Below are 551305 nucleotides of genomic sequence, written 5' to 3' on the forward strand. Positions count from 1 at the left end.
TCTTCCTGGGCCATAGCTACCAGTAATGTGAGGAGTAAAGGACAAGGAGTCTCTCTGCCAACTCCATCCTGTTGACATTTAGTCTCTTCTAGTTCCAAAATACACATTTTAAAATCTCTGTGGAGCTATAAATCCTCCCAATATTGTCCATTTCACTCCTCTGTTCACGTACAAATATCTTAAAAGGGTTGTCTACATCGACTCTCTTCATCTCTTCCTAACACACTCCTCACACTGCTTCACTCAAGATTCCATCCCCCACCCTGTTATCCAGGTAGCCAGTGACCTTTGATTTCAGTCTTTTCACTGCTTGATCTCTCGGCAGCTTTCTGAACTGCTGACCAATCTTCCTTGTCAATATATTTTTTCCTGTCTCTTTTGTGGCACTGTCTACTGGATTTCCTACGTCCTTGGCTCTTCCATTTGTTTTGACTAGTAATAATGAACACAAACATTCACTGGAGACTTGCTAGTATCTCATTTCGTTTTTCACATTAAATGCTTTCACACTAAATGCTTATAGTAGTCATACTATTAATAAATGGGCGGACCCAAGTCTGTTTCCTTCTAGAGCCCCATGTTCAAACAAACATGCCACACGGTCTCATTTCTGGAGGGACAGGACATCTATGATTAGCGACCCAAGGAAGAAAGGGTGGGCTTGAGAGGGTGAGAGGGAGAGCTAAGGGGCAGCGCAGAGTAGTGGAAAGAGCTCAGATGCTAGAGTCAGTTGGGTCCTTGGTTCTTAAAGGCATCATCCTCAGAGCCATTGCTCAGGGACGGCCACGAGGCTGAAGATCCCCTGTGCGACCACAAGGTGGCAGCATGAAGAAGCGAGAGTCCCTGACACAGCTTCGATCCCCTTGGGTAGTTAGTGTGTTCGGAGCGCTGGTATCCCTGCGTGCTTTCTGCTGAGTGCCCACCCCTCCATTCCAGCAGGTCCTCTCTTCCAGCCCCGTTATTCCTCTTCTCCTTTCCACCCCGCGACACAGCCTCCCTCTAGTCTCTTGAGCTGGGCTCAGAGGGATAGTGATAGAGCTCAGTCCCTTTGGGTAGGAGTCAGGGCTCAGCTTTCCTTGGGCGTCTGAGCAGAGCGTCAGTGCCAGGGAGACCCGACTCGTTCACTCTCCATCACTCTACACACTCCTGAGGGGCCCCAGAGAAGCTATAATTGGGCGGCCTCCATGCGCTGGGGAAGCACTGGTGGTGAGTGTAGCAGGCTCAGCCCAGGGAGGTTAGGCAACGGGAGGGTCCGCAGAGACAGGCACAGAAGGCTCATTGCATAAGGAAGCCGGGACTTGATCAGTCAGCTTGGCTGCTTGGAGAGGTCTTCTAGTGTACACCTTTTCCAGATCACAGTAGCCCGGTTCCTGGACCTTGTTCCTACACAGAGGAATTTCTTCAAGCCTGTGAGACCCGTTCCAAGCTTTGCCTATCCTTTGTCCCAGGACAGGACTCCTCAGTTCCTGCCTCCTACTCTTCACTTAAGCAAGGCAAGGGGAATTACTTTACCAGGAAAAAAATGTGTGTGAGTGTGTACGTGTGTGTGTATGTGCACGTGTGTGTTGTGGTGGTGCTGGTGGTGATTGGTGATGAAGAAGGAAACTGAAGCTGGGCTGGAAAGTTGAGTTAGAGGAACACTGTGAAGGGCCTTGTCTGCATACTGTGGAGTTACTAGTTCTCACTTTATCTGGAAAGCTATGGGAATCACTCCTAACTTGCTCAGCAGGAGCCCCAGGTGTCCAGTTTTGCTGTTTAGATGGCAGTGGTGTGGAAGGTGGTTTGGAATAGACTAGGTTTGGAGGCAGGGAGGTAAGTTGGAAGGCTCTTTTTATAATCAGGGCAGAGTGGATAATATAATTAAGTTGGGAGGAGGTGTATTAAGAGGAACGGCCCCAATAATTAATTGGAAAAGTTGAATTGCATGTGGGGGTGAAAGAGGAGACGGGTCAAGATGAGACCAGCTGCCCTGACTTGGGTGATGTGGGTTCTGAGCAGTGGCATTCTCTGAGATCAGGAACAGGTTTGGAAGGGGTCCCTGTTAGAGGCAAGATGAGTGGGAGGCCCATAGGCTATCCAGGTAGAACTATCAAGGAGGCGGTAGGTTATATGGCTGAATCTCAGGACACAGGCTTAGAACAGTGTGGTCTGTAGAGAGAAAGAAGTTGAGCCTGGGACGTTGTGTGATCACCAGGGAGAGTAGGTGGAGGGAGAGGTGTGTGTGCCTGTGAACACTGTGGAGTAACAGCAGCAGCACTGGCTGATTTTCTGTTCATGTCTCAGCTGCATCTGATTTCCATGACATGCTCCTCTTGCTGAGCGCAACCTGGGACTGACTCTCACCTGGGGCTTGAGAGATCTTGATGGCAGATGCTGCTTATTGTTCGTTTGGGAGCTGGAAATGGAAATGATAGTCCCTCTTCATTCACCTCCCTGCCCCCAAGAACACCAGAACAACTTTCCCCAAAGTTCTCTGATTTAAAGCACAAATTTCCTAGGGGAAAGGGGCTTATCGTTTTTTGTTTGTTTATTTGTTTTGTTTTGTTTTTGAGTTGGTGTCTCGCTGTGTCACCCAGGCTGGAATGCAGTGGGGGTGATCTCGTCTCACTGCAGCCTCTGCCGCCCAGGTTCAAATGATTCTCCTGCCTCAGCCTCCTGAGTAGCTGGGATTACAGGTGCGCTCCACCAAGCCTGGCTAACTTTTGCATTTTTAATAGAGGCAGGGTTTCACCATGTTGGCCTGGCTGGTCTCGAACCCCTGACCTTGCGATCTGCCCACCTCGGCCTCCCAAAGTGCTGGGATTACAGGCGTGAGCCACTGTACCTGGCGGGGCTTATTGTTTTTTAAAAAGATTTCCAAAACCTTGCCCTGGCAATTCTGATTTTCTGGGCCTGGAGCAGGACCTGGAGGGATGGTGTTGTCAATTACTTTAGATGTTTCTATCAGGAAAGTTTGAGAAATGGTATTCAGGCCTAAACACAAACCTCTCTTGAAATCTCATCCCAGACTGAGCCCCTGCTCCCTATCTTAAATTAGATTATAGTAGGTCTTAAAGTCAGCTGTAGACTGAGCCTCTAAATCTGAACCCAGACCCACCCTAACCCCAGGATACATCAGAAGAGCTGGTCAATGTGGACCATTCTGAGCAATCCTGCAAGTCTACTCTGATGGGAAAAGGCTAAGAGCAGTGCCCTGGGCAGCAACATCAGCTCTGAAGATGCAGGACTGTGTTACATGTTTTATGAGTGGGTCTTCACACACTGAGATTCATGGGACAGTAATAGAATCTGCTTGTGCAGCACTGGGGCCTTGGAGGGTCAGGGTAAGGCTCAAGATGTCCAGGAAGTTGTATATAAGGAGAATCAGAGCAGAGAGAGACTAGGGTTCAGAATTACCAGGATGACTTAGTCCTGTTTGTTACTGTCACCACTCCAATGCCTTTTCCTCATTAGTCCTTTCTCTCCTCTGAGCCACAACTAAATGATGTTTCTACTTTTCCCTTTCTACTTTCCTAGACCCTGGATTTTGTATGCAGAAGCCCCAGCTCTTGGTCCCTATCATAGCCACTTCAAATGGAAATCTGGTCCACGCAGCATACTTCCTTTTGGTGGGTATCCCTGGCCTGGGGCCTACCATACACTTTTGGCTGGCTTTCCCACTGTGTTTTATGTATGCCTTGGCCACCCTGGGTAACCTGACCATTGTCCTCATCATTCGTGTGGAGAGGCGACTGCATGAGCCCATGTACCTCTTCCTGGCCATGCTTTCCACTATTGACCTAGTCCTCTCCTCTATCACCATGCCCAAGATGGCCAGTCTTTTCCTGATGGGCATCCAGGAGATCGAGTTCAACATTTGCCTGGCCCAGATGTTCCTTATCCATGCTCTGTCAGCCGTGGAGTCAGCTGTCCTGCTGGCCATGGCTTTTGACCGCTTTGTGGCCATTTGCCACCCATTGCGCCATGCTTCTGTGCTGACAGGGTGTACTGTGGCCAAGATTGGACTATCTGCCCTGACCAGGGGGTTTGTATTCTTCTTCCCACTGCCCTTCATCCTCAAGTGGTTGTCCTACTGCCAAACACATACTGTCACACACTCCTTCTGTCTGCACCAAGATATTATGAAGCTGTCCTGTACTGACACCAGGGTCAATGTGGTTTATGGACTCTTCATCATCCTCTCAGTCATGGGTGTGGACTCTCTCTTCATTGGCTTCTCATATATCCTCATCCTGTGGGCTGTTTTGGAGCTGTCCTCTCGGAGGGCAGCACTCAAGGCTTTCAACACCTGCATCTCCCACCTCTGTGCTGTTCTGGTCTTCTATGTACCCCTCATTGGGCTCTCGGTGGTGCATAGGCTGGGTGGTCCCACCTCCCTCCTCCATGTGGTTATGGCTAATACCTACTTGCTGCTACCACCTGTAGTCAACCCCCTTGTCTATGGAGCCAAGACCAAAGAGATCTGTTCAAGGGTCCTCTGTATGTTCTCACAAGGTGGCAAGTGAGACACCTTAGTGTCTCGCTTCTACTACTACTACAGAAGATGGGAATATTAGGATCCTATTGAATGCCTTGGTGATTAAAGTATCAAACCTATTGTGCTGTCTTCTTCCAGCAATTTAAGTAGATCATGTATTCTGTCTCCAGGAATGTGTCAGTACTGAACTTATGACCCTGTCTGGACATCCTGGAGAATGACTGCACTAGTCCCTCTGCTATGGTGGTCTTGCCTTCTCCTTCTCTCTCAGCTAGAAAATACATCTAGTTTTGACATGGGGAGGCTGTAAAGATCACACCTCATGGTTCATTCCAGTTTTGAAGTATGATTTTAATGTTCTTGCCCCCATGTGCCCATGTTGGTGAATTTGCATGGACTATAAACGTTATTGCAAATACCCTAAAGTGGTTACCCAGCCATAATCAGGGGTTAATGAAGGTATTTGGGGAATAGTAACTGGAGAGACAGCAACAAGACAAGAGGCAGCTCACATGCAATGTTGAAGTTTCTGTATGCAAGAGGGTGTGTTGGCAGATTTGTGAAATCTGCCCATTTGCATCTGTATGGCTCTATATGACTATTTGTCCATAAGGGTGCCATGTATTCTGGTTGTGGGTGTGAATGTGTGGGTGTGTTTATGTGGACACTTGCTTTTCAGTGTGCGTATATGTGAGAGAGAGGGTGCACACATGGAATACGTACTGGTTGTGTCCTGGTGAGTGTGGTAGCTATGTCCTGGCACATGTATGTTTCATGAGACGTGTCTCTGATTGCGCATTTGTATTTCTGTGGTATCTGTTAGTTGGTATATGATATGTGTCTACGTGAGAATGCTGGTGTCTGTATCTGCATGGTGGGCAGTACCTTTATGTGTATCTGGTAAGAATGCTGCCTCTACCTTTTCTTCCTATTTGTACTATGTGAATGTGGTGCATGAATGTGTGGAATGTGTGGAATGTGTAGTATTGGGATGCCTGTATCTTTCAGCGTGTTTGGGTGTATGTCCACTGTGCATAATATTTGAGATGTAAAACCATTTTGTGCGGTATATGTGTTATTAGTTGTAAGTCGGTGAAATGTACATCTGAATTCTGTGTGCATATTGTTGGTACTGATGCTATTTTCGTGCATATGTCTAGTGTATATGTTTTAAGGCAAACTTTCTTTGTGTGTTGGGTGTGTATGTGACACGAATGGGGACAGCATCTGTATTTCTGAGCATGGATTGATGTGTGGTGTCTGTATGTATCTTGGAATGGAGGAGGGAGATTGAAGAAGTCTGGCTGTGAGCAGCAGAAATAATTTCCAAAGTTGAGTGACATGACTCTAAGATGCCCAGTTTCTCGGCCTGGGGTCAGCCTGGGTGATAGCTCAGTCTGTCAGAATGAAAGGAAACACGGTGCTTCCTTGCTCCACCTTTTCACAGGCCAGACCACACCTTCTTCATCCTGAACACAAGGATTTCAAGGGCTTTTGTTACCTCTTCCTACGTTTCCTGCCTCTGCTATCCGAGGCACTGGCCTCCCTAAACCCTGCCCTCCTGCCTCAATAGCAAGTCATGGTATCCTCACCTCTCCCTTCCCTTTTTGGCTTATCTGCCAAACATGTATAAAAGTCCTTGGTTCCCCATCTCTACTAAAAATACAACAATTAGCCGGGTGTGATGGCGCGTGCCTGTAGTCCCAGCTAGTTGGGAGGCTGAGGCAGGAGAAACGCTTGAGCCCGCAAGGTGGAGGTTGCAGTGAGCCGAGATCATGCCACTGCACTCCAGCCTGGTGACAGAGCAAGACTCTGTGTCAAAAAAAAAAAAAAAAAAAAAGCCTTGGTTGTAGGGAGTTTCTCCTAATCCCTCTGGGAAAGCAAGGGTGGAGGGGAAGCCAGTCAATCTCCCTTCTGTTGCCGCATGGAAACTCCCTTAAGGCAGGAAGCTGAAAAAACTGTAGCATTCACCTCATTATTCACCTTGTCTCATGTCTCACTGTCCTTCCACATGTCTCATTGTTACTCCATATTGGATGGAAGTAGAAGTCCCTTTGGTATTTTTTAAAGTCTTTGCCATGTCTAAGTTAATGAGGTTAATGGAGGCAGCAGAGATGGCTCCAGGGTTCTGATAGCAAGTGTCAGGCTGCGTGCTCTGTAGGCACCAGAAACTGTTGTCACCAGTAATTTTGATGTGGTCTGAGTTAGAATGGTCTGATTTGCCATGATCTATTTAACATAGCTTGATTTAGCGTGTCCTGTGTTCTGAATTTAAAACTCACAGTTGTGAAACTGATCAGTAAAAAATAAGGGGAGACCAACTAAAAACCATGTTGTTCTATTTATAGATGTAGTTTTTACTTATTTCAAAATACGAGGTATTTAGTTTTACATTCAAATTGTTCTCTAACTCTCTAAAATGTTCTCTGACTATTTTTGCCCTTAAGGGAGAAACCAGATGTCATTGGTCTTACGTGGCTGGTGTTGGGGGTGGGGAGGGTTAAAGAAACCACGTTCTCTGTCCTCAGCCAGAAGTTCAGTAATCCAAGGCCAGAGAGTGGACGGCAGAGGCACTGTCCCTGGGGACCTTGGTTATAAGTTATCCAGACACAGGGACCAGAGCCTGGGAGACAAAAAAAGATGTAGCCCTAGGGCTTTGGGAAAAGGAGGATGGACCCAGTGAATTCCACGCTTAGCAAGGACCTAAACAGTGTCCCCCAAATGAGAGAAGGGAGGACAGAAAGAACACTTCAGGATGGAAATGGGCTGACACTTAACCGTGGAGTGTCTCTGCAAACTTCCTTTGCCATTCTCCTGTTTGAGTTTGATAAACCTGAGAAGAGACTTGGATAAAGACCGTCACGAAGACTACACTAATGAGTTTCTTCTAGCTTTTTTCTACTCACTTTCCCTATCTATCCTTCACATTGGGAGTTGGCATGAGGATCCCAGCAGCCCATCAGGGGAGGACTCTAGAGATCCCTTTCCCCATTGCCTCTCCTCCCCATACCCCCAGGCATATCCTCCCAGGGCACGGAAGCTGAGAAGCAGTCCAGAACCACAGTGGGCTAGTGAGGGGTACCTGCTGATGTACCCTTTGGACAGCATTCTGCCCCACCCTGCAGGAAGAAGCAGAAGGAGGGAGAGGGTGAGGCAGAGAATAAATAACCCTGACCAGGGAGGTCCAAGGGAGTAGGCGGAGACAGAGAGGCTGTATTTCAGTGCAGCCTGCCAGACCTCTTCTGGAGGAAGACTGGACAAAGGGGGTCACACATTCCTTCCATACGGTTGAGGTGAGTGCAGGAGGCCAGGGGCATGTCCAGGTGCATGGGTTACTTGCAGCTAGGGGTCTCCTGTTAGACTTGCTGAGTGCATGAGAAGCCAGGCTGTGAAGAACCAGAAGTGGGAGATGTGTAGGAAGCCCCTGACTCAAAGGACAGGCAGCCTTAGTGATCTCTAGGTTTGTGTGCTGAACAGAAAGCATGTGGGTGCTGGAGGTAGCCTAAGGGTAGTTTTCAAGCAGTTTTTCAGTGATTAGTTTACTAGTATGCCCATCTGGAGGCTGGCAGGGGCTGATGTGAATGAGGACAGAGGACAGAGGACAGGCTGGGCTGGGGTTAGACTGGGGCTGCATTGGGGTTGGGTCGGGGTTTGGTGTGTGAACAGGGTGAACGTGGTTGAAGCTCAGTCTATGACTGGGGATGAGGCTGCAGCTGGGGTGGAAGTGGGGCTCTGAGTGAGGTTGGTTTCACTGTATGCTGTACATCAGGAGTCAGGCTGTGGCTGAGACTGGGACTTAGTAATCTTCCTGGGGCTCCGATCTCAGCTTGGTCTGTGTCTAGGATCAGGATTCAGTCTTCAGCCCATTTAAAAAGTAGATTAGTGTCCACACGGCAACACCCCTTGCCTTGTACTCTTTACCCTAGCTACACTAAGTCACTTTCAGCTTTCCAAACAAGGTCTGTTCTCTTTCTCTCTGGCTCTTTGTATTAGCCAGGATGTATTTTTAAAAACAAACTAGATAAGTTCTGTTGCTGAAATTCCCCCAAGTCACTCAGAATTAAACCAAAGCTCCTTGCCATACCCTGCAAGACCCTGTTACCTGATGAGGTCCTTGCCTTCCTCCCGCCTCATCTTCTCAAACTCTGTTGTGCTCTTGATGCTCTGGCCACCTTGACCTTCCTTTTGTTCCATGAATCCCCCAATATCATTCTTGCTGGGGGACGCTTTTCTCTTGCTGTCTCCCACAGTTGGAATGCACTTTCCCTGGATCTTAGAATGGCTGGTGTTTTCTCATCACATGTCACATCCTTAAGAGAGGCTTTTTCTGACCCCTGTCTCCAGTATGAGTGTCCTGCACCCATCTTCCTCTGTCCTATCACTCTTTCTTTCGTGCCCTTATCTTCAACTGAAATTTTATTTGTTTACTTCTCATTATTGGCCTCGTGTTATATGAGCTCCATAAAAGCCATCATCTTGTCTGATTTATCTACTGTTTCATCTCCAGTTTTTGACACTCAATATGTTTTTGTTGTCTAACCGAATGCTGCTGTGCCCCACCCCATTAACTGCCTGTGTCACTGCCCCATTACCTGCCTGCAGCAGGTCCCGCCACTGCCATGGCTTAAATGTCACCTCCTCAGGGAAGCCCTTGGAACCTAAAAAGCTTGCTGAGCTATTGTTGTCTTTGCTTCTGAGGCCCTTTTGCTTCCCCTTGTCCCAGAATTTATCATAATGTGCTGTGATGGCTGCATATTTGTCTCAATTTCTCCCCATCCTTGGAAGGCTGGAACGATATCTCTGGTACTCAGTGGAGTCTGGCACAGAAGTCCGTCAATGATTATTGAAAAAATGAGTACACTGATCAAAATCCCACTTTGGGCATTTCCCTTGCCTTACATTTGCTTGCAGCCAGAATAGCTCTACAGGGAACTGGTAACTAGGTGCAGCTTTGCAGATCTTTAGAACACTTATCTGGTCCTACTCAGGAAGTGGAGGAGCAGAGACCTGAAACCTAGGAACTCTGCCTAGGGGTGATTTTAGGTGGTCAGGCTGACTTGAGTGACCAGGGTGGGGTGAGGGCTCACTTGGCTTTTTGGGAGTTAGAAGTTGCTCTCTCTCATCTTTCCATTTTCATCTTGGCCATTTTAAGAAGAGTGACCAACACCTTGCAAGGGTTCATCTGCTTTATTAAATACAAGCAAGGTGTGGGGCACAGTGGATGCAGATAATTTGAGTGGAAGTCATGCTGGGGCTACTACCCTCACTAAGTGTTAGGGAAGGGACTCTATTTAAGAATCAAGTGACAAGCTCCTCCAGTCCTTGCCAGCCACAGCATTGCCCCTGAGGTCTGCCTTCCCTCTCTGTGCCTGGGATGAGGAGCCAGAGGCTCCCAGGTATGTCTGGGCTTCTCTCCAGGGACATTCTTTTCTAAATATTCCCAGAGGCTGACAGCAGCGCCAGAGGCCCTCACTCCATTGCTCTGGGCATGAAACATTCTGTGTGTTTAGCCCAGATAGTGACACTGACAATGAATCTCCTCCTGGTTCTCCTTCCACACTGAACCTAAGTGGGGAGAGCTGGTCATGTGTCCTGAGTCCGAGAGGGGCCCCTGGACTCATGGGTCATCAGTGTTGGATTCCTGAGAGATTAATATTGAAATAGTGCTTACAAAGCGAAGTCCCTTCTTAAGGAGACATGGGGAGGGGTAGGGCAGTAGCTTGGCCTACTGTAAAGCAATGGATTTAGCACTAAGGGCTCTAACTAACCCTCAACATCCTTATCTGTCAAATGGGATTAATGATATCTGCTTGACAGGTGGATGAGAGGCTCTAATTAGATAATAAGGAAATACGTGGTAGAGGACAAGCCTTTTAATCTCCATTGTGGGGCCTACCCACCTCACAGCCTTTGGAGTTAGGGCTGAAAGAGGAGGTGAGTGTCCCAAGTTCCAGTGCAGAAGAGTCTTCTTTGCAGCCCTCTTGGTTTCCCTTCTAAGAGTATACCCAGGGCAGCTGTGCTACTTACCAAGCCCTTCTTATACCTTGCCTTTTGGGTGGATTTTATTAGCTTTCAGAAGGTGCAGCAAAATTAAAGGCAGCCTAGAATGAGGGAAAGTGTATAGGCCTTGGTATGAGACTATCTAGGTTAAGTTTCTGCATTACCAGTCACCTGTTAAACTTTGGTTATGTTATTTAATGTCTTGGAGCCTCAGTTTTCTCACCCATAATATAGAAAGGATCCATAGTATTCACCCATAATATAGAGAGGATCCATGGTGCAGCAAGAAGGGATGTTGATGACTTTGGCCCCTTTGCCTGAAGTTCTAGGTTAAATCGGTTTCTCTGCCTTAAACTTTCCCTCCCAGCAGATTGAATTAAACACCCTCACCTTCTGCAGAGCTGTTCCCAGATTAGAGATAATATTTATACAGATGGCACTGTATAGTTTCTGTCATTTTGTAGGTGCTCAATAATCTATGTTCATATTATAAAAACAACAAAATCAGGGTTAAAGGTGACCTCATTGTTCTCTTGGGTCAGAAGAGATAGGGCTAATAGGCTAATGGTACACCTTTGGAGTACCATCTCACTAAGTTCTAATTACTAACAGCTGCTCAAGCTGGAAGGCCATCTGGAAGTCTTCTGTCCCTCTGCCTGTCTTGTGGAGGGACTATGGAACATTGGGATGCTTCAGGGCTGGCCAGTCTGAAGGGTGGCACTTGGGCCCTCTGGCTGGCTTCCTCTCCATCCCTTCATTTCTCTCCTGCTGTCTGGTTTATCTCTCTGACTGCTTTTTCACGGGTCTATGAGAAGGAGTTCTAGGGAAGAATGTGAGGATGGGCTGGTGAGGGGGGCTGGGCTGGCATTAGGAGACAGAGTTCTGAAGCCCGGGGGAAGGAAGGGAGAGGACTGAAGGCCTCCACGTGGATTTCCAGTCTTTACAGCTGGGAGCTCCTGTTCCCCTATTCCTGAGAAAAGGTTAAGATGTCCTTCATAGTTCCTGAAGAAACATTCCTGGAACTTGCTAAGATAGTTCAACTTATTCACAGAAAATCTCAGCACAGGGCTATTCCTTGGGGATTAGAGCAGTGTGTGAGCTTTCTAAAAAAAAAATGCTTTGTTAGTTTATTTTTTCTTGATTGTGCCTTATTTTCAAAATAATTTAGTTCCAAGTTCCTCCAGAGCTCAAAACCATCTCACTGAGTTTTAATTACTAACAGCTGCTCAAGCTGGAAGGCCACCTGGAAGTCATCTGGTCACTCTGCCTGTCTCGTGGAGGGACTGTTGAACATTGGGACGCTTCAGGGCTGGCCAGTCTGAACGGTGGCACTTGAGCTCTCTGGCTGGCTCCTTCTCCATCCATTCATTTCTCTCCTGCTGTAGTCTTCTGGGGTCCAGGCTGATATTTTAGCCCCAGCGATAGCTGCCCATTTTATACTGCCTAGGCACCTCCTTCCCAGGCCAGCTAAATCTTCCTTTTGTTGATTTCTGGTATCTTTGTATCAGTGCCCAGTCTTGCTATTGTGAGAAATTGACTGCTAGTAAATATGTGTGTGTATGAGTGTGTACATACAGGCCAAGTGGTGATTAAGGTGACAAATTTGGGGAATTGAAAAGTATATGAAATTTCATACATTTTCAGAGACCTTGTTGCCCATTTTTGTGGAAAACAATGCACTATGTGTACTCCGATTTGGTTTTTACAATTTCTTTAGACATGCCTTATCTCATACAATTTCACAGCAGCACTATGCAGTTATTATTATTCACTGCATTTATTTAGCGCCAAGACTTGTGTTCTAAGCCCCAGGATTCTGCTCACCACATCACTCTACCTTCAGAGGCAATAGTGTTGCATATGCCCAGCCAGAGTTCTTTCCCAGTGTGTTTCCTAAGACAGCACATTTTTTAAATCCTGAGTATCAACCTGCTCTGCCATATCTGTTTATGTAAAACTGATGGATAGCATGGATATCTGACCCTCTGGAGTACCAGAACCTTCTTGCCAGTGTTTCCAGGTGAGGGATCTTAGGTCTATCCTGCTCTTAGGCACAAATTGTGCTGCATGTCCACTTTGCATTTATTAGGACCAAGACCTTGCAGCTGCTCTGTTTTTTTTAATACATATTTCTCTGGCCCTCCAGCTCCTTTGGTAAGAAAGGACTTTTCTGTTTGACCCTAAAGATTATTTTTACAAAATTAAAATTACTCTGCACTGACCTTCCAAACATCATCTCATCCTTCTCAAAAGTCTCTCTAGTACAGATAACAGGCAGTCTTAACTATGCCCTTGGCTGTGTTACCCTCACTAGATGTATACTAAGAGACTCTCCTGTTGATAAAACTCATTTTCATCTTCCAAAACATTAACTAAACAATTAATAAATATAATAAGGTTCCTGGTGTTCAGGAGCTCATAATTCAGGGGAAAATATAGCAATAATTATAGTTACTATTATCAAGAGGGTAAATACTTTAAAAAGACCTAAATAATGTTCTTTTTGAGCACAGAACAGTAAGCATTTAATTATGCCTAGGTAAAAAAGGCTTAGGAAAAATAGTATAGGAGAGAGACAGTAAGCCAGGATGTGAACAATGAGTGTGGGAAGTCAAGGAGGAAGATCTGGGAGGAACAGTTTTTCTTGACAAGGGGATGAGAAGTAAAAAAAGACAGAAAGACACAGAGTCATGGGAATCAAGGCTATGTTTGTGAAATAGCATGAACTTCAATGTGGCTAGATCATAGGGATCATGGTGAGGAGTGGTGAGGGAGGAACCCAGGCCCGGATGATGAAAGTCAGATCTTTAGCCATGTCATAAGAAGTTTAGTCTTTATTCTAGAATCAATTTGGAGTTTCAAGGGTATTTTTTAAAATAATAGGGAGCGAGCTGGTTTCATCTGGTTAGATTGTTGGGACTTTGTGGATGAGGAAGGTTACCCTAGAGACGTGGCAGTCAGGATCAGAGAACCTGGCTTGTATGATGGTTCACGCCACCATAACAGAAAAAAAGAAACACTGGAGGAAAATGGTTAACAGCAACAGATATTATTTTTGGCATACTTACTATGTGTGAGGTATTGTGTTAAGTGCTTTACATTTATCATCTCATTTAATCTTCACACTGACCCCCTATTAGCCAGGGACTCTTATAATCATTTTAATGATGAGGATGCTGAGGCTTAGAAAGGTTAAATGATTTACCCCAGATCATACAGCTCTAGAGGTTTTAGACTGGGTTTAGAATGCATGATTGATTTCAAAGATCATAGTTTCAATGGCTATATAATACTGCCTCTGAAAGAGTTTGTTTTTTGAACATGGAGAGTTTGATGTAGTTGAAAGACAATTAGGTGAACCCTTTTAGTAAGTCTTCCGAATTATGAACCTGGATTACAAAAGAGAATTCAGGGTTCATTAACTAGGTTTGGGGATCAATTGTTTGTATAACAAAAATGGATTTACTGAAGGGGATGAGATGGCCCAGGAAGAGAATATAGAACAGGAAGAGCACTGAAGATGCAATTTTGGAGAGGAGAGTGAAGATCCAGAAACGAAACCAATAATTAGTGATTAGAGAGAGCCGAGGAACAGCAGAAAGGAGAGGGAGAAGCTCTAAGAAGGAGGAAAGTGCTCCTGGTGCCACATGCTGCAGAGAAGCTGCAGCAGCGAGAAGGGACATTGATGACTTCGGCCCTTTGCCTGAAGTTCTAGCTTAAATATGGTTTCTCTGCCTTAAAACTTCCCTTCCCAGCAGATTGAATTAAACTCTCTCACCCTCTGTTCTACTATTCATGCTCCCATTGTTTTCCCACTAATTTCTATCTGGTCTGAGGAAACCTCTGGGTGACCGCTTGATGCTGGTACAAAGATTTGTGACACACCCTGAGCCCATGGGACCTCTTCTGATGCTGGCCATGAATTCTGACTTATGCTCAGCTGCTTTCTGGTAACCAGTGCAGAAACCCCTATCCCAGCTCTCAAACATTCAAGGGCCAAATCTATGTAAAAACTACAATACACATGATCTAATAAATACAGGTTGAGTACCCCTAATCCAAACATCCAAAATCTGAAATGCTCCAAAATCTGAAACTTTTGGAGCACCAACATGATGCTCAAAGAGAATGCTCACTGCAGCATTTCAAATTTCAGATTTTTGCATTAGGGATGCTGATCTGGGTATGTATAATGCAAATATTCAAAAAAAAAAATCCCAAATCGGAAACACTTCTGGTTTCAAGCATTGAAGATAAGGGCTACCCTATAGTAGGAGCACATGAATATTTGTCGATGGAGGAAAGAAAGGGAGGGAGGGAGGGAATCAGTTCACTCTTAACAGACACATACAATCTGAGATGACCCAAGTCTGACATTTTCCACCTCAGTAATATCAAATCATTTTTATAGTCAGATTCAGTTTGTTTGCAGACTGAATTCTGCTATAGGATTGATTATGCCTCCAGTGCTTCTAATGCCATCACCCCTCAGGGTTAGTATTCTAGTTGTATCAATCTCACTTTCTTAGATTGGGTGGGTCTCCTAGAAGCAGAACCTGAGGTGGGGGTTCTTGTCCAAATGACATATTGAGGGAGTACATGGCCATGAGAAGAAGAAGGAGGGAATCCTGGTAGGGCAGGGGAAGAAAGCTAAGCAGGGCTGTGGTCTCAGCTGGAGACAAGCCTCAGGCTGGTTCCTTGGGAAGCTCTGAAGTACAAATTGCATCAAAGTGTTTGTTGCACCCAGAGGCAATGGGGCTCACCTTTGGTACCCCTTATGTCAGGCAGCCACTGGCCTCTAGATGTGCATCATGGGGGCACAGTGTAACCTTCCTGGGTGAGGTGCCTCCCATTTGACCAAGGACAATCCTCTGGAAAGAAGGGGAGCTGTGAGCCCTTAGCACTCAATGCTCAGTGCAGATGGGAGATGGTTACATTGGCTTTGTGAATGGGGTCTGGCTGGGATACGAACGGTATCCACTAGAGCCATCATTCTTTATTTGAAATAAACTGAGTAGTCTGGACAAGTGTAAAGCTTTGGGTGGTCATTTGGACAAGAAGGTAATGTAGAGTTAGAGTTCAGGATTAATTTAGTGTCAGTTTTTTATTGGATTACGGTTTATCATAATAAAATAGAATATGAATTGTGACTTGAATATCATCAATTCGATCTTTAAGATTGAAATGGTTATTAAAAGGTCAAATATTAAGTTATGTTAAAGTTAGGGTTAAGTCTAGAATTGGGGAGATCATTAGATTAATGCTGGGGTTAGGTTTCAGTATTAATCTGTTACTACTAGTGTTGTTACACTTGGACTGGAATTTTTTCTTAAAGATAGTCTAATGATATGCTTAGAATTGCAGTTAGTATTAAGCATAGGGAAGCATAAAGGTAAGCTAGGATAGAGGAAATGGTGAGATATTTTTATCACCTAAGATTCTTTTATATTCAGCCAGTAGCCTTTCTTTGGAGAACTAAATGGTTTGGCATATGCTTAAAATTTTTGTCTTAGTCTTTCACTTGCTGTCAGGATTAACAATACAGATGGGGTTAGTAAGTAGGACTGGATGAATTTGTGTCTGGTTCTTGAATTATGTTAGATTATGTGAGATTGCATTTAGAATATGATTAGAATTTGCATAAGGAATGGATTTAGAGTTTGAGTTAGAGAACAGTACATCAGGATAGAGTCAGGTGTTAGGTATTGGGATGCTTATGGATCTGACAGTGGCTTATCTTTGCATTCCAGCCTCTACCTGCCTGGTGCTGGTCACAGTTCAGCTTCTTCATGATGGTGGATCCCAATGGCAATGAATCCAGTGCTACATACTTCATCCTAATAGGCCTCCCTGGTTTAGAAGAGGCTCAGTTCTGGTTGGCCTTCCCATTGTGCTCCCTCTACCTTATTGCTGTGCTAGGTAACTTGACAATCATCTACATTGTGCGGACTGAGCACAGCCTGCATGAGCCCATGTATATATTTCTTTGCATGCTTTCAGGCATTGACATCCTCATCTCCACCTCATCCATGCCCAAAATGCTGGCCATCTTCTGGTTCAATTCCACTACCATCCAGTTTGATGCTTGTCTGCTACAGATGTTTGCCATCCACTCCTTATCTGGCATGGAATCCACAGTGCTGCTGGCCATGGCTTTTGACCGCTATGTGGCCATCTGTCACCCACTGCGCCATGCCACAGTACTTACGTTGCCTCGTGTCACCAAAATTGGTGTGGCTGCTGTGGTGCGGGGGGCTGCACTGATGGCACCCCTTCCTGTCTTCATCAAGCAGCTGCCCTTCTGCCGCTCCAATATCCTTTCCCATTCCTACTGCCTACACCAAGATGTCATGAAGCTGGCCTGTGATGATATCCGGGTCAATGTCGTCTATGGCCTTATCGTCATCATCTCCGCCATTGGCCTGGACTCACTTCTCATCTCCTTCTCATATCTGCTTATTCTTAAGACTGTGTTGGGCTTGACACGTGAAGCCCAGGCCAAGGCATTTGGCACTTGCGTCTCTCATGTGTGTGCTGTGTTCATATTCTATGTACCTTTCATTGGATTGTCCATGGTGCATCGCTTTAGCAAGCGGCGTGACTCTCCGCTGCCCGTCATCTTGGCCAATATCTATCTGCTGGTTCCTCCTGTGCTCAACCCAATTGTCTATGGAGTGAAGACAAAGGAGATTCGACAGCGCATCCTTCGACTTTTCCATGTGGCCACACACGCTTCAGAGCCCTAGGTGTCAGTGATCAAACTTCTTTTCCATTCAGAGTCCTCTGATTCAGATTTTAATGTTAACATTTTGGAAGACAGTATTCAGAAAAAAAATTTCCTTAATAAAAATACAACTCAGATCCTTCAAATATGAAACTGGTTGGGGAATCTCCATTTTTTCAATATTATTTTCTTCTTTGTTTTCTTGCTACATATAATTATTAATACCCTGACTAGGTTGTGGTTGGAGGGTTATTACTTTTCATTTTACCATGCAGTCCAAATCTAAACTGCTTCTACTGATGGTTTACAGCATTCTGAGATAAGAATGGTACATCTAGAGAACATTTGCCAAAGGCCTAAGCACGGCAAAGGAAAATAAACACAGAATATAATAAAATGAGATAATCTAGCTTAAAACTATAACTTCCTCTTCAGAACTCCCAACCACATTGGATCTCAGAAAAATGCTGTCTTCAAAATGACTTCTACAGAGAAGAAATAATTTTTCCTCTGGACACTAGCACTTAAGGGGAAGATTGGAAGTAAAGCCTTGAAAAGAGTACATTTACCTACGTTAATGAAAGTTGACACACTGTTCTGAGAGTTTTCACAGCATATGGACCCTGTTTTTCCTATTTAATTTTCTTATCAACCCTTTAATTAGGCAAAGATATTATTAGTACCCTCATTGTAGCCATGGGAAAATTGATGTTCAGTGGGGATCAGTGAATTAAATGGGGTCATACAAGTATAAAAATTAAAAAAAAAAGACTTCATGCCCAATCTCATATGATGTGGAAGAACTGTTAGAGAGACCAACAGGGTAGTGGGTTAGAGATTTCCAGAGTCTTACATTTTCTAGAGGAGGTATTTAATTTCTTCTCACTCATCCAGTGTTGTATTTAGGAATTTCCTGGCAACAGAACTCATGGCTTTAATCCCACTAGCTATTGCTTATTGTCCTGGTCCAATTGCCAATTACCTGTGTCTTGGAAGAAGTGATTTCTAGGTTCACCATTATGGAAGATTCTTATTCAGAAAGTCTGCATAGGGCTTATAGCAAGTTATTTATTTTTAAAAGTTCCATAGGTGATTCTGATAGGCAGTGAGGTTAGGGAGCCACCAGTTATGATGGGAAGTATGGAATGGCAGGTCTTGAAGATAACATTGGCCTTTTGAGTGTGACTCGTAGCTGGAAAGTGAGGGAATCTTCAGGACCATGCTTTATTTGGGGCTTTGTGCAGTATGGAACAGGGACTTTGAGACCAGGAAAGCAATCTGACTTAGGCATGGGAATCAGGCATTTTTGCTTCTGAGGGGCTATTACCAAGGGTTAATAGGTTTCATCTTCAACAGGATATGACAACAGTGTTAACCAAGAAACTCAAATTACAAATACTAAAACATGTGATCATATATGTGGTAAGTTTCATTTTCTTTTTCAATCCTCAGGTTCCCTGATATGGATTCCTATAACATGCTTTCATCCCCTTTTGTAATGGATATCATATTTGGAAATGCCTATTTAATACTTGTATTTGCTGCTGGACTGTAAGCCCATGAGGGCACTGTTTATTATTGAATGTCATCTCTGTTCATCATTGACTGCTCTTTGCTCATCATTGAATCCCCCAGCAAAGTGCCTAGAACATAATAGTGCTTATGCTTGACACCGGTTATTTTTCATCAAACCTGATTCCTTCTGTCCTGAACACATAGCCAGGCAATTTTCCAGCCTTCTTTGAGTTGGGTATTATTAAATTCTGGCCATTACTTCCAATGTGAGTGGAAGTGACATGTGCAATTTCTATACCTGGCTCATAAAACCCTCCCATGTGCAGCCTTTCATGTTGACATTAAATGTGACTTGGGAAGCTATGTGTTACACAGAGTAAATCACCAGAAGCCTGGATTTCTGAAAAAACTGTGCAGAGCCAAACCTCTGTCATTTGCAACTCCCACTTGTATTTGTACGAGGCAGTTGGATAAGTGAAAAATAAAGTACTATTGTGTCAAGTCTCTGAAAATGATTTTGTTGTTCTTAAAGCATTCTAGCCTTGTAAATAAAACACTAATTTCATAGTTGTTGAATAAATAGATTGAAAACTAAAGGAAATAATAACTGAAAACTGAAGGGCTCAGAAAAGTCTGCTCTTCATCCTATATGCTTACATAAGAGGTATATTTATACCTACATAAGAGGTATAAATTTATCAAAGAAGGAAATATTTCCTTATGCTAGCATAAGTATCACAAAGTCCTTATTAACCATTATGACATCAAGCGGTGTCTCATACAGGTTTCTATTAATTTGCTTTGGATCACTTCCATCCCAACTACTTAGGAAACTTACATTATTGTCTCTTCTCCCTCATAGATATTCAACCTCACTCTCTCAAATGAATCATTCCTAGCATTTATCATGTTCAAGTCCCTTTCCATATTAAAAGCAACAATGACAACAACCAGTATAAATCTGTCTGAACTCATATTCCTTCTGTCTCTTCCCGTTAATAGCCAAATCTCTTAGAGAAGTTATCTGTAACTTACCGTCACTTACACATCTCTCATATAACTCTTCCATTATTCCAGTTTAGTTTTGGCCTTGGTCAAACTACCAAAGAACTTTTACTATACATCATCAGGAACCTCTGTGTGTCTGAGGTTTTAGTTTTTATCTTCCCTGATTTCTCAACAACATTTAACACAGTTGACCACTCTCTTTCTTGATACATTTTCTTCCTTTGCCCTTTGTGGCATCACACTCATGGTTTTCTTCTTATATCTCTGCATACTTCTCAGTTTCTTTGCACATACATTCTACTCTGCTTGGTGAGAGAATATGGTGTAAAAGGGCCTCTAATCAGGCCTCTAATTCCTACACAATTAATGCTTGTATTTGTTGCTGGTCTATAAAATTTGAGTTAATGGCCTCTAATTCCTATGCATTCATACACACACACACACACACACACACACACACACACACACCACTCACTTTGCCATTTGTATATCAGTGACATAATTTGTATCTTTAGACTAGACTATCGGGTTAGTCTAGAGCTCTAGGCATATAGCTCCAATGGCCTGTGTAACCCAGCCATTTGGATGCTTCAAGCTCAAAGTGTCCAAAAATCAAACTCATGATATTCTTTATGCAATTATATTCATCATTCATGTTTCATATATATCAGTTAATCTCACCACCACTTATTCTGACATGCAAGCCTCAAACCTAGGAGTGAAACTTGGCCTTTTCTTTTTCTTCTCTTAACCTTCATATTTAATTCCAAATAAAGTTATATAATTTCTACTGCTTTTATAACTTTGATCCCATATTTCTCTTTATTTGTACCACTACTCCCCTAGTCCAAGCCACAATAAATTCATCTGGACTATTTCGATAGCCTTATGAGTGGTAAATTTGCATGCATTATAGCTTTAATTCAATCTATTCTCTGCAACACAGTGTAAAACCATCTTTCCAAAGGCAAATGTGCTCATGTCAAAACCACTCTCTCCTCTGCTTAAAATACCCTTAATATTTCCCATCTTTTTGGTTGAGCCCATTTCTATTTTCAGTCTTCTCTTCAACCACCGGCTCCTTGCTCACTGACTTCCAGTCCCACTGCCTTTTGTTTCATTCCTTGATTTCACCATACTTCCTCCTTCTACAAGCTCTATGGAGACATGGTTTTTTATGCCTAATACTCCTTCCCCTAAATATTCTTTCCCAGTTATTGTTATTATTTTTTTAACATTCAGACCTCCCCTTAATTATCATTTCTTGAGAAAAGTCATTCCTTACACCTTAGGGCAGGTAAGATACCCTTATTGTGTACTTTTATAAAACCATCTATTCTTTTTTGTTTGTTTGTTTTTTTGAGATGCAGTCTCGCTCTGTCGCCCAGGCTGGAGTGCAATGGCGTGATCTCGGCTCACTGCAACCTCCACCTCCTGGATTCAAGCAATTCTCCTGCCTCAGGCTCCCCAGTAACTGGGATTACAGGCGCCTGCCACCACGCCCAGCTAATTTTTTCTATTTTTAGTCGAGACAGGGTTTCACCATGTTCTCCAGGCTAGTCTTGAACTCCTGAGCTCACGTGATCCATCTGCCTCGGTTTCCCAAAATGCTGGGATTACAGGTGTGAGCCACCGCCCCTGGCCAGAACCATCTATTCTTAATTCACTTATTTAGTCATTTTCATAGGCAGAATTCTAAAATGGCCCTACAGAAATGTCCTGCTCTGGTTCCCAGAACCTTTGAATATTATGAGATATCACTTCTGGGATTGTGTTATATGCTGTATTGCACAACTGGATCTTCATATAGGGAGATTACAGCCTCGTGGGCCTGATCTAATCACATGAGACCTTAAAAACAAGACATTTCTCTAGCTGGTGACAGAAGAAATCAGAGATATTCAGAGCATGGCAAGGATGTGATGTGCTGTTGCTGGCTTGATGATGGAGGAGTGCGGGAGAAGGAATGTGGGCAGCCTAGGGAGCTGAGAGAGGCCAATGGAGAACAATGGAAAAGTGATCCCAGTGGCACGGCTTCAAGGAACTGGATTCTGTTAATAACCAAAATGAATGTGGAAGCAGTTTCTTCCCCAAGGCTCCCAAATTAGAACCCAGTCCGCTGAAACTAATTTTAGCCTTATGAGAACCCAGCTATACTTCTCATAAGGCTAAGAAGCTCACCCATACTTCTGACCTTCAAAATATGAACTAATAAATGGGTATTGTTTTAAGCTGCTTTTTTTTTTCTCTGCAGCAATGGGAAACTAATGTAGTCACCAAATACATTCTTAGTGCTATTAAAATAAGTGTGAACCCAGCACTGAGAATGCAATGGAGAAAAAAGTGGTTTAAATTCTTCCCTCATGGAGTGCACAGTCTCCTGGTGGAAGAAAAGCCTAAATGGATATTGCTTAATGCTATTGCAAATTTATATTTCTTTGTAAACATATTTAATTAATGTGTATTCCTTCCACAAGGATCAAGTCTGGTTTTGGTAGCATTGTGTTCTTGTCCATCATGTAACAGAGTGTCTGGCTCACAGGAGTCACTAAAGAAAAAATAAAAGAACTATTTGTTAATACATGAAGAATAAAATGCTTCAAGTCAGATCGCTGATACAAATGAGACAGTTGTGATGGAGTTTGAGTAAGGTTTGTTTTCCTGACTCTTAAGCTTGTGTTCTTAAACACTGTAACATAAAATCTTAATTACCCAATTCAGACACTACATACTGAGATCCTGTGAAATTGACCTCACACTTAGTGTTGTGGGACAATCAGAGATAGGAGAGACCCAACAGAGTGAGTTCAGGAAAGGACTTTATTAAAAGGTGGTCACCTGGCTCAGTAGGACTAGTGTCCAGGAAAGTATGAGTCCTGGACAAAGAAAGGAGCCACCTTTTAAGCAGTCGGTGGTCAGGAGTTACGTGATGCAGGAAGCATACTTACAGAAGCGAGAACAAAGGCAGTTGATCAGTTTTTTACATTTATCTATACTACATGTTCTACATCCTTGGGAAACCATGTTTCTGTATCAACCTTGTAACTCTGCAGCTGTGCTAAGGAGGTGAAGCAGGAACTTGCTGAGCCTCAAGGAATGTGAAACTGGTGAGTACAGATAAGGCTGGCTGAGCACAGAAGGAAAAACAGGGAGTTAGTATTCTTCTCTAACTTAGACTACGGGGGGGATACACTACACTTAGCTTTTAAAGGAAAAAGTAAAAATTTCTCAGTTGTCTTTGTACTTGTAAAATGCATGAATTCCTTCTTCAGTAGTAGGAAGGGTAGTGGCACAGGTGAAGAGAAAGATACACATGTCCTTACAACTTCACCTTGTAAGAAGGTGCATTCCAGCAGACACACGTAAACAAATCTTAGTATTGTATGCCCCAAAGCCCTTTTTCATTTCTTTTTTTCAACAAGAACCCTTTATGGAGCCAAAGTACTTATATCACTGAGGTGTGAAGGTCATCACTTCCAACAAAAAGGCCCAGGAGACCTCCTAGGGTGAGAAAATAGGGAACTTTTCTTTACCAAGAGAGAATACTTAATTTAGTCAGTCAGTAGTATTGCATCTCTTACACTTCCAGTTTGTCTACCCAACGTAGTTGAAAACCTTCTCACAAATGTTTACAATTATTTACATGTATTCTTTTCTCTGAAGGACCAAAAGCTCCCTAGAGGAAAACATCTCCAAATTACATCTTAAATTAAACAACTCATTGCCTTATCTCCTATTCAAAATAATTTATCATTAAATCTTCAAAATAATTATTGAGTATCTGCTATTCCACCAACAGTACTAGGCACTGAGTATATGTTGGCCCCCTCGGGGCTTACCATCTAGTTGAATGACAAACTATTGTATATATGCAGGAAGCAAACATAGTACCTTGAATAATCTGGAAAGGAGAATTAATGAGACAGGATTTTCTGAGAAATTAGGTTTATACTTTATTTGAAATGAGACACAGGCATGGGGGGAATGAGAATGTTCCAGGCAGTGTAAAAGGTATCTGGGAAAACTGAGGCCAGATAAGAGGTTAAACTGATTAGTCTTTCTGGTTCTAGTTTTGTTCATATGTCCAACACACTTCTAATCTGCAATTTATACTACTAACTTATAGTAAAAATATAATGATTTTTAGGTACTAGATACAAACCAAACAACTTAGCATAGTATGCACAGTCCTATACAATTTGGTCACCTACTTCTTCATCCCCTACCATTCCCTCTTCTTACCCTATGCTGCAGCCACGCCTATAAAGACATAAGCGGTAGAGACATAAAGAAGTACAGGAATGCAAACCTTTTCACAAACACTTTTCCTTTTTCAAAACGTGGAGTCTTTTTTTCACGTTGCTCTTTTTTTTTTAGATTTTTCTGTTTCTTATTTAATTCCTACTTAGCCTAGAAAAATTCTAAGTTTTTCAAGGTGAAATAAAAATTATTCTCTTCTTTGTGGAAGCTTGCCACACTTTCCCAGGAATGTTCTGTCAATGACCAATTTGTAGTCTCTAGCAATCTTTTGAGAGGAACGTTATTATGGCACTTATTGGTTTATAGTCTGGCTGTGTCTTTACTTGCCTTTCTCCTGGCACAAGTTTGTGAGCTTTCAGAGACAAAGGAACACATTTCATTTATTTCTCAGTCTTTCATCCTCATCACTACTTTCTTACAAAGTAAATCTGAACGTAAATTTGTAACATAAATAAGCCTTATGGGCTTCCCACTATCTTAGCACAGATTAGGGATTTTCAGTGCTAGCTGGGTCTAACAGGTTTCTGTAAGGCTATAGCAGTCTCTTTAATGTTACCCAGACCCTATAATATTTTGTAATTTCATCAGCCTTGGCTTCTCCCCATCAGCATCCTGAGGATGGCCTCCCTGATGGGCTTGGACTTCATACTGTAAATGATGGGGTGGAGCACAGAAGGCATCACCAGGTACACATAGGTAACAAGAGCATGTACAATGTGGGGCAGGTGCCTCCCAAAATGGTGGATCATGGACACGGTGATACCTGGAATAAAGAAGACAAAGACAGCCGGAATGTGGGAAACGCAGGTGTTGAGGGCCCAGATGCGCTCCCTGGGAGCAGCCAGACCCATGACTGTGTGCAGGATGAAGGTATAGGACAGAAAGATGAGCAGCGAGTCTAAGCCCCCTGTAGAAACAACCACGTAGACCCCATAGCATATATTGATCGTGATGTCCGCACAGGCCCGCCTCATTACATCAGGGTGGAAACAGAACGAGTGGGATGGGATGTTATCACCAGGGCAGAAATTTAGACTCTTAACCGGAAATGGCACAGGAAGAGGCACAAGGTAACTTGAGCCACAATGGCCAGCCCAATCCTGATGATGACACTATTTGTGAGGACAGCTGCATAGTGCAGGGGGTTGGAGATGGCCACAAAGTGGTCAAAGGATATGGCCAGGAGCACTGAGGACTCCACCACAGAGGAGTGCAGGAAGAACATCTGGACCAGGCAGGCATTGAAGCCCATGAGCCGGTGGTCAAACCAGAGCACAGCCAAGGTGATGGGCAGTGTGGACAAGGTGAGGCCCGCTTTGGGGAGCGCCAGCATGGACAGGAAGTAGCACATGGGCTGGTGCAGGCTGGGGTTCCTCTTCACAGCCAGGAGGATCAGGCAGTTCCCAGGGAGGGCCACAGTGTACATGGAGGAGAAGGGGATGGCGAGCCAGCCATGAACCGCCTCCAGCCCTGGGATGCCAATCATGAGAAGAGCAGGCGGTTGGAAGAAGGAGATGTTGACATAGGTCTGGGAAGGGAGCATCCTAGGGAGGCAGCCGAAGGCTCTGGAGAGATGTGAGTTCTTCAATCTGAGTAGATAGGAGGACATTGCCAGGATGCCTGTCAGTAGAAAGACATTCATTTATGCTGTGTAGGCTTTTTCATTAATTGTTTTCCATTGTTCCTAGCCCTTGGTCTGTTATTATTAACTGTTCCAGGAATGTGCAGACATTAACTAATAAGCCCTCAAATGAAATTCAAGTCTTAAGGGATAGCGTAACTCTTCCCTAGTTAACAAGACATGAATGATAATGGTAGATATAAAATTTGTTTTTTTCTCATGTTTATTTCTTTAAATTGACATAAAAATGTATGTATTTATCCTGTACAACATGAAGTTTTCCAGTATATGTACACTGTGGAATGGTGAAATCTAGCTATTTAACACAAGCATTACCTCATACATTTATGATTTTTGTGGGGAATATCAGTTAAAATTCACTCTCTTAGCATTTTCTTTCCCTCCCTCCCTCCCTCCCTCTCCTTCCTCTCTTCTTCTTTCTTTTTCTCTTTCTCTCTCTCTCTTTCTCTTTTCTTTTCCTTTCTTTACTTTTCTTTTCTTTCCTCTTTTTTGAGATAGGGTCTTGCTTTGTTGCTCAGGCTAGAGCGCAGTGCCAAGATCATAGCTCACTGCAGCCTCAAACTCCTGGGGTCAAGCGATCCTCCTGCCTTAGACTCCTGAGTAGGTGGGACTACAGGTCTGTGCCACCATGCCTAGCTAATTATTTATTTTTTAAATTTTTGTAGAGACAGGGTATCACAGTGTTGTCCAGTCTGGTCTTGAACTCCTGGGATTAAGCAATTCTCCCACCCCAGCCTCTGAAAGTGCTGGCATTATAGGTATGAGCCACCATACCTGGCCTTAGCATTTTCAAGAATAAAAGATGATATGTTGTATTATAGAATTTAGTTGCTGTTAACTATACAGTTTATACTGCTTTCACTTTAACATACAGTGTCTTCACTAAATGAAAGTGTTTGCTAATTTTATTTCAGATGTAAAACACACTATCAATACTCATAATTATCATCATCACATTGTTGTTTTTGTCCTGGTCCTTATTGTTATTCCACTGATAGTATATTTTTTGCAGTATTCTAAGTGCTTTCACAGTAATTATGTCATTGGAATCTCACAATTACTTTGCCAGGTATACAAAGAAGGAAAACAGTTTTACTAAAGTGAGTGGAGAGAAATGCTTAAATCTATCAAAGAAAGATGAAAACTGCAGCCTTCCCCATAAAACAGCTATTAAAACTCCACTGTGGCCGGGCGCGTTGGCTCATGCCTATAATACCAGCACTTTGCGAGGCCCAGGAGGGCGGTTCATCTGAGGTTGGGAGTTTGAGACTAGCCTCATTAACATGGAGAAACCCTGTCTCTACTCAAAATACAAAATTAGCTGGGCGTGGTGGCACATGCCTGTAATCCCAGCTACTTGGGGGCTGAGGCAGGAGAATCACTTAAACCCGGGAGGCAGAGGTTGCAGTGAGCTGAGATCCTGCCATTGCACTCCAACCTGGGCAACAAGAGTGAAACTCTGTCTCAAAAACAATGCAAAACAAAACGAGAACAAAACCAAACAAAACAAAAAACAAAACAAAAGAAACCTTGTGTGTGTGTGTGTGTGTGTGTGTGTGTGTGTGTGTGTGTGTGTCTGTGTAAGATTTGAGGGCAAAATCCTGACATTCTCTAGTAATCAAGTCCCACCAATGAGAAAGTTTCAGGGTAAGGATGAAAATAGGTAGTAGGAATGTTTTGGTAAATGAAGTGATGATTTGATTCTTACCAGGTCACTAAGAACTGTCAAAGATGTGGGGTCTTTCTGTGTCTTGCCCAGAGAATATTGACTGGGTCATTGGATGCCCTTGCAATTCAGGCTGCAAATTACAAGAATCATTTCTGCACCCCATTGACTCAACATTTCCCAGAATTTAGGAATGTCAGACAAATATTTCCTTCAGCCCCTTAGCATATCCTTCCTAAAGTCTTTTGTCCTTGAATGTGCCTCCCCCTAAATCACTTAACATTGTCTTTCCTAGTCGGGAGGGCCAAAGCTGCAGCCCCAAGGAGCCTGAGGTTCTCCCCTAAAGTTAGAATTTCCAAAGACACCTGTTAAAACATGAATAAAAAACATAAATTTAGGCTAGTTTCAATGTTCTGTGGAGTTTGTTCTACTAATGCTACTAATGTTATTGTCTGATGCTGGGCAAATAAATTTACTAATGGATCAATCATTCAGTATGCTATGTTCCAGATATTAGACTTTTCACATTTCTGATTGTACATAATACCTCTCTGCTTATAAAACAATCATGCAAGGTAGATATTATCATCTTCTTAAAAAAGATAGCTATAACAACAATAATAATAATATTATTTTAAAACAAATAAAACTAGAGAGAGAGGTTGAGTTCCTCCAGGCCAGTCTAGATGTGACTGTACAAATTCAAATTCACGTCTACTTCACTTAAACCTTTCAACAGTCTCAAACTGTCTGCATTATACTAGATGCTAGAGATTGGTAAAATGTGGGCCGCTTGGAGCAGATTAGCTGGAAGTCCCTATTTTCTTCTAATGTTTCATGGTGACATGATTTAGGGCTCTGCAGATGCAGTGTTTTCCTATTTCTTTAAAACTGTCTTTACTCAGTATAACCCTTTTGGTTCTTCATACTATTTGCCGTTTATTATGCTAATTGCCTCTCCATTTTTTATTTTCTTTTTACTAATTCAAGTGACATTTCTTCAGAAACCTCATTCAATCCTAATGTTCTGATTTTGATGATTTCCAAATCTCTGCTCTTTTTTTTTTTCAGGGACAATCAATGGATGAGCAAGTGAATACATTATTGAATAATGATTTCTTTATTTATATAATCCACTCCTCTTTACCCCAAGCCTTAATAAAGCCTCCTCTAGTGCACATGTTCACAACTTTTACTGTATAGTTTGCATACAGAAAAGATCAATGACTCCTTCAGATTAATTAAATTAATTGTTATTTTCAGTCAGTCTTATTTAAAGTTAGGTAAGGTCAATCCAGAAAATAGTCTCTTTGTCATTGGTAACATAAATCAGAATACAGGGTAAGTTCTGGATTCTCCATTTAACTTTCGGCAATCTGAGGATAAATCTTGCTGAAGTTAATGTGACATTTCCCTTTCTTCCAGCCTGGATTGATTTATCTGTTCTCCAGTGACTCACAAATGCGTTATCCTAGAACTCTCAGTTGTCTCCTAGTTGAAACGCAGGTCCTCTGTAACTCTGGGTATTTGTCTGATCTATTTCTCCTGGATGTGGTAGAAGGATCAAAATGCTAAGTTTGGTTCCATATTACAAGAAGCTGAACACTTAAAGATGTGACTATACAGTACCTCTTAGGACAAGTTGCCAAAAATTTGTGGCACTTTGTACAATCAAACTAAGTTTTCTCATCTCCAGATAATTGTCTTTTCATCCATTTTCATGTATTGTAAATATTACAGTGATATGAGAGGTCTGACATGAGGGATGAATTCTGTGTATTTAAATGAAAATTTTTGCTTTTGTTTTCTTTCTTTTCTATAAATACCCATTCTAGTAGACAGCTTGGATTACCATGTTTCTTAGTTCCCATGGACTCAGAAAGTTTAAAGTTAAATCTCTCAACTCTGGAAATTAGACCAGGTTTGGTTTTCTGCTATTATATCTAGGACATAAAAGAGTCAAACCTATTTAAAAATCATAACTCTTCCCAGAAGAAGGAGGAAAAATGTGGATGATTTCTAACTTATGTTTATTTTAATACTCTAAGAATGTTCCATGACTGTACGTTGTCTGTGGGAGTCAAAAGGAGTGATTCAACATGTTTGCTTTCCTCTACCTCCAAGTCAAGTGCTTTCCTTAAAGGCTCTTCTTATCCAAGAGAATATGAAGAACAATCTCATGGCGAAAGGTGACATCTCAAGCAAACATTCAGATCATCCCCAGGATGCTACCTGAGATGGGATCTTAAGATACCCTCACAGAGTTGCCCTACTTAGAGAAACCAAAGAGTATGAATCCCCTTGGTCACAGAGTCTAGGTTTCTGAATAATGATCTGAATTGAGAAATCTCTGTGTTCAGGAACGTTGCCTCTTTCCTTACTCTCCCTCATCTAGGGGCATGTTCTTGCCATCTATGGAAGTCCAGGCCTCCTCACTCCTTTCCTGCTTCTGACACCTTCTCATCTCTCATCCCACTGATTCCTCCTTTTGGTGGTAGCTGACAGAGTGGGGAACTCAGACTCATTGAGCAGGCCCCTTCCCTTCTAAATAGTGCAGAAGGGATTGTGTCCAGGCCCTGTGTTACTCACCCTGCTTGTTGTCAAAGCCTTCTTTACCTCTCCACATCCTGAAGGAGCCCAGGAAGGCTCTGGAACTGACGTCCCGTCTTTACACCCTTGGCTAGATGCCCTGGTGAGATGCTGTTCCCCAGGGATCCCTGGGGCCCAGGCCACCCAGAAGATTCTCTGCTAACTTGTTCCTGGGCAATAGAAAATGACTGGGGTGTGTGTGTTGGGAAGGAGAGCTACATTTAAGCAACTGAGCTGTGGAGGAGACGAGAGAGCTAGAATCATCATGTCTCTCTCTGTGCTCAATACCTTGAGCTCAATGAGTCTGAGTTCCCCACTCTGTCAGTGTTTCCACTCTGCCACACCTGCAGGAAGCTTCACTGGGCACTTCAATCACTTCCTTTACTGTGCTCCTCAGTGACATCAGCTTTTCCATTTGGAGTCACAGAGACCACTTTGTAGCCTCTCTCAGTGACAGCCTTTTAGGTTGTCAGGGTCAGTGGTGTCTTCCCTCCACTCCATCTTAGCCCCCAGGGATGGACATCCAGGGGAAGCAGCCCCACTTCCTGTGTCTACTCCTCATGGACATTGTGGGAGCTCCATTTTCTTCAACAGAAGATATGAATCAAGCAATCTGAGGGCCTAGATGGGGAGAAAAGGGCCCTGAAACAGGGAGAGATGAATGTAGCCACCAGCTCTCTGTTTTTTTCTTTAGAGGGGCAGGGAGTCATTCAACCTAAGAATTTTTCCTTGCTGTCTTGCATATCCCAACAGGCCTCCCTTCATTCTTACAGTGTGACTGACCTAAATTGAAAATATGAAGAGGACCCATGGGCTAAAAGGTATTTGAAAAGATGTTTATCATCAATAATCGTTAGTGAAATGCAAATCAAAACCACATTATCAGCTCGTATTTGTTAGAATGGTTATTATCAAAAATGAAAAAAATGGTAAGTGTTGGTGAGGAAAGGGGGACCCTTGTATACTATTGGTCAAAATGTAAATCAATGTAGTCATTATGGAAAATAATACGGAGGTTCCTCAAAAAATAAAACTAGAACTACCATAAGATCCAGCAATCCCTTTTCTGGATACATATCCCAAAAAATGAAATTAGTATCTCAAAGAGATATCTGTATGCCCATGTTCTTTGCAATATTATTCACAAGAGCCAAGATATGGAATTAACCCAAATCCCCATCAACAGATAAAGGGAAAATGAAAAGGTGATGCACACACACACGTACACACACACACACACACACACACGCACACGCACACACTACTCAGCCTTAATAAAGAAGGAAACCCTGTCATTTGCAACAACATGGATGAACCTGGAGGACATTATGTTGAGTAAAATAAGTCAGGCACAGAAAGACAAGTACTACATGATCTCACTTATAAGTGGAATCTAAAAAAGTCAAACTCATGGAAGCAGAGAGTAGAATGATGGTTTCCAATGATTGGGGCTGCTGGGTGGGAAAAATGGGGAGGTGTTTAAAGGGTACAAAATTTCAGTTATGTGGGATGAATAAAATCTGATCTAATGTACAGCATGGTGACTACAATTAATTATATCCGATTGTATACTTTAAATTTGCTAAGAGATCTTGAAAGTTCTCAACACACACAGACACACAAGGGAACTATGTGAGGTGATTAGCATGTTAATTAGCTCGATTGTGGTAATCACTTCACAATGTATACATATATCAAAACATTATGTTGTTAGGGTAAACGTGGACATAAAGATGGCAACAATAGACACTGGAGACTACTAGAGGAGTGAGGGTGGGAAGGGGGTGTGGGCTGAGAAACTACCCACTGGATACTATCCTCGCTATCTGGGTGATGGGATCATTCATACACCAAAACCCAGCCAGATGCATTTTTCCCATGTAACAAATGTGCACGTGTACCCTCTGAATCTAAAATAAAAGTTGAAACAAAAACAAAAATAAAATCGCCATACTGTATGCTGTAAACATATACAATTTTTATTTGTCAATTATACCTCAATAAATCTGGAAAAAATAAAGTCACTTGCAAAATAAAACAGTAAGAATATTAACATTGATACAGTCAAGGCATTGAACATTCCCACCACCACAAGGATTCCTCATGTTGCCCTTTTGCATTTATGCTCACTTTCCTCCTTTGCCATCCCCTTCTTAACCCCTGAAAACCACAAATGTGTTCTATATCGCTATAACTTTGTTATTTTGAGACATTATATATTCTAGATACTAGTCCTTTGTTGTATCCTTGGTTTGGGAATACATTCTCCCACTCTCTGGGTCCTCTTTTCATCCTCTTAGCAGGAATTTTGACAGAGCAATAATTTTTAACTTTAATAGAGTCTAATTTATCATTTTTTCTTGTATAATATGATAACTTCGTGGAACTCACTTAGTTTTAGGGTTTTTTAAAAAAATAGATTATTTGAATATTTTCTATGTATGTAATATTAGGTATATAATATAATGTACAAATAGGGATATTTCATTTCTTTATTTTTGTCTGTATGCCTTTTACTTTTTTTCCTGCTTTATTGCGTTGACTATGGACTATGTTGGATAAGAATGATGACAGTCGACATTTTTTCTTTGTTCCCACGTTTAGAGGGAAGACATTCAGTCATTCACCATTAACTATAACATTAACTGTAGGTATTTATAGATGCTCATCTTCAAGTTGAGGAATTTCTCCTCTGTTCTTATTTTTCTGAGTTTTCATCATAAATGTTTGTTGAATTTTTATCAAATGCATTTTCTGTATCAATTTATATCATCATGTGAAATTTATTTTTAATGCTGTTAATATGGCAGATTACTTGATTTTTGAATATTGAACAAGACTGGCCCTCCTGAAAACAAAACATGCTTGGTTATAATTTTAAAAAGTACACATAACATAAACTTTACCACCTTAACCCTTTTTTTTTTTTTTTTTTTTTTTTAGAGATGGAGTCTTGCTCTGTTGCCCAGGCTGGAGTGCAATGGCGTGATCTCCGCTCACTGCAACCTCCGCCTCCTGGGTTCAAGTGATTCTCCTGCCTCAGCCTCCCGAGTAGCTGAGATTACAGGCACGCGTCACTATGCCTGGCTAATTTTTTGTAGTTTTAGTAGAGACGAGGTTTCACCGTATTGGCCAGGCTGGTCTCGAACTCCTGATCTCGTGATCCACCTGCCTTGGCCTCCCAAAGTGCTGAGATTACAGGCGTGAGCCACCACGCCTGGCCCAACCATTTTTAAGTGTACAATTCTGTAGTGTTAAGCATATTTACATTGTTGTATAACTAATGTCCAGAACATTTTCATCTTGTGAAACTGAAATTCTATACCCATTAAACAAACAATTTCCCGTTTGCCCCTTCCCCGTCTCCTGGCCACCACCATTCCACTTTCTGTTTCTAAGAATTTGACTACCTCATATAAGTGACAACATACAGTATTTGTCTTTTTGTGACTTTCTTATTTCACTTAGCATAATGTCCTCAAGCTCTGTCCATGCTGTAGCACTTATCAGAATTTTCTTCCTTTTTCAGGCTAATTTTTCATTGTCGGTATATACTAAATTTGTTTATCCATCATCTGTCCATTGACAGTTGGTTGCCTCCACCCTTTGACTATTGTGAACAGTGCTGCTATGAACATGAGTGTGCAAATATACTTTCAAGATCCTGGTTTCAATTCTTTTGAGATTACCCAGAAGTAGAATCAGTGGAACATACGGTAATTCTATTTTTAATATTTTGAAGAACTGTGATAACATTTTACTGTTTTACATTTCTATCAACAGTGTTAAAGGATTCTAATTTCTCCACATTCTAGTAGCCATACTGTGTGTGGTGCGCTGTGAAAAACGTTTGTGTCTATATATGAGAGATATTAGCCTGTAGTTTTTTTGTGTGTGGTTTTTGTACTGTTTTGTTATCAGAGTAATACGTCACAAAACATATTGGGAGATGTTTTCTCCTTTTCCATTTATTGGAAGAGATAGTGTAGAATTCTTCTTTTAATGTTTGTTAGAATTTTCTAGTGAAACAATCTGGACCTATGAATTTCTTTTTGGGGATTTTATAAACTAAAAATTCAATTCTTAATAGTTACAGGGTTACAAATTATATATTCATATTTTGGGAGTTGTGGTAGTTTGTGTTTTACTAGGAAGTGGTCCACTTTTCTGTATATAGAATTGTTTGTAGTATTTCCTCATTATTCTTTTGATGTACACAGAGTCTGTAATAATAACCTCCTTTTCATTCCTGATATTATTAATTCATGCCTTCTTTCTTTTTTCTCTGTTAGTCTTGCTAGGAGCTTATTAATTTTATTGATCTCTTCAAGGAATCAGCTCTGTTTCAAAGATTTTATTTATTTTTTTCTGTTTTTAATTTTATTGATTTCTTCTCTTATCTCTATCATTTCCTTCTACTTGCTTTGGGTTTTGTTTTGCTCTTCTTTTCCTTGGTTCTTGATGGCATAGCCTAGATTATTGATATGAGACTTTTCTTCCTTTTTAATATATTCATTTAAGCTACAAATGTTCTTCTCAGCACTGTTTTATCTGTGTTATACAAATTTTGGTATGTTTTATTTTCATTTTTATTCACGTCAAATTATTTTTTATTTCCATTGAGACTGCTTTTTGTTATCATTAATTATTTAGGAATTTCCAAGTTATCTTTCTGTGATTACATTGTATTGGAGAACATATTGCGTGTAACTTTTATTCTTTTTAAATTTGGTCTCCGTTGATACTGGTGGTGGGAGATTTATTACCACTAAGTGAAGATGGGTATTTTCTCCACATTTTCTTTATGATTACATGGTGTGAGGGTCCTCATTACTCTGGGGTGGCGGTGAATATCTTGATTCTCTACTAGGCCTCCTCTGCCATCATCCCATGGGGGATGGGATGGACATCTTATTACTGCCCAGTGAGGGTTGAAATCCAGGCACCCACATGGTTTCCACTGACACCATGGAGAAAGGGGCTACTCATTATTGGCTGGCAGGAATGACAGTCTCAACTGCCTATTCGACATTCTCTGATACCACCACCCTGAGGAGGGTGTTGGGTGCCTCATTACAGCCTCATGAGGTTGGAAGTCTGGGTTCTCCATTTGGCCTTTGCTGACATGAGTTGGGGGTCATGTGGTCACAGTTTGTTTTTTTTTCTGCAGTGTTTTGCCGGAGTAAAGTGGTTTTTTGAAATCTTCTGCCTTGCTAGGATTCCCCTTTCATTGGCTAGAGGGAGCAGGCTTTTGAGAGGGCTTTTACTATCTGTGCACATTAGCATTTCTGTGTTGTCAGTTTCTTCAGCTCCAAGTCAGATATATGAGGTAAGAAGAAAATTCAATCATTAAGGATGACCACTATGTCATTCCTCTATTTCATGATGTCATTCCTCATATCCCAAGCTCCTTAGATGGTCTGCCTCTTGTCTACCCTTGGAATTTTGTGTTTGTTTTATACACAATGCCCAAGGTTTTTAGTTGTTCTTAGCAAATAAATAGAAACATGTTCTTAGCAAATAAATAGGAAAATATGTCTATTCTGTCTTCCCCAATGTGGGAGGAGTCTCCTTTAAGATTTTTAATTCATCTATTCAGCCTTGGCTACTGAGATAATTGTAAATCATTTAAAATCCCTGCAACTTCAATTCCCATTTCAGCCACTGCTATGGCTACCAGTTCTGTGCAGGTGCAGCCTGTCACAGGCTCATCTGGACCCTGGGGTTTCTCCTCTGATGCTCTGTCGTGGGGGCCCATGGGAACCCACTGAATACTCAAGCATAGGCAGTCTGCCAGTTTTGGGAGTTAATGCTCTGTGGAGCAATTCTTAACTAATTGAATACAGGAGGAATAATTACTTTTCATTTACTTCCCCCAGGAAGAAGATTATGGGCAAGTACTGCAAGAACTGGCAACAGTCTCATATTATGTGGACAACTCTACAATGCATGTTTGTTTGGGCTCTCCCTTTTCGCTGCTCCAAACTCCCTGTCCCTGACTTTTGCTTACTGGGTCCAGTCCCCAGTAGAGTAGCTGCTCTTAGGCTTTTGTCTTAGGAGAACTCAGGGGAACACGTGGCCTATGCTCTGGCAATAAAATCTTCTTGCATTGTCAGAAGTCACCTCACTATTTGATGTCTCCGTATACTCCCTCTGCTTTAATCTCACTTACTTCCCCCAAACCTCAATCTGGCCCCTGTTTAAATGTCACCTGTTCATGAAGCTTTCCTTCATCTCCACAACAAAGCTGGTTTCTCCCTTCTCTGTGGCTGCTGTACCTTGTTTATTCCTCCATGGGCGCACTGAGGGCTCTCAATACATTTGGTTTTATATCTGATACTCATTGTAATATCCACTATTTTTTTTTTGTTTCTTTTATATTTTAGGTCCTCAAACATTGCCAAACATTGTCAATCATTCTTGAAGGTTTAACATTAAATGATATTAAGAAACGGACACTGGGCAATAACTTTAGCACCAGCTGGGAGAATTGGTGATGATTATAGTCGGAAAGAATCCCAAATATGTGATGCTGGTAATCTCTGGTCATAAATACATATTGAGTGTAAATCTTTTCTTACAATAATAAAATGCCTAAGGAAATATCTATCCCCAGACACAAACACATTTACGTTCTTCTCTTATTTCTTATCAATCTAGTCTGGGATAGATGATGTGCTGCTCAGAGATGGGGGCTAGATGAAATTACTGGGGGATGGGAGCTGTCCTATTTATTGGGCAACCTCAGACTGTGGCTCTCCGGGGGAATTGGCCACCTAAACTGGTACCCTCCACTGACCAGGCCAACATAAACATGGCTGGGAAAAGGGCAATGTTTTTATGGTCCTTAGTCCCTGGAGACCCTGTTTCACTGGGAAAGATACTCTCACTATAGTGACCACTTGCCTGAGACTCCCAATTCTGGAAGCCTCTCACGGAAGAAGCTGTCTAGGACCACCTCAGTGAATTGATTCAGCTCCCAAAACACCCAGGAAGCCCTTCCAGATTAATGAGAACAGGAAGGCAAACACACTCCCAGGACGCTGATCCTTGTGAACAAGAAATAAGCAGTGGCCATAACCCCTCCCTTTTAATTCACCACCTTTTAAACTTCAATCATATTTTCCTGAGACAACATTGGAAACTGGCCTTTCTGTTGGCATTCCTTCTTCAGTGCATAGATCAGTCATTTTAGGCTCACTTCAAACCTATTTGAATCCCACGTCCCCTGCTCACCATGCTACCTTTCTTTTTACTGTCCTCCAATCTTAGTCTTGGTACTACTGTGTGTGTGTGAGAGAGAGAGAGAGAGAGAAAAAAAAAAAAAGAAAGAAAGAAAGAACAGAGACAGCAAGAGAGAGAGAGAAGAGAGACAGTGAGAGAGAGAGAGAGAGAGAAGAGAGACAGCAAGAGAGAGAGAGAACGAGAACCCAGTTCTTAAGCTTCAAGTTTCTAGGCAGATGTGACCAAGTGAGTGTTTTAAGAAAATCTGTGACTTGCTTGTCACACATACCAATGCACATTCTTATCCCCTCCATTTTCCTGTGAGGCAGATATTATTACCTATCCCGTTTCCATGGTAATAATAATGAGTATTTGTTGAGTTTATACTATGTATTAATACTATCCTGGGCATTGTCTGTGGATCACTGCACATAATTTTCACAAAAGCACTGAGCGTAGACAGCATTATCATCCCTAGCAAACAGATGAAAGCCAGCCCACAAAGAGTGAATTGAGTTGATGAGTAAGATAACTATCTGTTCTTTTTATTGGACTATGTTTCCTTATAGGAAACCTGTGAATATCTCTTGGGGTAGAAAGTCCACAATATGTGGGAACAGGTTTGATTTTTGAAGAGTCATAATTGGCAGGAACAAGAGGTAGGAGATCAAGTGGAGAAATGCCATGTTTGGGCAAAGAGGTGGCCACAGGGAAGGGGGCTGGCTTTCTCGTGTGGGTCAGAGAATAGTTTCCAAGGACACCACAGAGAGTGTCAGCCTTTGCAGGCCTTTTGGAATTGCCTGTGACTTCTTAGTGGTGTCCAGGGAATGTAATATTTAGAATGGGGGCAGGATTTAGAGATTTCCTAATTCAATCACCATGTTTTATAGTTAATCCCAAGAGATTATATGAATTAAGTAAGGTCATCCTCCTAGCGGCAGAACATGAGATGTAGCTCAGAGCTCCAAATTCCATTCCAGGGCTCTGTCCTTCCCTCAATATAGGACCCAGGGCAGGCTATTCTTGTGTTTTACCCCTGCCCCCAGGTTCTCTCTGGACCTGCTCCTTGGGAACGTAGTATGGAGCACAAGGGAAGGCATCTCTTTAAAAGCAACCCAACATAGGGCCTGTGATTAACACTACTGTATTGTACACTTAAAAATGTGTTAAGAGTTTAGCTCTTACGTTAAGTGCTCTTACCACAGAACGAAAAACAATAGCAACAACAACAACAATAAAGGAGGTGAGAGGAAACTTTTGGAGGTGATGGATAAGTTTACCACATTAGTTACGGTGATTGTTTTAAGGGTATATCACTTATGTTCAAATATATCAAGTTGTATACATTAAAAATCTATAACTTTTTGTATGTCAATCAGACTTCAATGAAGTGGCTTAAAAAAAAAAAAAGAAAAAGAAAATCTCACATCACTCTCGTGGGTAGAACCTGTGGGAACTGGGACAGATTGGCTTACACTTCTAATGCTCTTTTTCCTTGCAGAAGAGATGCAGAAACATTGAAAGCAAATGATCCTGTGCCTGTGACTGAACCCTCCTTGATCTCCGAAGGGCAAGTGTTACACTGTTGCCCGTGTTTCATCTGGAAAAAACAGAAGTACACAGAAGAATGTGATTTGTCCAAAGTCACCTCCTGTCAGGGAAGTCTTTTCCCAGTATCAGTCATCACTTTGCTGGGCCGGTCCATGCCAGTCCATGCTGGTCCATGCCTGCCTGGTCAGGCTACAATCTTCATTCACAAAGAGTACACTGGGAAGTCAGAGAGACCTGGGTTCAAGTCTGAAGTATTGAGTGACTCAGAAAATTATATAACTCCCAGCTGTGCCTCAGTTTCCTAGTCTGAACAGTGGCCATCAACACAGATGTTTGTTTTTTTTTTTAATTTAATTTTTTTATATATGTTTTTTTGAGACGGAGTCTCGCTCTGTCGCCAGGCTGGAGTGCAGCGGAACGATCTCTGCTCACTGCAACCTCTGCCTCCTGGGTTCAAGTGATTCTCCTGCCTCAGCCTCCTGAGTAGCTGGGACTACAGGCACACGTCACCACACCTGGCTAATTTTTGTATTTTTAGTAGAGACGGGGTTTCACCGTGTTAGCCAGGATGGTCTCAATCTCTTGACCTCATGATCTGCCCGCCTGGGCCTCCCAAAGTGCTGGGATTATAGGTGTGAGCCACTGCTCCCGGCCCCAGATGCTTGTTTTGAGGATTATGTAAGTAAGGTATTATTTTATTGGAGGATGAACAGTAAGCCCTCAGTATGCGGTAATATTAAATGCAATAGAAATACATGAATCCAAGATTTCTCAAACCTTTACCACCCTCCACTCCCCACAACCAGGTGGAACAGATGCTCTGTGTCTAATGTCATACCGCCTTGGCCCACTTCTGACTTTCACGGGGACTGTGAGAGACATTTTAATTCATTCTGAGTATTTCTCCCACTTTAAATTGGTGCCATTTCTCCACGTTTTTCTGCTTTTGTGCTTTCTTCAAAGCCATAGAAGTAGGCAAAGCCCAGCGGGCAACCTTGGGTCAAATGAGGAAGACAGTCGACTGCAAATGCCCTAGTCCAGCCTTCGGATAGAAATTCTCCAAGTCTTTCTGAACAGAGTCCTAGCAGAGTTGAGTGCTCATTGTCCACAGCAGCAACCTTGGTAATAACTCTGTGTTGAATTTTCTTCTGCCTTGTCTCACTGTCTCTGTTCCCTCACTCCTATTTTCTAGAAACATGTCTTAATTACACTACCTTCACCCAAGTCCCTGTCTCAGGCACTGCTTTTAGGACCCCCAAATAAATATTTCAGGCATTTCTTATATAACTCTCTGCCTCGTGCTTAAGAATTCTCATGTTTGGCCGGGCGCGGTGGCTCACGCCTGTAATCCCAGCACTTTGGGAGGCCGAGGCAGGCGGATCACGAGGTCAGGAGATTGAGACCATCCTGGCTAACACGGTGAAACCCCTTCTCTACTAAAAAATACAAAAAATTAGCCAGGCGTGGCGGCGGGCGCCTGTAGTCCCAGTTACTCGGGAGGCTGAGGCAGGAGAATGGCGTGAACCTGGGAGGCAGTGAGCCAAGATCGCGCCACTGCACTCCAGCCTGGGAGACAGCGAGACTCCGTCTCAAAAAAAAACAAAAAAACAAAAAAACCAGAATTCTTATGTTTATAAATTTTGCTAAAACCCAGTAGCTAAAGAACACTAGGGCCATACCTGTAGTCAAACAATGTTAGATTATTAACTTGCTGCAGTTAAGAAGAACAATTCAATGGAAGAAAGTATTTCAAAAGGAGAGAGTTAGGGAAGCCTATTTATGGAGTGTGGGGGATCTAGGGTTAGTCATAGGATGGTTTTCACATGGATTGTTCAGGGATTTTGTCTTTAGAACATGTGAGTTCATGCAGAGTTATGGTTAGATCAGTTTATCTTTGATCTGCAATCACATGGTCTGAACAAACTGTTACTAAAAGAATTTAAGCTTGGGGCTGGGCACGGTGGCTCACACCTGCAATCCTAGCACTTTGGGAGGCTGAGGCAGGTGGATCACCTGAGGTCAGGTGTTCCAGACCAGCCTGGCCAACGTGGTAAAACCCGGTATTTACTAGAAATACAAAAAATTAGCCAAGCGTGCTGGCAGGCACCTGTAATCCCAGCTACTCGGGAAGCTGAGGCAGGAGAATCGCTTGAACCCGGGAGGTGGAGGTTGTAGTGAGCTGAGATCGTGCCATTGCACTCCAGCCTGGGCAACAAGAGTGTATTGAGACAACTGTGTCTCAATAAATAAATAAATAAATAAAAGAATTTGGACTTGTATAGTTTGTGATGCCGACCTTAGATTGGGCTGGCCCAGTTAATTTAATTTGTGTTTTGCATGTTGTCTTTTTTATGGGGTTTCTTTCAATTTTCAGTTCTCCCTTCACAGGTTAGCTGCTCACAGGGACAATTTTTCCCCCTTTTATAACTTTTAGGTTTGTATTTGTCAGAGTTCTCCAGAGAAGCAGAATCAAAAGGAGATATGTAGATAGATAGACACATAGATAGATAGATAATATGTAGAGATAGAGAAATAGAGATATTTATGTTGAGGAATCAGCTCACGCAATGGAGACTAGTGAATCCAGTATCTGCAGGGTAAGTCAGTAGACTGCAGAGCCAACGTGGAACCAACATGGCAATTAAGTCCTCAGGCCATGTCTGTTGGGATAATTCTTGTTGCCCAGGGGCGGTCATTCTGGCCTATTAAGGCCTTCAACTAATTGGATGAGGCCCACCCCCATTATGGAGGACAATCTCCTTTACTCGAAGTCCTCTGATTAAAACATTAATCTCATCTGGAAAAAAACACCCTTACAGGAAAATCCAGAAAACATGTGTGACTAAGTATCTGGGTACTGTGGTCCAGCCAGTGGACACATAATATTAACCATCACAAGGTCATATGATTTTTTTCTCAGCCACATGATCACAACTTTATTATTCCAATCAGTAAGGTATTGCTAAATTATTACTTGACAGTCATAGAAGGATAATTGAAAGTATAATTATACTTACATAATTATAATTGAATTGTATAATTCAATTACACAAAGTATAATTGAAGGATCTTTTTTCTATTTCTGTACTGCTGTCTGAGAAATGAAACCTACAATAAGGTTATAGGTAGAAAAATGGAGAAGAGAAAGTTGACTTACCTAAGTGTGCACAGTGCCAGGAAGCCTGGTCTCCCGCCTTCTGTTTGCTCAGCCTTAGGCTAGGTGACCAGATGTACATACAGCTGGTATCCTTCAGGATGGGATTTGAAGGCTATAAAAATTGCCACTATAAATAATGGCCCTGTTACAACCTTGGTAGTCCTACTATTAAAACTTTATTACTTTGAACTAAATATCATCCTCTTCAAGCTACTCTTGAACTCCTGGGCTGAAACGATCCTCCTACCTCAGCTTCCCACAGTGCTGGGATTACAGGCGTGAGCCACAGCACCTGGCAACACATTTTGAAAAAAGAAAAAAAAAAAACAATAATATATTTTAAACCTAACATCTAAAATATAATCATTTCAACATATTCTTAAGATAAAATTGATAATGAGAGTTTTACATTATTTTTGCAATTTTTATTGTGATAAACATACATAAAATAAAATTTAACATTTTAAACATTAAGTGTACAATTCAGTAACATTAAGCAGATTCATATTGTTGTACAACCATAACCACTATCTATTTCCAGAACTTTTTTTATCATCCCAAACTGAACCTCTGCACCCATAAACAATAACTCTCCATCCTCCCCTCCCCCAGCCCCTGGTAACCTGTATTCTACTTTCTTTCTTTATGAATTTGCCTATTCTAGATACCTTATATGAGTGGAATCATATATTATTTGTCCTTTTATCATCTCGCTTATTTTATTTAGCATAATGTTTTCAAGTTTCATCCATGTTGTAGCAGGTACCAGATTTTTAAGAATGAATAATATTCCACTGTATATATAAACCACATTCTGTTTATCCATTCATCTGTTGATGGACATTTGGGTTATTTCCACCTTTTGGTTATTGTGGATAATGCTGCTATGAACATTGGCACAGAAGTCTTTGGCCTACTTTTTTTTTTTTTTTTTTTTTTGAGAAGGAGTGTCACTCTGTCGCCCAGGCTGGAGTGCAGTGGTGGTGATCTGGACTCACTGCAAGCTCCGCCTCCCTGGTTCAAGTGATTCTTCTGCCTCAGCCTCCAGAGTAGCTGGGATTACAGGTACCCACCATCATACCTGGCTAATTTTTGTATTTTTAGTGGAGATGGGATTTTACCATATTGGCCAGACTGGTCTTAAACTACTGGCCTCAGGTGATACACCTTCCTCAGTCTCCCAAAGTGCTGGGAATACAAGCGTGAGCCACCGTGCCCAGCCTGGGCTACTTTTAAAAGTTAAAAATCTTAGGACAGAGGAAAGGGGAGAGGAGATAGTAAGAATATATAAACAACCTATCATAGTGGGAGACAGTAAGGGATTAGCTATTCACAGAAGAGAGAGAAAGAAATCCACTATTCATTAAATTGTCAATATGGCTATGTTGTTAGGCATATGGAAGTAGGCTGGAGGATCCAAATTGCGGTAAAGCAACGGACAGGAAGGTAGAAGAGGACTGAGATTGTGGGGAGAGACATAACAGAGTTTAACCTCATAAAATGAGGCACCTGACCTCATTATTTGAGGGTGGGGCCCAACACCTGAATCTCCACTTTACAGAGCATGGGTACACTTTCATTTCTTTAGAGAAATCACCCATTTCTTCCATTGTGTTTTCTCCCCTTAGCCCTGGCCTATGCACATTGATTAACTGCATGACTTTGGAAGCCACTTTACTGCCTCTGAACAATGAAGCACAGTTGAATGCTCACAGATCTATATGCTAGCAGAATCTGTCATCAGTACACATCAAGTATCTGTGGTTCCCTCCTCCTAAGAGAGAGCCTACAGTATAGAGTCTCCCTCATGGTTTATCTACCCAAGTCCTGCACCCAAGACTTGTTTAGTGAAGCTACAGAGGGAACATATAGGCCCAATGATTGTATTCAGATCTCAGCTGCTCACTGGATCTGCTCAAAAGTACAGTGGGAATACCCTACCTTGAAATAAGATGCATTCAGCATCCTTACTAACGTGTGAACCATTCCAGTCAGGATTCCTGCACTGGTGAGAAAGAAGACTAGGAAATCACTCACATCTCCAATTCTGATTTATAGGATTCTATAAATGTAAAATCAATAGGCATAACACTCAGCAAAATTTAAAATAAAATTTTATTTTATCTTATACTCAAGTTCAGACAATAGCATGTGGTGTACATTCAAAATTTTTGACAGGTACAGAGCACATTAAAAAATGAAGACATGATCAAGGAGATGTAAGAGACAAATAGACAACAACATTCTCCCTGAATCTGGAAAAAAGCAAGCAATAAGATCACGAAAGGCAGCTGTAAAACAGGATTATTCTGCATGTGTTGCCCACAACTAGGGCAAGGTTATCTCTCATCACAAGTACAAAGCCATTGATGTTAGTGTGTAACAGAGAGAAAACAGAGGATTTGTACAGCTGAGGAAATAAATGGCAGATGTTACACAGGAAGCAATATAACATGGTCATTAAGTAACTGTATTCAACCATCAAATTTAATTTTAAATCTTGGCACAGTGCCCACAAGCCGTGTGACTTTAGTCCCCTTGATAATATAAACTTCATTTCTCTCACTTATAATAAAGAGACACAAATGGTACCTACTCCATAAAGTTACGAAGAACACATAAAACCTGTGAAGCACTTATAATAGTGCCAGAACATTGTGAGCACACATGAGATGTTCATTGGCATTATTATTAAGGGCTTATATAAATTCCCAGGTAATGCATAATAACAGTAGAGACTGTGACAAGCCCTGGCTTCCATAAATTGTCAGCTTCATTTTCCCTGTTTCATTTGATATGTTATTCCATTTTATGCTTTGAGACAGGGTCTTGCTCTGTTGCCCAGGCTGGAGTGTAGTGGTACGATCGTGGATCACTGTAACCTCAAACTCCTGGACTCAAGCGATTCTCCCACCTCAGCTTTCCAGGCAGTGGGGGCTATAGGTGCACACCACCATGCGAAGCTATCATATTCCCTATTTAAAAAGTTGTACACAGGCCGGGCACAGTGGTTCACACCTGTAATCCCAACACTTTGGGAGGCTGAGGCGGGTGGATCACAAGGTCAGGAGATCGAGACCATCCTGGCCAACATGGTGAAACTCTGTCTCTACTAAAAAATACAGAAAATTAGCCAGTCATGGTGGCACGTTCCTCTAGTCCCAGCTACTCGGGAGGCTGAGGCAGAAGAATTACTTCAACATGGGATGTGGAGGTTGCAGTGAGCCGAGATCGCGCCACTGCACTCCAGCCTGGTGACAGAGCGAGACCCCATCTCAAAAAAAAAAAAAGTTGTATGTGACAGCTAACCATAATAAAAAAAAAAGAAAGAAAAAAGAGAGAGAAAGTAGGGACAACACTAAATCATTAGTAATTTGAGCACATTTCCTCCAAGGCATATGCTATTTTTCAACTTGGTTTCAATCATGTATCTTTATTGTTTTTCTTAATGTTATAAGCATGTTTGGTTTTATTGTAGTCTTTAAATCATGTAATACTTCATTAGTATGTATTATTCCACATAATAGTCCTTTAGGTAGATGTACCATACTTTAGTTTACTATTCCAGCCAGAGAAAAGTACTGATGTGCTTATGGGCAACTGGAAATAAGCTAGTGTTAGAAATAATTATGTTTATCAAGCCAATAAAGATAAGGAGAAGTGTAGTGTTAAGGGTCACTTGCCTCCCACAGCCTGCAAGTCCTTGTCACAGCTGATCTTGAACATAGCCAGCACCCGTGTTCTGATCTGTTTGGTTTTGGCACCATAGATGATGGGATTGATGACAGGAGGCAGCAGCAGGTAGATGTCACCCATGACAACACGCACAATGGGATGAAGGCTGTTTCCAAAGCGGTGTACCACTGAGAGGCCAATAAGTGGCACATAGAAGGCGAGTACCACACCAATGTGTGACACACAGGTTCCAAAGGCCTTGGCCCGCTCTGACTTGGAAGGCAGTTGCAGAACCGTTCGTATTATCAGAAAATAGGACAAGGAGATGAACATTACGTCCACGCCCATGACCAGCAGAATGGCAGTAAGACCATATACCACATTGGGCAAAGTGTCTGCATAGGCCAACTTCATTACATCCTGGTGGACACAATAGGAGTGCGAGAGGACATTGGAGTGGCAGAAGGCCAGCCGCTTGATCAGCAGAGGCAGTGGGAAAAAAAAGAGGGATCCGCGGACCACAGCCACGATGCCAATCTGGGCTGTTACTGTATTGTTGAGCACTGCAGCATGGCGCAGTGGGTGGCAGATGGCCACATAACGGTCAAAGGCCATGGCCAGCAGGATGGTGGATTCAATGGCTGAGAGGGCATGAATAAAGAACATCTGGGTAAGACAGGCCTCAAAGCTAATCTCTCGGGAATCAAACCAGAAAAGGGCAAGGATCTTAGGCATGGTGGATGTGGATAAGGCCAGGTCAATGGCTGCAAGCATGCAGAGAAAGAGGTACATCGGAGCGTGCAGGCTGCGTTCCGTCCTTACGATGAAGACCACGATGCAGTTTCCAAACATTGCCACTACATACATGGAAAGGAGGGGGAAGCCAACCCAGAAATGGGCTTTCTCTAATCCTGGGATACCAATAAGCACAAAGGTGGCATGTGTGAAGTTGCAGGAACTCATAGCTGGAACTGAGGAGGGGTGACTGGAGAGGGTGAGGTCACACTGGCAGTCTGCAGGGACATAGAGCACAATCAGAGAATGCCCTGGAAACTTGAAACTGACATCCCACCCCTTTTGTCTTCTCCCACCCCCACTTAGGGTCTTTCATAAGCTCTGAGGCCCTCTTCCAAAGGCGGGACTGTGACAGATCAAATTCATTTATGCATCACTACTCTCAAGGTTTATTTAAATTTTTAAAAGGGAATCTTGGGAGAGCAATGCTTTTTCCAAAATGTAATTCCCTCAGATTCTTCCTACTGGTCCATACCTTCGTTGCCTGGATATTTGTTGGCCCTTTTTTTTCTGATAGGTGTTAAGAGATACACTTTTGGGAGCTCCTTCCAGATAAGGCTGCCTTTCTCATTTTACTTTCCCTGCTTCCCTCCCCCCACTTTCTTTCTTTCTATTATTCATTCATTCCAGAAGCATTACTAGCATAATATATGCATTTAATTCATGAGAAAGGGAGAGGCATGATCACAGAGGAATCTTCCTGTTTAGACTTGAAACATGAGTAGAAATTAGACAGAGTGGAATAATGGGTGTTCCAAGGCAGTGAGGATAGGAGATAACTTTGCAAATTTTCAGGATTCCCAGTCCTCAATTCTAAAGTCAGCCAGAGGAATAAGAAGCACAGCAATGACACTTTTTTTTAAAGCTTAAAAGAATATAAATAAACAAAAACTAAGAAAAAAATGCCAAAAGTCAATCTCTTTCGGATTAAAGGAAACTCATCTGTGGTCATAAAATCAAGGTAGTGGCTCCCTCCGATGACTTCTTCAGAGATGAAGGTGCTGGCAGGACACTGGTGAGTACCTCCGCACCTGAAAGCTTCTTCCAAGGCCATTTTAATTGCATCCAAGGATAGTTTGAGTTGAGTCCTTACTTTGGAGAAGTATTATTAATTTTACAATGATATTTTTAGAGCTTTGTCTTTCCTGAAACTTGTGCCAACAAGTCATTCATCTCAGGGGAGACATTTCTTTTTTAGAAGCCCAGTGTTGCTTTGCCCCAACTCCCTACCCTCACCCAAACACCTGGGCTCTGACTTCATGAAACTTCTTCTCTGCTAGGTTGCCTAGGTGCCCTGGTCTTTAGAGCTAATTTTCTCTAAAAAGCCAAAGCCTTGGCTGCAAGGCCTAACTTTTGGAAACAAATGATGCAGTGTCTTCATTGATCATCTGTTTCATTGAAACAGGTTAGCTTGCTTATATTGCACTCCCCCAACCCCAGAATTCTTCACTCATCATCTGAGTTCTTACTGCAGCTGGGAGATGCCCTTCAGTTTGGCCTTAATGTAGAGGGGTTAGATACCAGTGATCTTAAAGTACAATATGATAAAATTAGTACAAAGAGATTTGAACTGGATTCTCCCCATCTTGGATAAGCAAAGAAGGACAGATTTGGGGTTTGAAGGTTACAAAACCCATACTTCTGCCTGTATTTTCTCTTCTCCACCTTCAGAACTTGTGCAGACAAAACAGCTAAGCTCCTTGACAAATATTAAATCCCATATTTGGCTCCCAGTTGCTATCAGAACATGAAAAGCCCTTTTCAGAAGCAGATGATTGCATCCTTTAGTGAGATACAAGATAGTTTGCATCTTGCATCCATCCATCCATTTCTGTATCCGTCATAGCTTGGGGAAGGGGATATAGAACTTTAAACAAATCATACTGAAATATATGGGACAGAACTAAGGAACCTTCCCTGAAGAGAGGTCAGATCACTAGACCACTGTGTTCCAGAGAAATGGGACCCAGGGTGAAGAAAAGAGCAGGCATGGAGGGAGAGCAAGGGGAACACAGGGACGTATATTTACTTTCTTAATGCCTTTTGCCCATGCTACCACATGCAGTGCTGACAGATAACAAGAGTCTTTATTGGACCCAGAGCTGGGTACTTTCTTAAGCCCTCTCTCTGCAGAGCATATTTTCTGCCTTGCTGGTACCTGCACATGCTTACTCGAGTATAGGACTTTAGGCTATCATCTCATTTCCCAAAATACCTGTCCTGAAAGACCTCACGTCACCTTCCCATGTTGCCTGGCATCCTGCCTAAAGTAGACTCCCTGCTAAACCCAATTTCAGTTTCTCTTTGGGTCCGAATGTGACTGTTGCATTCATTCTCACTTGCCTTTCCTGATTGTTAGCTAAGACTCTGGGACATTTCTTCCCAGCCCATAAAGCTGTGGATGGGACACAAGGGCTTCTCCCTGCCCTGACTTGAAACAGTATGTGGGGTCTTCAAGGTCCCTTAGGATGGCAGGAGCTAAGCCTGCCTGACCCCAGGTAAGGGTGCACTCACCTGAGAATGGTACAGTCCTACTTAGAAAGAGCAGCTGGAGCTGGTTTTGCTTTCTGGTTCAGGCCTTTTTAATAATGCCACTCAGAAAGCCCATGGGAACAGGCAGTGAGAGTATGAACTGAGGCCCCAGGGACTTGGCAGACAGAGGAAAAACATCTCCATGTCCACTTGTGTGCCATTCCCATGGGCTTCCCACTGTTCCTGTCCAGGGAGAGCAACCTCAAAGCACCCACTGCCTCTTCCATCACTTCCACACTCACATATACAGGGCTCTCGACAATCTGCTCCCACTTCTCCAAGCTAAACCAAGCACACACAGTCAGCCACAGGATTAGTGTGTTTCTTCATGTGCCACTCTGCTAGACGCAGCAGACATCATATGTGACTAGGCATGGTCCTTGGGCTTTAGGAGTTTGCATCCTCTCTAAAAATACAAAAGTATAGTTCCATAATTCAAAATAGGGGCATGCAATTCTCCATATCTTTCCCTAACCTTTCTTCTGGTTAACAAAACAGCCCTTAATGTATCAAAGCTGCTCTTCATTGCTCCTAGATTACAGATAAAGCCCAGATGATATGACAGCTTTTTGTCCTAGGTCATATAGTTAATTAGTGATAATATTGGTTGGAGAACCAGGTATTCCGACTGTTTATTCACATTAAACAAATGTTTGTCAAAGGCTTACAATGTTATAAGCAAAATAGATAAAAAAAACTCACCCCAACTACCTTCTCCAGGATATTGAGGTATCCTCAGTACCTCATGATGCTTGATGGCTGTCTTCCAGTGACGTGTCCCCTACGTCATACCCAGCAGGGTTACCTTCATACTTTATTAATATTTAACACTAACCTGTTCTATCTGCCATCCTTTCTAAGTATGCCTCACACATGAGTCTTGCTTTGTCATTGTCACTGTAATCTTTGAACACAGAAACAGAAGTACTTCCATCAGCCATTAAGTATTTATTGGTCATCTATATCTGGCAATGGAGTTAATTAATTCATTCATTGTGTAATAAGCACATTCTCAAGGCTAGTTTTGTGCAGGCACTGTGCTGAGTTTAGGGTGCCAGAGGTGAATAAGACAAAGTCCTTGCCTTCAGGGTGGTCATACACACCTACCCAAACAAACCTGAAATGGTATGAAAGAGCAGTGAATGCCACAGATTTTTATAGGAACTTGAGAAGGGTATTTATTTAGTCATTGGGTGGGTCCAAAAAGAGGGTATTTCAGCAGGCAGAAAATCATGAAAGAAACAGAATTTTCTATAGAAGAATTACGAAGAGTTGTAGCTTGGCTGAAGCATAGAGTCAACCAAAAAGGAAAGAGAAACTGGAGAGGTCAATGGATGTGAACTGATGATATGCTGTGAACTCAAGGACTTCATCCTGTAGGAATTGGGAGGTGAATAAATGGTTTTAAGCAGGGACATCACAACTAGACATGTGTTTCAGATTGCTATTCCAGAAGCTGTTGGGAGGGTGAATTTGAGGAGGACGAAGTGGAAGTGCTTATGAATTTAGTCATGTGAGACAGGAACTTAAGATACATAGCATTTCCTCATCCTTCACATCCAATTATTCAACCGATCTTGTCTATTTTTCCTTCTAAAAATCTTTTGCATGTTTCCTCTTATTTCCATCTTCACCACCACTACCATGTTCACGTAGCTACAACAGTGGCCATGTGACTACTAGTGCTCTGGCTTTTAGGAAAGTCCCCAACTCATTGTGAGCTTATCCATCTTGGTCAGAGCATGACATTTGTTCTGCAACCCACCCAGTCTCGGTGTCTACATTACCAATTTCCTATAGATGGAAGCTTATAAGCTGCCAGGACTGTTGGACAGGAGGACTGTCCACAGGTTAGCATTTGTGAGGTGAGGTGGGGGACGAGAATCTGCAGAAGTTCTGTGAACATCTCAGTTGTCCTTGAGGTTGACATTCCCTTTTCTCCTTTCCATTTTTAGGACTTTGAGTATCTCCATCCTTTTCCTTCAGCTCTATTTGCTATCCTTTGTAGTAGTAGTGTACAGAAACAAATAAACAAAAAATCTAGTCTGTAGGCCTGTATCATCTGAGCTTTTCCATCTTTCCACTTTGGACCTGCCTGTAGCTTCTCTGGATTTTTGTTTTTGCTTCATTGTGAGTTATAGATATGAAAAGATGATCTGCAGGGGTACGTATTAGGGAATAGAAGGGGAAAGAAATATGTAGAAATAAACTGGCAGTTTATTCAAAATATAAAACACCTCTTTAAAGTGGCCTCCTAATTTTTACTCTTACCTACATTCATTCACTAGACAAAGCAAGTTTTATGTTGGGAAGTGGAAATAAAGCTTCACAAGATTAGGATCAGGGTATACTAGGTCATATGAAAAGGAGCAAACGTTTTATACTAAATGGCAGTACTTGGCACAGTATTCTCCAAAATGTGAAATTTCATGAAAGTATATTTGTAGATATGAAGAACTTTCTGGTATAAAAGAACTTTGTTATCTTCTTGTGTGCCATCTGAATCCTTACACATCAAAGATAGTATTTCTTCATTAATTCAATGAAGAGTAAAAGTTACAATGGACCAGACACTATAGATAGAAATGTGGAAACAGCAGTGAACAGACCCAGTGCCTGGCCCCGAGAAGTGAGCTCAGAGTTTGTTGTGGGGAGAATGGTGACAAGAGAGTTTGGAAAGAGTTGTCTTGAGAGAGAAGAACAAGGTGCTGTAGGAGCACCTGGAAAGGGCACCAGGCAGACCAGAGAGGTCAGGAAAAGTCCCTGAAGGAGAGCCCCTTCTATTCTAAGTCAGGAGAAGGAAGGGAGTGAGAATATTCTAGGTGGAGGTAGGCTTAAAAGGGTCAGGGGATTCTTTGCTGGGACTTAGGACATGCAGGTTGTTTGTTGTCTCTGGGGCATTGTACAGAGGGGAAGCAATGAAGCTTAAGAGGTAAACAGAGCCAGATCATTAAGACATTTTACTATTTTTACTATGTGGCAGGCAGGCCCTGTTTTAGGGCTGGGAGATAGCATAAATGGAACAAATTCTTTATTCTCAAAAACATCATGTTGTAGTAATGAAACTAGAAAATAAATAACATATATGTGATATACTGGGGTATAAAAATGCTAAAAATTAAAAATAAGGCAGATAAAGATGAGAGTGAATTCAGGAGGAATTGAGGGAGAGGTGTTGTTGTTGTTATTATTATAACATCAAGGGCCCTGTAATGGGGTGCACTTGAGCAGAGATCTGTCTAAAGTGAGGTGTAAGTCACGTGGGTCTCTGGAGGACGAACATTCCAGGTTGTGAGAATAGCATGTGTGAACTCTGATGTTGAAGCATGCTTGATGAGTTTAAGAAAATATTTGGAAGCTAGTGTGGGTGACATAGAGTGAATCACTGGCAGAGTAGTAGAAGATGATATTGGGCTGATGGAGGAAATATAGATCATATAGATATTTATATGCTTTTATAGTGACTGTGAATTTTTCCTGGGTAAGACAGGATGCCCTTGGGGTATATTGAACTTGATCTGCCTTGTGCATTAAACTAATCAGTCTAACTTCACTGTGGGGGGAAATAGACTGTAAAGCAAACGTGGATGAAGGAAGGACCACCAGAAAGCTGTTATAATAATTCAGGTCCAAGATGATGGCTTGCATCACAGTGGTAGCAGTAGAGATGGTATAAATTGACTTGATTTTAGACATCAATATCAGAGAGATCTAGAAGAAAGGGTCACCAGGATTTACTAAAAGGTTAGATGTAGCATCGGGGTGATAGAAAGGCATCAGGGATAACTCCAAGTGCTTTGTCTCAACACATTGGAAGGTAGAGTTACTGAGTTAGAGAAGACTGTGGGTGAGCATGCTTTTTCCTTGATGGGGATATTAGTATATATTAGACGTTGATTCTAAGATGATTATGAAACATTCAAGTAGTGATATTGATACACAGGCAGTGGGATAAGTCTGAACTACAAATATTAATTTGGATTTTGTCAGCATAGAGATGGTACTTAAAGACATGATACTGGATGGGATGACCAAGGAAGGGATTATGACAAAGCAAAAAGGTCTGAGAACAAAGTCCCAGGACATTGCAACATATAAAGATGAAGAGTAACAATAATTGAAACTGAAATGTTGTTGTCAAACAGGCTGAGGATTTGACATAATTCTTACAGTACTATAAATACTATAGTCACTTAATAAATTTCCTACAGGGAATGATGAGGAAACCAGAAAAGAAACAGCCTATATGTAATATGTTGGGGAATAAAAATGCTAAAAATTAAAAATAAGGCAGGTAAGGATGAGAGTGAATACAGGAAGAAACTGAGGGAGAGGTATTGCTATTATAATTATTATAACATCAAGGGCCCTGTAATAAGGTGCAGTTGGCAGAGATCTCCATAAAGCGAGGGGGCAAGCCTGTAGATACGAATGATTACTTCTACTTCCTTTCTGGACCTGATACCAACTATACAGCCCATCTTAAATTAGTGATATTAGTGTGGCATTGAAATATATGCTTTAAAAATTTTGAGAATTAATGGACACACCCAGGGTGGAATGAATTATCTTTCTGAATTGAGCCATTACATGACCATTATGACACAAATTTAAAAATTCATAAGTAAATGACCATAATTCATTTGTAGTCACTTTCCATTTCTGCTGGGGCAGAATGTTGATGGAGGGTTGACAGAAATGCTGAAATATGCTTGAGTCAGGAAAGATCATCAGGTAGAAATATATCTGTAAGGTATGAAGATTTGATTTGGGCTTTTTCTCCCTAATTTGACTGAAAATTTCTAGAGGATAGAGTTGTGGTTTTTTTTAATTAATTTTTTTACTTCTTTATGTTTCCTAGTAAAAATTGCCTGAACTTCTCTCTATATTTATATTTATAAATATAAATATAATTTACACATATAAGTACATAATTTATAAATATAAGTTTATATATATAAGTTCATATAATTTTTACAAATATAAATTATATATAAATTATATACCTATATATTATATTATAGGTAGCAATATAACATTAAAATTAAGAGTGTGGGGGACTCTGGAGTCAGTCTGCATGGATGTGCTCTGCCATCAGCAACACCAGTTACTAGCTGTTTAAGCAAGCTACTTAACATTTCATGCCTCAATTTTCTTATTGATAATTAAAGTGATTATCTTATAACATTGTTTTAGATATAAAATATGTTAATACATACAAAAAACACTTAGAACCATGACTTGTCAGAGCAAATAATAAATGGCAATCGAAATTACTAGAACAGTTGGAAAATACTACCTATTTCTCACAAAGGAGTGACTTTTCTGTAATGTGTCATTCTAAAGGCTATGAAGTAGATGAGATAATAACAGAAAGGGTGTTGGCAGGGACAGAAGGCAACAACAGTTTGGACCCAACAGTGGTGTGAGAAGGAGAAATTTTATATATAAGGCTAATTTTAGGCTGTTCATCTCTTCCATCCCATGTCTTCACCTCCTCATCTGGAAAATAAAGTAGTCAAACTAGCTGATGTTCTAGATACATTCCAGCTTTAACTTTAAATGATTATGTGCTTAGCTTCAATGGGCACCAGTTCTTTGGTTGTTTTTTGTTTTTAATTGGAAACATGACCTGAAGTATACCATCTTGAGGGGTCCATCTAGTGCTAGAATTCTACAATTTTATGTTTCTTTGGAATGGAGAATTTTTATCACAGCTCTACGTATCTGTTTGGTTTTCACACTGTAGATGACAGGGTTCATCAAAGGGGAGATCAGCAGGTAGGTGTTAGCAATCATAGTATGTACATAGGCTGGGGCTTGTTTCCCAAATCTGTGAACAATGGACAGACTGATCAATGGAATGTAATATATAGCAAAAGCCACAATGTGGGAGACACATGTACTGAAGGTTTCCTTCCTCTCTTCTGGGGAAGCAACGCTAAGGACAGTCCTAATGATCAAAACATAAGAAAGGAGGATGAGAAGTAAGTCTACACCAACAGTAGAGAACATGGCAGTCAGCCCAACTGCACTGTTGATTCTGGTGTCTGTGCATGAGAGCTTCATCACATCAGGGTGGTAGCAGTAGGAGTGGTGGAGTACTTGGCTGTGGCAGTAGGAAAGTCTTATAAGAAGTGCTACCATTGGTGTCAGCATTAGGAGCCCCCTGATGACACTTGCCACTCCAATTTGAGCTATTCTGGAGTCAGTTAAAATCATGGCATACCTAAGGGGATTAGAGACGGCCACAAAACGATCAAAAGCCATGGCCAACAGCACTGAGGATTCCATGACAGTGAAGAATTTAATAAAGAACATGTGGGACAAGCAGGCATTAAAGCTGATTTCCCTCACATTGAACCAGAATATACTCAGCATGGTGACCAGAGTGGATATGGACAGGCCGAGGTCAGTGGCGGACAGCATGGAGAGGAAATAGTACATTGGTTCGTGGAGGCTGGGCTGAGTGATGGTAGCGAAGAGGATCAGGCTGTTTCCCAAGAGAGCAGTTACAGAGAGGAAGCAGAAGGGAATGGAGATCCAGGTGTGGAAGGCTTCCAGCCCAGGAACACCAGTGAGCAGGAAAATGATGGAAGTGGAGGTGATATTCTGCAAAGTTGACGTGATGAATTAAAAGTACAGAACGAGATGAGAGCTTAAACAAAAAAAAGCTACATTCATTTGTGTATTGATCGAATTAAAATAATTTTATTGTACAGAAAACTGATGAGTATTTATATAATATGAAACTATGAATGGCTCATTTAAATTGATTAAAAAATGTCAGATTTCAACTGCTGTAGTGGGCACTTTGGTTTGTTTTTGAATTTGCCTTAGTGTACAATCTTTCTTCTCTAGGGCCCTTTGCTGGCAGCTATGTTTATATCATGTGACCACTCCTCTGATCGTTCTAGCCATAGATAACCAAACTAAGAATAAACACTTTACCCTGAGTTTGCCAATCATATTTCATTCTTTATGGCATGTTTAAATTGTGCTAAAGAGGTAGTGCATTATTTTTCCTCTATGGTTGGCACCAGAGAAAAATACACTGGGGCTGTGGAACAGCAATATTACATTGGTCATAAGTGTGGAAAGCAGAGAAGCTTACAGACAATTTGGGAAGCCAGAAAATATGAAGAAAGAGATCATTATAATACAAAGTAACACATAGGAAGTGACAAATAAATGGCTTCAGCATCTAACCATTAAAGAAACCCTTACAATATGATACCCGGCATCATATTTGGAAGAGATGGTTAGAACACAGACCTCCCACCAGGCTTAGGAAGACAGGAGGCTGCCCCCACCTGATATAATGTGCTGCCACGTTCCAACACAGTTCTCTCTTCAGTCTGCTGGAAGACTAGTTCTCCAGAACAGAATCTCTCTATTTTGTTAAGACATACTTCTTAGGAGATACCTAATTGAATGTTACTGTTTTGTTTCGGAGGGAAAAATATAACTTTATTGCAAACATCACATTTCTTTTTTCATAGAGTAGAGAATTGCAGAAAGGTAGATAGATGGGTATGGTTGAGTTGAAGACGGGGGTCTAGGGAAAAACAGAGATTAGGGTTGTGGCTGCAGAGGGCTCAATCAATGAGAGAGAGCCAGTTGCAGGGTAACTTCTTCAGAGGAAAAGAAAGGGTGCTGGGTGGCTGACAGTAAGTGTTGACAAAAGAGAGGATGGAGAGGAACCTCAACGTATCCAGACTCACACATTCACCCTGATAAAGTGCCACCTCAAGGATCACCGGAAGAAGTCTTAGTGAAAAAAAAAGGGGGGGTGGGGGTGTGATTTAACTAAAATTAACAGAAAACTAGATGAAAAACAAGAAATTATAGATTACACGATTTGGCCAAATAATGAAACTATAGCTTTAGATTCTGAAATTTACAGTAATGACAGTGTCCTCAGGCGAGTGATGAAAATATCTAAAATGTATGATCAAACCTCTTAGAGAAATAAGAATTATAGTTAATGTATAGTATATTTCAAAAAAACTAAAAGAGAGAATTTTAAATGTTCACAGCACAAAGAAATGATAAATATTTGAGGTGATGGATATGATAATTAGCTTGATTTGGTCATTCCACAATGCATACATGTATAACAACATCACATTTTACCCCACAAATATATACCATATTATTTGTCAACTAGAAATAAGATAAAATGATTTTGAAAAACCAAAACACACTAAAAAGGAATTACCAGAAAGAGAGCATTCAGTAGGTTTGTAGTATTTGGAGAAGGCTTTCTAGAAAAAGCAGTGCTTGAAAGATTTCTGTGTTTTATGTAAGTTGAGACGAAGAATTCCCAGGCTTTCAGAACGGCATGTGTAAAAGTGTTGAGCAGGCTGGGCGCGGTGGCTCACGCCTGTAGTCCCAGCACTTTGGGAGGCCGAGGTGGGCGGATCACGAGGTCAGGAGATCGAGACCATCCTGGCTAACATGGTGAAACCTCGTCTCTACTAAAAATACAAAAAATTAGCCGGGCGTGGTGGCGGGCGCCTGTAGTTCCAGCTACTGGGGAGGCTGAGGCAGGAGAATGGAGTGAACCTGGAAGGCGGAGCTTCCAGGTGAACCGAGATGGCGCCATTGCACTCCAACCTGGGCGACAGAGCGAGACTCCGTTTCAAAAAACAAACAAACAAACAAAAAACTGTTGAGCAACAGTGCACTTGTAACACTTCTCTTGATCTTGCTTTACTATCTCAGGGACATTAACTGAGTATCTGGATCTTACATAGTGCTATTTTAGAAGCTAAAGGACAACACAAATAAAACCCCACTTAGAGAGTTTATAATCCAGTGAGGCAGAAAGAGCAGAACCGTTTTTCAATAATTTCAATATCTCATATACAGCGATGAATAATAAAAATGGTTATGAAAGTACAGAGGGGCTCCATTTATGTCAATTAATTCTGGCTTTCATGATTTTTAGTTCCTACGCAATATCTGAGTTGTAATTTTTGTCATTGTGTTGTAGGACATTTTATGTAACCACTTAAAAAAATTAAATTGCTATTTGAATAATTTCTCTTTCATCCTAACTTCTTCATATCTCCCATTACCTCATTTCAACAATTTATTCATTGCCTATTTTCATTCTTCTTGGTAGTTTTTTTCCTCCTTCTTGCCAAGAGATCATAAACAAAACAAAAGAAAACCATAGTGTATATATTTTGACCTGATCTGTGTTGGGCCTAGCAAAAAAAAAATGACTTCTCTCCTTTCCATCACTTTACAAGCATATCTTCCTGCATCCTTCCTACGTTCACGCTGGGCTCAGAGACAGAGGGTACCTTATTCTTTTTCCTAGCCAATAACTCCACTTTAGCTCCTATCAACCAGAAACACTTAGTTCAGTTCAAACTGAACTAAACTATACATATATATACGTGTATATATATATATACACACACATATATATATATACACACACACATATATACGTATATATATATACACACACACATACATATATATATACACACACACACACACACACACACATATGCAGGGAGCTGAGCTTGCTGTGTCAAGAGTCTAGGGACTCTTACTGAAAATAAAAAATGACTAATTTTAAATATCTACTACATGCCAGACAGCGTCTATCAGCAGTAACAGAAACAAACAGATAAATGCTACTAGTTGTAGAGTGTATAAGGATAGGATGTATCTAATTGATAAGGCAGAAGAGATAATAGTGTGGAGTGGCAGATTTGGAGTGTGTGCATACATGAATGTGTCTGTGTGTGTCAAGAAGAACTAGTTCCAAGAATGTTAACAGAATGTATGCTTTATAACTGTGTGAAGTTTTGATGGGTAAATGTGAGTTTATAAGGATGAAAAACAGGGGAAGTGTGCTTTTGCAGTGCCGTTGATAAAATGAGGAGAGACATGAATGAAAGAATAACATAAGCCAGTTTGTTGGATAACTACAAGAGAAGGGGTATATCGAAGTCTTAAATGTGAGGCTAGGTGCTGTGGGAAATGAAGCTAGAGAAAGCACCAGAGGTCAAATCATGAAAATCTTGAATTCCATGGACAGTGTAATGAACTTAAATTTTTGCAGAGCATCAAGAGCCAGACATTTCTAACATTTTATTCACCTTTTATTGACCACTGGAAGCAAGGAGCTTTGCTTTTAATAAATAAATCATTTTCCATCTCTTCTCATTTAATGCCAACAAAATTCCTTTCCCTCTTTAGTATCTTGTTTAGTGCCATTGGTTGCTTTTTTGAAGTCTGCAATACTCAAGTTTTACTCTAACTCAACAATAAAAGCTTCCCACAGTTTTGTATAGATATTTCCAAACAATTCATTTCAACCAGGATATATTGAATAGTTTTCATAATTAGCCTTGTGCTTTGATAGTGAGGGATACAAGACATAAGCCCTGTTTCTCTCTCAATTTCCTGCTGTATCTTTTATAAGGATAAAAATTCCTTTGGAGAACAGTCTGCTTTTGTTTATTATTCCTTCACCTTCAGTAACAATCTGAATTCTTTCCCTAATGACTCTGAAAATCCTCCAAATGATGTCACCCGTGATTTTCTACATGCCAAGTCCAAAAGTTTAATCTCAGATTTGTTTTTCTCTCCCTCATCTCAACTTTCAGCAATGTTTACCTCCTCCTCCTTGAAACTTTCTCCTTCATTAGCTTCAGTGATGGTTATTCTGTGAGGTTTTTTTTTTTCCTGTTTGTTAAACAATGGTTTTGTTCTCTGCCTTATAAATTGTGGGATTCTAGAGGAGTCTGCTTTTCTCCCAAGAAGTACCTCTTCTTTTCTTGCTTTTCATATGCTCTCCTTGAGATATCTTGGTTATTCTCATGGCTTTAAATAGCACTTATATCCAGAAGACTCATAAATCTGCAATCTAATTATGGCATCTCCAGAGTTCTGTATTTTAAAAGTTAGCAGAATCTTTAACGCTGTGGCAAAGTTTCTGGTTTTAAGCGTAAAGGTAGTAATGAGACATGAAAATACAGTGAAGCAATCAAACCTGTAATTTAGAAAAATAATTGACAGCATTTTGGAGAACAAAGCTCCTTGCTGCATGTGGTGAATAAAAAGTAAATAAAATACTGTGGCTACCCCTGAGGGACATCTCTACCCATCATCACTCAGTTACTTCAACTTCTATATGAGACAAATGGAACTCATTCTCTCGTCCCCTCCAAACCTGGCTCTTCCTCCTGCTTCATTTATCAGCAAACGACATCGAACTCTAGTAAATCATTGAATTAAAATTACTACCCACCACACACACACACATGTGTGCACACACATACCCTCCTCTTTCTCTCTCTCATCCCTTACATATAAAGATTAGTTTTTAACTGATTCTACTCCTGAAATGTAAAAGATGAGAACCTCGGGAGGTCTATATAAGAAGGCCAAGCAATTGTTAGTAGTGGGTATTTGCAGCTATTATTTCATTGCATTTTTCTTACATTGAAAAAATCTTAAGTGTTTATATTCAAGACAAGAGGGGGACTAATGAATATCCTTAGAAGGAGGCACTAAATTTCCCCCAAGCTTCTCTTTTGTGCTGCCTTCACTCTAGAATCTTTCCGACCCATCCTCTCCAATCCATATATACTTTCATTTTCTCTCTTGTGAAATAAGCTATATTCTCTCAACTAATTTTTCTGCCCACTCGGATTACAATGATGCTCCTCTTTCATTGCACTATTATAAGCTATAGCTTGTGGCTGTCTTAATCTGCTGAACTAGACCTTATAGTGTCATCAGTATTCTCCATGCTATTGTCAATGGTATGGCTATCATGTGTGACTGACCTGGGTTCAGATTCTTGCTCAAACACTAACTAGTTTTGAGACCATCTACACCATTAATAAAAATATTACTCATAGAAATAGCTACCATTTACTGGACACGTGTTCTGTGAACATTATTGTCCTCAGTGCTTTATAAGCATTATTTTAATTCTTACTATGTCATCATGTGACAAGTATTATTAGATTCACTTTAAATTCATTTTTCTGGTAAAGACACTGAGTATCAGAAGTCTGAAACATATTTGAAATCACATACAACTGGTGAAAGTCAGAGCTGAATTTTTAACTCAGGTCTTTTTAATTCCAAAGCTCGTGCTCTCAAAAACAATTGTTTTACTGAAATCTACAAGTAATATAAACTTTCTGTGACCCAGTTTCCTCATCTATAAGACAGGATATGCGCTGTGTCTAATACCAGTAGCTGGCAGGCAATGCGTTCGAAATTGGTAACTTTTCATTTTTAGTAATAGTTATTGGGCATAGAAATGAGATTCACTGACTGTGATAAATATATCAGCACACTGATTAAACCATTTGACTAAAAACAAGTTATCTAACCTATATCAGGCAGAACGAAATACCCATTCTCTACGTATTTCCTGGGAATAAATAATTCTGAAATTCTACCGTCCTCCTCAGCCCACCATACCAACATCTAATCTAATTCTGCACATTGTGAGGAAATTACTCCCTGTGGGTGAGAAAGTCCAATTCATCTAGAGTCAAGCATTTTCATTGAACAAAACAGTTTTACTTACAGAGCCCATACAGCAGTTCGGCCTGTTCCTTTCAGGCTGACTCAGAAGGCTGAGGAGGCTTTAGATTCCAGGGGAGGGCCGAGCTTGCAAATATGAGGAGACTTATTCCAGCCTGACTGGAGACAGGCACAGAGCTGAAAGGCCAATTCCTGGTGGTGGTGCTAACTCACTGTGTCTTCAGGGTGTGGAGATTCCCAGAAGACTTCTTTTGCCTCATACAGTCCTTTTATATCTGTTCCATTATGCAATTACTTACGGTGGCTATGTGCTTTATGGGCTGATGTAACCTTTTTTTCATGTGTCATTTCACTCAAAAGCTTTTTTATTTAACAGCTTTATTGTTATATCATTCACATACTATAAAATTCACCCATTTATAGTGTATGATTCAATTTTTTTTAGTAAAGTCACAGAACTGTGCAAGAACCATCATCACAATTCAATTTTAGAACATTTTTTATTACCCTTAAAAGGAACCTCATAATCACTAGCAGTCACTCTGAAGGAGATTTTAAAAAACGAAATATTGTAGCAAATTGCTAAATGACATCTCCCATTATGAGTGAGAGTCCAACTCCACCCCTTAACTCCTCAGTATCTATGATTATTCACAGCAGTATGGTTTCATTAGCCCACCTGTGGTTCTTTGCAGCAGCAGTCTTTCTCTTACAGATAAAAAATAATTCATTTACTCATCCATACATATATCCAGTAAATATTTCATAAGAATGTCCCATATTCTAAACATTATACTCAGTGATAGAGTTTTTTTTTTTAAGAATACACCATAATTCTTACTGTTTAGGATTTTAGTGTAGAAGATAGACAGGTTAACCAATAATTACATGTTAACCAATGATAAGGTTATCCTAGAGGCATGAACCAAATGCTTGGTGAATACAGTAGGTAAAAATCTTGGTTCACAACTTACTTGTGTATAAAATACGGTTTCATTTACTTTTTTATAATTTGACCTATTTCGTATTTTGAAGTCCCAACCTACCAGGTTGAAGAGAATTAGTCACAATAATTTGGGGTTCTCTCTACTTATAGTCAAATTTTGAAAATCTTGTATTATACCAAGAAAAATTGCAGGTAGGTGGGTGATTGACTTGGCCAATGATGTCACCTTCTGTCAGTTTACTATCACTCTCATTAGTCTTTAATAAATAGAATGCATAGATTGCTATAAGTTGTCCATCTTTTCTCCTTATGGCCTCTTTAGATCCTTAGATATTCCCACCAATTTGGACCACACTTGGGCATATGGGTCTTTGATTCATTCTCAGTTTCTGTCTCTTACACCCTGCATTTAATCCATTGGTAAATTATGTCAATCTCTTTGAAAAATACAATCAGAAATTGATCACTGTTTATCATCTCCAGAAATGTCACCTTTATTTAAGTCACAATTATCTCTCACTTGGGTAACTTCAGTAGTTTCCTAACCATTCTCCCTGCTTCCGATATTATCTCCTCTCCACTATCAAATCTGTTTCACTACTGAAAATGTCATGGCCTGAGATATTTTCTTCTTCATAATGTAATAAAAACAATAAATAACAAGAACAATAATATTTTATTATGCATTCTACATCCATGATACTAGGCCAAGTGTTTGTGGTAGACAGGATAATGGCCCCTAAAGATACCTATGTCTTAATGCCTGGAACCTGTGAATATGTCACCTTACATTGCAAAGGGACTTTGCAGATGTGATTAAAGTTAAATAACTTGAGATGGCAAGATTAGATGGATTAGCTGGGTGGATCCAATATAGTCACACGGGTCTTTAAAAGTAGAGAACCAGAGAGATGGCAGCATGAGAAGGATTTGATCCACTGTTGCTGGCTTTGAAGATGGCAGAAGGAGGCTACAAGCCAAGGAATGTGGAAAGCCTCCAGAAGGAGAAAAGAAGATAATTGATTTTTCCCTAGCCCCTCCATAAAGAAATGCAGCCTGGTGATTCCTTGATTTTAGCTCAGTGAGATCCATGTCAACTTTTGACTTACACAACTCTACAATAATAAATTCAGTAGAAGAATCCATTATTAGTTTGATTTATGTCTTAAACCATGTTTAAACCAAAAATTAGAGTGTAAGTAACTTACCTAAGTTTCTCAGTTATAAATGGCACAAGTAGTATTCAAAGCCTCGGCTATCTGACACCCTCTCAGTTTTCAAAACTCATTTTCTAAACAGTCTTCACATGACTATCCATTCACCACTACTTTCAATTTGAGTCATCTACACCCAAAAGCCTGCATGCATGCTGATGTGCCAAACTGAATGTTAACAGGTTGTCACTTGTGCATGCTTATTCCTTGCACATAAAGGTATTTTATTGTTGTGTTTCCGCACAGGAAACTTCTTGAGACCTTTGAAAACACTTTCTCTACCAAGTTGGGCAAATTGTAGGGCTGTGACTCTTTTCCCATTAGTCTCAGAAACTATTTGGGAATAGTCACATATTTTTATTCTTATGGTTGAAAGAATGTTACTCTTATAAGAAAAATAAAGTTACTATAGTGGTACCATGTAAATTCTGTGCCAGAGCTTAGTACATGAAAATGAAACTAGTGTGTGTACTGGTTAAAGCACCAATACACACACTGGCACACTACGTCAAAATATGGCTCTTCTCACTGCCCTATTCTCATGCCAGCCTAGCAGAACAGTAGCTGGTAATTTAACTAAACTTTCTGAAAATTTGAGTTCAATGTTCCTCCATGAAATCATACAGCAACACATCTTATTAATACATTAATATTAACTCCATTGAGTCCAGGAAACATATCATAGTCTGTGATGTCATTTGACTTCATATTAATGTTTCTGAAACTTGGTAATCCAAACAGGAAGTACCAAATTGGACATAGGAAAACTCTGCACTAGGAACTTGAAGTAAGTCTTATTTATTGACTGTCAACATTTACTACGGTAAACAGTAAAATATTCTTGGCTATCAAATCAGCAAATGTTTTTTAAAACACATAATACATAGTGTTGTGTTGCTGTGTTACAGTGGACTAAGCATTGTTTTACAATGTTTGCATGAACTTTCTGGAAGCATATTTTCCAGTATATTGTTGTCTTAAAATGTCCATAATATTCCATTTCTAAGAATTTATTGAAAGGAAGATATCAGAGATGCAGGCCATATTTTATGTACAGGAAAATTTATTGCCCCATTATTTACAGTGGTAAAAAATATAGATAAAAATTCTCAATGATACAGAATATATAAAGCATTTATATCGAGTCCTGGGATGTTATGCAACCTTTAAAATTTGTGCATATACCAGCTCAAGTGGATGGTCATGCTTGATCAGGAAATAGAAAAACAAGTTTCAGGGCTAAGACTAGCACAAGGAGCAAACAGTTTAAGATATAAAAGAAACAGGGTTTGATACAGGAGCAAGAGGCCAGAGGCAAAACAGGTAATCCAGGGTTAATGCATTGAAATTGTAGAAATAAACTTAAAAGAGAACAAACAATAACAACAGCAACGAAAACGGGTTGCTGTGTGTTACTGTTTGAATATGTCTCCCATGTTGGAAATTTAATTCCCAAAGTCATATCTTGATTAGATATGAAGACTTTGGGAGATAAGTTGGATCAGATAAGGTCATCATGATGGGACTGGTGGATTTATAAGAAGAAAAAGAGATCTGGGCTGACACAAATGCCCTTGCCCTTTTGCCATGTGATGCCCTCCACCATGTAATGGCAGCACAAAACCTCTCTCCAGAGGCTGGCACCATGCTTTTGAATTTCCTAGCCTCCAGAACTGTGAGCTAAATATACTTCTTTCCTTCACAAATTACCTAGTATTTGGTATTCTGTTATAGCAAGAGGAAATAGATTAAGACACTAAGTCAAAAACCATTTTGTTTATACTACTGTTCAGAAAAATTATTAGAACTCCATATGGCCTACTAGCCCTCCATGGTCTGATGAAAGCCTCACTCACCTCTTTTCCTGGATCCAGCCATGTTGGATTTAGCAGTTTTCCTACCCCGTTGATATGGCTAACACTGACCATTCAATTTTGGTGTATATAGAAATGTCACTCCTCCTTACCTCTCCCTGTGAACTTCTAGCTATTCCTAATATTCCTATTTATTCCATTCTTCTCTGCTCCCACTATATCTTGTTGCACATGCTTTCATTAAAGTTCTTAATTGATTTATTAAGAGAAATATTGTATAGATACTCTACATATATCTGGTATTGAACAAGATCCTGAGGGTATAACAGTGAACACGATAGATATCAACCCAAATATTACACAGTTCGAAGTCTAATGGGGGATACAAATAAGTAAATGGGAAATTAAAATACTGTATTATAATTACTCTACAAGTGGTATTCACAGAGATCTTTGCTATTGAAGGACCAATAATGTTAGCATCGCCTGGAAACTTGTTGGAAATGAAAAGAAAATTAGATCTTCTGAATTAGAACCTGCGCTTTTGCAAGATACCTAGCGCATTAATGTGCCATTCATATTTGTGAAGTGCTGGTATAGATCACCTAGGTGCTGGGACAAGTTAGCCTGTGTGATCAAGGGAGGCTAACCAAATGTAATTGATAATATGAGATCCGAGTGAGTGAAAAGGGTTTTGACAGGGGAGCTAGTAATGAGGGCAGGAGAGTAGAGTAGGGTGAGGAGATGACAGAAGGTTAAGGAAATGTTCCAGGCATGGTCAGCTGCTGTGGTGTTTCATCTGCTTGGCGGACTGAGGACCAAATTAGGGCACTGCAAAGTAGGGAAACTAAAAAGAAAAATTAAAAAAGGATAAAAAACCCCCACATAATTAAGCTTCCATTAATTTATCCACAATCTGCAATCAGAAAATGTAGGATAAAAAGTTATTTTAATTTTAATATAAATAAAAAATAAAACTGTTTTGAATTATATTTGAAACAGAGTTTAGGAATCAGTAAACATCATAATACTGCCTCAGAGAATAGAATGAGAGAAGGCTCAGACCTGAGCCAAACCATGCCATGTTTAGGAAACTGAAAATGAGCTCTGTATGACTGAAGGGGAGAGAGTAGAAATAAATGTTTCTCCACCTAAAGCAGTCGCAAGGCCAGATTTCTGAGGACCTGGGAAGCCAAAGAATTGAAAGCAGGATAATGTCCTGACCAGATTTGTGTTATAATGGTTGTCTATCTATCTGTCTGATATATGAGTTCCTTGAGAGTAGATACTACACCTTCTCATCTCAACATTGGAACATAGTATCTGACACATACTAGGCACTAAATGATAATTTAATAAAATTGCTATATTAATGAGAACAATAGTAATCATGATAAATAATAAAAATAAATTATTACAATGATTAATAACACATTTTGAGTGAGTGCAAATGTGCTAAGACCTTTTTATGGATCAATACTGGGTTATCTTATTTTACAACATAGACTTATAAAGCAGTATAACGATTTTCTCCACATTAAAAGCAAAAAACAGAGGTGATGTAGTCTAAGGTCACACGATTGGTGACAGAGCTGAGCTTTGGACCAAGGTTGTCTGGTTGTCTGGTTGGACCAAGGTTGTCTGGTTCCAAATACTTTCAGTTGAACCAATGCTATGTTGACTCTTAATGGACAGGTAGATGTAGGCAAGTGTGTAACATACTTAAGTCCTGGGACAGTACAATTAGAATAGACAACCAGTCAAAATGAGCATTGATCATTATGCCCTTCTTGTATCCACTGATTGTTAAGCCTTGGCTGGTGAATGGTTTAAATGTCTGGAGTGTGCACTAAAAAAGAGTCCGAAGCTCTTCTGTGTTCCATTTTCTGCAGCTGTGTGTAGAAGATCAGCCTGCACTTGTGTCTGTGAGCATGAACCAGTGCCCCTCAGACTGGAATTCCTAGCATGGATAGTAAGATTTTCACATTTATTTCCCTGTAACAGCCTGGACGTCTGTTTTTGCTTCTGTATCTTGAAAGCTTCTATTTAAATTGTGCATTTTTTCCCACGGAGTCTCATACATTATGTGGCACATTTATCTGGGACTGTTAAGATTTCCCCCCTAACCCATTGAGGTATTTATGGGGGAAGATTATGCTTCTATTAGTCCAGAAAATACCTAAAAAGAGAGCATATTTTCTCAGGTTCTTTATGAACTTCTGGGAAAAAATGCATCTTTCCAGATTTTCCTAGGGATCTAGAATCTTGTGACATGAGAAGAAGAAAAAAATTAAACAGGATAATTAAATTTTCTGCTCTGTAGCAACTCTAACGGGAATAGTTAACTCGTCCCCTTCTTCCATACAGCAGGACTTTGTAAGGTAATGGCCTCTTGATACAGCCTCTTATGCCAAGAAACATGTTTAAATAGTTGTCCTTGAAATTTACCAAGCTTCCAAGCTCACCATTAATTGTGAAACGCTGTATTAATGACAAAGCTGAAAGCCATTTATGAGTGTCCACAGCTTAAATAGAAGCTGTCTGTCAAACATGGTTAATTCTCCACCACAGTGGTAAACATGCTGGTAGCAGTTTTAGGACAGAGCAGACTAGTATCTCTGTAAGCTAGCAAGGGACACACAAGGGACTCATAAAGTTTTGTAGTCTTCCTTTAGTCACTTCCTCTTAAGTTGTCATTTTCTGTGACTATGCACAGGTTAGCAACAGCTCCCAGGAAATTCAGGGGAGGGCCTGGGCCCTCAATCAGAAAACCACTGCACTACCTTCAGTGAATGTAGTAACTCAGCAACCCCTTTCCTATTTGGGTTCCGTGTCTCGTGATTGCTGTGAAACCGGCAAATGGCAGCTGAGCAAACTCAGCTGTTAATGATCCGTTAACAACAACACTTCTTCCTTACTCTGGCTCTATGCAAAGTTGTCCTACAGCTGTTTAGGGCTCAAATTGCTCTTGAATGAGAATTGAAATTGCAGTTCATCTATAGAATTATCTTTTGGGGAAGAAAGAGTGAAGATAGACTGAAAATATGTTGCCTTTTACAATTTGTTATTTGGAGCACAAAGGGTTAACAGGACACAGCTGTAGGGAGTTCTCCCCTAGGAATTTGCTTTTCTGCTGGGTAAATGACTCTCACCAGGTGACTTCTAGGCTCCTTATAAAGGCTGTTTTTCTCAAATCTGGTAGTTCTCCTATTCCTGAATTTTTTCCCTATGTTTTCTCCTGGCAGAAGAGGACCTCTTTGTCCAGGGGCAGGGCTGATCAGGGGCTGATTCCGCAGCTATAGTAGTACAGAACCTTTCTGCAAGTAAGTTAGTGAGGTTGAGATAACTCTCTCTCACTTGCTTTGCATTAATAGATTCTCTGCTGTGTGGGATGATCCTTCAAATAGCAGGGGGCAGGATCAAATAACCTCACCTTCCAGACCCAAGAATTCTGTGCACAAGGTCAGTGTTGTAGTGCATTGAAGACAGTTATAAATAAATTAGGTACTGTATAACCTTCAGATAGTATATGAAACAAACGCGGAAGTATTCAGAGTAAATGTGAGCATGAACTCAGTAGTGTATTTTCATACGTTATGTCAACTCAAAAATATCGTTGTAGCGTTCAAAATAGTTATTCCAAATATAGACTACAGTCATCAGCATGTGTTTGTTCATGCCACAGTAAAAAAAGAAAAAAAAATTTAAATAAGGAGTTTGCGAGAGCATGGCGTTTGGAGTAAGAACAGAGCTCAATTCCTGAATCTGCCATTGGCTTGTTGGGTGAATTTGAGAACGTCGTATGTTTCCTCTGAGACTCGATTATCTAATCTTACCCTGCTTTCTCACCCATAAAGGGGAGTTATTAATACCCAATAATGGTGTTGTGATAGTAATGAATGTGAAGCTTTGTTGTGAGGGCTGTCTATTTAGATGTTCCTGGTAGTCTGGTAATAGGGATGTTTAAGTTATAGGCTCTGTCATGGAAGAATTCTCAGTGGGGGAGAAAGAGACACTTAAAGAGAACTGTTTAAGAAGAGTTTAATATTTGCTCATTAGTTTTAGCGCAGGACAACTCAAGACTGGTTTAAGAATCACAGAATTTTTTTTAAAAAGCTATTATTGGCCGGGAGCAGTGGCTCACGCCTGTAATCCCAGCACTTTGGGAGGCTGAAGTGGGCAGATCACGAGGTCAGGAGATCGAGACCATCCTGGCCAACATGGTGAAACCCCATCTCTACTAAAATACAAAAAATTAGCTGGGTGTGGTGGCATGTACCTGTAGTCCTAGCTACTCGGGAGGCTGAGGCAAGGGAATTGCTTGAACCTGGGAGGAGTAGGTGATTGTGCCATTGCACTCCAGCTCCAGGAGCAGGGATGGTGGGGGCGGGTGGTGGTGGTGGTGGTGGGGGGAGCTGTTCTTGGACCCATGTTTGCTAATAGAGTTCCCTCTGTTACAAGAATCCTATTACGTTTCCCTTTGATTGCAGGAGTTGAAGAAAGATTCTATGAGCTATGTACAGTGGAAAGGGGGACTCAGATTCAGTGAAGTAAATTGTTTGGCACGTAGAAGGCATTAAATACATTACCACTAATTTTATTAGAGAGAAATATAGCCAAGTACTTAATCTGTTGGGTTTTTCTTTTATGTTTTATTTTTATTTTTGCTGTTTACAATATAGCTATTCTATTTATTTTTATTGTGATAAAATCACACTTGTAATCCCAGCACTTTGGAGGCCAAGGCAGGTGTATTCCTTGAGTTCAATAGTTCAAGACCAGCCTGGGCAACATGGTGAAACCCCATCTCTACAAAAAATAAAAAAAAATTATCCAGGCATGATGGTGTGTGCCTGTAGTCTCAGCTACTTTACAGGTTCTTTACTTGGCGAGCTGAGGCAGGAGGATCACTGGAGCCTGGAAGTTTGAGGCTACAGTGAGCAGTGATTGCGCCACTGCACTCCAGCCTGGGCAACAGAGCAAGACCCTATCTCAAAAAAAAAAAAAAAAAAAAAAGACAGAAAGAAAGAAAGAAAGAAAAGAACACTTAACATGAGATTTACTCTAACTTTTAATAGCACAATACAGTATTGTTAACTATAAGTAAAATGTTGTATATCAGATCTCTGGAACTAATTCTTCTTTAGTAACTGAAACTTTATACCTGTTTAACAGCATCTCCCCCATTTTTCCCTCTCCCTAGTCTGTTGCAATCACCATTCTAGTTTCTGTTTCTATGAGTTTGGCTAAGAGATACTTCACATATAAGTGGAATCATGAAGTATTTCATTTCAGGTTCATCCATGTTGTAGCATGTGTCAGAATATTACTGCTTTTAAGGTTGAATAGTATTCTATTACATGTATGTCTTGTGCTTTCTTTATGCATTCATTTGTTGATGGACATTTAGGTTGTTTCCATATGTTGGCTATTGTGACTAATTCTGCAATGAATATGGAAGTGCAGATACCTCTTTGACTAACTGATTTCCTTTCCTTTGGATATATACTCAGAGTGGATGTGCTGTTTTTCACAGTGGTTGCATGATTTTACATTCTCTCCAACTGTGTACAATAGGTCCAATTTCTTCTCATTCTTGTCAACACTTGCTATTGTTTTTTATAATAAGTATTTTCATAGCTATGAGGTTATATCTCACTGTGATTTTGATGATTTTGATTCACATTTATGTGATTAGTAATGTTGAGCATCTTTTTATATTTGTTGGCCATTTGTATGTTTTGTTTGGAGAAATCTCTATTCAAGTCCTTTGTCCCTTTTTAAATTGAGTTATTTGTGTTTTTGCTACTGAGTTGTAGGAGTTCTTTATATATTTTGAATATTAACCCCTAATCAGGTATTTGGTTTGCAAATTGGGTTTATTTACTATAATAAAAAGAACATTAAATTGAGAGGCTGCTTCCTCATTTTTAAAATAAAGAGTGTATGACCTTGAGGTCATTACTTGCTCTCCACTTCAACTGGGAAAATAAATGTTTTTATCACTAGGTCCAAATCTGAGCAAAGTCCTTGTCTCAAAGATAAATATCAGATTATTGAGAAAACTGCTTGTTTTCCTCCTATGTTGAAATATGTTTTTATGATTGCATGAATTTAACTTATAATTTGAGGGGGCCACATATCGGGAATCACACATATGTGGAAATATTAAGCACTGGGGTTTATCACTATTTTCAGAAGCAGTTCATTCATTCATTTAATAGATACTTTTAGATGCTGTTGTGCTAGCCATTTTTTCTGGCTCTGAGATCGTAGGTCTGAGAAAAAATGGTCCTTATATTTTCCTGGGAGTCATTTTTGCCTTAGTGGCCATGTCTCCTCAGTTTCATTAGAGGACGCTTCTTCTGGTCTTTTCTTTAAATACTGCTGTTCCCCAGCACTCTGTCCTCAGACTTCATTTCCCTTAGATTTATTACTCTAAGATATTTTTCACTGATCCTGTGACTTCAACCATAGACATTAGTTTCACAACTCTCAAGCCCTATTATCAGGGCAGGAGTCATTTTCCCTAGGATGCAGAAGTAGGTACATGTCCCGATTCTCGTATGTAAAGTCACAGGTGAAAAAGTGAAGCTTATCTTCCAACTGAGATCCAAGGCTTGACTCGAAGATCCATAGCTTTTGTTTTGTCTTGCATTGCCTCTCAATTCAAAATTTCCAGCCACTATCTTTCTTTGCGTGTGTGTGAGAACTCAAAGAGGCTTCCTGTATTGAACATTTTTCCTTCTTCTCAAATACCTAGAGAAATGCCCTCTTGAACACACTTCCTGTAACCAGTTATTCTTACTGATGTCTAAGCTCCTGTCTTTTCATTCGGGGGGTTGCAATGAAGATAACTAAGTTAACCTATACTCAAATATTTTCTTTCTCAGGGTCAGACCTTCTTAAAGTAGCAAGTCTAATTCTAATGCACACACTAACACTGTAGGTATTTAATTTTTTTGAGTAAATACATGCATGAGTAAGTAAAAGGGGAACATAAATATGTTAAAAACCAAACATTCTTTCTATAGATAAAAACAGTGTCAGAAAACTTAAGACAAGAAGCAATATACAGAAACATTTTCAATCCTACAGATTTATGGATCTGGGTGAGCATACACTTAGATCTCCAGAGAAAACCTCCTTCCCCCAGCCAATCTATTCTCAATGCCCTTTTGCAGAAATGGAAAATCAAGAAACTTGCTCAGGTAAATACTCCAGTTATTATCCATGACTTTCCAATGAATTCCTTTGTTCTTGTTAAGGTTATTTAAGCCATCTTTTTTCAGGCAGAATATCCTTTGAACATAATCAACTTCTCAATTATTACATGTATAAACAAACCTTTTTTCTACTGTCACCCACTGTGGTCCATTTAGATTTAATTGTTTCTTTCCTGGTACTTAGTTTTATTTATTTATTTTTTTCACTCAACAGCTATTGTGTATTCATTTGATCAGGAGTATTTTACTAGAAAATGTTTAATATTATCTTATTCTCTTACTTTCATTGGGTCACATGGACTTATAAACTTTAATGCACCTTAGGGTTTTTGCCGCAGAAACTGAGAAGTGAAGAAAAGCAGGGTGAATTTCCTGTTGTGTTTCTTATGGCTGTCCGGAAATATCCCATCTGCCCGTGTACATACAGTCATAGAAATGGGAAACATTTTCTATTATTGAAACTAATCTCCTGTTTTATATATGTATATATAAGTATCCTGAAGCCTAGATGTAATATAATGGGAATCTTGCTAAAAACCAGGTTTCTTTACACAATTTAGTGTCTGTGTCCTCTCCTAGTTCATTCAAGAACACATATAAGAAAACAGTAAGTGGCTATGCATTTTCATTGAAGAATAGGATGTGGTTCTCTAGTGATCACAAATTGTATGGTGTATAGAAGAAAGTGAAAATGCTTTTCTTCTCCATTATTACAGGACATAGTTCTTTTCCTCAAAGACATCTGCTTCTTCGCTCATCATGCCATCCTTCAACCAGAGTATTTTCCACCCTGCAGTCTTCTTCCTTACTGGCATCCCTGGCCTTGAAACCCGTCAGATCTGGACCTCCATCCCATTCTGTTGTCTCTATGTCATTGCTATCTCTGGGAATGGCATGATCCTGTTTGTCATCATCACTGAGTCAAGCCTCCATGAACCCATGTATCATTTTCTCTCCATGCTATCCTTCATGGACCTAGGTCTGTGTCTTTCTACATTGACCACCATGCTGGGTATTTTCTGGTTCAATGCTCGAGAAATCAGTTTTGATGCCTGCATTGGCCAAATGTTCTTTATCCATGGCTTCACATTCATGGAGTCCTCAGTACTTTTGGCAATGGCCTTTGACCGCTTTATTGCCGTCTGTAACCCACTGAGATATGCCACAATCTTAACCAATTCACGGATTATTAAAGTGGGCTTTGCAATTGTTCTTAGGGGAACAACAGCTCTAGTGCCTCTACTCCTGCTCCTTAAGCGCCTCTCCTTCTGCCGTAGTCATGTGCTCCACCATTCCTACTGCTTCCACCCTGATGCGATGAAGCTCTCATGCACAGACACATGGATCAACAGTGCATTTGGCCTGGCCATTGTTATCTCTACTGCTGGCTTAGACTCTGTCTTGATCCTCATCTCCTATGTTCTGATCGTCCGCTCTGTGCTCTGCATTGCCTCCCCAGAGGAGCAGAAAAAGGCTTTTGGTACCTGTGTCTCTCACATCAGTGCAGTTGCCATCTTCTACATCCCCATGATCAGTTTGTCACCAGTGCACAGATTTGGAAAGCATGCCCCTCCCCTTGTGCACATGCTCATTGCCAATGTTTATCTGCTTATCCCTCCTGTAATGAATCCCATAATCTACAGTGTAAAGACCAAGTAAATTCGCAAGGCTGTGCTCAAAGCATTTCTTTCTAAGCTAATTTAGGGAAGTTTGAGTGTACTCCTTCTTTACCAAGTCTTCCCTGACCCATGTTTGATCATTCAGTACTGTGAGTTACTGTTGTTTATTGAAACAGCTGGTTTCAACATGCTTTCTTTCTATTCTGATGATCCACTAACTTACCATTTACACAGTTCTAAATGGTGAGTTATTTAAGGGCAGAGATTATGTCGGTACTTCTGATCCTTTCATGAATACTGAACCTAGCACAGTATAGGACCACAGTTAAAATATGTCTGAAAGCATGCACAAGTAAAGTCATACTTGGAGTTTAGGAGTCTCACCACCTCTAGAGCATGTAGCTATCCAAAGTAGATCTCATGTAACGTAGATCAGTAGGCAAAGTCTAGGTTTTAGTAATTCTTACAGTTTATTTGTGATGATTCATTATTCCACCAGACAGATTGTAAATGGCTGAAGAATATGAATAAGCACAATAAGCAAGAAGTATTAATAAAAGGACTACTTTCCTAATTCTTAAAAGAGTACTTGAGGTCACCTTGGTAAATGCATTTGTATTTTAATAGTAGAAGATCTGGGGGTCCATTGTCTAAATATATGTCTAAAGAAGAAAAATGGGCAAGAATGTAAAGATATATTGTGATGTTCAACACATCATTCATTATACATTGCAATGAACATGTGGAAACTGCTTAAATAATTACTTTAGGGTACTGACCTAATAAAACATAAAATACAATGCAACAAGTTAAATACTGATACAAATATAAATTACATTTTGTTAAAAAATATAGGTTAGTATACAAAGTACTTACTTGTGTATATATTTCATGTGAATATGTGTAAATGCACATTAAAAAGTATAAATAGACATATCCCAAACATTACAACAGCTTATATTTGATAGCTGGATATTGTTTTGCTGACATATTCTTTACACTTTCTTGCATTTTATAAATGTTCAATAATGAGGGTTTCTTTTTCTTTTTGGATAATGAAGTAATTTCCACTTAATACCTTCCCACAAAACAAAACTTTTTTAGTTCTTCATCTTACATAAGATCTTCATTCCAGTGGGTCTTCACAGATCTGGCCTCATGCAACCCACTGAATACACTCATAAGATGACATCCACTTTCTACTTGCATCTATCACTTTTCTCAATGTGGTCCAGCATCTGTGCATCCAAACCACTTGACACTTCCGTTTAAAGTGCAGATTCCTCAATTCCGCTCCAGAGCTACTTAAACAGAAGCCCTTGAAATGGAACCCACAAATTTGCATTTTAACAAGACATTTACGGATTATCATGTATGAAAGAGTAACACTTTTCTGGGGTCTATCCACTTTGATGAATTATATATATTTCTGAAAAACACCAGGAATATATTGCCTCTAAGTCTGTGATTATTTTGCTCTCTCTGACTGACATACCCACCTCTTTCTTTTCCTGATTGTTCCATTTATTATTCTTTCAGGTGCTGTTAATAAATCTTTGTCTTACAGGGAGTCAGATTTCTCTTCCCCTACTGATCTGAAACTTTTTGAAAATGGGCATTGGACTTTGGGAATTGATGTATCTCGCACAGATACAAGTGCAGTGCTTTATTAATAATAGCTACTTAATGTATGCTTATTGAATTAAATTTATTTTTATATAACTTCACATATATACTGACATATTTTGAGCATCTTCATTTTGGCAAACACTGTGGAAGGGAGGTACTAGGGATAAAACAGTGAATGGGGAAGGCACAGCCTTCATTCTTAAGGTGTTTAAATCTGACTAAACATATCTAAATTCAAACAATATTTTAATCAGTTTTTACTTACAAACTGTGTACAAAACATTATACCACATGCTAAGAGTAGTCATAGATGGCGGTCTCTCTTTCTCCCAGTAGAAGCCTGAACCAATGGAAAAACAACCAGCCCAGGAAATACTTGACTTAATAAGAAAAATATAGCTCCTAGAAATTTACTGTTTAATAGAGAAAATATAATATGCACTCATTTCTAAGCAATGAAAGCATAAACATAAGTTATTTAAATTTCATATGGATAGGAAAAGTTTTCAAAAATAATTTTGAAGTTGGAGCAACCACATTTTTGGGTGTATCTTAAAATAGATGTACTAAGAATGTTATTGTGAAAGTAACAATTTTGATTCATGCTTTAATAATGTAATTTATGAAGTGTCAATTACAGATAATCTTGTATAGTATAGTTATACGTACCTTAATAAAATCCACTTTGAAGTATATTTATTTTCTCTCTTTATAAAGTAATACTTTATATTTTTTCTTATTTCTAAGTTTTTTTTTCTTTTAATCTTACAGCTTATATCTCTTATTTTTCCCTACTATCTATGTTACACTCTGAATTCAACAACATCCAATACTATGGTCTATACATTTTGCTTTTATTTATAGTCCATCTGAAACAATGGTTGTTTAAAACTGTGAGAACTAATGCTGAAAATAGTAGTCTGGTTAATCTGAAGTAGACTTTGAAAGAGTAGGCGATAGGGTGTTGAGGTTCTGTTTGAGAATGTCTTCTAAATTGACATTTCTATAAACGGATATATCAGAGTTTAGGGGGAAAATGTGATGTTTGTACCATTCAGGTTGATATTGAAACCAAGCAGAAAACTGCAATATATTAGGGATTCTCAAATTAGGTGCCTGACTTCCTCAGCTGCTTCACGTGGAGCTGTAAAAATGCATTTTTCTAGGGAAGAGGAAAGACTAAGTTCCATGCTGTGTTATTTGTATTATGTTATTTAGATTCAAATGACTTAGGATGCATAAAAGATCTTCATGCCTAACATAGATCCTGTCTCCCTATTTAGCTTCATCTCTCCCCCACACTGGCACCCAGGGTTCCAAGTGAGCTGAGTCTGTTATTAGTCACCTTCTGTTCTTCCTACACTCTGTGCTCCATTGTCTCCTGACAGACCTGGTTCTGAGTTTCCTTCAGGATAAACACAACTCTTCTGTACTGTCATCGTAAATATCCCTCATTGTAAACACTGAGTTTTATGTCTGTTTCCACAGGTGGTTCCCTCCAAGGAGCTCTGGAGGGAAAAGACTCTGTTTTATTCTCTGTATTACCAGTACAAAGTCCTAGAATATGAAAGATACTTCAAATGTTCCATGAAAGAATAAATGAAGATTTTTGGGGGGCATAGAGTGAAGCACAAGCAGAGGGGTTTCTAAAAATATATAAAATTCACCTAAATAATATAGGAGGAAGATAAGTTTATCAGTTGGGTGTGGGAGTGGTGTGAAGATGAGGGGCGATCTGGTGGGTTTTTTTGGGAGGGTGTGGTTACTCACAAATTTACTTTTAAGAAAATTTTAACAACACATAAGATCAAAGACCTGTAACAGCAGTCCCTTCATGGAAACTATAAAAGAACATGAAGTAGAAGGAGAAGAAAGCCATGAAGTAGAATGAGCCCTTGGGAAGCTTCATACTCTGGGGGCTGCAGAAATCACCACCAGGAGCTTATTAAGAGCTTTCAGGCATCCTGAGATATGGCTTCAGATATATGCTACTTATTTCTGGGTAGAATACATCCCCAGCTCCTCAGGCTCCTTTCTGGAAAACAGGCAGGAAAGAACACATCCTTATACTTTGTAAGTAAAACTGCTGCATTTACGAAAAACATTACACTTTACACGCCCTGGTTTCTTTTAAGAATGAGGGGGACTTTATTAGCTGCAGAAAGCTCTTGTGGGTGCCTAAGGAAAATTGTGGAAATCTATTTTCTGAAATCTGTATTTTCTAGGAACATTCTATTCTGAGGAGGTTTGATTGGTCTATGAGCCATTTGTTTTGCTGCTTAGAGCAGGTTGTTAATGTGTCCATGCAATTTTAAGTTTCCTGGTTAGTTGTGTCACATTTTATAACTGCCACTGAAGGTCCTAAAGTCAACAGCCACTACCACCGTCACACACACTGCCACTGCCATTCTTATCCTCATCCTCATCTTCATTTACCAATATCACGTGACTTCCACGTCCCACACACTGGTCAGCATATTATATGCTTTGCAATGTTATCTTGTTTAATCCTTACAAAGTAGTGCCATTGGTGAACTACCAGTTTCACCTTAGTGGAATCTGATGTAAAGTGCTTATTTGGAGAACTCCGGCTAGCTCTAGGTGGCAGAGACCAAATTTGAACCTAGGTTTGTATGACGGTATAACAATATCACTTACTCTGTAATCAGAGAAGAGAGATAAGTCAAGGTAGCCCAGGAAATAACTTGAAACACATTCTTACAATGGGCCTGGAGTGTTATCTTGGTATAATAGGAAGATAATTACTGTCAACAAATGGGAGGGCACATAAAAGTTAACCCTCCAATACTAGGACAGAGTCTTCCATCAGTAAAACCCCAAATCTCTCTCTCTCTCTCTCTCTCACACACACACACACACACACACACACACACACACACATTACTCAGTTTGTGAGAACACTGGAGAGCTCTGTGCGATTCTTCCAGAAGCCACATATATAATTTTAGGCAACACAGCATGTTTTAAATAGACAAAATTGAATGTGTTGAGGTCCTGAGATGTGTTCAGAATCTTGGTCAGTTAACAACTCTTGGATTGAATTCACATCAACATGTATATATTGTATGCCCATACTTCTCAAAATATATTTCAAGGTATTGGGAATATAACGATGAAAAAACAATGAACTACCTTCCAGTAACTTAATTTTGTTAGAGAGGTGTATTTGATCGTACAATGGAATAAACACTATTTTAGATGCATAAATATAAAAGAATATCGTTTCATCAAGCTGTTATCAAATAAAGTCTTTTTTTCCTGTAAAAAAAAAAAAAAGAATATAACTCCAGAGGAAGAAGTAAGTTCTTCTGACTTGACTTAGAGTAGGTGATGCCACCAAATGCTTCCTGAAATAAATTCATGTTTAATTTATACGTAGTTCGGTGGATCAAATAGTGGATCTAAAATTTTTTGTCTTATTCAAAAAAGAGAGAACTACATGAATTAAGCAAGCACATTAGTGTGAAAGAACTTGCTATATTTGGTAGTTTGGTGAAGTAGGGAAAAGCCCAGGTGGAGTATATAAAAAGATTTCTGAGGGTAGGGAGGAAGGTCACTAATAAAACTGGAAGATAAATATGGTCAATCAAGAGACATTTCAGAAGTTGAACCTATAAAGATTTGGAGACTGGATAGCCATGACAGATGGGGTTGGTAGAATTCTAAAAGGGCTCTAAAGATTTCTGCCCATCCTGGTGTACTTGTCCTGAGCAATACCCATGCCTTGGGTGTGTGAGTGGGGCCTGTGAATGTGATGGGATATCACTCCCATGATTACGTTACATTATATGGCAAAAGGATTTAACAGATGTAACTAAGGTCCCTGATTACTTGACTTTGAGTTAATCAAAAGGAAGACTATCCTGCTAGGGCTTACCTAATCACGGAAGTCTTTAAAAGAGAGAAGAATCTCGAAGGAGGTTCTACTGCTGGATTTGAAGACCTAAGATGTCATATTGTGAGAAGAACACATGACTGGGACTGAGGGTAGCCTCTAGAAGCTAAAAGCCCAGCAAGAAATTGGAGACCTCAACCATATACCACAAGGAACTAAATTCCTACGGCAATCTGAGTGAGGATTGTAATTAAGAACAATCTCCAATTGTTCCTCTCCAATTAAGAACATGGTACTGGCTGGAATTTTAATTTCAACCGTGCGAGATCCTGAGTAGTGCACCTACTTTTGCTGTGCTCAGACATCTGCCTTACTGAACTGTGAGGTAATATATGTGTCTTGTTTAAAGTCACTGAATTTTTAGTAATTTCTTATGCAGCTATAGACAACTAATGCAACAAAGAATGTTTTGATCAAAAACAGAACCAGATTTCAAATATAGGTATGAATCATGAGGGAGGGAAATGAGGATAGACAAATCATTTTATGAGTTGTTGGTGTAGGAAAGGAGATACACACAGCAGGGATGCAGGCTAAGAAGAACGTTGTTCTTGTTGTTTTTAATTATATTTAGATTGAGGGATAAATTGCATGTTTATATAGATTGTATGAATAGAAAAAATCTCTTATGCTTTTGAAGCAAAGAAGATAATTCCATACTTGATCTCTCTTACCTCTTTTTTTTTTTTTTTTTTTTTTTTTTTTGAGATGGAGTTTCGCTCTTGTTGCCCAGCCTGGAGTGCAATGGTGCGATCTCAGCTCATTGCAACCTCCACTTCCCAGGTTCAAGCGATTCTCCTGCCTCAGCCTCCTAAGTAGCTGGGATTACACGTGTGTGCCAACATGCCTGGCTAATGTTTTGTATTTTTAGTAGAGATGGGGTCTCACCATTTTGGCCAGGCTGGTCTCAAACTCCTGACCTCAGTTGATCACCTGCCTCGGCCTCCCAAAGTGCTGGGATTACAGGCATGAGCCACCGTTCCCAGCCCTTTCTTACCTCTTAAACACTACCTTTTGGTACGTTTTATCTCACACTTTAGTGGCATTTCTAAAATATCTGAAACCCCATTGCCTTTGAATATGCTTAGAATTTCTTTCATGATGATTTTCACTTATCAGCCTCTGCTCGACAATTCTTTACTTACTCAGAGAAGCCGTTTGACTCCATCCCCTCCAACTTTCTAATATAGATACCTCTGTATTTTAAATACAGTCTTATTATTTGTTTGTTTGCACATTTGTTTTCTGAACTATCCTATTATTTCCTTATGATCCTCAGGGCAGGTGCAATACTTGACTTGGCTCTGTATCTCAACAGTCTGGATTGCGGCTTGCACTCAGTAATGTTTGATGTTAAACAAAGCTAACATCCAAGATAGATTGAGACTAGGTAATGGGGGTTGTCTGGAAAGGAGTAAGAGCTCTTCTTTTTAACTTGGAAAGATGAAGAAAGGATGAGAAAAACATAGTTGTAGCGGAAGAAGAGATGAAATGAGAAAGAGATATTAACCAGTGGATATTACCTAAATTAGATTTAGAATATTTCCATGTTGTTTTTTTTTTTTCTCAGCTACCAGATAAAGAGACAAGTAGATACATGATGGTGGGGGTTGGGGATAGATTTTGGAAAACAATGTGTGTACACTTTTTTAACTTTAATTTTTCTCTTTAATGATAATAACTAACATTTGGTAAGTTTTTTACCACAGTGAGATGCTCTGCTGAGATTTTCACATACGTTAATCTTCACAACAGTCCTGTGGATATGCATACCATTGTTACTTTAGAGATGGGGAAAATGAGGCACATACAGTTTAGTAACTCATCATGTGGTAACCCAGCTGGTAAATGTCAAGAGTATTTTAACCCAGTTAAAATTTATAACATGCAGCTGTAAAAAACGTTGACTTGGGATGCAGGATAAAAATTCATAACATTAAACTATCCATAATACTTTCATACTGGAGGCCCCATATATTCTAATTCTGGCTTATACATAAGTATATGTTTTTATATCTAACTCACACTCGCTATGTGGTATGAAAATTTCTTAGGGACAGTTTAAATTTTAATATCACGAATAGACTGTATGCTTGTCCAGGGTATTATCACACTGCAGATAGTAGGGGATCAACAAATGTTGGCTATTTATTAGACATATTGGATCTGATTCTGATTGAAAGAAAATAGCAGGAGATAAAGAGAGGATTTTTTGGATGGGCCTCTAAAAGCTAGCGTAATTCAATTACTGTATCAGAATCACTGCATATATTACTCTTTGTCTAAAATATCATACAACCCTTTGAACACACTTCAACAAATATTTGCTGACTACCTACCACTTGAAGTCACTTATCAGACATGTGAACTTAAATAAGACGGAATGCTGCTCTCTTTGTTTTTGTGCAAATTCTGTATCCTCAGGGAACCATTCATTTCCTGTTTTCTGCTCCTTTGTTTGATGTGGCCTTCATTTGTTGTTGCCATTAACCAATCTTTATGGGCTTTCTATATAAGGTAGACATTATCTTTTATAAATGTTTACTTGGTGAAATAATTTCAGATTAAATGCATAATAAACAAATACAGTTTATCATTGCCAGACACTCAGCTTAAGATTCTGCCATTTGAGTTCAATATGTCAACTTTGCAGAATATCACCTCCACTTCCATCATTTTCCTGCTCCCTGGTGTTCCTGGGCTGGAAGCCTTCCACACCTGGATCTCCATTCCCTTCTGCTTCCTCTATGTAACTGCCCTCTCAGGAAACAGCCTGATCCTCTTTGCCATCGTTACTCAGCCCAGCCTCCACGAACCCATGTATTATTTCCTCTCCATGCTGTCCACCACTGACCTCGGCCTGTCCATATCCACTCTGGTCACCATTCTGGGTATATTCTGCTTCAATGTGAGGGAAATCAGCTTTAATGCCCGCTTGTCCCAGATGTTCTTTCTTCAACTCTTCACTGTCATGGAATCTTCAGTGCTGTTGGCCATGGCTTTTGATCGTTTTGTGGCCATTACTAATCCTCTTAGATATGCTTCTGTCTTAACTGATCTTAAAATAGCACAGATTTGAGTAGCAATTATCACCAGGGGAACAATAACACTGACTCCTATGGTGTTGCTTCTTAAAAGACTGTCCTACTGCTGCAGCCACGTGCTCCACCACTCCTATTGCTTTTACCCTGATGTGATGAAGCTCTCATGCACAGACACCAGGATCAACAGTGCAGTTGGGCTGACTGCCCTGATTACCACTGCTGGGGCAGATTCTGTCTTTATTGTCCTGTCTTATATTTTGATCATTAAGACTGTTCTCAGCATTGCTTCCCCGGAAGAAAGGAAGAAAGCCTTCAGCACATGTATCTCCCATATTGGGGCTGTTGCTGTATTTTACATTCCATTGATCACTCTGTCCTTTGTTCACAGGTTTGGGAAGCAGGCCCCACCCTATGTGCATACTTTGATTGCCAATGCCTACCTACTAATCCCTCCTGTAATGAACCCCATCATCTACAGTGTGAAGACCAAACAGATACGCTAGGCTGTGCTAAAAGTACTCCATTGTAGCACGGCAAAGAACTAGATGAACCTTTCAATTTTTTCTAGTCTTTGTCATTTTATAGATGAGTAAAATGCCATTCAGAGAGGTTAATATGTTTAGACTCAGGCTTGTATTTAAAGTTTCCCAAAATACAACTTAGTTTGAAGTAAGAAGACTGTGAACTCAGAGAGATTAATATGAGCTGAAGATTCTCAAGGATACCATTCTTTTCCTTTGATAGTCATGATGATAATAAGAACATTTGTACATTTGAGATGAATCATTTTCAAAGACTTTGTTAACTAATGGTGCAGCTTAGTTTGCAAATGCGGTATTATTTTGTTTTAAAAAAATAGAAAAAGAGAAAGTGTCTACTTATTATTTAAACTTCTCCCTTAAAGAGATAAGTAACATCACGCTGCTCTCAAATGGGAATAAAAAGTGCATTAACAATTTCAAATTACTGAATCTTATAAACGAAATTTACCATAGACAGCTTGCCGTGTCCATGGTTACTCAATTGTTCCAAATATTTTTACTTTCCTTTGCCTCTGGCCTCCTTGACCTCCACATTTAACAGCTAGTATAATAAATAAATATTTTATTGCATTGTCAGTAACCGAACTGTATTTGGTCAAATATTCATACTTTCTCCCAGCTCTTCAGGGAAGATGTCGAGCATAAGCATTCTGTGAAATACAACTATGCTTAATTCAACTCCAATCTGTATAGTTTCTTCAGAAGTAGTAATGTCATGCTTATTGCTAAACAAGCGTGTTCCTGCTTTTGGGAAATACCATCTTCAAATAAATTAATTTTCTGTAAGGCCTCAAGGTTAACAAGAAGCAAATACAGAAATATTTTAATCTGGTGGGATTTATAATGCTATGCTTGGACCTTATCCTCAAGGAAAGTTGAAGTGGATATGCTATTCGGGTCTAGATTGAAAAATAGAAATCACACCAGTGACTAACACAGGAAGCATTTAGTACAAAGAACTGGATAAACAGGTATTAGAGGACTGAAAGGGAAAAAAAGGAACACAGGAATAATGCAGGGATAATAACTACAGGAAGTTTCCTCTACTTATATGACCTTGGGAACAAAGAGAAGAGTTTGGGCTTATTAAAAACTATGATTTTGGTGGAGAGTTCCCCCAAGAGCTTATATTCTGACCTATAATGAGAGGGAGCTGCTCTTTTGGTTCTGGTACCTTAGGAGTTCAAAGGATGGAGAACATGAGGCCAAGAGCCAACCTTGCAGGAAAGGGGACTTCCCCGCTCGCTATAGCTCATGCCTCAGGAACACCACAGAAAGACCTCTCGTGGAGTTGAGACTTAGGTCCCTGAATACAGCCCACTGATGGTTGATTCTATTTCTTCTGAGGGGCATGATGAGATTATTGCTGGAAGTGTGGGAAAAAATAAAACTAGAAACTGGAACCAATGCATCTGGGCAAAGAACTATTGCTGTGATGGCACTGATAGGGACAACAAGCAAACATGATAGACATATTTGTCCCTACAGCAGCTTCCGGTGTCCTAGCCTCCCCCAATTAATGGACCATAGCAGGGAACCAAACAATTATTCTGATTCATGAGTTGCAGCCTTCTTATCAAAAGCAGAGTCTATAGAATGGTGGATTTGGAGCTGAGAAAGCCAATAGCCACCACAATGGAGTAAGGTGCTTGTAACGCAAGCTCAATATGGTCATGATAGGGGTTTTATTAGGTACTCCATCCTGGACTGCTGTTAATAACAGCAGTAACTAATAACTACAGCCAGCTAAATGCTTTCACAGTTCACCAAGTATCATTACATACAATCTTCTGAAAGCATGCTAGTTGACAATTTTGGGGTATTTCTTGGGGATGTTTTCTCTCCTTTCTACCAAATATCTACTTCTCCTAGGACATGCCCCCTCTCTCCTCCACCACTTCAGGTCTCCTGTGCAATGGCCAGCAACAGAGTTTCAAGTTGTGTCTGAGTCAATGGCTGTTTTGGAGCTTACTGGCTTTCAAGGACTCTTTGTCTTATCTCTCATCTTTCCAATTGCTCTCATGTCTGTTCATGAGTGGATTTTTTTCCCAAAGACAGAGAATATGGCATATCTATTTTTAGGTGATATATTTTGACTGGAAACTTGTGCTCATTATTTTCACTGTCATCTTAATATCCAGTTCTAGTGTCTATTATTTTGTGCTTTTCTTCATGCTTCAGGGTGTTGACCAAAATGGACTGCATCATCAGGTTCTCTTGTGAGCTGACTTGGGGTTGGGTTCACAAAACCAAAGGCACCAGAAGGAGAATGTAGAGTTGGAGGAGACATTCTGCTTTGACAATGTTTCGTCCTCCTGCTTTGGCCCCTGGAATCATAATGGTTTCTCACTATCACCAGTCTCCAGGCATCTCAGCATCCCTTGTGATACTGTTTGGATCTCTGTCCCGACCCAAATCTCATGTTGAAATGTAATCCCCAATGGGTCACATCTTCCTTTTGCTCCAACCGTGTGAAGTGCATTGTTCTCACTTTGCCTTCTGCCATGATTGAAAGCTTCCTGAGGCCTCCCCAGAAGCAGAAGTCGCTATACTTCTTGCATAGCCTGCAAAACTGTGAGCCAGTTAAACCTCTTTTCTTTATAAGTTACCCAGTCTCAGGTATTTATTTATAGCAGTGTGAGAATGGACTAACACACCTTGTTTGTTTCCTAAGCCATGTCCATTATTCTATAATTCATTTTTTCACTGGCATCTCTCACTTTAAATTATTCTGAATTTTGTTTATTTCCTGCTGATTTTGTGACTGATACATATCTCTTTAATGAGCAAAGATAATGACTCCTTGATCTTAATAGGTCTACTTTTACTTAATCTTAAATACTTTTTGAGTTTGAAATGCATTTAATAGATGCCAATTGGTTTTTCACCACCTAAGGCGTGAAGTAATTACTTTTTTTTTTTTTTTTTTTTTTGGCAGGGTTAGCTGAGGATTTATTTAGGACAGGAAAAAAAAAAAAGCAATTGAATTGTTTTGTAGCTGGAGGCACGGGCAAGGGGTGTCCTCAGGCACTAAACTCCCCCGTGGGTGGGCTGAGGGCTAGGGCTGAGCCTCAGGTGGGTCCCCTGTTCCCTGTGCTACCCTGCACAGTGGCCTCCCTCCTGTGCTTTCCCGCAGCCGCAGGAGGGGCAGGCTGGGAGGGGCTGCCACAGCTGTTCACTTGGGCAGGACGTCAGAGGACTCGGACACCAGCTTCCCTTCGTGGGTCTCGATATTCTTCACAACCACGGCCCTGGTGGAGCTGGTGTGGCTGAAGGAGCTGGAGCCGCGCCAGAGCCAAAGCTGGAGCCCAGGCCATAGCTGAGGCCAGGGCTTGTGAGGCCCCCATAGGCCGAGCTTAGACCACCTGCATAGACACTGGTGGTCTTTGTATGGATACTCATGTTCTGCATCCCAGACTCCAGCCGGCTCTCCTCGCCATCCAGCAGCTTCCTGTAGGTGGCGATCTCGATATCCAGGGCCAGTTTGACTTTCATCAGCTCCTGGTACCCATGCAGCTGTCACGGCATGTTCTGCTTGGCCCGCTGCAGGGCGGCCTCCAGCTCGGACAGCTTGGAGTTGGCATCCTTAATGGCCAGCTCCCCACGCTGCTCGGCATCTGCGATGGCGGCCTCCAGGGAAGCCCTCTGGCCTTTGAGGCCCTCAATCTCAGCCTGGAGCCGGCTGATGTTCCAGTTCATCTTGCAGATCTCAGTCTTGTGCGCTGCGGGTCATCCTCCTGCTTCCCAGCCAGCATCTGCAGCTCCTCATACTTGATCTGGTGCATGCTCTCAGCCTCCGCCCGGCTGCGGTTGGAGATCACCTTGTACTGCGCCTTGACCTCAGCGATAGTGTTGTCCATGTCCAGGGAGCGGCTGCTGTCCATGGACAGCACCACAGATGTGTCCGAAATCTGGGACTGCAGCTCTGGGATCTCCTCTTCATACAGCTGCCTGAGGAAGTTGATCTCGTCAGTCAGCCCTTCCAGGAGAGACTCCAGCTCTACCTTGTTCATGTTAGCTTCATCCACATCCTTCTTGATGAGGACAAATTCATTCTCCAGCTCTGCACACTTATTGATCTCATCCTCATACTTGTTCTTGCAGTTCTCCATCAGCCCTTGCATGTTGCCAAGCTTCAGCTTCTCCTGGCCCAGAGTGTCCAGTTGCCGCCTAAGGTTGTTGATGTAGCTCTCGAACATGTTGTCCATGTTGCTCCGAGCTGTCTTCTGCTGCTGCAGGAGGCTCCACTTGGTCTCCAGCATCTTGTTATGCTGCTCCAGGAACCGTACCTTGTCTATGAAGGAGGCAAACTAGCTGTTGAGGGTCTTGATCTGCTCCTTCTCCTGGGTGCGCATGGCCTGGATGTTGGGATCTACCTCCAGGTTAAGGGGACTCAGCAGGTTCTGGTTGACTGTGTCAGTGGTGATGCCTCCCATGCCGCTGGACCCACCATAACCTCCACCCAGGCTACCCCGGAAGCTGCTGGTACCACTGGGGAAAAGCTTGAGGAGCTGATGCAGGCACCAGGTCCACTCGTGTAGGAGCGGCTGCTGAAGTCCTGGGGGGCTAGAGGTGGACACCTCGTAGGACTTCTGGGTTACCCTGATGGACATGGTAGAGGCAGGAGTGGAGGCAGGCGATGGGCCTGTGAACCAGGTGGATGGGCCTTTGATCTAGGTCTTATTACCATAAGTCTTGCTTCTGCCAGCATTTAAAACCCCAGGAAAAGCAGGATTTTCTCTATACTCTTCAGGGCCTGAAAACAGAAGTGGAAGATGGGGTGGACTTGTGACCTCCTGGTTAGATGACTTGTAGGGATCTGGACACAAAGCCTTGTACATTTTCTCTGGCCTAAATAGCATAGACAGCTAAAGTTTCAGACTAAAAGGAGAGAGGCTTCAGTTCTGCAGTAGTATTGTTCTTTTGACCTTAGTTTACATTAAAAACATAAAAGAATCAATTTACTATTTCCCTTGTGAAACGCAAGGATTAGAAATTTGCCTTTCTAATGGTTTGGAAGCAAAAATTATACCCCAATATTTTGGAGAATATAAAATCTAAAGATAAGGTTGCTATGGTTCCTACACAAAAATCCCAGAAAGGGATATGAGGTGGTAGGAGAAAGTTTTTGTATAAATGAATCCAATAGAACAACTTCGTTTATTGCTATAATACAATGTTAACATTGAATTTTTCCTTCCTAGTTATGGCTGAGACAGAAAAATCGCAGATGCTAAATTCCAAAGTGAGTTGTCAGACTATCAAGGAAAACAGGTCAGGTGACAATGAGAATACACAATTCACTAAAGAATTAAAAAAGTTATTATAGACTGATATGGTTTGGATCTGTGTTCCTGCCTAAATCTCACAATGAATTGTAATCCCTATTGTTGGAGGTGGGGCCTGGTGGAAGGTGATTGGATCACAGGGACAGTTTCTCATGGCTTAACACCATCCCTCTTGGTGCTGTTTTTGCATAGTGATTTCTCGTGAGATCTGGTCGTTTAGGAGTGTATGGCACCTCCCCCTTGCTCCTTCTTCAGCCATGTGAAGTGTTGTTCCCTTTTGCCTTCTGCCATGACTGTAAGTTTCCTGAGGCCTGCCCAGCACCATGCTTCCTGTAGAACCTGCAGAACCATGACATAATTAAACCTCCTTCTTTATAAATTACCCAGTCTCAGGTATTTATAGCAGTGTGAGAACTGACTAATACATAGACATAAAGATAACAGCCTAAAAAGTGAAATTTGAGACTGTTTTTTTTCCTACTAATCTGCATGCCCAAAGAGGAAATAGAGGAACGCATATATAACAGTCTTCTTGGCATCTTAAAATTGCAAATGTCTTTTTACATACCCTAATGGTGAGCTAGCTTAGTGTCTTAAGCAAGAGGCAAATGGTGTCTTTGCAAGAACTGCCAGCTTTTGTTGTCAGAGCCTTGTTTGTTGAGAATTTCTTTTCTTTTTCTTTCTCTGATGTCAGAAAATTGTGATATAGAGGTAGTATGGACACAGTATCTTATGACATAGAAGGTGCTGTTAAATGGGGGTTCTCATCATAAGACTTGTGAAGAGGACCACTTTAGAGAAAGCTGTGTTAAGATTTTATTCACTCTCTCATCAGGTGTTTGAGCAGAGATATAATGGCTCCCTTCAGAGAGATCTGAGGTGGACAGTGAGTGCACTGATGACTGACTCCCTTTGAGAAACCTGAAGATCAGAAAAAGGGAGAGTTTCTGTGGTGGTAGAGTAAAAAGAATTGCAGTTTCTTATATAGGGTCCATACTACTCTCACAAATCTGCTTGTGCAAGACTACCTGAGTGTGTCCTGTGGACCAGAAGTACACTGTGTGCATGTGAGAGAGCCAGTAAGAAGGTCCTCTTAGATGATGTCCAGTAGGGCTGTCTGCAGGCACAGTAAAGCCTCAACAGAAGAGAACTGGAGGTAACCTCTGGGCTGCAGAAAGAAATAGAGCACATTCACCAGACCAAAAGAACCTCTGGTGAGAAACCAGTAGTTTGTTGGGAGACTTTGATGAACTCACAAAAGAAGTCCAAGAGAAGCCCCCCAAACCACTAAGCTTAGCAAATATGAAAACATCTTATGACAATATCGAATAAATAAGAATTTTACTAGGCCGGGCATGGTGGCTCACACCTGTAATCCCAGCACTTTGGGAGACCGAGGAGAATGGATCACTTGAGGTCCAGCCTGGCCAACATGGTGAAACTCAGGCTCTACTAAAAATACAAAATTAGCCAGGTGTGGTGGCATGTGCCTGTAGTCCCAGCTACTCGAAGGCTGAGGCACGAGAATCACTCGAACCCGGGAGACGGAGGTTGAAATGAGCCGAGATCACGCCACCGCACTCCAGCCTGGGAGACAAGAGTGCAACTTCATTAAAAAAAAAAAAATTACCATTGGTTTTATTTTCTTTTCCTTTTAGTTTTGACCTTGACAGCATTAAAATAATAGCTAGTAAGATATGAGTGTGTGAAAGAGAAGCGAAGCCAATGAAGCTTCTCTCTAGATGTCCTGAGGACTACTTGTAGCCAGCTTTAGCTCAGATAGCAGAGAGGAGTATTATTTTTGAATGAAGATGCAAGTGTTGACTAATTTATTTCTAAATTGAAAGTGTGTTTTATAACTTTAAGTAGGACTTTTTGGCCCAGGGTGGTGCTTCACGCTTGTAATCCCAGCACTTTGGGAGGCCAAGGTGGGAGGATCGCTTCAGGCCAGGAGTTTGAGACTAGCCTAAGCAGTATACTGAGATCTGATCTCTACAAAAAAGTTAAAAAATTAGCCAGGCATGATAGGGCTTACACCTGTAGCCCTAGCTACTCAGGAGGCTGAGGCAGGAGGTTCAGGATTGCTTGAGGCCAGGAATTTGAGGTTGCCGTGAACTATGATTATGCCATTGCACTCCATCCTGGGTGAAGACCGGGACCCTGTCTCTAAAACAAAACAAAACAAAAAACAAAAATCCGTAAAAAACAAGTAAGACTTTCTATTTTCTATGATAAGAAAAAACTTACATTGCTTGTCAACATTTTTATCCAAGGGTAAGAAAAAAATGTTTTCCACTGAGTAGCTATAAAAGGAGTGAGGGTTAAAAAACAAATAAGAAAATAAAAACAAAAACAAAAACTCCATTTGCTTTAAAGGTAACATCCCATGCATACTGTTTGTTCATCAACTTTAGTTACGTTATAAAAGACAATCAGTATCACTTCTTTCTTTCAATCAGATGATTTAGAAGGAGATATTGCTCACTGGACATCACATGGTCTGTTTAATAGCATTTGCTAAAATGTTTGCTTACAGTCATCAAACATTTATAAATAGCAAATATAAAAATTTTATTATTTAAAAAGAAATTTTTATGGCCATATTTGAAAAAAATCTGTATTTTTTAAAATGTTTGGTTTAGTACAAGGTACATGACAATCCTAATAAAAAAAAATACTTGGCTGGGCACGGTGGCTCATGCCTGTTATCCCAGCAGTTTGGAAGGCCGAGGCGGGTGGATCACCTGAGGTCAGGAGTTCGAGACCAGCCTGGTCAACATGGTGAAAATCCGTCTCTAATAAAAATACAAAAATCAGTCAGGCATGGTGGCGGGCGCCTGTAATCCCAGCTACTTGGAGGCTGAGGTGAGAGAATTGCTTGAACCCGGGAGGTGGAGATTGCAGTGAGCTGAGATCGTGCCATTGCACTCCATCCTGGGCAACAGAGCAAGACTGTGTCTCAAAACAAAAAACAAAAAACAAACAAACAAAAATCTTCTCTCTTCAGAGTTAGTAGTAATCAAGAAGTCATAGAACAAAATAATGAGCTGTCATTATCCAACTATTAAATTAGAAAATATTTAAGTAAAAATGTCACAACACTGCTGAGTGTAAGTGAGCAGAATATACTCATGATCAGTTATTGGGAGTATAATTGGTACAGTTCTCCTGAGAAGTAAAATTTTAAAAACAAGGTATGTATTAGGAGGTCTAAATTATTAACTTGTAAAATTCAGTAATTTGAATTAAAATGATATATTCAAGGAAAAATAAGATATGAAAAAGTTATTAATAAAGATGCTAGTCACAATTGGATTTTCACATGGCATGAAAAATTGGAAAGGACCTGAGTAATTTAACATAGGGAAATGGTTCCTTGTTAAACATTATATTATAATCCAAGAAGAAATTAAAACTTACACATATTAATCTTGTCTTCATAATGAAGGCATGATTTCCATAGCTTTCCAGAGTACTGGGTACTGACAGCTTATAGCTGAGTCCCTCTCTAGAAATTGCCCTCGGACCAGTGGAGTTGCCACACCCAAGTTTACTATGGGACTTATCCAGTGACTGATCAGTAGAGGAGTACAGAGGCCTTGTCCCCCTTGCCTAGACAACTCTGAAGGGCCATTTCAGCCCTGGAGTGCCCATGGGACTTGTGGCCTCTGTTATAAGTGTGAGAGAATTCAGATCCCCTTTTGCCCAGTCAGGCCTCCCTTCTATTATGGATGCTATTTTAAAAAGGATACTTTAATTAGTTTTCTGCATACAAATCTCTATTTCAGAATTTTTTTCTGACAAATATGATCTAAGGCAAAATATTGCCTTTTGTCCCCTCTTAATAGTCTTCCCCTTTTTTTCTTAGGAGGTGCTTGCTAGAGGTAAACACTATTCTGAAAGTGGTAAGCATCATTCCTTTTAAAGTCTTTAAATTTTTCTTGAATATATACACCTGCACATACACAAACATACACACAGAGCACATGGAATTGTTTAGAAATTTTAAAATCAAGTAAATGCATTCTATTTTACATATTCAATATTCAATGTGCATTTTGCTTTATTAACTAAATCTATTTTGAGATCATGCACGTTGATGTATATAATATTTATATAATTATATATGGTTTAAAAACTTGTGTGTAGTATTTTATGTTAGAAAAATACTACATGCTTTGCATAAAAAATCATCTCCCTAGTCACAGACATTTAAATTGTTCCAATTTTTTGCCATGACTAAAAAAATTAAATATTTTTCATTAAATATTAAATATTAAATATTTTTATCCAAAGCTTTAAAAATTGTACCATAAGCATCTTCCTAGTTCATATGTAAGTTAAATTGTTGGGCGATACAATGTAAAAGTCAGAGTTTAAGCAGAAAATTAGAAGCCACTACAAATATTTTCAAAGGATGTTTTTACTTATGTGATGGAGAATCCTGACAGCCAAGCAGGTGATGGTGAGGTAACCTGATTGCAGCAAGCTACTACATCCTCATGGCTGGAATCTCCTTGGTGTTATTGGAGCTCAGGAGCTGTGACACCCTGACAGAAGGTGGAAATGTGGAGAAAATGCAACACTGCCAGAGAAGCTGCCCCAGACAGAGAGGGGCAGGAAGAAACTTCTTAACTCCTTGCCTCACCTTCAGACTTAACTAGTTTCTCCCATGGGCCAAACCCAACTAGAATACGGTTAACATGGAAGGCTGAGATAGCTAGCCTGCAAGGTTCAGCTCCTTGGAGGTATTGAGCAGAGTAAAATAGGGGAAATAAACGGATTTGAGGGCAAACATGTTCAAGATAATCACAGTCCATTCTTTTTGCTATTCATCAAATATATTTAATGACTTCATGATTTAACCTAACAGGTGTGAGCATATATATATATATAACATAACTTTCCTTTTCTCTGTCAAAAGTGCAAATGAGAAAGCCTCTCATTGAGTTCATTGCAAATCCAGGAAGCCCAAGTGGTAAACAATTCTCCCAATCTGATCAGGCATGGATTTTTGTGGTCTGATGACCTACGTGATGCATCGTAAAGTTAAGTAATATCTGCACTCCTCATACAAGGTAGTGAGGAAAGGGAAAATAACTGGCTAATATATTTGCATTAAAATGCATAGATAATACAGCCCTCATTTTTGTAGCTGGTCATGAGACAATGTTTTACATTTATCGTTTTCTTTAAGCCCGCTAAACTAATACACATCACCTTTTCTTTAGCTTTCACTTTGACTGGTGGTTTACCCAAATTTTTATTCCCCAAAGGACTGTGTTCCCATTGGTCTTTCCCTTATTGGGTTGCTTTAATATTTCCTTTGCCTTTACTATTAGATATGGGACATACGAGGTGCCCCAGTGAAACCTCTGAGTTCCAGATATAGTCTTAACTTCCCCTGTGGGATAGGTGCAACCTGATTTCTCCTTAAGTTTTGGAATCAGTATTGGAAGGGGATGACAGACATTAATAGCACCACTAAAGAGCCAGGATGCAGAGAAAGAATTTCTCATCACATCTCCTTTTATTTTAACACTTAGGTTTCTGGGAAAGAGAGAGAGAGAGAGAGAGAGAGAGCAAGCGAGCATTGAGAGTGATAGGTGACTACTGCATACTCAACCAAACAGGAGCCCTATTTGCTGCTGCTTTGTTAGATCAGATTAGCACAGCTTCCAATGCATGTTATGTGGCTATTGATATTTTTCCATTCATGAGATAAACTGAGGAATAGAAACAGTTTGCCTTTAGTCATAATGTACGATAGTATGCACTCAAGACTACGTTGTCTCTCTGGATCTCTATCACAATGCAGTCTGAGAGACCTGGAGCAGTAAGACATCCCTTAGAGAATCACACTGGTCCACCATACTGATGAGATTATGAAACCATACTAACCATATGAGATGACAAGAACTCCCAAGGATAGCTGGTAGACCCTACAAAGATGCTGCACCCTGCTACATCAGTAAAACTTTCAGTGGTCTGGTAGTCTGAGGTATGCTGGGACATCTCTTCCACAGCAAACGAAAAATATTGCATCTTTCATTTCCAAACACCACAAAGATGCACCATTCTTTATTATTTATTATTTATTTATTTATTTATTTTGAGATGGAGTTTCACTCTTTTTGCCCAGGCTGGAATGCAATGGTGCGATCTTGGTTCACTGCAGCCTCCACCTCCCAGGTTCAAGTGATTCTCCTGCCTCAGCCTCTCGAGTAGCTGGGATTACAGGCGTGCACCACCACTCCAGACTAATTTTGTATGTTTAGTAGAGATGAGGTTTCACTATGTTGGCCAGGCTGGTCTTGAACTCCTGACCTCAGGTGACCGCCTCAGCCTCCCAAAGTGCTGAGATTACAGGTGTGAGCCACTGTGCCTGGCCAGATGCACTATTTTCAGTAGGCCACTTTGGGTTTTAGAGATGGACACACTGAATCAGCTTCCCCACCACTCCCAACACACACACAATTTGGTGTGGCCTCGCTGACACTGAATTTTTCTTGAATGCCAAGAGGGCCCACAATCATTTCTTTCTTTTCTCCCATTAAATGTATAGCTCATTTGTGTAAGTTTTTTCAGTATGAAGATGAGAGCTCTAAGTATCCACTGGCATAAGGACTACGGCTAGCTAGGACATCTGGCACTGATCTGTCTGTACCCTGACATGTAAAGACAGTTGTCAGTGGCTTTGCTGTCCCTTACCCTCTCCTTCCACACTGATGTTTCTAGACGATAAGGAAAGGCACTATAAGATATGCCTACGTATATACCTCTGGTGTGGGGACATTTTCTATAATATTCTGAATTTAATGTTCTATTACTTAATCTAATGTTAAAGAGTTTTTGTGCATGTGTGCATGCACATGTGTGGGTTCATACATGTGGCTATTTCCTGTCAATTCATAGCCCACCAGAAATGATGTATTTAGGGATTCTTCGCTGTATTTAATATTTTGTGTTCATGTTTTTGTAGGTATTGTGTCTATTCACTATGGATGGATTTCCTTCTGTATTGTGGGGAAAGGATAAGATATCCTGTCATCGGGAGGCATGGTAGACTATTAGCTCTTTATCTGGGTATGGGGTTCTCTGTTCCTCCTGGATGTTGCCAGTGAGTTGAAGTGTAGACCTACCTTGGAGAAACCACCCACATTCATTCTTCCCACCTTGAGGCAAATATCTCTTTGTGTCCTAAAGGATGGCACAAATAGGCCAGGGTGGGGTTAGTGGAGCAGTAAAATGACTGGTCATTACAATGGAGTTTACCAATCCACACCTCAGAGACTGAACCATCCCATTGAATTGCTTCCACTTCTCGTTCGATATTCTCCTGTACATATTTTGGGCTGCAGTTTGTCTGTCAATGTTATTTCATCTTTTGTTGTATCTTTTTATGAATTCCCTATCTTTATGGATCACTGATTATAAGCTTACTTATATTCCAGGGAAACTGTGAATGTAATCTTTTTCTTCTTATTTTTATAGGCTAGGAATTAAAGATTACCTTCCTTATGGAATCTTTAATTCTTTTTTAATACAATAGTTTTTTGTGATACAATTCACATACATACAATTCATTCATTTAAAATGTAAAAATTAATGATGTTTAGTATATTCATGAAGTTTTGTGGCTGTACTTAATGTGTTACTTGTTCCAGCCTGGGCAAAAGAGCGAGACTCGTCTCAAAAAAAAAAAAAAAAAAAAGAAAATTTTCATGAACCCCAAGAGAAGCACCCTATCCAGAAGCAGTCGCACCTCATTGCTCTCCATCCCTCTCAGCCCTGAGCAATCACTAATCTACTTTTTGTCTCTATAGATTTGCCTATTCTGAAGATTTTATATAAATTGAATCATACAATATTGGGCATTTGTGACTGGCTTTTTTCATTTGGTGCACTGTTTTCAAGGTTTATACATTGTGTGGCAAGTATTAGTACTTCAGTCCTTTTTATAGCTGAATAAATATTCCATTGCATGGTTCCATCACATTTTGTATATTCATTTTTTAGTTGGTGGAAATTTGGGCGGCAGCGCCATTTGTTGAAAACACCATTCTTTCTTCATTGAGCTGTCTTGACACCCTGGTTAAAAATTAGCTGACAGGACACGTGAGTGTATATTTCTGGACTCTCAATTCCAGTTCACTGAGGGATATGTCTATCCTATGCCAGTACTATGTACTGTCTGGATAACAGCAGCTGTGTAATAAATTTTGATATTAGTAAGTATGCAACACCCAACTTTGCTCTTCTTTTTCAAGATTATTTTGGCTCTTCTGGAACCCTTAAAATTCCATATGTATTTTAGGACCAGCTTGACAATTTATGCAAAGAAGCAAGATTGAATTTTGATGTCGATTACATTACATTTGTAGACCAACTTGGAAATTGCAGCCATCTTAGCGAGATTAAGTCTTCAAATCCATGAATATGACATGTTGTTCCATTTACATTTATAACACGTTGTTCCAAGGTTAATTTATTTCAGCAATATTTTGGTGTATGATATTTTCAGTGTGAAAGTCTTATGCCTCTTTAATTGAATTTATTTCTAACTAATCTATTCTTTTTGATGCTATTGTAAATGGAATTTTTCTCTTAATTTCAGTTTTAGATTGTTCATTTTTAGTGTATGGAAATACAATTGCTTTTTTTATTTATCTCTTGTTCTGCAACTTGTCTGAACCCATTTATTAGTTTTAATATTTAGTAGATTAAAAAATTTAGTAGAAAATTCTTAGAATTTTCTATACAAAAGATGATGTCAATGCAAATAGAAATAGTTTTACCTTCCTCTTTCCCTGGATTTTATTTCCTTGCCTTGTCTAGCTGTTGTGGCTAGAACCTCCAGGGCAATGTTGAATAAAATGGATGAGAGTGGACATCCTTGTCTTTTTCATTATATTAGAGGGGAATATTCAGACTTTCTCCATTAAGGATCATATTACCTGTGGGTTTTTCATAAATGTCTATTATCAGTTGACGAAATTCCTTTTTGTTCTACATTGTTGAGTGTTGTTATCAAAAATGATAGTTGAATCTTGTCAAATGCTTCTTCTACACCTTTGAGATGATCATGTAGTTTTTGTTCTTTATCCTATTCATTGTTCTACAGCTTTTTTTCTAATGTTAAATCAACTTTGCATTCTTGGAATAAATTTCACTTAGTCATGGTGTATAATCCTTTTTATATGTTGCTGGATTTAGTTTGCTATATTTAATTGATGATGTTTTCATCTATATTCACAAGAAATCTTAACAATTTTCTTTTCCTATGATGTCTTTGCATAGTTTTGACATCATGATAAAATGGCTTCATAAAATGAGTTGGAATGTATTTACTCTTCTATTTTTGAAAGAGCTTATGAAGAATTGATATTAATTTTTCTTTAAGTGTTTAGTGAAATTTGCCACTGAATCATCTAGGTCCATGTTTTCCTTCTTGAGAAGTTTTACATTTACTAATTCACTTGTATCAAATAATTAACTTTGTTTTGTTGACTGTTGTTTTTTCTATTCTCTATTTCATTAATTTCTAATCTAAACATTCTTTTATTCCTTCTGCTTGATTTAGGTTTAGTTAGTTCTTCCTTTTTTTCCTCAATGTCTTAAAATGGAAGTTTAGGCTATTGATTTATTTCCTTTGGATAAAGGCATTTACAGCTGTACATTTTCCTATTTAAAGCGGTGTTTAGCTTCATCCCACAGGTTTTGGTACGCGGCGTCTTCACTTTCATTAATCTCACACCATTTTCTAATTCCCTTTGGGATTTTTTTTATGACCCGTGGGTTATTTAGGAATGTATTATTTAATTTTCACATATTTGTGAATTTGTAAATCTTTATTGTTAATTTCTAACTTAATTCCCCTGTGTCCCTTTCCTCTTGGACTTACACTCCTTTTATATAAGCAGGGCATAGGCAGAATAGCATCGCATAGCATATTTATATAAGCAGGGCATAGGCAGAATAGCATCGCATAGCATATTTTCAGCTTGTATCTCTTGGCATGAGTACTGCACCTTAGGATTGAGCTGGGGAAAGGGTGATGGGTCCCCAGTATTCTCTGACAGCTATGCCTGGCATACAGCTATGAGTGAGGGCTGGGTGGATGAAGGGAGTCACTGACCTCTTGGCTGCACTCACCTGGAGGTTAGCTTCTGCAATATGGAGCCGGGGTGAGACATATTGGTGGTCTGGACTGAGAACTGAGGAGGGTCTGGGGGAAGAAGGAGAAAGCCCTGTGTTCTTGGCTACGCCTACTTGGAGTGGAGCTATCAGCTATCAGTATGCCTAGCTGTGGGGAAGGGAAGGGCCAAAGCTGGCTTTAGTTCAAGCACCACAGAATCTCACTGTTTTCACAATGATTTAACACATTTTCTTGAATTGTTTTTCATTGACTATATGCCCTTAGAGCAATTTCCAGAGAATTTAAATGGTTATGTCTATATCACTATATATATGTGTGTGTGTATATATCTATATGGTTGTATAGCTATATATACAGATATACATGCGTGCATGTGTGTGTGTGTACCTCACTGTTTATGGATGTTCCCTCGAATAGTGTGTCCTCAGAGCTCCTCATGCTATCATTATAGAAATGGATCTCTCCCCTTACCTTATAGCTCAAACAACACATTGTGATGGTTCCCAGGCTGGATTTAACATTTGTCTTATATATTCTTATTACTCCTGTTGCCAGTATCTATATATCCTAACATATTACATAGTAATCAGATTTTGAATGGTTGTTTTTTAATCTATGTATTTCAAAAATTATAACAATATATTGTTTGTTTCTGCCACTCTGTAATATTGTTTAGCATCTCGCAATAGTAGACCCTCAGTAAATGAAAGAATGAATCAGTGGTGATTAAATTATATTTCAGAATAATAGACAATAGTTCTAATTTAATCAAAAAGTAAAAAACACTTAATAATTTTATTAGTTATATTTAAAAATCAAATAGAACAGAATATATGACTTATTGTTTTACATATAATTTCGGAGGTTTGGTCTCATGAAGAAAGTGCTCATTTCAGCCATTATTATTCATACTTCCAAACCTTTAGTAACATTTTCATAATATTAAGATATTTCATTGTTCATTCCTTAAGAGTAGATTAGTAGTAATTCTATTAAATATAAAGAATAAATTTCCACCAAACTGCATCCCCTATGCAACCTTCTACTTAAAAAAAATGTGAGGTCACTGATATAAGGGATTATTGATTAAACACTATGTCTTGGAGTTGATAAGAAGGGAGTAGATTTTATTTCAGAAGTATTAGAGTCACAACACAGATTCCTTGGGAAAAAGGATTTTTTTAATGGCCCTACGGATCTGCTTGGTTTTCACACTATAAATAATAGGATTCATCACTGGTGGAATAAGCAAATATGCATTGGCCATAAGAGTGTGGGCATAAGGAGGCGCTCTTTTCCCAAACCTATGGACAAAGCACAAACTAATGAGAGGGATGTAGAAAATGGCAACAGCACCTATGTAGGAGATACAAGTGCTAAAGACCTTATGCCGCTCCTCTGGGGAAGCAATGCTTAGGACGGTCTTAATAATCAGGATATAGGAGAGAAGAATAAAGATGGAGTCCACTCCTGCAGTAACTATGAGGGCAGTGAGTCCTAAAACACTGTTGATCTTATTGTCAGAACATGACAGCTGGATGATATCAGGATGGAAACAGTAGGAATGATGGAGCACATGACTTTGGCAGAAGGACATGTTTAAGAAGTAGGGCCAGAGGCAATAGGATCACGGTCCCCCTGACAAGGATGGCAAACCATACTTTGACGATCCTGGAATCAGTCAAGATGGTAGTATACCTCGGGGGGTTACAAATGGCAATGAAGCGATCAAAGGCCATTGCCAGAAGCACTGAGGACTCCATGACAGTAAAAAGTTGAATGAAGAACGTCTGGGCAACACAGGCGTGGAAACTGATCTGTCTTGCATTGAACCAGAATATGCCCAGCATAGTGACTAGTGTCGAAACACACAAGCCCAGGTCAGTGGTTGAGAGCATAGAGAGGAAATAGTACATAGGTTCGTGGAGACTGGACTCAGTGATGATGACAAATAGAATGACACCATTTCCAGAGAGAGCAGTTATGTAGAGACAGCAGAAGGGGATGGAGATCCAGGCATGAGCAACTTCTAGTCCTGGAACTCCAGTCAGGAAAAAGATCAGAGAAGAGGAAGTGATGTTAAGAAAAGATGACATGATTACTATGGAAGAATAATTCTGTTGCAATAAATGTCCTAGAATGAGAAATGATAAAACCATTCATCAGTTTTGTTATGATTTCTAATAACTGTAGTCAGATAAATCAAATTGGAGATTATTTTTAGGATTTTAACGTCTCCTTTCTACTTCCCAGTTTTGATATTTTTTTCCCTGCTGAGTTGAACTTCCTCTTCATGATTCTTGTTTCCTGATTCACAATACAGAATAGCACCTCTTTTTTTCAAAACCCAGAGGTGGCCAGGCACAGTGGCTCACGCCTGTAATCCCAGCACTTTGGGAGGCCGAGGTGGGTGGATCACCTGAGGTCGGGAGTTTGAGACCAGCCTGACCAACATGGAGAAACTCCGTCTCTACTAAAAATACAAAATTAGCCTGGCGTGGTGGTGCATGCCTGTAATCCCAGCTACTTGGGAGGCTGAGGCAGGAGAATCGCTTGAACCCGGGAGGCGGAGGTTGCGGTGAGCCGAGATCACGCCTTTGCACTCCAGCTTGGGCAACAAGAGTGAAACTCTGTCTGAAACAAAACAAAACAAACACAAACACAAAAACAAAAAAACCCAGGGGTACTTTTGGTCCCCTTTCACTTTGACCCTAAGTCAGTTTCTCCGTTCCTTTGTACTGTCCACACAAAGAGATCCAAAGTAAATTGAAAATACCGTAAGTTAATTGGGGAATTCAAAGTGGTATTCATTTTTAAAAGTAAAATTTATTATTTAAGAAAAATATACATGTATGTGAATATTTGTTTAAAAACTCTACTGCATGGTGCAATCATGGCTCACTGCTTTCTCAAACTCCTCTTGTCTCAGTTTCCTGAGTGGCTAGGACTACAGGCTCTAGTCACCATGCCCCACTATTTTTCGTTTGTTTGCTTTTTGTGGAGACTCAAACTCTTGGCCTCAAGTGATGCTCTTGCCTCAGCCTTTCAAGCAGTAGGACTACAGGTGTAAGCCACTAAGCCTGGCTGGGTTTTTTTTAAAACAAGAATTCCACTGATGGCCCACAGGAAAAAAATTCAGCTCCTGCTTTGGTATCTGTCCAAGGAGCATTCATGTTTGCCACCTTTCCTTCTTACCTCTCTTGCTGCCTCCCTTCCTGTGTCTGCTTCTGCAATTTGCTTTCTTTGCAAAGAAAGAAAATCAAGACAAATGAAGACAGGAGAGCCGGGCAGTTTTGTGCAGATGTGGGCATTAGAGGCTAGCCTGAGGAGGCAGGAGGACATGAAGCACCTTATTTTGCTTCTCATTCATAATGTGGTTTTGCAGATTCTTACTGGTTAAGACTGCCACCGTGAGAAAATATCTCATCAACCAGAAAAGTGAAGTTCTATCAGCTTAAGGGGTGTTTTCATCTGATGTTTAAATTTGTCCATCTACAGGGCCTTGTGATAAAGAAAAAAACTTCCAGATTTTATGAGCAGTTCTTGTCTCAGTAGTCAGAATTCTGCCACTAGGATTGTTTTGAAACAGTAATATATGTAAAAAAGAATTTGGCTTTTACCTCATCTAATTATGGAATTGTCAGCCTTTGGTCAATAATTACAGAAATAAATAGCCTTTTGTCCTGGGAATAAGTTATAATCAGTATTCATCTCTTCATTTTTTGTCACTTTTTTCTCTAATTATGTCATTTGAATTTTTGAAAGCGTTCCTTCTATAAAATTAAACTAACCTGCCTTAAGAAAAAAAAACCTCTATGATCATGGAACTTTATCATACATTATATATATGTAGCCTTTTAAGGAAATAATTTTATATAAAGAAATAATTCTATACAAGTCAAAATAGCCCATTTGCTATTGCTTGGTCAATGGATTTAACCCGTACCTTGCTAGAGTTTTTTCTAGTCTAGGTTTACACTTCTGATCTTGTTTCTTGATTTTCTTATCTGTTGTCACTATAGCTGAGTTGATATATAACTGTTGAAGAAAATTATCTGTCACACCACCTTTAGCAATTAGTCTTTTAAAAGCCAACTGTATTAAGCTTCAGGGATAGGAGTGAACTAGATACACAGAGGCCTGATATAAGACACTTCCCTTTCTAGCCCAATATTGTTGCAATTATTGCCACCCTTTGCTTACATACAAAACTCAGGACAGTAGGCTTTCAAAGTCTATCTTCATCAAGGTAAATAACACTTGAGCTTTTAACTCCACCGGGAAGTGGCATCTGAAATGAGTCTTATTGCCATGCAGGTGAGGTCCTAGGTGAGTTTTCTTCTCTTTCCTTTCTTCTTTTCCATGTTGACTTTATTCTTGTCATCTGGGACTCTTAGGTACTGGAAAATCTTGCTAAGACCCTCACTAAGCCAATCTGGTAGTGCTTTGAATATTAATGTTTTGTTCTTCTTGACCTCAAGAAGATGGGGCAATTTTCTCTAGACCTAGGCATTGGCTAGAATCCCACTGGTCATTCATGGACATTCAGAACTATGATGACTCCAACCACTTGATATGGAGAATATACTCATGCAGCTGTGTTATAGCCACACAATTTTACCTCCTTCACTAGTGAAATATTCTAGCTCCAAATCTTACTTTATGATACCTCTTAGGACTGCATGTTGTATTGTTGACTACTTTTTTTTTTATCTCTATCTACTATTGCTGTCCAGTCTCAGCTTTTACTCCTGCTCTTATAGGCCACTGAGAAGCTGGCATATTTTTCATCTAAGGCTGCTCAGTTTTGAATCAGCCACAAAATAGCCATATGTCTTTGGTCTTGCCATTTAATGTTAATAGTAAGAAGGGTTGACTTAGATAATCTCCATTTTTTTATTCAATGTAATTGCAGTTAAAAATGTCACAACAATAAGCTTGTGGGCATTATTTAATATCCTAAATATATGAAATATTATGGCAAAGGTCTCATATAGAAAATTTCAGGTATGGATTATAGTGAGTATGGAATAGCCACTTTGCTGATTATGAAGTGATTCTTGTTCCATTAACTGCATATTTGACGGAAGAGTATATTAACTAAAATAAAATCAGTTTATCATTCAGTTTCCTGACATCATTCCAAAATTAATATAAAAAATAAAAATAAGATCCTTATTCATCAGATAATTTTAGAAGAACATTTTAACAGTTATACATATTAGAAGAATAAAGTTACAATAAAAAATAATGCACTTATGGCTAGAACCATCAATAGAAATTTAAACTCATTTAATTTAAATAAAATAAATGACCAAGAAAGTTAATATTAAAAAACGGTGGTCATAGGCAGAAAAGTCACAGCAGGAGGATTTACAAAGAAATAATATTTTGGGGCTGGGGGCGGTGGCTCATGCCTGTAATCCCAGCACTTTGGGAGGCCAAGGCAGGCGGATCACAAGGTCAGGAGTTTGAGACCAGCCTGGCCAACATAGTGAAACCTCATCTCTACTAAAAATACAAAAAATTAGCTGGGCATGAGGGTGGGCGCCTGTAATCCCAACTACTCAGGAGGCCGAGGCAGGAGAATCTCTTGAACCCGTGAAGCAGAGGTTGCAGTGAGCCGAGATTGCACCACTGCACTCCAGCCTGGGCAACAAGAGTGAGACTCTGTCAAAAAAAAAAAAAAAAAGAAACTATATTTTGGCTTTGGACATCTCCTCCAAGACAACCTGGAACATTGAATTTAAATATCTTAATTCATACCATTTTAGAGTCATGTAGAGTCCTAGAATTTTATAACTGGAAAGTACCTTAGAGACATTTTAGTCCCTTCCACAGAATGACATTAATTTTATTACATGATATTCCAGTGGCCTAAAAGCATTGATTTTATTGGTCTTGTTCTTGCCAAGATGTATTGAAAGGACAATATTAGCTTTTGTTGCAATTGCTTTTGGCGTTTTCATCATGAAGTCTTTGCTTATGCCTGTCCTGAATGGTATTGCCTAGGTTTTCTTCTAGGGATTTTATGGCTTTGGGTTTTATATTTAAGTCTTTAATTCATCCCGAGTTAATTTTTGTATAAGGTGTAAGGAAAGGGTCCAGTTTCAGTTTTCTGCATATGGCTAGCCAGTTTTCCCAGCACCATTTGTTGATTAGGAGATTCTTTTCCCATTGCTTGTTTTTGTCAGTTTTGTGAAAGAGCAAATAGATGTAGATGTGTGGTGTTATTTCTGAGGTCTCAAAGATCTAGATCCAGCAATATCATTTGACCCAGCAATCCCATGACTGGGTTATACCTAAAGGAATATAAATCATTCTACTATAAAGACACATGCACATGTATGTTTATTGCAGCACTGTTTACAATAGCAAAGTCATGTAACCAACCCAAATGCCCATCAGTGATATACTGGGTAAAGAAAATATGGTACATATACCATGCATACTATGCAGTCAATAAAAGGAATGAGATCATGTCCTTTGCAGGGACATGGATGAAGCTGGAAGCCATCATCCTCAGCACACTACTACAGGAACAGAAAACCAAACACCACATGTTCTCGCTCATAAGTGGGAGTTGAACAATGAGAACACATGGACACAGGGAGGGGAACAACACACATGAGGCCTGTTGGGGGTGGGTGGGGGAGGGGAGGGAACTTAGAGGATAGGTCAATAGGTGAAGCAAACCACCATAGCACACGTATTCCTATGTGACAAACCGGCACATTCTGCACATGTATCCTGGAACTTAAAGTAAAATAGAAATTAAAACAACAACAACAACAACAAACCAAAAACAACAAGAAAAAGAAATTACAATAATGGGTGCATAAAGAAAAAAGGGACGCTTGGAAGTTACAAAATGTATAATCAGCCAGAAAAAGAGAAGGCTAAGAACAAACATATGGCTATGTTCAAATGGTTGAATGTTGCTTTACTGGAAAGTAATTACATTTGATCTGTGCGCCATACAGAGGACAAAACTAGAGCCAGCAAGAGGGAGACTGTGAGATAGTACTTCTAAGAAACCCTGCTCTAACGCACAGCATGAGCCAGAAATGGAGCAGTGGTGAGTTTCCAATGCTATGTGACAAAACAGTCACTTTAATCCAAGCACAAATACTGAAAATCAGACAGATACATTCAGTAATTCAGCAAATATGTACTGTACATCTACTGTGGACAAGGCATAGGAAATTAAATGTTAATCACAACAAAGTCCCTGACCTCATCATGAGTAGTTGACTAGAGGACAAAGACAAGTATAGTGGAATTATAGTGTGGATAGTAAATTTGGAATGCTACGACAGCACATAAAGAGGGAAACAAGCTCCTTTTGCGGAATAAGGAATGGTTTCCAGCAAATAATGGTGTCTAGACTGAGACCTAAGTTCCAAGTATAGTTGGAAAAACGTGGGCATGAGGGGAGGGGTATGATGGTTAATTTCATGTGTCAACTTGACTGGGTCGCCGGATGCCTAGATATATGATTAAACATTATTTCTGGGTATGTCTGGGAAGGTTTTTCCAGAAGAGATTAGCATTTGAATTGGTGGACTGAGTAAAGCAGATGGCCTTCCTCAATTTTTATATATATATATGAAATTCAGTTGGTTCTCTTTTCTTGGAGAATCTTGGGTAATATAGTTTGAAAGAAGAGGAGGTGTTTGATATTTAATAGTAACAAAAACTTTGGAACCAAAGGGCTAACTTAGAATATTGCCGATGCTCTTTATTCATTGGTAAATTGGAGATGATAATAGTTATAACTACTTTGCAAGGTAGTTGAAACCTACCATTGATAGAATCCTACAATGTGTCAGGCCTGGTACTATGTGGTTTATGTGAATTATTTCATTGAATTTAAAATTCATATACTTATAAGATTACAGGGTATTAGCCATGCAAGATAAAAAATTAGAGAGGTTAAATAATTTGCACTCTTTCATCTATTGAAAAAGCTGGATTTTAATTCCATCCGTGTAAATTTAAAATTTGTTAAAAGCTCCATTATGCTACACATCAATGCTTTTCTATGGTGGTGAAAATTAGTGGAATAATTAATTTTTATTAATAATTTTAATAAAAAATAAACTATAGTGTTACACATGTATGTGAATTATTAAAAAGGCAAGTGTTTATGTGATTTTCTTTTCCCTCAACAGCTGTATACTGTCACTGTCCCCTGGCTCTTCATAGTCATATAAATGCACAGGCATCAGGTTTTCAAACACTTGACACTTGATAGGCTTATTTTTCTCTTCCTGATGTTTGTTACTCTATTTAAAACTCATTTTCTTGTCAATATTCAGGAGAATTGAAAAGCAATTATTTCCTTATGTGCTAAATTATGAAGACTATTGGTAAAATTGATTAGTTTCTATTATATAATAGGGGCTGTTAGTATTAAGGATTTGAGCTATGGATACTTAGATTAGCTTTGCTCATTTTCATAGACACTGCTAACATATGTAACCTAAGTTAACTGACATGTCCATCTTTTCCTTATCAGCCTGGCATGAATGTCCTAATCTCTTTAGGGAAATTAATGTCTATTATTACAAATGATACAATACCATTCCCACTACTAGAGAAATAATTAAAAACTTAAACCCTATTAATGATAAATCACTGTAATATTTGGACAAATTACTTCTTTTTGAGACTCAGCACTGCACTTCCAGGCATATGACCCCAGATTTCCCATATTGTTTGATTCTGCTTAAATAATCACATTATTTTAACAACAGAATTATACGTTAATGAGTCAAATTCAATTTTTGGACTACTCGGGTTTGTTTGTTTTTTGAAACAGGGTCTCACAGTGTCATCTAGGCTGGAGTGTATTGGCACGATCATAGCTCACTGCAGCCTTGACCTCCTGGGCTCAAGTGATACTCCCGCCTCAACCTCCTGAGCAGGTAGGATCACAGACTCACTCTACCTTACCACCTAATTTGTTTTTGTATTTTTTTTAGAGATAATGTGTTGCCCAGGCTGGTCTGAAACTCCTGGACTCAAGTGATCCTCCTGCCTTGGCCTCCAAAATGCTGGGATTAAAAGTGTGAGCCACCGTGCCTAGCAGGACTATTCTTACTCCCCATGTCTATTTCTACTCTTCAGGGATACTATAATTTAAATATTTTATCTTAGAAATCTCAACTAGGTTTCACACTGACCGTATTTCCTTGATTTTTTTCCAGAATTTTATTGTTTATGGACATTTTCAGAATGAAGGTTCAGCACATTAGAAAGAATCTCTAGTTTTTTAAAAAATTTAAGCTGCCTTAAATAATAAAATACTAGGACATTTCCTATTGTAAATTCTTAATTCAAAGGCAATTCAACAGCATTTTGTGTTTTTATGTCTGCTACAATTTTCTTTTAGAAATATATTCTCTTTTAAAGACAATTCTCTTCCTGCAAAATGAGTCAACATAAATCGTCTAACGTTAATGCATGACCATTGTCTCTTGGATGCCCCTGTACTTACATTCAGTGAAGAGGATGAGGAAGAGGCAGGGCTCTGAGGTCCAATTCAGCTCCCAGAATAGAGGATATTTATGAGGAACTCAGCCCTATGAGGATCATTTACCTCGCCCCACAAAAAAACTTATTCTTAAGGGATCTTTCTGATAAATTGTATTTGCTTGTTTTGCCTTTGTGCTTTGGAGTCATTCTGCATGCCCAAATCTACTTATTCTCCCGTGTGGTTTCTTTTCTTCTTTAAAAAAATTTTATTAGATTTATTAAGGGACAATTGCTAAAAATTATATATATGTGCAGTGTAGAGTGTGATGTTTTGATATACATATACATTGTGAAATGATTATCACAATGAAGGTTATTAACCTATCTATGACCTTCCATAATCACCTCTTCTTCTTTATATTTTGTGATAAGAAGATTTAATATGCAGTCTCTTATCAAAGACAGTATGCAATACAATATAATTAATATAGTCTCCATGCTATACATCAGATCTCCAGAATTTATTATACATAGTTTCATGTATTGCAATTACTGAGATGTTTCTTTTTTGACTTGCTATGACTTATTAAAATTCGATGTTATGAAAATTATAAATTTTGACTAATATAAAAAGTGTACACATATAGTTTTCTTACCTCCTTTGGGAAGGAAACCACTGAAGCCACTTGATATTCTTGGTTTCACACCCGGTTGTTCCACCAAAATAAATATTTTTCTTCCCCACAGACAAAGATCAAAACGAATATGTTTTAGATTTGGAATAATAAACAACAAAGAAATATACGGTTGCATTTGTAGCTCAGTGGCTTCCCAGACTGGCTGAGTATCAGGTATACTTTGGAAATCTTACTATAAATACAAATTCTCAGGCCTCATCCCAGAACTAGTAAAACAAAATATTCAGATGCTAGGGCCCAGAATCCTGCATTTTAATAGACTTTGTTAGATAAGTTTTAGGTTCACAGCAAAATTTAGCAGAAAGTACAGAATTCCCATATATGCCTCCCAGCGCCACATGCACATCCTACCCCTCCATAATATCTCCCAGTGGAGTGGTACATTTGTACGTTCGTCACTATCTATGAGGCAACATTGACAAGAAATTATCACCACTAATCCAGTTTAAATTATGGTTTACTGTTGGTGTTGTATGTTCTATGGATTTGATGCATGTGTAATGATACATACCTTCCATTGTAGTGTCATGCAGAATAGTTCCATTGCCCTAAAAAGTCCTCTGTGCTCTGTCTATTCTCCTATATCTCCCTCCCCACTCCTGGAAACCATTGATTTTTATAATATCTCCAAAGTTTTGCCTTTTCCAGGATGTCATATAGTTGGAGTTATACAGTATACAGTCCTTTCAAAATGTTTTTCCACCTAGTAGTAAGTATTTAAGTTTCTTTAATGTCTTTTCATGGCTTGATAGCTAATTTTAATGCCGAATAATATTCCCTGGTAGAGATGTATCAGGAATCCAAATTTTTAACAAGATCCTCAAGCAATAATTATGTGTTTGGCCTTGTACTATAGTTGTTATGTATTCAGACTATGGATTAACCTTTGGAAAACACTTCATAGACAAGTGATGCCATTATCAAAATTTGAATGCCAATTAAAATTTTCATAGTCAATCTTATGTTCCCATTGACTTGCATTATCATTTCGAGTATTTTCTCACATTATTAATTCTCACTTTTAGTGATTTCTATCATTTTAGTGTTCTTTCTTCCTATTTCTATGTCAAGTAGTTTTTGATTTTATACCATGGTTGCAGTAAAGTAGAATTACTGGTTAAAGTTCTTGTAATAGGAATTATCCAATAGTTGTGTTCTTTATTGAGATTTCTTGAAAGAAGGTAAATCTATATAGTAAATATTTTTTAAATTATATCTTTGCAAATTATATTCCTCACTAGGCATTAAGTATTCTTAAGGCAAGAAGCTAGTCTTGTTCATGTTTGTATTCTCAATATCCATCTCACTACTTGATTTACAGTAGGCGCTAAATACATGCTGTTGTTAAAGATGAATAAGAATATAAATTGGGGCCGGGCATGGTGGCTCACGCCTGTAATCCCAGTACTTTGGGAGGCTGGTGGGTGGATCACGAGGTCAGGAGTTTGAGACCAGCCGGGCCAACAAGGTGAAACCCCGTCTCTGCTAAAAATACAAAAATTAGCCGGGTTTGGTGGTGGGCACCTGTAATCCCAGTTACTCGGGAGGCAGAGGCAGGAGAATCACTTGAACCAGAGAGGTGGAGGTTGCAGTGAGCTGAGATTGTGCCATTGCACTCCAGCCTGGGCAACAAGAGTAAGTCTCTGTCACACACACACACACACACACACACACACACACACACACACACACAAAGGCTATACATTGGAATAATGTTCTTGGTCTCAGTTCTTAAGGCCACAAAACTTTGAGCTGGATGTTTAGTGTTGTAAAATGTGACACATTTTATCCTTATTTGTAAAAAATGAATGTTTGAAGTAGGGTAGGGTGAACCAGACTGCCAAATCCCAGGTCATTGATCCTGGCAATAAGCTAGAGTAATTGCGGTAGGGTTCTTAGTAACTGGTTGATGCAAGTGGACCCTGAGGAAGTAATCCTTAGATATAGCATTCTACAGCATTTCTATGTCTAAACGAAGTAGCAGTCAGAATGAGCTTACCAAATAGATATGACAGAGGTATAGAGAATTAGCCAGTAGGGTTTGAAACCACAGAGGGCTAATAGCTGGGAAAGTGTTGAACAGAAAATATGAAGGGACAGTGAGATCCATAGGAATTCTGGGTAATGAGCAAGTTTCTTTAGTTGGTTTTATGCAGTATTTAAATAACAGGAAAAGTGTCCTTAAGAAACTCTGTTACTATCTGAAATACAAAGGATAAAATTTGTTTTAAATTTTATTTTTCCATATCTATGCATATAAATATAAAAAGAAAGGATAAAAATCAAAACTGTGCAATGGTTACCTCTATAGAGAAGTCAGAAAGAGAGTGGGTTTGGGGGAATATAGCAAGGTAGATGTTGGCCTTTTCTAAAATATATTTCATTAATGAGAACTTTTTTTTGTATATTAATATTTCATTAAAAACCTTTTAAAGAGGTCTTTATGTTTTATGGAAAACAGAAGGAGGAAAAAGGTAAGATTGGAGACCTAGAGAACTCTAAGGAAACTGATTTAGGCAAAGGATTTTGATGCCTAAACTGAGACCAAAAGTGAAGATAAGATATTTTGGTGTTAAAATAGGCAACATAAGAAAACCTCTGGCATACAGCAAAAACAGTACTGAGAGAGAGTTTTATAGCATTAAATGCCTGCATCAAAAGAATAGAAAGATCACAAGTTAACCTAACATCATACATCAAGAAACTAGAAAAACAAGAACAAATGGAACCAAAGCTAGCAGGAGAAAATAAATTACAAAGATCTGAGCAGAACTAAATGGAATTAATACCAAAAGAACAATACAAACAATCAACAAAATTAAAAGGTGGTTCTTTGAAAAAATAAAAAAACTGATAGACAACTAGCTAGACTAACCAACAAAAGAAGAGAGGAAATTCAAATAAGTACACTCAGAAATGAAAAAGGAGACATTACAATTGATATCATAGAAATACAAAAGATCATCACAAACTACTATGAGCAACTCTACACTCACAAACTAGAAATCCTCAAGGAAATGAATACATTCCTGGAAATATAACCTCCAAAGACTGAACCAGAAAGAAATAGAAAACCGAACAGACTAATATCGATTAGTAAGATTGAATCAGTAATAAAAAATCTTACAAATAAGAAAAATCCAGAACCAGATGGATTAACAGCCAAATTCTACCAGACACAGAAAGAAGAGTTGGTACCAATCCAACTAAAACTGTTCCAAAAAATCAAGGAGGGGGGAATTACCCCTAACTCATTTTATGCAGACTGTATCACCAATACCAAAGCCAGGCATGTACACACATGAAAATAAAACTACAGATAAATATCCCTGATGAATATAGATGCAAAAATTCTTAACAAAATACTAGCAAACTGAATCAAACAGCACATCAAAAAAAAAAAAAAACACAACAATGAAGCGGGTTTTATTCCACAGATTCAAGGATGTCGCAACGTAGGCAAATCAGTAAGTATGATTCACCACATAAGCAGACTTTTTTTAAAAAAAATATGATCACGGCAATAGTTGCAGAATAAGCAATTGATAAAATTCAGCATGAGTTCGTGAAAAAAACCCTCAAGAAACTAGGCATAGAAGGAACATACCTGAAAATGATAAAAGCCACGTATGACAAACCTGCAGCCAACATCATATTGAATGGGGAAAAGTTGAAAACATTTTCTCTAAGAACTGAAACAAGGCAAGGATGCCTACTTTCACCACTTTTATTCAAAATAGTACTGGAAGTCCTAGTCAGAGCAATCAGGCAAGAGAAAAAATGAAATGCATCAAAATTGGAAAAGAGGAAATCAAATTATCTCTATTTGATGATGATATGATCATATACCTAGAAAATTCTAAAGACTCCACCAAAAGACTCCTAGATTTGATAAATACATTCAGTAAAGTTTCAGGATACAAAATCAACATACAAAAATCAGTAGCATTTCTAAATAACAATAGCTATCTAGCTGAGAACCAAATTAAGAACTCAACCTCATTTATAATAGCTACAAAGAATATGTAGGAATTCATTTAATCGAGGAGGTGAAAGATCTCTTCAAGGAAAACTACAAAATGCTGAGGAAAAAAATGTAGATGATACAAACAAATGGAAAAATATCCCATAATCATGGATCAAAAAATCAGGATTGTTAAAATGACCATACTGCCAAAGCAATCTGCAGATTCAATGTAATACCTAACAAATTACAAAAATCATTTTTTTCACAGAATTAAAAAAAAATCTAAAATTCTTATAAAAAAGGAGCCTGAATAGCCAAAAGAATCCTAAGCAAAAAGAACAAAGTTGTAGGCATCACATTACTTGACTTCAAATTGTACTACAAGGCTATAGTAAGCAAAAGAGCATAGTACTGGTATAAAAATAGACACATTGACCAATTAAACAGATTAGAGAACCCAGAAATAAAGCCACATATCTACAGCCGGCTGATCTGTGACAGTGTTGACAAAAACATACACTGGGGAAAGGACAGAAACCCTATTAAATAAATGGTGCTGGGAAAATTGGATTGCCAATATGCAGAATGAATCTGGACACCTATCTCTCACCATATACAAAATTTAACTCAAGATGGAATAAAGACTCAAATGTAAGACCTGAATTTATAAAAACACTAGAAGAAAAGCTAGGAAAAACTTTTATGGACATTTGCCTTGGCAAGGAGTTCATGACTAAGACCTCAAAAGCAAATGCAACAGAAACAAAAATAGATAAAGGGGACTTAATTAAACTATGAAGCTTCTGCCCAGCAAAAGAAATTAATCAACAGAGTGAACAGATAACTTGCAGAAGGGGAGAAAATATTTACCAATTGTGCATCTAACAAATGACTAATATTCAGAATCTACGAGGAATTCAAACATCTCAACAACAACCAATAACAAATAACTATTAAAACGTGGGCAAAGGACATTAACAGACAGTTTTCTAAAGAAGACATACAAATGGCCAACAAGCTTATGAAAATTGCTCAACACCACTAATCATCAGAGAAGTGCAGATTAAAACCACAATGGATACCTATCAGAAGGGCTATTATTAAAATGTCAAAAAATAACAGATGTTTGTGAGGATGTGGAGAAAAGAGAACATTTACACACTGTTGGTGGGAATGTAAATTACCAGTACCTCTATGGAAAACTACTTGGCTATTTCTCAAGGAACTAAAAATTGAACTACTATTTGAGCTGGCAATTCCACTACTGAGTAGTTTCCCAAGGGAACATAAATTATTATATATTTTTAAAACCTGTATTCATGTGTTTATCACAGTACTCTTCACAATAGTAAAATATGGAATAACTGTAAGTGTCCAACAGTGGATGACTGGATAAAGAAAACGTGGTGAGTGTATACCATGGAATCATACTCAGTCATAAAAAAGAATGAAGTGATGTTTTTTGCAGTAACATTGATGGGACTAGAGGACATTATCTTAAATGAAATAACTCAGAAACAGAAAGTAAAATACTGCATGTTCTCACTTATAAGTAGGGGATAAATAATGTGCACATATGGCCGTTTAGAGTGAAATAATAGACATTGGTAACTGGGAAGGGTAGGAGGGTGGAAGTGGGATAGGGGAGGAGAAATGATTTAATGGGTGTAAGGTACTCTATTTGTATGACGCCTATACTAAAAGCCCAGACTTCAGCACTATGCAATATATCCATGTAACAAAACTTTGCCCCCTAAATCTATTTTTTTTTAAAGAATAGACAAGAAATACAGATTTATTGGATGTGGGACCAAACGGGGACAACTTTCTGAGACCTAAAGTTCCATAATAGCCATTCAACTATGCAGTTTGGAAAGTTAGAACTATGATCAATTACCAGATAATATAGGCAGAAAAATTTTACTCAGTTGAAAGAGAAATTTCTTGTGTTACACATGTCAAGTATTGAATCAAGGGAGTTATCACTGGAATTGTTTAGATAGATTATTCGATAGGTTTTTCTGTATAGTTCAATTCAACAACTATCAATAAGTATCTACTATGTGAAAGGTGTTCTGCTGAGTATTACAGAGCCTTCAAATAAAATCAAGACTTTTTATTTAGGAAATGTACAGTCTTGTGAAAGCTATAATAATGTACACACAGGTGTGCACACATATAAAGGCAAAACTGATATGAACAAAGCAATATGAAAATTATGAGGAGAGAACAAATATCACTGGAGCAATCATAAAATATTTAATGAGGAAGATATTTAAAGATGAGCCTTGAAACCTAAGTAGAACTTCACAGTGAAGTGGATGTTAAAGTTGAAGTGGAGTCAACAGTAAAGTCCACCATGAAAAAACTGCATGCATTTGAAGAAGTCGTAAGCAGACTGGCATTTTTAGACTGTAGAGTATGGGAAAAGAGAAAAAAGTGAATGAAACTTTAAAGAAAGTTTAAGCCTAAATTGTTGAGGAAATTACCATAGACAGGATTTGCTGCTTCATTTAGTTGGTGCATATGAAATAAAAATAAAATATATATTTATTTGTTTCTTTTTAAAATGTTCTTAGGGCTGGATATTTGGAATCTTAATTCAAAGTGAATCATGTGATTGTTGAGCAGAAACAGCATAGAAGCATTAATTCAGTTAGTCATCTGTTGGAACAAGGTAACTAAGATAGTGAGAATCTGAATTAGTATTTTGATGGTAGAAAAGAGATTGCTTAGCAATGATAATTACATTGTGGAGACATTTGAATTGGATGGCATTTAGTTTCACTCAACTCTAAAATTGCATGCATGGGTTTATAATTCCAATTTGTGGTAAATTTTCTAGACTTTGAAATAAGCCTTTATAGGAGTAGTACATGTTAAATATGAATTCCCTTGGAACATACAAATTTGAGCACAGCTTTCTGAATCTGCTTTGTTTTCACACTGTAGATGATGGGGGATTCATCACAGAGGGGATGAGCAAGTATACGTTAGCAATGGGGGTGGGCACATAGGGTGGGGCATGTTTTCCAAATCTGTGAACAAAGGACAGGCTGATCAAAGGGATGTAGAATATGCCAACAGCAGTGATATGAGAAATGCAGGTGCTGAAGGCCTTCTTCCTCTCCTCTGGGGATGCAATGCTGAGACCTGAGCGAATGATCAGCAGATAGGAGAGCAAGATAAAGATGGAGTCCACTCCGGCAGTAGAGATGATTGCACTTAATCGTAGTGCACTGTTGATCTTTGTGTCTGAACATGAGAGTTTCATCACATCAGGGTGGAAACAGTAGGAGTGGCAGAGCACGTGGCTGCGGCATAATGACAGTCACTTAAGAAGTAGGATTAGTGGTGTCAAAATGACAGTCCCCCTGGTAATGACTGCCAAACCAATCTGTGCTATTCTTGCATGAGTTAGAATGGTAGCATATCTTAAAGGGTTAGAAATGGCCACAAAATGATCAAAGGCCATAGCCAGGAGCACTGAAGATTCCATGAAAGTGAAGAGGTGAATGAAGAACATCTGTGATAAACAAGTGTTAAAGCTGATCTCCCGAGCATTGAGCCAGAATATTCCCAGCACTGTCACCAGTGTAGAAATACGTAAGCCAATGTCAGTGGTGGACAACATGGAGAGGAAATAGTACATGGTCTCATGGAGGGTTGGCTCAGTGAGGATGACAAAAAGGATCAGGGTATTCCCAGAAAGGGCAGTTAAATAGAGGCAGCAGATGGGGATGGAGATCCAGACATGGGCCCATTCAAGTCCAGGGATCCCCGTCAAGAGGAAAGTAGGGGAAGTGGAATTATGGAAGACTGGCATTATGGCCTTTGGGAGCAGAATTCTCTTGTAGGATCTTGACTTCCTAAATTTGGAATTTTTAAATTATTTTAGTTGAAGTTTAATATATATTGAGTAAAGTGCATAAAACTTTAGAGTACAGCTCAAGGAAGTTTGACATCCATCTGTACCCGTGTAACCGTGCCCAAGATCAACTAATTGAACATGGCCAGCATCCCAGAAGACCTCTTAATGCCACATCCTCATCAGTGTCCTCTCGAATAGTAACCATTATTCTGACTTTTATTACCATAATTATTTCTTCCTATACTTGATTTTTATATAAATAGAATCATGTATTATATACTGTTTGTGTTTAGCTTCTTTCATTCAGTATTTTGTCTGTGAGATTAATCCCTGAACTAAGACATTTAATTAATTTCAATTTAACTTCAATTTATTTAAATACATTTATTTGATGTTTACCACTTACTCTCTTGTACTCTCATCATTTTGATTAAATTTTTCATCCTTCAACTGGATTATGAGAATAAGGGGGTATTTTGGACTAATCCTTGTTTAGTGGAGTTGCTTGCTCATAATAGATATTCAGTATGCATTTGTCACTTGATTTTCCTTTATTTGCTCTTCCTGAAATATTCTATTTAACTGTGATTAGGCCTTGGTATAGAAAAATAATTGACTAATTGTGATTTGGAATCTTAGAGTTATTAACTTAGATACCAAATTTCATTTACTCCATTTAGCAAGCAGGAAAACATCTCTTTTCAGTAAGTACATTTACCTAAGAATTCACCCCAGGTAAAGCCCATTCATCTTGCCTCATTATATATGTTTAATAGGGGAGAGATGTTTCAGTTCCTATGAACCTGAAGCTTGATATTCTTCTTAGTTTGTAACACAAAATACTGCCCCGTTTATGATTATAAAACCTGCTTCTGTTGTGATAAAAATCAGTGAGGCAAATAGTAAGCTTGTTTTGTAACATGAATGCCCTGGTCTTTAATCTGATCTTTGTTCTCTTATAGGATTACTCAGGTATGTAATATTGTGTTAATGATAAGACCATTTCCATACTTTGCTCTAATTATTTTACATAGACTATTTCATTTGAGTCTTATGACAAACCTAAAAGAGAGATTTTTTTTTTTTTTTTTACAGATGCATAAACTAAAGTTTGAAAGTTTGGATAAATTGCCAAAGTTCATAAAAACTGAAAGATATGATATTGGAAATCAATCACAGAAACAAAAAGATGCTAAAGCCTGGGCTATTAACAACTATACTACACTGTCTAATAATAATAATGATGATAATTATCGTATACTTCTTCAGTTAATATTTATTTCTTAATAAATAGAGCAAATGTGGGACAGATATCTATATTTGAAGATTTCTGATTATTTAAAATTTGTATGGCTCAGACGTGAAACAATTTTATTTCAGGATTGTCCATGTATTATATGAAATGTAATTAGATTACTGAAACTTATTTTTTTGCAAATAGTAAATACTTAAGATAATATTGGATGCTATAAATCAAATTAATCCGTTGTGGAAATGACATATTTATTATAGAATGAATGTATTAGTCAAAATATAATTTTAAGTTTTTATGATTTCTACTGTTTTTACAAACCATTCAAGTTTATTCTCATTAAGCGTGCCCATTTTTACACAAGTTTTATCATCTAATTGACTAGTACTTACTTATAGCTGTAGATGGAAATTAGTTTGGCTATTTCTCCAAACATGTTGTCTATTTCTGTATACTTTCAACACAGGCATTCCGTGGACAATGGATTTTATATATTCATTTTTCTACTTTAAAGCTTTTATCCTCTTTTCAGACTAATCTCCTGAATATTAGAGCCACATGTCTAATTCGTTGATTCTTCCACCTTAAATATCTCAAAGCAAGCTCAAACACAATATGATTGCATCTAAATTCAGTCTTCTTCACAGAACCACAACCTGTATATCCTATTTTCACCACTTTGATTAATAGCTCTATGGTAGCTCTATAGATCTATAGATTTATAAATCTATGGTAGCTTCATATATGAAATTGCCTAATTCAGAAATCTGCATAGACTTTCACCTTTCATCGGTTGATCACTAATTTCTGTTTTTATTGGACTCTTTCTAGTTCACACACCATGTCGCTATCAGTTTTTTCTAAGATGTAAAGTAGACTTGCATTTTAAAGTGATTTTAATCGGCACTATCTGAAAGAGTCTTTCCCAACTTTCTATTAAATTTTCATCACAAATAAAGAAAAAAGAAAAAAAACACAAGCAGCACTGATACTAAAACTGATGGATATTCTAAATCCAGAAAATTTGGGAATGATTAACTTCTCCGAACTGAGGAAAATGGAGATGGATGTGGATAGATATAAAGTCAAAATATCAGCCCACATTGAATACATCTCCATAGTCTATACTAAGGAATGTGGAGTCTGTACCAACATAAAAAGTTGGGAACGAGCCATTTATTTTTATAGGATGCTTAACTATAAAGTAACAAGGATTTTAGTCTTGTATCAGACATCTCATCTCAAGAAAAAGTAGCCAAAAATAATGGTATAGGGGTGGCACTGGTAGAGATACATTGAATTTTGAAATTAGTATTAGCCCATGTACAAAAGAGAGTGAAATAAAACAGCACATTTTGGGAATTTAGGTTTACAATTTCCCCTCCGATTTTAAGCCTGCAAAGAAATATACAGTGTTGGTTGAATGTTATCTGTAGGCTGCTAGAAACTGGAAATTATACCAGAAACTGCATTCCACATAATAATGCTTATTGGGATAGCAACCATGAGCAAGCCCCATACATAGCTTTTAAGAAAAAAAATAAAAACTGAAGATGTCTTGTTTTGCACTAGAGAGTATATAAAGAAAAAAATACTAGCATAAATCTTTAAAATATTTCATTAATAAAGGAACAACATCTGGAAAATCCAGAGCATGAGCATATATGAAGAAATGTAATAATGTCTGTAAACTATGTAGCATGTTGCCTATCACATCACAATGACTCAGTTATCAGTATCTCAAATGTAAAAACTTCTGCAGAACTAACAAGAAAACATCCTTAAGGTAATGTAGGTAATAGCATCATATAGCATTATGGAAAAACAAAGAACACATTGGAAAAATGTCAAAATAATAAAATACTAAAAAATAGAATTAAAGTGCACATTGAACATAATCAAAAACAGAGTCAAGGGACAGTAATTAACTTAGTTCAATTTGGAGAATGCATTTGAAAAATTCTCTCATAATGCATAGAAAAAATACGGTGCAAATAAAATAATGAGAAAATTATATTTGGGAAGGGCACAAAATGAAAAGCCAACATACAAATAACTATAGTCTCAGGTACAGTAAACAAAAATAAATACAATAAAAATGACTGTTCCAAAGGAAAGACTCCAGTGTATTGAGGATGAAAGGGCTCATTGTATTCAAGGTAAAATCAGGAAGATAAGAACAAGCATAAAATATTTGACTTAAATAAGTTTTTTTTTTAAATTACAAGCTTTCAGGCAGAAAATATGGATTTCCTATAAAGAAATGGAAATTAAGCCGGTTTTACAAAAAAATTAAAATATTAAAAAAGTCCTTTATAAAACATGGCATTCATGACGCAGAAAGAATAAAATATGTGAAAACAGATGGAGATTGCACGTTGTTGGAGCTTGGAGTTGGTGCTCTAACTGGCTGATAAACTTGCAAGTGTAGGTAGTATGCTATGTGAGGGGCAAATTTTTCAGTAACATGACAAAGGTCTTTGGCCTAGTGAGTAGAGTTTGACAATAATCCTCGCTGCAAGTATAATGTTAAAAAAATTACAAAAAAAAAAAACTAAGACACTGACGACTACAAAGCTTTGCTGAGAGATATTTTAAAAGATGTAAATAAGTGAAGAGACATCACATGTAAATGGATTAGAAGACTCAATAGCATAGACATGGCTGTTTTCCCTTAATGGAGCTATAAATTTAATGTAATATCAACAAGTCTTTTTTTTCTGTAAAAACTGACACTCATTCTATAATTTATACGGAAATGCAAAAGACTTACAATTTTGAAATAGAAGAAACAACCTGGATTGAAAACTTAACATTAAACCAATGCAATTAAGACACATAGCATGAGGACAGTCATACAGATTAATAGGACAAATTGGAGAGTCCAGATTTAAACACCTACATTATAGCCAATTGGTTTGTAATAAAGGTGTCAAGACAATTAAATGAGAGAAAGGATAGACTTTCCAATAAATGGTGCTAGAACAATTAAATATCACTATGAAAAAAAATAAATAACTTGGATTCTTAGCAAGCACTGTCCTAAAAAACTAGCTCAAAATGGATTACAGACCTAAATGTAAGAGCTAAAAATCAGAAACTTCTAGAAAAAAAATCGGAGAAGATTTTATGACCTTGGGTTAGGCAAAACATTATTAGATACCATATTAAAAGTGTGAGCCATTAAATAAATGATCAATATCAGACTTCAAACAAAAAAAAGTACAATTTAAAAGTCACCATTAAGAAAATAAGAATAGAGAAAACAGACTGGGAGAAAATATTTGCATAAAAAACTCATATACAAAAAATGTAAAGAACTCAATAAAGAGACAAACAATCCAATTAAAAATGGGCAAAATATTTGAATACACATATCACCAAAACATATATAAAAATGACTAACAAGCCCACGAAAGTTGAGAATTAGGAAAGTAAAATTAAAATTAAGAAATAAAAATTTAAACTGCTATAAAATACCTTTATCCACCCACTAGAATGGCTATAAATAAGAAACAGAAAAAAAGAGAAAAAAAAAAGGGAAAGGAAAGGAAGGAACGAACGAAGGAAAAAAAATACCAAGTGTTGATAAGCATGTGGAGAAATTGGACACATAATACATTGCTTGTGGACATGAAAAATGATACAGCCACTTTGAAAAACAGATTGACAGTTTCTTAAAAATTGAAACATAAACTTACCATATGATCCAGAAATTCTACTCCTTGGACTCTACCAAAGAGGAATGAAAGCATATGTACACACAATACATGTATACAAGTGTTCATAACAACATTATTCCCAATAGCCCAGAATTGAAACAATCCAAATATCCATCAGTTGATTAACTGGTGAACAAATTGTGAAATATCCATAGGCTAAAAAGCTATTCAGCAAAAAGGAAAAAATTGCTAATAAGTGCTACAATATGGATGCACCTCAAATATGCTGAGTGAAAGAAGCCAGATGCAGGATATTACATATTGTATGATCAATTTTAATGAAACGACTGGAAAAGACAATATTTCAAAAAAAGAAAGTAGGGCAGTGTTTGTCTCTGAGACAGAATTAGAAGTACAGGAAGAGGCACAAGTGAACATTGAGTTACGTATAAAGGTAGACTTTTAAACCGGTATAAATAAAGTGAGCTATATAGAATAAAAGGAGTTAGGTAAGCTGATCATCCATTTGGAAAAAAAAAAAAAAAAAAAAACTAAAATAAAGCATAGCACCGCAATACATACTGAAATTATTTTCTGATGGTTAAATATGTAAATATCAAAAAGCCACATACAGTTTAGAATAAAATGCAGGTAAATATTTATATAATCCTGTAGTAGAAGAAAAATTTCTAAATATAAAACCAAAGATATAAACTGTAGAGGTAAACATTGATGTATTTGATTTGGTAAAATTCAAATAATTGTTTTATAGCAAAAACAACTTCCACAGTTTTAAAAGGGTAATTATAAATTTGGAGAAATATTTGAAGCATATATAACATTCAATTGAATAATGTGTTTACTATACGACTTTTAAAAAATGACAAAAAATTGGCTGGGCATGATGGCTCACACCTGTAATCCCAGCACTTTGGGAAGACGAGGCGGGCAGATCACCTGAGGTCACGAGTTCGAGACCAGCCTGACCAACACAGAGAAACCCCGTCTCTGCTAGAAATACAAAATTAGCTGGGCATGGTGGTGCATGCCTGTAATCACAGCTACCTGGGAGGCTGAGGCAGGAGAATTGCTTGAACCCAGGAGGCAGAGATTGCACTGAGCCGAGATCATGCCACTGCATTCCAGCCTGGGCAACAAGAGTGACATTCCATCTCAAAAAAAAAAAAAAAAAAAAAAAAGACAAAAAATTTGGCAAAAATAATTAAAAATGGAATTCTCCAAGGGACTAGTAGTTAATACAGGAAGAATTTTCAGTCTCACAGTCAGCCAAAGAAATGCTAATTAAAACAATTGTTATTAATGTCAACAAAGATTAGTAAGGATTGTTAGGCTGCGGGAAATCTGGCACAGTTGTGTCACGGAGTGTTTAAGTAAAATTTGTCAGTTTTTCAAGCACTTAAGACTTCATTTCCTTTCAATCAACAATTTAATTTCTCTGAAATTACTAGTAGTATTGACAATAGCCACTGTTGCTAGTGTGCATGTCATGTGTCCATATATATAAATTATTCCTTCATCTTTTGTTAATTACTTCTTTGAATAATAAATATTGAGTGCCTACTTTGCACACTTAACCCTCAAAATAACCTTTTATTTTCAAGGTAATAAACAATGTTTATAGACAGATTAAAATATTACATATGAGACCGTGCTAATTTCTTAAATTTAGAAACTGGCCTTATTCCTCATTTGTACTAAAAGAGCTTAGAACAGATTGCTATATCCTATGATTAGTGGGAGAGAAACAACTTCTATGTTTTTAAGTTATTAGCTTCTTTGGTGTTTTCCAACGTAGTGTTTCTTCATCTAATCCAAGGACAAAAATGTCACCAGTTTGCACATGCGTTGTTTCTCGTCATCTCTAGAATGCACAAAAGAGGATGGCTGTCCTGGTCTTGGTCTCAAGGCAGGCCCACAGTCTGGGCCTGATATCCTTTCTGCATTCGCCACTACCCAGTCGGCCTCTCGCTAGTCAAATCTTAATTTCTATTGCTAAAATTCATGGGTGTAAGTAGACATAAGTTGGAATCTGTGCCTGAAGATTTTAGGAAATGAGCACAAAGGCCTTATTCTTATCTAGCCTCTAATTAGTAAGAGTACTCAAGATAAAGAGTATTTTATTTTATAAAGAGGAATATGAAGTCAGATTTTCTAGATTATTAGTCGTCTCAGATAAAGACAAATCTGGAGTTAGATCCTCCTTTGGAGAAAAATCAGTTATCATCATATGATTTGTCAAAGCAGTGACTACCAATACAATCTCCATAGAATGACAAAATGATATTTCTGTGATTGAAAATGCCATGGATTCATTTAATTAATTAATTTATTTACCTCTTTATAGAGAAGGATTTAAGATGGATCCTTTATTATATATTTTCTGAATTTAGGAACAGCATCTGTGGAATGTTACAAAGCTAACCACCTACATGGAGGCAAAGCAATGAATGTACAAAGTGCATGATGACCTGAGGCACTGAGATAACCAGCCTTAATATTTGAGGCTTTGGCTGAAATATGAGCCAGGTGGAAGGTGAGAAAATAGATGAGAGGATGGATATAATCTCACAAAGAAGAAAAATTAACATTGAGCCAGTTTCCTTGCTACGTATCTCTACATGTGTAACTTTAACAGCATCATTAATAGGCTGTGACTAATATTCCCATTTTTCAGGTGAGGTTAGAGTGAATGACTTATTGAAGTTTTCCATTGATAGATTTCATGGAGCCAGTGTGTGAATCCAGGACTGTTTGACCCAAAAGATGTGGTCATTTTACTGCCACTCTATCTCTCTGGTGTTGAGAATCAAATTAAAAGGAAATGCATCAGATTGATGCAGACTTAAGAGACACAATAGAATAAATGGGCTGGCATAGGTGTAAACCAATTCAAAATATAATTTAAGTAATAGTGAGTGTGTGCCAGTGACTGTATTTTGGGATTTGGTTATTATTTATGGCAGGAAATACATACATATAAGAAGTATAATTTTTGCTATGATTAGCTTAATGTATGAAAACAAAACATCTATATGGAATTCAGGATTTCTGAACAGGCAACAGGACCATAGAAGTGAACAAAACAGTGGAGGGTGAGTGGAGTTAGAAGCTCAAAGGGCTTAGAGGTCAGGGACCAAGGGTAAGCGGGGAGAGCCTTACCTTTCAAGGTGTGGAGAATTGAAAGGGATACAAATAGCAGTGCTGAAGGAGCAATGCCAGAAGACTAGGTGAATTTTTGTCTTTAATTTCACTTCCAATAAATTCTTCCTTGTGTTTATCTATGCTAAATCACTCATGATGTAGTTTAAAAGTCATCAAGGGCATTTATTAAAGACACAATTAAGTCCTGTTTCTGATCGGAGAGCAGCCACTTGATTTGGGCTTCAGAAAGGGAGGAGAGATTCCCTTGCTCTTACTTACAGTGGGGTATGTGAAGGTGACCCATTTATCTCTATGAGTGGAAAACTTCTATAAGGAATCTTAATTGTAGAGTCATTTACTCAGCTGGGATAAGTGTGCCTCTGTGGGATTTTTGCACCATTCTGTTACACTGCACTTCTTATCCCATTGGGTCAGTTAGCTAGCATCAGGAAATTTGGACGCTTAAGTGGAGAAAAATCACATCAGGGAAAATAAACGTATTGACCCAGGAAGTTTGTGTTTACACATTTCAATTAAAAATGAAATTGAATCATTTCTTTAGAGATGGATAGTGCATTTAAGATGAGAGTCTAGTATTTTTTCTTGGTTTTTGTTCTGCTATATGTTTCTTGTAAATAATGTGTTATATAGATTTTTGTGTAAAGTAATTTGGTTGCCAGATGATTTGAAAGTATCTCCAGGTAATAGCATAATGCCAGTTCCATAGTACATATATTTTAAATATCTGTTAGAATAAACAAATGGATTTCTACAATTTGGAAGCAAGCTGCAATATAGAATGATCAAGTCAAGGGCTCCATGGGAACTGACTGTTGAACAGAGGAAAGAAGTTTTAGCAGGTTGGGAACTCAAGTGGAAGCAACTACCAGGAAAAAAAAAAGACCTGGCTTTTCCTCAAGGATTATATTGATTATCTGTACAGTGATTATTGTTTTATTGTTTTCCAGTCAGGTACATTATATTATTTAATCTTAGCTGTTCAAGCTAAAGCAAACCAATATTTACTTGATAAGTACTGATGAATACCATGCTTGACACAAAATCAGTGGTCAGTAATATTACTAAATTAATTTATTCACCTCTCTTGAAGATCCATTTCATAGTATAGAAAAGAGAATTATATGAACAAACACAATAGAAGTCATTTTATCCAAATTTGTTTTAGTTAATGTTTAGGTTTGCTTTTGAATAAGGTTAATTACATATAGGAGTCAGAAAAACAATTTTAACATACATTGAACATTTTATTTAAGTTTCCAACTTATAGATGTACTTTATTCACAATATTTTGATGTAGAGTTAGGGCCTCTTAATACAGTTTTGCAAACTGAAATTCCATATCATCTTTGCAAGAACCATGTCTTTAATACAAATTATGTTATAATAATCAAGATAGTCAAGATGAAAGTACTGACAGCCTATAGATTACTTATTGGGACCAGTGAGAACGTGCTATTTAGAAAATAAGCTGTAATTATTCAACTGGCAGCTATCATCAGGTAGTATATTTTCAGAGGAAGTGAAATGTCTGGTTAATCTAGCAAGTTTGTTCAGTAGAACTTATATAAAAATCGTTGTACTTGTTGCTTTGTTATACACTTTTAGAAAAGTGGAAAAACAGAGAAAAAGGAGACTCACTAGAATGGGAGGCAAATAGTTCATGTATTTTCTTTGCCGAGAGTAAAGTTCCAAGAACATTGTGTGTTATATAACCAGGAAACCTGAAAACTGGTCTACTAATAACTGTAGCTCAAAGAAAAGACCTAGCAATGGATATCAGTTTCTTTTTCAGCAAAATAGAGTGGTGGTACAATCCCTGAAAATTTTAAAGAAAAGTACACAGGATTGGGATTTAGTATCTTCTTGGCAGGTGAAATGTATTTACAATTTGGGAGCAAGAGAAAATAATTAAGCCTATATTAAACAATATTATAATTCCATTATAAGATTAATCTTACATCTATGTTGAAAATAAGTTAGAATAAGGAGAGTACTTGATAGAATGTGCCTTGAGAGAGATTCTGAAGACACAGAATGGTGAAGCAGGCAGTGAGAAATGATATGAAGTCTGCATCAAAGAAGCCGTATTTATGTTAAACGTTACCAGTTTGAATGGTGAAAATAGACATAAAGGCCAAAGGAGACACTGACCAATCAGGCTTGGCTGGCTGAACAAAGGGTGGCATCATAAAGGGAGATGAGAAATTTTCAGTTTTCAGTTTTGATCAAATAGAAATTAAAACAGAAAGTCATGTTGCCAGAAGTCTGAGGAAGGCATAGTCAGGTTTCTTCAATGAAAGAATATTGCCTTAATTACTTTACACCTTTCATGATCAGGAATAATTTCACTCATCAAAACAGAGTCAGATTACTAATAAAAGAAACTAATTAATTTGGTTTTGGACTTGCTGAATTTGGGGTACTGAAGGGCATGTGGATAATTTTGGCAGGATGACATGGCTAGAAATACTTCATGAGAGTACATGCCCTTCAACAGCATGCTGTATTTATTTTCATATGTTATAGTGTTGATAAATACTATAAAGAATGAACAAATAAATGCATAATTATGTGGAACTTAGTTTTGGCTAATGGGTTTCTTTTCTGTTTAACAAAACAGCAATGAGTAAGGAAACACAGACAAGCTGCTGTAGATTTTTTGTAGATGATTTTGCACATTTTTAAATTCTCCTAAATTGTCACAGATTAATAATTATTAGTTATCTTAAAGTTTAATAGTATGTAGCACTATTTGTTATTAATATTAAAGTATTTAGTATTAAATTTGATTCCTAAAATAAAAATTGGATTCCTAAAGTTGTCAGAATAAGTAATTTTATAATGCAATAAACAGGAGAATTTTATAAAGCATGTAAATTACACAGAAGGGATATTTTATTGTGCCTCTGCCTAATAAAGTAAGATTTTAATGTTTATTACTTTTTAATCTTTTCTTCAAAATGTCTCATTCTGTCTCTGTTGACCTGCAGGAAAGATGTGGCAGGTTAATAAATTTGTTTACTCCATAATTTTATGTAACTGTTTTGTTATTCATCTAATCATGATTTTGTAATCCTTAGTACTTTTGCCTTAAGCAGTTTTGCTAAAAGGGAAATTTTAAAGTTGACAATATTTTTTTGCTTATTCAGTTTAATCCCCAGGATAATGACCATTGCTTTAAAACATGTCATTAATTAAATGTTCTTAGTGCACTTTGTTGGATAAAGAGAGGTATATGAGTGGTATTGGCTAGTTCTTTGGCAAAAAATATTTCCCTTTTTCTGATAAGTGTCCCCAGAATAGAGATGGGCCCAATATACTGGGCCTGTGCACATGACTTGATTGGTTAATACTAGACAGTTAGGTATGCGACCCAAGCAGGGCTAAAGAGATACTCTCTTAGGATGATTTTTAACATTATATTTCAAAATAATTTCTGAGCTACAAAAAATCTGTACAAAGAATACTGGGCAGGGCGCAGTGGTTCACGCCTGTAATCCCAGCACTTTGGGAGGCCGAGGCGGGTGGATCACGAGGTCAGGAGATCCAGACCATCTTGGCTACTAACACGGTGAAACCCCGTCTCTACTAAAAATACAAAAAATTAGCTGGGCGCGGTGGCGGGCGCCTGTAGTCCCAGCTACTCGGGAGGCTGAGGCAGGAGAATGGCGTGAACCCGGGAGGTGGAGCTTGCAGTGAGCTGAGATCGCGCAGCGCCACTGCACCCCAGCCTGGGTGACAGAGCGAGACTCCATCACAGACACACACACACACACACACAAAGAATACTAACATTTTCATATATCCTTTATGCTGAAACTCCATTTCCTGAGTATTTGAAACTTCAAGGGAGACACATGAGGACATTCAAACATCTGTTGAGCAACCCACAGCTGCTCTGGCTTCTCTTTGTCTCAAGATTTGGTTGCTTGGCTTCTCCTTGTAACTCCTTCCCTATTTTCCTCTTAATTCAACAAATGTGATGGTTATTAAAATATTCTCTTCATATGTCGGAGCATGGGCACTAACAGCCCTAGTTCATCGTCATATTCTATGTAAGCCACATTGCCCAGGAGCTGTTTCTAGGCAATCACTGACCATGGCAGAGAAACTGAGGAAGGTCCATTTCTAGAAGGTATAGAACTCTGCTGACAGGTGTTTTGATTAGAGGATATCCAATGACATTGACTAAATCTGTTCAGAACTGCACCACATTCTAGGATGCTTCTTTCTACCCAAACTTCCTTCCTTCCTTCTCTCTTTAACTCAAGGTCAAGCCTACATCAAAGACTGACAGGTCCTGCTCCTCTATTCTTGCCTTCTTTTTGTAGTAAATGTTACCTAGCCCCTTGTTGGCTGCTTGTCTGTTTGGAAACAGGGAGTTTATGCTCTATTATCCATGTGCACACCAACTTGCTTGTTAAGCCCTCTTGTCTACCCTTCAGATCTTGTTGGTTCCTGTGATAATCGTAGCTCTGGCTTTTGGTGGTTACCTACTGCAACCTGGCTTCTATTATGTCAAGGCCTCCTCATATGCGTGGGTAGCCTGGCTTGCTGACTGCAGCTACTGCTGGCCTCTGTGATTAGTGGAAAAGAGCTACCACTCAGCTTCTTAGAGATGCTGGTATCATTTTCACAGCTAATTTCCAGTGGCTTCTGAACGATGTGTCCTCTGTGCACTTTTATGGAAAATGTATGGTGAGTCTTCCATCTTTACACAGTCTATTCCAGCATGCATACTTTCATCAGCCTCTAAATTCTTTCCTTTTCCATCTACTAGGGCAGCACAATCATTTTTCCAATATGCTGAATGTTGTCCAACACTTTTTCTAGCTAATTGTCACTCAGTAGTAAATTAGCTACATTCCTTGGTGTTCTTGTTAAGGTGTTAAAATTCGTATTCCAAATAAATGTCCCTACATTGATGCATTCTTGCTAATATAGTCTTCTATTCAGACCTCCTTGATCAACCATTCTCACTATTCAATCCAGAGGGCATTTCATGGATTTTTGCCATAAAATGCTTGCTAATTTTTGCTATTCTTCGGGTTATAGTCTCTTTCTTATCTTACTAGGCCCAGCACATTCCCAACAGATTTATGCTGGAATTTAATGCCAGTGTTCATTCTGGTGGTGAGAACAAGAGATGGAGAGAGCTCCAGGAGATAGAATTATGCGAAGTGGTGGAAATGATTGTTCTTACCAGAGAAGTGTGGGCCACCTCTGCAAGCCCAAGGATTATAAGGACTTTTGCATAATCAGTGTCTTCATGGGTCACTCACCCAGGTGCTTCTACTCGGTGTTTCATGGTACTACATTTTTCCCCGGATACAGATGTAACATCACAGACCTGCTTGGGTTGAGTACAGTATTTGAGGAGTTCTTTGACTCTAACAATTAGATAGAAATAGTCTTAAATAAGTTCATTCTTTCTGGCTATAGATTTTCTGTTGCTACAATAAAAAGTGATTTAATTAACTCACATCAGTAAATGGGTATCCTTGCTTGGTGTAACAAATGGGCTGTTTGGAAACTTATTTAAGTTACATCCTTAATTTCTCTCCCACTTTCCTTTCCCTCCCTCCCTCCCTCCCTCCCTTCCTTCCTTCCTTTTTTCATCCTTTTTCTCTCTCCCTTTTTTCTTTCCTCCCACGGTTTCTCTCTCTCTTTCTCTATGACATTCATTTTTTGCAGTGACTCTGACAATTTAAAAATTTTCTGCTGGTGGCTGTGCTATCGGTTCGGAATATTGCGATGAGTGCTTATTGTGATAATGTTAGTATATATTACATTATTTTACCACATCTATCTTTCTGATGTTCCAGCAGCTAGCAGGCATGTAGAATTACTCAAGAAAAAGACTCTCACATATAAAAGTCAGAAAGTGTAGCCAAATTTGTAAACTAAATCGATAAACAAATTCATTTACATAATGGCATTGTTTTATCAAAAGGTGTTTTTAAAGCTACTAACACAAATTTTATAATCTATGTTCACCTGGGGAAAGCTGAAGAAGAGAGAAAATAGAAGAAAAAAGGGTTTGTGTTTCATAATTTTCATGCCTATGTACAGACAGACCTTAAAACTCAGAAGATAATTCTTCCATGAATAGTAAAATTGTCATATAATATTTCTTCCATTTTTCCACAGAGTTTCTTACAAAATCGTCCTATCCAGCATGCACTTTTGGATACTCTTTCAACTCAGAAGTCAACATAAAGGGTAAAATTTTACTTTTATATTATGAATTATCACCCCAATAAGTCCATTATTTCATGACTTTTTGTTCATGTTGATGTTTTACACACACAAGATTTTAACCTTCGTGAGTGCACAGTAATATTTTTTATTGATCTTTTATTTTTTGTTGTTTCCCACGAGGTCAAACATAAAATATACCTACAGTCACTGTGTGCTGATAAACTGAATATTTAAAAACAGAAAAAGTTCTCAATGCTATTAAATTAAATTGAACAATGCTATTATATAAATATTTAAAAGAATTTTTACCAGTTCACATGGTATAAAAATTATCATTATCAGTGATTTCAAGCTACTAATATGACATCATATAATGCATAGTTAGATATGCAAAAATAGGCTCTTGCAAGCTGGTGTGTGCTCTCTCCAGCACACTGCTGCCCTCAGTATTTGTGGGGTACCTGGTACATTTCTTCCACCTATCACTATTTTTCCAATGGCAATAAAATTGATGTGACTGCCTTTAGGTTTCCATCTCCATTTCCCTCTGATTTTATTCTGCCATTATATGCAATTGACATTTTTAAGCTTCTGTCTGTCTCTTAAATCCAAAGAGTTACCATAAGTTCGTTTTCAGAAACCAAACATTTTGTGTCTGTCTCTGTAAAACTGTGTATAGGCAAGAACTATGAATTCTTTACCTTGGTTCTTTAGCTGGTTAAGGAGTCACATAGGTCTTTAATGGCATTTGTGAAAACTGTGAAAACTATGGAAAATAATGTGAGTATGTTTATCTATGGGGAAAGGTCCATAAATTTCATTAGCTTTCTAAGGGACCACAATGCAGAAAAAGGTTCAGAACATCTGCCCCAAACTTCCTTGTAATTTACTTTACATTCTTTTCTAGTTCTCTCAAGTTCCCATTCCCTGTGATAAATTAGCAAGTGTGCCTCACCCCTAAAGCTTTTCTTTGGACTGTCCAACACTGGATAGTGACTCACATGCCATGACATATCTATTCCTACCTTTTGTATTATGAATTATCCATGAAGAAAACAGCTAGAGTATATTCTAAGAAGGTTACTACAACTTTTTAAGACAAAGGATGGAACCATGGAGATCCAGGTCTTACTTTTGATCTTAAAACATTTCTGCTACATGACTTTGGCAGAGTATGTAATACAGTGATGAAGAGCATAGCATTTGAGATACAGAACACCTGGGTTCAAATCTCAACTGTGCCTCATGTTATTCACATGGCCTTTGGGGGCCTAAATGTCTATAAATCTGTTCCATCATCTGTAATATATCGCTAATAGTAATATATATTTCATTTCGCTGTTTTGGAAGAATAAATGGAATATGTCTTAAAAGCAGTTAGTAGAACACCTAGCCTGAAACAAAGAGTCAATACATGTTAATTGCCAGGAGTATTATTTATCATTTCATTATTGTTATTTTCCTAATTCCACTACAAATGTCTTGGGTGATATATCATACTTATATTTTATGACCAAATATACAACATATTTACTATTTGTTTGGTGAATGAAAAATATTTTAAAAACCCACATGCAATAGGCAGTAAGAGAGCAAGTTCGCTTTTCTACAGTGCAAGTCATTCATGCCAGGTTTGTATCAAATAAAACTATGTCTGTTCATTTTGTAAGCAGCAGACTGAGCATAGCCTTGCGGATTTGTTTTGTTTTTACACTGTCGATGATGGGGTTGAGCACAGGGGGTAAAAGCAGGTATACATTAGCCATCACTGAATGGACTACTCTGGGGGCTGACCGACCATAGCGATACACCAAGGACAGGCTCAGCATGTGGATGTAGAAGAAAGCAACTGCTCCCACATGGGAGACACAGGTGCTGAAGACCTTGTGCCATTCTTCAGGGGAGGCAATTCTGAGGACAGAGTGAATAATTAAGATATATGACAGGACAATGCATGGTGTATCTATTCCAGTGGTCAGGATGAGATCAATTAATCCACAGATGCTATTTGCCCGAATGTCTGAACATGCTAATTGAATCACATCTGGATGGTAACAATAGGAGTGAGAAAGGGCATTCATTCTACAGAAATAGAGAGGCTTAAGGAGCAAAAGTAGTGGCAATATTAGTACTATAGCACGTGTAATCATCAGAAGACCCATTTGAATGATTCTGGAATTAGTGAGAATGGTAGTGTACCTCAGAGGGTCACAGATGGCCACATAACGGTCAAAGGCTGTAGCCACCAGCACTCCAGATTCCATAAAAGTGAATCCATGAAGAAAAAACATCTGGACAATGCAGCTATATAGACTGATTTCACGTGCCTCAAACCAGAGGATACCTAATGTTGTTGACAATGAAGAAACAGTCAAGCCCAGATCAGTGGCTGATAGCCTGAAGAGGAAATAATACATGGGTTCATGGAGACTCTGCTGGGTAATGATGACAAACAGGATCACGCTGTTCCCAGAGAGGGCAATGGCATAAAAACAACAGAAAGGAATGGAGATCCAGACATGGGCAGACTCTAGGCCAGGAATGCCGGTCAACAAGAAGGTTGGAAATTTAGATGTTGAGTTGCTTAGGATTTCCATGGTGTCCTGGTTTTGCAGCATTTGTCCTCACAATGCTTCCATCCTATAGAAGTGATACATTAAGTGTTATGTAAAATATTTAGATACATTTTCTTTTAGTTAGTAGAGTTATCCAAGGTCATAGATAAGATCTGCATCATTGAGAAACCTTTAAATTAAATTATAATGTTCATCTACCACTCATAATCAGAAATAGTTCACAAAAATATGTTTTTGTACCATAAAATTCAAGGGAAATATGTCCATATGATTTTATACATTTTCATGATAGTGTCCATTTACAGAATATATTAAGATGCATCATATTGTAAGATTATTTGAATAAAGACTTAGCTGAGAAAAAATAAGTATCCTCAATTTTGAATATTTTGTGAGTACAATGAATAATAGCCACTTAAAAATATCCATGGTTCTTCAGTGACCATAAGGGTATGAGTCTGCAGACACAGATCTCCAGATATTTGCCAGGAATATAAAGTTATCAATGTATATTTATCATTTTCATCCAACACTATAGGTAAACAACTTCAGAGACTAGAATTATAAGAGAAAAACAATGAGGACAGAACTCTCCAGAAGACTGGAATGCACTATATACACTAAAGCAAGATGAGACTGGTTTTATGGGGACTATGAAAACCAAAAGAGGCTGGGCAGGTGGCTCATGCCTGTAATCCCAGCACTTTGGAGGCAGAGGTGGGCGGATCACGAGGTCAAGAGATCAAGATCATCCTGGCCAACATGGTGAAACCCCGTCTCTACTAAAAATACAAAAATTAGCTGGGCATGGTGGCGTGTATCTGTAGTCCCAGCTACTTGGGAGGCTGAGGCAGGAGAATCGCTTGAACCCAGGAGGCAGAGGTTGCAGTGAGCCAAGATTGCACCACCGCACTCCAGCCTGGTGACAGTGAGAGACTCCGTCTAAAAAAGAAGAAAAAAAAAAAACATGGTGTGAAGACCGGATGTTACATGAGCAGCTGTGTCGAATTGCTTGCGCTGTGAAGCCTAGTAAGGATTAAAAAATTCAAATGCAGCTGAGAGCCATTAGCGATCCCAGAAAAAACAGTGGAAAATTGAGAACCTGCTACAGTGTGGTAATGATGAAAGTATTAGCAGTGGAGGTACGGTTTATTTTAAGAAACTTGGCAGTGAAGGCAAGGGGAGAAGTAGGCCATGTCTAAAGAAGGGGTATCAGGTAGATGGAGAATTTTTGCAAGATGGGACAGAATTCGAGAAATTGATATGTTTATAAACGGAGGTTAAAAATGTAGCAGATAATGAGAAATTTAAAATATAGAATGTGAAGGATTTATTGATCTATAAAAGTCCTTAAGAAAGTAGTGGGTGATTAAGTGTAGAGCATGAGTAACCTTCAAAAAAATGAGGACCATCATTTGCACTGACACTAGTAAGTGTCAAATATGTAAGTTTGTGGAGAGTTATATAAGGAAATTGTTACCTTTTTCTCTGTGAAGTATTTGGGGGTAATTTACTGCTGTTCAAAAGTGTAAAGTGATGGCTGCTGGCTTCCGGATACAGTAGACGTTTTCAGGAGACAGCGAATGAGAAGGGCAATTGGCTCAGTAAACAGAAATGCTATATCGCCTCTTTCAAGTAAAATTCCAAGAATAATTTTGTCAATTAATATATTTATATTGTTCAAATCAATTCTGGGGAGAATTAAATTAAATAATAGCAGTATTCATGAGTATAATGTTAGTATTTTTCAATCAAGTCTTTAAAAAATTAGATGTGTCAAATTCATGAGAGTAAATATTCTGTAGCAAGGATACAAGTTACTGTTCCCTTTATGCTAGTATTCTGTGGTTTATTTTAAATCTCCAGTTGTCTGATTTTCAATTCAATCTGAGAAACATTATGAAAATATTTAAGTATGAATTATTAGAGGTTGTATATCTACATGTTATGTGGATCGATGAGGACAGGGCAAACCCTCATGATATCTGACTTTTCTATAAACCCATATGACTATTTGTGAATAGGTAACAAAGTAAAAGTCAACACGATAAATATATCTATCTCCCTTCTTACCAGCTTTACGTGGAAAGAGGAACCTTCTCTGTCTTTGCTAGATGAGGAAGGATAGACTACAGTTCTGGAGCCATGGACTTTATAGTAAGGTAGAATTGAGCTGTGAGATTATTTGTATGATTTATGTCTCTCTGCAGCCAAAGACAGAGCAAAAAAGAAACCACCCTCTCTCCCTATCTATAAAAATTAGAGGGCAGGAGTGTGTAATCCCAGAGGGTTTTAGTTACTAATCCAAGTAACCTGTGGTCCACAGGGACATTAAATGCAGAGGAAAATAAACCAAATTATGCATATAAATAGAAAATTTACACACTGTTCATAGCATTGGGGAATAGAGAGATGTACATCATTGTCTCTGGATTATAAGTGTACTGGCAAGATAGGAAAAGAAACCACTGTTCACTGGGATCATTATGGTCACAATAAAGAGGGAAAACTTTACACCCAGTCTCTAGGCTCCTATGCCTACATTTCCACATTGAACCATAGGGAGAATGATAGATGTCCATTCTCAAATCCATTCTTTTTCAAACACTGAGTTTTCCCCCAGTAAATGTGTCAGCTCCTGATATATTAATTTGGCCCTGTTTTGCTAGTAGCTAGGGTTACCATGAATGAATGATGTTCTCATGTGCATGTATTCTTACTCTGTTCCCTGCTGTTTTCTTGCATTAATACTTTCAAGCACCTGATTATTGAGAGAGTTTTTTCATTTTTGTCAGTGTAGGCAGTTGACTAATGGATGCAGACACTTTACAGTCTACTAATTCTAGGTTCATAAGAAAAGTCTCACATTCAAGCCTTTTGTTTCTCCTTTATAGAGAAGCTGCACATTTGTGGAGACAGTCTTGTTTTTGTTTAGGTATCAATAATACCAGTAATTTGTTCCTCACTCAGCTATTTTTCTTTGATTTCTACTCTGCTATTACTCCTGTGCATTCCTGTTCAAGTAATTTTAATGGCTGAAAGTGTGATGGGTTCAATTGAAGCACTATATCTCTACCCGGCATTCCCATCAACTGTTTTGACTAATACTTCCACGACAAAAATGAACTATAATCAAATCATTTTATAAGTCAGAAATAAATAATTAAAAGTTTCGCCTCTGTTGTCTTAAAGAGCTAACTATCTAGAGTTTTCACCCAAATATCTGTGACGGTCAGATTGTAAAATAATAAAATAGTCCCTCAGTACTCCTACCTTCTTGGACTCAGCCCATGTTTATCCTCTGCTGTTGAGTGTGGGTAGGACCTCTGACTAACTTCTAACCAATAGAATATGGCAAAGTTGACAGGATATCATCACATATATGTCATATAAGATCTGTCTTTGGTGAATCAAGGTTCCATGTTTGGCAAACCTATGTGGCAAAAGACTAAGAGTGGACTCCAGCTAACAACCAGCCAAGAACTGAACATGGCCTCCTAGCCAACATGTAGCAAGAAACTGAGTCCCTCAACTCAACAGGCCACAAGGAACTAATAGAATCTAGCAACACTTCATAAGCTTGGAAGGATAGCCTTCCACAATAAGGCTTCAAATGAGACACAGCCTTTGGAGAAAACTCAGCAAAGCTGTATTCAGACTCCTGACTTACAGGAATTCAGAGGTGTAGTGTTTGTGGGGTTTTTTTTTTTTTTTTTGCTAATTGGTTTTGAATTTTTATTTTTATTTTTAGTTCTGGAGTACATGTGCAGGATGTGCAGGTTTGTTACACAGGTAAACATGTGCCATGGTGGTTTGCTGCGACTATCCACCCATCACCTAGGTATTAAGCCCAGAATGCATTAGCTATTTTTCCTAATACTCTCCCTTTGCCCCCACCTCACCCCCTGACGGGCCCCAGTGTGTGTTGTTCTCCTTTCTGTGTCCATGTGATCTCATTGTTCAGCTCCCACTTATAAGTGAGAACATGAAGTGTTTGGTTTTCTGTTCCTGCATGAGTTTGCTGAGGATAATGTCTTCCAGCCTCATCCATGTCCCTGAAAAGAACATGATCTCATTCCTTTTTATAACTGCATAGTACTCCATGGTTTATATGTACCACATTTTCTTTATCCAGTCTATCATTAGTGGGCATTTGGGTTAACTCCATGTCCTTACTATTGCGAACAATGCTGCAATGAACATACATGTACATGTTTCTTTGTAACAGAATAATTTCTATTCCTTTGAGTATATACCCAGTAATGGGATTGCTGGGTCAAATGGTATTTCTGGTTGAGGAATCGCCACACCATCTTCCAAAATGGTTGAACTAATTTACATTCTGACCAACAATGTAAAAGCATTCCTATTTCTCCACGACCTCACCAGCTTCTGTTTCTTGACTTTTTAATAATGGCCATTCTGACTGGTGTGAGATGGTATCTCCTTGTGGCTTTGATTTGCATTTCTCTAGTGATCAGTGATATTGAGCTGTTTTTCATATGTTTGTTGGCTGCATGAATGTCTTCTTTTGAGAAGTGTCTGTTTATGCCCTTTGCCCACTTTTTAATGGGGTTGCTTGTTTTTGTCTTGTGAATTTGTTTGAGTTCCTTGTAGATTCTGGATATTAGGCCTTTGTTGGATGAATAGATGGCAAAATTTTTTCTCCCACTCTGTAGGTTGCCTGTTCACTCTGATGATAGTTTCTTTTGCTGTGCAGAAGCTCTTTAGTTTAATTAGATCCTGTTTGTCAATTTTTCCTTTGTTGCAATTGCTTTTGGCAATTTCATCATGAAATCTTTTCCTGTGCCTATGTCCTGAATGGTATTGCCTAGATTTTCTTCTAGGGTTTTTATAGTTTTGGGTTTTACATTTAAGTCTTTAATCCATCATGAGTTAATTTTTGTGTAAGATGTGAGGAAGGGGTCCAGTTTCAATTTTTTGCAAATGGATAGCTAGTTCTCCCAGCACCATTTATTAAATAGGGGTTCCTTTTCCCATTGCTTATTTTTGTCAGGATTGTTGAAGATCACATGGTTGTAGATATGTGATCTTATTTCTGAGTTCTCTATTCTGATCCATTGGTCTATGTGTCTGTTTTTGTACCAGTACCATGCTGTTTTGGTTATTGCAGCCTTATAGTAAAGTTTGAAGTCCTATAGTGTGATACCTCCAGCTTTGTTCTTTTTGCTTAGGATTGTCTTGGCTATACAGGCTCTTTTCTGGTTCCATATTAATTTTAAAATAGTTTTTCTAATTCTGTGAAGAATGTCAGTGGTAATTTATTGGGAATAGCATTGAATCTATAAATTACTTTGGATAGTGTGGCCATTTTCATGATATTGATTCTTCCTATCCATGAACATGGAATATTTTTCCATTTGTTTGTGTCCTCTCTGGTTTCCTTGAGCCGTGGTTTGTAGTTCTCCTTGAAGAGGTCTTTCACTTCCCTTGTTAATTGTATTCCTAGATATTTTATTCTATTTGTAGCAATTGTGAATGGGAGTTCATTCATTATTTGGCTCTCTTCTTGCCAGTTGTTGATGTATCAGAATGCTTGTGACTTCTGCACATTGATTTGACTGCTCAATGATATATCATATGTAACTGCAACCCAGCTGATGATCTATGTTTTAGCCTGTTTTGTGTTCCTGTAAAAGAATACCTGAGGCTGGGTAATTTGTAAAGAAACAGAGGTTTATTTGGCTCATGGTTCTGCAGGCTGTACAGAAATCATGGTGTCAGCATCAGCTCAGCTTCTGGTGAGGGCCTCATGTTGCTTCCACTCATGGCTGAAAGTGAAGGGTAGTCAAGCGAGTGCAGAGAGTACAAGGAAAGAGAGGAAGTGAGTGAGAGAGAGAGAGAGAGAGAGAGAAAGAGAGAGAGAGAGAAGGAGCCAGGCCTTTATTCTGTATAAATTTAAGGGGTACAAGTATGGTTTTGTTACATGCATATATTGTATAGTGGTGAAGTCTGGGTTTTGAATGTAACCATTATGTGAATAATGTACATTATACCTATTAAGTAATTTATTATTATTCATGCTCATTTCACTCCCCTACCCTTCCAAGTCTCCAGTGTCTATCATTCCACAGTCCACGTCCATGTGTAAACATTGTTTAGCTCTCATTTATAACTGAGAACACCCAGTACTTGACTTTATTTCTGAGTTGCTTCTCTTAAGATCATGGCCTCCAGTTTCATCCATTTTGCTTCAAAACACAGAGTTTTGTTCTTTTTTGTGACCAAGTAGTATTCCATTGTGCACATATGCCACATTTTCTTAATCTAGTCATTCTTTGATGGACACCCAGGTTGATTCATATCTTTGTAATTGTGAATAGTGTTGTGATAAACATGTGAGTGATGGTATCTTTTTTATATACTAATTTCTTCTCCTTTGAGTAGATGCCCAGTAGTGAGATTACTGGATCAAATAACAGTTCTATGTTTAGTTCTTTAAGAAACCTTCATACCGTTTTCCATAGAGATTGTACTTGTATTCCCACCAAGACTGTATAAGCATTTTCTTTTCTCTGAATCCTCCCCAACATGTGTTATTTTTTGACTTTTTAATAATAGCATTTCTGACTGGTTCAAGATTATATCTCATTGTGGCTTTAATTTGTACTTCTCTGATGATTAGTGATATGGTTTGGCTCTGTGCCCCCTACCTAAATCTCATTTCAAATTGTAATCTCCAAAGTGTCAAGGGAGGGGCCTGGTGGGAGGTGATTGAATCATGGGGGCAGATTTCCTGTTGTGTTCTCATGATAATAAGTGAATTCTCATGATATCTGGTTGTTTGAAAGTGTGTGGCATTTCCCCCTTTGCTATCTTTCTCTCCTGCTCCACCGTGGTAAGACATGCTTGTTTCCTCTTTGCCTTCTACCATGAATGTAAGTTTCCCGAGTCTTCCCAGTCATATTTCCTGTTAATCCTGTGGAACTGTGAGTTCACTAAATCTCTTTTCTTTATAAATTACCTAGTCTCAGGTGGTTCTTTATAGCAGTGTGAAAACAGCCTAATACAATTAGTGATGTTGAGGAGTTAAACTTAAAAAATATGTATACTATGCTTACCACACACCAGTTGAATTACCCTTGGACAATGGGACTTGTGATATAAAGATTGAAAATTCTTAAAATACAAGGGTACTAGGACAGAATTCTAGGTTCTCTTCATCCTGATTTTTCCAATAGCTACTTGTAATTCTTTGCAAAATTTGATTAACCTCCCTGAATCTCAGTTTCCTCAGACATGAAATGAAGATTAGGCATAGTAACCTCATTTACTGAGCACCTATGTGCCATGAGATTTGGTCCCCTCTAGCTACTGTAAGTAAAAATGATGTTTTAACTTCATATGTCTAGAAGTTAAGAATCATAAAGGTTAAGGACCCTGTTAAACTTTATATAGATAATGAGTATCAGAGGTAAAATTCAAACACAGATTTGTCTGAAGATTTTAAAATATTTTCCCAAGTAGACAGTTGTATACCTAGGTCATTTCTGAAAGCCATAGGCATAGAAGGTAAAATAAGGAATTTATCCTTAAATATTTGTAAGTAATTCTTTTATTGAAGTATACATACATCACAGTATGCAGATTACAAGCAAACTGGTTGAATTTTCACATTTGAATACATCCATGTTACCACCATCCAGATAAAGAAATGAAAAATTACTAACAGAAGAAACCACTTTTTAAGATATTTCAACCATTATTCCTTTCTCCTCAAAGGTGATCACTCTCCTCACTTCTATCCAAATAGGTTAGTTTTGCCTGTTTTTGGATGTTATCTGATTGGATCAGTGCTGTATTTATATTAACATTGTGTCTGAGAAATTCTTCCACAGAGTGTGTATAGTTATAGTTCTTTGCTTTTTATTGCCTTGTAATGTTCCAGCGTATGACTATACCTCACCTTAATTAACTTTTCCATCCTGTTGTTGATGGATGTTGTTGTTTCTCCCATTTTCTATTGTGAATAATTCTGCTATGAATATTACTGTGCTTGGCATTACAAAACATGCATAACATATGCATACCTTTTCAATGGTTATATACCTGAGAGTGGAATTGTTGGATGACTGAGTAGGTTTTTGTTTGGCTTTAGTAGATATGGCCAAAAAGTTTTCCACAGAAATCGTGTATAGCCATATATACTCCCACAGTGTATATGGCAGTGCATGGCAGTTCAAATCAATTCACATCTTTCTCTATAAGTGTCATTTCTGTTTTTGTTTTATCCTTTCTTATGGGTGTTCACTGATACTTCATTGGAGTTTTAATTTTAATTTCTTTATGACTAATAGGGTGAAACAACATTTGATATATTTTGTGCTGTTTGGATACTCCCTTTTAAGAAATGCCTCTCCAAGCCTTTTGCCTATTTTCCATTGAGTTGTGCCCTTTTACCTTCGTCATGACTTCATCATGTCGTTGATTTCCACATGGATATCCAATAGATCTGGTATTCGTTATTAAAATAAACATTCTCTTGTTATTGCATTGTGATATCACTTTTGGTATCTATCAAATGCCTATATGTGGGTTTCTTTCTAGATTTCCTGGTGTGTCCCATTTGCCTATGTGTCTTTCCTTGCACCAATACTGCACTATCCCTGTAATATGCTTTGATGCCTGGTATTATAAGAATAAAGCTTCAACTTTATTCTTTTGCAGCAGTGCCTAGGCAATTCTATATACTTCACATTTTCACATAAATTTTAGAATAACCACTGTAGGAAAACCTGCTAAAATGTTGATTTGGGATTACATATATATGCCATTTTTGAAAGAACTTACTTGTTTAAAATATTAAACCTTATAATTCATGAACATGATAAATATGTGTATGTGTCTTCAATTTCTGATGATTAATAGTTTTTTCTATCAAAACCTTTCACATATTTGATTCTCAGTTGCATGATTTCTGATGCTATTTTAAATAATATCATCTTAGAAATTTATTTTTGTTATTGATTTATAGACATACAATTGATAGTTTAATACTGTTTTTTGTATCCAGTTATCTTGCTTAATAACACCAACTACTAATAATCATTTATTCATTCATGTCAATTATTGTATGTAGTGCTATGCCTCTTGTTCTTCCTGATTATGTAAATGCACAGTCATGTCATCTGTGAATAATTTAAGTTTTATTTTCTTTTCCTTTACTCTGCTGAGGTATTTTACTTTTCTTGCCTCATTTCAATTCTTAAGGTCTCGGATACAAAGTTAAGTAGAAGTGGTGATGTTAGGCATCATTATCCTGTGACCAAATGCATAGGGAATACTTAAACATTTCAACATTAAGTATGATTTTTGAAGAGAAATTTTCTATTTCTGGTTTACTAAGTTACCATGAATATCAATTTAGATTCATCACTTTTTTCATATGGAGAATAATGTAGTTTTTCTCTTTATTTTATTAATGTGGTAAGATACGTTGCACGATTTTTAAATGTTCTTACTGAGTTATTTTTGATAATATTTTGTTTGAAAGTTTTGCCTCTAAGTTAATGAGAATTTTCATTTTAATTTTTCTTGTTTTGTAATGCCCTTTCAAGTTTTGTGGACTCACAAAATAAGTTGGGAAGTATTCTTTTCTTACCCACTTTAGAAGTGTTTGTACAATTAGTATTTTTTATTTTATTGTTCTATTTTTCCCTTACATTCTTTGGATAATTCACTAGCAAACACCTCTGAAGCTGAATATTTCATTTCAGAAAACTTTTTGAATTCACATTTGAATTTCTTTCTTCCTTACATTAGTTTAGCTAAGTCCTATTTTTAAGAAAATGTCAAATTTCATCTAAGTTTTCAAATTTATTGTTTTCAAGTTGTTCAACATATTCCTTAGCTTAATGAATCCTAGCAAACGGAATAGAACCATTAACCATCACCAAGCTTAAGACACAGAGCATTACTGACATCTCTCCTTCAAGTCAAAACCTCCTCAATGGCAACCAGCCTCCTTACTGAAGCACCGTATTTTTTTCCAGTAACTGAACTTTGTATAAATTGAATTAAACTGTACATACATTTTTGCTCCTTGAGTTTTTTACTCAATGTTGAAATGAGTGATTGTATATTCATCCATGTTGCTGTATGTAGTAGTTTTTCTCATTATCATCATTGCATAGAATTCCATTTGTGGGTATACATCAACTTATTAGTTTGTTGACTATTGTTGGTCATTTTGTTTTTATTTTTCAATTTTGAATTACTACAAATATTGTTATTGTAAACTTTCTTGCATATTCCCTTTGTAAGCCCATGAACACATTTCTGTTGGGGTTTATCAAGAAATAAAATTTCTAGTTCATAAGGAATGCAGTTTTAACATACATGACCAAAAAGGTTTTTGTAAGGATATAGCAAACAACCCTCCCACAAGCAGTGCATGAGAATTTTAGTATCTGCATCATCACTAACACTTAGTATTGTCTCCAATTTTAGCCACTCTGACATATATGTAGTGGTGTTATGTTATGTTTTTAATTTACATTTCCTTAAAGTTGGATGCATTTTCCTGTGTGTATTGGACACATGGATATCTTCTTTTGTAAAGTAATTGTTAAAAGTTTAATCTGTTTTTTTCTCAAGATTATCTATTTTCTTATTGATTTTTGTTTATTTTTGCATGTAATTATTTTATTGGTTATATGTAAAAAGGATACAGTGAAATCTGTACTCATGCATTATGGCTAGTGGAAATGAAAGATGTCACTTTGGAAACAGTTCAGCAGGTTCTTATAAAGCTAAACATGCAGTTAGCATATGAGCCAGAAACTTCACCTAGGTATTTACCTGTGAGAAAAGAAAACATATTTTTTTGCAAAGTACTGAAGTACATATTTCTCCATAGTAGTATAAAACTAGAAATAACACAGATGGGAAAGTAATTTTAAAATAAAATATATAAACATATATTGATAAATATATAAATTAATGTATCTATAAATAAATCTTTATAGGTAAATATGTATCTGTAGATATGTAAATTTACATATTTAATTACATAACTATATATGCTATGTAATAATACTCAGCAATAAAACTTGATGCATGAAATAAAATGGCTGAATTTCAAAAGTATCATGCAAAGCAAAAGAAGTTACATACAGAGACTATATGTTTCCATTTATATAAAATTCTAGAAAAGATTAAAGTATAGGAGTTTACAGCTCCAGCCAGGGGCTGGGGGTAGAAAAGAGGGCTTATTTTATACAGGCATAAGAGAATATTTTGACTAATGAAAGTGTTATCTATTTTGATTGTGGTGATGGTTGTACGACTGCATAAATCTGATGAAACTTTGAATTCTGTACACAAAAAAGGGTTAATTATTGTATGTATAATTTTATCTCAGCAAACCTGCCTTAAAAACTGATTGCAGGGAGGCCGAGGTGGGTGGATCATGAGGTCAGGAGATCGAGACCATCCTGGCTAACAAGGTGAAACCCCGTCTCTACTAAAAATACAAAAAATTAGCCGGGCGCGGTGGCGGGCGCCTGTAGTCCCAGCTACTCGGGAGGCTGAGGCAGGAGAATGGCGTGAACCCGGGAAGCGGAGCTTGCAGTGAGCCGAGATTGCGCCACTGCAGTCCGCAGTCCGGCCTGGGCGACAGAGCGAGACTCCGTCTCAAAAAAAAAAAAAAAAAAAAAAAAAAAAAAAAAAAAAAAAAAAAAAAAAAAAAACTGATTGCATAATCAAGTATTAAACTATAATTTTAATATTATTTTAAAACCATTCTGATTATATAGTGTTGTATAAAATACCACCCTGATGTGGTTTGTCTCTGTGTCCCCACCCAAATCTCATCTTGTAGCTCCCATAATTCCCACCTGTTGTGGGAGGGACCTGGTAGGAAGTGATTGAATTATGGGGGCAGGTCTTTCCCATACTGTTCTCATGGTAGTGAATAAGTCTCCCAAGAGCTGATGGTTTGATAAGGGGAAACCCTTTTTGTTTGGAACTCATTCTCTATTTGCCTGCTGCCTTCCATGTAAGACATGACTTGCTCTTCCTTGCCTTCCACCATGATTGTGAGGCTTCCCTAGCCAAATGGAACTGTAAGTCCAATTAAACCTCTTTCTTTTGTAAATTGCTCAGTCTTGGGTATGTCTTTATCAGCAGCATGACAATAGACTAATGCAGTAAATTGGTACCAGTAGAGCAGGACACTGCTGAAAAGATACCCCAAAAATATGGAAGTGACTTTGGAACTGGGTAACAGGCAGAGGTTCGAACAGTTTGAGGGCTCAGAAGAAGACAGGAAAATGTGGGAAAGTTTAGAACTCCCTAGGGTCTTGTTGAATGGCTTTGACAAAAATGCTGATAATGATACGGACAATGAAACCCAGGCTGAGGTGGTCTTGGATGGAGATGAGGAACTTGTTGGGAATTGGAGCAAAGGTGACTCTTGTTATGTTTTAGCAAAAAGACTGGTGGTAATTTGCCCCACCCTAGAGATTTGTGAAACTTTGAACTTAACAGAGATAATTTAGGGTATCTGGAGGAAGAAATTTCTAAGCAGCAAAGCATTCAAGAGGAGACTTGGGTGCTGCTGAAGGCATTCAATTTTAAAAGGGAAACAAAGCATAAAAGTTCAGAACATTTGCAGCCTGACAATGGGATAGGAAAGAAATTCTCATTTTCTGAGGAGAAATCCAAGCCAGCTGCACAAATTTGCATAAGTAAGAAGGAGCCAAATGTTAATTCCCAAGACAACGGGGAAAATGTCTCCAGGGCATGTCAGAGACCTTTGTGGCCCCTCCCATCACAGCCTGAAGGTTTAGGAGGAAAAAGTGGTATATTGGGCCAGGCCCAAGGTCTCTGTGCTGTGTGCAGTCTAGGGACTTGGTGCCCTGCATCCCAGCTGCTCCAGACATGGCTGAAAGGGGCCAATGTAGAGCTGTGGCTGTGGCTTCAGAGGGTGCAAGGCTCAAGTCTTGGCAGCTTTCATGTGATGCTGAGCTTGCAAGTGCACAGAAGTTAAGAACTGAGGTTTGAGAACCTCTGCCTAGATTTCAGAAGATGTATGGAAATGCCTGGATACCCAGGCAGAAGTTGGCTGTAGGGGTGGGGCTGTCAAGGAGAACCTTTGCTAGGGCAGTGCAGAAGGAAAATGTGGGGTTGAAGTCCCCACACAGAGCCCCTACTGGGGCACCACCTAGTGGAGCTATGAGAAGAGGGACACGATCCTCCAGACCCCAGAATGATAGATCCACCAGTAGCTTGCACCGTGCTCCTGGAAAAGCTGCACTCAACACCAGCCTGTGAAAGCAACCAGGTGGGAGGATGTACCTTGTAAGGCCACAGGGGCAGACATGCCCAAGATCATGGGAACCCACCTCTTGCATCAGTGTGACCCAGATGGGAGACATAGAGTCAAAGGAGATAATTTTGGAGATTTAAGATTTGAATGCCCTGCTGGATTTCGGATTTGTGTGGGGCTTGTAACCCCTTTGTTTTGGCCAATTTCTCCCATTTGGAATGGCTGTATTTACCCAATGCCTGTACCCCCATTGTACCTAGCAAGAAACTAACTTGCTTTCGATTTTACAGGCTCATAAGCAGAAGGGACTTGCCTTGTCTTGGATGAGACTTTGGACTGTGGACTTTTGAGTTGATGCTGAAATGAGCTAAGACTCTGTGGGACTGTTGGGAAGGCATGATTGATGTTGAAATGTGAAGAAGTGAGATTTAGGAGGGGCCAGGGGTGGAATGATGTGGTTTGGCTCTGTGTCCCCACCCAAATCTCATCTTGTATCTCCCATAATTTCCATGTGTTGTGGGAGGGATCCTGTGGGAGGTAATTGAATTATGGGGACAGGTCTTTCCATACTGTTCTCATGGTAGTGAATAAGTCTCACAAGATCTGATGGTTTGATAAGGGGCAACCTGTTTCTCTTGGCGCTCATTCTCTCTTTGCCTGCTGCCATCCATGTAAGATGTGACTTGCTCCTCGTCTTCCACTATGATTGTGAGGTTTCCCCAGCCATGTGGAGCTTTAAGTCCAGTTAAACCTCTTTCTTTTGTAAATTGCCCAGTCTCAGGTATGTCTTTATCAGAAATGTGAAAATGGACTAATACCCCAAATTTAGTGGTTTAAAATAGTGACATTTTATTGCTCACAACTCTGAAGTGCAGGCGAGGCTTGGTAAAGCATAGTTTGCTGCATTCAGGAACAGGATCAATTACTATAATTCAAAGGCTGGAGACTGAAGTCATCTGAAGGCCTCCTCATTTACAATATCTGGCAGTTAATAATGGTTGTTGGCCAGCATTTCAGCTGGGGCAGTGATCAGAACACATACATGTGGCTTTTCCATGACACAGCTTGGTTTCTTCACATCATGGTGGCTGGTTTCCAAGGTGAGTGTTCCAAGTGCACAAGGAATCTGTAGGAATCAGAATTAGCCTTAAAAGATACTCTAGTGGATCGAATGGTGTACCTCTAAAAGCTATGCCCAAGTTGTAATCTTTGGTACCTGTGAATATAACCTTGTTTGGAAAAGGGGTCTTTGCAGATATAATTATGGTAATGATCACAAGATGAGATCATCCTGGATGAACCAGGTGAGTCCTAAATCCAATGACGATTGTCCTTTTAAGAGACAGAAAAGGAGAAGGCCATGTGAAGATAAAAGCTGAGATTAGCATCATGTAGCCACATGCCAAGAAAGATCTGAAGCCGTGACAGCTGGAATAGGCAAGGAAACATTCTCTGCTAGATTCTTTGGAGAGTGTGTGGGCTCTTGACACCTTGATTTTGGACTCTGGCTTCTAGAACAGAGATGGTACATTTGATTTGTTTTAAGCCACCAAGTTTGTGGTAATTTGTCATGGAAATTCTGGGAAGCTAACATAGGCACATAGCATTATTCTTTAAAAATTTTTACTAATAAATGACACGTAATAATTGTACATATTTACTGAGTACAATGTTATGTTTCAATGCATGTGTACATAGTATAATGATCAAATTGGGCTATTGTAAATGTGTTGCATATTTCAAGATGGTGGAAAGAGAAGATTTTGAATGTTTTCACAAAACATCAATTTTGCCAGAGTCACAGGCCCATCCAGATTCAAGGGGAGGCAATATAGACTTCATTTTTTGATAGACAGGTGTCAATGTTGCTTGTAAGAAATGCATGTGGGTTGATATATACTGGTGTGACCATCTCTGCAAAATACAGTCTGCTACCCTCAGGCCTCTAGTAAGATAACCAACCATCCCAGTTTGCCCAAGACTGTCACTGAAAGTCTCACATTCCAAGAAACCCTTCAGTTCTGGGAAAGAGCAGACAGTTGATCACTGTACTAGCCATAATTTGCATTGTTAACAAATTAAAAAATGTATTTATCCTCTCTCTTAAGTACTCCATGTCTCATCTTATTATATCAGCTTGAAGTTCAAGATCTTGTCCCCTAATTCATATCTAGGTATAGATGAGACTCTGTAGTTAAAGTTCCTTGAACACAGATAATTAATGACTATTCCTTTTGATATGTATACTTATTGTCCGAGACTCATTAGCTACAAGGTAACTCAGTAGATAAATTAACAGTATTTTGTACCATCCTCTAGATTTAGTGGGTATTTCTCATGCCTACTAGATTATTTCTTTCTCATAATTGACTTTACTTACATGACTTTTCAAATTCTTAGCTATTGTACATTATTTCATTATTTTCATAATTATCATTACAAATCCTAATTCACTATACATAAAAACCTTCAGCCCAAATATTTTTCCTTTCAAATTCTGCAAATAGAATGCAGCTTTTAACAAACAGCCTCATGAGGTGATAAATGACTGAAGCAGGAGATAACTATAATTAAGCACCAGATAGAGTTCTCTAAACCTCACTAAAAATTGCAAGACCATTCCCTACTCCTCTGGGATATGTTTTCGCTATGTTTTAGTATCCTCTACTGTCTAATAGATCTGTTCAGGGACATGTCTCCAGATCAGGGGCTCCATCTTATTGATTTTATTGGGGAGGCACTAGGGTTTTGCCTGAGGAAATCTTACTCAGATGACAATCTGTTGCCCACTTGGCAAAACATGCTTTATTTATTTATTTTTTCTCAAAGTTCTCCCTTTTCTCCAATCTTGATGGACCTGGGGAAACTGAACAAGTCTCTATGGGGTTCAATATAAAGCCCTGACCTGTGGATTACTTGTAATTCCTCTCTCAGCCTGGGTGTGTGTGAAACTGCAGGACCCTGGAGTAGGTAAGGAGCTGCTGCAGATCCAGACTCCAGGGAAGAGGAGAGCTGAGACTCAGGCAAAAGGAAAGCAGATGGGGAGTTTTCCTCTTTCTGGATCTGATTCTAGTAGGAAGGACAGTTATCTGCATGAAGAGGAATAACTGCAACTCAGAATTTAATGCCAATCCTCCCTCCAAAATCTTGGAGACTTTGCCTGGTTCCCATCTCTGGCTCTCACAACTGATGAAAATGCAGTGAACTTCCTATGAGAGTAGGATGGGATCTATCAGCAATGTACCACAATCTCAGCTCTTTTTCCTCTTTCAGTTTACAGTGCAAGGTAGTAAGATCTGCTGATCCTTTTTTTTTTTTTTTTTTTTTTTTTTTTTTACCAAAACTGTTGTGAGATAGGATGAGGTAGGATTATGAGTATGAGAAGTGCTTCAGGAGCCAAATGACTGATCAATGAGGGCTATTGTATTTTTCTCCCCTTAGGCTGGCTCCACAGATTTGGGAGAGAACATTCCCAACAATCTCTCAGGCACAGATAGATTTGGAATTTAGTTCCCCTGCTCAGTATGGGTGCTCAATGAAGTCAGGTACTAACTAACCAGCTCACCATGCCACACCTCAGCAACACCACATCTGAGTTCCCAATCTTCCTCCTAACAGGCTTCCCTGGGCTGGAGGCCTTCCACATCTGGATCTCAATTCCCTTCTTCCTTCTGAGCACAGTTGCTCTCTTAGGGAACAGCATGATCCTATTGGTTGTTATTCTGGAGCCAAACCTCCATGAACCCATGTACTGTTTTCTCTTCATGCTGTCTGCCGCTGACCTGGGGCTGACCCTCTCCACAATGCCCACGACCCTCAGTGTCCTCTGGTTCAGTGCACGTGAAATCATCCTCAATGCATGTATCATCCAGCTCTTTTTCCTCCACAGCTCTGGCTTTATGGAATCCTCAGTACTGATGGCCATGGCTTTTGACCGCTTTGTTGCCATTTGCAGACCCCTCAGATATGCTACCATCCTGACAGACTCCAGAATTCTAAAGATTGGTGTAGCAATAGTCCTAAGAACATTGATCAGCCTCTGTCCATCCCTCTTTCTCATTAAGAGACTGTCATTTTGCAAAGTCAATGTCCTTTCCCATTCTTACTGCTTCCACCCTGATGCGCTTAAAGTTGCATGTTCTGATTCAAGGATGAACAGCTATGGAGGCTTAGCTGTTCTCATTCTGGTCACCGGGGTTGGTACACCATGTGTTGCGCTTTCCTACATCCTGATAATCCACTCTGTACTAAACATCATCTCTTCAGAGGGACGGAGGAAGGCCTTCGACACTTGTGGATCTCACATTGGGGCAGTTGCAGTCTTCTACATTCCCTGGGTTGTTCTTTCAGTTGTCCACAGATTTTTCCACAAGGCTTCACCAATATGTCCACCCACTATTGTCCAACATCTATTTCCTTGGCCCCTCTCGGCTGAACCCCATCATATATAGTGTGAAGACTAAACAAATCCGCAGGGCTATCCTCAAACTCTTTCAAACAAAATCAAAAGAAATGTAATGGGGGCTTTTCTTCCTGCTGGGGTCTACCTGATTCAATCATATTCTGTTGCATTTCTCTCCCATGCCAACCCGTATTTCTTCTCTAATAACAAAAAGAAGAACAGTAATGCTTACTGAGCACCCACTATCTTCAAGTTCTGCATTTGTCTCCTTTAAGTACATGCTTTCTTTTACTTAGCTTAAACCACAGTTCTTTGAAATGGATAACCATAATTTCAATTTATGAATTAAGAAATTCAGGGACTAGAATATTGAATGATTAGTTTAAGATAAAAAATCTGGAATTTATATCCACAGCTATTGTCTCAAAATCCCATGCTCTTCCTGGATATCATGCTGGTTCTAAGTATAGAAGATACAGTTAGTGCCATTGTTTGAGGATACATGGATATCCAGTTCTGCTCTCTCCCAGAATACTTAACAGGCACACAGCACATTGGAAAATTCCTGAAGAAGGGACACTATGACCCTATTCCTCTTCAATCTTCTATATTCTTTCTGCTTTCTCAGAACAGCTGTGCTAACAGAGATTTTACTTCTGGGTATAACAGACTCTTAGGAGACATGTTACAAGCCATGAGCTCCCTCTGTGAATCTCACTGAGATTCCTCCACAGAGGGAGCTCATGGCCTGTGACATGAGAACCGTAGATTTGAGAGAATTGAGGGTTCTAGTTGCTGGAGTAGTGTGATGCTACCACATGCACAATTCACACATAAACAAGGAAAATGGCTTCTAAGAAGCAAAAGCTCAGTCACAGAAGCATTTTACCAGTAATAGCATTGCTTCTCAAATTTGCCTAATTTTCTATTTGTGACCTGGTAGATAACTGTACAGAAAAAAAATAGTATCTGCATAAGTATCCAAAGAAGCATTAATTTTTTTTTAACATTTGATACAGTCAACTACAGAAACAGCAATTACAACACAGTTGGCATTGTCAAAAGAAAAACAGAATAAATTCATCTTGAGCTTTAGAGGTGCCAGTTTGGGTTTAGGCATTTTGAAGGGTTAGGAAGATGAGAGTTGGGCTCAAAAACAGGGTATTTCCTCAGTATTCTCAATGTGATTTCATTCAATGAAATGAATGAACAGTGTTTTGGGGATGCTTTCTCACCTCAAGTAGACAATATATTCAATGTTGTCAGCATGTATTGAATGGATGGATGGATGGAAGGATATACAAGGGGACCACAGCTATGATTATGTAGCTTTTGACCATGTCTCAGTTTTTGCCCTGGTATTACCTAACGCATGAGTTCCCAGCAAGCCTGCATGGTAGAGAATAAGAGCCTGATTCTCTCTTTGTGATTTTCCTCCACTTATCTATTTGTGGGTAAGTGGAAGTAAAGGATTGGTTTGGCTTTCTCTAAAACAGCTACTCACATCAGACATTTGGCTAAGAAGTCTTGTTGAAAAATAGTAGTTTCTAATTTGAATGAGTGACATGTGGGGATGTTGAATATATGTAACTGAGGTTAGAGATTGTTGTGTTTCTATGTGGCATTTTTGTATTGCAAAATTTTAAATCAAGATGAATTTCAGATTGATTGGTTTGATTTATGTTTCTAAAGCCTCTTCTCTTACATTTTATTGTAATTAAATTGCAAAATGCCTCATTCTCTATTTCTATCTGGAAAATAAAGTGATTTTGGGGTCTCTGTTACTATATTCTTTAACTAGGAATCTCCAGAAGATGCTGGTAGCAGGTTCCTGACTATATTCCCATTTTTTTTTGACAGGAATAGAGCTACACATGCTAGGTTATCATGTATTTTACCAGTATACAAGTTGATTTCCTGAAGGTAAAGATATCCCCCCACTTTTTTTTTTTTTTTTTTTTTTTTTTTTTGAGATGGAGTCTCGCTCTGTCACCAGGCTGGATTGCAGTAGCATGATCTCGGCTCACTGCAACCTCTGCCTCCTGGGTTCAAGTGATTCTCCTGCCTCAGCCTCTTGAGTAGCTGGGACTACAGGTGCCTGCCACCACACCCAGCTAATTTTTTGTATTTTTAGTAGAGACGGGGTTTCACTGTGTTAGCCAGGATGGTGTCGATCTCCTGACCTTGTGATATGCCCGCCCCAGCCTCCTAAAGTGCTGGGAAGCACTTCACAGGTGTGAAGGATATCCCTTTTAAAGAAGAGAAATTCACACAGAATATGTTTACTTGGTTCAATAAAATATTTATGGAATATATATTAAGTAGCAGATGAAGGTTTAAAATAACAATATAGATAAGAAGATTGCATGTATAACAAAAGACCTATTAAATATGTAGCATTTGATATTTAAATAGATGGATGCACACATATTGAAAATTATAATACACAACTATATTTAAGAAGCAATTAGGCCAGGTACGGTAGCTCACGCCTGTAATCCCAGCACTTTGGGAGGCCAACGCAGGCCGATCACAAGGTCAGGAGATTGAGACCATCCTGGCTAACATAGTGAAACCCCGTCTCTACTAAAAATACAAAAAATTAGCCGGGTGTGGTGGCACGTGCCTATAATCCCAGCTACTCGGGAGGCTGAGGCAGGAGAATCTCTTAAACCTGGGAGGTGCGGAGGCTGCGGTGAGCCAAGATTGCGCCATTGCCATTGCACTCCAGCCTGGGCAACAGAGTGAGACTCTGTCTCAAAAACAAACAAACAAAAAAAAGCAATTATTAAATAGTTTCATTTCAGATTTTGAGGAAAAACTCAGCATATTTATGATGTTGCTGGAGTTTCTCCCATTTCACTCTGGGATTCAATTTTTTGACAGTAGGTCACACTTAGAAATGGGCCTCTCAGTCCCTCTTATTTCTTCCAGAAGAAGGTATGTAATTGCTATTTGGAGGAAGACATAAGTACTGGCAATTGTATGAGATCAAATCAGGCGATAGTTCTCTTCTCCAGAATGAGGGTGGTGTATGAGCAAAAATAGTAGGAAAGGGCCCAGGTAAGAACATGGTAAGTCAATCTGATGGTCTCGTCTTCCACACACCCTCTCCACTTCCACAAATGATCAATACACATGTTGCCTCCTGCCATAGGCTCTTAATGGCTCTCCATGAGTAGTGATTCACTTTTCTAGGTTAACCATGCCAACTCAATATTTCTTCATGCACACCATGCTTATTATGATGTTCATAGCTTAATAGTTACTGACGTTTAAAAATAAAGGTGCTAAGACCTTCAAATAATGTATCTCATAAGTGGTATACATTCAGAACTTTGTATATAAACGTCTCTTACATTTCTAATTATATCTTAACTGCTACCTTCGAAGTACATTATGCTGCCTTATATTTAAAAAACCTAATATTCCAACATCCTGCTTGTTGTATCGGTTATTCTCAATTGTCTCATCAATCAATAATCATTTCTTGAGCACCTACTGTGTGCCAAGCCCTGATAAATCTGAAGCGTACATAAATAAAAGAGGCCACAATTTGTGCTTTTAGAATCTGAGAATCTACCACAGGAGGCTAAATAGATTCAAATGCCTGCAATGCAGTCAAGTACAGTGGTTAATAGTTGCGGCTATGAACAGAAGTGGGACATAATATTCCAGGCTAGGCAGCTGGGCTCATTCTTTGAATTAATCCTTTAGATTCCAATAAGACTGCTGATTGACATCTTATCCAAGTCGGAGACCAATTTTTTTTCCTAGTAGAGGACTCTATAACCCATCATTTAAGAGAGTTTTACTAACTTAGTTGTGCCCGAACCTTGATCTCTGTTGGAGTGTTGAGGTCTTGCCCTCATCTCTCCTGATCAAGCTCCCACTGTGTACCCTAGGTCTAGTGCAAAGCAGCTGCCTAATTTCTCTGTATTTTAGATCACTCTCTTGGGTCATTATATTGTTAATACTATCACAACAAATTGTTCCTGCCTTGTTACCTTTACCAGCTTTTGCTCTTACTGTTGCAATTTATTTTGTCTTATTTCTCTTGTGAGGTTCTTAAGAGTGTAGAGTTCTCCATTTCTCTATGGCTATAATTCTTAGAAAAGTGCAAGATGCAAAATAATATATAATGAATTGAGTATTTCAAAAAGTTTGGGCTCTAGGACTAGGTCCCCTGTGCTTGTGTCCAGTGTTGGGTTCCAGATTTCTTTTTTCTCAGATTCCTGCTTCCCAGTAGGAATCACTTCACCCCGAGTCCTTCCCAGCTTAACTTCTCCCTCTGCTATCTGCTTGTTGTTTTTCTAGCAATCACCCTATCTAATTGTTTAGGTTTTCTTTGGGTCTTTAGAAAAGCATAATGTAGTAGATTGTGAGATTTTATAGCCTGAGTTCAAATCCTGGATTTTACCTACTAGCTGTGTAGCCATGCTCAAATTAATTAATATATGCTTCATATTCCTCATCTTATCTGTACAATGGAGATAATAGCAACAATACTTTATAGAAGTGACAAGAGGGTTTAATAAGTTAGTATACTGATAACAATAATAACAGTCTATACTTGAAAAGTACAAGTGTTTGACTCAAAAAAAAAAAAGGATGTGCTCACACTAACACAAACTCACAGTTCAGTTCACAAAGACAGACACAACCTGAAAGAAAACACAAATAGCAAATAATGATAATTATGGAATTATTTCCTTCGGAGGCAACTTCTCTCTTAAAAAGGAAGAGTTTTTAACGGGCCTAAGTACAAAACACCCTATCGCCCTCCCTCCAGCCCCTAACAAACCCTTAGCAACATATTTAGGGAGAGAGATTTTTGACAAGAACCACCAGGTCACTAGAATGTCTAGTTTGATCATTTTAAGTGACTTTGAGAGTAAAGAGCCTTGTTTGTGGGTTATGCAGATTTTCTCTGTTGTCCTGAGGAAAGAATGAGAGAAGCAATATCCATTTTCACTGTCTTGGGTCAGAATAAGAGAACACACACCCCTCAGTAGAATGCACTACTTATCAATAGTACTTGGGTCATTAGAAAACACGAAAATCCGATAGAGAGTTAAAAATCAAAAACTGAAAAGCAATCCTATTGTCTGGGTAGAACATGAACTTCTGTTATCACATACATGGCTTACAGTTGGGAAAACAGTGATCCTTTAGCTGCCTGAGGTTGGTCAGAGGTCTTTAGGTGGACATACAGAGAAAAGAAGAAGGAGCGGGGATTATATGTGTTGTTGTGTATTCGTTGTATCAGAATTTACTGGATACTTGCTATGGCCAGCCAATTGATAGTTATTTTATATGTTTTATTTTATTATTGCTCTATAAAATGAGCATATTCTCTTACGTTTGTATCAGTAAAAACAAGCAACTAAAATTAGAGTGATTATCTCAAGTGAAACAAGACTTAAGTAACAGATTTAAGTGACCTATCTTACTGATAATTAAACCCATGTGATTCCAATAACCCATTTGAATGGGCGGGTGTGTTTAGAAGCAGTATCTACAACAAGACTATTTGTATTCCTACTTTTACATAAATAATCTCATTTAATTTTATAATCACCCTTTGATGTAACTATAGTTCCAGGTATTATAAATAAATTGAGATGATGTCTCCCCTGTAATTTCATCGGATATTACCCCTAGTTCTTTACTGTGAGAACTCAGTCTCTGGTGCAAATCTCCTTGAGGAACACAGAAGCAACCAAACTCTTTGGTGTTTCTATTTTTTTTGTATCAACTAAAACTTGTGGCTTTTACAAATTGATAAAAAACGAGAGACTTATAAATAAATTAATAATTCAATGAATTTTGCTTGCTCTAATTAACGTAAATGAAGAGTCAAGGTAGTCTTAGGAAAATCCAGAATGTAGGATTATTCTATCCATTTTCCTAAGACATTCTATGTCTGTGTGGAATCATGATAAATTAGACAGCATTTTAAAAACAGTACTTGAATAGGGAAGCATTACATTTTTCATGCCATAGTTTCCTGGATCCTTGCTCTTCAAGGGTTTACATCCTGAGAATTACTCACATAGATTATTTCATGAAATTTTCCTTAAATAAAATTTAATAACAGCTTGGGATGAATTTGGTTATTTATACGTCTTTGGTCCTTGATTAACAGGAATAAAGAAAATCAAGTTGGTGATTCTATGGCAGGAAATTTTCCCACAAAATCTCTGTACCATGTTTTCTTGGATATGCTTACTCTTTACCCCACAGGTGATGGTATTGAACATGGAAGGCACTAATGAGTAAAGGATGAGCAAGGAGATGGGAATCACTGTGAGTGTATGGTAGCAAAAGCAACAAGAGAAAAAGGAGTAGAATACTGAGATGTGCAGGAACAGGGTGACACAAATGTGGAAGGCATATATGCTAAATACCTTGGGCAGAGATTCTCTGCAGGTAGCTACAGTACAGCCTGCAATGTCTGATATCTGTGGTTCTAATGACAAATATATCAAATCCAACCACAGAAAAGGCCATAAGAGACCACAGGTACGGACTATATATGTGATGTCTGCACATACCAGATTCAGCATGACCACTTGCTCATAGTAGGTCTAGGGCAAGATCTAGCTGAGGCAGAAGGGCATCTAGGAGAACATGAAGCAAAAGGGCTCATTCACAGTACACTCTGTGTCATTGTGAGAAACACACTCACCTGTCCAAACCCAAAGAATAGACTCAGAGACAAGGAGAACAATAGATACGAGGCTTTTAATGGAGGTCTTGCAAGATCGGGTCTCTGGTGAGCAGGCATACCTGGTACAGTTACAACAAGCAATTTATCCCCTAGTATGCAAGTCCCCCACCTAGTTCCTCATAGGTTGAGTACTATGAGGTTGCAATCTTCCTGGATGTTGCATATATTTCTTTTCTTGGTCTTTATTGGTCGTTGGGTTGGAGCTTTAGGTATTTTCTTTAGGGTCTTCTCACTGCATTTTGTTGCAGCTTATAATGCATTGCAATCATTGTCAGCTCAGGGACTCTTTAGGTATTTGACCTATGACCCAGGCGGTTAGGCAAACTGTTAGGAATAGATAAGGTGGGCTATTTTGCAAGCTAGTAAACTCTCATTCTAAGCTAAACCCTTTGGTTCGGGTGAGGGTAACCAAGCAGTCCCGACAAGCAGGTGCTGGCTATTAAAGCAGAGGCCTAGAGTATCCTGTTCTTCCATAGTTTGCAGGTCCAGGCCTATTCCATGTACTTTGTCTTGAAAATAGATCACCATATATGTTATTTTCTGCATCATCACAACTGTTCTCGGCTTGACAGCCAAGAACGGTCAACACCCTGCAAAATGGCAGGGTGAGGTGGAAAGCAGATGAACACCTCTACTGTCCAGATGGGAACATCTCATGACCACCTCTGACCAACATGGGAGAGAGTATGAATGAATCAGACTAGCATGGTTCAGGCAGCTATAGAAGTTGAATTTATGGGCTTAGAACCAATAAAAGGATAATGTCTTAGGTTATGTGTAAGACCACCTCACTCATCAAACTTAGAAGCATCAGAAAGAAATATATGTGTTCCTAGAAGTAGTTAATGCAGGTCACATGAAAGAAGGGCAATATTAAATACAGCAGCCACAACAACAGCTGATAAAGCACAGGAAACGGATCCAGAATTGGGAAATCTGCCACCCTGGAAAGACACAAGAAGCAGGTGTGTGTTGTGTGGGGTGGGGGCTTTAGATCCCAATGGTGGTATCAGAGGATGACTGCTGCCCTAACATTTGGGGGAGAAACCTATCCTCTGAAGAGACCAACCAAGTAATAAACACATATTATTTCCGAAAAGATTGGGAATTATGAGGGCCAAGTGATTAGAAAATTGTCTGAACAGGAAACTACGTATCATATGTAAATCAACACACATTTTTTACTCAATTAAACCTAACAAAATTGGGCTACATCCAGTTTCAATAATGTTTATCAATCACAAGCCGAAATTTATAGAATGAAGAATAAGCATTTCAAAGGTTAAATGTCCAAATGGAAATGAGTCACATTAAATGCTACATTAAACATTAAACATAAGAACACTTGTCCTTTGTTTCCACATAAAAGTCAATTACATCTAAAAAAATTACTTTATTATGCCTGTGGGCAGGTCTAAACCTTCTTTTATTTTATGCACATGAAATTAAAATAAATTGGAAAAATCAAGAAGATGGTGGGAGAGGACGAAGGGGACAGGGAGAGAGAAAGAGAGAGAGAGGGAGAGAGAGAGAGAGAGAGAGAGAGAGACCTAACAATCAGCCACATTATTCTTACATTGTTTTCATTTCTTTATAGCATCCTAAAGATGGTTTTCATGATTCTGCCTCTTTGAACTGGGGCCAGTTCTATGCGTCAGAGTTTCCTTTTTTTCCCTTTGGAGCCCATTATTTTTTCCTAAGAGTTTCAACAGGACAAGTCGCCACTCTGAGTTTGCCCAGAATTCCTTAGTTAAAGCACAGGTGGGAGATGGCTATGTCACGTAACCTACAGCTGCAGTTCCCGGGAAAAGTAGAGCCTGTCTGTTGCTCTACAGCATCGCTTGTCTCAGAAGCAACTTGGCTGTTTCTCCTGGTTCTCTTATGGCTCATTGTCTTTGCCAATGCTGATTCCACTGCTTTAAATTTCCTTTCCGTGTTTATCAATCTAATGAATTAAAACTTCTCAATTTACAATACAGAATAAACATTACCTCTTTAGGGATATCGTTTCTGATCCTCAGATAGAATTGCCTTCTCATTTGTATCCTGTTCATGAAGTCAATATATTACTTGAAGTACATGTATTGCATTTCTGTTCTGTTTTCAAGTCTATCTTTCCTGACTACATTGTAAGGACTAAGTCCAGTGGTTAGAGTCTGTCTTCACCATGCCCAACATAGCTGCATTCTGGATGTTTCAGGACATTGATCAATAAATCTTTCGTATCAAGTACCCCTTCCAAGAAGGAATTCATAAATATACAGACTTTTAATATACACATACTTTCTCTGTGTTGGGAGGTAGACAGGTCTGATAGGTGATTACTGTTTTACTCTGAGAAGAGAGGAAATAGAGACAAAGTTGCTTGGGCAGGGAAGGGTGGGAATTTCTCCAGTCACACACTGAGTAAAGGCCTGAGCTGGGACTCCTGGGAGATGCCAGGTCTCCTGCTGCTGCCGCAGTGCTTCTCCTCCTTTGCTATACCTAAGGCAATCTCAGCCCTAATGTCCAGGAACCTTGGGAAAAGGATAATACCTCAGGGCTAACTTCTTCTGTAATTGCTCCTGGAAGCATTGCCATTGTCAGTGAGTTCATAAACAACAGTGCACTTCGGGCTCCTGTACTCACCTGCTCAGTGAGAGTGAGCGCTCCCAGAGAACCAATACAGTGACTTGCTCACTTTTTAAAATCCTATCTGAGATCTCTTTAGAACACAGCTTTCATCATTCACATATTTATTCATGTAACAAATAAACTTGTCATATTTAACACTTCCCCTATTCCAGGCTGCTAAGTGCTGGGCATACAGCAATAAGAGTGATTTGGTGGCAGCTCTCAAAAAACTCATAATCAGTTGAGAAACAATTACAAAACATGACTGTTGAGGGTTAGTAAGACAGAAGACACATTGAAGCATTCAATGAAGTTCCTGAAGAAATGAAAGAATGAATGAATGAATTTTCATCCCATGTGTGTTTAATAAAACCAGCTTCATAAAGTTCTGTTGGTAACTCGAGCCACATCCCAGTTGGCCCACAGCGTATGTTACCACTTGTTAGGCTTCTCTATTCCTTTCCTGGAGCAACATTTACTCATTCATGAGTGGACTTTCCCTTCCTAATGTCTTGCCCACACCTTCCTGCTGCAGAGACTGTGCACTATGATTGCTCTGTTTCTGGTGGCAAGAGAACTCCTGCTGCAAATCTGGTTTAAACATCCACTGAGCCCTTTCTATTCAGTCAGGAAACCAATTAAAGTGGGGAGATACAGTGAGAAGGTATCCTTTCCCTAACCCCTCCCTGTAGGCCTTGATCCTCTTTTCAAAGCATGAGGTTTCAAATGGAGCTGGCACATTCAAGAAGCAGAAATTGGCCCAAATAAAATTTATTTTTTAATATTTCCCTTAGGTACAGTTTTGCACGACTCCAGGGATATCATTAATTTGGATTACAATGTAAGCATCTCCTTGGAATTATACATCTCCTTTAAAGTTTTTGAAAGACTTCTAGCTGATTTCTTAGAATTAATTCCTACCCAGGAGCTCTGATTTTTGCTTATTTGTTTGCTTGTTTTTCCCATTCTCTGCCACTATTATACTTTCTGAGTCAGAAGTAATCCAAAAGGTGCTACTTATGTTATTTGGTTTCTGTTTCCTCATCTACAAAGTGGAATTGGATGATTACATTGACTTCACATGCTGAAATGCAGTGATGCATTTTCTGCATATTGACCTGTGGGAAATATTAGGGCTGGCATCTGGAGGACTTCCCAAAACTAGAGAATTTCAAATCTCTTTTACGACGGCCCATACTTAAGATAGACATGTTGAGAACTGGAAACCAAAGACTGACAGTCCAGATTCATCAGGGGTGGGGATGGGGTGAAGGGAAGAGACAAGCTCTGCAAAGTCTCTTTACACATCACCTGGACCTTTCTTTCCTTCCACCTCTGGCCTCAGAAGACAGAGCAGGATGAGCCAGTGACTTCAGGATTAGCAGACCAAGACTAAACTTCAAAATTTTTCATGTCAAGGTGGGACTACAGGACCTCACCCACCTTCAGCCTTCGGCTTTATCATCTTCCAGGGGAGGTCTAGACCACGGGTCTACCTACATGGCATAAATACACACAATACTCAAAATGCAAAGTATTGAAAGTTTATATTTTAGGTCTTTACTGACATGCCTCTACTCTCCATTGAACGGAAACATACTGCTTTGCATGTACTTATTGATGCCTGCACTCTGCTAGGATTTGCTGAAATCTGAGGTAACTAAAGCACCATTTTTTCTCATGGTGTGCACAGCATGGAGGCTGACACACACCAGATCATTATGGCATAGAGGAGGAAGTGGGTATGATGAGAACAGAATGGAACAAATACTGTGGGAGCACAGAGATGGGTTCTAAGGAAGAGATGTGAACTTTTAGCTCTGTATTCCAGGCACTAAGCATTACACTGGAGAAACAGTTATTGGTCAAAAATTGCTTGTTGATTTGAGTGTGAAAAAATAATAACATTATGTTTGGCTCTGTGCAGAGTAGAAAATACTGATGAAGCTTTCCCCTTTTGGAAAGTACTCTAAAACGGAGCCCTGACATCACAGTTTGGTTCTAAGTCATGTTTGAAAACCACGAAAAGCTGATGTACCAGGAGCTGCCTTTAATACGGTTTTGTCTGGCCTTTTCTTAGTCACTGTGATTATAGATTTGTTTATTTGAGGGAAGAAAGGCACCGTGAGGTCTCTGCCCGCCTACAAATGGAAAATGGAGTCCCTCAGTCAACAAGCTCACTTGATAGCTTCTGTAAATGTTTATCTTGTTAGTCCATTGTTTTGCTTTAAGAAAATACCTGAGACTTTAAGAAAATTACCTCAGGGTAATTTATAAAGAAAACAGACTTAATTGGCTCAGGCTGCAGACTGTACGAGCATGGCACCAGTGTCTTCTAGGCTTCTGGCAAGGCCTCAGGATGCTTGCAATCATGGTGGAAGGCAAAGAGAGAGCTGGCACATCACATGGTAAGAATGGGAGCAGGAGAGAGAAGGGGGGGGTCTCAGGCTCTATTAAACAAGAAGCTCTCACATGAACTAACTGAAGGAGAACTCACTCATCACCAAGGAGATAGTGCTAAGCCATTCATGAGAGATCGACCCTCATGATACAATTACCTCCCACCAATGTTGGGGATCACATTTCAACATGAGATTTGGAGGGTACAAACATCCAAAATGTATCATTATGCCCTGGCACTTCAAATTTTATGTCCTTCTCACGTTGCAAAATACAATCATCCTTTACCAATAGTCCCCCAAAGTCTTAACTCATTCCAGCAACAAGTCCAAAGTCCTAAGTCTCATCTGGGACTCATCTCCTTTCACCTATGAGCCTGTAAAATCAAAACAAGTTATTTACTTCCAGCATACAATGGTGGTACAGGCATTGGTTAAATATTCCCAATCCAAAAGAGAGAAATTGTCCAAAAGAAAGGGGCAATAAGTCCCACACAATTCTGAAATCCAGCAGGCAGACATTAAACCTTAAAGCTCCAAAATAATCGCCCCTTACTCCATGTCCTTCATTTAGGGCATATACTGGTGCAACAAGTGTGCTCCTTGGGAGCTTGGGAAGTCCACCCCTGTAGCTTTGCAGGGTGTGGTCCCTGTGACTGCTCTCATGGACTGGAGTTGAGTACCTGTGGCTTTTCCAGGCTCAGGATGCAAGCTACTGTTGGCTCTACTATTCTGGGATCTGGAGGGCAGTGGCCCCCCTTCCACAGGTCCACTAGTCAGTGGCCCAGTGGAGACTGTGTGGACACTCTGACACCACATTTCCCTTCAGCGCTGGCTTACTAGAGTCTCTCTGTTAGTGTTCTTCCCCTGCAGCAGGCTTCTGCCTAGGCACTCAGGCTTTCCAGTATATCCCCTGAAATTTAGGGGGAAGCCTGCAAGCCTCCTTCATGCTTGCTTTCTGTGTGCCTGCAGACTTAACACCACATGGAAGCTGCCAAGAGTTACAGCTGGCACACTCTAGAGTGGCAGCCCAAGCTGCACCTAGGGCCCTTTGAGCCATGGTTGTAGCTGGAGCAGTCAGGATGCAGGGAGCAGTGTCCCAAGGCTACACAGGAGAGTGGTCCCTAGGCCTGGCCCCCAAAACCATTTTTTTCTTCCTGGGCCTCTAGGCCTGTGGTGGGATGGACTACCTCAAAATACTCTGAAATGCCTTCAAGACCTTTTTTCCCATTGGCTTGGATATTAGCACTTGGCTTCTTTATAGTCATACTAATCTCTCTAGCAAGTGATTTCTCCAGAGCTTACTTGACTTCCTCCCTGGAAATGCTCTTTCCTCTTCTATCACATTGCCAGATTGTGACTTTTCCAAATGTTTATGCTCTCCTTCCCTTTTAAATATAAGTTCCTACTTTAAGTCATTTATTTGCTCCTATATCTGATTGTAGCCTGTTAGATGCAGTGAGGCCATCTCTTGCATGGTTTGCTGCTTAGAAATTTTTTATTCCAGATACACTAAGTCATCCCTTTTAAGTTCAAACTTTCATAGGTCCCTAGGACATGGACACAATGCAGCCATGCTCTTTGCTCGGGTGCAACACAAATGACCTTAATTCCAGCTCCCAATAGCTTCCTCATTTCCATCTGAGAACTCATCAGCCTGGATTTTACTGTCCATATTTCTTCACTTCACTTCAAGTTCATGTGGACTTAGTTCATTTCTTCACTTCAAGTTCATATGAACTTCACTGCCCATATTTCTATCAGCATTTTGGTCACAATTATTTAACCAGTCTCTAAGAAGTTCCAAACTTTCCCTTGTCTTCCTGTCTTCTTCTGAGTTCTCTGAACTCTTCTAACCTCTGCCCATTACCCAGTTCCAAAGCAGCTTCCACATTTTCAGGTGTCTTTACAGCAACTACCCTATACTTGGTACAAATTTCCTTTGTTAGTCCATTGCATCACGATAAAAAAATATCTGAGGCTGGGTTATTTATAAAGAAAAGTTTAATTAGGTCCCAGTTTTGCAGGCTGCACAAGCATGGGTGCCAGCTTGTTTTTGGTGAGGCCTCAGAAAGTGTGCAATCATGGCAGAAGACAAAGGAGGAGCTGGTACATCACATGGCAGGAGTGGGAATGAGAGAGAGAAGGGGGAGGGGGAGGTCCCGGACTTTTTATTTATTTATTTATTTATTTATTTATTTATTTATTTATTTATTTATTTATTTGAGATGGAGTTTCACTCTTGTTGCCCATGCTGGAGTCCAATGGCATGATCTCTGCTCACCGCAACCTCCGCTTCCCCAGTTCAAGCGATTCTCCTGCCTCAGCCTCCTAAGTAGCTGGGACTAGAGGCGTGCACCACCATGTCCAGCTAATTTTGTATTTTTAGTTGAGACCGGGTTTCACCATGTTGTCTAGGATGGTCTTGATCTCTTGACCTCGTGATCCGCCTGCCTCGGCTCCCGAAGTGCTGGGATTACAGGTGTGAACCACCGAGCCCAGTTAGGACTCTTTTAAATAACCGGATCTCGCATGATCTAACTGAGAAAGAACTCACTCATCACCAAGGAGATAGTGCTAAGCCATTCATGAAGGATCTGTCCCCATGATCCAATCCCTCCCACTAGGCCCCACCTCCAACACTGGGAATCACATTTCAACAGATTTGGAGGGGAGCCAGGTCCAAATCATATCAACTACAGGCACATTTGAGTTAGTCATATGCTTTATATTTTGGACATAAGGATTCTTCATGTTATAATGAAGTTAGTCATCTATTTTCATTGGTTCAGAATATTTAAGTTTACTTACAATCATGATAGAGTAATACAGCTTAACTAATTAATGTCTATATTTGGGCTGGAATTGCAGGTATTCATTGTTTTGATTTTGGGTGGAAATCATGCAAATTAGATGTTCTGTTTGTCAGTTTCTTTTGTTCCCTATTCTATCCCCACCTTTTGGCAGAATGCTAGGTGAAGAGTAATTGCTCAATATATTACTTGAATAGAAATTTAAAATGTTACAAATATTTTATTTTTCATTAAAAAAGTGACTGGAGGACAATTTGCTATCTGTATAACAAATTTATCTTATCTGACAATATCCTTTACAATTTTAATTATGTAGGGTGATAAAAGAAGTCCTTGGGACTGAGAGGTATGGTATTGTATTCAATTTTGGAGAAATGAGATAAAAATGGACCTGGACCTGCAAAAGCCATCTTGTGATAAGTACTAGGTGAACATCACACTGTATCACATAAATATGTAAAATCATTTTTATCAATAAAAACATAATTAAATTAAATTTAAAAATACACTAAAGTATAAAAATATAATGAAAATGCCATAAGCATCACTACTCCAAGCAGCTATTTTTTATCATTTGGATATATTTCCTGAATTCCTTTCTTTACGTACGTATTCCAGTATAGAATTGGTACCAAGCCTTATGGGCGATAGTTTTTCTTTTCAATTTAAGATTATATCTTGCTTATTTGTCAAATTTTCAGATAGTCCTTTCAAATAAAATAGTTAAATGGCACCTGATATTCAACAGAGTATTGCTTCATCTGTAATCTTATAGGACAATATTTGAATCATTTTATATTTTGTTTTTATAAGGCATGATTTTATGCATGTCTTTGTACATATGCACTTTATTTTTATAAACATATTCTCAGATGAAGAAATATATGTACTTTTAAATTATTTGATGTAAATTTCTAAATTTCTTTTAAGCAAAGTGTACCTACTTCTACTGACAGTGTAAAAACAACTTTTTTACCTTAATCATCTGTGGGAGATGACATTCTTTTAAAATATTCACTGATTTAATAGGTAAAACTACTTTTATTGTTTCCATGTGATGATGAATATGTAGTCAACAAAGTTGTTCTTATCCATCACATCTCTCAGGTATCTCTTTTCTAGGTACCCTGAAAATTGTTTCTCTTGCCTCTAGAGGGTTGCTTACCTCTGAGCCAGTTATTTACAGAGCTGACTTAGTGATAATAAGTAATAGCCTGTCAAATGTTCATTAATGTCCCCACATTAGTGGGGCAATGTAAGTGATGGGGATACACTGACCCTTTGCTCAGGGGATGTTTCCACAACATCCTTGGATAACCCTGTCCCCGATCTGTTTGGTTCTAACTCCATAAATGATGGGGTTGAGCATGGGAGGTATCAGTAGATAGAGATTAGCAAACAGGATGTGTACAACTCGGGGCACATCATGGCCAAAGCGGTAGGTGAGGAAAGAAAAAAGGGCTGGGATATAAAGAGCCAAGATGACACAGATATGGGAGGAACGTGTGCTAAAAGCTTTGAGGCGGGCTTCACCTGAGGGCAACTGAAGCACAGCTCTCAAAATCATCACGTATGACATACCAATGACAATCATATCAAAGCCAGCCACAGAGAAGGCCACAAAGAGCCCATTCCCACGACTTATGCTTGTATCAGCACACACCAACTTCAGCACAGCCATGTGCTCACAGTATGACTGGGGAATGGCTTGGTGTTGGCAGAAGGGCATCCTAGACACCATGAAGCAGAAGGGGCTCACCCACAGCAGCCCTCTCAGCATCACGATGGTCCCCAGTTTGATCACGACCGATGGGGTCAGGATGCTAGAGTGTCGGAGTGGGAAGCAGATAGCCACGTAGCAGTCCAGGGCCATAGCCATGAGCACCCCAGACTCCACAGAAGAAAAGGCATGGATGAAGAACACCTGGATGAGGCAGGCATGGTACTGAATCTCATGAGCATGAAACCAGAATATGGCCAACATCTTAGGTTGAGTGGAGGAGGAGAGGACCAGGTCAGTGATGGCCAGCATGGCCAGAAAGAGGTACATGGGCTCATGCAGGGTGTGGTCAATTCTGATTACATGGAGGAGAGTGATATTTCCAACAACAGCCACAGCATACGTGGCACAGAACGGAAAGGCAATCCACAACTGGAAACTCTCCAGGCCTGGGATTCCAAGCAGGATGAAGGACACAGGATGAGAAGAGCTGTTCCCTGAAGCCAGCACCATGGACTGGTTAATATGGTCTCTGCTGGGAACGCAATCTACTCTCTGCAGATGATAACAATCAAAACAAGTGTTATTATTATATACAAGGCTTTTGGATGGGACTATTGGATACCAGGGTGATTGGGTTTGATTATAAACTAGAATAATTTCAACTGTTTTAATAAATAATATGTTACAACATGACATGATGTTACTGTTGTTTTTCGTACTTATGTCATTCAAAATGGGGTAGAACATACTAGTTGCATGTGTAACTGTTTTTTAAGAATCAATATTTTTCTTGACCAGGTGTGGTGGCTTACACCTATAATCCTAGCACTTTGGGAGGCTGAGGCAGGCAGATTGCTTGAGGTCAGGAGTTCAAGACCAGCCTGGCTGACATAGTGGAACCCCTTTTCTATTAAAAATACAAAAACAAAACAAAACAAAAAAAAACCCCATTAGCCAGGCATGGTAGAGCACGCCTATAGTCCCAGCTACTCAGGAGGCTGAGGAAGGAAAATCACTTGAACCCAGGAGTTGGACGTTGCAGTGAGCTGAGCTCACACCACTGCACTCCAGCCTGGGTGTCAGAGCGAAACCGCCTCAAAAAAAAAAAAAAAAAATGAATCAATATTTTTCTTGAAAGTAGCATCTGCTAAGGGAAAATCATCATGACAAGTAATATTATAGTAATTCTTGCTCTTCAGTTCTATAGAACTAACAGCTGATTAGCTTAAACTTTTCCACAGGTCCTTTTTAAACCTCTGGTTAGCCACTTGGCCAATTTCTCAGAGTAGGAAGTCAGTAGAGTTTGCAAGCCTATAGCAATTTATGTATTGCTTTGAAGTTAGCTTTGAATCTAGGTCAGTTACCACAAGGGCTTGGGTGGGAAGTTAATCTACTGACCAATTGTACATTTATAATTTAATTTATTATCTTTAGTGTAGGTTTCTCCTAGACAAGAAGTTAGCAAACTTTTTTTCTTTAAAAAGTGAGATCACAAAATTTTGAGAAATTGTGGCCTATACTGTCTGTTGCAGCAGATCAATTCAGCCATTGTAGTGTGAAAGTAACCATAGTCAACACATAAATGTGTGAGTGTGGTGTGTTCCAATAAACCTTTGTTTACAAAAATGGGTTGCAAGCAGGTGTTGGTTTCCAGGCTATAGTTTGCCAACCTCTGTCCTAGAAGAGGAATTTTTCATGAAGTCAGCTGTGAACCCCACACTATCTCTAGCATCTCTGTGCTTGGTGCAGAGTAGGAATTTAATAAAATATTCCTGAGGAAAGTAGCAAATAAATGTCATTATTCAAAGGCAGCAGACTCATTAACTGATTAACAATATTCTAAATACCCAGACAGAGCCCTATTGACTACCTTGAGGCCATAGAGGTTGCCCTGCTACAGTAGATACTGTGTGAGCCCCACTGTCTGTCTCTATTCATCTTACCTGAGTTTATTCCACTCTTTGAGTTTTTTGGTGATCACTATCAATCTCAGAATCGATGGCACAAAGCTCATTTTGTTCTTACCCAACACTTTTTCACTAAACTCAGTTGCCTGTGCTTTGTTTGAAAGCCTCAGTTCTTACCACCTTCAAAAGAGAAACACCTGGGCAAGAAAAGTATGCATTTAAATACCCATCACCTCTTGGAACTAATACATGTCTCATTCACTAGAAAAAAAAAAATCCTGAAAAGAATTTCTTCAAGATCCCCCAAAGGCCTTATCTTTTCCTAAATTTCTCTTACATTTGCTGAGGAGTGCTTTAATTCCAACTATGTGGTCGATTTTGGAATAAGTGCGATGTGGTGCTGAGAAGAGTGTATATTCTGTTGATTTGCGGTGGAGAGTTCTGTAGATGTCTGTTAGGTCCGCTTGGTGCAGAGCTGAGTTCAATTCCTGGGTATCCTTGTTAACTTTCTGTCTCGTTGGTCTGTCTAATGTTGACAGTGGGGTGTTAAAGTCTCCCGTTATTATTGTGTGGGAGTCTAAGTCTCTTTGTAGGTCTCTACGGACTTGCTTTATGAATCTGGGTGCTCCTGTATTGGGTGCATATATATTTAGGATAGTTAGCTCTTCTTGTTGAATTGATCCCTTTACCATTATGTAATGGGCTTCTTTGTCTCTTTTGATCTTTGTTGGTTTAAAGTCTGTTTTATCAGAGACTAGGATTGCAATCTCTGCCTTTTTTGGTTTTCCATTTGCTTGGTAAATCTTCCTCCATCCCTTTATTTTGAGCCTATGTGTGTCTCTGCACGTGAGATGGGTCTCCTGAATACAGCACACTGATAAATCTCTCAAGATTTATAACAGACTGGGAGAAATAGGGCTCAGACTTTATAAGTCTAGATTTAAACTGGAATCTTGACCATCCTGCCAGAGAATAAGATATAGGTTTGCTCAAAACAAATACTTGTATGTAGAGTATGGTAAAAATTCAAAACCACCTATATCCGGGGTCCACCTATATCTCTGTCCCCCTTTGCCTGTCCCAGACTTTCCAAGCTGTTTTGTATATTCTGTTTGAGCCGAAGTCTTTCTGTCACTTGCCCCTGTATATCACCCTCAAATTGTCGTGGGGACAGTCCCCCAGCTTCAGGGGTACCTTGAAATGCATACCCAGACCATCCTCATTGCTGTACGAGGCAATATAAGGGGTGCTGGCCAAATCCCGGAACTTAAAGTAAAATTTAAAAAATAAATAAATAAATAATTGTTATTTTTGGAGACTTAGCACTATAGACTTAAACAATTTTTTTTAATAAACTTACGTGTGCATGTGTCTTTAGAGTAGCATGATTTATAAACCTTTGGGTAAATACCCAGTAATGGGATCGCTGGGTCAAATGGTATTTCTAGTTCTAGATCCTTAAGGAATTGTCACACTGCCTTCCATAATGGTTGAACTAATTTACACTCCCACCAACAGTGTAAAAGCATTCCTATTTCTCCACATCCTCTCCAGCATCTATTCATGATAGCAAAGACTTGGAACCAACCCAAATGTCCATTAATGATAGACTGGATTAAGAAAATGTGGCACATATACCCCATGGAATACTATGCAGGCATAAAAAAGGATGAATTCATGTCCTTTGCAGGGACATGGATGAAGCTGGAAACCATCATTCTAAGCAAACTGTCACAAGGACAGAAAACCAAACACCGCATGTTCTTACTCATAGGTGGGAGTTGAACAACGAGAACACATGGATACAGGGTGGGGAACATCACACACTGGGGGCCTGTCTGGGGGTGGGGGGTTGGGGGAGGGATAGCATTAGGAGAAATACCTAATGTAAATGATGAGTTGATGGGTTCAGCAAACCAACGTGGCACATGTATACATATGTAACAAACCTGCACATTGTGCACTTGTACCCTAGAACTTAAAGTATAATTTTTAAAAAATGATAAAAAATTTGTTTATTTGCTTGTTCTTTTTCTTTTATTTTTGAGACATGCTTTCACTCTGTTGTCCAGGCTGGAGTGCAATGGTGTGATCACAGCTCACTCTAGCCTTGAACTTCTGGGTTTAGGTGATCCTCCCACCTCAGCCTTCTGGGTAGCTGGAACTACAGATACGCACCACAACGCCCAGCAAATTTTTTGTATTTTTAATAGAGACAGGGTCTCACTATGTTACCCAAGCGTGTCTCAAACTCTTGGGCTCAAGTGACCAGCCAGCCTTGGCCTCCCGAAGTGCTGGAATTAAAGACATATGCCACTATGCCCAGCCCAAATTTTATTGTTTCTAACTCACACAAAACCTCTGCATCCTCCTATAACAATGAGAAAACAGAGTTCAGACTAGTTATGTGATCTGCACAAGATCACACAGCAACTAAGTATCGAGGTGCATGACTTTGCAGCCAGTGCTCTTGGTGGTACCCATGCTGCCTGTGCTAGATAACAATTCAGACTCCTGCCCAGGTTGGGGAAAGCAGAGTTTGCTGTCCTATCATGACAAAGGCAAACATGAAGGGGGTGTGCACAACTGCATGCTGAATTAGAGGAAGATCTGAACTTGGACCCAGGATCCCTGCTACTTCACTGGACTGGAGCCTCTAGCACAGTCTCCAGCTTGGCCTCCTGGTACTCTGGGTGTGTGCTGATTTCTCGGGGAGGACATCTTTAATGTATTCTGCCCATGAGCCTTAATGGAGAACTCTCCTGTTCTGCACCCTCCTTAGGAAGTGATGAGTTTCTCCTCAGCCATGTTTCAGCTACCTGTATTCTATAGCCCCTTTACAAACCAGTTTCTGTCTTCCCATTCACTCATACTTCTGACTCCCCAGTAGGCTTTTCACAGGGCAGAGCTTCCCCATGAAGTTATGTCTCTCAGCCTTCCTCATTCCATTCTGCTTGCTCTGCTTTTCTGCTCTCAGATTTTCTTTTTTTTTTTTTGGTGGACAATGGAGGAGCAGGGCTGCCCTGGTATCCAAGACTGAATTGAGAGATGGGGACTGTTGACAGGTGCCTCCCTTTCTTCTCTCCATTTTCCTCTGCTGACCTACGGAATCTAGTGCCGTCACTGTCAGTGATTCCCTTATCTTCCTTTTCTCACAGACTTATGAACATAACACAGGCAGACTTAATGCTTCAAGGCATGTGGAGTGGACATGGAATTAACCAATACTTAGCCATTTTTGTCCAGCATGTGAGGTTTTCAACATAGGAAGCACAGGTTGTCAGCTTGCTGCTGTGTTGAGAAATGGAATGTACATTCTCTAAAAGGTAGGAAAAGAAAGAACCATATAATTTCTCTTCTTCCCTAGTACTTCTTTCTCCCCAACACTGCTTTTAAATCTGTTCCCCTCCACAGGCTAGAATTCTTATGAACATAGTACATACTGAAAGTTGACATGAAATCATGTCATTTTCAAACACTATAACTAAGGACATAACACGTTTAACGTCAGATTTAATTTTTCTGTTTCCCAAAATAAAATCAACTTGTAAAACCTCCATGTAGGGTTTTGTTATATAAATGTGGTTACAAGAACTGTATTATCACACTGAGTGGAGCTCAGTTTTCACCTGTCAGACTGGGTTTGATTCCAACTATAACACCCACTGGCTCTGTTGGATTTCAATGATCTCACCCATTATGTGAGAATAGTTAAGTTCATCAGTCAGCTGTGTTGCTCAAGCCAGTGAGGGAATAGAAGATAAAATCAACTGAGAGATTTTGCTAAGGAATAGCTTCTAGGAAGCTGTTTTTTCACTTTGAGGTATCTGAAAATAAGGCATAGAGCAATAATGCTGGAGCAGTGTGGGGTTCAGAGCCACCTCTTATGGAAATGTTGTGTGTGGAGGCAGTATTCCTACCTTTCTCAGGTCTCCCTGGAGGACACAGTGGAAGCACTGAGTCTTCTCCCATTCTTAGAATGAAGATCAGTAGTCTTGGATCTGTAGACCTGAAGCTCCCATTGAGTTAGGCCATTGCATTGGCCTTCCTGCTTCTGGGAGCTCTATGACTCCTAATGCTTTCTGTGATGGGCAGAGGTGCCTGAAGTACAGATGATCACTCACCCAGACCTCTACTCTGTCTTTAACCAAGCATGGCATGGCCAGAAGGAGTTCTGAAATTCAGCCTTTGGCAGAGACCTCAGATCAAGGCATATTTAAAGGGTTATGTCTGGACGTTTCCGACCTTTAAGTATTAGTTTTCTCACTCCCCTGATTTCCAGTGCCTCACATGCACACTGGCTTCCTTCTGAGACTGGAGACTAGAGCTTGAAGCATTAACCCATCCCTTTCCTCTCTCCTCTGTATACAGAAGTAGGAAGGCAGGGGATTTGAATGCTTGTGCAAAAAAGGTGTGTTGTTGAGATTGTATGAATGTGATTTTATCTGTATGCATGTATTTTTTTTTTTAGTCGGAGTACATATATTTATAATTCAGGGGATATTTTGTACAATATGAAACTGCTGATATGTAAGTCGAGTCGATGTGTGTATCTGAGAGATATGTTAATAAACACATGTATAAGGCACTGAATTTGCATATAAGAGGAGTATTTGTGTGAATAAGCGTAAGTGTATATCAAATTATGAATCATAATTTGCTTTAAGTATGTATCATTAGTGTGCTACCATCATGCTATGAGTTCAAGGTTATTGAATACACACATTCTGTGAAGGCACATGCCTAGCTACATACCTGGCAGTGTGAGTTTGCACATAGAGTGTGTACATGAGTATGTATATACAAGGAGTGTGGGGTTAATGAGGATGTTGAGCATCGATTAGAGTATCAGTGTTTACTAAGGTAGCTGTGGTTGTGAGACCCCTCACCTCTGAGTGCGTGATTATCCAGATAGGTGAAAAGAATTCCAAAGAAGACCATGCCATAGTCAGTTCTGAAACTTTGTTAGGCCGGAAGGCCCTCTTCACTCAATCTGAACAGTGAAGGCCTACACAGAGCTTCCTCTGTTTCAGTACCGAATCCAGATTTTTAAATCTAATGTTTTTAATCTAAACACTGAGGAAGATTTGAGAAAGGAAAACATATAAGCATGCAAAGAACGATTTGTTTGCGAGGAGTGCAATCTGTCAGACTAGAACAAAATACAAAGTGCAACATACATTTACATGGATACAATTACCAAGGTTATCAGGTTTACATCAATATGTATATGATAGATGGTAATGATCAAGGTCACAAAGGTCATCATTTTTCATCTATCAGCCTACAAAATCAGAAGTACCATTTTCTGTTGTAGAGAGTCCAGGTATACAGGAAATATTCAAAATATTATTTTGGAGATCAGGCTGACATTGTACATTGGAATTTCTGGCTTCAAATTATTTTTCTTTTTCTTTTAATGTTTCCTTTCAACTTTTATTTTAGATTCAGGGAGTACCTATGCCAGTTTGTTACAGGGCAAATTGCATGTCACAGGGGTTTGGTGTACCGATTATTTTATCACCTAGTTGTTAAGTACAGTACTCAATAGGTAGTTTTTTATCCTCACCTTCAATCCAACCTCCACGCTCAAGTAGGTCCCAGTGTCTGTTGTTCCCTTCTTTGTGTCCATGTGTACACAATGTTTAGCTTTCACTTGTAAATGAGAACATGTGGTATTTGGTTTTCTGTTCCTGCTTTAAGTTAATTTGCTTAGGATAATGGCCTCTCATTCCATCCATGTTGCTGCAAAATACATGATTTCATTCTTTGCAAATCATTTTTCTTTATTTCTTTTTGTTGTTTATTTCCTTTATCTTCGGTATGTGACGTTCTTAGTATATTGGAAGCAGAATAAAATTCAGGTCCCTCTGCCTTCTTTTTCTTCCTGCTTTTTTAGGGGCACTTTTCTCTTTCAACAGAATATGACATCCAGGATAGGACCTGTGGTGTTTCATTTCTGACTCTTCCACAGTCCCAAATGCCACTTGACTCTAAGCAGGCATGACCCGGGCTCTTGTGGAAAGCATTTATCAGACTACCCACACTACTTTTTAAGTTTAGTAGGGGATTTCAAGGTGAAAGGAGTATATAGTAGAAATGTCAGAATTTTTCTGATTGATCTTCCCAGAGGCCCCTCATCATTTGAGTCTTTCCAAAACTGGTACCTCTCCAGGATGCACTGAGGACTCTAAATGTGGCTCACAGCTGTTTGTCGAAGCCCAGTTTCCACTGGAATGTACCAAGATTTCTGGGCAGTTTTGAGAGCCCAATAAAGGTTGGTTACGATAAACTTATAGTCACGCCAATCTGCAATTGCAGGGTTACAAAGGCAGGGCAGAAAGGATGTTTAGAAAGAAACTTTTGTTGGAAAAAAAGGTTTTTGGGGATATTGACATGAGAATTCTGAGACAATTCAGCATATCTATGTAGAAATATGTTGGTGTGTGTATATATATATGTATATGTATATGTGTAATATATGTGTATATGTAGTATATAATATGTAACATAAATATTACATAGACATATATAATGCATTTGTACTATATAAAGAGATAGACATGTGAAACTGAAGAAAATGACTGAGGCAAGTCTCGATCCATTTAGAGGTTTATGTTGCCAAGGTTGAGGTGACATGCCTAGGGAAGACAGACAGCCACAGTAGAACGCGTGGCCTGTACTTTTTCTGAAGAGGATTTTGAGGGCTTCAATGATTCAAGGGGAAAAGTAGGCAGAAAGGAGAAGGGGAAAGAAAAAAAGAGGTAGGATATGATCACATTCTTGTGAGGCTTTGATTAGGCTACCGAATCCAGTATGTTGCAGGTGCAAAGGGTTGGATAGAGGGAACAATCTATGTATTTATTTCACACTCATTAAATCGCACTTGACATAAGATACGCATAGAGTAGAGGAAGCAGTCAAATAAGTATTTGTTTCAGGGTGGATGGGGGGATGATTTCTAGTTTCCTCTTAACATGGACCTGTGAAGACAGGCTGTTAATTTACATTGTCAGGGTGAGGGAGGCCTTCTGTGGAGACATATAGCCTTCTTTCTGTAACTATGTTTAGAAACAAAAGGAAAGGCAGATGTGTGTGTGTGTAATTTAGCTTCTGGGCTTAACTTTTTCCTTTTGGCATAGTAAATTTGGCATCCTGAGATTTTCTTTTTTTTTTCCACAGATATTTTATGTATATATTTATATGTATGTATATGTGCGAGTGTGTGTGTGTGTATGTATATATATATATATATGGGAGTCCTGGAAAATGAATATACCAATAAGTACATTTTAATCCATTGTTCAAACTTCGCTATCTGGGTTCAAGAGATTCTCCTGCCTCAGCCTCCCAAGTAGCTGGGATTACAGGTGCCTGCCACCATGTTAATCTATTATTTTATGTCATCATTTATAAATAGTTATACGTTGTATGCACCAGTGGACTTTTAAATAGTTTTAATGAAATTGTTTATCTAGACACTTACCCTAAAGATGGCCTTGTATTTATGGAAAAATAGATCAATACATTATTGAAAAATTGATAAAGAAACCGGAAATAGCTTTAAATGTATCAGTAATTGATTTTCCTTTTTTCCTTTCTTTCTATTTATTTATTTATTTATTTTTTAGAGATGGGGTCTTGCTATGTTGCCCAGCTGGGCTGCTCTCAAACTCCTGGGCTCAAGCTATCCACCGCCTTGGCTTCCCAAAGTGCTAGGATTACAGGCAGGAGCCACCACACACTGCCAGTAATCAATTTTCAATAGATGAATCAATTCTATTCAGTGACAGAACAATGTTTTTATGGTGCTAGAACAATTAGAAATCAGTATGAAAAAAACAAAGTGAAACTCACCTTCTACCTCAAAGTAAAATATCTTTATTTGAGGTATAAAATAAACCTAAATTTGAAAGCTAAAGCTATAGAGCTTCTTTAAAAAGTACAGTAATATTTTTATGAACTCAGGGAAAGCAGATTTCTTATACAGGACACAAAAGTCATTAGCCACAATATAAAAGAAGATCAACAATTGATCTTCATTAAAATAAAAAAAAATCTCCTTCAAAAGAGACCAATACAAAAGTGAAAAGTCAAGTCACAGAGAAAACATTCACAATGCATATATCTGACAAAGAGAGCCCCGTAATCCATAAAAAGGAAAACCAACTCATGAAAAATACAAGCAAAGGGTTTAAACAGGCCGTGTACAGCAAGAGGTAGACAAAGGGTCAATGCGCATATGAAAAGGTTTATTATTATTATTCAACATTATTATTCATTAGGTAAATGAAAGTTTAAACTGTAACAATTTAACAATATAAACTAATTAGAAAAGCTAAAATTAAGTGCACTGACAACACTAAGTATTGGTAAAAATGAGGAGCAATTGGAGCACTCATAAGTTGAATCTCTTGCAATTTCTAGTAAAACTAGACCTCCTTTTGAGCGAGCAATTTCACTTTTAGTTGCATACTCCAAATAAATGGTTTATACATCCACCAAAAACGTCTAAAGATGCTTATAGCAGCTGTATTCATAATACCTAAAATGTGGAAACAACCCAAATATCTGTCAATCAAAGATTAAACAAAATTGGCCTCACTTAAGCAATAGAATACTACTCATCAAGAATAAAAAAGAATGAAGAACTGAAAAAAAGTAAATATAGAATAGTAGTGTGGAAGTATGAAGCGCTTCATAAAGAGTAGATAAAGAGCAGAATCTAATGCTTTAATATAATTTGGAGAAAGATGACCTACAAAAAGAGCCCAGTAAAAATCGTTTCGGTCTACACAGACTTAACAGTGAATTGGTGAGATTTTCAAACAGTTTCTACAAACCAGGTTGTGTTCCAAGGGTTATTATGCTCTAAGTAGTTTTTTTCTGAGCATTTTAAAGGGTTAATCTAATACAGTGGATAAAACTACTGGCTCTGTAGCCAGCAAGGAGAGCTAGTAATCTCATCCACCGTATTAATAAACCAACCCTTAATAATGTTCTCTAAACATTAATAAAAATGTTTAGAGAAAATTAGAGCATAGTAATTCTGCATATAGTTGTGAACCAAAAGTATCTGAGACAGGTCTCAATCAATTTAGAAAATTTATTTTGCCAAGGTTAAGAACGCACCCGTGGCACAGCTTCAGGAGGTCCTGACGACTTGTGCCCAACAGAGTCAGGGTACAGCTTGCTTTTATACATTTTAGGAAGGCATGAGACATCAATCAATAAGTTTAAGATATACATTTTTTTCAGTCTGGAAAGGCAGGACAACTCAAAGCAGGAGCTTCCAGGTAATAGGAAGATAAGAGACAAAAGTTGCATTCTTTTGATCAACCTTTCACTAAATACACAATTTACACGTGAGGGGGTGGGTAGAGAAGTAGTCACTTATGCCTTAGTCTGGCTCAGTGACTGCGTTTTTACATAAACAGTAGGGCAGAGGAAGCAATCAGATGTGCATTTGTCTCAGGTGAGCAAAGGGATGGCTTCCAGTTCTGTTCTTTTTTCCACACCTGTGAAGATAAGCTATCAATTTTCATTGCCAGGGTGAAATTCGGCATCACTGTTTTAGGGTAAAGATCTTGAGGCCCACGAAGAATTTCCTTGTGGGCAAATTGAGAGGCAGGTATGTAGCTTTTTATACTTAGTAGCTAACTTTTATAGGAATAAAATGGGAGGCAGGTTTACCTGACACAGTTCCCAGCTTGACTTTTTCTTTTGGCTTAGTGATTTTGGAGTCTTTAGATTTATTTATTTTTCATATAGTCAGCACAGCAATGAAGTATAACAAAAAAAAAAAGAAAGAAATTTTAGACAGGGAACACAGCAAATTTATCATTTATGTACTTTTTTTGGAATGAAAAATCCTGGAATATATGCTTCAGCAAGTGAAATTGGTATACAGTAAAGTTCAACAAATGATAACCAAGTATGAATTAAAACTACTTATGGATGCTATGTAAAATAATCCCAGGAATACAACAATCCGACATGCCTCAAGAAATGCAGAACATATTAGAACGTTGCACAAAATATGGCCTCAGACAGGAGTGATGTCAGAAATTTAGAATTCAGGCTCCATTTCAGTCCTAATGAGTCAGAATTTTCATTTTAACAAGATCTTGAGGATATTTACGTGTTCACTCAATTTTACAAGCATTTAATTTTCCTTATCAACAAATAACTATAATTTGAGATCTTTCTACTCTTTTTGATGTAGGCATTTATTGCTATAAACGTCCCTCCCATACCGCTTTTGCTGTCCCATAGGTATTTGTATATTGTACTTCCATTTTCATTTGTCTAAATAAATTGTTTAATTTCTCTGTTGATTTTTTATCAACCTGTTGGTTGTTCAGGAAGATGTTGTTTAATTTCCATGTGTTTGTATTTTCCACGGTTTCTTTATATTGATTTCTAGTTTTGTACTATTGTTTTCAGAAATAATACTTGATACGATTTTGATCTTCTCAAATTAGTTAAGACTCGTTCTGTGGCCTAACAGATGATCTATCCTGGAGAATGTTTCATATGCAATCTAGAAGAATATGTATTCTGTAGCTGCTGGATGAAATGTCCGTCAGGTCCATTTGGTGTAGAGCGTAATTTAAATCCAAGGTTTCTTTATTGGTTTTCTGTCTGGGTGATTTGTTCATTGCTGAAAGTAGGATGTTGAAGTCCTCTACTATTATTGTTGCAGTACCTCTCTTTAAGTCATTTGTGAGATAATTAAAAAAAAAAGCTTTTCTTTATCCTGCTATCAGACAAAACGAAAGATAATTTAAATTCCAGAGACAACATAAAAGTTCTTCCAGAAAACTATGGTCCAAAACAAAAAAAAATTGATATGATTATGGGCAACTGAATTAGTATGAAAGGAAATAATTGATTTTCTTTTGATGAATGGGTGCCTTCTTTTTTTTTTTTTTTTTTTTTTTTGAAATAGAGTCTCGCTCTATTGCCCAGGCTGGAACTCAGTGGCGGGATCTCGGCTCACTGCAAGCTCCGCCTCATGGGTTCACGCCGTTCTCCTGCCTCAGCCTCCCGAGTAGCTGGGACTACAGGCGCCCGCCACCACGCCCGGCTAATTTTTTTTTTTTAATATTTTTAGTAGAAACGTGGTTTCACCATGTTAGCCAGGATGTTCTCGATTTCCTGACCTCGTGATCCACCCGCCTCGGCCTCCCAAAGTGGGGTGCCTTCTTTTGTAGTGGCACGTTTAGTGACATAGGTTGATGTGTCATTATTTTTCTAATCATACCATATATTCTGTATCCCGTGTTGAATAATTATTTAATTATATTTTAATAATTTTTTTGTTGCTTTTGAAGTTCGAATAACCTAAACAAATATAAAATCATAGCTATAAGATTGTATGTACATTTTTATATATGGCCTAGGAAAGTATTATACTATGGGGACTAAATTTGGGAAAGGAGAGGGAAGAGAAGAAGGGAAGTGTAAGGGCATTTGTTCCTTGCACTCTGCATAGCAGGAAGTAGAATCTAAAGTTAATGGAGGTTGGGCATGGTGATTTATGCCTGTAATCCCAGCACTTTGGGAGGCAAAGGCTGGAGGATATCTTGAGCCTAGAAGTTTGAGACCAGCCTGGACAATGTAATGGGGCCCCTTCTCTGCAAAATAAATAAATACATAAAGGTAGGTGTGGTGGTATGCACCTGTAGTCCAAGTTGCTAGGGATGCTGAGGTGGAAGGATTGCTTGGGCCTGGGAGGTCAAGGCTGCAGTGAGCCATGATTCTGCCATTGCACTCCATTCTGGGCAACAGAGTGAGACTGCATCTTAAAAAAGCAAACAAACAAACAAAAATCTACAAAACTTTTTCATATTTTGGGGGAAAAATGGAAAAAATAACATTTATATTCATTTAAAATATTATAAAGATAATGCAATAATTAAAAGGAAGCTGTAAACATATTTGGATCTGCTTCAGTCTAGTGTGAGGAATCTCCTGGGAATTTCTAGTCATTACACCTTGGGTCAAGTCCCAAGGGTCTCTTGGCAACAGGGTTGGGTTATATGCAGGGCTTCTTAGAGAAGGCCAGGTCCAAGAGCCATCTACAAATACACTTGGCTGGAGAGTGAGTAGAAAGGGCACCTCTTCCTCTGTTGGGAGCCAGGTAAGGTATGAGAGCATGAGAAAGAGCAGACCAAGAAGGCAGAGACTGTTGAGGTCTAAACTGGGGGACAAGAGAGAGCAGAAAGGGAGGAATGGGAAGTGGAGAGGCAAGTGCTCAGAGGCAAAGGACTGCAAATCAGGGGTAGAAATACTGGGAAGCAGGGCTCAGAGTGACAGGCTTAGACTAAAGGGTGTAGGAATTAGTGATATATCAGCAAGTAGTTTGCTAACAAATATTTCTTCTGGGCTAGATAAGTTTGAAAAGAAGGAAATAGTCTCTTTTCTTTAACATTGGTAGAACTCAAAAATCAAAACAGTTACTCTTGTTTGCTTTATTGGTAAATATTTTTTCCATCATTACCATTTCTTCTATGCTAGATTTTATTTCTTCAGCTAGTTTGGTGATCGATATTTTCTTATAAAATCATCTATTTTATGTACGTCATCAAACATATTATCATAATTGTGCTTACTAGTCATTATATTTAAAGTTATAGTTCTCTAATCATAGGTTTGTTATTATTTTCATTTTTCATCGTTTTTGTAAAATTTTCTTGACTGTCTTTGAAAAAAAGATTCATTATATTCTTTTTAAATAACTTTGGTTTTATTTTTAACTCATTCATTTGTGCCTTTCATCTTTGTTAATTGCTTCTTTCGATATTTATTTAATTATAATCCCAGCTTCTTAAACTGAGAACTTAGAAGCTTAATATTGTCCATCATTTTTTCCTATATTCTTCAAGCTGTAAGTTGTTTTGGATGTCATCTTGCCTCACAGTTTCTGCTATGTGGTATTGTCATTGTTATTCAGCTTAAAAGACTGTTTTTCTCGTTTATGTGTTTCCGGAATAGAGAAGGTACTTAATAAATGGATGTTGTTATTGCTTTGGAGTCTTTCATTTTATATTATTATATTAATGTGACTATATTAATAAAATACAGTATTAGACTAATTCAATAGTCCAGGTTAGAGAGTGAATACATTTGGAAAAGAGTATTTTGTACTCAGATAAAGACAAGCTGGAAGAATAAAGACAGATATTAGAGGTTGAATAGAAAAGATTGGAAGAGGTGTTGGTTAAAAAATAAGAGAATACAGGATAACTCCTAGATTTCTGATTTAGAAAATTGGGTCATTTTTATGAAAGTTATAGCCTTTATACAGAAAATGGTATAGGAGGAAAAACAGTTATAAGAGAAAATAATCAATTTGGTTTTGAACATAGGAGGTTTTCTTATTTACCCATGAAAAATCTAGATGGAAATGTCCAGAATAAAGTTTTATCTTCAGACATGGAACCTAAACACCAAAACTGGTTTTCAGAAATTCACTTGAAATTTATTATTGTATAGGTGAAATATGAGGCTGTGAAAATGGGGGAGATAATTTTACAAGTGACTTGAGAATAGGCAAAGGAGAGATCTCTGAAGAATGCCAAATATAAGGTTGGAAAACATAAGGTACCCGGGAGAGGGGGGAAAGAAACAAGAAAACTGAAACAGTCAGAGAAAGAGCTGATTAATGGGAGAATATTAAGAGAGACTGGTATCATAAAATAATGAGGGAGAGAAAATTTCCAGAATCATCAACAAAATATGTATTGTTGAAAGAATGAGATGGTCACTGAAATGAGTCGACTGATTTTTTTTTTTTTTTTTTTTTTTTTTTTTTGAGACAGTGTTTCTCTCTGTCACTCAGGCTGGAGTACAGTGACACATTCATGACTCACTGCAATCTTGACTTCTGAGCTCAAGAAATTCTCCTACTTCAGCTTACCCAGTAGTTGGGACCTACAGACATGTACCACCATGCCTGGCTAATTTGTAAACGTTTTTGTAGAGATGGGGTTTCCCTATGTTACCCATGCTGGTCTTGAACTCCTGGGCTCAAGTGATCCTCCCGCCTCGACCTCCCAAAGTGTTGGGATAACAGGCATGAACCCTGTGCCTGGCCTCAACTGAATTTGATGGTTCCATTTTGGTGTTATTTTCCATAGTGGATATAGCCTGGATACCTGATTTTCTTGGCCCTTTGCATACAGGAACTATCGATATTAAGACTACTTTCCAGAGAAGCCTAAAGAGCTTCATATCTCCACAGTTCACATGGAATTAACATTTGACACATCAAACTCCCCTCCAAAGATACCACACGGACCATAGTATGTCTCTTTAAAATCATACACCTGGAGCCTTTGTCAGACTGGTTTAGAAATTCCTTTTATGCATTCCTCAGCTTTACTGAGTGAAGGCATTGAGGTTAGATATGCAGGTTTCATCCTCATTTCTTCTACTGCCTAACTGCATAATTTGGGGCAAATTACTTAATGTAAATATCAGTTTCTTCATATGTATATTAGGGATAAGAAATTTATTTTCTTTGTTGAATAATAATGATTGGATCATATTATGGATATGAAGATAATTGTGTCTGGCATATGGCACATGTTCAAGAAATGCTGGCTATTGTGTTTTTTTTATTTTGATACTAGTCTGTGGTATTATTTATCATAGTGTAGTGCTTAATTTATTGTAGTAAAATTATGGTAAGGTTTGCTTTTTTCCTCCATTCCTTCCCTTTCTTCCTTCCCTTCTTTCTCACTCCCTCCCTTCTTCCTCTTATTCCTCCTCCTCCTCTTGCACTTTCCTCCTCTTCCCCTTTGTGCTCTTACCTGCCTCCACCTTCACTAGTCTTTCTCTTTCTCCTCCTTCTTCTCCTCCTCCTCTGTCATCGTTGTCTCTCTCCTTTCTCCAACTTTCTTACTTTTGTGGTTTCTCTCAACATTTAGGCAGTGCTTTATAAAGATAACATTGGGTGATTAATTGCTGAGTCTTAGCTTGCTCATCTGCAAAATTCGTGTACGATCTATCTCCAAGAGTTGGTGTATGGATGAAATTATATAATGCATATAAAATGTCAACAACACAGGGAACTCCCAACAAATGCGATCAATATTTATTTTTCTTAGGGTGTTTTTTTGGGCCACCCTATTACCACATATATGGGCCTGTGTGTCCCAGGGATTTTTTGGCATTCTTCTGGATATTTTCCAAGGAAATATAATAATATTCACATTTCAGATATGACTTAGTTTGCTCAGTGTTTTATTCCAGAATCAAAATTTATTTTCAACAAGTACTGGAAAGCAGGTTTCTCATAATATTGTTTAGGAATTTTACTGGGGATTTATATTGGCAGACGTGACTTAATTGTAATGTTTATTGCTAGTAATGAGAATTATAGGCTTAATATACTTAAGAAAATTTGATGTGGCACAGTTCAGGGAATTCACTTTTCTCAATAAATGTGAAACACTGACAGACTTGGAGAGAAATGTGTAGCTCTGGGAAGCTAAAAAGAAAATTCAAGTTCTTTGAAAATTAGAAATAATAACTCAGTGAATCTTGAAGTGCCAGAGAGATGTTACAAGTGATAAACTATGTATTATGTGTTATGTTAAATGACTGAAACATCCCTGTCTTCTCAGTGCTTCCCTATGTCGGTCCTCAATAATACCATTGCTGAGCCTCTGATCTTCCTCCTGATGGGCATTCCAGGCCTGAAAGCCACCCAGTACTGGATCTCCATCCCTTTTTGTCTCCTATATGTTGTTGCCGTCTCTGGAAATAGCATGATCCTGTTTGTGGTCCTCTGTGAACGGAGCCTCCATAAGCCTATGTACTATTTCCTCTCTATGCTTTCAGCCACAGACCTGAGCTTGTCCCTGTGTACACTTTCTACTACCCTTGGTGTCTTCTGGTTTGAAGCCCGAGAAATCAACCTAAATGCCTGCATTGCCCAGATGTTCTTTCTACACGGATTTACTTTCATGGAGTCTGGGGTTCTACTGGCCATGGCCTTTGATCGTTTTGTGGCCATCTGTTACCCACTGAGATACACTACCATCCTTACCAATGCCCGAATTGCCAAGATTGGGATGAGCATGTTGATAAGAAATGTTGCCGTCATGTTGCCAGTCATGCTCTTTGTCAAGAGGTTGTCCTTCTGCAGTTCTATGGTCCTTTCACATTCTTACTGCTACCATGTTGATCTCATCCAACTCTCCTGCACAGACAATAGGATCAACAGCATCCTTGGTCTGTTTGCGCTTTTGTCCACTACAGGGTTTGACTGCCCTTGCATCCTGCTCTCCTATATCCTGATCATTCGATCTGTCCTCAGCATTGCTTCCTCAGAAGAGAGGCGGAAAGCCTTCAACACCTGCACATCCCACATCAGTGCTGTTTCCATCTTCTACCTCCCTCTCATCAGTTTGTCTCTTGTCCATCGCTATGGCCATTCAGCACCTCCATTTGTCCACATCATCATGGCCAATGTCTTTCTGCTAATCCCTCCTGTGCTCAACCCTATTATTTACAGTGTAAAGATTAAGCAGATTCAAAAGGCCATTATCAAGGTCTTAATTCAGAAGCACTCCAAATCTAATCATCAGCTATTTCTGATTAGAGATAAAGCCATTTATGAATAAGTGCTTTGCTACAATGGAGTAATTGTCCCAAAGTGCCCACACATGCCTCCAACAGTCCAAACTAAGCAATTTATAGGTTATGTGACATTTATTTAGTCAATTTCTTTGTCAATAAATTCATGTCATTGCCAACTAAATTATGATTTTGTTTTCAATATGAAGTGAAGAAACATATATAAACAACTAATTATATTTGTAAGCAGTATGAAAGCTACATAAAGTATTAATTCAGGCTCTGTATACAATTATAAAAGTTCACATTTAATGTGAGAAACTTTCTAAATAAGTCAGTTGTTATTTTCTGAATGACACACAGAAAACACTTTAATTAGTTTCTTTTCTTGAAATTCTTGATTATATATGCGATTCCAAAATAGAGATTCTATAGGGTGGATCCTAAAATACACATCAATGTAATTCCACATTGGGTCTTATCTAGATGGAATTATTTTGCCCTTTATTATGTGCAGGGGCTACCTAATGTAAATACAAGATACCATATTATGTGCTCAGCATCAGTTACTGCTGCTGTTAGCTGAAGAGTTAAAAGTTGGTAATTACATTGTTAACATTCTAGGAGTAAGGATAACACTATTTTTCATTTTTTTTTAAACCAAGATTTATCTTGGTGTAAGAGAATCTGTACTTTTGGCTCATATTTATCTCTATCCCTGATTTTATGGTTTCATTTATGGGCTCACTGGACTAGCAATGGCAGAGCAAAGGCTGGCTGATATCAACGTATAGATACTTTATAGCTGGTTGTTGAGTCCCTCCTCTGAAGTGAATACTCTGTAGTGAATATTAACATAAGACACAGAGCTTTTCATCCTTTGTGTGTGCTTCAATAGCACATCACATGCAGACTTTCTTACATCTCTTCTAACAAAGTTGCTAGTTCCATCTGTTGACAAATTATCCAAGCCTTTTAGCAAAGTCCTAGTCCATGTATATCCACAGACTTCAGACAACTTCTCCCCCAAACAACATTAACAACCAAGAGTACTACTCACAACTCTGCCCTTTGGAAATGTTTTCCTTCACCACTCTCCTTTATGCCATCAAAGGTAGGGCTATTGTGCCACTGCACACAATTTTTGGTTAGCATCAACTTGTCTACCAGTCTATTCATGAACTAAGCCTGAGTATTTTCCTCCTTTTCCAGAAACTTAACGAAATCCCCCATGAGGCCATGGATGTGAATTAATGCCGAGACATCCATACAACAGTGACAAGTGTCATAGGATTCTGGGCCAACTATTCACATAAATTATTTGTGCTTTTTGACCTTGTCCATCATTATCCCTACAATAATTGCTCAAATGTCTCAGATAGCATAACAACGTAAGAGTTTTTCCTGTTGCTAAGTATATTATCCTCAATTATGTGATTAAGCATCTGAAGAATAACCACAAGTAAAGCCGAAAAATTATTGGGCTGACTATGAGATAAACGTTGTTCATAACTCCATTAATCACTCTCAATAATCTTATAAGTTAACCAAAAGAGAGCATGATGATATGTTTGAGTGAACAAACTCTTTAAGAACTCTTAGATATAACCTTAGATAACCTATATATAAGAGTCCTTAAAGAGTTGGGTATTCTTTGTTTAATGAACAGTTACATTTGTAAATGACCTTAGACTGTTTGGGGGGAAATCTGGATAATTTTTATTACATACTGGTAGTAGCATTGTGGGACACTTTGTGGGGGAGACCAAGACTCATATTCAATTAATGGGTACTGTATACATGAAGTGACTTAAATATTTAAACAGGTTAAGGGATCATGACTTCCCATCATATGGCTGATGTCAGCCTGGTGCTGAGAAGTTCTCTATTGCAAATGTATGCTGGGTACATCCTAGAAGACTGTTCATTTAGCTCGTCTCCAGGAAGACTATCATATATTGCAACATATCAGTGTGGGTCCCATCACTCTGACAGCCATTCTAGCCTTTCTATCCTCTATAAAAATTATACACACTTATACGATTTTTAAGTACTGCCATGTGGTCTCAGAATTCCTTCATTCTCATTGTTAATAGGAAGCCCATTTCCACAGAAGCATCTTTCATTGTTATGTGTAGCCTACAGAGTACGGCAACTGCTGACCTTTGAAATGAACCAGACTTCCTCTTACAAATGCATTCTTTGTTGCCTCTGTGAAGACATTTCTCTTCCCTCATGGAGAAAATAATCATGTGGTAAATTCTCTTGTCCTATAGGATAAATCAATTCTAACATGTCAACTTCCCTGATATTTCTATAGTCCACATTTTACCAAGAATATTTGGCATCTCCACCTAATTTTCTGTGGTCATTATCATATCCAATCTTGAAACAACCGTCTCAGTAGTGCATTAGCACAGTTTCTGGGTATCCTTGATATAATATTGCACCTCTAATCATGGATCAATGCCTTCATGTCAATAAACTTTTCTCTGTTAATTAATATTCATACTACCACATACTTCCACTGCTGCCTGGATCTAACACCTTCAAGATCCACTCTACTCATTTGATTCCGGTTAGTCCAATTAAGTAGGTTCTGCAATGCCTTCAGTAAATAAGCTGTTTTCTCCAAAAATGTTAATAAAAATCCTCTTTTCAGGCTTTGCTGAGACCTGATTGGTTATTATTTTGGGTGCAATGAGAAATGATAGGGCAGTTCTTGTGGAGGAAAGGTATCAGTTGTGAGGCATCACACTCAGGTTTGGTTTGTGTAAGGTCTCCAGACAGTAATAAATGAATTATCTTTGAAAAGTAAGAAGGGATCTGTTTCTTCTGGCATAAAATATTCAAAAGTCTCAAGATTTGAAGACTTATTCACTCAAATGTCAACATTCCAGGAATGAGGATCTCATCATTTTCCCATTACTGTATTTCTAGTCTTTTTCAAGGTTTTTGACTTTATCACAGAAGATCTGTCAAACCTGAGCAGCCTGCCTTGTAGCTCTGCCACCTTTTTAGTGAAATCCTTTGCCTGATTTTTAGAGCTGTATAATCTATGTCTGAATGAGATAAAGGTTTCTGTCAGTGTTCCTACAGAGAACCTTTGATTTTCATGGCATACCCTGCATTGTGAGTTGGATGTCCCAATCTGATTAGCTCTTATTTCAAGATTTCTGAGGCAGATAATAAAATCAGCCCATTCCATAATCTTTAGATGTTTTAGGTAAAAATGGAAGACTAGATTCAGATCCATAGTTACTATATAAACTAATACCTTACCTTCCACCTGAACTTCATCCAGTCAATCACAAATGAGTGTGTTAGTAATTGTGATGCCATTGAATTTCAAGGATTATTGTCAGCCTTCTGACTGCTAGCAACCAGATTTTGTTATCAATTGAGCATGTTAATGATAATGTGCTTCCAGGGACCATGAATGAGGAACAACTGAAGTTAAAGAAGGAGAAAGAATAAGATGATAGAAAACACCTCATTGAGTTTGATGCTGCGTTAATCAGGGTTCAATCAAAAGACAGAAATCATACAATAATTTTAACAGGAAAAATTTAATTTAGAGAATTATTAACAAGGAGCTAAAATAGTGGAGAAATTAGCTTGTTAAAGAGAGTTATAAAGAATTCAGTAGAAACAGCTATAAGGGGCAACCATTACCCCAAGCACTGGGATAAAGCACCTAAGGAGGATTCCTTCCCTTGCACTAGGCTGGTGAACTCACAAAAGGGCCTTATCAGTGAGGTTTTCCATAAATCTGCCCTCTGATAGTTGCAGGAAAGGCCTTCCGTAAGAAGGTGCCAAGCCCCAGAACTCTCTAAGTGCAAGGGAAACTGCTGATTATTGGGCGTTGCTGTACCTGGGAGCTGGAAAGACTGTTCTTTCTAGGAGTATAATGCGTTTCCATGTGTGGCTGTACCTGGGGTGGCTCCAGCCCACCTTCTCTGGATAAGTTGAGTGACTACCTTGCTAGAAGACTAGTCCCATGGGGCCCCTGATGTGCACACAGATATTCAGGGCTAAGGAGAAGATATAGAAGAAGCTATCTCAGCTTCAGTGCTGGCCTATTATGCCTATGGTTCCAGGTTATGCCATTGTTGTTTCAGTGGAGAGCTGGAGAACAAGCTCAGTGGTGAAATGCTGAAGAAAGCTATGCACTGCTGGAACTGAGCCCTGGAGGAACCACACAGAGCCAAGCAATAAAGAAAAATCATGATTTGTAGGAGTCTGGTTGGCAAACCACAATAAAACCAGGAAGAGAAAAACCTCTTCTTCTCCTTTCAGTGTGCCTCCACTACCCTCTACTGACAAATCTTAACATTGTACCAGCTAGCAAAACATTATAAGGCCCAACATCTTCATCACAGAGCAGGTAAAAAGGAATTTGGAGGTTGAGAAATGGCATATCAATAATAATCCAGATACCATTATGGGTGACTATTGCCTAATCCTACAGGGCCACCTCTGAAGCCTTATCAAATACGTCTCGGGATACTCAACCCAGGAAAATAAAAAGACAGAAACAGTTAATCCATTGGATCCTTTTTCCCATTGCTGAAAGTCTACCTCATGAATCCTTAATTTCCCCCTATTTCTGGGTTGTACATGCATGGATACCAAGTGAGTACATGTAGATATTTCATCATTCAGTGTCAGTCTTGGGGCAAGAAACAAGAGGTACATGGCACGCGCCTAGGTTGAGAGGTTTTCAGATTCTTCCTGCGAAAAGCCAGCCAATGACTAAATGAGTCTGATTGCTGTAACAGTGATTGGAAAATGAGGCTAAAAGATTTGCGGTGATGCACTAGAAGCAGCGAATTCACAGGGTCAACTGATGTTCTATCCTGGAGAGCTTGTAGGTTCACAGAAAATGCAGTCACCTCAGAATGAGGTATGAGCCATTTCTTCTGCTGTACTGAAAATCTATCCTTGATCTTTTTTGTTATTGTTTTTGGTGCAAGTTCTGTTATTTAATCCTGTAAAGTCAATTAAAATGATATGCTTACCAACTTGTTTCCTTTTTTTAAAAACTCCAAATAGAGAAGAAAAATGATCCTGAAAAAGGTATCCAGGGGCCAAGTCTTTTAGAAAGTATGGGGATAGCTCCAGGGCAATGGAGAAAGTGCTATGAGCACATAAAGTATACAGAAGTGGTCTCAGGAAGGCTGCTGAGAGAAAAATGCTTTTGCAGGGAATATTTATTATTTCTAAGTTTACACCCTTTTATGTTAAAATGGTGATATTAATAATAATATTGTTATTATTTATTGTTGTTAACAATAAATAAAAAGGAGAAGTAAGGGAAAGCAGAAATGGAGGAGGAAGAGCTAGGGTAGCAAGTCAAATCAGAGAAAAAAATAGAAGAAAGATAATAGATTTTATTTCATCTTTTTCCTAAAAATTACCTAAATTTAGCCTTTCCAAGATGAGAGTTCTAATTGTTTTTCTCCCTAAAAAAAAAAACACAACACAACAAAGACAAACTTGTAATTTTTATCATAGTTCTAGTTGCTTTTTTGACCTGGTGACCCTGTAGCCTTTTCTGGATCTGGAGACCAATTAATTTTCCACTCAAAATGATGTAGATACATGTCAGGAACTAATAGAAGGATGTGCCATAAGGCAAACATGAGCCATATAAATTCCATTATGATTGTGGACTGATGCTGGAAAAAATACATCAACATTAGAAACTTGCACTCCTTTTGGTAATACTCTAGTTAAAATATACATTTTTCTGAATGTGAAAAATCAAATTGAATTATGTCTCCTATCTGTGTATAAGAATAGGAATGTGAGGAAGCAGTGCTCCTCGTTTTTTGAAGCCATTGTAGACTGAAGAGGTGCTCTTCATTACCTGCTAAAAACTGCTCTAGGTTTAGGCTCAAGGTTTTCTGGAAGTTTACCTCTAAAAGTTTCTGAAAGCTTTTTATATTGATTATCCTACTCACTGACGATCCATAGTTGTCCTCTGAGCTATAAGCTCAATAAAAGCAATGCATCTATTTTGGTCATCTGTGTTTCTCAGTAGCTGGACACAATGCATTGTTCATAATAGGTCATCAAGAAATACACATCAAATAAATGAATGATGATGGCAATAGATATGCTGTTTGTGGTAGGTAACATAAGAATTGATGGGGAAAGGAATAAAATTTACTTGTACTATCTATTTTAGAAAGCGGGGGGAGATTTTTTATTATCAGAAAAGGTATTTTCCTAATGGGTGGAGGTTTGAATAAAGATTAAAGTTTGAATGAACACAACCGTTTAGGGTTATCTTCTCTAATTAGGATAATCTAACTAGGTCTGCAATGCTCTCTTGGTTCGACACTTATGTGCTTCTTTTCTAGGCCTTAATTATATTTTCATGACAGCTGCAATTTGCCAGAGCAATAAGTTGAGAAACTAGGCTGGATATTTTGGGCTAGAATTAGAGTAGGCCTTCATGGTTATTTTGTTCTGGTCCAGTAATAATAAAGAGGACCATTTCAAAGGATATTCTGTATCGCTTTTGTCTGTCATCCTCAGCAAGCAGCTCTAAATATATTCAGGGCCTAACAAATCTGGTTTCAGTCACCCATCTGCCCGGGAGTTTCAGTGCTGCCTCTACCCAAGTCCAGTGAAGCCTTGAGTCTAGGGGACCTAAGGCTTTAGGAAAATAATACAGTGTTTAACTAGGACTGACATTTTCCTGAAGGCAGAATATTAGGTATCATAATCCTGACTGTATTTCTACTGGCATGATCTTGCAGTAAAAGGCTACTAAATACCAAAAAAATTCTGACCTTAAGTAGGGTTTACAGCTTTATCAGAGCTCTGCATATTATCAAATCTTCAGCGGTGTTAAGCCAACTAGGCCCATGTTATAGTATAAGTCTGCTAGTTTACTGGACTCTTTTCTCCACTTTTCTGCCTGTCCTAACTGATTACTACAGCCCCCAACTCCATCACATCACCTCTTGTATTAACCTGAAGATGAAGTCATCATTGTCGGCTATCTAAGTTGGTTCATTTATGTGATATACTTTGTTTCAGGCCAATAGTATTTTGCTAAATCTTATTTTCTATTTTCTTTATCTGAAAATCATATGCCCCTGCACAACTTGCCAGCAGAATTATACAATTTATTTATTTCTAATTTTCAAAGTTACTGGGCTGAACAATTTCCCTTCTGAACGTGAGGGTCTGAGATATTAAGCATGCTGTGACCCTGGGCATTACTTTTTGTTTTGTGAGATTAAGTGCCTTTGAGGACCAATAAATGTTAAGGGGCTAGATATAAGACAATGGGGAAAGAAGGAGCCTATGATAAATTAGAGACCTTGTTACTTACCTAAAGCCATCACATTAAAAATCTGTCTAGACATTGTGATGACCAAACAGAACACATTTGTGGGCAGGATTCCACCTCAAGTCTGCCTGTCTCTGACCTCAGTGACTGGCTTATGTTGAGCCTTTTAAGACATACACTGAATCTTAGATAGAGCCATTGCTGGATTTGGGCTGTCTTTGATAATGCCTTAGAGTGACTGTACCCAAATCCTGCACCTGTGTGGGAACAGGATCACATCAGTTAAAGCCGTCACTGTGATTCAGAGCCTGCTCACTTAAGAGAGCTCATTATTAACAGACATTGATGAGACAAATCAAAGCAAAATTAAAACAAAAGTCATTGTTCCCAGGGGACTAGGTGCCTATTAATTCTCAGGAGGGTGTTCCTCGGCTAAAGGAGAGTATGAAGATATAAACAAAGGTGCAGATTCCCAACAGAGTGCTGGAACAGAGAAGCTGCAGAAGCTGGAGGATCTGAAGGCTTTCCATTCTTGGTCTGGAATAAGGTAGCCATAAGCCTGGTAGGTGTTCTGGTGAATGAAATTGAATTTCCTTAGGATGGTTTTATCTTTTCCAATGAAAACACTGTAGTTTATAGAGATCAACCCTATGTCTTTCAGAGGAATGGAGGTAAAAATATTTCATGGGTTGTTCAACCTAAGAGATCAAGCTACATTTTGGAAAAGTTTTATGGCTGAAAAGACTAGTGTCCACATGTAGCATGGGGTACTTACTTGTATTTACATGATGAATACAGTTGAATACAACAATGTTGCCAATAGTAACTCATGTATTGAGTTACCTGAGTTACACTGGAAGCTTGTCAAGAAAGCCCTCAGGCATGAAACCTTGGGAATGGCTCATTTCGAGGGGATTCATTGAAGGGAGACAGATGTTGTGTTATTGCTTTTGTCTCTGTCAGAATTCAGACTGTTAGCCATACCATTACATAGCCATACCAATAACAGGCTGTTAGCCATACCATTGGAGCTTTTATTCTACAGCTCTTGAAAGGAAAGTTACCCAAAGTGTCAGTAAAGCTGACTCCAGGAGTATGATCAGGATCAAACCCAAATTCCAGAGACAGACACCTGCACTGGTCACCAATCTGAAGGGTAGACACACAGAAGCCAAGTGCAATAGGAAAAAATCCGTGAACAGACAAAGACAAGAGCTGTGACCATTCTGAGCAGGGCCAGTAGCAATTGCACTGTAAGGTGGTGAGTACTTTAAACAGGTACAAATGGCATCTATGTTATGGGATGCATAACAAGGATGCATTGGTCACATATAACACTAAGCCTGCCTCATAGCTCCTAACTCGGGTCAATATGAGGCAAAGGTCCTTAAAAAATTTTGCAGCATACAGAGTAGCTGCTAGTTCCCCTTTCCTTCACTACTTTCTATTTCTACCCACCACTTTCTAGTTTCTTCTAGCTGAATGCAATCTCCTCTTTATCTACACTTGCCAAGATGTGCTCAGAGACTTTCCATGAAAGGACAAATGATCACACGTGGCCATCCTCTCTGCACCTCTTGCTGCCACTGGCCATCTAAGTCATGAGAGCTGGGTCAGAGGAGCCCTTCCTCCTCTGCTCACTGAGGTGCTGTGTTTACTCACACTGCCCTGCCTCAGGCTACTGTCAAGATCTGGCAAATGGTGTTTGCTACCAGACTTGAAGATCTCTCTGAGGTTTTGAGCCTATCTTTTTCTGTGAATATCCAAAAAGTGAATCATTTTACAATGTGTATAATTTTCAGGCACATATCATCCCTACCACATCTGCTTTTTATTCTCTTGTTTTTTATTTTAATAATATTCTTTAAAAATAGAAAAACCCCACATGTTGTACAAAACAGGCCATGGGCTGAGTTTGACTCTGCATTACAGTTTGCCACCCTCTGTGGTAGACCAATTCTATATATTTTCACAGATGTGTACCAAGATTGATAACATAAGATTTAGGTCTCCCTTAAGTGCTGTGACTATAGCATGCATCTGTGGTTTGTGTGAGTACATGACCATTGACCACATGCGTGATAGTAGATTATAACACATTCCACTTAGTTTAATTGAATCAAAAATCTCAAAAAGCAAGGGTTTCAAAAAAAGCGGGTATCAAAGCACCTTCTTTCTAGCTAGAAAATTATTCAGAAATATATCAGGGAATAAAGATAGAAAAATAACACACAGGTTTTAAATGAATCCTGTGATGAACCTGTTTAAATATTTTCCATTGTTTTCTTTACATAGGAAAATATATGTTATGCTATTTCTTGACACCTAAGATTGAGCTATATTTAATTTAACCAACAACTGAACTTAAATATGTTCAGCAAGTACAATTAAAAACTTTTATCTATTGTGCATCTTTCTTTAGACCCACGAGTGGATAAGCTAGTGACCTATCTGTGATGTTTCTGCTCAATACCTCAGAAGTTGAAGTCTCCACATTCCTATTGATTGGGATACCAGGACTTGAGCATGCACACATTTGGATCTCTATCCCCATCTGCCTTATGTACCTCATGGCCATCCTGGGCAACTGCACCATCCTATTTGTTATCAGAACAGAGCATTCCCTGCAAGAGCCCATGTACTATTTCCTCTCCATGCTGGCCCTGTCCGACCTGGGCCTGTCTTTCTCCTCCCTACCCACGATGCTGAGAATCTTCTTGTTCAACAACATGGGGATTTCTGCTGATACATGCATTGCCCAGGAATTCTTCATCCATGGATTCACAGACATGGAGTCTTCAGTTCTCCTAATCATGTCCTTTGATCACTTAGTAGCCATTTGCAACCCCCTAAGATATAGCTCTATTCTCACCAGCTTCAGGGTTTTGCAAATTGGACTGGCTTTTGCCATTAAAAGCATTCTCCTAGTGCTACCCCTTTTACTTTAAAGAGACTCAGATACTGTAATAAACACCTTTTATCCCACTCCTACTGCCTTCACCAGGATGTAATGAAGCTGGCCTGCTCTGACAACAGGGTTAACTTTTACTATGGTTTGTTCGTTGCACTCTGCATGATGTCAGACAGTGTTTTTATTGCTATTTCCTATATGTGTTCATCCTGAAGACTGTGTTGGGTATTGCATCCCATGGGGAGTGCCTCGAAGCTCTTGACACCTGTGTGTCTCATATCTGTGCTGTACTCGTCTTCTATGTGCCCATCATCACCTTGGCTACCATGCGTCGCTTTGCTAAGCATAAATCCCCTTTAGCTATGATTCTGATAGCAGATGCATTCTTGCTGGTACCACCCTTGATGAATCCCATTGTGTATTGTGTAAAAACTCGGCAGATTAGAGTAAAGGTCCTGGAAAAATTGGCTCTGAAGCCTAAATGATGGGGCAAAGGTGGAAATTCTATTTTTTTCACAATACATTTTCTTAGGAGAAGGACAGTGTTTCATCCAAATAGGAAATGGTTCTATTTACTTCAAAGTTTTTAAATTAGCATTAATTAATTAATTGTTCAATCAACTAATCCCTAAGGAGCATCTAATATACCACAGCTTTTCTACTTTTGATAAAGAAGAGGCTTATATTTCATGAAAATGTTACAAATCATTTTGTTGTTCTTTGGGTGATTGATAAATTCAATTCTCAGACACGAGAAGGAAGAGCAAAACTCTTGCAAATCTTCTAATGAGAAGTTAGGAAAAGTAGCCCTTAACTGTGGCTGGGAGAGTCCTACAAAATTCTGGTACTATTTAACATCTTGATATTTACCTCCTCTTATTTTATTTTCATTGTGATTTACATTAAACTCTTTATAAAGTGTCTGAGTTTGTCTAAGTATGTTCTTTACTTTGCTATTCAAAGTGTGGTCTGCTGACTGACAGCAACAGCATTACCTAGAAAGTTGTTAAAATTGCTGCAGAATCTCATGTCCTGCTGCAAGCCTGTTGAGCTGAAATGTGCATTTTAGCAAGATCTCAGGTGACTGGCATGTAGGTTAGTGTTTAAGGAACACTTTTCTTGGGTGATGTGAAAGGGAAACATAGAGACTATGTCATTTGGTGAAGCAAATTTTGGTGGAAGTCAATTTGGAGAGGAAGTTATAGAAGGGCCATGGCACTTGACAGTGTTTATAGTAAAGATAAGGGACTGAAACTTTGGTGCTCAATGGTTGCAGGCCCATATGTATTTCCACCATGATGCATATATCTCTCTCACTAACTATACTGTAAATTTCCACAGGACAAGAGTTACGAATTATTCAACTTTCACTCTCCTGACAACAAAGTACTCTGTCGATGGTATGTGCTTGGTAGATCTATTAATATATCAGTTTGAACTAAAAAAAATAGTCTAAAGAAAAAGAGGTAGCATCCTGAAGCCAGGCCCCTCACGTTTTTCTGGGGTGAGAATTCTAGGGTGCATCAGAGCAGTCATCATCTAGGCTCAACACAGCACTCTCTCCTCTGCATGCCTCATAGTAAGAAGTTAACATTGCAGATACATAAGGAGGTTCGTGAGATGTGGATTCTTCCCTTGGATGCTGCCTTCTGAATTGAGGGGCGCTCCATATTACTGTTCATGAGTAATGATAGCACAGAATCTGCACCACTGTGGCCAAGTAGACACCCAAATAACTTTAATACCTGAGCCTCCCTAGTCTCACCTCTCACTTTATGGCATTGTGAATGGAACCAGACCAAAGGGCTCCAATGATCTCCTAATGAGAAAGGGTCAGCAAGGAAACTTTAGGAGTCACTAGGACTGTGCAATCCTTATTTACTACATCAGGGTCCAGGATCACTCCTAAAGAATAAGATATAGTGTAACTCTAGGCTGAGAATTTAGGAATTTAGAAGCTAACCCACAGAAGAAGGAGTAAATAAACCCCATCAGGGTTACGTGTCCTCTAAAGTCCTTACTGTGATAGCTCAGTCCTTCCAGGGAGATCAAATGAATGGAAAAACTAGGGACTCGGTCAGGAACAGGTCCTCTGGTTTCAGCTCTGCCATTTCCTGGCTGTGTGGTATTGAGAAAATTACTTCCTATGTATTATGATATATTTCATATGTACTTTTAAATTAAGAACATAATTATTTCTCCATACATTCCAGGGATTAAATAAGTTAATGTGTTTAAAAGCTTTAAGATCTCAATATGGTCTTCAGACAGGTTTTGTTTGGACATGGCAGTGTTTGGATTATTTTGTCTATATATATATAAAATTATACACACAAAATATATAAAATATAGACATAAATTATCTTAAATATGGAAAGACATGGAAGTAGTAGACCTATATTCCCCCATGGAAACATTCAAACATTCAGTAGGCAACCCCTGAGAAGTCTTAAGCCTCTTGGTTAATAAAGATCCCACTACTCACAGTGTGAATATGTACTTGTTTTATAAATTTATGTTATTTCCTTGGCTTCTCTAAACATTTGAACTTATGATCCCTGTTATGAATTCTCAATATCTCCCTCCCCCCTCTCTCTCTCTTCCTCTCTCTTTCTGACACACACACACACACACACACACACACACATACACACACGAGTAACATTCTGGTTGCTATCCTGGAGAGCTTTGTTTATCAAGTAGACCAACCCAGAGATCTGGCTTTTGCAAGGCTTTTCCCGATCTGCAGTTTTATCCACCTTCTGTGTACCACTGTTACACTTTGTAAATGTGCTTGCTAATACTTTCTCCCCTCTGTGTGCTGTTAAGAAATTTTTTTTTCCCCTTAACTTATCAGTCAAGTTAACGTGATTTGCAGAGGGAGGATAGGATCCTAGACTGGCCGGGGGTATTAATAACAACCACTATGTGGTTGAAGGTTTTGACAGAATTGGTATGGATTTGGCCAGTGTACAGGAGAGAGTGGGAAAAAGGAGAGAGCAATTGAGGCTCTGCTGTGAAAGAGAGACAGTTTTCTACTACCCTGATTTAGCAGAGTAATAAACACATGGAGGCAGCCAGAGGAGTTGGGTTTCAGTTCAATACCTACCACTGACTTATACAGGACCATTCAAAGGTGCTTTCCACAGGCCAAAGTTGCAGCTTTCTGTCTATAAAATGAGGTGGAGCTGGGGGAAGATTAAAGAAACTTCCAGCTATAAAGCTCTTTATTCTGATTAATCATGCATACAAAGTTTAAATATAGTTACTGTTTTTTTATTAATTCCAAATCATTTATTGAATATCTCTATGTTCCCACATTATGATACAGATGTTTTACTGTAAGATAAGAACTGCTTTATTTATAATAGAAACAAAAGACATACATTTATAAAATACATATATAAATATATTTAACTTAAGCAAATAATTTTATTGGAAAACAGAAAAAACTGTTAATGAAACACTTATACACTCTTGCATGTGAAAACTTACCGTTAATGTTTATTTTCTTACATTTAATCTATAAATATAATTTAACACCTCCTAGAAATCCAAAGCTTTCGTTTGTTTTGTGAGATTGGGTTTGCTTTACATCTCATATTAAGTAAATCACACTATAAAGCTATAATAAATAAGTGATATGTTGTCATTCCTAAAAAGATCTGCAAAGCAAAATGCATACACCTACACAACCTACTGACCAGCAAGCATTATAATAAATGCTGTGGTGGTGAGCACCTGAGATTTTTTGGTTGGTATACAGTAAGTGAACTAAGAGTGTTAGTACACTGTGTATACTTATATACACACACAGATATACATTGTATATTATATATACACAATATTATATATACATATAATTTATAATATGATATGCATAGTATTTTATTTCAGTGAGAAAAAGAATGTATTTAACAGGTGATTCTGCCATTAGTAAATATCCACCTTGATTAATATAAATTTAAACTTCTAACAGAAAAACTTAGAAGTAAAAACTATTGTAACAATTTTAGAAAATAGTATAAGAGATAGTGCATTGAATGCTTGGAATCAAAGACATCTTTTTTTTTTTTTTTTTTTTTTTTTTGAGATGGAGTCTTGCTCTGTCACCCAGGCTGGAATGCAGTGGTGCAATCTCTGCCCACTGCAACTTCTGCCTCCCAGGTTCAAGCGATTTTCCTGCCTCAGCCTCCCGAGTAGCTGGGACTACAGGTGTGCACCACCATGCCCAGCTAATTTTTTTTTTTTTTGTATTTTTGGTAGAGACGTGGTTTCACCATACTGGCCAGGCTGGTCCCGAACTCCTGACCTCAGCCTCCCAAAGTGCTGGGATTACGGGCGTGAGCCACCGCGCCTGGCCAAAGACCTCTTTTTTAGAGCAATATATGAAACACAAAAAGTATAAAGGAAACTAAATTTAGGTTTGTTTAAATAATACTACCTGTATTTGCTTGAGAGTTGATTGGCAAACAAGATCAAAGACAAATACCAGATTGGGAAAGGCATAAAACAAAAATGTTTTGGAAATATTTATTTATTTATTAGGTTGGTGCAAATGTAATTGCTATTTTGTCATTATTTTTAATGGCAAAAACTGCAATTATGTTTGCACCAACCTAACATTTATTTATTTTTGAGACAAGGTCTTGTTCTGTTGTCCATGCGGGGTTGCAGTGGTGAAACCATAGCTCACTGCAGCCTCCTCCTCCTTGGCTCAAGTGAACCTCTCACTTCAGAGTCCTTAGTAGCTGGGACTATAAACACCTGCCACCATGAATGCCTATTTATTTTTTAAATTTTTTGAAGAGATGGTATATTCTTATGTTGTCCAGCCTGGTCTCAAACTCCTGTACTTAAGCAATTCTCTTGCCTCAGCTTTCTGAAGTGTTGGGATTATAGGTGTGACCCACCCACTTATATTTAAAATATAAACAACCCAATAGAAAAATGGATGAAGATTATTTGAATAGGCTATTCATGGGAGAGGAAACAAAAATAATCAATAATATGTGAAAGACATTCATTTTTACTATTAGCAAAATCTAAAATTAAGTAAAATTAGATAATTCTAACTTATTTTAAAGTAAAATAATTTTACTTTATGTAATTAAAGTAATAAAAACCATTATATACTTGAAGGTTCTGACAGAATTGGTGTGGATTTGGCCAGTGTGCAGGAGACAGCAGGAACAAGGAAAGAACAATTGAGGCTCTGCTGTGAAAGAGAGACAGTTTTCTGCTACCCTAATTTAACAGAGTTATAAACACATGGAGGCAGCCATGTGTTTAAAGTAACATTGATTACTATTAATTTTACATAAAGTAAAATTAATTAAAATGTTATTAATTTAAATTCATAAAAATTTTAAAATATTAGAGCAGTCAATTTTGTTGTATATGCAAGAAAAAGGCATTCTCTGACATAGTATAGAAGTATGATTTGCTGGCCAGGCACGGTGACTCACACCTGTAATCTCAGCACTTTGGGAGGCTGAGGCAGGCGGATCACGAGGTCAGGAGATCAAGACCATCCTGGCTAACACAGTGAAACCCTGTCTCTACTAAAAATACAAAAAAATTAGCCGGGCGTGGTGGTGGGTGCCCGTAGTCCCAGCTACTCGGGAGGCTGAGGCAGGAGAATGGCATGAACCCAGGAGGCAGAACTTGCAGTGAGCCGAGATCTCGCCATTGTGCTCCAGCCAGGGCACAGGGCAAGACTCTGTCTAAAAAAAAAAAAAAAAAAAAAAAAAAAAAAAAAAAAAAAAAGTATGATATGAATTGCTGTAATTTTTTGAGAAAAGAATCTACCAACAAACATGTAAACTTTTAACATGTAAATCCTTTAAAGCCAGCAATCGTGACCTGGAGATCAGTCTTTCAGAAGTAATAGCCTAAGTGTACATGGGGAATTGTAGAAGAGCATTTATTAGAGCATTGCTTGGAGTGGCATAAAACTGAAGACAACTCTAATACTCACTCGTAGAAAACAGTTGAATAAATTACCTTGATCCACACCATGGAACATTATGATTATGTCGTCATTTGAATGAATTAAATCCATACTAGTGCACTTGGAGGAATGAGGAATTTCTATTATAAGAAAACAAGATGCAGAAAGGCATATAGAAAGTTATCGAGATTCAGAGGGCAGGGACAGAACAAGATGTAGGAATAGAAGGCTCCACCAATTGTCCCCCCACCACAAGGACACTGATTTAACACCTGTACATAAGAAACACTTTTTTAAAAACAAAAAAGTCGGATGAGTCCTTATAATAACTTATAATAAAAAGGCACTGAAAATATTTTAAAAACCTACCTTGAATCGCCGATGCCGCGCTGCCCCTGTCATCAGGCAATGGCAATGGCAGTGTGGTGCAGAGAATGTCTCTGGGTGCTTGGAGAGGGGAGAGCAGACACACTGGTGTCAGAAATGAAATTCTGATGCATTAAACTCAGTGCTGTCCTGTTAGAGCAGGAAAATAACAAATAACAACAACAACAAAACTGGACCAAACTCAGCTGATGCTCACCCATGGAGGGAGCATTTAAAACAGCCATAATCAGAGGGGAATCACTGATCCCAGCAGTCAAAACTGGACTTCCTGTAAACCTCACCACCACAGACCAAAGTGATCTGGGTCTTTAAGTAAACTTGAAAGGCAGTCTAGGCCACAAGGACTGCAACTCTCAAACGAGTCCTGTTGCTGAACTGGTCCAGAGACAGTGGACTAGAGAGGGATGCAACCTACCGAGACACACTGAGGCTGCTAAGGGAGTGCTGGTATCATGCCTTCCCTAACCCCAGGCTGCATAGCTCATGGCACCAAAAGAGACCCCTTCCTTCTGCTTGAGGAGAGGAGAGAGAAAAGTAGGAGGAGCTTGTCTTGCATCTTGCAGGCCAGCTCAGCTGCAGCAGAATAGAGCGCCAGTCAGAGTCCTGAGGCCTTTGTTCCAGAACCTAGCTACCAGATGGCATTTCTAGACACATCCTGGGTCAGAAGGGAACCTGCTGCCTTGAAGGGAAGGACCTAGTCCTGGCAGCATTTATCACCTGCTAACTGAAGAGCCCTTGGACCCCGGACAACAAGCAGCAATACCCAGGTACTACGTCAAGAGTCTTGGGTTAGCCTCTGAGACTTGCTGACTTCAGGTGAGATTCAGCACATTACCAGCTGTGCTGGCTATGGGGAGAGACTCCTTCTGCTTGAGGGAAGAGTAAGAGGACTTTCTCTTGCACCGTAGGTACCAGCACAACCACAGGGGTGTAGAGCAGGTTCTTGGGATCCCCCATTCCAGGATTTGACTCTTGGATGGCATTTCTGGAACTGCCCTGGGCCAGAGGGGAGCCCACTGACCTGAAGGGTGAGTTCCTGGCCAGGCAGTATTCACCACAAGCTGACTTAAGAGCCCTTGGGCCTTACAGGAACATCTGTGGTTTTCTGGCAGTACTCCTCATGGCCAGTAGTGGCAGGTGGCTACAGGATGAGGGTCCTTTGCCTTTGAAAAGTGGAGGGAGAGTGGGAAGGTCTGTATCTTGTGATGTGAGTGCCAGCTCAGCTGCAGTATAATAGAACACCAGGTAGACTTCTAAGGCTTTTGACCCTAGTGCCTAAATCCCCGACAGCATCTCTGGACCCACCTGGGGCCTAGGGGATCTCACCTTCCTGAAGGAAAGGACACAGGCCTGGCTGGCTTTGCCAACTACAGATTGTGGAGCCCCATGGCCTAAAGCAAACAAAGACAGCAGCCAGGAAGTGGTTACAGCAGGCCTTGGGTGAGATCCAGTGGTGTGCTGGCTTCAGGTCTGACCCAGCACAGACATACTGGTGGTGGCCACAGGGGTGCTTGTGTCACCCCACCCTTAGATTCATGTGGCTCAGAACACAGACAGACTCCATTTATTTGGGATAAAGTAAGGGAAGAGAACGAGAGTCTCTGCCTGGTAATCCAGAGAATATTCCATATTTTGTCTAAGACCATCAAGGCGGTACCTCTATGAGTCTAGAAGAAGCACAGCATTACTGGGCTTGGGGTTACCCCTAAAGTAGATACAACTTAGATCACAACACCCAAGTCCCTTGAAATATCTATAAAGCCATCCCAAGAAGGATGGGTACAAAGAAGCCCAGACAGTGAAGACTACAATAAATAAACAATTCTTGAATGACCAAACAGTGAATAACATTGTACAGGAAAACATGACCTCACCAAATAAACTAAATAAGGCACCAGGGACCAATCCTGGAGAAACAGAGATATGTGACCTTTCAGATAGAATTCAAAATACCTGTGTTGAGGAAACTCAAAGAAATTCAAGATAACACAGAGAAGGAACTCAGAACTACATCAGAAAAAATTAACAGTGATATTGACATATTTACAAAGAATCAAGCAGAAATTCTGGGGCTGAAAAATGCGATTGGCATACTGAAGAATGCATTAGAGTCCTTTAATCACAGAATTAATGAAGCAGAACAAAGAATTAGTGAGCCTGAAGACAGGCTATTTGAAAATACACAGCCAGAGGAGACAAAACAAAAAAGAATAAAAAACAACAAAGCGTACTTACAGGATCCAGAAAATAGCCTCAAAGGGCAATTCTAAGAGTTATTGGTCTTAAAGAGGAGATGGAGAAAGAGATAAGAGTTAGAAAATTTATTTAAAGAGATAATAACAGAGAACATCCCAAACCTAGAGAAAGTTGTTAATATAAAAGTACAAGAAGGTTAGAGAATACCGAATCAATTTAACCCCCAAAATAACACCTCAAAGCATTTAATAATCAAATTCCCCAAAATCAAATATAATGAAAGGATCCTAAAAGCTGCAAGAGAAAAGAAACCAATATATCTGACAGCAGACTTTTCACTTGAAACTTACAGGCCAGGAGAGAGTAACATAAGATAATTAAAGTGCTCTCAAGGAAGAGTTCTTTTACCCAAGAATAATATATCCAGTGAAAATATCTTTAAAAGATGAAGAAGAAATAAAGACTTTCCCAGACAAACAAAGTTGAGAAATTTCCTCAACACCAGACCTGTTCTATAAGAAATGCTAGCCCGAGCATGGCGGCTCACATCTGTAATCCCAGCACTTTGGGAGGCCGAAGCAGGCAGATCACCTGAGGTCAGGAGTTCGAGACCAGTCTGACCAACATGGAGAAACCCCGTCTCTACTAAAAATACAAAAATTAGCCATGTGAGTTTGTGCGTGCCTGTAATCCCAGCTACTCCGGAGGCTGAGGCAGGAGAATCACTTGAACCTCAGTGGCAGAGGTTGTGGTGAGCCAAGATCACGCCACTGCACTGCAGCCTGGGCAACAAGAGCAAAACTCTGTCTCAAAGGGAGTTCTTTAATCTGAAAGAACAGGACATTAATGAGCAATAAATAATCACTTTAAGGTAGTAATACAAAAGTCATTGGCAATAGTAAGTACCTAGGAAAACACAATATTATAACACTATAACTGTGGTGTGTAAACTACTCTTATGCCAAGTAGCAGGTCTAAAAATAAATAAATAAAAAATAATAGCTACATCAACTTTTCAAGACATAGACAGCACAATAAGGTATAAACAGAAAAAAATATTAAAATGCAGCAGAAACAAAGTTAAGGTGCAGTTTTTATTGGTTTTCTTTTAGCTTGTTTAGGCAAAGAGTGTTAAGTTGTTATTAGGTTAAAATAATGGGTTATAAAATAGTATTTGAAAGCCTCATGGTATATTAGTTCATGCTTACATTGCTATAAAGAATTACCTGAAACTGGGTAGTTTATAAATTAAAGAGGTTTCATTGTCTCACAGTTCCACAGACTGTACAGGAGGCAAGGCTGTGGAGGCCTCAAGAAACTTACAATCATGGTGGAAGGTGAAGAGGAAGCAATCACGTCTTCACATGGTGACGGGAGAGAGACAGAGTGAAGAGGGAAGTGCCACACACTTTTAAATCATCAGATAACATGAGAAGTTACTCACTATCATGAGAACAGCATGATTTAATCATCTCCCATCAGGTCCCTCTCTCCACGTTGGGAATTACAATTCAACATGAGATTTGGGTGGGGACACAGAGCCAAAACATATCATTCTGCCCCTTGACCCTCCAAAATCTCAAGGCCTTCTCACATTTCAAAACACAATCCTGCTTTCCCTATAGTCCCCCAAAGTCTTAAATCATTCCAGCATTAACTCAAATCTCCAAGTCCAAAGTCTTACCTGAGACAAGGCAAGTTTCTCACACTGGTGAACTTGTAAAATGAAAAACAAGTTATTTACTTACAAGAGAAAATGGGGGTACAGGCATTGGGTAAATGCTCCCATTTTTAATGGAAAAAATTGGCCAAAACCAAGGGGCTACAGTTCCCATGCAAGTCCGAAACCCAGCAGGGCAGTCATTAAATCTTAAATCCTCAAAATAATCTCCTCTGACCCCATGTCTCTCACCCAGGGCATGCTGATGCAAGGCGTGGCCTCTCAAGGCCTTCAGCACCTGTGCCCCTGTGGCTATTCAGGATACAGCCCCTGCAGTTGCTTTCACAGGCTGGCTTTGAGTGCTTGCAGCTTTTCCAGGTGCATGGTGCAAGCTATCGGTGGATCTGCCATTCTGGAGTATGGATAATGGTGGCTCTCTTCTCACAGATCCATTAGGCAGTGCCCCAGTGGGAACTCTGTGTGGGGGCTCCAACCCTACATTTCCTCACTCCACTGCCTTAGTAGAAGTTCTCCATGAGAGCACCACCCCTGCAGCAGACTTCTGCCTGGACATCCAGGCTTTTCCATACATCCTCTGCAATCTAGGTAGAGGCTCCCAAACCTAAACTCTTGCCTTCTGTACACCCACAGGCCCAATACCACATGGAAGCTGCTATGGCTTGGGACCTGCACCCTCTGAAGGAATAGTCCGAGCTGTACCTTGGCTCCTTTTAGCAATGGCTGGAGCTGGAGTGGCTGGAACGCAGGGTGCCATGTCTCAAGGATGCATAGATCAATGGGGCCCTGGGCCTGGCTCACAAAACCACTTCTCCCTCCTTGGCCTCCAGGCCTGTAGTGGGAGGGGCTGCAGTGAAGGTCTGAAATACCTGGGAGACATTTTCCCCATTGTGGTGGCTATTAACGTTTGGCTCCTCTTTATTTATTCAAATTTATGCAGCTGGCTCTAATTTATCCCCAGAAAAATAGGTTTTTATTGCCTACCACATGGTCAGGCTGCAAATTTCCCAAACTCATATGTTCTGCTTCCCTTTTAAATATAAATTTCAGTTTCAGATATAAGCTCTTTGTTCATGCATATGGGTGTACACCGTTATAAGAAGAAAATAAATAATAAAGATCAGAGCAGAAATAAATAAAATTGAAACAAAGAAAACAACACAAATGATCAATAAAACAAAAAGGTTTTTTGAAAAGTTAAATTTCCCCAAAATTGACCAACTTTTAGCCAGACTAAGAAAGAATAAGAGATGATCCAAATAAATAAAATTTGAAATGAAAAAGGAAACATTACAACTGATACTGAAGAAATTTAAAGGATAATGGCTATCACGAGCAAGTATATGCCAATAAATTAGAAAATCTAGAAGTAATGGAGAAGTTCCTAGATGCATACACCCTACCAAGATTGAACCACGAAGAAATCCAAAATATAAACAGACAAATAACAAGTAACAAGATCAAAGCCACAATGAAAAGCCTTCCCATAAAGAAAAGCCTGGGATACGATGGATTCACTGCTGAATTCCACCAACCAATTAAATAATTAATACCAATCCTACTCAAACTATTCCAAAATATGGAAGAGGAAGGAATACTTCCACACTCATTCTATGAGGTCAGTATTACCATGATACTAAAACCAAAGACTCATCAAAAAAAGAAAACTACAGGCCAGTATCTCTGATAAATGTTGATGCAAAAATCCTCAACAAAATACTAGCAAGCTGAATTCAAAAAAACATTAGAAAGATAATTCATCATGAGCAAGTGGGCTGTATCCCTGGGACACAAGAATGGTTCAACATATGAAAATCAATCAATGGGATACATTCTATCAACAGAATGAAGGATAAAAACCATATGATCATTTCAATTAATGCTGAAAAAGCATGTGACAAAATTCAACACCCCTTCATAATAAAATCCCTTAAAATGGGTATAGAAGGAACATATCTCAAAATAGTAAAAGCCAGATATGACAGACCCACAACTAGTATCACACTGAGGAAAAACTGAAAGCCTTTACTCTAAGATCTAAAACACTAGAAGGATGTTCACTGTCACCACTATTATTCAACACAGTATTGGAAGTCCTAGCTAGAGTATTAAGAAAAGGAAATAAAGTCATCCAAATTGGAATGGAAAAATTCAGATTATTCTTATTTTCAGAAGATACGATCTTATATTTGGAAAAACCTAGAGACTTTACCAAAACAATTATTAGAACTGAGGAACAAATTCAGTAAATTTGCAGGATACAAAATTAGCATACAAAAATCAGTAGCATTTCTATAAGCCAACAGTGATCAAAAATTAAAAAGAAAAAGAAATTAAAAAGTAATCTCATTTACAATAGCCACATGTAAAATTAAATACCTAAAAATTAATTGAACCAAATAAATAAAAGATATCTACAATGAAAACTATAAAACACGGATGAAAGAAGTTGAAGAGGGTACCAAGAAATTGAAAAGTATTCTAAGTTCATGGACTGAAAGAATAAATATTGTTAAAATGTCCATACCGTCCAAAGCACTCTATAGATTTAATGCAATTCCAATGAAAATATCAATGACATTCTTCACAGAAATAGAAAAAACAATCTTAATTTGTATGGAACCATAAAATAACCAGAATAGCCAAATTATTTAAGTGAAAACTACTACAGAAAACTTTGGGGAAACTACTACAAAAAAACATTGGGGAAATTCTCCAGGACATTGATCTGGGTAAAAATTTCTTGAGCAATATCCCACAAGCACAGGCAACCTAAGCAAAAATGGACAAATAGGATCACATTAAGTTAAAAAGCTTCTGCATAGCAAATAAAACAATCCACAAAGTGAAGAGACAACCCACAGAATGGAAGGAAATATTTGCAAACTACCCATCTGACAAAGGATTAATAACTAGAATATATAAGGAGCTCTACAACTCCACATGGAAAAAAACCAATAATCTAATCAATAATGGGCAAAAGAGGTACATAAACATTTCTCAAATGAAGAAAAACAATGACAAACAGGCATCTGTAAAAGTTCTCCACATCCTTGATCATCAGAGAAACTCAAATCAAAGCTATCATGAGATCTCATCTCACTCCAGTTAAAATGGCTGATATCCAAAAGACAGACAATGCTGCCAAGGTGGGAATGTAAGTAAGTACAACTACTTTGGAGAATGGTTTAGAGGTTCCTCAATAAACTAAAATTAGAGCTTCCCTATGATCCAGCTATCCCACTGCTGTTATATACCCAAAAGAAAGGAAATCAGTATATTAAAGACGTATCTGCACTCCCATGTTTGCTGCAGCATGGTTCACAATAGCTATGATTTGGAAGCAACCTAAGCATTCATCAACAGACAAATAGATAAAGAAAATGTGCTATATATACACAATGGAGTACTATTCAGCCATAAAATGAATGAGATCCTATCATTTGCAACAGTATGGATGAAATTAAAGGTCATTATATTAAGTGACATATGCCAGGCACAGAAAAACAAACATTGCATGTTCTCACTTATTTGTGGGATCTAAAAATGAAAACAATTGTACTCATGGACAAAGAGAATAGGATGTTTACCAGAGGCTGGGAAGGGTAGTGGGAACCTGGGGGAGAGGTGAGCATGGTTAATGGGTATAAAAAATAATAGAAAGAATGAATAAGACCTACTATTTGATAGTGCAATAGAGTGACTCTAGTCAATAATAACTTAATCACACGTTTTAAGATATCTAAAGGAATGTAATTGGATTGTTTATAACACAGAGGATAACTGCTTGAGGGGATAGATACCCCATTCTTCATGATGTGATTATTTCACATTGCATGCCTGTATCAAAACATCTCATGTACCCCATAAATATATAAACCTACTGTGTACCCACAAAAATAAAAAATATATATTTATTAAAGTTAGTCAATTATTGTGCTACAACAATAGTGCTCCTCATAACACACATGTGATTAATTGTATTGGCATCAAAAAAATAGATTAACCATGTTCACAGAATAAGACTGTAATTACTCTGTTAGTTAACTTTTGCTGTATACCAACTACAAAATATCAGATGCTTACAACTACAGCATTTGTTATAATTCTCACTGGTCAGTAGGTTGTCAGAGACCCTCTTCATCTAGGCTGCTTTGACTTGCTGGCTTTGCTTCAGTTCTCTGGGAACCAGGGACTGGCTCCAGGCTCTGAATTTGGCTCAGGTTTGCACCATGTACCTCCTTCTGGAAACCAGATTCAAGGGGAATTACCTACTAGGTTAGCACTACCCCAGTACAAGAAATCAAACCCTGCAGCAAAATCACACTGAAGCTCTTGCTTTTATCACATCCACTAACATCCTATTGACCAAAACAAGTCATGAGGACCACAATGGCCAGAGAAAATTATGTGTCTAAAGTGAGAGTGAATGTAAATACAATCCGTCCACTTTGTCCCTCCTGATGTGGATGTGAATGTATACTGCTGCTACTAGGAAGTAAAGAATTGAGACCGATAATTCCAAATGCCACTTGTAAGATTCCATTTACATAAAACATTATAAGTGTTCACTAAACAGATAATTATAGTTAAGTTTGGGGGATGTAATTTAAGATTATTCTTATTTGTTCTATTTTTTCTGAAATATGCAAAAATTTAAAAAATTAAATTAAATTTTATTTTAAACTGACAATAATTATGCATAGTCATAGTGATGTTTTGGTGCATACCATGTATAGTGATCAGATCAGGGTGATTAGCATATTTATAATCTCAAACATTTCTCATTTCTTTGTGTTGAGGACATTCAATATACATATGTATTCAAAAATATACTAACATTTTGAAAACTAAATGAAGAATTAAAAAAATTATATTCCCTCTTTTTTTCCTGGCCTGATCAGAGTTAAATAACCTATCTCTTGGTGTGAAGAATCTAAATGAGAGACTTACTTGCATTTTCCTCATGTATCTAATTCCTAAGGATTGGTCAGAATTCTTACTTCTTAAGGAGGTACAATACAAATGGAAGATCTTCTATCTAGTTGAGAAGAATGCTTCTGTCTTATTTTTCCTTTGCTATGTAGATGATTAACTCTTCTAGCTTTATCCAGTATTAAGGTATAGATATAGTGACAGGACTAACAACAATAAGATAACAACAGGCACACACTTGGATAGTTGTGACAAGATCTGGACTCTGGCCCTTCCTATGTCATTGATATGTAATGTACCAGTGGGTGGATCATGTTCATTCTTTGGGGCTTGTAAGTTTGCATCAATATACACAGGCATACTTCCAGGGACAGGAAGCTACATGCACATATATGCACTTATGTGTACGTGAATGATCATTTCATGCTTGGTGAGCTGAGTTCTCACAGAAACTTTAGTATCAGGAGCCCTGTACCACCAAACACGGAGGGACATCCTACTCACTGAGCACCACCCACCTTCCTGGGCTGCAACCTGTTGAGTATTCTCTTTCTAATCTCCTTCATCTTGACACTATAGAGAATAGGGTTTATCAATGGAGGAAGAAGGAAATGGACATAGGATAGAAGAGTATGGGTATGCTGAGTGATTGGCAGCTCAGGATGGTTAATCAGTGCCAGGAGGATCATAGGGATATAGAAGAGGAGCACTGCAGAGAGGTGGGCAGCACAGGTTTGACCAGCCTTCCAGCGATCCTCTCTGGACTCCACACCTTGCAACACCTTGCCAATCAGGCCATAGGAGAAGAAAATAAGCAGGGGGTCCAAACCCATGGCTGAAAGAACCACAAATAGGCTGTAGGCTGCACCCCAAGCTTCTGGGCAGGCCAAACGAGCCACATCTGGATGCAAGCAATAAGAATGGGTTAGGACCTGTGGGAGGCAGTAGGGCATGTAGGCCAGCAGGAATGGCAGGGGCAGATGGAGACCCAGGCATCGAAAAGAAATGGCCAGGCTGATTTTGCTAATTACACCATTGGTGAGGAGCGCTGGGTAGTGGAGAGGTCGGCAGATGGCCAGTGCCCGATCAATGGACATGGCGAGCAAGACAGAGGACTCCATGACAGAAAAGACATGGATAAAAACCATCTGTAGAAGGCAGGCTGAGGCAGGGACAGTGTGAGCACCAGCAAGGGCGATGCCCAGCAGTGTGGGCATCAGGGCAGTGACCAATCCAATATCAGACACACTAAGCAAGAAGAGGAAGAAGTGCATTGGGCGGTGCAGGGCGGGCTGCAGGGCAATGATCCAGAGGATGGTGCCATTTCCCAGTGCAGAGAGAAGGTAGACAGCAATGAGGGGCAATGTCCACCAGGAGGGTGCACCTGATAGGCCTGGCATGCCCACCAGCAAGAAGGTGGGGGCCATTGAAGTGCTGCTATTGGGGGCTATCTGAGTTGGTAATGTTGACATAGTTCAGGATTCCACGTTGAACTCTGGAACCTGAAAAATGATTAGAAAGGTTTACTTAATCGCGTGCCAAATTTGCATGAAACGTTCCAAAATAGCCTGCATCTTCCCTTCCCTGACTCATGCACTCACATACACGTACACATATACACATTTCCTCCCTGTGCACGCACCCATCCTAATAGTATATGCAGCATTCATTCCTTGCCTTTGAGGTTTTTCTATAGCTGTCCTCATAGCTCTGTGGTTCTGTTTCTTTTCCTAGATTGTTTTCACATGTTTTTTTAGCTTGCCTCTCCCTGTAGTGTTATCCTATTTTTTCCCTCCCTTTATGACAAACACTTTAGGAAACAGTCCATTTATCCATATTTTTTTCTCTTCCCAACCCCAGACAGTCTGACTTCTAGACTGCCTTAAGATACTTACATTTTGGTGCACTTTAACTGTTCTTATTAAGTCCCCAATTACTCCTTTATTTCTAAATTAAGGGGCACTCATTTTTTCTAAGCTTGATTTATTTCTTAATGAGCTTTGGCTACTATGGATCTATTTTTTACTTTTTTAAAAATTCTCCCTTTCAGAATTTAGCCTTTTACTTAACTTTGCTGTGTCCCTATGATTTATACATGGGTATTTAAAATTTTTATTTTATTGAAATGTAATAATTGCACATATTTAAAGGGGTGCATGTGGTATTTTGTTACATGCATAGAATGTGAAATGATAAAGTCAGGGTATTTAGGACATCCATCGCCTTGAGTAATTATAATTTTTATATGTTGGAACATTTCAAGTTCTGTCTACTAGCTATTTTGAAATATACAATACATTGTTGTTAACTATAGTCACCCTACTTGGCTACTGAACATTATAACTTATTTCTTCTATCTAAGTGTATGTTTATATTTTTGAGATATTTTTCCTTGGCCCTCTTTATTTTCCTAAGTGGTCTTATCTACTCTCATGACATCAACTCGAGTCTACAAACAGATGAATTACTAATATATATTCCCAGATCCTTCTAGGTTCATCTTACCTTGGATGTTCCAGGCAATTTAAATTCAAATAATCCAAAGCAGATCTTAACAGACACATCTTAATGCCTCTTTCAGAGTCATCAGTTAGGAAACAGTGAAGAGGAATTTATGTCAATAGCAAAACCAATAAGACACTCGTTTGTTCCCTAAGTCAGTTGTTGGTGCCACCATTAATCAATTTCCCAAAATAAAAACCTGAGAATTAGCTTCTCCTCACATGTAATATCCAAATATTATTTATAATTTTAACAAGAAGGACTGGACACACACCATAGTCATATTTTCTTCCCTGCCCAAATGCCCAGAAAGATTGGAACTGAAATTCTGGACAAAAAGACCACGAAAATTGGGATCTAAAGAAAAGTAAAATAAAAAAACTTGCTAGGTTTTGTTTTCAGGATAATGATATAGATACAAGTTAACCCTAAACATTTATTACAAAAATTCCAAATACATATGTTATAAAATATTATGTTAAAATTTTAAATAAAATATAACTTTCAAGCTAAAAAAGGAAGATAAATGCAACAAAAACCTTAATCCCACAGACTTTTAAAAAGCAATAAATAGAAACAGACATTCATTTCCAGTGTGATGGAGTGAGGAGGCTAACCCTAAACATTTATTACAAAAATTCCAAATACATATGTTATAAAATATTATGTTAAATTTTTTAATAAAATATAACTTTCAAGCTAAAAAAGGAAGATAAATGCAACAAAACCCTTAATCCCACAGACTTTTAAAAAGCAATAAATAGAAACAGACATTCATTTCCAGTGTGATGGAGTGAGGAGGCTAACACATCCTCTCCCCTACAAAGCATGTATAAAGCTGGCAAGCTGTCAATAAGATCCATTTTGACACCCTGGAAATCCATTAGAGATATAAGCTTGTTTATTGAAACGACTGAACTTTGGAAAATAACAGCCAGTTGCCTAGCATTTTGGCAAGGCTGCTTCATTCCACTGCCTCCAGCTCTATCAACAGTGGTCAGATAAGGAAACCCCACAGCTTTGTTCCTGTACTCGTGAGGCAGCTTCCGTGATTTGGAGCTCTGTCAGTTAGCACGGCAATTTTGGTGGCAAGGAAATAGGGAGGGCCAGCAACTCCACTACCCTGAGGTTCTGGTCCTCTTTGGGGTAATGTGTCCACCAGCAGACTAGGTGAGGATTTAACACAGAGTTCTGGCTGAAAAATAAAACCAGATGGTAACTGGAATCTATAGGAAGAAATGAAGAGTACTGGACATACTCAATATATGGGTAAATGTGAAGGACTCTATACACGTTTTAGTTAATTTTCCCTAAATTTCCTTAACAGGCTTGAATTGGATGAAAAAATAATTATAATACTCTATTGTCGAGTAAATTATATATATTATATATGTGTGTGTCTGTATATGTATGTATATATATTATAATAATAGCACAACAAGGGGGAGGAATTAAACATTTATTAAAACAAAACTTTTGAATTTTACTGGAATTAAGTTAATATTATTCTGAAGTAAATTATATAGTAATGTGCATATTGTAATTTATAGAACAATCACTAATAAAATGGTAAAAAAATAAAAAGATGAATTGAAATCATTCACCAAAAACATTTAAACAAATGTAATGCAATGAAAAAGCAGTGGAACAAAAAAAGACACAAGACTAACAGAAAACAAATAGCAAAATGACAGGTGAAATTTCAACCATATCAATAATCACAAAGTGAATGGACTAAGCATGCATCATAAAAGGCACATTGTTATGTAGAATAGAAAAGCAAGTTATAACTATATTCTGTATACAAAAGACATACCATAGATTCAAAGAAGTAAATAGTTGAAAGTAAGAAGGTCGAAAATTATATACCCCACAAAAATACGTGAGAGATGGAGTGGCTATACTAATATCATATAACAATCATAAATGCATATATAAAGAACACTAGATCCCTAAAATACATGAACCAAAACTGATAAAATTAAAGAGTGAGATAAGCAATTTACCAATAATAGTTGAAGATTTTAATATCCCAAACTCAATAATTGATAAAACAATTGAAAAAAATACACAAGGAAATAGAAATCTTTTGAAAAACACCATGAATCGGAAATGACATTTATATAATACTCTCCACAATAGCAGACTGCATATTCTTTTCAAGCACATATAGAATTTTCTGTGTGAAGAACTGTAGGCTGGGAGGCAAAATAAGCTTTAATAATTTTTAAAATATTCATATCATACAGAGCATATTCATTTCTCAAATCAATAACCTAAGCTTCCTTAAGTATTTACAAAACAAAGAACGATCAATAGCCAAACTAAACAAGTGTTGGTGAGAATGTGGAGAAAAGGGAATCCTTTACATTGTTGGTAGGAGTATAAATTTGTACACCCATTATGAAGAATAGTATAAAAGTTCTTCAAAAAATTGAAAATAAAACCACCATATTATTCAGCATTCCCACTTCTGGATATGTATTCAATGGAAAGAAAGCCATGATCTCAAAGAGATATCTTCACTCCCGTGTCCATTGAAGCATTATTCATAATAGCCAAGATATGGAAACAAGTGTTCATTGATGTACGAAGAGGTTAAAAAGTGTGATAGATATATAATATTCAGCCTTAAAAAAGAAAAACAACCTGTCATTTGCAACAGCATGGATAAATATGGAGGATATTATGCCAAGTGAAATAAGTCAGACACAGTAAGAAAAATGCTGCACGACCTCACTTTTGTGTGAACTCTAACAAAGTCAAACTCATAGAAACAGAACAGAAGGGTGATTATCAGGGTTTGAGGGGATGTGGGGGAAATAGGGAAATGTGAGTCAAAGGATAGAAACTTACAGTTATAAGATGTGTAAGTGTTAGAGGCTTAATGTACAGCATGATGATTATAGGTATTAATAATATATTGTATACTTGAAATTTGCCAAAGGGCACCTCTTAGGTATCCTCCAAACACACACACCCATACAAACATGCACACACACACATACAAGGGTAACTATGTGAGGTAATAAATATGTTAATTGGCTTGATTGTGGTCAACATTTCACAAGGTATACATATATCAAAACATCATATTGTACACCTTGAATATAGACAATTTTAAAATGTCAATTATACTTTAATAAAGCTGAAAATAATGGAATAAAATTAAAAAAACAAAATAAGTACAGGTGACATAATTAAAGATTAAAAAATTGAAAACCCTTAGCAAGCCTTAAAGAGAAAACAAAAGATGCAAATTACCAAAATCAGGAATGCAATGTGGGATAACACTATTAGACAATTAGTTGAAATTTTTAAAATCCTAGAAAAATAAAAATTATAAAACTGACTCAAGAAGAAATAGCAATTCTAAACAGACCTATAACAAATAAAGTCAATTACTAATTAAAACTCTTCCTACTAAAAAATGCCAAGGTCCAGATGATTTCATGGGTGAATTAGATCACATATTAAAAGAAGAAATAATAACTAATGCTTCTCATAATGCTTTAAAAATAGAGAAGGATTTTATAAAATCCTACTCAATCCAGAAGTAGAGTGTAATCTTGATTCTAAAGCCAAATCATAACAAAAAACATAGCACTGACAAATTTTCCTGAAGTAAATAGACATATAAATTCTTAATATTAGCAAATTAAATTTGGCTACATAAAAAAAAAATTCTGCACTGTGATTTTGTGGAATTTATGCGTAAGTGCAGAGTTGGTTTTGTATTTCAACATCAACTAATACACATTAGAAAAAAGGACAAAAATTGCATGGTCATCTCAATAGGCACAGAAAATCATGTGTCAAATCATGTACTCACTCATGATAAAAACTCTAAATAAGGAGGGTTCCAAGATGGCTGAATAGGAACAGCTCCAGTCTATAGCTCCCAGCATGAGTGACACAGAAGACGGGTGATTTCTACATTTCCAACTGAGGCACCAGGTTCATCTCACTGGGGCTTGTTGGACAGTGGGTGCAGGCCACAGAGTGTGAGCTGAAACAGGGCGGGGCATCGCCTCACCTGGGAAGTGCAAGGGGTCAGGGAATTCCCTTTCCTAGCCAAGGGAAGCTGTGACAGATGGTACCAGGAAAATCGGGACACTCCTACCCTAATACTGCGCTTTTCCAACAGTCTTAGCAAATGGCACAACAGGACATTGTATCCCACGCCTGGCTCGGAGGGTCCCACGCCCACGGAACCTTGCTCATTGCTAGCACAGTGGTCCAAGACCAGACTGCAAGGCAGCAGCAAGGCCAGGGGAGGGGCGTCTGACATTGCTGAGGCTTGAGTAGGTAAACAAAGCAGCCTGGAAGTTCAAACTGGGTGGAACCCACCTCAGCTCAAGGAGGCCTGCCTGCCTCTGTAGATTCCACCTCTGGGGGCAGGTCATAGCTGAACAAAAGGCAGCAGAAACTTCTGCAGACTTAAATGTCCCTGTTTGACAGCTTTGAAGAGAGTAGTGGTTATCCCAGCAAGGAGTTTGAGATCTGAGAATGGACAGACTGTCTCCTCAAGTGGGTCCCTGACCCTCGAGTAGCCTAACTGGGAGACATCCCCCAGTAGGGGCCAACTGACACCTCTTACAGCTGGTTGCCCCTCTGAGACGAAGCTTCCAGAGGAAGGATCAAGCAGCAACATTTGCTGTTCTGCAATATTTGCTGTTCTGCAGCCTCCGCTGGTGATACCCAAGCAAACAGGGTCTGGAGCGGACCTCCAGCAAACTCCAACAGAGCTACAGCTAAGGGTCCTGACTGTTAGAAGGAAAACTAACAAACATAAAGGACATCCACACCAAAACCCCATCTCTAGGTCACCATCATGAAAGACCAAAGGTAGATAAAACCACAAAGATGGGGAGAAAACAGAGCAGAAAAGCTGAAAATTCCAAAAATCAGAGCGCCTCTTCTACCCCAAAGGAACACAGCTCCTCACCAGCAGTACAACAAAGCTGGACAGAGAAGGACTTTGACGAGTTGACAGAAGTAGGCCTCAGAAGATCAGTAATAACAAACTTCTCTGAGCTAAAGGAGGATGTTTGAACCCATTGCAAAGAAGCTGAAAACCTTGAAAAAAGATTAGATGAATGGCTAACTAGGATAAACAGCATAGAGAAGACCTTAAATGACCTGAAATGAGCTGGAAACCATGGCACGAGAACTACGTGATGCATGCACAAGCTTCAGTAGACGATTCGATCAAGTGGAAGAAAGGGTATCAGTGATTGAAGATCAAATCAATGAAGTGAAGCAAGAAGAGAAGTTTAGAGAAAAAAGAGTAAAAAGAAAAGAACAAAGCCTCCAAGAAATATGAGACTATGTGAAAAGACCAAATCTACGTCTGATTGGTGTACCTGAAAGTGACAGGGAGAATGGAATGAAGTTAGAAAACACTCTTCAGGATATTATCCAGGAGAACTTCCCCAACCTAGCAAGGCAGACCAACATTCAAATTCAGGAAATATAGAGAACGCCACAATGATACTCCTCGAGAAGAGCAACTCCAAGACACATAACTGTCAGATTCACCAAAGTTGAAATGACGGGAAAAATGTTAAGGGCAGCCAGAGAGAAAGGTCGCGTTACCCACAAAGGGAAGCCCACCACATTAACAGTGGATCTCTTGGCAGAAACTCTACAAGCCAGAAGAGAGTGGGGGCCAATATTCAACATTCTTAAAGAAAAGAATTTTCAACCCAGAATTTCATATCCAGCCAAACTAAGCTTCATAAGTGAAGGAGAAATAAAATCCTTTACAGACAAGCAAATGCTGAGAGATTTTGTCACCACCAGGCCTGCCTTACAAGAGCTCACGAAGGAAGCACTAAACATGGAAAGGACAACCAGTAGCAGCCACTGAAAAAACATGCCAAATTGTAAAGACCATCGATGCTAGGAAGAAACTGCATCAACTAATGAGCAAAATAACCAGCTAACATCATAATGACAGGATCAAATTCACACATAACAATATTAACCTTAAATGTAGATGGGCTAAATGTTCCAATTAAAAGACACAGACTGGCAAATTGGATAAACAGTCAAGACCCATCAGTGTGCTGTATTCAGGAGACCCATCTCACTTGCAGAGACACACATAGGCTGAAAATAAAGGGATGGAGGAAGATCTACCAAGCAAATGGAAAACCAAAAAAAGCAGGGATTGCAATCCTAGTCTCTGATAAAACAGACTTTTAACCAACAAAGATCAAAAGAGACAAAGAAGGCCATTACATAATGGTAAAGGGATCAATTCAACAAGAAGAGCTAACTGTCCTAAATATATATGCGCCCAATACAGGAGCACCCAGATTCATAAAGCAAGTCCTGAGTGACCTACAAAGAGACTTAGACTCCCACACAATAATAATGGGAGGGTTTAACACCCCACTGTCAACATTAGACAGATCAATGAGACAGAAGGTTAACAAGGATATCCAGGACTTGAACTCAGCTCTGCACCAAGCAGACCTAATAGACATCTACAGAACTCTCCACCCCAAATCAACAGAATACACATTCTTCTCAGCACCACGTCGCACTTATTCCAAAATTGACCACATACTTGGAAGTAAAGCACTCCTCAGCAAATGTAAAAGAACAGAAACTATAACAAACTGTCCCTCAGACCACAGTTCAATCAAATTAGAACTCAGGATTAAGAAACTCACTCAAAACCGCACAACTACATGGAAACTGAACAGCCTGCTCCTGAATGACTACTGGGTACATAACAAAATGAAGGCAGAAATAAAGATGTTCTTTGAAACCAGTGAGAACAAAGACACAACATACCAGAATCTCTGGGACACATTTAAAGCAGTGTGTAGAGGGAAATTTATAGCACTAAATGCCCACAAGAGAAAGCAGGAAAGATCTAAAATCGACACCCTAACATCACAATTAAAAGAACTAGAGAAGGAAGAGCAAACACATTCAAAAGCTAGCAGAAGACAAGAAATAACTAAGATCAGAGCAGAATTGAAGGAGATAGAGACACAAAAAAACCCTTAAAAAAAAATCAGTGAAACCAGGAGCTGGTTTGTTAAAAAGATTAACAAAATTGATAGACTGCTAGCAAGACTAATAAAGAAGAAAAGAGAGAAGAATCAAATAGACACAATAAAAATGATAAAGGGGATATCACCACCAATCTCACAGAGATACAAACTACCATCAGAGAATACTATAAACACCTCTGTGCAAATAAACTAGAAAATCTAGAAGAAATGGATAAATTCCTGGACACATACTCTCTCCCAAGACTAAACCAGGAAGAAGTTGAATCCCTGAATAGACCAATAACAGGCTCTGAAATTGAGGCAATAATTAATAGCCTACCAACCAAAAAAAGTCCAGGACCAGAGGGATTCACAGCCGAATTCTACCAGAGGTACAAGGAGGAGCTGGTACCATTCCTTCTGAAACTATTCCAATCAATAGAAAAAGAGGGAATCCTCCCTAAATCATTTTATGAGGCCAGCATCATCCTGATACCAAGGCCAGGCAGAGACACAACAAAAAAACAGAATTTCAGACCAATATCCCTGATGAACATCAATGCAAAAATACTCAATAAAATACTGGCAAACCGAATCCAGCAGCACATCAAAAAGCTTATCCGCCACGATCATGTTGGCTTCATCCCTGGGATGCAAGGCTGGTTCGACATATGCAAATCAATAAACGTAATCCATCATATAAACAGAACCAAAGACAAAAACCACATGATTATCTCAATAGATGCAGAAAAGGCTTTCGACAAAATTCAACAGCCCTTCATGCTCAAAACTCTCAATAAACTAGGTGTCGATGGGACGTATCTCAAAATAATAAGAGCTATTTATGACAGACCCAGAGTCAATATCATACTGAATGGGCAAAAACTGGAAGCATTCCCTTTGAAAACTGGCACAAGACAGGGATGCCCTCTCACACCACTCCTATTCAACATAGTATTGGAAGTTCTGGCCAGGGCAATCAAGCAGGAGAAAGAAATAAAAGGTATTCAATTAGGAAAAGAGGAAATCAAATTGTCCCTGTTTGCAGATGACATGATTGCATATTTAGAAAACCCCATCGTCTCAGCCCAAAATCTCCTTAAGCTGATAAGCAGCTTCAGCAAAGTCTCAGGATACAAAATCAATGTGCAAAAATCACAAGCATTCCTATACACCAATAATAGACAGAGAGCCAAATCATGAGTGAATTCCCATTCACAACTGCTTCAAAGAGAATAAAATACCTAGGAATCCAACTTACAAGGGATGTGAAGGACCTCTTCAAGGAGAACTACAAACCACTGCTCAACAAAATAAAAGAGGACACAAACAAATGGAAGAACATTCCATGCTCATGGATGGGAAGAATTAATATCATAAAAATGGCCATACTGCCCAAAGTAATTTATAGATTCAATGCCATCCCCATCAAGCTACCAATGGCTTTCTTCACAAAATTGGAAAAAACTACTTTAAAGTTCATATGGAACCAAAAAAGAGCCCGCATTGCCAAGATAATCCTAAGCCAAAAAACAAAGCTGGAGGCATCATGCTACCTGACTTCAAGCTATACTACAAGGCTACAGTAACCAAAACAGCATGGTACTGGTACCAAAACAGAGATCTAGACCAACGGAACAGAACAGAGCCCTCAGAATTAATACCACACATCTATAACCATCTGATCTTTGACAAACCTGACAAAAACAAGAAATGGGGAAAAGATTCCCTATTTAATAAATGGAGCTGGGAAAACTGGCTAGCCATATGTAGAAAGCTGAAACTGGATCCCCTCCTTACACCTTATGCAAAAATTAATTCAAGATGGATTAAAGACTTAAATATTAGAACTAAAACCATAAAAACCCTAGAATAAAACCTAGGCAATTCCATTCAGGACATAGGCGTGGGCAAAGACTTCATAACTAAAACACCAAAAGCAATGGCAACAAAAGCCAAAATGGACAAATGGGATCTAATTAAACTAAAGAGCTTCTGCACAGCAAAATGATAACCAAGGGTGAAATATAACTAAATATTTTATGAATAAACATACATTAGTGTTATCTGGATAAATGTGATAATTTGTTCTCACTGATGCTCATCTCCCGTGTCATAGAAAAGTGTGAAGCTACTTAATAAATTAGATTTTGTGATACCATATTTCAAAATACACACATTCCAAAATATAGTATATACAGAACAATAATGACCTGTTATGTATCTTCACCCACAAGCCTTACCCACTCCTGCATTTCCCCAGATGTGCAAAATTTGATGCACCATAACTGTGGAAAATTAAATAATTAATTCTTCCAGTGGATACTTACTCTGCTTCTTACACATGATTCCATTCTACTAGACCCTATTTTTTTTGCCTCTGGAACACTTGAAAGATCATTCTTCAAATTTGCTTGGTCTTCACACTGTAGACAATGGGGTTTAGCACAGGCGGGAGCAGTAGGTATATATCAGCCATGACCATGTGCACTACTGGTGATAAATGCTCCCAAAATCTGTGGATCATGGAGGCAGCACCCATAAAAGGAACATAGAAGAGGAGCACGGTAGACATGTGAGAGAGGCATGTGCTGAGGGTTTTCAGCCTTTCACCTCTGGAGACAATGCCCAGCACAGTCTTCAGGGTGAGTACATAAGACAGTAGAGTGAGGAGAACATCGAGCCCCAGTGTGAAGATGACGACGATGAGGCCGTAGAGGCTGTTGATGCGGGTGCTGGCACAAGCTAGCCGCATCATGTTTTGGTGAAGACAGTATGAATGAGACAAGACATTGGAATGGCAGAAGGGTAGGCACTTTATAAGGAAGGGCACAGGGAATACCACACAGACTGCCCGGGTGAGGACAGCTATTCCAGTCTTTCGAATAACATCGTGAGTGAGGATGGAAACATAGTGTAATGGGTTTCGGATGGCCACAAATCTGTCAAAGGCCATGGACACTAGGACTCCTGATTCTACTATTCCAAATACATGGATGAAGAACATCTGCATGATGCATGCATCAAAAACAATCTGAGGGGCATTAAACCAGTAGATGCTGAGCATGGAGGGCAAGGTGGACATGGAGAGACTAACGTCAGTGAGAGCCAAGATAGAAAGGAAGTAATACGTGGGCTCATGGAGACTTGGCTCCACCTTGATGACAGCTAGGATGGTACCATTTCCCAGGAGTGTGAGTGTGTAGAGAAATCCCAGGGGAAAGGCCAACCATGGGTTCTTGTCTGGCGTTCCTGGGATACCTGTCAGAATGAAGTTACGGTGGTTGGCCTGTGATGCATTCAAGTTCGTCATGTTGTTCTCACCATCGGGTGGGGCTGGACTCCTCCACTTGGCTCACAGCTCCTAAATTGAATATATATTCTCATATGGACAGAACAATGGCTTTATGAATGCATAGTAGAATAGCAGAGGAAAGAATAAAGTTAAAAAACATTTAGATGATATTTGTAACACTGTGTCTTTTTCCTTCCTACACAGTCACATGTGATTACCTCCCTTCTCTTGGAATAAATTTCTTTATTTGAAAAATGGGAACAAGAGTAAACATCCAGTGTTTAGACAGTAAAAAATTTTGATATCTCCTTTGATATCTCCTCATATAGTTTTCAAGTTTTAGCAGAAAAGAAGTAGACATAACCAAGATCTTAATAACATAGAGCATATTGCTAAATAATTTTTTAAAACCCCATTAAAACCTCACAATACCATCACCAGACACCCACAACTACATACAATCCCACTGTCATCACAACCTACATCCACATAAATCCATGTGTATAAGGGTATTATATATATATATATATCATATATACTTCCATATATATCATATATACTTCCATATGTATATACATATACATATAGATACACACAGTTTCCAAGTATATACATATAGAAGTATATATGTATTTAGAAGTATATACATATAGATACATACAGTTTCCAAGTATATACATATAGAAGTATATATCTATACAGAAGTTTATACATATAGATACATATACATGCAGATACATACAGTTTCCAAGTATATACATATATGCTTCTATAAATAGAAGTATATACAATATATATTACATATATGTGTATATACGATAGGATAGGTACTCTATATATATACATACGCATAAATGTATTAGGTTGGTGCAAAAGTAATTGCAGTTTTTGCCTTTTTAAAATCTAATATGTTCATATGTGTGTGTGTATATATATGTATATATGTATATATATATAGAGAGAGGGAATGTATCCTGGATATCTGTTGTAAGGATAATTTTAATGAATTACATATGCAAATGACACATTATTGGATGAAATTATTCAAATTAATATTTAATCTTCAGAAATTTCAACAGTTTATAATTTTCCATAGTCTTATTTTAAGGTAGGTAGAAGAAGATAAAAGTTATTGGCTCATAAACAACCACACATAAAGTATAATATAATACTTAGCCCAGTTCCTTCAGGCTCCCTAACTGATCTTTCTGTACCCATGAGTGCCGCCTTCTAATACATTCTTCATTTGGCAGTTAGAATAGACTTTTTTAAAACAAATATAAATCTCATTTATTCATCTCAAGCAAAACTCCTTTAAGGGTTCCCAATGTACTTAGAAGAAAGCTCTAAATCCTTATCTTAGCCTTCAACGTAAAGCAAGATTCAACCCCTACCTACCTCTGCAGCACCAACTCACACCATTTACTCTCCCCTTCAGTCTCTTTAATCCAGCCAAATTTGCCGTCTTTAAGTTCCTGGGTCCCAGTGAGATACTTCCTGATGTAGAATTTCTACATGCATTATATCCAGATATTTATGTTTTTCTTCACCCCTAGTGAAGCTCTCCTTTACCTAAGCAAAGCCTAGCTATCCTTCCCAATTATGCCGATTCCAAATATCCATAGTAGCTTAAGGTTTCCACATATGCTGTTTTCACATTTGTGGGCTCTTCTTTCTTTCCAGTGAGTATAGCTAAACATTGCGTACGTATTTGTTTAATGTCCATCTCTCCTACTAGAAGTTAAAACTTCCTGATGTAAAGGACTATTTTATGGTTCATCACCTCATTGAGCATATGTAAGGCATTTATTAATTTTTCCCTATTAGTGCAATGAAGACATAAAACAATGAATGGGTGAATATGGATGATTGAATGTCAATCTTTCAGGAGAAGTCTTAGAATCCCTCAAACTCTGTTCTGATCTTCTGCAGATGAATTAAAAATCTTCAACAAAGAGAAAAATTTATTTTTCTAAGAGGCCAGAGACAAAAGCTTAAATTGGGAGTCTGTGAGAGGTCCTATGGTGTCTTTGTTCTCACCTAGGTACTTGTGAGAAAAGAGAAAAACATCTCAAGAACTGGTCTGGGAGCTCTGAGGTTGGGGTGAGATCAGGCATGCAAGAACAAGTAGTTTCCCTACCTTTTCTGCCTCCTGTTTCTCTGCTATAGTATAAGGATTTTCTGTTAGAAAAATATGACTGCTAATAAGTTATTTTACAGATTTGAGTATCTTAGACACAGAAGAATTTTTGAAAGGTAGTGTAGTCCACTCACACTTGTTGTGTTGTATCTTTCTAACAAAATTTGGGCCCCTCCCTCCCAGAAATGACAATGGTCAGATCTAAACAAAGCACTTTGTGATGCCTGCCTAACCTTCTGCCTGCACTCTGAGGAGGGGTTTTGTTTTTCTTTAAATGTCAAGTGAGAGCCTTCACTTGTTTGGGCCTGCTGTTCTGTATCCCCAGCAATTCTTGTGGCTTTCAGGTGGAAATGACCAGCTGGTTCATCCCTACTGGGGGTTTTTCTTGGGACCTACTTGAAAAATCTTTAACATTCCTTAAGTTCTGAGAACCTGCTGAAGCCCTGTTCTTCCATGCAAATAGTTGATTCTTGTTTACCCCTGCTGTTTTACTGTTTTTGACTCTGATTTTCATTACCTGAATCAGTGTTCTACTGTCATCTTCTTTTTAATTTTTCATTCTTATCTCCATTCTTCATCTTCCTTCTTTTAATCTTCTTTAATTTTCAGACCCTTCCTTTCTCTATCTCCCAATGAAATTCTTATGCATTCTTCCATTCCATCTTTATTTTATGCCTAGCCTTGCACTACCTCCTCCCCATAGTATATGTCTTCTTCTTTTACTCCTAATAACAAAACCTGCATTTTACTTTCTCTTTCCATCTTTGCTTTCTACCACCACATGACACTCTATACACTATTCTCATCTGTCCTTATAACATTTCTCTGTAGAATTTCATCAGGATTTAATAAAAAATGCCCTAAGTTATCTTACACATAGCTTGCTATACAGAGGACATGGAAAAAATCTTTTAAGATATTTATTACCTTCATCAACCTGGTGCTATGGTTCAGAATTAATTTGGCTTCTTTCCTTTCCTGAGACTAGCATGTAGAGCCTTTATAAAGACTGCTCAAACCACTGGTGTTGTCTGGTGTCATCATGATTCTCCAAGGATTTCACAACACCTCTGAAAGAACTCCCATGAACGGTGTTATGTAGTGCCACTTGAGCTATCCCTTCCTAATTTCCCTAAGGATTCTAAAAATTTCCTTTATCTGTCAGACTGTCTTCTATTATGTCCAACACTTATGCAAAACTTTTCTTCATTTTAATTTTATTTGCATAGTCTTAGGTGTGAACTCACATACGTGCACACAAATGCATGTGTATGCACGCACACACACTAATTTGAATCATGTTTAATCACTAAGTAAGACTTACAATTCCAGCCCAATTTCAGTTCAGTTCAGTGACTCCAAAGCCAGTCTCAGTCTCAGTGATGACAGTGTTGCAATTTGACATGAAACAGAGCTGGAGTCTACTGTTGTTTGGAACGGATAGAATGATTGTCTGGACTCCGCCCATCAGGAACATATAAAAAAAAGATCTTTGAATTAGCTGAACTTCTTTGGTTTTCTGAATTGTTATTCCAATACCTCATGTATAATTTCTTGCATTTGATTTAATGTATTTCTCTGTAAGGATGTTTTGCATTAATGAGGTAATTCTTAAAAATACAGGAACAGCTGGTTACTCGAGCCTGTGCCTTTGTGTGGTCAGGCCTTAAACTGTTCACAGACCCTTTCTATCACATATTTATGCCCTTTTGATCTCATTTATTTTCCATCACAAGCATATTCACATAATCACAGCAGAAAACAAAAGTCAGATATAAACAATTATTGTGGTGATGCTTTAGTTTAGGCATGATTGACATCATATGGCCGAAGGTTATTCATTTATTTTTAATTTCTAAACCCATTTCTTTCCCACTGTGTATTACAACCTAAAAGAGACAATGCATGCTATAAACATTAAAAGCTAGGGCTTTATAATTTGTGCCAATATATTTTTAATAAGAAATTGTGAATACTTCTGTCTGAAATACTGTTGGGGATAGAACTAAAAACACACAAAATGCTTGATGCAACCCCCCTGAGTGTTAAACTGGTGACTTGAACTCCCCTGAAGATATCAGGCCTTGACTCCTCCATGTCTACAGAAACTGATGCCACCACTAGAATCAATTTCAGAAAGACTCCTATATTATCCCAGTAATTTCCTATTATCGGGAGCTTAATCCATCAAAAGTCTTCCTATCCATATCTAAAATGGTTAAATATGGTAAAAAGAATAGAGTTCGTGAGTCTTATATACCTTGTTTTAATTCACAGTTTTAATTTTTTCAGCTTTTTGGACTTAGGGAAAGTTATTTAACCACTCATTCATTCAGCATTCCTTGTTAGCTATTATTAATTGAGTTCTACTGGTGAGCTCCAGCTATTCCCCCTCCTTCCCATCAGCATTTATACAATCAAATAGGCCTAGTGGAAGTCACATAACCATTTTGACTATTCTCATTTTAAATTTCTTTATTAATAAAATTATAAATTAATTGCCAAAGGCCTCACATATTCTTTAATTGCTTCCAGATTATCACACTTAATTTTTTCCTCTGCTTGATTATTTCTACTAGCATCAGAGGTCTGGTTTTCTTTTACATTAGGAAAAAAGGTGTATTGCCAGTGTTTGTCTAATTTCTTTGCTTAATTTTAATGCAAAACACTCTAAAGCATGAAAAATAATTATTAGGAAGAGAAATTTCTTCTGAAGTAGAACGAATGAATCCTCTTTGCTCAAAAAGGGGGAAGATATGAACCAAAAAAACTATTTAAAAAATTAACACTGTGAAAACTAACTAAAGCAGGCAACATGTTGAGAAACATTCATTCTTGAAAACCTTTACAACTTCAGGGAAAAATACCACTCTCCCACCATTGCCAAATTCTTCTTCTTCCTCCTCCTCCTCCTCCTCCTTCTTCTTATTTTTGTTCTTCTTCGCAGAGGAGTAGCAGGAGTAGGAGTAGTAGTTGTAGTACCAGTAGTTTTATCAGGCTGGTATTTGTTGACAAACCAGCAGTTGTGCTGCCAGACAATGCAGACTCGACTTCAAGTGGAAAGAAAAAAGCAAAGCTTGGTCAACTAAGACTGGAAAACTCAGTAGGAAATAAAGAAGCGCCATCCACAGTTTTAGTAGCCTGAGTTTGCAAGCAGGAGTCATCAGGACATTTTACAGGGAGAACCTGGAAATTATTGTTACAGAAGGGTTCTCCATGCATCTATGGCTTTATGATAAATTATTCAAACATGTGAGAGAAACTCAAGAGAGCTTTCTGGCATGAGAAAACAAACAGAGACTTGACAACTGGTTGAATATTAAATGTATGCTACACACACCACTCAAATCAATCAGTGAAAATGTTTCTGACTCAAGGGATTTAACAGCTATTTCTGCCTCAATATTGGCATACCACCAAGATGTGTATACTCATGGGCGATTCCTAGGAAGCCAGGCTAAAAAAGTGGAATACAAATAAAATGATCTGAAAGTAATCAGTGGTTATACTTAGTGTAAGAATGTGAAATATAAGTGATCTGAAATGATCAGTGGCAACACTTAGTGCAAGAGATTTATTTTGAGAAGATAAATTTCAGTTTAAATTCATACAAGTTACTAAAAATAAACAAAAGAAAATTTAAAAACACAGCAAGTCTCTTAAAAGCAATTAAGAATCTAAGGTTTCTATTATATCCATGATACCTTGTTTATAACAAAAACCTATGAGACTTTTAAGGAAACAGGAAAACAAAAGAAAATGAGAAAACATTTAATGCTCATGGATAGGAAGAATCAATATCATGAAAATGGTCATACTGTCCAAAGCAATTTATAGATTCAATGCCATTCCTATTAAAGTAGTATTGGCATTCTTCACAGAATTATAAAAAACTATTTTAAAATTCATATGGAACCAAAAAAGAGCCTGAATAGCCAAGGCAATCTTAAGCAAAAAGAGCAAAATTGGAGGCATTACGCCACCTGACTTCAAACTATATTACAAGGCTACAGTAACCAAAACAGCATGGTACAGGTACAAGAACAGAAATATAGACCAATGGGAAAGAACAGAAAACCCAGAAAGAAGATTACACACCTACAACCATCTGATCTTTGACAAACCTGACAAAAATAAGCAATGGGGAAATGATTCCCTATTTAATAAATGGTGCTGGGGGAACTGGCAGGCCATAGGCAGAAAACTGAAACTGGACCCCTTCCTTACACCATACACAAAAATCAACTCAAGATGGACTAAACACTTAAATGTAAAGCCCCAAATTTAAAAATCCCAGAAGAAAACCTAGACAATACCATTCAGGTCATAGGCATGAGGAACGATTTCATGACAAAGATGCCAAAAACAATTGGAACAAAACCAAAAACTGACCAATGGGAAATAATTAAACTAAAGAGCTTCTGCACAGCAAAAGAAACTATCAACAGAGAAAATAGACAACATACAGAAAAGGAGAAAACTTTTACAATCTATCCATCTGACAAAGGTCTAATATCAAGTATCTAGAAGGAACTTAAACAAATTTACAAGAAAAAAACAAACAACCCCATTAAAAAGTGGGCAAAGGACATGAACAGACATGTCTCAAAAGAAGACGTACATGTGACCAACAAACATATGACAAAAAGCTCAACATCACTGATCATTAGGGAACTACAAAACCACAATGAGATGCTGTCCTTTTTTTTTTTTTTTTTTTTTTTGATGGAGTCTCTCTCTGTTGCCCAGGCTGGAGTGCAGTGATGCAATCTGGGCTCACTGCAACCTCCACCTCCCAGGTTCAAGCAATTCTCCTGCCTCAGCCTCCTGAGTAGCTGGGATTACAGGCATGCACCATCACGTCTGGCTAATTTTTGTATTTTTAGTAGAGATGGGGTTTCACCATGTTGGCTAAGCTGGTCTCAAATTCCTGACCTCATGATCTGCCCACCTTGATCTCCCAAAGTGCTGTGATTACAGATGTGAGCCACCATGTGCAGCTGAGATGCTGTCTTACACTAGTCAGAATGGCTATTACTAAAAAGTCAAAAAACAACAGATGCTGGCAAGGTTCTGAAGAAAAAGGAACACTTTTACACTCTTAGTAGGAGTATAAATTAGTTCAACCATTGTGGAAGAAGTTATGGCATTTCCTCAAAGACCTAGAGGCAGAAATACCATTTGACCGAGAAATCCCATTACTGGGTATATACCTAAAAGAATAAAAATTGTTCTATTGTAAAGGCACATGCATGTGTGTGTTAATTGCAGCACTAGTCACAATAGCAAAGACATGAAGTCAACCTAAATACCTATTACTGATAGACTGGATAAAGAAAATGTGGTATAGATATACCATGTAATACTATGGAGCCATAAAAAGGAATGAAATCATGTCCTTTCCAAGGACATGGATGGAGCTGGAGGACATTATCCTCAGCAAACTATCCCAGAAACAAAAGAAAACAAATACCACTTGTTCTTACCTATAAGTGGGAGCTGAATGATGAGAACACATGGACACATGGGGGGAACAACACACACTCAGGTGTGCTGGAGGGTATTCAGTTAGGAAAAGTGGAACTCAAATTGTCCCTGTTTGCAGATGACATGATTGTACCTTTAGAAAACCCCATCGTCTCAGCTCAAAATCTCCTTAAGCTGAGAAGCGACTTCAGCAAAGTCTCAGGATACAAAATCAATGTGCAAAAATCACAAGCATTCCTATACACCAATAACAGACAAACAGAGAGCCAAATCATGAGTTAACTCACATTCACAACTGCTTCAAAGAGAATAAAATACCTAGGAATCCAACTTACAAGGGATGTGAAAGACCTCTTCAAGAGAACTACAAACCACTGCTCAAGGAAATAAAAGAGGATACAAACAAATGGAAGAACATTCCATGCTCTTTGATAGGAAGAATCGATATCACGAAAATGGCCACACTGCCCAACGTAATTTACAGATTCAATGCCATCTCCATAAAGCTACCAATGACTTTCTTCACAGAATTGGAAAAAACTACTTTAAAGTTCATATGGAACCAAAAAAGAGCCCACATTGCCAAGATAATACTAAGCCAAAAGAACAAAGCTGGAGGCATCACGCTACCTGACTTCAAACTATATTAGAAGGCTACAGTAACCAGAAGAGCATGGTGCTGGTACCAAAACAGAGATACAGACCAATGGAACAGAACAGAGCCCTCAGAAATAATACCACACATCTACAACCATCTGATCTTTGACAAACCTGACAAAAACAAGAAGTGGGGAAAGGATTCCCTATTTAATAAATGGAGCTGGGAAAACTGGCTAGCCATATGTAGAAAGCTGAAACTGGATCCTTCCTTACACCTTATACAAAAATTAATTCAAGATGGATTAAAGACTTAAATGTTAGACCTAAAACCATAAAAATCCTACAAGAAAACCTAGGCAATACCATTCAGGATATAGGCATGGGCAAGGACATCATGTCTAAAACACCAAAAGCAATGGCAACAAAAGCCAAAATGGACAAATGGGATCTAATTAAACTAAAGAGCTTCTGCACAGCAAAAGAAACTACCATCAGACTGAACAGGCAACCTACAGAATGGGAGAAAATTTTTACAATCTACCCATCTGACAAAGGGCTAATATCCAGAATCTACAAAGAACTTAAACAAATTTACAAGAAAAAATAAAACAGCCCCATCAAAAAGTGGGCGAAGGATATGAACAGACACTTCTCAAAAGAAGATGTTTATGCAGCCAACAGACACATGGAAAAATGCTCATCATCACTGGCCATCAGAGAAATGCAAATCAAAACCACAGTGAGATGCCATCTCACACCAGTTAGAATGGCGATCATGAAAAAGTCAGGAAACAACAGGTGCTGGAGAGGATGTGGAGAAATAGGAACACTTTTACACTGTTGGTGGGACTGTAAACTGGTTCAACCACTGTGGAAGACAGTGTGGCAATTCCTCATGGATCTAGAACTAGAAATACCATTTGACCCAGCAATCCCATTACTGGGTATATACCCAAAGGATTATAAATCATGCTGCTATAAAGACACATGCACACCTATGTTTATTGCAGCACTATTCACAATAGCAAAGACTTGGAACCAACCCAAATGTCCATCAATGATAGACTAGATTAAGAAAATGTGGCACATATATATACACCAGGGAATACTATGCAGCCATAAAAAATGATGAGTTCATGTCCTTTGTAGTGACATGGTTGAAGCTGGAAACCATCATTGTGAGAAAACTATCACAAGGACAGAAAACCAAACACCACATGTTCTCACTGATAGGTGGGAACTGAACAATGAGAACACTTGGACACAGGTTGGGGAACATCACACACTGGGGCCTGTTGTGGGATGGGGGGATTGGGGAGGGATAGCATTAGGAGATATACCTAATGTAAATGACAAGTTAATGGGTGCAGCACACTGACATGGCACATGTATACATATGTAACAAACCTGCTCGTTGTGCACTTGTACCCTGGAACTTAAAGTATGATAATAAAAAAAGAAATAAAGAACACTGAAAATGATAGATATTGAGTAATAGAAAAGACTGCTTATGTAAATAATGTATTATCTTTAAAATATGTTTTTAAAACATGTTGTTTAAATAAATAATGACACTCAATTATATGGTCTATACCATGTAGGTAGAATATGTATTAAAATAATTTCATAAAGGATAAAAGAAAATGGGGCTACAGTGTGGAAAAGTTGAAATATTTTACTGTGATTTAGACAATATTAATGTGAAGTAGAGAGTGATAAGGTGAAGATGGATTTTATAATTCTTAGAATAATTACTAAGACAAATAACTGAAAATATAGCTAATAATGTGTTAATAGAAAAATCAAAATGGCACACTGAATCACTGAATAGTACCGTGGTGATGGCTTAGATATGAAGAAGAGAGGGAGAAAAGACCTGAATTTTAGTTTGGGTAACTGGGTGAATTGTGGTGTGGTTAGTGATTTACTGAAATGAACCTTAAGCAGATGAAAAGAAAACGTTTTATTTTTGTTTTCATTTTACAGTATTTCCCATGTTAAATTTCAGTTTCCTATTTGTATTACAGTGGAGTTATCAAGTAGGAAGCTGATCTGGAGATCAAGGCAGTATTGTAGCCTGAAGATATACACTTGTAGTTAATCAGTATGTAGATGATATTTAAAGCAGTGGTATTTGATGATATCGGTAAGTGAGAGAGTGGAGTTAAAGTAGAGGAAAAAAGATCAAATAAAAGATACACTGACATTTAGTGCTCTAGGAAGAAGACATATAATCAAAGAATAATAAAGAGTATAAATTAAAGTAGGAGGAAACATCAAGCAAACATGATTTGAGAGAAACCAACAAAGGAAAATAATTCAGCATTGCAGCAATATTCTACTATATTGAATCCTGAAGAACAAACAGGAGAGTAAGAGGACACATTTTTGCTAAGTTTAGCAATAAGCAGATTATTGGTGACATCTGCACATACTGTTTCAGTGGTGTGAAAAAGAACATTCACTGAAGTGAATTGAGGAGACAATGGGAAGTATCGACAGGGATTGTAGACCGCAATGTTGAGAGGCTTTGCTGTGAAACAGAAAAGAGAATGGGACAATAACACAATGGCGTGTGAAACAAGGGTAAATTTTTCTTTCAGCTTTTTCTTTTTAGACAGAGAATTATTAAAATTAAGCACTAGGGTTTAATCGTATTTCAATATAGTTAGTGATGCACGTTCATATAGGACTGAGAATAATTCTGCGTTTGGATGGGTTGCTACCATAGATCTGTATTAGGCAAAGCCGGGTCCTCTGGGAATAAGACAAAGTAGACTAGCATGCTCAGAAGCCTGGGTCTGTGTAGCCTTTGGTCCTGGGGGCATCTCCAGGAAGTCACATGCTCAAGTCTCCATAGAATCACTCCAGGGGAAATTCTGGGCAAGGGTGCTGTTGGTTTTAAATCTCCGTGCTGCTGTGGTTGACGCATCAGAAAAGACTCTTGTCTCCTAGACCATACTTTGGGTGAGTTGGGGAAAAATCTGAGGCCTGAGAAGTGCTTTCTTTGAGGATCTTGTCACAGAACGGCAAAGACTGCAGTATGGACAGTTCTTAGAAAAATGTAAAGGTCAGTAATGAGTGGTAGAGGTGGAGGAGATTGCGTGTTGAGCCCAGTTCACCCTTTTACCTGTAATTTGAATTTAATGGCAGAAATTGCCCCGTGACTAAATGTTGATCTTCTCCTTTAGAACCAAACAGAACTTCAAAGCACAATGATCACAGAACCTATATTTAAGCTTTAGTTTTGGGATCTGGTACAAGTTAACTTCTCTGACCCTTGTTTTTCTAGTGCATGCAATAGCAGTAATAATAGTGCTTTTCCACTAAGGTTTTTGTATCTTTAAATGAGATAGGACATGTAAATGGCTAAGAACAGAGCCTGGAACATGAACAAGCACTCAATAAATATTAGATTGTTTATTATTAAAGGACTAAAATATTTTTAAAATGTCTGCCCATTATTCCTTTTATTGTCTATCTAAGATAACACACAAGGATATTGCTTGTGGTTTTTACATTGCTCGTGTTTTTTAAAACCAATAAAGAGTCTAGAATGATCACAATGCTCAGCAAGCATTACTTTTTCATTTCCTTCTCCTTTTCATTAAAATAGAACTAACACTTCTAACTGTAGATGTGGGAATTAAGGGGCAAGGGGAGTATGTGATTCTACCAAAAACTAGTCAGTAAAACAAGAACTTTATAGATCATTGTCCCCCTCCCCCACTCACCCCTGAGCCCCTTCTTCTGAGCCCCAGCTCAAGGTCAATAGCAGATAGTTTCTTATCCTAGTGAGACTAGTCTGTGGATCCCACAAGAAACAAGTCCAAAGGGCCAGCTTTTACTCAGCAGCTCAGATCCTTTAAGAGTATAGTATGCTCATGCCTGTTCCTCAGAGAGCAGCCTTTCTTTCCATCTTCTGCCTGGGTGGAAGAGTATGGAAGTGAAGTTCAATACTACATAGAAGGGAAGGACTCTCAATGCCACTCCTTCTCCACCTTGACCCCCACATATACTTCTGAAGCTACAGAAGCTCCTGTCCTATTGCTGTGAGGAAAGTTTAGGGTCAACTCTTTCCATGGTCTACCACTATTATTTAGATAGACAGAATTAAGCTAGCCAGTTGAAGAGACAAGCTGGACATACGGACCCACCTGTAAAGCATGCCTTCATTCAACTCCAGCTATACAGTACACTCATGTGTCTCATCTTGCTTTCCATGTGTTCTTTGCTAAAGGGTCTTGGAAGGAAAAATAAAAATGCTTCTTTTTGTCCTCTGATTACTCATGACACATCTGGTACTTAGTAGAAACTTCACAAATTTGAAGTCATTAATCAATAAATTAATTAAACATGATCAACTTTTCCTTGGTTCATGAGATCTTAAGGAATCAGGGGCCTCGTTTACTATCCTTGTCCCAAATTCTGGAAGGTCTGTGCTGGTCTCTTGGATTAAGGTGCTTAGATTGCCAGTGTAGTGTTTCTTTTGAGGCTGCTCATCCCTCATAATCAATTTTCTTATTCTTTACTTTTTCTTACTGATTTTTACTACATGTGAATTCTAGTAGCATATCGTCTCTTCATCTTTGGTTTATCTGAGACTTGCTTTCACTAAATCCTTTACAGTAAGCATTAATGATAAAGTGCAAAGTCATTGAGACAGATCCACCAAATCCACTGTCTTGAACCCTGCAACAGCCACTACTGGCAGGCCATTGGTATTAAATGTTGCAATAAACTGCCTGAGGGATAGAAAGATTTAGGTAATACAGAATTTGATCAAAATATATAAATAATATATATGAAAGTAGGTGCATAACTTTAGAATTACATAAATAGATTTCATGACAAATCTTTTGAGAGATAATTTTTATAGTCAAGCAAACATTACCAAGTTTTTAGATAATACATGGGCATTTATTATATCTGAACTTTATTGAGTCTTTATTATTTGCCTGGTGCTTATCTAAGTGCTCTATCAATATTCCAAATGCATACTCTTAACAACCCTATGGTAGGTACTATTATTTTTATTTTAAAGAAGCGAGGAATTAAGCGCAGTGATTATTAAGTAACTTGTTCAAGGTCATAGAGCTAAGATTCAAACCCCAGAGCCTTTATTTTTAAAGCGAATTTTCTTTTCAAATTTCCTAAACAGAGTCAAAGACAGAGAGATACAGGTAAAGAGAGACAGAGATATAGGTAAAGAGAGACACTTATTATATAAGTGAAAGACCCTCAATCCAATCAGACCCATTATTTTTCAAGAGTCAGCGAGGGTGTTGGTATCCTTTTAAGTCTGCAGTCTGCAGCTCCAATTGTTGAAGTTTCAAATAAAATTTTCTGCAGCGATGAAACTATTCTACAACAATTTTATCCAGTTCAGTAGCACTAGTCACACGTGGCTATTGAACATTTAAAATACGACTAGTACAAGTAAGGTGAAATTGTAATTTAATTTAAGAAATTTAAATTTAAATAAATGCATATGTCTAGGGGCTACCATATTGGACAGTACTGCACTAAACTACTGACTGACAAATTTGGAGTGACTTTTTTCCATCTTGTTCATTCCCAAGTATCCAGAGCTCTCTGTCTTTTGTGTGTAGCTCTGGATTTTGTCTAGTGGCTTTGCTCCTTTCTATGACCAAGGCTCCTATTTCATTTATTTAAAATAATTTCTTAAAGAAAGAGTTCTTAACCTGGGTCCATAGATGGTTTTCAAAAATATCTGAATTCACTTAATTTTTATGCAGAACTTTGCTTGTATATGTGTGTGTGGTGTGTTGGTGTGTGTGTGTGTGTGTGTGTGCATTCTTAACTGGGAGACCCTTTCTGAGATTCTCAGAAGGGTTATGATAAATACAAAGTTCAGAGCCACTATAGCACTACTTTCTTTTAGTCCTAAACCTTCTGTCAGCTGTGGCTAGACTGGCCTGAAAAGGTGATTAGCTCAGCTGCACATTTGGATAAATGTTCTTAAGATGACACCAAAAAATTGAAATGGAAGAGAATTGATTGTGTGGCACCAAGATTTTAATCTTGATCTTTATCATGCAAATAGTAGACATTAATGTCTGTGATTCCCCATAGATTTAACTACGCCTTACTTGGAGTTACAGTGAGAAATGTAGTTGCTGCTAACTCAAGATGACATTTATTAGAACAGCCACATAGAAGCGTGGAAGGAAAAGAATGGGTCTTCTCTATGGAGAAACAGGAAAAAAAGTCAAGATGAGTTTTAACACGCATGGCACTGACTTCAGTAACCTGAACAATGATTGAATCTGTCTTTTGGGAGATTCTCCATGGATGGCTTTAATCTGGCTGAGCCATATATTAGTTGTAAAACTCTTTGGAAGTACTGGAGATCATTCTGCTCTCTAATGAAGAGAAAAGTAAATCTCAAAATTCCTTTCTAGATGCAGCTTAGGACAGAGAAATCTAATTGCATGGAAGAACATACTGAAGAAAAAGGCCTGAATAAATGAAAATGACAATGGGAAGACTGGATATTTCTGAAAAGGGACTAAAGCAACTCTTCTGTGGCTCCTGGGTATCTGTTTTCTATTGCTGCCATAAGAAGTTACTACAAACTTAGTGGCTTAAAATAATATATATTTATTTTTAACAGTTCTTTAGATCAGAAGTCCAAATTGGGTCTCACTGGGCTAAAACCAAGATTTAAGGCATTCTTTTCTGCAATATTTTCTGGAGACTTAGGGGAAAATTCTGTTCACTTACCTTTTCCATCTTCTAAAGGCCACTAATATTCCTTGTCTCCTGGTTCCCTTCCTTCATCTTCAATGTCAATAATTCATGTCCAGTCCTGCTCAAGCTGCCATCTTTCTGGTTCTCTGCAGTGACAAAGGTTATTCATTTCTAAGTACTCCTGTGATTTGATTTGGCCTACCTGCACAATGCAGGATAAACTCTACATCTCAAGGTTCTTAACTTTAACTATATATGAAAATTCCCTTTTGACATGCAAAGTAGCATGCTGATAGTTTTCAAAGATACGGATGAGGACATCTTTAAGGGTATTATTCTTCCTACCACAGTAGGTCTTTTTAAAGTTCCTTGGGAGCCAAGGTGACTTCTTCCTCCCTCACTTGCTGCAAGCTCAGATCCCTTTAGTACTCACAGACTCTTAGGAATACAGAAGGTCAGAGCTTTAAATTCCTTAAAGTGTGTCTTTCCTCCTCCATCCTACATCATACGAGTGCCAAAGAGGGAAGGGATTGATAAATTGAGTACTAAAGAGGGAAATAATCATATGAAAATCAAAACAATTTAAGATCACAACCAAGATGCACACACATACATCCACACATTTATATCTGCACATCTGTGTTTATGAACAGCCCTTATATTAGGACTGTGGTTATATTCTTCATGGTTATTGGTGTTCGTGTTTATTATACATGTAAATACACAATGTCAAATTCTTCCCTAGTATTGCAGTCTGCAAGACAGGTAACTTCTTGATATTTCTGAATTGCATATGTCCCTAGTAGGTGCAGATGTTAACTGGAGGTTTTTTGTTTGTTTCTCTTTCTCCTAGATATTTTAAAATTTTATGGTTAGTAGCAGCATTCTCGCTTCATGAAGCAGGGGCTACTGGTTTCTGTATCAAACTGAGCATGAATGTGCAAGAATAATATTTAAGTTACTTCCTCTTACAGCTACCATCTCAATACTTATTGTTACTGATTCCAGTTGAAGTCAGTTTGACTTAATGAGCTCTTCTCTATTTTCCTACTCAAACCTCTATTCCACCATGTCACCACTCAACCAAACTACTGAGAACCACCAGAGCTTCTTCACCCTGACTGGGATTCCAGGAATGCCAGAGAAAGACTTATGGATGGCCTTGCCCCTCTGTCTTCTTTATAGCACCACGATCTTGGGAAATGTCACCATCCTTGTTGTCATCAAAGTTGAGCAAAGTCTCCATGAGCCCATGTATTTTTCTAGCCATGTTAGCTGCCACTGACCTCAGCCTTTCACTGTCTTCCATGCCTACCATGGTCAGTGTTCACTGGTTCAACTGGCGTTCAATAACTTTTAATGGCTGCCTTATCCAGATGTTCTTCATCCACACATTTGGGGGAGTGGAATCAGGTGTTCTGGTGGCCATGGCCTTTGATCGCTTTGTGGCCATCCGCTTTCCTTTGCACTATGCTACAATTCTCACTCACAGTGTCATCAGCAAGATTGCAGCAGCCATCCTGCTACGGAGTGTGGGGGCTGTGCTCCCTGTGCCTTTTCTCATCAAAAGGTTACCTTTCTGTCACTCCAATGTCCTCTCCCATGCATACTGCCTCCATCAGGATGCCATGAGGCTTGCCTGTGCTGACACTGGTGTCAATAGCATCTATGGCCTGTTGGCTGTGATCTTCATCATTGTACTAGATGCCTTAATACTTTTGGCCTCTTACATTCTAATCCTGCAGGCAGTATTGAGCATTGCTTCCCAGGAAGACAGGCTCAAGGCTCTCAACACCTGTCTCTCTCATATCTGCAGTGCTGCTTTTCTATGTGCCTCTCATTGGTATGACCCTAATTCATCGCTATGGGAAGCATTTGTCACCACTAATACACACATTCATGGCCAATATCTACCTGCTTCTCCCTCCTGTGCTCAATCCCATTGTGTACAGTGTTAGGACCAAGCAGATCTGATAGCAGATTGTCCAGGCCTTTTGTGGGGCTAGGGTTAGCCCTTAATGGCATCTACTATTTCCAAGTAAATGCAATCAAGTTAGAGAAGAGTATCAAATACAGCACTATCCAATAGAAATTCCCACAGAAGTGGATATTTTCTATTTCTCTGCTGTTTAGTAACTAGTAGCTGTACATGGCTATTAATTGCTTGAAATTTTGCTAGTGCAAGCTGAGGAACTGAATTTTAAATGTACTTAATTTTAATTGATTTAAATGTAAATTTAAGTAGTCATATGTAACTAGTAGCTGCCGTATCAAATAGTACAAATACAATGGGTAGTGATATGAAATTGCATAATGGTTTTCATGAGAGCAATAATTTATTTTAGCTTGATAAAACATAAACATTTATACTTTAAAATTGTATATAAATTTTCAAACATTTATGTATAATAAAATTTACTCACTTTGGTATATCGTTTTACAAGTTTTGACAAATGCGTTGTGTTCCCACCACTGAAACAAAGATACAGAACAATTTTATCACTTCCCCAAATTTCTTTATGCTTCCCATCTGTGGTCAACTACTCTATTATCACCCAACAGAAGGCAAACATTGACTGGCAAGCATTGATTGGCAATCCTTCCCTATAATGATTGTTTTTCCAGAGTGGCATGCAAATGAAACCTTGCATTATGCAGTCTTTTGTGTCTAGCTTCTTAGTAAAATGCTTTTGAGATTCACCTATGTTATTGCATGTATTGGTAGTTTATTCCTTTTTATTGTTGAGTAGTTTTCTGTTGTATGTCATTTTTTAATAACTTTTTTGAGAAATCTATCCGGACTGCTTAGTCCATTAGAATCACTCTGGTATTCAGTGATGAACATAGAACATTTATTTTCTTTTGCCTTTATTTGTGTATTTATTTATATATTTTATAACATAAGGTATACATATTTAAGGGGTTGGAATCAGAAAAAATATTAAAAATAAATAGCATGTGCAGAGTTTGAGAAAATGGTGCATTCAGTGAGTTGGAAAAATAAGAAATTTCATATAAGCTTTAGATCTCAACCTCAGCCTCACTTCTGTTCAGAGGGCTTTTCTGACTTGTGCTTAATATATACTCCATATGAACAGGGACCCTTTTATCCCACTTCATCATACCTCAAGTGTGTAATGTAGTTTAGACCATATGGTGACACTTAATATATATTTTTGAATTAGTGAAAACTATACTTTATTAAGATTGATTTAATACTTCCTATTCTTTCTGTTCTTATTTAATATTCATAAATCTTATCTGAAATTTTCAGTCACTCATCTTCACTGATAGGAACCAGGGAAAGAGGGTGGTGTTTACTTATGCATCTGAGCATTACCTGATGTGTAACTTTATAAAGTTACTTGATCTTCCTTGATACTCACTGGGATAAGCACCTTTGCTCAGTGTGACTCATACGTATATAGTGAGAATATATTTGGAAAATGTTTCAAGAAACAAAAAGGGCCGGGCGCGGTGGCTTACACCTGTAATCCCAGCATTTTGGGAAGCCGAGGCGGGTGGATCATGTGGTTAGGAGTTTGAGACCAGCCTGGCCAACATGATGAAACCCCATGTTTACTAAAAATACAAAAATTAGCCAGGCATGGTGGCAGGCACTTGTAATCCCAGATACTGGGGAGGCTGAGGCAGGAGAATTGCTTGAACCCAGGAGGTGGAAGTTGCAGTGACACGATATCGTGCCACTGCACTCCAGCCTCAGTGACACAGAGAGATTCTGTCTCAAGACAGGGGAAAGTACAAAAAGCCAGGGTAGATTAGATATAATCAGGATTATTAATTGACTGTCTACTGTGAATAGTTGGATTCCAGTCTAAATGAAGCTTAAACCATATGTGGGCACACAGTTGGGAATCAATCTATGAAATCGACAGATTAAGGACAATGAATTTAAACCATAGTTCCTGAAGATATGAGTGGAAACAGTTGACATTAGAAGGTAGTATAGCATGATGGTTAAGATGGAAAGCTTTGAAATAAGACTTATTTCAAAATTTTGAGTACCATTTCTGAAATAGGCTTGAGTACCATTTCTGCAACTTGCTAACTTTTAGACAGCGAAGTTATTAAAAAATCTCTCTGAACTTCAATTTCCTCAGCTGTGAAATAATAGGTAATAATACTTAACTCATAAGGTTGATTAAGACAATGCGTTTGAAAGATATAGTTTCTGAAGCATATTATGTGTTCATCAAATGTTAAGTTACTTATGCGTAGAAGGTAGATGGCTCCAGATATGACTTGAATCGGAAGGGTTCTTAGGAGGAGTTCCTGTGTAAGAGGAGGGATGTAGGAATGGCCAGGAGAGTAATGAGACCTCTTAGGAAGAGGATATATTGAAAACAGAGAACAATGGGATGACTCTTTCTGCTCTCCTAATCCAGCTCTGACATTCAGGGAGCCTTCCTGGCTGAGATTCCTTAGCCTAAGGCTGGGTAAAGAGGAATGGTTATAGTTATTTGACCCAGGCAGGCAGTCTTAGCAGATATCTATTACTGTCTGCCTCCAGGGCTAGGGCTCTTCTCCCAGCCCTTGATGGATGGGATTTGCTTGGGCCTGGGAGCAGGGTTTGGGGGTAAGTCTCGGAGATGTGTCTGAGTTGCTGATGGGTTCCATCACTCACTCCAACCAGAATGCTTACTAATCAAGAATGCTCCCCATTGCCTGGGGACTCTACTAGGCTGCCTATAAAGCCCTCGCTTTTGGAAGCTGGTTTAGTCCCTGCTCTGTTATGGGACTGAAGAGAAGTTGGTGGTGTTTCCTGCTGATGTGACCAGGTAAGACGGGAGTGCAAACGTGGAGAAAAAAACTGAAGTGGGGCAGGGGGAGTTTTTTAAAAATGAGGGATGGTAAGATAAGGAGAGGAAGAAGATAAAGCAATAAATTGATGGGAACTACAAGTAAGATGGGATGAAGAAAGGGAGGGGTGTAACAGATACTGGAAGAAATTGAGATGGGAGAGAGAAGACAGGAGGAGAAAGAAGAGAAAAAGGCAAAAGACGATAGGACTCAAAACTCCCTTTCTGTGGCCATAATTGTTTGGTAATCAATCAATGTTGCTAAATGAAGATTTCTGTTTTTCCTGATCCTGCTTTAGTAACTAGCATTGAGAGATTAAAAACGTGCATTCCCAAACTTTCAAGAATCTCAAACTTCTGGCAGAAGAACACAGTACTTGGATATATAAATTACCAATATCAGTTGTGCCTCATTATTAAGCACCAAGGGAAAGGTCCAAGCAAAATGTGGGGCAAAGATTGAAGCAGAGGGTAGTTTTAGCTTAATATGTCAGGGAACTTTCAGGGTATATTCTGAATTGTGGAGGAAATATAATTCAGTGTTAACAAATTAACAGAAGGTAGGGGTTGGTAAATGAAGAGGATGGGTCTGTAACATTACTGATGCCAGAAAATAGGGATGTTGACCTTTGGGTCACTCTGTTATTGAGTTGAGTGAGTGTTATTCAAATAATTTCACCTGGTCTTCTGTATATGAATGGGCAGATGCTACCTTCTTCCTGGCCAGTCAGATGGAGACTTGTACCTGAAGAGAGAAAGCACTAATATATTGCTCTGGTTAGCCAGCAATGTTGAGAAAACCTTGATAAATTTAGGCACTGAACTTTGACCTACCACTGGCTCCAGAGTGTATGACCTCACAGAGAGAAAGCCCTCTGCTTCTTCTTCTGTCTCCATTCCACAGGAAAGATTTCCCCAGCAGCAAACGGAACCACTGTCTCCTCTCCTCTTACCGCCTTGCATTATCCAGTGTCATTTCTTTGCCTTTATGAGATATCATTCCAAGAACAGAGGATAACTGATATCTGCTTTATAAGCATCTCATCGCTCAGTTACTTTTGCACCCCCAAATGCCCTCTGCATTCATCTGCACGTGAAGACAAAAACAATACAAACATATGTAGACTTTTATACATAATTTTAAAAACACTTGGACTCCACAAACATTCTTCTTTAGATGAGTCATGAGAACATAGTTCTCTATTTTGCTTATTTCTCATCTCTACCCCTCCTGTACATCATATACAAGTATAAAAGGATATTAAAAAATTGTATTTTAAAGGAAGGAAATTACAACATTCAGCTATCCAAATTGTCTCATTAGCCTGGCCTCTCTGATCATCTGAAGTTTAGTAAAAAATAATAGACTTTGGAGTTAGTAAATTTGGTTTTGAATTTGAATCTGTATTGAACTATTTTAGCCTAGATATACTATTTAACCTTCCTGGGTCCATTTCCTTTCTTTAAAACAGAAGAAAAATAACTACCTTAAATTTAAAATTGTATATAAAATGACTAATAAAATGTATGCTATATATATAAAGAATCTTAATTATTTTTCTTTCCTCATAGTTCAGTGTCTTCAACCAACCATGGCAATATTCAATAACACCACTTCGTCTTCCTCAAACTTCCTCCTCACTGCATTCCCTGGGCTGGAATGTGCTCATGTCTGGATCTCCATTCCAGTCTGCTGTCTCTACACCATTGCCCTCTTGGGAAACAGTATGATCTTTCTTGTCATCATTACTAAGCGGAGACTCCACAAACCCATGTATTATTTCCTCTCCATGCTGGCAGCTGTTGATCTATGTCTGACCATTACGACCCTTCCCACTGTGCTTGGTGTTCTCTGGTTTCATGCCCGGGAGATCAGCTTTAAAGCTTGCTTCATTCAAATGTTCTTTGTGCATGCTTTCTCCTTGCTGGAGTCCTCGGTGCTGGTAGCCATGGCCTTTGACCGCTTCGTGGCTATCTGTAACCCACTGAACTATGCTACTATCCTCACAGACAGGATGGTCCTGGTGATAGGGCTGGTCATCTGCATTAGACCAGCAGTTTTCTTACTTCCCCTTCTTGTAGCCATAAACACTGTGTCTTTTCATGGGGGTCACGAGCTTTCCCATCCATTTTGCTACCACCCAGAAGTGATCAAATACACATATTCCAAACCTTGGATCAGCAGTTTTTGGGGACTGTTTCTTCAGCTCTACCTGAATGGCACTGACGTATTGTTTATTCTTTTCTCCTATGTCCTGATCCTCCGTACTGTTCTGGGCATTGTGGCCCGAAAGAAGCAACAAAAAGCTCTCAGCACTTGTGTCTGTCACATCTGTGCAGTCACTATTTTCTATGTGCCACTGATCAGCCTCTCTTTGGCACACCGCCTCTTCCACTCCACCCCAAGGGTGCTCTGTAGCACTTTGGCCAATATTTATCTGCTCTTACCACCTGTGCTGAACCCTATCATTTACAGCTTGAAGACCAAGACAATCCGCCAGGCTATGTTCCAGCTGCTCCAATCCAAGGGTTCATGGGGTTTTAATGTGAGGGGTCTTAGGGGAAGATGGGATTGAAGGTAGGAAATTGTCAGGACACGAATTATGCTTTGGAAAGAAAGGGACTTGGGGCAGTCTTATCCACAGGTGTTTTGGTTGCTGAGTCAATTCCAATTGAATTTTAGGAGTGGGAAGAAGACAGTAATTTTCCCCTGAGCTTATCAAAGAGTTTTATTTTTAATTTTTAATACCATAATTTAAACCAAATTAATTGAGCATATGTCCCTGAACCATTTTAAACAATGACATGACTCCTGTGCATATAAAAGCAGACTAGTCACTTTAATATAGTGGAAAACTTTATCTCCTTTAAGACAGTAATTTTTAGACCAGAAGTAAATTAAAATTTTATTTTCACATCCAGCTGAACAATTTTTTTTTTTCCCTGAGGTGATATTTCCAGTGAGGCAATGAAGGTTGTTACTTGAGCTGGTAAAAGGAAAAGTTACATATGTGCACAAAGGCACACACGTAGAAAGTTATAATTAAAAACTTTAGGAAAATCTTGTACATTGGTTTCAGTTCCTGGTGTCACTTCTAGAGAGTGCTGTATCCTTACAAATATACTCCCTATACCTCTATCTTTCTTTAATCCCTTTTCTTCTTATAGAAGTGATATTTTTTCAGTTTTAGTTAGTACTTTATATACCTCCAATCCATCCAATATATAAAATTACACATTGACTTTCATTGTTTTCTCATTGCCTATATATTCTAATATAGTTCTAATCCTGATTCCATAGCTACTCCATTGCTAACTCTCAGAACTGCAGCTTTTTTCTATTTGCTCTTGTTTCTTGGGTTGTTAATTTTCTACCTAGCTATTGACTGCTTCTACCTTCTGGTATACTCATCACTCTAGAATTGCACAGTAGCTTTGATGCTTTTGAATAGGAAATTTCTAGATTGCCTTTATTAACAATATTTGTTTTGTGAAGAAGTAAACTCAGGCACAGGGTTGTTAGGGTGCTGGAGATAATTCTTCACATTTTTTTCCACAGTTTTGATAATTTCATCCTACCTAGGATAACTCATGTCTGAGCATTGTGGACCAAGCAGTTACTCTGATTTGAGCCACCTCTCTCCTCCCCTTATATAAACTTCCTGTTCCTTGGCAGATAGGGAACACCACTCCCAATCTGGTTTGTTGACCTCAGTTTTCTTTCAAGCTATGTTGTTCAGCTCAAGCACTGACAACTTTGTGATTTTGCTTCGCTTGGGCTCCAATCCCCTTTACCAACAATAATCACATATCATTTATAATTAAAAGTAATTGCATGAGTTTCCTTTCATGCATTATACTCAGGTAATTGAGATTACATAAGAGTGTGTGGCGGGACTCACACACTTTTTAGGTGAGGAAAAACAAGTGAATGACCGTCCTATAAAGTATGCAATTATAAGTAAAATTCGGTTTTTCAAACTCCAAGTCCCTCATTGTAGCTAAAATGTTTCTTTGCCTTGTGCACTCAGCGGGAAGTCTTTGTATTCTATTATACCACAGTTCAGTATTTTACCTTTCAAGTTTTTGTTCTCATATTGCTGCCAAATAAATGTCTCTTTGGTTCTGTCCTCATCAAAAGGAAAAAAATACAACTATTATTCAAAAGTGCAAGAAGCCAAAGATATATCTAGTTTCTAGACATCTGACGCCATACAATTTCCCTTAGAGAGTATCATACTATGGCAGAGTCTCTGACCCTGAAATTAACTTGTGGCAGAGCAGACGTCCCAGAACACACACTAATCTAACCATCCAAACTTTTCTGCATCAGTTATTTCAGATGTCTCTGGCTTTACGATTGCTTCTTTTGAAGACTTTTCTAAAAGTTCACCTTGGCAGATCTACAATCCTCTATTTGCAATGGAGAAGTTTCCAAATATCTGGAAAAACAGTATTTTTTTTCTTTCTTAAGTTTGGTGTCATAATTTATTGGCTAAAAAGCCTAATAGAAACTTGTGTGAACATATTTTTGGATCATAATTTATTTATTTCACTCATTTCCCTTCAGAAATATTGCTGTGTTTGAATGCAGGGTAATACCTCAAGAGATATATGGCTCTTTAAAGTATAAAATGTAATTGAATTCCAGAGGTTTTAGATGAACAATTGTGAAAATGTGTGATATTTCTTCCAGTTTTATGGCAGTCATAAAGCAGTCTGCTGTGTGTATTAATCTTCTACTACTCAAAAATGTAGTTTTTATACCTGACTAAAAATGTAATCTTTTCACTTAAAAAGAAAAAATTTCAACAATATACTCCACCCCTATGGTAATTGTCAATAGGCTACGAATTTGTGTTTTGTTATTTTATGCAATGTATTTTATATATTTGGAGTTTTTCTGATTATGAGTGTCATATATATAATTAAAATGTGTGAATGTGTTGAGAAATAGAAAAAAAATTTAAAATCTAATACCAATTATTTGCAATCCTATGGAGAGATTATATAATATAGTCATATGCCCCACAATGACCTTTCAGTCAACAATGGGCCTCATATGCCACAGTAGTCCCATAAGACTATAATATTAGTATTTTTGCTGTGCCTTGTCTATGTTTAAACAAACACAAATACTTAACTGTATACAAAAACTAAAACTGTAGCATTGTGTTACAGTTACCTCAGTATTTAGTACAGTAAAATGCTGCACAGTTTTGTAGTCTAGGAGCAATAGGCTATATCATAGGTATGTAGTAGGCTATACCCTCTAGGTTTGTGTAAATACGCTATATGATAGTCACGCAATGATGCATTTCTCAGAAAAAAATCCCCCTTATTAAGCAACTCATGACTGCATATAGCCTAATCTTTTTTTAATAAACAAACACATGGGCATACATATGTATACATTTATAAATTAAGATAATAGTTTACATGCAAAGGTATGTCTTAAATATTTACCTGCTATTATTCATTATTCTCTATTAAGTTACATTTTATATTAGGTTTTACTTCTAGGAAGCTTTGCTTTCATTATCCATCAAAATAGGCCTGTTGCCATTCCTTTACATATGCTTTCTTAGGTGTATGATTAAAATTACCATACTTTGCTAGTTTAATTACTTATTTACTTGTTTTCTTCACCATCTGAACTCCATGATAGTAGGCCTATGTCTTATGTAACAACCAACACAGGGTTTAGCAAACACCACTTAGTTGTTGATGCTGTGTTGCATTGGTAAATAACATGTCATCATCTTTGCATGTCATGGTTTTTGCTACTATTTCCTATTACTTAACACTTCCGTAACCCTTGATATATTTTCTTATAAATATATATTTGATTCTATCTCTGATTACCTTTATAGATTTCCAGAAATATAAATTATTAAATTTAGAAGGAGGCAAAATAACTGTTGGTCTCCTTGTGTTGGCCAACTGTAGTGGCTGAAGTTGTGGGCTCTGGAATCATACTGCCTGGGCTGAGATTTAAGCTCCTAACACTTTATTGCTCTATATTCTTAGAAAAGTCATTAAACTTCGTAAGTCTTTAACTTCCTAACCCAGAGAAGAAGAGGAAGTAATAAATTCTACCTTCCCAGGTTCTTGCAAAAGTAAATACTGTTAATTCCGGTAAACATATAGCCCAATGCCTAGTACCTGGTCAGCACCGGGTACATTCTATTGTCATTATCTTCTAAATTTTGACCTCCAATGTTATTCAGATAACTAATTGTTTTTCAATAAATACATGTACTGCTGTTTGTTCTCATATTGCTGCCAAATAAATATATCTTTGGTTCCACCCTCATCAAAAGAAAAAAATACAACTATTACTCAAAAAGTGCAAGAATTCCAAGATATATTTAGTTTCTATCATCTGACCCCAAACAAGGATTAAGGTCAAAAGACTTTATTTTTGACAGACAGCCTGTTGGCAAACTCAGAATAAAACCACAACCTTAAGGATTATTTGTAAGAGACTTTGTAAACTTCCACAAGAATTCCAGGGTTGCTTTTTTCTTTTCACTTTTCCATTGTAGTTACATTGTAGTTATTTAATCAGAGAATTTTTCCCATCCATATGTGATTTGTTTGCTTATATTTCAGTAGATTTTAAAATTATCTTTGTACTTAATTCTTAATTTATTTTTTTGTGGGTGATAAAAATCATATGCACACAAATATGAAATATTGTATAGGTTTTCATTATTCCTCCCTGTATTATTTGACTATTCAATCAATTTTATATAATGTTCTGATATTTCTTGATTATATGTTACATTTTCAGATCTTATATGATATATATTAGTGTGATTATTCTATTTTTTTGTTCTCATTGATTTGTTGAGTAAACTGCACAATTTTACAGCTGTTTAATAAATCTCACTATTATATTAAGCTTTATTATAGTTTGTAATGTATTTATTTTATTGTATGTTCTTCAGTTTACTCTTATATCTCTGTTTTTAGAATTATTTTAGTAATCACAAAAGAAATGTTACTGGAAGTTTAATTACAAATACATTAAACCTGTTGGATAATTGAGAGAAACAAACAATATTTAGCCTACTGACTCTTCTGATCCAGAAACATTTATTGACATTTTATGACCTGAGTCATTTCCATCAAGTACAGATTTGAATTTCTGAGTTGAGGAGAAAAACTAAAAACTTTGTTGTTTCTTTCATGAAAATATGTTTCCATTTTCTTGAACAGAACATGAACTGTTTTTCAGGACAGCTTCTTTGACTTGAAATTTATAGTTACTCCTTACTTCTTTTGGCAATAGGTTTCCTAATACGTCAGATGTTTGATGTGCTTGTAATTTATCAACATATTCTGAGTTGTTAAAGACATTTTTGTTGTTGTTTTGGTTTGTTTTTCAAAGCAAGTTGGGAAATGTGTTAGTTAGACTACTAGTCAGATGCAATTTTTTATACACTGTACAAGTGCTAGAGACATGCCAATAAATTTCATTAATGCAATTCCTCTGAGGAAACAAAATACAAGTTAAGAGAAACAGACATGCAACTGATAATTATGACATAAATGGAGAATGTTTGAGGTCACAGAAAAAGACTTGAATAATGCAGTCTGGGAGGAGATAAGGAAGATTGTCCCTCCCTTCCCCATGAGGCTGTGGGGAATCTAGTCAGGATCAACTATCAGACAATAAGGACTCACCTAAATTCACCTGGGAACACAGAATATATAAGAATATTTTGCCATATAAAATATGTAAGACTAGTTGAACCTTCTTCAAAATGGTTCTCTGAAACAGAAATAACAGTAATTACTTGTGAGCTCAACTTAGGCAGTAAAACATTGAAATATGTTAATAATAGTTTTCTAATAATTCATAGCAGAAAATTGTTAAGGTCTGACTTATTCTAAATTTTATGTTTTATACCTTTGTCTACTACTAAGTACTCACAAGTAAAAGATAGACAAGAAACAAATGATTTTTACAGAAAAAATTTGAGGTAACCAAACATCTTTAGTTGGCTATTTTCTTTTAAAAATATGAAACTATAACAATGCATATTGTGTTATATTGAATACTATATTGTTATTTTATGCTAGTTTAACATTATTTCTAAGCTTCTAGTGAAATCGAAACACTAGATAGTAATTTAAAATATCAAATGCCTAAACAACCATTAAGAACCATTATTTTAGAACATATATTTTAGAACAGCTAATCAAGAATATCAGTGCTTTAAAAAATGCTGTATTTTGAAAAACTTTTTCCTATTTTTTACCAAAAGCACAATCATCCTTCTGTTCTTTTAGTTGACCATGGCTTATGGAACTTTGCCGTAACATAGAAAAAAATTTGGTTTTTATTAAGGAATGTTATGAGATAGTTTATTGCCATAATTCAAGGCTGTGAAAATGATAAGGCAAAAGAATTCCTGGTTCTACTTATTTCATTGTTAAGGAAGGTGCAAAGGGAGAGGATTGCTAACCAACTCATAGCTGACAATAGACTTCTTTCACTTAAATGGGAAATCAACTATTCACACAAAATTTGACTGAATGCTCCTCAACAAGTACCATGTGTCTGAAAGTCACCTGAAAGAAACCAGCAACTGGATTGGGGTGATATCCTTTAATCTTCAGCTCCTTGGTATTCCTTGTCTGCAAGGGAGTACAATCCCTGCTTTCATATGTACTTATCCTTGTCATATAAACTGTGTAACTAAAATGCTGTATCAGTGTGTTGAGTCATGATTTCCGTAACATTCTAAAACTGTCACATACACACTTATCAACATACATGTCAGTCCTACACTCACAGGAGTAGGACACTCACTACACTTAAACAGCTTATATGCTGGACTGACTATAGTCATCCCTTGTTATCCATAGGAAATTGCTTCCAGGACCCCAAGGATGCCAAAATCTGAGGACCTTCAATCTCATATAAAACGGCATAGTATATGCATCTTACCTACACACATCCTCCCATATACCTTAAAGTATCTCTAGAATATTTATAATACCAAATACAACAAAAATACTGTGTAAATAGTTGTTATGCTGTATTGTTCAGGGAATAATAACAAAAAATTATCTACATGTTCAGTACAGATGCAATCAATCACACTTTTTTTCTGAATATTTTTTATCCGTAGATGTGAAACCTATGGGTAAGAAAGGCCAACTGTGTATGAATAATTAAGACAAATAATGGTAAATAATTGATAATACTTTGCTTAGGAAGATATTATTTTCTCTCCTGATCTTGTACCACGTTTACTGACACCGTTGTTGTAGACCCAGTTTTCCTAAAACTTTTTCATGAATTTGCTGTGTCTTCACACAATATACAATGGGATTCATAAGAGGTGGCACTAGCAAGAAAACATCAGCAATGAGGATCATGGCCAGTGGGGACCTGTGCTTGCCAAAGCAGTTCATGGATGCCAAAGCAGTGCATGGATGCCAAAGCAATGACGGGCGCATAGAAGATAAGCACAGCACAGATATGGGAGACACAGGTGTTGAGGGCCTTGAGCCGCTCCCTATGGGATCCAATTCCCATGATCGTCTTCAGGATGAGCACATAAGACACAGTAATGAACACACTTTCTGACATCATACAGAGGGCAAGAAAGAAACCATAGAAGAAGTTGACAGTGTTGTCGGAGCAGGCCAGCTTCCTGACATCCTGATGGAGACAATAGGAATGAGAGAGTAGGCTTTTCCTACAATATGTCAACCTTGTAAGAGTGAAAGGAAATGGGAGTACTAACAGCATGAGTTAGTTGTTTCTTTTAATGAGTTTAGTGTTGTTTCTCTTTTAATGAGAAACAACAGCCCCATTTTGGCAACTCTGGCACTGGTGAGGATACAGCTCACCAGTACCTCAGATATGTACCTCAGAGGGTGGCATATGGCCAAAACCGGTCAAAAGACATGACGAGAAGCACTGAGGACTCCATATCTGTGAATCCATGAATAAAGAATTCTTGAGCAAAGCGAGCATTTGAGGAGATTCCTGTGGCATTGAATACAAAGATCCTCAGCATAGTGGGTAGGTAGGAGAGGGACAGGCCCAGATCAGAGACAGCCAACATGGAAAGGAAATAGTACATGGGTGCATGGAGTGAGGGCTCAGTCCTGATAACAAAGAGGATTGTGCAATTGCCTAGGATGGCTACCAAGTACATGAGGCAGATGGGGACAGATATCCATATATGGGCATGCTCCAGCCCTGGTATTCCAATCAGAAAGAAGGTGGTAATCGCAATTTCAGAAGAATTGGGAAGGTGCATGATGAGTCCATTGAAAAGTATTCTCAGGTCTGAAATGACACTCAGTATGGATCTCCTGTGTTCATTTCCCTCCTTTCAGCACGTTTGTCTATGAAATAAAGAAAATGGAATTGTGAAAGACTTATTTCAAGAAATAAAAGAGAGATATTACTTCTAAACAGACTGTAATAAAGTCAGATCTTGACTGACAAAGGGAACCAGAAATATGGGTACTTGCATACATCCCTGTTAAATCCTCAGAAGGCTTACCCACATAAAGAGCAGTAACTTTCAAACAAATTCCTCTTGTGTTATTAGGCTTTACCTTACCCCATTTCAATGACAAATTGTATAGAGTCAGAATGGACTATAGGACCCCCTTCCCTGATCTGGAATGAACTCAGAATAATAATAATAATAATAATAATAATAATAATAATAATAATAATAAAAGTAAAAGGACTGGGAAACCCCAGGAAGTGGATACTAGTTTTGAAGAATGAAGAAAATTAGTGGTTTCTCCAATTTCTAGTCATTTGTTGCAAACATTTGTTCAGGCAAGGTGTGACAGGCTGTTCTCCCATTGCTATAAGAAATGCCTGAAGCTGGGTAATTTACAAAGAAAAGAGGTTTAATTGGATCGTGGTTCTGCAGGCTCTTCTAGCATGGCACTGCCATCTGGTTGGGCTCTGGGGAGGCCTCAGGGAGCTTTTATTCATGACAGAAGGTGAAGTAGAAACAGGCATGTCACATGGCAAAAACAAAGTGAGAGGGGGAAGGGAGGTACCATATACTTTTCAACCATCAGATTTTGTGAGATCCCACTCACTATCAAGAGGACAGTACCAAGCCATGAGGGATCTGTCCCCATGACCTAAACACCTCCCACCAACCCCCATCTCCAACATTGGGAATTTTATTTAAACATGAGATTTGGTTGGAACAAATATCCACACCATATCACCAGGCTCTGAGCTTCTAAAGCTGTTTTTACCCACAAGCTCTTCAAAGGAAGCAGTCCAAAGTAAGGACATAACAAATGCCATGTATGATTGACTATTAACCCTCTCCTATAGCATAGTGAAAACCCCACCTTTTTGTATGATAATGATTACAATGTCCTTATGTATGACCAATTCATAATGGTGCTCTCCATCTTTGAGGATGGGAGGAAAGAAGAGATTCTTGGATTTTCTCTATAGCTCAACATACACTTTCACAGCTATAGAGTGGCTCTCTCAACTAAACTATAGCAAGATTGGAGACATAGTATGTCACAGATGAAGTGGGTTGGTACTGCCTGGGACCATTTTTTCTCCCTGGAATTATAAGGTAAATAGTTTTTCCACAAATCCAGGGCTTTTTCATAGGCAACTTAATCAACTATATGTATTTGAGAGTTTTCATATGCTTTGTAGCATTAAGCATATCAGAGACAATGAGGCTGCAAGACATATAAAGCATATCCATCTCTACTCCTTGGCCTAAAAAAAAAAGTTTTATTGAGAGGCTAGGGCACTGTAAAAGAACTCTTGACAGTTAGGAACAAAACCACAAACTTTTCAACTAGTTTATCCTCCAGAATGAGACTATCATGAGTCATTCCTCTTCTAGAAGACCTGGGCTACCTTCCAAAAAGGATAAAGCAGTTGTTTTGTCATAATCTGGATATCAGCCACTCTCTCTCCCCTAAAGTCCACATAAAAAAAGTATGCAGAGATCCTTTTGGACAGTGTATCATTAATTCTTTAGCAACTCCAATTAGGTCAGCTCAGAAGTGTCTTGGCCCTTAAAGTCTTCCCTTCTAATCACTCCAAGCAGAGTCCATGTATCCCTACTATAATTTGCATTGCAACTCTGTTGCAGTACCTCAATTGTCCTGTGATTTGCTATTTATGTGTCTGCCATCCACAGTAGCCAATAGAATCATTAGAAGCCCAGCTTGTGTCAGGCCGATCTTGATATTTTCTTCACCAAGCACAGTTCTTGGCAAATAGCACACATCCAATCATTATTAATTAAATCTTATTAAACTGAATTGATTTCCATTTGACTAAACTGATCTTGAGAATTATTTTTGTTCTGTGTGAGTGACTGAAGCTTCTTTCCTTCTTTCAAAGAAAGTACTATCTATAATTTCTATATGAGGATGTTCTCTGATTTGAGGATATAAGAGTCTTGCTTTGGCATGATCTTTGTCACTTCCCTATAGCCCAGAGAGCAGAGTACATTGATGTATTTGCCTTCTAGTTACTCAACTGTTCAGATCTGTTCCAATATGAATCTCATGTTGATTCATTATTAATATTAATTTAACATCTATTTTAATACATTAGGATTAATTCCTTTCACTCACATAGCATTTTATGTTTTCTTCTGCTAACGTCAATCTTTTTCCAGCCTGGATTTAACCATCCGGCTTTGGAAGATTTTGAAATTCTGCTTGATTCCTGTCTCTTTCTTCTTGATACCTTGGGCTTTGTTCTCAACTCCATTCTATATGCCATTGTCAAAGTCATGTTTAATGCCCTTCTTTTTCCCCAGTCTGTATACAAGAATGGTCTACGTAGTATAATATACATACTACATATTATTTTATGTTTTATATCAAATATAATATGGATCAAATAAACTTCTGTTTAAAGGTTTAATTATCAAAATAAAAATAAGTTAATAAATGATAAAACAATATTTAATTATAAAATCCTTCATTCTTCCAATATTTCTCTTTATGTTTACATTAAAATCTATACTTCTTACCATAACTAATAAGGTCCAATAGGAGAAGACCACTAGAAACCTCTTTAGTATACTACAACCACACTCCTTTTAGCAGCCTCTCAAACATTCCAACATGTTTCCATCTCAGGACCACTATACTGCTTTCTTCTCAGCTCAAATGCCCTTTCCACAAATGTTTGGGTCACTCTTCAAAAGTCATGTCCTCAGAAAGGTCTGCTTTGAACACCCTCACTGCCTCAGTCATACTCTTTCCTTTTGTTCCGATTCATTTCTCTTAAGCAGTCTTATCTATTTAAGTGTTTACAGTAAGAAGGAAAATCCAATTCTGTCACTATATTGTTTTGTGTGCCTCTGCCACATAGTAGACCTTCATTAAATACTTTTAGTTAAAAAAGAATGACTAAATAATGTATCTTAAGACAACATTAATATATTTTTGGTATAATGAGATCAATTCTGTATTTATAAAATGTATCTTATTAAAAGATCTTGTTGGCACAATGGCTCACACCTGTAAGCCATCACACCTGTAAGTGTTTTGGGAAGCTGAGACAGGATGATCACTTGAGTCCAGGGATTTGAGACTAGCCTGGGCAATATAGGGAGACCTTGTCTCTACAAAAATAAAAAAAAAAACAAAGTAATATCCTTTACAAAATATTAAAAATATTTCAATGTTAGTGCAATATACAAAATACATAAAATATAAACATACAATTATTAAGATTGCTGATTAGTCTTTGCATATGTTGTTACAAAATTAATTAAGTGCTTTATTTTACCCCCAAATGCTAAGGTGTAGGGAAAGTAGACATAAAAGTAGAGTGGGTTAAAAGAGAAAACAGAAAAATCAGAGAGATAGGCATTAATTTTTAATGCATTATGCTAGATGTTTTATATCTGCTATTTCATTCAGTCTTCACATGGTAGTATTATTCCTGATTTACAGATTTGAAAACTGAAGCATAGAGAGATTAATTTCTCAAAGAACAGATATTGTTAAGAACACATGCAATTTGAATAGATGTACTTTGATTCTGAGCTTTTTAAACTATATCTTGCTTCCTATCTCATGTTAATTAATATAATTTAAAATGTTTAGAATGCAAGGAAATTGCATTCTAATTGAGGATATGTACAAATTAGGACACAGTATGCAATATAAATGTTAAGGAAGGCCGAAGCCTTGGTCTTTATTACATGTCAGTTTCATTGCCCTATAGAGTCCCATCCAGAGCAATTTTAATCAATTAATGTCATTTCTATCACATTTCTGAAAAAAATACATCAAGTAAGAGGAAAAAATGTCCATAATGATTGTAGTAGCAAAACTCAGCAAATGGAACCAACTCTGAAACAGCAAGGGCAATACCTGCTAAGCCAGATCAGGAGGTAAAGAAGGTAAGAGACAGCTGGAGCCTTATAAAGCTGAGGAGAGAAAGAAGAGAGGGTAGCTAATTTTAAGAGAGGAGTGAGAAGAAAACATTGGGAAGTATTACTATTTGCTAGACTAGAGTTTTTGCTAGATTATTTTTATATTCAAATATTTCTGCTTTCCAAATCAGTTCATTTCACTTGTTTAAACTTGAAAATATATATTTGTGTATAGAGCTCTGTGGCATAATTTATGAACAGGAAATAGTAAAATAGCAAAATTACTTTGAGAATAAGAGGTAGAGTTGGCAAAGCCCTAATCAGTTGAAAACATAATAAACCTCCCATTAGCCATATTTATAATTAAAAAGGGACTAATGCATTTTCCCCAAGTACAGTACCTTATGTAGAAAGTTTACTCAAATATTTTTAATTAAATTGATTTTGTAAAGAAAGCTTCAGATTTTACTACTAACAAGTATTAAAATTCAGCATCATCTAAGGATGCTTTTCTTAGATGATGTCTTAAATTCTTTATATACATCATTACAATTCTTTATATACATCAACAACCCGATTATGCCAAATTGTTCTCTGGTCCCTGTTCCAAAGTTCTTATAATTACTTGAAACCATAACGTCATCTCACCTGCTCTTTCTTCCAAATCTGAAGCCCCCACCTCTGATTCCAGTCTAGTGGCTAGAATCCTGTTATCTATGGACTGACTTCCGACCCTGTGAAGTCTGCTTTTCTGTTCTTTGCTGGGGCAGATCATTTGTTCTGCTGTCAGAGTTATCCTATTTCCAAATCCCTATCCCACAAAGAGTTCTGAGTCTACCCAGTATTTTCTCTAACCGTGAATAAACAGTTGCATGATTTCTGAGATGAACAATAGATAGGTGAAGTGAAGTGAATAGTGCCAACATCAAGGGATAGCTGTAAGATTTAGTGGCTGGATGCAGTGGCTCATGCCTGTAATCCCAGCCCTTTGGTAGCACAAGGTGGGAGGATCACTTGAGGCCAGGCATTTGAGATCAGCCTGGGCAACATAGGGAGACCCTATCTCTACAAGAAAATAAAAATAGTTATCCAGGCATGGTGGCACATGACTGACTATAGTCCTAGCTACTCAGGAGGGTCACTTAAGCCTAGTAGTTTTAATCTGGGGGAAGCTATGATCACACCACTGCACTCCAGGCTGAGTGACACAGTGAGACCCCGTCTTGGGGAAAAAGTACAAGGAGATTTAGTGCCTTTTAAAATTTTCACAACTTCTCCAAGTTTTAGTGAAAGTCTCCTCTTGTCTGGCAAAGATAACTCCAAGATAAGCTTCCTGCACTTCCCATTGAAACCTTATTGTTTGTTTGTTTTTTACCTCTAAGTTCCTCCTATGTCAAAATTTCGGAGTTTCTATTACAGCCACCCTCATTTATGTTCCTTCCAAATCTCAGTTCTTAGAGCACTCATATTTCAGACACACTTGAGGACATAAAGCCATATTACAAGACAATATTATGTTATGGTCCTATTTTACTTACCATTTAATTACATAGAAAAACAGAAATAAGTTTATTCTAGCGCTTTCTCTGCCTCAGTGCCCCACGTCTGCTTGCCAAGACTTTTATCTACACACCGCTGATTCCTTGATCTATCTTCTGAGTTTTCCTCTCATGGGACACCAATCCCTCCAGCTCTGCCACCCTCTGTAAACAAATGATTTCCTTGAAACAGTTCCTGAAAATTCCCAGAGGAGACCCTGGGTCAGGATCAGATCACAGCTTTTACTGACTGGTTCCCACAAGGCATTGCTATGGTCAGACTGGGATGGACTAAAAGTTTTGAACTAAACACATCAAAGAGAGTCTACTTAGAGATTAGGAAAAGCAGTTGAGGCTACCAAGAAATCACTTAACCCTAGATTAATCGATATATTATTTTAGGTTTATGTTTCTTTGCTGCTGCTTCTTTTTTCTTACAATCAACGAGGTGTTTTCCCTTTTTTATGAATAAAATATAATTTACACATGGTAAGATGGATAAACACAAAGTGTATAGCTAAATGGATTTTTATCCACTTACGCAAACAAGTAACATTAAAAAAGAGGAGTGCTAAAAACTCAAAATCTGAATATGCTTTTTTCTTTTTTATTTTAGTTCTGTTACTTGCTTTGTTGTGTCTTTTGAAACTTTCCTACTACATGCAAATACATTAAGATGGCTATTTCTTCTTGATGAACTGACCTTTCATCATTGCAAAATGTCTCTTTTTCCCCGGTAGTATGTCTTACTTTAAAGTCCATTTTTGCTAGTAATAGTATGGCCACACTGACCATATATATTCATATGCATAATGTATCTTTTTATATCCCTTTACTCATGACCTATCCTTATATTTAAAGTATATGTATACACACACACACACACAGACACACACACACACACACGCTGATTTTTTGTTTATTTTTTTTGGATGGAGTCTCACTCTGTCGCCCGGCTGGAGTGCAGCGGCAGGATCTCGGCTCACTGCAACCTCCAGCTCTCTGGTTCAAGCAATTCTCCTGCCTCAGCCTCCTGAGTAACTGGGATTACAGACACATGCCACCACGCCCAGCTAATTTTTGTATTTTTAGTAGAGACAAGGTTTCACCATGTTGGCCAGGATGGTCTCCATCTCCTGACCTCGTGATTTGCCCGCCTCAGTCTCCCAAAGTGTTGGGATTACAGGCATAAGCCATCATGCCCGGCCTATATTTTTAATCCATTGTGACAAGTGCTATTTTGTAATTGGGGTCATACTATTATATCAAAACATTTATTTTTATGACTATCTTTGTCTTACTTATTTTCTCCATCTTTTTCTTTTCTTTGTTATAGCTTTCTCACTTATTTTGAAACTGTGAATCAAATAAAATCAAGTATGTTTCAGTATTCTACTTCATTTCCTCAACTGGCTTCTTAGCTATACTTGTTTGTATTTTTTTTTTCAAAACAGAGTTGATCCTTAGAGTACGAATCCTTAACTTATTAAGATAGTCTACCATAAACAAATATTATATTGTACCATATGTAATGCAGAAGCTTTTAATAATGTGCTTCCATTTAACTCATATTTATCCTGTATGTAATTATTAAGTACATGTTTCTACCTGTGTTGCAAACCTCTCTATATGTTGTAATTCTTAAATGGTAAATAATTTTCCAGCAATTAAGTAAATAAAAATAAATAGAAATAATAAATAAAAATTAAATAATAAATATTATATATTATATATAAATAATAAATTTAAAAAGTTTCTATTTTCTCATATATTCACCCCTTTGTCATTTTTTATTCTTTTCTGTTCATTCCAGTTTCCTCCTTGTATTATTTTATGTTGCCTAAAACTTTCCTTTAGCATTTATTGTGTGAAGGTCTTATGGCTATGGATTTTCTTAGGCTTTGTCTCTCTGCAAACATATATATTTTACTGTCCTTTTGAAAAATAGTTTTGAGAAATTTTGAATTCCAGGTTGACAATTTTTTTCTTAGTACTTTCAAAAGATAATTCTATTGTTTTAAGTATGACATTGTTTTTCATGAGACATTGGCTGTCATTCTAACCATTATTTCTCTACTTGTATATCTTTTTCCCCTCTTATTTTATTATTTCTCTCTTTTTCTTTGGTTTTCAGGATTTGACTATAATGTGTCTATGTGTTAATTTCTTTGTGTTTATCCTGTTTGGGGTTGTTTGCTGTGGCTCTCTTCTCAAACATAAAGGGCTCATTCCTCTGAGTTTCAGTTTAAGTCTTTCTTGTACCTACTATTCTTTTACTGTCCTGCAGAAAATTGTTCTTTTCAGGACTTTCTCATTGTTTCTATGGGGATTAATGTATTTAATATCTTTCCACGTTCTAATGAGGAATGTTGAATCTCTGGGTTATAGTAACAAAAATAATGTTAAAAGAATATTTTTATTGTTAGCATTATTTATCTTCCTCAAAAGTGTCCATAGGTATGTTTTTTAATATATAGGGGACATTTACTTACCTCCTCCATATGAAGAAATCCAAACCTATCTATTCCAGGAGTCACTGGATCTACTCTTTAAATTAGAGTTTATTAGAAATTTAAGAAATCTCTCTCTCTCTCTCTCTCTCTGTGTGTGTGTGTGTGTGTGTGTGTGTGTGTGTGTGTGTGTGTGTTCTTTCAAGAAAAACAACTGTAAGAATGTGAAGGAAGCTTTATTAGTTAGAAAGATAATTTGACAGTCAAGGCAGTAGCAATTGAGGCCTCTGTCAGTGCTACAGAAAAATCTGGAACTGGAACAACCCTTCAGGATTATCCTAAATTGAAGCAAAGTCTCTGTACCCTTGCATTAACCAGTAACTGAATGTGGCCTGCTCACCAACAAGGGTTATAAACTGGATGAGACAAGTTCATTTTGATTAGAATAATTCCAGGAAAGGACTTATCTGTATTCCCATAGCAGCCCCAAATTCAGGAATCTGGGAGCTGATGTCTTAGTTCCGAAGAAAGGCTGACAGAGAAATTCACTGCATAATTTATTGCAGTCTACTCTTGTATTACTCAAATTCAACTGCTTCATTTGGGAATAGCTCTTCTCATGTTTGTGTTGTCTATTTGCCCAAGAAGAAGACACGATCATGAAAAGTTTGTGAACGAACTACAACATACATCACTTAAGCTGTTCTTGAAACCTCAACTGATCTTATCATCTGCCATCTCTATAATCCATTCTAAATTCTTCTTTAGTAAAGACTACAACATTTATTGCATAGGTTTCTTTCATGGTAGAGCAACCAGATCCTTTTTTCAAAGGGTAAAAATGTCTCTATAGAATGACCTTTTCAGGCTAAGGCTATTTCACTTGCTAATTTATCATCAAAATTTGCCAGGATGGTACCAAGAGACAACCAGTCAGCTATCTGGGTACTGAACATATTCTTCCATTCCTTCATTGTTTATTAGAAGCCCTATCTTTTCCTGATGATCAAGGATTAATTAATTACCCCATCAGGCTAATGACCTCTTTCCTTGCCAGCTTGTTTTTGAGCTTAGAGAAGATCAAAGTTATTAGGCAAGAGCTTAACATAAATTTTATTTATTTTATTTTTAAATTAATTAAAAGATCCTCACAATGTCTCCCACTCTGAAAATGAGGACCTTTAGCTCAACAGAACATAAATTGCAGAAATAGGAAACACAAATTTTCCAAGTAGGTCACCAAAAATGATGGTAAGTGGGACTACTCTTAATTTCAGCTCTTTTGTTCCCAAATATATTTATTCTAATCATTGCAGTCAAAGCTATGTATAATGATTGTTGGTGTGTTGTACATGACGCATCTGGGGTATGTTGTCTCATCCTCACTAATGTCGTCTCTAAGGTGGAGACTCAACTCTACCTGTTCTATTTCTGTACCAGATTGGAAGCTTTTGAGTGGTGTAGCCCATGATACAAGCATGGTTGTGTGTCTACTGTTGCAAGTATTCTAAAATGTGTCCCTTTTCATGAAGTGATATAACATAATGTCCTATGCTGGTGGATCAAACCCTTTGTAAGCCCTGAGATACTAGGTTTGGCTATGACTCTTCAAGAAAATAAAACAAACCTACACCCATCATATGTGTCAATTTCTATCAAGTTCATTTGCTGCCTTTTGTGGGGTAGAATAATCTTCCATTAAGTGGCCATTTTCTACTCAAGAAGTGATGCTACATTGGGCAGTTAACATTGTTTTCTATCATTGCCAGGTTAATATTTAGTAGAAAGAGAAGTTTTATCAGCCTTGTTGAGTGGGAAACTATGCTTTGTGTTTATGCAGTTTTCATCCTGCCACTATAGCTACTTCAATTAGGAGCCAATTATGCCACCACTGAGGTTGCTTATATCAGAATCTAGCTGATATAAATTGTCAGGTCCACTCAGTGTTCTTTATAGCTTAGGTTCTTTTCCATTATGTATAGACTATGATGAACATTGATCTTTTATATAAAGATCTTCAAACTTTGTTCTAACTTCTAGAACCATCCACATGCCACTTCATCCCTCTGCCTCTTTGTCACTAGTATTCCAGTCTTTCTCCTTCCAACAGCCTGGTCAATTAGCCAAGTTACCCACCATTAACAATAAGTTGAATTTTTGTGTATTCTTACATAGAACCACCTCTTTTTTATACAAAGAGGATGAGTGAGTCCATCAGCTGATTTGTCCGTGGGATGTATTTCTCCTAAGTACTATCTTTCAAAGTCACTCCTTAATGGATCAGTAACACATCTACAGTTCATTTTTGGCATACCAACTTTACTCATTTATGAACTAACTTGGCTTTCATCCCCCACCAGCTGGTCATAAGGGATCATCCACGTAGCTACAAGTGTAAGCTTAGGGAAAGTGCACCACATTGCAATAGTAGTGCACTAACATCAGTGGACTTCGCATCACCTCTTTGTGCTTTTTTTTTTTTTTTTTTTTTTTTTTTGAGACGGAGTCTCACTCTGTCGCCCAGTCTGGAGTGCAGTGGCGTGATCTCCGCTCACTGCAAGCTCTGCCCCCCGGGGTTCATGCCATTCTCCTGCCTCAGCCTCCTGAGTAGCTGAGACTACAGGTGCCTGCCACCACACCTGGCTAATTTTTTTGTATTTTTAGTAGAGACGGGGTTTCACAGTGTTTGCCGGGATGGTCTCAATCTCCTGACCTTGTGATCCGCCTGCCTCGGCCTCCCAAAGTGCTGGGATTACAGGTGTGAGCCACCATGCCCGGCCCCCTCTTTGTGCTCTTTCAGTTGTGCTTGATGGTCTTACTTGTGTCTTAGCATGGGCATACGTCTTTCTGTTATGTGAGTAGAATTAGCACTCAAAGTGTGGCATATGCTGCCTCCGGGGTTTCAGGAGGTCACTACATGTGGTACTTTCTTCTTGGTGGTAAAAGATAAAAAATGCTTTAGTTTGTCTATTAACTGAGAGAGGCTGTCGCAATTTTTCCTATACCGCAGGATCCCTAAAAACTTCTCTAATGTTTAAGATTCCTACTTTTTTGTATGGGTGTTTATCTCTATCCTTTCCCACCTAAAGAGCACTGTGTTTTGACAAGAATGCCAATATACTTGCATTTCATGCTCGTCTACCTGATTAATATATTGTCATTGATATAGTGGGTCAATAAAATATTATGCAAAATATCCAAAGAAAATAAGTATTTTCAAATTATAGATTTATTATAGAAGATGGAAGAGAATATATTTGCCACATAAATACTACATACTTGATAATCGAATCCAGGTTAATCTTAATCTTCCCTGGTAAAAACACTGCACCTGACATAAAACTTTAAACTGATGTTTCTACTTGGTTGAGATTGGAGTCCACAGTAGTCCTCCATGACCCTTTTCGTTACACACACAAAAGTAGCCAGTAAGAGAATCCAGTTTACAGAGAATGCTCTATTTATAAATAAATCTTGTGAGTTACCTTTCCTCTGGGTACTATTACAGTTCACTTCAGATGAAAATTTTAACAATAACTTGCTACAGCATGTCAGGGACCATCAACATTTCATCTGCAACCAGTGATGTGGTTCCTATTGTGATGCAGACAGTGATGAATCCAACTCTAGAATTTCTTATTGGCAATCTGTTTTCTAGAATCTTTTCTCACTTACAAGTAAGAACACAGTATCTGGTTTTCTGTTGCTGTGTTAATTTGCTCAGGATAATGGCTTCCAGATGCATCCATGTTGCTCCAGAGGACACGATTTTGTTCTTTTTTTGTGGCTGTGTAGTATTCCCTGGTGTACATGTATCACATTTTCTTTATCCAACCTTCTGTTGGCACCTGGGTTGGTTTCATGTCTTTGCTATTGTTTGACACACTTTTTAGTTGTGTTGTTTGTTTTCTTATTGAGTTTCAAGAATTCTTGTGTCTTTTGCAAATATTTTCTTCCAATTAGCAACTTATAATAAAATGTTAAGTCCCAAGATAATAAGGTGGGTATCAAATGCATCTGCTAGAATAGCCCAATGACATTTAATAAGTCTATTTGCTTCAGATAACTTAACATGGAGAATATGTAATCTCATTTATCTTATGGGAGTTGATCGTCTTCTCCAGACATGGGAACTAGCAATGAGTGGGCTTATCCCTGCTCATTGTTTTAAATTTCTATTCATTTCTTATTCACAGATATATGTATTTTGTATTTGAGCCATGTTGTGTCTTTTATATTATTATTCCATTAAATTGTATTAATTAAAATTATTTTATTATTAATGTAAGGCTTTCCATTATTTTAACCAAAGTTTTTCTTTTTAACTTAGAAATATGCTTTAAGAAATACTTAAAACAGTTATATATATATCCTTATTTTATACATTTTTACTTAAATTGTCTTCACATTTTTATATTGTTTCATAGCCTTAAATAATTATTATTTAATTTAAACCATGATGGAACTGACATATAAAATAGAAATATGTGAATAAAACGCAGGATACTCCTCGGACGGTTCTAGTGAATGCAATATAATGTGGAAGGCATGTAGTTTTGAGACACTGCTTTAAAAATCTAACAGAGTACGACAGGCTATGTCTATTTCAATGTTAATATTTTGCCAAAAATGGATCATACAAATAAGTGGAATGACTGGTAAACCATTTTATAGTTTGTAAAGTGCTTTTCTAAATATTTGATACTTATAGATTACTATCTCCATTTTGTGGATGATTAAGCTAAGATGAAGAACGTTTAAGTGGTTTGACTTAGAATTGGACATAAAGTGTTTTGATTATAGATAACATGTTATTTTAACTATATTTTCCAACCTCTACAAATCCCATGTGTCAAGCTTCTTCAACTTCAAATGTTTACCTTTCAGATGAGTAGTCTCCCTGTAGTTTGTCTCACAATTTGCCTCTAGTTTCTGTTAAGGTACAATGAATACAAAGTAATGTACCAGCCCCAGGCCTAACCCTTTCTGTGTAAGCTTGATTACTCTCAAGGGTCTAGTCACCTGAGGAAAAGAGAAGTAGGTACCTCTAGATAAAGTGGAAGTGAAAGTGGAGAATTCTTGTTTTTATCCTTCAGGAACTTACTGAGCATCTGGTTCTGGTAAGGTTAAGGAGCTATAAATCCTTTTGGAAACCTAAATCTAAGGTTTGTTAAACTGCTTATATCTGAATACATGTCTATGGGGAGGAAGAGTAAGTGGTTTCAGTGTGTGTGCATACATGAAGAGTGAATATATTATGCCCTGACGGTTAAACAAGAAGGTTAAATATCGGGGTGTTTTTCTAATGCCCTAATATCAGTAGAGATTTATTTACTTAATAATATGACAAATAAAAGCAAGCCTTATTGTCAATTAAAAAATATAAATTACTCTTGTCCAATCTAGGACTTGATGTCTGGAAGGAAAATGGCTAAGGAAGTTTTATTGAAGTAGTTATTCATCTCTGCTATTTACTGATTATCTTCATTGTGTTAGAGACTATCAGACAGCCTAACATAACTCTGAGGTAGATACCATTGTTTACCACATTTCACAGAAGAGCAAACAACTGCTTAAGCAGCTTTCCCAGATTCACACAGGGTAAATTGCCATGCTGAGATTTAAACCAAGGTGTTTGTGCGTTAGCTTGAGAACTGATTTTTGCCTTAAAGAATAGCAATTCTAAGTGGTATGGGAAATATTTTACCTGAGGACTGCCTTCCTTGAAACATTCTCTTCTTTTGGCATCTACTATATTCCACCTCTCTGTATATTCTACCTCCATATATTCCACCTCTCTGAATATTCCTTTGCAAGATCCTCTCAACAATCTTACTGCTCCTCAGGGTTCTATGAGTTTTAAATTTTGTATTATGTACATTTTTACTGTATGATTTCATTTACTCTTTGGTTTCAGATACCACCTATCATGTCAGTACTTCTGAATAAACAGCCTTGATGAGCTATCTCTTCTGAAGTTCATCCACATCCAAATGCATGCTCTGTGTAAGAATGACTTTACCGCTTAAAATATGAGTGAAAAGAATGGACATCAATATCCCTTAGTTGTTGCCAGAGAAAAAAAGGGAGAAAGTGCTAAGAAATGATTCTACATATTTTATATTTCTTCCATTCACATTTATTCTTTACATATTTGCTGAGAGCCTTTTATATTCCACGTGTCATGTTGATGACAGATACATGGGGATAAATAAAACCTTTTTATACCTTTTAACATGGAGTAGTCAATGTGCATGGTAGTAATGGAGTTTGGTAGGGTAGGGTTACATGAAAGTAGTACGTTATAAAACACTGCAGAATCTTCCACAATAAAAAATGCACTAGAGATGCATTCCCTGAAAGACCTGAGTCAATATCCCTCAGCAAAAGACGAAAATAAAAAGGAATAAGAGTTAAGTGCATTCAGAGGTGAGAACTTATTTTATGACTACTGACATGGGATCAGAATTGAATTTGCTAAGAAAACACAGTCCAGCAAATAACAGGAGAATGCTTTTAATGACATCTCACAATCTGCTACCGTCTCCACATTATACTTACCCTGGGTTTTGCATTAGGTTCACTACCATGGTGGGAGATTAATGAGTCATGCTCAAACTGTTCAAGGCCCTTTTCCATGTAGAAGATGCAGAGCTATTCACAAGTTGCCAAAATGTCTCTTAGTACCTAGCAAAAGTAAAATATATTGGCCCAAGGCTGCTTGTTATTTACTATGTACTTTTTTCAATTATCCTCTAAAAAATCACAAAATACAGTATGAATTCACAGTTAAGCTTCCATATAAAGGAGCTCAATCAATTTCCAGTGTCTCCTGTGTTTTCCACTGAAGGTTGATGACTTTTTTCTCTTGCAAGTTGAAGTTTAAAAAATTCTGGAGTGAGGATAGCTTGTCTTCTTCTCTCTAGCCTTCCATTGGCTCTACCTTCATCTTTTGTATTTTTGTTATTTTTAATTAAAATTATTAATTTCATAATTTTAATTTATGCATTTACTAAGGAAGCTTATTAAATATAGGCGGAATTTATAATGATTGTCTTAGAGATTTGTGTTTCTCTGACAGTTTTACCAATTTTTACCTGTTTACCTTGAAGGCCAAAAACTTGATGATAAGTTGCAAGATTGCATATTTTACTTCTGAAAGTAAACTTGTATGCTTTTTAAAAGAGACTCTAAAATAAAATCAGGTTCTGTTTATTATGTAGGCAAAATTTTAATGCTTCATTTCCAACAGAAATTGGGTGGTTTGGATTTTTTTCATTTAGCATTTATTTGACTAAATATGCATTTATTTGACTAATTTCTCTGACTAATTAAATACAGAGATATAAGATTAAATAATCCAATCAAGATGGATAAGATTAACATGAACACAATACTACTGTAGAGCTTCAAATGGTTTCTTGAAATAAAATGGTAGCCTGAAGTGTGAACCATAAGTGTTTAAGCGAGGAGGTGCCACATTTAATACATGAATATGTACGTGAAGAAATAAGAATACGTAACTCCAAAGTACTTATCCACTGCTCCATTTCTCCAACATGTTCTATTGGAAACTACTGTGTAATCAATGCTAATATTTACAGATACTTGTTTGTGGTTTATGAACCTAGATCTCTGTTTGGAACTTCATAAATAACTATAAATATCAAAACCTACCAAGATTGTATTCATTTTACAGATTTAAAATAACGCCCAAATAAGTTAAATAATTTAAAATCAAATGAAAGGGCAAATGTGTTTGAACAGAAATCGTTGTTTATTTTTATATAACACTTGATGTAACATGTATATTTACTCATGTATAAAATGTGCATAAGTACCTACCTCATAAGTATAAGAGGTAAATTAGTCTATAAATGTATTTACTTTATAGCATCTAATGACTTAATGTTTTCCAAATATTCGCAGTGATCTCTGATTATTTTCTTAGACTATTTCTTTCAAACTTTCTACATAAAGCTCAGAGATTTTATTTTAAAGCCAACGTGGGTACTGCTGAAGACTGTATGGAAAAATGAGTGGAAAAGATTCTAAGTATCTTTTTACTGATTCAAAGCAGCTCCATTTTGATATGTTTTATATATTTTGCTAAACATCTTAAAAAGTAGGGCCAGATGCAGTGGCTCACACCTGTAATCCCAGCACTTTGGGAGGCCAAGGCAGGTGGATCACCTGTGTCAGGAGTTCAAGACCAGCCTGGCCAACATGGTGAAAACCCATCTCTACTAAGAATACAAAAATTAGCTACGCATGGTGGTGGTGGTGCACACCTGTAATCCCAGCTACTTGGGAGGCTGAGGCAGGAGAATCACTTGATCGCGGGAGGTGGAGGTTGCAGCAAGCTGAGATCGCACCATTGCACTCCAGCCTGGGCAACAAGAGCAAAACTCCCTCTAAAAAAAAAAAAAAAAAAAATCCTAAAAATCCTAAAAAGTCACCAACTTAGGACAAGTTGTTAGAAGTGAATTTACCATGCTGGAGAATATGAACTTGTTTAAGGACTTCTGGTAAATTTTGAAGAGTGCAGTTGATTAGCAGCCAAATATGCCTTTGAGTATAGTATACGAATGAACCCCTTATCCTCACAAAACTGAGTTTTAACCAAAAGCATGACTGCTTTTCATTTATATGGTTTCAGATCCGGCTAACGAGCTCATATCTCCCTCATTATGTCTGTTCTCAATAACTCCGAAGTCAAGCTTTTCCTTCTGATTGGGATCCCAGGACTGGAACATGCCCACATTTGGTTCTCCATCCCCATTTGCCTCATGTACCTGCTTGCCATCATGGGCAACTGCACCATTCTCTTTATTATAAAGACAGAGCCCTCGCTTCATGAGCCCATGTATTATTTCCTTGCCATGTTGGCTGTCTCTGACATGGGCCTGTCCCTCTCCTCCCTTCCTACCATGTTGAGGGTCTTCTTGTTCAATGCCATGGGAATTTCACCTAATGCCTGCTTTGCTCAAGAATTCTTCATTCATGGATTCACTGTCATGGAATCCTCAGTACTTCTAATTATGTCTTTGGACCGCTTTCTTGCCATTCACAATCCCTTAAGATACAGTTCTATCCTCACTAGCAACAGGGTTGCTAAAATGGGACTTATTTTAGCCATTAGGAGCATTCTCTTAGTGATTCCATTTCCCTTCACCTTAAGGAGATTAAAATATTGTCAAAAGAATCTTCTTTCTCACTCATACTGTCTTCATCAGGATACCATGAAGCTGGCCTGCTCTGACAACAAGACCAATGTCATCTATGGCTTCTTCATTGCTCTCTGTACTATGCTGGACTTGGCACTGATTGTTTTGTCTTATGTGCTGATCTTGAAGACTATACTCAGCATTGCATCTTTGGCAGAGAGGCTTAAGGCCCTAAATACCTGTGTCTCCCACATCTGTGCTGTGCTCACCTTCTATGTGCCCATCATCACCCTGGCTGCCATGCATCACTTTGCCAAGCACAAAAGCCCTCTTGTTGTGATCCTTATTGCAGATATGTTCTTGTTGGTGCCGCCCCTTATGAACCCCATTGTGTACTGTGTAAAGACTCGACAAATCTGGGAGAAGATCTTGGGGAAGTTGCTTAATGTATGTGGGAGATAAGAACTTGAACAATTAGGTAATAAATTATCAACCAGTAGGCATTTACTGTCATTTGCTATGTGCTTAATGCCATAGAAGTCACTAATGAAGGACTGGATGATGGAAGTGAAAAGCTATGTAGTGCAGAATTTATAATAAAGTTGAGAATATAACTGAACAGGATAGAAAAAAAAGTCAAGAGATATATAAGATATAGAGGTTTAATTAACATTTTAAGGGAAGTTGAAGGAAAATACTTCTGTGATGGAGCAGCTGGATTTGAGTCAACCCATAAAGAATGAATACAATTTGGGCAGATTGAGATTACCATTCAGTTAGTATCTATTAAAAATACAGATGATATACAAAGTCTAATCTCATACTGTCAAGGAAAGGTAAAATAGCTATGAAGGATGCTGATCTGATTACAATAGAAAGTGAAATTTAACAGATAGCAAGTGATATTTTGGATAAAATAAGTGAACCAGATTTTGGAGCACCTAAAAAAAGCTTTGAAAAGTCTAAATTCAGGAGGTGTTGGAATGCCAATTTCTTCTCTACATGATAAATTTCATTTTAAGAAGAGCGTGCCTGTAAACATGGATTGAATTTGGGAGAGATGAGGAAGGAAGATTAACAGGAGAAAGCACAATAATCCTGCTGTGAAGTGATGACTCAGAATAGGCAGGGAGAGAACAAGATCATTTAGCTGCTGTTGTTATTTTTCTGTTATAAAACCAACATGTAAATTATGGAAAATTCACAAATTTAACTAAGTGACTAAAAGATAATTTTAAACCCCCTATGGTTTTGCTGTTTAGTTTTTTTCTGTGATTTAGTCTTTCCCTGCGCCTTAAAAAAAATCAGCCCCTCTAATATGTTCTTAAAAATTGATTCCTGCAGGACACGACATTTGGTACCACAATAATTTTCACTAAAATTTATATTTTAAACTTTTTTTCTCATGTATAGAGGAAATACATGATGGAAAAATCAAAAGAGTATACAGTTGAAAATACAATTTGAAGGGGGGCAAACAAGATTGATATGGCAATCTCTCTGGGATTCTAAGGTAAGAGTGTTGTAAACAGAAAAGAAAAGCTTTTCAAAGGAACTGGGGACTTGAATGATGGGTTTGAATTTTGTCTTGAGGATTTGGCATAGGTGACTGAATATTCAAAAACAGGCAACTACAGAGAATTAGAAAAAGGAAACGGGGATGCTTATCTGTCATGACTAGGAAAGCAGCCGTGGCCCTCTTAGACAATGATCCTTGGAAATAGACATGGAAGTAAATACATATTTTAAACAAAGTTTGGTTATCAAACTGTGAAGATCCTCTCTTGCTAAAGTCTCTCTAATATGCTTTTTTACCCATGATTTTCCACTGCTGTTATTTTAGTTCACATTTAAAACTTCCCCTGGGTTCTCTGGTCATAGCTATTTGAAAGATCTTTCTAAAATGTAAATTTAACCACAGCTAAAATGCTTCAGTAGCTGTGCAGTAACTTACAAGATAATGGCAAGGCTCTGTATATGCACAAGGCCTTTTCCATCATTCAGTACCTGCTTTTCTCTACTGCATTCTTTGTCAACATTCTCTGTCTTACGCTTCAACAGAGTAACATAAAGACATCATGTTACTTATATCCAAACCTCGGTTTTTGGTGTATTTTTTTTGGTCAGAAAAACTGCATTCATTTTCTATTTCTGCATAACAAATTATTAAAAACTTAGTGGCTTAAAACAATACAAATGTATTGTTTTATAATTCTGTAAGCTGCAGTTCTGACATGGGCTTCATTGAGCTAAAATCAAGATGTTAGCAAGCCTACATTCCTTTCTGGAGACACAGAGGAAAATCTGTTTTCGTGCATTTTCTGGTGTCTAGAGGTAACCCATAATTCTTGCCTCATAGATCCCCTCTTTCATCTTCAAAGCCAGGAACATTGCATCTTCCTGTGACTTTATTCTATAGTCTCATCTCTGACCATGGCCAGTAAGGAGTCTCTACTTCTAAGGATTCATATAATTAGACTGGGTTCCCCTGGATAATCTTGGATATTCTGCCTATGTTAAGGTTTTGAATCTTAATCAGTCTGCAAAGTATCATTTTCTATGTAAAGTAATATATTTACAAGTTTCAGGGGTTATAATGTTGAAATCATTAGGAGAGGGTGCACTCTGCCTACCACAAATACATTTTCTCAACTTCTCTTTATCTATTTATTTCTTTAGCAGGACATTGCTAGATGTACTGTATTCATCTTTGCTGACACTTTTTGCTCCAAGTACAACAAACTTATACCTCAATTTTATTCCCTTTCTTATACACTGATATCTACACCATAATTTAAAATAAATATGAGCCTTTAATTGTTTAAAGATTGCTTACATCTCTGCCAAATTGTAAACTCCATAGGATACATATGTCTGCACATCTTAGTTTTTCTGTGCCTCTAGTACTTGGCACATATTTGGACAAAGAAGGGCCCAATAAATATCTATTGGTCAATTTGTAAATGCATGAGTGACCATCATGGAATAAAAAAAAAACTGCTCATTACCTAAGCTCAAAATCTTGAGTATTCCCTGAGGACAGAGTCCTAAAATTATAATATGTCAATCATATCCAATTGAAACATATAATCACACCTTCAGGCAGTTCCTTTCCTCCTGCTACAATCATGCCAGGCCTAAAGTAAAAACTGTAATGTCTCCTGAAATGTAACTGTCTTCTCTGCTAAAGGCCAGAGGTACTCAATAGATATTGGTTGGATAAATACGAAACCTGCAGTCACTGCAAATTCTGATCTCTGGGTATTACTGACTGCATTTTGAGACACCCTCCTTCTCTCAGTTTACCACTTGAATATTCTTGACAAGAATTATTTATAATGGTCTTTGTCATCAAGAAATGACAAATAATGATTTCAGCAAATAATGGACTTTGTTATCTCTCAGCTTTTTCTCAGAATATTTGCTTTGCTTAGGATGCTATTTTTCCTTAATTTCACCTGGATACCTTCTGGCTGACTTTCAGGAATCAGTAGATCATCCCAAGTTGCAAAATGTGCCAGACATCCCCACTAGACAAATCCTTGAGGGTGGGAAATGTGTCTTGTTCATCAATTTATTCCTATTAATTTTTACAGAAATTGATCAGTGAGTGTTGAATACTGAATAAATGCATAAATGTCAGCCTCTCTCTCAACCATCTTCAATTCACCAATTAATGTAGCTTCCAGCTTACTTCGCTCCAGTCACACCGGTCCTCTTGCTGTTCCTAGAACACTCAGGTTCATTTCTACTTCAGGACTGCTATACTTGTTCTGCCATTCTGCAATGTTCTTCCCTCAAGTTTTATTTTTCAAATATCTAACTCCATCATATTGTTCACAATTTTGTTCAGAAAAGCCCCTCTTTATAGAGGCCTTCCCTGCTCACCCATTCAATCGCTCTCAACCCATTACCCCACTATGTTTCCTTCAGAGTACTTTGCAGTTTATGAAATAGTTAATCATTTACTGTGCTGTTGTCTGTCTCTACCACCAAAATGTAAGTCAGGAGAACAGGTTTTGTTATCCTTTTGCCCACTATATTCCTATAATGTGTGCTTAGAGAGAGAAGAACACTCAACAACTTTTTTTTACCCAACTAACTTCTGCTTATAAGCACTTCAAGCCTTAACTAAGGCAACCGCTCTAGAAATCCACCTGTGGCCCTCCTTCCCCTCAGGGTGGTTTCTGGGATCCCTCATTTATTTAACACACATTCTTCTTTGTGGTTTTTCGTCTGTGTTATTATGTTTATGTTTTATGTTAGGAATTAAAGTAACTAAAGTTTATTGTGAATAAAAGAACATGCTAAGAATTATATTAGAAAGTTTTACATATATGATATGTCTAAATTGCACAGACAGCCTTGTGGGGTAGACATTTTTAGTTCTTTTTAAAATAAAATTGATCTCAGATAAATAAAATAATTTGTCCAAGTCACACAGTAAGGAAGTAGAACTTTCTATACCTGACCCCAAGTTTAGTATACTTGCTACTATATCGGAATAACTTTTAATTTATCACCAGACATAAGAGAACATAACTCCTTTATGGGGACTGAAATTACAAGTGCACATCACAGAGAGAATCCAGCTGTGAAGCTGTATACATGCCTCAAAATTTTCAGTGGTTTAATGTCTTTTTTTCTGAAGTTTTCTGTATACACAAGCATGAAAGACACATACCACTCATGACACTCACAGGCATATTTTATTCAATTTGCTGTGTACAACTAATCATAGGCCTTTTGCATGTTAATACACACAATTCACATATACACATTGTAAAAATAAGAAATTCATAATGAAAGATGTTGGAATATTGAGCCTTAAAAAATGTGATTATGGGATCTGAGTTACGTAACAGGCAGCTATAACCTAGGCAGCTGTAATCTTTGTTTCTCTTATTGTAATTTTCCTTTTCTTTAATTACATTGTTTTTTAAAATGTAAAAAACTATAGAATGCTAGAGAAGACCTTTTCCCACTCCACTGTTGATCTTCATTTTTAGATTAACTTACGTCTCACTTCTCTTACACAAAAACCTCAGGACTATCATGTTGTCTAGCCTGGAATGTTAAACATACTCTTTCAAATTGGAAAAGAAAAAAAAAACAAGCTGTAACTATTCAAATTACTATAACTCACAAGTCAGCCTTAGTGTGGAAAATGTTGTAGTCCTCTTAAATTTATTTGCTTTCCACGTGCATAAGCAAATCCTTAACTTTTCAGCTTCAGAGCAATGACCCCATTCCTTCGGGGTCTGTGTTACTCAAATGGTCATTCTCAACTTTGTGGCTAAATAAGCTCTTTTAAACTGGGTTCTGATCCTTTTGATTATTTTGGGGTTGATGATATCATTGCAGAAACAGTGTTCTCATGCCAAACAGGAGGGGACACTGGTGTTGGGAGCAGGGACAGGCATATCCAATGTTAAATGTCAGGTGTACTAGATTGCCTTGGAAGAGACCAACCTCAGGTGAGAACTGGTCCACATACACTTCATAGTAGAAGACATTGTGTTCAGCCACACCCTTTCTTAATCTGCACTAAAACCATGCAGGAACATGACATTCTCATGCTTCTCTCTAGGTGTTCGAAGCTCCCCTTGGCAATATCACATTCAAGCTTGCTTTCCTCACAGTTACCTCCAAGCCCAAACTGCAAATACTATATTGACATGTATTACTCAAAATATAACTTTTATCTAGAATGTCTTGGGGGTACAATAACAATACAACATATAAAAGGGCATAACAAACTATCCTTGGTTCCTTGGCTTATAATCTCTTTCTGATACAGTCAGTACCTCAATCTGTTTCCACTTCACCTCATTTTTCTTAAACCTTCCTGACATTCTAGAGAATAAAAATGGCAACAAAAACAACACTTCAGATAATTCTCAGAATACACTGTCCTCTCTCTCACTTCTGCTTCAGCTTTGCACATGCTGTTCCTTTGGACTGGAACATATTTTTGTCTCCTTCCTCTTACAGTTTTTGACTGCCTAATGCCTACATTTCCCTTAAGGCTATTACTGTGTCAACTCAGGGAAAACTTTTCTGATGCTCCCTTCCCCCAGCTAGGGGAAGACAACTCCCAAACCAATTTCTTTTTTCTTTGAAGAATACAATTAACATGTGATTGTATAACGAATCTTCCCAAAATTTAGTGTCTTAAAAATATTTATTTTGTTTACAAAACTGAAATTTTGGCTGAGTCAGAGAACAATTGATTGCTTTACCAGATGCCAATTGGAGAGGCTGGAAGGTTGGGGAATGGAACTATCTGAGGATTCTCTACTCATTGGTGGTTAACACTGACTCAGCTAAGGTCTCAGCCTTAGCTGAGTGAGACCTTGGCTGAGCCTACTGGATGGAACACCTACATGGGCCTTCTCCACGTCGCCTGGGCTTCCTCTTAGAATAGGGGCTGGGTTTCAAAAACAAGCGTTGAGTGAAACAGACAGAAACAGTGGTGGAATGGAGGTGGAAGAGAGAGAGAGAGAGAAGATACATGGGCTATTTCCACAATACTCAATTCATGAGGCATTTACAAATTCTATCCAGTTTCAAGGGGAGAAGAAGTAGACCCTATCTCTTTATGAGGAGTAGCAAGTTCCTGGAAGAGCATGTGGGTTTAGAATTATTGCTGTGGCTATTTTTAGAAAATAAAATTTACCACATCATATTACATTTTACCCCCCCCTGCCCTGGCCACAACAGAGTGAGGGTTCTGTAAGGACTGTAACTCATCCCTGTACATGTTTGTTGAGTAAGTAAATGTCTCCTTTATTTTATGCATGTTAGAAATTATAAAGGATAGGCAAACAAGGGCACGTTTCAGGAGACAGTGGCTCTAACACTAGACACAGTTAGTAACAAAAGGCATGCGTCACTCGATCCCGGATCTGTTTGGTCTTCACACTGTAGACAATGGGATTCATCACAGGAGGAAAGAGAAGATACATGAAACCCATGACCACCTGGACCAGGTGGGGTGCCTGCTTTCCAAAGCGATGGATGACAGAGAGGCCAATCATGGGAGTGTAGAAGAGCAGCACAGCACAGATGTGGGAAACACAGGTGTTAAGGGCCTTGAATCTCTCAGCCCTGGAGGCGATGGACAGCACGGTGCGCAGGATCAGAGCATAAGAGAAGAGGATGAGCAGTGAGTCTATACCCACTGTAGAGACGATGACAAACATGCCGTAGATGCTGTTGGCCTTCATGTCGGCACAGGCCAATTTCATCACTTCTTGGTGGAGACAATAAGAATGTGAGAGAACTGGGGAGCCACAATAGGGGAATCTTTTGAGCATAAAAGGTAATGGAAAAATGAGTGCTACACTACGACCCAGAGAGACCAGGCCAATCCTGCCAATGACTGTGTTGGTGAGAATGGAAACATAGTGCAAGGGGTGGCAGATAGCCACAAAGCGGTCAAAGGCCATAGACAGTAGCACAGAGGACTCGAGGAAGGAGAAGCAGTGAATGAAAAAGAGCTGAGCAAAGCAGGCATCATGGCTAATTTCTCGTGCTCCAACCCAAAAGATGCCCAGGACTGTAGGGAGAGTGCAAAGGGAGAGACCCAGGTCAATCAGAGCCAGCATGGACAGGAAGAGATACATAGGTTCATGAAGTGAGCGCTCTGTTTTAATGATAAAAAGAATTGTGCAGTTGCCCGGGATGGAAACCAGATACATGAAGCACAGTGGGATGGAGATCCAGATGTGCATGCGCTCCAGCCCAGGGATGCCACTCAGCAGGAAGGTAGCAGAAACGCTGCTGCTGCTGTTTCCCAGGGATCCCAGGGTCATTGTGTGAGGAGACAAGGGGGAAGGTGGGTGCCCTCCAAAATCCTGAAGTAAATTGAGGCAGTACTGGTGATTGCACCTGGTGGAAATTAAAGAAAAAAAATAGAATCAAATATACCTAGAACTGTGCAGCTCTTTCTAGTGGTTATGTCTTTCTGGTCCTTGACTTCCTCTCAGTATCTTTTTGAGGAAATTTGTCTCATAGTTTCAATAAGAAGCAAAGACATGGAATTGTGAAGTGATGAGCCAAACTGGGTGAGTTGGAGATTCTAAATGAGCCGCTCCACCCTTTTTGCTCTTTTCTGACTTCTGTATCAACCAGGTCTTCTTAGCCACTAGAGTTTTTACTAGTCTCACCCAGTGGGATGCACCCAGGGGCCAGGTGCAGTGGCTCACGCCTGTAATCTCAGCACTTTGGGAGGCCGAGGCGGGCGGATCATGAGGTCAGGAGGTTGAGACCATCCTGGCTAACACAGTGAAACCCAGTCTCTACTAAAAAAAAAAAATGGTGTGGGAGGAGGGAGAATTCAGCCTCCCTCTGCTGGCACTGTGGGTTGGCAGTGGCTGTGTTCTGCCACTGAAGGCCACAGCTGTTGTTGGGGACTTTTCTCTTATAGCAGCATACTCCTTGTGTTGTAGTCCTTGCTCTCTGCTCCTTCAGACTAAGAAGTGAGAGTTTCCTCATTATTCCTCTTGGCCCTATTTAACTTTGCCTGCCTCTTACAAATAGATCTTTTACTGGAAAAAAAAAGTCCTCACATGCCTTTTTTCTACCAGGCCTCTCACTAACATTCTAACTTTTATTTCACCTTCTTTTCTTTTCCTTTATCTTACTGTGCTTTCTTTGTTATAGTTTTAGTTTTTTTCTTTCTTTCTCTTTTTTGTTTTTGATTAACTTCTCCAGGCACATACAAGCCCTAATTCTAGACAGACCAACCCTTCACTCACCTTCTCCTCTGGTCTTCCTGACATAGAAGCTTAGCCTTGTCCAAGTAGCTCATAAATGCTGCTCAGCTTACAGAATTCCAGAGAAAGGTGGAGAGTATGTGAATGATGACCTGTGAAGCTATTTCTGACTGCTAGAGTAAGACATCAAAGCCCTGATCCTCCTGTCAATCAGTAACCAGAATTCCCCAGAAGTCCAGGAATCCAACTGCTGTGGACCTAAGTGGCAGGAGAGGCTAAAGCACCATCAACCATGGCCACATCCCCAACCACAAGGTCATGTCCAGGAGAGCCCACTGAACACAGGGCAGTGATGCTGGAAAGGCCCAGTCTTCTACAGAGGAAGAAATGAAGGCTCAGGAGAGTCTTGTCACTGGGAAGAGGTCATATGCCAATTCAGGCCTCCTGACTTCCACAGCAGTGATCTTCCATTCTCAATTAATATCACTGGAATATGAGCTCAAAGAGGGTAGGGGCTTTTCTTTGTTTACCTCTATTAATCCAGTATTTAGAACATGCCCCAGTACGCAGCAGATGCCAAGAATGTTTTTTTGCATGAATAAGTTATTTTTTATTTCGCTAACTAATAGTAACTTGGTGCAGGTTTTATCTCCTTAAAAAGCCTATGAATATTCTATTGATAATATTATGCTGTAGATAAGAAAACAGAAGCTTAGAAAAAATTATTTACATTTCTAAGATCAGACAAATAGTAAAGACAAAAATAGGATTTGAACGAATATTTGATTTTTCTCTAGACTTCAGGATATAAACAATGATTACTCTTTCTTGCCATATAGATAATAATTCAGTGTCAAGTGGCAGAGCTAGCTCAACAGGCCTTTAAAAGCATTGCTGATTCTTTAGCTGAATAAATAAATAAACTGATTGGAGAAACACACATAAAGATATACACAGACACTTTCTCACTCCAATAACGGTGGCATTAATAGTTTGGGCCGTTAACTCACTGTCCACCTGAAGATCATATAGGCTCTCACACCGTGCTCCTCAGCTTCTGCTGTGGCCGTGATCAGTGGTTACCACATTACATATCAAAGTGAATTCAGAAAAGCTGTGATAAACTTACCTGTCAGGGACAGACAAGCTACATATTGGGTTAACAATATACTTTTTATGTGTTCTGTAGAATCAGGTTTTATTGTTTTGATGTAATAGTCTCTAATTGTTCAGTGTTTTCATTGCACTATGAAATTCATTAAAACATCCATGTTCCATAATTACTATTGTAAAAAATTCAGAGAGCCTGACAAATAGTAGATACTCTTCAGTAATTCTATTTCTTTCTTCTTCACCACCCTATTTCATTTTAATGTCAAAATAAACCTAAGGCGGAAAATATTTTTGACATTAAAATGAAATAGGATGGTGAAGAAGAAAGAAATAGAATTACTGAAGAACAGCTACAATTTGCCAGGCTCTGTATTAGGGACATTCCAAAAATCACCACACTTAGACTTTAGAAAAAATTTGCAAGTTAGTATTATTGTCTCAATTTGCAAATGAGGAAAGAGAGGCTTAGAGAATTTTATAATATCCCTAGAATCACGCAGCCAGTCAGTGCCGGAGCTGGAATTCAAACTTAGATCTCTATAGCTTCAAGGCACATACTGAGAAGTTGGAAAAATTTTGGTTAACGAATCCCAGCAATTATTTAAGTTAAGGCAGCCTGAAACGGGTGGAGGTTAAATTAGAAAGATATAGAGAAATGTTAAATGTCTGGATCACATCTTTTTTTCCTATAAACTCAAGACAGACTTTCTTTGGGATTGGAACTTGTGCTTCAGATTGTAAGGAGGTACAGCAGAACAGGAATCAGAGAGAATAATGAGGATAGGTTAGAGGAGGGGACTTGGAAATAAAATAAAATTCAGAATAATGATGCCAGGAGATATCTGCTTGGAAAAGATCACCTTTAGCCAGTTCGCCAGAGAGTTCTTAGTATGATAATTATTCTGAGTTCCTCTCATTTAAAATCCTCGCAGAACCCATTAGCAGTTTTGGTAAGGACTTCATTGTTCCTGACCTAAAGCAGCTGTCCAGGATACAGTGGGTTCAGCAAGATAGACTTAATCCATGGCGTTTCTGCCCTCAAGTTGTTTTGCTTTAAGACTACTTTCTGAAGGGACTTGAGCAAGTTGAATGACTGTTCTGATTCTATTATAATAGACCACACTTTGTGATCACTCAGGGAAATATGTTTTATGTCACAGAAAAGCTTTTTCCCAAAGAGTCAGACTACTTCCTATCCATCTCCTTGTTTCTTGGAAATAACTCCTATTCTACTAACTTGTGTCTGAGACTAGGGGTAGATGTTGACCTTTAATAACCGAGCTCGTTTCATGCCTGCATGACAATTTTGCCCACCTAACTTGCTTAATTCTCTGGGTCTCATCAATATTCCTGCTGTTACCATATAGGAGGCAAGTCTCTGGGCAAGAAAACAAGGAAATTGACTGATGTGAGAAAGCTGTTGTCTACTTTCTGAGCTGGTGCTAAGATCAGACCTGGGATCCCATGAAGCCAGCAAAATCTGACTGTAGCATTTACCATCCTTAGCAGGTGCTCTCTGCAGCCTTTTGGTAGACAAAGTCCCTTCTACCATTTCTCTCTCCAAAGCTCGGGCTCAGCCTTCTGGGATCTTTTCTTGGCTCTACACTCAGCATCAAACACCTGGCTACTATATGAACTCCTCGCATACCAAGGCTAAAAATAAAGGCCATGAACGCTAGAGTGACTGGAGGACGGATGTTTAAATCCATGATTTTTATGCAACTGCCCAAGGTATCCACTGAGACCCTTTCAAGGATCTTTAACCAATTCCCTAGCAGGCCTGGCTCCCTGGACCTCATTACCTCAGACCCTGGAGATAAGAGAAAAAGGGGCAAGGAGACTGGTCTTGTGAGATACCAGGATGGAAAGCCCAGAGGATGCCATGTACCAGCCACTGGTGAAGAATATGGCAAGAGTTTTGAACCAACGCCACAACTTTGGGAAAGCAGAGTGGGTGCTATTGATAATGTTTTATGTGTGATATGGCATAACCCCAATTTATGCACACTGGAGAATTAAATTCACTTTACAATCATAAGTGAATTTAAAAAGGGATTTTTTTAAATTGAATGCTTTCTCCATCACCAAGGGGAGGAAGGAAGTCAGGCTAGGTTCTTGAAAATGCTGGGATGGTATTGATGATTATTCTGGGTGCTCAGGTAACCCTATATGCTCCTGATTTCTGCATACTCTTAGGGACTTCATCTCCTCTTCCTGTCTCTGATCCACTCAGAACTCAGTCCTTTGTTTCCAGACATCCAGGAGCTAATTGGAGAAACTAATCCATTCTTGTACACTTGGGGGTGAGATGAGCCCCTGCAAAAGGTAATTAGAACTGAAAAGGAGTTTTTATGTGATTACAAGGGTATGAAGAGTTAATTTTTGGCCCCTGGGAAAGCTGATGAAGAAGGCATTTTAGAGAGAGAAATGAAGGGAGGGAATAGGCTATTATGTTTTGTGGATATCTAGATTTCTGTCTTTATGGGACCTTTTTATAAGTGCTCTTTGTGGTCTCTTTAAGAAACCTAAGCCTTCTTCTCTTGGGTTCTAACATTATTCAGAGACCTTTGCCAGCCCTGAATTTAAACCTTTCTTAATGTAAGTACCTAGTAGAACCAAGAGTAGGCCATCTATAATTGGCTTGTGTAAGTGGTCTTTTGCTTGCTGTACCTTCCTTTCATACTGTTTCCACAATGCACTTCTTCTCCTCTTATTCAGCTATGACTATTTCTACAAATTCCAGCTTAATTTCTTCCAACATAGTTCCATTCTAGCCACTGACATTTGGAGATTGGGCTTTACACCAAACTCATTATGACACAGAAAGGAAATCTCCATACTCTGACATGAGGCCCCAGATGTAAGAAGTGCTCAGAATATTATGGAGGATTATGGTCATAATGATAATAGCAAAGATCATATAATTAAATGCAAAGCAAGCACAGAACAATTAAACATAATGCCTTTGGTATGGTTTCAGGTAGTGTTGTGTGCAGTTCTGTCAAGGACTTTTGTTTCATTTCTCAGCCCCAAATAGGGAGAGAAATTGTGTTATAAAAATCCCTTTGGGTTTCATTCAAATTTTACCTATATTTATGGTTTACCATCATATGTTGATTCTCCATAAAATATTCAAAATGAGAAGGGTAATCTTTTCTCTAATATCCTACCTAAAAAGTATACTTTAATTCAGAAAATAAAGTGCTTCTAGTAGTAAATAAATCCAGTCATTACTGATAGGTATCAGATGTCATCTTTGAGTGTTTACTTAGACATAACACTATATGAACAAGTGAATATTTATTGAATTCTGTGAGTTTAGAGGTAGCTAATCTTTTAAGTCAAACCACTGGAGCTCATTTAGATTCTGTCCTGATTTCCAAACAATATCCCATGAGCTGAGTAACAAGTTGGTATTGAAGGGATAACTGACAAATGGCAGAAAGCATAGGCGCAGCTTGTAGGACTTTTATATTCTTGTGACAAGTGGATGAAGTACCTATCTTATTTGAACTCTGTAAAAGGGAAGCTCTTCTTTTCCCTAGGCTCACAATTCAGATGTAGTCCAAAGAGCTCTGCTATAACCAAGTTGTCCCAAATCCTGCCTTGGGGCCTCAGTCTAGCAAAGAGAGAGGCATACTGACTTTTCCAAAAGAGGCCCAGCATGAGTAAGTGGACTAGGTTGTAAACATGGATAAAATACAATAAAACAAAACAAAACAAAATAAAATAAAATAAATGACAGTGGCAGATCCGTGAGGGATTCAAGTCATGCACTGGCCAAAGGCTGATGGCTTCATCCAGTATGGAAACACTGTACTAAGAAAAAGTGTAGTTACGGAAGGTTTCTAATTTGGGACACATATGCATGCATGTGCAGATCTGTATGGTTTCACTTGTGTGAGCATGTAAGCACTGTTGTTCAGTGCATGTATCTTATCAAAACTTGGTATTTCACGAGAATGTATATTTGTATGAATCTACATATTTAAAATACTCGAGCCATTGTGTACCTTTGTATGTATTCATGATCATATGCACTTATTTAAAGTTATGCAAAAGCGGTTATGTTTGCAGTTGTTTTCTTTGGTGTCTTCTTCACAGGGAAAGAAGAGGCTCTAAAATAGATCTTTATTAATTTTTAAAAAGTTTTATTAAAAGTTATTGCTTTTAAAAAATTTGTATAATTTTAAAGGGTACAAGTGCAGTGTTGTTACATAGATATATTGCATAGTGGTGAAGTCTGGCCTTTTACTGTAACCATCACCTGAGTAATGTGTATTGTACCCATTAGGTAATTTCTCATGCCTTACTGCCCTCCCATTCTCCTACATTTCTGAGTCACCAGTGTTTATTATTTCGAACACTATGTCCAGGTGTAAACATTATTTAGCTTTCACTTATAAGGGAGAACATGCAGTATTTGACTTTCTGTTTCTGAGATGTTTCACTTAATGGCCAACAAGCATATGAAAAAATGATCAACTTAATTGATAATTTTTAGTGTAGGTAACTTGCTTCTAGCTCTACTAGTTAAATTTACTTCTTCTTCATGGTGAATTTCACATTTTTATGTTTTCCTTCTGGTGACTTTCCTTTCTGGAATCTAGAGTCAAGACAAGGTAACTAGAAAGAGAAGAAATTGCTGTTTAAAACCCTCTCCTTCTCATGACTCCACATAAAGTCATAGCAGAAAATACCTACATGAATATATAAAGAGTTACTAAGTTCACTCCCTATGTATCTAGATATATGTGATAATGTACAGAAATGAATTCACACAAACTGGCCAACTAGGATATATGTACCAACACAAACAAGCATGACACAGCAGATTTATATGCCAAGGAATATCAAAATACACCAAGAAAGAAAAACAGCAGTATTTGTTTCTTCATGCAGACTTTGTTTGATATGGCTAGATACAGAGATGAGAGAAACGTCTTACAAATAAGCACAAAATAACACATAATTTTCTTTTACATTTTTACTCTTTTACCTTCATATCTAAAGGAAGAAATCAAGGCTTTTCCCCAGTTACTCAGGTGATAATCCTCAATCTCAATTACATCTTTTGAGGATTATCCATGCATAATTTTGTGCTGTTTCAATTTGATAACTTCCCTTAAACTCCCAGGGTGTCTCCTCCTTTTCTTAATTTTGTGGGCATATGTTTAGTAAAGACTATCATGAAAAATCATTGCCTGGGGTGTGGATATAGATATGTACAAATATGTTGTAAATGAATAAAATCTGTAATTATGATAAAGTAACATAAAAATAAATAAATAAAAATATGTTTAAACAGTTAATCATCAATGAAATTACACTGGCCAGAGAATTGAAAGATGAAACTTTTGTACTGTTTTAGATTTTGTCCAATCATAATGGTTAATATTTATTGAAAATTGTATATTTGCCAGACACTGTGTTAGAAAACTACCTAAATTATTAAATATTTACAACATCCCTATGAGGAAGGAAGGTATTATAATTATTTCCTTGCTCATTCTGCAGTTGAGGAAACTGGAGAACAGAGAGGTAAGTAACTTTCTCCTGGTCACACTGCCTTATGTTGCACAGCCAATTGCCTTTTTGTTGACAGTCAACGGTTTATTATTTTGCCACAGCACAGCTGAAAACAAACAGAAACCTGTGGGCTTTATGTCCAAAACTTCCTCTCTTTACTCTAACTTAATCCTTCCAAAAACACCTAAGTGACTTTATAAACTGAAACTTCTTAATGATGCGCTGGCGAATTTGCTTGGTCTTGATGCTGTAGATGATGGGGTTCATAAGGGGTGGTACCAGCAGATACACATAGGACATGAAGAGGTGTACAACGCGGGGCAGATGTTCACCAAAGCGATGCACAAGAGACAAGCCAATCATGGGGATGTAGAAGAGCAGTACAGCACAGATATGAGAGACACAGGTGTTGAGGGCTCGGAGTCGCTCCTGGTGGGAGGCAATGCTGAGCACGGTGCGAAGGATGAGGGCGTATGAGAGAAAGATGAGCAGGGAGTCCACACCCACGGTGCAGGCCACAACAAAGAGCCCATAGATGTGATTGACAATGATGCTAGAGCAGGCCAGCTTCATGATCTCCAGGTGAAGACAATAAGCATGAGCCAGCACATGGGAGTGGCAGTATTGGAAGCGCTTCAGGAGGAATGGCAAGGGGAGGATGAGGAGAGCACTTCTAAGCACTGAGCTTAGCCCCATCTTGACAATACATGCAGGTGTCAGGACGGTGGAGTCATGCAGTGGGTTGCAGACGGCCACGTAGCGGTCAATGGACATGGATAACAGAACTGATGACTCCATTGAAGACAAGGTGTGGATGAAGAAGAGCTGAGTGAAACAGGCAGGGATGCCAATCTCTCTGGTATCAAACCAGAAAATGCCCAGCACAGTGGGCAGTGTGGAAAGGCAAAGGCCTAAGTCTGTGACAGCTAGCATGCCCAAGAAATAGTACATGGGTCCATGGAGAGTGGCATCAGTACAAATGACGTGGAGAATGGTGAGGTTCCCCAAGATAACTGTCAGGTAGATGAAGCAGAAGGGAATAGAGATCCAGCCATGGAGACCTTCTAGACCTTGGAAGCCCGTCAGGAAGAAAGTGGCTCTTTGGAGGCTGCTATTAAGAAGAATTGTCATAGCTTTACAATCTTGGACTCAGAAACCTGGAATATAGAATGAGATTCCTGGAAAGTGACAAGGCTGAATTCTCACTCACCTAAATGTCCCAAGATCAGCCAGTAAGGAAGCATCTGCAGATGGCATAGGGGAGAACTGGGTGGGGGCTGATCTATTAGCCTTTTCTACTGGGTCTAGGAAGGAGACTTTTGATGGATGAGGAGGCAAATAATAGTAGGCTAATCTGAAGCCTGGAACAAAGGAACATCTTGGAAGAATCTTGGACTTCAGAAAACAATTCTAGAAAAGGGGAATTTGGGACTTCGTTCTGAGAGATATGATACGAGATGTATGTCTTTAATAGCAGGGCAGTTAAGCCAGGACTGGATCTAGAGATGGGAAGGAAGAAGAGATTTACACTAGGTTTGAAACACAAGGAGCAAAGGAGAAAAATCTGAAATCACCAGGAAAAGCCTGAAATCTTTGGTTTAGAATGAGGAAACGAAACCAGAAGGCATTCAGAGTGAGTTTTGCCTGTGGGGCTGGGATTGATATGACATCTAGGTATCCAGGTCTGTTCCTGTAATATCTGAACTGAGTTCTCCTTTGTTCTGCCTTCATAAATTTTATTCAATTGCATTGAAAAATGCTCTATTGTGTTATATATATATAAGTGTAGTGTGACTAGTACATTGTCACATGCATTAAAATCCTAAAAGATAACATTTATTAAATGCATTGTGAGCCTGTTAATTTGTAAATGCCTAATGTGCATTACATCATTCAACTCTGACACCAGTTCTATCTTGTAAGTTCTATTCTTAGGAGCATAGTACAGGTGAGAAAATTGTAGCGCAGAGAGGTAAAGTGACCTGGGTAGGTTTACAGAGCAAGTAAGTGTTGGGGATGAAATTTAAACCCTGACATTGTACTGCAAAGTCTATGTTATTGGACATTAAACCGTATTTTCCCACTACTATTGCACAGTACTTTAGCCATTAGAAGAGAACATTAAAAAAATTAAATTTAAAATCCCATGCGTTTCCTATCTTGGAAAAGTCTATGAATAGACATTTCCATTATATGAATACCATTCAATAAGTCAAGATGGATGGCAACAGAAGACACATGTTTTAGAGACCGAGTCCAGTTTGGATATGCTGAATTTAAAGAGAAATTTCTGGGGAGAGGGTCTAGAGGATATTATATGTAGCGATTGTGGTGTGACTGAGGGCTTGAGTTACAGGTATGCACCGTGGGTATGGAGAAAGTCCCTAGGAGATGAATGGTGAAAAGGAAAGATGGGGGGTCAGTTCATAAAACTGATAACTTTTAAATGAGGGCAGGTCATAATGTTAAAACTAGAAAGGGGACAGAGAATGGAGAATCAGAGAAATAGGATGAAAGTAATAGTACATAATGTCAATAAAACCAAGCCACCACTGTTAACTACAAAAAAAAAAAAAATGAAGTAGGACAAGTTTGTTTGTTTGTTTGTTTGTTTTTTAGACATTTTACTTACAATGGCTAAGTCACTGTTAATTTTTCAGAGACTGTTTTAATAGACTGGCAAAGCATTGTAAGGGCTTACCTTATTAGTGGGTGAGGAGGATTAAGTAAAAAGTTTATATTCTGTGCCATTTCCCTCTGAGAGAAAATCTACAGATGGGTGAGAATATTAGGATTTTTTAGAAAAGAAAGATAGGAAGTTGAGAACATTCTTTCAAAAAGCTTCTGTTTCTTTCCTGGCAAAGTAGAAGCACATTGAAGGGCCTCTACTGAAGAAAGAATACAATCCCTGTAGCTTTTGCCACTCACATTTCAAATCCAAATGAATAACAATAAAATAATAACAATTTAATATAAGAATAAAACCATTCTTGTTTTATGATTTCAAATGAGAAGCAAAAAAAAGGGATATAAAGAACGATGGCAAGGAAAGAGGAAGAAATAAAGGAAAGAAGTAGAGACTTGGAGGGGAACTGGGCTGTGAAGGAAAAAGTAGATATCAAAGGATTTGCAGAGTTTGCTGTGAGCAGTTTAGGCAGTGATGCAAGCCCTTATGGGAGAGAGAGCATTCATTAAGTGAGAAAATGGCAACATATTTTAATAAGAAATAGCAATAAAGAAGAGAAAATTTTCCATCAATAAAAGAGAAATTCAAGTAAAAGTTTAAATATATGTATGACTTTTCAGCCAGCAGGCATAGTGAAGCTGGTTTGATTCTATCTTACTCTGAGCCATTTCAGAGTTTGAGAAATACCAGAAACCTTTGGAGGTCATCTATGTTCACATTTATGTCTCCAGACAGAGAAAAGTCATTCTGCCTACCTAGTGAGAGGTTGCAATCATAGTATTCCATCCCATTTATTTTCTCACTTTCAAAATATAGTCCTTGCATATTATATTTTGGATATGGGTAAGAGGCAAGTGTATAAGGTATGAGGAAAAAAAATAAATAAAAGCACATCATGACTCACACCCAAGAAATGGAATTGCTGCATCATCAGAGCTCACAAGCCTAGCACAGATTTGGAACTTAGTAAAGTCTGCTCAATACATGTTGAATAAATGTATGAGTGAATGGATAAAAAGAGATGAAATGCAATAGGGATTACACAGAATAGTTTTTAGTGCAGCTATTGTCCATTTTCTTCTCAATGGCACTTACCTCCAGATTAGTGGATCAGAGAAGTATCATCTGATTTCCTCCACTAGACTGCATGAGACACCACTGTCCTTTCAGCTCTAATTTATTGAAATAAATGAATGTCATCCTAGGGTTTATGACAGACAGAAAAGAGGTGGGCCGGGCAATGATCCTGATGAGACTCTGACTCCCTCTGGCTCCTGTTCCTCATATGGTTGCATACAATGTTGTTAACTATTATCAGCATCTGTCTTTATGACAGTCTCCAAAGTATCTTCGAAGTACAATCATGACCTTATTTTAGTATAGAGCTTAATTGTTACAAAGTGCTGTCAAATCCACTCTGATTGTCATGATACAATTTAAGGTGAGGAAGGTAGAAAAACTAGTGCTTTGAATGAAGAGAAAAGAGATGACAGGCAGCAAGGAATAAACAAAATGATAAACATGACTTTTACAAGATCACACAGAATGACAAAGCTAGGACTAGAACCACAGGTCAATCTCAAGTCCATTTGCCCCTCAAAACTGCCTTGACTGACATGATGAGGGGATTTAGCAAACAGCTAAGACTGAGAGCTCAGTGTGTGGCTCAGGTTCCCTGTGACTAGGGATCTATGTGTTCTGACTGTTTTCTATGTGCTTCTGCTTGCAATGCATGCCTGAGCCGTGACAGTTGGAGAGAAAAGGGCTTGGAGGACATACTTCCATCCAGAGCTCAGGTTTGATGGTAGCTCAGCTACAAGACTATTCCGTTTAGACTCAAGGTCTTTTTGAAGAGCCCAAAAGCTTCTCCTCAGGGGCCTTTCCCAAGTCTGAGAATTCCCTGACGAGTTCTCATGGCTTTTTCTGAGGACAGAGGTCACAAGAGGCTGGGAAACCCCAATACTTGAGTAATGAGATTAAAAAATCAGGTGTTAAGAGGGGAATCTATCATCTATCATGCCTGATCTGTGGGCAAGGGATACTAAATGATACTTTCAAGATGTTAGGATGTTTCTAGTTGTGCATTTCAAGTTGGAAAATTGGTTGAGAAAGACCTAGCCAGGCCTGAAGACCAGTATTGTGGCGTGTGGGGAGAGGGTCGAGGGGGGAGAGAGAGAGAGAATTCAGATTCCAACACTTTCTAGCCATGTGACTATATGACCTAGGACAAATTACTTAATCTTTCTGAGATTATTTTCTTATGCTTTAAAAAAGGAATTTTTCCTCCTTTTTTTTACACAGATCCTAGTACACTATCAGACATCCTTCCTGTTTCAGAGTTTACTGCTAATATAATTTGGTTTGAGTTTAGAGAGAAGGAGAGCTCTCTTCAGCCTTCCATCTAAAAACCACAGGTTTCTTCATTACCATTGGCCATTCTTTGTGTTTTCTCCACAATACACATGTAGTTTGAGTCATAATTCAGAAATTTATACTCTAAATGTCAATTTCATATCTTCAAATGGTTCACCAACCCATTTTAACTACCAACGTCTGTATCAGGTATTCTTCCAAAATCAATGTAAACAATTGGAATAAACATCTGAACAGAATAGCTGAAATGTAATGGGTTTTCAGTAACACAATTATTTAAATAATTAGTAGATTGAGCATAATCTTCAGTTTCCAGGATTGGAATTAATTTATACTTGTCTTGGTTTCCCAACCAGTTTTAGATCTGTCTCAGATTTTTTAATTTTTATTTTTTTTCACGTAAGTCTTAGATAATAGCAGTAAAATGAGCTAGGATGGGTTGCTAGATCTCCTCTTTGTACTTCAAGGTTCTGCTGCAGCTTCATCTAGCCATGTGGGATACATGTGCAGTGCACACACTTCTCGCTTTAACACATTAGTAAATCTGAAAAATGACCAGTGAGATCCCATCTCTCTTTTCTTGACCATTTGCAGTGGAATATTAAAGCTAAAAAGAGAGCAGGCAGGGCCCTCACTGATACAATGAAATGTAATGGAACACAAGGATGCAGATGTAGCTAACTTTTTCCAGGTCCAATTGTTGGTGGGCAATGTATTTGACAATGCTGGCCCTTCTAGATACTTTCTTTAAAAAAATTAAACACTTTGGTTACTTCTGCCGAAGCTCGTTAAGTGAATGAAACTACTAGCTACAAGTAGTCTGGAGTCAAAAAGAAATTATTTGATTAAGTAAACCCAAAAATATGTGCAGCAGAGAAAAACCAATGTGTTTTGTGTTTATTTTTTTAATTATTATTATTATACTTTAAGTTTTAGGGTACATGTGCACAACACATCATTTATGGGAATGGTATGACTTATTCCACTGTTTGAGAACGTTATTTTATAATAAACCCATTAGCTGCAAAGAGCTTGGCAAAAGAAAGTTTGTGCTTCAAACTTACTCTATTTCTGTTTCTCAGAAAAAAAAGATAATGAATTCAAACCTTGTACAAAATGTTTGTCAGCAGGTACTATCACTGTGGTGGCCAAATTGATATAATCAATCACATGACAATCAGAAGAAAAAAATTAGCATCAATGTCAAAAGTTTGGAATTTTCTTCAGAACACTGTATATAAAAGTGCTTATGCACAGCTGCTGAAGGTAGATTCACATGTTATGCTATAAATTCATAATTTTTCAATTAGGTTGAATAACTGTTCATTCAAATTAATTTTACTCCCTTTTTATTGCAGTTTTTCTAGTCATTGTGAAATAGAAGGGATAGCTGTTGTGAGGTTGGCTCCAGTAGCAAAAGCTAGATTATGTTAATTCTGACTCATTATTTAGATGCTTTAGATAGAAAATCAGTTAATTATATAAGTTTAATTATGTTATTCTAATTCATTATGCAAAGTATAGTTTTTGAGCATTTTCTCTGTCAAGTTTTATTCTGTAAAACACTTAACCTTATTGTGAATGCTATTTTTAATTCAGTTAAGAAGTTCAGCATTAAAGATACAGATTTTCATGTAGCAATAGTATGAATGCATATTTTGTTTTTAGAGGACAGCAATATGATAAAAACAATCAATGTTCTTGTAAAATTGAGAAACGTTTTGTTCAAAAATGTACTTGGAATAATCTTGGTGTGAACATAATTTATGACTATATACAGATAATTCTTTCAATTTCTTTGATTTATATATACATTTATAGTAACCAAATTAGGACATTTTGTGGCAAAGATTATATTAATTTTAAAAATAAAAACATCACTATTAAAGTACAGTTTTTTGTTGTTGTTGATCATCTTCAATCAGATTCTAAAGATAATTGAGTCTCTGGAGTACTACTTGGTAAATCAGTCTAATTTGGTGTAATAGACGTAAAGATGTGCTTCTCAGATCCCACTTGAAGAAACCATTTGTTGCCTAGCTATAAAGAGTGTGGGTAGCTGACGAATGCTTCAAGGTATACCTTGGATATCTGGCTGAAGCCACACTCTTCTTGGGATGACCTAATAGTAAAAGAACAAAGTAATAGTGTCAGTGCTTACCCCTTTCTTGCCAATGGGGGAAACTCCTTTTTCGAGCCATCTTTGCTCATGAGCTCCCATTTGGGCTGGCAGAAAATTTACCATCTCCGAATCATGGTCTAATGGCTCCATCTACCCAATCCTCATTCTGCCCCTTCTACTGCACACATATAAAGACTTTGCCTTACTATGTCTTTGCTCAAAACAAAATAGACGTCTTTAATCAAAGTATTGAAAAGTTGGATTACCCCAAAATTTAGATTTAATATTTTTAGCAAATTGAAATTATTTGGTAACTCAAGGCTTGTTTACTATACTTGCACAGGGATCTAGATTGCTTAACTTTTAGAGGAGATTTTTATACTCAAAAATAGTTTTTGATTAAAACTCTTTTACTGGTTAACAAATATACTAAAACCATTTCTCAATTAGTAAATACTATATAAATAATATTTACATACATACTTTTATTTCTTTTTGCAGCGTTGTTCTCAAATGTGTCTAATTGTTAATTTTAAATCATTTTAATTATTAAAGAGTAGTTGAAGTATTTTAAGAGTCTAAGTATAGATACAACTAAAGATAATTTATAAAGCTAAAGCTGAAATTAATACTATTGTATTAATTTCTACTCATAGTAGAAAGATAGATAAATGTATATTTGCAAGAGAGGAAGAGAGAGAGAGACAGAGAATATTGCAAGCTTGAATTTTTTGAGGAAGATAAATGTTCGATATCAGGAATTCCATCAACTAATATGATATTCTATGACTGGATGAGTATGAAGAGCAAAGTGAGACAGGGTTCTGGAAGGGTTATCCATGGGGAGCTATATAAAATCCCTTTACAGATTACCTGGGTGATCCATTGGCATTTAGTTTCTGAATTGGTAAACATCCCACTTAGTATTGTCCTGCCTCATATGCAGGTAGTGCCTCTTTTTTAGAAACACTGTAACCTGTGAATAATAGTTGACTGGAGGGCTAGAGATTTGCTCATGGCTGGAGAGTAAGCAGAAGAAGAGGAACAAAGAGCCAAAAACAAAAGACAAAACACGCAAACATATAATATGCATTCAAGTTAAATGACCTATGTGTTTTATATATAGAGAGATTTATATTATGAATTCATTAATTAAAGTATATTAAAACAATAAATAAATTAATAAGAATTGGACAAGTTGAGGTAGCAAGGGCATGTAACACTTAACATGCTATTCTTTTAAAATAAGAATATAGGTTGAAGGAGAGTAGCTATTAGCAAGGAAATTGAAAAAGTAGCAAAAATACTGAAGGTGCAGCAAGGTCTCAAAAAACAGGAAGATATGAAATTTAGTTTTGGGTCACTTGCATTAAGTTTTGATAGAGAGAAATGGCATTTTTCTTAGAAAGGAGAATGCAATAGGTTGGTAGCATACATATAGGAGGCTTTATGTCTGGTGGCAAATAATAGGAATAATTCTCATTTTACTGCCTTTTAAGGAGGAAGCATGAGGATAGGGAGTATAGTAGGGAGACTAAAGAAGCTAGCACACGTTCGGTTCTTTTCTACTCCTTATCATCTTGCTTCCTTGATCCCTCAGAAAAATGAACGTAGCAGCTCAACAAGAATGCAAAGTAACGATATTTTAAGTCATATTTGATGATCAGCTGAAATAGCACTTACTACAAACAACTCCCGATAGAGTTGTTCCATTTTGAACAACTTCTGGATGGTCTCCATCAGTGCTCAGCAACAGGCAGGCACAGACACACAGGTGGAGGTCTACACTGATTCATAATTCGCAGTTTGTGAAACTGACGATTAAACTAAATAATCATTCTGGTCTGTGTTGTATAAACGGCAGCTCCAAATTATGTATCAATTGCCCCATCAAGAGATGGAACGTATTTCTCTTCCTTTGAATCTGAGCTTGTTCCATTCATGTATAACTAATGGATGCAGTGGAAACGACTCTTTATTTGTTGCAGCTATAGTCCTTAACAAGACTAGAAGGTTCTATCCTGTTTCCTGGTATATGCTCTCTTGTTCTTGAAAACAGTTTTTCTTGGAAACCAGCTAACATGCTGATAGAAGCCTAAGCTACATGGAGAGGCATATGTAGGCGCTTAGCTAAACTCAGCAAGCGTCAGCTACCAGCTTTGGGAATGAACGATATTCAAAGTGTATCCCCTGTCCCAGTGAAGATGCCCAGTTGGTACTATGTGGAGAATAGACAAGACATCCCTGCTGAGCTCTGCACAAATTACACAGCTATGATCAGATATATAATTGTTGTTGTTTTGGATCACTTAGTTTTGGAGTGGTTCGCTCTCCAGCTATTTCTGAACATGGTTCCTGGTCAAGAAACCTAATTCTCTTTGTAGTCGAATGAAGTCCCCAAAGTCACTTTCTCAATTTCTCTGACCTTTTGGCATTACTTACTACTCTTCTCTGTCAAAATACACATCATTTTCACTAGTTCCTCTCAAGATCTTTGTTAAGTATATTTATTCATGGCATTATAAAAATAAAAGTTCATTGCCTTGTTTACAATCTAAGACAAACATTGGCATTGAAGCATGTGTTGGACACAGATAAAACAAACAATGACATGAATGAGTTATGAGAAAACCTTATTTCTCTACGATGTTAAATTGTATGTATGGTTTTCTAGAAGTGTTAGAGAAAGCCGAAAATGCCTCTGTGGAATATCGTAGGAAAATATTTAAAAGTATTGGGAGAATAATAAAATTTGGAGTAATTATTATAAACTGAGGATTAAAGGTGACAATGTGTGTGTATTTGTGTGTGTGGTTTTTGTGACTCTATATATGTTATCTCAATGTTTGCTAAGTGTTCACTCATTTATTTATTCAAAATTATCTGTGTTCATACTATGGGCTACTCGATGTGCTCGCAACCGGTATGAAGTAGTAAAAAGGCGGACAATCACTAGTCTCCTGGGATTCATATTCTAACATCAAATAATTGTTTAAGGTCCTATAAACACAGGTTATATATGCAAAAACAACACCTATGACTCTGGGATTACAAGGCAATTTACACGGTATGTAAAATGATTAAGAAAGACAGAAAGATTGATTTTTTTTTTTAACCATTACCCTGTTATTTTTTTTGTTTTTTTTTTTGTTTGTTTTTGTTTTTTGTTTGTTTTGTTTTTTTTATTTTTATTTTTATTATACTTTAAGTTTTAGGTTACATGTGCACATTGTGCAGGTTAGTTACATATGTATACATGTGCCGTGCTGGTGCGCTGCACCCACTAACTCGTCATCTAGCATTAGGTATATCTCCCAATGCTATTCCTCCCCCCTCCCCCCACCCCACCACAGTCCCCAGAGTGTGATATTCCCCTTCCTGTGTCCATGTGATCTCATTGTTCAATTCCCACCTATAAGTGAGAATATGCAGTGTTTGGTTTTTTATTCTTGCGATAGTTTACTGAGAATGATGATTTCCAATTTCATCCATGTCCCTACAAAGGACGTGAACTCATCATTTTTTATGGCTGCATAGTATTCCATGGTGTATATGTGCCACATTTTCTTAATCCAGTCTATCATTGTTGGACATTTGGCTTGGTTCCAAGTCTTTGCTATTGTGAATAATGCCGCAATAAACATACGTGTGCATGTGTCTTTATAGCAGCATGATTTATAGTCCTTTGGCTATATACCCAGTAATGGGATGGCTGGGTCAAATGGTATTTCTAGTTCTAGATCCCTGAGGAATCGCCACACTGACTTCCACAATGGTTGAACTAGTTTACAGTCCCACCAACAGTGTAAAAGTGTTCCTGTTTCTCCACATCCTCTCCAGCACCTGTTGTTTCCTGACTCTTTAATGATTGCCATTCTAACTGGTGTGAGATGGTATCTCATAGTGGTTTTGATTTGAATTTCTCTGATGGCCAGTGATGATGAGCATTTTTTCATGTGTTTTTTGGCTGCATAAATGTCTTCTTTTGAGAAGTGTCTGTTCATGTCCTTCGCCCACTTTTTGATGGGGGTTGTTTGTTTTTTTCTTGTAAATTTGTTTGAGTTCATTGTAGATTCTGGATATTAGCCCTTTGTCAGATGAGTAGGTTGCAAAAATTTTCTCCCATGTTGTAGGTTGCCTGTTCACTCTGATGGTAGTTTCTTTTGCTGTGCAGAAGCTCTTTATTTTAATTAGATCCCATTTGTCAATTTTGTCTTTTGTTGCCATTGCTTTTGGTGTTTTGGACATGAAGTCCTTGCCCATGCCTATGTCCTGAATGGTAATGCCTAGGTTTTCTTCTAGGGTTTTTATGGTTTTAGGTCTAACGTTTAAATCTTTAATCCATCTTGAATTGATTTTTGTATAAGGTGTATGGAAGGGATCCAGTTTGAGCTTTCTACATATGGCTAGCCAGTTTTCCCAGCACCATTTATTAAATAGGGAATCCTTTCCCCATTGCTTGTTTTTCTCAGGTTTGTCAAAGATCAGATAGTTGTAGGTATGCGGCGTTATTTCTGAGGGCTCCGTTCTGTTCCATTGATCTATATCTCTGTTTTGTTACCAGTACCATGCTGTTTTGGTTACTGTAGCCTTGTAGTATAGTTTGAAGTCAGGTAGTGTGATGCCTCCAGCTTTGTTCTTTTGGCTTAGGATTGACTTGGCAATGTGGGCTCTTTTTTGGTTCCATATGAACTTTAAAGTATTTTTTTCCAATTCTGTGAAAAAAGTCATTGGTAGCTTGATGGGGATGGCATTGAATCTGTAAACTACCTTGGGCAGTATGGCCGTTTTCACGATATTGATTCTTCCTACCCATGAGCATGGAATGTTCTTCCATTTGTTTGTATCCTCTTTTATTTCATTGAGCAGTGGTTTGTAGTTCTCCTTGAAGAGGTCCTTCACATCCCTTGTAAGTTGGATTCCTAGGTATTTTATTCTCTTTGAAGCAATTGCGAATGGGAGTTCACTCATGATTTGGCTCTCTGTTTGTCTGTTGTTGATGTATAAGAATGCTTGTGATTTTTGCACATTGATTTTGTATCCTGAGACTTTGCTGAAGTTGCTTATCAGCTTAAGGAGATTTTGGGCTGAGACAATGGGGTTTTCTAGATATACAATCATGTCATCTGCAAACAGGGACAATTTGACTTCCTCTTTTCCTAATTGAATACCCTTTATTTCCTTCTCCTGCCTAATTGCCCTTGCCAGAACTTCCAACACTATGTTGAATAGGAGTGGTGAGAGAGGGCATCCCTGTCTTGTGCCAGTTTTCAAAGGGAATGCTTCCAGTTTTTGCCCATTCAGTATGATATTGGCTGTGGGTTTGTCATAGATAGCTCTTATCATTTTGAAATACGTCCCATCAATACCTAATTTATTGAGAGTTTTTAGCATGAAGAGTTGTTGAATTTTGTCAAAGGCTTTTTCTGCATCTATTGAGATAATCATGTGATTTTTGTCTTTGGCTCTGTTTATATGCTGGATTACATTTATTGATTTGCGTATATTGAACCAGCCTTGCATCCCAGGGATGAAGCCCACTTGATCATGGTGGATAAGCTTTTTGATGTGCTGCTGGATTCGGTTTGCCAGTATTTTATTGAGGATTTTTGCATCAATGTTCATCAAGGATATTGGTCTAAAATTCTCTTTTTTGGTTGTGTCTCTGCCTGGCTTTGGTATCAGAATGATGCTGGCCTCATAAAATGAGTTAGGGAGGATTCCTTCTTTTTCTATTGATTGGAATAGTTTCAGAAGGAATGGTACCAGTTCCTCCTTGTACCTCTGGTAGAATTCGGCTGTGAATCCATCTGGTCCTGGACTCTTTTTGGTTGGTAAACTATTGATTATTGCCACAATTTCAGCTCCTGTTATTGATCTATTCAGAGATTCAACTTCTTCCTGGTTTAGTCTTGGGAGAGTGTATGTGTCGAGGAATTTATCCATTTCTTCTAGATTTTCTAGTTTATTTGCGTAGAGGTGTTTGTAGTATTCTCTGATGGTAGTTTGTATTTCTGTAGGATTGGTGGTGATATCCCCTTTATCATTTTTTATTGTGTCTATTTAATTCTTGAAAGATTGATATTTAAGAGAAGTTTAAAAGTCTATTTAGGCTGGAAATGGTCAGGGAAGGCTTCATAGTGAAAATGCAGTCTTACTTAGATAAAAGATTGAGGAAAATAGTTAGATCTTCACTGATTATTTTTAAATTATAGAAAAGATAATCTCTAGAGAGTGGGTATAATTAGCTGATTCTAAGAGCTGGGCGTAAAATATAAATGCAGAAAAGGTTTAAAAAGCAATAGCCAGAGCTAAGAATGTACCCATGAGAAGATAAATGTATTTTTTTGTAATATGGGCCACTAAAATAAACAATGGAGATATGGTCATTTGGGGTTCTTTAAAAATATACCCTTTGTAATAATGTAATTGACTAGTATGACTCCAGAATAATATAGCTTTTGCAGTTTGAATTTACATCCATCCAAATATGCAGTTAATATACATATTTTAAAATTTTTAAGTCTGTGCAAGGTGACCTCGAATTAGATCAAACATTGCGTCATCAACAAAACTTGAAGAAATAATTTAACTCTTCTCTTACTAGGCATTTTTTTGCTACGGATATAAAGAAAAGCAGGAGAATACTTTTTTAAAGGTATTTTCTCTTATTATTGTATTGGCATATATTTTAAAAAGCAGGAAGCAGATGCTTCCAGTCTTCCTTGAAGGCTTAGATTATTGGATGTACAATCTTAGAATCAGAGAGCTGAAGTACTTTTCACAAACTCACAGGGGCATAAGGGCACTTAGGGTACTGAATATCAAAAGTCATTCATTCTGTGAACTCCATCTGACTATAAAATACAAGACCACTCTAGTAAAGTATACTTTCTCCCAGTGAAACATTCAACGTCTATTTAGTTGCCACTTATACATTCATTCCCTTTCTCATTCCTTTGATCAACTTACTTTTGGACAAAGTTTCCCCACAACCTTTTCTCGGATTTGGTGGGTCTTCACACAGTACACGATGGGATTCAACAGGGGTGGCACCAGCAGAAAAATATCAGCCATGAGGACGTGGATCATAGGAGACACATCCCTGGCAAACTGGTGGAGCATGGCAGCACTCAGCGTGGGCACATAGAAGATAAGCACAGCACAGATGTGAGAGATGCACGTGTTGAGGGCCTTGAACTGCTGTCTGGGGGTAGCAATTCCCAGTACAGCCCTTAAAATCATAATTTAGGAGAAGGTAATAAACACCAAGTCCAGCATAGTAGAAAGTCCTGCACAGAGTCCGTAGACAACATTGACTGTGTTGTCAGAACACATCAGCTTCATGACATCCTGGTGGAGACAATAGGAGTGGGAGAGCAGGTTTTGATGACAATATCTCAGCCTTTGCAAGAGAAAGGGCAGTGGAAGGATCAAAAGAACATTCTTGGAAGTCAGAAGAACCCCTGTTTTGATGGCTCTGGGACTAGTTAAGATAGTGCTGTATCTCAAAGGACTGTGGATTGCCACATACCAGTCAAATGCCATTACAGACAGTACAGAGGCTTCACTGACTGTAAACAGATGGATAAAAAATTCCTAGGCAAAGCATGGAGCTGCATGAATTTCATGGACATCAAATAGGAATAGTCCCAAAGTGATGGGTAAGGAAGACAGAGACAGCCCTAGGTCAGAGATGGAGAGCATGGAAAGCAAATAATACATAGGTTCATGGAGGCTTTGCTCTGTCTTGATAAAAAAGAGGACGGTAAAATTACCCATCCAAGAAAGAAGGTACACAGATAAGAAAGGAATGGATATCCAGGTGCGACTTTTCTCCAGTCCAGTGATCCCGATAAGGAGGAATCTAAGGACTTCCATTTTTGTGTCATTAAGAGGAGACATGACACATAGGAAGATGCTTTACTAGGTGCTTACCTCAGTGCAGTTGGAAATTTCTTAAGTGAACTTATGGTAGAAGATATTGCTTTCTGTTACATTATAGATACTAAGAGTAGATACTTCTTAATGTCAAACATCTACGTTTCTACTGTCAGTTCAGACTGAAAAAAAAAAAAAGAAAACAAAAAGAAAGCCAAACATAAAAGCAAATGGGAAGAATATGAGTTGCTTCCTCACCCAGGAGTTTGTTGGAACTTGTTAAATTATCAAACAACTTAGGCTTTGCGCACTTAACAATTCAAGACAATCCTTTGACTACATGAAAATACTCATGTCTTAATCTCATAAAACCAGTTATCTTATTTCAATTTTATAAAAACTTCTTGAGCAAGGAAAGCAAAATTTTGAAGGGAACAGCACAGTTTACTCTGGATTAGGAGGGAAATTCATGAATTATCCCAAACCTATATTCATACCAGCATATATGTATAGGATGAACATTTGAAGTAATGGCAGAACTGGAAGTTCATAATTACATGATCTTAGGGTTTAAAAATAAAAAAACCTTTAGAAAATATGTAGTCTTACCCTCCTTCCTGTATAGAAGGTAGTCTAAATCACGCTGAATGAGTAGTCATCAACAAATACATCCTAATTTCTCCCCAGTATTAGCATATTAACTAATACCTAAAGCCATCTACTTCATGGTGGAATACTCAGATTAGTTTTCTTCCTTGAATTGAGTTGATATATGTTTCTTAAATTTGTTAATCTTATTTTCTCTTCAGGCACGTAATCTAGTCCCATTCACACAAAATAGCTTCCTTATTATTTTCCTGATTTATTATTTGATGTCTATCTTCTCCCTTAACTATTATATAAGGGGAGAGAATCATGTTTACACTGTTCACTGTTGCATTTTTAACACCTAGCATAGTAAATGGAAATTAGTTGTAGCTCCAAAATTATTTAATGGAATATCATTTACCAAAGTTAAAGATGGTAATAATTTCCCCCATTCTTCAGGCTACACTTCACTTATTTCATCAAATAAAATGTGTCTGATTTTTACCTCTTGGTTTGTCTTATTTTAGAGTCCTCATTCAGTGCTCCTCAGACGGCAAAATGTATTAGCCCTTCTTAATATCTCAGAACACAGTTCCTCGGCTGTTTTCCTAAAAGAGTGGCTATCTTTTCCAAAGTTGTTATCTGTATAGGTTGTATTTTCCATTATTGTAATCATTTAGGAATTATTAACTCTCTATTTAAACATTCATGCAATTTTCCTCATTTTTAATTACCTGTCAATGTTGGATTCAGACTTTTCTAAGAATATGGACAGTATGGGAAAACCTTGGCTCCAAGGAAAGTATAATTTCTTAGTGCTTATGGGGTCTATTGGCTGCTTTGTTGAGAGACTTTTTCCTTCTTCACAACCTCTCAATGTGCCCAAATTTCTATCCCAGGACCTTGCTTCCTTGGATATCTATAGCCTATTAAGAATAAATATTTGGAACTTAAGAGAAAGGCCAAGCCACAGATAATGACATAAGATATATCACTTATGAATTTACACATCCTCTGAAACTTCTTAAGCCGTATACCTTGCTTTCTTTACTGTACTAGCTACAGCTAAAATAGTCTTATGTCAATAGACTGTGGCCATTTGTGTTCTGGCATTTGTCTCACCATTGTCTTAAAGATTGCATTATTCTTTAGAGGTAGTCACTATTGAGATTTAATTAAAATATATAGGACAAACACCCCCAAATGTAATTATTATATTATATATTATTATATTTAACTTGTAGATAATAATATGCTATTTTGATTAATGATCTATATAGGTTTTCTCACTTAGGTGATTATTTTATCCATTTTATACATAAAACAACACAAAATCTTAGAGAGGTGCAGTGACTTAAGGTAGAATCATGTGATAATACAGATATACATCCTTCTCACACGTATCATACAGACTGGGCATGCCTGGATGGACATTCCTAATACTTCCCCAGACACATACTGCCCACCAAAGTGTACACTCTGTCTCTCCTTGAAAATTCTACAATACGCTTAATCTCCACGACATCTTATTTTTCTTGTTAATTTAACATTTAGTCCATCCTTTCAGAATCCAAACAGAAGATGTAATGCAAATTTTGTCAGACATTTTGAAAAAGTAGGATTTTGTCTTACCATTTTAAATCAGTGTGATACTTTGCTATAAAATCAGTGATAATAAAGTGATCAGAAGTAGGAAAGAATCCTTTAAGCTCCTCTTTTATGCTTGTAGGCACTGTTTTATGAAGCTCTAAGAGCCCCTTGGGATGCCTAACAGCAGGGGCTGTTTGAAAGAATAACACAATACTTGATGGAAAAGCTTCTAAACGTTGACTCAAGGGACACAAATCTAGGGCCAAACTCATAATGCAGACTTTGGCAGAGAAAACTGCATGTGATCAGAAGTTGGGGGTCATATTCAAACCCAGCCCCTGTTCATTAGCTCTTGACCTTGGTTCATTTTCCCCTAGCTATAATTAGCCAGTATATCCAGAGGCAGATCAGCTAGTTGTTTTAGCGTCCCAAGTTCCAAAAGAGATCAGATCATTAATAGTGCATACTAATTTCCCTCCAATTGGAAATTATACTCCCCTGTCTATAGGCTTATTGACCATTTAAATCTCCTCTTTTGAAGTATCTGTTCAAAGCTTTTGTTCTCTTTCTGTTGGATTATATACCTTTTCCACATTTATTTAAATAAAGAATGATTTTTTAATATACATAGGATAAGCCATTTGCTAGCTAAGCATAGCATATTTATTCTTTCACTCTATCACTTGCCTCTTTAGTCCCTTAGTCAATCCTGCTTATCCAATCAATAGAATCAGTCATGATATTTTATGTACATTTACACTACCTTTACTTTGTAGGCAGAAGATTCTCTTTGTAACAAGAATGAACAAACCATGGGCCAGCAACCACATATAGCCAGCCTGTCTTTTCAGTGTAAATCATATCCAATTTACCTACTAGAATGCACTTATAATCTAATTAGATATGTGGAAATTAGAAAGAGACAAATTCATTATGGATTTTCACTTTTCACCAGAAATCTTTGTAAGTCTTCCTACCTCTGTAAATACACAAACACATACGGGTTCTTATACAGTTGGTGATAATGAATTGCTTTAGTACTGTGTTTCTTAAACTTTAATGTGCAAATAAATTATCTGAAGAGTTTGTTAAAATGAATATTTTGATTCAGTAGATTTTGAATGGGATGTAAATCACTATATTTTCAATAAGTTCCAAGGTGATTCTTATGCTGGTCATCCAAGACCATCATGCTTGAGGCATGCTGCTTGACTATCATGCTACATTTTCTATTAGATGGAAGCAAATCTGTCAATAATGTTTAATCTGTTTGGGAGGTTATTCATTTTTATAAAAAGGAAAAAATAGAAATAAGCAAACTGTTTGCTGCAGGTTCTTTTTTTTAAAGTAAAACCTGCTAGGTGCCGTGGCTCACGCTTGTAATCCCAGCACTTTGGGAGGCCGAGGCAGGTGGATCATGAGGTCAGGAGATCGAGACCATCCTGGCTAACATGGTGAAACCCCATCTCTACTAAAAATACAAAAAATTAGCCAGGCGTGGTGGCGCATGCCTGTAGTCCCAGCTACTCAGGAGACTGAGGCAGGAGAATCACTTGAACCCGGGAGGCAGAGGTTGCAGTGAGTCAAGATCGTGCCACTGTGCTCTGCTCCAGCCTGGGCAGCAGAATGAGAGTCCATCTCAAAAAAAAAAAAAAAAAAAAAGGAAGTAAAACCCTACTCAGACTGCTGCCAAGAAGAACATGCCTGATAAAAATTGTCTTTCCTAAATTAAGTTGACTAAGGACTGCTTCTGTTGTGTTAAAATGACAAAGTAGTGAGTCTTACATTAAAAAAAGTTTTAATTTTCTTTTTCAATTATACTACATTTGTTTGTTTGTTTATTATTTATTTATTTATATCCTGGATTCTCTTCAGGAGTTCTTGGATGTCTCTTTATCTTCTATTCTTGTTACTTTCTCTCCTATCTTATTGGGCCAGCTAGACCTGAATCAAAATTACAGGAGAGTGGTAATGTAGGGTATCCTTGTTTGTCTTGAATTTTGAGAGAATGTTTTAATATTTTATCATTGACCTTTAGGCTTACTGCTTTTTATTGAGAAAGGGGTTTAAGTTTTACTTTCTAAAATTAGAGTAGTTATCTTCTATTCCTTGGTTTCTAAAAATCTTTTAAAATAATGATTGGCTATTATATTTTATTGAACTATTTTTGCTTTGGTTGCAATAAGATATTTTCATCTTGCTTTTGTGTTTAAGTGTGTTTTTAAGTTCTGATTATTTTAAGAATGTTAATGATCTCACAAATAACAAAAGGAGAAATTTTTCTGGCTTATCTACATGAAAAACATTCAGATATGGGCAAACCCATGGGTACACACACATAGACCCACACAAATATATTATACCTTTTTAATGTGACATGTATGGGGACTCAAATTCTCAAGCAAGAATAACACATTCAATTAAATGGATTGGGTTGATTGTACACAATTCAATATATTAAAGAATATTTTTTCATGGCATTGAAAATTCATTGGCCCTAGTAAAACTAAGATGCTTAGGTTGTACAGACAAGTAGTTGTCTACTTTAAAAATTACAGTATTGTTCTCATGTAACTCCTATATCATACAGGCATATTCTCTCCACCTAATTCACATATTCTCTGCTTGGACTAAATGATGCTCCCCTTCGTCCCTTATAATTTTGTAGTGTTCCATCCCTTACAATGTTTTCCCACAAACCTCTCACAAATGACCAATGTCCAATAGAAAAACAAAATGAAACACAGCGAAACAATAAGAAGACTTACTAGAATCTTTTTAAAAAGTATTTGAACTTGCCTTTTGGTAAGGTTTACATCCTTTGCATTCATCTTTGTACACTTTCATGTGTGATTAATAAGTCTTTTAACATCTCTCAAGTGAAGTCTTTCAGTTTTCTCAGTTTTTCACTGGTTTCCTTTCTGAGGAACTTCTCTGGTATCAGATTGCCCCTAGGTGCTGTGTAGGTGAGCTCAAGGTAATTTGTTTAACCATGGGGCTTAATCATTTGTTATTTGATAGTTACATTTAGACTAAGGTTTTTTTAATGCTTGGCACCACTGACATTTTGTGCTAGATAATTCTTTTGGGTAAGGGCTATCCTGTACATTAAAGAATGGTTAGTAGCGTCTCCGGCCTCTAATCAGTGGAAGTCAGTGACACACCCACACCCCCAGGTTGCAACAACCGAAGATGTCCCCAGACATTGCCAAATGTCTCTTGGAGGTAACATTGCTGCCAGTTGAGAACCACTGTTTAAGGAGCCCCAGAGTTGAGATTTTAATCCTCCAAAAACTACATTCTTCATTTCAGAAATATGTGAAAATCATTATGCTGACCATAAATCTTCACCTCCCCCATTGAGATTTATGTATCTTTATTTTATTTTTCATTTCATTTTATTAAGACTGTCAAAAACCCCTAAAATACAGATGATCTTTGATACTCTTTTATGTGACATCTATGTACAATATCCTGAAAGAATAAGATGCTATTAAAGCCACCTAATTACTCCTCATCTTTTTAGTGGAAATGAAGTCTTCATATTGGGCTGCCTATCCGCACACTGGGAGAATATGAGCTTCTATTTCTTTCAATTAATAAAATATGTCAACTACTGCTTGGTTGTACTACAACCCCAAACCCATATCTGTATTTGTAAGGTTTTGGAAAAGGTAGATAGATACAGTTATGCACCTCAAACATAGGAACAGTTCTTGCCCTGATCTGATGATAGGATTTTCTACACTAGGATAGGTTTGTGAAAACATACGTAGTCCTGAATTTAAAAACTAAAATGTATTCAAGATAATACTATCCTGGAGCATCAGAGATTAGGTTTGAACCCCAGCTTTTGACTTCCTCTCTGTGTGAATTTCATTAAATCAAACTCTCAGAGCCTCAATCTCTTCAACTAAAATAAATAGGAAAAAACCTTTTATAAAAAGCTGGGTCATTGTTGAGAGCAAATTTTTAAAATGCCTAAAAAGACCTGGAAGCATATCCTGCATAAATTAGAGGTTTACAAACAATGTTTGTATCTATAAAGATTTTCCATTAATTGTGAAGTACGGTCAGTTGTGGGCTGATTATTATTTTTTAAGCATTTGACATTCCTGGAAGGTGTTTCTTGATTCACCTGAGGTTAGAAGTGTAGGAGACTTGAACTGACGTGGTTGATAAAAATGACTTGATTCAATGGGTAGGTAAAATGAAAAGGCTAAAATGATTTTCGCAATATGCAAGATTTTGAGGTCATATTAGGAAGGAAAGTTGGACAATTTTTCAGCCACAAATCCAAGGCAATAAATTTGTCTTTAACATCATATCTTTTTTTTTTCCTGTTTTAAAAATCATTAGCATCAATGATATGCCTATATTTGAAATAGACAATTTAAAAAACTTGTATCCTACCTTGAAGAAATATTACTGAACTCCTCAGTGAACATCTTTTTCAACAAACATGGTCTTATTTTTAAATTCATTCATTAGCAATTATTTATTAAAATCTACTCTGCATCAGAAGTGTCCTAGACATTAGGCAGGAAAAAATAAGAAAATAGATAGGTCTCTTCAATCACTTATAGTACACTTTATTCAAGAAGAAGAAAGAAATGAAATAAGGATAAAATATATCTGTAATTGCAAATATTAAGTATAATAAAGAATAAAGAATAAACCAGCAATGAAAGAGACAAAAGATGAAAGAATAAACCCGCAATGGAAGAGATAAAAGAGAAGATCATAATACAAACTAGGGCTAGGTAATCTATGAGGAAATTAAGCCAAAATTTAAAGAAAAAAATAGAAATGCATTATACAAAATTGGAGTCAAGAGCATTTTAACAAAAGAGATCTGATGTGAAAACTCAAGAAAGCAAAGAGCTCTGTAAATTCAAAAACTGTTCAGTAGGTTGATGTGGCTGGAGATTAATGAGTATCTGACGACGTTGAGTAAGTAGAAAGGGTCCAGGCCATGTAGGGTCTTAGAATATGTTCCTTATTGATTTAACTGTATTTCTAACAAAGGAAGAGTTCAAATTTAAAAGAGACACTTACACATTCAATTTGCCTATAGATTACTCTTGCATTTCATTGTGAATCAATTATAAGGCAGGGAACTTAGCAATATTTTATGAGAGAAATGCTGGTGACTGCAGACTACTGGTGGGGCAAGAGTGAAAGAGGCAGGATTGGACTGAAAAACTATCTATTGGGTACTATGCTCACTACCCGGGTCCCATATAACCATGTAAAAATCCAGCACATGTATCCCAATATGGAATATAAATGATTAAATTAAAAAAATGGTTGTATTCTAAGATGATTAAAATGGATAAAGAGACAGCTAATTTAGGTCTAGCATTAAAAGAACTTGGTATAAGAGATTGAATGTAGATAATGAGAAATCCAACTTCTGTCAGAGCTGTAAAAATTATCATTTTTCTGTCTTGGTTGTAATTTGTTGCTTGTATCGGAGATGCTATCATAAGACATTTATTTTTATTCTGCTTAACTGAAATGGGGACATAAGGCAACGTACTTCCTGTTTATAGTTCTATTCTCATTCGCAGTATCCAGAGTGAATAAAATAACTCTATGACAACAACAAAAATATGTGTTGATAATTCTTGGTGTCAAATATTAGGTTTCTCAAATTTACCTTAAATATCTTACCAGACATTTCCAGGTTTTCTGTCACATATGACTGTTAAATCTTCCGTTGACACAATTTTGCTACAACTCTCACTCTAATCTGTTTAGTTTTTACACAATAAACAATTGGGTTCGTCAGTGGAGGTACAAGTAGGAGAACATTTGCCATGAGAACATTAATGAGGGGAGAGACATGCCGGGCAAAGCGGTGGACAACGGCCAGGTTGATGATGGGCAGGTAGAAGATGATCACTGCACAGATGTGTGAAACACAAGTATTGAGAGCCTTAAGCTGCTCCTTTTTGGATGCAATTCCCAGTACAGTCTTGAGGATCAGGGTGTAAGACACAGCAATGAGAATAAAGTCTACCATAAGGCAGAGTGCTCCAAAAAAGCCATAGATAACATCAATTCTGTTGTCAGAACAGGCCAACTTCATGACATCCTGGTGGAGACAGTAGGAATGGGATAATTGGTTTTTCTTGCAATATCTCAAGTTTCTTAAAGTGAAAGGGAAGGGAAGAACCAGGAGCATGCTCTTAAAGGAGAATACTATCCCTATTTGGGCAACTCTGACAGTTGTCAGGATTGAGGTGTATCTCAGAGGGTTGTGGATGGCTAGGAATCTATCAAATGACATGATCAGGAGGACTGAGGACTCCAGTACTGAGAATCCATGAATGAAGAATTCCTGGGCAAAGCAGGCATTGGATGAAATTTCAGGAGCATTGAACAGGAAGATGCTTAACACAGTGGGCAGAGATGATAAAGACAAACCCAAGTCTGACATAGCCAACATGGAAAGAAAATAGTACATGGGCTCATGCAAGGAGGGCTCTGTCTTGATGATAAAAAGAATGGTGCCATTTCCTAGAATAGCAATAAGATACATGCTGCAGATGGGGATAGAGATCCAGATGTGTGCATATTCTAGCCCTGGCATCCCAACCAAGAAGAAGGTGGTGATTTCAACATATGATGTGTTGATAATGGACATGATTCATTCATAGGGCTCTGCTATGAAAAATACAGATGCTTGTGTTGGTAAAATAGGAATATCTGTAAATTTAGTAGAAAAAAAGCAGTGTTAAAATTTGTGGCTTCTTTCAGCTTTCTTTTGAGAGAACAAAGCATTTATGTGGCTATCATCATGAAGAGAGATGGTTGGTTGCTGCTTTGGACTATAATCTGTCGTATAATACATTGGAAAAATTATTTCTGGACATGTTATTTCTATAGAGAATCCAGATTTAAATTTTGTATTTAGTTACGCATCTGATTTCATTTTTTCCTGTAAAATATTAGTAAACGCTGGTCAATTAACTGGAATCTTCTATTTCTTGCTCTCAGATCTATGTTCTGACCTTCAGTTCTATGTGATTAATTGCCAGTAATAATAGTCAAATGAAAGCTAAATAAATGAGAATACCTGGGTACTTACCAGTAAGTGGATATGTTTGTAAGCACTTTTGATAAAAGCTAAATAATTCTGATATACAAACCCAAGGTATTGTTGAACTTGTCCACCACAAAAGACTCCTCTTATATATAAGGGCTTGTCTTATTCTTTCTACCTAACCACTGGCTCTGGGATTACTGAGTTCTCTGGGGATTGCAGCAAGGCTAGATTTTGTCTGACAATAAGAATAAACATTTGCAGATGCAGTAAATCTACAGAGATGGTTGATACCAAGGAAACAAACATCTAGGTCTGTAATAAGGAACAATTTTGTTGGAGAGGTCTTTAATTGCCTGGTATTAGATAGACATGGTAAATTATCTGCAAAACTAGGATACTTCTGATGGATAGTTGGCTTGTGTATTACTCGTCTGCACAAGGCCAAGTCTAAGCAGAGATGCTGTGAGTTGATTCTGTATTCAAGGAAGTGTTGCAGGACAAACATCCTAGGACATAATGTGTTATCCTAGATTTTATTCCTGAATCCTGGATCCATCTCCCCAGACCCATTAGACATCACTAATTAAATATCCTTAAAACCAACTTGTCCAACTTATACAAGTTTTTCTCCCTTACCAAATCTTCCCTGTTTAAGGGACCTACTTCGGTAATAAGACTTTATGTTTAAGAATCTACAAGCCAAAAATCTGAGCTTCTTTGTCTTACACACAATAATGACCAATATTTCTTAGAAAATTAAATTGTTTTACTTACTGAGTTCCATTACCAGATGATGATTTGGAATCTTGAAATTTTTTAAATAATATTATCAAGTTATATCATTATCTTCATTTTACTGATGAAGAAAATTTTTCTCAAGATGAAGTCTTCTGTTTAAGATCACAGAAGTGTTGTAGGGTAGAGGTAAGATAGCAACTCAGGTCTGTTATATTACTGATAATTAAGTATATAGCACGCTATCAGGTTTGCCAAGCAATATTTAAGGAGTTATGAACTGAATGTACAGCTGGAATTGTGTATTATTTTTAGCATTCTAAACTGACTACTAGTTGATTCTAGTGGATAAGATGAAACATTTGGTCCTACAGTTGCAAATCTTTGCAACAGTGAAAATCATGCTAGTATAGAGATCCTAAGGAAAAGGCTCTTGAGGAGAAAAAAACTATATACTCACCTCTATTAGTAAATAGTCATTGGAAGGATTTCAATATTTACTTGACTAAAGAGTGGAAATATAAGAATGTATTACCATAACCTTCCCATAAATTCTTTTAAACTATGTGATGATTACTTCTTAGTTGCCAATTGCCTACTGTTTGCATCCCCAATGAAAATAAGCCCCACTTGGTTATGTTGTCAAGAATTCTCTCCTTCCACTGTTGCTTTTTCTCTTAGCTTTCTCCAGGTACTTCTTATTAAAGAGATAGCAGAAAGTTTGTGTATGTTTGTGTGTGTGAAAATTGCTTTGACAAGGACATGTGCTCATTGGCTCAATGTTCATGTGTTCATTGGCTCAATGTTCAACTTTGTGGACCAAATCAATTTGTTTCATGACAATTTAAAGTAAGCTACAGTAAGACAGGCAGTGCATTACTATCATGGTGGATGGCATATAGTAGCTTATTAAATACTTGTTGAATGAATAAATGATTGTATTTTTTAAACTGGCATCTTTTTTATCTTTATTATTATTTTTCCCATTGTGCTACGTTTGCTATGAAATAAAAATATGGGTTTTAGCAATTGTAAAAACTATTCTCAAGGATTTTTACATTGTAATCTAGTATTAATTTTCAACTTAATTTACATAATATGTTTTAAAAGTGTTATTTATGTACAAAGAATATTAATATACAGCTATAATTATAATAATAAAATGAGGCATGTATATTAATTATTAATATCTCATTCTAGAGACGTGAAGTATTGTTCTTGTAAAAAACAAAATGTTGCAAATCAGTTGAGGTTTCTCTTGGCCCCATATACTGAAATAATAGTGAAGGGGGGCAAATCATACAGATGAGATACAGCTAAAGCAGTTCCTATACAGAAAATTATAGGTTAAATTTATTTATTAGGAAATAAGAGTTGAAAAATCAAAAAATGTAACTTCTATTTCAAGAAGATAGTGAAGGAATAACAACAAAATCTCCAAAAAAATGAAGAAAATAAACTGGTAAAATCAGAAATGAATAAAATAGAAATATGATATAAAATAATGTCATCAAAGCAGAAATTTCATTCCTTAACAAGTTTTAAAAAATCCATAATTTAACAAAACTGAAAGAATAAAGAGATAAAACACTAAACTTATTTTAATGTATACCATTTGAACTAATGTATGTATACCCATTTCAGGGTATACATACCCATTTCAGGTACCCAGAATATGCCATTTGAACTAATGGCACTTATTCCGGAGTCATGAAAATTTTACATTTCAATCTTTATGGTAAGGCATTAGAATCACCCAGGGAGCTCTCAAAAGTTGTGATATTCAGGTTCACTTGATTTATGACAGTGACACAATTCTATAAGGAATAGATGGTATTTACAATAGATAGAGCAATTTAAATGCAAGTAGAAAGAAAGAAATCTTGAGTTTTATCAAAACATTAATTTGAGTTGGACAATAGGCCTAAGTATTCAAGGTAAAACAAAAAATCTTGTAGAAAAACTATGGTAATATTTTCATGATTTGGGATAACCATGGATACAACCAGGAAAAACAAATTTCATAGACAGAATTAATTAATAGAAAGCATTTCCATGGAAAGACCTCTGGGAATAAATAATATCATCATATGGAATAGTACTCAGCCTTAAAAAAAGGATGAAATTCTGTCATTTGCTACAACATGGATGGAACTGGAGAACATTATGTTAAATAAAATAAGCCAGGCACAGAAAGACAAACACTGCATGTTCTCACTTAGATGTGGAATCTAAAACAATTGAACTCATAGAAACAAAGTAGCATGATGAATACTAGATGATGGGGATGGGGGGAGTCTGGAGATGATAGTCAAAAGGTAAAAAGTTAGAAAGAATAAATTCGATTATTTTATAACAATAGCACAGCATGCTGAATATAGCTAATATTTGAGTCCTCTGTATTTCAATATTTCTAAGAGTAAATTTCTAATGTTCTCATCAAAAAAAAATATTATTATTATATATATCTGACAAATGATATGTAAAGAACTGCAAATGAATAAGTAAAATTCAGTAAAAAATAGGCAATGCACTTGACTTGCACTGTTCAATTTGCATTTGGAAAAATGCAAATTAATATCACAATGAGGTATTATATCATACCCATTAGAATGGCTAACATCAAAAAGAATAACAATCCCAAATTGTGGTGAATATGTGGAGAACTAGAATGCTTACACTTTGCTATTAGATGTGTAAATCAGTGCAAGTTCTTTGGTGACAAAGTTTAGCATTATCTTCTATAGGTACATAAATACCTACCCTATGACTTAAAATATCATTTCTAAAAAAGTTAGTTCCTGTTTCAAGCAAACACATTCTAAGAATGTCTATAGGAACTTTATCATATTAGCCAACATTTGAAAAAGACTCTAATATTCATCAACATGTGAATGGGTAAAATTGAATTAGGTATTCTGATTTAATTGACTATGATGTTAACCTGAATATCACAACTTTTGAGAGCTCCCTGGGTGATTTTAATGCCTTACCATAAAGATTGAAATGTAAAATTTTCATGACTCCAGAATAAGTGCCATTAGTTCAAATGGCATATTTCTGGGTACCTGTCTGTCTTTGATGGCTTGATTTCTCCATGAGTCACAATTACTGCTAGGTACAAAGGTACTTAATCACTGATGCAGAATAATGTATGCTTTTTAAAGTGCTACCAGTGAACTCTCTCCAGGCTGTTACATAAACTGATTTCTTAGATTATCATTTAGTGATCATTTTTTGTAAATAATATTTTTGTTATTATTGTTTCTCACTGAAGTGATTCTGCCATTATTGGCTGTTCTAGTAGATAAATACTGGGTTGTTAGGTTTCTTAAAAAATAATTTTTATGTTGTTTGTTCCTGTCTGATACCATTTCTCCAAACTTTCTGGAAAGAGAATGGCCATTTTAATATATCACAGTCACAGTGATAGGGGTTGTGGCACAGAGATTGGCATATGAACCAATTGCACCAGTCACATTAAGTTTTTATCCTTGGTATACTGATTACTTCTGCTTAGAATATTAAGGAAGCTATTAAACATTTTTCTTTTAAGTGGATCTGAGAGTGACAGTTCTCTCTCCTCTCTTCATTGAGAGAGAAAAAGTGCTCTACTGCCTATTTGTCTGCCCACGATTTAGCAAACTACGTGGGTTAGTTTTGTTCAAAACACGTATAGAAACAAAACAGAGAGCTGAAGCATGTAAGTTAGCGGTGATAACAACTTCTTTGCAGCACTTAAGTGTCCTGTAGCTCACAAGGTTCCTACAACTTTTAATTCAAGTCTGTCTGCTGTTATGATATTTTACCTCAGAATGTTTACGTTTCTTTAAGATAATATTGGGTTTGCTGTTGTTTGCCATGTTCTTCATTTCAGGAACATGTGCAAATCATTATGTTCACCATAAATCATCACCTCCCCCATAGGCATTCATGTATCTGTATTTTATTTTTCATTTTATTTTATTAAGACTGCCCAAAACCCCAAAAATACAGATTATCTTTGAGACTCTTGAATGAGACATCTATGTACAATATCCTGAAAGAATAAGATGCTTATTAAAGCCAACTAATTGCTCCTCATCTTGTTAGTGGAAATGAAGTCTTTATATTGAGCTGCCTATCCTCACCCTGAGAGAATAGGAGCTTCTGTTTCTTTCAATTAATAAAGCATGTCAACTACTGCTTTGTTGTACTACAACCCCAAACCCATATCTGTATTTGTAAGACTTTGGAAAAGGCAGATGGATATAGTTACGCACCTTGAACACAGAAGCAGTTCTTGCCCTGATCTGATAATAGGATTTCCTATACTAGGACAGGTTTGTGAAAACATATGTAGTTCTGAATTTAAAAACTAAAATGTACTCAAGATAATACTATCCTGGAGTATCAGAGATTAGGTTTGAATCCCAGCTTTTGATTTCCTCTCTGTGTGAGTTTCATAAAATCAAACTCTCAGAGCCTCAATCTCTTCAACTAAAATAAATAAGAAAAAACCCTTTATAAAAAGCTGGGTCATTGTGAAAAATAGCTTTTTTAAAATGCCTAAAAATACCTGGAAGCACATCGTGCATGTATTAGAGGTTTGAAAGCAATACTTGTATCTATTAAAATTTTCCATTAATTGGGAGGTACTGTCAGCTGTGGGCTGATTATTTTTTTTAAGCATTTGACATTCCTGGAAGGTGTTTCTTGATTTACCTGAGGATGAAGTGTAGGAGACTTGAACTGGCATGGTTGATGGAAATGACTTGATTCAACGAGTGGGTAAAATGAAAAGGCTAAAGTGGTTTTCACAATATGCAAGATTTTGAGGTCATAGTGGGAAGGAAAGTTGGACTATTTTTCAGCCACAAATCTAAAGCAATAAATTTCTCTTTGTACCATATCTTTTTTCCTGTTTTAAAAATCTTTAGCATCAATGATACGCCTGTATTTGAAATAGACAATTTAAGAAAATTGTATCCTACCATGAATAAATATTACTAAACTCTTCAGAGAGCAAGTTTTTCTACAAACATGGTCTTATTTTTAAAATCATTCATTAGCATTTATTTATTGAACTCTACTCTTCATCAGAAATGTTCTAGACATTAGGTAGGAAAAATTAAAGAAAATAGATAGGTTTCTTCAATCGCTCATAATACACTTTATTCAAGAAGTAGAAAGAAATGAAATAAGCACAAAAGTTATCTATAATTGCAAATATTAAGTATAATAAAGAATAAAGAATAAACAAGTAATAAAAGAGATAAAAGAGAGGGTCATAATACAAGCTTGGGCTAGGTAATTTATGATGAAATTAAGCCAACATTTAAAGAAAAAAGAAAAGGAATGCCTTACACAAAATTGGTGTCAAGCATTTTAACAAAAGAGTTCTGATGTGAAAACTCACAGGAAGAAAAGAGCTCTGTAAATTCAAAAACGATTCAGTAGGTCAATGTGGCTGGAGATTAATGAATATCTGATGATGTTGAACAAGTAGAAAGGGTCCAGCTCATGTAGGGTCTCGGAATATGTTCTTCCTTCGGCTTGGCGTGTTGGCTCACGCCTGTAATACCAGCACTTTGGGAGGCCAAGGCAGGCGGATCACTTGAGGTCAGGAGTTTGAGACCAACCTGGCCAACATGGTGAAACCCTGTCTCTACAAAAAATACAAAAATCAGCCAGGCGTGGTGACATGCGCCTGTAATCCTAGATACTCGGGAGGCTGAGAGGCAAGAGAATCGCTTGAACCTGGGAGGCGGAGGTTGCAGTGAGCAGAGATTGTGCTACTGCACCCCAGCTTGGGCTACAGAGCAAGATTTCGTCTCAAAAAAAATTTCTTTATTGATTTAATTGTATTTCTAAAGAAGTGAGAGTTCAAATTTAAAAGAGGCACTCATATATTCAGTTTGCCTTTTTAATTACTCTTGCCTTGCATAGCGAATCTTTTATAAGGCAGGGAACTTAGCAATATTTTACTGAAGAAATGCTTGGTGACTTCTAGGGTGGGGAAATGATGGGGCGGGGATTGGACTGAAAAACTATCTGTTGGGTACTATGCTCACTACCTGGGTCCAATACCCATGTAAAAATCCAACCCATATCAAATATAAAAGCTGGAATTTAAAAAAGATGGTGACATACTAACATGATTAAAATGGATAGAGAGACAGATATAATATAAAATTTGGGTCTAGCAGTAAAAGAACCTGGTATAGAGAGACTGAATGTAGATAACGAGGAATCCAACTTCTGTCAGAACTGTAAAAATTATCGTTTTTCTGTCTTGGTTGTAATTTGTTGTTTGTATCAGAGGTGCTATCATAAGACATTTATTTTTATTCTGCTTAACTGAAATGGGGACATAAGGCAACGTACTTCCTGGTTACAGTTTTATTCCCATTCTCAGTATCTAGAGTGAATAAAATAAGTCTGTGATAACGATAAAAATATGTGTTGATAATTCTTGGTGTCAAATATTAGGTTTCTCAAATTTACCTTAAATATCTTACCAGACATTTCCAGGTTTTCTGTCACATATGACTGTTAAATCTTCCATTGACACAATTTTGCTACAACTCTCACTCTAATCTGTTTAGTTTTTACACAATAAACAATTGGTTTCATCAGCGGAGGTACAAGTAGGAGAACATTTGCCATGAGAACATTAATGAGGGGAGAGACATGCCCGGCAAAGCGGTGGACAACGGCCAGGTTGATGATGGGCAGGTAGAAGATGATCACTGCACAGATGTGTGAAACACAAGTATTGAGAGCCTTAAGCTCCTCCTTTTTGGATGCAATTCCCGGTACAGTCTTGAGGATCAGGGTGTAAGACACAGCAATGAGAATAAAGTCTACCATAAGGCAGAGTGCTCCAAAAAAGCCATAGATAACATCAATTCTGTTGTCAGAACAGGCCAACTTCATGACATCCTGGTGGAGACAGTAGGAATGGGATAATTGGTTTTTCTTGCAATATCTCAAGCTTCTTAAAGTGAAAGGGAAGGGAAGAACCAGGAGCATGCTCTTAAAGGAGAATACTATCCCTATTTGGGCAACTCTGACAGTTGTCAGGATTGAGGTGTATCTCAGAGGATTGTGGATGGCTAGGAATCTATCAAATGACATGATCAGGAGGACTGAGGACTCCAGTACTGAGAATCCATGAATGAAGAATTCCTGGGCAAAGCAGGCACTAGAAGAAGTTTCAGGGGCATTGAACAGGAAGATGCTTAACACAGTGGGCAGAGATGATAAAGACAAACCCAAGTCTGACATAGCCAACATGGAAAGAAAATAGTACATGGGCCCATGCAAGGAGGGCTCTGTCTTGATGATAAAAAGAATGGTGCCATTTCCTAGAATAGCAATAAGATACATGCTGCAGATGGGGATAGAGATCCAGATGTGTGCATATTCTAGCCCTGGCATCCCAACCAAGAAGAAGGTGGTGATTTCAACATATGATGTGTTGATAATGGACATGATTCATTCATAGGGCTCTGCTATGAAAAATACAGATACACCTGACCTCAGGTGATCCGCTTGCTTGTGTTGGTAAAATAGGCATATCTGTAAATTTAGTAGAAAAAAAGCAGTGTTAAAATTTGTGGCTTCTTTCAGCTTTCTTTTGAGAGAACAAAGCATTTATGTGGCTATCATAATGAAGAGAGATGGGTAATACTTTAGAGTAGAATCTGTCTATTAATGCATTGGGAAAATTATTTCTGGACATGTTATTTCTATAGAGAATCCAGGTTTAAATTTTGCAGTTAGTTACACGTCTGATTTTATTTTTCCTGTAAAATATGAGTAAATCCTAGTGAATTAACTGGAATGCTATACTAATTCTTTCTTTCAGATGTATGTTGTGATCTTCAGTTCTATGTGATCAGTTGCCAAAAAAGAAGTCAAGTGAAAGCCAAATAAATGAGAATATCTGGGCACTTACCAGAGAGTGGATATTTTGGCGGGCATTTTTGATAAAAGCTAAAGAATCCTGATATACAAACCCAAGGCATTGCTGAATTTATCTGCCACAAAAGACTGCTCTTATTCACTTTTACCTAACCAGTGGCTCTCGGGTCACAGAGTTCTCTGGGGATTGCAGCCAGGGTGGATCTTTTCTGAAAATTGGAATAAACATTTGTAGATACAGTAAATCTACAGAGATAGTTGTTACCAAGGAAACTAAAACAACATCTAGTAACACCTGTAATAAGGGATGATTTGTTTGGAGAGAGGTCCTTAATTGGCAGGTATTAGAGAGACATGGTAAATTCTCTGCAAAAGCTTGGATATTTCTGAATGGATAGTTGGCTTGTGTATTTCTCCTCTGCACAAGGCCAAGTCTAAGCAGAGATGCTATGAGTTGATTCTGCATTCAAGGAAGTGTTGCAGGACAAACATCCTGGGACACAATGTGTTATCCTAGATTTTATTCCTGAATCCTGGATCCATCTCCCCGGACCCATTAGACATCGCTAACTAAATATCCCTTAAAACCAACTTGTCCAACTTAGACAAGTTTTTCTCCCTTACCAAATCTTCCTAGTTTAAGGGACCTACTTCAGTAATAAGCCTTTAAGAATTTGCAAGCCAAATATCTGAGATTCTTTGTCTTACATTTTGTACACAATAATGACCAATATTTCTTAGAAAATTAAATTGTTTTACTTACTGAGTTCCATTACCAGATGATGATTTGGAATCTTGAAATTTTTTAAATAATATAATCAAGTTATATCATTATCTTCATTTTACTGATGAAGAAAATTTTTCTCAAGATCAAGTCGTCTGTTTAAGATCACAGAAGTGTTGTAGGGTAGAGGTAAGATAGCAACTCAGGTCTGTTATTTTACTGATAATTAGGTGTATACCACACTGTCAGGATGGTCAAGCAATATTTAAAGAGTTATGAACTGAATGTAGCTCGTGAGAAGTAAAAGGCAATTTTTAAATTAAGATACACACATTTAAATATAAACAATGCCTGCCTGCTGTTTCATACTGGCATAAAAGCAATTTTTTTGAAGAAAATGTGTTTACATCATTGTAAAAACATAAACATTCCAAAGAGTTAAAGAATATATTTGCAAATAAAAGTAAAGTTAATCTATATCTTCTGCTTTCACACCAATTTGTAGAAAATTGGCATTATTCTACAAAGGGCATCCAGGTCAATTGCTCATCATAATGCCTTATTCTTTTTTCCTCTTTCTTTGTCCTCTTGTAATTGGGCAGCATAGCTTCCAACTTGTTGTAAAACTTTTTTTTATTCCTTTCGTCCTTTCCCCCGATGAGAAAAACTGCAGATGTTTTTCTCTTATCTTGAAATACAGCCTGAAAATGAGGTATAAAACTCCACCTTACACTCCCACACCTTATGCACATTTGTTATTCTGGTTGCCTGTTAAACTCACACTATGCTCATTTATCACACACACTTCTGTTTTTTTTTCTTTTTTTTTTGGAGATAGAGTCTCACTCTGTCACCCAGGTTGGAGTGCAGTGGATCTCGCCTCACTGCAACCTCCATCTCCTAGGTTCAAGCGATTCTCCTGCCTCAACCTCCCAAGTAGCTGGGACTACAGGTGTGAGCCAACACCCAAGCTAATTTTTTTGTATTTTTAGTAGAGATGGGGTTTTGCCATGTTGGCCAGGCAGGTCTCGAACTCCTGACCTCAGGTGATCCGCTTGCTTCAGCCTCCCAGCATATATTTCCTTAGAAGCTTCAGAGGCTTAATTTTGACACAACTAGGCACCTCCAGAATTGTCTTCCCAGCAGAAAATTACTCCAAGGCCAGAATTCACTCCCAACAAGAGTTTAACTGTGAGATTAACTGCAATTAATTTGTAATCTGGTTGGGCCCATGATGGCGCCAGCTCCTTCACTAGATGGAACAATAATTCAAGATAAGACATTGGAGCAAGTCACAGCAGCTGGCACCTCCTATCCCCCCTTCCTCTTCTGCATTTCAATCCCCTCTTCTTAAAGCCCTTGTGCTCTGTCCAGAATTTGGAAAAGTGACAATTTTTCGAAATAATTCCTGCCGTTTTTACCTCTTGCTAGCGCGAACAATAAAGCTCACCCTTTTTCTATCGTATCTCACTCTTTTTATTTTTTGCTTCTTTCTAGAAGTAGTGAGTAGCTGCACCCTTTTGCTGGTTACAATCTCATATGATGCAAGAGTCTTATTTATTTTCTATAGAACAAGTTCAGATTTTTCTATTGTTGATTCTTTCCTAATATTCTTAAAATCTCATAATGCCTTACTCTGCTTCTCTCTTTTCATATCTATCTATCTGTCTATCTATCTATCATGTCTCTATCAACCATCTATCTTCTCTATCATCTATCATTTATATCCATCTATCATCTATCTGTATCTATCTGGTTTGTTAATTTGTATTTTTCTTTCTCCTGTATCTTTTCTCTTTTCTCTAACTTACCATCTATAACAATATATGCCTGCTGTGTTTCTGAGGTGCTATTCCTGTAGTTACGCCTCTTGAGCTTTTGAATTGTTTTCCTTGAATTAAACTACATTTCCTCAGGTTGAATCCCTTGCTTAGTTTGATTTCTGTCTCTAAGTTGCTTATCAGAGGGTTAGTAATAAACATACCCACAACAAAATAAAGTTTTGAAGGAGATGAACAAGAAATAATAGGATAACTAGCAGAGAATACAGAGGAATTTCTAGATCCAATTAACAAATGCAGAAGATAGGCCGGGCGCGGTGGCTCACGCCTGTAATCCCACCACTTTGGGAGGCCGAGGCGGGCAGATCATGAGGTCATGAGATCGAGACCATCCTGGCTAACACGGTGAAACCCAGTCTCTACTAAAAATACAAAAAATTAGCCGGGCGTGGTGGCGGGCGCCTGTAGTCCCAGCTACTCGGGAGGCTGAGGCAGGAGAACGGCGTGAATACGGGAGGCGGAGCTTGCAGTGAGCTGAGATCTCGCCACCGCACTCTAGCCTGGGCGACAGAGAGAAACTCTGTCTCAAAAAAAAAAAAAAAAAAAAAAAAAAATCTTACAAGATTTCACTGAATTTCTATTACATTGCAATTTGGAAGGTACTTACCACAAATATCAAAGGAGGCCATTATATCCACAGTTGTTACAAAATGCCTTTGTGCTGGGTATAGGATGTGTCTTCCTCAAATATGAGTTTGACCATTCTGTCTTCTCTTAATAAAAGTCAGAAAAATCTTCCAAGTCAACTCTCTTGATTGAAACACAATCCCTGCCCTCTCTTCTGCTAGGCTATACACACTTTAGCCTCTAGAATGTCATCACTCCCCCTACTTAAGTCCTCTGTTGCACGGGTCTATTTTCCCCTGAACACACCAGAAAGCATCTTGCTTCCATACCATTGCTTCAGAAGATGATCTGAAGTAAAGTGTGCAGGGAATTCATATTATCTCTTTAAGTGGTATCCAGTTCAATCATTTATTGTGTTGATTTATTTTCTTTTCTTGTCCTCTATTGCCCTCACGTATGTTACAAGACCCTTAGAGGTTTATTTTGCATATAATCAGCCCTAACTTGTTTATTGTTGACTGTTTTCTAAATATACTCATACTCTCACAATACTTTTCTCCATTCCTCTTTTTCTTGAATGTGTTTGTGCCTGTGTGAGTGTGTATGTGTATTCATTTTTCTCCTATATCTTTTTTCTCACCTTTAGACTCACAATCCATAAATCAAAACATATGGCTGCTGTGCTTCTGAGCTGTTACACCTGTGACCACTTCTCTTTGAGTTTTTGAAATTTTTTCACTGAATTTCATTTCAGCCCCGCCCCCCCACCCAGGAGAATGCCTTGCTGAGACTTCTGTCTCCAAGTTGGCTATTAGCAATTTAGTAATAAATATATTCTCAGCAAAATAAAATTTTGAAGCAAATGGACATGGCATAATGGGTTAAATAGTGTTGAACAGAAAGAAAATTCTAGGTGCAATTGGCACATAGGAAGAAAATAAATATCTTAAAAGCAATTGATTGAATGGTGACTACATTCACGTTTTTGGATAGTACTTAACCACTAGTATCAATGGAGCTCAAAAATGCCTGTGTGCTATGTGCCTGATTTTTTTTTTTTCTGTAATGTTAGTTTGATTATTCTGTCTTAAGAAAGGTCATGATGCCCCACTCCACCTCAACTGTCAAACATCTTTATTGACATGCAAAGACCTGCTCTCTGCCCAGTCAGGCTAGACAAACATCCAGCCTCTGTAACATCATTCCCACCCCCCACCCACTTAAGTTTTCTGTTGCTGCTACGTGGGTCTATTATCTGCTAAACACATATACCATAAAACTTCCTTTTTCCATACTATTGCTTCAGAGGGTGATCTGCAATTGGATCTGATCATAATCCTGAAAGAAATAATCCTGATTGCTGAAATCTCAAAATATCAAAATCTCCAAAGTCCAAAACTCCAAAAATTACAGTACCAAAAGGCCAAAATACAGAAAATACATTTCTGAAAAAAATATTTAAAATATATTTATTTACATTTAAAAAGGGGATTTATTTGAGAAATATAAAAAGCATAGCAGAACATTTCATAAGCCACTTTACACAATAAAATATATAATAATGACATACATATTTTTGCAAGCATAAATGCAAAGGCATATATTAACAACAATCACAGGGGTATAATAGTTACTGAGCAAACAAACAGTATACATAAAAAGATAAGTCAAAAAGGGAAATGTATAAATGCATGAAGCTATAGTCAGTAATTGTATGCACTCAGCTTTATAACTGCAATTATCTGAAATACTGTTTTGAGCAACCTAAGCCTTTTGATGAGATCAGTCAAATAGTGTGATGAGTCATCACCACATATAGTCACCTAAAGAGCCGAGATCTCAAGAAATTTTGTCTTCACAACTGCAGATGTACCTAAAGGATATTTCTTCATTTACCAAGGAAGTTTCAGTGTTTCTACATACACGCATATGTTTACACACAAAGTCAATTTTGTGATAATGCATTTTCATGGAGTTAAATTTCCGATGTCCAAGGGAGCAGTAGAAAAGTCTGTCCTAGCTTTCAGTAAAAGACTAATTTGGCTTCTGTATCTGTTCCCTCTGGGCCCCTGGCTGATTCGATGGTGCCCAGCAACATTGAGGGTAGATATTTCCCACCCAGTCCTCTTACACGCACACACTGATCTCCTCTGGAAATACCCTCACGGACACATCCAAAATAATATTTTACCAGGTTTCTAGCTATTCCTTAATCCAGTCAAGTTGACACCTAAAATTAAGTCCACAAGTTCACCCCTTGTCAATTTGGCAACCATAAGCATCTCCTTAAACTATACTTCATTTCCAAATAAAGACAATAACAAAGTAATAGTTTCATCTAACATGATGCAACCGTCCTGCAGACAGGCAAAAATGTACTAATGTACTAATCTATTCTTCAGAATTTGGCTTTCATAATTTCAACACTTGGGATTTTAATTTTTGGGAGATTGCAATTTTTGAGGTTTTAGATTTCAGGGATATGAACATTAAGAATTTTTAACTTTTGGGACTTCAACTTTCTGAATTATGGTATTCGGGATTGTATCTTTTGAGATTCTGACCCAAACTCATCTGAAATGAAGTGTGCAGTAATCAATGAAAAACAGTTTCAAGGATACCTGTCTATAAATAATACTATAAATCATTTGCCTTTAATATGGAAATACATAGAACAGAATTGGCATTTTCAACATTATAAAATTGGAGCAACCCCTGTTTTTTTCTGCTGCTTGGAGTGCTGTGTCTTTTGTTTTTTGTTTTTGTTTGTTTGTTTTTTGTATATTTATTCCTATCCTATCTGCTGGTAAGCACAAATTAATCCTCAAATCCTTGGTCAAGTTCTAGATCAGTAGTGGAAGCAGCGGCAACTCAGTGTGTAGTGTGCTCCTTGATAACATTGCTGTTTTGTCTCCTCCCTCTAAAGTCTCAGAATCACATATAAGCAGATATCATTTTACTTACACTAAAATACACTGAATGAATTAAAAGTCCTAGTCTCAATTTGGAGACCTCTGTATTTCAATTAAGTGATTACATGAAATGTATATAAAACCCACTCTCACAACATTACTTAGAACTTATGAAATTATAGATTTTTAGGAGAGTCATAAGGTTGCTTTCTTATTTATCAATAGAAAAATATATATAAAGCAAATATTTAAACCTGATTAGAAGCGTGCTGGGTTAGGACAGATGATAGAGGCAGAAACTCCTAGTGGTCACTGTTGCTTTCTCACAGATGCCCATTGCAAGCTCAGTGGTTTCACATATCTCTACCCCCAAACAACTTATTTCAACGTGTAAGGCAGTAATTCTATAATTCAGGAAAATGTTACCTAAAAGCCAGATCCAGGTACGGGATTTTAATTTTTTTCTGTGTTGAAATAGTAATTCGGGTTTAGCACTTGGTTGATTTCCGAAAGTTGGCACAACTCTGGACTTCGATCCTGCATTTACATACATTGTTGGACTTTTTGACAAGTTGGGGTACTGGCATGCATTTTAATCACTTGGAGAACAGAGTCAAACAAAAAGCATGTGAACTTCTGGGTTGAGCTGGTGCAAAGGCAAAGTAGCAACTGTGACATTAGTAAGCTAAACAGAAAGTTGATAAATAGTTGAGCCCACATGTCAAAGTACAGGGGAAATAGAAACAGAACACACTTACCAGAGTTTTGCTGCTGTGTAAATGTAAGAATTTATCCTCATCTGCCAAGTCTCATCCTGCCTAACAGATGCTTTCCCATTAGCCAAGAAAGCCCTGGGGATTCCAACTCAGCAGAATGTACTTAAATTCCTATCTACCAATAATAGACAAACAGAGAGCCAAATCATGAGTGAACTCCCATTAACAACTGCTACGAAGAGAATAAAATACTTAGGAATACAACTTACAAGGGATGTGAAGGACCTCTTCAAGGAGAACTACAAACCACTGGTCAAGGAAATAAGAGAGGACACAAACAAATGGAAAAACACTCCATGCTCATGGATAGGAAGAACCAATATCATGAAAATGGCCATACTGCCCAAAGTAATTTATAGATTCAATGCTATCCCCATCAAGCTACCATTGACTTTCTTCACAGAGTTAGAAAAAACTACTTTAAATTTCATATGGAACCAAATAAGAGCCCATATAGCCAAGACAATCCTAAGCAAAAAGAACAAAGCCGGAGGCATCATACTACCTGACTTCAAACTATACTACAAGGCTACAGTAACCAAAACAGCATGGTACTGTACCAAAACGGATATATAGACCGATGGAACAGAACAGAGGCCTCAGAAATAATGCCAAACATCTACAACCTTCTGATCTTTGTCCTTGCTTTTTATGACGTGTTATTTACAGAGGTTCAATAAGAACCTGACTTCTTTTGAAGCATGATACAATTTGAAAGATTGATACACTGTCTTCACAATAGTTGAACTAATTTACACTCTTACCAATGGTGTAAAAGCGTTCCTTTTTCTCCACAACCTCACCAGCATCTGTTGGTTTTTAATTTTTTAATTATAGCAATTCTGACTGGTGTGAGATGGCATCTCATCGTGGTTTTGATTTGCATTTCTCTAATGATCAGTGAGGTTGAGCTTTTTTTCATGTTTGTTGGCTGCTTGTATGTCTTCTTTTGAGAAGTATCTATTCATGTCCTTTGACCACTTTTTAAGGGGGTTGATTTTTTTCTTGTAAATTTGTTTAAGTTCCCATAGACGCTGGATATTAGATTTTTGCCAGATGGTCAGATTGCAAAAAATTTCTCTCATTATGTAGGTTGTCTCTTTACTCTGTTGATAGTTTCTTTTGCTGTGCAGAAGCTCTTTAGTTTAATTAGATCCCATTTGTCAATTTTTGGTTTTGTTGCAATTGCTTTTCGTATCTTTGTCATGAAATCTTTGCCCAAGCCTATGTTCTTAATGGTATTGCCTAGGTTTTCTTCTAAGGTTTTTATAATTTTGAGTTTTACAGGTAAGTCTTTAATCCATCTTGAGTTGATTTTTATATATGGTGTAAGGGGGACTTCCAGTTTCAATTTTCTGCATAATGGCTAGCCAGTTTTCCTAGCACCATTTATTAAATAAGGAATCCTTTCCCCATTGCTTATTTTTGTCAGGTTTGTTGAAGATCAGATGGTTGTAGGTATATGGTCTTATTTCTGGACTGTCTATTCTGTTCCATTGGTTTATGTGTCTGTTCTTGTACCAGTATTATGGAAGACAGTGTGGTGATTCCTCAAAGACCTAGAGGCAAAAATATCGTTCAACCCAGCAATCCCATTACTCGGTATATACCTAAAGGAATATAAATTATTCTATTATAAATATACGTGCACACATATGTTCATTGCAGTACCATTCATAATAGCAAAAACATGGAATAAACCTAAATGCTCACAAATGATAGACTGGATAAAGAAACTGTGGTACATACACACCATGGAATACTATGCAGCTGTAAAATGAATGAGATCATGTCCTTCGCAGCGACAAGGATGGAGCTAGAGACCATTATCATTAGCAAATTACCACAGGAACAGAAAACCAAATACTTTGTGTTCTCATTTATAAGTGGAGGCTGAATTATGGGAACACATGGACACATGCAGGGGAACAACACACACTGGGACCTGTTGGAGAGTTGGGGGTTGAGAGGAGAGAAAGAATTAGGAAGAATAGCTAATGGATGTTGGGCTTAATACTTAGGTGATGGAATGATCTGTGTAGCAAATCAACATGGTACACATTTACCTATGTAACAAACCTGTCCACATGCTGCACATGTACCGCTGAACTGAAAATTAAAGTTGATTATCCAACAAAGGACTTTCCTGGAGTATCACATTGGAGAATGTTTAATCAGATATGACCAGCCACTTTTAAGGAACTATAGTTGACTTTATGGATCCAATGCTGACAAATCTCTCCCAAGTAAGCCAGCCTCTTATCTGGCTTATGTGGTCTAGCCCTTAGAAGTGCTAAGAAAGATCACATCCTAGCAAGCCGAGATCCTTGGGATATTTTGTGGACTTTGAGAAAATAAAATATTACATTAAATTATAGATACCTAAAGGAGCAATTTGATGAAGAGAGTTTCTTGAACTAGGATTTCTAGATTAGGTACAGATATAAAAGTGGCTTTTAAATGTCTGATTTGAGATTCCTTATGAAAATTTTTAAGAAGGTTAAGGAGGCTTAGATGATAAATTAACTTTTTCCTTTCCTTACATAGATAATGAGGCCAAGTTTAATGAAAGTATTGTTTTGTGGTCAATATTAATCTTTCTTTGAGATGATTCTTTTTAATAAAAACTAGAAAGACTACAGGGAAAAGTTGTGTTTTGATGGAAAAGTATGCATTGCTTAGAGCACACCCTTCTGGGTTATCTGATTCCAAACAGATGGGGAATTTGTTCTTTCGTTGCCTTTGAGACATTTTACAACTCCGTAAGTTTTATTGGTTAACAGGAATCAAAGTAATTCATGTATGGAGACACGTAACTAAATTCTGTCTCATAGAGGTTCCATGGACTTTCTTCTACTGTGGAAGCATCCATTCCTATACTTATATGCAAATTCACATCAACATTCCTCCTATGACTATGTCTGTTCTGTGAATTCTCCTTCTAAGTAGTTGTAGCATTTGCCACATTTCCTCACTTAAAAAATAAATTACATGAGAACATCTTTAATGGATTTTTTATACCGTTTAAGCACCATGATTTGCCTTTTTATAAAAATTAAGTGGTTTACATTTTTGTATGGGAGAGAGAAAAAATATGTACAGTACAATGAGTTATGCATTAGTGTTAAAAATTATTCATGACGCTTTTTAAGAAACCTTAAGGAAGACTTTATTCATGGAGACTATGACAATAGCTATGGGGGTGACTACTACAGTGTGCTCTTACAATAGGGAAAAGAGATTAGACTCAACAAATACAGAAGGAAAAGGAGGACTTTATAGCCAAAAACAGAGCAGTGATGGGCAGGAGGAGTTGGTGGGTAGAAAATTGCTAAGAGGAAACATCAGGGGTATGGGTGCAGGTGTACTCTGGCCACACTGCTCTAACAGCTTGCCACTGCCATCCTCACTCCACTATCCACCAGGGTGATCAGGCATCATCGGGGGAATGGTAGAGGATAAGGTGCCTGATTCGATATCTCCAGTGATTAGATATGGAGGGTGAATGGCTCTGGTTAAACTGATTTAGCAAGATTCTTGCTAAATTGAACAATACAGAGATAAACACAGAAATCCTAAAGTTGAGGCTAGCTAAGAAGAGAGTTCAGAGATGGCTGAGTAGAACTTGGTCAAGGTGAGACTCTCTGTCATCAACCCTCTTGTTCAAGGAAATAAGAGAGATTCTTCTTTAGTGTGAACAACGTTAGTTCATTTTCTTAGTCGTCTTTTTTTCATCAAGGAAACGCTGTCTTATCTGTTACGATGTTAGTCCATTTTGTTCATTAAGGACAAGCTATCTTATCTGTTGAGACTTTGTAGTCAAGGATATTTGCTGGATGGTGCAAGCTGTCAGGCCTTTAATGAAGGGAATTCCTGTGAAAGCTTTTTTAAAAGATTGATAGTTGAAACTCTCAGAGGGCAGCTAGTAGGGATTTCTACCTGTTGAGCTCAATGTATCTTTAGATGGTGGAGTGAGGATGGCAGTGGCAATATGACTAAAGGTTTTGTTTGCATTTGCAAGGCCTCTAGTGATAGTGTCAGGTGATTTGGTAAATTTCTGAGTGGTTCACACACCAGCAGGCAAGAAGATATACTTTGAAGTTTATAACAAGTTGTCCAGCTTCAGCTTAAAAGGTTTGGTGAAAGGATAGTTTTATTCTCAGTAATGCCAAGTCAGAAGGGTAGAAGAAAAATTGGAAATATTAATTGGGAGAGTTGTAGTCAGATTTTAGAAGAAAGTAAAAGTGGTACTCAATAAGGGAGTACTGTAATTTCCCAGTGAAACAAAATTACTCTTTATATTCAGCTCTCTTTACAATTCTTAATCACAAAAAAGTCTGGTCTCATTAGATTTGGCTTAATTATTTATGTAAGTGCAGCAAGAATCGCAATTAACTGCAAAGGCCTTATACGTTTTCTTTACCGAAACTTTTCATAAGAATCTCAAATTTGATTTTAAATATTCTTTCAAGGCCAAGAAGCCAAGCCAAGAACTTACCACCAAAGTTCATTTGCAATACCTAGAGATTTGTGTGAATTTATTCTCTTCTTGAGGTCCCCAAGATATTCTGAGGTTCCTGTACCTACCAGAAAGGGAACTTCTTTACTGGGAACGGTGTAAGCCAGGTGTCAGGCTGTTTTTTTCCTAGAAGGCTTTATTAAGCTTTGGCTTCATAAAGTCAACCTTGCTTCCTTATATTTGATTCTAAGTACATCATTCTCAAACATAATATTGTAACCAAAACTTTGATAATAAAATCAGTTTTTTCAATGGTGTCCTGTTACAGATTCTTTTTGAACTTATCTGATAACTATTTTACAAAGATATAAGAATAGTCAATAAAAGTTTCCAAATTTTGAAGGGATCAGGTAGGGAGAAAAGAAAAATGTTTCATATTTGTTTACAGCACATAATCTACTAAATTTCTGTAACTTACATATTGCTTGAGAGAAAAGGGAAAGGGGATTCTTTTATTCAGAAAATAGGACATTGAAAGAATCAGCAGTGTTTCAAAACAAAACCCCTAATTATTCTTTATGAGTTCATTCAGTCCCATGTAATATATTTTGTTTTGCTTGGTTTTATGTTAGCAGTTTCATGAATCCATTCAGTTCTAAAGATCCAATAAGAGTTAGCTTGACAAGATATTTGGTTGCTTCTGTGACACCCAACAAAAATAATACCTGGAATTACTGCTGATAGCATTATATTAGAGCATACCGTAAACAGAAAAATAATTCACAAATTTCTATTAACTTTATATGATTGCTGAAATAATAACATTTTGACAATACAAATATAACCTAGGAAAGGTTAATTATCTTTTTTATTTGACAATGTTTCCATGAAATTTAGCAAGCAAAATAAACCAAATTATTTTTTAACTTTTCTCTACATGGTGAAAGAACAAATCCTTTGAGAGTTTTCAGAGGCCCTCTGGGAAATCTCAAGATCAATTCAAGAACAAGAAGATTTCATTTAGGATTTGATTTTGGAAAGGCAACATTTTCAAAAATAAAAAAAAAGAGTTATTTTAAAAGTGTGAAGACTTGATTCTCTTAAATAATTATTTTCTTAAAATAATCTCTTAAATAGTCTTTATCATAGCATAAATAGCATAAAATGTAGCAAACTATTCTGATAAGACACAGAACTTTGGTTTTCTAGTAGATTACTAAAAAGGTATAGAAAAACACTTTTACAATTTCTTATTAAGAGCAGACAAATAATCCATGAAAGTTTGTCATTTTTGTCTTGCATCTGTATAATTTTGACATTAAAGATAATTAATAAAAATAAATAAATCCACTTACATATTTAGTCAACTTGACCACACATAAAATTCCTCTTTACAAGCAATCTATACCTTTGAAAAATATCCATGTGAGTTTTCATTTCCTCATTCAGGAATACCCAGTCATACTTTAGAATGAAATTACTTTAGAATACAATTACCTTTTTCTTTCCTAAACAACATCATATCTTTCATACTTCATACTTTTTCTTCTTGAAAACACACTGGACTTTCCTTAAATGTTTTTTAAACAGAGTTGTTTTCCTTATTATTTAAGTAGTTTTGTCCACATACATTGATTATAACTTTTAACCATCAGTTTCTTTCTTTACAGAGAAAACTATAACAGAAAATAGACAAATGTGAATTGTCATAAGCCCAGATTCGGTAACAGGATTGCAAATTTATTAATACATAATTTCACAATTTCTAGAGGCATATACTTACTCATAGAACAATTTTTCAATGTGACAAAAACGTTTATTAATGAACTCAAGTATAAGTAACTCATATAAAACATATAACAATAAGATGCCAAAAGAGTGTAAACTTAAACTTATGCTTAGTAATGAATATTGTACTAGTTTATCTTATTAGAAATGACCTAGATACTTAACAAATATCTATTATTAATGAAACTTAGCCTAACATTAAGGTTGCAAGTTACTAAAATATTCTGGAAATTATTTCAAGGTAAACATAACACCAAACAAAGCTAGCCATTATCTCATATCTCAAGTAATTTACCTGTTAACCCTTTTTATATGACAGGCATGTTAGGTAAACATTACAAAAGTAGAAACCTAAAAAGTTAGATACATTTTTGTTTATTTTTGTTTGTTTGTTTTACTGCTGTGCTTGACATACATAAAGTATTTATATTAAACAATTAATTTTAACTGCATCTTTACTCATGCACATGTTCCTAGGTTGAATAATTTTCATAATTTTAAACATCCAGTAGATATACTATTACCTTACTCAACTTTTAAACCCAAGTAAAGTAAAATATGCTTTTTATTATGTTTAATGCTGATAACTCAGAAGATACAAGGGTTTTTATTAAGCAAACGTTATTAAACTAGGCTCACTTGCCAAAGATACGCCTATGTCAAGTAAATTTGAAAATAATTTTGTTTAGTTTTTTCCTAGGAATTTTAGGAATATTTCATTTACAGGCACTCACTAATCTGCATGCCAATTTGAATAAAGCTCCTTTAAGGTATTTTATAAACTAATTTGGTAATACTATTCAGAAGTAGAAAAATATTGCATCTACATAACATGTTTACATGAATGCATAAACACACAGACGAGCCACAGAGATCTTATACGTTTCATTTTAAAATTCTTAGCTATGAGTTAGTAAAGCATAGTAATACAAAAAACTCACTGGTTTATATAAAGTAGTTCTTATCTTTAATACAATTTATATTTCTGTCCAAACAGTATTTTTGACAAAAATGGAATAAATTGAGGTTACTGACTCAATAAGGTCTAAATCTTTTTTTAAACCAGTATTTATGGGGAATTCTTATGATTTTCTTTTGTTCTGATATATAATCTGACAGAAGCTGTGGGCTACCTTTTAGGCAAGTGCCTGAGGAAACATCAAGCAGCAATCTGGCTGTTTCCAAAGCTCCTCTGAGTGGATAAAATATCCAGTCTATTTTCAGTTAACCCTTTCCCCCTCTTTCTGCCTCAGATGATTGCTGTTTGGGGTTCCTGAGCACCTTGAAAGCTCTTGATGTGTACAGGGAGTTCAAGTGAGTATAGAGAGGTGAGCCACTTAAGCTGAGGTTTATTGTGGAGGCTGTGGTGAGGCTATTCTGGGGATGGAGGTGCCAGGTGGGCCAGTCATCAGTCTCCTTAGGGGCAAGTGCTAGTGCACAGCAGTTCCTTCTTGGTATTAAGTAAGGTTGTTTTTAGTGGTGCTGGTGAGACCAAATGGTCTGTCCTTGAACCCTTGGGAGTGCATTTCTGGTGGTGGCTATGGCAGTGGCAGACCCAGGAAAGATTGTCCTCAGGTCATCAGGCATTGTGCACCGGTGCCAGTGGTGGTGATATCAGCAAAGGCCCTAGATGGGCTGATTCTCAGGCCCCGCAGGGGCTTATGGTGCTGGTGCCACCCTGCTTTCAAAATGGTGCCATGATGCAACAGCATGCGGCCTGGGGTGAAGGGAGTGAATAGACCTGGTGGAGCACACAGTCGGCAAATATTCAAGAAGGGAATTTCAATTGACTGAGAAATTCCCATTAGGAAAAGAAGAATCAAATGGAAGTAATAAAACGTTCTCACAAACCATCATGAAAAAAATTCCAGCTCACAAATCAGGAAATAAATTTTAATCAAAATAAGGATCCAGGAAGAACACATACCCCAAAAGTTGAGGAATAATCCCCACTCAAGACAGAGCCAGGAAGAAAGACTTCCAGCCCAGCAGTTACCTGTCAAAGAGAGAAGCCTGAACTTGGGCCTCTAACTCAGTTTCTGCTTACCTGGGATTGTAGCACAGCTTCTTGAGTACACACAAAACCTTAAGAATCAAATCTGTCCTTACTATCATTCAACAGGCTGTCAAAAGTGTGTACACAGGGTCCTAAGTGAAAAGTCTGGGGGTCCAGTGATACATGTGATCCTGAGTCATGGCACCTCAAACATTAAAGAAAAAATTACTTATGATGCTTAAAGAACAGTAAGAAAAACTTTATTAACAGAGAGTAACGTGATATGTATAGGAGCTTGTTGTAGGGAGAGGGATTGGGCTCAACTCTAAATGAACAGTGAAAAGTAAGAATGTATGGAAAAGGAGTAAGGTTGGGGACATAGGTTACTAAGTAGAAAATTATTAAAAGGAAACATCAAGAGTAGGGAAGATTTTGGCTTAGTCTGTTTTGTGTTGCTGTAAAGGAAAATGTCTCAGTCTAGGTACTTTATAGCAAAATGGGTTTATTTGGCTCACAGTTCTGCAGACTGTACAAGAAACATGACACCAATATCTGGTTCTGGCGAGATCCTCAGAAAGCCTCTACTCATTGGTGGAAGGGGAAAGGGAGAAGGTATCACAGGCAAGAGGAAGGAAGCAAGATAAAACGAAAGAGGAAGAAGTAGCCAGGCTCTTTTTTTAACAGCCAGATCTCACAGGAACATAGAGTGAGAACTCACTCAATCCTGCAAGAATGGTACCACGCCCTTCATGAGGGATTCACCCACATGACACAAACAACTCCACACTAGGCCCCATCTCCAACATTGGGGATTAAATTTTAATATGAGATCAGGAGGGGACAAATGTCCAAAGCATGTAATTGACCTAACAGGATTCTTGCTATCAGCAAGCCAGAATTATCACATATCAAGTGGGAATGGTAGAATATGAGGAAATCAATTAAACATCTAGAGTAACCAGATATGGAGGGGAAGGGGCTTTGGTTAAACTGACCTAGCATGACTCTTGCTAAAATCGAACAATATGGAGATAAATATGAAAATCAAGGCCAAGTTGAGAACACAGTTCAGAGGAACCTGGGTAGAGGAGATAGTCTTTGTCATTAGGTAGAATTCCCATTGAAATGTCAAAGACAGGAATCTGTCACCTTAGAAAATGACATTTCATGTTAAGGAAGGAGATATTGAATTAAATAAAATGAGTAAATAAAGCATTGTTTATTTTATTTTTATATTTTTCATGTATGCATGTTAGTTTTTTTGAATAGTTTCATGTTCAAGAGTGTTATTGCCCATCTTAATTTCAATTCCTGAGAACAAGCACATATCTCAAAGATGTCAAAAATATGTGCTGAAAATAAGTACTTTAAATAAAGAGGTAGTCTTTGGTCACCTCTGATCACTGCCCAGTTATCATGTAAGTGTATACCATTAATTTTCAAATTAACATAGACAATATTATTTTAATCATTATGAAAATGACAAGAATACATTGTGTTCATAGGAGTGGTAAGGGAAACTGCATAAGAGTGAAACCTGGGAATACATTTTATTTACATAAGAGTCCCAAGCCTGAATACTGAACCAACAGATTTGCAAGTTTGATTCTTTAATCCTAATGAACAGATTGAGAAATTATATTGTAAAGTGATTAACATAGTATGTTTTCTTATTGATCTATTCTGCTTGTTTTCTTGACTTTGGGTTAAGCATCATGTGGTTAAGCATCCGCTTCAGCTTTGCTTCTGGCACAGTTTTTCTAAGACAAGATTTCTTATCTGCTGGCTCTTCACACAGTATACAATGGGGTTCATCAATGGAGGCACCAGCAGAAAAGCATCAGCTATGAGGATCCTAGTGATTGGGAAACTGTGTTTGGCAAACCGGTAGATGACAGCTAGGGAGATAATGGGCACATAGAAGATGAGCACAGCACAGATGTGGGAAACACATGTATTGAGGACCTTGAGCCTTTTCTTTCATGATGCTATGCTCAACACTGCTTTCAGTATCAACATGTAGGACATGAAAATAAATGTCAAGTCTAGGATGCCTGTGAGAGCCACAAATAAGCCATAGATGATGTTGACCTTGTTGTCAGTGCAGGCCAGTTTCATGACATCTTGATGGAGGCAGTAGGATTGGGACAGGAGGTTCTTCTTACAATATTTTAGATGTTTTAGAGTGAAAGGAAATGGGAGGATCAACAAAACATTTTTGAGAGAAAAAGCAAGCCCAATTTGAATGACTCTGGCACTGGTGAGGATGGAAGTGTATCTCAGGGGGTTGCAGATGGCAATAAAGCGATCAAAGGACATTATAAGAAGTACAGATGACTCCATAGCTGAGAATCCATGGATGAAAAACTCTTGAGCAATACAGGCATCAGGGGAAATTCCTGGAGCATTGAACAGGAAAATCCTTAACATGGTAGGGAGAGAGGAGAGGGATAGTCCCAGGTCAGAGAGAGCCAACATGGAGAGAAAATAGTACATGGGCTCATGCAAAGAAGGCTCTGTTTTTATGAAAAACAGAATGGTACAATTCCCTAGGATAGCAACAGTGTACATGAGACATATGGGGATAGAGATCCAAATATTGGCATGCTCCAAACCTGGGATCCCAACCAAGTAGAAAATAGAGATTTCCATTTCAGAGGTATTGAGAATGGACATCCCAGTATTTGAGGGAAAAGATGAGAAGCTCATAAGAGGTTTTCTGTAGAGGTATAAGTAGATCGGCTCAAATGCCTGGCTCTATCCTATTGAACTCATTGAGGTCTTACAACACCAGGTATATAGACATAATTCTTAGACACAAACCTAAAAGGAGAAATAGATAGGTAGACTCAACTAGAAACAAAAAACCGAGAAAAAATAATGCAAATTGATATCAAAATCTAATCTTAAAATAGATACAGATTATAACAGGTACAAGTCCTATACAAGGACTACTGATCAACTGAGATAATTATACAGGCGAACATTATCCAACTCAAAGACTTGAAACTTTTGCTTTTTAATATAACGTTGCAATATATGTCCTGCTTATAAATTTGTTTAAAATTTCTGTCATAAAAATTCAGCTGAAAAAAAAGGTCTAAAATTTTGTTAAAAATTTGTAAGATTTTTTAAAAGTTCAAAACATTTACATAAAATTCAAAAAAAAATATATGTATATAGTGTCTTCGTTGTAAACATGGATTTTCTTTTCCTTTCCTCGAATCTTTTATATCTCTCAAAAATACGTTGTCATTCTTTATAGAGGATTTTACAAAATTTATTTTTAGATCATTATGATTTTATTGCTATTCTTTACAGAATCATTCATCCTCTATTATTTTCTGTTTTTCTTAGTGATTACTGATTGCTTAGAGGAACAATATAAAATTTTGTTGTCAAAATCTACCATCCCATGCTGTTCTTTCTCTTTTTGTCTGTTTCCTCACTACCATAGATTTCGGAGTGCCTTTGCATCATCTTCTTAACTCTGTATACACCTTTGTAAAGAAATCCTAGGAAGGATTTTTATGTGGTACATGTACGCCACAGAATATTATACAGCCATAAAAGGAACGACATCATGTCCTTTGCAGGGACATGGATGGGGCTGGAAGCCATTATCCTCAGCAAACTGACACAGGAACAGAAAACCAAACACCGCATGTTCTCACTTATAAGTGGGAGCTGAACAAAGAGAACACATGGACACAGGGAGAGGAACAACACACACTGGGGCCTGTCAGGGGTTGAGGTGGGGGGAGGGAGAGTATTAGGAGAAATAGCTAATGCATGCTGGGCTTAATACCTAGGTGATGGGTTGATAGGTGCAGCAAACCACCCTGGCACAAGTTTACCTATGTGACAAACCTGCATGTCCTGCACATGTACCCCAGAACTTAAAATGAAATAACATTTTTTAAAAATGCCTAGGACGTTCTGGATTTAATAAGAAATTACATGCAAACAAACAAACAAAACACAAGAAAAAAATCAGGCAAGTGTTAAGATAATATTTACCTAGAGTTTGGAAGATCCTCACGCAAAATCAGAGGAGGGCAATGTATAAATTTTTATTACTGTGGCTAATACCAGTATGATGGCTGTCTGCTTTAAACACTAATCCAGGTGTGTCAAGTGGTCCAACTACCAACTGAAGGCTTTTTGTGCCTGTTAGGCCTAGTGTCCTCCAACTCCCAAGTCTTGCTTCTGATATTAATCTGAAAAGAGTGAGATTAAGTCTTCAGTGGAAAACTGAAGATTTATTCTATCAGGGCTTGTAAGATTGTTATTTGCTTATTTATTCCATATGGCTGAATAGAGTTATTGGAAGTTCTTTCCTGCCAGGACGGAGGTTCAAAGTGTATTTAATGTTAAAATTGTTAAGGTAAGTGAATCGTTTGAGAAGAATGTGCACCTTTCGCTGCTTGAGATCATTCTGCATGGCTTTTGTATGAAACACAGCCAGTTCAGGCTTCACTGCCTCAACCTTCTCTGTCACTGACTTCATCTCCCCTCCATGCTGTTCCTCCTGTGGATGTATGGAGATACGGTTCCTCTTTTGATTTCCTCCCAAATGTTCTCTAGCGAACATTCTCCCAAAACTTTGTGTTGCCAAGATGTTGGTATTGTTTTTGACATACAGTAACTGCTTTAATAGCTCTGCATCATTTAATCAACGTACACTTTTTAAAATCTGAGTTTTAAATCCCTCCATATTCAACCCAGCTAATAACTTTGAGCTTATACCAGCCCTCTTAATAGGATTAAAAAGTACTTCGTAATCAGTGAGGAAAAGTAGGGTATAAAAATCTCTTTCTTTAGAAAATGCTATGGCTTTCTGGAAGATTATTTTATTTTGCTTTAAAAGATGTTACTTTTAGAGACTCTAGAGGAACTAGAACATTGCACAGATAGGATTGTCCAGTATTCTGTCTTTGGCTCAGAAATGCCTACTCAACTAAATTGTCTAGTTTATAAAAATGCAAAAAAGTTGAAGTAACAGATACAGAATGTCTTTTTAAAATGAAGTTAAAATAAAGTTCAGTATTTATATGAAAGTTGTTAAATAAGGTTATCATGTTCTTTATATTAATAGGATAATGATGTTTGTATAATAATGTTGTCAGGATGGTGTTATGCAGATTGTCAAACCTTGAGTATATGTTGACATGGAAGCAAGTATTAAATGGTAAAATCATAACAGCTTATTAAGGATAAAATACCCATCTTAATGCTCTTGATTAATGAGACTTGCAATTAGAACATCAGGATTTTCAGGTACTTACCAAGATCATGCTTAGTCCATACTTCAAGGTAAGAAGGAGCTGAACCCAGGATAAAGCCACTCAAATCCCGGCTATTAGGCCCATGTATTGATCTTGATGGTCTGACTCTAGCCCTTCTACCTTGGTGCCTTTTTAGTGGAACAAAGGCCTCTGAGGATGACACCTCAGGAAGCAAGACCCAGAGGGATTAAAAAGCCCACAGGTCTTTTCTTTACACAGATGAGACCTTAAATAAGAGTGGACTCAAACAGAATCAGCTGAATTGCTATACTGCATGTAAATTAGCCATTGAAGGTTAACATCCTATGAGACCTATTCTTCTTTATTCAACAGAATTGATTGCTCTTTCGCCTGCAGTTATAGGTTCTTCTGGAGAAGTGTTCACAATTTATTTTCCTAAGTCATTATGTTTGTGCCACTGTGAGTTTTCAGATTCACTTTTGCTACTTGCTTATACATGCAATTTTTATCTTATAAAATGAAAGTCGTTATTCTGCTCATGTTTAAGAGCACCTGAATTTATTTTTAGAGGCCAGTCTATATACCCTTTGTTCATTTTTTAAATTTTATCTATTAGTCTGAGTACTTCCTATATTAAATAAATGTATTTTTACTGTTACTTAAAGATTTCTTGCTCTTGTGTTACTCATATTTGTCTTTGATAATGATGTTGTTGCACGTTGAAATCCCTTTGAAATAAACATTGAGCTAAACATTTGTGTGCAGAAGTTTATTGGGAGTGTTTCTATGTTAAACAGCTATGAGGGAAAAAAGGAAATGGAACTAGTGGAAAGAGAAATTAAATTCCATTCAATTGTTAGAAAAGCTATATTTAATCTTGAAGAGATCTCTAGGGCTAAAATGATCCCACTTCAGAATTGTCCTGAATTGGAGGAAAGGTCTGGGCCTTTTTAACAACCTATTGACGGGCCATTGGATGTAGTCTTTAAATGGGAGGGGTCATGACTTTGGATAAAGTGGTTCCATTCAGAAGAAAGAAATTCTCAAGAAGGACTCAAATGTGACCTGTCAGCTATAACACTCTCACTAGAGGAATGAGTGCTTCAGTTCTGGCAGAATAAGAACATCCAGGAGATTCACTGAGCATCAGCTGCAGTTCAACCGTTGCACACTTTCACCAAAAAACTTCAGTAATAAATTCTGGAAGCAGCTTTTTCAGAATTCATATAGGCCTTTTTTGTCCATTCAGAAGCGACAGGTGAACTGTTAGTGGGATGACTCAAAGTCCCCTACACTGCAGCTGTCTTGAGGCTCCAACTGTTATATACTATCCCTCTCCTCTACTATCTAGCTTAGATTCCTGTACCCTTAGCTAGAACTTCATCCTTGGCCACCATAAACTTCTCAAACTGTGGCTTTTGTATTTGTGCATTGATATGGTAGGCTTTGTGTCCCCACCCAAATCTCATCTTAAATTGAGGTGTCCAGGTGTCCAGGTGTCCAGGGAAAGACCTGGTGGGAGGTGACTGGATCATGGGGATGGTTCCCCCATGTTGTTTTTATGATAGTGAGTGAGTTCTCATGAGATCTCATGGTTTTATAAGGAGCTCTTCCGCCTTCACTTTCTTCACTTACTCTTGCCTGCCACCATGTAGGATGTGCCTTTGCTTCTTTGTTGCCTTCTGCCATTATTGTAAGTTTCCCAAGGCCTCCCCAGCCATGCAGAATAGTGAGTCAATTAAACCTCTTTCGTTTATAAATTAATCAGTCCCAGGTATCTCTTTACAGTAGTGCAAAAATGGACAAAGACATCCATTTAGCATCAAAACAGGGCAAGAAGTGTCAAGGGATGCCCAGGGATCACCTAACAGTAAGCATATTCTTACTTGGCCACATCAAGTGTCAGCACTTCTAACTCATTCTGATTATTAAAGTAATTATTTTCTTTGCTTACTGGTATCTTAGAATGACATGATGCCATCTCTAATAGTTTAATAAAATTATGTCTTTTGGTACAATATTTTTACCTCTAGAATCAGGATCTCTAAACCAACAGTGCCCAGCACAGTGGGAATAAAACACAGGTTCTCAGAGTGGGTAAATGGAAGCGATGTTTAGTAATGACAACACTGTTTTTTCCTTCATAATAAAAATGTTTTCCTCATATTAAAAAAATTAACACAATGGATATTGATTTAGTTTGCATACTGTGTCCTGGAAGATATGGCCACATTGTCTCACGTATCATCACTTAACTGACACTTCAGATTAGTGTAATTTCATTACTTTGTCAGACTAGCAGCAGTTTCAGAAAGAACAAAAGGATTACGTTGTTAGGGTCCTACCTTCTCCTATTTTCCCAACGCCAGGTCATAAATTAGGAATAATTTGCAGCATAAACAGATGGTGAGGTGTTGGGTCTGATAAGAGAAGAAAAGGACTATACCCTAAAGAAGTTACGAGAATAAGATAGAATCTACCAGCAAGATATGACAAAGTAAGCATGATACATTGAGCTTGCTTAGTCCAAGAGGTTAGAAAATGAAATTATATAGGAAAGAGTATATGACTTGTGAGTCCTGTCACAAAATATAGAATTTAATATCCAGCTAAAACCTTCAGACATGAAACAAACATTTTGTGGAAATTGCTCCCAGAAGCATGTAGAAAGGGGCATCCATAGGAGCAAAATAATGGGCAGCAACAACAGTGATACTTGGCTTGCATCCACACAGGAAATCAAAGATGGATAACCATGAAGCTGAGAGCAGTTGCTTCACAGAGAATTTGCGAGCCCTTGCCAAGATTCCAGATCTGAATTCGTTCAGACTGCAAACCAATGATTGAATAAATCCCCAGGTTGGTTATTTTAACACCATTATACACATTATACTGATTTCCCTGGTCCTCCAAAGGGATTGACAGTCACTTGTTTGAGTAACTACACTGGTGAAAAATGAACATCGTGTCATTTTTAGGACTGTTGGATGCAGGATCTGAATTGGCACTGATACCTCTAATGTATAATTGAGACTGATGTATTTGGTAGTGGCTCAATCCTTAGTTTAATGAGTCAGAGCTTTTATAGTGAGAAAGACCAAACAGAGTTCTATGAAATTGCCTCCAAATGTCTGGGGCTAATAAGTTAATTCCAAAACAAATACCATACCCCAGGGTGGCTGATGAAACTTAGCATCACAGTCCCTAACTTATCTCCTTTTAATGCACTTGTGTGGTCTCTGCAGACTCCAGCTATACCTTGGAAAATGACTGTAGACTGCTGGAAGTTCAACCAACTAGTAGTTACAACCACTGGACAGATTTCTTAGATTCATTAGCCTTAGGTACATGACAGGCATTCATTTGATAAATACTTTTATTCTATCCCACGCAGAAAACAATAATTTAAAAAATCAGAAATAATTCATGTTTATATGGAACAGAGAGCAATTCACATTTACAGTTTTGCCCCGGTGTTATGTTAATTCTCATACCCTCTGTCATGATATAGACTTAATGTATTAAGAGTTCAATATTTGTGAAAGGGAAGGGGAAAAAGCAGAATTTCACAGAAAGAAAAGTAAAAGTATAATACAGGACTGATAAAACTTTGGCCAATCCAGGCTAAAGCTGTGGACTGAGTATTGCCCAGTAGAATAATCCCCAGAGAGGATTATTCCAGCTCCATTACCTGGCTTTTTTGCATGTTTTATGACAGTTTTTCTTTTTCCTGAGTATCAGGGTCAGTTACCCTTGAAAATATGAGTAGTCCTCTTCCGGCCATTTGGTTTCTGAGTATAAAGACACCAAAGTTTCCAGATGATAGCTGTAGTTTATTTATGGAAAAAGTGTACCTCCTTTCGAAACCAGTGAATTTAACATGACAAGAGTCCACAGTTGTGAGGGCAGAAGACACCACATCTTCCATGACCCATGTATGTTTTCTTTTGGGGTAACATTACATGAAGGTCTTTTATACAATGTATATATTGAACACTTGACTGCAAGCAAAGAACAAAATATAGGGATGGAAAACAAAATAAAACATAAAATATGAAAAAATTTAAATTTAAGGAGATTACTAAGACAAGATAATGCAAAAGGAAAAGTAAACTAATGAAAAACCCAACGAAATAGTGAAAGCTGTGCAAATAAAATGGATATGCAAAAATTCTGTGCTATTTATATTCCCATAGTCATAGAATTATACATGTTATTTCTTGAAAATATGAAGAAATTATTTGAAGAAAAATATGAAAGATTACTTTGTGGTGACAAAATAATATAAACAATTTTTAAGTAAAAATATAGTTCATTGAAGGAAGTATTTGTGGACATTAATATCCTCATTTTCCTAAGTGAAGGGTGAAGAAATATTATTTGTATCTGTTTTAATGAGAAGTACAATGATAATATTGTTTAGAAGCTTAGCATACACAATGAAGAAAATAAAATCATAACATAAACATATTAAGAAGGACAGGACTTAAGGGGCTTTCAGTTAAGGTGAATTCTTATTTATATGACAATAGATATTATCTAAAACTGCAAATCAATAAATAACAATATAAACATATTAGTTAAGTAGCTGAATGTTATTACTGGAAAAACTTATAAAAGAAGAAATTTAAACAACTCAAAATTGCTTCCTTTAGAGAGTGTACTGAAGATGGCAAAGGAGAGTCAAGGAACTGTTGTTTCTTTTCTCACATTTTTGTACTGTTTGATTTTTAAAAATATAAGCATGTATAATTTTTATAAAACATATAGGTGTGTTTGTGTGCATACCTGTGTGTATGTCATACAACGCTTAATGATAGAGATACTCATTCTGAGAAATGCATTGTCATGAGAACATCGTAGAGTGTATTTACACAAACCGAGATGGCATAGCTAAAGTATATGCTATAGCCTATTGTTCCTAGGTTACAAACCCATGCAGCATGCTATTGTACTAAATACTATAGACAATTGTAACACAATAGTAAATATCTGTATATCCAAACATAAATAATGTATGGTAAAAACACAACATAAAAGATTAAAAATGCTACACTTTGGTAGGGCACTTACTATAAAAGGAGCATGTGGGCCTAGAGGTTGCTCTGGGTGAGTCAGGGAGTGATTGGTGAGTGAATGTACACTACTGTACACTTAGGCTACCCTAAATTTAGCTTAAAACTTTCTTATTTAATAATAAATTAACCTATCTTCTTATAACTTTTTTATTTACAAACTTCAATTTTTTAAACTTTTGAATCTTTTGTAACAGCACTTAGCTTAAACACAACCACATTGTATAACTGTAAAAAATTTTTTCTTTATATCCTTATTCTATAAGCTTTTTATACTTTTAAGTTTTTTTCTTTTTTTTCTTTTTTAAACTTTTTGTTAGAAACTAATACATAAACACTACATTGCCTAGGCCTACACAGGCTCAGGATCATCAATATCATTGTCTTACACCTCCATATCTTGTCCCACTGGAAGGTCTTCAGGGTGCATGGAGTTGTCATCTCCTATAACAACAATTCCTTCTTCTGAAATACCTCCTGACTGACCTGCCTGAAGTTGTTTTGCAGTTAACTTTACATATATATGTATGTATGTATATATATATATACACACAATATACATACATACATATATACAATATACATACACATATAAACATATACATATATATTGAGTACACTCTGAATGATAAAATTTTAGTGTAGTAAATACATACACCAATAACAGTTGTTTATTATCTTTATCAGGAATTATATACTGTATATAATTGTATGTGCTATACTTCTGTAGGATTGGTGGTGAAGTCAGTTTCTTTATATCAGCATTATCAGAAATGCAATGTGTTATGACGTTACGACAGCTACAATGTCACTACATGATAGGAATTTCCAGCTTCATTACAATCTTATGGGAGCACCATGCTAATGTGGTCCATTATTGAATAACACTGTTATGTGGCACATGACTATACATGTTTACGTCTGCCTGTATGAAAGTTAAAAATTGCAGGCTCTGGCAATTGTAAAGTCTCTAAATTTCGACAAATTACTCAACTCCCTGAGTCTTAATTCCCTAATTTGTAAAATAAAAGTTGTTCATGTAATTAAATGACATAATTCATACAAATAGCACTTAACAATCAGTAAAAGTTGGTTACTCTTATAATTACTATTTTGATAAGTAGTATACTTATCTGAATAAACACCAGTATAAATACATATTTACAAGAGGTAAAGGGTATAAAATATTTACATGACTTTTAAATCCCTACGGGATCCATTTCTTACTTCACTCTCTGTTCTTATCTGTATGAAAGAGGTTTGCTCAGGCAAAACCTATACTCTAATCAAAAGAAATGACCTGAGGTTCTAGGCTTTTTCCCAGCGTTCCTACAACATTGTTGAAATGTGTAAGGTCCAGGTTACATCACCTCCTCTATTTACCTCCTCATAGAAATCCATGTGGGTTAAGATCTCACTCCAATTAGCCACTAGCAAAGCTTGTATAGGTTTTTATTCTGAGGCTTATTACTGTCTCACAATTCTATGTTTATTTAATAGACCATTCTATGAGACGGTAAACTAACTTAAAGCAGGCTTTGTGTCTTAATAGCCTTTGCACACCAGTAATATGCCATTCTCTCAGTTGAATAAATAAATTGCAAATGCAAAATAGTTTCAGGAGAGAAAATATACACTTTCTATGATGATCACTAAATGACTGTGTGGTTCTGTGCTGTACTGGGGCATCGATGGCTCCTTGCAGCCTGCCCAGCCCCATGGTTCTTATCTCATTACCCTCTATGCTCTCTATTGGTAATCCTTCTCTTAGCATTAGCTCAAACTATGGTATTGCGGTGAAAGCATTTGTTCTCTGTCAAAATGAATTAGATATTGAATCTTCTCCAGAAGAGCTGCCAGTGTCATGACAATGGCATCAATTTTCCAATGCCCCACAAACTCTCCCTGCACCCACTCTTTACCTGAGTAACAGAAAAAGTGGCCGTGCAGTCTGATATCTTCAAAATTACGTTTTCTCATTTCTTCCAGAAGGAGATGGGAAACAATTCAAAATCTGCTAGGAGAGGTCCTAGGCACAGGCCAGATGTTTATACCCAGCAGATCAAATACTATAGCCATAATGAGAAAGATGAAAGCATAGATGGGGGTGAGAGGAGAGATAGGGGCCTGTTTCCATAGTTCTGATTTTAAAAATAATATATAAAATCTGGTATCCATTATTAAAACTTTCTGGTTAAATTCACAGGTCTTTTGTTCCTTACATTGCCAATATCTTCTGCCTCATAACTACTTAAAAAGTTTGATTTTGGATCAGCAGCATTGGCATCACCTAGGATCTTGTTAGAAATTTAGAATATTAGGCTTATTCAAGACCTGTTGAATTAGAATCTGCATTTTTATTAATATCCACAGGCGATTCTATGCATATTACATTTTGAGAAACACTGTTGTGCTTTCAACACATTACTTCCCTTATCAGCAGCTGAATCGTTAATAAGTCACTCATTTGCTTTCTTAGTTAAGCTGGCTCTCAGCAGTCAGCACTCATGTATTTGAGTGCTGGGTCAGGCTTACAGATGGCTGCTCATCTGTGCCGGCCCTATCGGATTGCATGGGGCATACTGGGAGTTCCAGGAGCAGCATTAGAGAGGTGCGTGTCAAGATGAAAGACGGGGCAGTCTCATCAAAAGTGGCAATCCAGGCCAGTGATCAAAGATTCTGCCTTCAGAATAAAATACTCTTTATTTATAACTTCTATACATAACTTTGAGCATTGTGACCCCCCAAAATGACAATTAAATGACCTCAAAGCCTCATTTCCTTAACTATAAGATGAATACTATAAAACACCTACTTCACAGGTAGTTGTGTTGATGAAGAAAGTGCATTCTTGGCACAGCGTATGCGCTCAATAAGTTGTTATAATGATCACTTGTCCTGTGTTGAGCGATCTGAATTATATGCTCGTATGTATCAATAGTTTGTTAAGTATTCACTCACTTCTGATTTCATTACCAGCTATGAGATTTTTTTTACTGAACACTTTTATTAATTTAATGAATAATGGGTTCCTTCCAAGTTCCAAAGTCTGTGCTACAGATATTAATGCAACTTGACGTCGCTGTCATTAATGAGCCTACAGTGTCATTTATGGGCCTGGAAAATATGAGGGCTTCTTTATATTTCATTTTTTTCAATTTGTTAGTAAATTTGTCAATTGACAAATATAAATTGTGTATAGTTATTGTGTACAACAGAATATTTTGAAATTTCAGGAGGGTTTCATTTATTAACATTTCTGCAACAGAATTTCAAGAATACATCAGAGTGATTGAGGAACCATGCTCTATGGGGGTTCTCTGGTCACCTTCTTTCAATGGGATAGAGAGATTTAACCTGATTTTTAACCATCCTAGAGAAGTCTATGTTCAGAACACCGGAGAAAGTGTGAGAGACTTAGAGGATTTTTTTTTATTTTTGCTTCTTTCAAAACTACTATAGATTTTGAATAAGTTTTAGTCATTTTCACCTTGTTTCTTTCATTGTGATTCCACTGAGCTTAGGTTTTTGAATGTATTCAGGCCATAGAAACATCAAAGATATGTCGATGATATTATTGATGGAGATCTGCCAGCAGTGATAAGCAGCATGCCTCATTTAATACATAATCTGACTTAAAACTTAGTCAGATATAGATGTAAATATCAATATTTTATCATTTCCATGGAAAGAGTTTTATATTCCCCAAACCCTAGTTTATTAATCTTTGAAATGAGAATATAATAAGGTCTATATCACCATGAGATTTTAGTGAACAAACTCATAATTTACAAAGTTGATAGAGGTTATCAGGAATAACAATCTCTATACCATATTTGTCTAACAACAAACATCATTGTTTCCATAGGCAGTCTTAAATCCATCTTGCCTTTTTCAGATTAACCATATTCTCTTTTCCAAGTATATCACATATATCTTATTTTATTAATTCCTCTGGTTGACATTCCATTATTTACCCATGTCTTTAGCACATAACGTTCTTCTTTTAGAACATTAACTGGGATATAGCACTCGCATTACAATATCATCCACAAAATGATTATTTATATGCTCATTTGACCACATACATTACCATTTATATTACAGTTCTATATTCCTCATGGTGAAATGGGTGCCGCTTTTGGTACCTTATTAATCTATATTTTTATTTTCTTAATTCATTGAAATTGTATTTATTTTTGTAGAGGTTTAATGGTATGATATATGAATCTTAAGTGTACAGCTTAGTGAGTTTCAAAAAGTGAATATATTTGTATTACCCAGATATCAGTCAAGAAATAGACATTTCATTCCTGGATAAATTTCTATTGTGCTCCTTTACCAACAATCCCCTCCATGACAGAGGCAACCACTATACTCATTGCTTTCTGCAAAATTAGCTTTCCTTGTTCTTGAGCCTCAAATAGGATTACCATTTGGTTTCCCATGTCTTTAATTCAACATGTTTTTAATGTTGTCTATTCTGTTGCCTGCTGCTGTTGAGTAGTAACCATCTATCTATCTCTCATCTATCTGTTGACCTCCCTCCACATATATATCATGTTGTTTAATCCTGTTGATGAAGTATTTCGTTAATAGATTTGAAGCGAATTTTCTCTATTCATTAATAGTGTGACTTTGGCATGTTCTTTCACCTCTTTGAGTCTCATTTTTTTTAACCTATAAAATTTTTATACTATATTTTAATCTATACCAAAGGTTTAAAACACAGAATTGCCTTATAATAAGCCCTCAATAATTGTGTATTTTTAACAAATTCTTTCATTATCTTCCATTTTAATTCTTTTATTTTTATTTTTTTATTTTTTCTTGGAGATAGGATCTCACTCTGTTGTCAAGGCTAGAATGCAGTGGCATGATCATGGATCACTACAGCCAAGACCTCCCAGGCTCAAATGATCCTCCCACCTCAGCCTCCTGAGTAGCTGGGACAAGTGAGCACCACCATGCCCAGTCGATTTTTTTTTTTTTTTTTTTTTTTTTTTTTTTTTTTTTGAGACAGAATCTCACTCTGTTTCCCAGGCTGGAGTGCAGTGGCATGATCTCGGCTCACTGCAACCTCCGCCTTCTGGGTTCAAGTGATTCTCCTGCCTCAGCCTCCCAAGTAGCTGGGATTACAGGGGCCTGTCACCATGCTGGGCTAATTTTTTTGTATTTTTAGTAGAGACGGGGTTTCACTATGTTGGCCGGGCTGGTCTTGAACTCCTGACCTCAGGTGATCCGCCCACCTCAGCCTCCCAAAGTGCAGGGATTACAGGAGTGAGCCACTGCGCCTGGCCTAGTTGAACAGCTTTTAAGTAGCAGAGTTAGGACTCATTTCCAGAGTTCTGTGACTTCCTTCCTTCCTTCCTTTCTCTCTCTCTCTCTCTCTCTCTCTCCCTCTCTCTCTCTCTCTCTCTCTCTCTCCCTCTCTCTCTCTCTCTTTCTTTCTTTCTTAGATGGAGTTTCGCTCTTGTTGCCCAGGCTGGAGTGCACGTGCCACATGCTCGGCTACTTTTTTGTATTTTTAGTAGACATGGAGTTTCACCACGTTGGTCAGGCTGGTCTCAAACTCCTGACCTCAGGTGATCCATCCTCCTCAGCCTCCCAAAGTGCTGGGATTACAGGTGTGAGCCACTGCACCCAGCCGAGTCGTGTGATTTCTAAGGTAATAGCTGAAATATTTTGCTGTGAGATATATATGTATATGTATCTATACATATACATAAACATGTACATCTATAGACGTGTGCGTGTCAACTTATTATCAATGCTTTGTTTTCTTCAACATATAGCTATTAACTACCTCTTTCTGTGTTTTTCTAGATCTCTTTTACATAGGTCTTGGAGATTTTTTTTGTTTTGTTTTTTGTGGTTTTTTTTTGTTTTTTGTTTTTTGTTTTTGAGACGGAGTCTCCCTCTGTCGCCCAGGCTGGAGTGCAGTGGCGCGATCTCGGCTCACTGCAAGCTCCGCCTCCCGGGTTCACGCCATTCTCCTGCCTCAGCCTCCCGAGTAGCTGGGACTACAGGCGCCCACCACCACACCCGGCTAATTTTGTGTGTTTTTAGTAGAGACGGGGTTTCACCGTGTTAGCCAGGATGGTCTCGATCTCCTGACTTGTGATCTGCCCTCCTCGGCCTCCCAAAGTGCTGGGATTACAGGCGTGAGCCATCGTGCCAGGCCAGGTCTTGGAGATTTTCATACTCTGATCTGGATCTTTATTACAGCAGACATTATTTATTTCCCTTGATTTTATTCTTTTTTCTCTTTTTAGCTTCTGGAGCAAGATTGAATGTCTCTGACTGGTAATTATTCTATAGATAAAGCTGTAATGAGTTTCGACACACCTCCTGTTTCTTGTTTTCCCCCCTATTTTAAAAAATGATGCCCCCTATATTCTGAGACTGACCTGTATTTCCTTAACCAGGCCTGTGGCCCGGGATGCTGAGGACCATCAGGTGTGAACTGAGCTTAAAAATAAATTCCATGGCTGCTTTTGTCACCCTTGCATGCTGGTCACTCTGCCCTCAGCAGGTATGGATGATGACGCCACTCACAGATTCAAAGAAAGGGCAAACTGGCAGAGTGAGTCATTGGATGTTGCTGGCACAGCTATAAAGATCCAGTGGCCCAAGTTGTGTACCTGAATTCAAGCAGTGGGACAAATGAGGGTTTGGCATGCAGCTCGTCATCTTAAGAGTTACTATCTTCTTGCCCTGGTGTTTCGCCGTTCCAGTGCCCCCTGCTGCAGACCATAAAGGATGGGACTTTGTTGAGGTAGGTGAACGACTCAGGACCACATTATTACATGGTGACCATTGTGGGCTCTTATTTCGTGTGTGTGTGTATGTGTGACTGCATGGTATAATGATAAATACACACATTAATATTACACATGAAAACATTTTATTCTATCTATGTGTTCATTTTTCTCTTCTAATTTTAAGAAAAAAATTAATTTTTTGTAGCCCCTAAAAGTGTTTTTGGGCCCTAGGCACTGTGCCTTCTGTGCCTAATTCAGCCCCATTGCTCATCTCTCACTTTCTTAGTCTTCTATATGGCATAGAGTGAACACTCCAGTATATAGGTCTCTGATCTATATACTGGAGTGAGAGATCAAGGGAAATCATTCAAATAAATTAATGGGACCTTCACATTGACTGAGTAATCTCCCAGTCGGTCTACCACACACTTTCAATTTCTAAAAAAATTATGAATTTGCTCCAAACTTTTAAGCATCCAAAATACCTAAAAAATGTTATAACTGGTTGCAGTCATGTATTTTGTAATTGTATAGGAACCTAGTCAAATTTCCTGCTAATGTTTAGTCCAGAACAATACAATAAGTCATTTGCCTCTTAGTGCCCAGCTCAGCTGATAATAAAACAAAGGCATAAAAATGCAGTCATATAATTTAAAAAAAACAGTCAATAGGTTTACGTCAAGTACTCATAAGAACTGTGGAATAATAGATCAAGCTGTATCAGACATGAGCATTGCCCTTAAAGTATTTTGAGTCCAGCTAGCATTCAAATACAGACAGAGAAAGCCTAATTACAATACAATGTGCTTTTTTTGTATTTAGAAGTTTACATTTAATACACTAGACTGGCAGAAAAATCAGTGGAGACAAGGAATAGGTAAACAACGGGCTCTTTAAAAGTAACTTAATGAAATGGAAGTAAATGCAAATGAAATGGGGAATGCAGAACCAGCCAAATTTTATGTCCTGGAGTGATTGATTGTATCCTGATTAAGAAAACCTCCATCAGTCAGAAAGACCAGAGGCCATCTTCCCCGGGGAATTCCCAGGTAATATCTTCCTGTCGTTTATACTTGGGTTTCTCCATCCTAAAACTTGGAAGCTTTTTCTTTTAAAAAAATGTTATAGTTTATCCATGTTATTTTTATTCTGTCACTTCTCATTCATATCATTTCACTGTGGCATAAAGAATCAGGGATGGCTGCCATCATCTGACTGAGAACAGGAGACTTAGGAAGGCCAGACTAAGTACCGTCCTTCTGAGACCCTCAAAGAAGGCTATGCCCAGGGTAACTGATATATGGGTCTTCCCTATTGACTCTTAGTACTCATCCTTCTTGATCTGATTCAGGGCTATTTCCATCAATTTTTCCTGACCAAGAAGGAGTCGCCACTCCTTACCCAGGAGACACAAACACAGCTCCTGCAACAATTCCATCGGAATGGGACAGACCTACTTGACATGCAGATGCATGCTCTGCTACACCAGCCCCACTGTGGGGTGCCTGATGGGTCCGACACCTCCATCTCGCCAGGAAGATGCAAGTGGAATAAGCACACTCTAACTTACAGGTGCTTGTTACTAAGGCCTAGAGGATAATGTGTGGGGTGATGACCTCAAAGGGCTTTCTACCAGGTCTCTCCTGGAGGTACCTCTACTCTCTTCTGCTTTCATTGGCAGCCCGCTCAAAGCCCAAAATCTCCCTCAGAGAAGGTAATACTACCAGATCCTTTTCTAGCTTCCTCTAACCATCTCTTTAGAAAGTAGAGAGCATAACCACTATCCTTTCCCTTTGTTAAATCTTTTCTTTTTAATTTTAATGCGTGAGTGTGTGGATGGTTCTAAGGTACAATTTTGAAAACTTAATTTCTGCCTAGGTTACTCTTTCTGTTGGGGATTCTAAATATACTTGAGATATCTAAAGCAAGCAGTACTAAATTATGTAGAATGCTATACATTTTAATTTATGTAGAATGCTGTATATTTAATTTAATTTAATTTTGTTCACATTGTTTTATTTACTTATTTTTCCCCAACCACCAGATAGGACTGTCATTCTTAGACTTTAGCTGACCTAAGAATAATTTGGGATATTGTTAAAATTCTTAGAAATCTATATTTGCATGTTTAATTCCTTAAGTTTCTGATTTAATTAGTCTGAAATTAGCTCAACTTTATAAATAACCAAAATGAGTCCTAAAACTATTAAATGATTCTCCCCAAAGTAGAATTATTCATGTTTAGAGCTAGGATAATTCCCATTCCTCTGAACTATTTCATTTAGAGATTGCTTTCCTCAGGATTATCAATTACCCACATGATATGAAGCCATCCGCAGTGAAAGACAGTATATATAATGCAGTTTCCATCTGGAGCAATGTGACCCCTTTGATATTCCAGCAAGTGCAGAATGGAGATGCAGACATCAAGGTTTCTTTCTGGCAGTGGGGTAAGAAATTGACATGGGAAGAAGGATATGTATATGCCCTGTGTAAAGGACAAAGGGTTTCCATCCTTAAACAAAAACCTAGCCCCCCTATTAAAGTTTCTGAGAAAAAAAGTCTGACAAAACCCTACTGCAAAGCAAATCCTGTAATAGGGAAGACATTTTTAGTAAAATGAAGCAATAAATAAAGAAGAGGTGTTGGCTGCAGTGTGAATATGGTGGGGGTACTGCACATTTTCCTTCCAAAAAGACGATGCATAGCTCCGAAATCTATTGAAATGCTATTCAAAGTTGAACCAACTTACTTATAAAAACTTTCTGAGTTTAAATTCTCTTTCCCTTTTCCCCTACCATTTTGAAAAGAGGTTATCATTATTATTGTTGTCTAACTTGTAAGCTTTACTCAGTGTCTGCCATCTGTCTGTCTTTCTTTTTACCCTAGATAAGAGAGTAGGAAGATTTTGGGCCCCACCTTATTTCTCTGCATAGATAATGCCTTAGCTCTCTCACATCCCCCAGTGGTAGACTGTTGCACAGTATCCTAAGTCTCTGAGGCTTACTTAAGACTATTCTGGCCTTTGTTTCTACCTCCACCCTCATTGTGATCATAGCTTCTGTCGTCCACAGCCCATGAAGATGGTTGGCCCTTTGATGGGCCAGGTGGTATCTTAGGCCATGCCTTTTTACCAAATTCTGGAAATCCTGGAGTTGTCCATTTTGACAAGAATGAACACTGGTCAGCTTCAGACACTGGTAAATGCCTTGTTTGGTGGGATCGCTAGAACTCTCTGGGAACCTGGGGTTCAGTGTTGATGGTTTCCATTTAGGGATCCAGAGTGGTCAGGGTGAGGTGGAAGATTTGGCTGAGGAATCAGGTCTTCTTTATAAGTGAGGAGATGTGGGATCATTTCTGAACACAGATGATCCCATAATAAACACATTGTCAGATTGTGTTTTTTTCTCCTTATCTCTTTGCTTCTATTTGCCAGTCCCTCTTTCTTTCCATGTGTCTTTTTCACTTCAAGTTTATCTGTCCAAATATCTTGCCATTCTGTTTTCTACTTACTTTCTTTCCCTCCTTGCCTACCTTTTCCTTTACCCTGTAACATTTGCCCTTTCCTCGTTTTCTGTTCTCTCCTTTTTCTTTGTCCTATTTCACACACTTTCAGCATTCCCTATGCATAGTTAATTTTATCTTTTTTTTTTCTATAATTTTTCAGGATATAATCTGTTCCTGGTTGCAACTCATGAGATTGGGCATTCTTTGGGCCTGCAGCACTCTGGGAATCAGAGCTCCATAATGTACCCCACTTACTGGTATCACGACCCTAGAACCTTCCAGCTCAGTGCCGATGATATCCAAAGGATCCAGCATTTGTATGGTCTGTGCTGCTTAAGGAAGAGAAGGGAGATCTGGGCAGGAAAATTTCACCTGAAATTTACTGTTGTTTTTTTTTTCTGTTTCCATAGGAGAAAAATGTTCATCTGACATACCTTAATGTTAGCACAGAGGACTTATTCAACCTGTCCTTTCAGGGAGTTTATTGGAGGATCAAAGAACTGAAAGCACTAGAGCAGCCTTGGGGACTGCTAGGATGAAGCCCTAAAGAATGCAACCTAGTCAGGTTAGCTGAACCGACACTCAAAACGCTACTGAGTCACAATAAAGATTGTTTTAAAGAGTAATATTTTGTCCTCATAATTTGATATGTCTCAGCATTTGCTATGTTCAACCACTGTGATCAGAACAAGAAAGAAGTGTACACAACAGTGGAGAACTCTGGCAGAGATGGCCACGGGACTGCAAGAAAAGAAAGCATAAGATTAGGAATAGACCTTTGCATTTTCCTACACAGGTAGAGTTTAAGGAATGTTATTTTCTATGCTGTATTGAATATGCCAGTTATGGAGACCAATTGGTTTAATGGCTTATCTAGTTATTAGCTATGAAACTTTGGTTAAGTCAAGTAACTTAAACAAAGTTAAGTTCAGGGCAGCTGAATCAACACTCAATTCCTAACAAGTCCTTTGCATCTCAAACTCTCCCTTTGTATTTGCTTCTGGAGAACCTAACCTCTGAAGTTGACTATTTGAAAAGCCAATGAAACTGTCAATCTACTGTGACACTAGTAGTATAAAAAAGAAAATGCATATCAAAACAACATGAGTAATGAGAAAAGCAGATACCGTGTGACTACTGCAGATCTTGAAAAATTATGAAAGTACTTAAGAATAACTTATAACCAATAAATATCAAAATGTATATCCAAACTATGTATTCCTAGATAAATACAATTTATAAAAATTGGTAAAAGAATAAATAGAAGATCTAAATGGTCCTATAAATGTTGGATAATGTAATCCTTAATTACATCTCTCCACAACTAGTTTTAAAACTGACAAAGAGAAAACCTGAATTGTCCGTAAGGATTAACTAGAAAGCCTATAATTAAAACTACCCTGGGATGGCCATTTAATTAAAAAACAACATACCAGCATATGCAAAATCTTCCCGGGGAGAAGAGAAAGAATATTTCTTCAGGTATTTTAGAGCTTTGTGTAATCTCAATCTCATAACAAAACATGACAAAGACATTACAGTAAGGAAAATTTCAGGCCGTGCTTACTGATGAACATCGATGTCAAAATTCTAAACGAAATATTTGCAAACCAAATCTGGCAATAAATAAAGAAAAGAAAATGGCATTCCAAACTTGAGTTTATTCCAGAAAGACAAGTTGATATTTGAAAATCAATCAATATAATTAATCACATTAACATGATATTAAAGAAAAATAATATGTATCATAAAAGCATGAATTTCAATAAACCCAAAATAATTTTATGAAATTCAGCATCTATTTTTGACAAAATCCCTTATCACATGAACAATAGAAGATGACAACATTCTCGGATAAAAGCAGGTACAAAAAATCTTAGCAAACATACTTAATGGTAAAATGTTGTTAACCACACCTGTGATATCTGCAAAAAGAAAAGAAAACAATTTTTATCCCTTCTCCCCAAAATGCACTGGAGATCTTATCCAATGCAACAAAGCAATAAATATAGAAAACGATAATGAAGATTTTAAATAAGAGAAAAAGAAGCTGACATTACTTGTGGAGGTGTGATTTGGTGCAAAATAAGGCCTTAGAGAATACAGATCACTTATTAAAAATAAAAAATAAGTTCAGCTTTTCTGAAAAAAGAAAAATTAACTTTATTTTTATGTAACAGTCCCAAATATTTAGAAAAAATTAATCATGCTACTTACGTTAGCACAATTGAATGCCAAATATGTGAGAATAAACCTAGTGTAAAATATGTAATCTCCAAACAGACAAGTATAAAATAATATTGAGAAAAAATAAAGACCTTAATTAATTGAAGTTCCTGTTCTTGGATTAGTTATCTTACATTCTAAACATGTAAATTCTCCCCAAATCGATCTACAGATTCAATACATTCTCAATAGTAGTCTCAATGTATATCTTGGTAGAAATGGATAACCTGTTTCTAAAATTTATTAATAAATGCAAAGAGGTAGGATAGCCAATATGCAAAGAAAAAAAATGTGTTGGGAGATGATGCTTCTTACCAAGCACTGAGGAAGCAGCAATGAACTGGATAGTAGCGTTTGCCTTTAAAGTGCTTAGTGTGCCTTCTTGAACCCTGTTGCTTAATAAATGCTTATGAAGCACATGACTAATAAATAACTCTGTTTAGTGAAATGTGGTAAACATCTTATAATGGAAAGACTTATCATTGCACTTTCTCATCATTGTTCTGTACAATGCCCCTAGTTAAAGCCGAAATTTCAGTATTCTTCTGGATCACAGTAGTTATCATAAATTTACTTTCTTACACTCATTTGAGAAAACTATTAGAGAACTAAGAATGGTGGATGAAAACAGGGATGCATTTCTACTATTTTCAGTATTATGATCATATGCTCTTGCCATACCTGTGGTTAAGGGCTTTTTATGGCCATTTCATCTCTGGGGATCCAACAGACTCTGACACCAATCCCTAATTTTCTTTGCCAGGAGACACCAGGAGTATTTATAGAGATGGTGGAAGCCTTCAAGCCTCACCACTCACAGAGTCGAAGGTTTTCAAAACCTGAGGTTCATAGAGACTTAAAATTGTAGCATCTTTAATCAGTACAGGTTTGATTTTCAGGTAGAGATGGGAAGTTTTCTCAGGTGAGAGATAAGCCCGTAAGAGCAGCAACTTAAACCACAGACACACAAAGAGAAATTAGAAGAAAGAAACAGCCAATCAAAGGGACCGGAAAAAATAGAGGATTACATGCTGAAAAGACACAAACTTAGATAAAAACAAAATATAAAAAAATGGCAGCAGGAAGGAGGCTAGAAAAGATAGTAAAGATAATTTGACACATAAAATGAGATAAAGAGAGAAAAAGCCACAGACATAGGAACAGAAAGAAAATATGACTTTAACTATAGTGAAGAAAAGTTTAGTCAGAGAAAGACAAAATGGAACTGTGGATCATTTGAGAAATGGGCTACTGATTGCAAATTAACTAGGCATATTGATTCAATTGCCTTATATTTAAATTTCAGGTAAGTGTGAATTTTTAAATTATAAATAGTTGGTAGATTTTAGCACATTTTGTATGTGGATATAGTTTGCTAAAGAGAGTAAAATTATGAGAAAGATGATGTACCATTTATGCAAAAGGAAAAAGAATTATTCTCATCTGTGAAAAAAATTAAATTTATTACAGTATTGTAATGTCTTGTTCCAATTATTTTCAGCGATTTTAAGATAAGCGATAAGCTGATTAGCAGAGAATAGGTTTTGATACTAGAGAGGCTGTAAAAAAATGGTCTTATGTTCAGTAGTTCTCCCTTAATTACCTGGAATAGGTGAATGTGTGACATAAGCCTATTCATGCCTCTGCCCTTTGAAACAGTCTTGTTATTACTCCCAGTTCTTTTCTATTATTTCTCTTTCGACCTCAGTGTGATTAAGTTGTACTAAAATCAACAAAGAACCACAAAGAATCATTGTCAGTGACCCAGAAATAGAGTCAAAAGAAAATGAATAGAGAAAAGACAATAAATGGATTTTAAAAAGTGAAAGACATGACAGATATGGCAGTGAGAGGATAAGAAAGGGAAAGTACACACAGAAATAGAAACGGGAAAGGGGCTTAGGGGGCCCGGGTAGTGGAGGAAATGCGGAAAAGTAGCTCAAAGCATACAAACTTGCAGTTATGTAGGAAGAATAAGTCTAGAGATCTAATATACAGCATGACCACAGTTCATAATATTGTAGAATGGGAACTCTTTTCAGGTGAGGGATAAATCAATGAGATAAAGCAGTGAGTTAATAATATTGTAGAAATGGGGACTCTTTTTAAGTGAGGGATAAACCAATATGAGCAAGAATTAAAACCACAGAAATTGTATACCGAAAATTTGCCAAGAGAGTAGAGCTTAGGTGTTCTTAGCATACACATGCACGTGTGTGCATGCACACACACACACACAGGCACATAGTAATGACCATTTCACTATGTATATGTCTATGTATATGCATATATATATATAAACATCATTCTGTATACCTTAAATATACACAGTTAAAAATTAATAGGGATTACAAACAGAAATATTCCTGCCTGTCCTAACCTCAAATCTATTGGCCAGTCTACAACTGAAGTTTTCTAAACATCGCAATCTGCACATAGGGGACTTGCACATAAAGCAGGGAGAAAGAGAATTCTAAAGAGTAGTGATCCACTTTGTTCTTTGCATTCTATGTGAGAATTTAAGAAAATATGATTTATTTCAGGACTGAAAGAATTAAAGGAGAAAACATGGAATATTTTTCTGGCATGGGGTAAAATAAACTACTTCTCCACTGTGGCCACAGTTTTCTTTTCTTTTTCTTTTTTTCTCTTTCTTTCTTTTTCTTTCTTTTCCTTCCTTCCTTTCTTTTCTTTTCTTTCTTTCTTTCTTTCTTTCTTTCTTTCTTTCTTTCTTTCTTTCATTTCTCTCTCTCTGTTTCTTTCTTTCTCTCCTCCCTCTCTCTCACTCTGTGTGTGTGTGTGTTCTTTTTATTTCGATGTTAATACCTATATCATTTTTATGAGCTCAACTGTACAACAGGAGGTCAAAAAATTTTTCTGAGTGAGGAGAAAGAAAAAATAAAGTCAGCTAGTGATATGGAAGACTGGAGAGAAAAATGTTGCTTAGGGGTGAAGAAAAATAAATGCTCTAAACACATACTCTGCTGGGTGTGAAGAATTTGATGGGTAGCTGACTGCTTTATTTAAGACGAGGGTCTCAAATGAAAGCTTCATTCACATTGCCTAGGCTAGAGAAGAGTACCAGGTTAGGTTCTGACTCATAGAAGATGGAGGATTCCTGTACTTGGGTAAAAGTAGAAAAAGAGACAAATCCTTCTCATTACATGGAGAAGAGGGCTTTGTGCTTTCTTTTGTTCCTCAGATACAGATTCTAAATCAAGTCCTCTTTGGAATTCTAAGTTGTGCCATCTAAGAACTTTCAGTCTTCACGGTATGAAAGTGAGATAAGAATCAGTCAAGGGATTTTTAAAATAAAGCTTTTTATTAAATATAATGGAGATAATAAAAAGAAACAGCTAGCTAGCTGGAGCCTTGTGATACGAGTTTGAGACCACATTTGGAAATATTTTTACTCTAGGATGAGGCTAAGTCTTATCTTAATCTTTCAAAAGGTCAGAGACTAAGGGTCCAGAAGGAGGGTTGAGGGAATTACTGAGATGTTGCTACAGAGAGATGTTGCTGAAGTCTATGAGGCCCAGACTCTAAGGGACAAGGTAAGTAAATAATTTTCTCAGGGGCAGTTAATGGAACTAGACAGGGTTAAAATAAAGACCTAGGTAACAGAAGGGGCAGATAATCTCATAATGCTCAGCTGCTGTACCAAGTGCCATCAACACAGTATGATACAGCAAGGGCAACACTGGTTCAGCACAGGCAAGGAGGCTATTACAATAACAATTGCTGAGGGAAAGTAAAGCCAGATGTTAATATCATATTTTGAAACACTCAGAAGAGCTTGGTTGTTTCTAAGAGGCACTGATAGTGAATATTTAAGGCCTAAATTCTGGATTGTCATGAGTTCACAGAAGTAGGTGCAAGTGGGTCAGAAAATTAAGAACCACTTAATATTTTGATTGATGATCTTTTAAAAATGATATTAAAAGCATCGTTTGGAAACAGAAATCAATCAATCAAAAAAATCAATAGAAATAAAGTGGAAAAGTACCTCTTTTACTGAAAACATGTAATAGATAACTGTTAAATGCATTGTTCTCATTTTGTGGAAGAGCAGAAAGGGAAATGTCTTTAATGGACTTTCGTAGTTATATTGTGATGTTATGGCCTAAAGATTTATTTTCAAACTATTTAAACTCTTATTTCACAAACACACACACACACACACACACACACACACACACACACACACGCATATACACTCACACACTATATATATAGTTTTTTTACCGTGAATTTTTTTTTAGGTCAGGAATAGTTGCTATACTAAACAGCTCAAAACTGTGTTGGTTAAATAGCAGCTCAATAAAGCATGCTGGGATTATGGATTCTGGTATTATGGATTCTGTTTCTTATGTTCATGCTCTCTTTTCATATAGGGGTATTTATCTTGTATTATTAAAATATTAAATATTTAAAATGTTTAAATATTATAAATCTTTAAATAAAAATGCAGCTGAATAGAAATTATGTTGAGTCCATGGGATCAATTCGATTGTCATGAATGAAAAGATAGCCTAGAAGCAATAACTGATTAACTCAAGAACATTGGCCAGAAACTCATACAAATCCATCGACATTCACTCTGACTTTTCTCTATTTTCATCTTTATAATAATTAGTAAAAGTTCTTTTTTCTCTATTCTCACGTTGCTTAAATTCTTTAGTGTCTTTGATGCAAATCCAACGTATTTCTTGCCAGAGATGACCATATTTGTGTAGTCCACATTTTTGTTCCAGAATTTGTGCTCCTTAATATTGGGAAATGTTTTTTACATAGGGCCGACAAGAGATACCAGCTTCCTTCCTCTGTGAGGTTAGACGAAAGATGTATTTTTGTCCTCATTCCATTATTTGTACTCAAAAGAGATAACTTTGAGGGATCAGGAAGGAAAACACGAACCATTCCTCACTACTTGCTGAATTACTCAAAGTCACTATGGGAGACTGGAATAACAGTGATGCTGTGGAGCCCATATTTATCCTGAGGGGTTTTCCTGGACTGGAGTATGTTCATTCTTGGCTCTCCATCCTCTTCTGTCTTGCATATTTGGTAGCATTTATGGGTAATGTTACCATCCTGTCTGTCATTTGGATAGAATCCTCTCTCCATCAGCCCATGTATTACTTTATTTCCATCTTAGCAGTGAATGACCTGGGGATGTCCCTGTCTACACTTCCCACCATGCTTGCTGTGTTATGGTTGGATGCTCCAGAGATCCAGGCAAGTGCTTGCTATGCTCAGCTGTTCTTCATCCACACATTCACATTCCTGGAGTCCTCAGTGTTGCTGGCCATGGCCTTTGACCGTTTTGTTGCTATCTGCCATCCACTGCACTACCCCACCATCCTCACCAACAGTGTAATTGGCAAAATTGGTTTGGCCTGTTTGCTACGAAGCTTGGGAGTTGTACTTCCCACACCTTTGCTACTGAGACACTATCACTACTGCCATGGCAATGCCCTCTCTCACGCCTTCTGTTTGCACCAGGATGTTCTAAGATTATCCTGTACAGATGCCAGGACCAACAGTATTTATGGGCTTTGTGTAGTCATTGCCACACTAGGTGTGGATTCAATCTTCATACTTCTTTCTTATGTTCTGATTCTTAATACTGTGCTGGATATTGCATCTCGTGAAGAGCAGCTAAAGGCACTCAACACATGTGTATCCCATATCTGTGTGGTGCTTATCTTCTTTGTGCCAGTTATTGGGGTGTCAATGGTCCATCGCTTTGGGAAGCATCTGTCTCCCATAGTCCACATCCTCATGGCAGACATCTACCTTCTTCTTCCCCCAGTCCTTAACCCTATTGTCTATAGTGTCAGAACAAAGCAGATTCGTCTAGGAATTCTCCACAAGTTTGTCCTAAGGAGGAGGTTTTAAGTAACCTCTGTCCTCCAACTTTTCCACTGAAAATCTCATGGAAGCTGTTTTAGTATATGAAAAGTAAAATATCTGGGTGTTGCTCATCTGGTTAAAATCCTAATTCTTTCACTTCTTATACATGTAATTTCAGTTAATCTTTAACCAATATGAAACTCAGGATTTTTTTGGACAAATTGTGACAACTATGGCCTTACGTTGTCCCCAGGTCATTACAAGACTTATAATAGAAAATGTATGTGCTAAGTCAAGTTTTTTGAAAACTATACAAAATTATTAATGTTATTAAGTTGTCATTGTTGTTAATGATAACAGTATTTTCCTTCTTAAATGTAGCTGTGTTTATATTGTTTCTCATGTTAATTATCTAAAACTCAGAAATCAATCTCTATCTCTTTTACTAGTACTGCTGCACGTATTTTGTTGTTCATGCTACAATGTCATAACTGTTTATGAAAAATTTGAGTCCTTAGGGCAAGTTTGGAACTTGAGTTCCTGACAGGATTTTGACCTGCTGCTGTGGCCATTTGCTATGTACAAGTTCTAATCTCATCACTTAGTGATGTGTCCTTTCTCTCATTGCTATTCTAGATCTATCAGCTTCCTCAATTTGCCAGCAAATACTGAGTTAGATACATGGGAGTGTTACCAAATATAGTTTCAGTTGATGCCACTTGCAAAATCATATAACAAGAATGAAGGTGGTAAGAAGAATGTTACTATTCCAGAGCTTAGTGATGAGAAAGGGCCAGATTTGTACTGAAAGGAGACACTTCAGCATTCTGGGCAGAAAGCAGGGTTTTAATAAGAGAAATTTTGGTATGCAGGCCATGCAGAAGGCACATAGACTTGTGGGGTCTATAAGGCTTGCTCACGGATGTTTATCTTGGGTCATCTGGTGGGTCATCCAGTAGTCTGGCCAGTGGGGGAGAATTTGGTAGGGTGCTTGGTTTGTTTTAAGACTTGGTCTATGGAACTTCTTTTTCTTTCTTTTTCTTTTGAGACTGAGTCTTGCTCTGTCACCCAGGTGGAAGTGCAATGGCGTGATCTCTGCTCACTGCAACCTTCGCCTCCTAGGTTCAAGCAATTCTCCTGCCCCAGCCTCCCGAATAGCTGGGATGACAGGTCTGCGCCACCATCCCCAGCTAATTTTTGTATTTTTAGTAGATGCGGGGTTTCACCATGTTGGGCAGGCTGGACTCGAACTCCTGACCTCAGGTGATCTGCCCACTTTGGCCTCCCAAAGTGCTGGGATTACAGGCGTGAGCTCCCTAGACCAGCTGGCCTATGGAACTTCTAAGAAAACGTAGAGTAATATAAGGAAGTCGTGCTTGCAGGTGGTTTGGCCAGTGGAAAGAAAGGAATGTAAAGGTCGTAATTGCATTACTAAAGAGCAAAATAAGAGGTGACGGAAAAGGGGAAAAATTGTAAAATATACATATATATTTTAAAGAAAATGGGGTACTCAGTTACAGGAATTGTTGAAGAAAGCCTGACAGTACATGTCTAACCATCTGGGCAATTGTGTTGACTCTGTTCAATACTATAGGACAGGATTTTGTGTCTTAATTTGTGAATGGGTTAAGAGTTGTGCACAATCTCAACCCTCATCTTTTAATAATACTTTTACCTCTTGTTCTACATGCCTGTGTGGATCTGTAGTATTGTGTTTTTAATCAATTTATTTTTGATAACCCATTACTTTTTTCTTTTTCACTAGAATGAACTACAGATATGTTTTTATGGGTGATATTTTATTATTTCATATAAATTCACTTTCTTTTCAGCTGTATAGCACACTTTTTGAATATGGGGCCATGTCTATTACCTTATCACAGCACTATACAGCTGGTCTTCCCCAACAATCATGAGTACTCATTAAATAATTGAAATAACTATTATAGTTATTGCTGTTAGTACTGTGGATATATAAACAGCAAAATGCATAACGTTAATGTTAAATAATGAATGTTTAATAGTGAAGATACATAGATAAAAGGTTAGTAAAATTAAGTGTAATCAATGGTATTATTGGAACAGGTACCTTTTATAATATTGATATATTAATAAGTGGTCAATTTCACTTGAGGATTTAAGAATCAGTAATCAGAGTAGTTGACACTTTCACTGTGCATTGTGAGTCAAATTCATTCTTGACCAGTTGAACACAGTTGGAAATAAAGTGGCGTACCAAAGCTGGCACATAAGAGACAATTGTGCATATCTTGTTCTGCTTTTGTGCTCTGTAATGTCATATAGGTTAATGAAATTGGTTATGATGGAAGTATTTAAACCACAGAAATTGGTAAACATTATATATCAGGACTTGAAATTTTTTCTTAGAGAGGAGGTGGTTAAACACTTACCAACACATCACTGGGAAAGGTATTCTAGAAAGAGGAGGTAACATGAAGAAAGCAAAGAGGTTAGAAAGAGTATGTGTTAGCAACGTTCTTCAGTCTAACTTAAAACTTACCCAAAGCATTTTGCATTTCCTCCCACAAAAAAAGGGCTCTGACATGGGCTATGATGGACAAAGATATGTAGTTTCAGCCCCATTTCAATGAAAGACTTGTAGCCCCAGCTGCTGGCAGTAAGTCCAGTAGAAAGCCTTCAATTTTTTTTTTTTTACCTTTTCAGGAATTGCCTCAGCTGGAGAAATGAGCCTTGCCTGGGGTCATCCACTGACACATTCAATGACTAATGTAGAAAGTTGGAAAGGTCTGGCCCCTTCAGCCCAGTGAATTTCACTGGGCAATTTTATATCCAGGACTCCCCGTGATGTTGGACAAGGCTATCTTCAGGCCTGATTCACAGGTCAACTTTTCCCTCTGCCCAATCCTACCCACTTTCATTCCTTTTCATTTAAGATGATTATCCCAGGGATTCTCTTATTAAACAAACTGCACACTAAATTTTACCTCAAAGTCTGCTTCCCAGAGAACCCTGAAATGAGAAGTTCTCAGAAAACCTGTGACGTAAAGGTGTTAGGGGTGGCTAATATCCAAGTCTCATGACATCAAATATATTACTGGTGGAAGGTATTCAAGTTACCAGTGGCAAATCCATACGGGTCTGCAGCAACCTCAATTTTTGCCTCCTCAGAAGAAAGAAATTGACTGAGGGGCATAAGGCAGAGAAAGAGATCAAGGCAAGTTTCGAGCAGGAGTGGAAGTTTATTTAAAAATGCTTTAGAAGAGGAAAAAAGGAAAGTACGCTTGGAAGAGACCCAAGGGTAAATTGAAGGACAAGTGCTGTGTTTAACCTTAATCCTAGGACCTTATAGTCTGGCGCCTTTCCCGTGATCCTTCCCTTAGAGTGGGCTACCCACATGCACAGTGCCCTCCTTACCCTTAGGAAGTGAGCATGCACAGTGTGTTTAGGAAGTTGTACACGTGCCCATCTGAGGCTTTCTTCCCTTTCTCGGTGGTGTGCCCTCAGAAGGTCATACTCCTTCATTTTGTCTCTTAATGCACATGTCTAGAAAGTTACTTCCTTTTGGCATCTGCATTCTATTAGCAGTTTAGTGCAACAGGTGTGGACCATCAGGAAATGGCCTCTCCCTGGCGCAGGCTGCCAATTTATCACTTTTAGAGAGGCAATGTGATAATTGCCCAACCATTGCCTAACATTACTAGTGGGTAAGCTAGAGCCCTTTCCTGCCCCACTCATGCCTAACTACCTGTAACATAGAAAGATAAAATAAAATTCTCAAGGATTCCTTTTTTTCAGGCAGATGAAACAGGATGAGAATTCAAGAGCAAATATCCATGGTTTTTAAATCTCTTAAGTTTCAAGCGGAAGATCAAACACAGTGTGTAAGCCTGGAGAACTAAAAATAACCTATAATTCAAGTTGACATTGTGAGATGTATGTATACAACCATCTTCTACAATCTATGTACTTTCTTAATAGTATGTCTGATGACTAGAAATGTTCTTAATTTTAATTAAGTCCAACTTATAAATTTGCTTTTATGTTTAGTGCTTTTGTGTATTTTTAAGGAGATATTTGCCTATTCTGTCATTCAGGATCCAGTAAGAAGACAAAAATCACACAGTAATTTGAATAGAGTTTATAAATACAAATACTTATTAATTTCATAAGGAAATCAACTTTAAAGAAGGTAAAGACAACGCTGAGTAATACCCTAGAGCTAAGAGAGAATATTGAAAGAAAAAACAAACTTGGAAAATGGGGAAGGTACTCCCCAAGCCCGAGGTTGAAACTTCATTTGAGAATGCATAGTCTTAGCATCCTGGATGCCAGAAAAGGTCATTACATTGCATGTGTTTAGAAAGACACTTCTGTGGGGTATAGGTGAACCAAGGCTGAGAGACTAAGATTCCTTTTCAGGACTGAGTAGTAGGAAGCACCAGGTGAGCTGAGGCTTGTAGGCAGGGAACTATAGTTGGCATTGGCAAGCAAATGATAACCCCCCTTTGAAGTACAGGTGGGCAGCAAATCACAGTTTGGACTGACAAGCTGGAAACACCCCTCCAGGGTCCAAATAGGTTATTTGGGAAGCCAGTCCCTAGAGTAACTGCAAGACTCAGTAAGAGTCTAGCCATATGGGTATTGTTGAAATTTGATAGGATGAGTATTACTAAATATTTCTCATTACACGCCTCTGGTAGAAGAGAGAGAATAATCAAAGAGAAGTACACACGAACTTCTCTTACAAGTGTCCCTGCGGCACCCTCTGCTGGCCAAGTTTAACATCATGAATCTGTGAAGGAAAAAATGTCCATTGAGCCCAGTTCCATTGTTGCAGAGTAAGCAATGAAGTCTATATTTGAAACTGGGACAATAAATAAATAACTGACACATTTGCTGATATTATCAATGATGTCCTTCTGTGTAATTTTTGAAAGTTGTAAGGCTTTCCTTTTGATATTTCTAAATACAACACATGTAGAATTTATTTTTATGAATGATGAGGTAAGGTCAAGGCATATTTTTTGATATGAATACATAGTTCAGTCAGAACTATGTAAAAGAAAATAAAAATTGAAGGACCCCCCAAACTTGTGCAGAAGTAAAGACTAAGTCCTGAAGCTGAATCATTGCAACACTCTCTTCCACATGAATAACTGTTACTAACATTATATATCAGCCAGACTGGAAAGGTAAATGGCCTCAGGCATCTGGGAAGGGCTACCCACAGATCATTCATAAGTAAATTCTTTGCTTGCCTCCCATAAACAAGGACACGCTAGTTGTAAATTTAGGTCCACAATCCAGGTCTAGCTCCTAAAACTCCACACCGATTATGTCACTTACAAGTTTATCTTCCCAGGTGCAGAAAAGTCAAGATTCATTTTCTTCACCTACCCAGAGACGACTACATGATTGAGTCTTCCTTTACTCCCTTTCTCGCTTCAGACATTCACCTTATCTTACGTAAAATGTAGATTTACTGAACACTAACTGAAGTCTCAGGAATGTAACTATTTCCCCTACTGCCCAACCTACATGCCTCCCCCTTCCCCCTTTTAAGGAAATGGATAAATACACAATGTCCTGAAAACCTTTGTGGAAATAGCCACAGATGTGTCGGTGGCTTTTGTTTTTCCCAGAAGTGCCCTAAACCTGGCTTAATAAACTTCAGTGATTGAGACTTATGCCTCAGTGACTCATTTTGGTTTTCAATCATCTATTGAATAAAGCATTATTCATCCCCTGTACCACAGTGCTTCCATTGTCATATGGTGAAAATGTATATATTTGGGTCTATTTCTCATATTTCTCTTCTGTTCCATTGGACATAATTTTCTATCATTCTGCTAATCCATGACTGTTGTTAATTATGATTTTATGGTAGGTTTTGTTATAAGGTAGTGTGAGCCCAACAGTATGAGGGTTACTTGTTCAAATGCCCTTAACTATGTTGGTATTTGATATGGTTAGGTTTTTTGTTCCCACTCAAATCTCAACTTGAATTGTAATTCCCATTATCCCCATAATCATCACATGTCAAGGGAGAGACCAGGTGGAGGTAATTGAATCATGGGTGCTGTTTCCCCCATGCAGTTCTTGTGATAGTGAGTGAGTTCTCACAAGATGTGATAGTTTTATAAGAAGCTCCTTACCCTTTGCTTGGCACTTCTCCTTCCTGCTACCTTGTGAAGAAGGTGCCTTCCTTGCCCTTCCCCTTCTGACATGATTGTAAGTTTGCTGAGGCCTCCCCAGCCATGCCGAATTGTGAGCCAATTAAACCTCTTTCCTTTATAACTTAACCAGTCTCAGGCAGTTCTTTATAGCAGAATGAAAATGAACTAATACAGTAAATTTGTACCAGGAGTGGAGTGGGAGTCAAAAGTGATCATTTTGAAACTTTAAGGTTTAATGACTTCCTTGTTGGATTTGAGATTTGCATAGGGCCTGTAGCCCCTTTATTTTGGCCAATTTATCCCATTTGTAATGAGTATATTTACTTAATGCCTCTACCCCCATTTTATCTAGGAAGTAACTAACTTGCTTCTGATTTTACAGGCTCATGGGTGGAAGGATCCTGCCTTGCCTCAGATGAGACTTTGGACTTGAAATTTTGGGTTAATGCTGGAATGAACTAAGACTTTGTGGGACTGTTGGGAAGGCATGATTGGTTTTAAAATGTGAATAGGACATGAGATTTGGAAGGGACCAAGGGCAGAATTATATTGTTAGGCTTTATGTCCCACCCAAATCTCATCTTGAATTGTAATCCCCATAATCCCCACATCTCTAGGGAGAGAACAGGTGAAGGTAATTGAATCATGAGTGCAGTTTGCCACAGGTAGTTCTCATGATAGTGAATGAGTTCTCGTAAGATCTGATGGTTATATAAGGGGCTCTTTCTCCTTTGCTCAGCACTTCTTCTTTCTGCCACCTTGTGAAGAAGGTACCTTGCTTCCCCTTAGCCTCCTGCCATAATTAAACTGTGAGTCAATTGAAACTCTTTCCTTTATAAATTACCCAGTCTAGGGTAGTTCTTTATAACAGTAAGAAAATGAACTAATGCAGTATTTGTGTTTCTATATTAAGTTTTATATAAGGTATTAAATTTCTACAAAATTCTAAACTCAATTTGTAACCTGATTTAATGTGATTAGCCACTCTTACTATATGAAGTCTTCTAATCTGTGAACAGAGTACATCCCTTGATTGAAAAAAAGTGTCTTAAATTTCTCTCAATAGTATTTGAAATTTTAAGTTTAGAAGTCTTGTACTTCTTTTACTAGGTTTTTAGGTCTCTGTATTTTCAACACCATTATAAATATTATATTTTCAATTTCAATTTCTATGTGCTTTTGAATATAAGCATATGTTTTTTGGATATAAAAAAGATATCTACCTACCCTGATCAATTAACTTATTGATTCTCATCACTTGTAGTGAGAGTATTTTGCATACAGTTCAGCAATATTGTCTGTAAGTAATGATGAGGCTTTATTTGTTTGGTCTTGCTCAACTAAAGCTCCTTCAGGAAAGAATTTCTGTTTCTATCCCCCCATAGCACTGAATCCTGTGACTATATTATGTCTCAATAAACGAACAGATTCAGCGAATGTAACATTGCATCCAATGGGCTCTTCTTGCCTGCTGCCCAGATAGAGCTGATTTATTGAAGCAGGGGATTGCAAGGGAGAAAGAGTTTTACATAGAGAGCCAGCTAAATAGAAGTTCAAAGTTTTATTATTACTTAAATCAGCCTTCCTAAGAATTTGGAGGCTAGGGTTTTTCAAAGGTAGTTTGGAGGAAGAGGAGGGGTGGCTAAGCAATGGGTGCCTGCTGCTGATTGGTTGGGAGTGCAATCACAGGGGTATGAGAAATGGTCCTCATAAGCCTGAGTCATTTCTGGGTGGGGCCACAGGAGTGATTGGCACATGTAGGAGCCACTGGTCATCACACATGCAAAAAGCCTGAAAAGATATCTCAAAAGGCCAATTCTAGGTTGTATAATAGTGATGTTATCTGCAAGAGTAATTAAGGAAGTCGTAAGTCTTGCGACCTCCAGAATAATGGCTGGCAATTGTTTATGTCTACACTTTAGCAGAATTCCGGCTCCTCTATCCTCCTAGCCTAGTGATCTCTCATTAACTTTACAAAGGTGGTTGAGTTTTGGGGAAGGGCTATTATTATTTTAACTATAAATGTCTTCCAAAGTTAGCTTGACCCAAGCCCAGGAATGATTAAGGGAAGTCTGAAGAATAAAGGCAAGATGGGGGTTGGTTAAATCAGATCTCTTTCGCTGCCATAACGTTGCCACTGTATAATTTTTGCAAAGGTGGTTTCACAAAGATGGCACATTTCTATAACTAAGAGTGTGCCTTAAGAAATGTTCAGTATTAGTATATAAAATTTAAACAATTCCCAATTAGTAATTAGACTTGCACATCTTAAACCATGCCACTCTCCATTAACATGCCAACTTGCATGCATCCTCCACATGAACTCTGAATTGGGCTTAATGATGATGTTGTCTTTCTGTGACCACACAAGAGCTTCTCAGATCACACACACACACAAACACACACAAACATTAGCTTACTCTTTCTTACACTATGAATTAATAACAAGATATTTTAAAAGTGTGGATGACATTAAAATCTAAAAAAGAAATATCTCAATGTATCCATTTTAATACACTTCAATCATTTTTATTGATAAAGAAATCTTACTCTTAAATGTTACATATAATTGTTTGTTTTCTCATTCAGCTTAGTCAACAAGGTTTATAAATTTTTACTAAGAGATCCATTAATATAATTATATAATAAAAATTGATAAAAAATAATGGGATTGAATGAGATTTGGGAGAATGGTGTTATCATGATACCCTAGGAATATAGAATCAGTGATAAATCTTCAAGAAGAAAGAGTAAATTACCATTTAAACTAAGTCTTATTCAACTCGATGGAGGTGAAAATAAGGGGCAAAATATTATTAGACCGATAGTCAATGGCTTTTCTTGTTCATATTTTCTTGTAGTTGTTTTACCTTTTCAAAGCCAAGAAAGCTAAATCTCAAAACCCAAGTTTATTTGAAAAAAATGCATATTTCAGAATGCCCGCATATTAAATTAATGTGTGAAATGTAACTTAGACACACATTTCCCAAGGGAAAAATGTTTGCTGTCTTAAAAGATATATGCATGGAAATCCAAGTCATGGTTAAAAGCTCTTTAATACTCATGAGTTTGGATCCAGAGAAAGTAATCTTATGATTGAATTATTTAATAGCTATAAAATTTGATGCACCCTTTAAAATACTTGTCAATGTCTTTGAGAGAAGTTTCAGTTCAGGATTCAAAATATGGGGTCACAAAATTGGCACACCCACAAAATACTAATAATAACTAATTTTAAAACAACCCTGTATTAAAGGAAAAGGGAATCAATTTTTGATTATCTGTTATTGATTATTTAATACATTCTAAATGTTATACATTTATTAACACATCGAATATTTACAAAAATCCTGTTGCTTAAAATTATTATGAAACTCATTTCATAAACAAAGAAAAAGAAGTGAAAAGACGTTAAGTAGTTTTCTTAGTCACACAGATAGTTAAGTGCCAGAATTGGAATTCAAAGGTAAGGAACCTCTCTATCTACAGTGTTCTTTTTTTTTTTTTTTTTTTTTTTTTTTTGGAAGGGGCCTCGCACTGTCACCCAGGCTGGAGTGCAATGGCGCAATCTCGGCTCAATGCAACTTCCGCCTCCCGGGTTCACACGATTCTCCTGCCTCAGCCTCTCGAGTAGCTGAGATTACAGGCGCACACCACCACACTTGGCTAATTTTTTGTATTTTTAGTAGAGACGGGGTTTCACTATGTTGGCCAGGCTGGTCTTGAACTTCTGACCTCATGATCCGCCCTCCTCGGCCTCCCAAAGTGCTGGGATTACAGGCTTGAGCCACCGCGCCCGGCCGGATCTACAGTGTTCTTTACTCTAGTTGGTCCAGAGTTAATGTGCTTGGCCTTCATACTACCCACAGATTTAAATACAGAATTTTAATTTTTGGTGTAGTTTTGTTTTTCTCTCCTTAAAACAGGGTTTTTCAACATTGGCACTATTGCCAGGGACTGGCTGAGTCTCTGTTGTGAGTCGCTGTCCTGCACATTGTAGAATGTTTAGAAGTATCCTGGGCAACTACACATGACATGCCAGTAACACTTTCCCAATTACAACAACTGAAAATGGCCCCAGACATTGTCAAACACCCCTTTGAGGCAAAAAATCCTTCTTCTTGAAAATCACTGCCTTAAGCCAAACATTTTCTAGGCATTCATTTCCAAATTGATCTCTGCAGAACACAAATTTCAGATGTTAATAAATGCTGTCTGTATAAAATATGTTTGAAAAGGCCGGGTTAAACTATATTACACAAGTTTCCATAATGCTTGATTTCTGTAAAATGTTAGATGTTAATGGGGCCTACTTATAGTCACACACAGTGGAATGACTATGTGAAGTTTCCTCTAAACATAATTGCTAAGGATTGATTGATTGATGTGTGTTTGGTGTTTCGGCCATTAATTCTATTATAATAGTGGTCTATTGTAAATATTAGAAAAATCTAATAAAAGTGTGTGAAAACATTAAAGACTTTTGAGAAGGAAAATACCATAACATAAAATGCTAGAAAAGTCAAATTTGATAGACTGATAAGAAAATGTGTTGTATGAGGCAGCTGTGGTATCCCTAAAAACCACTATAAAGTCATTTTCTCCTGAATCAAGATTTTATTGGAAATGACTTGAATTGATCTGGCATTGAAGAAAATGGAAACAAAAATGATGAATCTTAGAGGCAGTTTATATTGTGGATAGAAACATATTGATTAATTACATCATGAGTTTTGAAAAAATTAGAAAAAAAGCATCAAGAAACATGAATGGCATAACGGAGATACATTTTTTAGTGGCAAAATGTGACGTGCAATTGAGAAAGAGGACAAGCAAAGTGTTGGATTTCAATCTAAATTGAAGGAGATTTGCCAAACCTGTTCTCCATGATCATCTCTATTACCTGTGTAATTTTTGAATGAATAGATAAGATGCCCTTTACAATTATGCTTTGGAGGGATTTATGTCTTTGCTAGATAGTGACAATAAGGGACTGTAACTTTTTGTATCGTATCACATCTTCATTTTTTCTTTTATTGAATGCTCAGGGGCAGATTTGTGGGCCAGTGCAAGTAGCAGTTGTTGCAGGATGATGATGGTAGAATGTTTACCCTTCTGTCCAGTGGCTGGTAAAAGAATTGAGTATTATAGACCAACTGCATACGGATCCCATACCCCTTTATAATTTATAAGTGCTATCAAAAGCATGACTTTTGAGCAATGAATTTCTACTTTACACACGATTTTATATTTTTTACAACAGTTCAACAATGTATGTCGTAGTGTATCGTTGCAAAAAATTTGACCTAAATACAGAATAATTTTCTCAGCATACAACAGCTAGTAAATGTTGTATCTGGTTACTTAGAGCACAAACTTTTTTAATACGTCATTCTGATCGACTAAGCCCATTTTTTTCATCTTTATCACGTGATCCTCAGAATACTTCTCAATTACTTCATAATCTGGACTCCTGGATTGGGAAGTTGGCATGACCATCGCTTGTCCTCGAGCAGGAGAAATAGCTCTTTCAGCACTGATGTTAGTTATTCCCCCTAGAGGTTGTAATGACAAAAAAAAAAAAAAAAAAAAAGGGGGATCCAGGGGGAACGGACTAGTCAAGATGGGCAACAGGCCAGAGTAGTTAAAGCACAGTAGTGCCAATAAAGCACACAGCTGGGTAAAGTCAAGAATGTCAAAGGCAAAAAAGCTTTATCTCAGCTTCGGAGTTACTGAGGGAGAGACTGATGCCTTACTCAGAACATCTATGCTTCCCTTGAAGAACTATCTGCCTTAGAATACCCTGTGTATTTTATTCTTCTTCTATGCCCATCTTCAGTGGCTTTCTTAACCTACAAGCAGTCTCCAAGCTTGACAGACTGGAAACCAAGCCAACGTGCAGTAGGGTGAGGCTGTCTGCACTTGAGGGCTCAGGTGTGCCTGCAGGAAGTCTTTGAGGTGAGAAAAATTGTTAAGAGATTACTACATTATATATTTGAAGAATCCAGGAAGTGTAAATAAAGGTCAAAAAGTAGGAATGACTTCTACCCATGTGAAATCACTGCTCTAGAATAGGTCAGAGATATAGATTTACCTTCCTCCAAAGGCGTCAGACTAATCTCTTCAAAAGTTGCTCAGAAGAGCTCTGGGAAGGGATTACCATTGCAAACTCACTTCTAGGCATATGTAACACCTATAGTGGAAACCTATGTATTGAAATCCCTGTTTTCTCTAAATATTACTCCCCGATATTAACTAAAAACTGTAATGTTAAAACTGATGAAGTTGATGATCATAAAGTTGATGATGATTTGAGTGCCTCCTGTATCTTGCTGTTACATATAGCATACACACTTAACAATATTAAGAGGGAAAAAAGGAATCTTAATTTTAGCCCTCTGTCCACTAGTTTGTATAAGATAATTCTTAAGAGAAGCCATGAGAGGTAATATCTTCACATGTGATAACTTGGGCACTCCAGACAGCCCCTGCTTTTGCATCACTGCTGTGTTTGGCTGATATGCCTAAGAGCATGGCTACTTCAGCATCTTAATTAACAATTTGCTTCCATTAAGTCCAAAGTATCTCCTAAATCTTAGATATTGTTCCAGGCGCTTTACATACGTTTGCTAGAATCTCTTAAGTATTATATAAAGTAATACAATTGCCAGTTTGTTTATACTCAAAGGGGTTTAGTAACCTGTCCAAATAGGTAGTAAATAACAGTTGTCATCTGACTTTCTCTGAATCTAGAGATGTAGCTACTGAGAGTTGAGTGCCTGTGTCTACACAGAGAAGTCAGATTATGACTACCCTAAGCCAGGCACTTTCATAAAAATAAATGGGGAAGAGTTATTTAAGAGGGAAGACCTGGCATGCCTAGGCAAGATAGAGACGCTGAAGACCACTGAAAGATTTGATGGTGGGTATCAAGAAAGAAAAAATAATTACGTGAGAGTGCCAAAGTGATGACATAGTTAGCATTCAATGATGAAGCAGACCAGAAGTTTATAACATATAAATCTGGGAAAGTGAAGGAGGTGTATAAAGACTGTTATTTTCTATAACTAGTATAGTATATAAATCACTAAATGTAGGATGAGAATATGTAAAATAACTCTCCTCTGTTCTTCATTTTGTATCTGCTCATCAAAAGTATACCAGATTGCACAATACTTGTCATCTCTGTAGAATGATACAGAATTAGTTATTTTATAATTAATTATGTCTATTAGGGGAAACAATGAAGTGTGATTGTATTTGTGGAGAAGGGTAGTTTGGAAAATGGATCATGTAAATTTTGGAAAAACTTTGAAATCAAATACGCTAGATAAACATTTTCTTGATGTTTTGTGCCCAGAGTAACTGGAATGGGGTGGCCATTATGAAGCTAAGTAGCAGGTCTCTAGGGCTTTGGCTGTAATGCCTATCTTCTCCAGTTCATGGTGATATCTGCCTATTTCCTACAGCTCATCTGATGTATTGTGGTAACTGAGCCCTGAGCACATAAATCTTTTATTCTCTTTCTATAACTTGGCATTGTGTTCTTTCTTTGTTTTTATAGAAAAACTTATCACTATCTCTTCCACACACCTCAAATTTATCATAACCAAACAGGAATTATCTGGCCCACTGGCTTCACCAAATTTCTAGGCAGGTCTTTGTTTGTTTTAATAAATGACAGGAAAAAGATTATCAAATAAATAAACCTATTCTGGATTTCTTTCTTTTTCTCACTCTTACCATATGATGATCCACATTACGGATGTTATTTTTTCTTCCCATGTAAATTTCATACCTATTCATTCCTCATAATACCCACTGTTAGATTTCACTTTCATCCACTTCTTTTAATGACTACAATAGTCTCCTAACAGGTTTACCTACCTTCTCTCTTGTCAGCCTTTAGACCACTGTTAACATTGATTGTATGTTGACATACATATATTATAAATCTGGTCAAGTTGTTTATTGTTACAATTAGGGCCTTGTGTCCTCTAAGATTATATCCGTGCTTCTCATATTTACACACAAGTTCCTTCAGAAATTCGGGTTCATTTCTTTTTAACCTTAGCTTCAAGAACCATATGAAGAGCCATCTATCCTATAGCTTTACTCAATTGTAGCTACTTACATTTGTAATACTCTCCAATGCCTTACTGTATTTACATGGATTTTAATCAGTACAGGATGTACATCACAGCCCTTTTATACCATCCCCCTAGTATTTGTCATTTGAGACCTAATTTAAGAATCTCCTTCAGTAAATCTTCCCTGACCTGCCTGGATGGGGTTAGTTGTCTCTTCTGTGTTTTAAATCATGTTTTTTTTTAAATATCAACTTCAAAATGTTTAACTTTTAATTTTAACTTTAGCTGTCTGTCCACTAGTTTGTACATATTTGATGGCATTTCTTATATATTTCTCTATTTTTTAACACTACCAGATTTCCTTTAATAAAATATGTTTTCATATTCAGTGGCGTGCACCTGTAGTTCTAGCTACTCAGAAGGCTGAGTTGGGAGGATTGCTTGAGAACAGGAGTTCGATGCTAGCCTGGGCAACATAGCAAGATCTCATCTCTAAAAAAATAATCTTGTAATCCAAGCACTTTGGAAGGCTGAGGTGGGGGGATCACGAAGCCAAGGGATTGAGACCATCCTGGCCAACATGGTGAAACATTGTCTCTACTAAAAATATAAAAATTAGCTAGGCATGGTGGCGCACGTCTATAGTCCCAGCTAGTCAGGAGGCTAAGGCAGGAGAATCACTTGAACCCCAGAGGTGGAGGTGACAGTGAGCCGAGATCACATCACTGCGCTCTAGCCTGGTGACAGAACGAGACTCCATCTAAAAAAACAAACAAACAAACAAACAAAAAACTCAATAAATGCAGTGAAGAAAACTAAATTAATCGGTAAAATAATAAATAACCGGTGGGGTAATTAAATATAATGAGCACAGACACGATCAAAATCATTAAACACAGAGCAGCATAAGTTAAAGTATTGTTTCTTGCTACAATTTTGACTTTTACCCTAATTTTCCATATTCTTGTTTCCTCACCTAGACTCTAGGTTCATCCATTAGCACAATGTCTGTCTTCAATACTTCTGCCTTATACCCTCGCTTCCTCCTAACGGGCCTCTCAGGCCTTGAAAGCAGATATGACTTGATTTCCCTGCCCATCTTCTTGGTTTATGCCACCTCAATTGCCGGGAACATTAGCATCCTCTTCATTATCAGAACTGAGTCTTCCCTCCACCAACCGATGTATTACTTTCTGTCAATGCTGGCATTCACTGACCTGGGCCTATCTAACACTACCTTACCTACCATGTTCAGTGTCTTCTGGTTCCATGCCCGGGAGATCTCCTTCAATGCTTGTCTGGTCCAAATGTACTTCATTCATGTTTTCTCGATTATTGAGTCAGCTGTACTCCTGGCTATGGCCTTTGACTGCTTTATAGCAATCTGAGAACCCTTGCGCTATGCAGCCATCCTAACCAATGATGTAATCATTGGGATTGGGTTGGCAATTGCTGGAAGGGCCTTGGCTCTGGTCTTTCCAGCTTCTTTCCTCTTGAAGAGGCTTCAATATCATGATGTCAATATTCTGTCCTACCCCTTCTGCCTGCACCAGGACCTCATAAAGACGACTGTATCCAACTGTCGAGTCAGCAGCATCTATGGCCTCATGGTGGTCATCTGTTCCATGGGACTTGATTCAGTGCTTCTCCTCCTCTCCTATGTCCTCATCCTGGGCACAGTGTTGAGTATAGCCTCCAAGGCAGAGAGAGTGAGAGCCCTCAATACTTGCATCTCCCACATCTGTGCTGTACTCACCTTCTATACACCAATGATTGGGCTATCTATGATCCATCGCTATGGACAGAATGCTTCCTCAATTGTCCATGTGCTGATGGCCAATGTCTACTTGCTGGTTCCACCTCTCATGAACCCCGTTGTCTACAGTGTTAAGACCAAGCAGATTCGTGACAGAATCTTCAATAAATTCAAGAAACATGAAGTGTAGATGACAGAGATTCTGAAACATAACTTTCCCTCCATTCCCCATATATTTGTGAGAAGATTTCATATAATGTTGAATTTTAAATTCACATGTTACCAATGATATTTTGACTTTAAGATACTAGACCTAAACCTAAATAATTATAAATCTGTATATTTTCCAATATAGAGAATAAAAGTGTGGTTCTATTTTACGGTGAAGTTATTCATTGTACACTGTGAAGGTCCTCAATATATCTGAGAAAGATTTAGATTTCAAAAGTTTTCCTATGCCTTTTAACCTAATATAAAAAAATTTAAATGCAAGTTGTGATCCTCTGTTCAGGGAAAAAAAATATTTCCAGCAGGAGAACCTCATACCAAAAAGAGATGATGAACGAATAAAACTTAGCAGACTTTTAGAAGTGTAGAATAAAGAAACGTTGGACCAAATTAATTGGACCGATTGGAATAAAGCAGAAACAGTGATGATTTTGTATGTAGGAATCTACAGAGGGCTTTCTATGAGGAGTAGAGAACCTATGAGATCTAGACTGCTGTCTATTTTTTCTACCTGGGTTTTCAGTACATTTCTCAATTATTTATGACAGTCTCAAGTCATTCTACACCTTAAAATGTGTTCCTTATAAGCTGAGCAAGAAGGAATACAGTTTATTTCCCATGTTCCTGTACACACACTGTCCTGATCATCCTTTTCTGTGTTCCCAATGGCATTCTGCACTGAAATGCTTAACATGTTTTTTAGAGATTATAGTCTTCATCTTTAATTATAAGATTCATATAGATACAGATTTTAATTACTAGAAAATTCTGAGATGTTATGCTAAGAAGGCTTTGTTTTCAATTAAAATGATCAGCTGAAATATCCGTTTTTAATTTATATAGCACAAGAAAGTATCCTCAAAGAATTGTATATACTCTTTAGTTCAACTTCATCACCTCCCTCTCAAACCTGAATCTGCTGTGGTCTGATTTTCATCTTCATGATTCCACTGATTTGCAGTTTATGATGTTTCTAGTGCTCTACTTTTTACTAAATTCAACATTCACATCTTGATTAAGCTTCCATTTTCCTTTGCATTATTAACCATGCTTTTCTTTTAAAGTAACCTTATTTTCAGTTGTTTTACATTTACAGAAAAAGTTAAATATGGTACAGAGTTCTCAAATATCCTGCACTCAATTTCCCCTATTGTTACCATCTTACATCAGTAGAATACACTTTTGACAATTGGTGAATCAACAATGGTAATGTATTAACCACAGTTGCATATTATTCAGAACTTTTTTAGTTTTTCTCCTAGTATTCTTCTTGTACTCCAAGATCCAATCCAGGATATAACATTGCATTAGCCATCATGTCTATTTAGACTACTCTTAATTGTAAAAGTTTCTCAGTCTTCTTTCATTGTCTTCAATTACTTTGGCATTTTTGAGGACTACTAACAGGCAGTTTGTAAAGTGTTCCTCTATCAGGATTTTTCTGATGCTTTTCTCATTATTAGAGTAGGTTATAAGACCATAGAGGAATAATACCATTTTATTGCATCATATCAATAATACATATTAGCAACATGACATCACTGTTGATGATGACTTTATTCATGACTAGGGTAGTATTTGTCATGTTTCTCCACTGTCAACTTAATCTTTTTTCTTTTTAAAAGTCCCTCTTTTCATACTGTACTTTTTTAAAGGAAGTCACTTTGCAAAGCCTACACTGAAAGAGTGGGAAACCATGAGGACAGATATCTACTTGAAATTATTGTGTGAGATTTTTCCCTTTCTTCTAATTTACTCGATCCTTTATTTATATTAATAATGACTTCTGGATATTTATTTTATACCTTGGATTGTAATCCAAACCTGAACTCATCTATTTTGGTAATTTTTGTTTTTTAATTACTAATTCAATATCTTTATTTGTACAGGTCCATTCAGATTTTCTACTTACTGAAGTCAGGTTCAGTAGCTAGCATCTTTCTAGGAATTTCTTCATCTTATCTAAGTATTATATGATTTTTATAGTATTCCTTTGGATTTTTAATTTCTATAATGTTTGTAATAATGCCTTCCCTTAATTAATTTTTCTAGTAATTTAATTTTCCCTTTTTTTCCGAGTCAATGTAAAACCAAAAGTTTTGATTTTATTAATTTTGTTTTTGCTTTTCTATCCTCTATTTTATTAATTCCTGGTCTAATCTTTAAAGTTCACTTCCTTCCATGTGTGTAGTTTGCTCTTCTTTTGTGAGTGTTAAGTTGGAAGTTTAGGATATTGATTCGATATCTTTATTCTTCCTTAACACAAGCATTTGCAATGATAAATTTCACTGTAAAAACTGCTTTGGAGGCATACTATGAATTTTGACATGTTTTGCCACTATTTTTATTAAAACAAAAGTTTGAATTATGAAAGTGTCAAAGTATTATTTCCTCACAGTTTGGTTGACTCATTGATTACTGTGGTGGTGTGGTGCTTACTTTTGACATATTTGTGAGTTTCTGAAATTGATTTTTGCTACTGATTTTTAATCTTATCCCATTGTGGTCAAAGAATATACTTTATTCTTATTTATTAATTATTTATGTCATTTTATATATATTGCAATTTTATTATGGTGTAGCATACGGTCTATCCTGGAGAATGTTCCCTGTGCACTTACAGAAAATGTATATTCTATTGTTGAATGAAGTGCTATATAGCGTTGTTCATGTTTCTACTTCTTTGTTGATATTCTGTCTAGTTATTCTATCTATTTTTGTCTATTATTGAAATCTATTTTTATCCAGTAAAGTCTTTGGCCTGGGCATGGTGGCTCATGCCTGTAATCCCAACATTTTGGGAGGCCAAAGTGGGAGGATATCATAAGGCTAGGAGTTCAAGACCAGCTGGGCAACATAGCAAGACCCTGCCTCCACAAAAAATAAAGAAAAAAAATTATAAAAATTGCTTGGCGTGGTAGCAGATGCCTATAGTCCCAGCTGCTCAGGAGGTTAAGGCAAGAAAATTCCTTGAGCCTGGGAGTTTGAGGCTGCAGCGAACTACAGTTGCACCACTGCACTCCAGCCTGGGTGAAAGAGTGATACCCTGCCTCTCAATAAATAAATACGTAAATAAATAAATAAAATTTTTAAAAAGTCGACTATTATTTTTGAATTATTTCTTCCTTCATTTATGTCCATTTTTGTTTCATATGTTTTGCTGCTCTGCTAATACCTGCATATATGTTTATAATTGTTATACTGTCCTGTACTTTCCCGATGAGTTGACATTTATATCACTGGAAAATGACCCGCTTTATCTCCAGTATCACTTATGTTTGTTTTAAACTCTATTTTGTCTGATATTAGAATAGCCAGTCCAGCTTTCTTGTGTTTGCTATTTGCATGATATATACTTTTTCATTCTTTTGCTTTCAATCAGCTTGTATCTTTAATTCTAAAGCTGTATCTTGTAGAAAGTGTGGAGTTGGATAATTTTTTTCAGCTGTATATAATTGACAAGCATTATGCATACACCAGGCGTACAATGTGATGATTTAGTAGATGCATATATGTTGTAATTATTACTACAATCAAATTGACTAACACAACCACCACCACACATTTGTGTGTGTGTGTGTGTGTGTGTGTGTGTGTGTGTGTGTTGAGGACACAAGATCTACTCTGTTAGCAAGTTTTAAGTAGATAATAATGTATTATTAACCATAGCTACCATGATATACACTAGATCCTCAAAACTTTTTAAACTTAATAACCGAAAATTTCTACCTTTTGACCAACACCTCCTCATTTCCCCCACCCCTTAAGTCCCTGGGAACCACTGTTCTGCTCTCCAGTTCTGTGAGTTTGAATTTTTTGCATTTCATATATAAGTGAGACCTTATTGTATTTGTCTTTATATGTCTGGCTTGTTTCACTTAGCAAAATGTCCTCCAGGTTCATTTATGTTGTCACAAGGATTCCCCCCTTTATTATGGCAGAATAGTATCCCATTGTGTATATATATGACTTTTTAAAAACCATTCTTCTGTATATGAACATTTGTGTTGTTTTCATATATTGGCTATTGTAAGTAATTCTGCAATGAACATATGGGGTGCAAATATCTTTTTGAAATACTGATTTTATTTCCTGTGGATGTATACCTAGAAGTGGAATTACTGGATTGTATGGTAGTTTCATTTTTCAGTTTTTCTAATATCTTCACACTGTTTTCCCGAATGACTCTACCAATTTGTATTCCTATCAACAGTGTAAAGGGTTCCTTTTTTTCCAAACTTTTGCCAACTCTTCTTATGTCTTGTCATTTTGATAATGGCCATCCTAATAGATATGAGGCAATATTTTGCTGTGGTTTTGATTTACACTTCTCTGATAATTAATAATATTGAAAACCTTTTCTTATGCCTGTTGGTCATTTATTTCTCTTCTTTGGACAAAAAATGACTATCTGATACCACTCTCTCCTGGCCTGCAAGCTTTCTGCTGAGAATTTTGCTGATAACCTCGTAGACATTTCTTTGTAAGTGGCAAGTCTCTTTTCGTGTGCTGCTTTCAAGATTCTCTCTTTTTATTTGGCCTTTGACAGTTTGATTATCATATTTTGGGGTGTTCTTCTTTTGTTAGATTTTATGAGAGGTCATCTGAGCTTTGCTAATTTGGATGCCTGTGTCTCTCCCAACATCTGGAACATTTTCAGACACTATTTACCAATGCTTTTTTGTCCCTTTCTTTCTCTCTTCTCATTCTGGGAATCTCATAATTCGTATGTTTGTTTGCTTGGTGGTTCCCATAGGTTCTTTATGCTTTCTTAACAGTTTTTTAAAATCATTATTTCTTTTTGTTCCTTTAATTTATTAATGTTATATGACTTTCTTCATGGTCAATAATTTTTTTCTTGGTATTATTGAGTTGGCTGTTGAAGATATCTATTGTATTTTTCAGTTCTTTTATTGTATTCTTTGACTCTAGGTTTTCTGTTTAGTTCTTTTTTATGGTTTCTATTTCTTTATTAAACTTCTTGTTTGTTGCTGTATTGTTTCTTCGTTGTGTTTAGTTGTTTATCTGTGTTCTCTTGCATTTCATCAACCCTCTTTAAGCTGATTATTTTGAGTTATTTGTCAGGTAATTTGTCAATCGCCATTGCTTTGGGGTCAATAACTGAAGTTTTAGTAGTTTTCTTTGGTGGTGTTATGCTTGCTTAATTCTTTGTTGTGCAGGTAGCCTTGCATTGGTGTCTGCACATTTGAAGGAGAAAACATCTCTTCTAGACTTTGTTGACTGATTTTGAAAGTAAAGACCTTCTTTTGTTGGTTGTCCAGGCTGATGAAGTTGCCTGTAAGATCTGAGTTGAGTTAGTGTGGAATTGAGTTATGTTGCTGCTGCTGAGTCTACAGTGCAATCTGTGATTAGTGGGTGTATTATGAGGGGCTAAAGCGAGTGTGGCCTCTGTCTTGTTTTTGGATGGACTAGATAATACCAGGAAATTGGTCAGTAGAGCTGGCACTGAAATAAGGTTTGTTTCAAGGTCCACAGCTAGCTCTTCAGGTGGCAGGTATGTTACCAGGTGTGCAGTCAAGTCTGGCTTCCTCTAGGTCCCTGGGAGGGCTCCCTCTATGTCATTGGCTATGCACATGGCTTGGCTGGAATGGCCCTCAACTGTCACTGAGAGGGATTGAAACTAAATCACAAGGCTGCTTCAAGGTCCACAGCCAAGGCCAAGGTCAGCAGGCCTGCCTCCAGAGGCACAGATGGTCATGCCTCCCTCAATGTTCCTGGGCAGACAGGATTATCCCTAGAATGTGTCTCAGTGGGGCAGAAGCTGGATCACAGGAGGGCTTCAAGATCTGTGGTCAGAATGTTATTATTTAGGCCTGCCTCAAGACGCATGAATGGACTTCTCTCCCTACAGGTCCCTGTGCAGGAATGACTACTCTCAGACCATAGATGACAAAGACTGGAGATGAGTTACATGGTTACTTCAAAGCTGAAAACAAGGCCTTTTACCCAAGGCATGGACGGACATGACTTCTTCCAGTCCCTTGGCGGATAGTTATATTTGAAGGACTGAGGGCAAACTCAGGTTGTAGCTGAGTCTATAGTGGGATGAATCATTTCCAGGCCTCTGTCCAGGACTCTGTTCAGCAAGACTGTCACCTAAATGCAGGCCTGTCAGCTCAAAATAGCTCTCCTCAATTTAGGGCTCCAATAGAGTTTTGCAACCTCCTACCTTAATCCAAAAGCTTTTACAAAGGAGCTTTTGTATATACAAATTGCTTCCAAATTCTTGTTGCTATGTGGCATATAAGTAGGATATCTCCTTTTCTGCCATTTTGCTTGCAATCGTACTTAATTTTCAAGTCTGACAAACTCAGTTTTTTGAATTGTGAATCCATTTGTATTTAGTGTTATTGATATAGTTGGATTTACATCTGCAATTTTACTTTTTGCTCTTTATATGTCTCATTTTTGTATGTTTCTCTATTCCTTCTCTTCTGCTTTCTTTTGTTCTAAAATAATACTGTCTTAAGATTTAATTTATTTAACTATTTTTGTTATATATTACTGATGTTTTCCTTAATGGTTGTCCATAGCTTACATCTCCTCTGAAAAGAATCAGTTTTAGATTTATACCAGCTTAATTCTAGTGATACACCTGTACTTTAGAGATACTTCATTTGGTTCAAGATCACCAAAATGAAGTGAATACTGCAATTAAGAAAGTCATAAAAAATCTTTTGGTTTCCTATATATATAAAAGTTATGCATACACTATTTTATAGTCTCTTAATGGTGAAATGGTACTATGTCTAAAAAAAATCTACAATTTAGAAAAATAATGTATTACTAAAAATACTAGCAAATATCTGAGTCTTCAGAAATAATAACATTTTTGCTGGTAGAAGGTCCTACCCTGATGTTGATGGCTGAACAGGATGGTGGTTGCTGAAGGCTAGGGTGGTGGTGGCAACTTCTGAAAATAAGACAATAAAATTTGCCACATCAATCGACTGTTCCTTTCATGAAAGTTTTCTCTGTAGCATGTAATGCTGTTTTACAGCATTTTACCTAGAGTAGAAATTTCAAAACTGGAGTCAGCCTGCTAAAACATAGCTGCTGCTTTATTAAGTTTATAAAATTCTAAATCCTTTGTTGTTACTTAGAAAAATGTTCAAAGTATCTTTACCAGGCATAGATTCCATTTCTAGAAACCACTTTCTTTGCTGACCTATAAAAACAACTCCTTGTCTCTTAAATCTTTATCACAATATTGCAGCAACTCAGTCACATCTTTAGGTTCCCTGTTCTTGTTATTTTTAGGTCTCTTGTTATCTCCATCACATCTGCAGTTACTTTCTCCAATGAAGCCTTGAGTCCCTAAAAGTTATCCATGAGGGTGGAAATCAACTTCTTCCAAACTCCTGATAATGTTGATATTTTGACCTTGTCCCATAAATCACAAATGTTCTTAATGGCATCTACAATGATGAATCCTTTCCAGAAGATTTTCAATTTACTTTCCCCAGATCCATCAGAGGAATCACTGTCTATGGTAGCTATGACTTTACAAAATGTGTTTCTTATATATTATGACTTGAAAGGGGGTTGGTCAAGACGGCCAGCTAGGAACAGTTAGTGAGCACTGCTTTCACATAGAGAAATGGAAGGGGTGAGTAAATACAGCACCTTCAACTGAAACATCCAGGTACACACATTGGGACTCATCAAGGAGACAACTAGCCCCATGGAGAATGGAGAAAAGCAAGTCAGAACAACTGCTCACTCAATAGCAACATGGAGCCAGGGGAACCTCCTGGCTATGTGGTGGGAAGTGGTAAGTGAGTGAGTAACCCCAGGGACTCACGCTTCTTCCACCAGTCTTTGCAACTCTCTGGTCAGGAGATCCCCTTATGAACCCACCCCACCAGGACCTGCGGTCTGACACACAGAGCTATATGGAGTCTCAGCAGACCAGCTGCTCTGGCACATGTGGAGCCCTGGGAGCCTTAGATACCCAGGCTTTCCTGAAAAATCAGCTACTATTCTGGCAAACCAGGAGGTTAGAAGCCCGTGCATACCCCTAGGAAAGAGGCTGGAATCCAGGGGGCTGAGCAGCAATGGGCTGTGGGCCCCACTTAAAAAACACCTTGCAGGATAAGACCCACTGGCTTGGGAATCCAGCCAGTCACTTGTAGCAGCAGTTACCCACCCCTGAGATGGAGCTCTAACAGGGAGGGGTGGCCTGCCATCTTTGCTGTTTCACAGCCTTAGCCATCCTTGCCTTTGGGGTCTAGGGAGTCTGAGGGGACTAAGGGCTGAAGCAGTGCCCTGGCAGAGCCAGCAGCTCTACGGAGAAGTGGTCAGACTGCTTATTCATGTAGATCCTGGATCCTATTTCTCTTCACTGGATGGAATCTTCTGACTGGGGTATCCAGTCAACCCTACAGTTGTTTTCCAGATGACAGAAGTTTCAAATCTCCCTAGGATGGAGCTTCTAGAAGTGGGGGGTGGGCTGCCATCTTTACTGTTTGGCAGTCTTAGCCATTCTTGCCTTTGGGCCTTGGGCAGTACAAGGCGTCTGGGGGCTGGAGCAAACCACCAGCACAGCGCAGCTGCTCAAAAAAGCAGCCAGGCTGTTATTTTACACAGGGTCCCGATCCCGTTCCTTCTCAATGGGTGGGATCTCCAGACCCGGGTGTCCGGCCACATCCTGCAAGTGTGTTTGGACTTGCAACATGTCCATACCTCCCTAGAGTGGAGGTCCTAGAGGGAGGAGAAGCCACCATGTTTGCTGTTTTGCAGCCTTTACTGTTGATACCTTCAGGTACTAGAAAACCCAGAGTTACTAGGGACAGGAGCAGATCCCCAGCAAACCACAGCAGCCCTACAGAAAAGTGGCCAGACTGCTTATTACATGGGTCCCCAATCCCATATCTCCACACTGGGTGGAACCTCCAGGCCTGGTTCTCCAGCCACCCTATGCTAGTGCTGTCAAGCCAGTAGCATCTCTGCAACTCCCTGGGACAGAGCTTCCAGTGGGAGGTTGCCATCTTTGTTGTCTTGCATCTTGTACCCTTGCTGTATCCAGGCTATGGAGAATCCATGGGGACTAGGGGCTGGTCCAGACCCCCAGCATAAGCCAACCACCTCAAAGAAAAATGGCCAAACTTTTCTCTACGCAGGTGTTAGTTCTCACCTATCCTCACTGGGCAAGGCTTCCTGACCTGGGACTCCAGAATAAGAACGCTGCTCTGACCTGATTACCTCAATCAGTGGCAGACTGGAATTTCTGAGGAGGAAATCCCAGAATCACCCCACAATCCCTCCGCTACTACGGTTGCAGTGATACCCCACTAACAGCCCTTGGGCTGGGGAAGGAACAAAGGGCCTAGTCACTATGCTGGCACTGCTAGTACACTGTATGGAGAGGAGTCCAGTCTTTTTTGTTTCTGGCAACACCCACTCCCCACTCTTCACCTGGCAGAGCCCCCAGCTCATGACTGCAAAACAGTTGTCCCCACCCGCAGCTGAGAATACCCACTGGTAGGCTTGGAGTTTACCTGGAGAGAGGCTCACAGAGGCATCTAACAGTCCCTCTGCCACTGCCACAACAGTGATTCTATCCCTTCTTCCCTGTTTCTTGCGAGGAGACAAAGAGTCTTGGGGCTATACCTGAACTTACAGCACACCACAGTCACCATACAGAGACACCAGTCTCTCCTCCCAGTGACCCCCAATACCCTGCTTCCCAACAAGTGGAGCCTGAAGCTTATGCCAGCAGTGCAGCTACCCCACCCCACCAGCTGAACACTCCCAGTAACAGCAGCTCTGCATTTCTTGGAGGTGGAGCTCCCTGGGGCAACCGTAAGCCTCTCTGCCAGTCTCCGCAGTAATAGTACCCCTGCTACCCTCAGACTAATGAAGGTGCAAAGACGCTTAGTGCCTTATCCACAACTCCAGCAATCTGCAGTTGACCCAAGGAGAAAAAGCCAGTCCATCTCCCATGAACCCCAACCACCTCCCTGCTCATCACTAGGCAGGGAGTCCCTGGCTTGGGCCCACAGCACAGACCACCCATCCCAGGCTGATTGCACTGAGCAATTGCTGACCTGCTTCTCTCTGGGATGGAGCCTCCAGGAGACAGGCAAAAGACCCTCAGCCACAACCACTACTAAGGTCCTTGCCCCTGATGCCTCCAAGTTGGGAGGAAACATAAACCCTGAGATCACCCAAGAGCAGCAGGGGGCAGCCTCAGAGTGCCAAGCTGCGATTTACAGCCAGCACTCAAGTGGAAGAGGAGCCCACACTTTCAGAGCATTGAGAAGGAGCACAGCTGCAGCTGTGAGGAAACATAGGAGAGCCACACAGATGAGCAAGAATCTACCAACTGACCATTACACTTAAGAATCACCTACTGGAATCACAACACAAAGCTTAAACACCAAAATAGCTCACTAACATACCCCCCTGTAAAACCAAAGACAGGAAGTATGCTACAAATGAAGACTCTGCACAAAGCCTCAACCCTCTGGAAACATCGAGAAAATAATTATACTGACTGTACTCAACCTATATTGCAGTTAAAGGGACACCTACACACAGAGATGGGAAAGAATCAATGTAAGAACTCTAGCTACTCAAATGGCCAGTGTCTTATATCCTCTAAGCAATCACACATGTTCTCCAACTAGGGTCCTTCACCAGGCCAAGTTGGCTAAAATGACATAAATGGAATTTTGAATGTCGATAGGAATTAAGATCATCAACATTCAGGAGAAAGGCAAAACCCAATCCAAGGAAAATAAGAATTACAAGAAAAGAATACAGGAGCTGACAGATTAAATATCCAGTTTTTTTTAAAAAAAAACTAAATCATCTGTTAGAGTAGAGAAACACATTGCAAGAATTTCATAATGCAAATGCAAGTATTATGAACATAATAGACCAAGTTGAGGAAAGAATCACAGAACTTGAACACTGGCTTTCTGAAATAAGGAAGTTAGAGAAAAAAAAAGAAAGAATGAAAAGAAATGAACAAAGTCTCTGAGACTCTGAGAAATATGGCACTATGTAAAGAGGCCAAATGTACAAATCACTGGCATTCCTGAAAGGGATATCTAGGAAGCAAAAACCTGGAAAATATATTTCAGGTTATCATCCATGAAAACTTCTGTGACCTCACTAGAGAGGTGAACAGTCAAATTCAGGAAATACAGAGCATCCTTGCAAGATTCTACACAAGATTATCCCTAAGAAACATAATCATCATATTTTCCAAGATTGAAATGAAAGAAAGAATGTTAAAGGCAGCTAGAGAGAAAGGGCAGGTAACCTACAAATGAACCCCTATTATGCCAACAGTGAACCACTCAGCAGAAACCCTACAAGCCAGAAGAGATTGGGGGCCTATATTCAACATTTTTAAAGAAAAACATCTTCAACCAATAATTTCATTTCCAGACAAACTCATCTTCCTGGCAAAGGAGAAATAAAATCATTTTCAGATAAGCAAATGTGGAGAGAGTTTGTTATTAACAGACCCACCTTACAAGAGATCTTAAAAGCAGCACTAAATATAGAAAGCAAAGGCCATTATCAGATAATGCAAAAACACACTCAAGTACTCAGACCAGGGACACTATAAAGCAAACACATAAACAAGGCTGCATAATAACAAGCTAAGAACACAATGACTGGTAGAAATTCACACATATCAATACTAACCTTGAATGTAAGTGGGCTACGTGCTCCATTGAAAAGGAAGAGACTAGCAAGCTGTATTAAAAAAAAAAAAAAAAAAAGCAAGACCCAGTGGTATGCTGTCTTCAAGAGACCCATCTCCCAGGCAATGACACCCATAGGCTCAAAATAAAGGGATGGAGGAAAATCTACCAAGCAAATGGATATCAGAACAAAGCAAGAGTGGCCAACCTAATTTCAGTCAAAACACGCTTTAAACCAACAAAGATGTGAAAAAAAAAAAAAGACAAAGAAAGTCATTACATAATGATAAAGGGTTCAATTCAAAAAGAAGACTGAGCTATTCTTAATATACATGTACCCAACACAGGAGCACCAAAATTCATAAAGCAAGTTCTCAGAAAATTACAAAGAGACTTAGACTTTCATACAATAACAGTGGGAGACTGCATCACTCTACTGACATTATTAGACAGATCACTGATGCAAAAAATTAACAAAAATTTTTAAGACTTGAATGCAACATTGGACCAAATGGATCTGATAGGCCTCTATAGAACTCTCTACCCCAAAACAAAATAATATACCTTCTTCTTATTGCCACATAGCACATACTCTAAAATCAACTCCACAATTGGACATAAAAGAATTCTCAAAAAAAGTCAAAAGTACCAAAATCATACCAAACACCCTTTTGGACTACAGCGCAATAAAAACAGTAGTCAAGACTAAAAAAATTGCTCAAAACCATGCAATTACATGAAAATTAGACAATCTGATCCTGAATGATTTTTGGGTAAATAATGAAATTAAGACAGAACTCAAGAAGTTCTTTGAAACTAATGAAAACAAATATACAACATACCAGAATCTCTGGGGCATGGTTAAGACAGTGTTAAGGGGGAAATTTACGGCATTAAATGCCCACATCAAAAAGTTAAAAAGATCTCAGATGAATAACCTAACATCACAATTGAAAGAATTAAAGAACCATGAGCAAACCAACCCCAAAGCTAGCGGAAGACAAGAAATCATCAAAATCAGAGCTGAACTGAAGGAAATTGAGACACGATATACCATTCAAAAGATCAATGAATCCAGGATTTGTCTTTTTGTTTAATTAATAAAATAAGCCACTAGCTAGACTAATGAAGAAAAAGGGAAGACCCAAATAAACATAATAACAAAGGGGATGTTACCACTGACCGCACAGAAATAAAAATAAACATCAGAAGCTACTATGAACACCTCTGTGCACACAACTAGAAAACCTAGAAGAGAAGGATAAATTCCTAGATACCTATACCTTTCCAACACTGAGCCAGGAAGAATTGATTCCTTGAACAGACCAATAAAGAGCTTGAAAATTGAGTGGGTAAAAATGGCCTACCAACCCCTAAAAAACCCAGGACCAGATGGATTGACAGCAGAATTCTAAAATATGTACAAAAAAGAGGTGGTATCATTCCTATTGAAACTACTCCAAAGAGTTGAAGAAGAGGGACTGCTCCCCAACTCATTCTATGAGGCTAGGACTATCTTGATACCAAAAACTGGTGGAGGTCAGGCTCAGTGGCTCACACCTGTAATCCTAGCAATTTGGGAAGCCAAGGCAAGGGGATCACTTAATGTCAGGAGTTCAAGACCAGCCTGGCCAACATGATGAAACCCTGTCTCTATTAAAAATACAAAAATTAGCAGGGTATGGTGGTGCACACCTGTAGTCCCAGCTACTCTGGAGGCTGAGGTGGGAGAATCACTTGAACCCAAGAGGCAGAAGTTGCAGTGAGCCAAGGTGGCACTGCTGCACTCCAGCCTGGGCAACAGAGCAAGACTCTGTCTCAAAAAAAATACATAAAATAAATGAATAAATCATGATATTCTCTTTTATTTCTTTCAAAGCTGCCTTGAGTATTCTAGATCTTTGCATTCCACATCAAGTTATCAAATTCTGTAAGTTCAATCTATAAGTCAAATTCTGTCAGTTCTATAAGTCATATTCTATAGGTTCAATCAAGCTGTCAAATTCTATAAAGCTTACCAAGATTTTCATTAGAATTGTTTTGAACTGCTAAATTAATTTGGGAAGATTGACATCTTGACACAGTAATACAATCAATGGACATAGTATATCCATCTATTTATCCACATGTCTTTGGAATTCCCTGTAATGTTCCCATGTTTCCAGGGTCAATATATTGAAAGTATTTGGTTAGTTTTTACATATTTGATTTTTATGCTATATAAATTATATTTTATTTTAATTTATTTTTAACTCTCATTTTATACTTAGGAATACATGTACAGGTTTATTATATAGGTAAATTGTATGTCACAGGGCTGTGGTGTACAGATTATTTCACCATCCAAGTAATAACCATAGTACCCAATAGGTAGTTTTTCAGTCCTCACCCTCCTCCCTCACTCTACCTTTAAGTAAATTCCAGTGTCTCGTTAGCTTCTTTGTGTTCATATGCACTCAATGTTTAGCTCCAACTTTTAAGTGAGAACATTTGTTATTTGGTTTTCTGTTTCTGCGTTAGTTCACTTAGGATAATGGACTCCGTCTTCATCCATGTTGCTGGAAAGGACATAATCTCATTCTTTTTTATGACTGCATAGTATTCTATAGTATGTATGTAGCACATTTTCTTTATCCATCTACCATTTATGGGCATTTAGGTTGATTCCATTCTTTGCTATCGTGAATACTGCTGCGATGTACACATGTGCATGTGTCTTTATGGTAGAACAATTTATATTCATTTGGGTATATGTTGGGATTCACTCAGGATGGCGGCAGGAATATTGAAGGGAAATATTAGGGAATGTTATAAGGAATAGTCATGAACCTTTTTGGAAGGCCAAAAGGTTACATAGCTTGTAATAATTGAACAGGCTGAAGGCAGCCGGTTCTTACCTTAGAGCATTAGGTCATACGGTAAATGCTAGGGACAATAGAGGCTTCCCCAGTTAAGTCTGGTTACCCTACCTCCATTAACTAACCTTTGAGCCAGATGGCCCTCTGGGTGGGAGGTCAGCCAGGGAAACTGCCCCCCTGGTGGTATTTACTTCAGACCACCTTAGCTGAGCTTTAATCATTCCTAGAACTACTCTCTTAACCATGTTAATTATCCACAAGTGTGTTGACTCAGAGCTTCTGTTGTTAATTGTATACTAAATAAATGTCTGGAGTGCAAGCTTCTCAAGGCCAGCCGCAGTGACAAACCTCTCTTGGTGTGCAGGTGGTCGGACATTCAGCAGGACTGGCATAACAGATTATCTGTGTGTCAATGTACATTTTATTCATCCATCGTTTGGGTCAGGGTCTGCAGGCAGACCCCTGCAGCTAATGCCCTCTTGTGAGGAGCAATTCCTCAGATATATACCTAATAATGCAATTACTTGGTAAATTGTATTTTCAAATTAATTTCTACATTGTTTTTAAGAATATTAAAATTGAATGTGTTTTTGAATATTACTCAGAATTTTTTAAAAATACAAATATTTTGAATATCTTATATACACAATCATATAAGTAAATAGAGACTTTTACTTTATTCTTTCAAATTCTCATCTTTTTTTCTATAATTTTTCTTACTGTATTATACTCTTTTGGGCATATAGTGCAGTTCTGAATAGAAGTATTTATAAGACATCTTTGACTTTACCTGACCTTATAGGAGAAATATTGAATATGTTTTCATTAATATAATTTTAGCTGTATTATTTTTATGTGTATCTGTAAAATTAGGGTAGTTACATCTGTTTCTAGTTTACTCAGAAATCTTACAAAATAGTAGTGGTGGAGGGAATGGAAATGGTTAATGGGTACAATAATATAGTTAGAATGAATAAGATCTACTATTTCATAGCACAAGATGATTACAGTCAACAATTATTTATTATACACTTAAAAGTAAATAAAAGAATTGGAATGTTTGTAACACAAATAAATGATAATGCTTGAGGTGATGCATACTCCATTTACCACACTGTGATTATTATGCATTGTATGCCTGTATCCAAATATACATAAAAATATACACCTATGATGTACCAAAAATTAAAAGTAAAATGTTAGTATAAAAATTTTATTAAAAGGATAAAAATGTTTAAATTTTATATATTAAGGTGATCATCTTTTTCTATCTTTGGCAGTGTGAAGAAGTATATCTATAATTTTTTAAAACAAATTATGTACTAGAATAGCCTTCATTTGTTTGCAATGTGTTATTCTCTTGATACAACATTGTATTCTATTTGATAATTTTTAAGGGTATTTATATCTGTGCTTATAAAACACGTTAGTCTTTAATTACCTTTCCTCAGAATATAATTGACTGGTTCAGTTATCACTCATGAAACCAGTTGGGAAATACTCTATACTCTCAAAGACTTTGGACTCTACTGGTATTAGCTCCTTTGTAAATGTTGAGATAAAATCACAAATGAAACTCTTTCAGATTGAAGACTTTTTGAGTGACTTTTTAAAAATTATGGATTAAATATTTAGAGGAACAATGATCCAATTTTGTCTTTCTTGTTTAAATTCTGAGGGTATATTTAGAAACAACATGTCATTTAAACTATGATATCTAGTGTAATGCAAAAATATTCTGCATTGTATTCACTGCATGATTTAAATATGTTTAAATGTGTGTGAGATCTGTAGTAATGGCTCCCACTTCCATTAACAGTATGAACTGTGTTTTCTCTGTTTTCTCATGATCATTTCTGTTAAAAATTTTATGTATTTATTAAACTATTTAAAGAACAAACTTTCCACATTGTTGATTTTCTCCATTTTATTTGACTTTTATTGATTTTAAAGAAAATGTGGTATATGCATAGAATATTATTTAAACTTAAAAATGGAAATTCTGCTATTTGCAATAACATGAGGGTATTACACTAAGTGAAATAATCCATTTATAGAAGGACAAATGTGGCATGATTCTACTTTAAATGAAGTTTTTATACTAGTGAAACTCAGAAGTGAATAAGACAATAATGGTTTCCAGAAGTTAAGGGGCTGGAGAAAATGGGAAGTTGTTGTTTAGTGAGTACAAAGTTGAAGTTATGATAGATGAATAATTTTAGTGCCTGTAGTAAACAATATAGTAGTGTGAAGTTCAAAATTTGTTGAGGGCAGACCACATGTTAAGTGTTCTCACCACAAAATAAAACAACAACAACAATTACCAAAAAAAAAAAAATAAATAAAAAAAAGAGATCCAAGTAAGGTTACTTTGTGAGGTAATGAGGGTTTAGGACTCTAACATATACATTTTCAGGGGCTACAATTCAACTGATAATAATGACTAGACCCAAAATATTAATCATGGTTGAGGGCAAAGCACTTTTTAGTCATATAAAGTTTTGAAACTATACTTCCCATTTATCATACTTTGGGAATTTACTTAAAGATTTGTTCCAGAAAAATTGCAAGGCTATCTGTAAAATAGGAAGATAGGAGGTTTGAGGAACAGGGGCTCCAAAACCAAAGAGAAATAAAAGATATTCTCAGCAAGACACCTAAGTGCAACCATTTCAGAGCAGAACTACAGAACTGGTGCCACTGTGAGGGATGTGTCCAAGAAAAAAAATTAAATCTGTGTCTGTTGGGATACTTTATATTACATATTTTTGAAAAGATAATATAGACCTTCAAAGGAAATTTATTGGCTCTCACAGCATTAAAGATGCTGGTTCGATTTTATATAAGAGTTGTTTGTATAACTAAACCATGTAATGAGGGTCAATTTTGTTTTAATATTTGGTGTTAAAATTCTGTATCTCATCTTGCTCTTAAGGTTAGTTCCCCACTTGTATCCAACATATTTTAGCAGCTCTCAACTTCAGATGCTTCCTCATTCACTCAGAGAAAACAAATGCACCTCTGAGTAAATGTCTTAAGATTAATTTTGATTAGATGTGAAGACCTGATTGGACCTTAGAGAATATATCATTGTATATATACAGGAATGCAAAAATTGTAAATTTGGAGGAGATAACATTAACGAAATGTTGGTATGGAATAATGGATAAGACAGACTAGGCCAGATAAAGAATATTACTGCACATGCTTTTAATTTCATGCTTTATTTGCTTAAGTAGTTCTGTCTTAAGGAGGTTCTCAGAAACCTCCACTGTGTAATAAAGAGATATAATTTTTCACTCCAGATAACCACATTCTAATAAGAACTACACACACAAACACACACACACATATATATATATATTTGAGTCTAAGATTAGAGAGAACATGTTTCACATCATTAGAGTTAAGAAGAAAAATGGCTACATAATTGGTAGTATAAATTTCCTCAATTTGTTTTGCAATAATCACTTATATGAAGTTTTCAAGAGCTAAAATATAACTAAATTTTATTTAGTTATATTTTATTTAAGAGCTAAAATATTTAGAGCTAAAATATAAATTAATAAAATAATAGTTTAAAAAATGACTATAACTGGTGATTTACTGTGTACAAGACAAAGTTCTAAATGCCTCAGAAAAATTTGTATCTCAAATCTACCCAACGAAGGAAATACTATTATTATTCCCATTTATAGATAAGGAAATTGAGATGTAGAAATGATACACAAGTCATTCAAAATTTTACTGCTAGTTTGTGACAAAGTCAGTATTTGTACACCAGCAGTCAGACTCCAGGATTGAAATTTTAGGTATTTATTAGTAGGAGTTTTAAAAGTTGTATATGTAAAATTTTGGTGGTTTTGGTTTTGAGAATTCATGTATAGAAAACACAATGGACAAAAAGATCATGACTTTGTGTTTTTATGCTAATTAGAGAAATTCAAGTCAGTTATATTTGGTCTGAAAAAACTATCAGTGAAGAGAAATAGTTTAAGTCAGAAAGCCTACTATGGTAGTTAAAATGTTGGACATGAATTTAGCCAGTTTATTCTGTATGAAAAAGGCCTACAGAATTGGGCCACACATTCACAATTAGGTAGAGATACAATTATCTGTTTTTACATATATCAAGGATAAATGACAGTGAGAGTGTGCTTTAGTCCCACTTCTTGAAATTGTATTACCTACACTTTAGCTTGCTTCTACCTTCCTTGAGCTTTTCTGTGTTTCTAGAGCAGCACCCAGGAGTTGGTGAGCAGTCTCTGAGGACTCATTTGCAGAGCTCTGTATAAAGTAGAGACTAAAATTAGATGTATTCTTATAATATCCCTGAGGTTCTAGAAACCTAATATTAGCACACCTTCCAAGTGCTACTCAGAAAAGGGACTAAGTACTGTGCTGCCCAATGTTATGTGTAGGTGTTGATTCCTATGGAAGAATGAGGTGAATCAGCCGCTGATTTCTGGTGAGCAGGTGTGGCAGTGCATGGAGAGATATATGAGCAGTGCACACTGAGAACTGGGCCATGTGGCTGACCTGCACCAGGCAGCGAAAAAAAGTTATATATTAACATGTAATGTATAAAATTATAATATATGAACATATTATGTATGCATTAAATAATAGATGCCCAAAATATGTATAAATTATGTTTTAAATTTTAAAAATTATGTGTGAAATCTCTCATGAATATCCAAGTTAAAATGTCATCCTACCAATTGCGTTAGGTTAAATCAGTTTCTATGGTAGTAGGAAGAAATAAGGGTAGTGGAGACCTACTTTTGAGAGTGGGCACCTAGATTTAATCCTTAAGTCTATAGCCTGGGTGCTGTCATTATCTTTCTGCTGAGCAATTATATTTTAATTGTCCAGAATATCAATGTTTTTATACAATACAATAAGAGTCAGTGTACTTTGCAGCACTTGTTCTCTCTCTGTTGGAATAATCTCAAAAGGATGAAGAGTTTACTCTTCAATTCCGTGCTGAAACACAGAGCTAGAAATTGATGCTAGCAACTGCTTCATCTGATCTTTCTCTTTCTCTCTCTTTCCCCTTTGTTTCTGCCCCAGAAGAAGGAGCTTCACCTCAAAAAAGTTATTTTTGACTTGATATATTTACTGTATTAAAAAATGATAATTAAAAAATGATTAGAAAGTGAAACTATGCCAAAGATGAAAGTACGGATCTTTTAACTTTATTTTGAATTACAACTGCTGTACCAAGGACCCCAGGGCAAGCCTCCTTAGCTCATTTTGAGTGATTTGGTTTATTTGCAGCATTTTAAAGGTATTACTTAAGTATTTTTCTTCATTCCTTTTAGACTATTGCAAAAGTTGATCGTTTTTCAGTTGACACAATGCTATCCAAGAGAACTACAAAAAAAAAAAAAAACTTCTCTATCACAAATACTATCTGAGATTGTCCGTGTTGTCTTCTACCCACATATCTAGTGTCTTGAAGTGGTAGAAGGAGTGACAAATAAGTATTGGCTCCATAGTAGAGGAAAAATTAACAAAGGTAAAATTAACAGGTGCTCTAAGAATACCTGGTGTGGGGTAGATAATAAACAGAGTGTGAAAATGGCATTACACAGCCTTCTTATCCTTTTCCCACTTGAAAATCCTAAGCCTGGAGGTCATAAACAATTGCTATTTCTACTTCTGGCCAGGCATCACAGGAACCAGTACTTTTCTGAGAAATCGATGTTTCTTATACTCTGCTTCAGTATCTGAGAGGCTACTGGGCTTGGGTCAGAGTTTTTACATATGTATCTCAAGGCCAGTCAATTAAAGAATTTAGGTTTTTATTGCGAAAGTGCCTATGTACATGAGGTCTTATGATTTACATTCTTATGAATCACCTAATGACACTTTGAGGGTCTGTGTGTTGTATTCACATGGCCCCATGTGCTGTCTTGATATTTCCAATGTTACTAAACAGAGGGTGAATTCCCAGAGTAAAATAATGTATTACTTGCTTTCAAAGTGAGTGGAAAGTATTAATTATTAGAAATACTCAATAAGGTTGTTGCAAATCTCTATATATAGAATTAGAACCCAATCAACAGGCAGAATGAAAATTCTGAATTTCACCATGCCCTGGTCTGTATAAATGGCTAAGGCAATGACTCAGTACAGGAGTTTCTGAACCCGCCTGCTTGCACAGTAAATGTGAATTCAATTCCGTGCTGAAACACAGGGCTAGAAATTGATGCTAGCAACTGCTGTGCTAGCAGCTGCTATGCTAGCTGCTATGCTATGCTAGCAACTGCTTCATCTGATCTTTCTCTTTCTCTCTCTCTTTCCCCCAAAAGAAGGAGCTTCACCTCTTCAGAACAATGCAGTGCAGGATGGCATACCATGGCAACAGGGGCACTTCTCACCCAGCCACATTTTTTCTCATTGGAATCCCAGGTCTGGAAGACGTCCATATGTGAATCTCCCTGCATTTCTGCTCTGTTTACCTTTTGGCTTTGCTGGGAAATGCTACCATTCTGTTAGTCATCAAGGCAGAACAGACCCTCCGGGAGCCCATGTTCTACTTTCTGGCCATCCTTTCCACAATTGATTTGGCCCTTTCTACAACCTCTGTGCCTCGTACGCTGGGTATCTTCTGGTTTGATGTTCATGAGATTAACTTTGGAGCTTGTGTGGCCCAGATGTTTCTGATCCATGCCTTCACTGGCATGGAGGCTGAGGTCCTGGTGGCCATGGCCTTTGACCATTACGTGGCCATCTGCAATCCACTTCACTACACAAACATCTTGACATGCCGGGTGCTGGTGGGCATCACTATGTGCATTTTAATTCGTCCAGTTCTGTTTACACTCCCGATAATCTATCTCATCTACCGTTTACCATTTTGTCAGGCTCATATAATAGCCCATTCCTACTATGAGCACATGGGCATTGCAAAATTGTCCTGTGGAAACATCCGTGTCAATGCTATCTATGGGCTCTTTGTGGTCTCCCTCTTTCTCCTGAACCTGGTCCTTATTGTTATCTCATATGTTTACATTCTCTGTGCTGTCTTCTGCCTCCCATCACATGATGCTCGGCTAAAAGCCCTAAGCACATGTGGCTCTCATGTTGGGGTCATCTGTGTTTTCTATATCCCGTCGGTCTTCTCTTTCCTTACTCATTGATTTGGACACAACATTCCACATTACATTCACATTCTTGTTGCTACTCTCTATTTGGTTATCCCACCCTCTCTCAACCCCATCATTTGTGGGGTGAGGACTAAATGGAAACGAGAGCGAGTGCTCTATGTACTTACTAAAAAATAAGATTCTGACCATGTTCTTTTACTAAGGACTTTGATCTCCCCTATGAAGACTGATACGTTCTTGCTTTAAGGAATATCTCCTAATCCTTCCTTATTCCTGTCAATTTGCAGTACAAGTTGGTTTGTTCCTGGATGCTGACTAATGGATTTTAACAGTGGCAGAAACTTCCATGGTATCTCAAGTTCAAAGACTGACAAATATTCTGGGAAGGATATCCTGGGAAAGTGCTGTGTCGCCTTGCCTGCATAACTTCATGCAGAATCTTTGTTTGCAGCAGGCTGCTTCTTTTATGGGGAAAGAAGATATTATACTGAGTCTTTTATGATCAGTGATTACAAATATGTGGCACTGGAAATTTAACCCTGTAAACTATGTCATTCATTTTCTTTTCTTCCTTTTTTCTTTCTTTCTTTTTTCCTTCCTTCCTTCCTTCCTGTATTTGATTACTAATTTAATTTACATTCATATTGTATTTGTTTTATATTTTGAATAATTATAACTGCATGGGATAAATCAAGAAACAAAACTAACACAAATGTCTGCCCTGCGGAGCTTGCCTTCTGCTACATCTGGCCCTGTGGAGCTTGCATTCTGTTATGCTCTTATAAAGCCAAGTCCATGGGCTCAAAAAAATCATTGCCAAATCTGTAGCTTCAAGTGGAATCATCTGCCAAATGTGTAAGTTTCTGTGCAATCATAACCAAAACAAACATATAATTTTAAAACTTTTACTCACTGATACCAACAGTAATTTAGCACTGATGTACCCTTTGCTTTTAGGCTTATAGCATAGTCACAAGTGTAGTTTTTAAAATCTAGTAATGTATAACATTTATATGTGATATATGCTGGCCTTTGCCTATCACTTTACCGAGTTGTGTTTTTTTCCATCTACATTTGATTCTAAAATACTCTATCCTAAAATTCAAGGTTTCTCATCTTAGGTCTATGATTTATTTCTAGATCCCCTGACTTTAATGTAGAAGCTGCAGATTAACTTATGCATAGCTACTTTTCACATGAGACAGAGGGCTTTCAATTGATTTAAAAATGAAGTGTCTTAAGACCAGCAATAGAGATTTGCATCATCAAATTAGTAACGTTGTTTTATATTTCTAATGACTTTAATTATTTTATCTTTTAGACTGTTAAAAAGAAACTAGTTCTAAAATATAAAAATGTATTTTTTCCTGCAAACCAGAATTAACAATTTTTAACACTGCACTTATCTCACAGATAACGCTTAATAAAATATATGCAACATGAAAGTTCATATTACCTTTATCACCACTCCAACACAGTTTCCCTCCTGATTTTAGAGGCAGTCTGGCATGTGTTTTTCTGATATCACAGCACACATTTTAGTTTTATAACAAATCATAGCATGTCTATTGGATCACTCGTTATTATTTTATATAGGTTAAAATACTTTATGTTTTGTTTTGTAACATTGATGTCATTAATGTATTCCTGTGTTTATGGACATTTGAGTTATCATTATTTCCAATTAGAAAATACGGTGCACATCTTTGTGGCATATTTTACATTTTTATAGTAATTCATTGAGGCTTTGTACTTTGAAGTAGAATTATTAAGCAACAGAATTTTAATGAATCAGAACATATTTCTGCTTCTTGATCTTTATTTTTGATTAAGTACTTCGAATATCAGAATTTGTCGCGCTTTGTTTTTGTTTTTTGGTTTTTGTTTTTTTGACTGGGTATCACTATGTTGCTGGGGATTGAATTTTTGGGCTCACGCAGTCTTCCTACCTCTGCTTCTGTAGTAGTTAGGACTACAGGTACATGCCACCGTACCTGGCTACATTTCACATATTTTGATTTTTTTTCTCACTTTTATGTTTTCCATTATTTCATTTAGTTCTTGTTTTCAAAAATCCCATTTCTCACTGATGTTTGACAGGTGCATATGCTATATTTCTTCTTCTACTAAATATTATTAAAATTTTTAACTTTCCTAGTTTCATTTTCTGTTTTCTAATAAAACTAATTTGTCCAGCTGGGGTAACATAGCAAGACCTTGTTTCTGAAAATAAATAAATAAATAAATAAATAAATAAATAAAGCCTGGCACGGTGGCACAAACCTGTAGAGTCCCTCTTTCTAAAAATTAGATATATAAAGAAAGTAATTTGTAACTAGTATACTTTGAACAAACAAAAATATTAGTCCCCCTTAGGTTTTCTGTTTTTCTTGTACATTTATTTCTTTCATGTTGTGATTATCTGCAATCCTGTTTCCAGTTTTTTAAAATAATATTCAATAACCATTTTTATTTGATGATATATATTATTAACAATTTATTTCTACAACTCTTCATGAATATATTCTTGCTTACCAATTCTTAGGAGAAACATCTCTTGCATTTTTGACCCAAGCCATATTACCAGCCACAATATACCCCTGCTTTGGTAATAATTCTAATTTTATGTCTAAGTATGTTCTAATTTGCCCTCATATTTAAATGATAAATCAAAAATTTATAAAATTCTGAATAAAATTCTGTTCTATCATCTTTCTTAATTCTTCATTCAGTTGTTTATTTTTGGCATCAATACTCTTAATTAAACATATGATACTGATCATTTTCTCACTGTTTTAAAAGAACTTTTCCCCTCATTCTTTGGAAAGCATGTTTATTTTTCATATTCCAAAATTTTAATACATTGAATCTCGATTTATAATTTTTAGAGTCATGTTCAGTATATAATAGGTCCTTATATTCTGAGATTTTATGTCTCTATTACTTCTAGAAACTTTTCAGACTTTATATCTTTAAATATTTTCTTCTCAATTTTCTTTCCATATTCTTTGGTAAGTCTTTTTAAATAAAGATAAAGTAGAAACTCCTTATTTTTCTTCCATGTATTCTAACTTTTTTTCTTTTCTTCTATCACTTGATCTAGTTTACTTTGATCCTGAAATTCATACGTAGATTCTTAAAATTAACAATTTTGATTTTCAGTATTTTGTTGTATATGTTATGATTGTTCCACCATCTCTCTCCCTCTTCTCAGGCTTCCTTATTCCCTGAGACACAACAATATCAAAATTTGGCCAATTAATAACCTTACAATGGCCTCTAGGTGTTCAAGGGAAAGGATGAGTCACACATCTATGACTTTAAATTAAAAGCTAGAAATGATTAAGCTTAGTGAGAAAGTCATGTTGAAAGGTGAGGACGGCCGATAGTGAGGCCTTTTGTGCCAAAAGGTTAGCCAAGTTGTGGATGCAAAGGAAAATACTCTGAAAGAAATTACATGTGCTACTCCAGTGAACATATCAACGATAAAAAGGCAAAACAACTTTATTGATGATATGGAAAAAGTCTTAGTGGTCTGTATAGAAAATCAAACCAGTCAAAATATTCCTTTAAGTCAAAGTCTAATCCAGAGCTAGGGTCTACTTCTGTTTAATTCTATCAAGAACGAGAGAAGTGAGGAAGATGCAGAAGAAAAGTTTGAAGTTAGCAAAGGTTAGTTTATGGAGTTTAAAGACAAAATGCTGTTTCCATAATATAAAAGGACAAGGTGAAGTAGCAAATGCTGATGTGGAAGCTGTTTGAACTTATCCAGAAGACCTATTATAGCCAAGACAATTGATGAAGTGACTACCCTGAATAACAGATATTCAAGGTCGACAAGACAACCTTATATCAGAATAAGATGCCACCTAGCACTTTCATAGGTAGAGAAAAGTACATGCCTGGCTTCTAAGCTTCAATAGACAGGCTTACTCTCTTGCTGCTACTAATGCAATTGTGACTTTAAGTTGAAGCCATTGCTCATTTTATCATTCTAAAAAGTTCAGGGCTCTTAAGAATTATGTTAAATCTACTCTGCCTGTGCTCTGTAAGTGGAACAACAAAGCCTGGATGATAGTACATCTGTTTATAGCATAGTTTACTAAATTTTTTATTTTGTTTTGTTTTTGAGACGGAATCTCGCTCTGTCTTCCAGGCTGGAGTACAGTGGCCGGATCTCGGCTCACTGCAACCTCTGCCTCCTGGGTTCAAGCAATTATCCTGCCTCAGGCTCCCGAGTATCTGGGATTACAGGTGTGCACAACCACGCCCGGCTAATTTTTTTTTTTTTTTTTTTTTGTATTTTTAGTAGAGATGGGGTTTCACCATGTTGGCCAGGATGGTCTCGATCTCTTGACCTTGTGATCCACCTGCCTTGGCCTGGCAGGGATTACAGGCATGATCCACCACGCCCGGCCATTTACTGAATATTTTAAGCACACTGAGCACACTTACTGCTCAGTAAAAAAATATTCATTTCAAAATACTACTCATTGACAATGCACCTAATCACCCAAGAATTCTGATTGAGACATATGTGATTCATCTTGTTTCCATGTCTGCTAACACAACATGCATTCTGCAGCCCATAGGTCAATAAGTAATTTTTACTTTCAAGTCTTAATGTATAAGAAATATTTCATAAGGTTACAATTGAAGTAGATAATGATTCTTCTGATGGATCTGGGTGGAATAAATTGAAAACCTTCTGGAAAGGATTCACCATTGGAGATAACATTAAGAGCATTTATGATTCATGGAGGAGATCCAAACATCAACATTAACGGGAGTTTGGAAGAAGCCCATTCCAACCTCATGGATAACGTTGAGGGGTTCAAGACTTCAGTGGAGGAAGCAGCTGCAGATATGGTTGAAATAGCAAGAGAAATGGAATTAGAAGTGAAACCTGAAGATGGAACTGAATGCTGCAATCTCACGACAAAAGGTTAATGGATGAGGAGTTGCTATTTATGGATGAGCAAAGAAAGTGATTTGTTGAAATGATAAATAATTTAGAGTATTATATAATATAAAGTGAGTAGATGAGGCAGCAGCAGGGTTTGAGAGAAATGACTAATTCTGAAAGACGCTCTGCTAAGGGTAAAGTGGTACAAAATAGAATTACATGGTACAGAAAAGCCTTTCATGAAAGAAAGAGTCTATTGATTTGACAAGCTTCACTGTTGTTTTATTTTACGAAATTGCCACAGCCACTCCAACTGTCAACAACTACCACCCTGAGCAGTCAGCAGCCATCAGATGATCATTAGCATTTTCTTCAAAGTACTTTTTAATTAATGTATGTTTATTGCATTTTTATACATAATGCAATTGCACACTTAATAGACTATAGTATAGTGTCAACATAACTTTTATATGCATTGGTGTCATAGTCTGTGTTCCTGATAATAGAATACCTGAAAATGGGTAATTTATAAATAATATAATTTATTTCTTGTGGTTATGGAGGTTGAGATGTCTGAGGTTGAGGGCCCCCATTTGGTGAGATACTTCTTGCTGGTGGGGACTCTGCAGGGTCTCAAGGAAGTGTGGGGCATCATATGGTGAGGGGGGCTAATGTGCTAGCTCAGGTCTCTCTTAGTTCCATTCCCATTAATCTCTTAATCCATTAATCCATAAGTAGATTAATTCATTCATGAGGGCAGAACTCTCATGACCCAATTATCTCTGAAAGGCCCCAGCTTTCAATACTGCCACATTGGAGGTTAAGTTTCAACATGAGTTTCAGAGACTCAGACATTCAAACTATAGCAAGCAGGAAACCAAAATATTCGTGTGACTCACTGTATTGTGACATTCACTTCATTGCAGTGGTATGGAACTGAAGCTGCAATCTCTCTGAGGTATGCCTGTATTTGAATTCGTAAACTTTCAGAAGTTTAAATTTAAAGTTTGTGTGATATAATCAAAAAGACTAAAGAGTAAGATGACAAATTTAACTTTATGTTTTTAAGTCTGTGCTTTACATCTTAAACTTGATTGTATCTTCAGTATTGTTTAAGATATCTTCTCCCGCATGAAGTAAAAAGATAGTAATTCTCCCATTTATTATAATGTTATTTTAGTGAGAATGAGAAATATATATATACATTTGACTGAAAAACGAGGGATAAAATGTTAGAATAAATGAGAACTTTCACACCAAATGTATAGACTTAGTGACATGAGAGTTTTCTCCATATGGTTTTCATAGATCAGATGTCTAAGAAGAAGGTGTTGTTATGAGCTGAGTTATGTGATAACAAAAACTAACATTTTAAAATCATTTAAAGCATTTTAAAAACATTTAAAATCATTTAAGCATGCTAAGTATTGTATTTAAGTGTATTATATTAACAACTTAAATTATTCCTCAAAAATATTATAAGCTATGGGTACTATTATCATTCTTAATTTTTCAATTGAGGAAACTGAGACAAAGAGATAATAAGAAAGTCATTCAAATTGACACAGATAGTATACATGAGAAATTCAGTGTTTGATCTGAAGCAAACTCATTTCATGAGTAGATATTTTTACTAATTATCTCTATGACCTCTGTGATATAAGTATGAAAAATTGGCAAGTGGGGGAATATAGAGAAACAATCATGGACAGAGGGCAGTGTGACCAAAGGCTCAAGGATCTTAATCCATAGACTAAACATTTAATAAACTCAGAACATATGGTGATTGAAATGAATACGAGAGCTAAGATTGAACGTGGAGTCTGCAATGCCAGGTTATTAGGCTTTAACTTAGGTAGTTAATATGGATCAAGGACTATTTTATCTAGAAAGCAACATCCCACAGAATTTGGTGGTAAAATTTCACTTAGAAATAAAATGTATCTATCTGTATGCCATATATTAAATAATAATATTTGGATGTTTTTGCTCCCACAACTGCATCTTTTTGTAGGAACATTTCTATACTCATCACTTTTCTTTGGGCTTCTATTCCCTAGATCAGAGTCAAAAATTTTGTTAACCATCTCAGAGGATTCAATCTCATGGTGCCAATTATAGTAGAAAACCCAGCTAACTCAATTTTCCTAATGTTCTAAGCAACTAAAGCCTTAATATAAAACGACTCTTCTTGGACTGTAAAAATGACAAGGCTATAGAGCCATGCTGCTTGATACTCCCCTTGAGCTTATATTTCTATGACATAATAAGGCAGGTGAATTTTCTCTTGACTTAGGTATGTATTACATTGAAATAAGTGAGAAATGATCAAGGGTTGCTGAGCTTGCTGGGCTTGATATTGATCAGGTAGTACAATTTCTGACTCTAATGGAATAAAAATCCTTTGAAACTCTTAAATGGAGATTGAAAATTTAAAAACGATCTAGAAGACCCATGGAATAGATGTATTTATTCAAAGCAATTATATAGTTTATTGGTAAAATATATGTTCTGCCTTTCCTATGGGTTATAAGGAATAAAATGGACTTCTGTAGAAATACAGCTTATTTCTTTCTCTCTCCTTTTCTCTCTCTTTCTTGCTCTCTATATCTCTACCCCCCTCCACACCTCAGAATGGGTATATTATTTATTTTATTTTTTATCTTGATGTATTTTCCACTTTGACATACTTGTCAGAAATATGGAGCTACATAAATGGTGAAACAGGAGTCTGTGCTACTTTCTTCTATCCTGAACCACTCTGCCACAAGTTGGAGACCCACAGAAGTTTGATTTCATTATTTCAGCTTATGAGTGGTTGCTTCTTCATAATTTCAAAAGCATTGAAAGAGCACCCTTATATATTTCCTTTAGAAAATTACAGAAAGTAATTTTATCTGCAAATAGACCTTTTTATTCCAGTTTTGTGTCATCAAAAACATCTTCTCCAAATACATAACCAAAGGAGTCTTCTAGGTTGTCTCTACCTACCTGAAAAGTGACTTAATCAGGCAGGAGGTATAAACCCAGTATATACTAGTTAGAGAACTAATATAGAGTGAAGAGTAAATGATGCTTTCAAATACCACTAGAAACTACCATCACTATAGAAATCCAAAATGAGCCACCGAAAAATTTGTTGCTCTTGAGAAAGTACTTTAATCAGTGAAAATCCTCAACAGGTTTATTATTTTCTTTCTGAGCTCTTTCATGTGTGGTGGTATGTGACCCAGCCTGTGTTTGCTCCTGGGGCAAGCATTCCAGGGTGTTTACGCTTTTGTTTGTTATATCTACATTTCTCATGTTATCTTTCTGTCTTTTTGATAGGATATTAGGCTTAATCTTGGCATGTGCCCTACATCAATAAATGATTAACAAATCATTAGAAGAACTTTTGCAGTTTTTAATTATAAAAATATGTGTACATCTGTGTCTGTAACTTCATGTCCTCATTAGTCTGTCTCCTCCTGAATTAATCGGCATTTCGCTTGTGTGTATCTTTGATTTTTCAGGCATTCCTCTTCAACCAAGGGACTAATAAAGGGTACAGGGCATCTTCAATTATTCCAGTTAAATATCAGACTCTATGTCATAGAATCCTTCAATTTTTAATGTGTAAGTTTACACATTATACTACAATCATTATGTAAACATAAGAATTAAGTTATTTGAGACTGATCTATTCAAATGACTGTAGATTACAAAACACAGTAACAGGACCCTCCAAATAACCTTTTCTTTTTGCTCTGCATATACTGAATGAAACACAAACTTCTTATTCAATCTTCTCTCCCCAGCTGCTGCTTCTACATGTGGCAAGTTCTCCTACACTGTGATTTGGAAAAATGTTTTATCACAACAAGAGCATATTTCACCCAGTCACATTTTTCCTCATTGGAATCCCAGGTCTGGAAGACTTCCACATGTGGATCTCCGGGCCTTTCTGCTCTGTTTACCTTGTGGCTTTGCTGGGCAATGCCACCATTCTGCTAGTCATCAAGGTAGAACAGACTCTCCGGGAGCCCATGTTCTACTTCCTGGCCATTCTTTCCACTATTGATTTGGCCCTTTCTACAACCTCTGTGCCTCGCATGCTGGGTATCTTCTGGTTTGATGCTCACGAGATTAACTATGGAGCTTGTGTGGCCCAGATGTTTCTGATCCATGCCTTCACTGGCATGGAGGCTGAGGTCTTACTGGCTATGGCTTTTGACCGTTATGTGGCCGTCTGTGCTCCACTACATTACGCAACCATCTTGACATCCCAAGTGTTGGTGGGCATTAGCATGTGCATTGTAATTCGTCCCGTTTTACTTACACTTCCCATGGTCTATCTTATCTACCGCCTACCCTTTTGTCAGGCTCACATAATAGCCCATTCCTACTGTGAGCACATGGGCATTGCAAAATTGTCCTGTGGAAACATTCGTATCAATGGTATCTATGGGCTTTTTGTAGTTTCTTTCTTTGTTCTGAACCTGGTGCTCATTGGCATCTCGTATGTTTACATTCTCCGTGCTGTCTTCCGCCTCCCATCACATGATGCTCAGCTAAAAGCCCTAAGCACGTGTGGCGCTCATGTTGGAGTCATCTGTGTTTTCTATATCCCTTCAGTCTTCTCTTTCCTTACTCATCGATTTGGACACCAAATACCAGGTTACATTCACATTCTTGTTGCCAATCTCTATTTGATTATCCCACCCTCTCTCAACCCCATCATTTATGGGGTGAGGACCAAACAGATTCGAGAACGAGTGCTCTATGTTTTTACTAAAAAATAAGACTCTTACCATGTTATTTTACTAAGGGCTTTGATCCTTCTATAAAGACCGATATGTTCTTGCCTTAAGGAATATCTCCTGATCCTTAACTTATTGCTGTCAACTTGCAATACAAGTTGGTTTGTTCCTGGATGCTGACTAATAATGGATTTTAAAACTGTCAGAAACATCATTGTAGTTGAAGTTCAAAGACTGACCAACTATCCTGGAAGGGATATCCTGGGAGAGAACTGTGGGGCCTTTGACTGCATGACCTTGTGAAGAATGCTTGTTAGCACAGGCTGCTGCTTTTCTGGGGAAAGAACATATTTTACTGAGTGTTTTTTGACTAGTGATGAGAGATATGTGGCACTGGAAATTTACCCTGTAAACTACTTTATTTATTCCTTTAATCTTTCTTTCCTTATTTTCTTCCTTTCTTTCTTTTTTCCTTTTATTCTTTTTCTCTTACTTCTGTTTATTCATGCATCATGCATTTTATGATTCCTTTAATTTATATTCATTCAATGTCTGGCCCTATGGAGCTTGCATTCTGTTGTCCTCTTACAAAGCAAATTTCACGGGTTCAAAACAATCTTTGCCAAATCTGTAGCTTCAAGTGGAATCATATGCCAAAGACATGACACTCAGTGCAATGATAGCCAAAACAAACACACAATTTCAAAACTATTTATCAGTAATACCAGCATAACTTATCACTGATTGCTTTTCGGAATTCATGACCATAACATAAGCACCAGTTAGGTATAGCATTTTTACGTCTGTGATATGTGGAGGTCTTTGCCTATCACTTTTTCCAGTATTCTCTCAATCTATATTTGACCCTAAAAGACTCTATTTCAAAATCCAAGACCTCTCTTTCCAACCTGTAATCTGTCATTTGTTCTCCCACAGACTTTAATATAGACTATGTCATATCTAGCTATGGATAGCCACATTTCACATGATGCTGAAGGTTTTCAATTTATTTAATAAGATTTCCAAAGACCAAGCAATTAATTACCTTTTGAATTATCAAACTTGTCACATTGTTTTTTACAATTATACTCATTTTGTCTTATGTAGGTTATTAAAAATATAAAGCAAAAATGTAACAAATAGCTTTGTTCCTGATACCAAAAATTAACAACTTTTTATATTGCGCTCATCTCAAAGAGGATGTTTAAATAACATGCACACAGCATGAAAGCTAATATCACCTTTAACACTGCCCCAGCAGATTTCTCTCCCAATTTCCAGAGGCAAAGGCTAGCATGTGTGTTTTCTGATTTCACATTGCAAATTTTTAGATTTACAACCAATCACAGTATTTTTGTTAATCATTTGTTATTTGTTTATATAGATTAATGTACTCCATGTTTTGTTTTGTAACATTGATTTCATTTATATTTTTATTTTCTAATAGATAATTCATCTTATTATTTTTAATTACAAAACATGCTGCACATCTTTGTATTTATTTGTTTCTACATTTTAAGTTAATTTATCCAGGTTTTATTCTTTAAAGTAGAATTCTTAGGTAGCAGGTTTACAACCCATCAGAACATATTTCTGCTTTCTTGATATTTGTTTTTTAATCACTTTCTGATTTTACATTTCCTGTTGCTTTCCTTTTTTTTCACTTTCATGATTCTTGTTATTTTAGTTCCCTTTATGAATAAAAAATTTCCTCCACTGATATTTAAAAATTGCATATCCGTTATCTGTTTTTCTATTGGGTATTATTAAAAAATTAACCTCACCAATTTCATCTTTCTTTTTTTCTAATAAAAACTAATTTGTAACTACCCTACTCTGAAGAAACAAACATATTAATCCTCTTTTAACTTTTGCTATTTTTCTTCTACATCTATCTCGCTCATGTTGCTGCCATCTGGAATCTTACTTGCAGGTTTAAAAATAGAAATAAAAACACTAAAATATATATATATGTTTTTTTTCAAATTTTATTTTATTTTAGCTTCAGATGGAACATGTGCAGGTTTGTTGCATAAGTATAGTGAATATTGCTGAGGTTTAGGCTTTTAATTATCTTGTCACCCATGTAGTGAACATAATAGCTGATAGGTAGTTTTTCAACACTTGCCTCCGTCTCTTCCTCCCCTCTTTTGGAGTTTCCAATGTTTATTGTTCCCATCTTTCTGTCCATGTGACCCAGTGCTTAGCTTTCACTTATGAATCAGAACATGCAATATTTGCTTTTGTGTTTCTTCATTAATTCGATTAGGATAATGGCCTCCAGCTGCATCCATGTTGCCGCAAAGGACATAATTTTGTACGTTTTATGCTGTGTACTATTCCATTGTGTATATGTATGCATCACATTTCATTTATCTCATCTGCTGTTGATGAACCCCTGGGTTGATTCTGTATCTTTGCTGTTGTGAATAGTGCTGCAATAAACATACAAGTGCAGGTGTCTTTTTGGTGAACAATTTATTTTCCTTTGAGTATAAGGACACATCTAATATTCCCCACCCCAGCCATGATGCCAGACACAACAGCCCCCACATTTTAGCCAATTACCTCCTGTTCTGGTAATAACTGATTATAATTTTATGTCTAAATGTGTCTTCACTTACTTTTATAATTTAATAACAGGACAAAGGTTTATAGAACTTTGGAACAAAGTTTTATTCTATCCACTTTCTAAATTAATTGTTCAACTTTTTTTTTCTAGCAAGTAGTTCTGTAATGAAAAAATATAATTCCAAACATTTTTCATGCTTTTGAAATATTTTTTCTCTGTTCTTTGGAAAACATTTTGATGTTATAATATTTCATTTTATTGAGTGTAGCTTTGTAATTTTTTTAATAAATAATGTTTGGTATTCTGTAGGTCCTTATATTCTGAAACTCTATCTTCCATGATGTGATTATCACACATTGAATGCCTGTATCAAAACATCTCATGTACCCCATAAACATATACACCTACTATACATAGCCACAAAATTTTCCAAAAAAAAGGAAACAATTAAAAATATTAAAATTAATCAAGCACTTTTACTTCCTAAGCATAAAAAAATCAGAGTACCTGGAATAGCTGGAATAATTTTCAAAATAAACATAATAAAGTGAAACTATCAGTTTTTCTGTTTTAATACTTTTTTATTGTTATAATTATCAAGTCTATGTGGTAGTGGCAGGAGGATAGAGACACAGATAAATTGAAAGTACTAGAAAAACCAGAAATAAGCCTGTAAAATATGACCATTTGATTTTTAATACAACTTGATTGAGATAAAATTAACACATCCTATATTTTACCTATTTAAATATACAATTAAATGAACTTTAGTATATTCAGAGAGTTTCGCTGCTGCACTGCAATTGATATAGGATTTGTTCATGACCTCGAAGTGAAATATCATACCTATTTATCAGTCAATAATGTTTCCAGCTCTAGAAAACCATGAATCCACTTTCTGTGGTCTATTAATTTGTCTCTTCTGAACATTTCAAATAAAAAGACTCATGTAAAATGTGTGACTTCTATCACACATCATGCAGTATGTTTTCTATTCCCAACCATATTGTAGCGTGCATCAGACCTTTATTCCTTTTTATTGATGCATAATATCTAATTGTACAGTTATACTATATTTTATGTATACAGTCATCAATTGATGGACATTTAGGTTATTTTCAAGGCTTGGCTACTATGAGTAATACTTCTATGGACGTTTGTATACAACCTTTTGCATGACATGTGTTTTCAGTTCTCCAGGGTATATACATAGAAGTGGAATTGTTAGGTTGTGGAAAATCTGTGTTTAGCAAATTGGGAAATAGAAATTAAAACCGCCATGAGCTATCACTACCAACCTATCAGAAGGACTAAAATTAAAAAGAATATATAGGAGGAAACAGCAAATGCTGGCAAAAATGTAGAGAAACTTGATCACTCTTACATTGCTGGTGTGAATTTAATTGGGCCGCCCTTTGGGAAAACAGTTTGACAACTTTTCCAAACCAAATGTGTAATTAATATATGAACCAACAATTGCACCCACGGGTATTCATATCAGAGAAATGAAAACTTATGTGCACATGAATTCCTGCACAAAATGCTTACCGTTGCTCTGTTAATAATTGCCAAACAATGGAAACAATCCAGACATCCTTCAGTGAATGAATGTTCAACTGCATCAACACATTATTGATATACACAACTGGGATGCATCCTCAGATAGTTATGCTGAGTGAAAAAAGCTTTCATACAGTATGATTCCATTTATGTAACATTATTTAGATTATGAAATTATTGAAAAAAAAATTGATTCGTGGTTTTCAGGATGTAAGGCCAAGGGAGTGGGTCAGGCATGGTAAGGACGTGACTGTGCCTGTAAAAAACAACTTAAGACATCCTTGTGGTGATGTAAATCTTCTGTATCTTCAATGTCCCAATGTTGGTATCATGGCTGTGATGTTGCTTTGCGAGATATCAGTTGGGAGAAAACTAGGAAAAGGCTACATACGGTCACTCTGTATTTCTCACAGCTGCATGCAAAATGAAAAGTACCTTATCTTTTATTTTTTTTTAAAAAAAAGCTTATTAGGAAAATAGGTAAAATGTGTACCCCTCTGTGTTTGGGTACAGTGTCTACAAATGTCAATTTGCTCAGGTTGATTGATGGGTGTCATTTATTTCTTCTCTTTCCCTACAGATATTCTACCAACTTGCTCAATCAGTTACTGAGAGTGAAGTGTTAAATTGCTTATATTTGTAGATGTCTTCATATCTCTTTAAAGTCTACTAGTTTTTGAAAAATATATTTTGAACTACTGTTGTTACACAATGCCCTTTAAACTAGTTTTGTTCTGAAACGTATTTTGTCTCATATCAGCATATACTCTTTAGCTTTTCTTTGTTAATTTTTTATGGTAAATCTTTTTCCATTTTTCTACATTTATGATACCTAGGTCTTCATTTTAAATATAGAAAACATATAAGCGGGCCTTGCTTTTTCTCCAATATAATAATCTCTAACTGTTAGTTCATGTATTTAGGCTGTTCATTTTTAATGTGATTATTGATATGTTTAGATTAAAATCTACCAGTTTTCTAGCATTTTCTTACTTATTGGATCTGTTTTTTGTTTCTTTTCCCCTCATTTTCCACTGTGTCTTGGTTTTACTCAACATTTTTAACTGAATCGGTTATCTCCAATACTGAATCATTATTAATATAGTTTTTTCTTAATATTTGCAACATGTAACTTTAATTAAGTATAGTCTATTTTCAAATACTATACTGCCTCATGCACAGTGTAAGAACCTTACCATACTATATTCCTAACTCTTCCTTTTCATTTTTAGTGTTGCCATTTTATACACATCATATAATTTTACTATTAAGTTTTACATCATATAGAATATTATATAAACGATATACAGGCATGCACTGCAAAATGACATTTCAGTCAAGTACAAATCTCATATAAAATGGTGGACATCCAGCATGCTAAGGTTAATTTATTATTGAAGAAAAATATTATTTTTTATAAATTTAACATAGCCTAAATATACAATGTTTATCAAGTCTACAGTAGTATACAGTTATGTCCTAGGCCCTCACATTTACTCAACACTTCACATTCTTTCACCCACTGACTCACTCAGAGCAATTTCCAGTCCTTCAAGTTCCATTTGTGGAAGTGTCCTATAAGGGTGTACCACCTTTTTATCTTTTATATTGTATTTTTGCTGTACTTTTTTAAATGTTTAGACATATTCAGAGACACAAATACTTACCACAGTCTTACAATTGCCTACAGTAGTCAGTACTGTACATGCTGTACAAGTTTGTGGCCTAAGAGCAATAGGCTTTCCCACATATCTTAAGTCTGTAGTAGGCTATACCATCTAGTTTTGTGTAAGTACACTCTATAACGTTCACACAACAATGAAGTTGCCTAATGATGCACTTCTGAGGCTGTATCCCCATTGTTGAGCACACATGATTGTAATATAAAATATTATAAAGTCATTTTATACTGATAACATTTTTTTTTATTTCTACAGCCACTTATCTTTAAGAGCAGCATTGGCAAACTATAGACCACCACCTCCTTTTGTGAGTAGTTTTATTGAAACAGAGATATGCTCACTTACTTTTACATTATATATGCCTCTCTTTGCATTTCAGTGATAGAGTTAAATAAAACCATATGGCCATAGAATTGCAATAGAAACCATATGACCTTGAAAACTCCACAATAATTAATCTCGCCCTTTATAGTATGTATACGGAACTCCATTTCAGCTACATTCAAAATAAGAAAGTAATTAGTTTTAAGTTCAATCATTTCATCACTGCACATGAAGTTCTAGAGTCTCTATCTTCTTGAATAGAGGGACCTAGTCTGGCAAAGCAGCTGCAATTATAGCTACCATCTGTTTAATTTTATTAATTGTGTTGTGATTATCTAACAAATACTATGAAAAAAATAATTGTGTGTATGATTACTTTCACCATGTTGCTAGTCTCCAACTCCTGAGCTCAAGGGATCTGCCTTCCTTGACCTCCCAAAGTGCTGGGATTACAGGTGTGAGCCACTGCACCACCTGGCCTGGTTTTTTGTTTGTTTGTTTGTTTGTTTTTTTGAGACGGAGTCTCACTCTGTCACCCAGGCTGGAGTACAGTGGCGCAATCTCAGCTCACTGCAAGCTCCACCTCCCAGGTTCACGCCATTCTCCTGCCTCAGCCTCCCTAGTAGCTGGGACTACAGGAACCTGCCACCGTGCCCGGCTAATTTTTTGTATTTTTAGTAGAGAAGGGATTTCACGGTGTTAGCCAGGATGGTCTCGATCTACTGACCTCGTGATCCACCCGCCTCGGCCTCCCAAAGTGCTAGGATTACAGGCGTGAGCCACCGCGCCCGGCCCTGGTTTTGTATTTTTAAAGCTTGAAGTTCATCACTAGTATATAGAAATAGAATTATTTGTTGAATGTTGATTTCTATCTCCTGAGGTCTTGGTGAACTCATTTAATAGTTTTGATAATTTTTTAATCTTTTATATTTTTTACATGAACAATCTTGTCATCTAGAAATAGGAAGAGTTTTATTTTTTTGTTTATTATCCTTTTCTTAATTTTTTAAAAAAATTTAAGTTCTGGGATACATGTGCAGAATGTGCAAGTTTGTTACCTAGGTATACATGTGCCGTGGTGGTTGGCTGCACCCATTAACCTGTCATCTAGGTTTTAAGCTCCCCATGCATTAGGTACTTGTCCTAATGCTCTCCCTCCCCTTTCCCCCAACCCCCCAACAGGCCCTGGTGTGTGATGTTCCCCTCCCTGTATCCATGTGTTCTCATTGTTCACCTCCCACTTATGAGTGAGAATATGTGGTGTTTGGTTTTCTGTTCCTGTGTTAGTTTGCTGAGAATGATGGTTTCCAGCTTCATTCATGTCCCTGCAAAGGACATGAACTCATTCTTTTTTATGGCTGCATAGTATTCCATGGTGTATATGTGCCACATTTTCTTTATCCAGTCTATCATTGATGGGCATTTGGGTTGGAACCAAGTCTTTGCTATTGTGAATAGTGCTGCAATAAACATACATGTGCATGTGTCTTTATAGCAGAATGACTTATAATCCTTTGGATATATACCCAGTAATGGGATTGCTGGGTCAAATGCTGTTTCTGGTCACTAGAGAAATGTAAATCAAAATCCCAATGAGATATCATCTCACGACAGTTAGAATGGTGATCATTAAAATGTCAGGAAACAACAGATTCTGGCGAGGTTGTGGAGAAATAGGAAAGCTTTTACAATGTTGGTGGGAGTGGAAATTAGTTCAACCATTGTGGAAGACAGTGTGTTTATTTTTTATTAACTAACTGCCCTGGCTAGAATTTCTAGCACTATAATGGATAATATTGGTGAGAATGCATTTCCTTGCCTTTCTTAGAGGGAATACATTATCTTTCACTATAAAGCATAATGTTTGATGTAGATTATGTTCGTCATTGTTCTTTTTCAAGCTGAAGAAGTTCCCCTCTATTGAAATTTTATGGGAGTTTTTATCATGTGTGGGTGTTGAATTTTGTAAAAATATTTTTCATAAATTCATTGACCAATATATTTATTTTTTTCTTATTTAGGTTGCTAAATTTATAGATTTCACTGACTTTTTAAAAATTTTTATTAAGAAGTTTAATTATTAAATAAGCGTGCTTAAGGATAACATTTTTTTTAAGTGGACCAAGACTCATGATTGGCTGAACTTCAGAAGGTTAAATGTATACACTCATCAAAGGATTTCAGGCTTAAAATGCATTCAGTACACCACATTGAACCTCTCAATACTCTAGAACATATACGTAAGCAATGGAAAATTTTTTTTTTGCACAGTCATTTGTTATTCTCCAGAGTTTAAGCTAATTTATGGAAAAGCCAGAAATCAAAAACATTAACAATCATTTATGTAACAACAACTTGTATTAGTTGTACCATTTGCAAAATTTAAACAAACTGTCATCACAACTTTTCACATATGTAAATAAAAACATCAATATCTTACTGTTCACGATATCTTATAACACCTGTCCAAACATCCATCAAGTTATAAAGAGACTGTTTTAGATTAAACCAAAGATTTATTTGACGAGATAAAACATTTGGTTGTCACTTCTGCAACTTTGTGTTGCACAGCAGTGAGTACCCCTTTGATTAATCTAGCCTTCCCCTCTTACTGTTTCATGTTCTTGGCAGGAAGCAGATATTTCTAAGCCATTTGACACACTCAATAATGTTTTACAGTGAAGAGCCTCCACTATAATTATTCTTAACTTTACTCACTATCCTATTTTCTAGTATCTTTTTCTCTCTCGCTTTCTGGATGAAAATATTTCTCAGAACACACCTCATGCCTTCACACTTCAGCATCTAAACAAAACTTCTCTGTTGACATGAGCACTTATTTTTCCCCTCTTGGGCTGGGTTTTTATGACTTTCAATTCCAGGTCAACATTTATTCATTCTCATGTATTCTGTCACACATATTTAGCATTAAACAGAAGCAAATTGCAAACCACCAAATATTGGAAGAGAGGTATTTACTTTACTTGGTTTTTCACTAAAATGGCAAGAATGCTATAAAGACTCCCTTAAATTTGTACGTTTTACTAGTTTTAAAAGGTTTGCTCATTATAAGACATAGAATGCTCTTTATGGTCTAATGTCTTTTGTGTTTTCTCTATTTGGTCTCCTCATTAATACTTTGGTTAATTGATGCATATTTTTGAGTTACTGGTCACTTAAATACATACATGAAGAAAATAAAATATTAACATCCTGTGTATCGACTGAGTTTGTATGCAGCCCGCTTTGGAGATCAGTATATCAAAACCTGGGAGGATTGTTGTTCAGACATAGTGAGTTTAAACATTTGTCCTTTCATATGTGGTAGCTAATAATCTCTAGAGCTCATTTAGCCATATTAAATATAATCATGAAGAAGAAACAGTAACTTGCATGCGTGTTCGTGTGTGTGTGCTATTGTGATATGTATGTTTCCGGTTGAACTATTAATTCACCAGCAGGCATCAATTGCTGTTAGTACATGTGGGGAAAGCATTAAGGAATTATGCTCCTGGTTTATAATTTCAGTTTCAGGGAAAAGAAGTGGAAACAGGCTGACAAAAAGTGTAATGAGTGATCAGGATGGGAGGAATTGAGTGTCATTGGAAAGGGACATACAAAACATAGACAAGCAGATATACGAATACAGTCAAAGATGGTTTAGAATGAAATAAACAAAATGCATTATGAAACAACTATTTCGAATAATAAAATTAATCCAGTTGTGTGAAATTAAATTCTAATTTTAAAAATTCTACTAGGACATATAATTTCAATTTTTCTCTCAACAAAGATATAAAAAATATTTGGGGGAATTACGGTGAAATGAAGAATGAGAGATAAATTTAGAGCTAATTTTTTCTCAGCTTATTATTCTTACTCTAAAATCTTGGTGTTTTTCCGCCCCAAGATGGTTTCCATAATAGAAGAAAGTTTTGCTAATGGTTGGACTTTTATTTTTTAGTAAAGTATAAAACCTTATTAAATTATATTAAGTATGAATTAAAATCAATGCATTTGTATACTAAGTTCATTGACAGGGAGACTCAAGACTTTTTAAAAATAGGTTCTTCCCCAAAGGACCTATTTATTCATTGTGATTTTGAAAAATACCTCTTTTGTTTTAGAATAATTTTAGATATAACAGTAATTCGTGAGGATATTGCAGATAGTTCCCATATATCCCACATTTAATTCCCCTTATTGTAAACATCTTATATTAGTGTAGTCTATTTTCCAAAATTAATGAAGCAGGTAATTGATACATATTTATTGCTAAAGCTCATACTTTATTAAGATTTTCTTACTTTTTAGCCAATGTCCTTTTTCTAATCCAGCATCCCATTTAGGATACCCCATTACCATTAAATCGCTGTGTCTCTTAAGGGAAGATAAACATAAATTATAATGATATAGAACAATTAAAACAAAAAGTATGGACATTTCAAAGTTGAAGTTGCTCATTAATTTTAGACTCTATAAATTCCACAAAGTAAGGGAAGGTGACATAGTCAAAATTTTATCTCCAGCATCCTACAGTTATAAAAGTTGACACTCAGAAAATTATTATAATTGTATTGTAAGAAGCAGCTCCATGAAACATCAATTACCCAGCAAAAATGGGTGCATTCATATCTGATATAAACACTTCAACCAGCTATTCCAAATAATAGAGAAAAATAACATTACCTGCTTAAATGAAATTATAAGAGTATTGAATAGAGAGAACAAGAATGCAGCAATATGGTAAAACCCCATCTCTACTAAAAAACAAAAATTAGCCAGGCCATGGTGGTGCATGCCCATAGTCTCAGCTACTTGGCAGGCTGAGGCAGGAGAATCACTTGAACCCCAGGGACAGAGGTTACAGTGAGCTGAGATCATGCCACTGCTCTCCAGCCTGGGCAACAGAGCAAGACTCTGTCTCAAAAAAAAAAAAAAAAAATGCAGCAACAGATCTCAAAATGTGGTATGAAAAGCAGATGGAGAAATTCAATGTATTTAAATACAGAAGAGAGCCAATAAAGCCACATATTAGAATATAATTTTTATGACAAGACATTTCTCTCACTGAAATTTCATAAAATTGCATTCAGAACCTCGTATGTATTAGGTACTCTTCCTTTTCCATTCCTTGTTCCTGCAATAATATTTTCTTCACACATTTATAGATCTGCTTGGTTCTGACTCCATATATGACAGGATTGAGCATTGGTGGCACCACAACATAGAGATTGGCTAGGAGTATATGGATATAGCGGGGCACATTTCGGCCAAAGCGATGAGTCATAAAGGAAAAGAGGGCTGGTGTATAGAAGGCAAGGATTACACACACATGTGAACCACATGTGCTGAGGGACTTGAGTCGGGCTTCATGAGTAGGAAGACGGAAAACAGCACAAAGAATATGCACATAAGAAAGGGCAATGACTGTGATGTCAAACACTAGATTACAAATGGCACATAAACCATAAATAATATTGATTTTGATGCTGGCACAAGATAGATGAGCAAGACCCATGTGCTCACAGTAGGTGTGGGGAATTACATGATTCCCACAGAAGGGCAACCGCAATATAAGAAGTATAGAGGGAATGACGAAAATTAAAGCCCTCACAAACACACCAAGACCAATCACAGAAACAACCTTGTTGGTGAGGATGGCGCTATATTGGAGTGGATTGCAGATGGCCACATAGCTGTCATAAGCCATTGCCACAAGGACTGCTGACTCCATAAGTGTGAAGTTGTGGATAAAAAACATCTGGGTGAGGCAGGCTTCAAAGATGATCCCTCTGAGGTTGATCCAGAAGATTCCAAGCATCTTAGGGATGGTAGCTGTTGAGAGACCCACATCAGTGGTGGCCAACATGGCCAGGAAGTAGAACATGGGCTGGTGTAGGCTGCTGTCAGTCTTGATCACAAGTAGAATAGTGAAGTTCCCTATGAGTGCGATCATGTACACAGCACAGAAGGGAAAGCCGATCCAGATGTGAAGTGTTTCTAGTCCTGGGATCCCCAGCAACAGGAAGGAGGAGGGGTGAAACTGGGTGTCATTGGGAAGGAACATCCTGCTTGTGAATGCATAAGTCCACAGTCTACAGAAATGTATGCTCACCCAATCTGCATGTAACCACACAGGCTTCTGCAGTTCGGAGACAAAAATTTAATATAAGAAACATACATTTGTGCACATGATTTTTTGCAGGAAATTCTATCACTTTGAAACATACTGTATACAGAGCACTTTAGGTAAGTAACAAACATCTCAGGGATAAATTCTTAGATGAATTTATACAGTAAATTAAAATAAAATGTTCTACGTGATACTTTCAACTTTGCTAGCATTCTACTCTACCTAAACCCTATCAATATAACCTCACTGCCAATATTATGCTAAGATTTGCCTGAATACTTTTTACTTTAGCTATTCTCTCTCATTATTACCATCATCACCAAAGAACCCCTTTGAATTTTGAACAAGGTAGGGTTTTCCTAGCCCTTAAATGTAGTGGTGGAAATTAATTCCAGTTGATTGAATGATAACACATATGGATTAACACAGAGGGTGGGTACACTCTATTCAATAAACACACAGACTGATCAAAATTTATGCCAAAATATACTAAAAATCACTTAAAGGTTTAAAACTGTCCATTTAAAAATATTTACTCATTATTACTGTAAAATAAAATACAGAATAACAGTGAAAACAGTCGCATCAACTACCAATTATTGAAGTACTGCCTACTATTTGCAAAGCTTTGTTATGTGCAAATCATCTCCAATTTATAAAAAGAACACCCTTCAAGGAGAATATTAATTTTTCATATTTTCCATGTAAGCGATCAATGAGTTTAAGAGGCTTGTCAGATGTTTAAAATGCTTCTAATGGATGATCTGGGAAATTAAGCTAGGGATAAAAGTAGTGAATTTACATAGAAGGAAAATAGAAGGAAACAAAAGTGTAATGTATGACTTATCTGTGTTATTCACACCGGATAAAATACACACACACATGCATAATATTACACACAGGTTAGACAAATACATATTTTTTTCAAAACTCACAACATCCATCTGAATAACACGTTAGTATCTCTAGCTCAAAGCTGAGGCAATCATGACTTCAGGAATTTAAGATATATGTCAAATGTTTAATTAAAAACTAGTGAGAAAAAACAGGAGCCTTATAATATTAGATTTATGATAATGCAATCATGTTATTTATTTATTTATATTTTATTATTTGAGACAGAGTCACACTTTGTCACCCTGATTGGAGTGCAGTGGCACAATCTCAGCTCACTGCAACCTCTGCCTCCCAGGTTCAAGGGATTCTCCTGCCTCAGCCTCCAGAGAAACTGAGATTACATGCACGGGCCATCATACCTGGCTAATTTTTTATATCTTTAGTAGAGACGGGGTTTCTCCATGTTGTCCAGGCTGGTCTTGAACTCCTGGCCTCAAGTGATCTGACCACCTCTGCCTCCCAAAATGCCGGGATTACAGGAGTGAGCCACTGCACCCAGTCTCAATCATTTCAAAGTTACCTAAATTCATCTAATCTGTCTTCATGCACCTTGCTTGTAATATTTGATGGGGGAGTATTTTCAGAGCATTTCTGACCATGGAAAGCTTTTACTGTTCCATAGAAAAATGCCTTACTCAAGATTAGAGAGGTTAACAAACCCTGGCAGTTTGAAAGAAATGCCATGTAAATTATTGGGATTACTACCCAAATTAATGATAGTGATAAGTATGTAAATGATATGCTATGTAAGTCTATACCCCATTTTATAAAATGTGGGATGTTTAACAGGTAAAATAAAGAATAAATGACTACAAGAAAAAAATTGTCTGTGTACATAAAATAGCCATCTTCTTGAGAAATATGTAAATGAACAAAATTACAGGCATCATGTTTTTGAATACACAGAACTCCATAAAATATAACTAATGGTTTTCAGAAGATACAAAAATAGAAATATCTGGCACAACAATATTTTGGTGATAAATAAGTGCCACCAATCCTGTCTATCATGTCACATCAAACATTCTTTATGTGTTAAAATCTATTCTGAATGAAAACACAACTGTAAAATCACTAAGCTAATTTGTTAGTGAAATAAAATAACTCCTCTTTTAAGAGAGTTTTTTTTCCTGAGAATAACTGCTGAATAAGTTACATATATATGACTTCTTTAACCTGTGCAGAATTACATAGCTCCTTCTGAATTACTTTGTTTGGAACATCAAAGTAGTATTTGAAACAGCCATACCTCAATCAATGTGAATTGGGAATAATTAAAGAGATCATCAGACAGAAATTGTTTTTGAAAGGAAAAACAAAGAAATCAAACACAGATTTACTCATTATTTTACCTCTTATATTTTATAACTCCATTTCAAGCTAACACCTTAAGCTTCAATCTTATACTAATTTACAAGAACTCTATACTTACTCACCTGTGCACACATTTTATGTTATTGCTGTCAGACTTTATTTTTATATTTGCATCAATTAACAACTTTTTGCAGTTGTAGTTATTCTTAATACTTTTTTCCTTTTACTTTTATACTAGTGTTAAAAGTTATTAATTCACCACCATTTAGTATTACATTATTTGGCATTTGTATATATATTTACCTTTACCAGTGAGATGTATACTTTCATATGTACTAGTTAGCATCCTTTCATTTCAGAATGAATTCCCGTTAGCACCTCTTGTAAGACAGGTCTAGTGGTGACAAATTCCCTCAGTGTTGTTTGTTGGGTAAAGTCTTTCATTTGTAAAGGACAGGCTGGGTTGAGTGAATCTAGTAATCTCATTTGGCATTTTTTCCCCCAGCACTTTGAATATATCATCCCATCCTTTCCTGGCTTACAAGGTTTCTGCTGAGAAATCTGCTGATAATCAATTCTGCTGATCTGCTGATAATCAAGTAAGGGTTGCCTTTTGTGTTATAAATTACTTTTATTTTGATGGTGACAAAATTTTCTTTGTGTTTACAATTTGATCAGACACAAGCGCAACTTCTTACGGTCAGAAACGGATAACAAACCTGCAAATGTACCCCTGAACCTAAAATAAAAGTTAAAAATAAGCTTAGAACTAAAACTAGGAATATCTATATATTTCTGGTAACAAAGACTGAAAACAGATAAACTGTATCACCCCTCAAGGGAGATGAATCAATTGAAATTATCAAAAAATATGTGAAAAGGGGCTGTAAGAGCCAAACAGTGTGTATAATCTGTCCTCACCTCACCCATACTCTCTTTATTTTAGCATCCTATCCAACACTTGGCTGAAACTAAAACAGTTCTAGTTAAGTTAATTATTGATCTCTGGACACCAAACCCAAACAAATATCCCCGTCTCATCCTACTACAACTCCCAGCAGCATGTGACCCTGGATCATTCCATTCTTTGAAACAAAGTATATATATTTATATAGTTTGTTTAAGATTGTGTGTGTGTATACATATGTATATATACTAGTTTATATATACACACTAGTGTATATATACTAGTTTATATATATATATATACATGTTTAAATAGCAAGCTATATATATACACACACACCCATACACACATGCATAAATATGTATAGGTGTTTGTGTTTGTGTGTGTGTATATATATATATGTGTGTATATATGTATGTGTGTATATATATTTTGAAGTACATATACTTATTTGTTATATATTTTTGACAATTTAGTTAGACACAAGTGGAACTTCTTACAGTAAGAAATGAATGACAAACCTGCACATGTACCCTGAACTTAAAATAAAAGGTTCAAATATACTATATGTACATATATAAACATACTCATACATATATATTACATCGATATATACTGAGTATGTTTATATATAACATACTATATGTATAACATAAAAATCTCTATGTATATAACTAACATACTCGTGTTTCCTTTTATATTGCTAATCTTTTTAAAATCTTTGTTGAATATTCCTTCACTGTCAGATTTCTAAATGTTGCCATGGATACCTTAAATTTTAGATCTGGTTTTATATCTCTTATATAACTACATTCTTTCTCTAAGATTTTTTAATTCAGCAATGCAGCATTCAAATCTGTCTATGCATTGATAACTCCACTGTACATCTTCATACTTGACTCCTCTAATGATCTCCCAAGTAGTATATTTGACAACGTACTGGATATTAGAACATCTAAGAGGCACAGCAAACATCACACAATCAATAAAGAATTTTCCTTAATAATATCCTTAACATTTCCTTCTCAGTAAATGTAAATCTTACTGCATGGTTATTCAAATCTGAAAACTAGGCTTTGTTCTCCATTATTAAAACCCTTTTACCTCTGTCAAGTTCTTCAATAAGTCCCCTTGTTTTTATGTCTAATGTGCTTTAATTTATTTACTTCTGATCTTTAGCACTGTCATCACTATTTATTTTCTGCGATACTTCGTTAGCCTTTTATCTCTTTCTTTCCACTCTTGGGCCATTCTTCCTAAATCTATGTTTTTATAGCAGGTAGTAAATTCTTGAAAAACAAAGCAACAACAATGAAACATTGGCAAGTCAAGTCATTCCTCTGCTAACAAGATAATTTGTTTCTACCGCTCTCAGAGTAAAAGGAAAAACATTGCTATGATATCACTTGTGAGACTGTTACATAATGGGATCATTTTTCCTTATGTATGGAAAAGAGAAGTAGAAGTATACATCTGGTTTTGCCCCCACACATCTTCCTTCTCATCATTGTGCTCTTTTGCTCAAATTCCTTAGCTTGCTTCCCAGACAGCTTCACTCTTTCTGACATCAAACAGCACTGCCACTCTTGTTCACCAAACTACAGGCATTTTTTTCACTCTTTCTATTGGTTTAACAGTTCAAACCTCTTTTTTTTTTTCACCACTCTATTTAAACATTTTCTATCCAGTTATCTAAGATAGCCCACCACATTTTCCTTTATATTACTGTATCACTAACACTTTATTTTCTCCTACAAAATTTTCTCCATTTTCTCCTCACCCATATCCCCTATCTCTAACTTCCTAAAGCCAATCTCTCTTTCCTTTAGCCAACCTTTTCTTTCCTTGTTTCTCTTCACAAATGGCAATTGTTTTCCCTCCTAGCTCTGCCCTCCTCCCTCCATCAGACTTATAAAATGTGTATGCTACTTCTGTTTACCCATCCCTTCATTAGCTTATTGCTTTGTACTCTTACTCCTGGTTAGAATGCTCAAGTTGGGCTTCGTTCTGCCTAAGGAGTCTAGAAGGTTACCAGCTTATATACCAATGATAAAGGAAGCCTCTCATTTGTCCTGGAGTTCTGGAAGCCTGGGGGAACTGTAGCTACTCATGCTATATGGGGAGTAGAGACCTGTGGGTCTAAGGGATGTCAGTTGCTCAGGTAGAGGTACAGGGAATTTCCATACAAACTGAGAATTCCTAAGGGAGGTTCAAGTGGGAGAAAATCAAGGAAAATCTGATCCTATCTCTGCTGGCTGGATGAGCTTAGATACACAATGGGGAGTGGGTAAGCTCCAACTATGTAAATTTTCAACAGCCTAAAGGCACTATGTGAATATTAAAATTGTAGAATTGAATAAAAAGAATATGGCACTAAAATGGTTACTAGAAGTGGGCAGATTCTAGAAACTACTCAGACATTTGGTAATCTCCTAGGGAACTTCCCTAAGTGTTAAGAGTGAGCCAGAAATAGATGCATTCACAGAGAGACTGACATAGGTTCAAACGATCTCAAATGCTGCTTTAAGATCTGAGATTGTTAGTGACCATGGCCACCTGCCAGAAGCAAATCTAAAGCTAAATCTTCTAAGTCAGAATAGTATTGTATAAATTATCCTTGGACTCAAATTATTAATATTTCTAATTTATTTTCCACAAAGTATCTTGCATCAGCATAACCATGCAGAGAAAGAATCAAACAAATGTGTCATAACACCAGTTTTTTTTAAAATAGGAATAAACATAGGAGATCAAATAATACTATTTTCAAATAGGTCTTATAATAACTGTAATTAAATATACTTAAGAAAATTAAATAAAATTTGAAGTGTTCTTTAAAAAACTAGAACTCTTTTAAAGATTCAAATGGAAACTCTGTATGTGAAAAAAAAACTTGAATTAAGAAATCAAGAGTCTTTACTTCTATTCTGTGAAGGAACTGTAAAATTGAAAACCTAATTAATGCCCAAAGTTGTGTAGATCTTAAATAGCAAAGCTTTCAATGCGGGCCATCAAGATTCCTAGCTATATTTCTTACCTTGTACTTTATATATAGCCCAGAAAAACCCCAAGATGAAAATTATTTTTAAATTGTTATATTTTGGAAAGTTCCCAGAAAACTTAGAAGAAACCAATAAATACCAACACAAATATTAATACAAATCTTCTCAGGATAAATACATAGTATATCAAGAGAAGGATTGCTGATAATGAATTTCTAATATAAATGAGTAAGTCAGTTTTATATACATGTAAAAAAGAGGAGAAGGAAAAAAACACTGTAGACACTATATGTGAGGTACAGCATAAACAAACAAATTAAAAAAATAAAGCAACCTATGTGGCAGGTAAGATAATGGACCTCAAAGATAAAGGGGAATTTAAGTTGCAGAGGGAATTACGGCTGATGATCATCTGACCTTAAGATAGGGAAGTTATTCTAGATTATGTAGGCATGTTCAATGTAATTACAAACATCCTTACAAAGTGGAAGTAGGAGGCAGCAGAAAAGTCATTGTCAGAGGGATGTGATGTGAGATAGACTGCATAGGCCATTGCAGGCCTTGAAGATAGCAGGAGGCCGTGGACCAAAACATGTTGGCAGCATCCAAAAGATGGAAAAGTTAAGAAGGTGGATTCTCCCCTAAAGGTTACAGGTGTGAGCTACCACGCGGGGCCAACCTTGGACATCTTTTCCCATCTGCCAATAAGTCTGCACAAGTGGCGTGTGGCAGTCCCTCTAATGGCTGTGCCCGACTTCCCGGTCTGATCCTCCTTGATGGCTCCTTTCTTGGGTTTAACTCCGTGGGTCGCATTTCCTGCACAGCCATTGGCTGCCGGCCACTACTGCCACCTTTGTCTTAGAGAATTTAATTTGGTCATTAGTCTACCTATTGTGGTGCATGGACTAGCCCCACCCTCCTTGAGGTGTTCAGGACAAAGAACGCAGAACTGATACCAGCAATATTGTTAAAAAATGCTTAAGGATTTTATAAGACTTTTTAAAAAATAATATCATATTTTTTAAAAATATTAATTTTACCATTGGAAATCAGATAATCCTATATTTCAGAATCTGGTCTCAGAACCAGGACATGGGTTGTCTATGTACAATAACACTCAATTTCACAGGAAAGGGTTAATACTAAGCTCAGAGCTTTGCAGGTCCCATTATCTCCAGGGTGTTCCAATATAAGGTGTTGCAAAGATCTCCCTCTGGATGTTGTGACCACGGTACAAAACCCACCCTCATAAGCAAATGGAATTCAGAAGAATGTGAAGGGAGATTTGCTTACTTCTGCAGGTGTTTCTGCTGGTAGGTAACATTTTGGAATTATGGATTCTGATCTGTGGCTGAGAACAATGAAAAGAGCAGAAGATGATAAAATAGGGGAAAGAAAAGAAAACCTTCTTATTGAGGGAAGTGGATAAGAGAGCTTACTGTAAGAATTTATTGGCATAATTTCATATACACTTGAGCAACTACTACCTTCAATTGTTTCTTATACATCTTACACAATCTTTGTGTGAAGCTCTGACATCTTTTGATACTTTTGCCATTCTGTGCACTAGAGCTCTTCACAGCCAGGTAGTGATCTATCAAATTTCTTTCCCTTCATGTTTTCTGTGTATTTCTCACTGTTCCCTCTCCTTTAGTCCTTCTAACTTAATCTAAAGATTAGATAAATGGTCCCAACCCAGGCCCATGTTTGACACGGAGAAAAAACCATAATTGAAGTTACCTTAAACCATTCAGAAATTATCCCTCTCCAGTATAACACAACCAAATTACATGCTACTTTTCTCTGACAGAAAGTAGTCCCAATCATTTTTCAATGGTGCAGTTTCCAAATGTGTGATACAATTTATGTACAAATGTCAAATGATAAGAATAATCATTTGTACTGGATTATAAACATTAAAAATGCTACCAAAATATTTATATGCAGATAAAGTATCAGGATTGAATGTCTGCTAAATTATGTAAAGGATTGCCTGACAAACTGTATAAGCAAGTTCACTATAGCTTTTTACTTTGTCATGTTCTCATCAATAGGATAACCAGTCACTGTAATACACTTTTTTGATGAGACATCTCGAGTCAGACATACCTTGCAAAGCTCTTGCAATGCAGGCATTTTACTCTCATTTCATAGGTATGGAGTCTTAGACTTAAAGAAGAAAAATAATGTGTTCAATATTACATGGAAATGAGAAACAAAACATAGACTCAATTCCTAGTGTTGGTTTCTAAACATTATTCCATTTTCATATACTAGGCCCTGTTAAGTTAGCTAAACCAAACTCACAAAGAAGAAATCTGAATATAGGATTCTGTCACATCTCTTTCACCAGTCTCCTCAATTCCAACACCACATCTTGCATATAGTCACCACTGATGAAATTAGGATAGTTTTCCAAATAGTTATTTTTTTCTGAGTTACTCCTCTTCTGTTTCCCAATTTGCTTGTTTTGGAATAATTATCTTAACTCAATTTCCTTTTCTTCTCCCTATACCTGATCAATTTCTACTTTCTAAGATTTCTTAAGAAATTTGCCCAACACCCAAGCTGCAGTGCACCCTTCCAAGACATACACACACACACACACACACACACACACACACACTAGTGTGTGAAAGAGTTTTTAATCACAGTGTGCTTGACCACAGTTTTATAAAGATAAGATACATCATAGCAACACAATATAGCAAGACAAATGCTAGACTCACTATCAGGAAGTGGTGTGTACAAATTAACTTACTTTGCCTGACAACTTTGTGATGTTTCATAAACTTGAACACTAATGTTTGTGTGTGTACATGTTCGTAAATCTGTTTCTTTCTTGACAGTTATCAGCAGAAAGACAATTAGAAATAGCAAGGTTAATCAACAGATCTGAAATGAAGAGGGATATGTGCATTCCATTGTAAGTAGACCCAGAGTAAGAAGATTATCTTGAGAGGGTTATCCAGAGTAAGAGGTTTCATTAATAAGACCTCAAGGCAGGGTTCCTCTCTAATATTGGCACCCACAAGAAAGGAGAGATTGGAAGATGACTTGGAATGAGAAATGGACTTGCAGACTTAAACGATAAAACACCTGCACACATCCAAAATTATCTTAGACTGTTCCAGTTGTATACATTTGTGGTTTCTTCGAAGAGTGGATTACATATTCTCAGCTCATAAATGTGAACTATAATGGGTCTGGTCATATTTAAATCATGTGTCTACTTATTTGTCCATAATGTATGTATCTATGAATTAAGCAGTTTCTCCATTAAACAATGTTAAAATATTTTCAGGAGAATCTTATGTGCATCTAAAGTAGTAAGGGAACAATTTTATCTCACCAATATTTTATAAGTTTACATTGCTGATTTGGGTAACTGTTACAACTACTAACACTAACTTTAAACCACTATGTTGCATCAGAAAATAAACCTTTAGTTCATCTTTTGCAATCAGTCACAGCATATAATCTGGTACTTACGTGGTAGATAATTAATGTTTGTTGAACTAAAATATTGAATTTACTTGAATGAATCTAATGAAGTACATTTAAATCTTTGGCCACATGTTACCATTAAATTGTACGTACTTTCAAGCCTCTATGATGCAGAAATATAGCAGATATTAGTTTCACTGATTTCTTTGTTTTCTGTGTGCACTAAGCAAGGATAAGGCCCACTCAGTGAACGAGAGACATTTAGTTTATAATATATCTTAGCATAAAAAGTTCCCAGAAGAACAGCCTCAATGAATACCACTCTATTTCATCCTTACTCTTTCCTTCTTCTGGGAATTCCTGGGCTGGAAAGTATGCATCTCTGGGTTGGTTTTCCTTTCTTTGCTGTGTTCCTGACAGCTGTCCTTGGGAATATCACCATCCTTTTTGTGATTCAGACTGACAGTAGTCTCCATCATCCCATGTTCTACTTCCTGGCCATTCTGTCATCTATTGACCCGGGCCTGTCTACATCCACCATCCCTAAAATGCTTGGCACCTTCTGGTTTACCCTGAGAGAAATCTCCTTTGAAGGATGCCTTACCCAGATGTTCTTCATCCACCTGTGCACTGGCATGGAATCAGCTGTGCTTGTGGCCATGGCCTATGATTGCTATGTGGCCATCTGTGACCCTCTTTGCTACACGTTGGTGCTGACAAACAAGGTGGTGTCAGTTATGGCACTGGCCATCTTTCTGAGACCCTTAGTCTTTGTCATACCCTTTGTTCTATTTATCCTAAGGCTTCCATTTTGTGGACACCAAATTATTCCTCATACTTACGGTGAGCACATGGGCATTGCCCGCCTGTCTTGTGCCAGCATCAGGGTTAACATCATCTATGGCTTATGTGCCATCTCTATCCTGGTCTTTGACATCATAGCAATTGTCATTTCCTATGTACAGATCCTTTGTGCTGTATTTCTACTCTCTTCACATGATGCACGACTCAAGGCATTCAGCACCTGTGGCTCTCATGTGTGTGTCATGTTGACTTTCTATATGCCTGCATTTTTCTCATTCATGACCATAGGTTTGGTCGGAATATACCTCACTTTATCCACATTCTTCTGGCTAATTTCTATGTAGTCATTCCACCTGCTCTCAACTCTGTAATTTATGGTGTCAGAACCAAACAGATTAGAGCACAAGTGCTGAAAATGTTTTTCAATAAATAAAACATAGCTCATTTATAAATATCAGATTGATTATCAATATTATAAATAATCATATTTACAATGAAAGTGGCATGAATTTTCTATGTTCAAAATAATAACAGAACATTTGGAAAGTATTTAGGACCATCTTAGGGGAGGACTGAAAATGGCAATCATTTGGCAGGTGCTACCCAGAAATGGAAAGGTAAGCCCATGTCAAATGGATAGATAAGAATGTTTTCTAATATTCCATTGTTGGGACATGATTCAGATTCCTAATATGAAATAATATGAACACGTTGTCCTGCATCCTTTATGACTGAGCATAGCATAGCCATAGGCAATTTAAAGCAAATTCAAACAAAAAACCAGAAACAAGCCAACAAAAAAACACTATAAAGCCCTTTATATCTTGAGTTTAAACAAAAATATCGAGGCATCCCAGTAAGTGCTGGTTCTATACAATAAACATTGGAGGATTTTCCATATACCTGGACTATCAAAAATAATGTTATTTTTGACTTTGCCATAATAACGTTGGAAGGCATAAAATTGATACTATGAATATGATAGCTATGTAAAAAGCTTGAGGTCTTCCACCATAAAGAGAATAGCAGAAACTTAGAAATCTTGGTAAATTTGTAGTCCTTTTTTTACAGAAAAAAAAAATAGTCGTGTTGTATTTTTTATGTGGTGGACAAGTTTTTATAAAATCTAACTTACTGATAGTTCTTTGAAAACGAACTGTTCTTTTCCAAACAATATTGTTTATGTGTCTTTTTTTGTGCCATCCCTTAGAGAAGTTTCACTTTTATGGAATGTCAAAAGTCCAAGTGATCTTCTAAGTCTATCATTACCTAAGTGTTTTTTGTTGTTATTGTTGATTGTTGTTTGTTTTAATGAAAGTTTAGTTCCATGTGATATAATTCAGTGCTCTCCAGGTCCATGTGACATTATTGACATTATGAATAGACAGATTCAAGAGAAAATGTGATCGTGAAATTTGGAAAATTCTAACTTTCTAACAATGTATTTATTGCAGGACCTCTCAGACTTTTTAATTTACAAATACTCATTTGAAACTTTGAATCAAGATTGGTGTCAGAGTGCTCTTCTTAGGCCATCCCATGACACATATTCTATAGAATGCACTTTTTAAAAAAATCCTACTTATTGTTATTATAATGGAAAATATGTCAAATATTCTTAGGGGTGGATATGTATTAATTAACATTACACCCTGGACTAGAAAATCTACGAAAAAAGTCAGTTATACTGTGTATTTATAGGCATTATACTTACACATTAATTATGTAAATATAGACTTTTCCTGGACCCCAACTGTGAGACTGAACTCATCGTTTACCTATTCATTTATTCTGTTGTATTGCTTCAGCCTCAATCCTAGGCTAGCACCATGTTCCTGGGCCTTGGAGGTGAAAAGTTCTCAGTGAGTGATTCTGCCCCTCCCCAAGCTGCAGGAGACTTCAGATGATCCTGATTCATGCTGTGGTTACAGAATGTATTTCTGCTCCTTTAAGGAACAATGATCTTCACATGTTCTGTTCCCCTGGTGGCTGAAGGCATTCGCTCCTCAGGGAAGAGGAGAAACAGGGAACTGGGTGAAGTGTGATTCCCATCCTTCTGTGGCTGCTATTCCCCTCTACCAGGTCTGTTCCATTAGGAACGCTTTTTCAGGCAGTCCTGCCTCCAGTCTTTCTAACAATTACTTGGTAGAAGTCTAGGGAGGACAACCTGAGTGGGAATGAATTCCCTCATTTCATATTCTCACATAAGTCTATACTTCACTTTGAGGAATTTGCTTTAAAATTTTAGTAAATCCTTTTTACTGGCTTGTGTAGAATCTGACATCTGGCCCTAATAAACTAGGGATCATGTTCCAACTTTTCTTGAAGTTGTCTATCTTTCTTTATGTTAGAATTAGTTGGTTGCTCTGTGATTTTAACTAGTTGATCAGTCCAAGAAAATTGCTAGTTTTTTTTTTTATTGTACACTTTTTTTGGCCATAAGCTTTTGAGAGCAATGGTCTTCCAATGTATACATGCTAAATAAAAACAAGAAGTCCTGGTAGAAATTTTAAAGCATGCTGTAGCATTTAAGTGGAAGGGCATCTATATCCATTGGTAACTTCCTATAACTCTGTTTCTCCAAGGATGGGCTGTGAACCACTGAATCATAAATATTATGATGATTGTTGAAAAGCAGATGTTATGGAAATCACCACAGAAATTTTGAATCTGATTGCCTTACAGTAGACCCAAGCAATCTCTAAGAGGCTTCAAGCATTCTAAATTTGAGAACAATCACTCCTGAAAGTTGAAAGTTGATTAATAATAATCATTTGACCATCAAAAGGAAATACCAGGATCATCTTTAGAAAGAGAGGTAGTTGCATGCAGAATTGGCCAAACCAAAGCTGAACACCACTACCTCTATACCTCTACACAAACACACACACACACATGCACACACCTCTGACTTGGCCTAACCCACAGCAAACTTTGTTTTTACTTACCTGATATTCCTGATGTCTTGTATTCAGAAACTATTACTATTTCTATATAGTATAGTGGGTAAGAATATAAATCTAGTGTCAGACACCTTAGGTTCAAATCCTGGCTCCACCTTTACCATCTCTGTGACTGTGGAAAAATCAAATAATTTCTGTGTGTCTCTGTTTTCTTATTTGTAAAATAAGCATATCAATATTAGAAATCTTGTCAGTTTGCAGGAGGAATTACTGAGGTTAAGGGATCTAAAAATTCAGAATGAACTAGCGGAATGTCAGCACCGTATAAATGTTATATGTTATACTGGAAAGAAATGTCTATGTATTTGAATCAACTTTATCAAACTACTGGAGCAACATGTTTCTCCCCACTCTTCATGTTCAAGTTATAACCTTTCTCCATATCCTGATTCACTATGTGCTAGGGAGAACGATAAGAATAATGAGAAAGGTAATAGATTTGCAAATTTGGCAAGCATAAACTGAGTAAGTTTAATTAAGCACCCCTCCCCTCAAACACACACACTCTTTTGGTAGTAAGTCTTTCTAAATAAGTTGTATGTGTTTCCTCATGCTCCGCCACGTGGTAAATCTTCCCATTCTGATGAGAAATATATGCCTGACTCTGGGGGTTACTTACGGTGTTCACTGGCTCTCAAGCCAAACAAAGTCCTTTACAATAGCTTTAATCACTAAGAAATATTATATCTAGAATTCATCCTTCATTATTTTATTTTATCTCAATCTCTTCAGAAATCATATGGGAAAGAAAGGCTATATTTTTGTGTGTCCAACACTGAGATCCTGCAAATCATTACAAATGTTGCCTTAAGTATAATTGTATTTCCAGCGAATTCTGGTTAGTAATTAAACACTGACTAAATGAATCTAACTAAAGTGAAGGTGGTCATGGAGAATGGTATGAGCAGTAGTAACAATTTTGACAGCTGAGTCTGTGAGAAGCTGTGTTGCTGAAAGCCCCATTCAATGACATTCAGCTGTATATAAAATAGTTGTGAGACTACAGAAAAGTTATTTCTTTAGAGGTAGACTTCAAATCTCAAGTTCTCTATTCAGTAACCCATCAAATATGAGTGTGCTGAGCTATTTATTATCTGGATTTCTATGATAACCCCCAAATATTGCAAGGGTTGAGTGATTATGCATACAGAATGTACAGTAAAGAGCTGTGGACCGCTTAATAATATTTATTCTCTTCATAATTTTTAGCTTGAGGGGTAAAGTACTTGATTAAAATATTTTTCCAGTGGTCAACTATTAATAACTTTTCTGTGCCTTAATTTGCTCAATTTTAGCTGCATATACAAGTTACCTAGAGAGTGTTAAAAACACAAGTGACAGAACACTACCCCCATTTCAGTTCTTCCTTCTCTAGTTTCACATGAACAAACTCTCATACAGTATGTAGACTTCTGTCTGTGTTGTTCACTTACTCTAATGCCTGTAAGATTTATCCACGTGAAACTACACATACCAAAAAAAAAGCAGCAAGATTTAATGATGGTCACAGAGAACACATAATTACCTACAAATTCATGGTAATTTGGCCCACCACACACTGATTAAAAGCAAAAATAGATTTCAGAAGATTATAGAAAATGACTTCAAAAGACTAAAAGAATGTAATAACTGGAAAGTAGAATTATGTAGCTAGAAAAATTTCATTCAGGAATGAGGGTAAAATAAAGAAAACTTTAGATGAACATATAACAGAGAAGTTAGCACCAAAAGACTCTCAAGAAAGTGCTGAATTGTGTACCTGAGAAAGAAAGAACTTCAGCCAAGAAGGATAAACTGTGGCAAACAAAAAAAGTAAGTCTTATGATAAGACATACATGGCCAACCAAAGATCTATGATTATACATCATGTCGATTTTAAACATCTCTTCTTCTTCTTCTCCCTCTCCTTCTCCTTCCCCTTCTTCTTCTTCTTTCTTCTTGCCGCTAATGATTCCCCATGAACTTTTTGCTTTGTTTTGTTTGTTTGTTTATTTTGAGAAAATAACACTTTGATAAAGAGTTCTACTTAGTAATATATCTGTCTCAAGATAATGATTGTAATAACCTTCATACATCTTAGCTAAAGAGCCTCTCAGGATTGAAATGAGCAACACCATTCTGGACATCATAAGGAAGGATAATAGGCATTATATAAAAATGCTTCTTCCTTTTGAAAATTTTTTAACATATCTGTACTCAGCATAGTGAATATAGAATAATCTTTATAGATCTGAAGAAAATATCATGAGACTATAAAATATGTAGTCATATCATTTAAATGGCCAAATGTTGCTAATAAACTCAAACTGAATATTTTTTTATTATATATAAAACATATGATCTCAAGGTTTTAAATGTTTAAGATTTCAGGGAGGTACACTAGGCTTTTATCCGTTGAAAACATTAAGAGATTTTTTTTGACACATGAAAAATGAATAAAATTCATCATCACACATTTTGTTAAGCAAATTTAATCATCATATTTAGTCATCATATATCAGAAAGAGTTGATAATAAAGTAAGATTTCCTTAAGAGGGGGGAAGGAGAAACAATGTAGGAATAAACTGAAAAATAATTGCAGCATTTTAGAATAAATTCCAAAGTGTTGTCAAAATAGTCCCCAAAAAGACACAGTTCAAAGTCAGATTTTCTCATAGCCTCCTCTTCTTTTTTTTTTCCTTTCCTCTGCCCCATGACCCAAACCCTACTCTTCTTTTATTAATCTGGTTTCCAAATATGTTCAGATTGATATCTTCTATAATGGCAAGATTCAGATAGTTATGACAGTTGAAACTTTGAAATACACTGTTTGACAGTCATATTATTCAAATTATTAATTTCAAACAGTCTAACAAGATTCAAATGTCAAGTAATCAAATTCAAATATTTACCACTACTTGGTAAATATTTCTAAAGTGCATAGAAAATCTAAACTTATATCTGTTTAAACTTATAATTATGTTTAAATAAGTTACTTTCTACAGAAAAATCTTAGTTTTCTGATTATTAAAAGAGGGCCTTAATAAAAAGACCTTACATTCTAAGATAATACAATGTTTTGTTCAGATATTTCTCACCAACAAAAATGATTTACTTAGAGGCTTTGAAAAACTGAAAACTTTAAGGAACCTGTCCCAAATCCTTTTGGTTCTTACCCCATAGATAATGGGGTTCACCATGGGTGGGACAAGAAGATAGATGTTGGCCACAAATATGTGAAAATGGGGAGCCACATGGTGCCCAAACCTGTGGGTGAGAAACGAGAAGAAGGCTGGAGTATAGGATACTAAGATGACACAGACATGGGAGCCACAGGTGCCCAAAGATTTGAGCCGGGCATCTTTGGATGGGAGCTGGAAGACAGTGTGGAGTATGAGGACATAAGAATAAATGATCAATATAAAGTCTACCACCCCAGTAAGGAAGGCAACAATGAGGCTGTAGGCTCTGCGGAATTTTGTCTCAGCACAGGCAATCCTGATGAGGGCCATGAACTCACAGTAGGTGTGAGAAATGATATGGGTTCTGCAGTAGGGAAGCCAGTGTAGTAGGAAAGAGTGAGGACTGAGAAGTGCTATGCCCCTGAGAACAATAGCTAGGCCCACTCTCCCAATTACAGCGCGTGTCAGAATAGCTGAATGTCTTAATGGATTGCAAATGGCCACATATCGGTCAAAAGCCATGGCCAGGAAGAAGCCAGATTCCATGGTGGAGCAAGAGTGAATCAGGAACACGAGTGAGGCAGGTTTCAAAGCGAATCTCTCCATCATGGAACCAGAAGAGACTGAGAAGTTTGGGCACAGCTGTAGAACACACAACAAGATCAACTACAGCCAGCATGCATAGGAAGAGGTACATTGGCTCATGGAGGCTGGGCTCTGTCTTGATGATAAACAGAAGAGAGCCGTTTCCCAGTAGGGCCAACAGGTAGACCACACAAAAGGGGATGGAGATCCAGATGTGAGCAGCTTCCAACCCAGGAATGCCAATAAGAATAAAGGTTGATGGACGGGCATTGGTGTTATTGTATGCTGACATAACAAGGGTCAAATGTTTTTACTTTCTCTTCATAAATTTTTCCTCAAAAGCAAACAAAAAAATAATTAATATATTTTGAAATCTGGTGGGTTAAGAAAGTTAAAGTAGAGGGAACTGTAGGTCATGGAGAAATTACAATGTCTATAAAAATTTAGATAGAAATTATTTAATTATTTGACAGAGAGTCGTATATTATTACAGAGTTACTCTACCACAAAAAGGGTACTGTTAGAACAACATTTTGAAAATCGTCTTCGTCCTCTAATAGTTCTTTTTGTTTATGTGTTTGTTTTGTTTTCTTCTTTTTAGAAAAACAATTGATAATGTTCATCAGACACTCTCTTTACTATTACAGATATTTGTAGATTATAGGATCTCTATGATCAGGAAAAATAACCCTTAAGTCAGAGTACAATGCTGTCTGGTTTGGAATATGTATAGCAGACTGGACCTCAATGTTGAACTGAAATTATGAAACATAATTTAGCTTCTTAATTTGTTTGAAATTTCATACCCAAAGTTACTGCTTAATTTGGCTATTTGACCTTCAGTGTCTGTAGGGGATAGATATTCCCTTTTAAACATAAAAACAGCTATATGTGTCAAGAAAGCCTTGGAAAGTCTAAGGAATATTATTTTTGAATTAGGACATATACTGGAGAAAATAGGAGTGTAGAAAAAATAAGATTATTTAACACTTATATAATAATACAATAAGTAACATTTCTAAGTTAGTTAGTCACTGATTATGACTCAGGTATTTTCCTGGGAACATTTTATGTATTAACTCATATAAATTTTATTCACCTTTTTAGATAAGGAAAGTTTAAGTAACTTGTACAAGGTTATATAGCAGGTAAGTGATAGACCTAGTTTCTAGCTCAGACACTGATTCTGGAACCCCCATATGCAATTAAAAGGATGAATTGCCATAATTAAGTGACAGTCTATACTTGTGAAGATACAGAGGATGGGAATGATTCTGTATATAATACTAGCAAATACAATCACCATTAATTTGAATATGACTACTTCTTGAAAGCTCTCCCCCTCACCATTTGTAAATGCCATAAAGAAGCTTGCCCAAATTATAGCCTTCTCTTATTAGTTAACCTGTCCCCAATGCACTTACACAAAGCAAAAGAGCTCTTACCTGAAAAAGACAATTAACATAACCAGACTTTCTCCATGTTACCCTGTTCTAATTAAAATTAGATTTATGTATATATCCTTGGGCTAATGCATTTTAACGTATTTCCCTTTTTTCCTTAAAAAACATTTTCTGTGCTTTTATCTATATTTGTGTTCCTATCAGCATTCTCATACTCCTCATTCACTTTTACCTTCACTCTTTCTATTTAACTTTTCCTTTACACAATATAGATACATTTCCCCAATGGGAAATAGGTAGAGAATTTAGGTAAAGAAAAGATTAACAATGATATTAATGCAAGTGTCCAAATACTTAAAATAGGTCTTACTTGCAATCAGGAAATTAAAAATTAAAATGAATATGACACAAATTATGCATTGTATTTAACAAATAAAATAACAAGATTGATTATAGCAAGAGTAAGTGAAGCTTGAGTTAAAAATAAACTCAAGAATAATTGGTAGGAGTGTAAATTGGCACAACTTTTAGAGTAAGATTCGTAGTAACCATTATTATTATTAAAAATCATATTTCTGGCAAAAATAATTGACATCTTAGGTAATATTTTACATATATATATCAAAATATATACAGTGATTCTCATTGGAAAACTGCCTATATTAGAATAAATATTTAATCACTCAAAATGTCCACAAATAAAATAATAGTTAAAGTGATAATTCAAAGAAAAGAGAGAGAGAGACAAAAGCATCAAGTCAAATATAAGGGAATCTCCTAGATTCTTAGCAGACTTCTCAGCAGAAACTTTACAGGCAAGGAGAGAATAGAATGGTATATTTGAAGTGATGGAAGGAAAAAAAGCCAGATAAAAGGACTACATTTGGCAAATCTATCCTTCAGAAATGAAGGAGAAATAATGTCTTTCTGAGACAAGCAAAATCTTAGAAAATTTATCCCTGGGCAAGTCCTATAAGAAATACTCAGAGGAGTCCTGGATCTGGAAGTAAAAAGATGGTATCTACCAACATGAAAACACATAAAAGTATAAAAATCAATGGTTGAGCAAACATACAAATGAGTATGAGAAAATAAGCAAACATTATTAGCCCAGAAAACCACCAAACTGCCAAGTTAAACAGTAAGAGATGAAGAAAGAAACAAAGGTTATAAAAACAATCAGAAACAAAAAAATTACTGAAGTAAGCCCTCACCTATCAATAACAACCTTGAATGAGAGTGATCTAAATTCTGTCCCCCATCAAAAATATAAAATGGATAAGTGGATAAAAAGTAAAACCCAACTGTGCTGATTACAAGAAACTTACTTTACCTAAGTACACGATAAACTGAAAGTGAAGAGATGGAAAAAGATATTCCACACAAACAAAACCAATAGTATGTGGCAGTACCTGCACTTAGACAAAATAGATTTTAGTCAAAAAAAAATATAAGAGAAAAAGAAGGTATTTATATTATAATAAGAAGACCAATTGAGTAAGGGGATATAACAAATATATAGATAGATTAGATATATACTTAACACTGGAGCATCCAGATATATAAAGGAAATATTACTAAAGCTAAAGAGAGACATAGACAGCAATGTAACAATAGTTGGGGATTTCAGTAACCTACTGTCAGCAATGGAGAGATCATCTAGACAGAAATCAACAAAGAAACAATGAACTTAAACCAAATGTACAGAACATTTCATCTAGTAGAAGTAGAATACATATTTTCTTCAGCACATGGAGCATATCCTAGCATAGACCACACATTAGGTGACAAAACAAGTCTCAATAATTATTTTAAAAATTAAAACCATATTAAGTTATATACCCAAATAGTTATCAAGTATGTACTTAGATCATAATGGAATAAAACTAAAATTAATAAAAAGAAACTTTAGAAACTGTATAAATACATGAAAATAAGACAACATGCACCTGAAAGACCATTGGTTACATAAAGAAATTAAGAATGAAATTAAAAATTTTCTGAGAATAAATGAAAATAGAATATGAACATATAGATAGAGAGACAATATAGTAGAACATATATAGATAGAAAATAGAGCAATATACCAAAACCTATTGGTTACAGCAAAAGCAGTTCTAAGAGGGAAGTTAATAGCCGTATACACCCACATCAAAAAATAGAAAGATTTCAAATAAGCAGCCTAATCATGCACCTCAAGATCTAGAAAAGTAAGACCAAACAAAACAAAAAATTAGTAGATGAAAATAAACAATAAAAATGAGAGCAGAACAAAACAAAATAGAGACAAAACAAATATAAAAATAAATGAAACAAAAATTGTTTATTTGAAAAATTAACAAAATAGGCAAACCATTATATCAAATGGAATCCAATAGCACATCAAAAGATAATACACCATGATCAAGTGGTATTTATCCTAAGGATGTAAAAATGGTTCAACATAAGCAAATCAATTAATATGATTCATCCAGTCAAGAGAATAAAGGGAAAAAAACCCTGTGATTATCTCAACAGACACAGGAAAAGCATTTCGTAAAACTCAACATCCGTTACAAAACACTAATGAAAAAAACTGAATAAGACACACAAGAAAAAAATGGAAGGCCATCTTATGCTCAAGAATTGAAAGAATTATTATTAGTAAAATGACCATAATACCCATAGCAATCTGCAGACTCAGTACAATTCCTATCAAAACATCAATGATGTTATTCACATAAATTAAAAAGTAAAATAAAATCCATGTGGAATCACAGAAGACCCTAAAAAGTCAAGACATCACTGAGAAAAAGGAACAAAACCAGAGACATTAGAGTCCCTGGCTTCAAAATAATCTATAAAATTATAGTAACAAAAGCAGCATGGCACTGGCATGAAAACAAATCCATATACCAATGGGACAGAATAGAGGACCCAGAAATAATCCATGTTATTTATAGCCAACTTATTTTCCACAATGATGTCAAGAACAAACACTGGGGAAAGGACACCCTCTTCAATAAATGATGCTGGAAAAAACCAGATATCTGTATGCATAGTACTAAGAGTAGACCTTTGTCTCCCACTAAATACAAAAATTAACTAAAAATGAATTAAAGATTTAAGTGTAACACTTGAAACTATACAACTACAAGAGTAAAACATAGGCGGAATCCTTCAGAACACTGGTCTCGGCCAGGATTTTATGGCTAAGACTACAAAAACATAGGTAACAAAACAAAAATAGGCAAATGGGACTAAAACTAAAAAGCTTCTGCATAGCAAAGGAAACAATCATCAGGATGAAGAGAAAACTTGTAGGATGGGAGGAAATATTTGCAAACTATTCATCCAACAAGGGACTAATATCCAGAATATGTAAGGAACTCGAACAAATTAACAGGAAAAAAATAATCTGATTTAAAAATGGGCAAAATGGCTGAATAGACATTTCTCAAAAGAAGACATACGAATGACCAACAACTATATAAAAAAAGTTCAACATCACTAATAATCAGATAAGTGCAAATCAAAATTACAATGAGCTATCATTTCACCCTGTTAGAATGGCAATTGCCAAAAAGACAAAACATAATGAATGCTGGCAGGAAGGTGGAGGACAGGGAACTCTCACAAAATGTTTGCAGGAATGTAAATTGGTACAGCCATTATGGAAAAGAGTACAAGTGTTTATCAAAAAACTAAAACTAGAACCACCATATGATCCAGCAATTCCATTAGTAGTTATTTATCCAAAGAAAATAAAATCACTGTATAGAAAAGACATCTGCACATCCATGTTTATTGCAGCACTATTCACAATAATCAAGATATGGGATTAACCTAAATTTCCATCAATAGATGGATGGATAATAAAAATGTGGTATACACACACAATGGAATATTATTCATTGTGCTGTAAAAAACAATAAAATTCTGTCATTGTGGTACCATAGATGAACCTGGAGGACACTGTAAGTCAGGCACAGAAAAATTAATACTACATGTTCTCCCTCATGCGGTAGCCAAATAATAATAAAAAGACCTCATATAAGCAGAGAATAGAATTCTGGTTATTACACTCTGGGATAGATATGGGGAAGGGAAGGATAAAGAGGAGCTTGTTAATGGATACAAAATTACAATTATATAAGAGGAAAAAGTACTAGTGTTCTATAGCATTGTAGGGTCAATGTAGTTAACAATAACTTATTGTTCGAAAAGCTAGAAAATAGGATTTTAAATGTTCTCAACACAAGTAATAAATATTTGAGATGATGAATATTCTAACTTGATCATTACACATTATAAACGTATCAAAATAGCATTCTGTGTTTTAGAAATATATACAATTATTACATGTAAAGTAAAAATAAAATAAAAAAGTGTTGTTAAAAGATATGTGGTACTTTTATAGTATACTATACTCAGCAGCACTTAACATTAATATGACATTATATAAACAGATATGAAAGCTATTCAAATAAAAATGAGCAGAATTTAATTGCTTTCATTCATATTGAAATATACAAAAAATTCAAACCTTCAGGTATGTATTTAATTTAATCGCATTTGTACTGAAAATTTCATAAACTCAAAAAACAATCTAAAACAATACATACCCAATTTAGTAGGAGTGTAAAATGAGTGATAAATGGAAATGAGCATAGAGTGCAATTTAGACATATAACTGGTTTGACTTACTTAACAGTCAATGTATTCAATGTATGTATGTATTACTTAGAGTGTTTAATGTAAGTATATGAACAATGCAATGTTACCATTGTATTTATTTTAAAAATACAAACTAGGAGTTTACAAGTAAGATATGGACTCCCTTTTCTTGTAAAATATTCAAAAATCTTTCTAACCATTCAAAATACCTTTCCCCATATCTCTCTGCATAGAGAACTGGTCATCTACTCAATTTATGAAAATGATCACCCTGTGTCTTTGTTCTTCATAATATTTCTCACACATAAAATCCCTTAATAAGCTGAGTGTGGTGGCACGCACCTGTAGTCACAGCTACTCAAAAGCCAAGGTGGGAGGATCACTTGAGCACAGGAGTTCGAGGCTACAGTGAGTTATGTTTGCACCACTTGCACTGCAGTCTGGGAGACACAGCGAGATCTTATCCTAAAAAAATTAAAATAAAATAAAACCCTTAATAATTGTAATCAGAATTGTAGAAAACTCTACTCACATATCAAAACCTCTGAGATTATTTTTCTAACTACCTCAAGCCACCTTTAACACCCCTTCTTGGTGTCCCTGTGATATTTGCGCTTACCCATCTTCTATATTTTGTCATATTGTATTCTACATTTCTGCATACTTATCTTCCTTATAATACTGAAAATTTTTATTTGACAGAAATATTGTCTTTCCACATATTTGCTTGTTGTTCCACTGAATGAATAAAGAAAAAGAGGAAAGGGAAATGTAAGGAAATATAATTATTTTCTGGTAAATTGTTTCAACATAAATTGAAGACAACTGGTTTGAAATTACTTTGAATCAGTATAAATTTATTATAGTCTACACTAATCCCAAACACTGTATTGCATTAACAATTTTCTGATTATCATGTTAAGTTTTGAGACATACTCTGGAATCAGTCTCCAACAAAATTTAATTGTCAGCATTTTATTCCTAGTTTAACTACATAATGAAGAAAATGAGGGAATGAAGGGAAGGAAAGTCACATATGCTTTTGAGGAGGAATAATATAATGGTTTATGATGTCTCTGGCTAAATCTTACATCCTGTATGCATCTCTTCACAAAAATAATGTAAAACAACATGAATTGCTGCTAACCACTATGTTAGTTGCATTGTTGACATTATCCCTTAAGGAAGGTTTTGGGTAGGTAATCATATTTATGACACAAATAAGAAAATAAGCTAAGAATGTTCAATTGGTTTGCTCAAAGCTCTTCTACCATGAACTTATGGAGCTGGAATTTGAACCCAAGTATAAGTATAAAGTTTGTGATCTTTACATTAAACCTTAGAAGATGTATACCCCACAGTGCTTTTAAATGTAAAATGACATAATGCATTGCAGAGTGCTTTGAGCTTCAGGAGACATTGCATTAATGTAATGGATTTCTAAAGAATATAGGGCTGATACATCTACACTTCCATTATTTTTGTCATCAGCCTTCATTTGATGCACTTAACTAAGTAGAAAAGCCCGTACTCAAACATACCCTAAATGAAAGTTACAGTCTGGTCTCAACTCATAACAAAGTAGAGATTCCACTGCTTGTGATATAGATGCACCCTCTTCCAAGCCCACAAGCCCAAATGGTAGCAGCTGACCCAAGAAATCTTAAACAAGCCTGTTTTTCAGAGCCTGTCCGCTCTGAATAGAGTCCTGAAACCTTCCATCGGCCTATTGCAGGCCTAGCTTATGACATAAAAGAGCAAGTGAGCACCGCTTTACCTCACTAGCGGTCCCATGCATATCAGGATGAAAATCCACCTGGCCCGAGGGAGCCACCTGTTCTCTTATGACCTACAGCTTTTCCAAATCAGCTCAGTTATAGATAGTTTCCAGGTGTCTAAGGCCCCATGGTCTTGGAGTGGTGATGGCCTCCCCATAGTGTCAGAGAAAGAAGCCTTTGGGGGTAACTCTTTAGAGCTAATACCTTAATAAGAGGACAATTAAGAAGGAGGAAGCATTGGGTCCTCAACTGTCTCTGGGGACTGTCTCTCAGCAGGATTGCTTGAATGTCAGAATTGTTGGTTCTTAAAATTATCGTATGTATATATTGAGAAAAGAAAGATGATGCCTCAGTTCTTTGTTTTAAATAACGCTTTTTATTTTTAATATAGACAAATATTAAAACACTGGCATCATTCATGTTACATTAATATTAGGTTTAATTTTATTTCATAATTTTCATATTTATGTTAAATATTTAAAACATATTAGACTTTACAAGTTTATTGCATAATCCAAGCTTTTTGTTGTGATATACACTCTATTTCCTTCATGATTCTTTAGAATAAATGTTATAGAAATTAATTATATGAAATACATCAAAATATAATTTTCAGCTGAGGTTGAACAAGGAAGCAATGATTTCTAGTTTCAGCTTTTATGCTATTAACAAATGTCCTTTTTTACTTAGTGCAACCTTTTTCTCATGTTTTGCTTCTTATTGATGATCCCACTGTTTAAATGGCCCTGAAGTGTAATGCTGAAGTGCTATCAAGTTTTTCCAATTGCAAGGAGGCCATCTTGTGCCTTATGGAGAAAATAACGTTGCTAGGTAAGCTTCATCCAAAAATGAGTTATAGTGCTGTTGGTTGTGAGTTCAAAGCTGATGAACAACAATACAGTTTCCTTTGAAAAAGAAGGAAGTTTATCTAGCTGTATATGATGTCACTTTGGAAAATGCTTCAGTAGCATTTATGATGTGTGATAAAGGTGTGGAAAAATGTGTGTTAAATAAAATTTATGAGAAGCCATTGTTCTGAAGTGAGCTCCTGCACTAGGTCCCAACAAACTAAACCAAAATGGAGTCACTTGTGCTAGGTACCATGTAATCAAACAGAAACTCTAAAGGATCACGAGGTCAGGAGATCGAGACCATCCTGGCTAACACGGTGAAACCCCGTCTCTACTAAAAATACAAAAAATTAGCCGGGCGTGGTAGCGGGCGCCTGTAGTCCCAGCTACTCGGGAGGCTGAGGCAGGAGAATGGCGTGAACCCGGGAGGCGGAGCTTGCAGTGAGCCGAGATCGCGCCACTGCACTCCAGCCTGGGCGACAGAGCGAGACTCCGTCTCAAAAAAAAAAAAAAAAAAAAAAAGAATCACAGAAATCCCCAACCAGACCAGTTTTTCCTAAAAATAAGATAGTCACAGGAAACAATCAGAAAAGGCCCAGTCTGTGCTGGCATGATTAATAAATACCCTCTGCTTTAACTCTTAGGAAGAAATTAAAAGTAACTTAATATTGACCAATTTTCATTTTGTGTTATTCTGTTTCCTTGTTCCTGCTCAACCCTCAACCTGGTTTGCAAAAAACAACTGTTACACCCTATCCAATGGAACTCCTTTTACTTCTTTTCTTTTCTTTTTTTGAGATGGAGTCTCACTCTGTCGCCCAGCCTGGAGTGCAGTGGTGTGATCTCGGTTCACTGCATACTCCACCTTTGGAGTTCAAGTGAGTCTCTGCCTCAGCATCCTGACTAGCTGGGACTACAGGCGTGCTAATTTTTGTATTTTTTGTAGAGATGGGTTTTTGCCATGTTGGCCAGGCTGTTCTTGAACTCTTGGCCTCAAGTGATCTACCCGCCTCAGCTTCCCAAAGTGCAGGGATTACAGGCATGAGCCACCTTACCAGGCATCCTTCTATTTTTAAATGGGATGCCGCATGCTTCACAACTCATTAATAAAAGCCATTTTGATCTTTAAATTTGTTGAAATTAGGTTTTTTAATGGAGGAAAAAAAGGCTAAACTTGTGGATTAATGAGATGTAAACTAATAAAAAAAATAAGTGTAGGCAACAGCATTGTTGTGAGGCTGAAAGCCAAAGAAATTTATATTAAAGTTACCCAGGGTAAGAAAAATGTCAAAATCTCCTTGGCTGGTGTTGGCTGGCATATACGTTTGAAAAGACGATAAGGCATGAAAAAGTTTAATCTTGCAACTGAGGTAGGTTCTGCATATCAGGAAGCTACAGAATTTTTTAAATGCCTGCTAAGGGTTATACAGGAAAATAATTACGTGAAAGAGCAGGTTTTCAATGCTGATGAGACTGGCTTATTATACAAGGACACTACCAAGTAGACCTTTATAATGCAAATGGCTTCCAAATCCCCTGGCTTTAAATTATTAAAAAGCTGTGCAATTACTTACTTTTAAGAACTACATATTAAATAATATGTTTTTAAACAGCACTACCCACAAAACAAGATTATGTGTTGATTGACTGACAAAAATATTGTGACCAGCAGCTTGTAGAAAGCTAACCTTAGGAGGAGTAATGAATGGTTCCATATTTGTTAATTCCGTGTTCATGGCAATGGTTATGAAGTAGTCTTGTTTTCTGAGGTGTTATCCAGAGTTCTTTGTCTCAAGATCATGAAAAATAAGGAGTGTGGACACCAAGGGTGAGGTTGGAGCGGAAGTTTAATAAATGAAAGAGGAAAGCTCTCTGCAGCTGAGAGGGGGTCCAAGAGGGTTGCTGTTTCACAGTTGAATACAATTGTTTTTATAAGAATCTTCCCTTATCTGTGTAGCTGCCTGTGTAACTTCCCTTATCTGCACAGCTGCGGGCATGTCTTCTCTAAAAAAGAGAGAAATATGCTCAACAGAGCTCACCGTGTACATGTCTGTAAAAAGGGAGGAAAGAAGTTTTTCTTCCCTGGAGCCCGAGGTATTACACAAAGGGCAGAGACGTTTCTATGTTGGGCCTTACGCCCTTATCTGTGTCTGTAGCTTTATTTTTCCCCAGGCTGCTCTTTTGTTTGAAAGAATTTCACTAAGTACCTGCCCTAATTCTGTCTACCTAGCTTTTTTTTTTCTCCTCTCTCAGTTACACAACATAGCTACTGAAAAGAATGAGAATTGACTCTCTGTGTGTGTGTGTGTGTGTGTGTGTGTGTGTGTGTGTGTGTGTACACATATATATCTTTGGCCAGGCTCACTCTCTGTTACTTTTTTTTTTAATTGACAAATAAAAATGGTGTATCTTCATGGTGCACAACATGATGTACTATATATATATATGTAAATATGTTGTGGAATAGATGTATTAGGCTACACTTCTTCACATGTTAATCATTTTGTGGATATGGGAACACCTAAACTATACTCACTTAGCAATTTTCAAATATATATTATATCGTCAGCTGTAGTCATAATGATGTACAACAGATCTCTTGCACTTATTCTTCCTACGTAACAGAGATTGTGTCCTTAATGAGATCTCTCCAGTTCCCCACCTCTTAGCCTCTTGTAACCATCATTTTTACTCATTTTATTTTCTGTTTCTATGAGTTTGACTTTTTTAGATTCCACATACATATGAATGAGATCACATATCATTTGCTCTTATATGAATTAATTGTTTTACTTAAAAATGACCTCCATATTTATACATGCTGTTACGAATGACAAACTTCTTTCTTTTTTAAGCCTAAGTAGTATCCCATTGCATATATATCTGCCTCATTTTGTTTGCACCCTCTTTCACCTGTGAAGAAACTCTTGGGCTGAGGGGATCTCTCTTGGCATTGCACTGTGCCAGGTAGGGAGGAGGGTAACTTGGGCAAGGGAAGCTTTTCCTTTTATCTTCTTCAATGTGCCTTTTCTCATTCTCTGCTCCACTACAGGGCTGCAATTTCTCTCTTACATTCCAGATCTCTCACAAAGATATTTTTGTCCATGGACAGTTATTAAATTTGTGATTTTGTGAGGGAGGAGTACCAGGACTGTCTATTCTTCCATTTTGCTGACCTAAACCTAAATTATTTGTCATCATCTCCTTAGAAGCCAAAGCTCCCTAATAGCTCTCTCTTCCAGATTCAAGGTTAACATTTTTCATGCCTTATTGTTTTTTCAAACATGTGAGTCAGCCAACACCAGCTAAGAAGACTTTGACATTTCTCTTACCCTTGGTAACTGAAATGTAAATTTCTTTGGCTTTCAGCCTCACAATAATGTCATCCCTTATACTTGTTTTTTTATTAGTTGACATTTCATCAATCCATACATTTAGCCTTTTATTTCTGTTAAAAATTTTTCAACCAATTTAGTCTAAAGATCTAAATGATGTTTATTAATGATTCATGAATCATGAGTCAGGGCCAGATTGTAAACTAGAATCCTTAGAGACATTGTGTCTTTAACAAAACTGGCTCTGGGGGATTTTCTATTGAAAGCTCTTTTCAGGCAAGGAGTGGTGCCCTCATAAAGCCTTTGCCTATTGAAACAACACAGGCAACACAGATTTTATCCTGGAGCTAAGCCTGGTGAGTCTTCCCTGTCTCCCAGCTCACAGGTGCATTTTTAGGACACAGTGATAGACGAAGAGAAAGAGGAGAATAGAAGGGAGGAAGAGAAGACAAAAGCTTTGAGGAAAGAAGACTAAGGATGAAGCTTAAAGAATAAGAAGAATCAAGGCTCAGAAGGGTCATATAATACTAGGAGAAATTTTGGATTTCAGCCTAAATTGATTTGGGTTACATTTTAGAAAAAATAAGTCTTTTCACATCTAAAGAAATAATAGCATAGTATCTTTCGAATATGGTCTAAGTGTCTTAAAATAAATATCTATTTAAAACTGATTACATATTTAGGGTTATTTATTATCTCTATTTTATGGATGTAGGAAATGAGATATAGAGATGTTAAATTATGTCTGCAAAGTCACATAGCTAACAGGTAATGTTCATTTGCTTTGACTACAGAATGAATTAATTATGAAGCTGGGTTTCAACACTCTTATTCTGACTGCAGAGTTCACACTTCTAAGCACTGCAAAATACTGTGTTATTATCAACTGAAGACACAATAATGGTTTGAACTAGTCCCGATAGGATGGAGCCAAATTTATTGTTTTTAAAGATACTAGAGATGTAGACTCAATAGTATTTTTAATACTATGGAGAGGATACACCTTAGATTTTTTATCTAGCCAGTCCACTGAATGATAATGACATAAAAAGATTACACAATTTCATTGCTCTGTGTGTCTTCTGACTATTTCTATGTGGTATTCATGTCACTGTCTACTTAACAAACTATTCAGACCCTGTCTTACTATAGAAATAATTATCTGAGTTGACAGATATAATTTCCCCATTATTTTATTTGCAAACACCGAATACAATGTCCTCTACCTCTCTTACAAAAAACACACAAATATATAGCTTATTTATTTCCTTTAATGATCAGCTTTGCACTTATTAGCTAAAGTAATTTTTTTATTTACTGAGATTCTATTACATATGAGAAGTTTGAAAAGGAAAAATACAGTTTTTGTAGCTTTCTGAGACTATTGCCTGTATTTCTGTTCTTCAGAGATGTTATTCAGGAATACAGAAAGTTTAATTGAATTAGAAAAAAACCCACTGGCATATACAGTGATAAATCACACACACACACAAAAGTGTTTTTTTGTTTGTTTGTTTGTTTGTTTTGTTTTGTTTTGAGATGGAGTCTCACTCTATTGCCCGGGCTGGAGTGCAGTGGGGCTATCTCGGCTCACTGCAAGCTCTGCCTCCCGGGTTCACGCCATTCTCCTGCCTCAGCCTCCCGAGTAGCTGGGACTACAGGCGCCCACCACCACACCCGGCTAATTTTTTGTGTTTTTAGTAGAGAAGGGGTTTCACCCTGTTAGCCAGGATGGTCTCGATCTCCTGACCTCGTGATCCACCTGCCTTGTCCTCCCAAAGTGCTGGGATTACAGCCTTGAGCCACCACGCCCAGCCAAAAAAATGCTTTTATAATTGAATCCTACTTTCACACCTTTTGTTGTCCATGTCACACCTTCTTATTCACTGTTCAATTACAAGGTCAAAACATTATACAAGAAAGACTGTTCTACACATTCCACATTGCGTCTCATGCAAATAACATCAACTTTTCTTAGCCTTTCCTCTTTTCAAATGTTTACCATTTCCTTCTAGGAGTTCCCTATTTCCCCATCCATATTACAGTGCTCCTCCCATCACCTGTTTATCATGGAACCTCCTCTTCTTGGCTTTGCTTCTCTCATGTTAATGTTTAGCCCACATCCTGATTGTCTTCTGGAAACTATAGTCATAATTAGTATTGCTGCTCTGGAATCCTCCAATGATAAAAAATGAACAAAAGACTTTTTACTATATAATAATTATACTTAATGAATGATTGAATGCCTTGAAAATACTCCTCTAACAAATGCCATAAGGTACATGAAAATATGTAAAAACAATTTAGGTAGCTTTAGAAATGATATATATATATTTTTTTTTTACTTCTAATAACTCAATGCTCAGATTGTATTTTTCTCTTTCTAGTCTTTTCTTCAACATGTTTTTCATCTATCTTAAACACTCAAAATCTAAGTGTCTCAGATTTAAAATAAAGATACTGATATCTCTTATTCAGACGCATGTGTGTTTAAAAGAGATTACCTGTGTTACTGTGTGTGAGAGGAGGGGAAGTTTGGCAAATATGACTCAAATAAGATACAAATCATCTCTTCCTTATTTCTACTCTCTTTCCATTTTAATTCATTATTTTCCTACTTCCTTTTTCTGATTCTATAATTATAGATATTTCATGCATATAGTTTGATGAGTCCTTAAACTAGTTGAGGCTCAGACACTTTGTAAAATATGGTTAAATATGCTCTCCCATATGTTTACAGAGATGATATCTGCTATTTGCACAGATTCTAACATAGAATTTCAAGTAGGAAACAGTACATTAATAAATGGTAGTTGATGCTGCTGTTTTACTACATTTACTTCATTATTGTGTAATAATGATGAATGAATAATAATAAATGGGCCAAGTTTAATTCTTTAAAAACATGGATAGAACTAGAGGACATTATGTAAACTGAAGTAAGCTAAGCACAGAAAGACAAATGTCTCCTGTTCTCATTAATATGTTGTATCTAAAACAAAATTGATCTCATGCAAATAATGAGTAGAATGATGGTTACCAGAGGTGGGGAAGTGTGTAAGGGTGAGGGCGGACAAAGGGAGGTTGGTTAATGGGTACAAAAATATAGTTAGATAAAATAAATAAGTTATAGTGTTTAATAGCACAGTAGGGTAATTATAGTTAACAAAAATTTGTAGTATATTTCAAAATAGCCATGAGAGAAGATTTGGAATGTTTCTAACACAAAGAAATGATAAATGTTGGAGATTATGGATATCTTCATTACCCTGATGTGATCATTACACATTTTACACATTACACGTATGTATCAGTATACCACATGTACCCCATAATTATGTGCAACTATTATGTATTAATAAAATTAACCTGCACTGAAAAAATATTTTCAATATTTTAGATTACATCTTAATGAATCTGTGTTTTCATTAACAACTTCTTACCCATTTTGTATGTTAACACCTGTGTGTTGCCATCTAACCAAATGGAACAAATAGAAATCACTATGGGGCCTGACAACTCTATGTATGTCTGAATTGAAAGTAAATTCTGTGTGATGGTAAGAGAAGGTAATAAATGAAATAGGTATTAAGATAAAATTGTAGCATAATATCAGTGATGAGACCATTGCAAACTGATGAGAAGAAAAGCATTAAAACAGAGGAATATGTTATGTCAAACTTTTTATTACCATCCACTGCTTAAATTCATCCAGACCCTTCTCACTGAGAATTCACATTTTCGATTGTTCTTTATGTAGTACATTTCTAATCGTGTGAATTTTTTTGGTTTTCAATTCTGCAGAATTTTACCTGTTTTCCTGCTGATTGGCACACATACAGTCATAAAGATCATGGACTTATGCATTCACAAGCAGGATGTTCCTTCCCAATAACACCCAGTTTCACCCCTCCTCCTTCCTGTTGCTGGGGATCCCAGGGCTAGAAACACTTCACATCTGGATCGGCTTTCCCTTTTGTGCTGTGTACATAATTGCACTCATAGGGCGCTTCACTATTCTACTTGTGATCAAGACTGACAGCAGCCTATACCAGCCCATGTTCTACTTCCTGGCCATGTTGGCCACCATTGACTTGGGCCTTTCAACAGCTACCATCCCTAAGATGCTTGGGATCTTCTGGTTTAGCCTCAGGGAGATTATCTGTGATGCCTGCCTCATCCAGATGTTTTTCATCCACAACTTTACTGGCATGGAGTCAGCAGCCCTCGTGGGAATGGCTTATGACCACTTTGTGGCCATCTGCAACCCGCTACGATATAGCATCATCCTCACCAAAAAGGCTGTTTCTGTGATTGGTCTTGGTGTGTTAGTGAGGTCATTTATGTCTGTTATTCCATTTGTTTTTCTCATTTTGCGGTTGCCCTTCTGTGGGGATCATGTCATTCCCCACACCAACTGTGAGCACATGGGTCTTGCTCATCTGTCTTGTTCCAGTATCAAGATCAATATAATCTATGGCTTGGGTGCTATTTCAATCCTAGTATTCGACATCATAGCCATTGCCCTTTCTTATGTGCAAATACTTCACGCTGTTTTCCATCTTCCTTCCTGTAAAGCCTGACTCAAGTCCCTCAGCACATGTGGTTCACATGTGTGTGTAATCCTTGCCTTCTATACACCAGCCCTCTTTTCCTTTGTGACTCATCGCTTTGGCCAAAATGTGCCCCGCTATATCCATATACTCCTAGCCAATCTCTATGTTGTGGTGCCACCAATGCTCAATCCTGTCATATATGGAGTCAGAACCAAGCAGATCTATGACTGTGTGAAGAAAATATTCTTACAAAAATAAGAAATTGAAAAGAAATAGCATCTAATACATATAAGAAGGACTTTTTGAGCACAGAAATACCTTCCTACAGTAAATTTAAGCTTATTTGACAGCTCCTCCCTGTAAGTATGTTATTGAATTAAGAAAGCTAAAGCCTAAGCTTTGATATTCAATTTATATGATAAATGAATTAAGAAAGCTAAAGCCTAAGCTTTGATATTCAATTTACATGATAAATGACAGTCAATCAGAGTTTTTGTATGTAATTTTTATCAATTATGGCAGTAAATTTAAAGTAGGATTTTAGAAAGCCTGCCGTGTTTTGTGCACTATCCACCTATGTCATTCATGCAGGTGTTTTCATGTTTCTCGCTCCTTTATCTCCAGGCCTGTCTGTATCTGTTTCTCTCTTCTTACTGTGCATGCCATCCTATCTTTCCTTTTTGTTTTTACTTCTTTTTATATCTAGAAATACCAGTCATTTTTATTCCATAATAAAGACTATATTATGATATATTATTATTTTATGAAGATTATTAACATCCAAAATTGGTTCTATGAACTTAATACTGATTTTGGCCATGAAAAGACAGTGAGAAAGTAAATGAAACCACAAACAGATTCATTATAAATTTTTGTAAAAGTTGTTATAAATATATTTAGTTTTTTTATGGACCAAACCGTGATTTAAACATAATTAAGGAACCAGTTATATCCTAGAGAGATCCCTTGTTTTTCCCTCCATAGTTTTATTTGTTTTCTAATTTATTTTTAGATTAATCCTGCAGTTATTTTCTTCTTTTTCCTGCCTTTACTTACATGATTTTAATATTAAAAAATTTTGGGTTTATTCCTAGTTCTGTCTTTAATATATGTTTAATATATGTTCTATCTTTAATGTATGCTTAATGTTCAATGTTCCTTAATTTCTTTATGTTATAAATATGGCCTATTTCATAGATTAAGCATGAAGGGCTTAATTATATACTGTTTCTAAAATAGAATACTGCTCTGCATGTTATCTATAGTAAATACGAAATAGTTGTTCGCCATTACTAGAGTCATCTTATTACTTGCATTACAGTGTTTTTTAAATCCTGATGCTTGACAACATTGTTACAATTAGAGATGTTTATATTCATAAAATTTCATTTTATATCATATAATATTCCCTGAAGTTGGGATCCAGCTAAAGGACAATTAGTGTTAAATGTATACATATATGTATTCATTGTAGACACATACACGTAACTAACATGCAATTAATTTAAAATTTTGTGAAAATTTGATTTCCTTGAAGTTCTTATTGGAGGGAAATTGATAAAAATGCCAATTTTTCATAAGTCCATCGTAAATTAGATTTGTATTTTTCATATATATGTTTTAACGTAACCTCTTAGTCTCTAAAAAGAAATATACATTCAGAAATACTTATTTACAAAATTTATTCTTATCTTGCTACATCTATAATATGAGGAAAGCTGTCTTCACAATATTTTGTAATCTCAGCTCATATTCTTTTTTTGTTTGTTTGTTTGTTTGTTTTTTGTTTTTGAGACAGAGTCTTGCTAAGTCACCCAGGCTGTAGTGCAATCGCATGATATCGGCTCACTGCAACCTCTCCCTCCCGGGTTCAAGCGATTCTCCTGCCTCAGCTTCCCGAGTAGCTGGGATTACAGGCCCCCAGCACCATGCCCGGATAATTTTTGTATTTTTTAGTAGAGACGGGGTTTCACCTTGTTGGTCAGGCTGGTCTCGAACTCGTGACCTCAGGTAATCCACCTGCCTCAGCCTCCCAAAGTGCTGGGATTACAGGTGTGACCCACCACGCCCAGCCTGCTCATATTCTTATAACCTCACTTCTATGTTCCTCTTCTCAACTTTCTATTCCTCCTTTCTTGTTTTTAGGTGATGACTCTATTTGTAAAGTCCTTTTGTCACCAGCCACTTTCAGTCATCTTTTCAGCCAATTTTATTCTGTTAGATATTTTCCTTTCTGTCTCTGCTGCTATTGTCTAAATAGTGTTAATAGTAACTGGCATATGATATTTTGAAATTGACTACATTCTCCATGCCAGATATCTCTCCCAACTTAACACCCTTCTTGATCCTTACTCTGTGGAGATATGCCAATTTTTTGATAAAATCTACAATACAAATATACATAAAGCTTAATATAACAACTTTCAATTGTTGCCCATCATCCTCTCTCCCCTGGATGGTAGGAAACTTGTCATTTATTTATTCCTTCAGTGACTCACAATGTAACTCACATGTCTACTCAATAAATGTCAGCTGAATGAATTGATCTAGTTTAAAATAAGAAATTCATGTGTTCATAATTACTCATCGTATACTACAAGAAAGTTGGTATTAAATGTATCAATTGGTGTAAGTTACAATTGGAAAAAAAGTTTTATGCACAAACAGGCTATAGAGAAAATGCACTGAGAAGTAAAGGACTTAATTCTAAAAGCAGTGATTGAGGGAGTGAGGACACATATTCAATTAATTTATTCATGCAAAATGAAATGTAAATTTGTAGATTACCTTTGGAGAGTGTTTCTAATGTTGTAGAATAATTGTCTTAAAAATGCTTATAACCATTCTCCTGGTTAGTATGCCTTACGTTGCAAATTTTTTAAAAATTGTGTAAGTTTACTTTAACTGTAATGAAATATATTATTTCATATAACAGTAAGCCCAGTGCTGGGCAGGATGCAATACTGATTGTTTTAGCAGCCCATGACGTAATTAAGGATTTGCTTTCTCTCCAGCCTTTTAGAAGTTAAACACTTCTATCAACAAAGATATAGACATCTTCTTTTCATGACTGATTGTCCAGAATTAGGTTGTATGACAATTTCTAAACTTTCCCCTGATAAGGAGGTTGAATTTACCATTACTGTTGTATACGAATCATCTTAGGTAGGATAGGTTTCTGGTAATCAATGTAATATGCCATGCATCAAGTGATTTAGCTTCTCAAAATTTCTTCATGGTTAATTGTAATTTACTCATTCAATATGTAATTATAAAGAGTATATTCAGTGAGAAATATCTTTTCTGAAGATACAAATGTTAAAAGATAAGTATGGAAACTCTTACACAAATAATAAACGTTCAGAAATTTGGCCAGGTGCGGTGGCTCACGCCTGTAATCCCAGCACTTTTAGAGGCCGAGGCTGATGGATCATCTGAGGTCGGGAGTTTGAGACCAGCCTGACCAACATGGAGAAAACCCGTCTCGACTAAAAATACAAAATTAGCCAGGTGTGGTGGCACCTGCCTGTAATCCCAGCTACTCAGGAGGCTGAGGCAGGAGAATCACTTGAAACCGGGAGGCGGACGTTGTTGTGAGCTGAGATCGTGCCATTGCACTCCAGCCTGGGCAACAAGAGCGAAACTACAACTCAAACAAAACAAAACAAAAATAAAACTTCCAGAGATTTACATATAATTATATCTATGTAATCATAGGTATCATATACATATTACAACTTGCAATTTTAAAATGTTGAGAAAATGTACAATATTGTGGAATAATTAAATGAGCATATATTACATATTAAGATGATACACTGATAAAATCTGAGAAAAAGTTTCACTATTTTATATTGAGTGAAAAATAAGAGAAATTAAAAAAATTGACATTCTTTTAAAGGCATAAATGTGTACAAAGATAAAGGGAAAATATTTTAGTGTTAGTGATTAGTGATTTTTATAAATATATTTGTGTGCATTTTATTTTATTATATATTTTTTTTCAAATTGACTAAAATAATAGGTGTTATTATATAATAAAATTATATAAATAAGAAATAAATATAAGTATAAAAGTGAAGTTGGTTGCCTAGAGCAGGGGTCCCCAACCCCTGTGCTGTAGACTCGTAACAGTCCATGGCCTGTTAGGAACCATCCGCACACCTGGAGATACTGTGGTATACTGTAGTCTAAAATGTAACTAATCTTTTTCCTCCATAAATAGTCCCCCTTTCTTTGTAGTGACGTAGTCAATTTGCGTCAATAATTAATCATTTTGTCAACAAATTTTTTATGGGACAACATTGCACACATCACAATATTAGGTACCACAGTACCTATCTATGTTCTATGTAATGGTACACAATGATCTATGTAATGATTTCAGGATTTTGCTCCTTAGTAGATGAGGTATTTCAGCATTATATTGTATAATGTTCCAAATAAAAATAATGTGTGTTATAAATGTGTAAGAAAGAGGGGAGGAAGCAGAAAATGGTGGTGGGAGGCATGAATAAGGTGATCAGGAAGGAATGCATAATCAAGCTTTATAGAAGGATAAGTTAATTTCTCTAGGCGAATAATAGGTGAGTACATTCTAGGACAAGAACAAGAAAATATTAGAAACACATGTCTTTGACTTAGCTTATTTCAGTGCATTTACAATGTGCATTCATTCTAATGAGGCTCTTTACAACACGGTAGAAGCAAATCAAAATTTTTCTTCTGATAGTTCTGTTACCACTTGTGCCATTCTGATTATTTCTGTATTTCCAACCCTCACTCATTCCTTGAGTTAATACTCACTTCAACGCTCTTTATTCTTATGTTATGATTCAAATATAGTTTTGTTTTGTCTTGTTCTCTGTCCTAAAAATTCCACATGAAATCAACCAAATAAAAGATCAAACAGTATATATGATATAGAATATTTTAGGGAGGGTGCTCAAACTTACATTTTTATTTTAGGCTTGATGATTGGACATGTCATTTTGTATGTACCAATTTTATATATTTTTTAAAAAACATTAGCTTTTATTTCTTTTTACACAAATATGAGATGGTTATGAAACACAAACAGTGCCTTGAGATTGAATGCCCATCTGAACATTTATTTTTTGTAAACTTTTTCTGAGGAACTGCACACTTTTGATTACCAGAGTCAGGGAAGTAGGTTTAAGTTATAACCAAATTCTTTTAAAAACAGGTGCCTCCTAAAGTGAGGGAAACACAAATTAATTCACCTTACTTCCTCTCTAAATAACTTCTTTCAGAGTTTCCCTTTTATAATGAGTATAAAGGTGAACAATTTAAAAAAAACTTTATCAAATGACCCAAGCAAAGTGCTTCCTTGTTTCTTTGACTGCAAGTCCTAACTCTAACACTGAAGATTAAAAATCTTAAGAGCACAATTTTATAAGTGTCTGTTTAATCTTTACTCAACAATATTTCTGTTAAATGAGTCTATTTTGTATGTAATGGCAGTTCCGTTGTGTTTGTTCTTTTTTGTTTGTTGCTTGTTATTGTTACATTATTTTGTTTCATCACTTCACAGATAGGATTTAATGAATACATTCCTTTAAAGAATACACACTACTTTATTTATATATTTTACCACTATCAGATATTTGACTTTAAAATTTTTCCCTATTATGAATAAAATCAGTACAAACGTTTTTATATATGTATTTGAGTAAACATAATTACTTATTTCTTTTGAGTATTTACTTAGGAGTAATTACTGGTTTATAGGTGATATAGTTTGGTTGTATCCCCACCCAAAATCTCATCTTCAATTGTAATCCCCATAATCTGCACGTGTCAAGGGCAGGACCAGGTGGCAGTAATTGAATCATGGAGACAGTCTCCCCCATGCCGTTCTCATGATAGTAAGTTCTCACTAGATCTGAGGGTTTTGTAAGTGTCTGGCATTTCCCTTGCTTGTACTCACTCTATCCTGCCACCCTGTGAATAAGGGGCCTGTTTTTCCTTTACCTTCCGCAATGATTGTAAGTTTCCTGAGGCCTCCCCAGCAATGCAGAACTATGAGTCAATTAAAACTCTTTCCTTTATAAATTACCCAGTGTCAGATAGTTCTTTATAGCAGTGCGAAAATGGGCTAATACAATAGGGGGTAGTTAGCCTGAATAGGCTCTTCCAGTTGCCAAACTGTTTAATAGTTATTCTGTATCTTTATGAACACTCAGGATTAGAGGTCTTAATTTTAGCCATACTGAATGGGTTGTAGGGTTGTTACACTGTGGTTTGCATTAGCATTTTTCCTGATGAGTAGTGGTGTAAATTTTTTTCTTCTACTTATTAACTATGTTCTTCTTTTAAGGTTCCAGCTTACGTTTGGCTCTTTTTTTATATTGAGTTGTTTGTCGTTTTTTATAAACTTATAGTAAATTCATTGCAGTATTTTACTGTATTATAAGTACTATAACTGATATATAATATATATCAATTATATTATATATTATATATAATATATACATAATGGAAACATCATATCTCAAGCAGTGGCTTCCTTATTCAATGTCTTAATGAAAATTTTGATAAGCAGAAAACTTGTATTTAAGTATGAGTTTTCATTATTTTCATTTTCCATGATTTGTTTTATGACCAGTTAAAATATTTTCTAATCAAAGGTAAGGTTATACATTGAAGGACCTTCTGTGAATTTTTAAAATAATCACAGAATTTTAATGAATAAGAAGCTGGGAAGCAAAGTGAGATGGCATTTAATTTTTTTTCTTTTTTTTTAGATGGAGTCTAGCTCTGTCACCAAGCTGGAGTGCAGTGGCACGATCTTGGCTTACTGCAACCTCTGCCTCCCAGGTTCAGGCAATTCTCCTGCCTCAGCCTCCCGAGTAGCTGGGGCATTTTAATTTTGCAACATTTTTACTTTTCTCATTCTATTCGAACATTCTGCATTTTGGACCTCATGGAAGGAATAAAAATAGAAGAAAGAGAACAAATATACAGAAACTGTTGGGTTTTGAAATGCCATGGAAGGAATAAAAAATAAAAGAAAGAGAACAAATATATAGAAACTCTTGGGTTTTGAAACCATAGCATAGGAAACCAGATTTAAGTATTTCTCCTATATTACATACATTTTCTTTACAAATTTGATGCTACCCAGTGATACCTAGGGATAGGTTGATGACGTGGGGAAGGATACTTGGAGGAGATGAAGAAAACGTAGATAGTAATGGAATCTGCTTGAGAAAAAAATGTATTTTATGTCGTGTCTTTTTAGGGTAGGCCCAGTGATGGCAGTAAATTTTGAGTCCTCTTTTGTTTTAAGCTTTTAGGAAGAAAGAAGATCAGGTCTCTATTCCTGTTAAGTTTAGCAAAAGGGCAAAATCCCCATGTTGGTATGGTTGCAACTGTGTGCACAGAGCATCAAAATAACTTTACAGAATTATTTCTGGGACTTACAATTGAATAACAACAATAAAGATTCCACAGTAACACAGTATCACAAAAGAGCATGGAATCTGAATTCTTGAAACATTTTAATTGACTCCAATTATGTCTTATAATCTCAAAGTAGCATAGAAAACACATAATCTGAATGTGTTTAGGAAGGCAGCAGGAGGAAGACACTGACAGATGATTCGGATGGAAATAAGACAACTAAAATCAACAACTTCAAAGGACGAATGATGAGGGCATAAATTGTTTAAAGCACATCTCCAAAATTTTCAGCATTACAGATGGGTTTAGATACATCTGGAAATGGGACGGCATCTAAAACAACTGTTTATGTTTCTGCCGTGTCAGTGGATTGGAAACATAAAGTTTTACTTATGAAACAAATTAAAAAAAACTACATTTGCTTCATTATTGCTTATTCTAGGAGTGCCTATTGCTTAAATGTCTCAGAAAGCATAATTTTTTTTCAAATTTAATAGTAACAGTGCCACATGCATGTTAATTTAAAATATCATGCTGAAAGGGTACAGTTAATATCAACCATCCTTAATCCCAGCCAACCTAATCTCCAGTTCTATTCCCTGAATACATTCACTATGAAATCTTCTAGATGTATATTCTGGCACTTAATTATACATTACCTTATGATGGGTTTATTTAAAAATGTGGTGATTCATTCTGTTCAAACTGGATTTATTAATTACCTGCTATATACATGAGAATTTAGATTAATTATATTAATATTCACTCAGACTACCCAACTTCTTGTCTTACTTTCTGTCTCACTGTGTGTGTATATATATATATACACACACACACACATATGTATATATATATGTATATGTGTGTGTGTCTGTGTGGTTGTATATAGGTATGTGTGTATGTATGTGTTTGTATATATATTTATATATACAATACACATTTCATATGATTTTTTCTACAATTAAGTAATATAGTGTTATTTTTATTACTTTACTACTTTTATTATTTTATTAATATAGTGTTACTTTCTACAATTAAGTAATGTAGTATTACTTTATTTTTACTCATTATATTAAAGAGATATTTTGATTTACACTGTAAATTAAGCATACTATCGATACATTTTTTTCCTTTGGCTTTTGTATATTTCACAACTCTAAATATAGTACTTCCTATTATTTTATTTTTATGTATTTTAAAATTCATTTTTCTTAACTCAAAGCCAGTAAGATGAGCCTGCATGGAAAAGAGATAAGAGGCTTTATCTTATCTGATAACCATGATATCTTAATAAATTATTGGTGAGTGCTAAAGCATTGATGTGGGAAAGGGGATACATCCATTGGTAATTGATGACCTAAATCTGCACTATTGCAACATCTCATAAATTCAGATGTAAAATTTACCCAAGAGATTCAGTTTGCCTTGTGTGAATGTTTTGGGAACATTATCCTTATGTATCTGACTTCCTATTGACAATGTATGTGTCAGAAAAGAGGATGGGAAGGGGTGTCTACTTCTGCTCTAGTCCCTCCATCCCCAGTGTAGAAAATGGGATCTTTCCCAGGAGACTCTGAGCAAAGTAATTACTGGTTGATAGAAGAAATTTGAGTTGGCTGTAATTCTAGACATGCCCCACAGGGCCCTAAATACTTGCAGATTAAAACTCTCTTCCCTTTAGTTGATATGATAGAGCTCTCTGTTGGAGGCGAGTTTCTCATTAAATGTGTCATAGATACGGAGAGTGATCAGAGGCTCTTGTCTAACAGCTAAGCAACAGGCTACAGCTGAACATATTAAGCTGATATTTGATACCTCACTATTGCAGAAATATTTCCTGACAGAAAGAGGTCTTAATGGATCAGGCTGGAACACTTAAATTTTTAAAGTAACTATCTGCAAAGGGAACTTTAAGTTGTGGTATAAATGAAAATTTCCACTTCCAGGGATAATCATGTATCAAGGCATAATTGTTAATAACAGCAACCACAATGATAATAGTAAACAATGTTATCAGAGGACCAGAGATACGTGCAGATTTATACATTTGATTGCAAAGAAGGTGGCAGAAAAATAAGAATACTAGATATAAAATTAATATAATCTTGCACAATTTACTGGCTGGGAAAACTATATTTTTAATGTCATTTATAAAATACTTTTCAAAATTTGGACTTTCTCCTCTTATTTTCTCTGGACTCAATTAGATTTAAGACCAACCTTCCTCCCTTCCTTTCTTCTCTTTTTTTCTTTCTTTCTCCTACTTTTCTTTTAAAAATATTTTCCGACTTTCCTGCCATTTCTATCTCTACTCCTCCATTTTTTCCTTCTTTTTGTAATAGTCCTATTTATCTTTTCTTTCTGGAAGGAAGGAAGAAGGAAGGTAAGAAGGAAGGAAGGGAGGAAGGAAGGAAGGGAAGGAGGGAGAGAGGGAGGGAGGGAGGGAGGGAAAGGGAATATCAGAACTGCAGTGTGGGAAATCAGTAACATAGATCTTTTTAGCCTGGTGTCAACCACTATCATTGTCTTTTTAAAATTTCTCTCAAGTTTCCTTATTTCAACAAATCTCCTTATTTCCCCACTCTCAACAAGATTAGATACAATTAATATTCCTGGGAATTTATCAACCAGTAGAAAATTTGGTCTTATTTATAAATTATATTCTCACCAGAAGACTACTGGCAAAAACACGCATTTCTCTTTTAGGGGTGATTTCCAGCTGCAGTGTTTTTCATCTTTCTGCAACTATTTTCATATCTGAAGTATTATATAATACAGTGTGTCCGTGGGGTATAGGAATAAACATATAAAGAATAAATTAATAAAGCATAAGTTTTTATTTTGGGTCTGACTTTCCAAATATGCTCCATGGAAATTACTGATACCAAATAAACCGGTTTAAGGATTCTGCTAGATTTTCTGTCATTCTTCACGGCTAGTTACACTCAGGTTTTTGTATATATTGTCATGTTTTGTGGGCAGATAGCAGTGTCTTTCTGTGATTTTGTACGTTGATCTGTATAATTAAGGTCTGCTTTGTCTTCAAAAAAGACTGACATCTCACTAAAACATAACCTTCATTTTCAAAATTCATTCCAGGTTTTGTACGGGGTTTGAACAAATGAGTATATTATTGTCCAGAACCTCAGAGGAAGACTCAGGTCTCCCTCTGAGTCATAAAGCTAATTTGTCTTCCAGTTGAAGAATGCCCAGTCTGTGTCTAGATCTGACTTTGGACTCAAGATTTGGCAATAATTTTCTAAGAAAAATAGAGATAAAATTAAGCTTATTGGAGATATTTTGAGCTAAACATTTATAAATTTTAATTTTCCTTCTAGAGGTGGTCAGCTAATACTTTTCTCGTCAATGGCAAGATGTTCCACACCACCACCACCATTTTCCACCCAGACACCTTTTTTCTGACAGGCATCCCGGGACTTGAGGCTTTCCATGGCTGGATTTCCATGCCCTTTTGCTGTATTTACTTGATGCCTCTGCTGGGCAATGCTACAATTCTACTGACAATCTGGTCTGATCGTACTCTTCGGGACCCTATGTTCTACTTTCTAGCCATCTTATCAGCCATAGACCTAGCCCTCTCAACATCCTCAGTGCCTCGTATGTTGGGTATCTTCTGGTTTGATGCACATAAAATTGGCTTTGGAGCCTGGGTAGCCCAGATGTTTCTGATACACACTTTCACAGGAATGGAGTCCACTGTGCTGCTGGCAATGGCCTTTGACCGCTATGTGGCCATCTGTACATCACTCCACTATACCTCTACTCTGACACCCCGAGTATTGGCAGGCATTGGTGTGAGCATTATAATGCGCCCAGTCCTGCTCATGTTGCCCATTCTCTACCTAACCCATCGTCTGCCCTTCTGTGAGGCTCGGATTATTGCCCACTCCTACTGTGAGCACATGGGTATTGCTAAGTTGGCCTGTGCTAGCATTCACATCAATGCTATTTATGGGCTTTTTGTGGCTTCTTATTTTGGATGTCGCACTTGTTGGAATCTCCTATACCTACATTCTCCGAGCTGTTTTCCACCTCCCATCTCAAGACGCTCGTCACAAAGCACTGAGAACGTGTGGCTCACATGTTGGGGTCATGTGTGTTTTCTATACACCCTCCCTCTTCTCCTTCCTCACCTACCGATTTCGCAAAAAAAATTCCCCGTTATGTCCACATTCTTGTTGCCAACCTCTATGTGGTCATTCCACCTGCCCTCAATCCTATTATCTATGGTGTGAGAACCAAGCAGATTCATGAGCATGTGGTCCATACTTTCACCTCAAAGTAAGGTCTCTTATTTCTTTACTTCTTGAGGGTGTGGATATGGCTGAGAGAAGTCAATTTTGAGACTTCACTAGGTAATTATTTTGTAAGTGAATTTCATATCAAGAGATTCTGCAAGTCCTAAAGGAACAAACTTTGGAGAATATTTTCCGGTCTTAAACCTCCATGTTGTCTCTCCTCATTCGTGTTGAGTGTTCTTCTGAATATAAAGTTTCATTATAGCAGGAGAACATATCCCACTGGAATCCCTTTCCGTTTTTAACTATGGAAATCAAGTGAAATTCTGTTTCTGTGTATTAAAAAACAGGTTAGTCTTCCAGTGGGTCACAATTAGTTGCCTGCAACTGTCTAGACTTTCTCCGCAAAAAGAACTAAATGAAAATTTAAAATGAAAAAGATCTTGGTAGAATTCTAATTTAACAATTTAAATACATCTTATTTTTCTGAGTACAACACTGGGATACTGAGTCACATTTTTTAAAACGTATGGTTTTTCCCTTTCATTTCAGCAGCCATTTTTTTGTTTTGCTTTTCTTAAGATCCTGTAGGCACTATGTGTCCTCACTGTACCACTGCCTCCCTTCTCATTTCTGGGAAAGCATGAAGTGAAAGTACCTGAAAAAAATACTTGTGTGAAAGAATACAAATCTTGTTTATAAAAGGAGCTGAATGCACAGAATTCTAAGACTTATTTTCCAAATTATGTTTAATCACTCTCTGTGTGTGTGTGTGTGTGTGTGTGTGTGTGTCTGTGTGTGTGCATGTGTGTATGTATGTGTGATACTTTTAGGCAACCCTCTATCAGACATCAGGGCAACTTCTTCTGCAAAGGTCTCTTTATTTGTGCAATGTAACGTACATACATCCTTTGAGGCTTGATGTTTCGCAAAAGTTGACGAATCTCAGATAATTTCAGATACAAAATAAATTTTCAAAGTCAGCTACTTTAACAGGAATTTGCTGGATGTTTTTCCACATATTTTGTGTAGCTATGAAGACATAATTTTGCTACAACTCCTGTGAGCCAAAGGCAATTTTGTGAATATTCTTTCTCAATTTACTATTGGCAGAAACTGACATGCAAAGAAAAATGATGAAGCAAAGCAGAAGAGTGACTGCTCAGGAGACTAGGAACTAATTTTCTGATGCCATGTTCATTGCATGATGGTGGAAAAATAACTTTACAATTTCTGGCATGATTAAAAGGATCAGAACAAAAATCTTTAGAGTTCAGAAATATGGGAGATAGATTAATTATATTTTCAGCAAAGATTGTCGACTAGAGATTTCAGGTAAAACCTTCTGGAAGGAACTAGTGGAGAATAACACAAGGAGTATCTGAATATATTTGTCTGAAGAACTGATTCCTGTGCTCTTAAGGAAGTGCCCTGTTCTCTTAAAGATAGGAACAAGAATATAATGAATTTTCCAGGGACTCTTTTTGTCAGTAGTTTATTCAATAGCATTCTTACCAGTGTTTTTCTCAACTTGGATTTGTATCTTAAGTACCACTCAAATTTAATAATGTTTCATTATACATCATTCTTCAAATAAACTAGATTTATATTATCTTCTCTTTAGAAGAAAAGTTTACACCTATTTACAGTTGGTCAGACAGGAGACACATGTAAGTAATCTTTAAGTAACAATGTACTCTACTAAACATTTCACAGATGTTTTTCATGTTCTAATAATGTATTTTATAGTCAAACTCTTCATTTTTTTCCAACCATCATTTTACTTTTTGTTTTCATGCCCTACAAGAAAAATACAAGTAAGCGTCAATGACAAAAGCATTGGAAATGTGTCTCGATTTCCAGTTTTCCCTCAGCTATTTAACCTACGTAAAACCCACTACAGGAAATATATGGTTGCAATAATAAAAATAGAGATGGGGTTCTGAAGGGCAGATTTCTAAGTAAGAAATTATTTTTCATGAGCAAAAACTGAAAGCACAATTCACATAATATGCTTTTTTAAAATAAAAGTTTTACTTCAAAATAATAAAACTGATCTTTGTGTAGGGTAGGCTGCATGTGTCCAATGTAATACAACAAGTTAAATAACGACATTTGGATAGGTTACATAGCAACCCAAGGTAACATCTGAAAGTGGCATTTTCCTTGCCTGCACCTCAAACCCATGCTAACACTTACATGATAGGCATATCTGTGGTAGATAACAGAATGTGGTTAATTATCATAGACTATAGAATGCTATAAACAGAATAAATAGTCACTTTATCCAGATAATCATTACTAGATTTGTAACTATAATGTTATGTCTTATTTCCCTTAAGAGAACTGGTATTTTCCCAACCATGAAAGAGAGTAGGGTCTAGAAACGATGACTCATACCTGTAATCCTAGCACTTTGGGAGGCTCTGGTTTGCAGATAGCTTGAGCCCAGGAGTGAGATATCAGCCTGGGCAACATAGTCAGACTTTATCTCTACAAAAAACAAAAACAATAGCCAGGTGTGGTGGTACACTCCTATAGTCCCAGCTACTTAGGAGACTGAGGTGGGAGAATCTCTTGTCCCCTGAAGTTTGAGGCTGCAGTAAGCCAAAATCGTGTGACTGCACGACAGAGCAAGATGTTGTCAAAAAGAAGAAGAGAAGGAGGAGGAGGAGGAAGAAGAGGAGGAGGGGGAGGGGGGAGGAGGAAGGAGAAAAGAAGAAGAAGAAGAGGAGGAGGAGGAGAAAGGATAATTGTTTTTCTTCTTGATTTTCGTCTACACCTATCTCACCCTCAAAAGATGCCCACACCATCAAAGACAATAAATATAATCCTGTTTGAAAGAAATAATATACATAGCCCTAATTCAATCCACTTCCTTTATTCTATACTCTTAAAAACACTAAATAAATATTAACAATTATGATTGCCTATTACTTTTATTATTATTAAAGTATAATAAAATTATTGCAAAATATCAGATTCCAAATTCTGCTAATTGGTATAAGTAACAGAGGCAACAACTAATTTTTACCAACCAATTAGCAGCATTTCTAATAATAATAAAAATGGACATTATTTTAATTTTATTTTATTTGTTACAACTTTCAGCACATAAAATTTATAATCATTTATACAAACAGCTCTATAATTCATATGCAGTTTATCTCAAGTAAGGTATACAGTATTCCCCCATTATCCACAGTGAATATGTTTCAAAACCTTCAGTGGATGTCTGGAACTGCTAATAGTATTTAGCCCCATATATCCCGTATATATATTCTATTTTTTTCCTATAGCATAGTTATTATAAAGTTTAATTAATGCATTAGAAAAAGATTAACAACAATAACTAGTAATAAAATAGAACACTTACAACAATATAATAAAAGTTATGTGAATATTCTTTCTCTCTCTTAAAATATTAATACCTTTATTGTACTCTACTCACCTATTTTCTGACCATGATTGACCATGGATACCGAAATCATGAAAAGCAAAACAACAGATACCATATATGCTTTATCTTTTGCTATCCTGCAAGTTATCTATTATATAACTTCATTTTCGCCTATTAACACATTCTCAGTGAAAGAAAAAACATGTTCAAAGTAGTAAAACTAGAAAAAATTCTAATATTTATTTTTATAATCATGTACTTCATTTTATTTTTTAGTTGGGAACATCCTTTACAAGTCAATGTTGTAATTAAAAATCAAGCAACTAAATATGCAAACATCTATGAATCTCTTTAATGAATGATATAAGATATCTACCTTGAAAACTATGTAATAAGTTAAGAAGACTCAGATAAATGGTAGAATATACCACACTTATGATTGAATTTAAAGACACAATATTGTAAATAATATGATTTTCCCTATAAAGATATTCAGATTCAATGCAATCTCAATAAAATTTTCTGAAAGTCATTTTGTGGAAATTTTCAAGTAGCATTGAAAGTTTATATGGAGATGTAAATTAGGTCCTGGAATACTCAAGGCTTTCCTGTAAAACAAAAACACTGAGGGATAAACACAACCAGATGCAAGATTGATACTAAGTAGACGTCAGAACCATATTTGCTGTAGTTTGACTCAAGGATACGCAAGTAGGCTAATGAATCAAAACAGACAATGTAAAATCAAACCACTAATATGGAGACAGAGACAGTGTACTACTTTGAGAAAATGATTTTTTAAAGGAATGGTGATGAAAATAGCTCACGTATATGAAAAAAGCAAAATGAATCTCAACCCCTCAATTGCACTATATACTAAAATTAATCCCAGAGGAACTTTAAATTATAATATAAAAGCTAAAAAAATAAAGTCTTTAGAAAAAATGCTCGAGGGAGTGTGGAGAAAAATGAACTCCTATATGCTGTTTGTGGGACTGTTAACTGGTATTGCCATTATGAAAAACAAAATGGAGGTTTCTGAAAAATCTAAAAGTAGAACTACCATATGAGACAGCAATCTCACTACAGGGTTTATGTCCAAAGGAATAAAAAATCAGTATGTCAAAGAGATACCTGTACTCCTATGCTCACTGAAGCACCATTCACAACAGCTAAGACATCAATCTCTCCAGAAAGGATAAAGAAAATGTGGTATGCTATGTATACACAATGGAATACTATTCAGCTTTAACTAGGAAGAAAATCTTGTCATTTGCAACAACAGAGACAAAACTGAAAGACATTATGTTAAGTGAAATAAGTCAGGCATGCAAAGACAAATACTGCAGGGTATCACTTACATGTGGAACACAAAAAAGTTGAACTCATAGGAGTAGATAGTAGAATGGTAGTTACCAGAGCTGAGGAAGTTAGGCAGTGAAGGGGAGATATTGGCAAAAGGGTACAGAATTTTAGTTAGACCAGAAGGGCAAGTTTTTGAGATCTATTGTACAGTATCTTGACTATAGTAAATGATAATGTATTATGCATATCATAACTGCTGAGAATAAATCTCAAATGTTATTACCACAAAAATAAGTATGTGAGGTGATTTATATGTTAATTGGATTGATTGTATATATTAGTTGTGTATTAGAACTTTTCATTAACTCAGTGCATCTAAAACTCAATGTATCTAGAACTGATTATTAATATATCTAATATGTTAATTACATTAATGTTAATTACATTGATCATTGCATAATGTATACATATACAAAAATATCACATTGTACCTTATAAATATATACAACCATTATGTCAAATAAATTAAAAGTCAAATAATATACAGAACATGTGTCAGGGACATTTCTAAATAAGTGCATTTATTTCTATGTGTAACCCTATCAGACAGGTACTGTCACTACCTCATTTCATGCATAGGGAAAGTAAAGAGCATGCAGACTAATTTGCCAAATGTCACTGCCAAAGACTTTTGGCACTTTTGAATGCTACTGCCAAAGACTTCTCCAGCCTTCCTAACTCACCTAAGAGGAAATAAACATCTAGTCAACAGATGTCAAGGCTTCAAGGAAATAGATTAGGAACACTGAAGTCAGGGAAGAGAACAGAGGAGGAGAGAGGGCACTATACAACCAGAGAAATACTTGTGAAGGTAAAGACGTGAGCCAAAGGCACCAGAAGGCTCAGGTTTAATTGGAAGATTATTGAGAGCTTTCCTTCTGCCATACCTTGCCACCATGCAAGCAGGGTTCCAGTATAATAGTGGATTATACTTGAAGGAACTGAGAAATAATCTTTAGGATGATTATAGTCACGTGTTGCTTAACGATGAGGATATGTTCTGAGAAATGCATCCTTAGGCGATTTTGTCATTGTGTGACATCATAGAGTGTACTGACACAAACTGCGATGGTACAGCCTAATACGCGTCTGGGCTATAGATTACTGCCTATTATTCCTTGGCTACAAACCTGTACAGCATGTTACCGTGCTGGATACTACAGGCAGTTTTAACACAATGTTAAGTATTTGTATATCTAAACAGAAAAGTTAAGAGTAAAAATATGATATTTTAGCACCACTGTCCTACAATACTGTAGGGCCCACCCCCTAACAGGTCCTAGTATGTGTTGTTCTCCTCCCTGTGTTCATGTGTTCTCATTATTCAGCTCCCACTTATATGTCAGAACATGTGGTGTTTGGTTTCCTATCCCTGTGTCAGTTTGATGAGGAAAATGGCTTCCACCTCCATCCATGTCCCTGCAAAGGACATGATCTCATTCCTTTTTATGGCTACATAGGATTCTATGGTGTATGTGTACCACATTTTCTTTAACCATTCTATCATTGATGGGCATTTGGCTTGATTCCATGTCTTTGCTGTTGTGAATAGTGTTGCAATGAACATATGTGTGCATATATCTTTGTAACTGGACGATTTATATTCCTATGGGTATACACCCAGTAATGGGATTTCTGGGTCAAATGGTATTTCTTGTTCTAGGTCTTTGAGGAATTGACACCCTGTATTCCACAATGTTTGAACTAATTTGCATTCCCACCAACAGTGTAAAAGTGTTCCTATTTCTCCACAGCCTCACCAGCATCTGTTGTTTATTTACGTTTTAATAATCGCCATTCTAACCAGTGCATGATGGTATCTCATTGTGGTCTTGATTTGCATTTCTCCAGTGATCAGTGATGTTGGGCCTTTTTTCATGTTTTTTGGTCACATAAATGTCTTCTTTTGTGAAGTGTCTGTTCATGTCTTTGCCCACTTTTTAATGGTGGTGTTTTTTTCTTATAAATTTATTTAAGTTCCTTGTAGATACTGGATATCTACAATGCTTTGTCATAGATTGAAAGCATTTTCGTTCATTCTGCAGGTTGTCTCTACATTCTAATGACAGTTTCTTTTGCTGTACAGAAGCTCTTTAGTTTAATTAGATCCCATTTGTCAAGTTGTGCTGTTGTTGCAATTGCTCTTGACGTTTTTGTCATGAAATCTTTGTCCGTGCCTATGTGCTGAATGGTATTGCCTAGATTTTGTAGTTTTGGGGTTTACATTTAAGTCTAATTCATCTTGAATTAATTTGTGTATAAGGTGTAAGGAAGGGGTCCAGTTTCAATTTTCTGCATATGGCGAGCCAGTTTCCCAGTACCATTTATTAAATATGGAATCCTTTCCCCATTGCTTGTTTTTGTCATGTTTGTTGAAGGTCATATACTTGTAGATGTGTGGTCTTATTTCTGATATCTCTACCCTGTTCCATTGGTCTGTGTGTCCGTTTTTGTGCCAGTACTATGCTGTTTTTGTTACCATAGCCTTGTAGTATACCTTGAAGCTGGGTAGTGTGATGACTCCAGCTTTGTTCTTTTTGCTTAGGATTGTCTTGGCTATAGGGGCTCTTTTTTGGTTCCACGTGAATTTTAAAGTAGTTCTGTGAAGAATGTCAATGGTAGTTTAATGGGGATAGCATTGAATATATAAATTACTTTTGGCAGTATGGCCATTTTTATGATATTGATTCTTCCTATCCATGAACATGTAATGTTTTTACATTTGTGTGTGTCCTCTCATTTCCTTGAGCACTGGTTTGTAGTTCTCCTTGAAGAGTCCTTCACTTCCCTTGTTAGCTGTATTTCTAGGTATTTAATTCTCTTTGTAGCAATTGTGAATGTGAGTTCATTTGTGATTTGGCTCTCTTCTTGTCTATTGCAGGTGTGTAGACATGCTTGTGGTTTTTGCACATTGATTTTGTATCCTGAGATTTTGCTGAAGTTGCTTACTAACTTAAGAAGCTTTCAGGCTGAGATATGGGGGCTTTCTAGATACAGGATCATGTCATCTGCAGAAAAAGACAGTTGGACTTAATTTCTTCTATTCCTATTTGAATATCCTTTATTTCTTTCTCTTGCCTGATTTCCCTGGCCAGAACTTCTAATATTATTTTGAATAGGAGTGGTGAGAGCAGGCATTCTTATCTTGTGCCAGTTTTCAAGGAGAATCGTCCAGTTTTTGCTTATTCAGTATGACATTGGCCGTGGGTTTGTCATAAATGGTTCGTATTAGTTTTTGATATGTTCCATCAAAATCTAATTTATTGAGTTTTTAACATGAAGAGATGATGAATTTTATCAAAGGCCTTTTCTGCATCTGTTGACATAATCTTGTCATTTTTGTCTTTAATTCTGTTTATGTGATGAATTACATTTATTGATTTGCATATGTTGAATCAACCTTGCATCTTGGAATAAAGCTGACTTGATCATGGTGAATAAGCTTTCTGATGTGCTGCTGGATTCGGTTTGCCAGTATTTTATTGAGAATTTTGGCATTGATGTTCATCAGGGATATAGGCCTAAAGTTTCCTTTTTTTGTTGTTGTTGTATCTCTGCCAGGTTTTGGTATCAGGATGATGCTGGCCTCATAAAGTGAGTTAGGAAGAAATCTCTTCTTTTCAATTGTTTGGAATAGTTTCAGAAGAAATTATACCAGCTCCTCTTTGTACCTCTGGTATAATTCAGCTGCTAATCCATCTGGTCCTGGGCTTTTTTTAAAGACTATTTATTACTGTCTCAACTTCAGAAGTTGTTACTGGTCCATTCAGGGATTCAAATTCTTCCTGGTTCAGTTTTGAGAGGGTGTATGCATCCAGGAATTTATTCATGTCTTCTAGATTTTCTAGTTTATGTGCATAGAGGTGTTTATCTCTGAGGGTTGTTTGTATTTCTGTGGGGTCAATAATGATATCCCCCTTATCATTTCTGATTGTGTCTATTTGATTCTTCTCTCTTTTCTTTATTTTTCTAGCTAGTGATCTATCTTATTTTATAGATTTTTCAAAAAATCAGCTTCTGGATTCATTGATTTTTTGAAGTGTTTTTCATATCTCTATCTCTGTCAGTTCCACTCTGGTCTTGGTTATTTCTTGTCTTCTGCTAGCTTTAAGGTTTGTCTGCTCTTGGTTCTCTAGTTCTTTTAGTTGTGATGTTAGGGTATCGATTTTAGATCTTTCTAGCTTTTTGATGTAGGCATTTAGTGCCACACATTTTTCTCTTAACACTGCTCTAGCTGAATCCCAGAGATACTGGTAAATTGTCTCTGTTCTCATTAGTTTCAAAGAACTTCTTGATTTCTGCCTTAATTTCATTATTTACCTGGGAGTCATCATTCAGGAGCAGATTGTCCAATTTCCACGCAGTTGTGTGGTATTGGATGGGGGTGGAGAATTCTGTAGATATCTATCAGGTCCACTTGATTCAGAGCTGAGTTCAAGTCCTAAATATCCTTGGTAATTTTCTTTGTTGATTATCTGTCTAATATGGACAGCAGGCTGTTAAAGTCTCCCAGTATTATTGTGTGGGAGTCTAAGTCTCTTTGTAGGTCTCTAAGAACTTGTTTTATGAATCTGGGTGCTCCTGTATTGGGTACATATATATTTAGGATAGTTAGTTCTTCTTGTTGAATTGATCCCTTTGCCATTATGTTTAGGATAGTTAGCTCTTCTTGTAAAATTGAACCTTTTACTATTATTTAATGCCCTTCTTTGTCTTTTTTGATCTTTGTTGGTTTAAAATCTGTTTTGTCAGAAACTAGGATTGCAACCCATGCTTTTTTTTTATTTACTTGACAATTTTTCCTCTATCCCTTTATTTTAAGCCCATGTGTGTCTTTGCATGTGCGATGGGTGTCTCGAATACAGCACACCAATGGGTCTTGACTCTTCATTCAGCTTTCCATTCTGTGTCTTTTAAATGGGGCATTTAGACCACTTACATTTAAGGTTAATATTGTAATGTGTGGGTTTGATCCTGTCATCATGATGCTAGCTAGTTATTTTGCAGACTTGTTGATGTAGTTGCTTCATAGTGTCATTGGTCTGTGTACTTCAGTGTGTTTTTGTAATGGCTGGTAATAGTTTTTGTCGTTGTTGTTGTTGTTGTTTTGGTTTGGTTTGGGGATTGTTTTTTGAGACAGAGTTTTGCTCTTGCTCCCCAAGCTGGAGTGCATGATCTCGGCTCACTGCAACCTCCGCCTCCTGGGTTCAAGTGATTCTCCTACCTCAGCCTCCCAAGTAGCTGGGATTACAGGAATGTGCCACCACGCTCGGCTTATTTTTTGTATTTTTAGTAGAGATGGGGTTTCTCCATGCTAGTCAGACTGGTCTTGAACTCCTGACCTCAGGTGATCCACCTACCTCAGCCTGTCAAAGTGCTGGGATTACAGGCGTGAGCCTCCGTGCCTGGACAGCAGTTTTTCTTTTCCATATTTAGTGCTTCCTTCAAAGTCTCTTGCAAGGCAGGCCTGGTGGTGATGAATTCTCTCGGCCTTTGCTTGTCTGAAAAGGATTTTATTTCTCCTTCGCTTACGAAGCTCAGTTTGTCTGGATATGAAATTCTGGGTTGAAAATTCTTTTATTTAAGAATGTTGAATATTGGCCCCCAATATCTTTTGGCTTGTAGAGTTTCTGCTGAGAGGTCCACTGTTAGTCTGATGGGCTTCCCTTTATATGTCACATGGCCTTTCTAACTGCCCTTAACATTTTTTCCTTCATTTTGACGCTGGAGAATCTGCTGATTATGTGTTTTAGGTTCGATCTTCTCATGGAGTATCTTACTAGGGTTCTCTGTATTTCCTGAATTTGAATGCTGGTCTGTTTTGTTACGTTGGGAAAGTTCTCCTGGATGATATCCTGAAGTATGTTTTTCAACTTGGTTTTTTCCCTGTCTCTTTCATGTACCCCAATCAGTTGTAGTTTTGGTCTTTTTACATAATCCCATAGTTCTCAGAGGGTTGGTTTGTTCCTTTTCATTCTGTTTTTTCTAATCTTGTCTGTCTGTCTTATTTCAGCAAGATAGTCTTCAAGCTCTGAAATTCTTTCCTCTGCTTGGTCTATTGTTATTGATACTTGTAATTGTATTGTGAAGTTCTTGTGTTGTGCTTTTCAACTCCATTAAGTCATTTATGTTCCTCTCTAAACTGGTTATTCTGGTTAATCACTCCTGTAATGTTTTATCATGGTTCTAAGCTTCTTTGCATTGGGTTAGAACATGCTGCTTTAGCTCAGCAAAGTTTGTTATTACCTGCCTTTTGAAGCCTACTTCTGTCAATTCAGCCATCTCACCCTCCACCCAGCTCTGTGCCATTGCAGGAGAGGTGTTGCAATCATTTAGAGAAAAGCCACTCTGGTTTTTGAGTTTTCAGCATTTCTTCACTGATTCTGTCTCACCTTACTGAGTTCATCTAGCTTCAATTGTTGAGGCTGCTGACCTTTGGATGGGGTTTTTGTGGGGATGTATTTGTTGATGCTGCTGCTGTTGTTGTTGCTTTCCGTTTGTTTGTTTTCCTTTTAATAGTCAGGCCCCTCTTCCACAGGGCTGCTGCAGTTTTCTGGGAGTCCACTCCAGACCTTATTCATCTGAGTGATCTTTTGATATTTAGTAAAAGGTTATTGAGTCTAGATGCTATATCCAATCATCTGTATATCTTCATCAGAACTTATTACAGATCCCACAGCATTGTAGTTATTTATCATTTATCGAAAATTGTCAGTAGAAAATGTTACTATTAATGAATGAGAACAATATAAATAATAAATTCACCTTGCTCATGAAACATTGTCTTGGATGGTAGGGTATAAATCATGCCAGCGTTATTTACAGATCTCGCCATACTCTTGCACTTAGAATATCTACTTTGGTACATCAAATGAATAAATTAACAAAATAAATTCACACAAAATAAGTAATTTCCTGTGGACCCCAGAATTTTAAGGATAGAAAAGAGACAGCAAAAAAGGATTGACAAAAGCATAACAATTATTATCAGCCTCTGCTAAATGCCTCATTTGATTTAATTGCTTCAAATGTCCAATGCAGAAATTGAGATTCGTGGAAATTAGTAACTTTCACAGTATCAGACTAGTCCATGGAAGTGCTGACAATCAAACCTAGGTATGCTTGACTTCAAAGCTGATTTGCTTTCCACTGTAATTCTTCCTCTTAACCAAACATTCTACATTCTAACCTCTTTGTTTCTACATCAATATATGCTGTCTTACTCATCCTGAGCTCTAAACTTTATTGCTTTTAATTGAACAGCATGTATGCCTTTCTTATTCTTGGACACCTTCTCTTGAGTTATTTTAGAAATGTCCTTTAGAGAAATACCTTCATTTAAACACACACACACACACACACACACACACACACACACACACAACCCATCTATCTTCCAAAGAACGTCTCAAATACTTCATCATTAACCATGTCTTTCCCCAAAAACCTTGAACTCAGCATTGAATGTCACCTTTCTCTTTTAAGCTCCTTGGCATTTTGTACATACGGTTCTGATAAAATGTATTAAAGTCATATTTTACACTCTTGTTATTTTGATGTGTGGTACATTTTCAAAAATACCAACGTTTCTTTATAATGTATAGTATGTCTTGCTCTTTTTATATTTTGTATCAAAAGCACTGCACTGTGCAAGAGACTTTAACAATCCCCCTGTATGGATTCTGTCTCTGTCTCAGTAACAGATTCCTCTCCACCTCCACCAGCGTATAGTTTAAGCTCATCTCATAGCCACTCATCTAGACACTGCATTTTTCTTTCACTCCTGTCCCTGGTTGTGATCATGTGGTTGGGTTTAGGACAAAGGAATGTGAGAAATGATGCATATGACCCCTTTGACATGAATAAAAATGATTGAATTAAATTCACAACATGATGCTACTGTACACAAGCAAGAAAATGAAAGATTGATGATTCAAAATGCTAGCAAGGATATGAAGCAACTAGAACACTTAAAAATTGCTGACCTAGGACTTAGTTGTATGTTGTTCTCATTACCCAACTTTTCTTTATCTTGACACCTTAAATTCTGATGTTCAATATCACAGTAGGGTGACAATAGTTAACAACAATATATTGCATACTTAAAAAACAGCTAGAAGAGAAGATTTGAAATCTTCCCAACACAAAGAAATGATAAATGTTTTAGGCTGTGGATACCCCAAATACCCTTATTTGATCATTATATGTTGTACGCATGTATCAAAATATCTCATCTACTACATAAATATCTATAAATATGATTTGTCAATAAAAAATGCAAAAAATCCGCTGTAATCTTACAAATTGGTACAATTACTTTTTTGCAAAATCAGTTTTCAAAAAATATTTATCAAGATGTATTAATATCAATCTTAGGAATATCATATTATCTGGCAATTCTAATTCTATACATATACTCCTTCAAATACAGCCATATATTACCAATACTATGTAAAGTAATGCCCACAACAACACTACTTTTGATAGCAAAATATTATGTATTATCTAGCCCCCCCACGAAAAAGCAAACAACGTGTAAAGAAATTGTAGTGTATTCATAAAGTTGAATATTATAACACAATGAGAATAGCTCATTTTTATATGCAACAATATAGATAAATCTTAAAAACCTAAACTTGAAGCAAACAAATTTGCTGCAATATTTCATTTATGTACATTTCTAAAGAAGCAAAGTTATCTTGGTAATAGAAATCAGGATAGTGGTTATCTAACGTGGGTAGGAACAAGGAAACAAGTGAAGGAGAATTTCTGCTTTGCTGGTCGTGTTATGTTTCTTGATCTGGATGCTTTTTTGGCTCAGTCTGCCCATTATACTAAAATTCATGTCAGTGGCACACGTCTGTAATCCCAGCACTTTGCAAGGTGGAGACGGGAGGATGGCTTGGGCCTAGAAGGTCTATACAAGCCTGAGCAACATAAAGAGAGCTCTTCTATACAAATAATAATAAAAAAATTAGGTGGTGGGCCTAGGGGTATGCACCTGTAGTTCCAGCTACACCAGAGGCTGAGGTGGGAGAATTCCTTTAGCTCAGGCAGTTCAGGTTGCTGTGAGCCATGCATGACTGAGCCACTGTACTCCACCCTGGGCAATAGAGTGAGACTTGAGCTCAAGGAAAAGAAGAGAAGAGAAGAGAAGAGAAGAGAAGAGAAGAGAAGAGAAGAGAAGAGAGAGGAGGAGAGGGGAGGGGAGGGGAGGAGAGGGGAGGAGAGGGGAGGGGAGGGGAAGGGAGGGGAGGGGAGGGGAGAGAAAAATATAGTCTTAGGATTGGTGCACTTTTCTAATTGTATGATATACTTCAGTGAAAAGCTTAAAAATAATAATCTGAAAGAAGTTAAAAATTAAAGAAAAGGGGAGATAAGAGATACGGAGAAATTAGAAGCCAATTAGATGGAGGATTTAAATATTGACATATCATATAACACTACTTAGTTTGGTATGAAATAATTATTTGTTTTATTATTCTAGACCCCAAGCATGCAAATGGAAGCTGGTTTGATTGAATAATGGATTTAGATAGGCACAATCTCTGAATCACAGTTTGCAGGTTATAATGTGCTTTCACTTATCTCTTTTGGCAGCATCCAGCTACACTATTGTGGGTGGGTGGGTCAAATGGTGGGTGTTTGTGGAAGGCAGGTGGAAGGCAAGTGGAAAGAAAAGGTGTTAATTTCTGTTTTAAGAAAATAAATGAAAGACTTGGGGAAATAAATTAGCAAATTCTGATAGGTAAATAATAATGGCAGCCTAAATTTACATCTTTTGTTCCAGTTGATTTTTGTGTGTTTTGTTGCTGGATAACTGTGAACTGAGTAAAACAAAGTCACATCATGATGGTGTAGGGGCATCATTAAAGAAAAGTTGAGAAAGGAGGATAGGCTTTTCTTAACAGAAGCTTGTTGCAGGCAATTTCACTAAAGTTGTCTAATAAGGTTTAAAATTAGTACTTCAGTATCCCATACATTTGTTTATAAATATTACAAGGGCTAAAGAAACATCTCAGGGAGTACTAATTCTTATTTTATTACCTAATTTTTCTTCAGGGAAAATTCCAGGAAAATAATCTATCGGTAAACAAACAATTAGGTTTGGCTACAGAATTAATATCTGCAATCAAAAATGTCAAAAAATACTTGTTCTTTACAACATCAAAGTATTCTATGACTTTAATAGTTAAACTAGTAAAGCATGGTGGTATAAGGACAGTCAGAAAATAAGGACAGGAAAAAATACACAAAGTTGTGGTAATATATTAAGTAAAAAAAAACACAGAATAACATAGAAAGATAATAAATTGCTTAATACAAACTCTATTTAGCAAAATAGAGTTTCCTCTATTAAGTTTGCTCCGTTAAGCTGTGTAATTCACATTTTGCACAAAAACAAAATCCAGTGTGAATTAAAAATAATCTCAAAATAAAACCATGTGACTTTAAGTAATAAAACTATGGACTTTTTTTATTTTTTGGTTAAATTTTAATAATATAACATGGGGAAACAAGTACTTGAATTTTGCTTATGGAAGTATGAGCTACTGAAATTGTCTAAAATGAAATGACAATACTTATCAAAAATTAACAGAACAAACTTTATACTGCAATTTTCATTTCTATTAATATACCTAGAAAAATGCTTGCAGAGATATGAATATATATGTGTATATATGTTTGTAGGTGTGTGTATACAGACACATTAATTTATTCATCAATCATAATGATACCCCAAACCATTGACTGGATCTCATAGGTCTAGTAATAGGTGAGCTATTATCTTTATGAAGAAACTATTTCAATCAAATTTCAAGCCTCATCTTTGGAACAGAATGTTTTTACTACCTTATCTCTAATGTGTTTGGTCTTTAACCCATAGATAAAGGGGTTGAGGAATGGTGGGACCAGTAGGTAAAGACTGGACAAGGTGATATGTACATATGATGGGATATAAGATCCAAATCTGCGAGTAAAAAATGAAAAAAAAAGCAAGGAGATAGAATTGGAAGAAGACATATATATGGGGAATACATGTATTAAATACCTTAAGTCGTGCCTCTTTCAGAGGCAAGTGAAAGACAGTGATAAATATCTGAATATAGGAGAGGGTGATGAAAATGAAGTCAAGCCCACCAACAATAAATGCTCCAAGGATACCATAGACCTTATTAATGTAAACATCTTCAGTGGCAAGCTTCACAAGGGCCACGCGTTCACAGTAAGTGTGGTATATTAACTTGGTTCGGTAGAGTTTCAGATGGCATTTTATAAGCAATAGGCATGGAATTACCAGAATGGCAGGCCGCAATGTCACTCCAACTACAATATAAGTGACTAGCTGTCGAGTGAATACTATAGCACGCCTCAGAGGATAACAGATCGCTACACAGCGGTCCAGAGCCATGGCTAGCAGGACTCCTGATTCAATGCCTTGAAATGTGTGGATGAGCCACATCTGAAAGAGGCAAGCATCAAAATATATCTCTGGCAAATGGAACCAAAAAATATCAAGCATCTTGGGCACAATGCTGGTGCTAAGTGAAATGTCTGTGGCTCCTAACGTGGCCAGGAAGATATACATGGGTTCATGGAGGCTTGGCTCAGATTTGATGATGATCAAAAGTAGAGAATTTCCAATCAGAGCAATGACATACGTAGCACAGAATGGAATCCCAATCCAGCATTGTACAGATTCAAAACCGGGGATCCCAATAAATGTCAGCACAAAAGGCATGAACAAGGTACCATTTGTAATAGGCAGGGCCATTCAGGGGTCTTCTTAGAAAGGGGAGAAAGTTTGCCAAGCTGTGATTCTCTGTACTTTTATATATTTTATGCTTATCCAATCACAAAGTTATTGAATAGCAGAATTAGGAGAACCAACTCCATCAACTTACTTATCTTTTTTTTAATGAATGAAAAAATGCCAATATAAAGACCCATAGAAAGGTTCACCAGTTTACACTTTAGCAAAATCATCCGGCCACACTCAGTGAAGACTTTTGGACATCATTTCTGAGAAGAGGCCAATATGATCAACCTGCTTAGTGGTGCTTTCCTTGTTCCCCAACTCCATTTTCTCTTTCCTCTTCTAACCTGTTCATGGAAAGCAGGAATACAAATATTTATATTTGGAATTATATTTTAGACAGAGAAATAAAAACATTTATTCTAGCTTTAGCCCCAAGTGTTCAAATATGACACTGCTGCAAGACTCAGACTCCATTCAGTAGACAATGACAGTCACATAATTTTGGTGTATTACCATAGCAATTCTGATACAGGAGACAACCGTATACAAAAACTCTGTAGTTCATATAAGCACCCTAAACCTCTCACACCAGGACTTTTTCCACACATTGGAGGGTAAAGACATATTTAAACTATTTATATATAAATTTAAAATTAAGGAAATTTTAGAGTACCTGGTTTAGGAGAAGAGGAACCTCAGGTTGTATCGTCAGGGGAACCATGAAGAAGATGTTGAATTAGTTAGAGGTGAGGTTTAGTTAACGAGTTTGGAAGCCTGAATCTCCATATGGAGGCAGTGTGAACAGATATAACCCTTACATAGAAATCAGGCCCTGGTGTGTGATGTTCCCCTTCCTGTGTCCATGTGTTCTCATTGGGCCTGTTGTGGGGTGGGGGCCGGGGGGAGGGATACCATTAGGAGATATACCTAATGTTAAATGACAAGTTAATGGGTGCAGCTCACCAACATGGCACATGTATACATATGTAACTAACCTGCACGTTGTGTACATGTACCCTAAAACTTAAAGTATAATAATAATAAAAAAAAAAGAAATCAGGCTACTTACTGCTGAAGGAAAGTCGAAAGCTCTATTTTTTTTTTTTATCTTCTGGAAAAGTTGACATACGAAAAATATGATGGGATGAGACTATTTGAAAATTCTCCAAGAAATTCAATGGGAAATAATTGACAAACATGTTGAGGTGGAAGTGCCTTGGGAAGCAGCAGAAATAGAGAAACATCCAAAACAAAATTCTGATTGCAATATAATGGCTGTGGCTGGGACACTTAACAATTTCCAGTAACGATACACTGGCAAATAACTATGGTTCAGTTGCAGGGCTGGTAACATGATATTATGCATCAATGATTTTTTTTTAAGTGAGAGCAGAGAGGTTATGCAAGTGATTAGTTGTCTAGGTCTAAATCAAGGTGATCCATAAATTTTATAAGTGGTGTGCTAAGCATTTCTAATATTTCTCCATAACTCAAGTCATCACATCCAAATATTATTCTGTGTTCTTCCCTGGCCCCTAGTCACCATGATAACCACAGATTTAAACTCTGGAATGTTTTGGAGATCATTACATTGTTAGAGCCCAGAAAACCAATATCCCTAAATATAGCACTTTAACATTCTGAACTAAAGAAGCAACCGCAAGGTTTCTCTGACATCCCCCAGCCCTTCCTGTCTTTCACTTCTTTGTCTTTCCCAAAGCATGGGATGAGGTTATTCTCTGAAGTTCCCTTATCTACCTAGACGCTAGACCCCTAAAGAGGAACACAATTGCCTTCAATCCCTTCCCTGAAATTCCATTAACCAGAGAAGATTAAAACTCATATTACAGAGGAAGACACTGAAAATTAAACACCACACCTGGAGCCCAGATGAACTTCATCTCAAACTATTGTCTCTTCTCAGGTCCCATTCAATCTCTCCCCTCCCCTATAAAGAAGGATATATAAGCATCTGTGCTTAATTGAGTTATCAGGTAATCATTCTCCTTGGAGTTCTCCATGCTTATGCATGTTAATAAAATTCTATGTCTTTTTCCTGTTAATTTGTCTTTTGTCGATTCATTTTAACAGACGTAGACTTCAACCTTCAGAGGGATAGTTTCAACTTCCCTACACACTCATGATCCTTCTCTCTTTCAAGTAAAACATCTGCAGGTCTAAATTACTTCTCCAATAGCAGGCTCCTAACTGCCCTTAACATCTCAATCTTCCAAAGTAGATTCTTCAACTTATCATTATTGTTCTTTAATTGTAGTTCATAGAATTTCAAAGTGAGACCCTAACAAAAATATACTCTTCATGTTTATGATTTGGATTTTTTCTGGAGTCTACATTCATTAGCTGCACTTGTACTTGTACTTCAGGATGTACTGTTTCACCTCCACTTGAGCTGTACACATTCCTAACTATAACTTACTCAATATCCAGGAGCAACAGTGACAAGTGACTGGCACAGAGGAAGGTTGCTCTCTGCTGGTCCCAGCTATGTAATATTTGTGGTTTGTAACATAATTTTCCCTGATTACCAAAGTTTTATTAGCCTTTCTCAAATCCTGAGAGATATTTTTTCCCTAGGGCAAAGATGGAAGTTTAAAGCCAGCCATTTCTAAGGGTTAGCGGCTTGCTCAATTCCCTGGGGGCCTGGCATATCTAGTATGGCCAGGAGATGGCAGTGTTGAAGCATCTTCTGTTAGTAAAACACATCCCTGTCTCTCAGAGCCCCAGAGATAGGGTTTATCTCGTTCTCACTTATTTGACAAAGAAAAAGGACACTAAAATAAGGCAATGCATCAATTGAGACTCCATTTCATCTCTGAACAAATTGGACAGCGTTACTGTATGCTTGGTAAGGAAAGGGAATCGAAAACAAAACAAATATTGTACCTTGTATTTACTCTTGACCATCAAAGGATTTCCAGAAGGCATTTCAGTGATCCAAGAAAGAAGTGTGTTTGGAAGTGGTAGGCAGAACAGGGTTGAGAGTACAGTAATGCCTGTAAGAAGTAAGACTTGCTAAGAGAAAGGGAGGAAAATCAATTATGCACAGATGATTTTTGTCCTATTTTAAGAGACAGAAAATTAGAGCAGTCCTTCCTAGAAAAGTAAATCACAAGCTTTTTTTTTTAACAATCTCTTGATCCCAAGAAGTTCCCTACTCTTAAATATCTTTAATACAGAGTTTAATTTAAAATGCATATATGTTTTGGCTTTTAGTTTTTCCTTATTTAAAATTAATTAATGCAGAACAACACAAACTAGAGAACCTAAACGAAATGGACTAATTCCTGGAAACATACAACCTCTCAATATTGAGCCAGGAAGAAATTGAAATTTTAAGCAGACCAATAACAAGTTCCAAAATTGAATCACTAATAAAAAAACCTACCGACCAGTAAAAGCCCTGGACCAGATAAACAGCCAAATTCTACAAAGAAGTATAAAAAAAGAGCTAGTACTCATCCTACTAAAATGATTCCAAAAAGTTGAGGAGGAGGGACTAATCCCTAACTCATTCTGTGAGGCCAGATTTGTTCTGATACCAAAACCTGGGAGAGACACAAGGAAAAAAGAAATCTTTAGGCCAATATCTCTGATGAACATAGAGTCAAAAATCCTCAACAAAATACTACAAGCAAAATCCAGCAGCACATCAAAAAGCTAATCCACCAAGATCAAGTAGGTTTTATTCCTGGGATGCAAGATTGGTTCAACATACATATAACAATAAATGTAATTCATCACATAGACAGACCTATAAACAAAACCACATGATTATCTCAATAGGTACAGAAAAGCTTTTCGTAAAATTCAACATCCCTTCATGTTAAAAGTCCTCAACAAACTAGGCATTAAAGGCACATACCTCAAAATAATAAAAGCTGCCTATTACAAACCTACACCCAATGTCACACTAAACGGGCAAAAAATGGAAGCATTCCCCTTGAGAACTGGAACAAGACAAGGATGCCCACTCTCACCACTCCTATTCAACAAAGTACTGGAAGTCCCAGCCAGAACAATCGACAATAAAAAGAAACAAGAAACAAAAGGGATCCAAATAAGAAGAGGGGAAGTCAAACTATCTCTCTTCACCCGCAATATGATTCTATACCTAGAAAACCCCATAGTCTCTGCTCAGAGGCTGTTAGAACTGCTAAACAACTGAAATAAAATTTCAGAATACAAAATTAGTGTACAAAAATGAGTAAAATTTCTACACATCAACAACATCCAAGATGAGGGCCAAATAAAGAATGCAATTCCATTCACAATAGCCACAAACAGAATAAAATACCTAATAATACAGCTAACAAGGGAGGTGAAAGGTCTCTACAATGAGAATTAAAAAACACTGCTCAAAGACATCAGAGATGACACAAACAAATAATAAAACATTTCATGTTCATGGATAGAATCAGTGTTGTGAAATGGCCATATTTCCCAAAGCAATTTACAGATTCAATGTTATTCCTATCAAATTACCAATGCCATTTTTCACATAATTAGAAAAAAAAATCTAAAATTTATATGGAACCCAAAAAGAGACTGAATAGCCAAACAAATAGCAAGCAAAAGAACAAAGTCATGGAGTCACACCAGATGACTTCAAACTATACTCCAAGTCTACAGAAACTAAAACAGCATGGTACTGGTACACAATTAGACACATAAACCAATGGAACAGGTTAGAGAATTCAGAAATTAAGCTGCATGCCTACAACCATCTTATCTTTAACAAAGTTGACAATATGAGTAATTGGTAAAGGATGTCCTATTCAGTAAATGGTGCTGGGATAACTGGCTAGCCAATACAATCTTCTGTAACAGATGCAGAAGATTGCATATGGCTAGCCAGTTATCCCAGCACCATTTACTGAATAGGACATCCTTTAAATATCAATTCAAGATTAATTAAAGTCTTAAATGTAAGACCTCAAACTATAAAAACTCAAGAAGAAAATCTAGGAAATACTATTCTGGACCTAGGCCTTGGCAAAGATTTTATGATGAAGGATCCAAAAGCAATTGCAGCAAAAACAAAAATAGACATAACTATACTAAAAAGTTTCTGCACAGCAAGAAAAACTATTAACAGAGTAAGTAGACAAGCTACAGAATAGAAGAAAATATTTGCAAAATATGCATCCAAGAAAGGTCTACCAACCCCATTAAAAAGTAGGCAAAGAACATGAACAGATATTTCTCAAAAGAAGATATTCATGGGGCCATCAAGCATATTAAAAATGCTCATCACTAATCATTAGAGAAATACTAATCAAAGCCACAATGAGATACTACCTCACATCAGTCTGAATAGTTATTTTTAAAAGGTCAAAAAGTAACATGCTGGTGAGGTTGTAGAGAAAAAAGGATGGTTACACACTGCCAGTGAGAATGTAAATTAATCTAGCCAATGTAGAACACAGTTTGGAGATTTCTCAAAGAACTTGCAACAGAACTACCATTCGACCCAGCAAGCTCCTCACCGGATATACACCTAAAGGAATGTAAATTATTCTACCGAAAAAACACATACACTTCTGTGTTCATCACAATGCTATTCGCAATAGTGAAAACATGGAATCAACCTAGATGCTCATCAATGGTGGACTCCATAAAGAAAATGTAGTGCATGTACACCATGGAATACTATACAGCCATAAAAAGAAAGGGACCATATCCTTTGCAGCAACATGAATGCAGCTGGAGGCCATAATCCTAAGTGAATTAATGCAGGAACAGAAAACAAAATAACACATGTTCTCACTTGTAAGTGGAAGATAAACTTTGAGTACACATGGCCACAAAGAAGGGAACAACAGACACCAGCATTTACTTGAGGTCAGAGGGTGGGAAAAGGGTGAGGGTTGAAAAACTATTTATTGGGTATTACATTCACTATCTGTTTGATGAAATCATTTGTACATCAAATCCCAGCGATATGCAATTTCCCAGTTAAAAAACCTACACATGTTCCACCTGAACCAAAAATAAAGTTTAAAAAAGAAAAAAAAAAAAGAGAACATTGATCGATCCCCAAGGAAAAAAGAAAAATCTACAGTGTAGGAAAATCTAACATAGATCTCTTTGTAACTGAAAAAACAAGGCAATAATTAAGTTTTAAAAATTCGACAAACATCATATTTACACAGAGAATGAATGTAAGAAACAGGGCTGCACCTTTATGGTCACTGCCTTCAGGAACATTCCTTTATCCTAAATTCTAATCATAGTTCTTAAAGCATGGAATAATCTTAATAATTTGCTAAAGAAACTAAAACACATTAGGAGATATTTTTACTATGAATATAAAAATACTGTTTAACTTCTGTTAAACTAAGTTGTTTGCCAAGTACTACATCAGGAATATATTCACTTATCTTTTTTTGCCAAATATATTATACAATAAAAAATATATAAAAAATAAATAAAGCATAACTAAAAAATCCATGTAATCCATCACAGTTTCTTGAGGGAAGGTTCAATACAGTTGAATCACACTTCTTCTGCACTTCCACAATATTTCCCACCCTCCTTCCAGAGATAATCAATATCCTATACCTGGAGAGTATTATTTCTAATGTTTTTCTTTGTATTTTTACCAGTTCACTTTCCTCATTCTGACAACAACAATTTGACAGAATGAGATACATTAAATCTGTTGATCTCATCTTATTTCTGCTGTGCTCCATTTCTTCCATAGTTCATCTACGATCTTGCTTTCATTCTTTGCTTGCTATTCAACTATTTTATCTCATCTGGTCTCATCATATCTCATCTCATCTTTGAATTTAAATGTACACTTGTCTATTCCTTCTTCCCTGCAAATGAATTTTACTGAAGAAAAATACACAAAAATGTTGATGAGACTGGTTTTAAATGTATGACAAATAACATCAAATGGGTCTTTTAGTGATGTTTTTTAATGAAAGCTAATGATAGCCAAAAAGTGGAAGCATTGTAAATGTCTTTCAACTGATGAATAAATGAATAAAATGTGGCATACCCATTTAATGGAATATTACTCAGCCTTAAAAAGAAATGCATTACTGATATATGGTACATGGATGAACATTTAAAATATTACATTAATATAAGAATTAACTGAAAAGAATTGAAAAAAAAAGTAAATACAAGAGTTCACATATGTAATGCTTTATTTATATAAAGCATCCAGACAGAAAAATCCATTGAAACAGAAAAGAGATTAGCAGTTGCTAAGACTGGAGATGGGGGGAGCAGAAGTAATGGGATGTGACTACTAATGTATATAGATTTTTTTTTAGGATGACGAAAGTATTTTCAATTAGGTAGTGATGATGGTTGCACAGCCTTTATAATACACTAAAAATCATCAAATTGCATACTTTAAAATTGCAAATATTATGGCATGTGAATTCCATCTCAGTAAAAATAAACAATTGAATAAAGATCACCAAGGTATTCTGTTGTCTCAGCATGCTTCTGAGAATGTTACACACAGCTCTGCCCAAAGACACTGACCTAGCTCCAGCTAGAGGATCATCAGCCACACAGCTATCCCGGCACTCTGCTCCATTCATTTCCGTCTCTTTGCACTTAATCCTGAAATCATTTTTCTCTGCATCTTAATTCTCAGAGTATGTACACCTTGGCCTACATGTTTAAGGTGTGTTTTAGCCTGGATCTGTGCTACATGCTTGGTGAGCCTTTTCTCACATATTCCTCACAAGTCTCTGAGGCTCGTATTGTTAGCCCCATTGTAGAGAAGAGGAAATAACATGCCCAGGAGTATGTAGAATGTTAAAGGAAGGGTAATGGAGAAACTCAGACCTTTTTGATTCCTAGCTAGGATACCTATTTATCCATCTTTAACTTAAGGCAATCCCTTCGAGCCCTCAAACAATTTATTCTTGGAATAAATTTCTCTTTTTAAGATGTTCATTGCATCATAGTCAGGGCATATCAGTCTGACTCATATCTCAGCCCTCTAGCTGCTGTAGGTGGCTGTCCTTTATCTCGGATTCTGCATCCAATTAGCCAGAGCCCTCAATTGAAGAGCAATGGAGCAGACTCTCAGAAACTACGTGTACAACCTCATTTTGAGGCCAGGTCTTTTTTTATACCTTAAAAAAAGGTAATATGAACCCAGATCTTCAGCATGGAACAAATTTGACCTGTAAAGAAGACCAAAAAGCAACCAAGAAGTCAAACAGATCTGTGTGCTGACTGGGACCTAGCTGAAATCAGCTGGACCAGGTGCTGTACTCCATGTGGAAATTGCTTCAGCTGGGGTTTCTTTAGCAGAGAACACTGGACAGGGACAACATTGTTTCAGAAACTAGTAATATTATTATGCACTGTAATTGTTCTTTTTATTAATTACAGGTTTAAATGGCTTGAAATGCCAACCCACAGTCTAATTATGACACAAATTTTTCATTTAATTTTTTTCCATTAGATAATGTGCATTTTTAAGATCTTTGTTGTTTGTCTTCCCTCATACTCCAGAGAATGAAAAAAAAATATGTCTTTTAGGATATGTAATGTGTTTTTTTCTGATAGACCTATGTTGAAATTTTTATTTTCTGTTGATTTTTTTCCAATATGGGTGTTTTGTCTATTTTCATTTATATAATTTGGTGCATTTTTATACCAGATACTTTGAAATACAGTTTTTTCATTCACTCATGATTAATCTGTAGTTATCATCATATTGTTTGTTTTGGTTTCTTATTTAGGAGTATCACTTACTTATTATCTTCATTCTTTATCCTTCATGTATACTAACTTTTCTGAAAGAATTCATATATTTATGATTTTTTTTTCTTTTGGGAGAATGACTCCTCATTAATTATTCATTCTGCGTTATTAATGGCACAACCACTGAAATATTTAATGCTCTAATCCAGAATTAAAATGGTTATTTCATTATTAAGTTTTGCTTATCTAATTCAACAATTTTTAATATGTCTGCCTATCAACTAACATGTTGTTTTATCTTTTGTCATGTATTTTTGATTCTTTCTAAATATAATGTTTACATAAACTTTATTAAAAAAATTATGACTCAAAGTCATTTCTACATTATTGACAAGATTTTTCCCCAAAATTGTATGTATCTATGTCTGCCTCTTGAATGATATGATTTTTTACATCAGAACGTTTTACCATATTATTTCTTTCTTTGACCATGCATCTTTTCAAAATTAGTGATTCAGATGACTCTGTCAACTTGATTCTTAAGGAAAAAAAAATTTGTTTGGTTCTAAGTCTTGACTAAAGTCCTTATTCAGGAGGTGGTTTCTTATATGCCAGTTCTGTGTTTAGCTAATATATTATTTCAGGTTTGCATAATGATTATTTCAAGTCTTCACCTTTCTTTTACCCTGATAATATTGGAATAAAATCTCTAGCATGGTTTTCTGTATGGTAAGATTGCATATTACTTAGAGCCTCCAAATTTGTGGCTTTTGAATACCATTAATTGACACAAAGAAAATGTTTACTCTGTTCATTATTCAATGTCATTTTTACTTAGATTCTAAGAATTCTCAGGCATTGTCCACTGTTTTCCTGATAAAGGGTAAATAAGATAGTTTCTGTACTCAAGATGCTTTCAGTGGGTAACAGAATTTGTATGTTCAATTTTAGAACTTAAACTTCCAAATTTGAGTAAAACTCAAGTTAGGTAAAAATCAATAAAATTGTGTGGTTCTAGAAGGATATTTGATATGTAAGCCCAGATCACTGATTTTATTTTCCTGAAAATGATATTTGTGAATATGTTTAATATTTTTCAATTTTTTTTGCATTCTCTCCTGTGTAAATTCCTTAGTGTTTATAGTCATTGGTTGCATTACATAAGTTTTATGTTGTAGATATCGGTATTACTGATTTCATATTATTTTTATATTGATAAGTATTTCAGATAAAGTAAATAAGACACAGATAAATGATTCCAAATTTATCAAAATATAGATTCAAAGCAAATACTAAAAAGTGAGACATAGCTAGAATTACAGGTATGTGTTGAGCTAGTAGTTTGAGAATATTGATCTGTGACTTTCATTATATTTAGGTTTTTACTTAGAACCAACCCTAAATCTCTATAGGAGTCACTAACGATCAAGTTACTTTTTTGAAGAAAAACACTTTCACAATATGGTCACGAATTTGCTTGGTCTTCACTCCATAGACAATAGGGTTGAGAAAAGGTGGGACTAACAGGTAAAGATTTGACAAGAGGATATGAATATATGGTGGTATGTGTGAACCAAACCTGTGTGTGAAGAAAGAGAAGAAGGCAAGAAGGTAGAACTGTAGGAAGACACAAATGTGGGCAATGCATGTATTAAAGGCCTTGAATCGTGCCTCCTTCTGGGGCAGCTGAAAGACAGTGATAAAAATTTGGACATAGGACAAGGTTATAAATATTATGTCAAACCCTAGGATTGCAAAGGCAACAAATAGGCCATATATCTTGTTGACTCGGATATCTTCAGTAGCCAGCTTCACGATGGCCATGTGCTCACAGTAAGAGTGAGAGATGACTGTAGTTCGATAGTGTTTCAGACAGCATTTGATGAGCCCTAAGGAAGGTATTATAAGAATGGCAGCCCTGAGTGTCACCCCAAGTCCAATATGAGTTAAGAACTGCTGGGAAAAGATGGTGGCATGTCTCAAGGGGATACAGATGGCCACATAGCGATCCAGGGCCATTGCCAGAAGGATACCCGATTCAATTGCCTGGAATGAGTGAATAAGCCACATTTGAAAAAGACAGGCATCAAAAGAAATCTCTGGCAAATGAAACCAGAAGATGCCTAACATTTTGGGAAGAATGCAGGTGTTAAGTGCAATGTCTGTGGCTGCCAACATGGCCAAAAAAATGTACATGGGTATATGGAGGCTGTTTTCATATTTGATTATAACTAAAATTAGGGAATTTCCAATCACACCAATAAGATACATGGCAGAGAAAGGAATCCCAATCCAACACTGCACTGACTCCAGACCAGGAATCCCAATTAGTATAAACGCAGAGGGCATGAAGACTGAGCCATTGAATGTCGGCATGATTTGTTCATCAGAATCAAGTGGTAGATTTGCTGTTTCATCTTCTATTCTCTGTTGAGCCTTGATGAATTAAAAATTAAAAATATGTTAATTTATTTTAGGAAAATATACTGTAGTTATTTTAGGAGTGTATCATGTTGTATTTTCTATTCTAACTAATCTTCTCTAATTTTCTGTCTCCTTTACCAAAGTCACTGAAAGACAAACATCAGGTTCTGTTTCTCCATGTCTTAATCATTTTCAATGGGCAAAATTAAATGGATTAGACGGCTTTTTTCTGGTTCATGACTATTGGATCAACAATATTTTATGTTTATTACTCAGCATTATGTGCTTTTTCTTTGACTTACCAATTGAAATTGTAAAAAAAAAATATTATTTAATGCAGAGCAAAGAATTTTAAAACTAGACTTCATCTACATTAGCCATAAAGAAAGGATCCACAGGCCGGGCACAGTGGCTCACGCCTGTAATCCCAGGACTTTGGGAGGCCAAGGTGGGTGGATCACGAGGTCAGGAGATCGAGACCATCCTGGCTAACACGGTGAAACCCCATCTCTACTAAAAATACAAAAAATTAGCCAGTGTGGTGGCAGGCGCCTGTAGTCCCAGCTACTTGGGAGGCTGAGGCAGGAGAATGGCATGAACCCGGGAGGCAGAGCTTGCAGTGAGCCAAGATCACACCACTGCACTCCAGCCTGGACGACAGAGCGAGACTGTCAAAAAAAAAAAAAAAAAAAAAAAAGAAAGGATCCACAGTGCTGTAGACCATTCTGGTCATAATCAGAAGACAAGTTTGACTGAAATGTTCTTTAGTTTTGAAATCCACTGGCTGTTTTTTTTTTTTTTCCAGGTTAGGTTTTTTGTAGTCTTTTTCTCATATAGGCTCAAAATTCTTTCAACCTAATTTTTCAAACTTTCAGTGTCTTCTCAAAACCCAATCATATATCTTATACATTGTCCTGTGCATTCTCTAACAAAATTAATTCCTTATTTTTGAATTCATGGGTCTTTTCTTCAGCACTTCCTATCAAAGCTTCTTCTCACCTACCATGCTCAGCCATGTGCACATCTCTTGTATTAATATCAAGTGCCAACATATACCCTCTAATTTTCATTACCTAGAAATAGGCATTGTTACCTCCCTAAGCCTGAACCATCATCTCTTCTTAACAACTTGAAATTACATGAAACTCTCTAAGAAATATTATAATTTTTTTCTTTACATAAAACTTTATATATCTATACATCTTCTATCTACTCAAATACAATTATTTATATAAAGGTGAAGATTTTCTTTGGCACGTTATTTTGCATAGGACTGTTTCGATACTCTTTTCTGTCTCTGCCCTTCACTGGTAACTCCAGCATGTAACACTCTAGGCTTCCAGAGCCTTCTATCTCTGTTACCAGGGGACAAGTGTCAGTGTAGAGTGGCTTTGCCTTCTCATCATCCAAAGCTCAAGGGCTTTTTATTGTCTGAATTAATCTCTGCTTCAAGAAAATACTTGCATCACAAAATATGTGAAATATTAAATAATTTACATATTACCTGTATTTTCTTTTAGTAATTGCAAAACTCACTCTCTGAAATAATTTAAGTAGACTGCAAAATAGATAAAGATAGTAGTGGGGGGCCAACAAGGAAAAATCTCACCAACCTGCCAGCCTCATCACCTTTCAATTGTCTATTTGTTTAATTTTTTCTTTTTCCCCGATATACTTACATTGTTTCTGGGAAGTGAAAGAGCATGTATAAGCTATCTCCAGCAATTACAGAAGCATCTCTTTCTTTCTTTCCATAAAACTTATCCAAAAAATAAATTAGAGGTTTATTATTTAATGATTTTAATTAACAAAGATTTATTAAGTATCCACTATGATCCAAATATTGTTTGAAGCAATTGAGAAACAAAGATAAATTTATTTATTCCATATTTATTAATTATCTACATTTTGCTGAATGTGTGGACTTCAAAAAGTAACATGTACCATTTATTAAATATGTGTTAAATATCACTCAGTTAAAATCTTTAAACATTTTACATTGTTTTACCATTCTTAATTTATGAAATTAGCATTGATTATATTAATATATTAATATTAATATGGTTGATTATATTAATGAAAGTCTAGAACTTGTTATAAGTAAATACACTTGGATCAAAATTTTATGCTGTATTTACCCAGAAAGAACAAAATATGCAAATTTCTGTCCTCTGAGATTTTTTAATTTTTATTTTTTTAACTTATTTTTGAGATTATCGCCCAGGCTGGAGTGCAGTGGCACGATCTCGGCTCACTGCAAGCTCCGCCTCCCGGGTTCACGCCATTCTCCTGCCTCAGCCTCCCCTCCTGAGTAGCTGGGACTACAGGCACCCGTCACCATGCCTGGCTAATTTTTTGTATTTTTAATAGAGACGGGGTTTCACCATGTTAGCCAGGATGGTCTCAATCTCCTGACCTTGTGATCCTCCTGCCTCAGCCTCCCAAAGTGCTGGGATTACAGGCGGGAGCCACCAAGCCTGGTCAAGATTTTATAAATATAATCCAATAAATAAGGATTACAAGATATATGTATCAGAGGGTAATTACATGAGGCTGGGTAATGTAAAAATATACCAACTATTTTCATTACTGAGCTTGTTAAGATTCTGATGGACATTACTCCCCAATCACTTTAATTTATCACATAGGTATAGGACGCACAGTACAGAACACGTTTATTATATGCTACCTGTTTGATATATGTCCACTTCTTGAACAACATACCATCCAAATGTAAATAAAAAATAAAAGTTTAAGTCCCTTCAACCATTTGAATGGACTTTCTCCTGATCCAAGGCACTCTAAAATTTAACCTGAAAGGCTGGTTCAGGCCATGAAGGGAAGTGGGGGTGAGACATGCCCCATTACATCTCTCCAGCATTAACATCAACACAGACCTTAAGTCTAATAAGAAACATTTACAATCTGTTCTCTCTCAAGCCTGCTACCCAGAGGCTTCATCTGCATGATAAAACTTTGATCTCCATAACCTCTTACTGCAACTCAGATATTCCTTTCTAATTGCCAGTTAGAAAAATTTTAAACCTACCTACAAACCTGGAAGCACCCCTGATTTCTGGACCTAACCAATGTATTTCTTAAATGTATTTTATTGAAGTCTCATGTCTCCCTAAAATGTATAAAACCAAGGTACACCCAGACTACCTTGGGCACATGTTCTCAGGACCTCCTGAGCACTGCGTCCCAGGCCATGGTCACTTATATTTGGCTCGGAATAAATATCTTCAAATATCTTACAGAGTTTGACTCTTTGTTGACATATATACTGGGCAATAATCTCCAATTTGGCTCAAAAATATTTATTATTGCCTTTATCAGAAATATTGCTCTGATTAATCTAACAGGGCCACATGAGTAATAGTTGAGCTGGAGACTCTTTGAAAGGTAACATACAAATTCAAACTTTGACAATGTATATACTGAGTAGTCAGAGAAAAGACAGCAAAAAGAGACGATGAAGCAAGTGAACAAAATAGCAAGTGAATAAAAAAGAAAAGCAAGCCTTCAATCAAAAAGCCCATAGACCATGTTGAGAAAATAATGACCTTTCTTCTGGATAGTTTTTCATTTCCATTTCTATTTCCACCTCCACTTCCACCTTCCATTAGGCCTAATTTGTTTTTCTAGGGCAGACTTTCTCAATCTCAGCACTGACATCTTAAGCCAAATAAATTATTTGTTGTGGGAGATGTCATCTGTTTGGTAAAAGGTTTAGCAGCATCTCTGGCTCCTATCCATTGAATGCCAGTAGCACTTCCTTGTAGCAACAATAAAAAATGCCTTCAAGCATTGCCAAATGTCCCTTGGATGCATGAAGAGGGACATATCTCTGGTTGCTAGCAGTTATAACCTAAGACTTCACATTAGAGGGGAAAATAAGCCCTTAATTAAATAAAGATTGATGAATTTATGTATGTTAAATCAAACTGGGCAGAATAAAACTGGGTATTGAGGGAAATATTTTTTCAGTAGATATTGGCCAGATAAAGGAGATAGACAAGGGCATTCTTTAAAGACAAAATAGTTTGTATAAAATCACAGAAGTATGAAACACATGCTGGAAATACATATCAATAAATATTTTACTACATAAATTCATTCATAAACAGAAATAATAGTTGGTTAAATGTAAAAGGGAAAGGATCAAATGTAAAGTTACTATTTTAAGCCAAGTAATAAAAGTTTGTAAGTGATAGGCCAGACCTTTGGCCTTTTAAAAATTCTATCTGCTAGCAGGTTAGCAAATGATTTTAAGGGAATGAGAGCAAGGGCATAGTAAGATCTTGTTAGAAAGGTATTTGTGATAGTCCAGATGGGATATTATAAAGTAATGTGACAATAGTGAAGGATTAACAACAAATCAAAATCTGTGAGGACTCACCAACATGATGTAAGGGTACATTGAGAGATGAGGCAAAACATGTTCTTGGACTGAGAATTACTGCACTGGATAAGAAAAGGCAGCCTGGGGAACAACTTTGTTTGCACAAATATGCATATGTTTAAAGGAAGAAGAAAACTTCCCAAAGCCCTTGAAATTCCTGGGCCAAAGTCAACACGCTAGAAACTTACATCTTGCATGTGTGAATAAACCCTGAATAACTACCACTCCAGTTCTGATACAAGCTAATTCCAAGGATCTGAAACTACTAAGTGATTTAGGAGTCTAAGTTTACACTCCCTCCTAGAGTTAATCCACACTATCTACAATATCAGAAATCTCATCCCTTTATATCATCTTTAAAGTTACCATTTGATCTCTGCCTGAAACCTTCCCATGACAGAAAACTCTCTCCCTCTCTCTCTTTTTTTTTTTTTCGGAGATAGTGTGCCACATCGCAGGACAGCTTCCAGTGTCAACGAGGTCTTCTTTATATAGAGCTCCAAACTGCCTCCCTCTTAATTTCTCATAAAGGTCTGAAATCTACATTTTAATAATAGACACCAGTCATAGATAATAGCAGTGAATTCTACAGAACCTGAAGCTGGTCAAAAGAGGTCAAATCCTAGACCTGCTATTGCTTGGCCTTGCATGCCCTTGAGCCAGTTGTGAAATTCTAACTACCTCAGTTTCCTCATTGGTAAAATAGAAAGAGACACATTACAGAGTGATTGTAAAAATTAATGACACAATCCATTTCAAATATTGAGAAATAAACAAAAATGTGTTGATTGGCACCGGCTATTTTTCTGTAAGACTTTATCCTTCTCATCCCATAAAATAACTTCACATATTTGATGACACAGTGAGCAGTTCTCCTAAATCTTCCCCAGTCTAAGCACGTTCAATTTTCTTGGCTTTTAGCAAATAAGCTTTCCATTTGCTTATCAGCCCAGATAATCATTCTCTAGATGTCCTCCCATTATTAAATCTCACTTTAAAATATGTCACCCAGCATTTCATCGACTGATCATAAATATTCTGAAAAGCATGAGATACCATGAGACATCATTTTAGAGTTTGAACACTCAACTATTTTAAGATTCTGTTGCATTTTTATCATCCTGGCATATTGAATCGCAGGAGACATATGTCCTCTTTAGAATGAATTCTTCATTTTCCCAAATACCATGCAGAATCTCAAGCTCAAAGACTTACCAGGGATATCAATGGACTTATAAGTAGAAGCCATAGAGGAGAACTCTTTTTTGTTTATGTTTCAGGCAGTGAACCCTGAGCATTTTGTATTACAAAAGGCCCCTTTGGGATTGGGTCTCACAAATCTCTGGCCAGCCTGGAGGACCACTTGGGACAAGAGTGAAACAAGAGGCGGAATATGGTTAAGAACTCAGAAGATTCATTAACTAATCGAGCTCTGTATCTAAAAATACAAAACAGAACCAAAAAGACTCAATCTCTTCAGGACTTGGAACCAAAATGAACTCCTTTTACAAATTCATAAGAGATGACAGTGTACCATGATGACAATGTCATCACAGCACTTAATTATAAAAATAATGAGCCAATAAAGGGAAATTAAAACGTCTTGAAATATTCAGACTAATCAGTGTAGACAAATGCTGACAGATAATTAAAGGAATATTTTCGTAGTTTAATTCCAGTATGATAAGCAATTATTTCTCATTAGGTTCATGAAAGAGGCTGACTTTGAAAAGTGTACCTCAGGGCCCCAATCACAGCCACTCTCTGAGCGGCTTCTGCATGAACTTTGGTGACACAAATCTTTCTTATATACAAACCAGCTCTCCTCAAGTTGTCCCAGTCATGTCAGAATTCTGACACAATGATATGTATTTTTCAAAAATGTTAGTGCAGTCATAATATCTATATCAACTTTGCGTTGGGGACTAGAATTTTTAACGTTTATTTCCTTAGTTGTGATAAAAGAAAAACTTCAGCCAAATTAAATTTAGAAAAGTTTAACTGAGCAATTTGCAAATTGGGCAGCCTCCCCGCAAGCTAGAAGAGTAGGCTCTGGGACTCCAGCGCAGCCACATGGTGGAAGATTTATGGACAGAAAAAGGAAACTGAGGTAACAGAAAAGAGAAGTGAAGTACAGAAACAACTGAATTGATTACAGGTTAGCGTTTGCCTTATTTGAACATGATTCGAGCAGGTGTCTACAATTGATTGACCAAAACTCAGTGATTAGCACAAGCGTAGGCTACAGTCTGTTTATACCTCCACTTGTTATAGTTCACAATATACAGAGAAACCCTTGGGCCGAAATTAAAATATGTAAGGAGGCAACTTTAGGCTAAACTTGGTTTTACAGTTGAAAAAAGAGTTTGTGACTTACAAAATGGATTTTACAAGTTGAACTCATAAATACAAAGAATAAACTGATGGTTACCAGACTTTTGGGAGATGGGAGGATTGGGGAAATGTTGGTGAAATGACAAAAAACTTCAGTTAGATGGAGAAAATCAGTTCAAGAGCTATATTGTACATCAAGGTGACTATAATTAATCAACATATTATATATACTTGAAAATTGCTAAGAGCAGGTTTTTAAGTGTTCTCACAACAATAAAAAAGATAAATATGTGAGATGCACGTGTCACTGATAAGCAGTTCTATTTAATCATTCCACAATGTATACATTTATCAAAACATCATGTTGTACACCACAGATTTATACAATTTCTACTCATCAATTAAAAAGGAAAAAGGAAAAGGGATTGACAGCTTTGGCCTAAAGTAGAGAGAGGGAAAAGATTCCCATTCTCTGCATAGTACTAGAAGTCTTGAAGACTGGATTTCTTGCATCTGCCTGAGACATATGCTCTTGCCAAGAGTCACAATGCTTTTCTCCTGTCTTATTGGGTCTGGACTTATTCAGGAGACCTGTTCTTTTTACATATAAAGAGCCAGTGACTCCATCTTGTCAGTAACCTCCCATAAAATTATATCCAACCTAGAAAAACCAATGGTATTGAATTAAGAGCAGTTATGTACTAGAACCAGCTCATATCATGCCTATAAGAGCTGGTTTCAAGCATCTCTTTCCAGCTTTGCTTTCACTGACTTCACGTTGGTAGCTTGACATCAGCCATAGCCGGAGTATTTACATCAGGAAAGTGAACAAACAATGCAAATAAGAATGCCAATCCCTGACAGAAATAACAACATATGAACCCCAAATAAAATGAAATATTTTCAGGAAAAGTAAGATAAATACTTTTCAGATAGATATGAAGTAGGCTCAGGTAAAATCTGTACACTTCTGAAATCTAAATACTACTTTATTATTTATAGAGTAACTAACAAATATAGACCTACTGAATGGCTCCAAAGATACTTTTGGAAACATGCAAAAAAATATGTGAACCTCAAGGAATCACAATGCTATAGAATACTAGAGAAAAAAATATTACTAGATACTATTTAGTTAAAACCCATTGGAACAATGGGGAAAACATCTGTTTTAGACGCAATGTGACTCACTACTTTGGTGACTGATATGGATCCTTAGTACTCATGCTAATAAATAAAAACAATGGTTTGCATAAGCATTTTAATGGAAATGTATACCCCTGAAAAATGTAATAGGAAATAAAACGCGTTTTTTAAAATAGACTCCTATCTGCACGTTTTTCAGAGAAAAGCAGAAACAAGGCATTTGAGTTAAAATACAACAGAAACAAAATTTGAATAGCTTTTACTATGGATGGTTGATAAAATTCATCTAGTGAAAATAAATGTTTTAATGAAATACGAAAATTTAAAATACAAAGGCCTGACCATATGTATATGACATGTAGAATTTTACAAATTAAGATGGATGTCTTTACCACGCAAAAAAAGAAGGGATCATGGAAAAGCTTATATTGGCCAGAGAATTACCTACTAAGTTCAAAAGTAGAGTCATCTATATGATGGACTATTAATCACAAAGATAAATGAAGTTCTGACTTATGCTAAAACATCAATGAACCTTGAAAAGATTACGCTAAGAAGCCAGACATAAAAGGCAACATGTGGTATAAACCCACTTATATGAAGTATCCAGAATACACAAATCCATAGGGACAGAAAGTAGATGAGTGATTACCAGAATCTGGAAGCAGGAAGAAATGGGGAGTGACTGCCAGTGGGTATGGAATTTCATTATTGGTGTGATTAAAATGTTCTGAGGCTGGGTGTGATGGCTCATGCCTGTAATCTCAATGCTTTGGGAGGCTGAGGTGGGCAGATAACCTGGGGTCATTAGTTCGAGAGCAGCCTAGCCAACATAGTGAAACCCTGTCTATACATAAAACAAACAAACAAAAATTGTAAAAATTAGTTGGGCATGGTGGCACATGCCTGTAGTCCCAGCTACTTGGGATGCCGAGGCAGGAAAATCACTTGAACCTGGAGGTTGCAGTGAGCCAAGATCATGCCACTGCACTCCAGCCTGGGTGACAGAGCGAGACTCCATCTCAATAAGGAAAAAAAAAAGTTCTGAAATTACAGGGTGGTAATAGTTGCATTATTTTCTGACTATACTAAATCCACTGACTTGTACACCTTTAGCAGGTTAATTATTTGGAATGTGAATTATATCACAATTAAAAATAATAATTGGCTTAGCATGGTATACACAGACTATACAAAAAAACCACTAGATATATGTTTTCAAACATTAGGATATGATAAATAAATATGGTGATGTAATTTGATAACCAAGAAGGAAGCATAGCTCAAATGTAAATGCAAAACCTTTATTCTGGGTAGAAAGGATATATGGAAATCTTTTGTACTTTCTACTCAGTTTTTCTGTAAACCTAAATTTTATCCAAAAACCAAAGTATATTAATGAAAAAACAATAAAATAATAGAAAAATCTTTTTTGTTGTTGGCAGAGTCTCACCCTGTTGTCCAGGCTGGAGTGCAATGGTGCAATCTCAGCTAACTGCAACCTCCACCTCCCAGGTTCAAACTATTCTCCTGCCTCAGCTCCCCTTATAACATGTATACAAAGATTCACATGTACCCATTATCACAAATTGTTCATATTTTGCCCCATTGTACTTTATCACTAGTTCAGTAGGTAGGCAAAAGGAGTATTTTTTTTTTCTGAATGGTTTACAAATAAATTGAAGACATGGTTACCCTTTATATCTAAATTTTAAAGTTTGTATTTCCTAAGGAAAAGACATTACATTGTATAACTATGGTATTATAACCAAGATGAGGACAGTTAGCATTGAAATAAAATTATAACCTAATATAAAGTCCATGTTTAAAGCTAGACAATAGTCTCAACAATGACATCTATAGCTATATTTTCTTTTTTCAGAATTCAATCCAGGAATACCTAGTGCAGTTAATTTTCGTGTCTCTTTAGACTTCTTGAATTTTCAAAACCTCCTCAGCTTTTCTTTCATATCTTGGATCTGTGAATAAACCCTGAATAACTACCACTCCAGTTTTGATACAAGCTAATTCCAAGGATCTAAAACTACTAAGGGATTTAGGAGTCTAGATTTACACTCCCTCCTAGAGTTAATCCACACTATCTACAATATCAGAAATCTCATCCCTTTATATCATCTTTAAAGTTACCATTTGATCTCTGCCTGAAACCTTCCCATGACAGAAAACTCTCTCCCTCTCTTTTTTGTTTTTTTTCTGAGATAGTGTGCCACATCGCAGGACAGCTTCCAGAGTCAACGAGGTCTTCTTTCTATAGAGCCCCAAACTGCCTCCCTCTTAATTTTTTTCTTTCGCTTTCTTGATAGTGGAATTTTTGAGGAACATCCATTTACTATTTAGAATTTCCATCATTTTAAGTTTCTTTGGTGTTTCCTCATGACTAGGATTCAGGCTATGCTGTTTTGCTTGTTTGTTTTTAATATCGCAGAATAATATAGCCTTTCTCTGTTCACCATATCATTAATCACATGATGCTGATATGTTCTAATATTAATGTGGTTAGTTTCAGTCACTTGGTTAATGGGATGTCACTCTGGATTCTTGGTAAGTTGCTATTTTTCTCTTTGTATTTCATAGAAATCTGTGAAAAAATATATTTATTGAGACGATTTAAATAGTCCACTCCTCTGAACACTTTCACTCATGAGTTTTTTTATTCTGTTTATGAATTTTTAAATCCATCATACCTTTCCTATTTATTTATTGGCATTACACTGTAAAGAAGAACATTCCCTTTTCCCAAATTTGTATTGCTTTACTTATGTTTGTATAGATTCACAGAATCTGATTTTATTCAATGGGCTATAATCCTTTGCCATAATTATTTATTTTGATGCTCAAAATTTTCTAAATTTTGCCATAAGGAGCTCCTTCCAACCAGATCTTGGGTCCTTTCCACATGTTCCAATCATGCTTTGAGTACTTCCTTACTTTCTATCTCTGCATCATCATTTCAAATTACTTTATGCTTTTTCAGCTCAAGCCACAGAAACAGATATTTTTCCGAAAAGCCCTGGTCTCTTTCTGTGAACAAAGTTATTAAGAAAATCAGTATCTTGAAACAAGGATTGTTTATTCATTGCCATTGTTTGTTCATTGCTTTTGGTTCCTATAAGTGAACAGAGGAAATACATGCACACACACACACACAATTATATAATTACATTTGCATATGTTTGTATCTCTCTTTATTAAAAACAATGAATCCATACTTGCAATTGCAATTGGAATCCAAACCTTCAAGATTCTTTCTAGTCTCAATACTTTACTTACAAGTAATTATTTTCTTCACAAGTATAAAAATTATCCTCCATTATCCTCAACAGTTTTTCTCATTTCTTCAAGCCTAGAATACCCAGTAAATAACTCCCATATGGCTAGCCAATATTACTATGAAAAGCAAATGTAATAGCTGTTTGGTGTTTGTTTATACTACTCTTTTGTTACTAAGAAAAGACAGTAAAATAAATTGATCTTAAGCTTATTTTTTGCAAATACGTTACTCATTATCCTATCAAGATATAAAATATTTCCTGCACTCCAGAAAGTTTTCCCAACATGACCATTCCTACTTTTTCAGGGGAAAGCATTGTTGTTTAAAAAAAAAAATTACTTTCAATTAATTTTACCTGTCCTAGTGAGAGGTGACAGCGTGCTGGCGGTCCTCACAGCCCTGGCTTGCTCTCGGCGCCTCCTCTGCCTGGGCTCCCACTTTGGCCCCACTTGAGGAGCCCTTCAGCCCGCCACTGCACTGTGGGAGCCCCTTTCTGGGCTGGCCAAGGCCGGAGCCAGCTCCCTCAGCTTACAGGGAGGTGTGGAGGGAGAGGCGTGGGCGGGAACCAGGGCTGCGCCCAGCGCTTGCTGACCAGCGCGAGTTCCGGGTGGGCGTGGGCTCGGCGGACCCCGCACTCGGAGCAGCCGGCCGGCCCCACCGGCCCTGGGCAGTGAGGGGCTTAGCACCTGGGCAGTGAGGGGCTTAGCACCTGGGCCAGCAGCTGCTGTGCTCAATTTCTCGCCGGGCCTTAGCTGCCTTCCCGCGGGGCAGGGCTCGGGACCTGCAGCCCGCCATGCCTGAGCCTCCCCCACCACCCCTTGGGCTCCTGTGCGGCCGGAGCCTCCCCGACGAGCGCCGCCCCCTGCTCCAGGGCGCCCAGTCCCATCGACCACCCAAGGGCTGAGGAGTGCGGGCGCAGGGCGTGGGACTGGCAGGCAGCTCCACCTGCAGCCCCGGTGTGGGATCCACTGGGTGAAGCCAGCTGGGCTCCTGAGTCTGGTGGGGACGTGGAGAACCTTTATGTCTAGCTCAGGGATTGTAAATACACCAATCGGCACTCTGTATCTAGCTCAAGATTTGTAAACACACCAATCAGCACCCTGTGTCTAGCTCAGGGTTTCTGAATGCAACAGTCCACACTCTGTATCTAGCTACTCTGGTAGGGACTTGGAGACCCTTTGTGTGGACACTCTGTATCTACCAAATCTGGTGGGGAGGTGGAGAACCTTTGTGTCTAGCTCAGGGATTGTAAATGCACCAATCAGCGCCCTGTCAAAACAGACCACTCGGTTCTACCAGTCAGCAGGAATGTGGGTGGGGCCAGATAAGCAAATAAAAGCAGGCTGCCCGAGCCAGCAGTGGCAAGCTCGTGGTAGCTTTGTTCTTTCTCTCTTTGCAATAAATCTTGCTCCTGCTCACTCTTTGGGTGCACACTGCCTTTATGAGCTGTAACACCGCGAAGGTCTGCAGCTTCACTCCTGAAGCCAGCCGGACCCGAACCCACCGGGAGAAACGAACAACTCCAGACGCGCCACCTCAAGAGCTGTAACACTCACTGTGAAGGTCTGCAGTTTCACTCCTGAGCCAGCAAGACCACGAACCCACCAGAAGGAAGAAACTCCGAACACATCTGAACATCAGAAGGAACAAACTCCGGACACGCTGCCTTTAAGAACTGTAACACTCACGGCGAGGGTCCGCGACTTTATTCTTGAAGTCAGTGAGACCAAGAACCCACCAATTCCAGACACACTAGAACATCATATAAATACTAAAATATGAACTAATCAGTTTTACTCACTAAAAAGTTTTTTTCTAAATTATGATCCATACTTTTGCATAGCTTATTAGTTTATTTATGAAGTGTCTAGTAAAATGTTTTGCACATTTTTGTCTTTTACATGGAGTTATGAGTTATTTATATAAAATTTAAAAAATACTTATATAATTCAGATTTAAGTTTTTTTGCATGATTTTAGTCTGTTTATTGCTTGTTAATTTTCTTAGCAGTATACTTTTGCTGTAGTCGAAATTGTTGATAAGGTTATATCTTGTTGCTTCCTGTGTCGTAAGAAGGAAATCTTTGCCAATCCTCAATATATTAAGGTATTCTGATTTTTTCTTCCTAGAAGCCTTATTTTTCACTTCTATATTATCCCATAAATATACATCCTATATTTTGTGTGGTATTAAATAAATTTTTAGATTGAACATATATATATTTGTAAAATATATATAGATATATATGAATATCTAATTTTGTTTAAAAGGCTTTCTATTTTCCATTGAATTGCTTTGATACTTTTGTATAAAATCAATGGATTGTACAAATGTGGGCTTACTTACAGGCTCTCTGTTGTGTTTCATTAGCTGTTCTCATGCTGATATCACACTGTCTTTATTATTAGAATTTTGTAGTAAGTCTTGATGTCAGGTATTCTCAGTAATCAACATTTATTCTTTGAGATTGCTTTGGCTGTAGGTCCTTTGAATTCCCATGTAAAATATAAAATTACCTTCTCAATTCATGGCAAACAAAAGGTTGTTATGATTATATTTGGGATTGCTTTGAATCTTTAGATGACTTTAAGGAAATTAACATTTTAACAATAATGAGATTTCCAATCCATGAATATGGAACAGCTCTCTATTTCTTTAGATTTTGCCTTTCTTTCAACAATGTCTTGTAATTATCAGTGTAAAATTCTTGTATTTTATTGTATGCATAAATATAAATTATGTATCTTATGTTTTTACACTTTATGGCAAACTATTGTTATTTTCTAATTACTGGATTCCAGTATGTAGATTTACAAACAATTTTTACATAGACTTCCTACATTAAAACTTGCTAAATTCACTTACTAATTCATGATATCTGTTGTATTTGTATATTCCTTAGGATTTTTCATGTTAAAAAGTTGTGTTCACTACAAATAAAGGTTGTGCAATTGTCATTGTGTATGTTAGTCTCAGACCTTGCATGGAGGCGACCACAGTTACTGTCCTCTGTTCCCATCCTCGACTCTTTAGAGAGTCATCATCTAAATCTGAAATCTTAGAATATAGGGCAGAGGTATTTATCAGAACTCTATCATACATTTCACTTTCAGTTTTTACTTCTTTAATTAAATATTTTTTTAAAGCATTTGCACTTATGCCAGAAAAGTCTGACAGCATTCTGCTTAAGATTACTCTACATTTCTAGATTAAATTTAAGGAGAATTGATATCTTTACAACACTGAGATCAGCACATCAATGGTTGAACGTGGATGAATTCCTACAAGCTTTATTTTGTCCCAATATTATTCTTTAGTAACTTGTAAACCATGATGTTGAGTCTCTGGTGTGGGGAGGTGCTGTACTTACCTGCTCTCTGCCTTGGTTTTTTCACACTGAATAGTTGTATGTGTCAATTTGATTGGGGCACAATGCCCAGATTCTGGTCAGATATTATTCTGGATGTTTCTGTGTGGGTATTTCTGGATGAGACTGGCATTTAAATTAATAAACTTTGAGTAAAGCATATTGACCTTTATAATGTGCCTTCCAAGCAGTTGAAGGCCTGGATAGAACAAAAGACTGACTTGCCCCAATCAAGAGAGAATTCTGCCAGGAGACTGCCTTTGGACTTAAATTACAACACTGGCTCTTCCCTGAGTCTCCAGCCTATAGGCTCTCCCTGCAGATTTTGGATTTGCCAGCCTTCATAACTGTGTGAGTCAGGTTCTTAAAATTAATCTATCTCATATAGATACATAGATACAGATATATATGTATAGGTATACATATCTGCATATATGTGTATATACATATATGTATGCATAACCTATTGGTTTTGTACTGTGAAGAATCCTTATTAATACAAATTCTGAGCAATTTTAGAAATTATAAATAGATGTGGTAGGACAAAATATTACCTGTATTTTTTTTTTTTTTTCGGAGACAGAGTCTTGCTCTGTCGCCCAGGCTGGAGTGCAGTGGAGACATCTCGACTCACCGCAACTTCTGCCTCCCGGGTTCAAGCGATTCTCCTGCCTTAGCCTCAGGAGTAGCTAGGAATCACTTGCATTTTTAATACTGTTTAAATACAGGCATACAGCTTAGTATTAAAGCCAAATAGGCCTGCTAACCAAATCTCAAAAGGTCGTCCATTTAACAATAAATTGAGGGTAATATTGATGTATTCTCACATTGAAATGGAGACCGCTTAGGAATATCAGCATAGAAGGCTTGTTGCCAAAGGACAGTTCTCTACCAAGAAGGGTGGAAATGAGCCAAATGTTGTAAGTTATTTTTCCCAAATTGAACATTTAAATGAAGGGCTGCAAAAAGCTAGAAGGTTCAGTTCCTGAAATCTTTTTTTTTTTTTTTTGAGACGGTGTCTCACTATGTCACCCAGGCTGGAGTGCAGTGGCACCATCTCGGGTCACCGCAACCTCCGCCCTCCGAGTTCAAGCAATTCTCCTGCCTCAGCCTCCCGAGTAGCTGGGATTACAGGCACCCCCCCAACACGCCCATCTAATTTTTTGTATTTTTGGTAGAGATGGGGTTTCACCATCTTGGCCAGGCTGGTCTTGAACTCCTGACCTCATGATCCACCCACCTCCGTCTCCCAAAGTGCTGGGATTACAGGCGTGAGCCACCGCACCCGGCCTGAAAGCATTTTTTTTTTTTCACCAAGCGTTCTGCTCCTAATAGGTCAAAGGTCTCCAATGTTAAGACTTTTTACTTTTTCTTTTCTTCTTTATGCCTGAAGTCACTTCTACTAGAAAATGCCAATAGCCTATTGGAAATCCTCTGGTAAAGTCCTGAGCAATAAAGCCCTTGGAAATAATTCAATATTTACTCATCAAATTTTAAACTCAAGAAGAAAATAAATGGACACAAATTAGAAAAATGAACAAAGGAAACAATGAAGTACTTCACATAAAGAATGTACAAACGGAAAAGAAGATAGCAGCACAAATATTTCTTTGTTAAATGCTAATTATAAAGGGAATCATATTTCACCTATCAAACTGTCAAAGGTAAATATCGGTAATAACTAGTGTTGTTAAGAATTTAGGCAAACATTATTTTAGTCATTGTTGAAATTGATGTAATCTCCTGGAAGTTAATTTTATGATTTCTAGAAACCTTTCTTGAAAATTATCCTTACAAAAAATATTATTATCTTTCAAGCAATTTTATGTTAAAGATTTTTTTTCAATAATTGTCCCCGTCCAAGTGTGTGGGAGGTTAGAGGGTCCTGGTTATCCTCTTTTCCTTGTAATGACCTATTTGTTTCTTCTGTTTTCTATTAGTAAGTCTCAGCTTGGGACTGATCCTGAAATTTGAAGACTACAGTAATTAAACAATATGAACTCTGGACTACATATTTTATGAGATATTAAAATTCGGAGATGGTGCAAATATGTTGTAGTTTCACATTGTGTCTCTTTGTTGGACCTATATTACCACATATTTTTGGTGGTGCTGCTTAAAGTGGTCATTGTTAAACATCCCAAACCTGGCCTACTTCCTGTTTTCTATAGTCCACTAGTTAAGAATGATTTTTACAGATGAATATTTGTAATCAATTTGGTGATGGGGAAACTCTAACTTTCAGCTACACTTTGTTACTCTGTAGAAAAAAAAAATGGATTCTATTATTTTAATTAGTAGACCTTCTTTAATTAAAGACAATGCAATTATTATTGTTAATATTGTTTGAATTTCATAAAAATTATTTGTGGACATACATTTTTCTATCTTGTTATATTAATGCCTACATGATATTCTTGAATTTGCCTCTTTTTCCATAAAGCCTTAGCTATATATTATTTGGCCATTTATGTAAAAGTTTGCTGAATTCTGGCTAAAATATTAAGAAATAACATCAGAGGCTATTTTATTTTTGAGAAAATTATGTTACTTAAGAAAAACCATCCCTATTGGTAATCCAATAAAATTAGCTCTAGTAGATATTGAAACTTGAAACAGTCTCAAAAGATCCCTTAAGATAGCCTCTATAATCATTCTCAACAGCCATGGATATCTGCTAAGTCCTAATCCGTGAAGCCAGAGGATCCACCAGGTGGGTGTATGACAAGCAATCCAATATTTCTTATATTTGCAGTGGTTTTAATCTGGTAAATCAAAGTATGGACATCTGCCCATATGTGAATATTTTCCATAACCTTGAAAAAAATGATCTATGACCTGAGGTTTTTCAAGAACAATTGACTAGCCGTAAATTCTTATGCCACTAATTTTAGACAATATAGTCCTCCTCTTCACTAACACAATAGCCCTAGACTTATTTATATTTGCTGTGTGGTATGCTGCCACATGCCCAAGCAGACACACACACACACACACACACACACACACACACACGTCTTACTTGTAGAACACAAGCAAACAAATGAATACTCTCCAATGGCACATTATAGCTTTTGGAATAAAGTCCAGCAACTCTGCACAACATTAATAGCCATTTTTGATATTCATATTTTCCTTGTCTCCCCAAGTTCTACCTTGCACTCATACCATATTGAAAAAACTAGAGTTACCTTAAACTACATTATCTAGTTTAAATCTCCTCTACTATCTACCTGGCATGATGTGTTCTTACTTCCTTGGCTACTCATCCATCATTCCTCAAGAATCAGAGGTAACTACCTAACCAAAAAACAAAATACAATAAATGCAACTCCCCTGCTTTGGTTAGATTTCAATGCTTCATTCTCTCTGAACTCCACATCCTATGTGTACACTTGTTATTTCTCTCTTCTTTCCCTTGCCTGCCCATTCCCCACCTCTCTTCCTTTCAGTCTCTCTTTTCCAGAATTACATAGGTACAAACTCATGAGAATTATTCACTGTGCCAGATTTACTATTATGTCACGATTCTGTAGTATAGTATTTTTAATATTGCAGGTTTTTGATAAAATGATGAATTAATAAAGAAGTAAATTTTGAGGTTAGCAAAAAAAAAAACAACAACATTGATGTGTCAAATGCAACACCTGGTTCTAATTTTTGTGCCTGTAATTCCTTGTATGACTCTGAAAATGTATTTAAATTTTTAGGCTTTATTGTCTCTTGATATTCATAAGATTTTCTTTGACAAGAACACAGTTAACATGTACTTCCTTTGATTTTTTTTTTTAAGGCAGGGATGATCAAGAAAATGAGAGTCAACAACTTGTTTTCATTGAGTCCCTGGATGTTTCAGAACAACGAGCCTTAGGTGCATTTAAATTCAGTGACAAAGGCATAATTTATAAATCCTCCTGGAGAAATATTCTTAGAAGAATAACTCAACCAGGGGCTAAAGAATAAAAGAGAAAAAATAATATATATTCACTACTTCACTCATTTCACACTTCTCACTTTCATTAGTCACGTAGAATTCACAATCCCACTGATTGATATGAGCCATGATGATCTAAAACCAGCTATTGTGCTGGCAGATTTCACAAACCCAGCATCTCAAATAATATGTTTTTTGTTTTGTTTTGATATGGTTACTACTGCAAAAGAAAAAAGCATGTAGGCATTAATTAAGGTGGATTTTATGAACAGAACATTTTTACCACATGAATGCGAATCTGTGTGGTCTTTGCACCATAGACAAGTGGATTGAGAAATGGAGGGACCAGCAAGTAAATGCTAGAAAAGAGAATATGGATATAAGGGGAGATGTGAGACCCAAACCTATGTGTGAAGAAGGAGAAGAAGGCAAGGAGGTAGAACTGGAGGAAGACACAGATGTGAGCAATGCAGGTATTGAATGCTTTAAACCTAGCCTCCTTCTGGGGCAAACGAAAAACTGTGATAAATATCTGGATGTAGGACAATGTGATGAATGTGAGGTCAAATCCTGCTACAGTGAAGGCCACAAACAAACCATAGATTTTGTTGACTTGAACATTTGCTGCTGCTAGTTTCACAATGGCCATATGCTCACAGTAGGAGTGGGAGATGACTGTTGTGTGATAAAATTGAAACCGGCACTTTATCAGTACTAGGCATGGGGCTACAAGAATAGCAGCCCTGAGTACGACCATAGTTCCTATCTGAATGACAAGCTGGTGGGTGAAGATGTTGGCATGTCTTAGTGGATAACAGATGGCCACATAACGGTCCAGGGCCATGGCCACAAGGATGCCTGACTCTATACCCTGCAATGTGTGGATGAACCACATTTGAAGCAAGCAGGAATCAAAATAGATTTCAGGCACATTAAACCAGAATATTCCAAGCATCTTTGGCATAATGCTGCTAGCAAGTGCAATGTCTGTGGCTCCTAGCATGCCTAAGAAAATGTACAAGGGCTCATGGAGACTGCGCTCAGATTTGATGATGCTCAGAAGCAAGGAATTTCCAATCATAGCAATGAGATAAATGGCACAGAATGGAATCCCAATCCAGCACTGCACAGATTCTAGGCCTGGGATCCCTACTAGTGTCAACACAGAGGGCATGTAGACTGTGATGTTGGAAATGGACATAGTGTCGTTGGGTCTCCTGATGCAAACAAAAGAAGTTTCTCAGTCAGTGTTACTGTTCCTCTTCTGCTTTCTGATTTTCTCCAAACTCATTATATTGAGTCTGTCTGATTTGGGTATAACTCTAAAATCATCCATCTTATTCACAGTTTTGAAAGGAAAAGATGGATTCATGGAGATACATCACTGTTTTCAGGTGGGGCATTCACAGGCACTGTGCCATAATAGGATGTTATGTGCATGGCAATCCAAATACATTAGAACCAGCAAAATCACCTGGACAGGGGATTGGACTACTGGCCAGTCTGTTATTTCTTTCCAGACCTGTGGACAAAAAAAAAAAGAAGTTTATTTTTATTGGACATTGCATTTTAATTTGGTTAATAAACCTCTCCATATTTCACATTTCAGCTATTCCTCTAGTATTTAACTATTTCCAATTTTCTTTAAGAACATTTTAGACAAGCAAATTAACAGACTCTGACCAGTACATTGGTGTAAAAGATTCCCAATGAAAGAGAATAGAGGTAGAAATAATTGACACCCAAGAACATAATATATTTCTTTTTATATTCAGAATAATGTAAAGAGAATGCTTTAGAAATAATTGAAATCTTTATACTTTTGACAAATCTGAGCCAAAGCTCCTGGTTGCTTTTTATATTTCTTTAAAGTTAAAGGGAATTATATTTTTTCCTATATATTTTAAACAGCTGAAACTCTTGAAATGTTGTGAGTTTAAAATTTTAATACACTTTATGGAATATCTAGAGAGAAGGAACTGCTAAGGGACAAGATGAGCAGCAGCAATGCCTACGGCAAGAGAACTTGCTCCTGATAAACCACAGATACTGAATAATGGGCAAATGAATCATTTAGCCAGAATAGAGTCCAGTTTCCTGGTTTTAAAATGTTCAGAGTTATAATTAGCATAATATAGCCCAATAAAGGCTCATTAGTTCTTAATGAAATATAGGTGAGATGCTTATATAATTTTGTGAGCTCTGACATAAGAAATTAGTAAAAATAAAAAAGCTAAAGGACAGATTTCTTAGAAGAAGTCAAATGTAGAACTAGACAGGGAAGACAGGACAAACTTGGGGAGACTAAAATTGAGGAAAGCACTATGAATAACCAAAGAAAATTTAGTCACTTTTCAATTTCACTGATGATTGAATTTTCTGAAAAACCTGGGCTCTTATGCTTTATATAAAAGTTCTCTGATCAAAATAGTTATTTTCTAAAAATTACATATTTTGAATCAGTACATTTTAAGCTATACATTAGAGAAATGTTTGTGATACAGTGAAAAGTAAAGTTACTTCATTCTTTCCTAGACACTTCAATAAAGTTGTTTTATCTCAGTAAGCTCATGAATCAGCTAACCGTATGCTTCATGTCACCAATATGCTGGAAATTCAGGAAGTAGCTGTTCTTTGAAAGAAAAAGCAGCTTTTTTTTTTTTTTTTTTTTTGAAAGAAAAGGAAGGTAAGTAACAAGGAAGAAAGAGAAAAGAGGAAATGGATACAAGTTTACTCAAATATTCAACAACAAATGTTCAACTGCTGCTAAACTTCAAATGAAAGAACCAAATCAGCAGAGGACATTTCATGACAGGGAGGCTGTATCAGCTAACATACATTTACCGTAAACTAGTAGGTCAATTAAATACTTTGATTTCCACAGATTTGATCCCCAATGCTTAGTTTTATGACACTCCCATCCATAAGTCACTGGCTTTTTCTAATAGGGGCAAATTTTTTCTTCTCCAAAGATAATCACAATTAGAATAAGAATCCTTTAATGGCAATCACAATGTCTGACTTATTCAAGACCAAAGAGCTGACATGTGAGTACTACCTGACAGGCACAGATAGCAGGGTTGCAGGTGGTGGTGTATGTAAGTTCCTGGTTAGTTGGATAGAGTGATTGTTATTGGAGAAGCTGGTAATTAAATTATGGAGAGGAAACTTGGAATCGTGAGACTTACTCCTCAATTATTATTGAGAGCTGGTTTTGCTCTTACCAGATACCTGAAGAATATTGTCCATTTTTCATAACACTTTCATTCATCACTCACCAATTTTTCTTCTCCAAGGATTCCAGCTTCATTCCCTTAAGTTGTGGGTTCTGTGATGGCTCTACTTTCTGTCTGCACTCTGTGTAACAGCATCCAGCTAATGTCATAAATTTTACTCTGTTTGGTGCCAGGATATGTGCCAATATAATATACTGTGGACATTTTGCAGATGACTTTTTACACTTTTCATTTATCTCTAACACGGACATCTTCTTCTTCTTCTGGAAGTCTGTCTCAGACCATCTTTGTGTGCTCATCCCCCAGTAAAACTCATAGTGAGGTCTGTAGCATTCTGAAACACGGGATGAATTTATTGAGCTCAAATTGGAGAAAAAAGTGGCTATCCACCAATTTAATATTCCTTTATGAATGTGTGGAGAAGTAGGAGGAGTTATGAGCATGAAATGAGGGATTTCCTAGTTGATAGCCAAAACCACGAGGGACCCAGCAAATTTTAAGTCAGCCCTCTTGGGTTCACTGGCACCTAATATCCCCGTAATTATTTCTACACTTGCAGAAATCTCCTTTCTCTCTTTTTCTCTTTTCCCACAGGCTAAATGCAGAATAATTCATATGCAAAAAATTTTTTTACAAGCTATGTTCCTTTTCTGCCATTTCTATTTGCAAAATTCTAAAGCCCATTTAATGCAAACATGTTTCTATGCCAATTCCTATTTAAATAAATATCTTGGTGACATTTTCACTGAGGCAAGGTTTTTCTCTTTTTATTCAGAAAAGAAAAATCTGTATTCATAACTACTTTTTACCACACAATTACTTCCTCAGTCTTCTTCAGTCTCATTCTTCCCATTTTATTTTATTGAAGTTTTTTTTATCTTTTAGTAAATTAAGTAACATTCTTATAGTGACAAATTATAATGGACATTTCTAAGTCCTACAAATGTAAAGCTGGAAGCAAGTTGTTGAACATTTGAGTAAACTGGTATCCATTTCCTCTTTTCTCTCTTTCTTCCTTGTTACTTTCCTTCCTTCTTTTTCTTTCAAAAAACAGTCATTATATTCCTACTATTTATGAGTGAGATGTTATATATTCTAAATGAAATGAAAAAAATTATAGTCTTACCTTTAAATTATTAGTAAAATGGGATTATGCATTACAATTTCATTTATCACGTAAGTATCTGATAAATTCTAAGCAAGACTTATGCATATGACACTATTCTCCTTGACATTTTACAGCTGGTTTCTAGGCTTTCTTGAATGTAGCTAAGAGACACTTGATATAATGTTTAGACATTGGCAAATTTAGGAAGCATACTAATGGTGGAGAATATTTATAATGGATTTCCAGGAGAACAAGGAATACAGATGAAAAGGCAAGGAACCCCATGTGCTCTTTCCAGAATTTCCTCTGTGAAGGAGCATAAAACAATAGTACTGTTGCATGTTGAATGAAATTGATTCAGAGAGCATATAGGCAGCTAATCTAATATTCAGGTTATTCTTTTGTCACTAAGAAACAATTTAGACTAGTATACCATTTGGTTTCTTCCTCTTCTCTTATACTGATTTTATTTAAATTTGGGGGCTCTCCAAAGTTCTATCTTGGGTCATTTCATTCTAAAACTATTCACATGTGCTGGTGACTCCATCTACTCCAAATAATTTAGTTGTCACCTTCATGTGCTAACTCCTATAACAATATTTCCAGCCCAGATTTTCTCCCTCTGTTCCAAGTACACAGGAACAGCATGTACTGCCCAAATTTTAGTTTATCCCTCACATCCTTTGAAACATTGTCAATGAGTTCTACACTTAATTCAAGGTTATTTTTTTTTCATTGTACTTGTAAATATTGGAAGACTTTTACATATGCATCAATAACTATCTCTGGATTTTTTTAGCTAGTCTACTAAATTTTTTTTTTCTTTTTTTTGAGACAGAGTCTCTCTCTGTCGCCCAGGCTGGAGTGCAGTGGCCCCTGATCTCTGCTCACTGCAAGCTCCGCCCCCCGCGTTCACGCCATTCTCCCGCCTCAGCCTCCATAGTAGCTGGGACTACAGGCACCCGCCACCAAGCCCGGCTAATTTTTTGTATTTTTTTAGTAGAGACGGGGTTTCACTGTGTTAGCCAGGATGGTCTCGATCTCGCGACCTCGTGATCCACCCGCCTCCGCCTCCCAAAGTGCTGGGATCACAGGCGTGAGCCACTGCACCCGGCCTACTGAATATTTTTTAAATTTATTTTTATTAAGGTAAAATATACATACGTAATTTACCGTCTTTACTTTTTTTTTTTCCTTGAGACGGAGTCTCGCTCCGTCATCCAGGCTGGAGTGCAGTGGTAGGATCTTGGCTCACTGCAACCTCCGCCCCCACCAGGTTCAAGCGATTCTCCTGCCCAAGCCTCCCAAGTAGGTGGGATTACAGGCGCCTGCCACCACGCCTGGCTAATTTTTTGTATTTTTAGTAGAGACAGGGTTTCACCATGTTGGTCAGGCTGGTCTTGGACTCCTGACCTCATGATCCACCTGCCTTGGCCTCCCAAAGTGCTGAGATTACAGGCATTGGCCACCGCACCCAGCCCATCTTTACCATTTTTGAGTGTACGGTTCAGTGGTAATACATACATACATATATATACAAATTTATATGTATACATACATATTCACATTTTTATATATATATACACATACATACATATGCACACATACACACAGAGGGAGAGAGAGAGAGTGGGAGGGTTTTTTTGCTTGATTTCTCATTCCTTTCTTCCCTCCCGCCGCCGGTAACTACCAATCTACTCTCTGTCTTCATAAGATCCACGTTTTTAACTTCCACACGAGTTAGAACATGTGATATTTTTCTTTCTGTGCTTGGCTTATTTCACTTAACGTAATTGCTTTCAGTACCATTTATGTTACTGTAATTGATAATATTTCATTCTTTTTTATGGTTGAATAATATTCCATTGTGTGTGTGTGTGTGTGTGTGTGTGTGTATTATTTTCTTTATCCATTTATCTGTTGACGAATACATCAGTTGATTTCAAATCTTGGCGTTTGTGAATAGTGCTATAATAAAGATGGGAGTACTGATATATCTTCGACATACTAATTTATTCTTTTAAGGGTATATACCTAGGAGTGATATTGCTGGATCATATGGTAGTTCTACTTTACATTTTTGACAAATCTCCATACTGTCCTTCATAATTGCTGTACCAATTTGTACTCCCACCAACAGTGTAAGAGGGTTTCCCTTTGTCCACATCCACACAAGCATCTGTTATTTCCTTTTGTTTTGTTATAAGCTATTTTAACTAAGGTGAGATGATATCACATTGTGGTTTTGATTTATCTGGTGATTAGTGATATTGAACATTTTTTCAAATACCTCTGGGCCATTTGTATGGCTTCTTTTGAGAAATATCTATTCAGGTCTTTTGGCCATTATTTATTTATTTATTTATTTTCTGTTGAGTTGCTTGAGTTTCTTGCATATTCTGGTTATCAATTCCTTGTAAAATATATAGTTTGCAAATATTTTCTCCCATTCTTTGGGTTGTCTCTTCACTTTATTATTTTCTTTGCTGTGCAGAGCTTCAAACAATCCCAATTGTCTATTTTTGTTTTGGTTATTTGTGCTTTTGAAGTCTCATAGACAGTATTTGCCCAAATCAATGAATGCCCTGGAGGGTTTCCCCACTGTTTTCTTCCAGTAGTTTCATAATTTCAGGTATTGGATTCAAGTCTTTAATCCATCTTGATTTGATTTTTGTATATAGTGAGAGATAGGGGTCCGATTTTACTCTTTTGCAAATGGATATCCAGTTTTCCTAGCACTGTTTCTTGAAAAGACTGTTTGTACCTTTTTTTTTTTTTTTTTTGAGATGGAGTCTCACTGTTGCCCAGGCTGGAGTGCAGTGGCAGCACAATCTTGGATCACTGCAACTTCTGCCTCCCAGGTTCAAGCGATTCTCCTGCCTCAGCCTCCTGAGTATCTGGGATTACAGGAGCGCCCCACCATGCCTGGCTAATTTTTGTATTTTTAGTAGAGACGGAGTGTCACCACGTTGGTCAGGCTGGTCTTGAACTCCTGACCTCGTGATCCCCCCACCTCAGCCTCACAAAGTGCTGGGATTACAGGTGTGAGCCACTGCACCTGGCCCATTTGTTCCTATTTTTATGTTCTTGATGCCTTTGTTAAAGATGACTTGGTTGTTAAGTGCCTGGATTTGCATCTGGGTTCTCTATGCTGTTCCATTGGGCTGTATGTCTGTCTTTATGCAGTACTGTGCTGTTTGGCTACTGTAGCTTTGTAGTAGATTTTGAAGTCATATAGTGTGATAGCTTTGGTTTTGTTCTTTTTGCTCAGGATTGCTTTAGCTATTGGGGATCTTTTGTGGTTCCATATAAATATTAGGATTGTTTTTCTATTTCTGTGAATGCCATTGGTATTTTGACAGAAATTGCACTGAATCTGTACATTGCTTTGGGTAGTATTGTCATTTTAATATTAATTCTTCTAGTTCATGAGCATGGAATATCGTTCCATTTTATTTGTGTGCCCTCTTCTATTTCTTTCACCAGAGTTTTATAATTTTTCTTATAGAGATCTTTTACTTCTTGGGTTAGATTGACTCCTGGGTATTTTATATTTTTATTGCTATTGTAAATAAGATTGTTTTATTGATTTTTTTTGCAGATTGATAACTTTTTATATATGAAATGCTACTGATTTTGTATTTTTATTTCATATCCTGTAACTTTATTGATTTTTTTAAATCGTTTTAATAGTATTTAGTGAAGTTTTTAGGTTTTTTCTAAGTATAAGATCATGTCATCTACAAACTAGGCTAATTTAACTTCTTCCTTTCCAATTTGGATGCACTTTCTTTCTCTTCCTGAATTTCTCTTTCCAAGACTTCCAATATTATGTTAAATAATGGCAATGAAAGTGAGCATTCTTGCCTTATTTCAGTCCTTAGAGGAAAGGCCTTCAATGTTTCTCTGTTCAGCATAATGTTAGCACTTGGTTTGTCCTATATGGTTTTTATTATTTTGAGGTATGTTCCTACTGTACCTCCTTTGAGGTGCATTTGTTGTTGTGTCCTGGTCTGGTTTGGGTATATTAGAGTAATGCTTGCCTCATAGAATAAGTTTAGAAGTAGGCCCTTCTTTTCAGTTTTTATTTGTTTGTTTGTTTGAGGAATTTGAGTACGATTAGTATTAGTTCTACTTGAAATGTTTGGTAGCCCATCGAGTCCTGGGCTTTTCTTTAATAGGAAACTTTATATTACAACTTTAATCTTGTTATTCATTATTGTTCTATTGAGGTTTTCTGTTTCTACATGCTTCAGTCTTGCTAGGCTGTATGTGTCCAGGAATTTATCCATTTATTCTAGATTTTCCAATTTGTTGGAATACAGTTGTTCATAATAGTATCTAATGAGTCTTTGTGTTGCTGAGGTCTCAATTGTTATATCCTCTTTTTCATTTTCTAATTTTATTTGACTCTTTTTTCTTAAAGTTTTGTTGATTTTGTTTACCTTTCCAAGAAAGCAACTGTTTGTTTTTAATGATTTTCTGTATTTTTTGGTCTCAATTTCATTTGTTTCTTCTCTGATCTTTCTTATTTCTCCCCTTCTATTAATTTTGCATTTGGTTTGTTCTTGCTTTCCTATTTCCTTGAGGTACATTGTTTGGTTGCTTAGTTGAAGCCTTTCTACTTTTTTGGATATAGGTGTTTATTGCTATGAACTTCCCTCTAAGTACTGCTTTTGCCATATCCTGTAGGTTTTGGTATGTTGTATTTCCATTTTCACTTGTTTCAAGAAGTTTTAAAATTTCCTTCTTAATTTCTTTAGTGACTCATTGGTTATTCAGTTTCATGCGCATCCCTGTGAGGAGACTACCAAACAGGCTTTGTGTGAGCAATAAAGCTTTTTATCACCTGGGTGCAGGCGGGCTGAGTCCGAAAAGAGAGTCAGCAAAGGGAGATAGGAGTGGGGCTGTTTTATAAGATTTGGGTAGGTAAAGGAAAATTACAGTCAAAGGGGGGTTGTTCTCTGGCGGGCAGGAGTGGGGGGTCACAAGGTGCTCAGTAGGGGAGCTTTTGAGCCAGGATGAGCCAGGAGAAGGACTTTCACAAGACAATGTCATCAGTTAAGGCAGGAACAGGCCATTTTCACTTCTTTTGTGGTGGAATGTCATCAGTTAAGGCAGGAACTGGCCATCTGTATGTGTACCTGCAGGTCACAGGGGACATGATGGCTTAGCTTGGGCTCAGAGGCCTGACATTCCTGTCTTCTTATATTAATAAGAAAAATAAAACATAATAGTGTTGAAGTGTTGGGGCAGCGAAAATTTTGGGGGATGGTATGGAGAGATAATGGGCGATATTTCTCAGGGCTGCTTCGAGCGGGATTAGGGGCGGCGTGGGAACCTAGAGTGGGAGAGATTAAGCTGAAGGAAGATTTTGTGGTAAGGGGTGATATTGTGGGGTTGTTAGAAGAAACATTTGTCATGTAGAATTATTGGTGATGGCCTGGATACGGTTTTGTATGGATTGAAAAACCAAATGGAATAAGAGAAGGAGAAAAACAGGTATTAAAGGACTAAGAAGTGGGAGGACCTAGGACATCTGATTAAAGAGTGCCTAAGGAGATTCAACATAGTCCTGCCAGCAAAGATTATTTATTTACTTCAAGAGTTAAGAGTGGCAGTTTGGGGATAGCACCAGGAGATATCAGCTGTGATGGCTTGGAAAAACAGTGTAAACCGGCAGTGTAAACAAGAGCAGGGCATGTATGAGTAGTTGAGAATGGTGAATAGGAGTATGACTAGACAGAAGATAGCAGGGATGACAAGTTTTTTTGGGGCACATTCTAAGTTGGTCTGGTGTCTGGAATTAGACTGGGGCCTAATAAAAAGGCAAATCTATACAGGAGCTCAAATGGGCTGTACCCTGTAGCATTCTGAGGACAGGTCTGACTTCTGAGAAAGAAAAGTGGTAAAAGTATTGTCCAGTCCTTTTTAAGTTGGTGGCTGAGCTTGGTGAGGTGTGTTTTTAAAAGACATTTAGTCCGTTCTACTTTTCCTGAAGACGGAGGACCGTAAGGGATATAAAGGTTTTACTGAATACTAAGAGCCTGAAAAACTGCTTGGCTGATTTGACTAATAAAGGCTGGTCTGTTATCAGACTGTATAGAGGTAGGAAGGCTAAACTGAGGAATTATGTCTGACAGAAGGGAAGAAATGACTGCGGTGGCCTTCTCAGACCCTGTAGGAAAGACCTCTACTTATCCAGTGAAAGTGTCTACCTAGACTAAGAGGTATTTTAGTTATCTGACTCAGGGCATGTTGAGTAAATCTAATTTGCCAGTCCTGGGTGGGGGCAAATCCTCGAGCTTGATGTGTAGGGAAGGGAGGGGGCCTGAATAATCCCTGAGGAGTAGCAGAATAGCAGATGGAACACTGAGAAGTTATTTCTTTGAGGATAGATTTCTACGATGGAAAGGAAATGAGAGGTTCGAAGAGGCAGGCTAGTGGTTTGTACTATAGCATAGCCTGCCTTTGCTGGTGTGTGGCTATTAGGCCTGGTGGAACGGCCATCAATAAATCAAGTGTGATCAGGGTGAGGAACAGGAAAGAAGGAAAGAAGGAAATATGGGGAAATGGGGTGAATGTCAGGTGGATCAGAGAGATACAATCATGGGGGTCAGGTGTGGTATCAGGAATAATGTGGGAGGCCGGATTGAAGTCCGGGCCAGGACCAATGGTAATTGTGGGACTTAACAAAGAGTGAGTACAGCTGAAGGAGCCGGGGATCAGAAAGTATATGCATCAGGTATGAGGAAGAAAATAGATTTTAGAAGTTATGAGAAATGTGAAGAGTGAGCTAAGCATAGTTTGTGATTTTTAGGGCCTCTAAAAGTATTAAAGCAGCGGCAGCCACTGCATGCAGACCTGAGGGCTAGGCTAAAACAGTAAGGTCAAGTTATTTGGACAGAAAGGCTACAGGGTGCAGTCCTGGATCTTGTGTAAGAATTCTGACCGCACTAACTATGCCTAGGAAGGAAAGGAGTTGTTGTTTTGTAGAAGGGATTGAGGTTTGGGAGATTAATCGGACACAATCAGCAGGGAGAGCACGTGTGTTTTTATGAGAATTATGCCGAGATAGGTAACACATGAGGATGAAATTTGGGCTTGACTGAAGTAATGGGGTCTGTCTGTGAAGCCTTGCAGCAGTACAGCCCAGGTAATTTGCTGAGCCTAATGGGTGTCAGTGTCAGTCCAAGTGAAAGCGAAGAGAGGCTGGAATGAAGGGTGCAAAGGAATAGTAAAGAAAGCATGTTTGAGATCCAGAACAGAATAATGGGTTATAGATGGAGGTATTGAGGATAGGAGAGTATATGGGTTTGGCACCATGGGGTGGATAGGCAAAACAATTTGGTTGATAAGATGCAGATTCTGAACTAACCTGTAAGGCTTGTCTGGTTTTAGGACAGGTAAAATGGGGGAATGGTAAGGAGAGTTTATAGGCTTTAAAAGGCCATGCTGTAACAGGCAAGTAATAACAGGCTTTAATCCTTTCAAAGCATGCTGTGGGATGGGATACTGGCATTGAGCGGGGTAAGAGTGATTAGGTTTTAATGGGATGGTAAGGGGCGCATGATCGGTCGCGAAGGAGGAAGTAGAGGTGTCTTATACTTGTGGATTAAGGTGGGGAGATACAAGGGGAGGATGTGAAGGAGGCTTTGAACTGGGGGAAAACATGGCAATGAGGTATGGCTGTAGCCCAGGAATAGTCAGGGAAGCAGATAATTTAGTTAAAGTGTCTCGGCCTAATAAGGGAACTGGCAGGTGGGGATAATGAAAAAGGAGTGCTTAAAAGAGTATCGTCTCGGTTAGCACCAGAGTTGGGGAATTTTAAGAGGTTTAGAAGCCTGGCCATCAATACCTACAACAGTTATGGAGGCAAGGGAAACAGGCCTTTGAAAAGAAGGTAATGTGGAGTGGGTAGCCTCCATACTGATTAAGAAGGGTACAGACTTACCCTCCACTGTGAGAATTACCTAAAGCTCGGTGTCTGTGATGGTCTACAGGGCTTCCGAGGCGATCAGGCAGTGGCAGTCTTCAGCTGCAAAGCCGAGAAGATCTGGGAAGGAGTCAGTCAGGGAGCCTTGGGCCAGAGTTCCAGGGGCTCTAGGAGTGGCTGCCAGGTGAGTTGAACAGTCCGATTTCTAGTGGGGTCCTGCACAGATGGGACACGGCTTAGGAGGAATCCTGGGCTGCGGGCATTCCTTGGCCTGGTGGCCAGATTTCTGGCACTTGTAGCAAGCTCCTGGGGGAGGTGGTTCCGGAGGAACGCCTGGCCACTGCGGTTTAGGCATTTGGAAGTTCTTGTGTGCTGGAGATGTGGCTGGGGTTTGTCTCACAGTGGAGGCAAGGAATTGCAACTCAAAAATATGTTGCTACTTGGCTGCCTCTACTCTATTATTGTACACCTTGAAGGTGAGGTTAATTGAGTCCTGTTGTGGGGTTTGAGGTCCAGAATTTAATTTTTGGAGTTTTATTTAATGTCAGGAGCAGATTGGGTAATAAAATGTATATTGAGAATAAAGTGGCCTTTTGTCCTTTTAGGGTCTAGGGCTGTAAAGCGTCTCAGGGTTGCTGCCGAACGAGCCATGAACTGGGCTGGGTTTTTCATATTTGATGAAAGAGCCTAAACGCTCTGATTCGGGAGAGGTCGGATAAAGAAAAAGGAGCATTAACCTTGACTACGCCTTTAGCTTCAGCCACCTTCTTAATAGGAAATTGCTGGGCAGGTTGGGGAGGGCTAGTCACGGAATGAAACTGTAAACCGGACCGGGTGTGAGGAGGGGAGGTGATAAAAAGATTACAGGGTGGAGGAGCTGAGGCTGAGGAAGATTTGGGACCTAGCTCGGCCTGGCAAGGAGCAGCCTGGGGAGGAGGGGAGACGTCAGATGGGTCTGTAGAAAAGGAAGATTAGAAAGACTCAGCGACGCTTGGAGTTGGGACTGAGGGGACAGGCGGGAGGGAAAGAAGGAAGATTTGGGACAAGTTGCATTGGGAAGAGACTAGGGAGGGACCAATGTGTAAAAGAATGCCTGGACGTCAGGCACCTCAGACTGTTTGCCTGTTTTACGACAAAAATTATTTAGATCTTGAAGAATGGAAAAATTGAAAGTGCCATTTTCTGGCTATTTGGAACCACTGTCGAGTTTGTATTGGAGTCAAGCGGCCTTGCAGAAGAAAATAAGGCATTTAGGTTTTAGGTCAGGTGTGAGTTGAAGAGGTTTTAAGTTCTTGAGAGCACAGGCTAAGGGAGAGGGAGGAATGGAGGGTGGAAGGTTGCCCCTAGTGAAGGAGGCAAGCCCAGAGAAAAGAAAGAGTACAGACACGGAGGGAAGGGGTTCGGGGGTTCTTACTCACCAGAAAAATGGGCAAGGGGTTGGGGCACGGAAATAAGGGGTTGGGGTGCAGAGATAAGAGGTCAGGGCACAGAAATAAGGGGTTGGGGTGCAGAGATAAGAGGTTGGGGCACAGAAATAAGGGATCGGGGTGCAGAGATAAGAGGTTGGGGTGCAGAAATAAGGGATCAGGGTGCAGAGATAAGAGGTCGGGGTGCAGAAATAAGGGATTGGGGTGCAGAGATAAGAGGATGGGGCGTGGAAATAAGGGATGGGGTGCTGAGATAAGAGGTTGGGGCACAGAAATAAGGGATTGGGGTTCTTGCCCCCAGAAAAGCAGTGAAGGGGCAGAGACATGGAGAGAAGGGGTTGGGGTACTTACCCCCCTCCAGAAAAGTGGGATTTGCCGCTAAGGGTGAAGGACCAAGGCAGGCATCCCTGCGTGGTCTGACACCTCTGAAACATGGTTTAATAATCAGAGAGGTGTCCCTGCAATGATTAAACACCAAGGGAAGGCTGCCTTCCCAGTCCGTGACTGGCACCGGAGTTTTGGGTCCACGGATAAAACATGTCTCCTTTGTCTCTACTGGAAAATGAAAGGAATTGAAATTAAGAGAAGGGAGAAATTGAAGTGTGGTGCCAAGATTGAAAGGAGAAAGAAGTTGAGGGATAGTGAGGGAGGTTGGAGAAGACAGTAAAAAGAGGCCACTTACCGGATTTGAAATTGGTGAAATGTTTCTTGGGCTGGTCAGTTTGAGGACCTGAGGTCGTAGGTGGATCTTTCTCACGGAGCAAAGAGCAGGAGGACAGGGGATTGATCTCCCAAGGGAGGTCCCCCAATCTGAGTCACGGCACCAAATTTCATGCGCGTCCATATGAAGAGACTACCAAACAGGCTTTGTGTAAGCAACAAGGCTGTTTATTTCACCTGGGTGCAGGCAGGCTGAGTCCAAAAAGAGAGTCAGCAAAGGGAGATAGGAGTGGGGCTGTTTTATAAGATTTGGGTAGGTAAAGGAAAATTACAGTCAAAGGGGGGTTGTTCTCTGGCGGGCAGGAGTGGGGGTCACAAGGTGCTCAGTAGGGGAGCTTTTGAGCCAGGATGAGCCAGGAGAAGGAATTTCACAAGACAATGTCATCAGTTAAGGCAGGAACAGGCCATTTTCACTTCTTTTGTGGTGGAATGTCATCAGTTAAGGCAGAAACTGGCCATCTGTATGTGTATATGCAGGTCACAGGGGACATGATGGCTTAGCTTGGGCTCAGAGGCCTGACATTCAGGAGCATACTGTTTGATTTCCATATGTTTCTATATTTTCTGATGATCTTCTTGTTATTCATTTCTAGTTTTATTCCACTGTGGTCAGAAAATATACTTGATAAAATTTCTACTTCTGAAAAATTTGTACAAACTTACCTTGTGGCCTAACATATGGCCTTATTTAGGAAAATGTTGTACATGCTGCTTTAAAGAAATGTATCTTCTTCAGCAGTTGGGGGACAAGTTCTGTTAATGTCAGTTGGGTCTATTAGATATAGTGGGTACATTAACTGTGTTGTTCATTTGTTGATTTTTAGTCTGGCCGATCTGTTCATTACTGAGACTGAAGTGTTTAAAGTTCCCTACTATTATTGTATTGCAGTCTGTCTCGCCCTTTAGGACTATTAATGTTTTCCTTATATACTTGGGAACTTTGATGTTGGATACATCAATATTTATAATTGTATCCTCTTGCTGAATTGACCCCTTTATTATTATACAGTGACCCTCCTTATCTTTTCTTACAGTTTTTAAATTTGTAGTCTATTTTATCTGATTTAAGTACAATTACTACTGCTCTTTCTGGTTTCCAGTTCATGGAATTTTTTTCCAACCCTTCACTTTCATTTATGTGTGCCTTTATAGGTGAAGTGGGTTTCTTGAAGATCGCATAAAGTTGGATATTGTTTCTTTATCCATTTACCATTCTATTACTTTTAATTGGGGAACTGAGACTATTTACACTCAGTGTAGTTACTAAGTAAGGATTTCCTTTTTTTTTTTTTTTTTTTTTTTTTGCTTATTTTTGGCTGTATGGAGACTCCTCTCTTCCTTTTTTTTCCTTCATGGTTATGTGATTATCTCTGGTAGCATATTTTAATTTGTTACTTTTTATTTTTAGTAAATCTATTATAGATTTTTGTGCTGTGGTTACCATGGGGCTTACAAGAAACATCTTATAAATATAGCAAGTTATTTTAAAGGATGACGAATTATCTTAGATCGCAAATAAAGGAATATAAACAAGGGCAAAAACAGGCAAAAAAATTCTACACTTTAACTCCACTCCACCCCCACATTTTGACTTTTGTCTCATTTTACATATTTTATATTACCTACATCTTAAAAGGTTGCTATAGCTATTACTGTTTTTGAAAGATTTGTTTTTTGGGTTTCATACTGGAGTTCTGTGTGGATTGCACACCAAAAAATACAGTAATGGGGTATTCTAGGTTTGTCTATGTACTTAATTTTACCAGTGGGTTTCATACTTTGAAAAGTTTTCTTTTGCATGTTAATGTCTTTTTTCTTTCAGATTGCATAACTCCCTTTAGCATTTTTTGCAAGATGGTCTGGTGTTGGTGAATTCTCTCAACTTTTGTTTGTCTGGGAAAGACTTTATATATTGCTTATATTTGAATAACAGTTTTACCCTATAAAATATTCTTGAATATCAGTTTTCTTTTATCCCTGAGCGCTTTGAAAATTTCATTCGACTCTCTCTTGGACTGTGTGATTTCTATTGAGATGTTTGTTGTCACAGGATTTGGAGCTCCTTTATATGCTATTTGTTTCTCATCTCTTCTGCTTTTAGGATCATCTTTTTGTCCTTGACCTGATGTCTTGGCGTAGTACTCTACTATATCTAGGACTACACTTAGAATGAATAATATGTAATAAAACATAGTAAGTGAAGTGAAGTTGCTGGCTTAAAAAGTATTTATTTATTGTAAGCATAAGAAAATTTGACCGATGTAATCTTAGATGATAGTTCTAAAAGTGTTGGTTGAGGAAGTAGAAGAGAATCAGTACCTAAGCAGTTAAACTAATGTGGGAAGGCCCCTTTTATAAAGATCCTCTTGAGAAAACCTTTATACATTATTAATATATGACTATAATTAGAGGAAACAGAGGTGAGTGAATTTTGTCCTCATGAATCTCAAAGGAGAAAATGGTTTACAGAATTGCTTGGTGTTCTTCAGATTCCAATTTTAAAGTCAAATCTGAATTTTAAGTTATGGGACCACTGATAATATGGTGGGCTAAAGAATCAGGTTTTTAGTTGGATTGTCTGGTTTTGAGTTGTGATTCTGCCACTTATTAACTCTTTGACTTGGGGCATGATGACTTGACTTCTCTATGTTTCTGTTTCTACATTTGTAACATGTAGACAAACTGATAATTTCTTCATATATTTGTTCCGTGGATTAAATGAACTAATCTATATAAATCACTTAGTATGGTACACTATAGCTCGTGACAGAGAAATTTGTGACTTTAATTTTTATGTACTTGAGTTTAAAATTAGCATTTAGAGAGACTGTCAGGAATTGTGAAATTTGACTGTGTATTCACGTATTGTAGTCAGATTTGGTGAAAAAGTAATTACTTAATAAAATATAATTACTTATTGAGCAAATTTTACTAGGAACTTTGCTAATTGCTTAATGTGCACCATTTCATTTAATCTTCAAGATCATAAAAGCTGGATTTTATTTTCTTATTCATTTATAAATGAATAAATTATATTCAAACAGGTCATACTACTAGCAAGATCCCACAATTACTAATAGCAAGATAGCTAAGATTTCAACCTAGGTACATCTGGTTCAAGTGTATAACATCACACTGAGGACTTGGCTCTTGGGTGTACAAGTTTTCCATTGTGTGAACTTGATAAAGTTACAAAAATTATCTCTTAGTTTTTTCATGTATACCATAAGAATAGTAATACAGGACTGTAATGGAGGTTACCAATAATTATTGTTAAGGAAGGGCTTCTAAATTACTCTGAAATTTTGAGAATTTTTTTTTAAATCCCATGTTGTTTTTATGACTTCACTACATTGAACACTTTCAAAGGTGTTTCATACATTAAAAATTTTTTAAGTCCATAAATTAATTTCGAGGAAAACAGAAAAAAATATAAATTTTGCCACTCATTACTTGATACATATTTTTATTTGACCAAACCTTCTATTAGTTACTTGGTTGGCTGATAATCACTCAAGACTGTGTGGTTTAATAGGATATTCACTGTGGTTCATGGAAATTCAAAATTATCTGAAGAAAACAAAAAGTTGGGCTCTGCAATCCCTGTCTGAGGGATTTTCTAGAATTCTTCTGGTCCTCCCTACCTTTTTGTTTGTCAGAAGCTTGTCTACTACCGAGTGATTGATGTCACCAAAGACTATTGCAGGAGTAGGCCTTGCTTTTTCTGTTTTTTAGTTATTTTCTTCTAAAACAGTATTTTCAAGTAGTTGTGGTTTTTTTTCTTTCTAGTATTGAACTCATTAAAAATAAAATAGCTTTCTAAAGCCAAACAGTTTCCTCCTGACCAGTTAAAAGTTATCTCTGCTTCATGGTGCATATTCAATTAAGATTTAACATTAGCACACTGAGTATAATTTTTTTAAGAATCTTTTTATTACAGAAATTGTAAACTACACAAAGTAAACAGAATATTATAATTAATTTCCAGGCACCCATGACACAACTTCAACAATTATCAACATTACACCATTCTTGTATTTTCCACACTTGTATTCACTATGAAATCTAATCATCTGTATTATTATTACTATTTTCCTTTTTGTTATTATTATCATTCAGAAGTTTTGATGTAAAATTGATGTACCTAGAAATGTGCAAATCTTAGCTGTACCGTTTTGACAAATTGACAAAACAATGTCACCACATCCCTAACACAACAAAATATTTCCATCTCCCCAGAAATTGCCTCATGTCTCTCCCCATTCTTCCATCTTTATATCCATCAGAGGTAAGCAGGGTTCTGATTTTTTGACATTAAATTAGATGTACATGTTCTGAAACTATACAAACAAAATAATACAATATGTACTCTTTTGTGTCCTGATTATTTTCCTTCACAAGTATGTATCACTAATTTTAATATAACCAGAAACTTAAACCTCCCCAAGACTCTTTCTACATATTCCCAGAACCAAATGTCACTGAATTGAGTATTCAAGGATTCAGCACACAAAGTGTGTCATCACCAGGACAAAGCCTGTGTTCTATGCCTCCTCCCACAATTTTATTTCAGAGTAATGCCATTTCCTATTCTCAGGGAAATATATAAAACTGTTTTTTTTCTTCATCTACAAAATGTTAAAGCTCATTAACAAGCAATAATAAGCCATGGAATTTTTCATATTTGCAAAGCTAATATTCAGGTAATAAAGCCTGATCTAAGTGCCTGTGCTGTCAGGGTATCTTCAGTCTCCATTAGAACTCACCCCTCTTCCTGGATAGTGTAAGAACAACGCTGTTGCGAATTTCTTTGATTTTGATACTATAGACAATGGGGTTGACCACAGGAGGAAAAAAGAGGTAAGCATTGGCCGTGACAGTCTGGAAAAGTGGAGGTAAATGCCGTCCAAAGCGGTGCATCAGGGAGAGGCTGATCATGGGCACATAGTACACAAGCACAGCACATATGTGCGACACACATGTGTTGAGTGCCTGCCACCGCCCTGCTCCAGAAGCTATTTCCAGTACTGTATGAAGAATCAGCACATAAGAAACCACAATGAACAATAAGTCCAGTCCAAATGTGAAGGTAATGACAAATAGAGCCAGGATGCTATTGGGACGTGTGTCTCCACAGGGCAATTTGATCAGATCTGAGTGGAGGCAATAAGAGTGTGTGAGGGTATTGTGGCCACAGAAAGGCAGACGCCTCAGGAGAAAGAGCAGTGGGAGCATAAGCATTACACTGCGCAAGGCAATGGCGGCACCCGTCCCAGAAATGCAGGCAATTGTCAGAATGGTTGTGTAGCGCAGTGGGCTGTAGATGGCCACAAAGCGGTCCACTGACATTGCCAGAAGGACACCTGACTCCATAAGAGTGAAAGAGTGCATAGAAAACATCTGGAGCAGGCAACCACCAAAACTGACATCGTTAATGCCAAAGAGGAATATGCTTAACACAGTGGGCATGGTGGAAGCAGAGACACCAAGTTCAACAAAGGCCGGCATGGCCAGAAAATAGTACATGGGTTGGTGCAAGGAAGAGTCAATTCGGATGATGTGAAGAATGATGCCATTTCCCGGAAAGATGATGGTGTATATCAGGCAGAAGGGGATGGATATCCACATAATGTTCTGCCTCCAGTCCCGGGATGCCAACGAGAGTGAATGTTGTAGGTGTGAATGTTATGGAACGTTTGAAAACGTCATGGTGATACTTCCTCTGAAGATATTGAGAAGCACATGGAGACTGGAATATATAAGTTTCTACTCAGTTATTGCACATCAAGTTCTGAGCTAACAGTCATATCTAAGACATTTCCTCAGAAAAAGGGATAAAAAATTTATTTCTGAAACAAGGGCACAGGTAAGCCACAGTGAGTGGAAGAGAAACCTAATGGGTCATGCAGAAAAGTATTCCAACATAGCCTATATGCCAGATAAGGCATTAATAGAAATCTCAAGTTGGGTCATCTATGGCAGTGAAAAACAGTTAAAATAAGCATAGAGATGACAGATTCACATGGAAATTATGACTGAAGAAACTGCTAACTTGTAGTGTTTATAAAGAGAGTAGATGAATAGCTAAAGTAATATAACACTAATAAAGAGTATTGATGGTTCTAACATTTAATTGACGTGTAATCTTGGGATTATATTAAAGTTGATTTATATTGCAAGTTATCTGAGACCCAGATATTTGCTATAAAGACAATAATAGTATTTTAAAGTAATATTTATATATTGTTTATCATTATATGTGGAATATAGTAAATATTAAATGTATAGAATAAAAAGAACAATTTAATATATTAGAACACAAGGATAGTTTCTCCTAGAATAAAGTATTTTCCATTTTTTTCTTTAACTTACCAGTTCACTCTTTCTCCACCTGCTATCCATAGATTAGAAAAGCTCCTCTGTATTTTGCAGAAGGGTCAGTCTTCTGCTGGAACCGGGTCAGGGAGCAAGATCAGAAGCATCAGTATCTCACAAGTCACATGTGATGGTGGGGCTAGGGTACAGGCTTAGAGATATTTATCTGGGAACAAGTTTATTAACACTAAAGTTCCACTTATCTGCAGCAGAGCCTTAGGTATTAACGTTGGAGGCCAGAAATGGAATTCAGGATGGGGCTCAGAAATAAGAATGTGACCAAGGCTGAACTCTTCTTCCCGTGTTGGGCCAGGGCTCTTCGTTAGGCATAATCAGTGGGATAGTAATAAATATTTCCAAATAAAAATGCCCTGATTTTTACCAGTTACCGATTTTTTGTGTTTTAATGACTCCTACCATGATCAATTTCAGACTACCAAAGAGATGCTATTAAATGCAGAGCTGAGATGAGCATAATCAGCTTTCCTAAGCTGGTGCAAGCCAGCACATTATACCATTAGGCATAACTATAGTTGATCCTAGACCTCAGATACTTACCTAGGTGGAACTGAGAGCTACCACATCAATCCATGCATACTATTTGTTACTGTTTACTTTCAACTGGGCTGTGGACATAGTTACTACCTCCCTGTATATGTGCTTAGTTGACTGGAGGACATAGAGACAGAATGATTCAGTATCCCTCAAGAAGCAATTAACCAAGAATAATTATTCCCAGAAACTTCGGGTGTATTAGAGAGAAAGGGGGGAATAGTTCCTGAGAAGCATGCTGGAGAGAGTATACATAAGAACATGCCAATGTCAATGCAAAACCCAAATAAACATAAAATAGTTACACAATATCATTAATTATAATTTAAATATAAGACATTGGTTTATATTTCTTATATACTTCCCCCGCATCTTATCTTCATTAATTTTTTCATACACAATCATTTACAAAACTTTTATGTAGTCAGGTTAACATACATTTTATTAATATTATATACTTTTCATTCTTAAGAAGCTATTCCATATACAAAGTAAAAAGTGGAGAGATGCAGAGTTGGATCTAGAGCTAGAGACGGAACTGCAGATAGGGATAGTGGTGTAGATAGTAATAAAGGGGGATAGAGACAGTAATCATGATAAAGACAGGTAATAATAGTGTTAGAGATTCTTGATTCCACCTGAAATTTGTTTGGGGGACTTGGGTAATTAGAATTTTACTTAAGTATTCTCAAACATATAAACAATTTTTCTAATACCAAGTATAAGATCAAGGGTTGGTCTCCAAGCATGATGAGGGATTACATACATTTTATTTTATATTTTTATATAAATATGGATCTAATTCTAGACTGTTTTCTGTTGTTTGATCTGTGTCCTTTTTGCCACATGCACATACTGCCGTTCTTATTCTGTTTTTATATACAACTTCATATTCAATTGGTCAAGCTATATTTTTGTTGTCATGCTAACTTTGTATTCTTTCAAATAAGGATTAAAAGCCAGCATGCATAAAAATTGTGTAATGACCTAAATTGAACTAAAGCCATAACACCCTCGGAAGGAAGCATGGGTAAATCTTCATGAACTTTGATTTTACAATAGATTCTTAGATATGACACAAAAAGTATGAGTAACAAAAAATAAATACATAAATTGGATTTCATTTAAAAAGTTCATGCAACAAACGACTTTAAGAAAGTAAAAAGACAACCTATAAGATGAGAGAACATCTTTGCAAATTATGTATTTCATAAGTTTAATATCCAGAATGTATGAAAAAGTCCTACAACTCAAAAACAAAAAGACAAACAACTCAATTTAAAAATATGCAAATGATGGGAATGAGTAATTTCTAGAAAGAAGATATACAAATGAACATTGGCACATAAAATGCAAACCAAAACCACAATAAGACACTACTTCAAACTTACTAGAATGTCTATACTTTAAGAGAAACAAAACAAATGAAAAGTAACAAGTGTTGACAAAGATATAAGAAAATTGGAATCCTCATATATTGCTGCTAAAAATGTTAAGTGGTGCAACTTCTGTAGAAAATATTTTGACAGTTCTTCAAAAACTTAGGCACTGAATAACATATGACCCCAAAATTCCTCTCCTAGGTATATATTAAAAATATATATAAAGATTTAAACAGGTACTTGTACTGAAATGTTCATTGTAGCATTATTCACAATAGCCAAAAGGTGGAAACAACCAGAATGTACATAAACAGATGAATGAATAAACAAATGTGATATATACACACAATGGAATATTATGTAGCAATAAAAAAGAATGAAGTACAGATGCAGTAAGTCCTTATTTAATGTCATGAATAGGTTTTTGGAAATGGCAACTTTAAGTGAAATGATGTAAAACAGATCCTCAAATAACACTGTTTTAGCCAACACTGTTAGATGAGAAAAAAAATGGATATCATTATATGTCACTTGGCTTAAAGTTTCAGTTTCCAAGAATCTATGAATGGACAACATTAAGCAAAGACTTACCACTATACATGTTATGGCATGGATGGACTTTGAAACCTTATGTTGGGTAAAATAAGCCAGACACAAAACAACAAATATTGTATGAATCTATTTATATGAATTATCTAAAATAGACTGATTTAGAGAAACATATAGTAGATTAGAGGTTACTATGGGACTGGGGAGTTACTGCCTAACAAGTATAGCATTTCTGCTTGGATGATGAAAAAGTTTTGGCATGAGATCATGGTGATAGCGGCACAATATTGTTAATATAATTAATGCCACATAATTATACTTAAAAATGGTTAATATGGTGAGCTTTATTATATATGATATACGGTATTATATGTAGCATATTTATAAACTTTATCACAATAAAAATGGAAAGAAATTTAAAACAAGACAAATTTTTATTTTGATTAGGGTTGAATTGAATTTATTATGAGTTGTTTCTGAGAGAATTGTTACAATAAACAATGTATAATAAACAATTATTTCATTTATTTTAGGCACATATACAGTTCTATTATCATTTTGGGTTTTATTTTTTGTTTTTCTTTTTGTTTTTGTTTTACGTATTTTTGGTTTTTTTGAGATGGAGTCTCTCTCTGTGGTCCAGGCTAGAGTGAGGTGACGCGATCTCGGCTCACTGCAACCTCCGCCTCCAGAATTCAAATCATTCTCCTGCCTCAGCCTCCCATGTAGCTGGGATTACAGGTGTGCGCCACCACGTCTGGCCTCTATCATCATTTTGAATGTGACATTTTTCCCATTCTATTTTCCTATTGGTTCTTGCAGTTGCATAAAACATTATTGATTTTTATGTTGTCCTTATATAACTCTTTTTACTTTCAGGTGACTTATACTTAAATGATCATATCATATACAAAAGAAAGTTAAAAAATAAAGGCAAAGATGTAAATAAAGAAATACACCCCAGATTACAATTTGGTCTTTTTTCTCCCCCCGAAATCAAAATTTTGCTTGATTGATATTAACTAAGACCTCAGTTATAAAACAATAGTCTGTAGTGGTACTGGTCTTGGATCTCTTGCTCATTTGAAATACTATTCTCACCTTATCAATCACTTAGCACCCTGTACCTTTTGTTTTTTGTTTTTGCTAATTCTGTCTAGAACACCATATCAGTTTTAGCTAAGTGCTTCCAAAACTCCCTGCTTTAAAATTGTTTGGTTTCTGCCCTTTTTTGGACCTTTCCTTTCCTTTCCTTTCCTTTCCTTTCCTTTCCTTTCCTTTTTCCTTTCCTTTCCTTCCCTTCCCTTTCCTTTCCCTTCCCTCCCTTTCCCTTTCCCTTTCCCTTTCCCTTTCCCTTTCCCTTCCTGCTGAAGGATTACTGGTTAAGGAGACAGTAGAACATGAAAACTTCTTCTCATGTCCAGGGCAATGGCTCAGTAATGTTAAATTCAGCAGCTGCATAGCAACAGCCATTTCCTAAATCCTTTCAGAATCTGAGTGCTCAACTGAAAGTTTATTTAGAGATTGTAAATTCAATCATTTTTACTTCTACCATTTTAACTGTCAAAATGACATGTATATGTTACTGTGTAGCTATATATGTATATATGATTATATATATTCATATACCTATTTAAGATATCATGTTGCATGCATTTTGGATGTGAAATTGGCATTTTCTTAGCTCCCCACTGCTAAAATCAAGTATACAAAATCTTCCTACCTTTCAGTCAAATCCTCTGTCATCATACTGCAATCTATCTATTCCCTCATTTTCCATCATATTATTACTTTTATGGAGAAATGCAACGCTGAGTGTAAATTTCACATTAGAATGTCCAAAACATTGTGTAGAGTAGAAAAAAAAACTATATGAAGTTTAACAGATGTACTGAGAAATGCAAATATTTTGAAGACAATTCAAAATAGCACTTAAATATTTAGTGTAGTACTAGCAGAAACAAATTAATTAGATTTTTTAGAATGTTTTATGTATTCTCCCTTCCCAATAATGGAAATACTGTAGGAAGTCTATTTCTAACTTTCTTATTCTTTGGTGCACAAACGTGTGTGTGTGTGTGTGTGCATGCATATATATATGTGTGTGTGTGTGTGTGTGTACATATATATGAAGGTACATCCACATATAAATGTAGATAAATTAAGTGTGTGTATATGTAAATCTAAGTGTTAATACATGTATAAATTTCTATAAAAATCACAGAAAAAGCTAAGCATAAGCCAAGCATGAGTAGATTTCAAGTGTTTAAGATAGTACCTCAGATTTCTCAAAGTTTTTTTTTTGTCTTTCTTTAGGTGTAAATAAGGTCATTTTTTAAACATTCTCATGGCATTGTTCTAGGCTTTTAAGAAGGAGAGATTGTAAAAATTTGTATTGATGTGAAGGGATTAAGGTATAGTCTGTAGATAATATCATAGATAATTACTTTTGCTGGGATTACATTCTTTTTTATTTAAGTTTCTTGGAAAATATTCTCCTTAATCTTCTCTAGCTTTTTAAAAAATGTTTATTTTAAAAATTTATTTATCACCCAGGTATAGAAATTTTCAATCATTTTACTTCTTCAGTGATGTTTCTGTTGATGCCATGATGCTCCATTGATGACTTGGGTCTAAAATCTCCACTATAGGGGGAAATGTGTATCAGATTTTACATCATCCAGGCAATCTCATATTTGTTAATTTAATATTGGTTATTATTTGCTTTAATTCACTATTATTCACTTGTTGAATACATATGTATTATGTGTCTATTCCATACAAGAGACTTTGTGAGATGTCAGTGAGTTAGAAAATATTCTAGGGATAACATTTTAACTTAAGTAACAGGTGTTGACAAAAATAATATTATGGCTTCATGTTATTGGTTCAAGTCTCTGCAGAGTACAGCGGGAGTGTTGTACATTTCAGCAGAATTTCAGACTGACTATAAAAAGCCCAGTGACTGACTCAAAACCCCACTTCCTAGCTCTACGTAGGAAAAGTCAATCTGGATTAAACCCTAAAATATATTTCTCTTTTCTCGATTATCTTTATATATTTTTAAGTTAAAATTCATGAAAATAGTATTTCTGAAAAAATGGAGAATTTCATTAAAGTATTTTTTTTTTCAAAACCTTTGATCTTTGAGTGCCTTAGCAAAATTCCGTGGACACTTTGATAGACACCATCATTTTAAGTGTGTTTGAGGATTTCTATGGATTGTATTTATTCTATTCCCTAAAACAGACTTTTTAATCTTAACAGCATACACTGATAGGAGAGAAAAGCAAAATCACTCGATCTTTAATTTGTTTGGTCTTCACCCCATAAATGATGGGGTTTAGCATAGGGGGCACTAACACATAGAGACTGCCCACTAGGATGTGAATGTGGTGAGGGATGGTTTTACCTCCAAAGCGATGGGCAAGAAATGAAAAGAATGCTGGGGTATAGAACATAAATATGACACAGATATGAGAGCCGCACGTACTAAGGGCCTTGAACCTGGCAGCCCAGGAAGATATCTGAAACACTGAGTGAAGGATCATTGTGTAGGATATAATGATAAGCACTATATCCAGTCCTGTAGAGAGTAGGGCCACAGTGAGGCCATAAATGATATTGACATTGATATTGCCACAAGCCAATCTGGCAATGTGCTCACAGTAGGAATGAGGAATGATGTTTCTCCCACAATATGTAAGTCGGTATACCAGGAAGATGAACGGACAGCAGATGAAAAAGCTCCTGACCACAGCTGCTATGCCAATCTTCCTGACGGCTGATGAGGTTAAAATGGTGTATCTCAGTGGGTAACAGATGGCCACATAGCGGTCAAATGCCATTGCCAGGAGAATAGCAGATTCTGCCACAAAGATGAAATGTATGAAGAACATCTGAGACACACAACTACCAAAGGATATGTCCATGGAGTGGAACCAGAGGATAGCCAGCACCTTAGGGGCTGCAGCAGTGGCGAGCAGGAAGTCGGCTGAGGCCAGCATGGATAGGAAGAGATACATGGGCTCATGGAGACTGCGCTCAGTCATGATCAGGAAGATCAAGAAGATATTGCCTGCAACAGCCACAATGTACATAAAAGAAAAAGGGATGGAGATCCAGGTATGCAAGCCTTCCAGCCCTGGGATTCCCATCAGGACATACCACACATCCTGGGAATTAGTGTGATTGCGAAAGAAAGGAGCCGTATGTACAGTTTATTCCAGGCCTAGTGCCATTAGTGAAAGACTACAAAGTTGAGGATTTAGAAACACTACCTTAGGCTGAATGAGGTCTCATCAGATTTGTTTTCTTTCCAATGTTTTCTTCTCTGGGAAAGGAGAGTAAAATGGGTTAATAGACCGAATATATAAGTCCTACCAAATAATTAATTTTTTGTACCTTAAAAAATTAGTAGATATTATTTAATAACTGCTTAATATGTGTCATACTACTTTACAAATATTAACTTATTAAATCTTCACAATAACCTATTGAAAAGCCCTTTAAATAACCATTATATAAATACTATTATTTCTACAGATGTAAAAAAAACCCACAGACTTTCAGCCTCTTACCCTAGGCCCTACTGGATTTAAAGTAAGGCAGGATAAATCTGAAAGCTTTGATCTTTACTACCATCCAATGCTGCCTATCAAGGTAAAACTAGATATAAAACGCAGCATCAAATTTTTTACTGATCATATCCCTAAGGAAAATAGAGAGTTATGAAATTTAGTTGTGCTGCTTACAGAAATGGGAGGGAATTAAGTCTGACAAAATAGATTTCAAGCAATATAGCATGTATGCCTTCTTCCACATTGATTGGCCTTAACTTATTGTTAAGCCATATGCTAGCCATTGAAGACATACAGCAAATTAAATTGTTCTGCCAATTAATCTATTTCTCAAAAATATAGGATAAAACATTATAAACTTTAGATATTTGCAATGGCAGACGGAGCTGGGTTTTTAAATCTATATGCCAGCCTGGCACGGTGGCTCACACCTGTAATCCCAGCACTTTGAGAGGCTGAGGCGGGTAGATCACAAGGTCAGGAGTTCCAGACCAGCTTGACCAAAACAATGAAACCCCGTCTCTACTAAAAATACAAAAATTAGCTGGGCATAGTGGTGTGCACCTTTAATCCCAGCTACTCAAGAGGCTGAGGCAGGAGAATCGCTTGAACCTGGGAGGCAGAAGTTTCAGTGAGCAGAGATCGCGCAACTGCACTCCAGCCTAGGTGACAGAGCGAGACTCCCTCTCAAAAAAAAAAGTATATGCCTCATAGGTGGTAAAGAATAAAATATTTTGTTTCTTTCCACTTCAGTCACTGATTGAAAATGAGACAATACACATTGTATATATATATATATGTTTATTATACTTTAAGTTCTAGGGTACATGTGCACAACATGCAGGTTTGTTACATATGTATACATGTGCCATGTTGGTGTGCTGCACCCATTAACTCGTCATTTACATTAGGTATATCTCCTAATGCTATCCCTCCCCCCGGCCCCCACCCCACAACAGGCCCCGGTGTGTGATGTTCCCCTCACTGTGTCCAAATGTTCTCATTGTTCAACTCCCACCTATGAGTGAGAATATGTGGTGTTTGGTTTTTCGTCCTTGCGATACTTTGCTCAGAATGATGGTTTCCAGTTTCATCCATGTCCCTACAAAGGACATGAACTCATCATTTTTTATGGCTGCATAGTATTCCATGATGTATATGTGCCACATTTTCTTAATCCAGTCTATCATTGTTGGACATTTGGGTTGGTTCCAAGTCTTTGCTATTGTGAATAGTGCCACAATAAACATACGTGTGCATGTGTCTTTATAGCAGCATGATTTACATTCCTTTGGGTATATACCCAGTAATAGGATGGCTGGGTCAAATGGTATTTCTAGTTCTAGATCCCTGAGGAATTGCCACACTGACTTCCACAATGGTTGAACTAGTTTATAGTCCCACCAACAGTGTAAAAGTGTTCCTATTTCTCCACATCCTCTCCAGCACCTGTGGTTTCCTGACTTTTTAATGATCACCATTCTAACTGGTGTGAGATGATATCTCATTGTGGTTTTGATTTGCATTTCTCTGATGGCCAGTGATGATGAGCATTTTTTCATGTGTTTTTTGGCTGCATAAATGTCTTCTTTTGAGAAGTGTCTGTTCATATCCTTCACCCCCTTGTTGATGCAGTTGTTTGTTTTTTTCTTGTAAATTTGTTTGAGTTCATTGTAGATTCTGGATATTAGCCCTTTGTCAGATGAGTAGATTGCAAAAATTTTCTCCCATTGTGTAGGTTGCCTGTTCACTCTGATGGTAGTTTCTTTTGCTGTGCAGAAGCTCTTTAGTTTAATTAGATCCCATTTGTCCATTTTGTCTTTTGTTGCCATTGCTTTTGGTGTTTTAGACATGAAGTCCTTGCCCATGCCTATGTCCTGAATGGTATTGCTTAGGTTTTCTTCTAAGGTTTTTATGGTTTTAGGTCTAACATGTAAGTCTTTAATCCATCTTGAAATAATTTTTGTATAAGGTGTAAGGAAGGGATCCAGTTTCAGCTTTCTACATATGGCTAGCCAGTTTTCCCAGCATCATTTATTAAATAGGGAATCCTTTCCCCATTGCTTGTTTTTGTCAGGTTTGTCAAAGATCAGATAGTTGTGGATGTGTGGTATTATTTCTGAGAGCTCTGTTCTGCTCCATTGGTCTACATCTCTGTTTTGGTACCAGTACCATGTTGTTTTGGTTACTGTACCTTGTAGTATAGTTTGAAGTCAGGTAGCATGATGCCTCTAGCTTTGTTCTTTTGGCTTAGGATTGACTTGTCAATGCGGGCTCTTTTTTGGTTCCATATGAACTTTAAAGTAGTTTTTTCCAATTCTGTGAAGAAAGTCATTGGTAGCTTGATGGGGATGGCATTGAATCTATAAATTACCTTGGGCAGTAAGGCCATTTTCACGATATTGATTCTTCCTATCCATGAGCATGGAATGTTCTTCCATTTGTTTGTATCCTCTTTTATTTCGTTGAGCAGTGTTTTGTTGTTCTCCTTGAAGAGGTCCTTCACATCCCTTGTAAGTTGGATTCCTAGGTATTTTATTCTCTTTGAGGCAATTGTGAATGGGAGTTCACTCATGATTTGGCTCTCTGTTTGTCTGTTATTGGTGTATAGGAATGCTTGTGATTTTTGCACATTGATTTTGTATGCTGAGACTTTTCTGAAGTTGCTTATCAGCTTAAGGAGATTTTGGGCTGAGACGATGGGGTTTTCTAGATATACAATCACGTCATCTGCAAACAGGGACAATTTCACTTCCTCTTTTCCTAATTGAATGCCCTTTATTTCTTTCTCTTGCCTGATTGCCCTGGCCAGAACTTCCAACACTATGTTGAATAGGAGTGGTGAGAGAGGGCATCCCTGTCTTGTGCCAGTTTTCAAAGGGAATGCTTCCAGTTTTTGTCCATTCAGTATGATATTGGCTGTGGGTTTGTCATAGATAGCTCTTATTATTTTGAGATATGTCCCATCGATACCTAATTTATTGAGAGTTTTTAGTATGAAGCATTGTTGAATTTTGTCAAAGGCCTTTTCTGCATCTATTGAGATAATCATGTGGTTTGTGTCTTTGGTTCTGTTTATATGCTGGATTATGTTTATTGATTTGCATATGTTGAACCAGCCCTGCATCCCAGGGATGAAGCCCACTTGATCATGGTGGATAAGCTTTTTGATGTGCTCCTGGATTTGGTTTGCCAGTATTTTACTGAGGATTTTTGCATCGATGTTCATCAGGGATATTGGTGTAAAATTCTCTTTTTTTGTTGTGTGTCTGCTAGGCTTTGGTATCAAGATGATGCTGGCCTCATAAAATGAGTTAGGGAGGATTCCCTCTTTTTCTATTGATTGGAATAGTTTCAGAAGGAATGGTACCAGCTCCTCCTTGTACCTCTGGTAGAATTCGGCTGTGAATCCATCTGGTCCTGGACTTTTTTTGGTTGGTAAGCTTCATAAGTGAAGGAGAAATAAAATACTTTACAGACAAGCAATTGCTGATTTTGTCACCACCAGGCCTGCCCTAAAAGAGCTCCTGAAGGAAGCAGTAAACATGGAAAGAAACAACCAGTACCAGCCACTGCAAAAACATGCCAAATTGTAAAGACCATCAAGGCTAGGGAGAAACTGCATCAACTAGCAAGCAAAATAACCAGCTAACATCATAATGACAGGATCAAATTCTCACATAACAATATTAACCTTAAATGTAAATGAGCTAAATGCTCCAATTAAAAGACACAGACTGGCAAATTGGATAAAGAGTCAAGACCTATCAGTGTGCTGTATTCAGGAAACCAATCTCATGTGGAGAGACACACATAGGCTCAAAATAAAGGGATGGAGGAAGATCTACCAAGCAAATGGAAAACAAAAAAAAGGCAGGGTTTGCAATCTTAGTCTCTGATAAAACAGACTTTAAACCAACAAAGATCAAAAGAGACAAAGAAGGCCATTACATACTGGTAAAGGGATCAATTCAACAAGAAGAGCTAACTATCCTAAATATATATGCACCCAATACAGCAGCACCCAGATTCATAAAGCAAGTCCTTAGAGACCTACAAAGAGACTTAGACTCCCACACAATAATAATGGGAGACTTTAACACCCCACTGTCAACATTAGACAGATCAACGAGACAGAAAGTTAACAAGGATATCCAGGAATTGAATTCAGCTCTGCACCAAGCAGACCTAATAGACATCTACAGAACTCTCCATCCCAAATCAATAGAATATACATTCTTCTCAGCACCACACCACACCTATTCCAGTTGACCACATAGTTGGAAGTGAAGCACTCCTCAGCAAACGTAAAAGAACAGAAACAATAACAAACTGTCTCTCAGACCACAGTGCAATCAAACTAGAACTCAGGATTAAGAAACTCACTCAAAACCACTCAACTACATGGAAACTGAACAGCCTGCTCCTGAATGACTACTGGGTACATAACAAAATGAAGGCAGAAATAAAGATGTTCTTTGAAACCAACGAGAATAAAGATACAACAAAACAGAATCTCTGGGACACATTTAAAGCAGTGTGTAGAGGGAAATTTATAGCACTAAATGCCCACAAAAGAAAGCAGGAAAGATCTAAAATTGACACCCTAACATCACAATTAAAAGAACTAGAGAAGCAAGAGCAAACACTTTCAAAAGCTAGCGGAAGGCAAGAAATAAGTAAGATCAGAGCAGAAGTGAAGGAGATTGAGACACAAAAAACCCTTAAAAAAATCAATGAATCCAGGAGCTGGTTTTTTGAAAAGATCAACAAAATTGATAGACTGCTAGCAAGACTAATAAAGAAGAAAAGAGAGAAGACTCAAATAGATGCAATAAGAAATGATAAAGGGGATATCACCACCAATCCCACAGACATACAAACTACCATCAGAGAATACTATAAACACCTCTACGCAAATAAACTAGAAAATCTAGTAGAAATGGATAAATTCCTCGACACATACACCCTCCCAAGACTAAACCAGGGAGAAATTGAATCTCTTAATAGACAAATAATAGGCTCTGAAATTGAGACAATAATTAATAGTTTACACATTGTATATCTAAGTACCACCACAGCAGCAAGTAATTTAATGTTTTCACATTATAAAACAGGAGTCTATATTACTTCAATATATTACTTGTTATTACTAATTACTAGTTCTAAAAAATGTGGATAGAAGCAAGTTTAATATTGAGTGGAAAATAAGATTAGGAGATGCAACACCAGGGTAGGTGACATATACAGAGATAGATTAGATAGGTAGATAGCTAGCTAGCTAGCTAGCTAGCTAGCTAGAAAGATAGATAGATAGATAGATAGATAGATAGATAGATAGATAGATAGATAGATGCATGGGTATAAACATAGATAATAATATGTGAATGACAGGTGGCTTCTATACTCTCTAAGTTCCCTTTCTCAAGTAAAAGCTGGCTAAAGTTCTTGTTTTTTGAGGTGGCACAGGGGCTTAAGAAATGACTGCTCCCCCATCTCTTGATTCCATTACAGTTCAATATACTGATCATTGTATAGCATAGTCTGCTACCTTTACTTTTGTTTTTGCTAAGTGCTAAATATTCTGGTCTCAAATTTTATATGATGGAAATGTTTGGGTCCCATTTTTTGAGTTACAGTTTAGAATTTAAAATACCCACACAGCTGAGCAATTTACCCTTGCTTTAAGTTGGAATGAGGTTCTTTAAAAATATTAAGATAAAATTTGAAGTTATTTAACTCTGTGGATCTACTTTATTTACATAAACTAATTGTTTTACTATTTAATATATATCTCACATTGTTAGAATATTTTAAGTAAACTGTTGATGTTTCAGAGAAAGGAAAGAATAATTTTGAAGCATTCCTGACACAGTTCTAGGCCAGAGCCATGCATGTGAGTGAAGCGTAGTTATAGAAGTGAGGGTTACAGTGACTGGGGCTTCATCAGGACATTAGGGATGGGAGAGAAGAATCTAAGTGAAAAAAAAATACAGGAATGAAGATAAGGGGGAAAGAAAACAGATTTTCTGGCCTTTAAATTTTTTCTGGTGATCTTTTGTGATACCTATGGTTTTTAAATATTTGTTTGTTTTTTTGTTTTTCCTAAAACATTGTCATATGTGATGACCCAAATTATAGGCCTGGGTTCCTTGTAGCATTATTCTAGGATATTTCTGACAGCATATTCTGACTGAATCATGAATGTATCCACGGAGCAAAGATAGTGTGGTGTAATAGAAACAGTATAGCTCTAAGGACATATATAGTTGTATTTAAATACTGGCTAAATCTTATTCTGACTCTATGACCCTGGACACGTCATTTAATTTAAACTTTAGTTCTCTTGCTTGTAAAATACCTAACAATAAGCATAAATTTAAAATGTGAGTCTTTTCTGAAGTCAGTGTCTTAGGAAGGTAGCTACATAAGTCATTTATATCTCTATCCCAACAATAGATGACATCAGGACACTAACAAAATTGTAGCAATTAAGACCAAAATTATTGTCAACTGGAATAAGTTTAACTTTCAGGACTTCAGGCTTATTATCCATCAAACTGAGATTGAATTGATTTAGAGTATCCATAAATACTAGGAATAAATTTTTTTTTAATAAATTTCTTATACTGGGCACATGGTATCAATTGGTAATCTTCACCCTGTATCTGTCATTTACTTTTATAAGGTGCAAATAGTTCAGCATGGTGACAGACACATGAATTTTGAAATGGAGTTTTATTTTTGCCCCATCACCAGTATAATATCTTTGTTACATAGGGAAGAGAGTTAAAAATTTTGGAGTGCCAGCTTCTTAATCTGTGCCTAGACTATTACCTGATGAGTAATAGTCAATAAACTACAGAACGATGCACACACACACACACATTAAACTACTAAAATTTTTTATTACTGAGCCTTGTTTTAACTACTAGAATATAAATTCATTGAATCTTTGTACAACATTCAAATCTGCATATCAAAGAAAATGAGCATTATTTAAACATATTCTAAGAGAAAACTAAAATATTCTTTTTGAAAATGACTTACTTAATACAAGAACACAAAAAATACTACAATTGCAAATCAACTCCAGCTAAAGCCAAGTCTAGTATTCCATGGGTCAAAAATCAAGGAAAATGTTAGATGATTAAGTTATCGGAAGAATGAGCTGCTTCTGCAGTTTCTTGCCTTTTTTTTTTCTGGTGTTATTTTCTACAAGTTTTCATTGAGCATAACTCAGTTTACTTACTTGCATTTTCTAGAATCCTGAAGATATTTAGCAGGTTGAGAGGAGACAAAATAAATGCAAAGAGATTAGGAAATCTGGAACTATTTATACTTCTTTTAAAGCATGTCTTGGGCCCAAGGTTTTCAGCTTAAGAGGACGAATTTTACTCCTCCCATGGAAGGAGATGACACAGAGCTGCTTCTGGTACATAGTCCACAGGGAGAAACATACTGCATTCTCTTTCATTATAATTTGTGCATTTTTTTTCTTCAGCCACCACTCTCTGACACCTAAGTTAATACATACATCTACATGTCCAGGTCTTTTGTCCCTGTCATATATTGTTTCCAATGAGCCATTGGCAAATATAGGTTGCAAAGGAGACATGTGGGAGAAGGACTTTACACATCTTAGATGGCACCTAAAAGTTAATTCTCTCATTTTATTTCCCTTTAATTTTTAAGGTTCTATTGCTTTCCCTGCTTTTTCTTGGTCACATGGTAAATGGGTCAGAATCTGAAGGGCCAAGAAATTATATTAGCTACTGTAGATATCCCATTCTCTTGAAGGATACTTTAATGAGGAATACAGATGAAGATAAAAAGATAGAAACAAATACCATGATATTCATGGAATTAAAAACTGGCTTCACACTGATAAGCCAGATTTATGGAGAGAGATGTTTCCTTATTCTCTCAAGTGGAGCCTTCCATATATCTGTGATTTTCTGATATTTTTCAAAGAATCCCTAGAAGCTTTTTTCACCTATAGTAGTAAAACTTAGTAAAAAAAAATAGTAAAACTTCCCTATAAATATGATGTTTGACATCAGCTGACCCTGACTGGATGATCTTGATTGGATGCTAGGCAAGTGCCCAGGTCCTCCAATCAGTCATCTAGGCATCTTAGTTCTCACTGGCTAAGAGAGGTCATATTTTATTACGTAAGTGTGAGTGCTATATGGTGGGAGATATAAGAATTATCACATGCATTTCAAGTGCTTTCCATTCAAAGGTCTTGAAACCATAGTGAGGGTAAATTGGATGGCTTCACCTTGCTTTTTTAGACATTAAAGAAAGGACAGTACTTATCTTCCCACCTATCCTTGGAAAAGAAATTAAAGGAATCAAAGGATATTATAGAAAAAGAGATGGAGAAAGGACAAGGAGAATTTAGGGGACAACAGAAATTGATGTCTGCATCTGACTACCTGATAGTGACAGGAAGAACAAAGAATAGAATCCAAGAGGTATACTCTGCTGATAACTTATTATAATGTTTTTAAATCTGGGGACTCTAAA

At 37.3% G+C, this 551305-nt stretch overlaps 20 protein-coding genes, 1 long non-coding RNA gene, 1 other non-coding gene and 23 pseudogenes across 28 annotated transcripts, besides 11 other annotated features; 20 read left to right on the top strand and 25 right to left on the bottom strand.

The window, feature by feature from the left end:
• The first annotated feature begins 1216 nt into the window (after positions 1-1216).
• OR51D1 (olfactory receptor family 51 subfamily D member 1) lies at positions 1217-6800 on the top strand. Its single transcript, NM_001004751.3, has 2 exons — positions 1217-1493; positions 3517-6800. Exon 2 carries the CDS (start codon positions 3531-3533, stop codon positions 4503-4505), a length of 975 nt encoding a protein of 324 aa, NP_001004751.1. The 5' UTR covers positions 1217-1493; positions 3517-3530; the 3' UTR covers positions 4506-6800.
• A 921-nt stretch (positions 6801-7721) lies between these two features.
• OR51E1 (olfactory receptor family 51 subfamily E member 1) lies at positions 7722-19228 on the top strand. Its single transcript, NM_152430.4, has 2 exons — positions 7722-7770; positions 16228-19228. The coding sequence occupies exon 2, from the start codon at positions 16267-16269 to the stop codon at positions 17221-17223; it is 957 nt and encodes a 318-aa protein (NP_689643.2). The 5' UTR covers positions 7722-7770; positions 16228-16266; the 3' UTR covers positions 17224-19228.
• Positions 22481-23026: a transcriptional cis regulatory region, noted in NCBI's record as "candidate enhancer chr11.762 targeted for multiplex CRISPR interference". NCBI's record gives its function as "positively regulates HBB gene expression in K562 cells {active_cell/tissue: K562}" and the evidence as "EXISTENCE:mutant phenotype evidence [ECO:0000015][PMID:30612741]".
• On the bottom strand, positions 24571-25469 carry OR51A9P (olfactory receptor family 51 subfamily A member 9 pseudogene; annotated as a pseudogene).
• On the top strand, positions 30331-35999 carry LOC105376528 (uncharacterized). 2 transcript variants are annotated; one of them, XR_930990.3, is made up of 3 exons: positions 30331-30702; positions 33471-33597; positions 35761-35999. It is a non-coding gene; the product is annotated as an uncharacterized LOC105376528 (long non-coding RNA). The 2 variants fall into 2 exon arrangements; XR_930989.3 differs by having other exon boundaries at positions 30362-30702; positions 33411-33597.
• A 7911-nt stretch (positions 36000-43910) lies between these two features.
• Positions 43911-61593, bottom strand: OR51E2 (olfactory receptor family 51 subfamily E member 2). The gene is made up of 2 exons (NM_030774.4): positions 61393-61593; positions 43911-46501 (listed from the first exon to the last, which is right to left on the bottom strand). The coding sequence occupies exon 2, from the start codon at positions 46449-46451 to the stop codon at positions 45489-45491; it is 963 nt and encodes a 320-aa protein (NP_110401.1). The 5' UTR covers positions 46452-46501; positions 61393-61593; the 3' UTR covers positions 43911-45488.
• OR51C1 (olfactory receptor family 51 subfamily C member 1) lies at positions 54163-61593 on the bottom strand. The gene is made up of 2 exons (NM_001396051.1): positions 61393-61593; positions 54163-55427 (listed from the first exon to the last, which is right to left on the bottom strand). Exons 1-2 carry the CDS (start codon positions 61399-61401, stop codon positions 54498-54500), a joined length of 939 nt encoding a protein of 312 aa, NP_001382980.1. The 5' UTR covers positions 61402-61593; the 3' UTR covers positions 54163-54497.
• A 6930-nt stretch (positions 61594-68523) lies between these two features.
• MMP26 (matrix metallopeptidase 26) lies at positions 68524-356169 on the top strand. 3 transcript variants are annotated; one of them, NM_021801.5, is made up of 8 exons: positions 68524-68785; positions 131010-131081; positions 351808-352050; positions 353388-353608; positions 354338-354486; positions 355111-355236; positions 355704-355865; positions 355954-356169. In NM_021801.5, exons 3-8 carry the CDS (start codon positions 351952-351954, stop codon positions 355980-355982), a joined length of 786 nt encoding a protein of 261 aa, NP_068573.2. In that variant the 5' UTR covers positions 68524-68785; positions 131010-131081; positions 351808-351951; the 3' UTR covers positions 355983-356169. The 3 variants fall into 3 exon arrangements, with proteins under 3 accessions (NP_068573.2, NP_001371537.1, XP_011518521.1); NM_001384608.1 differs by having other exon boundaries at positions 352010-352050; XM_011520219.3 differs by lacking the exons at positions 68524-68785; positions 131010-131081 and adding an exon at positions 352859-353085.
• On the top strand, positions 73309-74250 carry OR51F5P (olfactory receptor family 51 subfamily F member 5 pseudogene; annotated as a pseudogene).
• Positions 82352-83299, top strand: OR51C4P (olfactory receptor family 51 subfamily C member 4 pseudogene; annotated as a pseudogene).
• KRT8P49 (keratin 8 pseudogene 49) lies at positions 86231-87981 on the bottom strand (annotated as a pseudogene).
• OR51F3P (olfactory receptor family 51 subfamily F member 3 pseudogene) lies at positions 99917-100817 on the bottom strand (annotated as a pseudogene).
• OR51F4P (olfactory receptor family 51 subfamily F member 4 pseudogene) lies at positions 115785-116683 on the bottom strand (annotated as a pseudogene).
• LOC124900304 (small nucleolar RNA SNORA62/SNORA6 family) lies at positions 120385-120537 on the top strand. Its single transcript, XR_007062999.1, has one exon. It is a non-coding gene; the product is annotated as a small nucleolar RNA SNORA62/SNORA6 family (small nucleolar RNA).
• Positions 132719-133678, bottom strand: OR51F1 (olfactory receptor family 51 subfamily F member 1). Its single transcript, NM_001004752.2, has one exon. The coding sequence runs from the start codon at positions 133676-133678 to the stop codon at positions 132719-132721; it is 960 nt and encodes a 319-aa protein (NP_001004752.2).
• Positions 150494-151442, top strand: OR51N1P (olfactory receptor family 51 subfamily N member 1 pseudogene; annotated as a pseudogene).
• OR52Y1P (olfactory receptor family 52 subfamily Y member 1 pseudogene) lies at positions 157508-158001 on the bottom strand (annotated as a pseudogene).
• OR52R1 (olfactory receptor family 52 subfamily R member 1) lies at positions 167173-168120 on the bottom strand. The gene has a single exon (NM_001005177.3). The coding sequence runs from the start codon at positions 168118-168120 to the stop codon at positions 167173-167175; it is 948 nt and encodes a 315-aa protein (NP_001005177.3).
• On the top strand, positions 185061-186196 carry OR51F2 (olfactory receptor family 51 subfamily F member 2). The gene has a single exon (NM_001004753.2). The coding sequence runs from the start codon at positions 185162-185164 to the stop codon at positions 186152-186154; it is 993 nt and encodes a 330-aa protein (NP_001004753.2). The 5' UTR covers positions 185061-185161; the 3' UTR covers positions 186155-186196.
• On the top strand, positions 195873-196809 carry OR51A8P (olfactory receptor family 51 subfamily A member 8 pseudogene; annotated as a pseudogene).
• Positions 211977-212948, bottom strand: OR51S1 (olfactory receptor family 51 subfamily S member 1). The gene has a single exon (NM_001004758.1). The coding sequence runs from the start codon at positions 212946-212948 to the stop codon at positions 211977-211979; it is 972 nt and encodes a 323-aa protein (NP_001004758.1).
• On the bottom strand, positions 223357-227392 carry OR51H1 (olfactory receptor family 51 subfamily H member 1; annotated as a pseudogene). Its single transcript, NR_171273.1, has 2 exons — positions 227354-227392; positions 223357-224355 (listed from the first exon to the last, which is right to left on the bottom strand). The product of NR_171273.1 is annotated as an olfactory receptor family 51 subfamily H member 1 (transcript).
• On the top strand, positions 240297-241243 carry OR51H2P (olfactory receptor family 51 subfamily H member 2 pseudogene; annotated as a pseudogene).
• OR51T1 (olfactory receptor family 51 subfamily T member 1) lies at positions 245640-246623 on the top strand. The gene has a single exon (NM_001004759.3). The coding sequence runs from the start codon at positions 245640-245642 to the stop codon at positions 246621-246623; it is 984 nt and encodes a 327-aa protein (NP_001004759.2).
• OR51A6P (olfactory receptor family 51 subfamily A member 6 pseudogene) lies at positions 253317-254335 on the bottom strand (annotated as a pseudogene).
• On the top strand, positions 267523-273202 carry OR51A7 (olfactory receptor family 51 subfamily A member 7). Its single transcript, NM_001004749.2, has 2 exons — positions 267523-267584; positions 271079-273202. Exon 2 carries the CDS (start codon positions 271110-271112, stop codon positions 272046-272048), a length of 939 nt encoding a protein of 312 aa, NP_001004749.1. The 5' UTR covers positions 267523-267584; positions 271079-271109; the 3' UTR covers positions 272049-273202.
• Positions 276328-283090, bottom strand: OR51G2 (olfactory receptor family 51 subfamily G member 2). The gene is made up of 2 exons (NM_001005238.2): positions 282917-283090; positions 276328-279479 (listed from the first exon to the last, which is right to left on the bottom strand). The coding sequence occupies exon 2, from the start codon at positions 279401-279403 to the stop codon at positions 278459-278461; it is 945 nt and encodes a 314-aa protein (NP_001005238.1). The 5' UTR covers positions 279404-279479; positions 282917-283090; the 3' UTR covers positions 276328-278458.
• On the bottom strand, positions 287114-288079 carry OR51G1 (olfactory receptor family 51 subfamily G member 1). Its single transcript, NM_001005237.1, has one exon. It carries the CDS (start codon positions 288077-288079, stop codon positions 287114-287116), a length of 966 nt encoding a protein of 321 aa, NP_001005237.1.
• Positions 301078-302034, bottom strand: OR51A3P (olfactory receptor family 51 subfamily A member 3 pseudogene; annotated as a pseudogene).
• Positions 306571-311345, bottom strand: OR51A4 (olfactory receptor family 51 subfamily A member 4). The gene is made up of 2 exons (NM_001005329.2): positions 311285-311345; positions 306571-310902 (listed from the first exon to the last, which is right to left on the bottom strand). The coding sequence occupies exon 2, from the start codon at positions 310838-310840 to the stop codon at positions 309899-309901; it is 942 nt and encodes a 313-aa protein (NP_001005329.1). The 5' UTR covers positions 310841-310902; positions 311285-311345; the 3' UTR covers positions 306571-309898.
• On the bottom strand, positions 318512-319453 carry OR51A2 (olfactory receptor family 51 subfamily A member 2). The gene has a single exon (NM_001004748.1). The coding sequence runs from the start codon at positions 319451-319453 to the stop codon at positions 318512-318514; it is 942 nt and encodes a 313-aa protein (NP_001004748.1).
• On the bottom strand, positions 336671-337636 carry OR51A5P (olfactory receptor family 51 subfamily A member 5 pseudogene; annotated as a pseudogene).
• Positions 356170-358590: 2421 nt separating the features above from the next.
• Positions 358591-369276, top strand: OR51L1 (olfactory receptor family 51 subfamily L member 1). Its single transcript, NM_001004755.2, has 3 exons — positions 358591-359075; positions 361222-361323; positions 362564-369276. Exon 3 carries the CDS (start codon positions 362723-362725, stop codon positions 363668-363670), a length of 948 nt encoding a protein of 315 aa, NP_001004755.1. The 5' UTR covers positions 358591-359075; positions 361222-361323; positions 362564-362722; the 3' UTR covers positions 363671-369276.
• OR51P1P (olfactory receptor family 51 subfamily P member 1 pseudogene) lies at positions 378770-379921 on the top strand (annotated as a pseudogene).
• OR52J2P (olfactory receptor family 52 subfamily J member 2 pseudogene) lies at positions 400656-401814 on the top strand (annotated as a pseudogene).
• On the top strand, positions 410266-411201 carry OR52J3 (olfactory receptor family 52 subfamily J member 3). The gene has a single exon (NM_001001916.2). The coding sequence runs from the start codon at positions 410266-410268 to the stop codon at positions 411199-411201; it is 936 nt and encodes a 311-aa protein (NP_001001916.2).
• Positions 411202-422389: 11188 nt separating this feature from the next.
• On the bottom strand, positions 422390-423367 carry OR52E2 (olfactory receptor family 52 subfamily E member 2). Its single transcript, NM_001005164.2, has one exon. It carries the CDS (start codon positions 423365-423367, stop codon positions 422390-422392), a length of 978 nt encoding a protein of 325 aa, NP_001005164.2.
• A 9944-nt stretch (positions 423368-433311) lies between these two features.
• On the top strand, positions 433312-434237 carry OR52E1 (olfactory receptor family 52 subfamily E member 1 (gene/pseudogene); annotated as a pseudogene). Its single transcript, NR_145505.2, has one exon. The product of NR_145505.2 is annotated as an olfactory receptor family 52 subfamily E member 1 (gene/pseudogene), transcript variant 1, noncoding (transcript).
• OR52S1P (olfactory receptor family 52 subfamily S member 1 pseudogene) lies at positions 439852-440806 on the bottom strand (annotated as a pseudogene).
• Positions 456416-457390, top strand: OR52E3P (olfactory receptor family 52 subfamily E member 3 pseudogene; annotated as a pseudogene).
• Positions 467964-468833, top strand: OR52J1P (olfactory receptor family 52 subfamily J member 1 pseudogene; annotated as a pseudogene).
• On the bottom strand, positions 484404-485318 carry OR52A4P (olfactory receptor family 52 subfamily A member 4 pseudogene; annotated as a pseudogene).
• OR52A5 (olfactory receptor family 52 subfamily A member 5) lies at positions 492516-502096 on the bottom strand. Its single transcript, NM_001005160.3, has 2 exons — positions 502051-502096; positions 492516-496442 (listed from the first exon to the last, which is right to left on the bottom strand). The coding sequence occupies exon 2, from the start codon at positions 496380-496382 to the stop codon at positions 495432-495434; it is 951 nt and encodes a 316-aa protein (NP_001005160.1). The 5' UTR covers positions 496383-496442; positions 502051-502096; the 3' UTR covers positions 492516-495431.
• Positions 502097-510563: 8467 nt separating this feature from the next.
• On the bottom strand, positions 510564-518497 carry OR52A1 (olfactory receptor family 52 subfamily A member 1). Its single transcript, NM_012375.3, has 2 exons — positions 518187-518497; positions 510564-516430 (listed from the first exon to the last, which is right to left on the bottom strand). The coding sequence occupies exon 2, from the start codon at positions 516107-516109 to the stop codon at positions 515171-515173; it is 939 nt and encodes a 312-aa protein (NP_036507.2). The 5' UTR covers positions 516110-516430; positions 518187-518497; the 3' UTR covers positions 510564-515170.
• Positions 510894-522761: an enhancer, noted in NCBI's record as "12 kb BglII-HindIII HPFH-2 fragment in transgenes". NCBI's record gives its function as "enables persistent expression of the gamma-globin genes, preferably the Agamma gene, when juxtaposed downstream of those genes in adult erythroid cells of transgenic mice" and the evidence as "EXISTENCE:transgenic organism evidence [ECO:0001131][PMID:9121456]".
• Positions 510894-524206: a biological region, named in NCBI's record as "hereditary persistence of fetal hemoglobin-1 and -2 3' breakpoint enhancers". NCBI's record gives its function as "regulatory_interactions: HBG1 | HBG2".
• Positions 515006-516052: an enhancer, noted in NCBI's record as "1 kb BamHI-EcoRI HPFH-3D fragment in pgammaCAT constructs". NCBI's record gives its function as "activates the Ggamma-globin promoter in transfected K562 erythroleukemia cells" and the evidence as "EXISTENCE:reporter gene assay evidence [ECO:0000049][PMID:2478223]".
• Positions 515607-516052: a DNaseI hypersensitive site, noted in NCBI's record as "erythroid hypersensitive site 1.1-1.4 kb downstream of the HPFH-1 deletion 3' breakpoint (minus strand with respect to the GRCh38 reference genome); overlaps the HPFH-3D enhancer fragment and the OR52A1 olfactory receptor gene; the nucleotide coordinates are approximate for this feature". NCBI's record gives the evidence for it as "EXISTENCE:in vivo cleavage assay evidence [ECO:0001075][PMID:1690839]".
• Positions 516961-516962: a chromosome breakpoint, noted in NCBI's record as "HPFH-1 deletion 3' breakpoint (minus strand with respect to the GRCh38 reference genome); the deletion removes approximately 105 kb of DNA and inserts 5 nts (AAATA) at this position". NCBI's record gives the evidence for it as "EXISTENCE:nucleotide sequencing assay evidence [ECO:0000219][PMID:2478223]".
• Positions 517261-517660: a DNaseI hypersensitive site, noted in NCBI's record as "non-erythroid-specific hypersensitive site 0.5 kb upstream of the HPFH-1 deletion 3' breakpoint (minus strand with respect to the GRCh38 reference genome); the nucleotide coordinates are approximate for this feature". NCBI's record gives the evidence for it as "EXISTENCE:in vivo cleavage assay evidence [ECO:0001075][PMID:1690839]".
• Positions 519584-520297: an enhancer, noted in NCBI's record as "0.7 kb ScaI-NruI HPFH-2 fragment in plasmid or retroviral constructs and transgenes". NCBI's record gives its function as "enables persistent expression of the gamma-globin genes in adult erythroid cells" and the evidence as "EXISTENCE:transcriptional activation assay [ECO:0000170][PMID:15944728, PMID:21875313]" and "EXISTENCE:transgenic organism evidence [ECO:0001131][PMID:12855570]".
• Positions 522916-522917: a chromosome breakpoint, noted in NCBI's record as "HPFH-2 deletion 3' breakpoint (minus strand with respect to the GRCh38 reference genome); the deletion removes approximately 105 kb of DNA". NCBI's record gives the evidence for it as "EXISTENCE:nucleotide sequencing assay evidence [ECO:0000219][PMID:2307466]".
• Positions 523607-524206: a DNaseI hypersensitive site, noted in NCBI's record as "fetal liver-derived erythroid hypersensitive site 1 kb upstream of the HPFH-2 deletion 3' breakpoint (minus strand with respect to the GRCh38 reference genome); the nucleotide coordinates are approximate for this feature". NCBI's record gives the evidence for it as "EXISTENCE:in vivo cleavage assay evidence [ECO:0001075][PMID:1690839]".
• On the bottom strand, positions 533797-535063 carry OR51A1P (olfactory receptor family 51 subfamily A member 1 pseudogene; annotated as a pseudogene).
• Positions 534485-535961: an enhancer, noted in NCBI's record as "1.5 kb EcoRI-BglII fragment in the LCR-Agamma-HPFH-6 transgene". NCBI's record gives its function as "enables persistent expression of the Agamma-globin gene when juxtaposed with it in adult blood of transgenic mice" and the evidence as "COORDINATES:manual assertion [ECO:0000218][PMID:9272169]" and "EXISTENCE:transgenic organism evidence[ECO:0001131][PMID:12855570]".
• On the bottom strand, positions 541454-542404 carry OR52Z1P (olfactory receptor family 52 subfamily Z member 1 pseudogene; annotated as a pseudogene). Its single transcript, NR_172914.1, has one exon. The product of NR_172914.1 is annotated as an olfactory receptor family 52 subfamily Z member 1 pseudogene (transcript).
• Between the last annotated feature and the right edge of the window lie 8901 nt (positions 542405-551305).

Source organism: Homo sapiens, chromosome 11, assembly GCF_000001405.40.
Source record: "Homo sapiens chromosome 11, GRCh38.p14 Primary Assembly".
In the NCBI taxonomy this organism is placed as follows: Eukaryota; Metazoa; Chordata; class Mammalia; order Primates; family Hominidae; genus Homo; species Homo sapiens.

Bases quoted from the DNA above. Each gene is read 5' to 3' on its own strand.
- OR51D1 (NM_001004751.3), top strand. From the start codon at position 3,531: ATGCAGAAGCCCCAGCTCTTGGTCCCTATCATAGCCACTTCAAATGGA.
- OR51E1 (NM_152430.4), top strand. From the start codon at position 16,267: ATGATGGTGGATCCCAATGGCAATGAATCCAGTGCTACATACTTCATC.
- OR51E2 (NM_030774.4), bottom strand. From the start codon at position 46,451: ATGAGTTCCTGCAACTTCACACATGCCACCTTTGTGCTTATTGGTATC.
- OR51F1 (NM_001004752.2), bottom strand. From the start codon at position 133,678: ATGCTGCAAAACCAGGACACCATGGAAATCCTAAGCAACTCAACATCT.
- OR52R1 (NM_001005177.3), bottom strand. From the start codon at position 168,120: ATGGTGCTGGCTTCAGGGAACAGCTCTTCTCATCCTGTGTCCTTCATC.
- OR51F2 (NM_001004753.2), top strand. From the start codon at position 185,162: ATGTCGGTCCTCAATAATACCATTGCTGAGCCTCTGATCTTCCTCCTG.
- OR51S1 (NM_001004758.1), bottom strand. From the start codon at position 212,948: ATGTCAACATTACCAACTCAGATAGCCCCCAATAGCAGCACTTCAATG.
- OR51T1 (NM_001004759.3), top strand. From the start codon at position 245,640: ATGGCAATATTCAATAACACCACTTCGTCTTCCTCAAACTTCCTCCTC.
- OR51A7 (NM_001004749.2), top strand. From the start codon at position 271,110: ATGTCTGTTCTCAATAACTCCGAAGTCAAGCTTTTCCTTCTGATTGGG.
- OR51G2 (NM_001005238.2), bottom strand. From the start codon at position 279,403: ATGACCCTGGGATCCCTGGGAAACAGCAGCAGCAGCGTTTCTGCTACC.
- OR51G1 (NM_001005237.1), bottom strand. From the start codon at position 288,079: ATGACAATTCTTCTTAATAGCAGCCTCCAAAGAGCCACTTTCTTCCTG.
- OR51A4 (NM_001005329.2), bottom strand. From the start codon at position 310,840: ATGTCCATTATCAACACATCATATGTTGAAATCACCACCTTCTTCTTG.
- OR51A2 (NM_001004748.1), bottom strand. From the start codon at position 319,453: ATGTCCATTATCAACACATCATATGTTGAAATCACCACCTTCTTCTTG.
- MMP26 (NM_021801.5), top strand. From the start codon at position 351,952: ATGCAGCTCGTCATCTTAAGAGTTACTATCTTCTTGCCCTGGTGTTTC. The intron at 354,487-355,110 runs GTAAGAAATTGA...TGTCGTCCACAG, and splicing joins GGTTTCTTTCTGGCAGTGGG to CCCATGAAGATGGTTGGCCC. The intron at 355,866-355,953 runs GTCTGTGCTGCT...CTGTTTCCATAG, and splicing joins AAGGATCCAGCATTTGTATG to GAGAAAAATGTTCATCTGAC.
- OR51L1 (NM_001004755.2), top strand. From the start codon at position 362,723: ATGGGAGACTGGAATAACAGTGATGCTGTGGAGCCCATATTTATCCTG.
- OR52J3 (NM_001001916.2), top strand. From the start codon at position 410,266: ATGTTTTATCACAACAAGAGCATATTTCACCCAGTCACATTTTTCCTC.
- OR52E2 (NM_001005164.2), bottom strand. From the start codon at position 423,367: ATGTTCCTTCCCAATGACACCCAGTTTCACCCCTCCTCCTTCCTGTTG.
- OR52A5 (NM_001005160.3), bottom strand. From the start codon at position 496,382: ATGCCGACATTCAATGGCTCAGTCTTCATGCCCTCTGCGTTTATACTA.
- OR52A1 (NM_012375.3), bottom strand. From the start codon at position 516,109: ATGTCCATTTCCAACATCACAGTCTACATGCCCTCTGTGTTGACACTA.